Genomic DNA, 576,716 nt, shown 5'->3' with positions numbered 1-576,716 from the left:
CACTTAGTGGGTTCTAATAATTTATTTGTATTACTTAAAAAAAAATATATAACATCCACAAGAAATCTCCATAATGTTTATGGTAAGACCTCCATCATGGTGTTCTTGACTGTGATCTACTAGGTAGGACTTATATTTTTTCATCTTACTACTTTTATTAAGTATCTAAGGTTTGTAGGGTTTGACGATATAGTCACTTTTTGTTGTGTTGAATGCCTGAAGTGTTACTTTTTAATTTCTGAGCTTAAAAACAAACTTTTGTCTGTTAGGTTAGGGTGAATATATTCCCATATGTGCATACAGATATAGCCGTAAGTGACATGCACAAACTCTGCACATCTTGATCTTTGATTTTTAGCAGATGTATATCTTTTAATCGCAGACATAAATTTTTATTCATTCTTGTCACAAAGTGGGGTCAAACCCACAGTGTCATTGAACAGATTTGGCTTAGGGCTACTTATTAGGGCTATATTAAAGTGGCCTCTATCTTTATCTTTCAACCTGCATACAGAGACCTGGACTCCACTACATGGGAACCACCAGGCCGCTACCTTTTGAAGTAGTCCCTCTTCACTGACAGCTGACCCAGGTGGATCAAGAGACATGGCACCAAAAGGAAAGGCAAAACCATAGTCAGTAGATGAGCCAAGATCAAGACAGAGCTCTTTCAATCTGGTTATCAGGCCAAAGGTCAACACAAGTCAAGTTGAGGTCAGGTCAGGTAGCTGAGGGTCAAATCCGGGAAACAAGCAGAGGTCAAGGCACGAAAAGTCAGTACAGAAGATACTGTGCCTTTACAGGGAGTAGCAAGTTAGTATACCTACAGGGAATGTACCTTAAATACCGGAGAAAGGCCATAAACTAGGCAGATTAGGTTGTGCACATGTTTACCGTTTAAGAGCTGGAGGGACTGTGTGCACGTGTCCTTTGGGCAGACAAAGGCACTGCAGGTTACAGGGTCTCAGGTCAGCATGGAGCAAATGGAGCCAGAAAGAAGTTTGTGGGCACAGGCTGTTAAAGCACTGGAGTGAGAGTTTAGCTGAGCATTTTGGTGACCATGCCCACTGGGAGAATGAGGATGCTGACATGGACTGCTCTTATCACAATTTTAACAGAAGATTACAGTTTGATGCAAAATTTGTGTAAACTGCTTTGTGAAATTTTGACAAAGTGATTGGTGCTTACATTAAGAATATATAGGGGGGGGGGGGGGGGGGGGGGGGCATGGCTAGCTGCCGAGCTGTATAGACAGCAATTCCTAGCCGAATCTAATCTGCAGCCATCTGGCCCGAAAGAGCCGACCAGCGATTACTGCATGGATCGAGGAGGTCCCATCAGACCATGGCCTTCAGGGAGAGCCGTCCCGGAGGCTTCGGGAACCTTCAGAGCCGGAGCTGCGGTGGCGACCTGTTCAGGCCTGAAAAGCCTCAGCCAGGGTTTGTGGGGAGGAACAGCGCACGGGACCGGGAACATCCTCCGCAGGGCTGGGTTGGATACCGGAGAACCCCGGAACCCTTAGCAATAGAGCGTGAGACACCACCAAAGCTCCCCGGCCCCCCCAGAACTGAAATAACACCTGAAGTCTAGGACAATCAGCGCCTCTGGAGGAGTGGAGCAGCAGCTGTCTAATACGGTCACCAGGACCCTGCTGATAAGGGGATCTCTCAAGACCACACATCATCTACCAGGCCAGCACAGGCCCACAGGACGGCGGAGACATCAACTTCAGCAGCTCATGATTTCAGCAGCAGTCATTAGAACCTCTTCCAGTCTTCCTCCCCCAGCCAGACAACACTGTGGGCTCCAGAACTTTTGAGGTCAGTAATATCAAGCTATCTGAAAGAACACCAACACCTCAACCTGCCACCGCTGCCCAATTGTCTGCAGGCCCACCACACTAACTAGGCTTACCTTAATTTTTCTGGCCTCTATCTCATGTAAATGAGACCTCCAGTGACTGCCGGGGGCAGGACATTAAGGATGACCACGTTTTAGATTCCACACAGAGCGTTAGCCTAGACCTGTGAGCCAGGAGGGAAACCGCAAGCCCATTTCCGCAGTGGGAACAGGAGCTCCGCAGGGCCGCCCCAAAACTGCCTGTTTCGTGGCCGCACATACTCTGACGCAGCCATTTTAACCGCACATAGTATTTAGAAGGGCCCATAGGATCGAAGGCCGGGCCAAAGAAGGGTACACTACCCTGAAGAGTTGCTCAGCATTCACTAAGATTACAGCCCCCTATATCACCACTCAGTGTGAAAGAGACGACAGCCATTTTGTAGAGACGTCACTCTTAAGCCGTTACCTCGCTGAGCAGGACTGTAGTAATACTGACTTTCTTTTGCTGAACCCACCTTGCAGACGCATGCTGCAGTTGCCCTAAAAGGGGTGAGGTTCGACTTCCCTATGTAGTCAGCGGGCTCCTTTCCGCCCCCCCCTCATTCAAATTGCTTTAACCCTCTCTGATCTTGGCATAGGAATGGACAAATTCCTTATGGGACCCCAACCGCAAAGACAACAGCGCAAAACGCTATCAGCCCAAACAGCACCTAAATCTCAAATACCTAAAGCACAAAACAAAGCTGCGATAAGAAATAAACAAGCTTCTTTAACGACCCGGACAGAAGAGCCGGTCCCAGACTCACCGCATTCCTCACAAGAGCTGTTATCGGACAATATTACACCTGCGAATCTCTCTCCTCCACATAGTCCGCCTCCTTAGTCATCTCCAGGTAATATACAAGCCATGGCGGTGGCACAGGAGGTGTCCCGCCTGCTGCTACCACTTTTTGCCAAATGGTTTAACGTTTTACATGCCTCAATTAATTCTGCGATGGCTCAGATCACCGCTAACACGCAAAAAATCACAGACCTGGAAAATAGAATAGTCTCAGGGGAAACAAATATGGAGACGGTACTGACCTCATTGCAACAACATGAAACCACAGAGACATTGCTCAGAGAATTGGAAGACCGGGAAAATAGAGATAGGAGAAATAATCTCAGATTTGTAGGAATTCCGGAGTCAGTGACCGGGGAGGCCTTAACAGCTTTCCTGGGGATGAAAATCCTGCAGGCTCTAAATCTCGACTCGCCAGCAGATCCTATGATGATAGAGAGGGCACACCAAATAGGACCACCCAGGGACCAGCTATTGCCAAATATGTTCACTGGGCCACAAAATTCTACGAGCGTATCGTAACCAATTACACAACAACAATCATTAATATGGGGGGGGGGGCCTGACCGTGACATGATGGAGGGGGACGATGTAAATGTCTGTACAGTTGTACTCTGTAGTCTGTGACTGTGACATGGGAATGGAGCCAGGGCCAGGGAGGATTGGCCTGGGGGGATGATGTGCCATGGGGGGGGAAGAAATGTGACACAATAGGGGGTAATGATGTGATCATGGATGGGGCCAGGGCCGTCCGGGAGGGGGGGATGATGTGCCATGGGGGGGGGGGAGAAATGTGACACAATAGGTGGTAATCATGTGATCATGATGTGACACGAAGGGGGTGATGCAAACTAAAAAGGAGAGGGTGATGTGACATTGAGGGGGTGAAATGTGACAAGGAGGGGGAGAAATGTGACATGGAAGGCTTATGAGACAGGTGATTTGACATGGAGGGGGAGAAATGTGGCATTGAGGCCTTTATGGGGAGAAATGTGACATGGATGATGGAGGGGGGAGAAATGTGACACAATAGGGGACATTGATGTGATTATGGATGGGGCCAGGACCGTCTGGGGGAGAGGGGTTATGTGCCATGGGGGGGGGGGGGGGAGAAATGTGACACAATAGGGAGTAATGATGTGATCATGATGTGACACGCAGGGGGTGATGTAAACTAAAAAGGAGGGGGTGATGTGATATGGTTTGGTGGGGGAGAAATGTGGCATTGAGGGGGTGAAATGTGACATGGAGGGGGCGAAATGTGACATGGAGGGGGTGAAATGTGACATGGAGGGGGAGAAATGTGACCTGGAGGCCTTGAGGGAGAGAAATGTGACATGGGGGGCTGATGGCTGACATGGGGGCATGGTGGCTGACATGGGGTCTGATGGCTGACATGGGGGGGCTGATGGATAGGGGCTGATGGCTGATTTGGGGGTCTGATCTGAGGTCTTATTAACATTGGGGGTCTGATTGCTGGTCTGACCTGAGGTGTAATGGAAAATATTTTTTTCTTATTATCCTCCTCTAAAACCTAGGTGCGTCTTATGGGCCAGTACATCTTATAGGGTGAAAAATATGGTCCTCAAACCAGCGATTGTCTGAAACAGAGCGAAGATACCAGGACCACACAGAGGAGAAGCAAGCTGATGCAGACTGGACCAGGGCCAGATGAGCTGCGGGGGGATGGGGGGCTCGCCAAAATGTAGCTTCGCTTGTGTTGGCAAAAATCCTTGCACAGCCCTGGCCGTAGCCACCTTTTTGATGACCCAGCGACAGCCAGAAGATTCTTTGGCCAGCAAGACGCATGATGACCACAAGCTAGACTCTGGGGGAGCGAACTCCCAACCTCAAGCTGTTTTCTTGCCTCTCACTTCTTGTATTGTTATTGCATGTTTCACTATGGGGACGTCATTTGACATCTACTAATGTTCAACCTTGTTTGTTATAAGTTATGTTTTATGCTGTTCTATGCTTTAGGCTGAAGACTGTGATGCTCGGGATCTGGGACTCCTTCCTCGGCTTTGTGGGACCACTCTTGCCCGCTCGCTGGGACAGGTGGGAGAGGACTTCTATGTGACTGACCTATCTACTGACTACCGCGTACCCCCTTGGCCAGATGAGTACCACACTTGAAAACACTATGTCCACCTACAACATCTCACCACACCTAAAACTACTCACCTGGAATGTAGCAGGGTTAAATACCCCAACAAAGAGAAGGAAAGTAGTGACACACCTTAAGCGATTTAAACCAGATATTGTGTTTCTCCAGGAAACGTATTGGAAAGCGTCCTCCCGATCCACTCTTAAAGGGGTTGTCCAAGTTAAATTTATTGATGACCTATCCTCAGGATAGGTCATCAATATCAGATCGGCGGGGGTCCGACACCCCCTCTGATCAGCTGTTTGAAAAGAAGGCGCGCGCGGTGTCAGCGCTGCCTCCTCTTCACTGTTTACCTTCTAGCCGTTGCATCTGCAGTGGTGAGCAGGTGTTAATACACCCAAGCCTTCCTATTGAAATGAATGGGACGTCTTGGGTGTAATTACACCTGCTCACCACTGCAGATGCAACGGCTAGAAGGTAAACAGTGAAGAGGAGGCAGCGATGACACCACGCGCGCCTTCTCTTCAAACAGCTGATCGGAGGGGGTGCTGGGTTCCCCACATACCTTTCGGAGTCAGAGGACTTTGGGACATATCTTACGGTCCATTGGACTAACTTTCTGGATGATAATGACATTCATCTAAAAGATACCCCGATTTTATGGGCGACCTTCAAGGCGGTTATGCGTGGTCATGTAATAGCCTATGTAGCACATAAAAAGAAAAAGACAAGGGAGCGCTTTGACTTGTTGCACTCTGATCTCTTGCCGGCCCAGCGAGCCCACGCAGTAGCCCCTACTGCTCAAAAAAAAACAAGCATTTTTAGACACAAAGTCATTATTAGACACGTTTGTTCAGGGACAGGCACACTGGTTCACCCGATGTACACAAAGCAAGTACTTCCGTTAGGGAAATAGAGCAGGAACATTACTAGCTTCTCTTACCAAACCTTTTAAAAGCAACAAACCAATAACCCGTATCAAATGCCTGGAATCAGACCATCTGTACTCTACGACAGACGAAATAACTAAGGTCTTCTTTAAATACTATAAAGACCCCTATAGGGCCTCCCCTACGAATCAGGAGGGGATGCAGTCTTTCCTGGACTCCTTACACATGCCATCCCTATCGGAGGAACGGAGGGCATATTTAGATGCAGATATCACAGAGAAGAAGGTGAAACAAGCTACTTCCAGATCGCAAAACACCAGAACCAGATGGCCTAACGGCAGAATATTACAAAATGCTATCGCCAGAGATAATCCCCATCTTGACAACTCTGTACACCCAGATATATAGGTGGGGCATGGAAGTAGACCAGTTCACGGAGTCTAGGGTGATTGTGCTTCCTTTAGCCTAATAAAAACCATGACCTACTGCCAGGGGCATAGCTAAAGGCTCATGGACCCTGGTGCAAGAATTCCCCCCTGCCCTTAGTACTTTGTGGCCAGTGGCAGGAAAGAACATTACCTTTGTGCTGCCTGAGGCAAAAATTGAAAAATGCCCCCCCCCATGCCAAATTCTTGACCTACCCCTTCCCTCCAGCTAGAAGTGTAACCTGACCTGCATGCACTTTCTATAATACCAGTTTCTTCTTATGTGGCACAAGGGTCTTCGGGCCCCCTCAGGCTCCTGGGCCCGGTAGCGACTGCTACCTCTGCACCCCCTATAGCGCCTCTGCCTACCGCAGTCCTATAGGCCAATAACCTTAATGAATCAGGATTATAAATTTCTAGCTAAAATTATTGCCGATAGAATGCAAACCTTTCTCCCAACCCTAATTTACCCCACCCAAATGGGTTTTACACAAGGGAGATATGCGGTTAACAATGTACGTCGTGCGGTGGTAACCACGATTGCAGCGTAAAATCCCACACGGCGCCAAGTGCTTTTTCTCAGCCTAGATGCCGAAAAGGCATTTGACAAGCTGTCCTGGCCTTTTCTACACACAACCCTAGCCGTCTGTGGTTTTGGAATAGGGTTTAGACCATTCATAAACAATATGTATATCGATGTTACAACTATGTTAACCATTAATGGGAAGAATTCACGGATTTTACATCTTTTTAGGTGTACAAGGCAGGGATGTCCCCTATCTCTGATCTTATTTAATCTGTCTTTGGACCTGCTCTTGTACCGTCTTCACACCACGCACAGTTTCCGTGGGGTGACGATAGGTAACAGTGAACTGAGAGCGGTGGCGTTTGCGGACAATGTCTTGTTGATGATCTCTGATCCTAAAGACTCGTTTGAAAAGCTGTTAGCTGAACTCCAAGAGGTTGGCTCCTTATCGGGATACACCATCAACTTGGACAAAACGGAGGCATTACTTCTGAGCGGACCCAAAATACCGGCCTGGACTAGGGCTTTTCCGTTTTCATGGAAGGATAGGGCCATAACATACTTGGGGGTCATCATCCCTAAAAAAAAAACATCTCAATTATATCATTATAATGTGAGACCTTATCTTTCCTCCCTAGAATCCACCCTCAAGGTCTGGAAACATTTCTCACTATCTTATGTGGGAAGAATAAATTGTGTATCTGCTAAGGACAGACATTGATATACACTACTGGGTTACCTTCACCTGTAGTGACAGTGCGGTACTAGCTAGATAACTTGTGTGTACGAACCTGGAGAATCATAAATGACAAACATGTTTCGGACTTGTCAAAAACAGACATTGATGTTGACAAAAAAAAATTTATCCTTTTTTTTCTTTTCCTCTGCTTGTATGTATATTCTTCTAACAATAAAAAAAAAAAATTGAATAATAATAATAATAATAATAATAATAATAAATAAGGGTATGGAAGTACAAGGTGATTTCCTTAAGTCCTAGACTATAATTTTATTTACCATATTTTAGGTGATAGGACAGTGCTTTATTTCGCCAGCAATAGTATTTTATTTACTAAAAAGGACCCTTGAAACTGATTATTTTAAGGACTCAAGTATCAGGAGTTAAGGTCCCTTTAGACAGGACGACATAGCAGCAGATGTTGGAAAATAAGCATTCCTTCGACAGTCGGCTGCTCGTCAGCGGAGGAGACAGCTGCATTTACATGTAGCGATTAGGGATGAGCGAACCTGAACCTCATAGGGTTCGGGTAGTGAAGGAATTCTGTTATGGATTCCGTTATAACGGAATATAACGGAATTCGATGGTGGAATGCAAGACGGAAGCCTTTAAGAGGTATTCCGTTTTGATCCATCATAATAGAAGTCTATGGCCAAGCATAACAGATCTGTCTGGTTTCCATTATGCAGGACGGAAAACAGTCCTGCATAACGGAAACCAGACAGATCCATTATGCTTGGCCATAGACTTTATTTCCAGGTCAGTATGATTACAGTGATACCGAACTTATAAAATTTTTGTTATGGTTTACAACTTTTTTTTTAAGGAAAAAGAAACTTTGCAAAAACACAGAAATATAGTGGCAAATCTGGGGGAGCTGCTCAACCCCTAACACTGTAGCGTGTTTTTCATTGGGGGAGCAGCCCCACCGCATGTGGACCGCAGCAAACGACTATCCCCAGCAAAAAATATTTTGCATACGGTGGAGGATGTCGGCGCGGTCCACATGCACCACAAAGGCATCCTACACAAAACGGAGCATTGTGCGGATGAAAATATAATCATAAATCACAGAAAAAATGCACCACACGGATATGCCACTGACTATACTGGCTAGTCATAAATGCAGATATTAAAAGCTGAGACTTTTGCCAATATATTCCTGTCAGGAAGATATCGGAGCCCCAAGCACCACGTCACGGTTCTCAGCATGGCAAGGGGTCCTACCACTACGCTACCTATGGTGTGAACAAGGTCTGAGGGTGATGTAATCCAGCTCACAGCCAGGCTTCCACACAACCGCCTAGCAGGACTGTTGTGGAATCATATATCTAGTATCAAATGTATACTTGCTTGTATTATATCTAACAGTTTGCTTAACAAACAAAATGGCCCCTGAAGTAGCAGCCAGCTCCCTTAATAATCCCTTACTAAACACTTTATGATATTGAAATTGCTGACATAGTGCTGACATTGCTAAAGTATGGAGTGATAATGTGATACCTTGTCATGGGACTTAGTAATGTGACAATTAGATCATCAAATTAGCCGAGTCATAAAGTTCCTCTTTTTTGCTATAAAAAATCATGTAATCTCAATAAACGTAGCATCTTGCATTGACTGACTTCTCTGTGACAGTCTGTGTGTGATCTCTTTCAAGGCGTACGTATGCCAATCATTTTATACCATTCGGAGCAATACATCAATCTTAACTGACTATATTGGAGTCAGATCCAGAACCATATCAGTTGGCGCCCAACGTGGGGCCTGAGGATTGGACCTCCTGCTGGCGTACCCCCAGAGACTGGACCCAGAGAGACAAGCCAACGGACACCGGGACCGCGGCCCGTAATAAGAGGTGAGAAAATATATTCATCTTACCTATTCTGTGTCCCTTGGCTTAGTCTATCCATATTTGTTCTAGGGAGGGGTGCACCGACAGTGAGGCATCCTCAGGGGCATGAAGTAAGAACCCCATTGTATTGATAAGCTTGATGTATTGTGTTTTATTATTTTTTTGTGTATGGTTGGTTTCTCTGGTCTCTGGGAGAAAGGAGAGGCATAGACTGACAGAACAATAGAAGTCTCCTAAAGTGCCTACATTGAGGGGTAACCCTGGTGTGTAACCCCAAGAAATAGTAGAAGGGAAGGAGACGGCTTGCTGATAACCCAGTGGTGTGTTAATCTCAAGCTCAAGGTGTTTGTTTGTTTGTCAGTGTCTGTGCTAATCCAACTATCAGAGACAGACAGTAAGTGAAGGCTCCAGAACGTGTTGAAGGCTCCAGAACGTGTTGTTTTGAAAAAAATGGGTAACCGAAATAGTGTCCCGAAGGGCTATTGTTCACCTGAACAGTACGTGGCGGACCGGAGAGGAAAAGGTTATGTTAAAGGATTAAGCAAGTTAGAAAAGAATTATGGTATTGCAAAAGGAGGTGTATTGTGTTCTGCTATGTGGCAGACATTGTTGACTGAGAAAAGAGGCAAATTGAATGATGATAAGTTGATAGATACAGTCAGGGTATGGCTGGACTGTAGCAAAGAAATTTGAACAGACAAAAGGAGAAGCAATGTTTGATGAAAAATCAGGACTCCATTACTATCGGCCTGGCCCAGTCTTAGTACAGGAACAGCCACCGCCCTATAACAGTGGCGCAGCTGAAAGAAAAAGGGGAAGTTGGACTTGTACACATTGTGGTCAGCAGAACCCTGCCCCCCGTGATACGTGCTTAGCCTGTGGTGCTCCACGCCCACATAATCATGCTCTTTTAGCCCCCCAGCACGTCTCACCAGTCCCAGCAATGACGCCATCTTGTCCTCCGCCAACGCCCAAGGCTGGACTTGTAATCTCCCCAAACCCTGCTCTTTCTGTCATGCCACAAGTCACTACTATATACCCACTTGTAAATCCTGACGGCACCTACATGCTACCCAGTCAGCCCATAGCTCCAGCTCATATAATGGTAGGAGGTAGTGGTGCTGTAGATCAGGAAGATGAGGATGGGGAGAAACAAAAGGAAGATGCAGGGGAAGACTCACAGCAGACAGTGGACTATGCACCAGGTGCTGCAGCACAAACCCCGGGATATCGCAGCCCCCCACCGCACCTTGGACAATTTTCTGATATTACCCTAAGTAGCCAGCAGGGTGCAGCAAGAGCAATGAATGAGTCTTTTCAAAACCAAATTACAGAGCTGCAAAGAGAGATCCATAACATAGGACAAGGAAATCTTGAAGCCTTAAGGGAAATATACTTGAACACTCGCCCAGTCGGGCCACCTAAGTATGTGTCCTTTACCCCCCAGCAGTTGTTCACCATAGTGAACCTCATGCCTGACCCAGATACACACCCTATGCCCTTTTATAGAAAATTGGCACAAGTTTATCAAACCTACGGGTGTACTTGGTCAGACTTGCAAAGTATTGTACAAAATAAAACTGGTGAATTTTCTTCACTTATAATGGATCACATACGCCAACCAGAACTCCCTGGAGCAAATTATGACACTCGTGATTCAGAATCTGGCCGTGATTTCATTCAGCAATTATATAAGTGGGCGAAAGACAGACTAGCAGAGCAGTCCACGACCCTGCAAGACATGGTGCAGGATAAAGCAGAGTCAGTAGAAAAGTTTGTACAAAGAGTTAAACAAAACTATAAAGATATGGGATTCAGTCCAAATGAACCTGTGCACTTAAGACTCCTAGCACGGTCATTTGTAGATGGCCTTAGGCCAGATCTGAACAAAGCTCTTGTAACCTGTCGCCCAGAATGGAAATCATTAACATTGGAAATTTTAGAACAAGTTGCAAAAGGGCTGGAGAGTAGTACAAAGAAATCCCGCATATCAGTCATGGCAGTCATGACGGGAGAAGAAAGAGAGGAAAGACCCCCGCCCCCCGTGTCTGTTATGGGTGCGGCAAACCAGGGCACATTAAGAGAAACTGTCGCTCCAAACATCTGTGGCCAGCAGATCAGAGCCAAAGAGGAACTCCTCCTCCATGGCCAGCTCCATCCCACTAGGACGTTGGCAAACCAGTGTTGCTGGGAGGGGACACCCCGTGTATGGCAGTCTCTGCCCCTCCTGCAGGCCCCGCCCCTCGAATCACCCTCGATGTGGCAGGGAAGGAACTCTCATTCCTTGTAGACACTGGTGCAGCCCGCAGTGTGTTATGTGAGAACGCCATACTCCCTTCCTGGCTCACAGATATGCATTTACCCTGCTCTGGTTTAGAAGGGGTCACCCAGCACAACCCTGTTACTAAGCCTCTCTTGATTACTCCCTCTACTAAATCCCAAAGCCAATCTCCACAGTTACATCTGCCCACTGGAGTAATGTCACAATTTGTTGTAAGCCAGACATGTCCTTATAACCTATTAGGCTCAGATTTTCTTCAGAAAATACGGGCCAACATCCAGTTCAAGGAAAATGGTACAGTTGTTTTAGGTACGGCATTGAGTCCTGAAGAAACCTGCCTCCTAATGGCATTAAAATCCCAGTCACTTGAATCACATGAACAAGGGGATTCGCTGCAAAGCATTTTGCACCTCATCCCTGATACCCTTTGGACCAAAGGTCCCCAAGACATTGGGCGTCTCAAAGTCCCGCCAGTCACTGTAACCTTGAAGAATCCTAACTTACTGCCTTATAAAGCACAATACCCTCTCTCCATTTCCCAGAGAGATGCTATCACCCTCCAGATACAGGCTCTTCTTGCAAATGGAGCTATTAAAATTACCACCTCACCATGTAACACTCCCTTATACCCAATTAAAAAGAAGAGTGTGAAGGGACAGCCTCCTGTATATCGCATGGTACAAGACCTCAGAGCAGTTAATGAGGCTACAGTCTTTGAAACCCCCATTGTACCAAATCCCCACACTTTGCTTGCTAGCATTCCTCCTGTGGCTGCTATCTTTACTGTCATTGATCTAGCAAATGCCTTTTTCTCTGTCCCATTACATGAAGACTCCCAATTTCTCTTTGCTTTTACACATGATGGAAAACAATACACCTGGACGGTGTTGCCTCAAGGAGCTCATAATAGTCCTTCCTGCTTTAGCAAAGCAATGGCATCCATCTTACAACCATGGCAAGCAGATCACCCAGAGGTGGAACTCTTACAATATGTGGATGATTTACTCCTCTGTGCTGACTCACACCCCGTCTGCCTGAACTCATCTGCCTCACTTCTTGCCTACCTGGCGGATGCTGGGTGCAGAGTCTCACGTTCTAAATTACAGTTGTGTCTTCCAAAAGTCGTTTTCCTAGGTCACTGCATCTCACAAGGCAGTAAGCATCTTACGGATGCCAGAAAGAAAGCAGTCTCAGACATCCCACTGCCAGATACCCCTCACCAACTGCAAACCTTTCTGGGACTCATTTCATACTGTAGACCATGGATCCCTGATGCATCCGTTCTGATGCAGCCACTATTTGATTGCATACCCCGTATTGCTACTGTCCCTTTCCAAATGACTGCAGAAGCCATAAAAGCATTCCAATCCCTCAAACAAATCATTGTCACTGCCCCAGCTCTTGGCATCCCTAACTATCAGCTTCCCTTTCGCCTTTATGTCATGGAACGTCAGGGTCATGCCACTGGAGTTCTCACCCAGAGCCATGGAGGTCGTAGTAGACCTCTAGGCTACTTCTCAAAACGTCTAGACCCTGTAGCCAGAGCCACCCCTTCCTGTGTCAGGGCCGTTCATGCTGCTAGTTCTCTCCTGAACGCTACAGCTGACATCGTCCTGGGACACCCACTCACCATCATGGCTCCCCATGACATCTCAGCTATCCTGCAACAAACACAACCTAAACACCTCACTGCACAACGCCACCTCAGGCTCCAGTGTAGCCTGCTTCTGCCAGATAATGTCACCATCCAGAGATGCCACATCCTCAATCCTGCTGCACTCCTTCCTCTCCCAAGGGGGGAGTGTACTGCAGATGGAGATTCTGCAGATTTTATTGATCTACGTGCTGAAGAAGATCTTCAGGAAGAAGAACTATGGGCCTCAACCGACTCTCTTTACAAAGAACAAGAACATGATTGCATTACAATGATGGAAGCTGAAGTAGGAACTCCACCATCAATACAGGATACTCCTTTGCAAAACCCACACTGGACACTCTTTGTAGACGGTTCAAGGTATGCCGATGACAAAGGGAAATTCCATACAGGCATGGCAGTTACTAGTGAGTATGAAGTACTGTGTGCAAGGCAATTGCGCCCAGACCAGTCAGCACAAGAGGCTGAACTCATAGCTCTTACTGAGGCCTGCCTCATAGCAAAAGACTCCACTGCTAACATCTACACAGACTCCAGATATGCTTTTGGAGTAGTTCATGATTTCGGAATAATATGGAAGGCCAGAGATTACATTACAGCAGCAGGAACCCCAATTAAACATGCTTTAGCAGTAGAGGCTTTGATGACTGCAGTACTCCTGCCCACCAAAGTAGCAGTAATCAAAGTAAAGGCACATACCCGTGCTGACACACCAGAAGCCAAAGGAAATGCATTGGCGGACCAAGCAGCCAAACAGGCAGCAATGGAAGAGGAAAGAGCACAGCCAGATAAAATCATGTTAGCACAACCGGATGTCAAGCAACAAGAAGTATCATGGGATCTACTGAAACAGATGCAGAAGCAAGCCACCCGCTCAGAAAAGGAAACCTGGCTAAAGGAGTCAGCCCTGGAAGAAGAATCCGGACTTTGGACACAAGGGAAGAAAGTGTGCTTGCCTAGAGCACTCTATCCTGTAATAGCCTCTGTGGCCCATGGGCCCACTCATCAATCTAAGACGATAATGAAAGAGCTCATCGATAAAATATGGGTAGCCCCAGGAATCACTCCTGTACTAGTGAAATATGTCCAGTCATGTTTAATCTGTGCCCAATGCAATCCAGGTAGGACTGAGCCCACGCCAAAAAAATGTCTCCCAAAAGCCTTATACCCCTTCCAGAGGATCCAGATTGATCATATCCAGATGCCAATGTGCCAAGGGTTTCAATACGTGTTAGTAGTGGTAGACATGTTCTCTGGGTGGCCAGAAGCCTACCCCGTCAGGAATCAGACAGCAACAACTACTGCTAAAAAATTGATACAGGAAACTGTCTGTAGGTACGGGGTACCTGAGGTCATTGAGAGTGATCAGGGCCCAGCATTCACTGCTAACCTAACCCAAGAGGTCTGGAAGATGGTAGGGTCACACCTGGCATTCCACACCCCTTACAGACCCCAAAGTAGCGGCAAAGTCGAGAGACTGAATGGGGTATTAAAGTCAAAAATGCTGAAAATGACTAGGGAGACAGGGCTCAATTGGGTTCAGTGTTTACCAATAGCACTCTTTGCAGTCAGACACACTCCCAAACCTCCCCATAAGCTGACTCCACATGAGATATTGTTTGGGTCGGGACCCCGGATGGGGCTGTACTTCCCTCAACAGTTGCAAATGCATTATGAATCTGTTGCAAAGTATGTGATAGCTTTGAGCAAACAGTTGTCTAACATCCATGTGCAAGTCTTTTCTTCCATTCCAGATCCTGACTCCCTAGAAGGCAGCCACACTCTGAAACCAGGAGAGTGGGTAGTGGTCAAGAAACACGTCAGAAGTACCCTAGAACCACGCTTCGAGGGGCCTTACCAAGTACTACTGACCACTCCAACTTCTGTAAAGCTCGAAGGGAGATCCACCTGGATCCACGCCTCTCACTGCAAAAGGATAAGGAACCCGCCAGATTCAGAAATAACAAAATGATTTTCTTTTATCTGCTAGCACTGGTGACACTCACCAGTGCATACATTCCTCCCCCGGCGGAAATGGATGATGACGGGTGGGACAATAAGTTTGTCAAACATCATCAAGTGTTGTATAAAAGTCTGAAGGAAGGTGATTCTGACACCACCACCTCTTCACTAAAAGATTGTTGGATATGTACACATGGCCCAGTAAATGCTAGAGCTATGCCTTATTTAGCTGTGCCCCTAACCTTCCAAGAGATAAAAGATTTGGCAGGATCAGCTGTTTTCCTTTCTAGCATAAAAGAGGTTAATACCAAAAATGGCAACAGAAAAGCTTCCCTAATAGTAGTAGCATGGGATGGGTCCCCATGGCTAATGATAAACAGAACAGGACCCTCAGCTCAGAATAGCAATATGCCCTGGAATGACTATATGTGGAGCAATGTATCCTGCTTCCCAAATTGGACCCACTGTTACTGCCTACAGGTACAAACCCATGGTATGGTTTTCAGTTCCCATAACAGATCAGGCTGTAATGATTCCAACCCAGACAGTCCAGTACAGTGCATTGGTATATATGCTGAAGCAAGTGGTGATCTGGCCTGCGCCCGGCGCAGCGTAAATGACTTGACAATAGGGATGACTAGTAAAACCACAGAGGGTCAAGAAAAGGGTCAAAAACTGGCAGAAGGTATCAAACTAGCCCACTTAATCACTCGTTTGTTCAATAGTACAGTGGTTTCGGTCCCAAAAAAATATATACCTAGTATGTGGACACAGGGCATATAAATGGCTCCCTTCGGATTTCAAAGGTTTATGTACAATTGCTAGGCTCACACCAGCCACTTTTACACTGCCTCATGGAAAATTAAATGTCAATGCTATCCCCAAACACACCTTATATAAAAGAGCCGCAGATAACATTCCTAGACCAAATGGAAAACCCCATCTTGTAGAAATGAGTGGTGCCAACAAGTTCTTTAGTACTCTATTAATCTATCCTATGCTTACACAAACATATGACAAACTAGTAATGGCTACCGACTACTTGGATGATCAGATTTGGGAAATTATGAAACTGATGAATACATCTAATGTTGTCCAGAATCAGCTCATCATAGTCACTAATCAACACACTTTAGTATTAGACTACTTGACTGCAAAGGATGGAGGTATGTGTCAGGTAGTAGGTACTGCATGCTGCCATTATATCGATCCACAAGGTAATCTACAAGTAAAAGCTGGTTTGGAAAAGATGAGTGAGATACGTGATGAATGGCTAGAGGCTCACAGTGCAGATAAGTCAACATGGTGGTCTGACACTTTCTCATTCCTTAATCCCAGTAACTGGTTCAAGGGAATTAGTGGATGGACGATGGGAATAATTCAGGGAATATTACAGATAGCCCTAATATTGATGGTAATCTACATATTTATCAAATTTGTTGTTTCCTGCATTAACCGTATCACCAACAGAAAGAAGCCTGCTGAGGAAGCCATACTACTTCTCTATGAACAAATGGCTAGCACCGCAATAGATGTGGATGTCGTCCCTGCATTCCCGACACCCCCTACATTCCCGACACCCCCGCCTTCTCCAACTCCCGCGGATGAAGCTCCTCCACCCAGGCCTGAAGATCCAAGAGATGATGAAATTAGGGACAAATGAATCCCAGGGTATTACCAGAAGTCCGCTCAATCGGGAACTTATTCACAAGGGATAAGTTGTCGCCACTGTGGGTGAAGAGGATACGAATGGTATGCCAGGGGATTCGCTAGGTTTAGGGAAAGTCTACAATCAAGTCTACAATCAAGTCTACAAGGGGGGACTGTTGTGGAATCATATATCTAGTATCAAATGTATACTTGCTTGTATTATATCTAACAGTTTGCTTAACAAACAAAATGGCCCCTGAAGTAGCAGCCAGCTCCCTTAATAATCCCTTACTAAACACTTTATGATATTGAAATTGCTGACATAGTGCTGACATTGCTAAAGTATGGAGTGATAATGTGATACCTTGTCATGGGACTTAGTAATGTGACAATTAGATCATCAAATTAGCCGAGTCATAAAGTTCCTCTTTTTTGCTATAAAAAATCATGTAATCTCAATAAACGCAGCATCTTGCATTGACTGACTTCTCTGTGACAGTCTGTGTGTGATCTCTTTCAAGGCGTACGTATGCCAATCATTTTATACCATTCGGAGCAATACATCAATCTTCACTGACTATATTGGAGTCAGATCCAGAACCATATCAGGACAACTAGTGCAATGTGAACAAAGCCAGACTGTAAGCCACACCCATATCAGACTATGTAATGGAGGCTACCAGGTGCAAAGAGTGTTTGAATGCCAGGTGAAGGCACATACACTACATATAAAACAAGACAAAAACACAGAAATATAGTGGCAAATCTGGGGGAGCTGCTCAACCCCTAACACTGTAGCGTGTTTTTCATTGGGGGAGCAGCCCCACCGCATGTGGACCGCAGCAAACGACTATCCCCAGCAAAAAATATTTTGCATACGGTGGAGGATGTCGGCGCGGTCCACATGCACCACAAAGGCATCCTACACAAAACGGAGCATTGTGCGGATGAAAATATAATCATAAATCACAGAAAAAATGCACCACACGGATATGCCACTGACTATACTGGCTAGTCATAAATGCAGATATTAAAAGCTGAGACTTTTGCCAATATATTCCTGTCAGGAAGATATCGGAGCCCCAAGCACCACGTCACGGTTCTCAGCATGGCAAGGGGTCCTACCACTAGTGTATGTGCCTTCACCTGGCATTCAAACACTCTTTGCACCTGGTAGCCTCCATTACATAGTCTGATATGGGTGTGGCTTACAGTCTGGCTTTGTTCACATTGCACTAGTTGTCCTGCTAGGCGGTTGTGTGGAAGCCTGGCTGTGAGCTGGATTACATCACCCTCAGACCTTGTTCACACCACAGTTAGCGTAGTGGTAGGACCCCTTGCCATGCTGAGAACCGTGACGTGGTGCTTGGGGCTCCGATATCTTCCTGACAGGAATATATTGGCAAAAGTCTCAGCTTTTAATATCTGCATTTATGACTAGCCAGTATAGTCAGTGGCATATCCGTGTGGTGCATTTTTTCTGTGATTTATGAAAAAGAAACTTTGCATTAAAGTTTGCTGACACCCATAAGTTTTTTATATTTTCATGTACAAATCTGTATGAGAGCTTGTTTTTAGGGCAAGCTATAGTTTTATTGGTACCATTTTGGGCTACATAGTGCTTTTATCACTTTTTTTCCAGGAACAAGGTGATAAAATAACTGCAATTCTTCATTTTGATTTCTTTCTTCCTGTTACCCTGCCAGATAAGTATTTTTATATTTTATTACTTTGAACATTTTTGGATGCAGCAATACCAATTATGCTTATTTTTATACGTAAAATTGGGAAAGTGGGTGATTTGAATCTTTACAAAAATGTTTGTAAGATGTTTTACTGTTTGAACTTTTATCAAGCTATCATGACAGACAATTGGTACCCTGCGATTTCACTGGAGGAGGAGGAAATAGATTGGAGGGCAGAGTGATTCATCCCCCCCTTTCTTTGTCTAACTGTTCAGATGTTGTTATTATTATTGACCGCAGCATCTGAGGTGCTAAATGACTGGGATCAGAGTTATCTTCGATCTTGGTCTCTGTAACACAGGCAACACCTTCCAAGTATGGAGTGGGATATTAATATGATTCAGTTATGAAGGTAACACGCGATCTGCACACAAGAACCTGTGTCATCACATACAGTCAGGTCCATAAATATTGGGACATTGACACAATTCTAACATTTTGGGCTCTATACATAACTACAATGGATTTGAAATGAAACGAACAAAATGTGCTTTAACTGCAGACTGTCAGCTTTAATTTGAGGGTATTTACATCCAAATCAGGTGAACGATGTAGGTGTGACAAAACGGAGGCATTACTTCTTGTTAAAGGACCACAAGTAATGGGACAATTGGCTTCTCAGCTGTTCCATGGCCAGGTGTGTGTTATTCCCTCATTAACCCAATTACAATGAGCATATAAAAGGCCCAGAGTTCATTTCAAGTGTGCTATTTGCATTTGGAATCTGTTGCTGTCAACTCTCAAGATGAGATCCAAAGAGCTGTCACTATCAGTGAAGCAAGCCATCATTAGGCTGAAAAAACAAAACCAACCCATCAGAGAGATAGCAAAAACATTAGGCGTGGCCAAAACAACTGTTTGGAACATTCTTAAAAAGAAGCAACGTACCGGTGAGCTCAGCAACACCAAAAGACCTGGAAGACCATGGAAAACAACTGTGGTGGATGACCGAAGAATTCTTTCCCTGGTAAAGAAAACACCTTTCACAACAGTTGGCCAGATCAAGAACACTCTCCAGGAGGTAGGTGTATGTGTGTCAAAGTTAACAATCAAGAGAAAACTTCACCAGAGTGAATACAGAGGGTTCACCACAAGATGTAAACCATTGGTGAGCCTCAAAAACAGGAAGGCCAGATTAGAGTTTGCCAAACGACATCTAAAAAAGCCTTCACAGTTCTGGAACAACATCCTATGGACAGGTGAGAACAAGATCAACTTGTACCAGAGTGATGGGAAGAGAAGAGTATGGAGAAGGACAGGAACTGCTCATGATCCTAAGTATACCACCTCATCAGTGAAGCATGGTGGTGGTAGTGTCATGGCGTGGGCATGTATGGCTGCCAATGGAACTGGTTCTCTTGTATTTATTGATGATGTGACTGCTGACAAAAGCAGCAGGATGAATTCTGAAGTGTTTCGGGCAATATTATCTGCTTATATTCAGCCAAATGCTTCAGAACTCATTAGACGGCGCTTCACAGTGCAGATGGACAATGACCCAAAGCATACTGCGAAAGCAACCAAAGAGTTTTTTAAGGGAAAGAAGTGGAATGGTATGCAATGGCAAAGTCAATCACCTGACCTGAATCCGATTGAGCATGCATTTCACTTGCTGAAGACAAAACTGAAGGGAAAATGCCCCAAGAACAAGCAGGAACTTAAGACAGTTGCAGTAGAGGCCTGGCAGAGCATCACCAGGGATGAAACCCAGTGTCTGGTGATGTCCATGCGTTCCAGACTTCAGGCTGTAATTGAATGCAAAGGATTTGCAACCAAGTATTAAAAAGTCAAAGTTTGATTTATGATTATTATTATGTCCCATTACATATGCAAACTGTTGTAATTCCTGCACCGTTCACCTGATTTGGATGTAAATACCCTCAAATTAAAGCTGACAGTCTGCAGTTAAAGCACATCTTGTTCGTTTCATTTCAAATCCATTGTGGTGGTGTATAGAGCCAAAAATGTTAGAATTGTGTCGGTGTCCCAATATTTATAGACCTGACTGTAAATGGTTCTTCTTTAATTACTGCAAGAAGATAAAATTGTCACTCTTTTCTCTCTTCTCAATCAGCTGCAATCTGTTTTTATCAGGCTGTAAATTCAAATTTAACTTGGAGGAAAGTATCTGTCTAAGTATATTGGCTTAACTTTTTTACTAATTGTGGAATAAATGCTGGATCAGACACGGTTAGTAGCATGTACAGCGGAATGGACCAAGAGCAAACAATGAATGCCAGTTAGTGGGATTAGGCTGTTTTCACGTGGAGATAATACGGTAACATTTGATACATCCATAATGTGAACGCAATATAAAATGTGGCCATATGAAAGCTATGTGAAACCACCCTATGGGGCATCTCCACCTGATAAGTATTTTTTTTTTTATGTTTTGTGGTGTTTTCTTGCGATGTGATTCATGCTGTTACTATGGAACTTGATCTCAGCTGAATAATTCTGCTCTTGTTTTTGTACCTTTTTTCTGAGTGATTGCTCAACCAAGAGACTTTCATAAGCAGGTAATTGTAGAGTAGAGCTAGTACAACCCATATACACATAGCTTAAAATTGCCAGCTGACAGATGCAGGTCAATATTCTCTTTATATTGATAGGATAAGATCTCAAGTGGCTTTGTAAGAGATGAGCAATGACAATAGACAATAGTGTTGAGTATTTTGTTTAAAGTGACAGACGCAAGCTGTTTCTTGGCTGTTTAGGTTCATGCACAGGCTACCTACTGCCCCAAAATGGCTTGTATTCTGGTTACCAATTTGCAAGACATGGGTAGGGCATCTGAGCTCCTCATAGCCCTAAACTTATATTATGCTGCTTTCAGCAAGTCTGGTAATGATAATACTATAATCAGGGGTTAACAACAGGTTTCCTACTCAACAGCGGACACGCGGAGTCATGACACATGTTTACATATACATACACCATATACACTCACCTAAAGAATTATTAGGAACACCTGTTGTATTTCTCATTAATGCGATTATCTAGTCAACCAATCACATGGCAGTTGCTTCAAGTAGGGTTGTGGTCCTGGTCAAGACAATCTCCTGAACTCCAAACTGAATGTCAGAATGGGAAAGAAAGGCGATTTAAGCAATTTTGAGCGTGGCATGTTTGTTGGTGCCAGACGGGCCGGTCTGAGTATTTCACAATCTGCTCAGTTACTGGGATTTTCACGCACAACCATTTCTAGGGTTTACAAAGAATGGTGTGAAAAGGGAAAAACATCCAGTATGCGGCAGTCCTGTGGGCGAAAATGCCTTGTTGATGCTAGAGGTCAGAGGAGAATGGGCCGACTGATTCAAGCTGATAGAAGAGCAACGTTGACTGAAATAACCACTCGTTACAACCGAGGTATGCAGCAAAGCATTTGTGAAGCCACAACACGCACAACCTTGAGGCGGATGGGCTACAACAGCAGAAGACCCCACCGGGTACCACTCATCTCCACTACAAATAGGAAAAAGAGGCTACAATTTGCACGAGCTCACCAAAATTGGACTGTTGAAGACTGGAAAAATGTTGCCTGGTCTGATGAGTCTCGATTTCTGTTGAGACATTCAAATGGTAGAGTCCGAATTTGGCGTAAACAGAATGAGAACATGTATCCATCATGCCTTGTTACCACTGTGCAGGCTGGTGGTGGTGGTGTAATGGTGTGGGGGATGTTTTCTGGGCACACTTTAGGCCCCTTAGTGCCAATTGGCCATCGTTTAAATGCCACGGGCTACCTGAGCATTGTTTCTGACCATGTCCATCCCTTCATGACCACCATGTACCCATCCTCTGATGGCTACTTCCAGCAGGATAATGCACCATGTCACAAAGCTCGAATCATTTCAAATTGGTTTCTTGAACATGACAATGAGTTCACTGTACTAAAATGGCCCCCACAGTCACCAGATCTCAACCCAATAGGGCATCTTTGGGATGTGGTGGAATGGGAGCTTTGTGCCCTGGATGTGCATCCCTCAAATCTCCATCAACTGCAAGATGCTATCCTATCAATATGGGCCAACATTTCTAAAGAATGGTATCAGCACCTTGTTGAATCAATGCCACGTAGAATTAAGGCAGTTCTGAAGGCAAAAGGGGGTCCAACACTGTTTTAGTATGGTGTTCCTAATAATTCTTTAGGTGAGTGTATATGCAATACACATAAATACACCATATACATGGTATACATGCATAAATGCACCATATATACACTACACACACATACCACTCAATTGCTAAAAAGCCTAAAGAGCTAAACTAGGGAATGGAAGCGCTCATCTCCAGCTGCAGCTGTAATTTTAACTTCCGTATCTGGAGAACTTGAGGGAACTGGCTGAAGATAATACACAACAATAGTCATTTTCCATTGATATGTCTGTAAATAATATTTGAATAAACATCATTGGCGTCACTCATCTCTTCATGTAGAACAGTCTCCCACAGACTGTTCCTTCTCCTGAATTAAAGTGGTAATCCCATGATTAATGTTGTATTGTGGTGGGATCAGAAGTCCAGGAAAATAAAACTTAACAGGACTTAGCATTTTTGCGGGATCCAGCAGGGTTCAGCAAAACCACTTCTGTTACTGATAATACAACCATCTGCATCCGTTATGTACGGATCTGGTTGTATTATCTTTAACATAGAGAAGACGGATCCATAGTGAACTCTATTGAAAGTTAATGGGGGACGGATCCGTATTCTATTGTGTCAGAGAAAACGAATCAGTCCCCATTGACTTGTATTGTGGGTCATGACAGATCTGTTTTGCTCCGCATCCCAGGACAGAAAGCAAACCACAGCATGCTGCGGTTTGCTCTCCGGTATAAGAACGGAACGGAATGCATTCTGGTGCACTCCGTTCTGTTCAGTTATGTTTTGTCCCCATTGAATGAGGACAAAACAGAAGCGTTTTTTTCCTGTATTGAGACCATATGACGGATCTCAATACCGGAAAATATTAACGCTAGTGTGAAAGTAGCCTTAGGTGTATAAAGAGTTTACTAAATCTGCAACTTTACTAAATATATATACAAAGATATACAAAGATTAAGTAAAGTAACAGTCACTGAAAGTCATCAACAAATGGGCCAGCTCCATCGACCAATGGTCAACATGGCTCTCAGCCAACACCCATATGATACAAAGAAAGGTGTTGGTAGCAAGACATCCTACTCTGATGATGTTTTCAATGAAGCCGAGCTCTCTGTTCCAAAAGAAAGTGTTTTCTACTCTCCTGGCCCCTCCTAGCGCCACCTAAAGATTAGTACACATGTACAGTTACCTCATACTGCAGAAATGTGGCCAGGTACCGGACATCTCTAACCATTTTCATTACAAAGAATTAAAGGGGAAGAACCAATTAAAGACCTTGCTTTACACATATAAAAATGAAAATCAGACATCATATAGTACATGACAATCTCTTTCTAACAAAGCTAGAACCAGCCCTGTACCGCACATGGATCCAGAGATCTCCGCATTCACTGCTCTAATTGCTCTCCTAGATGTTCTTCGTGTGAGTCCACCTCAGGGAGATGGACAGAGAAATTAAGTAAAGAACAACCAGCAGGTGGCACTATGCAGATAAAATGTAATGAATAACTCAGTGGCTATACAAAACATTTAATTGCATGCCATTTCAAAAGTATTCAGATTCAGGTGGTGGTTTGAAAAATTTTGAATATTTTTCATGGGACAATCCATGGGAAAAATGTGTTCCCTCCCTGTTTAAAAAAGAGGTGCTGAAGTGGAATATGTTGGGGCTAGATAAATAAGAGATGATTGACTGGTGCTTTGTACTTCTGTATTCTTTGTCCTGGCCATTGCATATAGAGTAGCAGCAAAGTGGATGAGATCTGACATTCTACACTGACATTGACCTGTTGTTCAGATCTTTAGAAATATGCAGTATGTCAGTTTTGGACACAGATTTGTTGCAGATTTTCCCCATTGAGTTTAATGGGAAAGTAGAAATCTTTAACGAAACCCAATTATTGAGGATTTTGCTGAGGATTAGCCCTGGATCTGCAGCACAATCTGCAAATCCCCCAAAAATCCACTTTATTCAGAGGTCACAGCAGTGATATGTGACAACATGTCATGTTGGATATACAGAGAGTTCGTCTTGGGACCATTTGCCACTGCAAATTTCCCTGCAAATTTTACTATATGTGAGCTTGCCCTTAAGGTTTTTTTTTCTTTATGGCATATCCACTAGATTAGAGGGGTAGTCCAGTTTGAGGATGAAACGAACAACCCTCCAGATCAACTTGCAATAATGAACTAACGAGTACTTACCTGCTGGATCCCACCCTGCCATTCACGATCTCCCAGACGGGCTCTATGTACACGGCAGTAGAGGTGACACCATGACGACAACATGTGACCTCTGCAGCCAATTGTTGGCTGCAGAAGTATTTAGTTTTCGACGTAGCATCACTGCTGCAGCCAGGTAAACAGAGTCCGGATGGGAGAACCTGAGTGTTGGCAAGGGATCTTGCAAGCAAGTATTCGCCATTCTTCATTGCAGGTTGACTTGGAGGGTTCTCTGGTTTCATCCTGAAACCGGACAACCCCTTTGACCCAACTGTGTAATTGGTGAGGTTCCGGTAGTTTATGACCCCAGTCTATCCCCAGATTAAGGTGTGTGGTCCCTGGTCTAACAGTGTACAGTCACCTACATGCCACACAAATATTCCTATAAATGAAAGACCATTTTTTAACTCCGATTGCTAACACTTCCATACATGAACATTACAGATCGACGTTTGTATAACACTAGAGAGCATATCTATCTTTTTTTTTTTCGTTCTTTCTTTCTCTCTATCTTTCTTTATTTGATTTTTTTCTCTTTCATTCTTTTTCTTTCTTTCTTTCATTCCTAATCTATCTATCTATCTATCTATCTAATCTATATCTACATCTACAATAAACCCTTGTACTTGTCTGACCTATAATCTCTCCTCTTGCAGTTATTACTGTGTCATTTCTCTATCCATGGCTGAGTTCTGCGCACTCTGTGAACTCTGCTCATCTCCTTGTGCCCCCTGTTGTGCCTGCTTATTGCTGCAGCTTTACCTTGTGCCCATGCATCCCTGGGTGTAATTAGCGTGTGTCACGGTGTGCAGACCAGGAGGAGGAGGAGGAGGAGGAGGAGTGCTACTTGTTGTCAGTGCATGTAGCACTGAACATTGCTGCTTCTCACAGCAGAGGAGGAAGCTCTGGAGTTGATGAGCTCCTTGAGCTAATTATTAATCTTCTGTCCCTCCCTGCTATATGGGATTAGGCACACTCTTTATAGTGGGCAGGTGATATATAGAGCTTACTGCTGGATGGTCTTATCATCATCCTTCTTCTCCATTAAGAAGCCCTCTCACCATGAGGTTACTGGTGGTGTGGCTTGCACTGGGCTGCTGCCTTCCTGGGCGTGCAGAGAATATATGGCATAGGTTTGAAAGGCTGCCTTTCCCTAAAGACAACTTGTTTCTTTATGACACCTTCCCTCAGGACTTTATGTGGGCAGTTGGCACAGCTGCTTATCAGGTGGAGGGTGGCTGGCAGCAGGATGGCAGGGCACCCTCCATCTGGGACACACATTGCCACAAGGATGGACGTGCCACAGGAGATGTGGCTAGTGACAGCTACAACAACCTCTACAGGGACACAGAAGCTCTTCAGATTTTGGGGGTCTCACACTACAGGTTCTCAATTTCTTGGTCAAGGTTGTTTCCTAATGGGACGGATGCAGGTGCCAGCCAAGCAGGGTATGCCTATTACAGGGCGCTCATCAACAGGTTGAAGGAGATGGGCATAAAACCTGTGGTTACCCTCTACCACTGGGACCTGCCTCAGAGGCTACAGGATATCTATGGTGGATGGATCAATGAGTCCATGGTGGAAGTTTTTGAAGCCTATGCTAAAGCTTGCTTTAATCTGTTTGGAAAAGATGTGAAGTATTGGATTACCATTGACAATCCTTATGTGGTAGCTTGGCATGGATATTCTACCGGCAGTTTACCCCCTGGCATTAAAGGAGAGAAGTTACTTGGGTACAAAGCTGGACACAATCTCATAAAGGTAGGCAGCAAATATGGAACTAGAGTGACAAGATATGGACATGTACAATAATCTATCTATCTATCTATCTATCTATCTATCATTCTGTCCATCTGTCAGTCTCATTATCTAGCAATCTATCTATATATCTATCTATATAACTATCTATCTATCTTTCTATCCATCCATCAATCATCTATCCATATATTTCGTAACCTATTTATCCATGTCTGTCTTATCTATCTACCTACCTATCTTATCTAATCTATATATCTAAAATGCAAAAAAAAAAAAAAGTTACACCAGCACCTCCAAACAATGTAAAAAACAGGTCCAGGTGCACACTACTGGCTGCAATGTAAAAGCAAACAAGGACTACAAGTAGCAGCACACTGCCATGCACAAAGGCACATACAAACACTCTATCTATCTGTCTACCTCTATCTTTATATCTATCTGTCTGTCTGTTTGCCTGTCTGTTACTAATATATGTCTCCATCTCTTCATTTATCAAATATTTCTTGTTCTCTATCCTTATATCAATTATTATTATTTTTAGTCTTTTTTATTTTATAATCTGAACATATAAATTTGTATCATATAGTAGGAGGTTTGGAAGCTGACCTTCTTTACTTATGTTAATGATTCCGATCATCAGTGAACAGACCAGACATAAATGCAGGGATGAAGTTCTAGTATGAATAGAAGATGGGTATATTGATCAGTCAAATACATAGAAGAAAAGAAGTAGAATTCTGACCTAGTGACAAATCAGTAATAATCTGCAGTAACTGCGCAGGACCACTACTGTGGTATCCAAGACATTTGGACATATCAATGCAGGAGATCAATAAAGAGGGTGATCTGAGAACATGGACATGGACTGTGGATGGGGTACCCAATCTTTATAATATATTCACAGTGGAAATGTGGTCTTCACCAGCTGATACTTGGAGGAAGCAGCTAAAGACATGGCAGTGTATGTGCATGATCTACAGCCACAATCCCTCTACCGATACATAAACTTTCTGCTGCATCTTTAGCACAAGGAGGTTCAGATACTGCAATAAATATGAAGTCAGTGCTACCACTTTTTAATCACTTGCATTGGGACATGGCTATTTCTATTATGTAGTGGGATGCTAAAAATTTATGGCACCAGTAATAGAGAATGGACTTCTACTGAAGTTTGAAAATGGTATCTCAAAGTCTAAAAACCAGTGAAAAAGAAATTCTCTAAGTAGGTCCTGTGATCAGCTGGACCCAGTGGAAGCTTCTTGTACTTGCTCAACAGATGTAATACAGCAGGGATGCTCAACCTGCGGCCCTCCAGCTGTAGTAAAACTACAACTCCCACCATGCCCTGCTGTAGGGTGTTAGCTGTAAGCTGTTCGGGCATGCTGGGAGTTGTAGTTTTGCAACAGCTGGAGGGCCGCAGGTTGAGCATGTCTGAAATACAGTTTATGGGAATTGTGGTGCTACATGGCTATAGTGGGTGACCATATAATATAGAGCGGAAGCAAAGAGTCGAACCCCCACCAATCTAATACTTATGACCTATTCTAATGATACATCTTCAGTTTTAAAATCCCAGATAACCCCATTAAGTCTCAATAATTCAAATGTGATATTCAGAAGATGCTTGTCATGATGGAAGACATTTCATCTCATGTGTGTATAGTTTATTGTATTACTATCATACCAATTACTTTTATTATTAATATGTGGTTTCAAGTCAGTTATGACTCAAAGCTTCACAGTGACCTGCTTGTTGCTGTTCTTCCTCTTTCTCTTGCCATTTAAACTCTCCCAAGCATCACTGTCTTCATTTACTCCTAAATCTTTGTATGTCCATGACTGCATCATGTAGTCAGTTGGCCACTGAATCCAGGATCTGGGGATATGTCTTCCGTGTGATGTCCCTAATGGATCATAACTACAGAGGCCATTGATTTGTATTGTATATGCAAGAGGTTAGAGTGTAAAGACGGATCGACCAGAATCTGATGGCGTCATATAAGCCAACAATCAAATATTTCAGGACACAAAAGATCTGGCTTATTATTAAATAGATCAAATTGAAGCATATATGTCTTGCCTCCATCACACCACATGCTATTTCGGTGAACGTTTCTGATATCACAGCATGTGGATCCACTCCATCCATTTTGTCAGGCTTGGGGATTAAATTTAGGGAAACAACTCAACCCCCACCCACCAATGGTCCAAATGCTTTCATCTTTCTCATAAAGCAACAAAGGCTAAAGAAACATGCCATAAGGTCATCTCCCGATACCTTTTAGGTTCATATCATCTTTGTTTGTTATGTGTTTGAGATGCAGTACTTCAGGAGGCACCATGTCCACATATGATGGTGTTGCTCCTTACACACGCTTTTGCGATGCTGTCCTTAAGGTCATACTGGGATTGACTGGAGTGATGATTCCTTGTGCTCCCAAGTATGGCTTTTTATGTTTGACATGGCCTAATCTTCCTATAAAAAACCTTTGAACATGCTACCTTTGAACGGCAAAGACAGTCTTCCCTCGACATGGCAGTCTTCAGATCCTTCCAGGCTGAAAGAATGGTATAAGGAGATAGCTTTATCTCATAGCATTGAGGAGCTTATTGCGTTGAAGGTCTGGTGAAGATGGCCCAGGAGCCATGGACTTGGAATGGAGTGGTGGAAAGTAGGTGAGTATAGATCTCTTCACAGGTCCTGCTGGGTGGTGGGTATATGAAAAAAAAATGGACAACCTCTTTAAAGTGGTGGTCCATTTTGGAAAAAATTGTATGAGATAGTAAATGCTCCTGTCAGAAGCTAATTGTGGGAGATCTCGTTGCTGGGATCTCCCCTTACGAGTTCTGTACAGAAAGCAAAGCATGACAAGCTGCCTATTGAATCTGTCTGTCCATGGTATCCATTACAAACTATCCATTCCAATTTAAGTCTGTTTCTATTTTTGTGTCGGCATATCCCACATTTGGCTGCAACCGATAAAGTATGATTATATATATATTTTGTCAAACTTGGTACTTTAAATTGTATTTTCCCCACTGGGATATTTCATCACTTCCTGTTATTTTGTAGTCTTGAGACCCCCACCAATCCTAAGGATGAATGGACCACATCATTAGTTGATTGGAGCCGTGTTGTGGTTCCCTGCACTGGAAAACTGAAAAGGCCAAAAGAAACTTGTTTTTTTTTTATTCTTGCAATCTCCAGGGGTCCCAGAGTTCAGACCCCCTAGTAATCATATTATAGCAGAATTAACAATAACTTGTAACATTATAAAGTAGAAATACCCCTTTTGAAGCAATGAAGTAGTAAAGTAGAGGAGAACATGAACTTTGCAATGTAAAATTAGTCAAGTATTTAAATTGGTGAGCAAAGTTCTTTTTCGTTTCGGATGAATATTTTCAGACAGCTTAAATCAGATTTAGACTTTCTAAGCAAAGATTCTTGTAATAACAATACCTTCAGTTATTTACATGTTTTTACTTGAGTTTTTTGTTTTATTTTTATTTTGTGATTTCTTTTTTACATGTATTTTCTAAGCCGTTTTGAAGTTTAGTACATAAGCCTATGAAGAAAGCCCCAGAAAAAGGCCATACCTAGAACACACTGTATTTTGTCAAAAAGACCACTGATCTGTATGTTTGGAATACCATATGTCACTATACTGCAAAAACACCAAAGTATGGAATAGCAGAGCAGACTCAATATAAATATAGACACTAGACCACCTAAGTAAACCAGACCCCAGACCAGGTGCTTTAACCCCTTCCCGACATATGATGCACATGTACCTCACATGTTGCATGAAAAGTGTATGGATTGGGTGTAGGGGCTAATCACGCTCCATACACAGCAGGTATCAAAAGTTTAACCCCTTCCTGACGGTTATTTTTCACCTTTCTGACAGAACCTATTTTTGCAAATCTGACATGTCACTTTATGTGGTAATAACTAGGGATGAGCAAATTTCATATTTTGAAATTCGAGTTCAGGTTGTGATATAATGTGAATTGTGTTATGGATTCCGTTACTACGGACCATAACACAAATCCGTGACGGAATGCCTAATGGAATGCCTTTAGAGGCATTCCGTTATTCATTCCGTCATAAAAGAAGTCTATGGCCTGCTTAACGGATCCGTCCGGGTTTCCGTTATGCAGGAGAGGACTCCAGCATAACGGAAATGGGACGGATCCGTTTTGCAGCCCATAGACTTCTATTAGGACGGAATGAATAATGGAATGCCTCTAAAGGCATTCCATCATAGAATTGCGTTATGGTCCGTGGTAACGGAATCCATAAAACAATTCACCTTATACCACAACCTGAACAGAAAAGGAATTTCAAAATATGAAATTCGCTCATCCTTACTAATAATGTTGTAATGCCTTTACCTATCCAAGTGATTCTGAAACTGTTTTCTTGTGACACATTGTACTTCAGGTTAGTGGTAGATGTGAGTCTATGGGCCAAATTTATCACGACTCTGACAGCTCCCTCCACTTTCACATATGGCTAAAGTCAGTTTTAGCCAAGTCAGATTTATGAACGGCCCTTTAAGACTGTAATAAATGTGGTTTGACGGTAGCAGTTTATCTGTTAGTAAGCAGCTTTACAAAAGTCGCACATCATTACGAAAAAGTCGCATGTTCTATTAAAAAGTCTCATAAGATAAGCATGGTCCTCACTGGAGTGAAGTTGCGACTTTTTTGCAACTTTTTTGCGACTTTTTAAAAAAGTCCCAATAGTAAATCTGTCTAGAGATTCATTTACATAAGAAAACACGCCCACTTTCAGAAAACTGGCGAGCATAGTGCAGAGCAGAAAAAAGTCGCAAATTTGTGCGCAGTTTTAGCCTTTGGGACTTTTTTGAGACTTTTTCACTCCATTATTCTGACCTGAGCTAATGATAAATCTGGCCCTATATGTTTTACCTTTATTTATAAAAAAAATTACAGAAAATTTGGAAAAATTTGCTAATTTCTAAATTTGCATTTCATTGCTTTTAAGACAGATCGTGATACTTCAAAAATAGTTATTAACCCCTTCCCGACACATGACGTACCATTGTGTCATGGAAGCCACTGCGTTCCCGCCATTTGACGTAATAGTACGTCATGGTGATCGGGCGGGCACCAGAGTGGTGTGCGATCCCTGCAGGGGCGCAGATGTATTGTAATGCATTGCAGAGGGGATCAGACCCCCAAAAGTGAACATCATAAATAAAGTAAAGAAAAAAAAGTTTTAAAAAAAAGTGTTTTTAATAAAGTAATAAAATTAATAAAGTAAAAAAAGAAAGAAAAAAAGCCCCTTTCCCCTTATTTTATAATAAAAAAATGAAAAAAACACCACATGTATTAGGTATTGCCGCGTCCATAATGACCGTCTCTATAAATATATTATATGATACACCCTGTCCGATAAACACCATAAAAAATAAAATAAAAACGGTGTAAAAAAAGAGCCATTTTTGTCACCTTACATCACAAAAAGTGCAACACCAAGCAATCAAAAAGGCTTATTTCCCACAAAATGGTACCAATCAAACCATCACCTCATCCCGCAAAAAATTAGCCCCTACCTAAGACAATCGCCCAAAAAAAAAAAAAAAACTATAGCTCTCAGAACATGGAGACTCTAAAACATCATTTTTTTGTTTCAAGTACTGCTATTATTGTGCTAAAGTGAAATACATAAAAAAATATATACATATTAGGTATCGCCACGTCCATAACAACCAGCTCTATTAAAATATCACATGACCTAACCCCTCAGGTGAACACCGTAAAAAAAAAAGAAAAAACTGTGTAAAAAAAGCCATTTTTGTCACATTACATCACAAAAATTGCAACAGCAAGTGATCAAAAAGGTGTATGCCCCCTAAATTAGTACCAATCAAACCGTCACCTCGTCCTTTTAAAAATGAGACCCTACCTAAGAGAATCGGTCAAAAAATAAAAAAGCTATCACTCTCAGACAATGGAGACACTAAAATATGATTATGTTGTGCTTCAAAACTGCTATTATTGTGCTAAAGCAAAATAAATAAAAAAAAGTAGACATATTAGGTATCACCACGTCCGTAACAACCATCTCTATAAAAATATCACATGAACGAACTCCTCAGCTGAACACCGTAAAAAAATAAAATTAAAACTGTGTAAAAAAAAGCCATTTTTGTCACCTTGCATCACAAAAATTGCAACACCAAGCGATCAAAAAGGCATATACCCCCCAAAATAGTACCAATCAGACCGTCACCTCATCCCCCCCCCAAAAAAATTTGTTTTTACCTAAGACAATTGGTCAAAAAATAAAAAAGCAACGGCTCTCAGACTATGGATACACTAAAATATCATTATTTCGGTTTCAAAAATGCTATTATTGTGTAAAACTTAAATAAATAAGAAAAAGTTGACATATTAGGTATTGCCACATCCATAATGAGCAGATTGTGCTGGAATGGTTTTCGGGTACCATGTTACATTTGAAGACCCTGAGGTACCTATACAGTACAAAAGCAGTGTGCCACAGGGGCATGTGTGAGTGTTTAGATCTGGCTGGATGGGAGTAGTAGTAGTTGTACTCATGGTTCTGAATCTCCCTGGGCTCATACAGTGACAAGAAGGGTGTACTGGTTCGTCCCTTTGAGAGACACTCAGGTTCTTGGGATCCTCCTTCACCAATGTGGTGATTTACAGGCAGCGCCTGTACTGACAAGTATAGAGGGTCTGGGGTGAAATAATAAATGGAACCCCTGAGAAGTGAACCCATTCTAGAAACTCCACCCCTCAATCTTTTTTCAAGCCTATAGACGATTTTTGATTTGAATCTCAATTTAACTTTTAAACATTTATTACTCCAATAATTGTACGTAACTTCACAGTAGTTATGCTTACATAGTGCCTCCTTCACAGTAGTTATACCCACATTGTATTAAAAAAATGGGAGTTGGTGGTGGCTGCTCTCCTATATAGCCTGTGGTGTGGTGCTACAAGTCTAAAGAGAGGACACCCTACCTCTCTGATTAAAGTAGAAGGTTTGAACAAAAGTGTATGGACGAGCACTCTACCAATTGGCACACATTTATTGTAAATAGTAAAATAATAACTAGCAATATAAAACTCATAAAACAACACAATAAAATAGGTATAACCACAATGGGGTAATTAGTTATAATTGGAGATGATCGATATCCAAACAATCCTAAGACCACGTGGTATGTAAGGCCTTATGATTATGGCCTATATGTCCATAGAAATGATGTTACTATGACTCCACAGGTTCCAGCAGTGTTTCATATATCAAATAATAGTCCCGTAACATACAATGAAGTGAGGTAAAGATGATATACCCACATTGTGCCCGTTCACAGTAGTTATACCCACATTGTACCCGTTCACAGTAGTTATGTCCACACTGTGCCTCCTTCACAGTAGTTATGCCCATATGGGCCCCTTTACATTAGCTAAGACCAGATGTGCCCCTTAACAAGAAGTCACTTCCAGCTGTGCCATACACGTATGGTGCATGTTGGGAAGGGGTTAATAAAACGTTTAATAACATTTTTTTAAATATTAAAAAATCTCCAAATTTAAAATGCTAAAGAAAATCTGTTTCGATTTATCACGTAAAAAAGTCAAAACAATAAAATATAAACATAATTGGTATCAGCTTGTCTCTAATAGTCTAAATTTTTACAATATCATGCTATTTATCCTGCATTGTGAGCATGAAAAATAAATAAATAAATCTGCATTTTTCAGTCACCTCACCACCCAATAAAAGGAATAAAAAGTGATCAAAAATTAACCCCTTAAGGACCGGGCCATTTTTCACCTTAAGGACCACTTTATGTGGTCATAACTTTAAAACACTTTTACTTATCCAAGCCATTCTGAGATTGTTTTCTCGCCACATATTGTACTTCATGACAGTGGTAAAATTAATTTGTTTTAATAAAAAAATCCCAAATTTACCCAAAATTTGGAAAAATTACCAAATTTCCAAATGTCAATTTCTCTACTTTTATAATAGATAGTTTACATTCAGAATCACAGAAATATAGTGGCAAATATGGGGGAACTGCTCAAACCCCAAACACTGTAGCGTGTTTCTCATTGGGGGAGAAGTCCCACCGCATGTGGACCGCAGCAAACGACCATCCCCAGCAAAAAATGCGTACAATGGAGGATGCCGGCGCGGTCCACATGCACCACAAAGGCATCCTACACAAAACGGAGCATTGTGCGGATGAAAATATAATTATATAAATCACAGAAAAAAATGCACCAAATGGATATGCCACTGACTATACTAGCTAGTCATACAAGCAGATATTAAAAGCTGAGACTTTTGCCAATATATTCCTGTCAGGAACATATCGGAGCCCATCACGCACCACGTCACGGTCTCTCAGCATGGCAAGGGTCCTACCACTACGCTAACTATGGTGTGAACACGGTCTGAAGGTAATGAAATCCAGCTCACAGCCAAGCTTCCACACAACCGCATAGCAGGACAACTAATGCAATGTGAATAAAGCAAGACTGTAAGCCACACCCATATCAGACCATGTGATGGAGGCCACCAGGTGCAAAGGAATGTTTAAATGCCAGGTAAAGGCACATTCAATATATATAAAACAAAATCACTGAAATATAGTGCAGGTTATTACGGACGCGGCGATACCTAATATGTCAATTTTTTTATTTATTTTTTGTAAGTTTTACACAATGATTTCATTTTTTTTTTAAATATAATTTTTGAAAAAAAATATCATGTTTTAGAGCCATTGTTTTTTCAGTTTTTGGGCGATTATTTTAGGTAGGGTATGATTTTTGCGGGATGAGATGACGATTTAATTGGAACTATTTTGGGGTGCGTATGACTTTTTAATTGCTTGCTATTACACTTTTTGTGATGTAAGGTGACAAAAAATGTCTTTTTTTTACACCGTCTTTTTTTTTTTTTTTTTTTTTTACGGTATTCACCTGAGGGGTTAGGTCATGTGATATTTTTAAAGAGCAGGTTCTTTTGGACGCGGTGATACCTAATATGTATACTTTTTTTATTTACTTAAGTTTTACACAATACCAGTATTTTTTAAACAAAAAAAAAAATGTTTTAGTGTCTCCATGTTCTTAGCCATAGTTTTTTTTATTTTTTGGGCGATTGTCTTAGGTAGGGGCTCATTTTTTGCGGGATGAGGTGACGGTTTGATTAGTACTATTTTGGTGGGCATATACCTTTTTGATCAGTTGGTTTTTGCACTTTTTGTGATGTAAGGTGACAAAAATGGCATTTTTTTTCTACGGTCAGCGGCATAAAAGGGGTTAATCCGCAGCGATCGCCGATAAGGGGGGGGGGGGGTCACAGGACCCCCCTCGGCATCGTCCCAGGGTTCCCAGTTCCAATCACCGCCCGCCACCTGGCGGTGATTGGAAATACACAGGTACGCCCTATGTCCTTAAGTACCGGGACATCAGGGCGTACCTGTACGCCCTATGCCCCCAAGAGGTTAAAGGGTATATGTCACCGGTTTTATGCTCCTAGCTGAGGACCCTGAGCAAAATGCTGGGTCATTTGCTTGCATTGGCCCAGATGTTTGGCTAAACTATAGCCTTGGACTGGATTTGCTCAGTCCAAAGCACAAGTTCAGTAGCCCTCATATTTATCAGCTCCATAGTTTAAGATTGATCACCAGGTAGTTTACTGGAGGTTTACAGTTCAAGGATACACTGTGCAGGAAGTGGGTGGTTTAAGTGTTCCTACAGTCTTTATCAGGGCAACCTCCTACATTGGTCTTTAGGCCCACACAGTAATGCCCCTCTTAGTGCCTCACCATTGTGCCCCAGGCACAGTAAGGGTATGTCCTTTTCTGCTCCCTACACAGTATGCTCCCCTTTGTGCTATGCAGCGTTGCCAGCACCCTATTCCTTCCAACAATACTTGCTTCAAGATATTTGAGTCTGGTTCAAAGACTGTGATTGCTATACCCCAGATTGTTGGGGTCCAAGGTCTATTGACCTAGAGAAGGCACTGTTGATTCCTCCTTCCCGACTCTGCAAGCATGGTCACTTTTTACTATATTCTGTACAGAGTCGTAATGGATCTCATGGGGCTCCATAGCAAAACTTAGCATGCCCTCCATTGAAATGTACTAAATGGAGAAAATCTTTAATAAAACAAAAGGTGCCCTGTGCCTCGCCCACTTTAACCAATCTTTTTGTCAGAAGAAGCCGAACAGGTGCTTCATATATAGGGCACTCATTCTGAACACCATATTTCTCAATGTATTTACACCAGACAGCTGGTATAAATACACTGATAAATCTCCTCCATAAATCTCCTGTTTCCCTTTACACACAGCCACCACTAGGGGGAGCTGAGTGCATGGCATGCCACTAAGATTCTAGTAATTTAAAGTTACAGTCTGTCACGATGACTGCTACTGTATATGTGCCCTATATGTCTATGGGTTTAAGAAAAATACGTGGGGGTATCAATATTGGTGTAAAGTTAAAATGGGACAAGTTCCCCATATGTAATGTATCCCTTGGCTACTTTCACAGTGGCATTTTGGCTTTCCGTTTGTGAGATCCGTTCAGGGCTCTCACAATCGGTCCAAAACGGATTAGTTTTGCCCTAATGCATTCTGAATGGAAAAGGATCTGCTCAGAATGCATCAGTTTGCCTCCGTTCTCCATTTTGGTGTCTGTCTGACGAAACTGAGCCAAACTGATCCGTTCTGACACACAATGTAAGTCAATGGGGACAGGATCCTTTTCCTGATGATAGAAAACGGATCCGTCCTCCATTGACTTTCAATGGTGTTCATGACGGATCCGTCTTGGCTATGTTAAAGATAATACAAAGGGATCCGTTCTGAACGGATGCAGACGGTTGTATTATCGGTGCGGATCTGTCTGTGCAGATCCATGACGGAGCCGCACCAAACGCGAGTGTGAAAGTAGCCTAGAGATGACCATGTTTCTTGTGAGATGACCTTTTTTTATTACTGCACATTTTTCAGTAAGCTGTGTAAAGGTAGCCGAGCAGTGCCATCACATAATGCCGGCTAGGGTGGCCGCTGAGCTCGTCTTTCCACAGTAATGTAATCTAGTTTTATTGCGCACTCTCACGATCATTTAGTCACATAAAATAATTTAACTACGCCGTGTTCAGGTAATAAACATATGATAGAACAGGTCACCAAGTGCTGACCGAACGGCTCATTTTCTATTCTTTAATCTCTCATGCACATTTTACGATATAGAGGGGATATTTATCAAAAGGAAAACTGGCCTAGTAGCCTCTAGCAACCAATCAGATTCCTGCCTTTCATTTTTCAGAGCTCTTTAGGAAATTGAAAGGTGGAATCTGATTGGTTGCTATGGGCAACTAAGCCAGTTCTACTTTACACCAGTTTGATAAATGACCCCATAATGTTTAGTTTTGTGAGCTCTTTCTATGCTGAGGAGTCCAGTAGGCGGCTCTACTCATGAACATGTATATAAAGATAGCTGTCAATCTGAGAAGGACCGCCCACTGGACTCCTAAGCATGGACAGAGAGGAGATTTCAATCAATAAGTTACACTGAGTCGTATCCTACAAAACTACATATCAATCTGTTCAGCTCGTCATGCTCTATAACATGATGCCAGTACATTGGATAACATTTTTATGGCGAAAGGTCCCCTTTATAATAATTACAAGCATATACTGTGCTATTTAAAAATAATTAGGCCAGCACATCATGGCAGCGCAGGTCATACTGGGGCCTGTGGTCAGTTTCACCACAGAGTTGGAAAGGGGAGCAGTAAGCAGTATCCTACGCCTATGTTATACTGCACGTAACCCATAGGCACCACATGCTGTATTATCTCATGCAGCTAAGGTATTACTTGCAGCGTTAATTTAGAACATAATGTTCCCAAGACCGTCAGATAATAAATATGTGTCCCAGTTAATTACATTGAAGCTACTAGATCAATTTCCCTTAATTGTGTTCTGGTAATGCCTCTCAATTCTTCTTCTTCATGTGTACACCGCCATGTGCAGGCCATGTAGTCAAGCAGGAATAAATTGCACACATGCATTCAAAAGGTTTTGAGACCCTTTTCACATTTTATGTTGCGACCTCGTTCTAAAATACTGTAGATAGTCTGTGGTCTCATGTCTCCTGGGTGTCTAATCTTCGGTGTTCAGTTGACTTGCTTTTGCCCATTACTTATGAGAATACTACAGAGCTCTGTGGTGGTGAGCATGGTTATTCATGTAGCTGTCCACGGTTCTTCCAGTAAACTTATGAAGCCTCATAATGTACATGGGACAGCCAGGGTTTGTGGAAAGTTATTGTATGCCATGCCAGTGGGGAAAAAGAACGTAAAGCTCTGGATTTATCTGTATAACAATGGACTGACCACACTAGAGTACCAATGAATTCTTTGGTGGGCATAGGTTCTGATATAACTAATGAGCCTCAAAGGTCAAGCAAAAAACAACTCCAGGTCATCTGGTTTGGAGCCCCAATATAATATGATCTGTGTACATAATGATAACAATAAGAATGCTCTATATACACTCCTCAACATTGAAATTGCAACACCAAGAGTCGTGGAATGATGGAAATCACAGGATCAGTAGACATGTTAATGATATGCAACAAAGTATTCAAAACATCTTGACTTATTCTTTGAGGGAGTATGAGCACCACGTGCAGAAATACACGTGCATACACGCTTTGGCATGTAATAACATCAGTGAGGTTATTAATGGCTGTCTGAGGAATGTTCTGCCACGCTGAATGCCCTTGGGCATGCAAATCATCAAGATCCGCGGCTGGCAGCTTTCTCTCTCTCATTGAGCCTATTCCAGATGGGCTCAATGAGAGAGAAATCTGGACCTGTTGCAGGCCATGGAAGCACATTTAGATCATGAAGGCTGCTCACAGTTACAGAAACAACATGCGGCCTAGCGTGATCCTGTTGAAAAAATGGCTCCTGGGACACTTTCGAGTGATGCTCATACTACTGGTTCCACGACCAAATCAATATAACACCGAGCTGTTAATGTATGGGAAATTAAGACTAGATGGGTCTAGCACCCCATGCCATAATCCCAGGTGTAGGGCTGGTGTGAAAATCACTTGTGAAGACCTCTGCAGGGCATAGCCCACACGGTCTACAGACCAATGTCTGGCTATCACTGTGTCAGAGACAAAAGCCTGATTTATCACTTAAGAGGATAGACTTCCATTTCAGCCTTCATTGCTGTTTTGCTGTGTACCGTGATAGCGTTTGGAATATCTGTAGCTAGATGTCTGGCTTGTAGCCAATGTCTTGAAATTGCCTTCTGATGGTTTGTGTAGACACAGTTTGCTGCCATAGGCTTGGGATGTGAAGTCCAATTTCAGTTGCAGTACAGAATAGATCACTCTGCGCCATTCTTCTAATCAGACACCTCTGTGCACATCTTGCTGTCATTCCAGTGTGCCATTGTTCTCCCAACGATTGGGACACGCAACATTGAACAGTGCTGACATCTTGCCCTAGGCACATAGCGATCTGCTGGAGTGATAAATGAAGGTCTCTCAGTACAAGGATTCTGTCCCTCTCAGTTTGACAAGTGGACTTGATCCAGTTTTGACAGGTGGACTTGATCCAGTTTTTGCTTAATGTGGCTAAAAAGCTTTGCTTTCAATCTGGCTTTAATGCCCCTCTTGCATTCCACAAATTTGAGCTAGGTGCTTGAAATTTTGGTCATCTGCAGATCAAACCTTATGGCTTGTCCTTCTCGGTGTTACAGTTTTAATGTTGAGGAGTGTATACTGATGGTAGGCTGGACATTTTTTCTTGGGGCACCCAAGGAACACTGCTAGTTCTGCAAATAAAAGAGTTTATAAACAAAATGTAACTTGGCAATTGCTATTTATACGACAAATTCATCATCTGGACCTGCAAATATTGTAGATAGATAGATATGCAATAGGGGGTGGTCACAATGTATCTACTGCCCATCCCTGCACAGTGACCTCTGCAGGGTCACACAGCATGTCTATAAATGTCTCCAATAGATATCAATATTGTGTCTATGGCCCTTGTTGCTACTGTAAAGCATATCTCTAAATGCTCTTAACAGCAGCTAAGACAAGATGGCAGCCCCCTTAATTATATATAGAAAATAAAATAGAAAAATCTATAGTCAAAAACGATAGATTAGAAGAATTGAATATCAGTATCCGGTTTTAATTAGTAAAAAAAAAATATAGGTGATCAATTAATTTTAAGCTTGGTTCCCTAATAAAGAAGTGACCGTGTTTCCTTGTTATGGTGACACTATATTCGAATTTTCCAGTAGCATACTGTAGGTCCCAGAGAAACATGCTATACATATACTGTTTATGTGCTGTCTACATGAGTTCACAGAAGATTAACATAACATTTCCTTTCTAAGCCGGTTCTAAATAACACTGACGGATTTGATGATTTACTTAGCTGGTTAATCTGTAAGTGTAGTCCTATAAACTCCAGGGACACCAATTTCATTAGTGAATTCCAGTCCAGCTACACTAAGACCATTACGGTAATTCATTCTTTTCGGCCAAGTGTAGTCCATTTTGTGTCTTAGGAGGCCATATAAACTAGGATATGTCTGACTGGCAAGGATTTGGCCGCTGTGTCCACTGCTGTCTCTAGAACAAAGTGGCCGTGATGTTAGGAAAGTGTCCTGCCACTTTCTATCCTGTTGGTTCCACTCAACTTTCTTCAAAGGCAATGTGGTTGCAACACTACAGACCAGTGATGGCTAACTTCCGGCACACCAGCTGTGGTGAAACTATGACTCCCAGCATGCTCCATTCTTTTATGTGGAGTTCTGAGAACAGCCAAGCAAGTGTGCATCTTGGGAGTTGTAGTTTCACCACAGCTGGAGTGCCGGAGGTTAGCCATCACTGCTATAGACAGTAGCTGACCATTCAGGCTCTAATCAGACACTGACTGTGTGTTCAGATGCCATCAGTGTCTATCATGACGTACCATGTTCTCATTTCCAAGTCAACAGTGTAGACATCATTCCTGCGTAAGGGTAATTTTCAAGGCACAAATGCATTGAAATTCCAAATCCATCTCTCCGGTGTCACCTGGAAAAACATATCCAGTATTTATTGTTACCACATTTTTAAAGGTCTGCGCATGTGCAGACCAACACTTGGTAACCGGATCCGGCATTAATACATTTCAATGGAGTGTTCTGGAATTTTGGCCGGAGAAAATGCAGCACCATGCTGCGGTATTTTCTCCGGCCAAATACCGTAAGAGGGACTGAACTGAAGACATCCTGATGCATACTGAACAGAATGCTTTCCATTCAGAATGCATTAGGATAAAACGGAAGCATTTTTTTCCGGTATTGAGCCCCTAGGACGGAACTCAATACCGGAAAACTTTAACGCTAGTGTGAAAGTACTCTAAGTAGTTACAAGACCTAGTACTCCACTAATGTCAAACACCAGCCTCACGCATTTACATCTACCATATATCCATAGGGACTGGTGTAAACTGACTTGTTCGTATGGACAAAATTTGTGTAAGTACTAAGGCCTTTCCGATGCGGCCAAGCTCCCCAAGACAGGATGTGGGGAGGAAATTGTAACAGTGACTATATTAAAATGATAGTGCACTATGTATTACTGTATCTATTAGCTTAGAGATATTCATTTATTAAATAGGGTGGTCTGGGCCCGCTTATTACATTGGGTACTATGTTACCTAGAAAATGTGCCTATAATAGTACACCTCATTGGGGATGAGGCTCCTTCTATGATAAGCTTGCTTCCGGAAGTATGTAATAATTTACTACCATTGCAATGGCGCTGCAGTTGTCCAGCTCTTACATGAGGGAGAGGAGGATGCTGGAGGGATGTCATCTGAGTCATCCCAACATTCCTTTGTATTCATATTTTTGATGGTAGTTTTCTAATGGTCATACATCCGGATCATAATAGGTAACTATGCACGGTAATATGTCTACTTAGTAGGTGAAAGAAGTCTTATAGACCATGCAATGCTCCACTGGAAAAAAGGATGCTAATTCTTTTGTCTCTGTGGTGTCACCTGTTGGAAGGAAACTATCCTTTAAGTCAATATTTGATCTTTTGAACAGGTCATAATAAAGCCAGTACCTCATGACCAGATCACGGTTTTGTGGTGATTGCCCCTCATTAGCGTGGAGCAGAGAGAACTGGTAATAGGTCTTTGTCAGCGACCCGGGGGGTACTATTTCTCCTAGTGGAGAGAGTCTAGTAGACCCCGGAACAGCTCTCTGAAGATGAGGTACTGGCTTGGCTAGTACCTCATGTCTCCTACGGCCTGTTTAAAAGGTTGAGCATTGACTGATAAGAGAGCAGTACCTTCTAACAAGTGTCACCAGAAGCTCAGCGTTTTTTTTTTATGAGAGCTAATTTGCATTCATAACTAGGCAAAATACATAACTCCAAAATATAAGCAACCACTCATTTTGGTTTTTCCAGTCTAAAATTAAAAAGTATTTTTTTTTTTTATTGATGTTGCGTTTATCTTTTTATTGTGCCATGGTGTCACCTTCATCTAGCAGATTCTCTCTCTCGTCGCTTACCTATATTTGCAAAGAGATTGTCAATACAAATCCAATCACTATATTTGATGTTCTTAGAAGTCACTGGAGCACAGAGACTATAACTTTCACTTTGTCTAGACAAAAGGTCGAAGACTTGATAACGAATGGCTTGATTTTAACACATAAAATATCTAGAAATATGGCATTTTACCAGACAAGGTGCCCTTTGGACATTATCCCTGTGCAAGGCTGATTCTGCAAGGCCGATGTACTGAACTCTATTTAATTCAGGTTAATTTTATACTTAACTGTAATAGATTCCATTTCAGTAAGGCACATAAAAAGCAGATTATAAACACGATGATTCTTTGCAAAACTGGAACTCCTCCCAAGAAGTCATTAAAGACTATTAGAAATCCATATTTGCAGATACAACCAGGGGAACACCCAGAAATTTTGTCTAGGAGGGGTCCAAAATTGCTAAATTGTCACCTGCCCATTGTTAAAAGCCCCTCCTACATATAATAGGCCACTCCCAACAAACACTGTACAGCTGAAATTATATTGTGGAGGATAAAGGTAAGAGTCTCACCGTCATCCTCATAGACACACTGTACTTAATACAGGGGCGTCATTAGGTCAAAACATTCGGGGCTTGAGCCACGGATGTTTTGTCAAGTGCCCCGAATGTTATGCTGGCCTGGCAGTGGCGCAAAAGTGAATAATGTTTTTTTTATCCCTCAGGGCCGCACAGCCGATCACCACAGGCGGTACGGCCCTGGTTCTAGTTGCTGGCGGCGGTGGGGGGGGGGCATCTCCATATTCAGCTGTATCTCCGTCCTCGGGACAGCGATACAGATGGCTGTGCTGCGGTGGGGCAGGGGAGGGAGAGGCGTCTCCCTTCCCTGTTCTTCTGATAGGCAGCACACAGCGGGGGACACAGGCCGGAAGAGGCCTGCATCACATCACTGCTGATGAAGGTAAGTATTAGTGTTTTGTTTTGTTTTTGGGGGGGGAGCTGGCACTATGGGGGCATCTGGCATTTCTTACAGCCCAATTTTTTGGGGTGGCACTCTGGGGGCATTTATTTCTTGCCCAATTTTTTGGGGGGGTACAATGGGGGGGGCATTTCTTACTGGCACATTATGTGGGGCACCATGGGGGAGAGGAACACTATGGGGGCATATGGGGGCTCTAAAGGGGCTTTTTTTATTGGCACATAATGAGGGGAACTATAGGGGAGAACTGCACTATGGGGCATCTGGTGGCACTACAGGGGCATTATTTGGGGCACTATGGCATCTGGTGGCAATAAGGGGGCATTTTTTACTGGCACATTATGGGAGGCACTATAGAGCATTATTTTTGGGCACTATGGTGGTGTGGGGCACTATTGGGGCATCTGGTGGCACTAAGAAGGGGCATTTTTACTGGCACATAATGGGGACACTATGGGGAAGGGGGAGCTGGGCACTATGAGGGTATTTACTGGGGTACTATATAGGGGTATTTTATACTGGCATACATTATGGGGACATTAGCTCAACTGCGGGCACTAAGCGGGGGTATTTCATGTACTGTCATATTATAAGGAGATTCATTATTACTAGGGTGTATTATGGGGAGCTTTACTACTACTGGGGGGCTATGAAGAACATGATCACTAGTATGGGCACTATAGGGGCATTATTACTACTAAGTGTGCTCTGGCATTGAATTATTTCTATTGGTGGGATTTTAGGGAGCACTGTTACTTTGGGGGGCACCCTGGCATAGTATCAGCTTAGCACAATTATTTTTGGGGGACATTATCTTTATACTATTAGCATCTGGGCGCAGTTATTTTTTAGAGCACTATGTGCAAATAATTGTTGAAGGGGGCACTATCTGTGTGGTAGTAGTATTTCCAGGGGGGACTGTTTCTGCAGTATAGTATTGGGGGTGGCAGGAAAGGGTGTTCAGAAGATGTGAAGATGATGGAAATGTGGGAAACTTATGTCTGTTTGTCAATCTCTGCAGAGACGGGAGATGGCTGAAAAATCATCATGGCGGTCTAGTCTGAATGGAGAAGATGAGGAAAGAGAACGTCTACAACAAAGGTGACATCACTGGATGTAAGAGGTATGGGGCGCTATGTAGGAGAGGAGATGCTCCGGCTCCTCCCCTCTGCCATTTGCAGAAGGAGGAGTCAGAGCTGGGTGAGGACGTCAAGGGGGGGCAGCAGACCACGGACAGATGGTGGGGGGAACCACAAGCCTTGAGCAGGATCTGGGGAGGGAGGAGAGCGGAGGAGCTTCCTGGCTGTAGCCTGCTGTTTATTGTATGATGTGAAGCAGGCAGTGCAGCCAGGACAGGTCCTCCTCTCCATATGATGTGTAGAGACAGGCCGCAACTATAGAATTTCAGCTGTACAGTGTTTGTTAGGAGTGGCCTATTATATGTAGGAGCGGCTTTTAATAATGGGTGGGCAAAAGAATTGGCACAGCGCACTACACGTGCCACATTTTTTGCCTTTCGGACCCCCCCTAGACAAAATTCCTGGGTGCTCCCCTGTGGCCTGGTAGCATTTATTTTTATTTGGCTATTCCAGGGCCCTTTAATATTGATTGGACCTGGGCAACCCACCACAGATCATCCCCTCACCCCCCTTGTACTTGTTCCGCTGATCCGCTACTTGCGGGCTGCACGGGCATGAGTTTAGTCACTTCGGTGAGCAATTCCGTCCTGTGGTGCGTGATCCCGCGAGACACGCTGGGGGAGGTCACCGGTCTCGCGGGATCAAGTGCCGCAGGAAGGAATTGCTCTCCGAAGTGACTGAACTCATGCCCACGCAGCCAGCAAGTAGCGGATCAGCGGAACAAGTACAAGGGGGGTGGGACCGTGGGGGGATAATGATCTGTGGGGTTGCCCAGGGTCCATTCCCATCAATATTAAAGGGCCCAAGCAAAGATTTCTGCAGTGGTGAAGAAATGAAACATAACAGATATTGGAAAGTTACCGAATGTTGTATTATATAATGACTGCAGTCTTCAGTACTGCACTTCATTTGCGTAAACCAGAACACCCCTTTAAGCATGCCTTTAATGTGCAATTTCAACACAGTGGGCTTGTGCCCCAGATGTTTTCAGACTCTAGCAACGCCCCTGGGGCCCTGACATATAGCTCCTGTACACTTACACTGCCCCCCACGTAGCTCCATCACAGTTTCACTTCCTCCCTCCCAGTCCTGAAGGCGCCAAAAGAGTAGTGAAGGAGGAGCTGTGGAAAGGTGTGTAGGTCAGGTTGTAGGCCCGGCTCTACACATCATATGGAGAGGGGAGGCTGCACTGCCTGCTTCACATTATAAGATAGACAACATCAGTCTACAGCCACGAAGCTCCTCCGCTCTCCTCCCTCCCCAGATCCTGCTCAAGGCCTGTGGTCCTATCCCCATTCCCCATAGTGCCCCTCATAAAAAATGCCCCTTCATAGTGCCCCCCATAATGTCCCAGTAAAAAAAATCCCCCTTCTTAGTGCCACCAGATGCCCCATAATGTGCTAGTAAAAAATACCCCTTCTTGGTGCCACCAGATGCCCCCTTCTTAGTGCCACCAGATGCACCAATAGTTTTCCTCTCCCCCATAGTGCCCCATAATGTTCCAGTCAAAAATGCCCCTTCTCACATGAAAGCATTCTAACTCTTCTCCTCTGTTTCTGATTTCTGCTTCTCCTCCTATATCATACTATAACTTTCTGTTTGCTTTCTCTCTTTTTTTTCCATCCAGTTGTCTGGCCCCTGGATTAAGGTCGATAATGGTTGATAGGTGGAAGTCCAACCCTGGGACTCCTGCTAATCATGGAATGATGCAGTCCATTAATTATCTATCCCAATAAAATGGCTAGACTGGCTTTGGCTCATACTACAGCTCTGTTCCATTCCAGTAAAAAAAAACAAAAAAAAACTTTCAGCGTTTTTGTAAAGATTAGATTTATGGTTCAATCAGTTTTTATTGGTTTATTCAAGCAGATTAGCAATAATAATTACCAAGCATTGTAATAGGTAATTGTGAAAAACACATGGAAAATGTAATATATCAAAAGATACAGTGGCGTACCAAGGGGGGGGGGGCGGGCCCCCCCGGGTGCCTTTCACAGGGGGGGTGCCAGCCAGGCCGCCTGTCTTTAAAAAAAAAAAAAAAAATTTTTATTCTTCAGGGCCGCACCGCCGATCGCCACAGGCGGCGCGGCCCTGGATGTAATTGCGGCCGCTGTGGGCAGGGGAGGGAGAGGCGTGTCCCTCCCCTGTTCTTCTGATAGGCCGCAGGCACTAATGCCTGCAGCCTATCAGAGGCCGGCTCAGGCAGCGCGATGATGTCATTATCATCGCGACGCCTGAGACCGGCAGCACACAGCAGGGACACAGGCCGGAAAAGGCTTGCATCGCTGCTGAGCTTATGGAGGTAAGTATTCGTTTTTTTGGTTTTTTTCCTCTTTGCGGGGGGGGGGGGGGTGCCTGGCACTATGGGGGGGGGGAGATCTGGCACTATGGGGGGGGGGGAGCTGGCACTATGTGGGAACTAGCACTATGGAGGGGCACTATGGGGGGTCACTATAGGGGGAGATCTGGCACTATAGGGGGGAGATCTGGCACTATAGGGGGGAGATCTGGCACTATGGGGGAACTAGCACTATGGGGGGGGGCACTATAGGGACAGCTGGCACTATAGGGGGAGCTGACACTATAGGGGGGCTGGCACTATAGGGGGGGAGCTGGCACTATGGGGGGGGGGGAGCTGGCACTATAGGGGGGGGAGCTGGCACTATGGGGACATTTCTTACTGGCATATTATGGGGGGGCACCATGGGGGTATCTGTGGGCTTTTTTTTTAATTATTGGCACATTCTGGGGGGCACTATAGGGGAGAGCAGCACTATGGGGCATCTGGTGTTACTATAGGGGCATTATTTGGGGGCACTATGGGGAAGTGGGGGCTCTAAAGTGGTCTTTTGTATTGGAACATTATGGGGGGCACTGGCATTTGGTGGCACTAAGGGGGCATTTTTTTACTGGCACATTATGGGAGGCACTATAGGGGAGAGCGGCACTATGGGGGAGTGGAGCACTATTGGGGCATATGGTGGCACTAAGAAGGGGCATTTTTTTACTGACACATTGTGGGGGAGGAGCACTATAGGGGCATCTGCTGGGGGCACTAAGGGGCATTTTTTTACTGGCATATTATGGGGGACACTATGGGGAAGGGGGAGAGGAGCAGTATGAGGGCATTTACTGGGGCACTATATAGGGGTATTTTATACTGGCATACATTATGGGGACATTAGCTCAACTGCGGGCACTAAGCGGGGGTATTTCATGTACTGTCATATTATAGGGAAAATTAGTACTACTAGGGGGTATCATGGGGAGCTATACTACTACTGGGGGCTATGAGGAACATGATTACTAGGGCACTATAGTAGTATTTCCAGGGGGACTGTTTCTGCAGTATAGTATTGGGGGTGGCAGGAAACTAATGTCTGTTTCTCTAATGCAGAGACGGGAGATGGCAGAAAAATCATCATGGCGGTCTGGTTTGAATGGAGAAGATGAGGAAAGAGAACGTCTACATCAAAGGTGACATCACTGGATGTAAGAGGTATGTGGCGCTATGTAGGAGAGGAGATGCCCCTTATGAACCACTGATCACCCCATATAGACTCCCTGATCACCCCCCTGTAAGGCTCCATTCAGAGGTCCATATGATTTTTACGGATCCACTGATACATGGATCGGATCCGCAAAACACATGCGGATGTCTGAATGGAGCCTTACAGGGGGGTGATCAATGACAGAGGGGTGATCACCCATATAGACTCCCTGATCACCTCCGTCATTGATCACCCCCCTGTAAGGCTCCATTCAGACGTCCGTATGATTTTTACGGATCCACTGATACATGGATCGGATCCGCAAAACACATGCGGATGTCTGAATGTTTTGTAATAAATATTATTGAAAACATTGAAAAAAGTTTGTGCATGTTTTCTTAACTTTCTTGGGGGGGGGGGGGGGGGGGGGGGTGCCAAACAAAGGGTTCGCCCCGGGTGCCAAATGCTCTAGGTACGCCCCTGAAAGATATAAGACACTAGTAATGTTGATTAGTATCCACTTATGAAACATTTGAGAGTATGAGTATAGTAAGGAGAACTAGGAGTAGGAGTAAGGAAACAAGAAGAAGGATAGAAGGGGAGACAAGACACAGACATTAGGTAAGGAACAAGGATATCGGGAGAGTACATGGAGACAAGATATACCATATGTAAACTGATAACATCAAGAGAACTTAAAGGTCAGGAAAGAGAGCCATCTCTCAACCAAGCCAAGAAGCGCGGGGAGGAACGGAACTGGAGCCAAGACTCCCAAGTTACTGTATAGACCGGGCCGGATAAACTTGAGTCAGCACTTAACTCCTTTAGGCGTGCCAGAGCATCCAGAGCAGTTGCCCAAGTAATCCTCTGCAGACTCTCTGTTGACTTCCACCTACGGGGAGTAATCTGCCTCATGGCAAGTATAAAAAATCTTAAGATACCCTTCTTAACATGTTTTATTCGCCCTGGAAAAATAGAGAGCAGTGCTATCAGAGGAGACGGCGATATAGTAGTCCGGTAAAGATGCTTATATAGAGAGAAAACATCTTTCCACAAAGGGGCTACTCCAGGGCAATCCCACCATATATGAGCCATTGTGCCTATATCCATGTGGCAATGCCAACAGATATCCGGTACCGATGGATAGAATTTATGTAGTTTTACCGGAGTCCTATACCACCTTGTCCAGATTTTGTAATTAAGCTCTTGGAGGTGGAGGACTTATGTGTGAATAATAAAGATCTTTTTCATTGATCTGGGGAAATAGTAACTCCCAACTCTTCCTCCCAAGCCCTAACCAATTTTATTCCCTGGGAATGTATCCCATGAGTTTTATCCTCAATCTCTCCATCATTAATCATACTATAAATTAAGGAGACCGCATGACCTGGAGCTGACTCAGAGACACATAAGTTCTCCGTAAAGATTAGATTTGGAGGGGATTTCCGAGTATTTTTTTTTACTGTAGACCTATCCTCAGGATGAGTCATCAGAATGTGATCTGTGGGGGTCTGACACCTAACATTCCCTGCCGATCAACTGTTTGAAGAGGCCGCAGCACTCACCGGTAACTGATGACTTATCTTGAGAATAGGTCATCAGGGGATTCACCTACACTGTATATAATATAAAACAACATAAGTACAATGTACATGAGCTTAGTAACAGACTGGTACAGAGGGATAGAGGACCCTGCTCGTGAGCGCTTACAATCTATAATATCTGTACTTTGCTCCATTCAGCTTTCCCTGAACCCTGACCAGTCCTCCTGACCCAGCAGCTTAAAATTAAGGCTAAAAATTTTAATCTTGGTTTCATCGTACCATTTTAATCTTGTTTCTCACAGTCTGAGAGTCCTTTATGTGCTTTTTTGCAAACTCCAGGCAGGCTTTCAGGTGTCTTTTACGGAGGAAAGGCTTCTTTCTGGCCACTCTGTCTTAGTGCCCAGATTGATGGAGTGCTGTGGTGATAGTTGACCTTCTGGAGGTTTCTCCCATCTGCACACAGGATCTTTGGTGCTCAGCCAGAGTGACTATTGGGTTCTTGGTCACCTCTCTTACCAAGGCCCTTTTCTCTCGATTACTTAGTTTGGTAGGACGGTCAGCTCTAGGAAGAGTCCTGGCTGTTTTAAACTTTTTCCATTTCAAGGGGTTGTCTGTGTTCAGAGCTGAACCTGGACATACCCATAATTTCACCCAGGCAGCCCCCCTGATGTTAGTATCGGAGCATTTCATGCTCCGATGCTCTCCCTTGCCCTGTGGATCGTGCAGGGCAAGGGCTCTATTATGTACTATAACACACTGCTGGGCAGAGGCTTCCGCCCAGCAGTGTGTTCGGTGACATCTCTGGCTCTGATGGGCGGGCTTTAGCACTGCCTTAGCCATTATACAGGCTAGGGTAGCATTAAAGCCCGCCCATCAGTGTCGGTGACGTCACCGGGCTCACTGCTGGGTGGATGCCTCCGCCTGATAACCCTATGGAGAGCCCGGTTCGTCAGCGGAACTCCAGAAAATGCCTTTGCCATGAGAGATTTAGCGCAGGGCAAAGGAGAGCATTGGAGCATGAACTGCTGTGATGCTCAAGTCAGGGGGGCTGCCTTGGTAAAAATGGGGATATGTCCGGGTTCAGCTTCTGGGAAATTTTAGTGCAGCAAAAGTTTTTTTGAACCCTTCTCCAGATCTGTCCCTCCACATAATCCTGTCTTCTGAGCTCTACATGCAGTTCTTTCCTCCCCATGGCTTCGTATTTGTTCTGATTGCCAGCTGTGAGACCTTACACTGTGTGTACAGTTATTAAGAAAGTTGTACATTTAAGGAGTCATTTTTATTATTGAGCCACTACAGTGTTGTTGGTCAATCCAAAATGTTAATAAACCTCAAACCTGAATATTTAAGAAAGTTAAAGTGAGGTTTCAGGAGAATATCTATGTGTGCATAATTTTAGCGTAACTATTAGTGTGCAGAATTATTATGTACCTTAATGAAAAAGGAAATCTTTCCATCTCCCTTGTTTATTTTCATCAACTCAAATGTATCCTGTACAAATAAACATTTCTGACGTTTCCAAAAATCAGCGACCAATATAGCCACCCTTCATTTCAATAACAGTTGTAGACTTTCCATTTATAGAGTCTGTCTCCCTGAACCTACTTTCACATTGGCGTTCGGGGCTCGCTTGTGAGTTCCGTTTGAAGGCTCTCACAAGCGGCCCCAAACAGATCCGTCCAGCCCTAATGCATTCTGAGTGGATGCTGATCCGCTCAGAATGCCTCAGTTTGGCACCGTTTGGCCTCCGCTCCACTCAGCAGGCGTTCGGGTGTCCGCCTGGCCGTGCGGAGGCAAACGGATCCGTCCAGACTTACAATGTAAGTCAATGGGGCGGATCCGTTTGAAGTTGACACAATATGGCTCAATTTTCAAACGGATCCGTCCCCCATTGACTTTCAATGTAAAGTCAAAACGGATCCGTTTGCATTATCATGAACCCCAAAAAAATTTTTTTGTTTTTGTTTTGTTCATGGTAATGCAAACGGATCCGTTCTGAACGTATCTAAGCGTTTGCATTATAGGTGCGGATCCGTCTGTGCAGATACCAGACGGATCCGCACCTAAACGCAGGTGTGAAAGTGTGAAATCTGTTGACGATCACATTTTTGTGCAGAAGCAACCACAGCCTCTCAGACACTATTCAGAGAGGATCACTGTAAATATCCCATTTAAGAAGGGTCCACAAGTTCTCAATAGGGTTTAGGTCTGGTGAGGAAGGGGGACCATGTTATTATTATTTTATCTTTAAGGCCTTTATTGGCTAGCCATGCAGTGGAGAACATCAATGAATGCGATCAAGCATTGTCCTGCATAAAAAAATCATAGTTTTCTTTAAAGATGCAGACTTTTCACTGTACCACTGCTTAAAGAAAGTGTCTTCTCATCTTTTATAATACCAGCCCATAACAGTACCCCATCTCCACCTTGCTGGCATCTGAGTCAAATTGAAGCTTTGTGCCCATTACTGATCCAGCTGTAAGCCGTGTACCCGGGTGGGATCCCCAGGATACAGTGAAGTCACGAACGAGGAAAGCAACTCCAACACCAGCTTTGCCAAAACAGGATTTTACTTAAACGTGGCAATGAGCACAACCACAAATGCTGGGAACACACAATAAATTTACACCCAGCCCGAAGGCTGAGATCCCTGTTCTGCACAGCGTGGCGCCCTCCGTTGGATGCCAGACGAAAGTACGGTAATTTACCTACTGGCGGGCACAACTAAACAGCCACGCCTTACCTGTTATTACCGTACGAAAATCAGGAACAACCGTTTGGGTGCGTGGTGTGGCCTAGCCTGCGGTGCATCACAACAGCTTGCAAACTTATCATGCTCTACAGTATTCCCCCTCCAATAACTTGTCATGGAGCACGTGCTTTAGAGTTTCTTCTGAGTAAACACCAGCCTGGCTTGATGAAGTTTATCAGCTCTCTGGTGTGAACTATAACTTTAACTATGCAGTCCTTGTGATGAATAGTCAACAATCTTTGTGGCCTGACACAAACAGAAACCCTAACTAACTGACTATAGGCCTGATCTCAGTCTCTAGGTGCCAACACTATAATGAGGTGTGTGCACGATCAGTCTTACCGACCCAGGTCTGCTCTGCATCAGCTTGTGACTGTGAACTAAACAAAGGCTTCTCCAGCAAGCATGCGGTACCGCAGTGTATGTTGCTTTGCTCCTCAGCTCTCATCAGCGTTCCTAGCAGCAATCTTCATTCCTCTGGACAGGATCAGGGTCTTGGACACGATCAGCTTGACTTGGCTGCAGCTCTGGTCACAGAAGGGTGCCCCCACACCTGGATGTCGATGAACTCTCTCCTCAGTGTCTCTCTCAGCTTCCCTCTAAGGCTACTTTCACACTAGCGTTCGGGCTCCGCTTGTGAGTTCCGTTTGAAAGCTCTCACAAGCGGCCCCGAACTGATCCATCCAGCCCTAATGCATTCTGAGTGGATGCGGATCTGCTCAGAATGCATCAGTCTGGCACCGTCTGTCCTCCGCTCCGCCTGGCCGTGTGGAGGCAAACGGATCCGTCCAGAGTTACAATGGAAGTCAATGGGGGCGGATCCGTTCGAAGGTGACACAATATGGTGCATTTTTCAAACGGATCCGCTCCCCATTGACTTTCAATGTAAAGTCTGGACGGATCCGTAAAATATAATGCAGACGGTTCCGTCTGAACGGATACCATCGTTTGCATTATAGGAGCGGATCCGTCTGTACAAATACCAGACGGATCCGCTCCGAACGCAAGTGTGAAAGTAGCCTAAGATGAACGATCCTTCACTTCCTTTCCAGGCTCTGTAACTCCACCTCTCATGAATATGGAAATATGCAGTCTGTTAGCTGTTTTTTAGGAAACAGCGGCATCTTGTGGCCAAATAGCAGAATGTCAGTCCAAATCATTTAATTTAATTTACACAAACAGTGATCAGACAATGAGAGCTGTTTCCCCATCTCACACAGCCATGGGCCCATCCATCTGGTCCATCAGGAGTCACTCTCATCTCATCAGTCCATAAAACCTTTGAAAAATCTGTCTTCAGATATTTCTTAGCCCAGTCTTGAAGTTTCAACTTATGTGTCTTGTTCAGTGGTGGTTGTGTTTCAGGCTTCCTTACCTTGGCCATGTCTTTGAGCACTTAACACCTCGTACTTCTGGGCACTCCAGGGAGGTTGAAGTCCTGGAATAATTGGTTCCTGGTCACTTCATGTTGGATTCTTCTTAAATCTTTGGCAGTTAATTAGCATCTTTTTTTCTCAACACATTTATTGCGACCCTGTTGACTATTTGCAACGAAACGTTTGATGGTTCTATGTTCATGCCCCAATTAAATCTCTTTTTTGTCCCATTTTGCCAGAGGAAAACAAACTGCTTAATAATTCTGCACACCTTGATATAGGGTCTTGATCTCCTTAGGCCACACCCTACCTCATTACACAAATACACTTCACCTGATATGCTTCAAATCAACAAACATTAGGTTTATATAGTTTGGATTTGGAAAATATGCATAAAATTGATGATATGGTCAAAATACTAATTTGCTTAATAATTGGGCACACAGTGTATATTGACAGGGGTGTATCTTTCCAAATCATGTCCAGTCAGCTGAATTGCTAATCAAAGTATGGCAGCACAACATTTCACATACAAAAAATAGAACTGAGAAATGGGGATCATTCTAAATTAAAGTGGTATTATACCTACTATAAATAAAAAAAATAGAAGCTCTTTGCAAACATTTTTGATCAAACTTGTGTCGGGCCCATCTACCAGGCGTCAAGGTGGCTTCTGCAGGTGGGTACCTAACACTAAGGCCTCGTTCACACTTCAGTGTTTGGTCAGTGATTTCCATCAGTGATTTGTGAGCCAAAACCAGGTGCAGCTCTAAACATAGAACAGGAGCAGATCTTTCCCTTCTACCTAATGTCTATGAAGGCTCCACTTCTGGTTTTGGCTCACAAATCACTGATGGAAATCACTGACCAAACACTGAAGTGTGAACTAGGCCTAACAGAACTGTCTCTCTTGGACTTACCTAAGCTTACAATGTTCAGGGTAGTGTAGGAATCAGCTACAGCCCCAGGCAGATGGGCGTTGCTCAGTATAAAAGAGGCTACTACCCTCAATATACACTACAAGAAAATTTAGACTAGCACAGTCATGGTCACAGGTGCATATCTGCTCCTGTGACCATAACTGTGCTAGTCTAATTTTTTTTGTTGCAATCAGCTGATTTGACCACAGGTGGAATCCAATCAAGGTGTAGAGTCATCTCAAAGCTACATGGGAGATATAAATAGGGGACTATGGCCACACTTTTACTTACCTCCTGACGAAGCTTAGGTGAAACGCACGTCGAGGTTTTTTAGCCTGTCCTGTGCCTGCTGTTTCTGCCCTCCATCATGTCTCATGGTATGTTGTAATTTTCCATCAGGTGCCTATAGATGAGTTCTGTTTATAGCCTTCATTTGAAGGTCTGGTGCGTGGGGTCTCACTTCCACATAGATATAATTCTGTTCATGTTTCTATTTGTGCATTATCAGGAGCCAGTGCTTGAGACTCATCTAGTGGCTATGCACTAGACTAGAGTGATGATCACAGGTATCATATTTTAGTGGTTAGTATTGTATACCACTTTCCTGTGAATCACCCTACTGCATAATATATACATACCTGACATGTGCTCCATCTTTTGGCGGGTTACAGAGACACCGGCCGGGGGACTGCGGCATCCGGGTTTTTTGCTGACTCTTCAAACTTTTTTTGTTATCTCTAATATCTTAATAATCATGATCTGCTTATTATTATGAAATGAAGTATATATTTTTGAATACATTGTGCATTCATTTGTTGTTTGTTTAACAACACTTTAGGTTTATATGAGCAAGAGAAATAGGAGGCCCCAGAGCTAAATTTCAAGTATTATAGCAAAATTTCTTAAATTCTGTTCTCACTTTCTCAGTATGGGGCATTAAGTGCAGATTGATTGGGGAAAACTTGAATTTTTATTAATTTTTACAGAAGGCTGCAAAATGTAAAAAATATGAAAGGGTCCGAAGACTTTCTGAATGTAAAGTAAATTTATTAACTATGCTGCAAATTTCAATTGTCTATCTGTTTTCCCTTCAAAGGCTCATGCTCGTGTATGGCATCTTTATGACACCGAATTCCGTCCCCAACAAAAAGGTCAAGTGTCTATAGCGCTGGCATCTCATTGGATAGACCCAATCAATATGACGCAACACTGCATCCAGGAAGCTAGGAAATCCCTTGATTTCGTCTTGGGGTGGTTTGCTAGGCCAATATTTATAGATGGGGATTATCCTCAATCCATGAAGCACAATTTATCTTCTCTCCTGCCTGAGTTTACTGAAGAAGAGAAAAAGTTCAATAAAGGAACAGCAGACTTTTTTGCCCTTTCCTTTGGGCCCATATTGAGTTTTCAAATGCTTGACCCGGATATGAAGTTCCGCCAAATGGAGTCGTTATCTCTGAGGATGGTCCTCTACTGGATCAGCATGGAGTACAACCAGCCACCAATATTTATTTTAGAGAACAGCTGGCTTATTGCAGCCTTTACAAAGCGTGAAGATGCAAAGTATATGTACTATCTCAAGGCGTTTGTCATGGAGACATTAAAGGGTATGTTAAATGTAGACTTAAAACAATGAAGGTATAAAAAATAAATGTGTCTGGTGTGGCTGTGTTAAGCTGTGTTCACACTAGTATTATTGCTTCTTGCACATCAGCCATGGCACCTATGACTGTTTTTGAGTATAACTTATAATGGGGTCTGTCAGATTTCTATTGTGGGTCCAGTATTTTGTTCCGGCAAGAATACTGTAGCCTACAGCACTCTTCTTGCCTTTACAAATACTAGAACTCCTGATAAAATGCCCTCTAAGCCATAAAGGAGTTATCTAGTTTAGAAATCCCAATTAGGAAATTCTTAGAGTTATTAGAAGGGGTCACCTATTTGGGATCCTCATTTTTTGGCCATTCCAGAGAGCATTTACATAAAGCATATCTCCCCCTGAATGACTTGTCCTATCCTGCTCTACACAGACAACCCTTACGTTTCAATGGGCACTGTGTAATGCTTCGTTTCCCTAAGTGGCGGTGCTGCAGGGAAATGTTACATTTACTGCCAGGTTTTCCTAGAAATTACTTCACCGATTCAGCATATAATAATGTTTTATGTAGTAAAAAGACAGTACTAATGAAAAGTGAGTATTGTTGGATTGACATTACCTCTTTGAATCACTTTCAGCAATTAGAATAGACGGTGTGAACGTCATTGGATATACCGCCTGGTCTCTTATGGATGGCTTTGAGTGGCACAGAGAGTACAAAATTAGACGTGGATTATTTTATGTCGATTTTGCAAGTCAAAACAAAAAGCTAATGCCCAAATCTTCAGCCTTATTTTATCAGCAGCTTATTAAAAAGAATGGATTTCCACCATTGCAAGAGAATCAACCTGTCCAAGGAACATTTCCATGCAATTTTGCTTGGGGAGTTACTGCATGCACAATACAGGTATTAAAGGTTACCTTTTTATTTGTAGCAATATTTGAGTGATTATCATAGACTTTTTTTGTAGATCATTTTATTTTTTTGTAATTATTTGAAAGATTGTTTCATTAAAGAGAACCTGTCACCTCTTCTGACATACCTGTTTTAGTAACTACTTACAACTACTTCCCTGTGTAATAAGAAGTCTGGAGCAACTTTTGTATTGTGGCCAGGGGTGTAACTAAAGGCTCATGGGCCCTGGTGGAAGGGTTCAGCTTGGGCCCCCTTCCCTCAGTGCTTTGTGGCCAGGGGCAGTCAAGCATCTAGCCTTTCTGCTGCCTGAGGCAAAAATTGAAAAGGCACCCCCCTCCCCATGCAAAAGTCTCAGCCCTTCCCTCCAGCCCTACTGTTAGGCCAGACAGAAACGAGCGAGTTGAATGCGATCAGCGTATGTCAGTAAGAGGTCCCGTCAGGGGTGCACCGCCAATGAGGTGAGGTGAGGTGATTGCCTCAGGCAGCACCAGGTAGGGACAAGTGGGGGGGGGGGGGGGGGGGGCAACTGAAAGGCCTTGGGCAATGAGTGCTTTGATTGTGGAAGCATTTATCTCTGCATATTCAACTGTATCGCTATATTAACCAGTATGTTTACACTAAATGTAATGTTTTCCAAGTATGCCTTTAACAGTAAGGCTGGAGGGAAGGGGTTAGGTTGAGAATTTGGCTTGGGCAGGGGAAGGGGGGGGGGTCATTTCAGTTTTTGCCTCAGGTAGCAGAAAGGCTAGATGCACCCCTGGGTCCCGTTCTGGACTCTGCCACTCTGACAGGATAGCACAGCCTTATACTGATTTATAATGCTGTGTAACCCTGGAATCTATTGTACTACACTGACATAATTTTATGACTGACTGGATTTTTAATACTTTAACAGTATTCCATTACATATAGTGTGCAGAAGAAACAATATCTACCTAACCTCTACCTGTACGAAATTTTAGTGAGTTTTGTGGGATGTTTTTTTATATATCCAAACTGGTAAGGTGTTGAGCGAACTTGTGTTTTAAGTTCGGCATCCAAGGTTCGGGTTATCGAAGAATCCTGTTATGGATTCCGCTTCCACGGACTATAACAGAATTCCATCATAGACTTCTATTATGATTGAATGCAATACGGAATGCCTCTTATAGGCTTCCGTGGCCTATAAGAGGCATTCCGTATTGCATTCCGTATGGCCATCATAGAATTCCGTGATGGTCCGTGGTAGCGGAATCCATAAAGGGATTCTCCGATAACCCGAATCCATTAGTATGGACCATAATCATTATTTGTATTTTTCATAGAAAACATAGGAACATTTCTTGACATACAGTATATGGCATTTTATGATGTGTTTTATATAAGTTTTTATATTTATTTTTTATATGGCAGATTGACACCATACCAGCCCAGTTCAATGACCCTAGTGTCTATGTATGGGACATGAATAAAACAAAGGGACTTACGAAGGTGGATGGTCTGAAAATGCCAAAAAGAAAAACCCATTGTGCTGACTACGCCTCGATAAGGCTTCAGATATCTATGCTACGCTCAACACACATTAACCATTTTTACTTCTCACTGAAATGGAGTTCTATTGTTCCTCATGGGAACATTTCTCAGATTAATCACAGCATTTTACACTATTATCAGTGTTTTGTCAGCGAGCTTGTTCGCGTTAACATTACACCAGTAGTTGCCCTTTGGCAGCCTATGGCCGAGCACCAAGGGATGCCTTCAAAGTTCTACAAAATGGGAGGATGGGACAACATACATACTGTTGATGCATTTGTTGAATACGCCAGGCTTTGTTTCAAAGAACTTGGAACGTTTGTGGCCATTTGGATAACTATGCATGAGCCACCAGTGAGAAACCTAACCTCAACATCAGGACACAACCTTCTAAAGGCCCATGCATTAGCTTGGCATCTGTATGACAAGGAATTCCGAAAGTCACAAAAAGGAAAGATCTCCTTGGTTCTTCATGCAGACTGGGTGGAACCTGCTTCTCCTTTTTCTCGAAATGATAACAACACAAGTGAGAGGGTTTTAGAATTTGAGATTGGCCGGCTAGCAGATCCAATATTTCTCAGTGGAGATTATCCAAAAGTAATGCGTGAATGGTTAAGTCAAAGGAACAGTCATGGGGTATTTGACTTTCATTTACCTCATTTTACTGAAAATGAAAAGCACTTGATCAAAGGGACCTTTGATTTTTTTGCCTTAACCCATTATACTACTGAACTTGTACACTGGGAGATGGAAGATACTGTGAGATATGATTATGGACTTGAAGTTCAATTTATCACCGATAGTACATTCCTACATTCCCCTCACAAATACGCTGTGGTTCCCTGGGGACTGCGAAAAATATTAAACTGGATAAAATCCAAGTATGGCGATATCCCAATTTATGTCCTGGGAAATGGAATTGATGATGGCAAACTGGAGGATAAACTAAGGGTCTATTATATTCAGCATTATATTAATGAAGCTTTAAAAGGTACATTTATATCCCATTGAAATTTTCACATTTTAAGGCATTAACATTTTGTATTATACTAAATACGGTGGGATAGTGTTGACTTTTGTCTCCAGGGCAGTAGAAATGTAAGTGCAAAAGTATGTAAGTGCAATGAGTATACACACACCAATAGAGCCAAAAAACACCCCACTAATTAATCAATAGCAAAGATCTTTATTAGTACACATCAATAATGTTAAAATCAATCACAACAGCAGCATACATATACATAAAAAAGGAAGTTACATTGGTCATGTATGTAGTAAGTAGCTTCATATATCACATGGGCTTAGTACATCATAATAAAGCGCCCAAGCAAGTAAAGTGCATAGTGCAAACCAGAAAGCTAATATAAGTAAGAGATATCCCAGGACAATAGGAAATAAAAGGCAGCCATGCATGTAAATGTCACAACCAGACAGCTGAGAAGCTCTGACAGAAGCCTTTTAGAACCTCCTCCTTGAGTTTTCTTTGTTGTGGTATTCAGTTCCTCATCTCGTTAGCCTCCCTCAGCTGTCATGTAGTTGGACTGATTGCATCCCTTTAATGCATTACTGGGCGGCTTATACTTCTTCCTGGAGTGTGTGTGCATGCTGATCCTGTTTCCCAGGCTGCTACAAAGTTAAGTGCTGTACATTTATCTGTTATTTTCTGTTTGATGGATCCCAGGTGACCCTGACTCCCTCCATGTCTGGTGTAGGGAGCCGGTGGTCGAGTCCCCTCACTATTGTAGGGTGTTCAGGGGTTATATAGTCGAGGTACGTGGATATGCAACCATCCACCTTTGGGATCTTTGCATAGGCTGAGCAGCCAGGGAAAGTACTAGGTCTTGTGCAGGGGTCTCCCTTTTGGTTCCTTAGCTTTGGATCCAGTGAGTCATATATGCATGTGGCTTTGTCTTGTTTCCTGTACACCGTCCGTGACAGTAAACCACAAATGGAATCAAATATTACAAAGACAGAGCATAGCCCATAATGATTGTAAAATACAGACCCGTGTGCCTCCAACCCCGACGTACGTTTCTCTAATAAGCTTCCTCAGGGGATAACACATTGCTAGCTCCTAACCTATTTATACCCTGTTAATGATCTCTGAATTAAAATCAGGTGGGAATAAGAGGCTGTACTATAACCCATTTGTGTCTATTTGATTGCTTAGTTTGCGTTCCACTATGGAACACATGATGTCACTTCCTCTTTGAATGCCTTAATGCTCCACAAACCTAATAATGCTCCTATAGTTATATAAACATAAGGCCAGGACAAAAATGATGAAAGAAATATAGCACCTCTATAGTAGGCAGCAGCGCCATAAACGTCCCAGGAATTAATAAATAAATAAAAATATCCTCCCTGATCGCATTCGGCCGTGGAATGCAAACCGGAAGTTCCGGCATGCGTTCCACAGCAGAGTACACCGAAGTATCGCATAATCACGCCCTCATCGATGCGGGATGCCGTTCTGTGCGTGCCACCCTGGAACGCACTACAAAGAGCAGTATTTTATACTTCCTAAACTTAAGGACTCATATTACGGACATGGAAAAAACAAAGTGCTATCGCAGACCGCTCAAATTGCATCATAAATACAGTGATTAATGAAAGTAAAAAATAAAACAAATGTTTAAAATAATCATGATTATTATTATTAATATTATTAATAAAGTAAAAGTGACAAAAGTGCAAGTGAACATGCAAATATAAATATAAAGTGAGAAAAAGTGAAGATCATGTGTATAAAGCATAATTATTTTCATATAATTTATATATTAAAAATGTAATATACAAGATATTCAATAATTAATAAATTAATAAAAAAAGATGATTATAAATAGATCAATTACAATTAATGTGAATCAACTAACCAATCATCTAAACAGATTATATATACTAAATAGATATCATGTATACAAAAACCAGGTGCTTATTACATAAAAAAATATATAAATTAAAGAAATTAATTAATTAGTCAGGCAGTAGCATAAATAAAATGTCTCCAGGTGATATGAAAAAGGCAACCATTAAGTGCATCCATGCCTATATAATCCGAGAAAGAATGCAGTCGATGAATAATCATAACCGCCTAACAGCCAAATAACCCCAGATGAAATAAATAAAAAAAGAGATTAAACTAAATACACAATATTTGAAACCAATTTAAGAGCAAAGTTTTGGAACCAGAAAAGATGATGAGAATGAAAACAAAATAATGAAAAAAAGAGAAAAGAAGGAAGCAAAAGAAGAGAAAATTAAAAAAAATTGTAAATAAATAAAATCAATATGAACGCTACTTATACAAATGGAGCAATGCCAAGATTATCATTGAGACCACGGGGTGCAGCTGTATCGAGTTGAAAAATCCATTTAGCTTCTTTCTGCGCTAACAGACGTTTCCAATTACCTCCCCTCTTACTGACAAGAACCCTATCAATTCCCATTACCTTGATTAACGAACCGTTGCCATCATGAAAAATTTTGAAATGGCGGGGGATCGTCTTGAGTTTTGTCAAATCTTACTTTTCATTGGTTGCCTTGATACCCAAAACATGTTCTCTTGTTTGTCTCTTAAGTTCTCGTGAAGTCAATCCCACATATTGAAGGTTACATGGACAGCTAGCCACATAGACAACCCCAATCGTGTTACAGGTTATTGCATGTATGTTTTGGTAGTTTTTACGTCCAGATCCATCCGTAAAGGTATTTGTGCATTCTATATTAGGACAAGCCACACAATCACCACAGGGCCAGCTTCCCCATTTGGGCCCCTTGGACCCAAAAAGCTCTAATAGGGTTTGTACTTTCATAGTGACTATGAACCAAGGTATCCCGTAAATTTTTCTCCCGTCTGTACATCACCGCAGGGTAAACAGGTAAGTACTGTTTCAGAATATTATCAGAGACAGTATTTCAGCAGGATATTTGTACTATCCTTATGGCCAGAGTTGTAAGAAATAATAAATCTAATCTTGTCACTGTCCATTTTTGTTGGGGACTGTTCGATTCTGTAACAAGATCTCCCTCTTCGTATTCTTTGACCGCAAAAAACTTCTCCGCAATGTGGCGTCACTATATCCTCTCGCCTTAAATCTATCTTCCAATTCCCTGGCTCGTCTCTCAAACGTTACATCACTGGAGAATAATCTCCGTAATCTCAGGAATTGGCCTGTCGGAATACTCTCAATAAGTCTTTTAGGATGTGATGATTTGGCATGGAGAAGGCTATTAGTTGCCGTAGGTTTCCGTAAGATATCTGTACAAAACCCCTCTGATCCACCTGCAAAAGAACATCCAAGAAGTCCATGTTATCAATACCGGCCTTGTATGTCAATTTGATGTTCATGTCATTCGCATTTAATTCCTCCTATGTACCTTGCCAAATCATAAGCACATCATCGATATACTGACTCCATAGATGCACTTTCTCCACATATTTGATAGGTTCTGTCAAAAACATCTCCCTTTCCCACAGCCCCAGGAACAGGTTAGCATAGGCCGGCGTACAGGCCACGTCCATGGCTGTCCCCTGGAGCTGTAGATAATAGAAGGTCTTAAACATGAAGAAATTATGTCAGAGCACAAAATCCAATAGGGAGAGAATAAATGAACAATATTCACCGTCAATATCAGAGGCTTCCAAAAAATGAGCGACTTTCCTCATCCCATCTTAATGACAAATTGACGTATAGAGAGATTCAACATCACAGGTAACCAATATCATATCCTTCTCCAGTTATAAACAATCCACTTTCCTCAAAAGATCCCCGGTATCCTTCAAATATAATGGAAGATTTTCCACCAACAGTCTTAAAACATGATCAATCAATTTGTAAATTTGTTCATTCAAATTGTTGTTACCTGAGACTATCAGGCATCCAGGAGGATTTTTTTTTTCATTCTTGTTAATCTTTGGCAACATATATAAAATGTTGCCACAGTTGGACTTTCCTTCCATATACATTTATGTTCCTTAAGAGAAATCACGCCCTCTTCGTATGCCCTCTGTAAAATCTTCCACAACTCATCCTGATAGCCTGTCAGAGGGTTATATGTTAGTTTTTTGTAACAAGTCGCATCACGTAGCTGTCGAAAAGCCTCTCTCTTGTATAGTGATGTGGGCCAAATACCCACATTGCCCCCTTTATCAGACGGTTTTATCATTGCTCCCTTAATTTGGCTCAATTCTTTCACAGCTATCTGTTGTCTGGTGAGATTATTTCTCTATGTCTTCCCTACTATCTTCCTCATATCTTTTGTCACCAACTTCACAAATAAGTCAATATTGGCATAGAGTGTTGTAGGGGGGAATTTCTTAGATCTAGGCACCAAGGATTTAGGTATCCTACTCACCGTGGCCGTCTGTTCTTGTTCTTCCAATAAGCTGCACAACGTCTTGATAGCAGCCCTTTCTTCATCTGTATATGTAGCCCAATCAATGTCTTCCTTATGATAAAACTTTTTAAAAATAAGGTTCCGTGCGAACATATTCAAATCCTCAATTGCTGTGAACTAATCAAATTTGTTTTCAGGAACAAAATTCAAACCAAAACTCAATACCTCCACTTGTGCTTCAGTTAATTTGATACTGGACAGATTAATTACCTGAAGTTTTTGGTTAGAAATTTCCCCTCCACATCTTTGCGTTTTTTCTATCGTAATCTTGTAGAATATGATTTCCCACATACCTCTTGGCCGTTACTCTCAACTTCAGTAGAGGTATGCGATTAAATTGAAGCACTCCTACTCCTTGATCCATTTGGGGTCCTTTTCCATCTATATACGATGTTTTGTTCAAAATCCTTTGCATCCCTCTGGAATTTCTTACTCTTACATTCCTTGATTTTCTTCTCCCAAATCTTATATGACTCTTTAATATCACCCTTGAGGTCCTCAATCTCACTTGTCATTTGCTGAAATCAATAATTTCATAAAAACCATAAAACAATTATTGCACCTTCCTCCTATTTCTGATTAAATTCGTCAACCTCTGAGGGTCACATGTCCGTAGTGTATTGCGGATCAGCAAATTGCGGATCCACAATACACCGGGCCGGCACCCCTACATAAATGCCTATTCTTGTCCGCTATTGCATGTTCTATTTTTTTTTGGGAGCTGCAGACCGGAAGTACAGAGCCGCAGACCGGAAATGTGGATTTGGACAGCACAATGTGTAAAAATCCAATGTATGAATTCATAGTTATTTGGTCAGTTTTGGCCCTGTGACTGCTCAAATAAGTGAAGTATGCATTGATTCTAAAAGCGACGGCTGTCATCTGCGTGTCATACTGACTCACAGTATTATTTCACTACCACAGCAGACTCCCTAGGCGTGTAACTGCAAGGAACAGTGTTCTACACCACTATAAAGGCTCTCTGCAGCCAGGAAATAGCAGTTTTTCAATGTGATTCGCCACGAATAAATTCCGATCGAACCACATTTTTTCTAAAAATTCGCCGATCCGACCGAATGGAATTTTTGGAAAATTCACTCATCTCTAATAATAATATGCATGATTATTTTAATTTCAATTTATATATTTTTTACTTTCATTAATCACTGTATTTATGATACAATTTGAATGGTCTGCGATAGCACGTAGTTTTTTCCTTGTCCATATTGAAGTGGAGGTATTTGGATAATTTTATCATGAGTCCTTAAGTCTAGGAAGTATAAAATACTGCTCTTTGTAGTGCGTTTCAGGGTGGTACGCACAGAACGGCATCCCTGCTCTGCTGTGGAATGCATGCCGGAACTTCCGGCCGAATGCGATCAGGGGGGATCTTTTTATATTTTTATCCATTTCTGGGACGTTTATGGCGCTGCTGCCTACTATAGAGGTGCTATATTTCTTTCATCATTTTTGTCCTGGTCTTATGTTTATATAAGGCCTCATGCACATGACAGTATTTTTCACGGTCCGCAAAACGGGGTTCCATTGATCCGTGATCCGTGTCCATTTTTTCTTCCGTGTGTCTTCCGTGATTTTGGGAAAATCACCAGACATGAAGGAAAGTAAAAAAAAAAGTCGTTTTGGTGTCCGCCTGGCCGTGCGGAGCCAAACGGATCTGTCCTGACTTACAATGCAAGTCAATGGGGACGGATCCATTTGACGTTGACACAATATGGTGCAATTGCAAACGGATCCGTCCCCCATTGACTTTCAATGTAAAGTCAGGAGTCCCTATCGGAGTTTTCTCCAATCCGATGGTATATTTTAACTTGAAGCGTCCCCATCACCATAGGAACGCCTCTATGTTAGAATATACCATCGGATTTGAGTTACATCGTGAAAACTGAGATCCGACAGTATATTCTAACACAGAGGCGTTCCCATGGTGATGGGGAAGCTTCAAGTTAGAATATACTAAGAACTGTGGACATGACTGCCCCCTGCTGCCTGGCAGCATCCGATCTCTTACAGGGGGCTGTGATCCGCACAATTAACCCCTCAGGTGCCGCACCTGAGGGGTTAATTGTGCATATCATAGCCCCCTGTAAGAGATCAGGTGCTGCCAGACAGCAGGGGGCAGACCCCCCTCCCTCCACTGTATTAAATTTATTGGTGGCCAGTGCGGCCTCCCTCCCCTGTAATAAATTCATTGGTGGCCAGTGCGGGCTCCCCTCTGCCCCCCCCCCCGCCGATCATTGGTGGCAGCGGAGAGTTCCGATAATAGTCCTTGTTTAATCACTGGGGCTCCGATTGGTAACCATGGCAACCAGGATGCTACTGCAGTTCTGGCTGCCATGGTTACTTAGCAATTTTAGAAGCATTATACTTACCTGCACTGTGACCGGCCGGGTGCTCTTCCTACTGGTAAGTGAAAGGTCTGTGCAGCGCATTGCTTATAGCACAGACCTGTCACTTACCAGTAGGAGGAGCGCCTGGCCGGTCACAGACAGCGCAAGTAAGTATAATGATTTTAAATTTGCTTAGTAACCATGGCAGCCAGAACTGCAGTAGCGTCCTGGTTGCCATGGTTACCGATCGGAGCTCCAGCGATTAAACTGGGACTCCGATCGGAACTCTCCACTGCCACCAATGATGGGGGGGATTTTAATCGGGGGGGGGGGAGGGGAGGCCGCACTGGCCACCAATGAATTTAAAACAGGGGAGGGGGTCGGGGGGGCTGCACTGGCCACCAATGAATTTAATACAGGGGAGGGGGGGGCCAGGGGGCCGCACTGGCCACCAATGAATTTAATACAGGGGAGGGAGGGAGGCGGGGCCGCACTGGCCACCAATTAATTCAATACATGGGAGGGGGGGCCGGGGGGGGGCCGCACTGGCCACCAATGAATTTAATACAGGGGAGGGAGGGAAGGGGGCCACACTGGCCACCAATGAATTAAAAACTGCGGAGGGAGGGGGGTCTTCCCCCTGCTGCCTGGCAGCACCTGATCTCTTATAGGGGGCTATGATACGCACAATTAACCCCTCAGGTACGGCACCTGAGGGGTTAATTGTGCGGATCACAGCCCCCTGTAAGAGATCGGGTGCTGCCAGGCAGCAGGGGGCAGTCATGTACACAGTTCTTAGTATATTCTAACTTGAAGTGTCCCCATCACTATGGGAACGCCTCTGTGTTAGAATATACTGTCAGATCTGAGTTTTCACTAAGTGAAAACTCAGCTCTAAAAAAGCTGTATGCAGACGGATCTGCGGATCCGTCTGTGCTAAAGTAGCCTACAGATACGGATCACGGACGCGGATGGCAATCTTGTGTGCATCCGTGTTTTTTCACTGACCCATTGGCTTGAATGGGTCCGTGAATCGTTGTCCGTCAAAAAAATAGGACAAGTCATATTTTTTGGACGGACAGGAAACACGGATCACAGACACGGATGACAAACTGTGCATTTTCCGAGTTTTCAACTGACCCATTGAAAGTCAATGGGTCCGCAGAAAATCACGGAAAATGGAACAACGGACACGGATGCACACAACGGTCGTGCGCATGAGGCCTAACTATAGGAGCATTTTTAGGTTTATGGAGCATTAAGGCATTCAAAGAGGAAGTGACATCATGTGTTCCATAGTGGAACGCAAACTAAGCAATCAAGTAGACACAAATGGGTTAAGGTACAGCCTCTTATTCCCACCTGATTTTAATTCAGAGATCGTTTACAGGGTATAAATAGGTTAGGAGCTAGCAATGTGTCATCCCCTGAGGAAGCTTATTAGCGAAACGTACGTCGGGGTTGGAGGCACACAGGTCTGTAATTTACAATCATTATGGGCTATGCTCTGTCTTTGTAATATTTGATTCCATTTGTGGTTTACTTGCATGGCTGCCTTTTATTCTCTATTGTCCTGGGATATCTGTTACTTATATTAGCTTTCTGGTTTGCACTATGCACTTTACTTGCTTATATGTACCTTATGTGGTTAGATAGGCTTGGGCGCTTTATACATGACCAATGTAACTTCCTTTTTTCTGTATATGTATGCCGCTGTTGTAATTGATTTTAACATATTAACATTATTGATGTGTACTAATAAAGATCTTTGTTATTGATTAATTAGAGGGGTGGTTTTATATTTTATTTGAAACCACACATGATCTTAATAGCAGTAGCTAGCTAGTGTGTTTTTGGGGGTAAGTGCGGTAAGTGCAACATAAAAGGAAGGAAGGGAGAAAACATAGGAAGGGATAAAGAGGGTTGGAAAAAGCAGTAAAAGTAAAGGAGAAAGGAAGGAGAAGAAAAAAAGAGAGAAGGAGGGAAACGGACGAAGGCAGTGGAAGGAAAAATAAAAGAAGGGAGGTAAAGAGGAGGGAATAGAGGCATTCCGTTATGCATTCCGTCATAATAGAAGTCTATGGACAACATAGCAGATTCATCCGTTTTCCCGTATGCAGGAGAAAACCAAACCCGAACTTCAAAAACTGAAGTTCGCTCATCCCTAGTGGCAAAGGACAAGAAAGGAGAGCGAAGAAGAGTAAAAAGGGAGAGAAGGGATAGAAAATGGGAAGTAAATGTTGTAGTGGAGGCGAAGGAAGCACTGTAAATAACAGAGCGTAAGGGATTTCACACTTGTGTCTATTTCAGCTTACTCATCCCATAGTCAAAATCTCCAAGATTGTAACTTCATAACCCATAAAGCTATTGATCTTCATAAACTTAACAGTCTGATTTATCTCTTTCAGCCATCCAGATAGATGGAGTAGATCTTCGTGGATATTTTGTTTATTCCTTCACTGACAAGATGGATCCCCAGTTCGGTTTGTTTAAATATGTTGCCAATAAATACGAGGCTAAAGATTCAAAGAATATATACAGAAGAATCATTGATAATAATGGATTTCCAAGTGTGGATGCTACTCCAGCCCCTTGCCCAGAGGAGACCTCTGAGTGCGTGGACTGTCATATGTTTCAGACTAGAAAATATCTGTTTGCCTTTGTGGCTTTCATGTCTTTTGTATTCATTGTTTCTGTCTTTATGATCACTTATTACTCAAAAAAGGGCAAAAGGAGATATAAGTAGAGGGGAAAAAACGAACATTTCTGGTAGAAACAGGTTAGATGAAGAAGGGCCTTGACAATGGGCTGGCGGAAGGCTGGTGGAATTGTCTCTCACGTGACAGTAGGAAATCCTATTGACAGAATGCCCTACAATTTCCAAAATGATTGGAATAATTTTGCATAGTTAAGAAGGTGCTGAGAATGCCACTAATTGTAGAGCTGACTCACAAAACTGTAAATTCATAGAGTAATATAAAGATCATAATATCTACTAGGTGTGTGCTCTGTAGAGCTCTATTTTTGAATATGCTTCCTGTTGGAATCTTTACTAGGAAATGTTCTGTAATTATAAATTTCATATTTTACACTTTTAGCTCCAGTATCAGATACTCAGGAGATTTTGACAATGAACTGACCATTAATAGTTATTACGCAGCATTTTTATTAACACATATGTTCATGTGAATCTCATTGTAACACATAGTATTAATAACTCCTGGCTCAGGGCATTGGTTTGTAGACCAGTTGTGCCCACACATTTGCTGGTTCTAGATAGACCTTCATTTATTCTACTTTATGAAGCTGTAGGATAGACGTTTCTTTATCTAGGTCTGGACAGAATTAGTCCAGATTGAATCAAATTGGTGATAAGGATCCTTAAATTTTTAAGATGATGTATTGATTTCTAACCAATACGTTTTCTCATGATTTTTTTGCTGCAATGTCGTTATTAGGTTTGTAGACCAGTTGTGCCCGCACATTTGCTGGTTCTAGATAGACCTTTATTTATTTTACTTCATGAAGCTGTGGGATAGAGGTTCTTTTTATCTAGGTCTGGCCAGAACTACTCCAGATTGAATCAAATTGGTGATAAGGATCCTTACAAGATGATGTTTTGATTTCTAACCAATAAGTTTTCTCATGATTTTTTTTTTTGCTGCAATATTGTCTTTAGGCTGACATTCTTGGTGTTATTTAAAGGGGTTGTCTATAACTTTAAGAAAGGCTCCCCAAAATTAAGCCGATCACAGAGTCACAGATATCACCTGCAAGAGAACCTGATTGCACTTGTTCAATTCTCCTGCAGCGCACAGCAATTTACATGGTCTCCATTGAAATAAATAGGCTGTTTGTGTAATGCATTGACACATTGACATGCTGGATCATCCTCCAATTGATAGAGGTTTCAAATAAGGGAATTCATTCAGAACACCCATTTTTGTATTTGAAAAATATGTTTTCTAAACCAAACAACCCTTTTAAAGAACAAACTTCATCGCCCTCTATTATTGAGTAAACTCTGTCAGGCAGCTGCTATGGGTGCTCTGCAAGAAAGTGTAAGGGGGGAAGCTGAAGACTCATTGCTCATCATTCTACATAAGTATACAGATATATATATATTCATTCATTTCAGGGTTGTAATACAAAGTGCAAATCTGGATTCTGGCAATGGACAGATGCATCATCATATACCACCATACACCACTGAATTGTCACCTCATGCTAGGACAGGCCAGGACTGGATTTATCTCAGGAACCTATAGTCATAAAATGCTCTGCAGTAAAGTTCTAATCAGTCCATGTAAATGTAACAGAGACATGAATGCAGGATGGAACTGCATCTATGTTGGCTACTGGTAATGAGCTAGCTCCTTCTGTGGTCAGAAAAAGTGTTCCCATTCATGTCACATCTGATCCACTAAGATTAATATTGACTTTAGATTGAAGTCAGTCAAATGATAGAATCGACTGACAATCTAAATCTTTGAGGGTTGCCCAATTATTGCTAGAAGGATTGGGCATGTTGGATTTCACCATGTCGGATCATGGAAGATAAACAGCTCCCAGAGGGGCCAGGCAACTGCTTCTCTCCCTTTCCCAACTGAAATAAACATGCACATTTAGCCGAGCATGCTTGTTTGCGGAGCAGACAGGAGAAAATTAAACCAACACCTCCAAACAATATGTTATAAAGTGCAGGTGCATGCTACCATGGCTAACATGCAAAAGCAAACAAACATGCAGCAGCACCGCCCTGCATGCGCAAAGACTGGAAACGTGGACTACTCTGAATGACATTACCGCTATACCTACTATATATGAAAATTAGAAGCTCTTTGAGCCCATAGACATCAAGTCCAAGGTCCTTTTCCTCCCAGGTCTTCAAAGAAGAAGAAAGAAGACGAGTTAGGCTTCGCGAACAAGTGGAAGAGGTGAGTTTAATTTACTTAGCATTCTGTATTCAGAATGCTATTATTTTCCCTTATAACCATGTTATGAGGGAAAATAATAAAGATCGGGTCCCCATCCCGATCGTCACCTAGAAACCATGCGTGAAAATCGCACCGCATCCACACTTCCTTGTGGATGCTTGCGATTTTCACACAGCCCCATTCACTTCTATGGGGCCCGCGTTGCGTGAAAAACGCACAATATAGAGCATGCTGCGATTTTCACGCAACGCACAAGTGATGCGTGAAAATCACCGCTCATGTGCACAGTCCCATTAGAGTGAATGGGTCTGGATTCAGTGCGGGTGCAATGCGTTCAACTCACGTTTTGCACCCGCACGGAATTCTCGCCCGTGTGAAAGGGGCCTTAGAGCGAGCATTCTATGAAAAGAAGAACCAATTGCTTCTGTAACATTGTTGCAATATTTGCAGAACTATATATGTTATTTTGGTTATTGAATATTATTCTTGTGTCCCTCTGTTCTTAAAGGAGTTTAATATGACTTTTATATTGATGGTCTCACCTTAGGATAGACCATCATTATCAGATCAGTGGGCGTCCGATTCCCAGCACCCTCACAATTGTTTATTAAGCACAGCTCTAAACATTTAGTAGTAGCTGTGCCTGATATTACATCTCATAGCACTTCAATGTCATTCAAGTGAAGGGCTTCTACGTGCAATGCCAGGCGCAGCCACTGCAAAATGTATGGCGCTGTGCCTTGTAAATGTGCCACAGCCCTGTCAATCAACTGATCTGTGGGGAGTCGGACCTGATATTGACGGTCTATCCTATGGGTATGACCATGTGGCATGGTTGTGAGCCATTCAATTAGGCTGCAGCAGCCTCTTATTTAACTAGTGGAGACCGCACTGTATAGCAGGTCTGCATTGTTAATGGCCATGTGGCACCTTCAATACTAAGCGGCCATTAAAAATGCAGACTGGCAATACAGTACGGTCTTCATTAGTTAAATATGAGGCAGCAGCCGAAAATGGCTTATAACCACTCTATGTGGTCTTACCCTAAGGCTAAACCATCAATATAAAAGTCTCAGAAAATCCTTTTAATGTGTATTTTGAACTGTGTAAATTCAAGTAGGGGTGCACCTAGCCTTTTCTGCTGCCTGAGGCAAAAATTGGTATATATTTGTAAAGCATATATTTATTAATTAGGTATTATGCTGTCTTTTCTTGATGGCAGTGTAATTGGGTGAAGACACTGGGTCTACTTGAGAAAGGGGACTAAAACACTAGATCCCCTCCAGCAGTGAAATTGCACCATTCTTGGACTGTATTGAAGTTTGAAACGATGGGTATATACATTGCCTGTCCAAAAAGAAAAAGTCACCACCTGGATTTAACTAAGCAAATAGGTATGAGCCTCCTATTGGATAATTACTGCAGGGACGATTATCTTTCAGCTGGCAACAAGTTATTTAACCCCAACTGGTGCAATTAGTTGCTTCTCATTTCTTAAACAACCTTGTCGAAAGACACATCTCGTGGTCATGGGAAAGATGTTAGTCTGTTTGAGAAGGGTCAAATCATTGGCATGCATCAAGCAGAGAAAACATCTAAGGAGATTGCAGAAACTACTAAAATTGAGTTAAGAACTGTCCAACGCATTATTAAAAACTGGAAGAATAGTCGGGACCCATCGTATTCGAGAAATAAATGTGGTGGGAAAAAAATCCTGAATGATCGTGATCGACGATCACTTAAATGTTTGGTGAAATCAAATCGAAGAAAAACAACAGTAGAACTCAGGGCTATGTTTAATAGTGAAAGTAAGAGCATTTCCACACGTACAATGCGAAGGGAACTCAAGGGATTGGGACTGAACAGCTTTGTAGCCGTAAGAAAACCACTAATCAGTGAGGCAAACCAGAAAAAAGGCTTTAATTTGCTAGGGAGCATAAAGATCAGACTCTGGAGCAATGGAAGAAGGTCATGTGGTCTGATGAGTCCAGATTTACCCTTTTCCAGAGTGATGGGCGCATCAGGGTAAGAAGAGAGGCAGATGAAGTGATGCACCCATCATGCCTAGTGCCTACTGTACAAGCCTGTGGGGGCAGTGCTATGATCTGGGGTTGCTGCAGTTGGTCAGGTCTAGGTTCAGCAACACTATGTGCTCCAAGAATGAGGTCAGATGACTACCTGAACATACTGAATGACCAGGTTATTCCATCAATGGATTTTTTCTTCCCTGATGGCACGGGCATATTCCAAGATGACAATGCCAGGATTCATCGGACTCAAATTGTGAAAGAGTGGTTCAGGGAGCATGAGACATCATTTTCACACATGGATTGGCCACCACAGAGTCCAGACCTTAACCCCATTGAGAATATACAGTTCCTTCTAAAAAAATTAGCATATTGTGATAAAGTTCATTATTTTCTGTAATGTACTGATAAACATTAGACTTTCATATATTTTAGATTCATTACACACCAACTGAAGTAGTTCAAGCCTTTTATTGTTTTAATATTGATGATTTTGGCATACAGCTCATGAAAACCAAAATTTCCTATCTAAAAAAATTAGCATATTTCATCCGACCAATAAAAGAAAAGTGTTTTTAATACAAAAAAAGTCAACCTTCAAATAATTATGTTCAGTTATGCACTCAATACTTGGTCGGGAATCCTTTTGCAGAAATGACTGCTTCAATGCGGCGTGGCATGGAGGCAATCAGCCTGTGGCACTGCTGAGGTGTTATGGAGGCCCAGGATGCTTCGATAGCGGCCTTAAGCTCATCCAGAGTGTTGGGTCTTGCGTCTCTCAACTTTCTCTTTCCAATATCCCACAGATTCTCTATGGGGTTCAGGTCAGGAGAGTTGGCAGGCCAATTGAGCACAGTAATACCATGGTCAGTAAACCATTTACCAGTGGTTTTGGCACTGTGAGCAGGTGCCAGGTCGTGCTGAAAAATGAAATCTTCATCTCCATAAAGCTTTTCAGCAGATGGAAGCATGAAGTGCTCCAAAATCTCCTGATAGCTAGCTGCATTGACCCTGCCCTTGATAAAACACAGTGGACCAACACCAGCAGCTGGACTTCAGGCATTTTGGCATTTCCCTCTCCCCAGTCTTCCTCCAGACTCTGGCACCTTGATTTCCGAATGACATGCAAAATTTGCTTTCATCCGAAAAAAGTACTTTGGACCACTGAGCAACAGTCCAGTGCTGCTTCTCTGTAGCCCAGGTCAGGCGCTTCTGCCGCTGTTTCTGGTTCAAAAGTGGCTTGACCTGGGGAATGCGGCACCTGTAGCCCATTTCCTGCACACGGTGGCTCTGGATGTTTCTACTCCAGACTCAGTCCACTGCTTCCGCAGGTCCCCCAAGGTCTGGAATCGGTCCTTCTCCACAATCTTCCTCAGGGTCCGGTCACCTCTTCTCGTTGTGCAGCGTTTTCTGCCACACTTTTTCCTTCCCACAGACTTCCCACTGAGGTGCCTTGATACAGCACTCTGGGAACAGCCTATTCGTTCCGAAATTTCTTTCTGTGTCTTACCCTCTTGCTTGAGGGTGTCAATGATGGCCTTCTGGACAGCAGTCAGGTCGGCAGTCTTACCCATGATTGCGGTTTTGAGTAATGAACCAGGCTGGGAGTTTTTAAAAGCCTCAGGAATCTTTTGCAGGTGTTTAGAGCTAATTAGTTGATTCAGATGATTAGGTAAATAGCTCGTTTAGAGAACCTTTTCATGATATGCTAATTGTTTTAGATAGGAATTTGGGGTTTTCATGAGCTGTATGCCAAAATCATCAATATTAAAACAATAAAAGGCTTGAACTACTTCAGTTGGTGTGTAATGAATCTAAAATATATGAAAGTCTAATGTTTATCAGTACATTACAGAAAATAATGAACTTTATCACAATATGCTAATTTTTTTAGAAGGACCTGTATATATATATTTTTGGGTGGCGACTTTTTTTTTTGGACAGGCAGTATATTATATGATAGATTTGATAATAGGCATTAAAGTAGTTCATTGTAATACAGAAGCTTTTTATTAAGTGAACATTTTTCTTTCATATTCACCCTTTAAAATATTTTGTTTTATTTTTTCTATATAATAAATTAATATATGGCAGATCAGGTCTGCACACAATGTAAGTGTAAGCACTTTATACACAAGTACAGGATCTTCACTTCAAGCTGATTGACATGTACAGATGACACTGTTTATGTCTTAGAAGATGGGTGTGATAAAATGAATATATAATGATATTTTTTAAATATATTGTGTATAAAATGTGATTTCAGATTGAACCATAGTTGTCCTTTATTGGAAATTAAATAAAAGGTTGTTTTATGCCAACGGAAAACCTCGTATCTGAATTGTCTTTCGCACCTGAAATAAAACATGGTGTTTTTATATTTGCAAATAGTGTTGAGCGCGAATATTCAGCATAGTGAATATTAATCGCGAATATCGCAACTTCGATAATTCGCGAATATAGTGCTATATATTCGTTATATCAAATATTCGTCATTTTCTCCATCTGAACACATGATTCCTTCCTGATTAAAATGCTTGTGGGCCAATGACTCATTGGCCCACAAGCAAGAAGCAGAGAGGAATCAAGAGTTTAGATGGTAAAAAATGACGAATATTCTAAAAAACAAATATATAGCACTATATCACATGTATTAGTTTTATAGAATATTCTTTTTTTCCCCCCCAATTACTACAGTTATTGCCCTTCAACATACCCCCCCCCCTCCCAGTGTCTCTGTCACCATGGGAACGCCTGGTGGTTAGAATATACCATTGGATCTGAGTTTTCACGATCTAACTCAGATCCGATGGTATATTCTAACCACCAGGCGTTCCCATGGTGATGGGGACGCTTGAAGTTAGAATATACCGCCAGGGCGCTGTGATCCGCGCAATTAACCCCTTAGGCCCTGTGCGCCCTTCCCCCCACCTCCCCAGTATTAAAATAATTGGTGGCCAGTGGGCCCCCTCTCCCCAGTATTAAAATAATTGGTGGCCAGTGCGCCCCCCCTCCCCAGTATTAAAATAATTGGTGGCCAGTGCGCCCTAACCCCCCTCCCCCCAGTATTAAAATCATTGGTGGCAGTGGCCACAGGGTCCCCCTCCCCCCCCCCCCCCCCCCCCCCCCCCCCCCGTCATTGGTGGCAGCAGGCAGTTTCACTCAGCAGCATTTACTTACCTGCGGGGCTTTCCTCCTTCTGAAAACTCACAGGTCTATGCGCCGCATTTTAATACTGGGGGGGTTAGGGCGCTCTGGCCACCAGTTATTTTAATACTTGGGAGGGGGGGCGCATTGGCCATCAATGATTTTAAAACTGGGGGGAGGTTGCACAGGGCACAGTGATCCGTGCAATTAACTCGTACCTGAGAGGTTAATTGCGCGAATCACATCGCCCTGGAGGCAGGCTCGGACTGGTATTCTAACTTGAAGTGTCCCCATTACCATGGGAACGCCTGGTGGTTAGAATATACCATTGGATCCGAGTTAGGTCGTGAAAACTCAGATCCGATGGTATATTCTAACCACCAGGCGTTCCCATGGTGACGGGGACGCTTGTCGGAGAGGAGTATGTAAAAGGACAATAACTGTACTAATCGGGTGAAAAAATAATTATATTCTAAAAAACTAATATATGTGATATAGTACTATATATTATTTTTTTAGAATATTCATCGTATTGTAAGACGAATATTTAGCAACATAGCGAATATTCGTAAATTACACATATAGACTGAAATTTCACTAATGTAGTGCTATAATCTTTTTTTTTGTAAATTTTTTTGTCTCTTTCTGATTCAGCACTACATTAGTGAAATTGCAGTCTATATGTGTATTTTATGAATATTCGCTATTTTTGCTATAACTTCGTTTTTTTCGTTTTTTTCGTTTTTAATTAAATCGCATATTATTCGCAATAAATAGCATAATGACAAATATTCGATTTCGACGAATATAAGACGAATATTCAATCGAATATTTGCGAAATATCGCGAAATCGAATATGGCACCTCCCGCTCATCACTATTTGCAAAGACTGCGTCCGCATGGGCAACACGTGAGGCACAGTGGGCCGATGGGGGTAGTAGTTGATTTACTCATGGTTAGCAGAGCCTCCCTGGGTCGGTGTGCAGTGATGGGAAGGACAGCACCAGTTCCTTTGGGGCACTCTCTGTTTGTCCAGGAAATCCCGCCATATGGTGTTTGAGGCGCCCTGAGGGGAATGGGTTTTTGGTAAGGTGCGTTGGCGGAAGGGTCCCTGGTGTTCATGACGCCAGCACCGTTAGGTACAAAAGAAAAGTAATAAACTGAGTCAAAACCTTGTGTGAAGTTCAATAGCAGCTTTACTTGGGATAAACGTTTCTACAAACGGTTTACAGACTTTATCTTGGTTCCGGCAGGCTTTAGCATTAAACTGTCAGGCTTGCTCAATAACTCTGCTTGCTTTCTCTCTTTTTCTGCTGCACTGGCATGCTTAAATAGAATCTTTGATTTCTGCTTTAGATTGCAACTTCTCTCTCTGTAGTCTGACTCTAGATTAATCCAGGGATCTTTCTTCCTGCCTTCTGAGGCACCAAGCTGTGGCCTCCACATCCAGCAGAGCCGAAGGTGCTCTAGCTGGCTGGAGCAAGGCACGTCCAACAGGGGCGTGCACCTGCTGCACACACTCCCTTAGCAAGGGCCAAAACTCAGCTGCCATTAACTAAACTCCTCCTCTCCTTAGAGAGGGAGTAGAGATTGGAAAGAAGGGTTCCATCCTCCTCAAAAGTAGCTCTGCCATGTTTGCTGCCACCTCTGGTGAACCAGGTACATTACATTATAACATAACAGTTTCAATATGCACATTGTGACAGACCTGCAATAAATACAGGAGTTGACATGGAGTTAAACCATAGGAGACAGTAGCGGGGTGCGGAAGTGGTAATGGCACTCCCGGTCATTACATAGTCACTTCTTATATAGAGTATATCAATGTAACAGCTTATCTATATGCATTGAGGGCAGGTGATTTTACATTTGAGGTTCTTGTAGATTATGGCAACTGAAATATGTTTCAGATACGACTCTCTTAATCAACTGTCTAATTTGGTCTGAATAAATTTGGTCTGAATTAAAAGTGGATCCATTGCCCTGAAAAGTCATGTATGACACTCTATGGGGGTCATTTATTAAGACAGAGGTTTTAAACGTTTTTACCTGGTGTGAGCAGGGAGAAGTCGCAGATTGCGGCTGAACGAACTGTTGGGCTGCAATCTGCGCCAGAAATAGGCCTAATATAGGCCTATTTCTAGATAATAAATGACCCCTATGTTTCTTAGGACTATTTCCAACCCCTTTCAAGCTCTTTACTGCCAGCACAGTTTTTGTAATGGAAAAGTAACAGCAACATAGATGGCTCCAAGTAAAAGGATGGTGGTAGCAAACAGCCTGTTTAATAACACTGCACTGTCAGATTTTTTATGCCTTCTAAAAAAAAATCTCCAAAAATGATTTATTTTTGGGGGCTGACTCCTGCCAGTGCTTATACAAACATGATGGTGTGAGGGATACCACCCCTCGTGCCCGCTTGACGTCAACTACGTCGAGCTCACTAGACGCGGTATGGTCACTGGTTACCAAGACGTGATGTTATGCCCTCCCGGAGGAGCATGTAAGGTCAGCTTGGTACAGTTTACACCGACTCCTCCTGTCCACACGGGCACAGAGAGGCAACAAGCTGAGGGAGCCTGGTCACTGCCCCAGTGAAACAGCGCTTACTCAGCCCGGGAAATCTGCCACCAGCTTCTCGTTTGATATAAGCCCGGTCCGCTAACGGGATTATATTTGGTGAGAAACCAACCCGCGGTAGCTTATAACTAGGCCGAAACACGGACGTAGGGATTCGTGATCGAGATACAAGACAGCACAAGATTAAATTATATAGTTAATCGCCTTAAGGGCACACTATACACAAAGAATATATACAGTGGTCTGAGGTTACGAGTACGGGTAGTATGGTACAAACAGGATTACACAGAGTACAAATCAGTTACCGGGTAGATGAATGTTCCTTTGGGTTATGATGGTGGAATAGTCCTTGGCTGCGGTCACATGGGGGCAGTGATGTCAGCGGTTTCCAGGTCTCTCCAAACACATGGCACGATGTGACCCCCTCTCAGAGAAAGACACGCCTGCTTGCTGGCACAAGCCTTTTAACCTGTAGCCGGTCCCTCCCCTCCCCGCCTCTGGGAAGGGTCCCCTCCTCCTCCTCTTCTGGGCTGGCAGCCAAGGACCCACAAAACCCATTAGGGCCCATAGCTCCAGACCAGGAGGTCACAGGGAGATGGTTCTGGGACCAATAGACCCGCCTGGGTTCTGGCTACAATTAGAGTCCAAGCATGGTACCATTATTGGGTTTCTGTGGGGAGATGTGTATATCTCCCTTCCCTGGCACCCGACCTCCAATCTATGACCATGGGCATGTTCCTCATGGCCACTGGGACACAAATATGTATCCGGTTTGTGCCTGCGATGGCCGGGCGATTCATAATTCCTTATAAATTACCGGTTCCATGCTGTCTGCCAGATTTGATTGAACTGGGGAATGGCTTAGACCCCCTGCAGGGACGCTTTTCATGTTTCATTAGCTGGGTTCCTGGATGACTGGAGGATGTGTGAATTTGTAAACAAGTGGCTTGCTTGAAGCCAGGACCCCTGTGGAGCTCACTACCTCTGCTACCTTCAGCAAATGGTGGGTGTAGGGAAATGGCTGACAGTAAATATTAATCCATATTCCTCACAGATGGTATTAGAAAAAAACAACAACGGCTTTTTAACAACTGTCCTTTTTTGGGGCAGATGCCTGGAAATTTCTATATACTCATGGTGGTATTAGGTGAAGCAATGGCTTCTTTTTAACTAACAACTTGTTTTTAACTTGTTTTAAATCCGTTTTATGGGGAGTAGCGATGGGTTTACAGTTATTCTAAAGAAAATATATACTGTCCTGTAAAGTGAAGAAACAGTGAGCTTTTACAAAAGCCATAAAAAATATATTTTTTTGCAAGTAGTTTCAGGTTTGTTATACTGTGCAGGGTTGGGTTCCCTGCACCAGCAGAACAGTAAAGAACATTGTGGACGAGGCAGGAGATGTGTAGTGGTGTAGGGGTGGTAGTAGTGGCAGCACAGTATGCAACATAATGGACATGGCAGGAGATGTGCTGCTTTGTAGGCCTAAGAGTAACAGCAGCAGGAGTAGTAGTAGCTGGTGCAGCAGCAGGAGTACAGAATGGATCATGATGACAAGGCAGGAGATAAGCCGCTTTGTAGTGTTAGTAGCAGCGGCAGGACTTTTTTCTCTGCTAAAAAAATGTTTTCCAGAATGGAAACTGAACAGATCTCATTATATTCAATGGAATCTGTTAGGTTTCATTGGTGCCTGTTATGTGCCGAATCCTGCAATTCCATTATTTCCATTCTTCCGCTTTTATCAGAGCAAACAAACAGAATAAAATAGCGGTGATGTGAACAAATCCTTAACCTGGTCTTTCTGCTGAAGTGTGTCAGCTTGGAGCAGCAGATGAACAAAAATTTGCTCCATTATATTTAGCAAACTGTAGTGGCTGCTGCTTCTGATACCTGTATCAGCAGCACAGCAGAGGTGGTAGAATGGGTATTCTGTATGGGCCAGACATGGGCCTCCTGGTCAGACATGCAGTTGGCAGATGACTGCTAGTCGAAAGGTGAGCAAACTGGGTACAGAGTGCTATGCCAATTTTGCCTTCCATTTGTATAAAGCAGGTAGAAATTCCCCCTATTTTACCTTTAAAGTAAGTGAATAAAAGCAAGGCTATGCAATAGTAATCCCGTTGCTTGATGCTAACAATACACTTTTCAACACATAGGCAACTAAACATGCAGCGTGCCATGCTTGCCAATGTGCCCAAGGATCCAATTGTTTAATTCTCTCCCTGCACTGTGATGGGTGGTGATTAGGGATGAGCGAACTCGAACTGTATAGTTCGGGTTCGTACCGAATTTTGGGGTGTCCGTGACACGGACCCGAACCCGGACATTTTCGTAAAAGTCCGGGTTCGGGTTCGGTGTTCGTCGCTTTCTTGGCGCTTTTGTGACGCTTTCTTGGCGCTTTTTGAAAGGCTGCAAAGCAGCCAATCAACAAGCGTCATACTACTTGCCCCAAGAGGCCGTCACAGCCATGCCTACTATTGGCATGGCTGTGATTGGCCAGAGCACCATGTGACCCAGCCTCTATTTAAGCTGGAGTCACATAGCGCCGCCCGTCACTCTGCTCTGATTAGCGTAGGGAGAGGTTGCGGATGCGACAGTAGGGCGAGATTAGGCAGATTAACTCCTCCAAAGGACTTCACTTGATTAATCGATCGATCTGCAGCTGTGCATCATTGAGCTTGCTGAAATTCAAATGCTCACTCACTGTTTTTAGGCTGCCCAGACCGTTTGTCAGTCACTTTTTTCTGGGGTGATCGGCAGGCCATTTTGTGTCTTGTGCGGTGCTGCGACCAAGTGCATCCAAGCTGCGACCAAGTGCATTTAACCCTCAATGGTGTGGTTGTTTTTTGGCTAAAGCCTACATCAGGGTGAAGCTGTCACACCAAGTGCATTTAACCAGCAATAGTCTGTTCATTTTTTGGCCATATACTAAATCAGGGGCAAGCTGCGCCTGTCACCAAGTGCATTTAACCCTCAATGGTGTGGTTGTTTTTTGGCTAAAGCCTACATCAGGGTGAAGCTGTGACACCAAGTGCATTTAACCAGCAATAGTCTGTTCATTTTTTGGCCATATACTACATCAGGGGCAAGCTGCGCCCGTCACCAAGTGCATTTAGCCCTCAGTAGTGTGGTTGGTCAAGCTATCACACCAAGTGCATTTAACCAGCAATAGTCTGTTCATTTTTTGGCCATATACTAAATCAGGGGCAAGCTGCGCCCGTCACCAAGTGCATTTAACCAGCAATAGTCTGTTCATTTTTTGGCCATATACTACATCAGGGGCAAGCTGCGCCCGTCACCAAGTGCATTTAACCCTCAGTAGTGTGGTTCGTCAAGCTGTGACACCAAGTGCATTTAACCAGCAATAGTCTGTTCATTTTTTGGCCATATACTACATCAGGGGCAAGCTGCGCCCGTCACCAAGTGCATTTAACCAGCAATAGTGTGGTTATTTTTTGGCCATATCCCAGTCTAATTCTGTCACTAAATCCATACCGGTCACCCAGCGCCTAAATACTAGGCCTCAAATTTATATCCCGCTAAATCTCTCGTTACCGCTGTCCTGTTGTGGCTGGGAAAGTTATTTAGTGTCCGTCAAAGCACATTTTTTGTTCTGGGTTGAAGTACAATTCCCAATTTAGCAATTTCATAATTTAGTGGTTCCTGCTATATCAGAGCTATTTGAAATCTATCCCTAAAAGGGTATATAATATTCAAGGTGCACATTGGGTCATTCAGAATAACTTCACACACACCCGCTACTGTGTATTTCCAAGTCTAATTCTGTCACTAAACCCATACCTGTCACCCAGCGCCTAAATACTAGGCCTCAAATTTATATCCTGCTAAATCTCTCGTTACCGCTGTCCTGTTGTGGCTGGGAAAGTTATTTAGTGTCCGTCAAAGCACATTTTTTGTTCTGGGTTGAAGTACAATTCCCAATTTAGCAATTTCATAATTTAGTGGTTCCTGCTATATCAGAGCTATTTGAAATCTATCCCTAAAAGGGTATATAATATTCAAGGTGCACATTGGGTCATTCAGAATAACTTCACACACACCCGCTACTGTGTATTTCCAAGTCTAATTCTGTCACTAAACCCATACCTGTCATTCAGCTCCTAAATATTAGGCCTCAAATTTATATCCTGCTAAATCTCTCGTTACCGCTGTCCTGTTGTGGCTGGGAAAGTTATTTAGTGTCCGCCAAAGCACATTTTTTGTTCTGGGTTGAAGTACAATTCCCAATTTAGCAATTTCATAATTTAGTGGTTCCTGCTATATCAGAGCTATTTGAAATCTATCCCTAAAAGGGTATATAATATTCAAGGTGCACATTGGGGTCATTCAGAATAACTTCACACACACCGCTACTGTGTATTTCCAAGTCTAATTCTGTCACTAAACCCATACCTGTCACCCAGCGCCTAAATACTAGGCCTCAAATTTATATCCTGCTAAATCTCTCGTTACCGCTGTCCTGTTGTGGCTGGGAAAGTTATTTAGTGTCCGTCAAAGCACATTTTTTGTTCTGGGTTGAAATACAATTCCCAATTTAGCAATTTCATAATTTAGTGGTTTCTGCTATATCAGAGCTATTTGAAATCTATCCCTAAAAGGGTATATAATATTCAAGGTGCACATTGGGTCATTCAGAATAACTTCACACACACCCGCTACTGTGTATTTCCAAGTCTAATTCTGTCACTAAACCCATACCTGTCACCCAGCGCCTAAATACTAGGACTCAAATTTATATCCTGCTAAATCTCTCGTTACCGCTGTCCTGTTGTGGCTGGGAAAGTTATTTAGTGTCCGTCAAAGCACATTTTTTGTTCTGGGTTGAAGTACAATTCCCAATTTAGCAATTTCATAATTTAGTGGTTCCTGCTATATCAGAGCTATTTGAAATCTATCCCTAAAAGGGTATATAATATTCAAGGTGCACATTGGGTCATTCAGAATAACTTCACACACACCCGCTACTGTGTATTTCCAAGTCTAATTCTGTCACTAAACCCATACCTGTCACCCAGCGCCTAAATACTAGGCCTCAAATTTATATCCTGCTAAATCTCTCGTTACCGCTGTCCTGTTGTGGCTGGGAAAGTTATTTAGTGTCCGTCAAAGCACATTTTTTGTTCTGGGTTGAAATACAATTCCCAATTTAGCAATTTCATAATTTAGTGGTTTCTGCTATATCAGAGCTATTTGAAATCTATCCCTAAAAGGGTATATAATATTCAAGGTGCACATTGGGTCATTCAGAATAACTTCACACACACCCGCTACTGTGTATTTCCAAGTCTAATTCTGTCACTAAACCCATACCTGTCACCCAGCGCCTAAATACTAGGCCTCAAATTTATATCCTGCTAAATCTCTCGTTACCGCTGTCCTGTTGTGGCTGGGAAAGTTATTTAGTGTCCGTCAAAGCACATTTTTTGTTCTGGGTTGAAATACAATTCCCAATTTAACAATTTCATAATTTAGTGGTTTCTGCTATATCAGAGCTATTTGAAATCTATCCCTAAAAGGGTATATAATATTCAAGGTGCACATTGGGTCATTCAGAATAACTTCACACACACGCTACTGTGCATTTCCAAGTCTAATTCTGTTAGTAAATCCATACCGGTCACCCAGCGCCTAAATACTAGGCCTCAAATTTATATCCCGCTGAATTTGAATACAATACATTGGGCCAAATAATATTTTTGTTGTTGTGGTGAACCATAACAATGAGAAAAACATCTAGTAAGGGACGCGGACGTGGACATGGTCGTGGTGGTGTTAGTGGACCCTCTGGTGCTGGGAGAGGACGTGGCCGTTCTGCCACATCCACACGTCCTAGTGTACCAACTACCTCAGGTCCCAGTAGCCGCCAGAATTTACAGCGATATATGGTGGGGCCCAATGCCGTTCTAAGGATGGTAAGGCCTGAGCAGGTACAGGCATTAGTCAATTGGGTGGCCGACAGTGGATCCAGCACGTTCACATTATCTCCCACCCAGTCTTCTGCAGAAAGCGCACAGATGGCGCCTGAAAACCAACCCCATCAGTCTGTCACATCACCCCCATGCATACCAGGGAAACTGTCTCAGCCTCAAGTTATGCAGCAGTCTCTTATGCTGTTTGAAGACTCCGCTGGCAGGGTTTCCCAAGGGCATCCACCTAGCCCTTCCCCAGCGGTGAAAGATATAGAATGCACTGACGCACAACCACTTATGTTTCCTGATGATGAGGACATGGGAATACCACCTCAGCATGTCTCTGATGATGACGAAACACAGGTGCCAACTGCTGCGTCTTTCTGCAGTGTGCAGACTGAACAGGAGGTCAGGGATCAAGACTGGGTGGAAGACGATGCAGGGGATGATGAGGTCCTAGACCCCACATGGAATGAAGGTCGTGCCACTGACTTTCACAGTTCGGAGGAAGAGGCAGTGGTGAGACCGAGCCAACAGCGTAGCAAAAGAGGGAGCAGTGGGCAAAAGCAGAACACCCGCCGCCAAGAGACTCCGCCTGCTACTGCCCGCCGCCATCTGGGACCGAGCACCCCAAAGGCAGCTTCAAGGAGTTCCCTGGCATGGCACTTCTTCAAACAATGTGCTGACGACAAGACCCGAGTGGTTTGCACGCTGTGCCATCAGAGCCTTAAGCGAGGCATTAACGTTCTGAACCTGAGCACAACCTGCATGACCAGGCACCTGCATGCAAAGCATGAACTGCAGTGGAGTAAACACCTTAAAACCAAGGAAGTCACTCAGGCTCCCCCTGCTACCTCTTCTGCTGCTGCCGCCTCGGCCTCTTCTGCTGCTGCCGCCTCGGCCTCTTCCTCCGCCTCTGGAGGAACGTTGGCACCTGCCGCCCAGCAAACAGGGGATGTACCACCAACACCACCACCACCACCTCCGTCACCAAGCGTCTCAACCATGTCACACGGCAGCGTTCAGCTCTCCATCTCACAAACATTTGAGAGAAAGCGTAAATTCCCACCTAGCCACCCTCGATCCCTGGCCCTGAATGCCAGCATTCCTAAACTACTGGCCTATGAAATGCTGTCATTTAGGCTGGTGGACACAGACAGCTTCAAACAGCTCATGTCGCTTGCTGTCCCACAGTATGTTGTTCCCAGCCGCCACTACTTCTCCAAGAGAGCCGTGCCTTCCCTGCACAACCAAGTATCCGATAAAATCAAGTGTGCACTGCGCAACGCCATCTGTGGCAAGGTCCACCTAACCACAGATACGTGGACCAGTAAGCACGGCCAGGGACGCTATATCTCCCTAACTGCACACTGGGTAAATGTAGTGGCAGCTGGGCCCCAGGCGGAGAGCTGTTTGGCGCACGTCCTTCCGCCGCCAAGGATCGCAGGGCAACATTCTTTGCCTCCTGTTGCCACCTCCTCCTTCTCGGCTTCCTCCTCCTCTTCTTCCACCTGCTCATCCAGTCAGCCACACACCTTCACCACCAACTTCAGCACAGCCCGGGGTAAACGTCAGCAGGCCATTCTGAAACTCATATGTTTGGGGGACAGGCCCCACACCGCACAGGAGTTGTGGCGGGGTATAGAACAACAGACCGACGAGTGGTTGCTGCTGGTGAGCCTCAAGCCCGGCCTGGTGGTGTGCGATAATGGGCGAAATCTCGTTGCAGCTCTGGGACTAGCCAATTTGACGCACATCCCTTGCTTGGCGCATGTGCTGAATTTGGTGGTGCAGAAGTTCATTCACAACTACCCCGACATGTCAGAGCTGCTGCATAAAGTGCGGGCCGTCTGTTCGCGCTTCCGGCGTTCACATCCTGCTGCTGCTCGCCTGTCTGCGCTACAGCGTAACTTCGGCCTTCCCGCTCACCGCCTCATATGCGACGTGCCCACCAGGTGGAACTCCACCTTGCACATGCTGGACAGACTGTGCGAGCAGCAGCAGGCCATAGTGGAGTTTCAGCTGCAGCACGCACGGGTCAGTCGCACTACAGAACAGCACCACTTCACCACCAATGACTGGGCCTCCATGCGAGACCTGTGTGCCCTGTTGCGCTGTTTCGAGTACTCCACCAACATGGCCAGTGGCGATGACGCCGTTATCAGCGTTACAATACCACTTCTATGTCTCCTTGAGAAAACACTTAGGGCGATGATGCAAGAGGAGGTGGCCCAGGAGGAGGAGGAGGAGGAGGAGGAGGAGGAGGAGAGGAAGAGGGGTCATTTTTAGCACTTTCAGGCCAGTCTCTTCGAAGTGACTCAGAGGGAGGTTTTTGGCAACAGCAGAGGCCAGGTACAAATGTGGCCAGACAGGGCCCACTACTGGAGGACGAGGAGGACGAGGATGAGGAGGAGGTGGAGGAGGATGAGGATGAAGCATGGTCACAGCGGGGTGGCACCCAACGCAGCTCGGGTCCATCACTGGTGCGTGGCTGGGGGGAAAGGCAGGACGATGACGATACGCCTCCCACAGAGGACAGCTTGTCCTTACCCCTGGGCAGCCTGGCACACATGAGCGACTACATGCTGCAGTGCCTGCGCAACGACAGCAGAGTTGCCCACATTTTAACCTGTGCGGACTACTGGGTTGCCACCCTGCTGGATCCACGCTACAAAGACAATGTGCCCACCTTACTTCCTGCACTGGAGCGTGATAGGAAGATGCGCGAGTACAAGCGCACGTTGGTAGACGCGCTACTGAGAGCATTCCCAAATGTCACAGGGGAACAAGTGGAAGCCCAAGGCCAAGGCAGAGGAGGAGCAAGAGGTCGCCAAGGCAGCTGTGTCAATGCCAGCTCCTTTGAGGGCAGGGTTAGCATGGCAGAGATGTGGAAAACTTTTGTCAACACGCCACAGCTAACTGCACCACCACCTGATACGCAACGTGTTAGCAGGAGGCAACATTTCACTAACATGGTGGAACAGTACGTGTGCACACCCCTCCACGTACTGACTGATGGTTCGGCCCCATTCAACTTCTGGGTCTCTAAATTGTCCACGTGGCCAGAGCTAGCCTTTTATGCCTTGGAGGTGCTGGCCTGCCCGGCGGCCAGCGTTTTGTTTGAACGTGTATTCAGCAAGGCAGGGGGCGTCATTACAGACAAACGCAGCCGCCTGTCTACAGCCAATGTGGACAAGCTGACGTTCATAAAAATGAACCAGGCATGGATCCCACAGGATCTGTCCGTCCCTTGTCCAGATTAGACATTAACTACCTCCCCTTAACCATATATTATTGGACTCCAGGGCACTTCCTCATTCAATCCTATTTTTATTTTCATTTTACCATTATATTGCGAGGCTACCCAAAGTTGAATGAACCTCTCCTGTGTCTGGGTGCCGGGGCCTAAATATATGCCAATGGACTGTTCCAATGTTGGGTGACGTGAAGCCTGATTCTCTGCTATGACATGCAGAATGATTCTCTGCTGACATGAAGACAGATTGTCTGTTACGGGACCTCTCTCCTCTGCCTGTGTGCTGGGCCTAAATATATGCCAATGGACTGTTGCAGTGGTGGCTGACGTGAAGCCTCATTCTCTGCTATGACATGCAGACTGATTCTCTGCTGACATGAAGCCAGATTGTCTGTAACGGGACCTCTCTCCTCTGCCTGTGTGTGTGCTGGGCCTAAATATATGCCAATGGACTGTTGCAGTGGTGGCTGACGTGAAGCCTCATTCTCTGCTATGACATGCAGACTAATTCTCTGCTGACATGAAGACAGATTCTCTGTTACGGGACCTCCCTCCTCTGCCTGGTGTGCTGGGCCTAAATATATGCCAATGGACTGTTGCAGTGGTGGCTGACGTGAAGCCTCATTCTCTGCTATGACATGCAGACTGATTCTCTGCTGACATGAAGACAGATTCTCTGTTACGGGACCTCCCTCCTCTGCCTGGGTGCTGGGCCTAAATATATGCCAATGGACTGTTGCAGTGGTGGCTGACGTGAAGCCTCATTCTCTGCTATGACATGCAGACTGATTCTCTGCTGACATGAAGCCAGATTCTCTGTTACGGGACCTCTCTCCTCTGCCTGGGTGTGTGCTGGGCCTAAATATATGCCAATGGACTGTTGCAGTGGTGGCTGACGTGAAGCCTCATTCTCTGCTATGACATGCAGACTGATTCTCTGCTGACATGAAGCCAGATTCTCTGTTACGGGACCTCTCTCCTCTGCCTGGGTGTGTGCTGGGCCTAAATATATGCCAATGGACTGTTGCAGTGGTGGCTGACGTGAAGCCTGATTCTCTGCTATGACATGCAGACTAATTCTCTGCTGACATGAAGACAGATTCTCTGTTACGGGACCTCCCTCCTCTGCCTGGGTGTGTGCTGGGCCTAAATATATGCCAATGGACTGTTGCAGCGGTGGCTGACGTGAAGCCTCATTCTCTGCTATGACATGCAGACTGATTCTCTGCTGACATGAAGCCAGATTCTCTGTTACGGGACCTCTCTCCTCTGCCTGTGTGTGTGCTGGGCCTAAATATATGCCAATGGACTGTTGCAGTGGTGGCTGACGTGAAGCCTCATTCTCTGCTATGACATGCAGACTGATTCTCTGCTGACATGAAGCCAGATTCTCTGTTACGGGACCTCTCTCCTCTGCCTGTGTGTGTGCTGGGCCTAAATATATGCCAATGGACTGTTGCAGTGGTGGCTGACGTGAAGCCTCATTCTCTGCTATGACATGCAGACTAATTCTCTGCTGACATGAAGACAGATTCTCTGTTACGGGACCTCTCTCCTCTGCCTGTGTGTGTGCTGGGCCTAAATATATGCCAATGGACTGTTGCAGTGGTGGCTGACGTGAAGCCTGATTCTCTGCTATGACATGCAGACTGATTCTCTGCTGACATGAAGCCAGATTCTCTGTTACGGGACCTCCCTCCTCTGCCTGTGTGTGTGCTGGGCCTAAATATATGCCAATGGACTGTTGCAGTGGTGGCTGACGTGAAGCCTGATTCTCTGCTATGATATGCAGACTGATTCTCTGCTGACATGAAGCCAGATTCTCTGTTACAGGACCTCCCTCCTCTGCCTGTGTGTGTGCTGGGCCTAAATATATGCCAATGGACTGTTGCAGTGGTGGCTGACGTGAAGCCTCATTCTCTGCTATGACATGCAGACTGATTCTCTGCTGACATGAAGCCAGATTGTCTGTTACGGGACCTCTCTCCTCTGCCTGTGTGTGTGCTGGGCCTAAATATATGCCAATGGACTGTTGCAGTGGTGGCTGACGTGAAGCCTCATTCTCTGCTATGACATGCAGACTAATTCTCTGCTGACATGAAGACAGATTCTCTGTTACGGGACCTCTCTCCTCTGCCTGTGTGTGTGCTGGGCCTAAATATATGCCAATGGACTGTTGCAGTGGTGGCTGACGTGAAGCCTGATTCTCTGCTATGACATGCAGACTGATTCTCTGCTGACATGAAGCCAGATTCTCTGTTACGGGACCTCCCTCCTCTGCCTGTGTGTGTGCTGGGCCTAAATATATGCCAATGGACTGTTGCAGTGGTGGCTGACGTGAAGCCTCATTCTCTGCTATGACATGCAGACTGATTCTCTGCTGACATGAAGCCAGATTCTCTGTTACGGGACCTCCCTCCTCTGCCTGTGTGTGTGCTGGGCCTAAATATATGCCAATGGACTGTTGCAGTGGTGGCTGACGTGAAGCCTGATTCTCTGCTATGACATGCATACTGATTCTCTGCTGACATGAAGACAGATTCTCTGTTACGGGACCTCCCTCCTCTGCCTGGGTGTGTGCTGGGCCTAAATATATGCCAATGGACTGTTGCAGTGGTGGCTGACGTGAAGCCTCATTCTCTGCTATGACATGCAGACTGATTCTCTGCTGACATGAAGCCAGATTCTCTGTTACGGGACCTCTCTCCTCTGCCTGTGTGTGTGCTGGGCCTAAATATATTCCAATGGACTGTTGCAGTGGTGGCTGACGTGAAGCCTCATTCTCTGCTATGACATGCAGACTGATTCTCTGCTGACATGAAGCCAGATTCTCTGTTACGGGACCTCTCTCCTCTGCCTGTGTGTGTGCTGGGCCTAAATATATGCCAATGGACTGTTGCAGTGGTGGCTGACGTGAAGCCTCATTCTCTGCTATGACATGCAGACTAATTCTCTGCTGACATGAAGCCAGATTCTCTGTTACGGGACCTCTCTCCTCTGCCTGTGTGTGTGCTGGGCCTAAATATATGCCAATGGACTGTTGCAGTGGTGGCTGACGTGAAGCCTGATTCTCTGCTATGACATGCAGACTGATTCTCTGCTGACATGAAGACAGATTCTCTGTTACGGGACCTCTCTCCTCTGCCTGTGTGTGTGCTGGGCCTAAATATATGCCAATGGACTGTTGCAGTGGTGGCTGTCGTGAAGCCTCATTCTCTGCTATGACATGCAGACTGATTCTCTGCTGACATGAAGCCAGATTCTCTGTTACGGGACCTCCCTCCGCTGCCTGTGTGTGTGCTGGGCCTAAATATATGCCAATGGACTGTTGCAGTGGTGGCTGACGTGAAGCCTCATTCTCTGCTATGACATGCAGACTGATTCTCTGCTGACATGAAGACAGATTCTCTGTTACGGGACCTCTCTCCTCTGCCTGGGTGCTGGGCCTAAATATATGCCAATGGACTGTTGCAGTGGTGGCTGACGTGAAGCCTCATTCTCTGCTATGACATGCAGACTGATTCTCTGCTGACATGAAGCCAGATTCTCTGTTACGGGACCTCCCTCCTCTGCCTGGGTGCTGGGCCTAAATATATGCCAATGGACTGTTGCAGTGGTGGCTGACGTGAAGCCTCATTCTCTGCTATGACATGCAGACTGATTCTCTGCTGACATGAAGCCAGATTCTCTGTTACGGGACCTCTCTCCTCTGCCTGGGTGCTGGGCCTAAATTTATGAAAATGGACTCTTACAGTGGTGGGTGACGTGAAGCCAGATTCTCTGCTATGGGACCTCTCTCCAATTGATTTTGGTTAATTTTTATTTATTTAATTTTTATTTTAATTCATTTCCCTATCCACATTTGTTTGCAGGGGATTTACCTACATGTTGCTGCCTTTTGCAGCCCTCTAGCTCTTTCCTGGGCTGTTTTACAGCCTTTTTAGTGCCGAAAAGTTCGGGTCCCCATTGACTTCAATGGGGTTCGGGTTCGGGACGAAGTTCGGGTCGGGTTCGGATCCCGAACCCGAACATTTCCGGGATGTTCGGCCGAACTTCTCGAACCCGAACATCCAGGTGTTCGCTCAACTCTAGTGGTGATGGCTTATGTCAAAATCAACATTTCTGCCACAGTTGTCTCTAACTGTGTCTATGAAAACTCCATGTTCCCACTACCAATTCTTCTTCAAGTCCTAGCTCCTCATCCCCCTTCACTTCATCCTGGATGTGTGAGTCCCCAACAGCCACATGGCGGCGAGCAAGATGTGGAAGCTGTTCTTCTTCTAAGTGTCCTTCTTGCATGTTTGAGCATTTGCTACACTATAAATGTCACAGAAATTACATTGTTGATTCCGTTGTTGTCCCACTCACAAATTTGGTGGCTTCTTCAAAATAAGACATGCTCCTCACTGCTGCAATCCGCTGCTCAACCATTTGCAAGGTGGAATTCCAGCAAGTTGGGACATTTTAGACCAAGTGGTGTAAAGGCAGACCTTTCTGTTGATACAAGTTCAGTGTAACGCCCCCGAGTGGCATTACCACTCCTACGACCTGCTTCTATCTGTGAATGCTAATTTAATGTTATCTTATGCATTTATTTCCAGGTCCCTAGACACTGTGCATTTATAATAATGTCATGTAATTGTTTATGTAATGTGCCTGGTTCACCAGCAGGTGGCAGCAGCTATGGCAGAGCTACACTTAGAGAGAATGGAACTCACCATTCCATTCTCCCCTCCATGCTTGGTCAGAAGTGGGCCAGTCCTGTTTGCTACCAGAAGGAGGTAGGGAGTTCTGGTGTGTTCTGGTTGAGACTCCATGTTGGAGCTGCCCAGATTCTAACCTATTCCAGAGTCAGGCTACAGAGAGAAGTTGCAGCATCCTGCAGAAGCAGAGAATCCATTTAAGTCTGTTAGTACAGCAGAGCCAAAGAGAAACTGATGCAGCAGAGTTGAGATTGTTTGCCTGCCAGAGTTAATGCTAAAGCCTGCTGTAACCAAGATAAAGTCGGTAAACCGTTTGAAGAAACGTTTATGCAAAGTAAAGCTGCCATTGAACTTCATCACAAGGTCTGGACTCAAATATTTCTTCAAATCCCTCAATTGTTCACCCTATTTGTCTGCTTCAGAGCCAACGCCTGGGGTTCCAGCATATCCAGGTAGGATCACCGTGACACGTGCACAAAACATTAAGGGACATTATCGGCCACCCTATATCACTCGGCGATTCCTACACCTGGGCACCAACACCATTTCTTAAGGGGACTCCATCCTGTTGTTGATTCATTGCAACTGGTGTCACAAAACTCTTATCTCATCTTAAAGGAACCCCTTGTAGACCGCTGTTGTTGCACCAGGTGGGCATCCTTAGTCACATAAGAAGTGTGAGTTGGTGGGGAGACATCTAGTGGAAATTTGTCTAGCGGATGCAGAATAGCAATTGACCCACTGTGTTGCTTCTTTTGTGCTAATCAGTTGTAAGACAGCAAGGCAACGCTTCAGCTGACACGTATGAGAGGAGGGGGAAAGGGTTAAAGCAACACTCTGCCATGTTTATATTTTAGAGGGTCTTTTGAAGACGATGTGGAGGAGGTGGATAAGAGCCTTGTATGGGAACCAGATCTGTACAACCACAGAAGTTTCAGTAACATTGATTTTGTTACAGTGCTTGCATTGTTGCTACTGTTACGCTAAACTTTGACCCAGTGGACCATGAAGGACATGTACTGTCCTGGCTGTAAATGCTGCTCCATTTGTCTATGGAGGAGTACACCGTGTGACACAGGGACAATTTCAAAGAGTGGCCCTTGTGCTCCACCGCATGAGAGTAGAAGGCAGGGATCTTTTTTTTTTTTGAATTAATGTTGCCTAGGTATCCTCCTTCAAGGATGAGCACACGCCATCATTTGTCTCAAGGCAGTGGAATCCACTAAGTGGTGTGCCAGTGACTGCACCATGAGCAATTTGGCCAGGTGGGATTTCAGTTGGGCACATTAGTGGATTATGGGGTACATATTGTTTCCTGCCCACACATTACATTTTGGATAACTGATGATGCAGAAGCAGTACCTGAGGATGTTGACAATGATGATGACAATGACAAATATGTACTACTTGTGGATGTGGCCTGGCTACTAGAATCATGGGGAGGAGGAGGATATTCCTACTCACCAAGGTCATGTTGGCCAGTTCTCACTCAAAGTCAGAAGTCACATAGTCTATCCACTAAAAATGCATTATATAAGCAGCAGGTATATGAACTGAAATACACTGTAAAGTACTTAAAGTGTTAATATCACTGTATTTCATGTATTATGTGCATGTACTACAAATCCCATAAGGTTGTATTGGGAATGTGAGATCCTATGAAGCTAGTCATGGCTGGCTCCACACTTCCTCTCTAGGAGCAGCTCCTGTAGGGAGATTCCATTCCCCAACAGCCAACAAGCAACTTATGTGCCAGCCCTCAGAAGGAAAAAGAATCTATAGAAGGTTTAGCCGACTGAAAGGGATTACAGATTTTGGCAAAGAAGGTAATCACCACAAATCTGCCTACAGCCTCCTCTGCATGTGGTGGAAACACTGTAAGTTACAAGCTGCCCACCATAACCAAAGGACAGGAGTGCCCACTGTTCATAGACTGTATTCCTCTGAGGATACTATGGATATCATATACTTTTATATATATATATATATATATATATATATATATATATCTTATAATAGAGAATGTGCATCCCTTTAGGCCAGGAAAAGGAGAGATTGACCAGTCTGATTGTGAGACATAGAAGTTAGCCTCCATATACAACCTTTGGGAACTACTTACTGTGAATAATGCTTGTGTGGATCACTTGCTGACCAGATTCAGTAAAGTGCTATGGATTTGTTATACCAACACTGGTCTCATCATTAGTGGTGAGCAAAGTTATCAAAAATTAGATTTGGCTGCATCTAGCTGGCGCAATAACGAATGCATCTAGCGGGCGCAATAACAAATTCATCGCTGATTGCGGCATCTGACATTACAATTGAGGCCTTTCAGGGGTTAATCCAGGGCCGTCTTTAATATTGATTGGACCCTGGGCAAGAATTTACTTGGGTCCCCTGGATCCCGCCTTCCCACACCATAGCATGCAATCATGCCCTCCACCACAACACACACACAAAAATTCCACACACCTCGCAGAGTAGTAAACTTTAATAATGATGAGTGACCACTAGAGGTGTTCCTTAGCGGTAATGTAAATCCCTACTTACATTGCTTGCACTGCACACTACAGTGTAAGCCAAAAACAGCCTGATGATTGCATATTTTCAGCCTCCTAGGGGGGCTACAAAGATTGACTTTTTTATGAAAATAAATAAAAAACTATCTGATTAAAAAAAGTATAATAAATATTTAAAATAACAATAAATTAGATCACCCCCCTTTCTTAGAATTAAAATAATACAAAAAACTATAAAAAACATAAAGATCATAGGCATTGCCGCCCAAAATGCCTGAACTACTGAAATTCAAAAATATTTATCCCATACGATGAAAGCTGTAATGAAAAAAAAAAATCGAAATGACTGGTTCGTCATATTTTCATCGCTTCGCTTACAAAAAAAAATTGATTATAATGTGATTAAAAAGTCAAATACACTCCAATGGTATTAATAAAATCTACAGATTGTCCCACAAAAAATTTGCCCCCATAAAGCTCCATAGACATAATTATAAAAAAGTTATGTTAGAAAATAGCGACGAAAAGAAAAAAATAATTTCATTTCAAAGTTTTTATTTATTCATTTTTTTTTCAGTATTAAAACACAAGAAAACAATATAAATGTGGTATTGCTGTAATCATTGACCCAGAGAATGAAGGCAATGGTGAGCTTTAATGCATAGAGAATGCCATAGAAATAAAACCACTACCACTACATCATATGCCATATTAAGTGGTGCTATTAGAAAGTACAACTTTTCCCACAAAATGTGCTAATATGGCAATGTTAACGGAAAAAATAAAAAAAATGTATAGCTCCAGGAAAGCAGGGAGGAAAAATGAAAATGCAAAAACAATACATTTTCTAAAACTCAAGACGTTAAAACTGAAAATAAGGGTTTGTCTCATCACAGACAATGGGGCTATATTGCTAGGTGTGGCTTCCACCGCTGGGACCTGCACCTATATAAAAAACGGAGGCCCAAAAGTGGTGGAGGGTGCAGCCACCCTCCATTCATGATCTATGGGGCCACCGAAAATAGCCGAATGCGGGCTCGGCTATTTCCGACGGGCCCACAGAAGTAAATGGGAGCGGTGGCCGGTCATGCGCGGTGCGCTCCCATTCATTCTTTGCGGGGCTCCATTAACGATATAGGTGTGTGTCCCAGTGGTGCGCCGCAAATTGTGACTTCTCCACGCTCACGCCAGGTCTAAAATTGTGCAGATACATATGTATATGCACATTAAATATTGAGAACCTACATATATTGGATCTTCTGGTTGGTGTTTTGCACCGAGGGATGTTCCTTTGTTTTGGCAATTTCCAAATCGTCTTGGGGAGTCGGGGAATCTGATAAGAACAATTACATCCGTGGCTGCAGACCAACTGATCCTGGGATCTATATTGGATCCGATAAGCTTTTTCTAAAGTTGTGCCTAGGGTTAGCACTCTAAAGGTGAGCCTTCAATTTGAATCAAAATATTTACCCTATCTATATGATACTACCCTATGGTGCGCCTTTCTTCTACCAACAGACATTGCCTGTATTACTGATACTACGTCTAAAATTGTGGGCGGGGAAGGGGACTGGCCGGTGGGCCCATCTCCTTCACCATTTTCTATTCCTGTTTTAGGCATAGAAAAAGGTCTAAATATAAGATAGCTCAGAAGCTGTCTTACATTTAGAACTGGCGGAGGATCCGCCGAAGTTATGAAGAGGGCTTTATTAAAACGCCAGTCTTAATAAATGTGCCCCATAAGATCATGAAAATGATCTAAAACTGGGAAAGGAGGATCTCTGCTTCTTCCCCCTGTATACCAGGCTGGCTGAAATCATAGCCGACTGAAGGGGGGCTTACTTCATATTGCTCTGTCCCTGTATAGCAAGCTAAGCTTTAAAATATTACCTGCATCTAGCTGCGATACAGCCAGAGATAGAGCCTTTAGAAGCCAGGTATGGGAATGCCAACCTGGTTTCTAAAGACTCTATATCTAGATTGCTTTATCCTCCCCACCTTCCAAGTTCTGTAAAAAAAAATCTTTAATTCACTTAGCCATATGATTATTATTATTATTATTTTTTGCAGAACAAGCTGTATTTTTAATGGCACCATTTAATAACTTTTATTGGAAAACAGGAAAAAATGTATTTGTGCAGTAAAATTGGGAAATGTAATTCCACCATGGTTTATTACAACCTTATTCTGCAGATCAGTATAGTTATGGTGATACCAAAGTAGACCGAGGTATAAGAAGTTAGATGGTCGGGATTGGATTCATTTCTGAACCCAGTCATTGCCAGTGTGTCTGTTTGATACAGCCTGCTTAACCGTCATGGAGTAAAAAGGATTTTCCAAGATTGTATAACTGATGACCTATTGTTAGCCCAGCAGCCTGTGCCGGCGCCGCTGCCTCTCCCAGCAGTCACTGGCGCCGGGCTCCCTCTTTTCCCTCCTGCCGCCCAGCTGACAAAGACGGGCAGCAACTAACTTAACACTCCTACATATGTTCCATGCCAGAGTTTCCTTCCTGCTGGAGACTTGCATTAGTGTTGAAACTTGCATGGGTGTGTCTCTCTTCACCTAAGAGGCAACACACACACGCCCTCTGTCTCAGCAGCCTATGGCCGGATTGCAGAAGGTATTTAAAGGCACTTCCTACTACAGGAAGTTGCCTGATCACCTCAGTGTCTAGCCTGTCTAGTCCCTGTGCAAAGATGTTTATCTTGTCTGCCTTCCTGTGTACCGAATCCTGCTATTGTACTCCTGGACTTTGCTTTCTGCTGCCTACCTCTGACCTCGGACTTCACTTATGGACTTTGCCTGTTTGCCGCCTGCCCCTGACCTCGGATCTTGTTTGCTGACTTCACTTGATTGCCGCCTGTCCTGACCCGTACCTCCAGGCCTCGTACGTCCCCTTGGTGCTTTCATCGAGCACTATGACCCCCTGGTCAGCTGCCACTGACTTGGGGACTACTCTGGAGTGGCACCTGGCAGCTACCCTACGGCCCAAGCCTATCCCCACCATCAGAGGCTCTGGTGAATACCAGGTAGCTGCTTAGTTACACCCCTCCGGAGTATACCCAGTCAGTGGCGCAGTGGGTCCACACCCGCTTGCATAACACCTATTTCTTGGATAGGTCATCAGTACCTGATCGGTGGGGTCCCACATACGGGACCCTCGTTGATCAGTTGTTTGAGAAGGCAGCAGGGCTCCTGTGAGTGCTGATGCCTTCTCTCAGCTCACCAAGCACAGTGCCGTACACGTTCATGCTTGGCCCCATTGACTTGAATGGGGTTGAGCTGCTCCTAAGCCACGTGACAGATAAACGTGTCGATAATGGCCTAGGAGCAGTGATGGCTAACCTCCGGCACTCCAGCTGTGGTGAAACTATGTATACCAGCATGCTTCATTCATTTCTATGGAAGCCAAGCAAGTGTGCATCTTGGGAGTTGTAGTTTTATCACAGCTGGAGTGCCGGAGGTTAGCCATCACAGGCCTAGAGAAAGCTGTGAGAAGGCCGCGGCGCTCATAGGAGAGCCAGTGACTTCTCAAACAGCTAATCGGCGGGGGTCCCCAGGTGTCAGACCCCCACCATACAGGTACTGATAAAGTTATAAACTCTCGGAAAACACCTGTTAGCTTTAATACAAGACGCTAGATGTAGCAGAGCTGAAGTTATAATTTAAAGGGAATCTCTGCTTTGGACAACCTCTAGTTGTCAGCAAGTTCCCTTCAGGGTTACATTTCTCTGCAGCTACACTACAGGGGGAATTAAGTGTTGCACTATACCACCCATTCAAATCTGGCAGTCTGTTACAGCAGCTGTAGAGCAATATAAAAATGTTATTGGCATCAGAATATGGCAATACAAAAGAAAAAAAAATGTTTTTTCAAAGGTTTTACATTTTTTAAAAGTAGTTAAAATAATAAGAAACTATATAAATTTGGTATTACCGTAATCATACTAACCCGAAAAATAGGGTTGTCACTTCTACTGCACAATTAATTGTCATTTTTTCCCCAATTTCATCACACAAAGAATTTTCCCCTATATAAGCTATGTTAAAACAAACAGTGCCATTAAAAAAAATACTACTTGTTCTACAAAAAACAAGCCCACGTGCGGTTGTAAACAGAAAGTGAAAAAAATTGTGTCTCTAGAAAGGCGGGCAAGGGGAAACGAAAATGAAAAATGAAAAATAGGCCTTGTCCTGATTAAAGGGGCTGTGTCATCTCAGACAATGGGGACATATCTATGGCTCAGCTATTTCTGGTGGGCCACTAGGAAGCCTTGGTGATGGGCAGATCTGGCACCTCCAGCCACCACTTTGTCAGCCTCATGTTAGGCTTTGTTTTAGAGACAGGTGCAGGTCCCAGAGGTGGGCAATGGGGGCATATCCTAGAGATGGGAATATCCCTTTAAGTAACAGGTAAATAAGCTGCTGCAGCATGTAGTTGTTTACATGAAGACCTCACAAACTGTCAGACATTCTATCTCTACGGTAACGGACTCGTCCACCAGTAACCGATATATTACATAGTAACAGCAAAACTGCGTCAGTTTATATTCACAAATCTGTGAAGTGAGGAGGACCTAAGAGCCGCCAGTATGACCGAAAGGAGATCATCCAGAACAAATAAGGGGAACCGATACCAGGAATTCGTTTCCAACGGATTATTAAACTTTCTATGGGAAAAAGAGAAAACACGTAAGTATAAAACAAACATACAGAAAACTTCCTTTAGGGCACGGCCACACGGTCAGGTTTCCTGATGCAGTTTTGGAAGCCAAAATCAGGAGGGGTCATAAAAGGAGACTAAGACAGATACAACTTCAATGGGTCTGTTTTTTTTTGCGGACCTATTGAAGTGAATGATTCCGCATACGGTCTGCAAAAAAACGGATACAGAAAGAAAATACGTTCATGTGCATGAGCCCTTAGTAGATATTCTGTATAACCAGTAAGATAGAGCTTCCTTATAAGAGTAGAGGACCAAGTGAAAGAATGTCCAAGGCAAATGTTAACCCAAAATTCTGCTCCTATCACTTTCTAAACAGATGAATCTCTTAATATTGTACATTTTCTCCACTTTTAGCTGTCCGTCCAGTTGCAAGAATACCCAAAAAAAGAAGAAGAACCCTAAAATATTATCTTGAAAGGGCAGCAAAAATACCCGAGCTTGGAGAACCTGGACTGGAACTAGAGATGGCAGTTTACACTAAGTAAGTGACTATAAAATACCTGCCGCTTCATGTGCAAATTCCCATATCTCTCATCTTAATGCTCCTCACCATTCATTGTTTCATGCAAACAGGTTGGAATTTGCCGCCATTCTCGGCCTGGTACCTACAAAAAAGATTGTAGAGGAGGAGCCACGAGCACCCGACCGGTGAGTTATCCTCAGTGATGGCACCAACTTCATTCTTTTAGACTTGTTCAGCCGGGAACAGCCTGACAAATCCGTCACTGCCGGGGGCAACTGTGCGCTGCACTAATGACTATAATGGTGACTGGCGGAGATCCGGCTGGAAAAATATGCGGATTAGCGACTGGACAAAGATCGCTGCATATTTGCCAGGTTGAGGCTAAATCCCCACCAGTCTCCATTACAGTGGATGGGGCCGGATGGAATTCTGGTAGCGCACGGTTGCGCCCGGTAGTTACGGATCTGTCAGGCTGTTCCTGGCCGGAACAGCCTGTAAGATCTGCTTAAATACAGATGTGAAACAGGCCTTACAGAGAAGAATCCTGAAATCCTAGTTCTTGTCCCTTATTCCTATAGAACTATATAATTCCTATATTCTTTTTCAGTCTGGAAGATCAAAAAGTGGAAGAAAGCGACACAGAGGGAGCCGCATGTATCGTCTGTGAGCCTCCCCCTGTGAAAAGACCCAGACTGGACTAATAGGGATGAGGTGAGACAGAGCACCAATCATGTCTTCAGTTCTGTGCGGGGGGATGGGAGATGAGGACCCCACTGTCCTAGTCCTCTTGGACTGTTACTTGGGGGGATATAGTCCATATTACAACACAGAACACAATCACAAACTCCTCATGTGAGCATTAATATGAGGGGGTGGCTCCTCTTTAATCACAAGTCACGTCTGATTGGAATCATATAAGACCATGACATCTAATGTTACAGAGTGTGACAATGGCTGACACATCGGAGGGGTCGGGAATGTTATCAAGAATTATAAATATATGTATATATATATCTGCTGTGAATCAAAGGGGCTGTCTGACCTCAGCAAATGGCATTTATCATGAAGAGAAAGTTACTACAAGACACTTACTAAGGTATTGGGATTGTCCATATTGCCTCCTTTGCTGGCTTGATTCATTTTTCCATCATATTATACACTGCTTGTTTCCAGGTTATGATCGATCTGCAATCCATCAGCTGTGGCCGTGCTTGCAAACTATAGCACAAGCCGCCGGCGTCTCTGGTTGCTGGGACCATGGGGATGTGCATAGGCTGGAGCTGTTTCCTATAGTGTGCAAGCACGACCACCGCTGCTGTATTGCAGGATGGTCATAACCCCTTGATACGGGCAGTGTATAATGTGATGGGAAAATGAATCAAGACAGCAAATGAGGCAATATGGACAATCACGATACATTAATATGTGGCATGTATTAACTTTGCATAATACATTTGCTAACGTGAGACTACCACTAAGTTTTTACTAAGTTGTCTTTAAAATGTTTTCTTGTTCCAGGTGGTGACATCCCCAAAAACACCAGGGGAAAGATCACTAGTCACTACCAGTACATCCACAGCCACCTACACCTGCCCAGTCTTTACCTGACCTGTCACCAGAACTGCCAATTATTTTACATCTGCCACCAGTTTCAACCATCAGTTTGCTTCAGTCACTGTTGCCAAGTACCACCTGTCATGAGAAGCTACCACCAAATAAGCCCAGCTGCCACTACTACCATCGACTATAAGAAACCACCAGATTCTGCCAGCCACCACCAGCCACCCCTGAATACCACAGCCACCATCAGTTTCCTTCAGTCACTGCCAAGTACCACCTGCCATGAGAAGCTACCAGCAAGTATGACCACCTACCACTACCACCGTCTCCAACCATCAACTTTAAGAAGCCGCCACGACCTGTCACCACATTCTGCCAGCCGCCACCAGCCACCCAAAATGCCAGAGTCACCATCAGTTTCCTTCAGTCACCGCCAAGTACAACCTGCCATGAGAAGCTACCGCCAAATACAACCAACTGCCACTACCACTGTCTATACTATCAACTATAAGAAGCCACCACGATCTGTCACCACATTCTGCCAGCCGCCACAAGCCAACCCAGAAAGCCACAGCCACCATCAGTTTCCTTTCCAAGTACCACCTGCCATGAGAAGCTACCAGCAAGTATGACCACCTACCACTACCACCGTCACCAACCATCAACTTTAAGAAGCGGCTACGACCTGTCACCACATTCTGCCAGCCGCCACCAACCACCATCAGTTTCCTTCAGTCACCGCCAAGTACAACCTGCCATGAGAAGCTACCGCCAAATACAACCAACTGCCACTACCACTGTCTATACTGTCAACTATAAGAAGCCACCACGACCTGTCAACATATTCTGCCAGCCGCCACAAGCCAACCCAGAAAGCCACAGCCACATCAGTTGATATTACCACTATGCAAAACTCTCGCCTGCCACCTTTTATATTATATTTGTTTGTATGTAGTTAGTATTTGTTTTATAGTGTCTTATAATTATATATTTTTTTATATTAGAGTAAATAAGATATCTATTTATATATATATATTTTTACTTATATTTGTATATAATGTAAATATTGCAAATAAGATATCTATTTTCATATATTTATTTTTTATATTTTTAATATATATATTTATTATATATTTTTATTTATATTTTGTATATACTGTAAATAAGATACATTTGTTTGTATGTAGTTAGTATTTGTTTTATAGTGTCTTATAATTTTTTTTTTTATATTAGAGTAAATAAGATATCTATTTATATATATATTTTTTTATATTTTTATTTATATTTGTATATAATGTAAATATTGCAAATAAGATATCTATTTATTTTTTATATTTTTATTTATATTTTGTATATACTGTAAATATTGTAAATAAGATAAATCTATTTTTATACCAAAGCAAAGGAGTGAGTTGTATTCTTATTACTTTGTAAAGGTTATCTGCCCAGGGGATGTTACCTAATAAAATCTAAGCAAGATAAATTAAAAAGCAAAAAAAAACACAACAAAAAAAACCTGTATTAGACAAGTAGATTTTGTACAGATAGCGATCGAATAGTTAGCAACTCATTAGCGTTCAAAAACTCACACTACACAGAGCAATGGTCATTACGTCCACCATACACTTACACAACTACAGTCTGATCCTGTAACGAGCGGGTGACGACTTATTACACACTCAGGTATGCGCTTGATGAAGGAGAATTTTTTACTATGCTGAAAGATCACAATCAGCGAGAGTCATACGATTTTGCAAAGATTGCACTTTTGTGAATGATATGATTTTTCGTTTGAGTCTTACAATGTCTAATACAGGCCTAAGTCGAATCAAGATTTCCCTAGTGTAGTAAAGTAGGGAAGGGGTTAATCCCACTAATCCCAATGGTTGTGCCTCTTTCCCTTGTGGTCTATGGTAGAAGAATAAGCTGAGGTTTCATTAGGGGTGATTAGAGATGAGCGAATCGATTGTAAATTATCCAAATTCATCTAACATCTTAAAAAAATGTGGATTCCAGACTGATTCAATTTGTTAGATTCTATTCTGATCAAGTCAGAAGACAGGGAAGACGGGAACTGCCCTTCAACAAGGGCCGACCCAGCGATTAGCTGTGTTTGGAACTCCCATAGCGGTGAATGGAGGGTCGCCACGCTTGCACTTTGGAGACAGGAGTGAACACTACATAATCTTCACACAGGATAGACAACATGGGGTCCATTATTATCGATTGAAGTGAATGGTTCTGCATACGGAACGGACTAAAATAGTTGCGTATCTGTTAGTAAATAAGCCCCACAGACTGTGTAATAAGGGCTCATGCACAAAGCCATAGTTTCGATCCACATCTGATCCAAGTTTTTTGTGGATCATTTGTGGACCCATTGATCTCAAGGGGGCCAGAAAAGATGCGGACAGCACACCCATGTGCGGTCCGCATCTGCACATCAATTCCTCGGCAACCATTTTGCGGACAAGGGTAGGACATTTTTACAGAAGTACAAAAAAAACATGCTGCCTTGCAATCAGCCAGGATATATGTTTTACGGATCCGTGGTTTTCTACTAGAGAGGGGTCGTTGATCCAGGGAGTTATTCAGATTGCCTGATTGGAGTCGGGAAGGACTTTTTTATTCCCCTAAAGTGCGGAAAATTGGCTTCTACCTCACAGTTTTTTTTACCTTCCTCTGGATCAACTTGCAGGATGACCGGCCGAACTGGATGGACAGATGTCTTTTTTCGGCCTTATGTACTATGTTATGTACTATGTTACTTACAGCCATGACATGACCGTCATTTTTCCGTTCTTTTGATCCATCAGAAAAATAATCCTGTAAAATAAAAAGGATCCTGTGCATCAGTTATGCACATTTAGCGTCCATTTGAGCCATTTCCGTTAAAAAAAAAAAAAAAATGATGGAAATGGCAAAAAAGAAAATAACTGAGGCATAGGATAATAATTTTTTTTTTTTTTTACAGGATCCAATTTTTTGCTTTATTTTTGTGTTGTTCTGACGGATCAGGAGAACGGAAAATAACAGTGATGTAAATTCTCCCTTATCAGTTAACTCTCCTTGAAACACATTTAACCCCTTCGGTAATCGCTCTACTCAAAGTTTTATCATAATTTATGTCATTTTAAGTATGGTTCCTGCTCGTGGGCACCATAGCCATCGGGTCTCTGTTGTTTGAAACAGCAGAGGCCCAGGGCGAATGCCGATCACAGACATTTAACCCTTTAAATGCCATGGTCATATGTGGCCACAGCATCTAAATGATGAAAACTCGGCAGCACGTGTTTCCAAGCCAGGAACGGCTCTCCCATGTGCAGGGACCAGGGCCGTCTTTAAAGGGAGTCTGTCACCAGCATTTCACTTTTTTAACCCTTCCCACAGCTCCCTAGCATGCTTACAGTTAGTAAAAACGTTACCTCTGGCATCAATCCTGGACTTATAGAACCATCAAAAACGATCTTTATAAGACATGCAAATGAGGGCTCGCAAGTGCCCAGGGGCGGCGTTACTCTCTTAGGTGCCCTGCTTGCTCAGCCTTTTCATTGCGCCCCCCGCCCCTTCCTACCATAGTGCCCATACTAGTAAGCATGTTCCCCATAGACCCCCAGTAGTAATAAAGCCCATTATAATGCCCCCCAGTAGTAATAATTCTCCTTATAATGTGACAGTTCAAAAAATACCCTCTTTTAATACCCCCAGTTGAGCTAATGTCCCCATAGTGCCCCCATAATGTGCCAGTATAAAATACCCCTATAAAGTGCCCCCAGTAAATGCCCCATAGTACTCCTCTCCCCCTTCCCCATAGTACCCACCATAATGTGCCCCAGTATAAAATACCCCTATTTAGAGCCCCCATATAAAATACCCCTTCTTTGTGGCCTCAGTTGAAGCCCAGATACTGTTCCTTTCCCCGTCCCCCATATAAAATACTCCTTCTTTGTGGCCTCAGTAGATGCCCCCATAGTGCCCCCAATAATGTGCCAGTAAGAAGTTCTCCCATAGTGCCACCCAATAATGTGCCAGTAAATAGTGCCTCCATAGATGTCCCCACAGTGCCCCCCAATAATGTGCCAGTAAGATGTGCCCCCATAGATGCCTTCCAATAATGTGCCAGTAACAAGTGCCCCATAGATACCCCCAATCATTTGCCAGTAAAATGTGCCCCCATAGATGCCCCCCAATTATGTGCAAGTAACAAGTACCCCATAGATGCCCACCAATCATGTGCCAGTAACAAGTACCCACATAGATGCCCCACAATTATGTGCCAGTAACAAGTGCCCCCATAGATGCCCCCCAATCATGTGCCAGTAGCAAGTACCCCATAGATGCCCCCAATCATGTGCCAATAACAAGTGGCCCTATAGAGGCCCCCCAATCAGGTGCCAGTAACAGGTGCCCCCATAGATGCCCCCCCAATCATGTTCCAGTAACAGGTGCCCCCATAGATGCCCCCCAATCATGTGCCAGTAGTAGTACCATATAAAAAAAATAAAAACTTATGCTTACCTCCATCAGGCAGGCAGCGATGCGGTGCAAGCCTCTTCCAGCCTGTGTCCCGCGCTGTACGGCTCAGGCGGCGCGATGATGTCATTGTGCCACCTGCACTGTCCTATGATAGGCTGCAGGTCTAGTGCCTGCAGCCTATCAGAGGAACGGGAAGGGAGACGCCTCTCCGCTGCCCGGCCGCAGCACTTCCATCTGTATAGCTGTCCTGAGGACGGCGATACAGATGACTATGGAGATGAGCGCTTCCACAATGGCCAGCGGAGCTCAAGAGGCAGCTGCCCCTTTTGCCCCGCGTTAAAGACGGCCCTGGGTTAATCAGGGTAAAAAAAATATATACTCACCTCCATTTGCTCACGAAGAGGCCGTCATGGGCATCTTGATTGAAGAAACCACACAACATCTTGCGCGGTGATGTGCTGACGCCGGCCCAACAAGCTTCAGGAAACCATGAGTACAACCATTGCACCCATCCAGCCAACCTCAGCACCCAGCACCCCTGCGGCCCGGTCACCAGGGTTAATATATTATTTTAGATTTCTGATTAAGAAAAATTTGAAGAACATTGGGGTGATTCACATTAAGAAGAAATTGGATTGTCTAGCATTAGCTGCAGCGGCGCTCACATCTATAGCCGTCAGTCTGCCTTTCTAACTGTCACAAAGATACATTGACTCCTACGGATGTAGCCGAGCTAAACTTGACTCTGATAACACATGTCACAGAGTTATCTTGGTTATCTCATGACAAAAGCCATTGAAATCCATTGAAAAGTTAGTTACCTTTTTCTTGCCGTTCTTTACCATCAAGTTTAGCTCGGCTGCTTCTCTATCTCTAAAATCTATCAATTAATTTAAAATCTATTTACTGTCTTCTCCTCACTGCGAAACGCACCCACTGACGCCGATGTAGCTGTATTCTGTATTTATGATCTGTCTGCCAGGTGTCCTATCCCTTCTGTGTTGACTGGCGCTATAGCCTGTCTGCACACACATCCCCTCGTTGCTGTCACGGGTAAAATGGTATCAGAGTTGCAAAAAGGGATGTTTATTGGCTTTCAGGGGGTATTTCTGAACCTGCGCAGCTTGTGGACTGTTCGCGTGTTGCTGTAGTGAAAGTCTATTGTGACAAATGACACCATTGCGAATAAGCGACATGGAAACTGCAGAGCATCACATGCCATTCATGTGAGAGGTGAATGTGGCTACAAAGGTGTGCGAGCGACACTCTGCAGTGCAGCAGCCATCAGAACTTAATGTCTACCAGACGTGTGTCTAAGGCTCCATTCGGACATCCGTAGAATGGGTCCGCATCCATTCCGCAATTATGAGGAAGAGATGCGGACAGAGAGATGCTGTCCGCATCCACATTTCCGGAGCGCGGCCCCGATCTTCTGGAAAAAAATAGAGCATGTCCTATTCTTGTCCGCAATTGCGGACAAGAATAGGCATTTCTATGGGGGTACCGGCCGGCGGATCCGCAATACACTACGGACGTCTGAATGGAGCCTAAAACAACAGTTCAGCAAAGCCTACTACATATGAGGCTCCGAAGCAGATGGATGGTCACTGCACCTCTGCTAACGAAATAGCATTGGCAGAAAAGGCTTCAATTTTCACGGTAATATCGGAATTGGACGTCTACTGATTAGTCACATTTTCAGCTTGATTTAACAGACGGATGTGGCGTGTCAGGAAAGAAACATCAGAGAACAAACACCCTGCAGCCATTGCTGGAGGAACACAAGCTGATGGTGGCGGCGTTATGGTCTGGGGAATATTTCCATGGCATTCTCAGGGCCCGCTCATCCCTGTTGGGTATGAATCCATCCTTGCAGATCACATACACCAATACATGCTGATCGTCTCCCCTGGAGCGGATGGGATCTTCCATCAAGAACAATGAGACATGTGACATGGCTAGAAATGTCCAACATTGGTTGGAAGACCATGACCAAGACTTCCAGGTACTACAGTGGCCCCCTAATTCCCCAAAACCCAATTTGAGCATCTGTGGGATCACCTCGATCAATCGTTTTGTCTCTCTATGGATCCTCCCCCACGCACCCTCTTGCAGCTGTGGGATGCACTGCAGTCAGCATGGCCGACCTACCAGGACCTTATGGAGTCACTCCCAGCTCGTCTAACCGCTCTCCGTGCTGCACACGGCGGTCACGCTGGATTTTAGCTGGTGATCAAAATAATGACCTCGACTGTTTATTTTCCTTCATCATCTCCTCATCTGTAAAAAGGCAGATGCCATTTTGAGTGGTTCATGCAAGCTGAATCCCAGCAGTTTTAGATTCACTGGAAACCGAATCTTTAAGGAAATTCCTGAAAAATTTGATTTGTGTAGAAGCGAATCGCTCATCTCTATTTCCTAGTGATAGATTTTCATATATCTTTTAGTGCACAAGGTCGCCATCTTGTGGAAAAAATTGAAAAGGCATGCAGATAAGGATAGTGCCATGTTGCTGAAATTATTTACTGTACATTATATTTAGGGCCATAAATAGTATTCATCTGAGCCCAGTAACAAAATTTAGATTGTGCCAGAGTGGTATCATGGCAGCTCTCCTGGGTTCTTCCAGTTCTTTGGTTAAAATTACAGCTGGTTTGCAGAGGTTGGGAGAAAGTCCCCTTTCCTCAGTGCTTTGTTGCAGGGGAGCACCTAGTCTTTCTGCTGTCTGAGGCAACAATTGAAACAGCAATCCCCATGCCAAATTATCAACCTAACCCCTTCCCTCCAGCCATACTGTTAAAAACATACTTGGAAAAGATTACATACAACACTACAAAACATACAGGGTAATACAGCGCCATATATCTCTTACATCTAGTGATGTCTCCTCTGATATAGTTATTCTCTTTCCCCACCTTCTCCTTTCAGACCAGATCTTTATCAAATGGCCCATTGTGTGGGCTGAAACGTTGCCAGGGAATACACGGGTCATCACCTTTCACCACAGTTGAAGTGCTGCCTATTCTTTGGATATAATATATATATATATATATATATATATATATATATATATAAATACACACACAGTACAGACCAAAAGTTTGGACACACCTTCTCATTCAAAGAGTTTTCTTTATTTTCATGACTATGAAAATTGTAGATTCACACTGAAGGCATCAAAACTATGAATTAACACATGTGGAATTATATACATAACAAAAAAGTGTGAAACAACTGAAAATATGTCATATTCTAGGTTCTTCAAAGTAGCCACCTTTTGCTTTGATTACTGCTTTGCACACTCTTGGCATTCTCTTGATGAGCTTTAAGAGGTAGTCACCTGAAATGGTTTTCACTTCACAGGTGTGCCCTGTCAGGTTTAATAAGTGGGATTTCTTGCCTTATAAATGGGGTTGGGACCATCAGTTGCGTTGTGGAGAAGTCGGGTGGCTACACATCTGATAGTCCTACTGAATAGACTGTTAGAATTTTAATTATGGCAAGAAAAAAGCAGCTAAGTAAAGAAAAACGAGTGGCCTTCATTACTTTAAGAAATGAAGGTCAGTCAGTCCGAAAAATTGGGAAAACTTTGAAAGTGTCCCCAAGTGCAGTCACAAAAACCATCAAGCGCTACAAAGAAACTGGCTCACATGCGGACCGCCCCAGGAAAGGAAGACCAAGAGTCACCTCTGCTGCGGAGGATAAGTTCATCCGAGTCACCAGCCGCAGAAATCGCAGGTTAACAGCAGCTCAGATTAGAGACCAGGTCAATGCCACACAGAGTTCTAGCAGCAGACACATCTCTAGAACAACTGTTAAGAGGAGACTGTGTGAATCAGGCCTTCATGGTAGAATATCTGCTAGGAAACCACTGCTAAGGACAGGCAACAAGCAGAAGACTTGTTTGGGCTAAAGAACACAAGGAATGGACATTAGACCAGTGGAAATCTGTGCTTTGGTCTGATGAGTCCAAATTTGAGATCTTTGGTTCCAACCACCGTGTCTTTGTGCGACGCAGAAAAGGTGAACGGATGGACTCTACATGCCTGGTTCCCACCGTGAAGCATGGAGGAGGAGGTGTGATGGTGTGGGGGTGCTTTGCTGGTGACACTGTCGGGGATTTATCAAAGTTGAAGGCATACTGAACCAGCATGGCTACCACAGCATCTTGCAGCGGCATGCTATTCCATCCGGTTTGCGTTTAGTTGGACCATCATTTATTTTTCAACAGGACAATGACCCCAAACACACCTCCAGGCTGTGTAAGGGCTATTTGACCATGAAGGAGAGTGATGGGGTGCTGCGCCAGATGACCTGGCTTCCACAGTCACCGGACCTGAACCCAATCGAGATGGTTTGGGGTGAGCTGGACCGCAGAGTGAAGGCAAAAGGGCCAACAAGTGCTAAGCATCTCTGGGAACTCCTTCAAGACTGTTGGAAGACCATTTCAGGTGACTACCTCTTGAAGCTCATCAAGAGAATGCCAAGAGTGTGCAAAGCAGTAATCAAAGCAAAAGGTGGCTACTTTGAAGAACCTAGAATATGACATATTTTCAGGTGTTTCACACTTTTTTGTTATGTATATAATTCCACATGTGTTAATTCATAGTTTTGATGCCTTCAGTGTGAATCTACAATTTTCATAGTCATGAAAATAAAGAAAACTCTTTGAATGAGAAGGTGTGTCCAAACTTATGTGCTGTACTGTATATAAAAAAAAATACAAAAAAGGGCAGCACTCTGAAGTAAAAAAGAAGACCGTTTACTCACCCAAGTGGTACAGTGACGTTTCAGCTCAACAATAGAGCTTTTCTCAAGCAAGGAAAATGGACAAAGTGCCCGGTACATATAGTGTGACCAATCAATCACATAATTACATATCATGATCACGTAATTAGTACAAAACTACAAATAAATCACATCAAATGTAAATAAAAGTGCATAGTTTGCAATGAACATAATTCCATACATAAAAACTTGCAATCACCAGATCAATAATTAAGATGATGTCAAGATACATTAGATTAATTATGTATACATAATAAAGTTCCGGGTGCAAATCATCTACTAATCATTAATCACATGTGATTGATAAAGTGCCATGTGCAGTTAATAGGATATGCTAAACCAAAGAGGGGGGACGGGCTGGGGTACACTAACCAGGTGTAGAGCGACATCATGTGTAATATCCGCCAAGTTCGGCGTATTGACATCACCACCGCGCATGCCCGGGTTGCGTTCAATGCCTATAATGCGTCATTACGTTAGACGGCAAATAGATGATGTGCTGGAGACAGATGGGATGAATACTGATGTTGGAGACACTTGCCAGATGTTTGTGCGACAATAATGTTCATAAGTTTCTTTTATTTAGGATCTGCTCAATATACCCGGGTTGTGTTACTATCTCCTGGACCAAATGATATTACTTTTTTATGTATTGCCTTCGTTTAATATTGAGAGGAGATCCCTCGAGGGCTCATACTGACGTGCAGGACATTAGGGGGGAATGGTTATGGATGCCCCATTGACGTGGGGACATCTATATTCCCTTGCTTAGTGGATGAGTGGACGCGTTCTGATCAGCATGCGTCCGCTTATTCTTCAAGTCCGCGATGTCATTTGCCCTTTTCATGACTCTTAGTGCCCCTATATAAGTCTATGTACAGTGCGGTCAATTAGTAAGATGGCAGTTTGATTGGTCTTAGGATGTTCTGGGCATGCGCCAGTTATTTACCTTTTCCAATATGGCCGACGGGATTGTCAGGCATCTATGCGCATGCTCTATTTGCCCTCTACGGTCTAGCGTAATTGCGTGATCATGATATGTAATTATGTGATTGATTGGTCACACTATATGTACCGAGCACTTTGTCCATTTTCCTTGCATGAGAAAGGCTCTATCGTTGAGCTGAAACGTCGCTGTACCACTTGGGTGAGTAAACGGTCTTCTTTTTTACTTCAGAGTGCTGCCCTTTTTTGTATTTTATACTTTGGGTATTTGCTTATTCCAATTGGGATTTGCACCTATATACCACCTACTTTAGTCAGTGCTGCCATTTTTCATTTTTTTTATCTATATATATACACACAGACAGATATTTAGATAGACACACAGAGAAAAAGATGGATGGATAGATAGACATTAAAACTTTCTTTTACTTACCAACTCCTGTGCCAAGTGTGTCATCCAAAATGGCTGCAGTTAAAATAGCTGCTGGGGGAGTGGACAAATATGGAGCATGCTCAGTGATTAAAACGGGTTGAAACGGATCCGCCTCAAATGGAACCATTACAAACGGATCTGCTACCAATTGACAACCATTATTTTGGAAGGTGTTTTGGTGTCCACCTCCAAAGCGGAATGGAGACTGATCGGAGGCAAACTGATGCATTCTGAGCGGATCCTTTTCCATTCAGAATGCATTAGGCAAAACTGATCCGTTTGGACCGCTTGTGAGAGATCCTTCTGGCTAGAGAGCCTCATTGCCATGGGCCCACCTACAGTTGTAACAGGATGACATAGTCTGAGCATTTGTGTAATACACATCTTACAGAGAAAATGCACCAAACGGATATGCCACTGACTATACTAGCTAGGTCATACAAGCAGATATTAAAAGCTGAGACTTTTGCTAATATATTCCTGTAGGATGCTTTTGTGGTGCATGTGGACCGCGCCGGCATCCTCCATTGTACGCAATTTTTGCTGTGGATGGTCGTTAGCTGCGGTCCACATGCGGTGGGACTGCTCCCCCAATGAATAACACGCTACAGTGTTTGGGGTTTGAGCAGTTCCCCCATATTTGCTACTATATTTTTCTGGTTTTGTTTTCTATGTATTGAATGTGCCTTTATCTGGCAATTGAACATTCCTTTGCACCTGGTAGCCTCCATCACATGGTCTGATATGGGTGTGGCTTACAGTCTTGCTTTGTTCACATTGCATTAGTTGTCCTGCTAGGCGGTTGTGTGGAAGCTTGGCTGTGAGCTGGATGTACATCACCTTCAGACCTTGTTCACACCACAGTTAGCGTAGTGGTAGGACCCTTGCCATGCTGAGTGACCGTGACGTGGTGCATGATGGGCTCCGATATCTTCCTGACAGGAATATATTGGCAAAAGTCTCAGCTTGTATGACCAGCTAGTATAGTCAGTGGCATATCCGTTTGGTGCATTTTCTCTGTGATTTATATTATATTTTCATCCGCACAATGCTCAGTTTTGTGTAGGGTGCCTTTGTGGTGCATGTGGACCGCGCCGGCATCCTCTATTGTACGCAATTTTTGCTGGGGATGGTCGTTAGCTGCGGTCCACATGCGGTCCATATTTGCCACTAGATTTTTGTGATTTTGTCTAATACACATCTTAGAAACTTTTTGTAGGGCATGGATACAAGGTAGCACATTTCTATACATCTACAGGTATAGCTCATGTTAGTGTCTGAAACAGTGGCACTCTAGTCCATAGGCCAGGTCTGGTATTGCAGCTAAGCTCATTAGAGTCAATGGCTGAACTGTAATGCCATATGCAACCCATAGACATGTATGGCGCTCAGGGGTGGAATGGTCGTAGACCCTACAAGGAAATTTCCCAGTGGGTTGATGCCCAGGGGGCCCCTTAAGCCATGGTTCTCATGCATGGCTCTGACCACCAGCTATCTCCTGGGATCTGGCCAAGGTAAATGTGAGAAGTTGCAGCGATGATTATAATCAGGGTAGGTCCTCTTTACATTATAATCATGATAGGTCCTCTTTCCAGAAAAAACAACAGACATACGTGGTTTCAGGTCACATTTTATACACAAAGACAATTCTTTATTCTCTTATTTACAAAGTACCTCTTTTCCATAAGGTCCAGACAGTGCAGTGCATAACAGATGAGGACAACCTATGTCACGTGTCCATATTATTGCTGCGTATAGTAAACCACAACTTCCATGGTCCATGAGATATAATACTACTTGTGGCCAGCTCTACAAGCACTTATACATGTGTATAAACAACGTGCGCAAAGTGAAATAAAATGTACGAAATAAGAAACAAAAAGCTTCCACAGAAAGCATTAACTCATATACTTAATTTACATACGTTGTATACACATATAGTCCTGATAAAATATCTTATAGATAGATATGTATAGATTACAAATGTACATGGTCTTTATACAATTAAATTATAAAGGAGCGTCATCTCTGATATCTCCATAACGTCCAGGAGTCCCCTGCATGCTCAGTGCTGCCTCTTCTTAGAGTCATTGTGGCTTCTTATAATGGAGATCCTTTTATACTAGTACTAGGTAAAGTCTTTATATAACATATTTTTCAGATTTTCGTTTCTGGTCCTTCCGCCGTAAGCGGCTGAAATGAGTTCCGGATCCGCAAAGCTTCTACCGCACAAAGGTGTCCATAGCACTTGTTGTACCAGTCTAGGCAATGGCCCCTGAGGTTAAAAAAAAAAGAAGAAGACAAAACTAGTCAGATTCTGTTATGCTAAATTACTACAAGCGTGTTAATAATAAAAAAATAAAAATAAAAACATTCCTCTGCTTTGATATAAAGGGCTCCAATTGACAATATGATCATACAGTTAAATCCTATAGAAGAAACTTGGGCTAGGAGACATGTTGGTCCCCTTACATTAGATTGGCTAAATATTCCATGGGAAACAAGCTGAAATAACCAAACCACCATAGACATGCATGTACATTTTGGCGGGCTCGGCCTGACATGGTCTGAAATCTGCTACCATGCCAAGAAAAAGGCCCATTGTACTTTTGGCCTAGCTGAATTATATCGAAGATGAATATTTAGATCTTAAAGGGGTTGTCCCACAAAAAATTGTTCTACAGTTTTCAAACTAGCACATGGATCTGAATACTTTTGTAATTGCATGTAATTAAAAATTTTGCATAGTCACTCAGTTATTTAATAAAATGTATTTGTATAGCACCACCTGCTGTTTGTTCTTTTTATTATTTCTTTGTCCTGCTCACTGAGAAGGCCGCACATGCTCAGTTTCATCCTTCAACTGCCTCCTGAGCTGTGATAGGGAGAGCTGAGACATGCCTCCTGAGCTGTGATAGGGAGAGCACGGACACGCCCCCGGATCTGTGATAGGGAGAGCTGAGACACGCCCCCTGAGCTGCAGCAGAAAAGACATTCCCCTTGAGTTGTCAACTTGATATAAATTGAGCAGAGCAATGAATGGGGAGATCTCTGGACCCATGTGCGGTACAGGGCTGGTTCTAGCTTTTTTAGAAAGAGATTGTCATGTGCTGTATGATCATTAAGTTTGATTTTTTTTTTTACATTAGTCATGGGATAACCCCTTTAAGATTGATAGTCATGGCTAATACAATTTCCATGTAGGATCAAGTTGCTCATATGCGGCATTGAATGGACCCCACAACCTGGCACCATGTAGAAAACAAGGGGGAGATTTATCAAGACCAGCACTTTCTGTGCCGGCTTTGATATCCCCCGCGCTGCTATAGGATGCTCCTAATTTATGACAAGGTGTAGGCCTCATCATAAATTAGGCACATTCTCTGGCAGTCCATGCACCTAAACAGAATCTACAACAGCTCAGAGCTGCCGTAGATTTCTGACTTCATTTGTGTCAGAAAACTGGTGTAAAAGAATATAAATTTGTCTCGCCCCTTTCCTGCCCGTGCCATGCCCCTTCTGAAAAAGTGGCAAAGGGTTACGTAAAAAAAGACACTTACGACTTTTTTCAAAAAGTCCCATTTAAAAAGTCACAAACGCACAGCTTGCGGCTTTTTAACCACCTCCCGTCCGCACGTTGACTAAAAACGTCCGGGAGGTGGTTCTAGATCTCTGAATGGACGTTTCTGAACATCCATTCAGAGATTGCAGCTGCATGCTAATCGTCCAGCTGCAGATCGGGTTACCCGCTGTCAGTGACAGTAGGGCAACCCTTAGAGAAGGCAGGGACAGTGCCCAGGTGTCCCTGCCTTCTAGATGGCTGTATACACAGCGCTCGCTGTCGGGTCTTTCACAGACCTCGATCAGCCCTGTACTCAGGCTGTACAGCGCATTATACCGCTGTACAGCCTCTCTGGGGGGTGTATTTCTCCTGTAACTGGGGCTACTATGTCAGCCCCAGTTACAGGAGAAATCAATAGTGAAAAAAATAAATAAAGACGTGAAGTTAAATGTCCCCCAGAGGTCTTGTATGACCTTATGGGGGACAAAAAGTGTAAAATAAAATGATGCCAACATAAAGTAGAGATATGGGCAATGTTAAGTAATAAATATTTTATGAGGTATCACGTTCTGTTTTAAAAGCAGAGAAATAAAAATTTTGAAAATTGCTAATTTTTAGAATTTTTGGGTAAATTTGGGATTTTTTCATAAATAAAGGTGAAATATATTGACTCAAATTTATGACTAGCATGAAGTACAATGTGTCACGAGAAAACAATCTCTGAATGGCTTGGATAAGTAAAAGCGTTCCAAAGTTATTACCACATAAAGTGACACATGTCAGATTTGCAAAATTAGGCCTGGTCAGAAAGGGGGCAAATGGCCCGGTCTGGAAGTGGTTAAAGACACTTTTCTAGGACAAGGGAAATGATAAATCTCTCCCAAAGAGGAATTCAAAGGAAAGCTGTACATGGGATACTTAGAACTGAATTTCAGGTATGTTGTAATTGACAGCTTGTAGTTCCAGCACAATAACTTACTTTAGGTCAACTCTGCAAATATAGGTCAGCCTGGATTTCCCAGAGCCACAAGGTTCAATCAAATATCGAGTGTCCATCACTGTTGCCCTCACTCCTCCTATTAATGGGGCATCCTCATGCTCCACAGAGGTGGCCACCAAGCTGCACATTCCCTTTGCCAAGTCAGTCCTCCATGTCCTGCAAGTAAAGACATAGGTCAGTGAGAAAGTGATAGACGGCATCAAAGTGAATGTCCATTTTATGGATGTAATAGATTGCACAAAAAAATGCTATTTCATTAATAAAGTAAGTTTTAGGCATTTTAGACTCACAATCTAATGTCTAGTCCTCTTTAACAATCGAGGAGTGTTTTATTGGCCATGGAAAGGGTATAGAGGGAAATACAACACCAGGCCCTTGTGTCCTGGGTGGCAAAACAAGGCACCGTAATGGGCTCTTTTTCAATCTGTTATGGGGCACCCTCTCTTCCTGCCTGTTCAAACTTTCAGGGAAGAGATTGGCTTATATTAAAGAGATATTTAGACTCGCAACAATTTCTAAGCCTTATAGATTGAAAAAAATCATTGTTATATACACCCATAAGCAGTGATGGCCAGTTTGCCGTGTTCGCCAGCGAACACATGCGTGCAACCATGCACAGGAAAGCCCTTACCTGTGCCTGTGCGCGAGCCGGTCTGAAAACACATGTGGTCACCAGAAGCAGGCAGATCCGAGAACAGCCCCATGGAGGCCCCCGGTGGCTGTTCTCGGAACTGTCTGCTCCCGGTGACCGCCTTTGATTTCAGACCGGCTTGCGGCACAGGCACAAGTAAGGGCTTACCTGTGCATCGCCGGACTTGTGAGTCAAGATGGCAGCCCGCTGGGGAACACTGCGAACTGGCCATCACTGCCCATAAGTAACATATAGTATGGTGAGAGTAATATAACTTTCCATACCTCAACACCACAAAATCCTTGGAAGGATGAGGAGCCATGCTGTCCACTACATACTGATACACTTCAGTTTGACTATCAATAGTATCTATTATTTTTGCTTGAGTAAAATCATCATCCCATAGGTGGCGCTCTCGTAGCAGGCGATTGAGTACAACGGATGGCGGAGCTTCTACTTCCACCGACGCTTTCCAGAGCCTCAATGGATTTCCATCTCCAACCTAAATAAAATAATAATTAAAAAAATCCAGTTACTATAAAGAAAACTAGGTAAATGTATATTTTCTGTGGCCAGGGATACACAGGGACAGTGTGATATGTTATACTTTTCAGATATGTGAAAACCCATTACCTTTTTGTAAGCGAGGTCCGTGTTCTCTGTACTGGAGAAAGACATCCATCCTTTAAATTTATCCCTGGATTCTTTCTGAAGATTCTGGATGACAGTATCGAAGTATGTGCAGACACTGCCGGCCTCCTCATCCATCTGTTTCACCAGTTCCTCCAAAGTAGGAACATGGATGTCAGCTTCAGCGTATGAATTCCGGGACTGGGCTATGATTTCCTCAGAAATCTGAAAAAAAGAGAAGAAATCTATGATTACTGACTGAATGACAATTAGGAAGGTAACAAAAAAAACTAAGTACGGTATATGTCCGCTATTTCCCTCCATAATGTAATCTGGTCCTTCCTATTTGAACCCTGACCCTAAGATGACGTAAAACCCTTCTTCCCAGTCTTCTCAATGTTGACCCGTTGCTAGTAAGGTTAGAATCCCAAGGCACAGTATTATGGCAGACTAAATATGCGCTATGAGAGAAGATTTATTGGTTATAATAAAGATGGGGGGGGGGGGGAACAATGGCGTTCATTAACATAAAACGCCATTTACATCCATTACCCATAAATCTACCGCAGACCTTACACTGTACAGGCTCTATATATACTGTATAATGAATATATGATGAAGGGTCATCAAGTTCTCATAAAACGTTATCAAAAGGGGTGCTGAGTGCCAAGAACCCGACCAATCGCTAGAATGAGGAGAGAGAAGCGCTCTCATACTGTACTCTATGGGGGAGATTTATCAAACTGGCGTAGAGTAGGCCTGGCTTAGTTTTCCATTGCAACCAATCAGATCCCTCCTTTCATTTTTCAAAGGAGCTGTGAAAAATGAAAGGTGGAATCTGATTGGTTGCTATGGGCAACTAAGCCAGTTCTACTTTACACCAGTTTAATATATCTCTCCCTATATCCCCACTGCAGGAGCGGAAGTAGGGTCAATAGAAAGTCTACGATTCCATATCAAGCAGTCATATGCAAAGGTTTCTCTCTCCTCAGTCTAGAGATCAGTGAGGTTTTCAGACGCCCACCGATCAAGACCTTTCTCTATGACATATCTAGCTTAGGCACAAGCTGCATCCAAGGCATTGCACTCAGTCAGCCAAAATCCTACTCGTACTGATGAGCAGCAAGCACCCCGAAACAGCTGTTTACAGATGGATATTTAGCTTGGCTTTTTTTTCTCTTTTCACATCCCAGGAAAAGTTGGTCGGTGACTCATATGGAGACACTTCCAAAAGGTGGCGCTATTGGGATGGTTCTCTTTCCCTCCTTGCATATCCATGACATATGAAAAGTTTTCTAAAAACTTAGAGACCCTTTGAGGGGGTTATCACATCACATTTTGAAATCCTCCTATGAGATTTCTGCAAACATTTTTTTTATCAAGTGGAGTCGTATTCACCTACTTTCTGAAAATCATATTTCTCAATATATTTACACTAGTCAATTAGCATAAATATATATATAAAAAAGGACGTATATTTGTATGTATTTATGTGTGTATGTGTGTATGTATGTGTGTATGTATGTGTGTATGTATGTGTGTGTGTTGTGTATGTATGTGTGTATGTATGTATGTATGTGTGTATGTATGTGTGTATGTATGATGTATGTATGTGTATGTCATGTGTGTATGTATGTGTGTATGTATGTATGTATGTGTGTTTATGTGTGTATGTATGATTGTATGTGTGTATGTGTGTATGTATGTTATGTATGTATGTGTGTGTATGTATTGTATGTAGTGTATGTGCTGTGTGTATGTATGTGTGTTATGTATGGTATGTGTATGTGTGTGTATGTCTGTATGTGTGTATGTCTCGTGTGTATGTAGTGTGTAGGTTCATTTTTTTGGTATGTCGTTGTGTGGTATGGTGTTGTTTTTATGTGTGTATGTTCAGCAAAAACTCAAAAACGCAACCATCCATTTCAACGAAACTTGGTATACACATCCCTTGCTACCTGGAAAGAAATCTTGCGAGGGCCTCAGCTCTCTAGGACGTACCATTCCTGAGATATTCCCAAAAAATAACCCACATTAGCCAATACAAGCCTGCCAGCCTTTCACTTAAATCTGAACTGCCATACACACGGTCACATGTCCCTTATCAGCCAATAGAAGCTCGCAGTCCTACTCCAGGTTGCCATAACAACTGATCACAGGTTTTATCAGTTCGCAGGTCCTAAAATATTCAGTCATATGACGTATGACGGCACAACTACACTGCTACATGCATGGGGGGCAGGGGCCACTATTAAATGGACGGGTGCTGTGGAGGTCACTGTTAAAGGGGCGGCCACTGTGAAAGTCACTGTTAAAGGGTCACTGTAAAAGACACTGTAAAAGGGGTGGTCACTGTGAAAGTCACTGTTAAAGGTGCGGTCACTGTGAAAGTCACTGTTAAAAGGGCGGTCACTGTTAAAGGGGCGGCCACTGTGAAAGTCACTGTTAAGGGGTCACTGTAAAAGGGGCGGTCACTGTGAAAGTCACTGTTAAAGGGTCACTGTAAAAGACACTGTAAAAGGGGTGGTCACTGTGAAAGTCACTGTTAAAGGTGCGGTCACTGTGAAAGTCACTGTTAAAAGGGCGGTCACTGTTAAAGGGGCGGCCACTGTGAAAGTCACTGTTAAAGGGGCGGTTACTGTTAAGGGGGGGCTACTGTTAAAGTCACTGTTGAAGGGGAGGTCACTGTGAAAGTCACTGCTAAAGGGGTGGTCACCGTGGAGGTCATTGTTAAGGGGGCGGTCACTGTGAAAGTCACTGTTAAAGGGGCGGTCACCGTTAAAGGGACGGCCATTGTGAAAGTCACTGTTAAACGGCTGGTCACTGTGAAAGTCACTGTGAAAGGGGCAGTCACTGTGAAAGTCACTGTTAAAGGGGCGGTCACTGTGAAAGTCACTTTTAAAGGGGCGGTCACTGTGAAAGTCACTTTTAAAGGGGAGGTCACTGTTAAAGGGGAGGTCACTGTTAAAGGGGCGGTCACTGTGAAAGTCACTGTTAAAGGGGCGGTCACTGTTAATGGGGCAGCCACTATGAAAGTCACTGTTAAAAGGGCAGTCACTGTGAAAGTCACTGTAAGGCTCCATTCACACGTCCGCAAAATGGATCCGCATCCGATCCATTCATTTTCAATGGGGCCGGAATGTGCTGTCCGCATCCACATTTGCGGATCCGCACTTCCGCATCCGTGCTTCCGTTTCCGCAAAAAAATAGAACATGTCCTATTCTTGTCCGCAATTGCGGACAAGAACAGGCATATTCTATTAGTGCCGGCAATGTGCGGTCCGCAAAATGCGGAACGCACATTGCCGCTTTCTGTGTTTTGCGGATCCGTGGCTCCGTGTATCCGCAAAACACATTGCGGACATGTGAATGGAGCCTTAAAGGGTAGGTCACTGTTAAAGGGGCAGTCACTGTAAAAGTCAGTGTTAAAGGGGCGGCCACTGTGAAAGTAACTGTTAAAGGGGCGGTCACTGTTAAAGGGGCAGTGACTGTGAAAGTCACTGTTAAAGGGGCAGTCACCATTAAAGGGGCGGCCATTGTGAAACTCACTGTTATTTAATATAAAAATGCAATAAATAAATACCAGAGCAACGCCGGGTCATAAGCTAGTACATTAATAAATCTCCCCATACAGATCTATGTCTACTGCTTCTCTCATGCAATGTATTATTAACTGTTTGTCGGAAGCCACCACTAGCGGGACCTCAGTACATAGGAATTTATACAGTTACAATTGAATTCAATGAAAACTGTAAAAAATATATATATAATCACTTTACACTGTGCTCCCCCTAGTGGCTGCTGCATGAATATGCCATGTTTTCATTTTGGGAACAGATTACAGTAGCAGGAGTTCAGCACAGGCATTTGAACGTTTGTTAGGTGACTGGTGGCACTACACAGGACAATTTTCAGGAACCAGCATTTGTATGAACATTTGTCCCTGTTAACTATTAATGAATGGAACATTTTAGTGATATCCGCTGGTGTTGGACTCCTGGAACACATATATAGCACATAAGACTCACCTCAAACAGCTTGTTGCACTCCATAATCATGTGGGCCAGACCCTGTGTAGCTGCCAAGTTCTCATTCAAGTCCTTCTGATCTGGTTTCCCAGTTGCGTACTTCTTCTGAATGGCTCTGAAAGTAGATAGATGTCATTCACATCATATTTTGCTTATTTTCAAGACGCGGGAACAGCTGTGGGACCATATTTACACTGGCACCAATGCTAATAATGTATAGATATTGGCAAAGTTGGGCAGTGTTTTGAGGCATAACTGCAAGGTTCTAGGCCCCAAATTCAAAATCTGTAAGATGGCCTACTACCAACCGTGTACCTAGAATAATATTAGTGTCTTGTTATGTGGAAGACTGACTTTTGGAACCCCCTTTAGGCACAAGGGATTGGGTGCGACTTCTACCTCTACATCTCCTACAGCTAGGTCCCTGTGCTGAAATCCAATGACTCATTCATTGTATGGATATGTCTGGCACATTGGTTTACTATTGATTGCCATGAGTGCACCAGTTCTGTATGCAGAATGGCAACCACATTCAGCGCCCAACCAACCACATTATTGGTGCATGCACCAGAGAACGGAACCCTGTCACAAAAACACAGAGGATGGCTATGCTGAGAACCAATGATCGTGCCCTGAGCGGAAGATAGACAATGAATTCTCTGTGACATCACTGAGAATTGAGTAATGGTGCCCATCAAACATCTCCCTCTAGCTTAAAAAAAGGCTGGACAACCCCTATAAACGCACAACATTCTGACATTTTTGTGCGCCATCTTTTCAATCTGTCATATCGAATTTTTCAGTGAATTATATTTCAAGTTATTTTGTAAAAAATGCTTCATGGCAGTAAATTCCTACCTAGGGGAATTGTCTTTCCTCAATAAATTGAGGTGGAAGAGTGATGGCGCCAAGCACACGGCGAGATTCATCGGGGTCATCTGATTCTCTTCTACTGAGGTGACATCACTGAGAAAACACAAGAGCGTTTGCAGAACTTCACGGTTCTCATCTGACATTAACATGATGGCCGACTGCACTGCCTGGAGCCTCTGGTCCTTGGGAACATCTGAGGGAATCAAAATGACACAAGATATCATTAAGGGTACGTTCACACTAGCGTTACTCTTTTCCGGCACTGAGTTCCGTCCTAGGGGCTATATACCAGAAAAGAACTGATCCGTTTTATCCTAATGCATTCTGAATGGAGAGCGATCCGTTCAGGATGCATCAGGATGTCTTCAGTTCAGTCTTTTTGACTTTTCAGGACGGAGATAATACCGCAGCATGCTGCGGTTTTATCTCCGTCCAAAATTCCGGAATGCCAGATCCGGCATTTTTTCACATTGACCTGTATTAATTCTGGATCTGGCCCCTAGTGGTCTGCACAAGCTCAGACTGCAAAAAATGTAAAAAAATAAATAAATGCCGGATCCGTTTTTCCGGGTGACACCGGAGAGACGGATCCGGCCTTTCAATGCATTTTTCATACCAATCAGGATCCTGATCCGTCTGACAAATGCCATCAGTTTGCATACGTTTTGACGGATCCGGCAGGCAGTTCCAGCGACGGAACTGCCTGCCAGAATCCTCTGCCGCAAGTGTGAAAGTACCCTAATAGGATTGCACTTTGTTATCAGGCCATCCACAGATGAGAAGGTCCTGACCCTACAAATATTTTTCATCCATTTGCATCAATTTCCCAGTTTCTAAAAAATATTCTACTGATATAATATCTATGGCCTTCAATGTGTCCTATACGGAAAACACGTCTCAACCGGATACAATTTTAAATGGTTGTCCTTCAGGTGTAACTTGAAGATCTTGGGCCTTAGGCCCCCCACGTACTTTCTATAATACTGCCATTTTCTTATGTAGAAGAGGAGTCTTTGAGCCCCCTCGGGCTGCTGGGCCTGGTAGCAACTGCTACCTCTGCACCCCCTTCAGCTAAGCCTCTGTATTGCCCTCTAATTCAGTGTTTCCCAACCAGTGTGCCTCCAGCTGTTGTAAAAACTACAACTCCCAGCATGCCCGGACAGCCTTTTGCTGTGCGGGCATGCTGGGAGTTGTCGTTTTGTAACAGCTGGAGGCACACTGGTTGGGAAACACTGCTCTAATTGAAGATAAATACCAGATAAACTCCATGGACACGTGTGGCGTTTTTTTAAATGGAAGAACCCATCCATGAGCTGCAATACCAGATACAGCCTATGCACAATAGAGGTGCTGTTTCCAGAAGAAACCAGCCATGTTTTTCTAATCTCATATAACCTTTCATAGCTTGCGGTGACTCAGTCCTTTTCCTTCAAAACAGTTAAGTATGGGTCCCCCACTAATATGGCAGCGCCAATGTGTCAAGAAGCATGTTGAAATCTTAAAATAGAATTTAAATGGAGATTATTTTTGTTGTGTCTACGAGATGTAATTTTGTATAGACGTGTGCGGCTCCCATAAATCCTAAAGTCACTTGAATAATAGCTGCTATTTATGCACTTTTATGTTTCCGATCCACATGCTTTTATACTCATGTAAGTATGGGATTGTGTCTGTGCCCTGGCTTCAGGCAGTAAATGAGCTGAGCGGGTGCATCAGAGACTAGAATGATGAAAGAGTAAAGGCTACTTTCACACTTGCGGCAGAGGAATCCGGCAAAACGTATGACAACCGATTACATTTTAAGACTGATCAGGATCCTGATCCGTCTTACAAATGCATTGCAAGAACGGATCCGTTTTGATTTTTTTTTCACATTTTTACCGGTCTCCGGAGATAAAACCGTAGCATGCTGCGGTTTTCTCTTTTGCCTGATCAGTCAAAAAGACTGAACTGAAGACATCCTGAACGGATTGTTCTCCATTCAGAATGAATGGGGATTAAACTGATCAGTTTTTTTCCGGTATAGAGCCCCTAGGATGGAACTCAGCGCCGAAAAAGAAAAACGCAAGTGTGAAAGTAGCCTTACTTATAATACAACTATCTGCATCTGTTATGAACGGATCTGGTTGTATTATCTTTAACATAGACAAGGCGGATCCGTCATGAACAACACTGAAAGTCAATGGAGGACAGATCAGTTTTCTATTGTGTCAGAGAAAATTGATCCGTCTCCATTGACTTGCATTGGGGGTCATGCCAGATCCGTCTTGCTCCGCATCCCCGGACGGAAAGCAAACTGCAGCATGCTGCGGTTCGCTCTCCGGTATGAGAACGGAACGGAATGCATTTTGGTGCCTTCCGTTCTGCTCAGTCACGTTTTGTCCGCATTGACAATGAATGGGGACAAAACGGAAGCTTTTCTTTCCGGTATTGAGATCCTATGACGGATCTCAATACCGGAAAATAGAAACGCTAGTGTGAAAGTAGCCTTAGGCCAAGTTCACACTTCAGATTTGGTCAGTTATTTCTATCAGTGACTGTGAGCCAAAACCAGGAGTGAAGCCGACTCAGAGATGAGGTATAATGGAAACATCTGCACCTGTTCTGGGATTTTGACCCGCACCTGGTTTTGGCTCACAATCACTGATGGAAATCACTGACCAAATAACTGAAGTGTGAACTTGGCTTTAATGCACTTATTGCAGGATTTCCGCCCACATTTCTTCAGCTGCCTGTGGTTCTATATGGTAAATTGACATAACACCCATTCAATTTATGCTGCAGATTGTTTCTCAGTGTGTGGATGATATTTCTTAGTCTCATCTACATTGCTGGTACTGTAAAATACTAAGGGGGTAATTTACTATCCAGAAATATGCCTATATTAGGCGCAGATTGCAGCGCAATGGATTGCGGCGCTCCCTTTTTTAGACCTGCCGTGAGCGGGGAAAGGGAACGGGCCAGTAGGCCCGCATCATTCATAATTTTCTACGCCCGTTTTAGGTGTAGAAAATGGTCTAAATGTAAGACAGCTCGGAAGCTGTCTTACATTGAGATTGGCGCTGGATGCACCGAAGTTATGTAGAGGCCGGTGCCACATATAGGGGTTATTAACGCCAGTCTTAATAAATGACCCCCTAGGGATTTGCCACATGCTTATCTTCGGTGGCAAGTCTGCAGCATTTATGCCACATTTGGACCTTCCCTAAAGGGATTTTCAGGGGCTTTGACATTTATACACTATCCTAAAGCTGGCCATACACATTAGATAGATGTCAGATGAACCTGCATATTTTGGCCGACCATCCAATGTGTATGGGGGCCTCCAAACTCTTTCCTGATGGGAGATGTGGAGGACAATAAGGGTCGAGAAGTTATAATTCCACTGCCCAATCCTTTTGTTCTTGGAGAGATAAGCCACTGCCAGGTGTCTGCCAGACGCTTTCTCTCCTCTCTCTATTGGGAGCACATGCATACTCGGTCGAGCTCAGTGTGCATGAGTATGAAGAGGCAGGAGGGATTGCTGATGGCCAAATTGTCTAGGACTGGCCATTATTACCACATAAGTCAGGGTCCAACTCTAGAATAGGACATGCTATATTTTTTGGGCGGGCCCACGGAATGGAGCAACGGATGCGGACAGCACACGGAGTGCTGTCCGCATCTTTTGCGGCCCTATTGAAGTGAATGGGTACGCACCTGAGCCGGAAAAACTGCGGCTCGGATGCGGACCCGAACTACAGTCGTGTGCATGAGGCCTTACATGGATATTTTCCCCTAGAAGGAAGAATAGCTACTACTGTGTGCATGGGGGGCTTAGTAAAAACTGTAAATTAAATTTTCAGCTAATTAATCACTTTTCCAGAAATTAATTTCTGGGAAAGCTGGCTGACAACCAATATGGCCGCTTACATTGTAGTTGTCACCAGGCTTTCAGATGCTCCTGGATCAAAACCAAGCCTAGTTATACATCCCTGACTTCATATCACTCCATAGCTTAGTAGACTGCCATTCAGAGATTTAGCAATGCTTGACTAATAACCAGCTATGGGGGCTATAACACTGGAGAAGATATTCATTCATTTAGATTTTCCTCAAGCATAACGAGCAGACCCCTAATAAGGCTGCTGTTTCCTGCAATACAGCTGTAGACAGAGGCAGGCACCACTGTGCTACTCACAATCTACATTAAACACAATAGTAATGTGTATTGACTATAGTGACATTGTGTACTGAATGCAGGGGGGAGACCGATAATTAAAAGGCCACGTACAATACAGTACACAGCCCTGGAACAACCTGTCTGCTTATGTGCAATGTTCACACAGTGTATAGGAAAAAACAAGAGGATAAAAACAAGGAAGAGAGTCGCAATAATGTGTTATAATTTGGTGCATCTTTCACTATGTGCCCCCCGACCGTTGACTATATATAATTGGGCGGTTATCAAATATCTCTGCAGGGAGGTTTTAAAATGTCCATGCAAGGATCGGTGACAACAGGACTCCCCATAGAGAAGGCAGGACATTTTTGTTTTTTACCATCACTGCCTTCCCTATCAATCTTAACCCATATGTCAAAATGACGTTATCGAAAGGTCATATAATAAAAAAAAAAGATTTTAGCTGCAAGTAGTGCTATTAAAAAAAAAATAAGTTAAAATATGTGAAAAATACAATTTTATCCTCCTTTCTAGTTAAAAAAATACAATAAAAATTACATAAATTAAAGCTCCTCTTATCATCGAAAAAAGGGGCAAAATTGATTTACATAACCGAATGGAAAAAACTTATGGCATTCAAAGTCGCATGTACGGGAAAAATGGAAAATGCGCCTGGTCAGAATAGGGGGGTATATGGTCTGGTTTAAAGGTAGTTAAAGGGGTTTTCCGAGATATTGATACCGAGGACCTCTCCTCAGGATAGGTCATCAGTATCTTCTCAGGATAGGTCATCAGTATCTTATCGGTGGGGTTTTGACACCCGGACTCTCGCTGATCTGCTGTTTTGAGAAGGCACCGGTGCTCCTGTGATCGCCGCAGCTTTCTCTGTGCTCACCGAGCACAGCGCTGTACATTATATAGCGGCTGTGCTTGGTATGGCGCATAGCCCTACTGAAGTGAATGGCGCTGAGCTGCGATACCATGCACCGCCACTATACAACCCAACACTTTTGGGAGTCAAGTATCAAAGCTTTACAAAAGGCTTAGTTTCTACAGCAAAAAAGTTTAAAGATTTGATGCAAAGTTAATTTTGCACAAAAAGTTTGCGTTTTTCAACGCTGTTGCCATTTTTTTCAGTGGGTGGGGCTTAGTGAAGGGGAGAGGCCTCCATGGGTCAACACATTTGCTGTATTTAATGTTAGAAAACTGGTGTCAATTGCAACTGAAATCTACTCCATTGCCCAGCTGCAGTAGATTTCAGTTTGTGGCGCATGGACAACAGAAGATGGGACACATTTATGAATAGGCAGCTTCCTCCAGCTGGCTTTTCGCTAGGACTGGCGTGCCAAACGCCAGTCTTAGTAAATGACCCCCTTTGTCTAGAAATGCTACTCCAGTTTTTCTATGGCAAAGCTACCCATGCTCACTTTCCCAACCACTTTTAAAAACTGTAGTGAGTAGTGTAAAAATGCAAAAAGTCCCAAATTTTTTGTGCAAGTGATCTCAAAAGAGTTTCAATACTTTGAAACCAGAATTCTGGAGTGCATGTGTGATAAGTTAGGGTTAGGGTCTGGAGAGCAGGGTGTAATAAGTTCCCCCAAATTGTGTTTAGTTTGAAAATATCTCCATTACATGGCATGATATGGTAGCACCATATGGGGCACATGGACTTTGCTGTTTCACCTTGCCTCTGGAGCCTGAGGGAAGGAGTCCCTGTCTGAGAAGACCATTGCTATGAATGATATGTGATAGTTGGGAGACATATTGGCACAAAAACTCCATGTATTACTAAGTACTGTCTGGATTGTCTATGGACGATGCTGCGCGCACAACAGTCTGGAAGCTGCTTATGTGATAGCAACCGCCCAGTCTAGATACTAGGTCACATTGTGAGAAGTGCTTGGTTTCAGGCGTGTACTTACACTGGTAAATGTGAAGGAAGGTCTCCCCTAGTTTACTGGTGAGCAGGGGCTCTGGAAGGTCCCTGAAGAACTGCTTCATCATGTCTGCCACATCGTACGCACACTGGCCATCGTAGTTTACATTCTCGGGGCTGCTCTCATTCATCTGGCGCAGGGCCTGGATTCGAGACTTAACACCAGACTTTCTAAACAAGCCGACCTGCGGATAAAGTAAATGTTTTCCATGACCATTCACTTGGCATCATTTATCTTCCGTACATAAAAAAATACATACGTTTTCTGACATATTTCTCATCTACTATAAACAATTTATCGCAAAACCTAAAGGGTTCTTACTCAGATTGCCATTAAAATACAATTTACAACTCAAGCAAAAGTATACACAGTGTTCAATAATTCTCATCTTAGTCTGCCATAGGCTCATACTGTATTACATAAAGTGGGAGGCACATGGATTTGGATTTTTATTTAACTGCATGCTTTGTTAAGGAGGTGGAAAACAGGGGCACCATATGGCCATTGAAAGTCCAGCGGTCCATAGGAACTCCATGTACAGCTAAATAGGGTTTGTGCATGGAAACTTAAAGAGCATCTGTCAGCAGATTTGTACCTATGACACCGGCTGACCTGTTACATGTGCGCTTGGCAGCTGAAGGCCTCTGTGTTGGTCCCATGACTATATGTGCCCGCAATGCTGAGAAAAAGGTTTTAAGATATGCAAATGAGACTCTAGGAGCAACGGGGGCATTGCCATTACACAATGGTCCTATCAATCAAAGTAGAGAGGGTGCGGTAGCTGCTGAGAAAGCAGAGTCTGTAGTTCTAACAGCATCCTAGAGGCTCATTTGCATATATTATATATATTTTTTTTTTTTGGAAAAGCTGGCACATATGAACATGGGACCAACACAGATGTCTTCAGCTGCCAAGCGCACATGTAACAGGTCAGCCAGTGTCATAGGTACAAATCTGCTGACAGATGCCCTTTAAAATTGTATTCCAGCAATTTGAAGTTATTAGATCAGGCATCCTCAAACTGCGGCCCTCCAACTGTTGCAAAACTACAACTCCCAGCATGCCCCAACAGCCTACAGGTATCAGCCTACAGCAGGGCATTATGGGAGTTGTAGTTTTACAACAGCTGGAGGGCCGCAGTTTGAGGATGCCTGTATTAGATCAATGGGAGTCACACCCCACAGTGCCCCCAAGATGAACAGAGCGGCATGTTAAGAAATGCGCATTGCCACTCCTCTCCTCTCCATGATACTGCAGGAGATAGCAGAGTACAGAGCTCAGCTATTTCTGTCATGTCACATAGAGATTAATTGGCAGAATGCCCCATTAAAGTGGCCATATACATTAGGGTAATGTCAGCTGACCATCTAATGTGCAGTGGGCTCCCAAGTCTCCTGCACATATTGGTGGAAAGAAGTGTCAGAAGGTTAGATTTGGTTTTGTTTCCTTCCAGACTTTCCTGGGTGGTGGATTGCTCCCCTTACCCTTGATCTGAGTCAAAGTCATGCTTGTCTTAGAACTCTATTTTACCCTTGACTTACGGAATAGCTAAACATTCCCATACATATGGAGCATGACTGTAAAAGTAACATTCTCAGCCACAGATTGCTACAATGTAAGGACCAATAAATCTTGGGCCCAACTTCCAAGAGGGTACCTTCAACTTAATGTTCTTAGTGGACAACCACACCAAATGACCCACACACAGGTCCGGACCAGTCATACGTCTCTTGTCAGCCATACGTTTATATCTTTCGCCCATTTTTTTTAAAATTGACTTGAATCTTTCGCCAGATAGATGACAGTGAGGAAGAGAATCTTTCCTCTTCAGGTACCAAACCGAGGGTGAAACCCATATGCACCAAAAAATGGTGAATTATCAGTGGACTCCTATCTACGGTTATTTAAGGCAAACTCAGCCAAAGACAAAAATGAAGACCACGCTTCCTGATTCTCAGGGACAAAACACCTCAAATAAGTTTCCAGATTCTGGTTAGTGCGCTCAGTTTGTCCGTTCGACTAAGGGTGGAAAGCTGAAGAGAGAATGCCCTCCAGAACCTGGAAACAAATTGCGTCCCCCTATCCGACACCACACCAGAGGGAATGCTGTGTAATTTCACAATGTTATCAATAAACACTTGCGCAAGAGTTTTGGCATTGGGCAAACCTGATAATGGTATAAAGTGCACCGTCTTCCCAGAGGAACTAGGCAAATCAGTGATGAAGTCCATGGACAAATGCATCCAGGGACGGGATAGACAAAGGAAGAAGAGATCCTGAAGGCTGCGTATGAGTCACCTTGGTACGTGCACAGGTCTCACAGGCTGCCACATTACTCTCCACACCTTTACGTAAACCTGGCCACCAGAATCTCCGGGAAATTAGATCCACAGTGGATCTGCTCCCAGGGTGTCCTGCAAGGACAGTATCATGATGTTCCTTGAACACCTTGTGCCAAAGCCCAGAAGGAACAAACAACCTCCCTGAAGGACAGGAATCAGGTGCCTCACCTTGAGCTTCCAACAACTCTGCCTCAAGTTCGGGATAAAGAGCGGAAACCACCACCCCATCAGCTAAAATCGGAGCAGGATCCTCCGAATCTCCACCCCCAGGAAAGCTACACGACAAAGCACCTGCCTTGACGTTTTTTTACCCCAGTGCGATAAGTGACCACAAAATTAAATAAGGTAAAAAACAATGACCATCTAGCCTGACTTGGGTTCAGACGCTTTTCCGATTGCAGGTAGATTCTTATGATCAGTAATTACCGTAATGGGATGAATCACTCCTTCTAACCAATGATGCCATTCTTCAAAGGTCAATTTAATGGCCAACAACTCTCTATTACCAACATCATAGATTCCTTCGGCAGAAGAGTTTTTTGTAAAAAAAAAAAAAAGGGGCGCCATTTGCCAGGAGAAGGAACCTGCGACAAAACTGCTCCAACTCCCACTTCAACCTCCACAATGAAAGGTTGAGAACATCAGGTTGCACCAGAATGGGAGCAGAAGCGAAACATTTCTTTATTGCAGAAAAAGCATGTAATGCCTCTTCAGACCAGACTGAGAAATCCACACCTTTCTTGGTCATATCGGTCAAAGGCTTGACAACAGTAGAATAATTCAGGATACATTTTCTGTAGTAATTAGTAAACCCCAAAAACCCAGACGAGACGATCGGGAAGTAGAGGATCCACTAGGGGTGGGCGATATAGACGATATGCGATATAAACTATATAAATCTGGCCAACGATAGAGATTTCGTTTATATCGCCATATCTCAGTAGAACATGGCATGCGCCGCTTTCGGCACTCACCATGTTCTCCTGAGCCGGCACAGTGGAGAAGGAGGGAGTCCTGAGGAGAGGTGGGATCCTGCCCACAACAACAAACAGAAAGGAAACACAGAAAGACCTGTCAGATAGACTCACGAGCTGCAAGTCTACCCGATCTTCTCAGATCTTTCACAGGGCAGGCAGTGACAATACCACACAAGCTTATTTTTAGACCCAAATCCTATGCCTTTCGTAATAACAATGAGACATTTTTCGTTCCAGAAATTTTGCTCTAGATTTTTCACAGATAAAAGGGTTGGCCATTCCATACATATGAATGCGTCACTGTCTGAAGGCACTCAGAGAGACAGCAGTTATAATGTGGCTTTTTCTGCTCGCATTGAGATGTCTCTGAGGAATTATATGCTCTCTCCCAAGACCTCAGATCTAAAATTATATTGTGTGGGAGGACAGTGAACTAAGAAATCCTTGTTCTAATTGTCCTGAGAGCAGCACAATCTGCATTATGTTTTGACAACATAAAAGCCAGCAGTATCCATCTCTCTTATAAGGACAAAGATCTTTTAGTCGAAGGGAAACCATACTATTTATTGAACCGTCCCTCACGTTAGTCGTTGTACTGCATTTGTTTCCCGGAAATATACAGTAAACATGTGGGAGAATATTTTTTACGGCCGGTTGTAGTGATTACATGTTGTCCATTTGTAAGCAGACGTCTGGTTTCTCATGCTGGAAAAGTAAGACATTCCCTTGTTTGCTTAAGCAATAGAAAACCACTGTGAATACTTTTGGTTTTCGTCATTGCTTACTTTGGAGATGTTCTCCTAATACATTTCCTTTGCAATGATGTTACAGTATAAATACTATGCACCACTCATTGACAATAAAAAACATAATGCACCAAAGAGTTGTTGGAATGGAATAAAACTATGGGTGAATGTAATGATGATATATGGAAGCGATTACAATATCAGAGGGCAAAGTATACTTTTTTTGGAGAACACTGTACAACTGAAAATAGGCTCCTGTTTGGACACCTCTAGCCTGAAAGCAACATGAGACACGGTTGGGCATGGAGGCATACCAGTTCCATATGGTATCCTGCAACGCATTTCCCACAGATGTTGCAGTTGGGTCTGTAGATACTGCACAATCATAGGTTGCAGAACCTGGCATCCCAGGTGGTCCCACAAATGCTTGATTGGTGATAATCTGGCAACCAGACAGGCCAAGAAAGTGTTGCAATCTGGCAGAGACAATCCTGAGAAACCCTTGCTGTGTGTGGGTGATCATTATCCTGTTGAAATATGCCAGTTGGAAGCCCTTCCATGAGAGGAACACATGTGGCGGCAGGATGTCCTGCACATATCATTGAGCTACCAGTGTCCTTCCTATCACTATGACTGTTGCATACAATGGCTCCCCAGATTATCAGACCAACCAAGTCAGTGTGTCACTCCACAGCAAAGGCAGGATTGTAGCGCACACCACAAGGCCTCCATACTAGAACCCAACCATCGTCAGATACAAAACAACCTGGATTCATCATTAACGACGATAGTTCCAGTCCGTAGCAGTCCAGGTTCGTTGTTTATGACACCACTGCAAATAAAAGCAATGGTGGCTGGCTGTCAACTCCAGAACACAGAATGGGCACCTTGACACAAAATGTATTTCTGCTAAGCACCTGAAAATGCTCTGGGCAGAGGGAGGAGTGTGTAATGAAGGTGCAACGAGTGTCTGGATGGTGGACAACAAAACTATGGGAGCTGCTCCTGCTTGTCAGTGGATCAAACGATCCTCTCTACTAGTGGTCCATCTGGGCCATCCAGAGCCTGTTCACCATGTGTGGGTGCCCTCACGTAACCCTTGCTCCCAGCACCTCCTAACAGCTAGGTCAGAATGGCCTAGTTGGTGGGCTATTCGTCGAAATGACCTTCCCGCTTCTCAGTCCAAAGCCTGTCATCTGGGCATAATGCCTTTTAGTGCGTTGTAGAGGCATGTTTAGCAGTCAGCAATCTCTCACCAAGAGGTAAACTACTCAAAAGCAGACTCTGAGAGCCTTTTTATAGGGCAGCGGAGGAAGCACTTTTAGGTTTCTTTCACACAAGTGAGTTTTCCGCGCGGTTGCAATGCGGGACGTGAACACGTAGCACCTGCACGGAATCCTGACCCCATTCATTTCAATGTGTCTGTGTACATGAGCGTTTTTTTTTCACGCATCAGTTCTGCGCTGCTTGAAAAATGCAGCATGATCTATATTCTGTGTTTTTCACGCAGCCCTGGCCCCATAGAAATGAATGGGGCTTCAGTGAAAAACACATTGCCCCTGGAAGCAAGTGTGGATGCGATGCATTTTTCACTGATGGTTGCTAGGAGATGTTGCTTGTAAACCTTCAGTTTTTTATCACGCGCGTGAAAAAACGCATCAAAACACATTGCACCCACACGGAAAAAACTGAACAACTGCAATCGCAGACAAAAGTGACTGAACTTGCTTGCAAAATGGTGAAAGCATCCTAAACACATCCAGAGCCAATCCGCCACGCTCGTGTGAAAGAGGCTTTATACTTTCTTGTGTCATAACTATGTGCCAAGTTCTGCAGCAATCTGACATTTCTATCTCGGTGCGTTATGCTTTTTTTTTTGTATATATGGCTTATAACTTGTAATTTAATAGCTGTTTTGTAAAGTGACCCAAGACAGCCAACTGCCCTGTATTACAGATGGTTCCAGGACTGGCAAATGTTCTGCCGTTTGATGGTTTTGACATTTGCCACCCTTACGTTTATCTTTCTTGTGCTGATACGGTACACTGGTTATAAATGTTGGTTTTAGTTCTTCCATGCTAAAGCTGACCATACACATTAAAGGGAGTCTGTCACCTTATCTCAGCCTTTTAGACAGCTCAGATCAGGTTATAGACTCCTTTTCCCTCATTACAATGGAACCTTTATTTGTTCTGTCCCTCGCCGAGATCTTTAAAAAAAGAGTTTTTAAACCTATGCTAATGAGGTTCGGCAAGTGCCCAGGGGCGGCTTTACTGCAGCAAGTGCCCAGGCCCCTCGGCAATGTGCCCAGAAAACCACACCTCTTTCACCCCTCTGACCCGCCCTTGTTTCCTGTTACCTCCTCCTCTCCATCCAAGATCTCGCACCTGCGCTGCCGGCGCATGCGCAGTCCAACTACCTGTTCCTCTGCCCATAAGGGCACAGCAGTGTACAGGTGTGGGACAAGTGGGGATCGGCACAGGCGCGAGATCTTGGATGGAGAGGGGGAGGTAACAGGAAACAAGGGCGGGTCAGAGGGGTGAAAGAGGTGTGGTTTTCTGGGCACATTGCCGAAGGGGCCTGGGCACTTGCTGCAGTAAAGCCGCCCCTGGGCACTTGCTGAACCTCATAGTAGGAATAGTAGGAAACAAGGGCGGACCAGAGGGGTGAAAGAGGTGTGGTTTTCTGGGTACATCGCCGAGGGGCCTGGGCACTTGCTGAAGTAACGCTTCTCCTGGGCACTTGCCGAACTAAATTAGCATAAGTTTAAAAAGTCTTTTTTTGAAGATCTCGGCGAGGGACATAACAAATAAAGGTACCATTGTAATGAGCGCAAAGCAGTCTACCTTTAAATTAATGGCGGCCAAACTTGCTGATTTTGGTATCCAACTAATGCGTATGGGAGTGATCCAACTTTCTCAATTATGGCAGATGTGTCTTGCAGCCGATTGCTCCTCTCTCCTCATTTAGGACACATGCATGGTCGGCCATGTCAAGTGTGGAGGTGTATGGGGGTCGAGAGGATCACGGTCGTCAGGTCAGCCACGGGTGTATGTTTGGCTGACAGCTATCTAAAACGCCACTCAACAGCTTAACTTGACAGTTGCACATGCTAGTAGGACATTTACACGGTAGCATTGTTCTTACCTGATCAAGGCAGTTGCTGCGCAGGAACCGTAACGCCTGCTGAATGCTTTGTGGTAATGGTTGCCCAGTTCTCTGCACATGAACCATCAGGGGTACACCAAAAACATTCTTATCCTTGTAATCAGGGCCCTTCATTCTCTTCATAAATTTTGGTACAGACCTTAAATTGAGATGGAACAAAGAATTATGTAAAAAGCTGCCTACCTAGTAATGAATGCGAGCACACAGTATTAAGCTTAGCTACTCACCATGTCCACCCATGTTTGTTTGACATGGAATATTTTTCCATGATGGCGGTCAGCCGTAACAGGGAGAACTTTTGCAGCAGATTGAGCTGGCTCGCAGACTGGTTGCTGATTTGAAGTGATGCCAGAGACCTGCTCAGCTGGTGAGATGCCTGAAAACTGTGCCACCTCAAATGTCTACAGGAAAATATTTAGGTTAGAAACAGCTGTCAATACAATGAGGCAAATAAAGAATAAAATCCATGACATATCTCATTTTCTTATATAAACATATCTATGAATCTATACTATAAAAGTGAATGTCTGTTTGTCCTCTATATAAATCCAAAAGCCTGAACCATTTCACCTTAAATTTGGCACATATGTAAAATGCCATGAGTTCTTTGAAGCAGCTGCCTAACACCCTGAAAATGAAAATGGTTGAGGCCAACAAAGCAGGAAAAGGTTTTAAGAAGATAGCAAAGAGTTTTCAGTTTGCCATTTCCTCAGTTCGAAATGTAATTAAGAAATAGCAGTTAACGGGAACAACGGAGGTCAATAAAAGGTCTGGAAGACCAAGAAACATTTCAGACAGCTGCTCATAGGACTGCTAGAAAAGAAAATCAGAACCCCCGCTTGACTGCAAAAGACCTTCAGGAAGATTGTGGTACATTGTTCTACTGTTCAGCGAAACACAAATATGCACAAATATGCATAAATATGGCCTTCGTGGAAGAGTCATAAGAAGAAAACCTACCCTGCATCCTCACCACATCATTCCACATTAGAAGTTTAAAAAAGAACATCTAAACAAGCCTGATGCATTTTGATAACAAGTCCTGTGGACCGATGAGGTTAAAATAGAACTCTTTGGGGTTGTCTTGCAGCCAATGGCACAGGAAACATTTTACAGTTAGAGTGAAGAATGGATTGAATGAAATTCCAGCTAATTCTGGAAGCAAACATAACACCAACTATAAAAAAGCTGAAGTTGAAAAGAGGATGGCTTCTACAAATGGATGATCCTAAACAAACCTCAAAATCCACAATAGACTACCTCAAAAGGAGCAACCTGCAGGTTTAAACCATGGCCCTCACAGTCCCCTGATCTGAACATCATTGAAAATCTATGGATAGACCTCACAAAGAGCAGTAGAAGTAAGACGGCCCAGGAATTTCACAGAACTGGAAGACTTTTGCAAGGAAGAATGGATTAAAAGATTAAAACAAAGTTGGGAAAGAAATCGACTTTGGATCTTGGATAGGAAGCTCGATTCGCTCACTCCTAAATGTTATGTTATCAGCCATCATCAGAAGATTGTGTACAGTGGACATACAGTATATACATAATACAGCACTCGCTCACTGTTATCAGCCACTATCCGTGGATTATATACAGAGGATATATACACTATATACATAATACAACACTCGCTCACTGTTGTTATATTAAGAGCCATTATCTGAGGATTGTATACAGAGGATATATACAGTATATACATCATAGAGCACTCGCTCACTGTTGTTCTATGTTAGCCACTCTCTGAGGATTGTATACAGAGGATATATACAGTATATACATAATACAGCACTCACTCATGGTTGTTATGTTATGAGCCATTATCAGAAGACTGTGTATAGAGGATATATAGAGTATACACATCATACAGCACCCCTTTATACCCAGGAAGCGCAGGTACATTTTTTAGTATATGTATAAAGGCCAATAATGATAACTGGACATAATAGCAGTTGAGTCGTCTATGTCATGGGGACATTTGAGGGAAGGGATTATATTTTTTGAAGATGAAGAGAATGAGAATACATATAAAGAGGAGCTTTCACCTCTCCTGACATGTCTGTTTAAAGTAAATACTTGCATTCCCCATGTAATAACAATATTCTTATGACTTCACGTTGTGCCATTCTTCGAATATTCCTTCTACAATTTTATAAAACTATGGTATCGTCTGAGCAGGAAAATTCTGGAGCTGATGTATAATGTTTGGCAACTAATTAAGATGATATATTTGGTTGAAGGGGTATTTAGGTTTACGTGGAGTAATATCCATTTACAAGAATTAAATAGAACAGAAGATGCTGAGTTCTGGGAGAGGAAGGGAGTTATTTATTTGGACTAAATGTTGGGAGAAATAGGAGTATTGGACCGGGAAAGTCTGAATGGAAAATATAATTTAGGTCCTGGAGGTTTGTTTTATTACTTGAAATTTCTGAATGCCTGCAAAGCTGAGGATCAGAATCATTGTAAGTTAGTGGAAGTTCCTGAAGTATTGAATGGTCTGATGAATATAATCTCATTTAAAGGGCATCTGTCAGCAAATTTCTACCTATGAAACTGGCTGACCTGTTACATGTGCGCTTGGCAGCTGAAGGCATCCGTGTTGGTCCAATTTTCATATGTGCCCACATTGCTGAGAAAATTATATTTTAATACATGCAAATGAGCCTCTAGGAGCAACGGGCGCGTTGCCGTTCCTCCTGCTCTCTCTGCAACTGCTTCACCTTCTGCACTTTGACTGACAGGGCCAGAGAGTGAAAACATCATCACATCTGGCCCTGTCAATCACCACGCCCCCACAGATATATTAAAACCTCATTTTTTTCAGTAATGTGGGCTCATAGGAGCATTGGACCAACACAGATGTCATCAGATGCCAAGTGCACATGTAACAGGTCAGCCAGTGTCATAGGTACAAATCTGCTGACAGGTGCCCTTTAATGAAGATTTAATAAGTATAATTTTTTTCCCTCTAAAACTGGGGTGCATCTTATAGCCCCCAAAAAAATTGTACATTTGGAAAAAATAATTATAGGAAGAAGAAGAAACTTTCTACATTTGTTATTTGGAATCCATGGTGTAGGGATAAGTTAAGCATTGTATGGGAGGATTGTTTGGGCTGAGAGTGAGGGTTTATATTTTTTGTATTGTAGGGTGGGTGATTTGATAAAATATGGAAATTGTCTTATTGTTTGTTTTGAATTATGTTATGACAATGAAAATAAAATAAAAAAATAAATAAAATCCTGCTGTAATGTTATAAATAAGTGTACAAATGGGTGTTACCAGTTGGGGGGTGTTCCTGCATAGTCTGAGACTGTCCAGTTGGTGCTGCCAATGTCAGACTGTGCAAGGACACACACCCCACACACATCCGACTGCAGCTTTATTAATAAATTACTAGTAGGAATGGCACAACATAGAGTTGTGAGAATAAATGCTGCAGAATTGTGTATTTATGCAGAATACAATTATTTAGAAAAAAAAACTTGTTAGGAGTGGTGACGGGTCTTCTTCAAAACTAGGTGGGTTTCGAGCAAAAGAGAAGATTGTACCTGTTTGTTCTCGTAAGAGATGCTCCAACTCCTGAGTCTCTTCTTTCTCTTGTTCCTGTTGCATCTGACTCATTAAGAGATGCCGCATCTCTTTCCAAATCACTCGGGGTTGTCCTTCCATCGGATATAGAATTTCCTTCAAAGTCTCCGCCTACTGGATTTGGTGTACGGAATACTGGGGTGGGAATCTGGAACAGCGATACATTGTCGTCTTGCAATTCTGGCATAATATCTTTTGACCAATGGTCAACGGACTGCTGAAGTCCATTGATATGTTGTAGTACATCATCTAAATGGGGGAAAAGATCATCTTTTTCCAGGTCCATGAGATCTCCAGTGCTGGCATACAAATGGGATCCTGGAACATTATCATATACACTAAGCCTGCTGCCTCTTGGACATCTTGAAGATAAAGGTCTTGGTTCTTTGACACAAAGTCCCTTTTGCCCACTGAGTGATATGCTTGCACCTCGCCAGTTTACACCCCCGAGATTCTCAGAAGGTGAGAGGCTTTCAATAGATATTGCTTTTGGAAATGTTCCAGGCTTGTGGTCCTTTGGAATATATACAACCAGATCCTCTTGGGAATGAAATTCATTTTTATGATTCTGGCTGGGTTTAGCCCGTATCCCAGTCATTGTGAAGAGGTCAACGTCCTCCAGGTACATGCCGGCACGTTTGTTTGATTCAGAAACCTCAGCATTTTTTAAACTTGAAGTGCTTTCATTAATTGTTCTTGTTTCTGAGTTTGAGTCCAAGTTTCCAGTTACCTTAAAGTCCATAATGGAGTCATTTACTGGTCCATTACCTATCTGAACACAGTTCATTGATTTTACAGATTCGGGCTCCAGTTGCAGAATAGGCTCACTAATTATTAAACCTACCGCTTTAGGTGGTCCTTTCAGTTTCCCATGGGCTCCTTTGCCGCGAAGAGTACCCATGCATTTTAGAAGTGTTTTTGCTTTTGTATGTGATTTATCAGTCTTTACATTTAATTTACCATCTGAGATATCTCTTGGCCAATATGAGTTGGAATCTGGCACGCACATTGTGTCATTACACTCAAACGTATCACTGGAAGCACATCTGCAGTCACTCCCACCGCTACTTCCACTGTGAATAGAACATATTTCAGGCTCACTGAGATCTGTCAGCACACTTTCACTACTTGTCGTGTTTTTCATGTCCCCGGATGACCCAAGTCTTTCTGATCTTCCGAGCAGTGTATCAATGTCATCCACCCGAGACCATCGACGACTGAATCTTTGGAATGTCCATTTGTCACTGATTGCGCAAAGATCTTCTTCATCTGAATCTTCACTCTAAAAACAGGAAAGACAATGTTACATCCTTAATATTACATCTACTACGGCCTAGGCCTCATTCCACGGGCCTGTGCTCTCCCAACAGGCGTGATGAGGTGACATCATTGCGCCTGTTGGGCTGAGTGAATAGTGCACAGGCCAAGCATCATTCTCTGGCCTGCCCACTCTCCCACTCATCAGATGCCATGACGTCACTGCATCACGCCTGCTGGGGAGAGGTGGATGTTCTTCGTTCTTCATTGGGGAAACAGGGCTAGGTGAGTATTACAGTTTTTTGTTTGTTTTTTACACCACAAGGGCTTCACTTATGTAAAAGGAGCACTGAGGGGGGACCATTACTGTGTGGAGTGACTAAGGGACAAATCGACTCTGTGGGGTACTAAGGGGGGATAACTACTGTTTGGGGGCATTAAAGGGGCATAACTACTGTGTTGGGGCACTAAGGGTGAACTCTACTGTGATTGAAAACTAAGGGCATTCTACTGTGTTTGAGTACTAAGGGGGAGTTATACTGGGGGCAGTAAGGGGGCATAAATTCTGTGGGTGTGTGGTCGTCTAGCGAGCGTGGGTGGTCTTGACTAGCTGAAAGAGGGGGATTGCTGGGAAGGGGGGTCTGTTCAAACATTTGTTATGGGGCCCTAGTTATGTCCCTGTGTGTAAGTGTGCTGCCGATCACTCAACATTATGCAAAATTCTCATTTGTTGGGTCATCTAATTGTTTATGGATGCAGCTTAAACCAGCAAGGAACGATTGGGAACCAATGGTTTACTTCAGATCATTGCCATGTGTACTGACCCGTGTAGATGGGCCCTAATGATAGGCATTTACAGTATTTTCCTGAAAAATCTTTTAATAACAGCATCATTATGCCTATAGTTATAGGGCCTCAGGGATCCCAAGGTCTCAGGTACAGTAGTAATGCTATGGTAGATAATTCAATTTTGATAACATTAATGATTTTGTAATTAACCCAAATGTAATAATCTTGAAATTTATGAAAATTTTACATTGAATGGGATTTCATTTCTATGACATTTTGCTTATTTGATGTTATAAATTCAACACATTCTGTCCATCTACATGCCCCACTTTACAAGTTATGCAATTTTAATGGGTAACTAATCGATTTACTGACACTTCAAATCTCGGCAGTCTGTCTGACAGACAGGAAAGGACTCAGGTAATCCACACCAGCGGCTCTGGCTCTGGTGATGCTAATTATTTCCTCTACACTAAATTTCATTAATGTTAATTAGGAACTCTTTTTCTATTGAGCAGCCCATTTAACAAGACGTGGTCAAGAGGCAGAATAACAAATTAGACTCCAAAGACACTAGTGCACAAAGAAAAAAAAGTTATTTGACTAAGGTCCCATTCACACGAACGTATGTACGGGTCCGTAGCCGTTCCGCAATTTTGCGGAAGGTCTGCGGATCCATTCATTTCTATGGGCCCTCAAAAGATGCGGACAGCACACTGTGTGCCGTCCGCATCCGTTATTCCATACCGCTGCTCCGCAGAAAAGATAGAACATGTCCTATTCTTATCAACAATCGCGGACAAGAATAGGCATTTTCTATTATGGTTGCGGCCATGTGCGGTCCGCAAATTGCGGAACGCACATGGCCGGTGTCCGTGTTTTGCGGATCCGCAAAGCCATACGGTCGTGTGAATGGGCCCTAAGACCTCATGCACACGACCGTAGTTATGGTCCGCATCCGAGCCGCAGTTTTTGCGGCTTGGATGTGGACCCATTCACTTTAATAGGGCCGCAAAAGATGCGGACAGCACTCCGTGTGCTGTCCGCATCTGTTGCTCCGTTCCTATGCCCTGCAAAAAAAAAAATATAGCATGTCCTATTCTTGTCCGTTTTGTGGACAAGAATAGCCATTTCTACAATAGGCACACGGGCGACTTCCGTTTTTTGCGGATCAGCGGACCGCAAAAAATGGCACGGTCATGTGCATGAAGCCTAATTTGACTAATTTTGTAAAAAGACTTTTTTTCTTACATCCATGTACTGATTTAAGGAGGACCTGTCCCCTCTCCTGGCATGTCTGTTTTAGCAACTATTTGCACCCCCCTTGTAATAACCATTCTGGAGCACTATTCTTATGAATCTATGTTATGCCATTGCTTTATTATTCCTGCCAAAAGTTAAGAAAGAATTACTAGCAGATTGCATTGATGGTCCAGATGGGTGTTACCAGTTGATGATGTATCCCTTCACAGTCTAACACTATCCAATTAGTTCTGCCAGTGTCAGATTGTGCAGAGACACCCCCCTACTGTTAACACCCTTCTGGACCTTCATTGTAAAATGCTAGTAATTCATTCATATTTCATAACTTCTAGCAGGAATAATATAGGAACGGCATAACATAGGAAGAGATTCTCCAGGGAGAATACAAGCAGTAACTAAAACAGACATGTCTGGAGAGGTAAAAGCTCTTCTTTAAAGGGGGAATCCAGTAGTAAAAATGCCCCCCACAATGCCCAGGCCCCTGCTACAGATCATAATTACCCCGCATCACCCGAGATGCTAGGGAGGATGGTCCCCATTGTAGTGTCCTGCTATTGGCAGCGATGGGTGTGCAGGGATCCAGAGGGACGCGGGTGCCGAGAACCAGGAAAGTATCGTCTATAGGAGGGGCCCGGGCATTGTGGGGGGTGTTTGTACTATTGGATAACCCCTTTATTGCATAACCTGGACAAAATTCTGCAGTGCAGAGTCAGTACATTTATTATCTATGAAAATAATTAAAGGGGTTGCCTTATCTCAGACATTCATGGAATATCACTAGGATATATGTCAGATAGGTCCGCTCCTATCTCCAGGATGGGGACGCAAAAGTCAAGGAGAGTACACGGCAAGCGAGCAGACTGCTCTCCACTCATCACTATAGGATTTCCCAAAAAAGTAAGTGAGCGCTCCATTCACCGCTATGGGACTGTTAGAAATAGCCGAGTCGGTACTTGGCTATTTTCGGAACTCCCAAAGCGGTGAAATGAGGGTGGCCACGCATGCGTGACTGCTCCCCATTCACTTTGGGGACCCTGTTCTAGAGATAGGAGCAGATCAAACGTGACACTGATGGTACATCTTAGTGGTATGACATCAATATCTGAGATGAGCCAACCCCTTTAAGGTTTTGTAGTGCTATACCTGCCAGCTGTATATCATTAAGGCTACTGTCACACTGGCATTTTGGTTTCCGGTTGGGAGATCCGTTCAGGGCTCTCACAAGCGCTCCAAAACAGATCAGTTTTGCCCTTAATGCATTCTGAATGGATAAGGATCCGCTCAGAATGCATCAGTTTGGCTCCGTTCTGTCTCCATTCCGCTTTGGAGGCGGACACCAAAACGCTGCTTGCAAAACGGATCCGTCCTGACACACAATGCAAGTCAATGGGGACATAATATGGCACAATAGAAAACGGATCTGTCCCCTATTGACTTTCAATGGTGTTCAATAGCTATGTTAAAGATAATACAAACGCATCCGTTCTGAACGGATGCAGACAGTTGTATTATCTGAACGGATGCGTTTGTGCAGATCCATGACTGATCCGCACCAAACGCGAGTGTGAAAGTAGCCTAATACATATGTACACAGATTCCTGACTCATAGAGGGACTATTGTGGTGCATACAGGGAGATAAAGGCTGGAGCATGCAGTGTTGGACTGAAGTTCCTTGGGTCCACCAGAGAAAATAATTCTGAGGGCCCACTCTTTGTTTTATTAGGGGTCTATTATTGTGGGAGCTTGAGCCCACCAGAGTATCTCCTGGTACTCTGGTGTGCCAGTCCAACCCTGGGCGTATGGGTACGTCAATCTTGATAACTCTCCCCCATAGTGTGGCGTACATAGAGAATAGTACAAAATTAAACCACCCACCATAGATTCAGGCTATCACTGCATGATGAGGGTATGGGACAACAACTGAAAAGCTCCAGGTTGGACACCTCTGCCATAAACCCTAAGTCATCCAGTACACACAATGGTTTTGGAGCAGCCAAGAGAACTGCTCCATCCACTCAGCTTTCTACCTACGAACAGTCAGCGGAACGTGTCTTGGAACGCACTTACCTTCTTCCTTTGGAGGCTGACATCGAGTTTCATGGATGCACACTTGTTCAACGTGTTCAGCCGTCTGGAAGCAAAGACATAGCCTTGAATTATTACGTGACTGACGGAAGACAAGGATCTCTTGCCGTTTGCCAACTTTCCAGTCCTTCCAAGCCTGGCCTCTCATCTCCTCTATGGTGTTCACACAAAATCCAAATGCTTAAAGGAGCTGTCCACGTTTCCTCAGTGTGACTTGGCAACAACTATTGCTGACATTTAGCCTAAAATCCTCTGCAAATGTTTATCTACTGGCATGATCATCGGCTGGAGCTGCTTTAACCTTTTCTGAATGCGCTGTGAATTCTGGGGCTAACCTTCTATTCATCAAGTCGGGAGGGGGGAGTGGCTTGACTTGGCCCAGGGATCCAATTACAGTGGTCACTGGTCATGTGACCAACCCAGGTCCATGTGCCTGACTGTGGTGTAATGCGTTTGCAAATCAGCATGTAATCACTGCAGATCACATTCTATAAGTGGGTCTTAATTAGATCACAATGTTCTGCAAAATCATTTGTGTGCAGCTAAGCCCGTCAGCCTTTCTCTTGCTCCTTAGCATATCTATGAGAGGTTATCTGCAGCCATTGAACCCATTCATTTACAAGTTCATGCCAGATGGCTGCGGCATGCAAACCATTGCAGCGGATTAAGATTTCATTTACTGGGGATGATTGCGGATTTAGCCTCAAATCTCTTCTGCTGCATAACATTGTTTTTAATCTTGACTGTAATGATATTTACATTTACTATATAATAGCGTTTAGGTTACGCAGCTATAAAAGAGTTAATATACTCATTTATAGAATTTTAGCAAATTATACGTTATTATAGAATATCTTTATCCTTGGGCCACCTGTCCAAGTTCAGGATTTCCTGCTGCTCCACAGTATGGCGGCACTTCATGTCTCGTCATAGGGTGCTACGTATGTCGGAGTACAGTAGGATGAAATTATTCTCCCCTAGAATGGATGCTCCTAGAGTAGAGTAGATCCATATGGCATTTTTATGAATGATTCCTATCATGCCCCTGATTGTAAAGATGATGACAGATATTCAATGAAGGTCAGGGGAACCTGATGATGTCGCTGGGACTGGTCGATCAACTAACGTGCTTGGGGTGGTCTCACATCTTCCACTAATGGTGAATGTCCGATATGTTCTCAAGGAGGGAGGACAAGCTGCTGTCGGGCTCCTGGCAGTGGTAGCAATGGTCAGCTACTATGACGAATACTCAAGTAGGTGCAATATTGAGTTTTTTGCCACCAAAGAGGCTCTGCTCATTCTCAGATAGACATGTAGCCATATCATCAATGAGTGTGTATATATATATAATTATATAGACCACCTTTAGGCCTCATGCACATACCCATATTTCGTATCCATGTCTGATCTATATTTTTTGCAGATTGCACACGGACCTGTTCATTTCAATGGGTCTGCAAAAAAAAAAAAACAGCACACAGATGTCTATGTGCTGTCCTCATCCGTGTGTCCGCTCCGCAAATTATAGAAGATTTTCTATCCTTCTCTGTTTTACAGAAAAGAATAGTAATTTCTAAGAATGGGGGTGAGAAAATGCAGATTGCTCTCTGAACGTATCCATATTTAGTGGATCCGTGTTTTGTGGACCGCAATACGGACATGATCGCGTGCATGAGGACTTGCACAGAGGAGCAGCCGAGCGTCTGAAGACATTTAAACCGGACGCAATTAAAGGGGTATCCGGCAATTTATATTGATGACTTATCCTAACGATAGGCCATCAGTATCAGATCGGCTGGGCCCGACACCCAGGGCCCCCGCTGATCAGCTCTTCCTAGACAATGTGTAGTTACCGTACATCAGTCATGTGGCCTAGTTGCAGCTCAGTTCCATTGAAGTGAATGGGTCAGAGCTGCAATACCAAGCACATCTAGTTTAAAAATCGTCTTCAGAGTCCTTGGAGACGAAGACAAAATTAAATTGGCGGTGGATGACAAGTTTAGAGACTGCAACGGATGATGAAAAAAAGGATTTTTGGGGCAGAATGTATGCAGGGAAAAGAAAGGAACAGGTGAATGAAGTATATTAGTAAGTTATTACTATTCACTTACACAGTCTATCTGAGTGGAAAAGAAAGTGTAGTTACTCTTTAAGGATACTTCACACTTGCGTTCTTGTTTTCCGGTATTGAGATCCAGCAGAGGATCTCAATACTGGAAAAAAAATGTTTCCGTCTAGTCCTCAGGCATTCTGAATGGAAAGAGATCTGATCAGGATGCATCAGGCTGTCTTCCGTTCTGGCAGCATTCCGGTTTGTGACCGGACACAAAACCGTTGAAAGCTGCGGTTTTGTGTCTGTTCATAAAAACAAAACAAAAAACTGATCTGCTACTGAAAACAATGTAAGGGCTCATGCACACGAACGTATTTTCTTTCCGTGTCCGTTCCGTTTTTTGTGGACCGTATACGGAACCATTTATTTCAATGGGTCCGCAAAAAAGACCAAAGTTGCTCCGTGTGCATTCCGTTTCCGTGTGTCTGTATTTCCGTTCTGCAAAAAATAGAACATGTCCTATTATTGTCCGCATTACAGACAAGGATAGGACTGTTCTATTGAGGGCCAGCATTTCTGTTCCGCTAAATACGGAATCCGCACGGACGTCATCCATATTTTTTGCGGATCCGTTTTTTTGTGGACCGCAAAATACATACGGTCGTGTGCATAAGCCTTAAGTCAATAGTGACGGAGCCTAAAAAAAACAGACCTGTCACCCAGCCTAACCGAAAGGATGCATCCTGATGTGTAAAATCAAAACGGATCCGTTATTCAGATGCTCTGCCGGATCTCAATATTGGAATTAACAACGCAAGTGTGAAAGTATCCTTACAGTTCCTTCATCTGGCATCTGATAGTACAGAAGTTCTGACACTAGATTTAGGGCTCTTTCACACTTGCGTTGTCCGGATCCGGCGTGTACTCCACTTGCCGGAATTACACGCCGGATCCAGAAAAACGCAAGTGTACTGAAAGCATTTGAAGACGGATCCGTCTTCAAAATGCGTTCAGTGTTACTATGGCAGCCAGGACGCTATTAAAGTCCTGGTTGCCATAGTAGTAGTGGGGAGCGGGGGAGCGGTATACTTACAGTCCGTGCGGCTCCCGGGGCGCTCCAGAATGACGTCAGAGCGCCCCATGCGCATGGATGACATGCGATCACGTCATCCATGCGCCTGGGGCGCCCTGACGTCACTCTGGAGCGCCCCGGGAGCCGCACGGACGGTAAGTATACTGCTCCCCCGCTCCCCACTACACTTTACCATGGCTGCCAGGACTTTAGCGTCTCGGCAGCCATGGTAACCATTCAGAAAAAGCTAAACGTCGGATCCGGCAATGCGCCGAAACGACGTTTAGCTTAAGGCCGGATCCGGATTAATGCCTTTCAATGGGCATTAATTCTGGATCCGGCCTTGCGGCAAGTCTTCAGGATTTTTGGCCGGAGCAAAAAACGCAGCATGCTGCGGTATTTTCTCCGGCCAAAAAACGTTCCGTTCTGGAACTGAAGACATCCTGATGCATCCTGAACGGATTTCTCTCCATTCAGAATGCATTAGGATAATCCTGATCAGGTTTCTTCCGGCATAGAGCCCCGACGACGGAACTCTATGCCGGAAGAAAAGAACGCAAGTGTGAAAGAGCCCTTAGGCTCATATAACATCTCTATATAGTAGTAGCGTTACTATACACCTGCTGGGTAACAATGTATACATTTCTACAAACATCACACAATTACAGATTGTGACATTATTACTATCTTTGAAAATTGATGCAAATTACAGCAGATTAGGCAATACAGGTGAAACTCAAAAAATTTGAATATTGTGCAAAGTTCATTTATTTCAATAATCCAATTTAAAAGGTGAAACTAACATATGAGATAGACTAATTACATGCAAAGCGAGATATTTCAAGCCTTTATTTGTGATAATTTGGAGGATTATGGCTTACAGCTTATGAAACCCCAAAGTCTCAGTTTTGAGGTACCCTTTGCCCAGGGGGTATGGATTAATTAGCTGACTAGAGTGTGACACTTTGAGCCTAGAATATTGAACCTTTTCGCAAAACTCTAATTTTAGGCTGAATTAATGCAATTCCTTTTAATTAGCATTACTGAAATAAATGGACTTTTGCACGATATTCTAATTTTTCTAGTTTCACCTGTATATGAAAGTGGAAATGGGAGTTTATAGCGCACTACCTTCCACTCTGACAACCTGAGTAAGTATGATGGTCTTTTACATGATTGAATAGGTATGCTAGTGTAGCATTCATTGCGATGTATAGCGTAGGTTAGCCTGTGCGTTACATAACAATGCCATGCTCGCAAAGACGACTGTAATTTATTGAGTGCTGACTCGTGGCCTGTGCTGCGTCACAGTACTAAAGTATGTATGTATGACAATTGATTGTAATAAAGGTCTTTTACATGATTATAGAGCCTCATGAAGCACTACAGTATGCAGGGACCCTAAATCTACTTAAAAAGCAGCCTCATCCAACAGATAAAGTACCTCGTAAAGATAAGCTAATGGTTCACATATACAATACAAGCCTTATCACAGTTTCACTGGAACGCTCTATCAGTAATGCACTTTACCATTGAACCACAATTCAGACAAATCTCTTTTTTTCCACAATAGTATCCCAAACTCCATAATCTCTGAATTATTTTCTTATTATCTGAAAAATTAGGTTATGAGACAAAAAGGGAATTTAACGAAGTTTCTTATTGTGGCTGCTATTTATTCATCACATACCACAGCAATGTCATGAAGCTTCCCTTTGCCTTGAGAAAGCCATGCTGAGTAAAATGTATCATGGAGTCATTAGTATACGACGGGCAGTTTAAAATAGTTTGCCTTTGATATGCGCCCCATCTGTCATTGCGTCAGTACTGCATCAAGAGGGCCATCGGCGGGCGGACATATCAACTGTCTTCAGACCACCAAAACGTGAACACCTTACAAGACGATCTCGCTCAAGATCATCTTTCTGACACAAGTGACAATTTTAAATTAGTTGGAATAAGTCCCCGTTGCCCTACATAGTCCGATTCTTGATCCATTCATTCTCTTGGTCATTATATGGCTAGCTACATGCTCCAAGTAATCAGGGTCTCCATATGGTCCAAACATTCCAAACCAAACGCTGTGCTACCAAAGTTATATAGGATGTGATTCTAGCAGAGCTGAAGGTTGTTGCATCAGTATAAGAACCAGAACTGGTAGAGAAGAAGTTCCATGATTGTGGAACCTTTAGATAAGATACAGGGTAACGATACAATGAGATCATATATATTTGAGGATGTGCCAAATGAAGAATTCCAGAAGCAGTGGCACTACAATCAACCTGGATCATTTACTGCATCAATACAATCACAAAACTAGTAGACACCAATAATGAAATATGTAAGCAGCACATTTACAGGTCTAAAGCTCATGAACATGACCGTGCTCGGTCCAGGAAATATGGCGAGTGTGTTGGACTCATCTTCTGGAAAAACAATGTTTTTTTTGTTTTTTTTACTCAAACACATCGCATCATAGTAATTTACAATGTAGCAAGTTCCTATCTGACAGAAGGCCTATTGTATCATCACGGTCGTGTGCATGAGCCCTCAAGGAACATTCAACTGTAATTATAAATGACCATTTATTAGGAAAGACTAGAAAATGCCAATCATGGCAGTGGAGGACTTTCAAAGCTAGACAGACCAGTACCAATCATTTAGGTAGACCACTCATTATCAATCTACATTTACACGGATAGGCCAAACAGTGTCTACCATGGCACAAGGGTATTTACATGGTTATGCCAACCAGTACCAAACATGGCAATAGAAGATTTCCAAAGCTAAGCCAAACCGTACCAATGATCAGGGATAAACTAAAGGGCTCTTTACAAGATCCAATTGAACAGAGCATCACTAACCAGCGTTACTAGTCTTTTAGCTATAGAGCAGGAGGAGCTGAGCAGATTGATATATAGGTTTAAAGGATAAGATTCTGCTAAACTTGTAATTTATACATTTATAGCTCTGCTTTTTCTAAACTTAAAGCATCACTAACTTTTCACACAACTCTTGTAACGTCATGCCTTAAAAAAGCACCTGTGTACACGACTTGGCCATAGACTATATCTGATTGTACCGCTTGAGCTACCCCTTAGCGCTGTTTTAATGGATTGAAATAAAATAAACTTTTATGGACTGGTGAGTACCGGGAACTATTTTTCTCTTTCTATTGGATTTAGCTTATGTCTTCTTTGTTCCATTGAGCACCACCAGAGTGAAAACCAAACACAGCTCCACCTGACACGCAGTGGTGCCAACAGTGTTCTTTTGATTGTACATATCAAAGGTTGTGATCGTTCTGAATATCGCGCTCTCTCTCCTCTCTGGTGAGGACGGAATTGAGACAGGCCCATAGACTTCTATGGAGCCCATGTAGTGACGCATTGAATTCACCCCCATTAACAATTATCAGTGACTGACCGCTATCCATGTGTACTCTCTTATACAGAGAATAATTGATTACACCACTTTTCCCCGTGTACAGCTGAAGTCAGAAAAAGAATGCAAATGTAGAAATTACAAGTTTTACTGAATCTTTACCCATAAAAATATATATTAATCTGCTTAGCTCCTCCTGCTCTATAACATGTTGCCTGCAGATTACATTGCATATTTTACCATAGTTATTGGTCATCTTTAAAAGGTTGAAGATTGAGTTATAGTATAGCTACCTTCCCACTGGTTGTATCAGAGGCATTCACTTAAGGCCTCATGCACACGGCCGTTGTTTTGGTCCGCATCCGAGCCGCAGTTTTGGCGGTTCGGATGTGGACCCATTCACTTCAATAGGGCCGCAAAAGATGCGGGTGCTGTCCGCATCCATTGCTCCGTTCCGTGGCCCCGCAAAAAAAAATATAACATGATAACATGTCCTATTCTTGTTCGCGCTTTGCGGACAAGAATAGGCAGTTATATTAAAAGGTTGTCAGTGCCGTTCCGCAAAATGTTTTGCGGATTCATGATTTGCGGACTGCAAAACACACCACGGTCGTGTGCATGTAGCCTCATTATGTCCTTAGGAGTCCAGTGGATGGTTCCACGTAATGACCGACAACCTCACCCGTATGCAGTTATATGGGGAAAACTGTAAGTCATAGAAAGACCACCCCCTGGACTCTTAAGCATAGGAAAAGCAGCGAGTTAAGTAAATAAAATATTCGTTTTACTGAATCTTTTCCAACAAAACTATATATAAATCTTCTCAGCTCCTCCTGCTCTATAAGGTGCTACGTGCTGATCAGACACCTTGATCAGCATTGTAGGTGCTTTAAGGGCTCATGTAGACGAATGTGTATCGGCCGGGCCCGCAAACAGCGGGTCCGCAATATACGGGCACCAGTCATCTGTGCATCGCATTATGGATGTGCATCCATTCACTTGAATGTGTCCGCAATCCGGAAGGTGCGGAACGGAGGCATGGAACCGCACAGAAGCACTAGGGAGTGCTTACGTGGTTTTCTGCCTGTGCCTCTGCACCGCAAAAAAATAGAACCTGTTCTATATTTTTGCTGTGCGGATGGATTATGGACCCATTCAAGTTGAATGGGTCTGCATCTATCTGCGTCAGCCACATGGATGGTGCCCGTGCATTGGGGACCGCAATTTGGGGTCCCCAATGCATGGGAAAGGAGGCACACGTTCCTGTGCACGAGTCCTAAGGCAAACAGTAGAGCTGGTCGGAATCTTGCAGTTATAGATTATCAAGCATGTAATGGTTCTGAGGGCGATGGGGATGACAATAGTGTGGAATACCTTTTTGTGGAAACCATTGTCATTTCCTTTCTCCCACACAACGCGAGACACAATGCAAGGCCCGAAGACCCTCATAGACTTGGAAATGTTTAAATCTGGAACTTTGCCGGTTCCACTGTGTTCTTAAATATTTTATGAACGTGTTTCAGAGTCAGACATCATGTTATGAGTTTTTCATGTGCTGTATTTCTCTCACCCTGATCATTTGTGTCAATGTCCTTGTCTCCTGGGGTCTCCATTTACACATCATGAAGGACGGTGTTAGGTGTGACTACACATTTTTCACAGACAGTAGATACGCATTTATACAGCTAATTACGCCGACCTGACTGTATGGACAGTGTAATGAATGAGGACCTAGGGCATTATTTGGGATCCATGTCTATTCTAATTGATTTCCTGAGGTGTTCAGGATTTGCATATTAGTATTTCATCTCGATAATGAATAAAAGCTGCAACTGTGTCCTTGACTTCTGGTTTGTGTCTTCCTCCTACTAAGTGAAGCATTAGCTGGCTAAGAGCTAGTAACAAACACATCCCAGATGTAGAAGTTATTGCAGGTCAGTGTCCATGACAGATGTTAATACAGTGAAGCAAACAATAACAACCTGCGTAAAACACTATACATGGACATCACGGTGATTGTGCAACGATTACCTCATGGGAACCCCTTCCACAATCACTATGGTGCTGGCAATGGGGAGGCCAGACTCGCCCATCTAAGGACTGGTGGGCCCAAGCTTTGACCAAGGCCTGAAGGCCCCTTTGGAGCCTATTTAGATCTGTTCTCATGATTTGATATATTAGTAGCATATCCGATCGTACTGATGGTATGTCCTGTGTGTACACTGTCCAACTACAGCAGGTGACTGGCTGTAGTGGCCAAATATCTATGTTGAGAGGGATCCCGGGAGGGGAGGGACCCCAGGATACCTCAGAATGGCCGGGGGGGGGGGGGGGTCGGTAAGGTGGGCATTGTTCATTCTAATATTTAGAATATCATTCTAATATTATATGGCTGAACGACCTCTTTAATCATTCCACTTGGCCGTTAGAGACAACGACCCATTGGTACAACAGTCTGGTAGGGGGAAATGATCAACAGACCCTTGCCGCGCTACTTTTCAACCCACTGATCGTTCATCTCTGAAAAGGAACCATGAAGGGGTGTTTTTTTTAAACTTTGGATAATCTCCATTTGCATTTGCCACCAAAGCTGAAATAATGCATCACAGTATACCTGTATATTGTTCACAGTGGTCATTATACTGTTCAGCGGATAGTTTTTGTCCAGACCCCATCACAGTAAATGGGGCTGGCGGGCATTCTGGTAACACCGGGCAATGCTGGACTCCGAGAGCTCCGGCAGGGTGTACTCATAACGGCAGTGTGAACCAGGGGGGACCCACCAATCCCAAGAATCAGCATTTTATGTGCCCACCGTTTGACTAGAGCAGTGGTCGTGCATGTGCGCTGCTGCATGTGCAGTTCAGTTTCTACAGGACTGATAGTGATTGCAGATTACAGCACTTGGCTGTATTTGTCAGTTTCAGAGACTTTGAAAATTGTGGTGGTGCGAACACTGCTCCACTAAATTGGGGGTCATAGGACACCCATTCTCACAACTGGTCGATCTCCCAGTAATGTAGGATTGCTGCAAAATTCACATGCAGTTATGTCTAAAAGGTTTACAGATATGGTCTGATTAGACACTGGGTCTCGCCCCATAAAAAGGCTCTCAGAGGTGACTTTTGGGTACGGTACCTTGTACCTCTTGATGAGAGATCGTTAACTGCTAGATATACCTGTATGATGCAGGACTTTTGTCTCAGCTTCTAAAATCTTCCTCTGAGCGGATAGTCTATGGGGTCTATAGGCTCCATTCATCTGCTCTTATAACGGAGCAGGAGAACGGAAAGGCTGAACACTGATGTGAACTCAGCCTTAGGCTTATTTCACACGAACGTTTTTTTTTGCGAGTGTACGGGCCGTTTTTTTGTGGTCCGTATACGGTACCATTCATTTCAATGGTTCCGCAAATAAAAACGGAATGTACTCCGTATGCATTCCGTTTCCGTATTTCCGTTCCGTTGAAAGATAGAACATGTCCTATTATTTCCCGCAAATCACGTTCCGTGGCTCCATTCAAGTCAATGGGTCCGCAAAAAAAACTGAACACATACGGAAATGCATCCGTATGTCTTCTGTATCCGTTCTGTTTTCCGAGCCATCTATTCAAAATGTTATGCCCAGCCCAATTATTTCTATGTAATTACTGTATACTGTACATGGCATACGGAAAAACGGAACGGAAAAACGGAACAGAAACGGAAACAGAATGGAAACAAAAAACTGAAAAACGGATCCGTGAAAAACGGACCGCAAAACACTGAAAAAGCCATACGTTCATGTGAACTAGGCCTTACTGATGCAACAAGATCTGTTTTTTTACAGGATCCTGATTTTTTTTTTCTCTCTTCTTCTTAAGGATCAGAAAAAGGGAAAGCTAAACGGTGCTGTGAATGCACCCTTAGAGTGGGTGAATCACTGGACTACACGGTTTAGGCCACTCTAACCTAGCAGCAGGGAGTTGTTGGGAGCAGTGGTTACATGAGGGTATGCAGACACTGCAAACAGTCCCTCAAGGGCCCAGGAGACCACCAGCAGAGAGGATCGTTTGATCTGCTGACAAGCAGCTTCCACAGTTTTGTTGTCCACCATACAGACACAGGTGGCACCTTCATTACACACCAGTGTCTTTCTCCAGAACAATTTGGTGTCCTAGCAGCCATTGTCTAGACATTGACTGTCACTTTCATATGCAGTGGTGTTGTGAACACAGAGACCTGGACTTCTACGGATTGGAACAACGTAACCTTTAGGGATGAATCCAGGTTTTGTCTGGAAACGGACAAGGGTTGGGTTCTAGTATGGAGGCCTTGTGGTAAGGGCTACAATATTGCCTTTGCAGTGGAGTGACACACTGCCTCAACTGCTGGTGTGATGATCTGGGGAGCCATCGCATACAACAGTTGTAGTGATACGAAGGACACTAGCAGCTCAGCGACATGTGTAGGACATCTTGCTGCCACATATGTTCCTCTCATGGCAGGGCTAGCATTTTTTTGCAGGATAATGCTTGTCCGTACACAGCAAGGGTTTCCCAGGAATGTCAGATTACACTTCCTTGGCTTACCCGTTTTCCAGATTTATCTCCAGTCAGGCATTTATGGGACCAGCTGGGACTCCAGCTTTGGCAACCTATGACTATGATCTACAGGCCCAGCTGCAACATCTGTGGCCAATATATATATATACACACACACACACAGAGTTCCGCCTGGCGCACACAGCACTATTGCCGTGCAGCTGGGGGGTGTTGAGCAGCAGTTTACATAGGAGAGGGGGCAAAATAGCAGAGATCAAGCTGAACTGGTGGGACCCTCATTATGCTGCCTGCTTTTGCCACCCTTGGGTCATTCCTCACCCCCCACTTTGCCAATCTCTGTAGAAGGGGTCCTGCACAGGTAATCATCACCCGATAGCAAAAGGGATGGCACCAATCAGGACTGGCCCCTCTCTCCAAAGTCTTCATAGCAGTGACACGATCTGTCCTCATGGAATTTATGCCCATATTCTTGAGTTAGAATTGACCCTGAAGGACCACATCTGAATAGAGTTTGCATGCTTTCCACATCCTAGTCTGAATACCACCAAATCAGTTTACCATCTGCTAATTCTGAACTTGGTGTATCGATTTCCTAATTTCTTATTGCATTAACTTATTGTGGGCCAAATACCAGTAAATGAAGCCAACTCAATGAAAAGACTTTAGATACTTGCATTAATGGCTAGAAGACTTCCACTTAAATCCAGGTCTATTTAGTTCTTTCTACAATGTGTATTTCAAGGAACCTGTCACAGGTCGGGTTTACTATGAGAAATGTAAAAGGCCGTGTCCACATTACCACTCTAATGGCTGCACGGTACAGGCCAGAACACATCGGCAGCGTCCCTATCAACGTCTGGTGGATGAATGACAAAGACCTCATGTGGATTGCTAATGTCCGGTCAATGGCAACAAGCTCCTGGAGATTTATCAGACTTAAGTGTTTATCCCATCACTTTACAACACAGAATATGGCCACTTACAGCCAACCCACAGCTACTTATCTTGTGTATGGGAACTTCTATCAATTGGAAACATGCAGGATAAATTCATCTCCCTTAAAAATAAATCAGTAAAAAAAAAAAAAAAATTGGGGAAACTAAACATGTTATTTTGGACCTCTATAAAAGTTATTCTCAATTTCTTCAGCACCAACCATTTGATATGTATGGGGTTTCCCAACTCGCCACCTTCAGCAGAATTTAGAAGGGTCATACATATTGGATAAGCCACCACCTGAGGTGTTACTCCCCGCTCCCTACTGAGAACACATGCCAGGTGTATGGTGATTTGGGAGGAATAGCTGTCAGCCGCACAAACATTTTGCTGACAGCTATGAAAGGAGTATGGGCAGCTTAAAGAGGACCTGACATCGTTCCTGACATATCTGTTTAAAGAGGACCTGTCATCGTTCCTGACATATCTGTTTAAAGAGGACCTTTCGTGGGTCCAAACATTGTAAACTAACTATCAGGATATGTAGAGCGGTGCCCAGGGATCTCACTGCACTTACTATTATTCCTAGGCACCGCTCCATTCGCCCGCTGTGGCCCCCTGTATATTCTCCAGCTCTGTATGCTAATTGCTAGCATCGGAGCAATGGGGAGGAGTCTGCTCTTTTTCTCAATGGGCGTTCCTTCTCCCTGGCTCAAAGCGCAGAGCGTCACAGCCAGGGAGAAGGTGAGTTTTTTTTCTCCCTGGCTGTGACGCTCTGCGCTGTGATTGGGAGAAGGAGACGCCCATTGAAAAAAAGAGCAGTCTCCTCCCCATTGCTCCGATGCTAGCAATTAGCATACAGAGCGGGAGACTATACCGAGGGCCACAGCGGGCGAACGGAGCGGCGCCCAGAAATAATAGTAAGTGCAGTGAGATCCCTGGGCGCCGCGCTACATATCCTGATAGTTTACAATGTTTGGACCCATGAAAGGTCCTCTTTAAGTAACTTCATGCATTCCCCATGTAGTAGTAATTCAGAAGCATCTATTCTTATGATTCTATGTTGTGCCATTCCTCTATTATTCCAGCTAGAATTTATGAATGAATTGCCAACAGTCTGCAATGAAGGTCCAGATGGGTGTTACCAGTTAGGGGTGTGTCCCTGCACAGTTTGACACTATGCAATCAGTGCTGCCAGTGTCAGACTGTGCAGGGACACACCCCAAACTGATAACACCTAGACCAGGGATGCCCAACCTGCAACCCTCCAGCTATTGCAAAACTACAACTCCCACTATGCCTGAACACCTTACAGCTATTAGGGAATGCTGGGAGCTGTAGTTTTGCAACAGCTGGAGGGCCACAGCATCCCTGACCTAGACAGACTGCTGGCAATTCATAATTTCTAGCAGGAAGAATAGAGGAATGGCACAACACATGGTCATAAGAACAGATGCTCCAGAATTGTTATTACATGGGGAATTCAAGTAGTTACTAAAACAAACATGTCAGGAGAGGCGACAGCTCCTCTTTAATTGTGAATGGATTCTGGAATCTGTAGATTATATCATGATTGCTACAATAAATCATTGAACACAATCTGATAGTGCTGCTGTAGGTCAATACTGGCTAGCATCGGCTATTAAATCCACAGGAAAAAGGGCCCCACAATCTAATGTGTATGAGCAGATCCTGAATCTCCCCTGATAGATTATGTTGGAGACAAGATCCTTCTCTTCTGGGAGATGAGCCATCTTCAGAAGTGTTAGGCAGCGTTCTTCTCCTCTCTCCCCATCGAAAGCACATGGGAGTGGGAGAGATATCTGTCGGTCGAACTGTTGTTTGGCCATCAGCTACTTGAAGGTTTATGGGCACCATAAGGTGACATCCAAGGTAAAGCTGGCCATACACCTGAGATAACTGTTGGCAGGGCGCTTGCTTGGCAGACAACTAAGGCTACTTTCACACTTGCGTTGTTGTTTTCCGGTATTGGATCTCAATACTGGAAAAAAAAACGTTTCCGTTTACTCCTCATGCATTCTGTTTTGTGACTGGACAAAAAAAACTACTGCAAGCTGCGGTTTTGTGTCCGGCACTGAAAACCATGTAAGTCAATGGTGATGAAGTTGAAGCCTAAAAAAACTGATCCCTCACCTATTGACTTTCAATGTATTTGGCAACGGATCCGGTTTTTGCCGTTTTGATTTCACACAACCGCATCCTAACGGAACGAATACATCTTGATGTGTAAAACCAAAATGGATCCATTTAATTCCGCTATTGAGATCCTCTGCTGGATCTCAATACCGGAATTAACAACGCAAGTGTGAAAGTAGCCTAACTCTCCTCCCCGAAGCCGAGCATGCACATGTGGTGAATGGAAGTTGGGAGGAAGATGCTTATCAGCGGCTTATCTTCCGGAACACAAAAGGATCGGACACATTGAAATTGGCAGGTTCGCTTGACATACATCTAATGTCTATGGCCAGCTTAAGAGCTACTGAATTAGGGCTCATGCACATGGGCGTAGTTTTGCTGTCCGCATCCGATCCGTAGTTTTGCTGTCCGCATCTGTAAGTCCGCTCTGTGACCCCGCAAAAAATGAGATCATGTCCTATTCTTGTTCATTTTGCGGATAAGGATAGAACATTTTCAAGGGAGTAAAAAAAAGAATGGCGGCAGGCTCTAGGCCGAGATTTGTGGACCGCAAAAACGGATAAGGTCGTGTGCAGTAGCCCTCAGTCATAAAATTTCAATGGTGTCAGAAATATAAGGAAATGATACAGTTGACAAGCACATACTGTTCTGTTCAGTCAGTGGTGGGCTATGTGGGCCCAATCTGAGAAGTTCTCACTTAAGAGAGGCCATTTCCACCTAAAGTCAGAAGAATCACATCAGAAGATGTCCCCTGGATTCACGGTGTTACAGCTTTTGGAAAATCTGGCTGGACTTACAAGTTTGTAATACCACCTATTTTAGTATCCCGATTATGGCAACTCTTTTACATACCAGGCAGAGCCCACGGACAAGAGTGCAGCTGTTTCTAGGTAAAGAAAGCAATCCCTGCAGTTAATGAAACAATTTAAAAGGGTTGTCCGGGTTCAGAGTTGTACCTGGACATATCTCCACCTTCACCCCTCCGGCCCCGCTGACATGAGCACTGGAGCATTTTCATGCTCCGATACTCTCCTTTGCCCTGTGCTGAATGGCGCAGGATTTTTTGTTTTTTTTTAGATCTGGTGACATACCGGGCTCTCCATAGGTAAAGCTAGGCAGAGGCTTCTGCCTAGCAGTGAGCCCGGTGATGTCACCGTCACTAATGGGCGGGCTTTATCGCTGTCCTGTAAAACGGCTAGGGCAGTGCTAAAGCCCACCCATCAGTGCCGGTGACATCACTGGGAACACCGCTAGGCGGAAGCCTCCACCTAGCAGTGTAATAATATAAACAAACAGCACTTGCCCTGCGCGATATTCCAATGCTCTTATCAGGGGGGCTGCCTGGGTGAAAATGGAGACATTTAATTGGTTCTCCCAGTTTTCTTCCCCAGTATGTTCTCTGACAACATACAGTCTTCAACTGTCATCAGCCGCATCTACTGTTAGCAGCTGTGAAAGTTACAGGGAGAGAACTGCAGCAGAAAGGACATGTCCCCTGAGAAAGGACACAGCCCCTGAACTGCCAACTTAAAGAAAATCTAGCAGAGCAACTGGATCAGTGAGTGGAGAGATCTCTGGATCCATGTGAGGTACAGGGCTGGTTCCAGCTTTGTTAGAAAGAGACTGTCAAGTACTATATGATGTCCGATTGTCATTTTTTACATCACTGATGGAGTCATTCCTTTAAGTTAAATATTCACTATTTATAAATGTAAAATGTAAATTAAAGTGGGTGAGATAGAGATCATCAGTAAAACAACCGAGAAAGAATTACCTGCAAAGTGGTTCTACATGGTCTCTATCAAGGAAATCATGATCACGTTTCACAGACGCAATATCGATAGGGAATTGAGAATCTGAAATGATAAATTGCAAGTTGTTTTTTTACACATAACTGTAGATAGCAGAAATACATAACACTATGGGAATGGAAGACATGTTCATGTTATGTAGAAGTATTATTATGTAAGAGCCATTCTCCTCCCAGGGCACTGAACATATAAGATACACAGGACCCTGTATACATAACACATACATGACATGAACAAATGATACAAACAAGTACAATAAACATGAGCTTACTGAGTGACAGACTGGCACTGCAGACGAGGACCTGGGATCTATGAGGGGAATATCGGAGGTGTGGGACGAAGATGCTCTTACGGTTGAGAAAAGGTTATTACAGGGTGTAAGCTTTTCTGAAGAGAGGGGTATACAGGTTCCAGTTGGAGGTCTGGTTGGGATATTGTATATATTGTGAACTGGAGTAATACTGAATGATGTGAGGGCAGGTAAGAAAGTCTTTAAGCTGGCCTAACATGATGATTTCGGTTGAATCATCTAATGTGTATGGGGGCCTCCCGATTGTCCCCCAATGGCAGATGTTGGGGCAGAGAAGGATCCGGCTGTAGTATTTCAACATGCTCGTTGTTCTCAGTGAAGACAAGCCACCAGCACACGAACCTGGTAGTGGCTTATTCCCCTCTCCCCATTCAGAACACATGTATGCAGGGGCAGATTGTGAAATTTCCCTGTAGGGTCTATAGCCAGAGGCCGATGCCCAGGGGGCCACCCAAGCCCTTCTCTCTGCCGCTGGCAAGGTACATAATGACCGCCGAGTGAAAATTAACGCTGTGATAGTCAGGCATTCATGTACATGGCCAGTGAATTCAGCTGCTGTGGCCCCCATGCCTCCTAAGCATCCTGTTCCATATCTTAGGGCTCATGCACACGACAGTATTTTGCGTTCAGTATACTGGACGTTTTTTTAGCTCAGTATACGGAACATATACTGAACCATTCATTTCAATGGTTCAGCAAAAAATACTGAAGTGTCTCAGTGTGCATTCCGTTTCAGTATTTCAGTATTTCCGTGCCGTGAAAAGATAGAACATGTCCTATACTTGTCCGCAAATCACGGTGCTTGGCTCCATTCAAGTCAATGGGTCCGCAAAAAAAACGGAACACATACGGAAATGCATCCGTATGTCTTCCGTTTCCGTTCCGTTTTTTCCTGAACCATCTATTGAAAATGTTATGCCCAGCCCAATTTTTTCTATGTAATTACTGTATACTGTATATGGCATACGGAAAAACGGAACGGAAAAACGGAAAGGAAACGGAAACACAACGGAAACAAAAAACGGAACAACGGATCCGTAAAAAACGGACCGCAAAACACTGAAAAAGCAATACTGTCGTGTGCATGAGGCCTTAATCAGAGATAACTGGAGGAAAGAAAATGGCAGCTATGGATGGCCACCACAGAGAGACAGCTTTAGGGGCAATATATTGTGCTGCACTGTGGTATATGGTTCAGATGGAACGGTATTTTGCACTATGATATTGCTGATCTCCCCTATTTGTGTTGCCACGCCATCTGTCAATTTGGACTCTACCCCCCCCCCCCTACAACATGGGCCCACTTTTACCCCAGGGTGTAAGGAGGGTGAGCATATGAGGAATGGCTGATAGCTGACAGCTATCTAATGTTTATGGCTTTTCTGAGGAGAGATAGCTAGAGATTTAGTGGGGAGATGTATGGAGAGGACAGGTTGTGTTTTTAAGGAAATGGTTAGCCACTGAAGGGATCGGTCAAGAGTATTGGGGGCAGAGGAATGAAGGAAAATGTAAATTGGAGTTAAAGGGGTTCTCTGGGAATTAAGAAAATGAAGATACTTAAATATTATTTTATTATAAATATATTCCCAAATTCCTTTCATTAGTTATAATGGCTCGTTTTGTCTGGGGAGCAATCATCAGGGGAAATAAAATGGCCACTGTCCTATTAGTGCACACAAAAAAAGTTACTTCACAACACTGAAGTAAAGAGCTACCTCATCCTCCTGTCTGCTCTGCTTGTCAGGGATTATGCTGAATACAGATAATAAGATCTTCAGCTGAATCTCTGTGGGACATGAAGTACAGAAAGGACGGACAGTATAGACTGTGGAAATGTGGGGCTGTGGTAATGGAGACTACATACAAGTGCTGCTGCTGATTATCCCCACCCTTCTCTCCGTACTTCATGTCTCCTCATGTCCTCCATTCCTACAGAGATTCAGCCGAAGATCTTATCATCTTTATTCAGAATCATAATCCCTGACAAGCAGAGCAGAAAGGAGGGTGAGGCAGCTTAGTGTTCTAAAGTAACTTGCCCTGCAGTGTGATTAGGACAGGTTTTGTGTGTACCAACAGAATGACGGCCATTTTATTTCATCTATTGATTGCGCCCTAGACAAAACAAGCCATTATAGCTAATGAAAGGTATTTGGGAATATATTTATAATAAAGTAATAATTTAAGTATTTTCATTTTCTTAATTCCTGGAGAAACCCTTTGGTCTCTTTCACACGGGCGAGTTTTCTGAATCCGGACCCATTCATTTCTAAAAAAAAAGTAAAAATAATTTAACTCACCTTAATCCACTTGCAAGGAATAGGACCTTTGATGACGTCACTGTGCTCATCACATGGTCCATCACATGATTCATCACCATAGTGAAGGATCATGTGATGGACCATGTGATGAATGCAGTGGTCATTAAAGGTCCTATTCCTCACAGATGAAGACAGAAGAGATGCCGGCTACGCAAACAAGTGGATTAAGGTGAGGTAAATTATTTTATTTATTTTTGTATCCCCTCCAGCGCTATTGTACTATGCATTCTGTATTCAGAATGCTACTATTTTCCCTTATAACCATGTTATAAGGGAAAATAATACGATCTACACAACCTTAAACCCAAACGTGAACTTTTGTAAAGAAGTTCGGGTCTGGGTACCACATTCTGTTTTTTATCACGCATGTGCAAAACGCATTGCACCCGCGCGATAAAAACTGAACAACGGAATGCAATCGCAGTCAAAACTGACTGCAATTGCGTACCTACTTTGCTAGTTTATTAGAGCTAGGCATGTATACCTGAGTTAGTCTGTCAATTATTGTCAAAAGATCTATAATTACCTTAATAACAGCTTTCATTAATGTCCTCTGTCCCTTTCCACTGCTCCCTTAAAAGACCATTGCTAGGGCTTGTCTGTCTTCCTTTTAGTATAAACAGAAGGCAGAGGAACAGTCCTCCATACTGCCTGCCTGCTTTAGGCTTCAGAGTGAGGAGGCGTGTCTCTCAGTTATCCAATCTGATTGGCTGGCAGGGAGCTGCTGGCTACAGCAAGTGTGTATGGGAAGTGAGTGAAAGACGTTTTGGCCTCAAAGAACTGGCAGAGGAGCCATCTTGAGAAGGTCCTCATATTGTAAATGTTTAACCAGCTCAGCTCCCCTAGCTTAAACCCCCTTAATGACCAGACCACTTTTTCAATTCTGCACTACACTACTTTCACGGTTTATTGCTCGGTCATACAACTTACCACCCAAATGAATTTTACCTCCTTTTCTTCTCACTAATAGAGCTTTCATTCGGTGGTATTTCATTGCTGCTGACATTTTATTTTATTTTATTTTATATTAATCGAAATTTACCAACATTTTTGCAAAAAAACATAATTTTTCACTTTCGGCTGTAAAATTTTTCAATTAAAACTACATTTCTATATAAATTTTTCTCTAAATTTATTGTTCTACATGTCTTTGATTAAAAAAAATGCAATAAGTGTATATTTATTGGTTTGGGTAAAAGTTATAGCGTTTACAAACTATTGTGCAAAAATGAGAATTTCCGCATTTTGAAGCAGCTCTGACTTTCTGAGCACCTGTCATGTTTCATGAGGTTCTACAATGACCAGACAGTAGAAACACCCCACAAATGACCCCATTTCGGAAAGTAGACACCCTAAGGTATTCGCTGATGGGCATAGTGAGTTAATGGAAGTTTTTATTTTTTGTCACAAGTGATCTTTTTATAGCGCTGCAGCGATTTTACGATGTTTTTGCAGTGATCAGAAAAAAAATATTCTGTCACTGCGGTGGGGCGGACTGAACGCAAGTGTGCGCACAAGATCAGGCAATTGTGGACAAGAAAAGGCATTTTCTATATAGTTTCTATATAGTTCTGGCAAAATGCGGAAAGCACATTGCCGGTGTCCATGTTTTGCAAATCCGCGGTGTCCGTGTTTTGCGGATCCGTGGATTTGTGGATCCGCAAAACACATACGGATGTCTGAATGGAGCCTTACAGGGAGGTGATCAATGACAGGGGGGTGATCAGGGAGTCTATATGGGGTGAACAGGGGTTAATAAGGGGTCAATAAGTGACGGGGGGGTGTAGTGTAGTGCTGCTTGGTGCTACTTACAGAGCTGCCTGTGTCCTCTGGTGGTCGATCCAAGCAAAAGGGACCACCAGAGGACCAGGTAGCAGGTATATTAGACGCTGTTATCAAAACAGTGTCTAATATACCTTTTAGTGGTTAAAAAAATTGCATCTACAGCCTGCCAGCGAACGATCGCCGCTGGCAGGCTGGAGATCCACTCGCTTACCTGCCGATCCTGTGAACGCGCGCGCATGTGTGCACGCGTTCACAGGAAATCTCGCGTTTTGCGAGAGGACGCGCTGGCGCGTCCAGGAGGAATTACATGGCCGCTGCCAGGACGCGATCCTGCGTGCGGCGGTCCTGTACTGGTTAAACAGCTGTAACTAAGGGAAAAACTCAAGGAAAACAGTGGTATGTGAAGAAACTAAAGATTGCTTTATGCATAATGCTGCTGCAGCAGTAACATATGCTAAAATAGTTTTTTTTTATGAAAACATGACAGTTACCCTTTAAAGGTGCTCATGCACATTAGACAAAACTCAGCGGCGTCTACTGATTTCAGCAGGATTGGGGCCTCTCTATTCTATTTTAATGGTAGATGGCGGGGCAAAGAATGGTGTATGGGAACGATGGCACATTTGGAGTCTGGAAGGAATTTCCCCCTTAAGGCCCCTTTCACACGAGCGTGAGGGATTAGGTCCGGATGCGTTCAGGAGTGCGTTCAGTGAAACTCGCACTATTTTGCAAGCAAGTTCAGTCAGTTTTGTCTACGATTGCGTTCAGTTGTTCAGCTTTTCCGCTCGGGTGCAATGCGTTTTGATACGTTTTTCACGCGCGTGATAAAAAACTGAAGGTTTACAAACAACATCTCTTAGCAACCATCAGTGAAAAACGCATCGCACCCGCACTTGCTTGCGGATGCAATGCGTTTTTCACGCAGCCCCATTCACTTCTATGGGGCCAGGGCTGCGTGAAAAACGCAGAATATAGAACATGCTGCGATTTTAACGCAACGCAGAACTGATGTGTGAAAAACAACGCTCATGTACACAGACCCATTGAAATAAATGAGTCAGGATTCAGTGCGGGTGCTATGCGTTCACGTCGCGCATTGCACCCGCGCAGAAAACTCGCTCGTGTGAAAGGGACCTAAAATTGAGTAATTGTTGACCATCTCATAGGCAGGGGCATAGCTACAGGGGGTGCAGAGGTTGCAGTCGCTACCAGGCCTTGTGTCATCATCTTTTAACCTCATCAGCTTCATAACTATGTTCCATGCTCCCTGCCCAGACTAAAATAATTTCAGAAAATTAAATTAATCACACAAAAGGAAAACTGATTAGCACACGTTAATCAGACACTTTTGTAGTCTGCTGCTCTTCTCCTGATATAATCTGGTACCAGCTCCAGGCCTGGGATCCCTGCCATTCATACCTCAGAAGGTTTATACTGTAGACACAGGTTGAGGTAGCTTAATTATTTTGGTTATTACATAAATATTATTCGTGAGTGCACACTGTTACTACTGGATCAATGGCTGGGTGGTCCTGATGAATGGGATCCGCTGTTCTCGGGCTGCCTATGTTTTTAGTGGCTGGCATAATTATGGTTTTAAAGCTTTCCCGGGGTGTAAAAATGCAATGAAAGAGAATGATGTCATGGATGAAAAGCATGGCAAATTTCATCAGAAGGCCTGGCGTGGTTACCTTCATAAAGCTGAGCATATTGAGGAAATCCAGCCGCCCGTAACCACTCGCATGCTTCTTTTGCTTCGAGTTCTGGAGAAGAAAGAACGTAAAGTAAATGTATTGCCTAGACATTCATACCTCATGGATAGAAAACGTTATAAATCACCTGTACTCATATACCAAATCACTAGAATTATAACTGTAAAAGGAATATACATCAGACACACATGCCTGGCAAAATGCTGCAATACGAGGATAGGTTAACACTAGATGTCGACTCAAGAAAGTTTTGGGTTCTTTTCTTTATAATGGATTGAAATCCATTGAAAAATACAAAAATGATGCAACCAGGAAAAAAAAAAAAAAAAAAAAAAGCAACCTAGAGGCAATAAGCTTATTATTTATTTATATGTTTTGTTAATGGATCAACAAATTTAGTAAAAAAAAAGATAACTAAGATTAGATTCATTCGGGTCGGTTGCTTGACTGTAATGTAGTGGGAGCCAGGAATTTTCTCAGGTAAGTTAAAGGAGTTCTATGGGATTTTTAGATTGGAGGCCTATCATCATAGGTCATCAATATCAGATCCGTGGAGGTCTGAGTCCCAGCACCGGGCCGACCAGCTATTCTGCAATAGCTCCAGTGCTGGAAGTATACAGCCAAGTAGTTGATAGAGCCGGTCACTTTAATGGGCGCAGCTCTGCAGTAACCAGCTCTGTCCACTACACTGTGCAGTTCCATCACCTATTTCCAGTGCCAGAGTTACGGCAGAGCAGTTGACTGGTGGACGTGCCGGGAGTCGGACCTCTGCCAATCAGATATTGATGACTTATCTTATCTTAAGTATTAATCCTGGAGATCCCCTAAATGTACTGATGGACTCCAACATATGCCAATATAACCCGGTGCAGTTTACATTACAGGAATCAGTTAAAGGGGTATTCTCATCTCAGAGCTCTGATGGCATATCACTAGGATATGCTTTCAGTGACAGATAGGTGTGAGTCTCACCCCTATAACCCCCTCCTATCTCCAGAACAGGCCCCCCAAAGTGAAGAGAGAGCAGCAGCGTAAATGCAGCCACCCTCTGTTCACCGCTATAGGAGCTCAGAAAATAGCTGATTGCTGCTATTTCCGGCAGTCCCATTGTGGTGAATGGAGGGAGGAGGTGCTTGTGCGTGTCCCTCTGATTTAGGCCACGTTCTGGAGATAGATATGGGTCCCAAAGGTGGGACCCGCACCTATCTGACATTGATGGCATATCATAGCGATATGCCATCAATCAGTGGCGTAACTACAGGGGAAGCAGCTGCTTTGGGACCAAGTGCAGAAGGGGTCTTTTGTAGCACAATTCAGGCCAAGCCGGGCCCCCAGTGTGACTGTATCTGAAGGGGGCCCGGCCTGGCCTTAAATGTACTAGAAAAGGTGTACATACCAGTATGAAGGACCTTTGGAATGCAGTAATGGTAGGCTAAAGGATCTTTAATGATGTCATCATGTCACATGATCAAAGGTCCTTCAGCCTACCATTACTGCATTCCAAAGGTCTTTTAGCCTACCATTACTGCATTCCAAAGGTCCTTTAGCCTCCAAGAGACATCAGAGGAGAACAAAGAACCTGCAGCCTGTAAGTATATATATATATATATATAGGTGTATATATGTATGTGTGTATAGATGGGTGTGTATGTGTGTGTGTGTGTATATATATATACAGTACAGACCAAAGGTTTGGACACACCTTCTCATTCAAAGAGTTTTCTTTATTTTATAAAAATTGTAGATTCACACTGAAGGCATCAAAACTATTAAGACATGTGGCATTATATACATAACAAAAAAGTGTGAAACAACTGAAAATATGTCATATTCTAGGTTCTTCAAAGTAGCCACCTTTTGCTTTGATTACTGCTCTGCACACTCTTGGCATTCTCTTGATGAGCTTCAAGAGGTAGTCACCTGAAATGGTCTTCCAACAGTCTTGAAGGAGTTCCCAGAGATACTTAGCATTTGTTGGCCCTTTTGCCTTCACTCTGCGGTCCAGCTCACCCCAAACCATCTTGATTGGGTTCAGGTCCGGTGACTGTGGAGGCCAGGTCATCTGGCGCAGCACCCCATCACTCTCCTTCATGGTCAAATAGCCCTTACACAGCCTGGAGGTGTGTTTGGGGTCATTGTCCTGTTGGAAAAAAAAAATGATGGTCCAACTGAACGCAAACCGGATGGAATAGCATGCCGCTGCAAGATGCTGTGGTAGCTATGCTGGTTCAGTATGCCTTCAATTTTGAATAAATCCCCAACAGTGTCACCAGCAAAGCACCCCCACACCATCACACCTCCTCCTCCATGCTTCACGGTGGGAACCAGGCATGCAGAGTCCATCCGTTCATCTTTTCTGCGTCTCACAAAGACACGGTGGTTGGAACCAAAGATCTCAAATTTGGACTCATCAGACCAAAGCACAGATTTCCACTGGTCTAATGTCCATTCCTTGTGTTCTTTAGCCCAAACAAGTCTCTTCTGCTTGTTGCCTGTCCTTAGCAGTGGTTTCCTAGCAGATATTCTATCATGAAGGCCTGATTCACACAGTCTCCTCTTAACAGTTGTTCTAGAGATGTGTCTGCTGCTAGAACTCTGTGTGGCATTAACCTGGTCTCTAATCTGAGCTGCTGTTAACCTGCGATTTCTGAGGCTGGTGACTCGGATGAACTTATCCTCCGCAGCAGAGGTGACTCTTGGTCTTCCTTTCCTGGGGCAGTCCGCATGTGAGCCAGTTTCTTTGTAGCGCTTGATGGTTTTTGTGACTGCACTTGGGGACACTTTCAAAGTTTTCCCAATTTTTCGGACTGACTGACCTTCATTTCTTAAAGTAATGATGGCCACTTATTTTTCTTTACTTAGCTGCTTTTTTCTTGCCATAATACAAATTCTAACAGTCTATTCAGTAGGACTATCAGCTGTGTATCCACCTGACTTCTCCACAACGCAACTGATGGTCCCAACCCCATTTATAAGGCAAGAAATCCCACTTATTAAACCTGACAGGGCACACCTGTGGAGTGAAAACCATTTCAGGTGACTACCTCTTGAAGCTCATCAAGAGAATGCCAAGAGTGTGCAAAGCAGTAATCAAAGCAAAAGGTGGCTACTTTGAAGAACCTAGAATATGACATATTTTCAGTTGTTTCACACTTTTTTGTTATGTATATAATTCCACGTGTTAAAGGAAGTCTGTCAGCAGATTTACCCCTTTTTAACAGTTGCCATACCCGGTGGACTCCGCCCTGGGCACTTGCGAGCCCTCATCAAAGTTCGTTTTTGGCATATTTAAAAGTCCACCAAAGCATATAAAGGTACTGTGTTAATCATCTGTTTTGCGGCTACAGCGGTATGGCAACTGTTAAAAAGGGGTAAATCTGCTGACAGACTCCCTTTAATTTATAGTTTTGATGCCTTCAGTGTGAATCTACAATTTTCATAGTCATGAAAATAAAGAAAACTCTTTGAATGAGAAGGTGTGTCCAAACTTTTGGTCTGTACTGTATATATATATATATATATAGGTATGTATGTATGTTTGTGTGTATGTGTGTGTGTATGTGTTTATCTGTGTATACCTGTATGTCTGTGTGTATGTGTGTGTGTATAGGTTTGTGTGTATATGTTTGTTTGTGTTTGCGTTTATAGATTGTAAGCTCTTGCGGGCAGGGTCCTCTACCTCTCTGTACTAGTCTGTTAATAGTATCTTCTTTATTGTAATTTTTATATTTGTGTAACCCCAGCTGAATGTACAGCTCCTTGGAATTAATGTCACTTTAATATATATGTGTGTTAATATCTGTGTGTGTACATGTGTTTATCTGTGTGTGTCTGTGTGTATATATATATATATGTGTGTATGTATGTATATGTGTTTATCTCTGTGTTAGTATCTGTGTGTGTGTGTGTGTGTGTGTGTGTACATGTGTTTATATGTGTGTGTTAGTATGTGAGTGTCTATCTATGTCAACATCTGCTTATTGTGTATACAGGAGATATCTGGATATGGGTAGTAGTGTGTGTGTGTATATATATATAAGAATTAGAGCACTACTACTCCAATCCAGATATTTAGGACACCGATACTGCGACAGATACTTGAAACAAAAAATAAAATACAAAAAAATAAAGCTTTTTACAATTGAAGACCTGTCCTCAGGATAGGTCGACAATATCAAAAGGGGGTAGGGGCTGTGGGACCCAGTCAGTTCTGGCTACGCCCCTGCAATCACTGTCTGTAATGAGAATACCCCTTTAAATCTTCCTAAATACAGGATGGATATATTTTTAACAGCACTTCTCTAGTTATCAGTGACAATCAGTAGTAAGTTCTGCATTTTCTATATGAAGAAATATTATTCCTGAATTAACAGTTTTAATTAAAACTTTCAATAACAGAAGTATGAATGACAGTCACATTACAGGAAATAGACTGCGCTATGAAAGTGGTGACATTTATAGAAGGCGCTAAGCTCAGCTGGCCATATATCCAGAAGAGGAAACAAACAGAGCAAAGTTAATCAAATAAAATGTTATACGTTGCTCTAACCAAAAGAGACGGCTCAAAGACACGAACATGAACATCATTCAGATCTGAAATATATTGACTATATATACTGTTTGTATAGCAGCTGTTAGTACATAAGCAAAACCACTTTAGTTCTTCTCAGACAACCACCTTAATTTTTCTCTCTTTATGAATAAAAAGGAAGAATGTCTCTACTGGGTGATGACCTTGTTGGCGGTCATGTCAAGTAAACGGGACTAGAATGGGTAGAACACCCCTTATAACAAGCAGGTGACTGGATGATGAGCTGATCAGGAGATCTGGCTGCTAGGACCATCTTGCAATCACCATAAAAACTGTCCCTAAAGTGCAAACCACTTGGCCTTTCCCTAAAGTGCTCATATGCACTAGGTCAACATCGTCCAAATTTGATGATTTCGGTTGGTCCAGCTCACCCTCTAACGTGTATGAGAGGTTCCCGATTCTCTTCCGACAGCCGATGTTGGCAGAAAGAGGCACTGGAGATGTTAGTTTTTTTCAACATGCTTGATTGTTTCTCATGGTGGATAAACCAACATTAGAGGTGTCTGTCATGTTCTTAATCCCCATTGAAGACCCATGCACACTAGGCTGCACCCGAATGTGTATACCTAAGGGTGGGTGGTGTGTAGAAGAAACGGTGAGCGGTTAGATAGAAGGCCGATAAAAAAAAAAAAGAAGAAAAGTGAATCTTGCAGGTTTCTTTGGCGATTCCAAAATAGGTGACCAGGGGCGGACTAGGAACTTAAAGTGGCCCTGGAAAAAACTAGCAGTGTTGGGTCCAAATTGACAGAAGGCAAAGCAACACAAAGAGTTAGACCAACCTATACGAGAAAGACTCAAATTATATGTATAGATAACACTGGGGTCTAGTATACTATACTGAGCCAACAAACGAAACAAACCAATAACCCACCAATAACCCCAAGAAAGGATGAGAGAGCACACATATAAAATATATGTAAATGTATTAAGACATAATCAAATGACAATAATTAAATGACATAAGGCACAAGGGTGGAGGAGGGTGGGAGGCCCCATGTAGCAGGGTCAAAAACTACCTCCCTCACAAAACACCCAACTGACAGGGAAAAAGGGGGTCACAGCCCTGGGTAAAGAGTCGCATAGATATGGGGAAACTGTGGGTTCACCCAAAGTGACATATAGTAATAAGTGTGCTGCATGCATATACAAAGTGATAATGATCACACATAGCCAAAATTGCCCGCCCAGGATAACTAAGATGGCAGCATCGAAATGCAGGTAGCCAATTGACTGTAAGTGGGGAAGGGCAAAAGTGCTAGGTGGAAGCAGTAACCTTAAAATAACAAACTAGCAAAGAATGACAACAAACCAGAATTTACCCATGGTATGCTGGAACCCAGAGACTGTGACCGGAGCTGCACCTCACTTTGTATATGCATGCAGCACACTTATTACTATATGTCACTTTGGGCGAACCCACAGTTCCCCCATATCTATGCGGCTCTTTACCCAGGGCTGTGACCCCTTTTTCCCTGTCAGTTGGGTGTTTTGTGAGGGAGGTAGTTTTTGACCCTGCTACACAGGGCCTCCCACTCTCCTCCACCCTTGTGCCTTATGTCATTTGATTATGTCTTAATAAATTTACATATATTTTATATGTGTGCTCTCTCATCCTTTCTTGGGGTTATTGGTTTGTTTTCTTTGTTGGCAAAGCAACACAAGTAGGCAGGACCATCACATGTTGGCACTGACAACACGAGTAGGCAGGATCAACACATGTTGGCAGTGACAACACAAGTAGGCAGGACCATCACATGTTGGCAGTGACAACACAAGTAGGCGGGGCCAGCATTACCGTAGTGCAGCACAAAATACCACCCCAGAAGAACCAAATACAAAGTGCAGCACAAAATACTGCCTCAATATGAAACTGTATCATCGGCCAGTTGAATTCAGAAGGGCACCTGCAGCTGCTGGCTTAGTGCATAAGTGCCTGACGCTCCTACATTAATTACCTGCTGAGAGCATCAGATCGCTCATTACCTGGCTGGCGGCCATAAGGAGGACTTGGGTGCCCCCCTGCCATCAGCCCACTGGAAATTTATTGTGTAGGATCTTTGGCCAGTCTGCCCCTGTGGGTCACTACTCTTGTAAAGTCCTCAGTTAAAGTAAAGGATTGAAATCCTAAAGCAAACATCATACAATACTGTTCAGATGAATAGAGGAGAAAAATGTGAGATTACATGTAAAGTTTTATTTAAATATGAACCTGGCCAACTAAAGTCAGTGGGGCAGATTTACTAATCCTACAGATGGTGTGAACTTGTGTCTAAACCAGCACCAGATTTAATCACAGGGACTAAGCCTATGCGATAAATGTGGCAATTTTCGGACTAGGAGCAAAAACCTTCTCCAAATCTAAATGTGCCAGTTTTTGTAGCAATTTACCCCAAAATCTAGGTGCACTAACATTAATAAATAAGGGCCACTGAGTCTTATACTTGAAGTTTGAATTTTATTGGGCATTTTATGGGCCAAAAATAAATCATAACAATGACGTCTTAACATTTCTAGGCTTGTCCTTGGCTCCTATTCATAAGCCCAGATGAGCAAGAATCATGGGATTCCACTAATCAGCGAATGACAAGTTGTCATGTGTTAAGGATCATAAACCTCTGACTCTTAGGCAGACGATTTGGGAAAATATACAGAACTTTACCCTCACTACCATCCTACGCATTTTTAAAGAAAAAGAGTACTATCTTAATACACAAAGTATAAGGGATCAACAGGAATACTGTAAATTACTACACGACTACATTTACAAAAAAACAAACATACGGTTACAAAAACATAAGCACACATTCTGTAACAGATGTTTTTTTCGTAACCATCAACAAGCAAAAACGAACAAGGCCCAGTGTGAACCTAGACTTATAAAACTGGCTATCTATTCCATAGCCACAAACCCAACAAACAAAAACAGGCAATAAATAGTCCCAAAATAACCTGAACAGGAAAGGAAGCACTAGATCCAGTAGGTAGAGTAAGATTTAGAAAATAAAAAACACAGAAAGCCATGGTCAACCACACAACCCTTTTTTTTTTTACAGCCGAAGCAAAGGTAAACTGACCAAATATATGGTAAAAAAGACACTTATGATGTGAGCCTATCCTTAAAGGGAATGTACTATAAGAAAATGAAATATTGTTTAAAACAAGTTTTTATGTTAAACTATTATTTTTTTGAATATTTGGGCAATTTGTAAAAATTCATATTCGCATTTGCCTCTAGGCGTAAAATATGTCAAGAATTCCTGTTTTGTAAGAGCAGCCACATGAGCAATTGGAATATTATTGTTTACAGCACTATCTAAGGGCTGGGTAAAGTAGGACAAACATACATTTTGTGGGGCTTTTCTTACCAGGAGTAGTAATAATATGAAGTTCTATTCTGCTCTTCATATGCCCAGGAGGTAGAGCTGTGCTGTGGAGTGTTCTCTGCATTGAGCTGCTTCACAGCTCCTCCCCTCTGCTTTGAGTCACAGCTGTAGCAGCCAACCAGGAGACCACTACAGCTGTGAGGCAGACAGCACATCACAGTGATAGTGACACTAATAGCTATCTCTCTCCATTCTCCCATACATACAGTGCCTTGCAAAAGTATTCGCCCCCCTTGAATTTTTTCATATTTTGGTGCCTCACAACCTGGAATTAACATGGATTGTTTGAGGATTTGCATCATTTCATTTACAGAACATGCCCACAACTTTGAATATGTTTTTTTTTTATTGTGTAGCAAACAACAAATAGGACAAAATACTGGAAAAAGTCAATGTGCATAACTATTCCCCCCCCCCCCCTTCCCAGTCAATACTTTGTAGAGCCACCTTTTGCGTCAATCACAGCTCCAAGTCACTTTGGCAAAGTCTTTATGAGCTTGCTACATCTTACCACTGGGAATTTTGCCCATTCCTCCTTGCAAAACTGCTCCAGCTCCTTCAAGTTGGATGCTTTGCGCTTGTGAACAGCAATCTTTACGTCTGACCACAGATTTTCTATTGGATTGAGATCTGGGCTTTGACTAGGCCATTCCAACACATTTACATGTTTTCTTTTAAACAACTCAAGTGTTGCTTTAGCCGTGTGTTTGGGGGTCATTGTCCTGCTGGAAGGTGAACCTCCGTCCTAGCCTCAGATCACGCACAGACTGGTACAGGTTTTGCTCAAGAATATCCCTGTATTTAGCACCATCCATCTTTCCCTCAACTTTGACCAGTTTCCTAGTCCCGGCTGCTGAAAAACCATCCCCACAGCATGATGCTGCCACCACCATGTTTCACTGAGGGGATGGTGTTCTTTGGGCAATGTGATGCGTTGGGTTTGCGCCAGACATAGCGTTTTCTTTGAATGGCCGAAAAGTCCAATTTTAGTCTCAACAGATCGGAGCACCTTCCTCCGTACATTTTGGGAGTCTCCCACATAACTTTTTGCAAACTCACAACGTGCCTTTTTGTTTTTGGCTGAAAGTAATGGCTTTCTTCTTGCCTCTCTGCCATAAAGCCCAACTCTATGGAGCGTACGGCTTATTGTGATTCTATGTACAGATACTCCAGTCTCTGCTGTGGAACTCTGCAGCTCCTCCAGGGTTACCTTAGGTCTCTGTGCTGCCTTTCTGATTAATGCCCTCCTTGCCCGGTCCGTGAGTTTTGGTGGGCGGCCGTCTCTTGGCAGGTTTGCTGTTGTGCCATGTTCTTTCCATTTGGTTATGATAGATTTGATGGTGCTGCTGGGGATCATCAAAGATTTGGATATTTTTTTATAACCTAACCCTGACTTGTACTTCTCAACAACATTGTCCCCTACTTGTTTGGAGAGTTCCTTGGTCTTCATGGTAGTGTTTGGTTAGTGATGCCTCTTGCTTAGGTGTTGCAGCCTCTGGGGCCTTTCAAAAAAGGTGTGCATATGTAATAACAGATCATGCGACACTTAGATTGCACACAGGTGGACATCATTTCACTAATTATGTGACTTCTGAAGGTAATTGGTTGTACCAGAGCTTTTTATGGGCTTCCTAACAAAGGGGGTAAATACATATGCACATGCCAATTTTCTGTTTTCTATTTCTAAACAAGTTTTATTTATATATTTTTTTTTTTCACTTCACCAACTTAGACTATTGTGTTCTGATCCATCACAGAAAATTCAGATTAACAAAACATTGAACTTAATGCTGTAATGTAACAAAATACGAAAAAAGTCAAGTGGGGTGAATACTTTTGCAAGGCATTGTATGTATTCTCAGCTCAGTTGAGTATACCTATGCAGCAAGTGAGGAGAAAACCTTATGTCCCCGCTAACAAAAGTATTGACTCTGACCTGCTAATCTTTATCTCCCCCAAAATCAGCATTTGGGGCAGAATCGGCAGGCCCCATACACATTACATGGTCAGCTAAACCCACCAAAATTGGAATGTTCGTCCAATACACACCAAGTGTGTATGACCAGCTTAAATGGCATCCGTCAGCAGATTTGTCCCTATGACACTGGCTGACCTGTTCCATGTGCACTTGGCAGCTGATGACATCTGTGTTGGTCCCATGTTCATATGTGCCCGCATTGCTGAGAAAAATTTAAGGATAACTGTCATATTTTATTTTATATTTGCTAGTTTATTAGAGCTAGGCAGGTATACCTGAGTTAGTCTGTCAATGATTGGCAAAAGATCTGTAATTACCTTATAATAACAGCTTTCATTAATCCCAATAAAAGCAAATTCTCCAGCATTCGTCAGTATTAGTCGTCTTTATTGTAGATCGCTATAAAGTTCTTAATCATAACCTGTTATGGTTATGATTAAGAACTTTCCAGTTTGAAACATGTTAACCTGTGGTGGAGGGTGGTGAAGATTGCAGTATGTACTTTTATACCGATCTACAATAAAGACGACTAATACTGACGGATGCTGGAGAATTTGCTTTTATTGGGATTGTACAAAGGACGAGTCCGGTCCTCTCCGTGCACCGAGCGCTTATGGTGAGCTGGATATTTTTTTTCTCTTCGAATACTAGCTTTCATTAATGTCTCCTGTCCCTTTCCACTGCTCCCTTAAAAGAGCATTACTATGGCTCATCGTCTCCTGCTAGGAAGACAGAGGGGCGGTCCTTCACGCTGCATGCCTGCATTAGGCTTCAGAGTGAGGAGGCGTGTCTCTCAGTAATCCAACCTGATTGGCTGGCAGGAAGCTGCTGGCTACAGCAAGTTTGTATGTGACCGCAGTTTTGGCCTTTAGAGAACTGGCAGAGAAGCCATCTTGAGAAGATCCTCATAATGTAGGATTCAAAACAGCCGTAACTAAGGGGGAAACTCAAGGAAAACCGTGGTAAAGTGAAGAAACTAAAGATTTATGCATAATGCTGCTGCAGCAGTAACATATGCTAAAATTGATTTTTTGATGAAAATATGACAGTTATCCTTTAAGTTTTAATATATATAAGCAAATGAGCCTTTAGGAGCAACTCTCTCTGCAACTGCTGCACCCTCTGCATTTTGATTGACAGGACCAGGCAGTGCAAACATCATCACATCTGACCCTGTCTATCAAAGTACAGAGGATGCGGCAGTTGCAGAGAGAGCAGAGCCTCTAGATGTAACGGCAACGCCCCTGTTGCTCCCAGAGACTCATTTGCATATATTAAGACAATGTGGACATATATGAAGATGGGACCAACACAGATGCCTTCAGCTACCAAGTCCACACGGAACAGGTCAGCCGATTTCATAGGTACAAATTTGAAGCCCTTTAAGTGACCTAAATTTATAATAGTAACGATACCTACAAATGCTCGCAGTTTAGGTAAAAAAATCAATGAACTTGGGTCAATAATGGCATCTGAGAATGTAGATTTAGTGGCTGTTACGGAGACATGGTTTAATGAAAGAAATGACTGGGACATAACCATACCAGGGTACTCTTTATACAGAAGAGACAAAGAAGGCAAGAAAGGAGGAGGAGTGGCCCTGTATGTGAAAGATAGCATTAAATCTAACCTAATACAAGTTGGTGAGGCCAACATAGAGTCAGTTTGGGTTACCTTGCAGTTTGCTAATCATGCAGTAACTCGTGTAGGTGTGATATATAGACCACCTGGTCAAGTTAAAGAACTAGATGATCTACTAGTTGAAGAAATAGCTAAAATGACAATAAAATGAGAAGTTATCATTATGGGAGATTTCAATCTTCCAGATATAAACTGGAAAACCAAAATAGCAAGTTCTACCAGGAGTACAGATATTCTAAATTCCCTACTGGGGTTATCCCTACAACAAATGGTTGAGGAGCCAACCCGGAGGGAGGCCATTTTGGATTTGGTATTCACAAATGGGGATTCAGTATATGATGTCATTGTAGGCGAAACCTTGGGATCTAGTGATCACCAGTCAGTGTGGTTTAATATAAGAACTGTGAAAGAGTCCCACCACACAAAAACAAAAGTTTTAGATTTTAGAAAAACAGACTTTTCAAAAATGAAATTAGTCATAAATGAGTCCTTATCAGACTGAAACGGATTACATGGAGTCCAGGAGAAATGGGACTACTTAAAAGGTGCATTATTGAAGGCAACAGAAAATTGCATTAGACTTGTCAGTAAAAGCAAAAAAAGGAAGAGACCACTGTGGTACTCAGCAGAAGTGGCCCAAATCATTAAAAATAAAAAGCTAGCATTTTGTAATTATAAAAAAAAACAGAGCAATGAAGATAAGGAAATCTACAAGATTAGGCAGAAAGAGGCCAAGCAAGTTATAAGAACTTCTAAAGCGCAGGCAGAAGAAAAACTAGCTCAGTCTATGAAAAAAGGGGATAAGACATTCTTCAGATATATAAATGAAAAAAGGAAATTAAAACAAGGAATAACTAAATTAAAAACAAAGGACGGAAGGTATGTAGAAGAGAATAAAGGGCTAGCCGACTGCCTTAATGAATACTTCTGTTCAGTTTTTACAAAAGAAAAAGAAGGAGAAGGACCTCCACTAGAAAGGATGACTAATAAATCGTTTGATGCATGTGTCTTTACAGAGGAAGATGTTCTAAGTTTGCTGTCTAAAGTGAAGACAAATAAGTCACAGGGGCCTGATGAGATACACCCAAAATTATTAAAAGAGCTTAGTGGTGAGCTGGCAAAACCGTTAACAGATTTATTTAACCAACCATTAGTAACAGGAGTCGTCCCGGAAGATTGGAAATTGGCAAATGTCGTGCCCATTCACAAGAAAGGTAGTAAGCAGGAATCGAGCAACTATAGACCAGTGAGTCTGACATCAATAGTAGGCAAATTAATGGAAACCCTATTAAAGGATAGGATTGTGGAACATCTAAAATCCCATGGATTGCAAGATGAAAAACAACATGGGTTTACTTCAGGGAGATCATGTCAAACAAATCTTATAGATTTTTTTGACTGGGTGACTAAAATAATAGACGGTGGAGGTGCAGTAGACATCGCATATCTAGATTTTAGTAAGGCTTTTGACACTGTCCCACATAGAAGACTTATCAATAAACTGCAGTCATTGAGCATGGACTCCCATATTGTTGAGTGGATTAGGCAGTGGCTGAGTGACAGACAACAGAGGGTTGTAGTCAATGGAGAACATTCAAAACAAGGTCATGTTACCAGTGGGGTTCCACAGGGATCTGTACTGGGACCAATTTTGTTTAATATCTTCATAAGTGATATTGCAAAAGGCCTCAATGGTAAGGTTTGTCTTTTTGCTGATGACACAAAGATATGTAACAGGGTTGATGTTCCTGGAGGGAAACGCTAAATGGAAAAGGATTTAGGAAAACTAGAAGAATGGTCAGAACTCTGGCAACTGAAATTTAATGTGGATAAGTGCAAGATAAGGCACCTGGGGCGTAAAAACCCAAGGGCAGAATATAGAATATTTGACACAGTCCTGACCTCAGTATCTGAGGAAAGGGATTTAGGAGTAATTATTTCAGAAGACTTAAAGGTGGGAAGACAATGTAATAGAGCAGCACGAAATGCCAGCAGAATGCTTGGATGTATAGGGAGAGGTATAAGCAGTAGAAAGAGTGAAGTGCTTATGCCGCTGTACAGATCACTGGTGAGACCTCACTTGGAATATTGTGCTCAGTACTGGAGGCCATATCTCCAGAAGGATATAGACACTCTAGAGAGAGTTCAGAGAAGAGCTACTAAACTAGTACATGGATTGCAGGATAAAACTTACCAGGAAAGGTTAAAGGACCTTAACATGTATAGCTTGGAAGAAAGAAGAGACAGAGGGGATATGATAGAAACTTTTAAATACATAAAGGGAATCAACTCGGTAAAGGAGGAGAGCATATTTAAAAGAAGAAAAACTACCACAAGAGGACACAGTTTTAAATTAGAGGGGCAAAGGTTTAAAAGTAATATAAGGAAGTATTACTTTACTGAGAGAGTAGTGGATGCATGGAATAGCCTTCCTGCAGAAGTGGTAGCTGCAAATACAGTGAAGGAGTTTAAGCATGCATGGGATAGGCATAAGGCTATCCTTCATATAAGATAGGGCCAGGGACTATTCATAGGATTCAGATATATTGGGCAGACTAGATGGGCCAAATGGTTCTTATCTGCCGACACATTCTATGTTTCTATGTTACCTCGCTCTAGGACTAAGTTTGGTTTAATGTTATAAAGAAAAACAGGGTTAAGCACCGTGCTACCCGTCGGATTGCACACAGGTAGAAACCAGCACAGCTACCTCCTACATAGACAGTGTACCTGTATGTTTGTTGGTGGATTCCTGATGGACGCAGATATCACGCCTCACTGAAGTGAGGGATCGCTGAATCGCTGGTGCCGAAGTCCGGGATGTAAGCCTGTTTGTAATCCGCTTTAGATGGCGTGCTGCCTCGCGCCCCGGCCGGTGGCGCGATGCTGCAGCAGGTAGGAGTTTAGCAATTTTTTGCACTCACTAGGAGCAGCGAGTGACGTCACTTCCGTGTTCGCCAATGACCACAGGTGCCAAAGAAATCTCTCCTTTAAGTGACCTGTTAGCAGAGCATGATTGTTTTGTAATCTTATCCCCAGGTTGATTGGAGGCCAATCAAGAAACCGTCAAAGATGGGAGGCAGATATGAAGTGGTGGACAGGAAAGATGAGTCTTGCATAGAGTTCATGTGAGAGGAAAGCGGTGAGTGTCTAGTTCGTGGAAGGTCAGACAGGATAACATTGTGGTAGTAGAGATGAAAAATAACAGCGAGCAGGAGTTTAGTAGCCTCTTGAGTCATGAAGGATCATCGGGAAGATGTTGTGTAAGTGGTAGCAGCTGGACTTGGAGATATTCTGGACGTGACGAATGAAGGAGAGGACTAAACCAACGGTTACATCAAGGCAACAAACATAAGTGGTAAGTACTAGTATAGTACCATCTGGATAAATCAACTTTAGAGCCTGAGCTTTCTCCATAGACATGTGCGTCATCTACATTACTTGGTGGATTAGCTTTATAGTGAGGTTTCCCATGTCTATTGCAAGCTGTTGCAGTGATATATAGTATCCTGGAGGGTATAATGGCTTCCCTCCATACATCCTACTATGTTATGGTTTTAAGAACCATCTCATGTTTCTACCCCAGTGTAAACATCGAAAAGACGTTCGTGGGAATGTAAAATGGCTCCGAAAAGTTACGAGCTATATTTCTGCAGAGAGGTTTTCTTTAAAGTACAGTAGGAGACGTGAACATAAGACACAGCACTAACTGTCCAGTATAAACATAACTTTAACCAAGACCTTTGAGTTTTGACTAAACACATTAACAATAGTTAGCGGAGCCAATCTGAGCTCGCCTTTTTTGGCCCCGTGTTTTTGCTGGAAAGACTCTGCGCCAGCTCATTAGTCTTTATTTACTTAGACAGCAGTTTAATGCCTTGGCCTCTGTGACTGTGTAACATGTCAGAGTACATGCAGTTCCAGTTCCTATTAAAGAAAAAATACACCGGAGATGTCTTAAAATGAACACATCTGCACCCAAGGTAACAATGCTGCGGTCAGTTGAAATGCTCCGGCTATCTGATGTATATTGCTGGTTTATATATTCGTGTGGATCAACTTACTACATAGGTCAAGACGACTTTCTGGCGGGTTACGTAGACTGTCCCTGACATAGGAGGAGCAATAAGAGGTGCAGTCAGGCCACTGTGTCTTAAAGGGGGTTTACTATGGTTTTTAACAGATATGCTCATGTAGTTGCTTACGTCATGCACATCTCCATGCATATTTTTATTTTTTATTTCAGTTTGAACTCTCCTGACCCATTTTCAACATGTAAACCAATCCCTCTGATTTGTTTCCATCCTGTATGTGGAACTTCCTGTTGCTGTATTCAACCAAACCCATGATGCACGTCTTCTTCCTCTGCCACAGTTCCGGCACCGCCCCTAACACCCAGCTCCTCCTACTCATCTGGTTACATAGACGCTCCCACTGTTGGACTGGGGTTCCTTGGGCCCACCAGAGGAAATTATTCTTGAGGCCCAACCCATAAATGATCAATAAAAAGTAATAGGTTTTGATTCAAACAAATAGACCCTAGTGGTACATAATTGGCTTCAAAGGCAGATCCAAATGGGTTTATTTCTACTGGGCCTGGTACTCTGGTGGGCCAGTCCGACGCTGGACACTCACCCATCACCAGGGTGGATAAAAATCTATTATTTTAAAAATAAATTTTAAAAAAATCTGATTTTTTTTTATTTAAATCAGATTTTTTTATTTAAATCAGATTTTTTTATATAAAATGCTTTTTGAGGAAAATATATTACCATCCAAAGGTTATTCCATCATGAAATAAAGATTTGTTTTTTTATTATGTAGAATAAGGCCTCTTTCACACGACCGTATGGCTATTTCAGTGTTTTGCGGTCCGTTTTTCACGGATCCGTTGTACTGTTTTTTTGTTTCCATTGTGTTTCCGTTTCCTTTCCGTTTTTCCGTATGGCATATACAGTATACAGTAATTACATAGAAAAAATTGGGCTGGGCATAACATTTTCAATAGATGGTTCCGCAAAAACAGAACGGATACGGAAGACATACGGATGCATTTCCGTATGTGTACCTTTTTTTGTGGACCCTTTCACTTGAATGGAGCCACGGAACGTGATTTGCGGGCAATAATAGAACATGTTCTATCTTTCAACGGAACAGAAAAACGGAAATACGAAAATGGAATGCATACGGAGTACATTCCGTTTTTTTGTGGAACCATTGAAATGATACGGACCATATATGGAACGCAAAAAACGGCCCGCAAAAAACGGAAAAAAAAAACGGTAGTGTGAAAGATGCCTAAGGCTGTATATGTTAAATTTTTTGGGTAAATAAATTCCATTAATCCATTCGCAATGTCATGCTCTTCCAGAGGTCTTTATAAGATTATTGGGCAGTTTCTCTGCCTACAAGATATTATCACAGATGCTTGGTTTACTTTTGCAGTTCTCAAAACTGAATTTGACTCAGCAGAGATCACATGCCTCTTCTTCACAGCAAAAATGTTATAACATGAACAGAGTTGAGAACAATACCTTAATCCTAACTTCTACAACCCTTTGAATACAGAATCAACCTAATCAAACTAATATGAAAAGTTGTTATTCTAAAAATCTTCATTTACTTGCATATTATAAGTTATACCAGCAAGAATTAGCCTTTATGTAGAAAACGATGATTTAAATCAAGCCTTACTGACTAGTGATTTAAATCGTGATTTAAATCAAATCGACCATGCCCATCACTGACATGGACATAACCGGAAATAAGAAAGAACTGCATGGACAGGGTCATGTGACCACAGCCCAGAACAGAATATAGGAGCAATAAAGATAAAAGAAATACTTTACAAAATTACAGCTACCTTCATAAATAATAGCTAAAGGCAATTGGCATAGACGACTTATAGTACTAAGCATAAAAAGTTGTAATTACTTTAAATATCTGACTGTGAGAGCCCATGCTCAGAGCTGTGTGCATAGACCCAGCACAGTGACTATTTATGAACCTGCAGACCAAGTATCTAACATTTATTAAATGTCTGTCAGATGTTTGTTCCCCAGACAGCACAAGAAGGTACATTATCGGACTTAATCCGGATAAGGCTACTTTCACACTTGCGCTTGATCGGATCCGTTCTGAACGGATCTGATCATATTAATGCAGACGGAGGCTCCGTTCAGTACGGATCCGTCTGCATTAATAACTTAGAAAAATTTCTAAGTGCGCAAGTAGCCTGAGCGGATCCGTTCAGACTTTCAATGTTAAGTCAATGGGGGACGGATCCGCTTGAAGATTGAGCCATATGGTGTCATCTTCAAGCGGATCCGTTCCCATTGACTTACATTGTAAGTCTGGACGGATCCGCACGCCTCCGCACGGCCAGGCGGACAGCTGAACGCTGCAAGCAGCGTTCAGCTGTCCGCCTGGCCGTGCGGAGGCGAGCGGAGCAAGGGCTGAACGCCGCCAGACTGATGCAGTCTGAGCGGACCCGCTCCATTCAGACTGCATCAGGGCTGGACGGAGGCGTTCGGGTCCGCTTGTGAGCTCCTTCAAACGGAGCTCACGAGCGGACCGACGAACGCAAGTGTGAAAGTAGCCTTAAGTGTCCCAAAGGCCCTGGGCTGTTTCTCAAGCTTAGACCCCACAAGTAAAAAAAAACGTATACTGCACAGTATACCCCCCCCCCCCCACCTTCCCAAACCTGGTACTAAAGTGATATCTAGATGGACATTACATTAAGCGCTATCACACATACAGCACCCCTGCAGTTCCCCCAGTAGTGATAATGATCCCCCTCAAAGCCCCAAGCAGTTATAATGCCACCTATAGTGCCCCCAGTAGTTATAATATGCACAAAGTAGTGCCCCGGTAGTTATAATATGCCTCCAGTAGTTATGCCCTCAGTATTTATAATGGCCCCTCATAGTGGCTGAATAGTTAGAATGCCACAGTAGTAGTGATAAAGACAAAAAACTGAATACTCACCTGATTCCCGCCCCAAGGTGCCGCCTGCCATGCAGATCATAGGCCTCTTCCAGTCTGTGTCCTGAGTTGCCTACATCCCGATGCAGGTAAGCACAATGACATCATGGGGCTTCCGGAGACCCAGGGAAGGCATACATTATGATGTCATGGTGACTGCCTGTGCCGCTCTACTACCATATACTGAAAGTGAATTCATATGTGGGGCGTTTTGGGTGGCCATGAGCCCCCCAGGAGCCTCAGACTCCAGACAGCTGCCGAAAATTCCTTAATATAACCCTTTATTGCTTGTCCGTTATATTACAGCTCTGTACAACAAGGATCCATAATATGGTTTGTTAATGAGGTTAGTTGCAGCTACCAATGCGTCGCATGTCTCCATGCCCCTGATCTAGACACATTTAACGATCTGTTAATCTTTCTCAATTCTATATGAGTGGGTTTGTATCCACTGCATATAAACAAGGCTTCCATTCACTTGCAGCAAGCAGGGCTCTTGGAAATGGTGAGGAATTAAAATATCAACTATATAAGAGAGTTGCTGAGCTTGTTGAAATGCTTTGTATAAATAATACTCAGTTTCTATGAGCAACATATCCAAATCAGTTCCTTACCCGAGGCCCCCTACGGTATCATTGAGGCTTTGAGACGCACATGATGTTTGCTGTCAATCACCAGGAAGTCAAATCACAGACATGACAAATCAGGGTTACGTGACCACCCGTAACCAGCAGCATGTGCCTGTATCTCATTATAGAAGTTCTGCAAAACCGTGACTTCAGTATGGATGTTTATAGGCTTGCCGGAGGATGAGCTTAATGAGTCATTTCTCTTATTTAGTAAATCAGAGAACAATTCCTAAAATCTGCTGAATTTAAAGTGAAAGAAGTACAGACTTGTTTGCTGCCCAAAAATAATTATAGAGGTGGACCTATCCATAAATCTATATTACAAGATGAAATCCATCAATGTAGATGGAGTACTATGTACAATTTTGGGCTCCTGTGCAAAAGAAAGGCATAGCAGAGCTAGAGACGGTTCAGAGGAGGGCAACTAAAGTAATTGAAATGGGTGGACTACAGGACCCAGAAAGATTACCTAAATTAGGGTTATTCAGTTTAGAAAAAAGACGGCTGAGGGGAGATCTAATAACTATGTACAAATATATTAATGGTCAGTACAGAGATCTTTTACTCTGCGTCTAAAGGAAAGAACATTATTCCATCAACATAGAAGAGGATTCTTTACGGTAAGAGCAGTGAGACTATGGAACTCTCTGCCTGAGGAGGTGGTGATGGTGATTTCACTAAAAGAGTTCAAGAGGGGCCTGGATGTATTTCTGGAGCGCAATAATATTACAGGCTATAGCTACTAGAGAGGGGTCGTTTATCCAGAGAGCAGGGCCGGACTGGCCATAGGGCAGACCGGGCATTTGCCCGGTGGGCCGGGCCGCCTCAGGGGGGCCGCCTCAGGGCTCGAGTGGGTGTGCCGTGACTGCCGGCCGGGTATGGCCTAATCACACCCCTGTCACTGTGACTGCTCCGCCTCCTGCCAGCCCACAGACACATAGAGATACTGACTGTGACTGCTCCGCCTCCTGTGCTCCGCCTCCTGTGCTCCGCCTCCTGTGCTCTGCCTCCCATCTTCCGGCGGCCGGCAGCGTAACGTCGCTCACTCCGACGTCACGCGCCTGCTCTGCCTTCATTAATAAAGTGGGAGGAGCATGCGCGTGCGGCGTTACGTAGTGAGTGACGTCACGTCACGTTACGCTGCCGCCGGCCGCCTAGTTTGAACTTGAAGAGCGGGACTGGAGCCACCCACCAGCTGCCACCTGCCCACTGACTGTCCAAGGGCCTTGGACCAAGGTAGTAAGTTAGTCATGATAGTGATTGATAGATTATTAGATAGTAACTTATGTAAGTGAGCTATTGAGCTTGTAAATAAACTTGTGCAAAGTATATGAGTAGTTACTAACTACTCATATACTTTGCACAAGTTTATTTACAAGCTCAATAGCTCACTTACATAAGGAACGGCGGGGTCTGTCTTACAATAGGGAGGGACACTGTTATGGGGGGGGGGGGAGAAATCTGTGGATCATGTGGATGATGACACATATATAAAGCACAAGATGCTTGCGCTGCCATATATGTGTGTCATCCACAGATCCCCCCGGCCACCCATAACAGTGTCATCCACAGATGCCGCCATAACAGTGCCATGCAATCCACAGATATCCCCTTAACAGTCTATTAAGGGGGTATCTGTGGATGACACTGTTATGGGGTGGGGTCTGTGGATGATGCACTGTTAATAACAGTGCATCATCCACAGATACCCCCATAACTGTGTGTCATCCACTGATGCCCATAACACTTGAGTGTCCTCCACAGATGCCCATAACAGTGCGTCATCCACTGATGCCCCCATAATAGTGTCATCCACAGATGCCCCATTAATAGTGTAATTCACAGATTCCCCATAACAGTACGTCATCCACAGATGCCCCCATAACCGTGTGTCATCCACAGATGCCCCCATAACAGTGTGTCATCCACAGGTCCCCCATAACAGTGTGTCATCCACAGGTCCCCCATAACAGTGTGTCATCCACAGGTCCCCCGTAACAGTGTGTCATCCACAGGTCCCCCATTAAAGTGTGTCATCCACAGGTCCCCCATAACAGTGTGTCATCCACAGGTCCCCCGTAACAGTGTGTCATCCACAGGTCCCCCATAACAGTGTGTCATACTGTCATCCACAGATTCCCCATAACAGTGCGCCTGCGCACTGAGGAGAGACAGAAAGGAGGGCACATAATCAGTGGAAGCAAGCAGAGGACGGCACAGCAGATGACTGAATAGCTTCTTTTGTAAGTAAATTGTTTTATTATAAATGTAGTTTAATGTTTTTGTCTTTTATTATATTCTGGCTTTTGCTTGGTTATGTATGATGCTTTTTGATAATAAGTAAATGTAGTGGTGCTATAATGTGGCCCCCAGGCCTCTCCTGATGTCCTGCAGGCTGGCGCTGTGGCAGCATACGGTTGGTCAGGCAGCAGAAAGGCTCTGGGGCTGTCATTGTGCTCTGGAACTTTTCCCTTCACAGCCACTGCTATCTCTCGTACAGTGCAGACTCTGCAAGAGGCTTTCCGTTTGCTCTCCGTCCTCTTAAAAGTCTATGGGAATCAAAACGGATCCATCTGGTTCCTGTTATGCAAGACGGAAAACAAAGTCCGTCTTGCATAAGGGGACCCAGACTGATCTGTTATGCTTTCTCATAAACTTCTATTAGGACAGAGCAAAACGGAATGTCTCTTAGGGTCCATTCACACGTCCGTTGTTTCTTTCCTGATCTGTTACGTTTTTTGCGGAACAGATCTGGACCAGTTCTGTACCCATTCATTTTCAATGGGTCCTGAAAAAAATCGGACAGCTCAATGTCTGATTTTTTTTCAGGACCCATTGAAAATGAATGGGTACAGAACTGGTCCAGATCTGTTCCGCAAAAAACGGAACAGATCAGGAAAGAAACAACAGACGTGTGAATGGACCCTTAAAGGTTTCCGTTTTGCATTCCATCTGGCCATTCCGTTATATTCCGTTTGAAACGGAACCTATAACGGAATGGCATAACGCAGATGTAAACCCACCCTGTACGGAATAGGTGGTATTTGCCAGAGTTGCTGGAGAACTGTGAGTGCAATTTCGGGGGCACTGACCTGTACAGGGTGTGGAGGATGGGGAGGTTGAGATCCACTGAGGATATTATAAGACTTTTCTGTAGCTTCCTATATTGTTGCAAAGCTTGTGTGTTGGCTGAAGCCTTCCTATCTTACTGGTGGCTGGCCCTGCCCCTCAATTGTGCTTCCGGGTTTGGCTCCGCCCCTAGACTGCAAGGCGGTGGGGCCTGTTGGGGGTCATGTGATTGGGCTGCTCAGTCAAAAATGCCCGGGCCTATTTTTTGTCCCAGTCCGGCCCTGCCAGAGAGTTATTCCGATTGCTTGATTGGAGTCGGGAAGGATTTTTTTCCCCTAAAATGAGGAAAATTGCCTTCTTCTGGATCAACTTTTGAGGATAACAGGCTGAACTGGATGGATGTACTATATGTCATTATTTTCAGCCTTACAAACTCTCTTACTATGCTACTGTGTAATGGAATAAGGGCAGATGAAGTCAGGAAAAAGTAATTAAAAATCTACGACCTCACTTTCAACGTATACTACTGCAATGGATAGGGGATAACTGTTAGATTGCTGGGGGTCTGACTGATCCACTGATCATGAGACTGGGGATCCCATGTCAAACATCTGAATGTTGTGACGGTCAAGCATACAAGCTGCTGCACCTTTCAAACTCTACGAGACTGCCAGAGACAGGGGATAACTTGTCATTAATGGAATACCTTGTTAATGGGGCTGTCAAAGAAGTCGATGATGCCTCTATTATATCTTAGTATGCTTTCGATTCCATCACATGCACAAATTTTGGCATGTTCAATGGGACTTTGTATGTGTACCAGTAAAGTGTGTCAAAAGGCAGTGTAACTTTTTTGGGGTTTAATGCCACACAGCACCATTTTAATAAAAAGTAGGTGGGACATGGGTGGTGCTTAGCAATGGGATGTGGCCTCTCATGGACCAACAAACATGAACAATTCTTATTTGTCTTCCTGTAGAGTCCATGTATTCCGGCCATGTGAATAAGCTCTTACAAGAGTTTTTGTAGAACTGTTTATATAAAATATCTCATGAAAAAATGTTTATATCTATATATGAAACCCAGAGATTATCAGTTTATCAGCAATAAGAAAGTCAAGAACAGGGTTGAGAATCCTTGAACATATATCCTGAAATTACAGAAGTAACCAATCCAAAACTAACTATCCAATAGAAGGCAATAAGGGGGTACACCACAACATGATTCAAGACCATCACTTACTGTACATGAAACCCTATACAGGTACACCTCAGAAGATAACTCTGCTGTGGATCTATAAGTTTTGACTCCATTGATTCCTCCAATGAAGGGACCAGTGCACTAGATACAGTAAAGAACCCATATCTGCACTGTATGATCACCAACTGGACCCTCTTGTCAAGATAACTCCTTTATATACTGAAGCTGGTGATAAGCAGTCCATGTTCAGAAAGCACCAAGAACCAACTGGTCAACAAGTGTTAGAAAATTGTGGACAAGAATAGGACATGTTCTATTTTTTTCGGGAACGGAATTGCAGACCTGGAAGTGCGGGTCCTCAATTCCGTATCTGGGCAGCACATTGTGCGGCCCCATAGAAATGAATGGGTCCGCAAAATGCGGACCGAAATTGCGGACGTGTAAATGGGGCCTATACAGCAGCCTGGCCATTCAGCAGTGTCTGGCCATTAATTTTCCAGCCAGGACAGTAGATGGGGCTCAGGTCTGTCAGAGCAACAGATGCTCTTTGCAGCGACTCTCTGCTCTAGCTACTGTACTTTAGGTGGGAAAGGTCCCGGTGAAAAAACTCCTAGATTTATGTAAAATTTGATGCGGAAGGTCCTGCTTCAAAGAAATGAGCATTAGTTGGCATAGATGAAAGAAAGCAGCCTTTGACCGCACAGAGATGATATTTCTCCTTGGCATTATTCCAATTGGACTGGCAAACCTAACAAACTACAAGTACTGCAGATCACAGCAGAGTAAGGGTACAACCCCACAAAATGGTGAGGTCATTGGTTCCCACGGGTGGGTAGGGCTTGGCTGTATATGACCTGCCAGACCATAGCGTCATATTCTAACCCTGCAGTGGTCAGCTTGCTGGATTGCTTTCGAAGCTTGAAAGGCACGGCTTTTACACCCTGTAGGACCTTCCTCATCATATTCTTTTATCTACCACCTATAAATAACATAATATAAAACAGATGCCTAATATGAAAAATAACATAAAAAGTGTAAATGGACAGAACATATAGTTCACCCTGCCAGCTGCCATGGGTTTGGGGTTCACAGATTAATGGTTGGTTTAATATTAACCTCCTGTTTCTGCCTACATACTTGGCGTCTCGATCGAATACCTTGGGTACATTTTGTAAGTTTAGTCTCATTTACTACCAATGAAAATAGAGACGTCCCATGGGCTGCATGAATTGGCAGCAACTAAATGTTTGTGTACGTAGTGTAAATTACAGAACACGAATACCCATACACTCTAGAGGTTCCAACATTTTAAAAAATTGAGTATAAGCTGCATATGGATATATATTATAAGGTCCTGTAGCTGTGGGTCCTGTGGGTCCCAGCAGGTCTTGGCTTAATGGTACATGGTAATAATGTGCCATGCTCAAAACTTGATCATTGGCTGCCAGGGGGCAAACGCAGACAGCAGAGGTCCTCTGGGCAAATATATGTGCATGGACCAATTGCCCTCTAGTAAGGCTAGCTTTACATCAGCGTTTTAAAATCCGGTATTCTGTTGTGGTATAAGAACAGAACTCCGGAATATTTCAGACACCGGTAGTGCCCGGCAGTTCTCATTGATTATAATGAGATCCGCTCGGTTTCCAGCATGAATACTGGCCTTCTGCTGGACAAAATACCACTACATACTGGGGAACTTTTCTGGCAGAATGTTCAGGCCCCCCAGAGCGCCTAGCTTGGGGGACACATGGAGGCAATGACTATGTGAATGTATTTGTTCTCCCTCCCTCTCCCCCCTTTTTGTTTTTGTTGGTTTGTCTTCCCACCTTTATTTTACAGGTGATTTAAAGATCCAGTTTGGTCCGGTTTGTGCTGGGTCTTGTGGCCGGCAGTAGAAGAAATACAACGGGTCAAACTGAGCTATAGCTGGCTTCAAGCCTTTTATATTTATGCTGCAGTTTTGGGTGAGAAGCGTCCGGAACTTTATTCAGGTTTGTTTAAACACTTAGGCTACTTTCACACTAGCGTTGTTTAAATCCGGCGTTCAATTCCGACACCGGAACTGCCCGCCGGATCCGGAATAACGTGTGAAAACGGATTACATTTGAATCCTGATCAGGATTTTGCTAACAATGAAAAAATGCATTGGAAAAAACGGATCCGCCATTTATGGACTTTAACTTTTTTTTCACATTTTTCGGGTTTAACATGCAAAAGCCGGATCCGGTTTGACTGAACACACGGTGCCGGATCCGGCGTTAATGCAAGTCAATGGGAAAAAGGACGGATCCGGCGTTCAGTCAAAGTGTTCAGGATTTTTGGCCGGAGGTAAAAATACAACATGCTACGGTTTTCTGAAAAGCCTGATCAGTCAAAACGACTGAACTGAAGATATCCTGATGCATCCTGAACGGATTACTCTCCATTCAGAATGCATTAGGATAAAACTGATCAGTTTGTTTCCGGATTTGAGCCCCTAGGACGGAACTCAGCGCCGGAAAAGAAAAACGCTAGTGTGAAAGTACCCTTAAATATTATTATAGAAGCCTACAGGAATTTTGGCGGGATGGCCTGGTTTCAATATGACGAGACATTCGGTCAAAAATTGGCTGTGAACTCCTCACTTAAATGGGGAGTAAAATATTGGTTTGTGGGTGAATTTAATGCTGCCTCAGAAATCAGCGCCAGTTAAGGCTAGTTTCACACTTGCGGCAGGACGGATCCGGCAGGCTGGTCTCCCTGTCGGATCCGTCCTTCCGCTGTTTCGCCGGACCGCCGCTCTGTCCCTATTGACTATAATGGGGACGGGGGTGCAGCACGGCGGTGCACGGCGAAAGCCGCCCGACTAAAAGTCCTGCATGTCCGACTTTTTAGTCCGACGGCTTTCGCCGGGCACCACCGTGCTGCGCCGGAGCTCCGCCATCGTCCCAATTATAGTCAATGGGGACAGAGCGGCGGTCCGGCGAAACAGCGGAAGGACGGATCCGACAGGGAGACCAGCCTGCCGGATCCATCCAGCCGCAAGTGTGAAAGTACCCTAAATATGTTCATTCCTCTCAGACCAGCATGAGGAGGGGTGTGTGCTTTGCATTTAACGAAGCTACGTGCAAGTTGTTGAACAACTGTCGATACAAGCACGAGTGTTCCTTTGGCGGTGGTACGCACCCCATGTCACGCTGTTTCAAAAGGAATTCCCAGTCAGGTCAGCAGCAGCCAAGTACCAGAGAACAAATTTCAAAAAGAGTCGAGTCCAGTGAAGCTGTCAGAAATGTGCCTTGGCTAGAGCTTTACCCAGATCAAGCGAAAGCTGAGTTAATTTTGAATAGTTTTTAATACCGTTTTGAAGTCCCGCAATTTCTGGGTATTTGTTGCTGCTGAGTTGATAATTTGAAATCAGTGGCGCTGCATAAAGAGATAGTTAGAAAGAAACTGCAAAAAGAGATAGAGTTAGATAGAATCGCAGGTCCTTTTTTAAATCCTCCTTTTCCAAATTTTAGGCTTTCTCCTTTGGGCTTTGGGCCAAAGAAGTAGCCAGGGGATTTCAGACTTATTCACCATTTGTCGTTTCCAGAAAAAACCTCCTTGAATGACATGGTGGATAAGTCAAAGGCCTCTGTGGCCTACACTTCAGCGTTGTTGAGGGTTTTTGGCCAAGGAGCCATGTTAGCAAAAGCAGATATCAAATCGGCGTTCCGGTTGTTGACGGTTTCACCTTCTGGTTTCAATTTGTTGGGTTTTCATTTTGATGGTAATTTTTATTTTGATAGATTCCTCCCGATGGGGTTTTCTTTGTCCTGCTATTACTTTGAAGCTTTCTCTACGTTTATTCAGTGGGTTATAGAATTTTTAGATGTTTGTTCTTGTTTCGGAATCCCCATAGCTGCTGAAAAGATGGTTTTTCCTTGTTAATATTTAGCGTTCTTAGGTATTATTATTGATTCAGGTCATATGGAGTTTCGTTTATCAGTAGAAAAATTGGAAAAAATTTGGTTATTATTAGTGTCTTTGCTAAGGAAAAAGAAATGTAGTTTAAAAGATATGCAATTCTTGTTAGGGTCTCTTAATTTTGCAAGCAGAATAATTCTAATAGGACGAGTTTTTTCCAAGAGGTTATATTTTTTAACAAGGGGTTTGAGGTCTACTGGCTCTGCTGATAACAATTCCTGGACTGTGTGCACTTCTCCCTGTCCCTGCGCTTGGCAGACGCTCCCTCACTCAGCAGACTGGGACAATGCAGAGTGGAAGCAGCGCAGACCAGGGAAGGGAGATCTGCCGTCTGCTCAGTGTATAAATGAAAGCAACATGTGGTAAGAGGACCCCTTTGTGCTGCAGGAGATTAACCCTTTAGGGGGGAGGGCTCTGGTTACTGACACTTTTGGGGGGATATTGTTACTGGCTAGTGAGGGCAGGCGGGATTAGCCTCAGGGGGAGGGCAGTGGCAGCCATCTTAACTGAATAGTGAAATTGCAGTTTAATGCAGACTGGTTGCTAAGGGCTGAATCTTATTACATATGGGGTAAGTCAGTCTAATAGTAACTGATTCTGGAATATCATGTTATTAGTAACTACATATATGAACATTTTATTTAGGGTCTAAGTGTGACAGTTATCCTTTAAAAGATGACATGGCAATATGGTTGGATTTTTTACAGAAAGTCAATGGTTCTTCATGTTGGCAGGACGAATTTTTAGAAACAGATGCCTTGGGTTTGTTTACGGATGCAGTCGGAAGCTGTGGCTATGGTGCTTTTTGGAACGGGAAATGGTCAGCTAAAAATGGCTGCATTCTTGGATTAGTGGTTTTACAAAAAATATTGTCTTATTAGAGCTATTTCCGGTAGTGGTGGCGTTGCATTGTGGGGTTGTAATTTCCGAAACAAGAGAATATTGTTACATTCTGATAACAAAGGGGTGTTTTGCAGTTAATACACTTTCATCTAAGTGTGACTTAGTGGTCAAGCTTTTGAGGCATTTAGTCCTTTTTTGTATGCGGTTTAATTACTGGATTAAGGCAAAATATATGGCTGGTGTATCAAAAGTTATCACTGACTCATTGTCTCGTTTGCAGTTTTTGAGATTTCGGGAGCTGGCCCCAGAAGCAGACGTGGATGGGATCCTGTGCCCTCGCCACGTTTGGGATCTTTTATGGGACTAATATCCAGTTCTATTAAGCAATCGTTGCTCCAAGAATATTGGCCGCTTATGCTGCTGCATGGCGTGACTGGTTACATTGTGTTAATTCATTCGCAGGTGTTATTAATGTTAATGAGTTAAATTTTGTTTTGCTGTTTGTTGCTAGTCTATTTGATAGGAATTTGTCTGCTTCATCGGTGTCTAGGATAGTGGCAGGCATATCATTTTTTTCAAAAGCTAAATGGCAAACCATCTTTCCTCTCATTTTCAAGTTAAACAAATGTTGAAGGGTTACAGGAGAGGCCTGTCGAATGTAGATAATAGAAGGCCGATTTCTATTCCATTGTTATTTGGTTTATGTAATATTCTGCCTAACGTTTGTTTTGATCAGTTTGAAATGTTACTTTTTAAGACAGCGTTTGTTTTGGCGTTCTTTGCTGCTTTAAGGATCAGCGAGTTGGTGGCGTCCAGTCGAGTTGTTTGTTCTGGGCTTGATCTTGCTGACGTTTCTCTGAGCGAGAAAGTGGTTGAAATTTTTCTGAGAAGATTTAAGACAGATCAGTATGGGAGAGGAAGGTTCATTAAGCTGAAGGCTTGGTTAGGTTCAGATTTATGTCCAGTTGTTACAGTTAAACATTGGTTGGAAACTCGTTCTGTTCATAGTGGCCCTCTTTTGGTTCATAGAGATTTTTCTCTGCTTACCAAATTTCTATTTAATGCGGTGTTGGAGAAATGTTTTGGATTGTTGGGTCTTAGTTCTTTTAAGATATCGTCTCATTCATTTAGAATTGGAGCCGCCACTGAGGCGGCAAGATATGGGTTGGATGATTCAGTTATCAGGAGAATAGGGCGATGGGACTCACATAGGGTTAATTTATATATTAGGCCAGATTTTATGTTGTCAGGCTAAATTCAATTTTATTTTTCAGGTAGCCATTGTATTGTTTGGATTATGGGCCACTCCTTTATTTTCTGGGCTCAGAAGGGAGCTGTGAAGAGAAGTTATTCTGAGAACCTATCTTTTAATACTAACGATCTCCATATCTTTGGGTGGGGAATTAGAGGGTTAAATTGGAATTTGATTTAGTCATTGAAATTAGCAAATTGAGTAAATGGCAAGCACCTAACCTTTTGGTCATTCATCTGGGCGGTAATGATCTGGGAAAAATGAAAACCTGCGAATTGTTATGGGTCATGAATAAAGATTTAGCCCTCCTTCAGTGTATGTTGCCTCATACTACTCTGTTTTTTTCCGAAATAGTACCTCGGGCTGTTATGGGCTGGGAAAGATTTAATGTTTTTAGAGAAAATTTGCAGACGGATTATTAGAGCAATGGAAAAATGTCTCCCTTTATTAGGTGGGTATAGTTCTAGACATGTTGATTTGGAGGGCTTTCTTGTTGGGCTCTACAGGTCAGACAATGTGCATCTCTCTGAAGTGGGTTTAGACATTTTTAATTTAGGATTACAGAACGTGGTGGAAAAATGGCTGTGGTGCTTTGGGGGCCATGCCTTAGTAGTCGTGGCTTATGGGGCTGTATCGCTCAGCTAATGCTGAGTGGATCTTGGGTCATATGGATGTTTAAGATTGGTCTATTTATTAAAATGGTTTAATGGTTTGAATTTTTCAATTGATCCATTTGATTTATTTAACACTATGTTATGGTTACCCATAATAAAGCACTGCGGCCATTTTATTCCATAAAGTCATTGTATGTGAGTTTTATTTATTTATCTAGACTTACGCTTTGGGTTTAATTGGTGTCATTTGCCTCCATGTCGGTATTCAAGCCAGAAACCCGGCAGACCTCATTATAGAGACTAGGATCCATCAGGCACCAGCGTGTCCAGCAATTCCAGTTTCCTGTTCCTATACTGGAACAGAATAACGGAATTTAAAATGTCAATGTAAACCCAGCTTAACTCTTCATAGGAGTAGCTCTCGAAAAATGCATGCACATGGGAGCCATGAAGTTCACTGGTTTCAGGGGCTGACAGGGAATTTAAAGTGGCCCTGGAAAAAAAAAAAAAAGTGGCCCCATGTTGTAAGCAGGTCAAAATTGATATAAGGAAGGGCAATAGAAGTAGGGGGGTTAAGCAATACCATAGCGCAAAATACCATCCCATCTGAACTATATATCAAAGTGCAGCACAATATATTGCCCCAAAATCTGCCCCTTTGTGGTGTCCTTCAATAGATGCCATTTTCTGTCCTCTTCCACAGTTGTCTCTGATTAAGATATGGAGCAGGGGTCTAGGGGTTGAGGTGTGGCCCACAGCAGGTAAATTCAGGAGGGCATGCGCAGACACCGGCCGGGTACACGAGTTCCTGATTGTCACAGCTTTAACCCCTTAGTGACCAGCCTGTTTTTGGCCTTACTGACCAAGCATTTTTCTTCCTTTTTTTATTGTCGCGTTCGAAGAGCTATAACCTTTTTATTTTTCAGTCTATATAGCTTTATGAGGGCTTGTTTTTTGCAGGACAAGTTGTAGTTTTTAATGGCGCCATTTTGGGGTACACATAAATTTCTGATGAACTTTTATTAACTCTTTCTGGGAGGGAGATGGGAAAAACAGCAATACTGCCACTGCATTTTTACGTTATAAATTTTACGGCGTTCATTTTTCGGTATAAATAACATAATATCATTATTCTTTGGGTCAGTATGATTACAGTGTTACCAAATACATATAGTTGTTTTTACGATTTACTACTTTTTTTTAAATAAAAACTATTTTTTTTTAAAGAAAAACATTTTTTTGCATTGCCGCTTCCCAAGACCCATAACTTTTTTCTTTTTCTTTCTATGGAGTTGTGTGAGGGCTTAATTTTTGCAGGTCGACTTTTCATTGGTATCATTTTGGAGTAAATGGCGCTTTTTGATCGCTTGCTATTACGGTACGTTTTTTTCAGTGGCAACTAAGAATAAATGAGCAATTCTGTCTCTTTTTTCTTTCGTTTTTTTTACAGCGTTCACCGTAGGGGATAATTTGTGTGATATTTATGTAGTCTGGCTCGTTACAGACGCGGAAATACCAAACATATGGGGGAGATTTTTTTTTTTGTTGCTATTTTTTCCATTGAAAAGCATATTTTCAATGGGAAAAAAACTTAATTTTTTTAATGGAATTATTTTATTTAATAAATGTGTTTTTTTCTCTTTTTTTTACCACTTAATAGTCCCACAAGGGGACTATAACAGACAGTATTTTGATTGCTTTCAAAATGCAATACACTATCCCTATAGTGCATTGCATTTTAATGGCAATGCTATTCTAACATTGACCAGCAGGCGTGGTCTGGGGCCTACATCCGACCCCTGCCAGCCTTCACACACATTGGCACCCCGCGATCGCATTTGCAGGGTGCCGATGGGAGACAGAGGGTGTCCGCTCCCTCTGTCAGAGCTTTACATGCGGTGGGCGCCATTGCCCACAGCATGTAAATTGTTAAACAGCCCAGATTGGCACTCCTGCCGGTCCGGGCTGTTAGAGCAGGGCCGCGGCTCTCGGTCCCCGCTGCACGGGTGACCCGTGCACCACTTAGGCTTGGCCGCCATAAAAAAGTGGCGGCCCAGCCTGAGGCCCCTCAGTGACCGCCGCAAAAAGGCATATGGGTGGTCACTAAGGGCTTAATTACCTCTGAGAGCTCATTATGTACTCAGCGGCAGAGAGGAGGGCTCGGGCGGCCCCCTGGGAAATTTCCTTGTAAGGTCTATGGCCAATCCACCCCTGACTGGTTTAGTCCCTTGCAGGGACTCTATTAGACAATAGGAAATGGCTTTTAAGGAGACAGTGCTTTCGAACTTGCACGTATATATGTCTGGACAACCCTTCTATGAGAAAGAACTGGTGAGAAGCGAATTTCCTTCAGTCTAAAAGTCCAAAAAGATGTTATTGCTGTGAAAAGCTGTGGTCTGCTACACATTTCTCCAACAGCGGCCACTGCAGGAGGATTGTGGTATTACATGATGCCCATTAGATGTAACGCATGGTCCCGCCGTGTCCTCCAGAGTGGGAGATGCTGTTTGAACAGGAGGATTCATTTGTTTTCGGAATACATAAAGAGCATGAAAATGCCTTGGTTATTTTCTTACTGATTCTTTTCATTATTTTTTGTTGTGTTCGTAACTGATGGTAATGTCAAAGTAGACGAGTTTTGGCTGACAACAAGAAATGTTTTGGAGCTATGAGTAACCATAGTAAGTGACTGTACTGTATACTTACGAAAGAATCTATGTACACTAAGAAGCCTGCAATAAAAAAAAACTGGAATCTGACAATAAATTGGAAGAGCGCTTTTTGGACTTCATTGACCTTGACGTTACAATGCAAACTAAATATTTCCATGGGATTAATCAGACCTGAGTAGTTTCCAAATCCTAAGTGACCTTCTCTGTGAACTTCAGGGCTCTCTTCCTGAAATAAATATGTGTATTGGAAAATATCTAATAAGTCCATTTATGTAGTGCTCATTACAGGGTGTAAGACAACACGAGCAAAAGTAACCGCCAAAAAGTCATAGATTTATTCGCCAAATACTAAGATGTCCGTTCTCATATTACAAGCAAGTTCAACATAGTAAAATGGGAACGGTATTGCTACAGGAAGAGGTTGCCAGATTCTTTTGGCACCACTTAACAGAAATGATAAAATTGGGCCTCTCTCTTTTTTTGTGGGCAGAAGATTGTGGACCTAGAAGAAATGGTGGGCCCACCATCAAACTATTTATGTGTATGAGCAACTTTACACTGCAGAGTCTTGAGACAAATCAGATATACATTATATTCAAATGAGACCTTTATTTTTTTACTGATGACCTATCCTCGGGATGGGTCATTAATATCTGATTAGTGGAGGTCCAACTGCTTAAGGTGTTGTATCATTCAGATAAGACCATTTGCTGTGATCTAGATTCCTTCCCATTCAATGCATATGTCCTGAAATCTTGCAGTTTTCACTCTGGCCACGAAGCACCAAATCCTGGACATCACTTCTCAGTCATCATCATCATAGAATTAAAATAAAAAGTAACACCTGTATTCTGAAGCTGGAGTCAGATAACACACAATCCAGGCAATAGTCACAATTGACCCCCTCTCCCTCCCTGCACAGGTCACAGGCCATGCCCACTATACTGCACATTTATTTCATGTTATAGGGTGTCCTTTTGTTATTGCATTGTGCATATGAGGATGTGAAGATCTTTATTTTGGTCTTACAACTTACCCACCCATCTTTCCAAGGCTGTTTTTCCCTGAATTAATTGCAGACCTATTGACACAAAGAATGGTGAGCCATTTTGGAGTCGGGTCCAGGGGAACATTGGCCATAGACCTTACAGGGAAATTTCCCGGTGGGCCGATGCCCAAGGGGCTACCTGGGCCCTCCTCACAGCTGGCCAGTGGGGATGTATTTTGTGCTGGCGGCAGTAATTTGTCATGGACTGTGGTATATGGCTCTGTTGGGGTGGTATAATGTGCCACAATATGGTATTGCTGGCCCTGCCTTCCATCAACTTGGACCTGAGTACAAAACAGGGCCACTTTTAGAATTTTGTCGAGGACCAGTTTACGTTCCCAGTCTGTCCCTGGTAGGGTATCATCACCATGTCGTGATGGATGGGCACAAATGATTTTGGGCAAGATATATTCTCTAATTGCCTGATATTCATGTACATAGGGAATATAACATTAATAAAATGTATAATCCATATATTCAATGTTTTCAGAGTGCTATTGCATTGTGTGTATGCCCACTACAGTTTCCCAAGTCAATAGGTCATCCCCAGACTCCAGTTTTCTATGGTCCATGTGGCAGCTGTAAAAGCTTGTATTACACCTGCCGATTTTTCGGCAAATGATCGCTAACGAGCGTTCGTAGGAACGCTTGTTAGCGATCATCTTGCAGTGTAATACTGCCGCAGATTGCCCGATGAACGAGCTAACACATTGGACAATCCAAATCTTTTGAATTGTTAAAAAAATTATTGCTTTCAGGTGGCAGATTGTGGTGTCTAATGGTGACCTGCCGCCGGCAAACCACAATACAGCATGGGGACGAGGGATGGCATAGCAACGCTTCCGACAATCATCTGCCAAATCAGGCTGTGTAATACAGAGCGGAGCAGCAGCTCAGATAAAATGTCTGCCTTTACAGAAAAAAAAATATATAAAGTATATACAATAAGAAAATAAAAAACATATAAGAAGAAAATAATGTGTGTCTGAACCCGGATTTAATTAGTAAAAAAATAATCTCTGAATATAGTGTATTAGTTAAATTCAATAATCTAAGCACTCTGACATCATCCAACAGATTGTAACATGAATGCCACCTCTTGAAAAGTCAATGGTCTGCTTTGGAACCGCGAACTCTGGACAACACTCTAAACATCAAATGGTGTTATATTTCTTTATATTGTGCTATAGGACGGGTTGTTCTACATCTCATACTTTTAGGTCACTCACTACATCATCTAATCAATCTAAGAAAATGCCTCTTCACAAGGCTGCATTGGTTGTGGATTACTCAGCCATGTTGTACGTACATGATGTAGTAATCAGGTCTATGAACTAACCTTGAAAGTGTCATGAATGAGTGCTGGGGTGGAGTGAAGAGCAGTCTATTCAATGGTCAGGAATATATGTATTAATTTAATATTTACCGTAATATCAATTAATTTATTTAATATGAATTAAATATATTGCGCCATACGTCATCTTTAGACCCTCATCAACATTAGACTAATATTGACTGAAGCAATAGATTTCTGCTTGGCCAGACAACCATCTACTCTGTATGGAGATGTCCCGGGGCGGACTAGGAAAGTGGCCCCATGTACAAACTGACAGAAGGCAGGGCCAACACATGTAGGCTGGGACAAGGGAAGTGGATGGGGCAAAGGAGAAGAACAAAATACCGCTCCAGCAGAACCAAATACCAACGTGCAGCACAAAATACTGCCATCCGTGCCACAGTATGAAACTATCATCATCATCCTGAGGATGGCAATACAAGGGGGCACCCTGATGCTCCTACATTAATTGATGCTGAGTGCATTAGATCTTTATGTACAGTACATGGCTGGCAGCTATGATGAAGGCTTGGGCATCCCCACTGGGCATCGGCCCACCAGGAAACTTTTCTGTAGATTCCAAGGCCAGTCCGCCCCTGAGGTGTCCTGACTTTCTCCAGTGGCAGATCTTGGCCCACAAGCATGTGTACAGGGAGTCAAAAGGAATAACTGTCTGCCAAAAGGGCATTTGGAAAACGGTTATCTTATATGTATGGCCAGCTTTAGGCTACCATCATCTATAATATGGCTGCATTTTAACATTCATATTACAATCCAGACCTCCCATGTTTGGCTTGACTGACAGGTCCCTGTACACAAATAGAGAGAGACCTATCAATCAGGCCAATAAGGGTGAATTTATTATGTATTATACTCACCTATATAACGCTGACATATTCCGCAGCGCTTTACAGACATTAGCATCACTATGTTCCTAATGGGGCTCACAATCTATGTTCCCTATCACTATGTCTTTGGAGTGTGGGAGGAAGCCGGAGAACCCGGAGGAAACCCATGCAAACATGGGGAGAACATACAAACTCCATGCAGATGTTGTCCATGGTCGGATTCGAACCTAGGACCCCAGTGCTGCAAGGCACCAGTGCTAACCACTGAGCCACCGTGTCCATGTGAAGCAGGCAATGAGTCCACAGGCGGACAATTTTGTAATCTAGTATCTAGGCGAAATTTTTTTTTTGTTAGACTCTACGTAATATTTCTGTATGCCTCTAAATAAGTCCTAAAGATGCCTAGAGATGCTGTATTACGGGTTTGTAGTAATGCAGAGGTCGTACAGCGCCATGGTGTGTTTGTGTGCTCCGGCATGGTGCTATTCTTTTCAGGAGTTACGCATTTCGGGGCCTGTATATTATGCTTTACTGGGGTAAGATTGCATAACCTCCCTAATTATGCAATCCATTGTTAAAATAACGCACGTCATTATCACGCAAGCATGAAGTAAGCCAAAGGGCAGAGGCAGCCAATAAATTAGACTTCCACCTATAAAATGCCCTTTTTACAGTCCACGTTCCGTTAGCGCAGCACTCATTTCTACGAAACATACTTAGCTCACTTGACGTTGTTAAGGACATTCATTTCTTTTTTCCTCCTGCGGTTATTACAACGTGCAATGTTTAGCCTTTCATTTCCAATTCTGCCTGCACTCGCTCCTTTCCCAGATCACAAGTAAATACAAGTAATCAGTAGGAATTTCAGTGAAATACATAAAGCAGTCATCCTTATGACTTTAGCAGAAGATAAACGATTCCAGACATTGGATGCGATCCACTTTCCCACACAGGCTACAATGTTTTGTCATCCATATTGGGTAATAACACTGGGATTTTTTTTCCCGTCAGTTAACAGCCAGTTTTTTTTTCCAGCTTCTGGCCTGTTCAAAGGCGTATGCACTAAAACCAGCACAATTAGTCTTTATCTGCTATCATTTAGTAAAATAAATATTTAACTCCAGGCAGCGATGACTTCTAAGATTTTCCATTTCAGCCTGATCTTGAAAAGCTGTGCGGGACTGACCTGTGGGCGTCTCACCGCTTCTCAAGGCAAAATGCTTTACTTTTAAAATCATCCTTTCCACTTTTTCTTTCTTTTAAATGCTTAAAGGGTATGTCCAAAATTCATGGCACTGTACTGAATGGCCCCCCTAAGCAATGCTCAGATGTGAATGCCGTAGGCTTACTATGGCACCTCCCGGCCCGATTGGTAAGCTGAAAGGAGTAGCAGCCGTGACCACGTGGTGCCTCTCGGCTGATCAGATGCTCTTTTAATGGCAGTGGTCCAGAGTACGTGTAATAGCAGTGACTGAAGAACACTACCATGATCATTTCATGGATATTCTTTATTAGAATACAATTACACGACCGTAAGTGTGTAAGTGCAGATCCGCAAAACACAGATACCGGCCATGTGCATTCTGCATTTTGTGGACCGCACATGGCCGGCACTATATAGAAATGCCTATTCTTGTCCACGATGGCAGACAAGAATAGGACATGCTCTATAGTTTTTGCGGGACTGCAGAACGGAACTACGGATGCGGACAGCACAGAGCCCCACTGAATTGAATGAGCTGAATGCAGCAGGAAGCACAGCTCCATTCAAAGTGTAGTGGTCATGCTGGGTTACTGCAGCTCAGCTTCTGCTAAAGTGAATGGCAGCTGAGCTGCAATGATCTGGCATGGAGCTGCTCGCCAAGGGTACAGATAACAGCTGAGCAGGGTGATGGACCCTCACCAATCGGATATTAAAGGGAACCTGTCACCGGGATTTTGGGTATAGAGCTGAGGACACGGGCTGCTAGATGGCCGCTAGCACATCTGCAATACCCAGTCCCCATAGCTCTATGTGCTTTTATTGTGTCAAAAAAACGATTTGATACATATGCAAATTAACCTGAGATGTGTCCTGTCCCTGACTCATCTCACGTACAGGACACATCTCAGGTTAATTTGCATATGTATTAAATGGTTTTTTTTACACAATAAAAGCACACAGAGCTATGGGGACTGGGTATTGCGGATGTGCTAGCGGCCATCTAGCAACCCATGTCCTCAGCACTATACACAAAATCCCGGTGACAGGTTCCCTTTAAAGACCTAGCCTGACGACAGGTCATCAATATGAAGAACCTGCACAACCCCTTTAACAGGTCACTCTAAACACCACAACACAGTTTATGAATACAACTAATCCATGTAAAAACTGTCCTGGTTTCCCACAGGAGCCCAGATAAACTATTAGCAGAATTTTGAATGCAGCTCTGGACTACAATAGAGGCTGTAACATTCAATAAGCTATTAAAGGTAGGCATACTTCCACAGTGTGAATCTAGTGGTCTACTAGGTCTCAGAAATAAACGTACACTTCCAGAAGTCTACATTTTTCTTCTGCCGCATGTTGTGATAGACGTAGGAGGTCATGTCCAACAGATGCCATTGCAACATCATGTTTGGTAATAGAAAAACAGAGCAAAGTTGTCTCAGCTGTGCAATGTAAGTCCCAGAGACCCAAGTGGTCATACGTTTCCTAGAAGGACGCTTTTCTTACCTACGTATGTCGTGTGACTCGAGTCGTTGTCATTATTACTACAGTACTTCTAGAACAATGACGATAGTTCGGTCCCCGATAAGCACAGACAATCTGCACAAATATAAGAGTGCTGGGTTTGTCAGTCTCGCAGAGCTGAGTTTGCCATTTGACACAACTTATGGTCATACGACAACGTGTATTCTGTAGTAAACGCAATGAGATATAAAGGGGTCTGCATATACCGTCCTCTACCCAGACTTGTCACCTCTCCAGCAATATCCATTTCAGTAAACAATATTGGAACATTTTCTCTGATAATTCAGTATTGTTCGCTTTCTTTGTTATTGCTCCTAGGAATGTATTAATAAATTGCCAGCTGGGTGTTACCAGTAGGGGGGTGTCACTCCACACTCGCACCCTGTCCAATCAGAGCTACAGTGTGAGGACACACCCATTTGGCAAGGCAAATTGTAAATCCCAATGGACAATTTATAAACAAGCTTCTAGGAGGAATAACAGAGGAGTGGCACAATACAGAATAATGAGAAAGGATGCTCTAGAATTGTCATTTTATGGGGAATATGCGTATTTACTAAAAAAGACATGTCAGGAGAGGTGACGGGTCCTCTGTAATGCAAATACACCATGTACACTGTCTTCTCAGTGAGCTACTATTATGCTATAATTAAGCCTACAGCAGGTCGAAACGCGTAAGCTGTTAGTTCTTCCCCTGTGATGGATATTTTTAATAAAATCTAATAAAGCCCCTGTTTTTATGGACACTGGACTTTACTTCTATCCTTACTACCAGACTTAGTCTCATTAAACTCTAAATCACCCCTAAAGTGAGCGGGTGACGCACAAAGGAAGGTCAATGACAAACTCAGCTTTGCTACATCTGTTCTGTAAACAAAAGATGCTGTTGAAGTGTTTCAGTTATATCTCGTTCGTATAAGGTTACATGAAAGCAACATGTGATACTGGCATATGTCTTAGGCATGCTGGGACTTGTAGTCCTCAACAGCTGATGTGAGGAGTGTAACTACAGCACAGTGTCGAGCAATGCAAGCATGGTAAGGTAGCAGTCTTGGGAAATTCCTGACAACCTACTGCACAAGTATCCTCTTAAGACTCCTACCTCTTGGCAGGGGTTGATCTGACTCTACCCATGCAGTATAATAACAGGACACAGAACAGTACCTTGTCAGCGAAAGCTTTCCTTCTATCATTATCCTGGGGTTCCCTGCATTCTGCAGCCCGCTCTGGTCCCCTATAATCCAGCCACCCAGCTTGTATATCCCGGTGATGCTGTGTACAGCTGTGCTCTACATCTTTGCCCGGCCGACCAGTGCTGGAACTGTTTTCACAATCCCACAAGCCCGGCCCATCCTCATAGAGGAACTAACAGCTGGAATTCCATAAGTTCCTCCGAGCAGCTGCTTGTAGTAAGAGAAGAGGATGATGAAAGCATGTATCATTGTCAGTGTGCGACTCCTCTAGTAATTATACATCCTGACCCTCTTTGTTTTCTCATTGTTGTAGCCATCCTTTCTGAAAATCCTGAAAGAAAATACGAGAATCCAAAAAGAGAGCGTGGAAACGTACAGGTCGGTGGGAAATGGGGATTTAGGACTTCACCTATAAAAATATACGCTTTTGGCCTCCATCAGTATACTTTGGAATGCTTTTTTTTTCTATGCAGTCAGCATCCAGTAAAAAAAACGTACATTGTGCGGTATACTTTAAAAAAATTTTTTAACACGGGAGCCTATTGGCTATGAATGCCACTGAGGGGGGAATTTTTCACAGGGGGAATTTTGGCAGCCCATTTTGCATTGAGCCTGCATTGGCGTAATTCTCAATGTTATATCACTGAAAAAGGCCCCTTAAAACGTAACTTTTATTACTAAATGTATAAAGAAATATTCAATAGAAAATCACCCAACACTGATTAAATTACAAACATAATAATTATAACCTCACAGGCAATCCTGAGTAAGGCTACTTTCACACTAGCGTTCGGCTGTCCGCTTGTGAGCTCCGTTTGAAGGGGCTCACAAGCGGACCCGAACGCTTCCGTCCAGCCCCAATGCATTCTGGGTGGACGCGGATCCGCTCAGAATGCATCAGTCTGGCGGCGTTCAGCCTCCGCTCTGCTCAGCAGGCGGACACCTGAGCGCTGCTTGCAGCGTTCGGGTGTCCGCCTGGCCGTGCGGAGGCGTGCGGATCCGTCCAGACTTACAATGTAAATGGGGACGGATCCGTTTGAAGATGACACACTATGGCTCAATCTTCAAACGGATCCGTCCCCCATTGACTTTCAATGTAAAAGTCTGGACGGATCCGTTCAGGCTAATTTCACACATTTTTTGACAATATAATGCAGACGGATCCGATCGAACGCTAGTGTGAAAGTAGCCTTACCTTGACTGTGAGGTTATAATTATTATATGTTTTGCTTAGTTTTTTACACACTTATATAACACTACTATATTCCACAGCACTCTACAGACATTATGCTGTCCCCAATGGGGCTCACAGTCTATGTTCCCTGTCAGTCTGTCTTTGGAGTGTGGGAGGAAACCGGAGAACCCGGAGGAAATCCACGCAAACACGGGGAGAACATACAAACTCCATGCAGATGTTGTCCTTTGTTCAGACTCGAACCTAGGGCACCAGTGCTAACCACTGAGCCATCATGCTGCCCATGGTTGTAAATTGAATATTTTTTAATACATTTGATAATAAAAGTTATGCTTTGACTGGCCTTTTTCAGTGATGTATGGTTACACACCCTTATACTACATATATTGTTTGAAACAGTGGTAGTTTGTATTTTCAACATTGCACAATTGGCACTCCAGGTTTTTGCACGTCACCCTCCTATTGCAGTGAGATTGCGCCTTTTTAAAAATTCTCAGCTTATGAAATTGGTGTGTCAGTAACAGATACATGCCGGCTTTTCCACCCCCTTTTTAAAAGTGTCGAGAGCAGCATAAAAACAAAAAAGAAAAGTTTCAAATTGTTTGTGCCAACGTGGCATGTGGCACAAATTGTGCTGTTTGACACCAGTTTTGTGGCACATCACTTTAAACTGTAATTCCATCTTCTGACATGCAATAGAGACAGGCAAAAAAAAAACCACTTGTTGTGGTAAGTGGGCTTGGACCCCTAGAAGATTTCCAGAATTAAGTGATACCAGTAGTAGTTCTGATTGGAGATTTATTGGATCTCGTATACAACTTTTTGTTGGAAGCCACAAAAATGAAAACCGTTCTGCAGGTCTTTCCTCTGGGAACCAGCGTGGCTCTCGGCTCACAGATCCTCACAGATATTACCTCCAGATCATCTAAAGAGGGCTGCTAAATTGTGCTTAGATCAGCAGATTTACATTATATTGTCATATCTATTTAAGCTTATATCTCCAAATGGCAAAACCACAGTTAGGGTACTTTCACACTAGCGCTTTTGTTTTCCGGTATTGAGTTCCGTCTCCAGGACGGAGAAAATACCGCAGCATGCTGCCGTTTTTTCTCAGGCCAAAAATAATGAACACTTGCTGGAATGCCGGCATTAATTTACATTGAAGCGTATTAGTGCCGGATCCAGCATTAAGTGTTCTGGCAAAACGGATCTGGCTTTCCGATCCGTATTTCTGGATGACACCGGAGAGACAGATCTGGTATTCCAATGCATTTGTCATACGGATCTGCATCCGGATCCGTCTGACAAATGCCATCCGTTTGCGTTCGGGCTGCTGGAATCCTCTGCCGCAAGTGTGAAAGTATCCTTAAAGGGTTTCTGTCACCAGATTTAACCCTATTAAGCTAGCTGACATTAGCGATGTGTTAATGTCAGCTAAACCTAACTAGCCTATTCCTACTTTTATCTATGCCCCCGTTACGCCAGAAATCAAAATTGTATAATATGCCAATTAGCCTCTAGGAGCAGGGGTGGGGGGGGGGGCGTTGTTCCGGTGAGCAAAAGACACTCGCAGGCTGCCAGCTTCCTCACCGCGCCTGCGCCGAATGCTGAACTGCGCGAGATTTCACCCAAGCACAGGGCTGGCAGACAGGACTTGGAGGGAGGTGACAAAGGTGAGAGAACGGAGCCTCTAGGGGCAGTAACAACGCCCCCCCCCCCCCCCCCCCCCCCGGTAAAAGTTAGATTTCTGGCGTAACGGGGGCATAGATAAAAGTAGGAATAGGCTAGTTAGGTCTAGCTGACATTAGCACATGTCAGCTAGCTTAATAAGGTTTAATGTGGTGACAGAATCCCTTTAAAGGAATGCTAGATATGGAAATGAATGCTATAACTAAACACGAAATATAGTTGCCCGCATTATTAGCCTGCAGCATTTTCTGCTTGATCCTGATACACACTATCTTCTACAAATACTACAGAGAAGAGTTAGTCCTCCTGCTTAGGCCCAAGTTCACAAGTCAGTTATTTGGTTATTTCCATCAGTTATTGTGAGCCAAAACTAGGTTCAGGTCACAAACACAGAACAGATGTTCATCTTTACATTACATCTAGGCTTCACTACTAGTTTTGGCTCACGATAACTGATGGAAATAACTGAAGTGTGAACCCAGCCTTTCTGTTACAAGCAACAGGAATTTCCCCGTTGCTTCATGCTCGCCTATTTACTACCATTGTTGGGGTATCTTGGCTTGGTTAATTTAGGGTGGAGTTGTTGATTGCTTAGCCTTTATATGTCTAGGCCTTTTCCTAGTCTGGTGATGGGGATAGTGTATGCTCTGTCCATTAGTTTCTACATTAAGTCCCTTGGTCCTGTCTATTGAGTTCTATCAGTATAACTTGGGACTTGTGGTCCTCTGGCCTTCTATTCTCAGCACTAAGGATTTGTGTTTGCAGAGTTTTTTTTTTTTCTTGGCTGTCTTTCTGGGTTGTATTTCAGAGCAGGGTCAGTATTTCCTTGTGTCTGTTCACTGTCATTCCTCTTCTCTCACCCTGTATGCCATTACCATCTCCTATCTACTCCATTTCCTGGCTCCAGTCTCCTCCCTCCATAACTATCACCATTCGCTTCCTGTCATCCATCACTGAGTTTATTTTAGGACATTATATTTTGCCAGTGTTGATATATGCTTCATATGTTTTTGCCGGCTCTTATACAATTCTGTCCTACTGTAAGTCCTGAGGGCATCTAAACACCAAGAGATGCTGTACGTGGAAAGGCGACTGCTCCAGGTGAAGTCCAGATCTGCAGTCTTGTGACCAATCAACATTGTAATACTTATCTGCTCCATCTTCAGCTGGAGACTGACTAAGGGGGTGGGGCTTAGAAAAGGGGGCGGGCATTAACAATCTACTGCTGACTGGGCACAGCAGGGAGGCTCCTGCTCTGACCAACTGACTTACAGCCTGACACAGGAGGAGGATGGACATGGCAAGAGAGAACATTTCTTTATATACTGTATTTCTCAGTTTAAACTGTGCTAGGAGATAAAATGAGACCAAGAGAAAGGATGAAGGAATTGAGATTTTTTTTATTTTATTTTTTTCAGTCCACATGCAAAACTGGGTAGATTTGCTGTTAATTTTCTATATTATGCTTAAATTACTGTACTGTACGGGGCTACTTATAGGACCTCTAAATAAAATTCTACCTACCGGTAGCCACCACCAGGTGAAGATCACTGCTTACTGTTTAGATGTTATATTTCTACAGCTGGTATTGAACGCCCTGAAAGCTATATAAGTGTGTATGCAGGGAGCCCCCTAGTGGTGGCTGCAGGTATAGCGGGGGAAAAAAACCATTTCAGTGCCAAGCTGCCTTTTGTTAGGGGACCTCTTAACAGTGGAGTGGTCTGTTTCTGTGTAAGTGTGGTCCTACAGATAAAACAGAAAATAAAACCAAACAATAGCTACAATAAATAACACTGCAAAATATAGACAAATATATAACTGCTTTCCAAAGAACGAATGAAACAAATGTACAGATACGGTAATGAATGGAAAACATGAAAACTTCTGCAATCAGTGATCAATTATTGAACTAAAACATAACTTTTAATTTAAGCAATATTAAAATGATAGGCCCTAAGCTAGTAAGATAAATAAAAAAAACCCATGCTTATAAGCAATCACACATAATGTTAACGCAAGTAGGACACTTAGTGCACGGCGGCACTTGGTATAGAAAACCTTGTTCCTACCGCTCTGTCGTCAGGATCCAGTATCCAGGTAAGTATCAATCAATCCATATGGAGGAGACTGTAGGCTGCAATATCTGTTGGGATTTGGGGTCTATTATATCCCTAAAATATACAAGGGCGACCCCGTCCGGAGCCTTTCCCTGTATGCTGGCCCTGATACAGCCCTATCCTAATCCCAATCCCTACATGCACGTTTCATATTCAAGTAGAACAATAATCAGGGGAAATAATCAGGATATTTAGGCCACATAAAAAACCAAGGGAAGATTATGGTGAGGGGATATAAACACAAACTTCCCACAATCAACAGTATGATAAACTGTTCCCTCAATGGATGGAGAGGGGATACCAGTTATAACACCTCACCATCCAATAGTTGTAAGGAAGAGGGGGGGAGGAAAAACTAGATATAGCTCTCTAGCCTCTCACAGGGGCATGATAACAGCCGCGGGCAATGGATCGCACCCGCGCTGAAAGTAACGCCAGCTTTTAAATGCTTACCCTAAGCAGGACGAGGCCACAACGGCCACGCTTCCTGCGTGATCACGTGAACACGCGAGCCGGCTACTGCTGGACTGCACATGCGTGAGGACGCAGGCTCCCACGTTGATGACGTCATTGTCATGTGATCCCATCATCATGTCAAACCGCACAGATGACAGCGCGATCAACAGTAAATCGGGTTGCTGGGCAACCAGGATATGCCCCCAGCATCCAATACCGACACGCCGCGGTCTTAAGTTAGGACCGTGTAACATAAGACATTTATAGCGTAAATAAAGGTTAGAAACCAGGTCTGGGGAATAGAACAATTACCTGTTGTTTATGTACTTGAAGCCAGTGATTAGTTAAATAATATTACTCCAGCAAATGGACAAGGAAATATATAAACCAGCCCCAAAAACTCGCTCCTAAAAATCCTTGAGCCTGAAATAGATTACATTTAAAGTACGATATCACCTGGGGAATATTCTAACGAAGCAGCTATAATTCAGCTGCTCATTTAGTCCAGTCGGTAAGACCGTGCGCAAGAGGAAAATCCACCGTGCCTCACGCTGCAACAAATAACGGTCCCAATCGCCCCTCTGACCGGCGGTTTTACCAATTCAATACCTACACCACTGATGCATCGGGGATCACCTTAGTGATGTTCATGCACATGTCTCGACACTGCTGTGTCTCTTTTTTTAGCTATATCACCAAGGTGCTCCCCAACTCATCTTCGCAGCTCCCTCTTCGTTTTACCTATGTACTCCATTTTGAAGTCACAAGTGATCTTATAGATCACGCCACAGCTGCGGCAGGTGATAGAATCACGAATATGGAAGGTTCCTTGTAAGTTGGTGCTAAAAAAATGTCTTGGAGGTCCTCATTGTGCCACAGGCAACCCACCCACTGCATCTGAACCAACCCTCGGGTTTACGGTCTAACCAGGTACCGGATGTAGGACCTGGAGAGCTGCTTCATTAGAATATTCCCCATGTGATACCGTACTTTACATGTAATCTATTTCAGGTTCAAGGATTTTTAAGAGCAAATTTTTTGGGCTGGTTTATATCCCAACCCGCGCTCCCTATATAATACTATTTCCTTTTCCATTTGCTGGAGTAATATTATTTAACTAATCACTGGCTTAAAGTACATAAACAACAGGTAATTGTTCTATTCCCCAGACCTGGATTCTAACCTTTATTTACGCTTTAAATGTCTTATGTTACACGGTCATAACTTAAGACGGTGTCGGTATTGGGTGCTGGGGGCGTACCCTGGTTGCCTAGCAACCCAATTTACCGCTGATCGCGCTGTCATCTGTGCGGTCTGACGTAATGACGGGATCACATGACAATGACGTCATCAACTTGGGAATATGCGTCCTCACGCATGCGTAGTCCAGCAGTAGCCGGCTCGCGTGTTCACGTGATCACGCAGGAGGTGCGGCCGTTGTGGCCTCGTCCTGCTTAGGGTAAGCATTTAAAAGCTGGCGTTACTTTCAGCGTGGGTGCCATCCATTGCCCCAGTGAGAGGCTAGGGAGCTATATCTAGTTTTCCCTTCTCCCCCCTCTTCCTTACAACTATTGGATGGTGAGGTGTTATAACTGGTATCCCCTCTCCATCTATTGAGAGGACAGTTTATCATACTGTAAATTGTGGGAAGTTTGTGTTTATATCCCCTCACCATAATCTTCCCTTGGTTTTTTATGTTGCCTAAATATCCTGATTAATTCCCCCGATTATTGTTCTACTTGAATATGAAACGTGCATGTAGGGATTGGGATTAGGATAGGGCTGTATCAGGGCCGGCAAACAGGGAAAGGCTCCGGACGGGGTCGCCCTTTTAAGGACGAGTTCCCTTTAGGTTAGGTTGTTTTAGGGATATAATAGACCCTAAATCCCAACAGATATTGCAACCTACAGTCTCCTCTATGTGGATTGATTGGTACTTACCTGGGTACTGGCTGCCTACTGGATCCTGACGACAGAGCGGTAGGAACAATGTTTTCTATACCAAGTGCCGCTAAGTGTCCTACTTGCGTTAACATTATGTGTGATTGCTTATAAGCAGGTTTTTATTTATCTTACTACCTTAGGGCCTATCATTTTAATATTGCTTAAATTAAACGTTATGTTTTAGTTCAATAATTGATCACTGATTGCAGCGGTTTTCTTGATCTTTCCAGGGATCTTACACACTGATATTGTGTTCTCTTTCTTGAGTTGGTTTTACAATGAATGGATCATGTCATTCACTTAGTGAAATCCGTTTAGTATGGCATATGTCGTCTCAAGGCTTTTGCATTTTAACTGAACAGAGAGCAGTACATTGCCCGGGTTTGGTGTTTTTGCAAGTTTCTGGTAATGTGCAGTAACAGTAATAAAGTCCCACCACGTGAGGGTTACTTTTGCTTATGTATGCCTATGTTTCTGGGAAATGAGTGGCAAAATATGACGCAAACAAGAAAAGTCCTTGAAATGTGAGATCAAAGAGAATTAAAAAGAAGAGCAATTACTATAAATGTCTAAAATGATTCAGAAAGAGGAGGACATGTGGCGTGAAGTTGAGCAATACTCGGAAACGTACAGACTTTTATTGTTTCTGCTCCTTAATTGTGACACAGCAGGAACAGTGCGGGACGTCTGCATAAACGTACTGCAATGTAATCCATAATGCTGAGAAGATGCTGGTCCCTGCGGCTCATAGTATCAGCTGGATCTAAAGTCTGAGGTCTCATTGTCTGCCCTCGCATACTGCTCCAATTTTTCTTTGCACTACTTTCCAAAATTCTTCTAGATTTTCATCCACATCATGTTCACTGCATATCTGCTGCTGAACACACCATTTAAAGGGGTTGTTTGTCCTTGGAGCTGCCAGCCCTTGCGGTCCTCCCATGTCTCCCTGATCATAAAACACCCCACTCATCTGTCCGGCATCAGGAAAGCGGCCTTCACTCACTGCGCCTGCGCCGAGTACAGAAGTAACCGGCGCAGGCGCAGGATTTCATCAACGATGCAGTGGACCGTGCCATCAATCAAGAGGAGCGGGGCGGGCAGAACAGGGGACCTGAGCGGGATAAAGGGTGAGTAAACGGAGCCTCTAGGTGCTGATTCTACTCCCCACATAGCACCTAGAGGCTCATTAGCATATTCTAAAAGTGCTTTTTTTACAAAAACGGCTGCAGGGAGAAATGTTAGAAGCATACTGTTATGTAGTGCTGACAGCGCATCGCTAATGTCAGTCAGCTACATAACAGTATTTCTGGTGGTAGAAGCCCTTTATAGAGCATCTATCAGCAGATTTGTCCCTGTGACACTGGCTGATCTGTTACATGTGCACTTGGCAGCTGAAGTCATCTGTGTTGGTTCCATGTACATATGTGTCCGCATTGCTGAGAAGAGTGATGTTTTATTATATGCAAATGAGCATCTAGGAGCAACGGGGGCGTTGCCATTACACATAGAGGCTCTGCTCTCTCTGCAACTGCCTCCCCTTTTGATTGGCAGGACCAGCAGTGAAAACTTCATCACACCTGGTCCTAGTGCAGAATACACAAATTATGCCTTGGTGCAATGAGGTCGCTGGTGACAGATTCCCTTTAATAAGTGCGGTCCATTGTGCACAGGGCCTTGTATAGATGAGATAAGTGAGCAAAAGAGAAAAAAGGAGCAGAGCTAAACTAAGAAAAAAAGCAAAGTACATGATGTATTTCTGATGGGGCTATCTTTTCATGGCTCTACAATTCACCTGCAGTCTGGAGCTTACAATAGTAAGATGTATTATAATGTACAGAATGGCAGAGGTTTCATACTGTAATACGAACAAGTCTTCTGACATTTACAGTAACCCCCTGTAACTCTGTGTGTGGTCAAAAACATGTGGTCAGATACATGCATACAGTATTACTACATCAAGGAGGCCTCTAAAGCCCCAATTATCCTGGTAATTATATGCCGTTATCATTCTGATAAAAAAAAAATATATATTTTCTAATACCCTTTTTGGGAATTATGAGTAAATGGGGATATCTATTCAGGACCCTCATCTGTTACCCAGAGCTGTGGTCAATGCCAAAATATCTCACTTCCCACAGGAACTATATAATATTCCATGATTAATGTAAAAACGAAAATCAGACATCATATAGTACATGACAATCTCTTTCTAACAAAGCTAGACCCAGCCCTGTACCTCACATGGATCCAGAGATCTCCCCATTCATTGCTCTGGTAGATTTATATCAAGCTGACAGCTCAGGCGGTGTGTCTCAAATCTCCCTATCACAGCACAGGGGGCGTGTCTCAGCTCTCCCTATCACAGCTCAGGGGGCGTGTACTTTCTCAGGGAACGTCTCCTTTCTGCTGCAGCTCTTTCCCCATCACAGCTCAGGGGGCGTGTCTTGTCTGCTGCAGCTCAGGGGGCGTGTCTCAGCTCTCCCTATCACAGCTCAGGGGGCGTGTACTTTCTCAGGGAACGTCTCCTTTCTGCTGCAGCTCTTTCCCAATCACAGCTCGGGGGGGAAAGGGGGTCTTTTCTCAAGGGGCATGTCCTTTTAAAGGGAATCTGTCACCAGTTTTATTATACTCCCAGATCCCAAGTTTTTTTAAGTGGCCCCCAATAGTTTTTCTAAAATCTTATACTGAATAGCTTGATGAGTCCTGATATTCATGGGCTCCTGGCTCTCTCCGGCCACCTGATTGCAGTAGGTAAGAAACTGCCATCAGAGGCAAGGGAGAAGCGGGGAGAGCCAGGAGCTCATGAGTATCAGGACCCGTCGACATACCAACTAAGGAGTTAGGGCAGCATAAAACTTTCAGGAACATGCCATTTTCCATTTTTGTTTATTGCTCCCTGACCCCCGGGGCCATACCTTTTTTTATTTTTGTCATTCACATAGCCATATAAGGGGTTGCTTTTTTTTAGGATGTACTTTTTAATGACATCATTTTATATTGCACAAAATATAATGGGAAGCTCGAAAATTGGGGTAGAATTGGGAAAAAACACAATTCCAACACAATTTTATGGGTTTTGATTTTACAAGGCACCCTATGCCATTTTAATCGTTCATTTTTATTTACCATATTTTACGGATAAAATTGTGTGTGTGTGTGTGTGGGGGGCAGTATGTCTTATAGTCCAAATGCTAATGACTTTCTTTTTATGTCTGATCTGAGACTCATGGGGGTTTTATTTGAGGCTTATGTGGGTTAAGGGGTCTGATCTGAGGGTGATGAAACTTGAGGATCTGATCTGAGGTCTGTGTGTGATGAAAAATATTTTTTTCTTATTATCTTCCTCTAAGTCCTGGTCTGGTTCATCTTACAGTCCGTAAAATACAGTATATTATGGAGAAATGGGAGTGATTAGAATTTGTATATTTTTTTTTTAGCTTCCTTATAGGGCTTGAACATGCAATCATTACATTGCTTTTCACACACTCTCATGTGATTTAATACATTAGTTTATAAGACATGTAGTATATTCCAATACAGTACTGCCATCTGCAGGCCAATATTGAAATATACCTGTGATATGCATTGTAGCCTCATCCAGGCCTACTAGTTACCAAGGAATGGTTTTCCTGATCTCAGTGCGAGGAAGCAGTGTGGGCCCCTGGAGCACATCAGTCCTGGGGAAAGCCGTCTCATATGCTAGGGTCACAACGGACTATGGTATCTGAGGGGCTAAAAGTCTAAGATTGCCCTTATTGCTGAAAATCCCACTGTGTTTCATGGGCGTGGCATTATTACTATATACCAGTGGTGGCAAACCTATGGAACGGGTGCCAGAGGCGGCACTCAGAGCCCTCTCTGTGGGCACCCTGGAAAAAGTCTATGGTGTACCAATATGCTTTAGACTTCTCCTGCCATTATGCACAGCACAGGCAGCGCACTGAATGCAGGCAGTCTATTATAGCTAAATGATAAAGTACATGGAAGATATACTATATTGGACTGTATTCAGGATAAATTGCTGTGTTGGCTCTTTGTGACAAGTAAGTGGGTTTTGGGTTGCAGTTTGGTTCGCCATCACTGCTATAGAGCATCTTGGCTCTACATACTGGTCACACACGGACTGATTTTTCCGTATTCAGCAGATACCACAAATGATTATGTGTTTGGTTAAGAAGCAATAAAATATCCACCACCTATACACTAAGGACAAAGTGCACTCACTGTATGCATGTTCCTAACACCCACAAAAGCAAAGTTCATCTTACATTATGATATATTAGATTTCATGAACACAGCAAACAACTGCACCACATTGTAACAAACCTACATATAGAGAGCAGAGGAAATAGTCAGCTGTAATAAGCAAGGCAGTGCTACTCTGCTGCCCTCTAGTGTTCAAAGTTGTGTAGACCTTCTCAGTTCTTGCATAGTGCATGAAATCATAGGGAGGCCACAATCTAATTTAGTTTCCCCCCGAGTAATTACCATAACAACTTTGTTAGTAAATCTGCAGTTGTGGCACCATATGATTCACACGTGCAATTTTGACCGAACATTTTCTAGGTATATTTCCTACAACTGTTCCACTAAAGTGCTGGTCTCACCAAGGCAAGCCCTGGCCATGTACTATTAGAGTCCCGTGGCCAAGACCTTCTTCTATTAGCTAGAGACAATATCCACTAACATAGAGCATTTCCACCTCGGACCTGGCACATTGCACTTCTAGATACCATTCTTTAAAGGGGTTCTCAAGGTTTTAATGAAAATCTTCCTGTGTGCTGAGCTGTGGAGGGAACAGACTAGTGGTCGGCTCGTGTGTCGGGGGACGCATTAAGACAAGGGCAATTATTGGAAACAAGTGTCCAATTCTGTACGAACGCTCATCCCAGATAATTTCCCCTCCTTGGCAGGTGTAAAAGGGCTTTAAGCCCCATGAAGGTCATTATCATTAGCCAGAGGAAATAATTAAGGAGACAGAAGGTTGGTTTGAGGTCATAAGCACAGTACCCATATCAGGTGTATGGTAGAGAGTACGGCCGACTCATTATAAAGGTAAACAACCTTAGGAAGAAAAAAATAGTACAACTTCCCAGAGACACTGCCATTACTATAACAATGAAATAATGACCTTTGGGCCACCATGACAAGAGGACGAAAATGTCCTGCTATTGTATGTACAGTGATGAGTATTAGGCCACTTCCACCAGGGTCTTAGGGTGATCTTACTTATTTAGAACTGACTGGGATCTGGATCTACTGCAGGAGGGATCCTAAACATGTCAGACGGCGAATGCCCAACCCTGACCCCGTTATACACATGTTTACTTCAGTAAGAAGAGAAGAAGAAACTGCTGTTAGAAACTGATCACTAGAATTGGGGTCCCAAGCCCCCCTATTCTATCTCACTTCCCAACCACCGTGATAAAGAGTATGAACGGAGTGGCGGTTAAGCTGTCTGTACTACTACACAGACAAGTCCCCAAAATTACCTTGCATTTCAGTGCTTAAATTGTGGGTGAAGCTACTCATCATACTTACATTAGTACACAGCATATTACTACTCTCTATATTACGGCACTACATTACAACACTACATATTACGGCGATAAATAGTAACGCACTACATATTAAGGCAATACATATTATTGTACTACATATTATGGCAATACATTTTACACCACTACATATTACATTACGGATTACAGCACTACTTATCTCAATACTAAATATTCTAGAATACATATTACAGCACTACATATTACATTACATATTACAGCACTACACATTACATTACATATTACAGCACTACATATTACATTACATATTACAGCACTACATATTACATTACATATTACAGCACTACACATTACATTACGTATTACAGCACTACACATTACATTACATATTACAGCACTACATATTACATTACGTATTACAGCACTACATATTACATTACGTATTACGGCACTACATATTACTACTCTACATTCAGCGATTCTCTAATATACTTCCATTATTGTAGCCACTCACTATCAAACTGTCACGGTACCTTCTGTGACAGAGGTTAGAAGATCAGAGAGACTGACTGCACGTGAGGTTAACTGACAGTCTCTTGATTCTCAGTGTTGTGGTTTGGTAATGACCACACCTCTTGTCAGGTGCAGCTTGTGGTCATTACTGCATTCCCTACTGAGTTTGGTCTCAGACTTTATACCATGCGGTTGACATTCTCTGCTTGGATTTGGAAGAGTTGGTGTGTGGACCTTTCCTGTGTTCCTGCTCATCCATTTTCTATAAGATAAGTTGTACTGCACTTTGTATTTGGTTGATCCCCTGTGCTTGTTGTTACTAGGCCTCAGGGAGACGCTGGTTCGTTCACCTAGGTTCGTTCACCAGTCTCATTCCCTGTCACTACCTCTAGGGCATTTCAGGGCTCCTAGGATCTAGGTTCCGGCGTATGTATTTTCTTACCTTCAGGGTCTATAAATACTGACAGGAGTCTGGGTCAGGTTTAAGGGCTTCCTAGGAGGTGACCTTTTCCCTCTCCCTAGCCTTGAGGCCTAGTTCTGTGTCCCTCCACTCCCCTGTATTCGTGACACAAACTTACTTCTGCTCCTTACTAAACTTTCTATGGCCACCTGTACCTACCGTGCAATAGGCCGGAGTCTGCTATGTACAAGCTGTCAGCAGAATACAGGCTTCTGTTCATAGTTACACATGTAACCCGTTCATGGTTCAAGTAAATGAAATAAGAACATAATTCCCTAAATATTACTAAAAAACGACAAGGTTTTCTGTATCCAGTGACCGGAAGATTGTGTCAGGCTGGACAAAAGGGAGTTTCTTAGAAATGGAACAGATGCTGATGTATACCTTTCATTGCTGAAGAAAGAAAGCAGAAATGTAGAAGGAGCCAATAAAACCAGAGAAGTAATCAGGTTATAGACTCCCACGGAACAAGGGAAATAATGTTAGACATACTCATATGTCTGGCTTAGATTCTGAAGAAAGCAAATTACTGTGTAGTTTTGTGTCAGCTGCGCAGTGTAGATGGAATTATACATAATGCTAAGCCATAGATATTCCTCTAAATATGTAAAAAACATAGAATAAATATTAAATAAATGTCATAAAGAGATAATAAATATTTATACTTGACAATTTTAAAAGTATTTCTGGGCAAAGATCTGTGAGGTTCACCTGGACCCTTTCTCAAACCCCTTATGCCCCCTCCAGGGCCTTACCTCCCTCTATAGCAACATTTTTACATTTCCTTCCCTATACTTTATGACTGGCACATGCCGGTCTCTTTCCACTTTATATTGAAGCCTTATTGTAGTACGCAAGTGGGCACTATTGCTAAATTTCTAAAATAAAAGTTATGGAAGCAGTCATTGACCCTTTTCAACCCAAAAACAAGAGGAACATGTTGATTAATGTATGGTAGGAGCACCGTGACACATACAAAGGGACATTTTAGGCAGCACTATACCATTCGGCATTCCGACGCCTGGGACGCGCGTCATATATCTATTAAGGGCACTGGGTGGAGGCGCCCATTACAAGCCGTACCTCTTTAGAAAGAACACATCTGTACCCATAGCAGACCATACTATTCCTGTTAAGCCCAAATTTCTGTTCAGTTCACAATGCAGACATCATTAGAGTCTGTTGTTCTAGACTAGGAGAGAAGTTTGTCAGCCATACCACCCAACTTTTTGGGCGGTCAAAGAGGGACACTTATGGCTCGTTAGGTGAAAGACTTAATTATTGGCTGAGGAATGTCATGGCCGCAGCCAGTGATTTTAGTTAGCAGCATTCACAGCGATTTCCTGCCATGTCCAGACAGTAGCAGTAAGTTGTGTGTGTAAGGGGGTTCACTAAAGTAGGTATAACTTCAGTTTTTTTTTATTACAGACAAAATTATCTGATTATAGACATCTGATTAATGTCAAAATTGCACTAAATAATAAAAAATATATGAGGTGAGGCTGGAGAAGTTTGATAAGTTTATTAATGCAAGTTTATTTCCCAGGTTAAAAAGAGGGACACTTGCGAAGTATGTGTCAGCTACCGGTAACGCAATCATCCTCTGATCAACCCAGTGATATACAGTATAATAGATCACTGGGTGACATCATTTTGTGTAGATGCTGATGATGTCATCAACTGCCCGAAAGAAGCAAAGAGAGGTTACTGTGAGAGTTATGCTCAATTTCAGGGAGCAGAATATCAATCATGTTCAAGACCATTTATAACATTTAATATAAACCAATTAAATCAGAGAATAATAAAAAAAAAGTGATAAAATAGGGAGGGCGCAACAACTTTTTAAGAGAAAAACTGTGCAGATCACTATCTTTGTCATTAGCATGTATTTTGCTTTACACCAGTTCACAAGGGTTTTTTCTCTACTTTTCCAATAATAAAAAAAAAACATATCTGAGAGCCGTCTAGACAGCCAAGTATGTGAATCTGTACTTGGTTACGGGAAAACTTGTAATTCTACAATAGGTTTTCTCTCTAGTCTACTTGTAAACCAGGATGTAAAGCAGGACCTTCTCTTCCAGACAATACATTGTACACACGTAAGACTAAACAGACGCGGCTGGACATTACGAGCGCAGGTATTATTAATGCACAATCTAAACCAGGTTTTTACAGGGCAGCTGAAATCATATTTCAAGTAACACCGCCTGCGATTGCCTGGAACAAGAACATTGTGCACCGTGCTGACATAACAAATGGAATAGGAGATGTGATAATAAAGTTCACATAGCACCAGACGAAAAGTAAGAAAACCTTTTATTGCCGTGCTGTGGAGTCAATGTCTAACATATACTGAAAAAGGAACAATTATAACAAATTACAAGTCAGTCTGTAACCATAAATCACACTCCGATAGCTTTGGACTGCAGGTGTGGAAGGGTTGAGGCTCTGAGCACATGCATATTGGCTTTTTACAGATGTATTCGCATGTCATGTAGAGGTACCACAGGGCACTGCAAAGAATGACTACAACTCCTTAAAAAGGGTTTCCAGGATATGGCCTTTTCTTCCTTTTAATTAAGCCGCTAGTGTGTGTTACCTATGAAAAGAATAATGTTCACCTGCTCCCTGACACTCTAGTCCAGCACCCTGGCTCCATTTGGAGGCCGTCTGGCCCCCAGATTTTTTTGCTTCCGGCTGCAGTAAGGACAGGGTTACGTGTTCCCTTGTAGCCAATGACAGACCTCAGCAGTGACATGTTCCTAAGCAGCAGTGATGTACCGCTTGGGTGACATGCAGGTTTGGACTTGCGCACAGGGGAACAGGTGAATCCCCCGGTGGGCCCATAGTCCCTCACCCCTTTTACAAGTGGCACAGTAGACTGACAGCCCTAGATATAGATAGGCAGCATAGAGCATCTCAACCAACCTATGTGGGATATTTAACATTATTTAACAAAGCACCCAGTTTATTATTATGGACACATTGGGTGGCTGGGATGACTTTTAGATATAGTCTGGCTAGCCATGTCCTCTTTTCACAGGGACCTGCCCTCTCAAAGTCACTGCATGGGCCCCCATAACCCATAATCATATTGTAGCATCTTGCTGCTGCTGCCACTATATGGGTGGTTAGTATTCACATGTAGCTTTATAGTGGGCCGCCAAAATGAATTTTACTGGTGGGCCCTAGGAACCCCAGTCCGACACTGGTAAATGTCATATATGATATCAGTTACTGGCTGCAGTGGCGCATGTAACCCAGTCCACTCTTCGTCCAGAAGTAAAGCTGGTGACAGAAGGGTGCCAAATGGAGCCAGGGTGCTGGACCATAGCGGCAGGGAGCAGGTTAGTATGATTCTTCTCTTTAGGCATCACATGCTAGAGGGCTTAAAGCATACCTGAGTTTTCAAAAAGTTTGTATAATGGCTGCGTTTATTTGTAGAATCACAACTGTGAAGGAACAGTATTTTTTGGGCTTACTAAAGTCTCTTTCAGCCATATTATTCTCTGTTTCAGTTGCACAGCTAGATGCATTTCCCTCGAAGCAGTAGGCGTCTCCCTTCTGTTAAATCTGCCAGTACTGTATGCCTGTGACCTCACCTCCCTTACTTCCCAATATGTTTGTTTTCTTCTAAGAAACTCATAAAGCTGCTAAGGAGGGAGAGATCAGACTTACAGACACACAGGAACTTCTCTACTATTCAGTGCTTCTATCAGGCTCAGGGGCTCAGCTAGCTCTGACACACCAACACTTCCTCTCAGCCGTCTTCTGAGTCTCTGTTACCAGTGATAGATCTTGCCCCACTTTTTGGGGGCTAATATCTCCTTTTGGGGAGAGATCACTTTAATCGGCGTGAGGAGACTTATAGGCCATACATGCTCCTCTGGAATTCTGGGAAGAAAGGGATACAAATGAGCTCATAACAAGCTCTGTCTCTAATGCCACCAGATGTAAGGCAGAGCTTGTTACGACCCTCACAACAGGCAGTGGACTGCAACGTAGGTGGAAGTGAGAACCCTAGTGGCCATGACTTTACAGCTTTTTTCAGGTGAATGAAGGCAGAATTTTTAAACAAAGTAATTTAGAAATTTGCTAGTTACACTGTTCTCTATTAAATGAAATGAAATTGTGCTAAATTACAGTGACCCTCTATATAAAAAGAGATGAGAGTTCTAAGGAGACATATTACGGCACCAGTCATTTCAGCCATATCATACCTCTATATGCAGGATGCATATTATGTGTCATATGGAAATATATGGCTAAGAGAATAACATATTTTGTTGCTCAGGCTCTGTGCACATGGCAAATCTATACACTGCAATATATAAAATACTAGCAGAAGGACCCAGCGTTGCACGGGTATATTTCATCTAATGTTTGTGTGTGTCGTTAAAAGATATTGACAGTATCCCCCCATAACAGTAACCTCTACAGCATCCCGCCCCTTAACAGGGTTCTCCACAGATAATTTACATGATATTTTTGTAGTCCGGGTCATTACAGACGTGGCAATACCAAACATATAGGGAAGATTTTTCTGTTGCAATTTTTTTCATTGAAAAGTATATTTTCAATGGAAAAAAAAGCATAATTTTTTTTTGTTATGGGATCTTTTTTTATTGAATAAATTATTATTTTTTTTAAACTTTTTTTTACTACTTAATAGTCCCACAAGGGGACTATAACAGACAGCTTTTTGATTGCTTTTAAAATGCAATGCACTATCCCTATAGTGCATTGCATTTTAATGGCAATGCTATTCTAACATTGACCAGCAGGCTGCGCCAGAGAGGCGCAGCCTGCTGGAGATTACTAAAGGCTGGTCTGGGGCCTACATCAGACCCCACGCAGCCTTTACACACATCGGCACCCCGTGATCACATTTGCGGGGTGCCGATGGGAGACAGAGGGAGTCAACTCCCTCTGTCAGCACTTTATATGCGCCGGGCGCCATTGCCCGCGATATGTAAAGTGTTTACCAGCCAGGATCGGGCATCCTGCTGGTCAGGACTGTTAGAGCAGGACCACAGCTCTCATGTCCCCGTGGGACCCGTGCAGCGCTTAGACTGGGCTGCTGTAAAAAAGCGGCAGCCCAGACTAAGGCCCCTTAGTGACCGCTGTAAAAAAAAAAACCTATGGGTGGTCACTAAGAAGTTAATAGTGACCTCCACAGTCCCCTGCCTCCTTAACAGTAACCTCCACAGTGCCCGCCCCTTTAACAGTGACATCCACAGCGGCCGCCCCTTTATCAGTAACCTCCACAGTACCCCATCTCCTTAACCGTGATTTCCACAATAACCCGCCCCCTTAACAGTGGCCACTACAGCACTCTGCCCCTTAACACTGACCTCCATAGCGGACCGTCCCCTTAACTGTGACTTCCTCAGCAGCCTGTCCCCTTAACTGTGACCTCCACAGCACTGAGCTCCCTTAACAGCGTCTTCCACAGCGCCCTACCCCTTTAAAGGTGACCTACAGCAGTGAAGAAAAATGACTTAATTGTTATAGAAACCTGGTGTAAAACTGTGTGTATGTCGAGGGCCTGCGAGCTTCAATTGGTTAATAAGGGTCATGTTACCGTGTGTATGGCAGTTGGGATATGAGTGAAAGACTTGCAGGCTTCTATTGGCTAATGCAGGTCATGTGATGGTGCTATATTTGCATTTTTTGTGGGAATATCTCAGGAACGGTACGTCCTACAAAGCTAAAACCCAGTCTAAAACCTTCCTGGACACCTGATGTACCTATGTGCCAAATTTGGTGCAGATCGGTCCAGTCGTTTGGTCGTGTATAAAGAACAGACAGACAGACAGAAACAAATTTTTGTATAAGCGACTAGCAGAAGGACCCGGCTTCACACGGGTATATTTCAACTATTTAATTTAATGTTTCTGTGTGTTGTTAAAAGAAAATCAACAGTATCCCCCATAACAGTGACTTCTACAGCACCCCGCCCCTTTAACAAGGAACTCCACAGTTCCCACCCCTTAACACTGCCCCCCCCACAGTGCGCCACCACTTCAAAATGGGACCTTCACAGCAGCCCATCCCCTTAACTTTGACCTTCACAGCAGCCTGCTCCTTTAACAGTGAGTTTCACAGCACCCTACTCCCTTGACAGTGACCTCCTCAGGGGACCACCCCCTTAACAGTGACCTCCACAGTACCCCGTTGCCTTAACAGTGACCTCACAGCAGTTGCCCCTTTAATAGTGGCCCCTGCCCCCTTTACAGTGACCTACACAGTGCCCGCCTCTTTAACAGTGACCTCCACAACACCCTGCCCCTTTAACAGTGACCTCGATAGTGTCTGCCCCTTTAACAGTGACCTTCACAGTGCCAGCCCCTTTAACAGTGACCTCCACAGTGCCGGCCCCTTTTACAGTGACCTCCACAGTGCCCGCCGCTTTAAGTGACCTCCACAGTGCCCGCCGCTTTAACAGTGACCTCCACAGCGCCTGCCCGTTTACCAGTGACTTCCACAGCGCCCTGCCCCTTGCTAGGGCTACACGACGACATGTGCCACGCAACATTTTGTCTCAACAACTTTTATAATGATAGGCTATGGTGTCGCACTGCGACATGCTGCGACTGCGACACGACAGTCGCAAAAAATCCATCCAAGATGGATGCATGTATCAGCATAGTTATGCGACTTATTGTCGTCCTGTAGCCCTAGCCTAAAGCTGACCTACAGCAGTAAAGAAAGATGGCTGGGTTGTTATGGAAACCTGGAGTAAAACTATGTGCATGTGGAGACTAAGGGCTTGCGAGTTTCTATTGGCTGATAAGGGACATGTGACCATGTGTATGGCAGATGGGATATGAAGAGAAAGACTTGCAGGCTTGTATTGGCTAATGCAGGTCATATTTTGGGAATATCTCAGGAACAGTACGTCTAAAACCTTCCCGGACACCTGATGTACCTATGTGCCAAATTTGGTGAAGATCGCTCCAGTTGTTTGGTGGCGCATAAAGAACAGACAGACAGACAGAAACTCAAAACTTGGTCAGGACTCTACCCTCTATCTAAAAGAACAATTTTTAGAATATAAGGCACTGGAAAAAATGGCCCAAGGGTCGTTGAAAGGGGTTTAGGCAGAAACCCTTCTATCCTGTGGGGGGGGGGGGGGGGGGGGGCCTGGTTTGATCCTTGCTATGGGGCCTTACTTCTCTATGTACACCCATACTGGGGAGCCTGAATAAGGCTATGTTTACACTGTCATTCGTGATATTTTATAGGGTCTTGATAGACTTGTTAGCTCCATATCTCTCTAACACACTTACTTTACACCTTCATTTTGCACCAAAAGAATGTCACATGCCATTAATCTGATACATTTTAGGGCTCCTTGTAGTGACACACCCTTTTTAGACACTTTTCAAAACTAGTGAGGTATAAAAAGTATCTAAAACACTTATGAAATCTGGCATGCATGTTACTTTTTGCCACATTTTGCAAGTGAATCTCCCCTAATATTTTTTTGATAAATAAAGATCCAAATGTCTCATAACTAAACAATGAATCAAAATCTGATCATTCAGGGGAATACTTGTCTTAGACATCTATAACTGTAACCTACCCAAAATTTGTCACTGGAGTGAAATTGTGATATTTTTTGCAACTTTTTTAAAAAAGTCAAATTTTTGGTGAAAAAACTATGTTTGATAAAAATTTCCACTTAGTACTACTTTCTACTACTGTATGTCAGAAAACTGTCGAACTGGGCTTCAAAAGTTCCCTCCTACATGAGAAGACACAGTTCTACAGCAGTTTTCAGTATCATCGTTCTCCAACCAACTCACCCCTTTCCATTAGTAAATAAGTAAATGTACCTTTTATTATATCTTGGAGTAGTGTGGACACAAGCACAATCTGGTGGCAGGAGTTCTGTCACATAGCTCACCCGGATAAGGGTTCAATGATGGCTTGTTTATTGAGAGTGCACTGGGCATGCAGCTAGTCACATAATCGCGTCCTACTAGGAGTCCACTGTCCTCATTAGATGTGAAAAAATGGAAAGGCCCCTTTACACTGCTCGTTGTTTAGGCAACGAGGGTTTGTACGGATGCTCGTTAGCAATAATCTGCCTATATACAGGTGCCTCCGATTACTCAATGATTACTCAATGAACGAGCAACACATTCATTCATCAGGTGATAGATCATTGGTGTGGACACCTAAATCATTATTTGCCGACAGCAGATTGTGCTGTTTTGCTGTCAGCAGACAATGATTCTGTATGAGGATGAGCGATGGCATTAGTGATCACTCATTCCCATACTGTGGAGTGGATCGCTGCATGTAAATGCAGCTTTCTCCTCCACTGATGAGCAAGCGATTGCTTGCTACATTGGGCCATGTAAAGGGCATCTGTCAGCAGATTTGTACCTATGACACTGGCTGACCTGTTACATGTGCACTTGACAGCTGAAGGCATCTGTGTTGGTCCCATGACTATATGCGCCCACACTGCTAAGAAAAATGATTTTTGTATATGCAAATTAGCCTCTAGGAGCAACGGGGGCGTTGTCATTACACCTAGAAGCTCAGCTCTCTCTGCAACTGCTGCACCCTCTCTACTTTAATTGAGAGGACCAGGCAGTGAAAACATTATCATGCCTGGCCCTGTCGATCAAACTGCAGAGGGCGCAGTTGTTGCAGGGAGAGTTGATCCCATAGGTGTAATGACAACGCCCCCGTTGCTCCTAAAGGCTAATTTGCATATATTAAAACATGATTTTTCTCACCAGTGCAGGCACATATGAACATGGGACCAACACAGCTGCCAAGTGCACATGTAAAGGGTTCGCCAGTTTCATAGGTACAAATCTGCTGACAGATGCCCTTAAAATAACAAAGACTTTTTTAGGGATTACTCTCATGGATTCATGCAGCAGTCCAGAGATAACATCTCCTATGTTTAATCCCACTTGTGTAAATCCACATTTTTCCTGGCAAGTAAAGAATGCACAAACTTCCTCTTCTCCTTACCTAAGCATGACGGTACAAGTCCAATGAATCACTGTCATCTCCAGTGTCACAGGCTGTCGCAGACATTTATAAATATATCCATGATGGATTTACTCTCCAGCTTCTTTGGTTTACAACAGTTTAGTTCATGATGATAGAACCGGAAACATCGTCCATTGCTATTTCTTCTTGACAAATGATTAATCTGTAGGAGGAGGAGATGAGGTTTCCTCTCCACTGTTCCAGGATAATACATCATTACTGCTGTATATCAAGGCTGGATGGCCAACCAAATCCAAGTTTGGAGATCTACTGTTGTCAAATAGTCAATCTTCTTATAATTGACTGAATTATTACAATATAACACTATCCACAAGAGAGGAGCAGGAATCTTGCAAGAAGCTGGAGATTCATAAGCCAAAGCAATTCACTCTAGTAGAAAATACATCTGTGTATGTCAGATATTTATCTTCAGATAGAACTTGACCCAACTGGCGAGTCTTTATATACTATACTAAAGCTGGCCATATACATTCAATAGACGTGGGCCAAAAGATAGCTCAGCCAACAGCCATCTCTTCCAAATCCCTCAGGACTCCATAACACACATACATTTTCAGTTTGGCAGGGTGTGTCTATGATGTCAATGGGCAGAGAGGAGAAGGCCACCACCAGACACTTCTGGGGGCCGTTTATCTCCTGGGAGAATAAAAGGTTCAATTATGTTCCTCCGATGCTTTTCTCTCTGGACATCATCTGAAGGGGGAGAGTTGGAAGCTCCGAATACGCATCAGATTGTCGGCCAGACCTGCCATGATGGGTTCAGCCGACAATACACTAATGTGTATGGGGGCCTTAAGTGATATCCTGTCCTTTCTTTCACTGGTCTAGAGTATTACAAACGTAAACTAATCAGAAAAAAAGGCTTCTCATCTCTTATTTCGCTATCTGTAATATGCACTACAATCATCACTCACGAAAGTGCTTACAATCTATGCGTTTTCTTGTGCCAGTTATCCTTCTTCTAGAAATCTAATTGTGGAGAAGACTTAAATGGGTTGTTTGGGATGAGAAAATGAATGTTTAAATACCCGTTTTTTTAGTTATAATTTAATAGGGAGCATTCTCCTTTCATCTATTTGTCAGAGTGGCTACTAAGTGCATCTTGTGCTGTGGAGAACCAAGCATAACCATGACTTACAGTTTGGGAATAGCTCATGTTCAAACACTACCTCACTGTGGCAATGTAGTGTTGGTGACATCCACAAGTCACTGCCAATAAGAAGTAGAGGGGTCCTGTGCTTTGATAAATGGTTGTGAAGTTCCAGCACCTATTATTTCCTTAAAATGAACTGGGAACCACATGCTGCCTCACCATAACCCCTGTTAATATCTACAAGGCATTACTGCACATTCTTGAAGAACATTTTCTAAAAGCACTGAAGACCAGGCTGCAAAGGTTTGTTGCAACTTCTAATACAGAAAATATATAGGTTCTAGCTGATCTTTGGAGGGCCTTCTAGACAAGAATTCAGTAAGTACTCACCCTGTGACTTCAAGACCTAGTAGGTTTAGCTCATGGTGAGAACCAAAGTGCTCCTCAACATATGGCTAGGTAGACTTACAGCTTTCCTAAGGGACCAGATAGTTTCCAAGGTCAAATATCTTCCCAGTCAATGCACCTTCTGCCTCTTTCTTTAGAAATGTTCTCAGATGCCACGTATCCAAGTTATGCAATTGTTCGCTGGTAATCATCGCTAATCTAAATAGACATTCACATTATCAAGGGCAGGAGTTTATCATGCTTTGGGCGGGAGCTGATCTTAACTTTTTTACTGTTTGAAAAGTACAAAGGATCCTAGTAGAAGAGGAGAATAGTTGAGCTTCAGAATTGATAAGGCTGACATTTCTGTTGTTATATGGGGATGACATAATGCGTATCTCGGCTTCTGTTCCCAAATAGAAGGCAGCTGACGTGTTTGGCAGCCGAAGAGACCAAGATGTTTACAATGATAGATTAAAATGCCACAGGAAATGTTTTCATACAGCAGTGGAACAGCTCATGAATGCTTTATTCTCTCTTGAATAGACTCGGCCTATAAGTAGGCATTTTTGAGCGTGCCTGCAGATTACATGCCTTTTCATTCTCTCTTTGTTCCAGGCCGCCTGGAGAATGCTTGTACTATGTGATCAGCTCCATCCAAAAATTAGATGAAACCTTCTTGGAAAGAACCGAGAGAACATCAACGCTCGAAATGTGTAGAACCCAGTAAATAATATCTCACCCACTGTAATTAGAAGTAAAGTCTTGACCTCTGTCAAACTGCACCATAAATGATTGCCACAGATTATGCCTCTATGAATGGTCAGAAAGTATTTGGCATCATGAAAAGAGAATGCAAATTACCAGCTAAGAAATACATCCAAAACCGAGCAAGAAGCCAGTGAATAAAATTAAAAATATGCATCTATTCTTTCGATAGAAATTATGCTGTCTTTCTGTAATACTGGTAATAAGTAGCTTACAGCATGCTGCTTAGTCTTAAAGGGGTTGTATCTTATTAGAAAAATGTAGCCGTTCCATGTTCAGGTGGATGATATTGAGTTGCAATACTGCACACAGCCTATGGAAAAGAGTGGCGCTGTGTCTGGAAACAAGCAGTTTATTTAATCTCATTCAACTGCTTTAACATAGCATATTGAAGCACATATCCCGTAAAATAGTCACTGAGATAATGCCCTACTGCCTACTTTAGTTTAAAGGCTATGTACACCTTCAAGATCAATTTTTTTTATGATTGCATTTTATCAATTTAGGGTTAAAATTAATTTCTTTTTTAATTGGTCTATATTAAAAATATTGAGCCGTTCTGTCACAAAGGGTTAACTCTTTTATGTGAATCATACTTTCCCTTTGTGACAATTATCCAATAAACCTAATCTGTAAATTACTGGAGGTCATAAACACTTATTTAAGCCACATTCTTATCAGTAAGATTGAGCTTTAATGAGTGTTCATAAGGTCAGAAATTGGAGATAAGGAGCAGTCAGCTGAGCTGGCTGACGGAAAAGAGAGAAAATCCAGAGGCTGCTTCTAGAGCATCCCAGGTCTGTACAGAAAACAGGGCTCCATATTTTTAACAAAGACCAATTGAAAAAATGATTTTTAGCTCATAAATGAGTACAATGCACTAATAAAAGAAATTGCCCCCAAAGGTGTACTTAGCTATTAAGTCCACCTGAAATAAAGGGGTTGTATTCAAAATTTTTCAAACCAACACCTAGATCTGAATATTTTTGTAATTGCATGTAATAAAAAATTTTGTATAACCAGTGAGTTACTCAATAAAATGTATCTTTTTTTTTTGTCCATCTCACTGAGCTGGTCGCACGTGCTCAGTTGTTCTTCAACGGACACCAGCCATATGTTCTGTTAGAAGTTGTGGCAGTTACATGGAGAGAGCTGCAGCATAAAGGACATGTGCTATTACCCGCCAGGCAGAAGATAATTTAGAAGAGCAACTGGAGCAGTGAATGTGAAGATCTCTGGATCCATGTGAGGTACAGGGCCAGTTCTAGCTTGTTAGAAAGAGATTGGCATGTACTATATGATGTCTGATTTTCATTTTAAACATCAATCATAGCATAAGCCCTTTAAGGATTAATAGATGAATGTAAAATAACCCAAAAAGTTATAATACCCAGCAGCAAGTGATCCACTGTCAGCTTCATATTGGTACTGCCCTATGTTGGTGCTCATGGGCCGTCTTTAGGCTGGAGCCTATTACTGAATCAAAACCTAGGCTCACCGGAGCAGTCTCAGGTTTGTCAGTCCCATTCCTGTGTCAGAGCATATTATTAATATGGTTCTCTGAGCTGAAACCCCACAGGTCACTCAAATGAAGGGTCTGTGGTGCTGCCCCTTTAGTTTAAAGGGGTTCTGCACTTTCATTTCACTGATGATCTATCCTCTGGATAGATCATCAGCTTCTGATCGGCCGGGGTCTGACACCCGGGACCCCCGCCGATCAGCTGTTTGAGAAGGCAGCTGCGCTCCAGGAGCGCCGCTGCCTTCTCACTGTTTACCGCCGGGCGCCCGCACACTGACGTCACGACTTGTATCAACTAGAGTGGGCGCGGCTAAACTCCATTCAAGTGAACAGAGCTTAGCCGCGCCCACTCTAGTTGATACAAGTCGTGATGTCAGAGGGCGGGCGGCCCGGCGGTAAACAGTGAGAAGGCAGCGGCGCTCCTGGAGCGCCGCTGCCTTCTCAAACAGCTGATCGGCGGGGGTCCCGGGTGTCAGACCCCGGCCGATCAGAAGCTGATGATCTATCCAGAGGATAGATCATCAGTGAAATGAAAGTGCAGAACCCCTTTAATTAAAGTCCATTTCTATTCCAATGAAGGCAATGGGAACTCCATCAACTCCTGACAACAGCAAATGGGTATTCCCTTTAGAACAAGCTTTCCCCTATCCACTGGATTGTTAACTGTTAAATTGGTGGTGGGGGTTCAACCATTGGGACCCCCACTAATCATGATGTGTCTTGCATTTGAATGAGGAGCTGGTCAAGTACACCACCACGCTGTTCTCGGCTATGTTCAGCAGTCCCAAAGCATTCCATTTAAACGTAGGGAATGGGTCTACCATTCTTGTCATTGGCGGTGGTCGCACCAACTAGACCTCCACCGAACTAATGGTTATTCCCTCATTAAGGACTGTAAAAGTACTTATGGGAAATACTATACAGCTTCCTTTTGCTTCTGCTTAGTAAGGCTTTCTTTAAAGTGGCATTTTGGGTCGATTGCATCAGATTTCCATTGGTCCCTGGTCTACTGCACCATACATTCCAATAAAGAACAGAACCCTGATGGAAACATGACGGATCATTTAAGTCAATGGACTCCATTATGCTTGGATCTGTCATGGCTCCTGCAAAAACGTAAGCCATGATGCCAGAATGAACAGAGCCTTTTATCAACCGCCTGTTTTTTTTTTCCAAAGAGGATGTTAGACATATGTGAAAGAGAAGGTATATGAAATCTTTCATTATTCCATGGATTATAACAGTTATCATCTCCCATCAGTGTTGTTTTTCAGCTCGCTGGAAGAAGTTACAATTATGGACATTTCCACATAAGTGTGTTTTATATCTTCATTTCTGTCAGGGTCATAAATGTAATGGACCACAACATCTATGACTGAGTGCTGCATACAGAGGCCTGGTGTGCTACACTGTAAGTGCCATTATGCAGGATCTAATGATATTAAAATGATGTTACATTTACACAAGTGAAGAACATTTTTCCACTGCAGATAAACTGATGCCTTAGGCCAAAACAGGCCAGAGGTCTGCAGTAAAACGATATTTAAGACTCAATATATGTGATAAAATGTCAGGGTAACGACTAGAGTTGATGCGATACCAAATTTTTGACTAGATTTCGATACCATAAAAAATTATTGCGATACTCGATACCATGCGAAAAAAATAAACCAAAAAAGCCACATGTATTCCGCATTTAAAAAAATTGTTAATTGTGCATTTTTATTTTTTTCTGTTCCGGCGTTCACCGCATTATTTTTTTAAATATTTTAATAGTTTGAACTTTTCGGACGTGGCGATGTTTATTTATTTATGGTTAATATATTTTATATGTAAAATTGGGAAAGGGAGTGATTTATACCCAATATTCTGGTGTTTTTTATATATATATATATATATATATATATATATACATATATATTTTTTACAGTTTATTTAATAACTGCACCACCAATGAGGAGGAGGGAGTAGACCCTGTGGCCACTGCCACCAATGATGATAATACTGGGGGGGGTGGGCACACTGTGCCACCAATGATAATTAACATTTAATACAGGAGGCGGGTGCCGGCAGCAGATCAGCGGCAGTTAACCCCTCAGGTGCCACACCTGAGGGGTTAACTGCCACTGATCGCAGCTCCCTGTCAGAGGCAGGGTGCCGGCTATGCGATTCTGCTACCGGCATCTGCCTCCTGTATTAAAAGTTAAAAACCACCTAAATGGGTTCAGACTTTGTTAAGTAGCAGGCCCAGAGATGTCCCAGCACTTACTACTATTCCTGGGCGCCGCTCCGTTCGCCCGCTGTGCCCCATTACTGTCTCCTGCTCCATATGCTAATTACTATCGGAGCAATGGGGAGAAGACATCAGCTTCTCTAGTGGGCGTTCCTTCTCCCTGGCTGTAGCGCTGTCCAATCGCGGAGCAGCGCAGAGAGAAGGAACGCCCAAGAGAGAAGCTGATGTCTCCTCCCCATTGCTCCGATAGTAATAAGCATATGGAGAAGGAGACAGTAATGGGGCACGGGAGCACAGCGGGTGAACGGAGCGGCACCCAGGAATAATAGTAAGTGCTAGGACATCCCCGGACGCCGCTCTATGTAGCCTGCTACTTAAAGTCCGGACCCATGAAAAGTCCTATCATTGGTGGCGCAGTGCGCCCGCCCCTCTCTCCCCAATGGTGGCAGCAGCAGTACAGGGGGAGGGAGAGACTGCTTCCTTCTCCCCTGTGCTGCTGAGGGAACATGAGCGCGCTGACAGCAGTGCGCTCATGGTCTGTGATACTAGACTGCGCAGCCCAGTATTAAAAAAATGGAAATCCCGGTATCGTATCGATACCGGGACAAAAGTATCTATTGGGTATCGAAATTTCAATACCCGCAACAACTCTAGTAACGACACAAAAGAAATGACACAGCAGATTATCATCTCAGAAAACATTTGGGTTTAACAAACCACCACGAGATTAGGGATTATGCAATCCCTTTTTGTTTCAAGGGTCTCCTGACAATAGGCTGATTACAGAGTATACTTCTACTGGGATACCCTGCAATCAGCTGTCCTCTATGAAGAATCCTAGCATCAAATGTTTAATTTCCCTACAGCACCACCGCTGGAGAGATGAAGAATTACACAGATCCCATATAAATTAGTGGGTTATCAATATGTCCTCCAACAAAAAGACTGGCTAAAAAATGGAGGTCCTGAATCTGCACTTGGCGGTCAGGCATTTGGCCTTTTTGACCAAGTTGAGCCAAGTAAGATATCATTTGGATGTTCATCTTGCTGAAGACTCTTAAAGCCTGTATTAGACCTAGCGATCATACAGGTGATTGTCTGTAGGGAATCATTCCTTCCCAGCAATTGCAAGCTTCTATTACATGCAACAATCTCCTCCACAGCATGGGAAAGAGCGATCGTTATACCATGGCTCGTCCCCATGCTGTCTAGTTGTTTGCAAATCATGATCTTTTAGCATGCTGAAAGATTACGGTTGCCCGATGCTGAAAGATTACGATTCATCAGAATATCGGTGGCCGTATTACACTGCCAGATGATCGCTAACGGGTTTTTACTACGAACGCTCGTTAGCTATTATCTAGCAGAAAATCTGCCAGTGTAATACAGTCTTTAGCAGTCGTTCTCTGTGGTTAGAAAGGGACATTCATAATCTGATGTTGACTATCAGCCGTCATTTCTGACAATATTTTTTTTCATACTTGATAAGTATCACCAACTAAGGGTACTTTCACACTAGTGTTAAAGTTTTCCGGTATTGAGTTCTGTCATAGGGGCTCAATACCGTTAAAAAAAATGCTTCAGTTTTGTCCCCATTCATTGTCAATCTAGACAAAACTGAACTGAACAGCATGGAATGCTCCAAAATTAATTCCGTTCCGTTTAGTTGCATTTCCAGACCGGAGAGCAAACTGCAACATGTTGTATTTTGCTTTCCGTCCTGGGAAAAATGGAAAAACGGATCCATCATGAACCCCAACGCAAGTTTTATCTGACAATAGAAAACAGATCCATCTTCCATTGACTTTCAATAAAGTTCAAACGGATCCGTCTTGTCAATGTTAAAGATAATACAACTGGATCCTTTCATAACAGATGCAGATGGTCAGTAACGGAAGCGTTTTTGCTGAACCCTGCTGGATCCAGAAAAAACGCTAGTGTGAAAGTAGCCTAAGGAGTTTGTTTTCAGTCCATGAGTTGCTATTGTTTTTCTGTACCGAACGCCACAATCCAGATATAACTAATATCAGACCACATTATACTTCATGTACTAAAAACTTCAATAAACATTTGCTCATCCCAGTTACTAAATAGTCTGTGTCATTGCATTGGGATAACAGGCAGGCATGTAATGGGTCCATCCATTTGTTATATTAAGACCCATATATCTTTGCTGGTTGGGGGCCACATTGTCAGTCTGAACAAATTCCAAGGACCGAAAATAAAGGGGTATTACCAACTGAAATACTATATTTATCGCATATTGAACATACAGTATATATCATGTCTCGATACACTTCTTGTACTCCCATCTAATGGGAAAAGACATAAAAGATACATGTGAGCAGCCACAGATGGTTGAGGGCCACACAGAATGGTATCGAGGGCTGCAGGTTGTGCCCCCCTGCTCTAGGGTTGCTGAAACTGGTGTCCCATAAATGCTCAACTGGCGACCGGACAGGCCAAGGAAGTGTTGCAATCTAGTGCAGATATTCCTGGGAAATCATTGCTGTGTATAGGAGAGCATTATTTAGCTGAAAAATGCCCGTTGCAGATCCTGCCATAACAGGAACACATGTGGCCGCAGGATGTCATGCACATATCACTGTGCTGTCAGTGTCCCTTGTGTCAGTACTAGGGGTGACCGACTGTCATATGTGATGGCTCCTCAGATCATCACACCAGCAGTTGGGACAACGTGTCACTCCACAGCAAAGGCAGGATTGAATTGCTCACCACGAGGTCTCCATACTAGAATCCAACCCTTGTAAGATCCCAAATTGAACCTGGATATGTCCCTAAAGGTGATACAGTTACAGTCTGTAGTGGACCAGTCTGTAGTTCATTATACCACTGCGCCAAATTTCCTTCTGCTAAATGTCTTGAAATGGTCTGGGCAGAGACACGGGTGAAATCAAGGTGTCACCTGTGTCTGGATGGTGGACAACAAAACTTTGAGAGCTGCTTGTGCTAGGTGGCCAATGAAACATCTGTCTAGCCGTCCTGGAGGCTGTTTGCTGTGTGTATGTGCCCTAGTGTAACCAATGCTCCCAGTAGTGGATACAGGTAGTGACATGATTAGTAGTAGTGTCATTGTTACATGACCATGGAGACCTATTATGGCACTCAAGGATATGACTATGGATGCAACATCACTAACCAGTGTGGTAAACAGATGGCCAGTAGTGTGGGGAGTAGTGGGCCACAGCAATGGAAAAGTTTTTTTTACCAAGAAAATACCTATATTTGAAAGATTTTTATTCTTTAACAGATATAATGACAAAAGGTTATCAAATATTCACCCCTATCTTGGAGGACTCCTTTAATGCTGATATTTTAAAGAATATGCACATAGGTTGCCTTAATAGCATGGTTGGCTCTTCACTAAGGCTACATTCAAACGGCCGTATGAATGGATCCGCATCCATTCCACAATTTTGCGGAACAGGTGCGGACCCAACTATAACTTGAATAAATAGTCTGCCTAGGGTGATTGGCACCCAGGGCGGGTCCTTTCTTTGGCACCCTCTCCCCCCATACTTTAAAAAAATTGTACCCCCCTCACAGTAGTATTACCCTCATTGTACAACCTTCACAGTAGTTTTGTACAGATGTGTGTCCCTTCACAGTAGTTATGCCAACATTGTGCCCTCTCACAGTAGTTATGCCCACATTATGCCCCCTCTGTGCCCCTTTCACATTTGTGAAGACCTCTTTGTGCACCGTTCATAATAATAATGCCCATTGTGCTCCCTTCACAGTAATAAAGTCCTCTGTGTCCCCTCCATAGTAAAAAAGTCCTCTGTGCTCTGTTCTGAGCATCAGTATGGGCAGCATGACTCATTTTCCCTGCCTATAGGTAGGCACAGGCCTATACTGATTTGTATGTGCTACGTGGCTACCTCCCCAAGAACATAATGTTCTATTCTCTTCTTGTATGCCATGTACCATACTTTTCCTATAAATGTAGAATTTTCCCATTTGTCACCAATAAACCGGGCTATTATTTTAAGAAGCACAGTACAATAAATCTGCATATAAGACGCACAGACGGCAGCTGCGGCAAGGCAGCGCACACATCAGACAATGGCGCCACCAGCTCCACAGCTGAGGATGCCGCACATCCTCACACCGCTCACTACTCCAGTGCCCAGCCCTCTGGCCACTTGGCCAATCACGGGTCGGATCTCACCTCAGCCCCCTATCTCTGCTGACCAATGAGCGAGCCACTGACATCTCTCGGCCCTGTGCGTGGCAGCCGTGGACTGTTTCACAGCTAATGTCTCAGCTGTGAAAATCTATAGTACACATCAGCCTGGAAAATCATCTCTCTTAAACAACCCCCCCCCCCGCACAGTACTACCTTTAAAACGTAGCCTTTAATATCAATTAAAAAAGAACCCAAAATATTAAATCAATATGGTGAAAAAACAATAACAATAACAATATGGTGAAAAAAATGGTACATAGGGCAGTTTTGTAGGCACAGGTATGGGTGGATTAGTAAATGGGAAAATATCCCTAATTCTCACCCTAAACTGTAGACCCTGCCTACAAGGCGGAATAGCCGCCCCGATAAGGGCGATCCTGTACCAGGAACCTGATGCACGCCTTGGGATGGCCCTGATTGGCCAGCTGTTATTAGACGGCCTCAAACTATATTAGTGATAACCTACCATAAGTACCAAAAATAACAAAATGATATAGAAAAATGTGCATTATCAGATAATAAAAAGATAAAACCTATCAACTCACTAAACACAGCACCATTAACACAAATATCAAATGAGTCAATGGTATAGTGGTAAAATATCAACTCAATTTAATGTCTCAGTCCGAGTTGACTGGGACATTAAATTGAGTTGATATTGGTATTTGGTTTCTCTTACCCTGCTTTCACACCTGAGCTTTTCTCAAACGCGCTAAAAAAGCGTGTTTTTGTCACGCGGTTTTATGCACGTTTTTTGCAATAGTAAACGCGCGTTTGACGCGTGTTTGTGCGATTGACTGCAGTGTCCTATGGCCACAAACGCGCGTCAAAACGACCCAAAGAAGCTCAAGAACTTGATTATGCGTCGGGCGTTTTACAGCGCGATCGTACTGCGCTGTAAAACGCCCAGGTGAGAACCATTCCCATAGGGAAGCATTGGTTTTCATGTGTTGAGCGTTTTACAGCGCGTTTGAACGCACTGTAAAACGCTCAGGTGTGAACTTAGGGTTAGGGTTAGTGCTTTGCACAGCATCATCATCAAGCTGACATTCCTATGGAATACAGTATACAAGACTGAGGCCCCTAATCCAAACAGATGGTTACACTATATGATAGTAAAGGCAATGAATTTATGAACTAGATTCTGGGTTATCTATTTTGGTATATCATTAGTTTTTGGTATGAATCTAAGTACAGATTCACATTAGAAAAATATAGAGGACATTTATCAAATCTTCTACGCCAGTTTGGTGGTGTAAAAATGTCACAAGGGAAGTCGTGTGCGACAGTTTGTGCATTTTATTTTTTGCAATTTGTGGTGAAGATTTGAGACTTCTGATGAACTTTGCCACTTTAAAGAATTGGTGTGAAAGCTGGTCGGGATTACAGAGTAGAATAGTTTTAAGTCTCGTTTATTTGGTGCAATGTTTTCAAAAAGTTGCATCTCTGCACCAGGCAACCCCCTGACGTACTTTCACTGACAGTAGGCAAAACCACCTCAAACTTGTGCCAAGTTTAATAAAACAAAACACAATACTGGACCTAATCCATAACTTGGCCGTGTGCTGCTCCTGTTTGGAATTAGGCCATCTACATTTGTAAAGGTCACCTCACCTAATTTAAGAACGCACCCCGTACTGTCTCTAACCCCTCCATGTTTATGCACGTGTGCGGAACATTATAATGAGTTAAATGAAAGTGGTATGAAGTTGTTATGATGCCCACAAGAAAATATATCTTAGTGGACAGATTGTGAGCCGAGAACTGACTTTATAAAACTTGGCCATAAAAGTCTATTAACATACATACTAGCCTCTCCCTAACCTCAGAGGCAGGGGGGCTAGTGGTCGAATCTGAAGACCTTCTTAAAGGGTTTATCTAACCCCTGAAATGCCCCCCATTTGCCCGGGCCCTTCATAGCCAATAGCAGGCAGTTGGATAACCCCTTTAAGATGTGTATGTCCCTTTAGCTTTGTCATCTTTTTGGGGGACAACTCGTTTGATAAACTGGAAGACTTTCCTGCTACCCCAGGCAACCAGACTTCTACTGTCTCGTAACGTATTAAGTTCCGTTTTATTTTTATCCTTTTTATTTTCAAACTATGTAGGTCATTGTATTTTACCTTGTGATAACTGTATTTCTGTATGCACGTTCCTTTAGATATTAAAACTTCACTTTCCTTCTCATGTTTTAAACAATTTCACAACCTCAGAAGAAGCGTTACATATAGTGGTGTATTAAACCTGTGAATGCTAAAGAGAGTAGTGGGTTTGAGTGGGTAATTGGGAGATACCTAGTTTATGGCCTCTTGTCCGATGGCAGCCAATATGGCTAACTTAGATGTGGAAGTCAGATAGGTAAAGGGGGAAGATTTAGCATAACCACTACAGCTGTCACTCAGCAGAGGGAAGGGGGTGTAATGCAGCTCAATGCAGAGAGCACGTCACAGTGAAGCTCTGCCTCCAGGACTTAAGGAGCAGAACCAGGCAGAATAAATGTTTATATTCACACTACTCTTGATAATATTAGAAGTTCCCCAACAGATGTTTTTGTCCTGCTCTCTTCCGGCCTCATCAGTTTTGCATGGCAGACTCCCTTGGCATTTTTTCCTACAATGGCTGCTGCACGTGTGAGGACATGGAGAAAGGAACTCTGGAAAGGCGGGATCACCCATAATGCCATGCATGCAGCCAATCAGCACAGCCACCCAGCCCTGTGATGTCACAGCCCTATAAATAGCTGCAGCCAACTTAGATTCTGCCATTTACCAGTGTACTTAGTGCAGGGAGAGAAGTCAGCAGGCGCTAGGGACAGTGACAGGAAAGACTTGATTGTGGTGAAAAAACTATTTATAAGTGCAGGGAAAGGATATGGAGGAATCATTCCACAGCATTTATGTAGAACAGGGTTAAGTAGGGGAGGTTGACTGGGTAATAGGAACAATCCTATTACACCTTGCCATTATAAAGCTCTGTCATTCCAGCAAACCGTTCTTATTAGGGTGCAAGTGCTGTTTGATACAGGCATTAACAGGGTTTATTACAAGGAAATTAGGGAGATTAGGGAGGTTAACAAGTGGCTAAAAAACTGGTTTAGGACGGAGGGGTTTGGGTTGCTGGAGAACTGGGCCGACTTCTCTATCGGCTACAGGCTCTATCGTAGGGACGGGCTGCACCTCAATGGGGAAGGGGCAGCTGTGTTGGGGGGAAAGATGGCTAGAAGGTTGGAGGAGTGTTTAAACTAGGGACTGGGGGGGAGGGTAATTATGTTAGGAAAAAAATAGAATTTGTAAAAAATAAAAGCCGCCAAACTAGAGACCGAGAGACTAATTGCCAAAGAGAGCAAAACTAACACTAAAATGTTCTTTAATTATATAAATGGTAAAAAGTATAAATCTGAAGGTGTCGGCCCTCTACAGAGCAATGAGGGGGGATTTGCAGAAAGTGATGAGGAGAAACCAAAGCTAATACGGTAAATATTTTTTTCCCCACTGGATTCACTGAAGACAATAAACTGTTAGATGACATGCAGAATGTAAAAGTAAATTCCCCATTAAAAGTGCCCTGTCTGACCTAGAAAGAAGTACAACAGCGACTTAAAAATATTAAAATAGACAAATCGCCAGGGCCAGATGGCATACACCCCTGTATCCTAAGAGAATTAAGTAATGTCATAGCCAGACCCTTATTTCTGATATTTGCAGACTCTATACTGACAGGGAGTGTTCCACAGGATTGGTGCAAAGTAAATGTGGTGCCAATACTAAAAAAGGGTCCAAAAACAGAGCCTGGAAACTATAGGCCAGTAAGTTTAACATCTGTGGTGGGTAAACAGTTTGAAGGTTTTCTAAGAGATGCTATCCTGGAGGATCTCAATGAAAACAAGCAAATAACATCATATCAGCATTGCTTCATGAGGGATCGGTTATGTCAAACTAATTTAAAGGGGTTATCCCACCTTCTTATTTTCATGCCGTGGCTGCTCTTTCATGTTCGAGAAACTGCTCAGTCAGGGGGCGTTTACTGACTCCGCCTCCTTGTTTGGCGTGCGCGCTCCCGTGTGAGCAGGAAATCATTCGCTCAGCCGCTGCAGCTACAAGCGCAGGAGAACTAACAAGCGCGCAGGCGCAGAGAGTTCTCTGCAAAAAAAAACACAGGACGAACTAAAGGAATCCACCGCGCAGGCGTGAAAATGCGCAAGCCCGAGAGTCAGGTCGGGCTGCGTAAAAAAAAAAGAGGATATCGCGCAAGCGCGACAAATGCTCCGATGATGCTGGGGTGGCCGTAACATATAACGACCGGCAGTAAACAAGGCTACACATTTAGGCAGACTTCAAAAGATGGGATAACCCCTTTAATCAGTTTCTATGAGGAGGTAGGTTCTAGACTTGACAGCGGCGAATCAATGGATGTCGTATATCTGGACTTCTCCAAAGCATTTGACACTGTACCACATAAAAGGTTAAAGAGGACCTTTCACTACTCTACAAACTAACTAGATCAGCGGGCAGAGCGGCGCCCAGGGGTCCCCCTGCACTTACTAGTAAGTCTGGGCACCGCTCCGTTCGCCCGGTATAGGCTCCGGTGTCTGCGCTCCCTCTGACTGATTTATTGTAGGAGGCGTGTCCCTTGCTGCAGCGCTGGCCAATCGCAGCACACAGCTCATAGCCAGGCCCTTTATGCTGTGTATTAGTGGCGAAATAAAAATATATTCGCCGCCCAGCGGTGCACTTATCTGTTGAAAAGTCTGTTGTGTTGTGTAAAAGTAGAAAAAAAAATAGGGCCTAAATGCCCTTGTGCGGTGCAGTGATATACTCTAAAGCCCAGTTTGCCGTGTATTAGTGGCGAAATAAAAATATATTCGCCATTCAGCGTTGCACTTATATGTTGAAAAGCCTTGTGTAGTGTAAAAGTTTGAAAAACGAAGGGCCTACTGGCCGTTCAGCGGTGAAATTATATGTGGTAAAGCCCTTTTTTCGTAAAATTTTTGGGTGATTGTACACCTCCTTTTACGGTATGGACCGAATTACTTAGTGGTGAAATCTTTTATGTGACTTTGCCTTTTTTTTCGTCAAATTTATGGGTGATTTCATGGTTTGCTTTTTGGCATTAGCAATACTGATGGATTACTGACTAAATGCTGACCAAGTGAAGGCAGATTCTCCACAGACAGGATCCTTTTTTTGTGGGTTATTGTTCTGACGGATCAGAGCAAAATAATCAGTGACTTCAACACAAACTTACTGCTGACACCCTCTCCACTCTGTCGGGGGGCTCTACTTGTATAAGCATTTACTAGAACGGGTTCTGTAGACATCTATTTGGAATCAGCTGATGAGGAGAGGAGAACAAGGGCAGTCTCCTCCTACTATAACCAAGTGACCGAACATACCGGAGGGCATAACGGGAGAACGGAGCGGCGCCCAGGGATAATAGTAGGTGCAGTGAGATCCCGGGCGCCGCTGTACAGATCATGACACTTAGTTCACTATGTTTGGACCGATGAAAGGTCCTCTTTAAGTATTGGAAGACCCCTCTAATGTCAAATTAAATACATTTTTGAAATTCTTAAAGGGAATGTCCCACGAATAATATTCTACAGGTTTCAAACCAGCAATCGGATCTGAATACTTTTGTAATTGCATGTAATGAAAAATGTATTATAGTTACTGAGTTATTAACTGAAATGTATCTGTATGGCGCCACCTGCTGTTTGCTCTTTTTCTAATTTCTCTGTCCTGCTCACTGTGACGGAAGCACAAGCTCAGTTCCATCCTTCAACTGCCACCAGCTGCAGCAGAAAGGACATGACCCCTAAACCCTTAAGCTGCCAACTTGATATAAATCTAGCAGAACAATTGGAGCAATGAATGGAGAGATCTCTGGATCCATATAAGGTACAGGGCTGGGTTAGAACGAAATTATGTAAGTTATGTAAGTTCTAAATTATGTACGATTTCCTTTTTTTTTTTTACATTAAAGATGGAACAACCCCTTTAAATGAAATCTGGCTGCAAAATGAATTACCGTATTATATGGGTCCATGTTCGATTTCAAACACCAGACACATTGCACTATGTTGTTCTCTACAGAGAATGAGGTCACGACATTTTTTGGTAAGTAATTAAGGCTAATGTCAGTACATGAAGCGTCTTCCAACATTACAGGGTTTTTTTGTAATCCCACAGCAACAAGTTTATTGGATCAAATTACCCCAAACAATTGCTCAGTACAGGACATGAAATGTAATCCAGGTTTTAAAATGAAGGTACAATAGCCTGCAGCTTACCCATTACTAGGAACACATGTAGAATCACACACACACAAGCAAAGCCAAAATTACGGGAAAAAAAATTTGAACACATTGTCCCCTGACGGTCATAACCAAGCACGACCCAGACAACTAGCGGAGAACTGTGTTGTGTCGTGGCACTCAATGAGTTAAAAGTTTGCAAAGAAAAAAAAAAAAATCTAACTATGTTATAGATGTACCATAGATAAGACCAGCGTGTAATAGACCACTTACCACAGAGGAAGCCCTCGGCAGTGCAGAATATCATGATGAAACCACGTCAGCTGAAATCCCGGTGCCATGCTGCAGGGAAGGCAGCGCCTGTCATCCTTCTGCTTGTTGCTTCAATGCACTCATCCAACACTAGTGAATGTATCGCGCTGTACAGTGCTCCTATTGACCTGCAGCAGCAGCACAAGTGCACGTCCAGCCCATCCGCTGCCACATCTTATGTAATGCCTTCATTCTGTTTTTTTTTCTTTAACTTACTCCAGGTTTTGGCTTCAATAAAGCCTCGTTCACACGTCAGTGTTCCACGTACATGTGCTTTACGTGTTCTCCACGGACAGCACGCGTCCCCATTCATTTTAATGTGTTTATTCACACATCAGTGTTTTAGCACAGTCCACGGGTCCGTGTTTTTAGCACGGATGCATGCTCTATTTTGTCCGTGTTCATGGATCCACCACGCCCATTATAGTCTATGGGTCCGTGAAAACCACGGATGCAACATGGATGCCATCAGTGTTTCACGGATCATTAGGAACATATGCTTTGAATTTTTTTTTTTCATCTGTGCAGTGTCAGTGAAACACGGATGACACACGGACAGCAAAAAATGGATACATGGATCCAACACGGATCCATCACGGACATCTTCACGGAGGTATCACTGACCACCTTTTAACGGATTTAAGCACGGACACGGATGTGTGAATGAGGCTTAGGCCGAATGCACACGGCCGCGAGCGGTCCGTGGTAACACGGGCTGGATTCCTGCTGAGAGCAGGAGCGCACGGCGTCATTGGTTGCTATGACGACGTGCGCTTCCTGCTGCCGCCGCAGTGCAGTAATACACTGGTATAGATCGTTCACATGAACGTGTGAAGCCCGTTTCGTGGACCGCAAATTGCAAACGGGCACTGTTCCGCAAAAAGATAGTGCTTCCGTAGTGTTCCGTTCCGCATCCGTGGATTTGCGGACCCATGTGATGCGGATTGCCCACGGAACGGTGCCGTGTATTGCGGATCAGCAATATGGGAACGGGACACCGACAGTTGTGTGATCGAGCCCTTAACTGTATAAAAAATAGCTGAACGTCTGGCAGCACCCTTTGGCCACCTGCACATGCTGCAGGATACGTGCGGTGTTCCAGCGTGGTACAGTACCAGCAAAGTGTATGAGATTACACAAATTGCATGTTCACTTTGCAGATTGTTTCCGTGCAGAAATTGACCTGCTGTGCGAATTACCAAACCTGCAGCATGTGAATTACATTTGCACATAAATGCGCACGAAAATTTGTGCGGATCTTATGTGCTATCACTCGCATCATGTGCAAGCGGCCTTAGGGTATAGCCACAGGTTTCTTGATGCAGTTTTGAAAGCCAAGTCCAAGAGTGAATTAAAAGAAGAAAAGGCGTATCTGTCCTTTATACTTTCTCTCCTTTTATGATCCACTCCTGATTTTGGCTTCCAAAACTGCATCAGGAAACCTGACTGTGTGACCATACCCTTAAGCCTCTTTCACACGGGCAAGATTTCCGTGCGGGTGCAATGCAAGACGTGAGCGCATTGCACCCGCACTGAATCCGGACCCATTCATTTCTATGGGGCTGTGCACATGAGCGGTGATATTCACGCATCACTTGTACGTTGCGTGAAAATCGCAGCATGCTCCTCTTTGTGCGTTTTTCACGCAATGCAGGCCCCATAGAAATGAATGGGGTTGCGGTGTGATTTTCACGCATGGTTGCTAGGTGATGATCGGGATGGGGACCCGATCATTATTATTTTCCCTTATAACATGGTTATAAGGGAAAATAATAGCATTCTTAATACAGGATGCATAGTACAATAGCGCTGGAGGGGTTAAAAAAAATAAAAAATAATTTAACTCACAATCTACACAACCTTGAACCCAAACCTGAACTTCTGTGAAGAAGCTCAGGTCTGGGTACCACAGTCAGTTTTTTATCACGCGCATGCAAAACGCATTACACATGTGCGATAAAAACAGAAAAACGGAACACAATCGCAGTCAAAACTGACTGCAATTGGGTACCTACTCGCACGGGTTTGCCGCAATGCACCAGGACGCAATGCACCGGGACGCATCCAGACCCTATCCGGACACGCTCGTCTGCAAGGGGCCTTATGCCTCATTCACACGTCAGTGTTTGGTCAGGAATTTCTATCAGTGATTCTGAGCCAAAACCAGGAGTGGAGCTCTAAACACAGAACAGGAGCAGATCGTTCCCTTATACCTTGTCTGTGGAGACTCCACTCCTGGTTTTGGCTCACAATCACTAATAGAAATCACTGACCAAAACACTGACATGTGAATGAGGACCTTAGTGTGTCTGCACACGGTGCAGAAAATCCACATGAAATCCGCACCAGAAACGCACAAAAACACATTTGGGGCATATTTGATGCAATTTTCCGCAGATCTGACCCTTCCATTGAAAAGGGTGAAATCAGCACAAGAAAAACAACAACTGACGTGCTGCAGATTTCAGAATCCGCACAGCAGGTCAATTTCCGCACCCAGGAAAAAGAAATGCATACATGGGATTTCATACAGTTTGCTAATACTGTATTATGCAGTGGTTTTTCAGCACCAACATCCGTGTGGAAAAAATGCGCGTAATCCGCTCCACGTGCAGGCACCCTAAGGGTCCTTTCACACATGAATTTCGCACTGGCCTATTTTTATCCATAAAAATGTCCAGAATAACCGCAGACATTTTTTTGGGCCACCTGTAGTTTTTGTAGCATATTTTTCAGGTGTTTTTTCAGGTAGTGGGGGAGTGTGAAGAATATCCGGATTTACTTCCTGCTATTTGGTACAGGAGTGGGCAGAGGAAATAAGGCTCCACGGGTGGCCCTGCTTCAAAGCGCGGCCACGTGTTTACATTTAACACCCCACTCTGGCAGCTCAGCTTCTCTGGGGGGCTGAGCTGGTCAACAACAACAAAGAAATTCTGTAGACATCATGCAAAGGAAGTTCATAAGAAATTATGAACTAATCGTACATAGCATAAATAAACCGTTTAGGTCTCGGCGATCCTGGGACCGAGGCAGGCGTTCTCCTGGTCTTCGTCTGTGTTCGGGATGCAGGGAAAGGGAGATACGGAAAAATCCAAGTAGGAGCCAATTAACGGTGCCATGTTTAGTCTTGAAGGCGGATCCGTGGGTATCAGAACCATTTCCCTAGGACCTTCCTGTGTAGCTATAAGCCATAATGGGTTTTATGGATCTTTGGTTACCAGGACCAGGAAGGGGCAGTGGAATCCTCCCAGGAAGAGGAAGGAGCGTGACCGACTAAGGTCTCGTGCACACGACAGTTGCCCTGCCGTACCCGTATTGCGGCCAGCAAACAGCGGGTCTGCAGTACACTGGCAATGGCCGTGTGCACCCTGCATCACATGATGTGGACCCATTCACTTGAATGGGTCCACAATCCGGAAGGTCGGTGCGGAACGGGGGCACGGAACCCCACGGAAGCTTCTGTGAAGTTTCTGTCTGTGCCTCCACACCGCGAAAAAGTAGTGCATGCAAAAGAAGTGAATGGGTCTATGATCCATATGCGGCAGCCCTACGGTCGGTGCCCGTGCATTGCGGACCGCAATTTGCGCTCCGCAGCCCAGGCCCGGCCAGCTGAGCCCTAAGGCCTCTTTCACCCGGGCGTCTTATTTTTGGCCCGGATAAGAGGCGGGTGCGTTGCGGGAAAATGCACGATTTTTCAGTGCAAAACATTGTCATGCGTTTTGCACTCGCGTGAGAAAAATCGCGCATGTTTGGTATTCAAACCCGAACTTCTTCACAGAAGTTCGGGTTTGGGATCAGTGTTCTGTAGATTGCATTATTTTCCCTTATAACATGTCCTATCTTTTTGTAGAACAGGCGGATCGCAGACCCATTAAAGTGAATAAGTCCGCGATCTTCTGCGGCTGCCCCACGCCCGGTGTTCGTGCATTGCGGCCCGCAATTTGTTCATGTGCAGGAAGCCTAAGCCAGCTTTCCTTTATAAATCTCCCAGTGTCATTTTTCTTTATGGTGTTTTTCCCCATAGAGAAGGTGTGTGAAAAAATAAAAACACCAAGTGCACCAGCATGCTGTTTTTTTCAACAAAAAAAAAAAAAGTGTCTAGAAAGGCATATAACCCCACCTAATGAACAAAAATGGCAGCAGCAAAAAACAATTGTGTGTCGTGTATTTATATTTTGCATAGACTTTCAGCTAACATCTGGAGCTGGTACTTTTACCACAAATGAACACACCAAAAACCACCACTGTAAATGAAAAAGTGCACAAAGCGCCATTAAAACCTATGTAATGAACCTTTCCTTAGTCTTCACACATAGTCTTTTCCAGAACTTTTTTATTATTTGTGCTGTTTTTTGCACATGCAGTTTTTGGTGTAGTTTTTGCTGAAAAAGAATGGCCAGCTCCAGATGTTAGTTGAAAGTCTATATAAAATACTGGACATACAAGTGTTTGTTTGTTTTTACAATTTGGTGGCTCTGAAATTTTTCGGAAAGAAAATGCAGTATGTTGAAGAAATAACATCTGAAAAAACACCATGAAAATGCATGTGGTATGGAAAAACCCCACAAGCGGTTTTAATGGTCAGAATAAATTTGTGTGTGAAAGAAGCCTAAAGTGGTTCCAACCATAGGAAGTTTAAAAAAAAAACAACTTACAACAGTCTAACATAATGAAAGCAGTAATACTCAGCTGAGCACTCCCCTGCCGCTCAATGCTGACGCTTCCCTGTTCCCCCACTGGCTTCCAACCATTTTGCTCTAGCAAAGATATGTCAGCCCATCAATGGCCACCGAGGTGACGCATCTCCGATATGGTCACATGTTGAGCTGACGAGTCATCCTGGGGCAGGAAGAACAATGACAGGCGGGGAAGCATCAGTAATAGGTAAAGTGAGTATTAGGCTCCTGCACACAAACGCATCTTTTGTCTGCATCCAATCTGGATTTTTTGCAGGTCGAATGCGGACCCATTCCCTTCAATGAGACCACAAAAGATGCAGACAGCACTCTGTTTGCTGTCCGCATCCGCACATCTACTCGATGCCGTCCGCAAAATTACAGAACAGGTCCAATTCTTGTCTGCATTAAGGACAAGGATAGGACTGTTCTATTAGGGGATGGCCGTTCCGTTCTGCAAAATGCCGAATGCACACGGCCGATATTAGTGTTTTGCAGCAAAACAGCCAACGGGTGTCATGGTTTTGGCCCGGATAAGATGCAGGTGTGTTGCGGGAAAATATGCGATTTTTCTGCGCGAGTGCAAAACATTTTAATGTGTTTTGCACGCGCGTGAGAAAAATCGGCATGTTTGGTACCCAATCCTGAACTTCTTCACAGAAGTTCGGGTTTGGGATCGGTGTTGTGTAGATTGTGTTATTTTCCCTTATAACATGGTTATAAGGGAAAATAATAGCATTCTTAATACAGAATGCTTAGTAAAACAGGGCTGGAGGGGTTACAAAAAAAAGAAAAATTATTTAACTCACCTTAATCCACTTGTTCGCGCAGCCGGCATCTCTTCATTCTTCAGGAGCTGGGTAAACGACCTTTGATGACATCACTGCGCTCCTCACATGATCCATCACATGATCTAACACCATGGTGATGGATCATGTGATGGACCATGTGATGAGCGCAGTGACGTCACCACAGGTCCTTTTCCTACTGCACAGCAAAGATGAAGACAGAAGAGAAGCCGGGCTGCGTGAACAAGTGGATGAGGTGAGTAAGATTATTTTTTATATTTTTTTAACCCCTCCAGCCCTATTGTACTATGCATTCTGTATTAAGAATGCTATTATTTTCCCTTATAACCATGTTATAAGAGAAAATAATAATGATCGGGTCCCCATCCCATTAGTCTTTACTTTATAACATTGTCAGATTTAAAAAAAAACTAAAAACAAAACAAAAAAAAACAATCAGAGTTTGGCCAACTGTTTATATTAAAAGACTATTGATGACCTCAGGATCAGATTTGTCCAACACTCAGCATACCTGTTTTAGACGCCGGTCTTATTAACCCCTATACCTGGCGGCAGATCCGCCAAAGTTATGACGATGCGCCAGCCTCTACATAACTTCAGTGGATCCTCCGCAACTTCTAAATGTAAGATAGTTTCCTAGCTGTCTTACATTTAGACCAATTTCTCTGCCTTCAAGAGGTATAGAAAATGCTAAATTAGACGGGCCTGCTGGCCCATCCCCTTCTCCGCGAACTTTTTTAGACCTACCATGAGAAGGGAGAAGTTGCAGATTGCAATCTGCACCAGAAATACGCTTCATTTAGGAGTATTTCTCTTTGATAAATGACCACCTATGTATGTAATGGTATTGCTTTATATCAAGACTGTAATTTAGTAGGGCTCCCATTCCTAGTGTTTGAATGGTGTATTAGTAGGTAAGGCTAGTTTCACACCTGCTAAAACAACCCGGCAGACCATTCCAACAGAGTTCTCCGAACCTGGCTTAGTCTAAATAGCGGGAATCATACTAGGTATAACCATGCAGGGTGCCAAAAGTTTTCCTTTGGGCTCTTTTTCTTTTTTAGAATTTTGAAAATGTAAAAGATGAAAATAAAAAATATGTTTTTCCTTAAAACACAAACAGAATGGGTCATCTTTAACTTTATGCCTTTTAGAGATCATTTCATCTTCAACTGCTGTTCACAGTAACAGTAATTGGGACCAGGGGTGCCCAAACTTTTTCATGACACTGTAAGCTTTCTTTTTTAAGCAGTTTATCCCCACAGTGCTTCTACACACACCTCCTCTTGACACTGGTTTGCTCCTCAAATATATATTGTTCTCTTTATCTTTGCATCTCTGGCTGTCTTTCCGTCCAGACTTGGTTCTCTGCATCTACACTCATTAATGTGTAGGCATCCACTGTCTCTACTCTGACTCATGTGTCTACAAACTAAACTCCTCCTACCTATGGGGAGAGGTCCACAGCCCCATCTAGTGGCACTGGTTGAAATGCATAAATACTTCATAAATCCCTTTTTGTCCTTTGTAAGAAATGCACATGAGACCCCTCATTCCAGTGGATGTCTGCCGTAGCCATGGGTCGCTGTATTAAGCTGTTTAGGATAAAATGCAGACCCTTTTTTCCATCTTAAATAAAATTAGAATTAACAAGTTACTTTTAGATTTTAATGTATGCAGCTGAAAACATAAAATCAACATTGTGCAGATACTCTAAGGCAGAAATCTGCCATTGATGTCATTTTATAGAAAAACAATCGTGTATCAGCTTTATCCTTCTTATCATTTCAGGTTCTATATTTAGTGTGGTTTTTCCAGGTATTCCAGGTGCCGGCAGAGGATAGCTATTTGGACAGTTGCTTTTTATTTGCCTTCTGGAGGATGTGATTAATTATTAACATGTTCAGTAGAGTTTGCTACATGACCGTTTCATAAGTAGAACAAACAGTGCCCCACCCAATTCTGGGAGACCGAGGAATGGCACACCAGGAACATTACAAGTTCACAAACACGTCTCTGGCAGCGAAACATATTTTCCAGTTTTCAGTAGTATTAGCCTAGAAGGTGCTTATCATGAGGGTCACAATGCAACTTTGTTATAACCGCCCTGTAAGTTCAGCTGTCAGCTTTTGAGTGGGAAAAAGGACAGAACAAAATGAAGTGAAACAGATGATTGGAATGTTCCCCAGTATTTCAAGAGATGAATATGCTGATCTTATGGAAGACCGTGACCGGCAGATGATGTGATTCCAAATGAAGAGGTACATCTGTAATGTCATGATGTGATGAAGGAAATGGAAGTAAGCTGGAAGCCAAAAACGGTGGAGTAGAGAAAAGCCAGTAGCAAACGATAACCCCTTCCTGACCAAGCAATTTTTCGATTTTGTGTTTTCAGTTTTCACTCTCTGCCTTCCCGGAGCTATAGCTTTTTTTTATTTTTACATTCACCTAGCCATACGAGGGCTTGTTTTTTTGTACTTTCTAATGGCACTACTTAAAGGGGTTCTCTGGGCTTTTAATATTGATGACGTATCCTCAGGATACGTCATCAATATCAGATCGGCGGGCTCCGACACCCAGCACCCCCGCCAATCAACTGAATGAAAGGGAGGCGCACGTGCCGTCTACCTTCTCTCTTCCTGCTCGCCTTAGACATAGCAGCAGCGAGCAGGAAGAGAGAAGGGAGACGGCATGTGCACACTGCGCGCACCTTCCCTTCATACATCTGATCGGCGGGGGTGTCGGACCCCCGCCGATCTATTGATGACCTATCCTGAGGATAGGTCATCAATATTAAAAGCCCAGAGAACCCCTTTAATATGGAATACAATGTAGTGGTAAGCTAAAAAAAAAAAATTCCAAGTGAAGTGGAATGGAAAAAAAACGTGATTCTGCCAGAGTTTTGTGGGTTTCATTTTTACCGAGTTCTCTATGTGGTAAAACTGGCCTGTTATCGTCATTCTCTGGGTCAGTACAATTAGAGCAATACCAATTTTTATAGTTTTTCTTATGTTTTAATACAAATACATAATAAAAAAAATTCCTTTGCACCGCCATAGTCTATATTTATATCCATATTAGGCTACTTTCACATCTTTTCGCTATTGAGATCCGTCATAGGATATCAATAGCAGGAGAAAACGCTTCCGTTTTGTCCCCATTCATTGTCTATGGCGACAAAACTGAACTGAACTAAACGGAGTGCACCAGAATGTATTCCATTCCGTTTGGTTGTGTTGTTGTGTGGCGAGGAGCAAGACGGATCCGTCCTGATAATGTAAGTCAATGGGGACGGATGTGTTTTCTTGGACGCAATAGAAAACGTATCCGTCCCCCGTTGACTTTCAGTGGCGTTCATGACGGATCCATCTTGGCTATGTTAGAGATAATACAATTGGATCCGTTCATAACGGTTGTATTATCAGAACGGAAGTGTTTTTGCTGATCCATGAGTGCTCATTTTTAGCAGGGTGATCTGTAGTGTATGACTTTTTGATCACTATTTATTCAATATTTTTTGGGAGGTGAATCAGCCACTTTCAGTTTTTTCCCATTACAGCGTTCATCTATGGGATAAATACTTTTAAGGCATTTGGAACATGATGATACCTATGATATTTTTGTATGGTTTATTTTTAATATGAGGAAAAGAGGGGTGATTCGAATTATATATTTTTTGCATATTTTTAAAAAACGTTTTAACTTTTTTTCCCCCTAGGGAACTTGAGCATGCAATCATCTTACATAGAAACATAGAATGTGTCGGCAGATAAAAACCCTTTGGCCCATCTAGTCTGCCCAATATACTGAATACTATGAATAGCCCCTGGCCCTATCTTATATGAAGGATGGCCTTATGCCTATCCCATGCATGCTTAAACTCCTCGGGCCAGATTTAACATGACTGACAGCTCACTCCACTTTCACATATGGCTAAAGTCAGTTTTAGCCAAGTCAGATTTATGATCGGCCCTTTAAGACTGTAATAAATGTGGTTTGACGGTAGCAGTTTATCCGTCAGTAAGCAGCTTTTCAAAAGTCGCACGTTTTTATGAAAAAGTCGCATGTTCTATTAAAAAGTCTCATAAGATAAGCATGGTCCTCACTGGAGTGAAGTTGCGACTTTTTTGCGACTTTTTAAAAAAGTCCCAATAGTAAATCTGTCTAGAGATTCATTTACATACGAAAACACGCCCACTTTCAGAAAACTGGCGAGCATAGTGCAGAGCAGAAAAAAGTCGCAAATTTGTGCGCAGTTTTAGCCTTTGGGACTTTTTTGCGACTTTTCCACTCCACAAAAGTGACTTTGCCTAATGATATATCTGGCCCCTCCACTGTATTTGCAGCTACCACTTCTGCAGGAAGGCTATTCCATGCATCCACTACTCTCTCAGTAAAGTAATCTCTTCTCATCATTGCTTCTCCCATGGACTCCCTATGTTCCTAGGAATATTGCTGTGACAGGCCTCGGAGCGTTCAGAAGGCCCGATTGTGCCCAGTTTAAAGGAGTTATTTAGAATCAAAAGAACATGGCTGCTTTCTTCCTGAAGTATGTATGTGTGTGTATATATATATATATTATAGTCTTCTTAAAAAAATTTAAGCCCTTAACTAACCAAAAGACAGGATATATAATTAAATATGGTAAGGATTTGTTACGCGTTAACAATGTTATTACTGATTTGCCACCAAGGAAGTTCTGTTTACAAACACTGTAATTACATAAGCTTTTCTTCCTTCAAACCCAGCTGGTATCCTTCATACACCGCTGCCTCCCGACCTCCCCTTAAACGTATCAAATATTCCCAGAACAGCCAAGCGCAACAATCGGCCTGCATAATTCAGACTTGTCTCTCCCATACATTCTCCACACCTAAATTAATGTGGTCTGCTTCTCCTCCTAGACATAAATGTCTGAGGTGGGATTCCTGCCTCTGGGATCCTGGCCTGTTGATAGAGCCCAGATGCCCTAGTACCTGTACAAGGAGGGTGGCTGCAGGTTGCCTGGTTTTTCCTGTCATAACCTTTGCCGAAAAGAGCCACACACATAGACAGCCACCGCTCCATTCAGCTTGCCTACTCCATCCATAGTGATATGGGAGACAGGGTACCCCCATTCTCCCAGAGGTGGGACCCTAACAAATGAGAAAATTATATTATATCTTGCAGCTATGTCATAACTTTCAAAAACAATGCAATCCATAAATACCGTATGTATGGTTTTATTATTAAAGAGCTGTCCACCATAAAGATCGGATATTAAAATAATGTTGCCGCTTGCCAAACATCATTCCCATTAACTCTAGGTTTGCCTTAGCATTAGGCGATTCAGCAGCCTGTTTCGGCATAAATGCCAGCTGTCGATCAGTCAAAAAATGCTGCATGCAGTGGTATTTGTCCGGCTGAACACCGCCAGATCCCTTTATAATCATCAATGGGGATCCGGAGCTGATTGGCAGTATCTGGCATAGTATGGTAAAATCCAGCATGGATATGGTAAAAGGCAGCAGAGAATTTTAGAAGGATTTCATAACGCTGTACCCTTAGGGCTCATTCACACAGCAGGTTTTAGGCCCCTTGCAGACGAGCGTTCCTCCCGCAGCGAGTCCGCAATGCAGCTCCCAGCCTGACCTCCCAGCGCTGCCGGGGGTCACTCACATAGCATTATATTGATTTATGATGCTATGTAACCCTTACAGTTCTGGAATGTATTGGATAACACTGACATAATGCTGCCAGTGTTATCCAATACATTCCAGAACTTTAAGGCCCCTTTCACACGGGTGAGTTTTCCGTGCGGGTGCAATGCACGAGGTGAACGCATTGCACCCGCACTGAATCCTGACCCATTAATTTCTATGGGGCTGTGTACAGCGATGTTTTTCACGCATCACTTGTGCGTTGCGTGAAAATCACAGAATCATAGAAATTAACGGGGCTGCGTGAAAATCTCATCGCATCTGCAAGCAAGTGCGGATGCAGTGCGATTTTCAGCATGCTTGCTAAAAAATAGTAAAAACATAACTCACCTCATCCACTTGATCACACAGCCAGGATCATCTTTGTTCTTCTTGAAGGACCTGCAAAAGGACCTTCGCTGACATCATCACCCTCACCACATGGTGATGACAACAGCATGGTGATGATGACAGCGAAGGTCCCTCAAGAAGAACAAAGAAGAGGATTACGGTTGAGCGATCAAGTGGATTAGGTGAGTTATGTTTTTATTATTTTTTAACCCTCAATTGACATTATACTTGCCATTCTGTATTAAAGAATGCTATTATTTTCCATTATAACCATGTTATAATGGAAAAAAAAATATAGTAAATGGGGTCCCGGATCATACATCTCTCGTCTCCTTAGCAACCATGTGTGAAAATCGCACCGCTTCCGCACTTGCTTGTGAATGTTATTACATTCATTTCTATTGGGCCTGCGTTGGGTGAAAAACGAAGAATATAGAACATGCTGCGATTTTCACGCAACGCACAAGTGATGCGTGAAAAACATCGCTCATGTACACAGCCCGATTGAAATGAATGGGTCGGGATTCAGTGCGGGTGCAATGCGTTCACCTCACGCATTGCACCCGCGCGGAATTCTAGCCCGTGTGAAAGGGGTTACATAGCATCATAAATCAATGTAATGCTATGTGAATCCCGTCAGGCAGGGTGCTGCGATGTGGACTCGCTGTGGGAGGAACGCTCGTCTGCAAGGGGCCTTACAGCGCAATTTTTACATTGAAACTTACTGGCAGCCGCAACATTTCTGCTGCTCGTTCATTTCAATGGGAGGCAGCGCTATGGATCATGGAGTGACGGCTTAAAGCCGGGGCCACACTGAGAACGGAACGGACATGTCCACGATCCTCACCATTGACTCCCAAAGAGATGTATGAGAGGCAGAAAGGCAGGTTTTCGTAGGAATGTCCGTGCCACAATTACACTGAAAAACCCGCCGTGTGTACAGGCCCTTACTCATTTCAGTCTGAGTAATCTGAGACAGACTTGACACACTTGCTGACAACCATATAATAGATGGCTTGCTGTTACAATGAGTAGCTGAGGTTTTATAAAGTATTCCGTTTACATACTGTCAAGGCTATCTTATGAACACAATGTTTTTAATCTTACAAGGACATAAACTGTGAAGCTTTAGGCTGGAGCCACATTACATACTTTATCATGTGCAGAACACAGGATCCAGTTGTAGAACACGAAACTCCCACAACAGGACCACTGTCCCCCCCCCCCCAGACTGCAGGGCCTGGGTATGAGCGCTACCTCTGCACCCCCTATAGCTGCACCCCTGACAGCTGCCATCTGTAGCAAGCAAGGACCATAGCAGCTTTGGTGAAGTCATAATCAGGGGCAGAAAAACAACCCACACCTATACAACTTTATATGTAGTAGTCTATTATACTAATGCAGCTTCACTAAATAAAGTCATGCAATGTAGGGCGTTAAAGGGAACCGGCCACCATGAAAATACAGTGCAGCAGGTTATAGAGCGTCGGAGCATTTCATGCTTTTTTGTTTATATTATTACACTGCTAGGCGGAGGCTTCCACCTAGCAATGTTCCTGGTGATGTCACCGGCTCTGATGGGCGGGCTCTAGCATTGCCCAAGCCGTTTTACAGGCTAGGCCAGTGTAAAGCCGGCCCATTAGTGCCGGTGACGTCACCGGGAACACTGCTAGGTGGGGTGAAGATGGGGATATGTCTGGGTTTAGCTCTGAACCCAGACAACACTGCTAGGTGGGGTGAAGATGGGGATATGTCTGGGTTTAGCTCTGAACCCAGACAACCCCTTTAAATCAATATTTTACTTTCATAGAAAATTATATAATCAATCTGCCCATCTCATCCTGCTCTACAACATGCTGTAGATTGCATTGCATGGTGACAGGTTCCCTTTAAAGTAATCTTTTCTTGAAATCCCACTGTTTCTATACTGGACAGGACACGGTGACACTCTACAATAAAAGCTCTATGAGAGGTCCATCCTGCTGTAATGGATATGTTTCTTGGTTACAGCTCACCAACCAAATCTATGGGAGCTCTTGTTTATGTTGAGATGACTTAGTGCCTGCAGGCTGCAGGGATCATCCATAATGCATGTGCAGATAGAGATCGTCCTGACCTCCCTTCCTTCGGGGAGGAGCGCCACATTCCAGGAGTGCTTCATGCATTTGGTTACGGCTTCCAGGGATGAAACTTTTTTCCAATAACAGAGGCCTGTGGCGGTCACACAGGTCAATGGCCACTGGCTCAATTGTGTAGCTGAAAATACAAGTTGTCCCTATATCAAAGGGAATTTTGCACAATCCACTTCATGGGGGAGGATACTTCAGCAACAATGATAACAATTCATAATTATGAATGTGACATTGTTCTTCACATGGTATTTCTCAAGACTGAGATTAACGATGAACACTAAGAACCAATATTTAGTTGTAAACTAGGAACACTGGCTTAAAGGGGTTGTCTGAGATTTTTCTGCTGATGGCCTCTCTGCAGGATAGGTCATCAATATCTGATTGGTTGAGGTCCGACTCTCATTTGGCTTGCTCTGGAGCTCTTCAATATACATTTTGGCAAAATTGATGGATCAATTCACATGACCCAGTGTTTTGTTCTCAGATAGGACAGCATAACACTGATGACAGCTTCTGAACTAAGAGCGGAATTAGACTGCCTGATTTTCGGGCAGATTATCACGAATGAACGTTCCGGCGAAAGCTTGTTCCTGACAATCTGTCTATCTGAATGCGCCAACAATCACCCGATGAACGAGCAAAACGCTAGTTCATCGGGTGACCCTGTCGTTTGTGAAGACACATCAATCATATGTGCTGTCTAAACAGCGATCTGCTGCCCAGAAGCAATGATTCTTTGAGGATGAGCGATCGCAATAGCGCTTCCTTGTCTTCATACAGGGAAGGAGATGGCTGCATGTAAATACAGTTGTCTTCTTCACTGAACGAGCAGCCGACTGTCGGGAAGGAACGCGTCCTTCCCGACAATCGGCTGTAACATTGTGCGGTGTAAACCTGCCTTAAACTATATTTAATGTACACCTCCCTTATTAAAAGGATTTTCCGAGATAGTTTAACCTCTGGATAGGTCATCAGTATCTGATCGGTGGTGGCTCTGACACCCTGGACCGCCGTTGATCAGCTGTTTGAGAAGGTACCGGCACGCGCAGTAGTGCCATGGCCATGTGATGTCCCGTTCATTGGTCACATAGGCTAGATGCAGCCCAGCCCCAGTGAAGTGAATGGGGCTGAGCTGCAATACCAAGTACAGCCGCTATACCGCGCACGGAGCTGTGTACCTGGTGAGCAGAGAGAAGGATACCGCGAGTGCCCATGCCCTCTCATACAGCTTATTGGCAGGTGTCCAGAGTGTCCGACCCCACCAATCTGATGATAGGCCATCAGTTAAAATACCTCAGAAAACCCCTTTAAGTTAACATGGGGTGTATGCTAATATTCAGTGCTGGTCTAGTTAACATATTGAACTTCGTTTTTCAGGCCGACAGCTGAATGGGGTTGAAAGGTGACAAACACCATAAAAATGCTGAGAGTGGTTGTTACTTCCCTTTTGTGAGGTTGTACAAAGTACATAACAAGCAGGGAAACCAATGCCCATAAGAGAAGGCTCCTACAGGACGCAACCATTCTGAATGCATATAGTGGGTCCCCCAAAATTTAGTAACTGGTAAAGATTCCTTATCAAGATTTCTTAGTGAATTATAGGGCTTGTCCAGTATTTAAAAAAACATGGCCAAAAAGCGCACCACACCTGTCTATGGGTTCCATTATTGTGAATGGGACTGAGCTGTAATACTACATGCAAGGTGTGGCGCTGTTTTTTTAGGGAAAAAATAAGCTGTTTTTGGCTATCCCATTAAATAAAATGTACCTAAAGCCTTGTAAAACACCATGGGGGTCATTTATCAACTGGTGTAAAGTAGAACTGGCTTAGTTGCCCATAGCAACCAATCAGCTCCCACCTTTCATTTTCCAAAGGAGCTGTCAAAAATGAAAGGTGGATTGTGATTGGTTGCTGTGGACAACTAAGGCTACTTTCACACTAGGGTTTTTGCTGGATCCGGCAGGGTTCAGCATAAACGCTTCCGTTATTGATAATACAACCGTCTGCATCCGGGTCAGTCATGAACTTCACTGAAAGTCAATGGGGGACGGATCTGGTTTTTATTGTGTCAGAGAAAACGGATCCGTCCCCTTTGACTTGCATTGGCGGTAATGCCGGATCCGTCTTGCTCCGCATCCCAGAACGGAAAGCAAACTACAACATGTTGCGGTTTGCTCTCCGGTCTAGGAACGCAACTAAACGGAACGTAATACATTTTGGAGCACTCCGTTCTGTTCAGTTCAGTTTTGTCCCCATTGACAATGAATTGGGACAAAATTGAAGCGTTTTTTTTCGGTATTGAGCCCCTATGACTCGATACCGGAAAACTTAAACGCTAGTGTGAAAGTAGCCTAAACCAGTTCTACTTTACACCAGTTTCATGAATGACCCCATATATGCCTGATTAGGCCTCATGCATACGACCGTTGTTGTGGTCCGCAAAAAATTACGGCTCGGGTACGGGCCCATTCACTTCAATGGGGCCACAAAAGATGCGGACAGCACTCCGTGTCCTATTCTTGTCCGTTTAGTGGACAAGAATAGGCATTTCTACAATGGGCTGCCCGTTCCGTAAATTGCGGAAGGCAGACGGACGGCTTTTTTGCGGATCCGTGGTTTGCGGACCGCAAAAAAAAAAAACTGAACGGTCGTGTGCATGAGGCCTTAGAAAGAAGTCAGTAAACGTGTGGCATGTGAAAGAAATCTAGGTTTTAGGCCTCATGCACACGACAGTTTTTTTTCACGGCCCGCAAAAACTGGGTCCGTGGGTCCGTGATCCGTGACCGTTTTTTCGTCCGTGGGTCTTCCTTGATTTTTGGAGGATCCACGGACATGAAAAAAAAGTCGTTTTGGCGTCCGCCTGGCCGTGCGGAGCCAAACGGATCCGTCCTGAATTACAATGCAAGTCAATAGGGACGGATCCGTTTGAAGTTGACACAATATGGTGCCATTTCAAACGGATCCGTCCCCATTGACTTTCAATGTAAAGTCTGGAGTTCTGTTATACCATCGGATTGGAGTTTTCTCCAATCCAATGGTATATTTTAACTTGTAGCGTCCCCATCACCATGGGAACGCCTCTATGTTAGAATATACTGTCGGATATGAGCTACATCGTGAAACTCATTTCCGACAGTATATTCTAACACAGAGGCGTTCCCATGGTGACGGAGACGCTTCAGGTTAGAATATACAAAAAAACTGTGTACATGACTGCCCCCTGCTGCCTGGCAGGTGCTGCCAGGCAGCAGGGGGCAGACCCCCCCCCCTGTTTTTAACTCATTGGTGGCCAGTGGGCCCCCCCTCCCCTGTTGTTAACTCGTTGGTGGCCAGTGTGCGCACCCCCCTCCCTCCCTCTATTGTTTTAATACATTGGGGCCAGTGTGCGCGCGCCCCCCAACCCCCCCTCTATTATTTTAATACATTGGGGCCAGTGTGCGCGCGCCCCCACAACCCCCCCCCCTCCCTCCCTCTATTGTTTTAATACATTGGGGCCAGTGTGCGCGCGCCCCCCCAACCCCCCCTCCCTCCCTCTCTCTATTGTTTTAATACATTGGGGCCAGTGTGCGCACCCCCCCAACCCCCCCCCCCCCCTCCCTCCCTCTATTGTAATCATCATCGGTGGCAGCGGAGTAGAAGATTTTCATACTTACCTGCTTCTTGCTGCTGCGATGTCTGCGTCCGGCCGGGAGCTCCTCCTACTGGTAAGTGACAGCAATGCGCCGCACAGACCTGTCACTTACCAGTAGGAGGAGCTCCCGGCCGGACGCAGACATCGCAGCAGCAAGAAGCAGGTAAGTATGAAAATCTTCTACTCCGCTGCCACCGATGATGATTACAATAGAGGGAGGGAGGGGGGGTTGGGGGTTGGGGGGGTGCGCACACTGGCCCCAATGTATTAAAACAATAGAGGGAGGGAGGGGGGGGTTGGGGGGGCGCGCGCACACTGGCCCCAATGTATTAAAACAATAGAGGGAGGGAGGGGGGGTTGGGGGGGGGCGCGCACACTGGCCCCAATGTATTAAAACAATAGAGGGAGGGAGGGAGGGGGGTGCGCACACTGGCCACCAACGAGTTAACAACAGGGGAGGGGGGGGGCCGCACAATGATATTCAAACTGGGGAGGGGGGGGGGGGGGGTCTGCCCCCTGCTGCCTGGCAGCCCTGATCTCTTACAGGGGGATATGATGGGGTTAATTGTACTATCATATCCCCCTGTAAGAGATCGGGTGCTGCCAGGCAGCAGGGGGCAGTCTTGTACAAAGTTTGCAGTGTATTCTAACTAGAAGCGTCCCCATCACCATGGGAACGCTTCTGTGTTAGAATATACTGTCGGAAATGAGTTTTCACGAAGTGAAAACTTAGATCAGAAAAAGCTTTTATGCAGACGGATCTTCGGATCCGTCTGTATGAAACTAAAACCTACGGCCACGGATCACGGACACGGATGCCAATCTTGTGTGCATCCGTGTTCTTTCACGGACCCATTGACTTGAATGGGCCCGTGAACCGTTGGCCGTGAAAAAAATAGGACAGGTCATATTTTTTTCACGGCCAGGAAACACGGCTCACGGATGCGGCTGCCAAACGGTGCATTTTCCGATTTTTCCACGGACCCATTGAAAGTCAATGGGTCCGTGAAAAAAAACGGAAAACGGCACAACGGCCACGGATGCACACAACGGTCGTGTGCATGAGGCCTTACCCTGATAAACAAGAGTTAAATAAATCTGTATGTCCCTGCAAAGCTAGAGGTTTCAGCACACAGGTGTGGGAAACTGCACGGTGCCTGGCGGTATCTAGCTACGTATGCATGGTGATGTACGCGCGTGACTTTGAAAGAGGGATTATTGTTGAGGCATGTCCTCGCTCAGCTGTGATCTGCAAGTCGAGCTTTCACAAGCATTTGTGGTTTGGGATGGCTGGTTCTTGTAGGAGTAAAGATCATGGCATACGAAGGCCTGGAGGCAGAAAGAGCTGCGATCGCTGATTTATTCGTTAGCTTTTTTGTAACATGTGATGAGCTCGGTGACACCATGACCCAGGTCTTCTTGCCTTCCAGCCCCTAAATTTGCCAGAGCAGAAGTCCTGGCCCCAGCCACTCCAAAGTGTCGAACACTGCACAAAAACGTTTTTGCAACAAAATATTGGCCGCATGCGCATTAAAAAAAGTCGCAAAAAATGGATCTTGCAACTTTTTTATGCCAAAAATGTCCGTAAATGTCTTAGATGAAGATGCACTGAAGACAACCAGTAAAAACAGTCAATACAGTATTGCATTTTATATACTAAAGACCATTTAACCTGTTGGACCGGATTTATGAATAAAAGTAATAATGTATAAAAGCTAATATCAAATATGTAAAATGTTCAGAGATCTGTCCAGAGCCACCCTATTCCACAGTACATACGGTATATACCTACCGCACTATACATACTCAGCTTTTTAAACGTACATGTTATTTTCGGGATCACCTATGTCCATGGAAAACAAAAAGGCTAAATAGGAAAAACCAATACTACTGGATCCTTGTTCCACTTTGTGACGATCTGCTAGCCCCACACACATCAGATTGGGAGTCACGTTGGGGGAGATTTATCAAAACTGGTGCAAAGGGAAACTGGTTTAGTAGCCAATAGCAACCAATCAGATTGATATTTTCATTTTTTTTATTGCTTTTATTGCGCCTTTGGAAAATGAAAAGATCAATCTGATTGGTTGCTATGGGCTACTAAGCCAGTTTTCCTTTCACCAGTTTTGATAAATCTCCCTCAATCTTAAATCTGTCAAAAACCTCCGGTAAATGCTACTTTCAAGCTTGCGGCAGAGTGATCTGGCAAGCAGTTCTGTCGTCGGAACTGCCTGGCGGATCCGGCAATCTGCATGCAAACAGACAGCAAGAACGGATCCGTCTCTCTGTATGTCATCCGGAGAAACTGATCCGTTATATACTTTTTTCCCATTTTTACCGGTCTGCGCAAGGACGGATCCGGCATTGCAGTATTTTTAATGCCGGATCGGACACTAATACATTTCAATGTAAATTAATGCGGCATTCCAGCAACTGATCCGGAATTTTGGACGGAGATAATACCGCAGCATGCTGCGGTATTTCCTCCGACCAAAACGCAGTTCAGCGACTGAACTGAAGACATCCTGATGCATCTGAAAGGATTTCTCTCTCTATTCAGAATGCATGGGGATAAAACTGATCAGTTCTTTTCCGGTATTGAGCCCCTATGACGGAACTCAGTGACAGAAAAGAAAAATGCAAGTGTGAACGTACCCTAAACTCTTAACAGAGGAAAGCCTCATGCACACGGCCGTGCCATTCTTTGCAGTCCACAAACCGCAGATCTGCAAAAAAACGGAAGCCGCCCGTGGGCAATGTAAATGCCCATTCTTGTCCGCAAAACGTGGACAAGAATAGGACATGTTATATTTTTTTAACGGGGCCGCGGAACGGAGCCATGGATGCGGACAGCACACTGAGTGCCAAAACGCCAAAACGGCAGCTCGGATGCGGACCCAAACAACGGTCGCCGAACAGTCAGAACCTAGTCGCTACTTCCTCAAGAGTTTAGGGACGGACTAGTTGGTTCTCCAGAAAGGATTAAAATTTCTCTAGGGTTTCGGCACGGCAAAAAGGTTAGAAATTACTAGATCGTGGCCAAGTTGTATATGGCTGCGCGTAGTGCAACATCCAGAACATACAACCACTCCTTGCCTTTTATCGACAGTACAGGAAATATAAAAGAAGATCAACTCTAACACAATTATTACTGCTGGCTCTAAAAACAGAACAAAGGTTCTATAATGCTCAGTCATAGAGATGAGCGAATCCAATCTAAATAAATTGTATTTGTGATGAAATGTGCAAAAAGTAGCACTACATGCTATGAAGAGCTTGAAAGGGGTGAGACAAAGAGAATTTTTTTTTTTAAAGAAATAAATAAGAGACAATAGATAAAAATATGAGTCTTGGGAGACCTTAAAGTTTCATATACCAATTTTGAGGCCATTTTGGAGATCTCTTGATTCAGAAAGAATCAATTCAGACCTGAATAAAATTTTCTGATTTGTTAAAATAAGGCTCCTTTCACACCTGCGTTCAGGTGTCCGCTCGTGAGCTCCGTTTGAAGGGGCTCACAAGCGGCCCTGAACGCAGCCGTCTGGCCCTAATGCATTCTCAGTAGAGGCGGATCCACTGAGAATGCATCCGCCTGCCAGCGCTCAGCGAGCAGACACCTGAACACTGCAAGCAGCGTTCGGGTGTCCGCCTGGCCGTGCGGAGGTGAGCGGATCCGTTCCGACTTACAATGTAAGTCAATGGGGACGGATCCGCTTGAAGATGACACCATATGGCTCAATCTTCAAGCGGATCCGTCCCCCATTGACTTTCAATGTAAAGTCGGAACGGATCCGCTCAGGCTACTTTCAGACTTAGAAAATTTTTCTAAGTTCTAATGCAGACGGATCCGTTCTGAACGGAGCCACCGTCTGCATTAATATGAGCGGATCCGTTCAGAACGGATCCGATCGAACGCAAGTGTGAAAGTAGCCTAAGACCCCACACAAATTTCAAGAATTTCGCTCATCTCTACTCTGTTCACATTACTATTAAGATGTTTGGTTGAATTTTCTTCAATTTAGTGGCAGGAAGAGTGCAGCATGCTAGGCTATGGTGTAAGGCAGGCATCCTCAAACTGCGGCCCTCCAACTGTTGCAAAACTACAACTCCCAGCATGCCCGAACCGCCTACAGGTATCAGCCTACAGCAGGGCATTGTGGGAGTTGTAGTTTTACAACAGCTGGAGGGCCGCAGTTTGAGGATGCCTGGTGTAAGGGGAAGTGTCAGAAAAATGTCCATGGTGACGCTTGGAGTGCTAGGAGCGCAGAATATAAGGCGTCCCAAAAATTAATGCTGCTCAGGACCCACTTCAGGGATGGCATCTTTACCAGACTCCTAATTCTTCAAGTGCCCCAGTCAGGGTTGGATTGGCCCACCAGAGTACCAGGGGAACCTCTGGTGGGCCCAGGCAACAAAGCTATTGTGGGCCCCCAAAGATCCAGAAGATTTAGAGCTACCTTTGGAGTTAATCACTTACCTCTTGGGGCTATTTCTTTCATTCAAAACCTAACCCAAGAATAGCTTCCTCTCATGGACCCATGGAACCACAGTCCAACGCTGGCCCCAGTGGACAAAGTTGACTGACTTACTCCATAGCCTAGCCTAAAAAAAGGACCATTGGTCCGAAACTTTGCTACTGGCTACCACTCTACGGTCATGAAATTCTGATGAAATAAATGGATTAAGTATTTCCAATGCCGATCATTTTCTCTGTTCTTGGGTGTAATTGGTCCAGTGGCATCTAGGATCAGAACTGGCACATAGCACCCACCTACTGGGGTTTGGCAACAGTGCAGCTTCTGTCTTTTAGGTAAGGTGCCGCATGCCAGACCATTCTTGTCATTTCAACAATGGAAACATTGACAGAACCCTGACCGACATGTTTGGATCCATCCCCCCATCAGGCCACCTATACCACTACTACCAGAAACTAGATCCAACAGTTCTCTTGCAACACTTCATTATAATTGCAAGGAAAAAAACAAAATAACCTTCCTGGATCATAAAGGGGCTACAGGTATTGATGACCTATCCGCAGTATCAATATCAGATTCGTGGTTGTCGAACTCCCAGCACCCCCCATATCAACTGTTTTGGGCAGCTGCGGTGCTGGACACTACACAGTGTATGGAGCGGACGCATAATGCTCTGTACACCGTGTAGTTACCGGCGCCGGCAGCTCAGCTCCTATCCACGTGAATGGGGGCTGAGCTGCTCCTGTCTGTACACTGTACAGAGCTGCTGCAGCCTGAAACAGCTGATCGGTGGGGGGACCAGGTGTCAGACCCCGCACAATCTGATATTGGTGACCTGAGGGTAGGTAGCCCGGACAACTCCTTTAATATTGAAGATCATTGTATTTGCTGACTGGTCTCTGTGATATTCTCTCATTGTCTGCACATACCAACACAAGAGCATATAACCTGCTAAACTGCATTTGTCCACCATGACAGCAAATTTCTAATAATAGGGTATGACAAAACACAAAAACCACTATGACACCATAACAATGGTACCCTCTCACGTAATCCAAGAACACGCCGCAGTATATATAATGAAAATATCCAGTACAACAGAAAAAGCATTCCTATATCACTGCCCTACGCGGCAGAGGATTCCGGCAGTCCGGATGCGGATCCGTCTGACAAATGCATTGCAATATCGGATCAGTCTTTCTGGTTGTCATTCGGAAAAAAAGGGATCTGGTATTTACCTTTTTTACATTTTTAAAGGTCTGCGCATGCGGAGACCGCAAAACTAGATCCGTTTTTCTGGAACACTTGAGGTCGGATCCGGCATTAATGCATTGCAATGGAATTGATCCTGCATTCGGGCAAGTGTTCAGGATTTTTGGCCGGAGAGAAAAATACAGCATGCTGCGGTATTTTCTCCGGCCAAAAAAAACGTAAGAGGGACTGAACTGATGCATCCTGAACGGGATGCTCTCCATTCAGAATGCATTAGGATAAAACTGATCAGTTTTTTTCCGGTATTGACCCCCTCTGACGGAACTCAATACCGGAAAATAAAAACGCTAGCGTGAAAGTACCCTTAGGTAGCGCTCCATGTTAATTTTACAACATAAAAATTCTAATCTATCTACTGAAGACGGCAAACTAAAAATAAATACGCAATAAAAATAATAAATAATAATAAAATAAAAATTAAATAAATAAAAAAATCTAAACTATTATAGGGCGAGAAACTTTTACGGACATAAAACCGTATCACTGAGAATTACCTACGTATCACAAATGTTTTTTTTTTTCTGAGGCTTCTAATACCGACATCCTAAGCTGACTTTTCAATGAATCTAATAACTGGGTGCAGCTGATAGACATGCTGGAAAAGTACAGCGCCCATGTAATAACCCGCAGGTGATGAAAATGGTATGACAGTAAACAAATATTTGCCAATGAAGCAGAGAGGATGGCGCCATCATAAGACTCACCTTGCTGAATTTTGGCCAGGAGCTGCTGCCTTGCTAGCAGCCGGCTCATCCTATAGGGAGACCTCCTCTTCTCATAGCACACATAGTACTCCTGACTTTCAGGTGACACAGAGCTCAGACGCTTACAGCCCGCCGCTGGGGAGAGCGGATCCTGTCCCCACATCATGACTCTTGAGACAAATAGTAGTTTTTCTTATTCCAGCAGCGTCTTTTTTTTTTTTTTTTTAAATCTTTTCCTCCCAGGTTTCCAAATTCCTGTTATTACAATGTAGCTGGATCAGGCAAAGAAGCTGAAAAGGGAAAGTCGTCAAGTACATGAGGAGTGCCAGTAGCTACAATTCAGGATTCCAAGGGGGGCCACGTGACTCCTGCTGACCAATGGGAGGCGGCTAATGATGTAAAAGTACACAGTGCTGAAGTCCTGTCAGGCATGTTTAATCTTCACAAATGCACAAGTTCTAATGACATACCTCAGGGCTGACTAAGCACTCAGCATGTGTGTGTGAGGAGGCTACAAGTGTAATAAACATATTCCTAGTCCTGGAAGAACCCCCTAGGAATAGCATTTCCCCTTCCTTGAAGATCTAACCTTTGCAATTCCATTCTTAGAAGGTCCCGGAATACCGAAGATCTGAAGCTGTTACGTTCCACATGGAGTATGGACGGCTTCCAGGGAATATGTGCATCGCCCATCACGTACAAACATGGATATGTCCGATCAGCCATAGCAATAAAACCTAAAATACCTAATATTCTGCACACAATGGGGACTCGTAGTGTCATGGACTCCACAAAACCTATAAAAGGTGACCACATTAAGTTTTTCTACTACAGCAGCTCTTCAGTGGACTGGATCTGACAGGCTAGCCTCCACTCCCATTTCCCAGATGCATCAATGAGTCATCGTCACATGTTCTTCTTTGCACCACTTTTGCTAGGCGCTAACCAGTATTTTAGGGGATAAACCCACAAGACCTTTTTTTTGGGGAGATCCTCTTCCAAGTCATCTAGCCATCACAATTTGGCCCTTGTCAAAGTCTCTCAGATCCTAACACTTGCCTATTTTTCCTGCTTCCAACACATCAATTTTAGGCTAGCCTTCGCTCCCGGTCCCCAGATGCATCAATGGGGTTTGGGCAACCCATGAACCTATCAATGGTTCGCCGCTTGTTCTTCCTTGGACCACTTTTAGTAAGCATGAACCGATATAAAAGGGGATAACACAACAACACCTGCTTTTTTGGGGGGATCCTCTGACCAAGTCTTCTAGCCATCAAAATTTGGCTCTTGTCAAAGTCACTCAGATCCTAACTCTTGCCCATTTTTCCTGCTTCCAACACGTGCTAGCCTTCGCTCCTAGTCCCCAAATGTATCAACGAGATTTGGGCAACCCATGAACCTGTCACCGGTTGTTCTTTCTTGGATCACTTTTGATAGGCACTAAACATTATATATGGGGACCACCCCACAAAACCTGCTTTTTGAAGATTCTCTGACCCAATCTAGCCATCTCAATTTGGTCCTTGTCAAAGTTGTTTAGAGTCGTACTTGGAAGCACCCCCCTCCCCCCTCAAAATAGGTGGGTGTGCACATTACTATACACTTTGGACACCATGTGGTGCTACACTAGGTAAGTAAAGGGCCAAGTTCCTGCATAGTCATCTCTCTTGTCCTGTCAATCAAGGAGACGGAGGGGTTGGCAGAGGATGCAGGAGGAGCAAGGGTGCACAAAGTGGCTTGAGCCCACCCTCAGTGCACTTAACCCTTTATTTGCATATGAATTAAAAGATCACTAAGTGAAACGTATCATTGCATTCAGCTGGACTAGCCAACAAGGCCTGGTTTATCAGTGATTTTCTAGGTGACAGACTTCCTTTAACAGCATATACTATTTTTTTTTTCTTTTTAGAATCTATACAATGAACAGAATGCTAATGGTAAGATAACTCATTTCAGACCCGTCAAGCCTTCTTTACCCTCATCTATGTTGAGCAGAAATTCTATCTTGAAAAGAGAAAATCTGGTTAGAATTGCTTTTCTTTTTCAGGTAAACAGGGCCCCAGGCAACAAGCAAAGTTGCCCCCCGCTCGCCATTAGTAAACAGCTTTTCGTGTCATTTTAAATTCTACATGTATAAAATAATATTGAGTATGCTGTGCAATATCTAAATCATACCGCCATACGGTTTCCAAATAATACTGCTACCATATGAATCACCTTATAAAACTGCCATATACAGTATAAGGCCTCATGCACACGACCGTTGTTCTGGTCCGCATCCGAGCAGCAGTTTTTGCGGCTCGGATGCGGACCTATTCACTTCAATGGGGCCGCAAAAGATGCGGACAACACTCTGTGTGCTGTCCGCATCCGTTGCCCCGCAAAAAAAATATAGCATGTCCTATTCTTGTTTTGCAGACAAGAATAGGCATTTCTACAATGGGCCGCCTGTTCTGTTCCGCAAATTGCGGAAGGTACACGGGCGGCTTCCGTGTTTTGTGGACCGCAACAAATGGAACGGGCGTGTGCATGAGGCCTTACACACGCACTGCTTGCATGTTGCTTCCAGAAATCCTGGATAGTGTCATTACTTCATACATTTCTGAAGAAAAAGACCTCTTCTGCCGAGAAATGACTGTATGGCAGTAACCGGACATCATTTACTGGGGGCGGGAAAGTCCCACAGGATGATGGCGTTCTACTACTGCCACTCGAGACTTGAAGCATTTTGACTTCAGACATCATGATTTTATGGGAAAATATACATGGGAAGCTCTGACTTTCACTGAAACTTTCCTTTTGGCCTCGTGCACTCGACCTATGCATTTTGCGGTGCACAAATGGCAGATCCACATAATACTGATACTGTCTGTATTGCATCTGGATTTTTTGCGGATTTCAATGGGTCTGTGGTCCGCATTTTGCGGCCGAGTGTAGAACATGTTCTATCTTTTTGCGCAATGGACATACAGATATGGAAAGCACGCAGATCATCTGTGTGCTTTCCGCATCTATATGTCAGTTCCATAAAAAGATAGTGTATGTCCACAAAACGTGGACCACTGACCCACTGGAGTCAACGGCCTTTGAGTGGATAACCTCTGCAACAAAATACACTGTATTCATGGCCAGTCTTATTGGATGCCGAAAATAAGTTACTGGCAAGTAAGAGTTATAAGACTAACAGCTCCTGCGGTCGGTGTGCGCCCAGCCAGAGAATATTCTTCAGAATTAAACTGTGCTATGCGATTTCCAGTTCAGAATATTTCCGGAGATGACAGCCGAGATGGATCAGGGTTTATCTGATAATTCTGATAGTTGGTTAATAGAGTGCGGCCAAGTTTTCTTTTTTAAACTTTTGTGGTGCCTTATTAGCGTGGATACGTACATTTTTCATTTCCGCTTGAACAAAGTTTTCAATTAGTTGATCAGATTTTGGCTGGAGCAGAATCCCCATAAAATGACCTCATGTGTGTCCAGGTGTAAAGGGGCTGTATGGGATTACAGGGGAGTACACAGATATCACAGGGCCCCAGAGCAAAACTCTGTGGAGTCATTTTTATCTAAAAAAAATATATAATCATGTTCCACCTGACTAACTTTACATGACTTCCATGTCATAAAGAGTTGAGCGGGTGCTTCATAAATATGGCGCTCATTCTGAACACCATATTTCTGAATGACACCAGACACCTGGCATAAATATGTTGGCAAACCCCCCCCCCCCCCCCAGCTCTGTGTCTACTGCCTCCCTTATACAGTATATTATAAAACTGCCTGAAGCCACCAGGAGGAGTTCATTCCATAGGAATTTATATGGTTACCATTGAATGCAATGTAGGCTGGAAAAAATCTCTTTGCACTGAGCTCCCTCTAGTGGCAGCTGCATGAAATTGCTGTGTTTTTATATTGGGAACGGCCCCACACCAGTCACCGTCTGAATGATCTGTGACTGATACCAATCAGTCCCATGCGCTCAGCCGCTCCAATAATTTCTATGGGGATTCTGAAGATCCACCGATATCATTGGCCAGAAAAAGCAATCTTTCAGCTTTAATACATGCTGGATCTTACTTTTAGGCTACATGCACATGACCGTATGTATTTTGCGGTCCGCAAGAAAAATGTAAGACATCCGTATGCCATTCGTTTTTTTGGGCGGATCCATTGTAACAATGCCTAAAACGGACAAGAATAGGACATGTTCTATTTTTTTTGCTGGGCTATGGAACGGACATACTGCTGCGGATAGCACACGGTGTGCTGTCCGCATTTTTTGCAGAAATGAATGGGTCCGCGTCCTGTCCGCAAAAAAAAAAACAAAACGGAACAGACACGGAAACAAACAACGTTCGTGTGCATGTAGCCTTAAGTGGATTTGTTGTGACGGTTCGTACAGTACTGGACTGTTAATCGGCTTGAGTGGTCAATCGCATGCGGGGGAACGAGCAAGTAAGACTCTTCTATTGATGGAGGCAGGCGGCGGGCATTACATAAAAGTCCTTATTGTTGGAGAACCCTTTTAAAGTGTGTGGTCGGTTTGGTTCAGTAGATTCGCAGAAGGCAACAGGAAAATGCCTACGGCTACTTTCATATCTCCGCTTAGGTTTCCGTTTTTGAGATCGCTGCCCCATCTTCTGTCAATCTGAACCCACCTGCAACATGGGGCCACTTTATTCTTTTTCCCAGGGCCACTTCTAGTTCCCAGTCCACCCCTGTCTCCACTGACGAGCAGGCGATTGGCAGGGGGGAACGCTTCCTTCCCGACAATGGTAAATGCACACTAGATATGTTGCACTGTGTGAAGACATCTCCTCTCCACCGTGAGAGCAGGAATGTACGCAATATACATAAGAACGCTCTCCGATTATTGCTAGTGAATTTATCACCACCATTATCATGTATATGGACTCGTCCTGGCTATTTCCATTGTGTTCAGGCAACAAATACCTTTGCTCAAAAAACAAACCCACTGTGGTCATTTGCATTTCTATAGCCAGAAATACTTGCCATAGGCAATTCTGGGAAAAGGCTGAGGTCATAATACCGTCTTGTTTCTTTGAGGCTATTGAGATGTATATAAAGACAGCATGGAGGTCTAGTAGTATAGCCTGCTGACAATATACAACCCACAAACCTGGAAGATGCAGCTCAGCACGACCACCAGCGTCTACTTGTTATTACAGCACTCCACTAATCCCGTTAATCCGGGTGTATCCATTAGATCATTAGGCTCTCATACAGCTCTTAAGGTACCTTTAGGCCTCCTGCACACGACCGTATGGCTTTTTCAGTATTTTGCGGTCCGTTTTTTACGGATCCGTTGTTCCGTTTTTTGTTTCCGTTGTGTTTCCGTTTCTGTTCCGTTTTTTCCATATGGCATATACAGTATACAGTAATTACATAGAAAAAATTGGGCTGGGCATAACATTTTCAATAGATGGTTCCGCAAAAACGGAACGGATACTGAAGACATAGGCTCCATTCACACGTCTGCAACATGTTTTGCGGATCCATGGAGCCGCGGATCTGCAAAACACGGACAGCGGCAATGTGTGTTCCGCATTTTGCGGACCGCACATTGCCGGCACTATAGAATATGCCTATTCTTGTCTGCAATTGCGGACAAGAATAGGAAATGTTCTATTTTTTTCGGGAACGGAATTGCGGACCTAGAAGTGCGGGTCCGCAATTCCGTGTCCGGGCAGCACATCTACACAGGGTGATCAGCTGCAATGATTTTGGTCTCTGCATCAGCAATGATTTCTCCTGGTGTAGCATGCAAACTGCAAAACCTTGCAGAAATCTGACTGTTATTCTTACATTTCTGCAGCAGACTGCGTTGAAAATAGATGTTCAATTTTCCTCTGAACATGTCCGTAGGCGTTGTTCAAATCTCCGTTTTCAGATCCAGCAGGCTGTTCTTTACTGCCGGATCCCCCATTGTCTGTAATCCGTGATCCAGACGATTTCTGGCATAAATTCGGAGTTTCGGACAGACAAAAAACGTTGCATGCAACGTTTTTTTTTCTTCCGGCTGACAGCCAGCTTTTACAGATTTTCGAAACGAAAAGGCCTACGTGTGCATACGGGGAAATACACTGCTGCAACATTATAAAGAAAGGTAACATCCCTATTACAAAGCTGGAGGCAGATAACACAAGATCATACCATTCACAAATGCAGTCACTGGAATGACAGTTCTACTAAGGCCCCTTTCACACGGGTGACAATTCCGCGTGGGTGCAATGCGTGAGGTGAACACATTGCACCCGCACTGAATCCGGACCAGTTCACTCCAATGGGGCTGTGCATATGAGCATCACTTGTGCGTTGAGTGAAAATCGCAGCATGCTCTATATTGTGCGCTTTTCACGCAATGCAGGCCACATAGAAGTGAATGGGGCTGCGTGAAAATCGCAAGCATGCGCAAGCAAGTGCGGATGCGGTGCGATTTTCACGCATGTTTGCTAGGAGATGATCAGGATGGGGACCCGATCATTATTATTTTCCCTTATAACATGGTTATAAGGGAAAATAATAGCATTCTTCATACAGAATGCTAAGTAAATTAGGGATGGAGGGATTGAAATTTTTTATTAAACTCGCCTCATCCACTTCTTCGCGCAGCCCGGCTTGTCTTCTTTCTTCTTCTTTGAGGACCTGGGAGGAAAAGGACCTTTGGTGACGCCACTGGTTCATCACCATATCGATGGACCATGTGACGGACCATGTGATGAGCGCAGTGACATCACCAAAGGTCCTTTTCCTCCCAGGTCTTTAAAGAAGAAGAAAGACGACGAGCTGGGCACCGCGAAGAAGTGGATGAGGCGAGTTTAATATTATATTTTTTTGCAACCCCTCCATCCCTAATTTATTTAGCATTCTGTAGTCAGAATGCTATTATTTTCCTTTATAACCATGTTATAAGGGAAAATAATAAAATCTACACAACACCTAACCTAAACTTCTGTGAAGAAGTCCGGGTTCGGGTCTGGGTACCAAACATGCAGATTTTTCTCATGCGCGTTCAAAACGCATTAAAACGCTTTGCACTCGTGTGGAAAAATTGTGCATTTTCCCGCAACGCACCCGCATCTTGTCCAGCCCTTAAACGCGAAGTCCGAAGTTAACAAAGTGGAATTCGATACAAATTTCAGGAAAAATAATATTCACAAAGATTCCGACTTTATTGGCGCTTTGTGGTGACGAATCAATTTTTCTTGAAACTGTGTGGGAAAAAAACAAAAAAAATACATACATGTCATCACGCTGGATGGGCACGGTGACATCATGTCACCGCGTCCACCCAGTGTGGTGATGTCATCATGTCAGCGTGAGCAAGAATTGGCGCATTTTCTTCAATCAAGGCCTCTCCACGATCAAATAGATGAGGTGAGCATGTATTTTTTTGTTTTAACCCCCTGATAAGCTGAATGTGACTCTCAGATACCTTGATCAGAGTTGAACACGGCATCTGAGGGGTTATGACGGGGGGCGTCACTGTGCCCGCTCCATACAATGTAATGCAATTTGTGACGAAGGAAGTTCGGCGAAGCAGCCAAAACGAATTTTTTAAACCTCGCTCATCACTAGTTGTATTGTTCTCTTTATAGGTCTAGATACAATGGAGCATTGCATTGATAAGTGTGATGTGAGAAGCTCTGACCAGCCACACTACTAGGATAGCATGGCCAAGGTGTGGAGCCACTATCCCTCATGCCTCCCTGGTCTGACTGATGGTCTGAAAAAAGAGTTTTAAAGGGAACCAGTCACCATGAAAATGCTATGTAAGCTACGGGCAGCATGTTACTGAGCAGGTGGAGCTGAGCAGACTGATATATAATTTTATGGGCAAATATTTTGTATAAGCTGTATTTTATACATTTATATTCCTGCTCATTCTGAGTCCTGAGGTCAAGGAGGCGGTCCTATCAGTGATTGACAGCTACCTCTTTATACACAGTCATAGAGGGACGGCTGTCAATCACTGATAGGACCGCCTCCTGGACTTCAAAGCCCAGAATAAGCAGGAATTGAAAGTTATAAAAGGCAGGTTTTACAGAATTTTTTCCCAAAAAACTATGTATCAATCTGCTCAGCTCCTCTTGCTTTATAGCATACTGCCTGCAGCTCAGACACTGTGTTCAATATCACAGGTTCCCTTTAAGTGAAAAGGTCTGTTGTACCAAAATTCCAGATAAAGAAGAAGTTGAAAACTCTGGAAAGGAGTTGCTTACTACAGGAGTTACTTCAAAATTATACATAGAAAGTAATCCAATTATTTTTGAAAAATGGGTTGTAAATCTGTGATATAAATTGTTGATGGTAGTGTCGCTTTAAAAGCAGCAGCATCTCTTGGATGAATCAGACATTCTGCCTGACGGTGAGATGAGACGGTGGGGCTTGAGGCCATAAACCCATGTGTAAATACAAGTAGACCCAGAAGAGTAAATAGATTTTTATAATATATTTGACCACAAGGCAGGATTGCTGCTGACTCATTTATGATTCATGTAGAAATCTGACTCAGCTTCACAATGTTATAGTAACTCGATTCGGCAGTGGATAAATTATATTTGCTCATAATGTAATATAAACCTTGATTCCCTTTCTACGTGGTGATTCGTAATAAGGTAACCTTCATAGGCTGCAATGTGAATTTAATTGAAGGCAACAAAAAAGCCTTCCTGACGCAACAAAGGCAGAGAAAATACTTCAATCTACCACCTAGAAATGAGCGTACCATTAGGCTACATGCACACGACTGTATGTGTTTTGCGGTCCGCAAAAAACGGATGACGTTCCGTATGGCATCTGATTTTTTGGCGGATCCGTTTTTTTCCGGATCCATTGTAATAATGCCTATCCTTGTCCGCAAACTAGAAAAAAATAGGACATGCACAATATTTTTTGCAGAGCAACGGAACGGACATACTGATGCGGACAGCACACGTGAAATGAATGGGTCCGCATCCTATCCGCAAAAAAGACGGACACGGAAACAAAATACGGTCGTGTGCAGGAGGCCTTAGCTGCATAAAAAGTACCAGGGCTTAGGGCTTTTTTAAGGGGTTGTCTAGGATTGACAGTTGCTTAAATACCATACCCGTAAGTATACTTACCTATTCCCTGCCGCTCAGTTCCGGCTCCATGGCTGTCTTCATTGCACATAGGAAAAAATGCGTATAGCAGCACAACGAAAAATGTAAGTCTTATCTTGTGGTGGTGCCAGCCGTGTTGGGAGCCAGTCAGAAGTTCCCCCTTGGATGCGTCATATAGAAGAAACCGCAGCACTCTCCTGTCTTCAATTCAGTGGAGTTTTTTTCACCAGCAAAAAAAATGCGACGTTTCGACCGTAAAGGTCAAGCACATCGTTCTCCGCATGTAAATTTTGGCACCGATGGGGTCTGTGCACTACTGCAGCCAATGACCGGGCTCAGCAGTGAAGTGTCCCCAAACAGCCCAACCGAACATGTTACTGCTGGGTCCTATGTCACTTGGGGACATGTCACCGCAGAGGCCAGTCATTGGCTGCAGCAATGCACATGAACCCGTCTATGCTGTAAGTTTACATGCAAGGACTGAAGTGCAGCGAAAACAGCTTGTGACCAATGGAGCCAGAACCAAGTGGCAGATATAGGTATATAGGCAGACACAGACCCCATTATAATGAATGACATCTGAGTGGTGCCACTGGTGTCCAGCATATGCCAGAGCTAGAAATTCTAGTGTTCTGGTGCTATGCTGGAACAGAATACTGGACTTTGGACATATCTGCACCCCCTCTCCAGATTCGGCAGGGAGGGGGTGGTATTAAAAGAAAACATGACAATCCACGGGATTGTGCATCTTTGGGGAGGAAGGGGGGGGGGGGTGTTTCGTTGAAAGAACAGAGAAGGGAAGCATACTTATACCTGCTTCCCCGATACTTCTCTCCCAGGCCTCAGCTTCTTCGCTCGGCTCCCAGGATATAAACTTCCATTTTGGCACTGCTGCTGCCAATTGCTGGCTGGAGAGGTGACCTGCTCCTCTTGCATCATGTCAAATGGTTCACGGACTATAGTATTTAATAAGGTACCACCTCTCATTAAAATAGTTAATTTATGGAAAAAAGGGGGGGGAGTGAGGTGTGTAAAGTGTATAAAACTATAATTTTATTAGTATACACTAAAAACAGGGGAAACAGGAGTGAGAACCTAATGGAGCATTCCCCATATGGAACAGTGCGACTAATTGGCGCTCAGAAGACTTGAACACATAGGTCATGAGCAACAAGGGTTGGCTAGAACTGGGTGTTAACCAAAACCTACGCCACCCGCTACTGCCCACAGTAGAATATATATGTGCTTTAACTGGTGAAAGATAACCCCACCTCGCTCAGGTGGGTGTAATACTGTTAACACACCACTTGACGTTCACTGAGCTCAGGGGGTAGCGGCACCAGTAATGCACGTGTATAGAAAACTGCGGCTGACTCCACTCCCTCTGTAAAAGGGAAGGGAAATTAACCTGATTGACACAGTGAGATAGCGAGTCCACTAGTAAAAATCCACATACATGTCCCACACACATTATTAGTATTAGGGAACTTTACATGCGGACACACACTGGGGATGATCCCTAACCGACTGCCTGGTAGCTGATATTGAACACAGATGGAGGGATAAAACCCCAAGACTAAGGGACTCAAAAGCCAAAACGTCAAGTGGTGTGTTAACAGTATTACACCCACCTGAGCGAGGTGGGGTTATCTTTCACCAGTTGAGCACATATATATTCTACTGTGGGCAGTAGCGGGTGGCGTAGGTTTTGGCTAACACCCAGTTCTAGCCAACCCTTGTTGCTCATGACCTATGTGTTCAAGTCTCCTGAGCGCCAATTAGTCGCACTGTTCCATATGGGGAATGCTCCATTAGGTTCTCACTCCTGTTTCCCCTCTTTTTAGTGTATACTAATAAAATTATAGCTTGACAAAGCGTGATCTTAGTGCGAACGGCTGTTGCCTTAGTTTGCTGCATTTGTGACCCGCACCCGCTGTGTTTTAACCTGCAATAAAGCTACAATTTGTGAAGATTCGGCGAGGGCCGCTTTTTTCTACTATTTATTTAAGCGATTATTGAACTGTTTCCCTTTGGCAGAGCACCACCTATTCACTGCATGCTCCCTGGAAGAGAAGTGTTGCTGACATTGCACCGCGCTCAGGAGTGCCGGCTGTGATATCTTTTTATTGATTAATAAAATTATAGTTTTATACACTTTTTTTCCGTGAATTAATCATGTCAAATCGTCACCGCTGATGCCTACAATTGGCTTCAGCAGCATCTAAATGGAAGTTTACATCCCATCGAAGGTCTGCGAAAAACTCCTCCAAAGGTGAACAACCCCTTTAAGCTTTGTTCTTGATCTGGTATGTTTACCTACTATGTTATTCCGTGAAGCGAGTGCCTTGAACTTGTACCCACAAAGATCAAAAGGACTAAATGTGTATAAGTGAGATCTGCCAGGTCTCTGCAATCCTTGGTGACATCTACTCTCGGTAACTGTACGGTAATCTACATTTATATATAGAGAAACAGCGGATGCGCAACATAATACAGGAAATCCTTGTTCTAGCACAGGGATCAGCAACTCCCGGCACTCCAGCTGTTCCGAAACTACCACTCCCAGAATGCTCCATTCACTTCTATGGCGTGAGAAGAACAGCCGAGCATGTCCGCATGCTGGGAGTTGTAGTTTCACAGCGGCTGGAGTGCTGAAGGTTGCTGATCCCTGTTCTTATAGGCGGAATTTAATCAGATTGATCACTGCCGCAGAATGAGACGGATAGAACGACCAACATACAGGTTATTATGTGGTTGGAATAGGATTCGTGCTCAGCAACGTGGAATACAAAATGGACTCTGCCACAGACTCTGCTTCTGTAGTGAAAGAGGTGGATTGTGCCTTTGGCTGAATCAGTTTGATTTCTTGATGCAGGAACAGCCCTCAGTGGAAACCAACGCGTTTCGTGCTCAAACTGAGAACTTCGACAAGTTAGTGCACAGTATCTCCTGGTGGTCTTCTGCACTGGTTCTTGTCCTGTGGTTGTGTATTTCATGCACTACCCCCTTCTGTACCGACCGCACGTATCTCATCCTCCTATCGCTAATAATCTCTCTCACACTGATCTGATATCGGCACAACAATACAGGCATCCTTTCACATCTGGGATACGAGGTGCTGCACTGGATCGCGGATGGTTGCGGTTTGTTCGCACGGATATATTTGCAGAGCAGTTGCTATAAGAAGAATATCACACCAATCGCTCAGATGACATTTGGTCATGTGTGGAACGGACTCAGCCATAACTAAGCAGCTGCCGTGCAGCATACGATAGAGCACGCGGCATATCGCCACAGTCAAATCGCCATGCAGTGCTTATATAAAGGATGGGAATTTGAACTGTATGCTTATGTTGTGGGGCCTGGGCTGTGTCCTGGGTGGCTGGCGACATCTGGCCGCGTTGTGGCGTGCAAAACCACTCAGCCCATACAGTGGCAAGTCCGTCAATTTATACCTCTTAGGCCTCTTTCACACGTACTGTCCGTGGTCGCCACAGACTTCTCATGCATCTATTTACTGTAAAGGGCATCTGTCAGCAGTTATGTCCCTATGACACTGGCTGACCTGTTACATGTGCACTTGGAGGCTGAAGGCATCTGTGTTGGTCCCATGTCCATATGTGTCCGCATTGCTGAGCAAAATGATGTTTTATTGTATGCAAATGAGCTTCTAGGAGCAACGGGGGCGTTTGCAAATACTAAACATCATTTTTCTCAGTAATGCGGGCACATATGACCATGGTACCAACACAGATGTCTTCAGCTGCCAAGTGCACATGTAACAGGTCAGCCAGGGTCATAGGTACAAAACTGCTGACAGATACCCTTTGTGTGTATTTGCACATCATTGGTTTTTCACGCACTATGGGTTCATGGTGGCTTCACAGAAGTAAGCCCTATTTTGGTCAGTGACTATTGATGCGATCCATGTTTGGTCTGTGGTTTTCATGGACCATTAATAGGAGATGCTTCGGAAACTAATTGTCGGTGGAATACGGACACACAGAGGGCAAAAAACGGACACAAGGACCAAACACGCATCATTCATGGACATCTTCACGGATGAACCAATGACCATTTTGCCATGAATGTGATCATGGGCACAGACTTGTGAAAGAGGCCTTACTCATTCCTGCGGTGGGGTCATATGGGGGCATATTCTAAAATATTGCGGTTCACTGACTTCCCTATAATCCCGAAACCCATGCTAGTTAATCATTAGGCCGGTGACTGGTAGTAGATAGACCTGTCGTTTGCTCTGATATAGTGCCATCTACAGGCTAAAGCTATATATTACAACTAGAAGGTCGATTTAAGAATTTGTGTACAACATCTTCAGGAGACGGGGCCTTACTCATTTTTGGAGGTCATGTATTCCTTATACGTGATGCTTTCCTCTTATAAGCACATCTGGCTTTACGATAGAAATTCCCACTAGTGTGGTTGTGTGCGCGCGTGATATATAGAACGGGATTTATGGTGGGGAACAGTGTCTGAGTAGCCCTTACGTGCCAAACATCTGTTTTTTAAAGAAGGTAAAAATACAATAGTAGATGTGAATACTAGAACAATGAGAACTCACTCTTGATTTAATATGGAAAATAAGGCAGGTCTGGAAGTTCTCTCACATTCACCTTCCTTTCCAGCTGTACTCCTGCCAGAAACAACTGAAAAGGGCAGCAGCGTCCTAGCTGGAGAGGAAGACGACGAGTGTCCTGCTCAATAAAACACCCAAAATACCTGGAAAATAGCGCAATGCTTCTATGGCAGCAGCTACAAAATAATGGGGAGCCTGGTATCCCAAGATAAGCCTAAAAGCTGGTAAAGTTGAGCTGCCCTTAAAGGGGTATTCCAGTTAGATTAAGTTATTCCCTAACCACATGATCGATGCATTTTACATCCAGTACAAAGCAAATAAATAAGATTTCAAAAGCTTTTTTTTCATCTTACTAGGATATGCCATCAATGTCGGATAGGTGCAGTTCCCGCCTCAGGGATCCACTCCTATCTCCAGAAGGGGTCCCCAAAAGTGAAGAATCGCAAACCTTGCATGCTTTCCATTAATTTCTATGGGTATTCTGAAAATAGCTGAGTGTGTGTGCAACGAAGCACAATTCCCAGGGCCCCTTTTGTAATGGATTCAGTACCCAGGTGTAGGAATGACCGAGCGGTATAGGGTAGCCTAAAATGTCCCTCCTAGTGTAAGTGAGTGTCACGGTGCTCCTACCTGGATACAGCTGGACCCCAGGCGGTGGCTCCAAAACAGACAAATGGGGGGGGGGGGGGGGAAATAGTTGAGGAATTTGAAGAAATAATTGATTCCAGACCTTGTGATGAAGTTGAATAGCAGCTTTACTTTGATAGACTTTGTCTTGGTCCCAGCAGGCTTCGGCATTAAAACTCTGGCAGGCAAACTCAACTCTGCTACATCTGTTGCTCTCTGGCTCTGCTGTGCTGACAGGCTGACTGTATAACTTTGCTTCTTCTTTATGCTGCACAACACTTGGTAGTCTGACTCTAAATTTGGCCAGGGAACTCTCCTCCTGGCTCCTGAGGCTCTAAGCTGTGGCCTCCACATCCAGCAGAGCTGAAGGTGCTCTGGCTGGCTTGGCTTGGCCTGGGCACATCCAGCAGAGACGTGCCCAGAACACCCTCCTTCCCCTAGCAGGGGGTAAGCTAGACTAACTAAAACTGATCCCCATCCTTCCTGCAGGAAATGGGACTCGCCCATTCCTCCACAGAGGGAGGTTAGAATGGAATGGAAAGTTCCATTCGACCTAACTGTAGCTCTGCCATGTTTGCTGCCACCTGCTGGTGAACCAGACATATTACATTTGAACATAACAGTTATACAACATTAGAAATAGGAATGCAGTTGCACAGTGTAGTGGACCTGAAATAAATACACAATATGACATTATATTAGCCCATTAGAGACAGTAGCAGGGTGAAGAAGTGGTAATGCCACTCTGGGGCATAACATGTGCACTCAGCTATTTTTAGAGGTACCATAAAATTAATGGACAGTGCACTGCGCAAGCGCAGACACCAATCCATTTGATTCCATGGGACTACATTCACACGAACGTATGAATGAGTCTGCATCCGTTCTGCAATTTTGCGGAACGGGTGCGGACCCATTCATTTCACACTGTATGCTGTCCGCATCCGTTGCTCCGTGCCGTGGCCCCGCAAAAAAAATAGAACATGTCCTATTCTTGTTTGCAATTGCGGACAAATTGTGGAACGCACGTGGGCCGGTATCTGTGTTTTGCGGTAGCCAATCAGTCTCAAGGTATGTAGGTTCAGAACTTGGGCCTACTTGTGCATTAGGTTGAACATACATGTCTTTCCTCCAAGCTGCTTCAGACTAGACTCTCTCTCTCAACACTAACTATTCAGAGGACGGACCTGGTTCATCACCCTGAAACCTAACACAGTCTGCAAAGTTGTTATCCATATGTTGTCCATACAGTGCTATTAAGTGCATATAAATAACAAATCACAAGATTTAACTCAAGAAACATTGCATTAAAGGGTTTTCCTGAGACTTTAATACTGATGACCTACCCTCTGGATAGGTTAGTAGTATCTGATCAGTGGGGGTCCGACACTGGGGACCCCTGCCGATCAGCTGTTTGAGAAGTCAGCGGGACTCACAGTAGCACCACGGCCTTCTCTCAGCTTTTCCTAGGCCAGTGACGAAATGTTCAGCAGTCACATTGCCTAGGCACAGCTCAGCCCCTTTGAAGTGATGGGGGCTAAGCTGCGATATCAAGTGCAGCCGCTTTACCATGTACCGCGCAGTATTTGGAAAGCTGCAAGAAGGATGCGGCGCTCACATGAGCGCCGGTGGCTTTTTTACAACAGCTGATCGGCGGGGGTCCCGAGTGTTGGACCCCCACGATCAGATACTGATGACCTATCCACAGGTATTAAAGTCTTGGAAAACCCTTTTAGCTCTGTAAATACTAATTATCCCTTTGCAGTGATCCTTCTGGGATACTGAACATATATTATATATAGGCTTATTCTGCCTATTCTGGTAGCACACTTCCCAAATTTCTCTTGTATCATGAATATGTTGTACACACATATTATGCTGCAGATCAGGGCCCCTCGTCATTAAAAAAATACTAAATGGGACATAATACAGATGAGACCAGCAATTATATCTAACAGCTGGTAGAGCTAAAACAGCAGCCCTCCTTTATCCTGCCCATAGGAAAGAAGCCAGACCACAGCATGAAGAAAATAACGCGGCTGCACTGCCACCTTGTGGGTTTACAAGGAAATTACATAATAAATAAGTTATACAAGTGCTAGAGGCTGCTGTTCTGTAAGGTTAGTATTAGGCCTATTGCACAAGACCGTGTGGCTTTTACAGTATTTTGCGGTCCGCAAAAAATACGGATGACATCCGTGTGCATTCTGTTTTTTACAGCTGGCCCCTAATAAAACAGTACTATCCTTGTCAGTTAGAGTACTTTCACACCAGCGTTTTTCTTTTCCGGTATTGAGTTCCGTCCTAGGGGCTCAATACTGGAAAATAACTGATCAGTTTTATCACCATGCATTCTGAATGGAGAGCGATCCGTTCAGTATCAGGATGCATCAGTTCAGTCCCGCTTACGTTTTTTGGCCAGAGAAAATACTGCAGTATGGCTACATGCACACAACTGTATGTGTTTTGCGGTCCGCAAATAAAAATGGATGACATTCGTATGCCATCATTTTTTTTAGCGGATCCATTGTAACAATGCCTAAAACGGACAAGAAAAGGACATGTTCTATTTTTTTTTTTGCAGGGCTACGGTACGGACATATTGATGCGGACAGCACACGGTGTGCTGTCTGCATTTTTTGCGGACCCATTGAATTGAATGGGTCCGCATCCTGTCCGCAAATTTTTTTTAATGGACATGGAAACAAACAACGTTCGTGTGCATGAGGCCTATGCTGCATTTTTTTCTCCGGCCAAAAATCCTGAACACTTGCCTAAATGCAGGACCCGCCATTAATTTCTATTGAACTGTATTAAAATTGCCGCATTGATGGATCCGTTCTTCCGGTCCGCGCATGCGCAGACCTTTAAAATGTGAAAAAATTAAATACCGGATCCGTTTTTCTGGATGACAACCGGAAAGACGGATCCGGCATTGCAATGCATTTGTCAGACGGATCTGCATCTGGATCAGTCTCACAAATGCATTTGTTTGCGTCCGGATTGCCTGCCGGAATCCTCTGCCGCAAGTGTTAAAGTAGCCTTAGGGCTCATGCACACGACCGTATGCCCTCAGAGACATACGGTCCGTGAGCGGGCCATATGTCCCAGGGCGGCATACATCGTGTGCACGGGAACGCACAGCATCATAGGTTACTATGATGCTGTGCGCATCGGGCCGCCCACGGGGCTATTGTCTATCGCATAAAATCATATGAGTGCAGGACAATAGTCCCACGGGTGGTGTGTTGCACCCCGATAGAAATGCCTATTCTTGTCTGCAGCTGCGGACAAGAATAGGACATGTTCTATCTTTTGCAGAGCTGCAGACCCGAAGATCGGGGCCGCGCTCCGCAAATGCGGATAGCACACTGTGTGCTGTCCGCATCCATTCCGTCCCCATAGAAAATGAATGGGTCCGCACCCGTTCCGCAAAATGGAGCCTTACATCTAGCCAAGACATTAGTAATTGCTCATTATGGAAAAGACACTATTGTTGAGTTCACAGTGGAAAGTTTTGTAATAATTGTGATTTTGGTGCAGTACAATGTATAGGGCAGAGGGTATGCCTGCTATTGTGACACTACGAGTCGTAGGTTTTCTGGAGAGTTGGAGATTGCTGACCCATGGTATTGGGCAGTGATGGCTAACCTCAGGCACTCCAGCTGTGGTGAAACTACGACTCCCAGCATGCTCAATTTATTTCTATGGAGTTCTGAAAAACAGCCAAGCAAGTGTACACAGTGGCGGATACAGAGCCTGGTTTTGGGTGGGGCACTTCCCTGGGCAATAGGAGATTATGGGGCCCCTGTGTCACCGCCCACCCTCAAGCCACACCCACACACAGCCCCACCCATATATCGCGCCCATACCTCTTACAAACAGTGACGTCTCCTTTGATGTACATGTTCTCTTTCTTCATCTTCTCCATTCAGATCAGACCACCATGATGATTTCTTTGAGTCATCTCTCATCTCTGCAGAGTTTGACAGACAGACATCTTAGTTTCCTACTTTTCCTCACACCTTCTCAACATCCCATTATGCACCCCAATACTGAGACGCTGTGCCCCCCAAAACTATACTATAGAAACATATAAACTCCCTGAAAATACTAGTTACACACAGATAGCGCCCCCTTCAACAAATATTGGAACACAATGCCCTACAAAATAACTGCACCCAGCAAATAGTGCCCCTGACACTAATAGTGTAACCATAATGTCCCCCAAAAATAACTGTGCTAAACTGATACTGTGCCAGGGTGCCCCAACAGTAATAGTGCTCCCCAAAATCCCAACAATAGTAATAACTCTGTGCCAGAGTGCACTTAGTAGTAATAGTGCTCCTACAGTGCCCCCAACAGTAATTGTGTCCCAGAAGTAATAATGCTCCCATAGTCCCCCAATTGTAATAAAGCCCCCTTCTAATGTGCGTCAGTACAAAAAAATGCTCCGTTGTGTGGCAGTAAAAAAAAAAAAAAAAAACTCCTCTTGATCCAATGACCCGTACTGTGTGCCACTACAAAAAACACTTAGTGCCCCCAGTTGAGCTAAGGTGCCCATAGTGCTCCTATAATTTGTGCCAGTATAAAAATACTCCTATATAGTGCCCCCAGAAGATGCCCCCATAGTGCTCCTCCCGTTCTATATAGTGCTCCCAGAAGATGTCCCCATAGTGCCCTTCATAATGTGGCAGTATAAAATGCCCCTATAGACTGCCCCACATAGATGCCCTCATAATGCTTTTCTCCCCCTTCCCCATAGTGGCACCAAAATGGGTGCCAGTATTAAATGCCCCTATATAATGCTCTTTTCCCCCCTTCTCCATAGTGCCCCCCCATAATGTGCCAGTATATAGGGCCCACATTAGATGCCCCCATAGTGCTCCCCCCCTTCTCCATAGTGCTCCCCCCATAATGTGCCACCCCCTTCTTGCCATACTGTTCTAAAAATAATTAAAACAATAAACACTTATACCTACCCCCATGACACTGCGATGCAGGCCTCTTCCAGCCTGTGTCCCGCTCTGTACGGCTCAGGCGGCGCAATGACGTCATCACGCCGCCTGCACCGGCCTATGATAGGCTACAGGCACTAGGCCGGCAGCCTATCAGAGGAACGGGCAAGGGAGACGCCTCTTCCCTGCTCCTCCGCAACATTTATCTGTATCGCTGTCCTGAGGACGGCAATACAGATGAATATGGAGATGAGCGCTTCCACAATGGAAGCGCTCATCTCTCCCTGCCGCTGCCACCGCGCCGGGCCTGGAATGTTCAGTCCGCCCTTGGCTCTCACTACATTCTGGAGTGCCGGAGGTTAGCCATCACACGTATAGGGTATGGAGTTTTTGTTTTTTACAGTATGCCCTGCTGCATACGAGCACTGTGGTCTCTTCAAACAGCTGATCGGCTGGGGTGCCAGTAGTCGGACCACAGCCGATCTGATATTGATGACCTATCCTGAGGACAGGCCATCAATATAAAAAAAGAAGATAACCCCATTAATAACAAAACTACATCCAGCCCTGTACCTCACATGAATCCAGAGCTCTCCACATTAATTACTCCTAGATTTATTTCAGACAATCAGATCAGGGGGCATGTCCTTCCCATGGGCATGCCATTTCTCGGGGGAGGGAGGCATGTCCCTTCTGCTGCAGTTCTCTTCTTGTAACTGTCACAGCTTCTGTTAAAAGCTGTTGGCAGTTGAAAGATGGAACTGAGCATGTGCGTCCACCTCAGAGAGGTGGGCAGAGAAATTATAAGAACAAACAGCAGGAGGCGCTATGCAGATACATTTTATTGAATAACTCAGTTAACTATACAAAATTTTCTATTACCTGCAATAACAAAAGTATTCAAAATCCAGGTGCCTACCCCTTTAAGGCACTGATCAGACATTGACATGACTATGTTTTGTATTCTGTGCCGTATTATAACCTTCTACAGATGTACATCGTATAGCTTGGGGGAGAAACTACTCAGTACATATTAGTCTGTATTTAACAAGCATTATCCATGCCACAATTATTTCACCACAAATAACTACGTTCATTGAGCGCATTCCTCTGACAACCAGATGGCTGTGAGTGACACTAATAATTATACGACAGATTATATAATGTCTAGCATATAATGGCTGAACTGTGGAATTACTTTCAAACACATGACAAAATGGAAAAATAACATGCCTGCTCCAGGATTAAAATGCCAGTCTTCTTCATTAACATTCCCAACTGCAAAAACCTTGCATTAAGGCCTCATGCACACGACCGTATCAGTTTTTGTGGGCACCGCAAATTGAGGATCCACAAAACACGGATCCTGGCCTTGTACGCGCCGCTTTATGTGGATCTGCACTCCTTCTTCTCATTAAAAATGCCTATTTTTGTCTGCAAAACGGACAAGAATTAGGGGGGGGGGGGGGCGGTGCGCCCCAGGTGCCGGCTCTGACGGGGGTGCCAGCAGGCCCAGAAGCAAAGAGCGCTTCCATCAATACAGATGGAAGCGCTCATTGCTGAAGCGCTGACACCCGTGACACAGTCCCACATACTGCCGCAGGGCAGGGAGCGGAGCGCATAGTTCCCTGCCCCGCCGCCGATCAGCGCAATAGGCTTCAGGCCTAGTAGGCCTGAAGCCTATGCGGTGGTGAAATCCAGGTGCATGCGCGCGTGATGACGTCATCGGGCGCGCCTGTGCCGGGACTCAGCATCACAGTGCCGGGTATCTGCAAGCAAGCGCAGGTAAGTATTTAGCTTTTAGGGTATACTTCTTTTTTTTTTTTTTTTTTTTTTTTTATGTGCCAACTGTGGGGGGACATGAGGGGGCCGGGGTGCACAGAGGACGTGTGGGGGAAAACTTTTATTTTATTTTATAATGTGGTAACTTTCGGGGACATGAGGGGGGTGCACACAGGAGGACGTGGGGGAAATCTGGTGGGATACTGTGTGGCACAGTGGGGGGGGCAATTTATTATGGGAGGATGGCAATGTGAGGGACACTACTGTGTGGGGGGCAGCGTGGGGGACACTACTGTGTGGGGGACACTACTGTATGGGGACAGTGTGGGGGACACTACTGTGTGGGGGCAGCGTGGGGGACACTACTGTGTGGGGGACACTACTGTATGGGGGCAGTGTGGGGGACACTACTGTGTGGGGGAAACTACTGTATGGGGGCAGTGCGGGGGACACTACTGTGTGGGGGCAGTGTGGGGGAAATTACTGTATGGGGGGCAGCGTGGGGGACACTACTGTGTGGGGGGCATCATGGGGGACACTACTGTGTGGGGGGCAGCGTGGGGGACACTACTGTGTGGGGGGCAGCGTGGGGGACACTACTGTGTGGGGGGCAGCGTGGGGGACACTACTGTGTGGGGGCAGCGTGGGGGGAAATTACTGTGTGGGGGCAGCGTGGGGGACACTACTGTGTCGGGGGCAGTGTGGGGGAAATTACTGTGTGGGGGACACTACTGTATGGGGGGAGTACTGTGTGGGGGCAGTGTGAGGTAAATTACTGTGTGGGGGGCAGCGTGGGGGACACTACTGTGTGGGGACACTACTGTGTGTGGGGCAGTGTGGGGGAAATTACTGTGTGGGGGACACTACTGTGTGGGGGGGCTACTGTGTGGGGGGGACTACTGTGTGGGGGGGACTACTGTGTGGGGGGGGACTACTGTGTGGGGGGGGGACTACTGTGTGGGGGGCAGCGTGGGGGACACTACTGTGTGGGGGGTCTTGCTATTGGGGAGGCACTGTAGAGGCCAGTCTATTATTTCTGGGGACACTATAGAGGGATTATTACCTGTAGCACAATATAGGGTGTTATTATTATTACTGGGGGCACTCTATAGGACATTATAGCTGCTGTAGACGCTATAGGAACATTTGGGGTCATTTATCAAACTGGTGTAATGCAGAACTGGCTTAGTTGCCCATAGCAACCAATCAGATTCTACCTTTCATTTTTGACAGCTCTTTTGGAAATCCAGTTCTACTTTACACCAGTTTGATAAAGGACTTAAAATATGTCTATTAGGGTCACTATTTTTTCAGCAGTATAGTACCTGGGGCATTGGGGGGCACAACGGGCACAGATATTGGGGGTGGCAGCAGCATGACACTGTGGGGACACCAGGGTGGAGAGGTTGATGGAATAATTTATAAATCTAACGTGTCTGTGTTACAAACTCTGTAGAGACGAGATGCGGCTGAAAGAATTTCTTATGGCGGTCTAACGGAGGAGAAGAGGAAAGAGAAGGTCTACATGACAGGAGATGTCCCTGGATATAAGAGGTATGTGGTCAAGTATTGGGGGGGTGCCAGAAATGACCCGCCCCAGGTGCCACCACTGCACCCACTCCCCTAACCCTTCCCCCCCCCCGCCCCACACACACACACGCATAATTTTCACTCCCTACCACGGTGACAATGGTGGCCAGGGTCGGACTGGCCCACCAGAGTACCAGAGGATCCCTAATAAAACAGGGCCCTTAAGGTCCTATATACATAAAGGGTAGGCTCTCAGAATCATTTCCTCTGCTGTTCACCAGGGGACTACAGTCCGAAGCTGATGGTGGATATCTTGAAAGGAATCCAGAACGGAGGAATCGGGGGTCCCAGTTATCTTGACTACATTTGTCATCAATAGTCACATTTTAGGTTTGGACTGAAGAGTTGCTTTAATCCTGATTCCTTGAAAAAACGAATCTGCTGCCCTTCTTCATAATCCCACCGTGTACGGCTATCTTAAGCTGCTTCATAGGCTTTATTACTTTATGACATCAGACAGATCAATGGCAGCGGCATTATAGGATGACCATGGTCAGGAGAGCTGTAGGTGGCCTTGGATCACTGTCTGCCCTCTACTGTCTGACAAATTTGCCAGACTTAATGGATGAAGCCTCTATGGTCCATTATGTACTTGTACTAAAATCTTTCCACAGGGCATAAGAATGAATGATAGTTCTTTATAGACTGACACAAATTAGAACGCTGTTATACTAGTATAATGTGAAGGGACATGAATCTCTGGGATACATATATATAACCCTCTCATATAGACTTGCAGAGGATATTTTAGTAGAGGTATAGTATTGACAGGGGTGTCAAACTTATTTCCACCAGCATCATGGTGGCCTTCAAAGGGCTGGCTTCCAGAACTCAGGCACCAGAGTCTGCAGTGCAGTCCTATGTAACACAGATAACACAGTGATAACTCTCTGAGTACAGATAATGTAGCAGGTGTCACCTGCAGTCCTATGTAACACCACAGATTACACAGTGATAACTTTCTAAGTACAAATAATGTAATAGTGTTAAGCTGGATTTACCGATTCCTTCCCGACAGTCTGCTGCTCGTTCAGTGAAGAAGACCGCTGTATTTACATGCTATAGCGATCCCTCGTCCTGATACAGAATCATGGTTTCTGAGCAGTAGATCGCTGTTTAGACCGCATGGTCTGCTGCCTTGAAGCCATGATTGGCGGTGCCAGCATGAACGATAGTATTGCCTGATGAATGAGCGTTTTACGGTAAAGCTGTAAATACCGCACATCCCGTGGCATCACAGAGCACAATAGGTATTGCGGTGATGCTCTGGTACACAGCGAGAATTCTGCATAAACAGAATATTATTCATATAGGACGGGTCTGAATGTAATGATAAATGAGCGAAGATAGGATTATCGGCCTCCTTGTGAGCGCCATCGCTATTTCTAAAATAAATACGGCTATTTTTGTCCAGTTGGAGGGACCGGGCACGAGGCCTTGTCCTGCTGTCTTGTCTGTTCTGGGCAGACACTGGAGGTCATGGCCTCTAATCAACGCGCACACATCAAAGTGTCAAGAACCAAGTGCTTTCCTTTACATATTTATATCTCATTACCCTAAATTAGTATGGCTGGTGATTTGCAATGTTTAGCTCAGTTAAGAGAAGAAAAAAAAAAGGAGACCAGCAATAGGAAAATGTTCTCAACAAGTGGCCATATATTCCTGGAAGCCAAACCTAATTGATTGTAATCTAAACACCGTTGCATTTAGCACGCTGGCTGCTACTTGTGGGCACCGAGCCCAGGTCCTCTGCTCACTCAGGCTGTAACCGAGTTGTTTGACAGAGGGTTAAGAGAAGCAACAATCCCTGGAGGAATGTCCAACTGGCAGTAACAACCCATACCAACAGAGATAAACATTACCACCATAAGCTGCTAACAATAAAAAAAAGAAGGGATGTTGGGAAGCTTGCAAGGTTGGTGACGTCAATGTGACCTTCCAACCATTTATGGAAGCAGAATCCCCCATGCGTTTTAAACACCAGTAATTTCATGTTACAAACTCACCAGCACCACTACCAAAGAATCACTCCGCATGCAGTCCAGTCAGAACCTTGCAGGGCTTTCATGTCAGGAAGAGAGGCCTCAGGGCCCTACTCCCCCTGAAGCAGGCAATGCTTGATGACATCATTGTGTCACCAGCACAGGCGGTTATGAAGACGTAATTGTGCTGCCTGAGACCCAGCGCAGGCGGATTCAATGAGGTAATCTCTTTGCAAACCAATGCTCCATTCTACTGCCAAATAGGCTGCCGACCTGGTGCCCGGAAGTCTTTTTCAGGTGTCTGTGACTGGCAAGGTGCCCTGTGCTGCTGTCAGAGACTGATAGCAGGATAGAGCACCGGATTGAGACTCAGCCAGCAAATGGTTCTGGCGATCCAGTCGTAATTTTAAGTACTGGATCTGGAGAACCATCCAGAACCGACTGAATCCCTCCAATTCCCTGTGATTTGTCTGGTAATATAGCTTAGTGATTGTAAGCACCCTGTTGCAATAGTGCAAAAATGGCATGTAAGACATTATAAAGACAGCAAATTTTTTATATATATATATATATATATATATATATATATACATATACACACACACACACACATACTTTTTTTTAGACTATCCTGGCACCCCCACCCATTAGGTCCATATATGATATGTATCACCCACACTCTGGAGGGACGGGGCCAACCAAATTGTACTTGTACCATATAGTGATTATTTCTTGAGACCACTAAACAGTTTTTCAAAATTAGCATCCACCATGTCCCAACAATGCCGCCAAGAGTATCTTCCCATTTTCTTTTACTATTAAACCTCAAATCCCTTCTGCTTTCTTTAAGCACACATTCATACATTTGTGAGAGTAGGTTTTCTCTCCCCTCCTGAACAATCTTCTAAGCTGATTTCTGACCAAATCAAGTTCATCCAGAAGAGGCGAGAGGGACTTTCACATAGTCAGTCACAGAACAGCTTTCTGCAGCTGCCATGTGCTGTGAAACATAGAAGCTGCAGAAACCAAACAAAGCACAATTGTTAAATAAAAACGGTTACGAAAAGAGTTTTTAAACAAAAATAAATATTCAGTGGTGGAAGTGTATACGTCCAGAGTATTGGTACAAGAAGCAAATTATTTAAAGGATGTTGAAAAAAGTTTTTAACGTCCTTTAAATTATTTGCTTCTCGAAAAGATTTTTACCCCAAAGCACATCAGTACCAAACCAGTCCAAAATATGGGCTTCAAAGGTGTTCATCGATATAGCAAAAGGGGAGAAGAAACCCTTTAAGGCAGGGCTGGCCAACCTGAGGCTCTCCAGTTGTTGTAAAACTACAATTCCCACCATGCCCTGCTGTAGGCTGATAGCTGTAGGCAGTCTTTGCATGCTGGGAGTTGTAGTTTTGCAACAGCTGGAGAGCCGCAGGTTGGCCATCCCTGCTTTAAGGCTTCATGCACATGGCCATGTCTGTATTTTGGCCCCAAAGTACAGATCCACAAAATACTGATACCTTCACGTGCATTCCGTATTTCTCTCATTCCTATCAATAGAAAGGAATATTGTTGTCTGCAATGCAGACACGGATAGGACAAGTTCTATCATTTGTGAAACGGAAAAATGTATCTGCAAAAAACATTGATGTTTAAAATTAGTTGGGGGAAGATCAGGAGCAATGTCAGGAAATATGATTACACTGAAAGGGAACAAACTCCCATCAGATGCGGTTGGGAAATCAACAGTAAAGGAATTTAGTAATGCCTGGGGTACACTCAGGTCTATCCTGTAATATAAGGGCAGACTAGATGGACCAGGGGGTCTTTTTCTGTCAGTGTGCATGAAGCCTAACTATGAACCTAGCCATGAAGCATAGCACCCGCACTCAATCCTGACCCATTCATTTCTATGGTTCTGTGTACATGAGCGTTTTTTTCACACATAATTTCTGCGTTGAGTAAGAATTGCAGCATGTTCTATATTCTTAGTTTTTTACGCAGCCCTGGCCCCATAGAAGTAAATAAGGCTTCAGTGAAAAACGCATTGCACCGGGATGTCACCTGGATGCAGTTCCGGGTAAAGTACGTTTTTCACTGATGGTTGCTAGGAGATGTTGTTTGTAAACCTTCAGGGTGTTTCTCACATGTGTGAAAAACGCATCAAATGCATTGCACCCACGTGGAAAAAACGGAATCCTGCAATCGCAGACAAAACTGACTGAACTTGCTTGCGAAATGGTGCGAGTTTTACTGAACGCACCCTGAGACACTACGTATCGTTCGTGTGAAAGGAGCCTAATGCAGGTAAAAGGGAAACACAGAAAATGCTATTACATCAGCCAGGACCTAACTTCTCCCATGCTCCATTGGTTTCATGCAACCGCAAAAAGCTCAAATCCAGCAGATACTTTTGGACAATGGAGCAACATCAGGGCGAGGTCACATTAGACCGATGTTGTTGGGAGAAGCAACTTTTGTTTCTAAAAATTATTTTTGTAGCAGGGGAATACAATGCAAAACAAGCAGAAGGCAACACCATACATGTAATAAATAATGAATTAGGGTTTTTTAACCATAGTTTGGTTTTTAAAGCAAAATGATGCATCTAAAATTAAATCTCTAGGGCTGTGTTCACACCACTCATTGGACATATGCAGGGACATAGGCTCTAGGCGCATACAGCATACATGTATGTAGCCAGTTATTGAGTGGAGCCATGCCAAAAGTATGTCATTTTGCTACAGGTATAGCTGATGTGGGTCAGATTACATTTTTTCAAAGGTAAGGAAAGAGTTATAGACTATGCTTTCCGATACTGGAAAATACAGTGAGTTAGGGGGGAAAAAAAATACATTACAGATACACTCCTTAATGTCCATTCTGACATCAATGCAGCATAATATAGGTAATTGAGTAGTTCCTGACTTTTGACTCCCCGTCTAGAGATGCTTACTGACAGCACTTACAGAAATCCTGGATCATTGTATTGATCACTTATCTTTATGACTGCTCTGCATAGACAGGGTATTGATGGACGCACTGTATAATGGCCGGCTGCTATATGATTTAGGATTAACAGTGAATGGTCACCTACTCCTGACTGTCATATAGTATAAGGGACATAGGCAACTGCTAAATTCTAGTAGTTGCAGATATAGATGATTTTGTATCTGTTTTCCACAGCGTTTCTGCCTCAGAATCAGCTCCAAATCTGCCCCAAAAACGCCTCAAAACAGCCTCCCATTCATTTCACTGGGAAACCGCACTTACGCATGTAAAAAATAAGCAGCATGTCCTATCTTGCTGATTTTCCTATTCAAATTAATGGGAAGCAGAAAATAAAGCACCATTTGAGATGTGCACATATGTGTATTTTTTGTTTGGCCCCAAAAACGCTTGTGGGGAAAAGTACTATAGAATTCACCAAAGGCAAAAAATCTGCCTGAAAAAACTGTACAAAAAGTGTGATAAAGTGTGATAAAAATGCGTCAAAAAAAGGTGCATTATTCTGAGGTGTAAAAATCTGCTTGGATTCAGCGCTGATTTTGTACACGTGTATTTAGAAAATTAAATCACAGAGGGCATAGACCAAATTAAAATTTAACTTTCAATAAATATATTATAAAAAAAGAGTGAGGCCTTAATGGGCTACCACTATGTATCCATATGTAATGCTGCTAGACAAAGTAGGTACAGAAATAGTAAGATGGACTCAATGGGACAAAATATCAGGGATCTATCCCTATCAGGTCCCTACTAGGGATGAGCGAATCGACAGCTCTATAGCCCAAAACTTGGTGACAGAATCCATTTAAGCCCAGAGGAACACCCTAATGGTGGGTGGCCTCTGTCCTCATACCTAACCCTGATATGCCCCTAGAAGCCCTATCAAAACACAGAAAAAACACATAACCCATACCCTAGATGCTGACGTGTTTCCCCCATTCAAAGGTTCATCAGGGGATATACACTTAGGGCAGTAAAAATACACAAGACAAAAATGCTAATAAACTGATACTGGAGACTGCAAAAATGTCAATAAATACCCATCAGATACATATATAAATCACATATTGTGGCCAAATATACATAGATAACTCGGGTGCCACGAAACCTAGATAGGCAAAAGTCATGTATCCTTAACTGATAGACAGATATAATCAGGTCCAATAGGACCACTCACGTGCACCACAGGCCATGGATATAGGGGTCTCCAAAAAGCAAAATAGCAACCATGTGAACAACCACAGAGACATGCACTACTTTGGACCAAACATGCCCACTGTCTATGGTTCTGTGAAAACCTTTAGCACCATAACTGAATAATATGCCTTTTAGGGCTCATGTACACGAACGTGAGCCGCCCGTGATGGGGCCCACAAACAGCACAGAGCGGAATGCCGCAGAAGCACTACTCTTCCGTGGCATTTCAGTCCATGACTCCACACTGCTAAAAAATAGAACATGCTCCTCTACTTTTTTTGCAGTGCGGACGGATCGCAGACCCATTCAAGTTGAATAGGTCTGCATCTGTCAGTGCAGGCCGCATAGACGGTGCCCGTGCATTGGGGTCCCCAATGCAAGGCACGGGTGGCACCTGTTTGTGCGCATGAGCCCTTAATTGTGCCTGCAGTAGGTAATGGATATGCAATGTCACTTTGTCTCACATGATTTGCAAGATTCCCATGTAAGATGGTTACAAGGTGACCTTTTTTCTCATATGAAAACATTAAGATTGTGTCATAGTCACCCGACAGTTTTACCATGACTATCCTGTGACCATATGTCACTATGCAGACCTTGCCTTATTGCATAATAGAAAGTAGAGGGACTGATGAGCAGCCCTGTAGTCTCTGTGACTACTCTCTGCTGTGGTACACAATTCTGTAGGTTTATTGGCTCTGGACAAATTGCCAAATTGCCATCGCTCCTTCCATTGACTTTAGTGATAAAGAAATACGGACAGATCCTGTAAAATAGTCATGATGGGACCAATGACGACTGATACAAACAGATGCACTCTGGCATCAATTTAAGAGTTCAAGCACAAGCTTTATTAAAGGGGCTGTACTGGATTTTTAGAAAGTTGTCCCTATGACACTGGCTGACCTGTTACATGTGCACTTGGCAGCTGAAGGCATCTGTGTTGGTCCCATGTTCATATGTGCCCGCATTGCTGAGAAAAGTGTTTTAATACATGCAAATGAGTCTGTAGGTGCAACGAGGGCGTTGCAGTTACACCTAGAGGCTCTGCTCTCTCTGTAGCCCCATGTCCTCTGTACTTTGATTGACATGACCAAAGAGTGAGGACATTTTCATTGCCTGGCTTTGTCCATCAACGTGCATAGGGAGTGGCAGTCGCAGAGAGGAGAGCCTCTAGGTGCAATAGAAACACCCCCGTTGCTCCTAGAGGCTCATTTGCATATAATAAAACATTTTTCTCAGAAGTGCGGGCACATATGAACATGGGACCAACACAGATGTCTTCAGCTGCCAAGTGCACATGTAACAGGGCAGCCAGTGTCATAGGTACAAACCTGCTGACAGATGTCCTTTAAATGTGTTTGTTTCATTACAATAACTTATCCACCATCCAGGGTAGGGGATAAGTGTCTGACTGCTGGGGCCCCTGTAAATCAGGAGAATGGGGGCCCATGTTCCCTCCTTTGAATGCAACAACAGACATCCATGCATGTCCACCTTCATTAGATCCTGCCGGATATAACTGAGTACAACCTCTCTGCTATCTCCGGCAGCTCCATAGAGCGCACATACGTGTCTGTCGTGCTACTGAAACAGGGGAACATGGGCTCCCGTTTCTCTTGATCAATGGGGCCCCAGAAGTTGGACCCCAAACGGTCAGCCACTTATCCCCTTTCCTGTGGATGCGAGATAAGGTGCTATAACGTGACAACCCCTTAAACAAAAAAGGACAAATGCACATTCCCTGACATACAATAAAGGTTCACTACACCTTCAAGTAAGGCCACTCTCACACAGTCCATGTTTGGTCAGTGTTTGATCAGCAATTTCCATCAGTGACTGTGAGCCTAAACAGGGGCAGATCTTTCAATTATACCTTATCTCTGTGTAGCCTCCACTCCTCAAAATCACTGATGGAAATAACTGATCATACACTGACCAAACACTGAGGGTCATTTACAAAGATTTTTTGATACATTTTTTGCCAACATACGCATGTTTTCAGGAGTACATGTTTGGGCCGCGGTCCCTGCCCCTGGCACGCCCCCCCCCCCCCCCCCACTCCCTCAACTTTCCCAAATGTTGAACTCAGTGCAAAAATGGCTGTGCAACAGAATATTGAAAAGTGGCAAAAAAAAGGCCCTTGCAGTTTTTTTTTACGCCAAAAATAGGATAGCACCGTTTGTAAATGACCCCCACTGACTGTGAATGTGACCTAACTCATGAATCCTTGGATTGGGTAGAGCACTGATTTCAGATAGAAATCACTGACCTCGCCTACAGTCTGGGCGAAAATTCAAGGCGTTATCCCACAAAGATCATTTATCATCTCATCCCTTTAAAGGACAGCTAGCAAATTCTGTCTATGCGCTATGCAACTATACAAGGACACGTGGATGGAATACGATACATGAGCTTAGGGCACATACATCATAACCGGTGTGATCTATCATTAGTGCAGAATGAATGAATTTAGGATTAAGCGAAACTTTCACAAAATTCAGCAAATGTATCAAAAAGGTGCATGTGGCATAACAGGAGTTTGGCACACTTTGCTAGGCGTGTTAAATGAATTTCCCCATGCCACACCACATTAGTGGAAGCAAATAGACGCCAATAATCACACATCGATAACATAACTGTAGAGGTGGGCGTAAAAAAAAGTGTTAAAGAGCGTGCCAATTTGGCATACAGGAGGTACTCCTTTTTTTTCTTGCACATAAAATTCGACAATATCAAAAAAGTATACTTATGGCAGAAGAACCCCCCCCCCTTTAAGGACATACTATAAAGTCTTCAAGATTTGAATGCAGCTAATAACTAAAGTAGTAACACTAAATGCACAGGTGATCTATGGGCAGCACATCTAGAAAGACAGACATCACATGTAACGTGTTCAATACCGATCTGCAATGTAAATGTGTCATGTGACGGTCACTGCATAGATGATGTACCGGCAGCTGGATACAAAGTCGCAGGGACCCTTCTTCTATTACACAACCCACTGAACTCCCCATTTATGTCATTGAGAATTGTTACAATGTAACTTTATCCGCTTTGATCATCTGCACTCTGGAAGATACAAAGAAATGCTGCAAGGACACTGCATAGGACACACAAGCCGCCCTGGTCTGCAATGAGATCTCTTACAGACAGCCCTTCCTCTATGCAGCCACCTTGTCAGCATGCAGACACTAATACATCCAGAGACTGCAAAAACCTAAGTGTCAAGTCATTGTTTAAAAAAAAAAAAATCCCCAGTGTCATTTTACCAGGGCCAGTGCCATTTTACTGCATTGTGTCTGGATTCAGGGACAGACTGACCTGCCAGGCGCTTTTCCCGGATGTTTTTCCACAGCAGGTCCCAAGCTTTGGTGGTGGATTCCTTTAATTGCTCACTCAGAGACCTTCTCAGCAGAAATTTGGCTGATCTCCTCTTGGATGTCATTGTAAATCCCACAGCATTACTGCACTTTACTTGGGAATGCAGCGGCTAGATAGTGAAATGAAAGTCCCAGGAGGAGGTGTGATACACCAACAAGCCGGTGTGCCCTGCAGTGCCTTGTGCTCTCAGCACTTCTTCAAAGCCCAGATACATTGTTATACTACAGAGGTCCTCCACACTGCATCTCCTACTGACACTCTCTCGCCAGTGCTCCTGCTCCCTCCCCCTGCCTTCTCTGTAACCCCCCTTACTACGCCAGCTATTCCTACCCTGACAGAGAAAGACATCGAAAATCCCAGACCAGATGTTCAGCCATGAAACTTTCCAGTCTGATACAAGGAAACCTTTCCTTTCTCCTTCAATTACCTTCCCAGCCAGCCTTCAGCTTTATTGACTTACTCTATCTCTCCAGACACCAGAAGTAGAGGTCATCATACTATTATTAGCTAATAACCTTTTCACTGCCGGGTAATGGGTGTGTAACCGTAATACTTTATACATGCTATCTACATTTTTACAATTTCCGACAAGTACGGTCACACGGTCAGGTTTTGGAAGCTAGAACCAGGAGAGAACTCAAAAAAGAAGAGAGGTCGTATCTGTCCTTTATACTCTCTCTGCTTTTATGATCCACTGATTGATTTGATTTAAGGGCTGTTCCCTTAGGGCCCGTTCATATGGCAGAATTCTGGCCTTGGCACCAGGTGAGGCATGGTGGTGGAGTGTTGGAGAGGATGAGAGTGGTGGCAGCAGCCATGAGGCCAGTTGTAGTCCCCTACGGTGGCTAATCCCTCTCTCTAGTGCTCCCTGACCCACGCATGCAGCCAGTGGAGAGCATACCCTTTTTATTCTTTCGGGGCACACCTTGGACTTTTTGGGAGTTCTTGTCTGGTGGTGGCTGGAATGCCCTTGATGTTTAGGTGGATGTACCTCGATGAGGTAGGCATCAATGGGGCACATTTATCAAGCTCGCCTGTTTTTAGTTGTAAAATTAACAGGCCTATTTGGGTCATCTGTTGGTCTTTTGCCGAGCATTTATAAAAAGTCCCACAGTACTTAATGAATTAGACTAGCCTTTTAGTCTGACCTCTCGTGGTTTTTTTTCAGTTCGACAGGTTAATAGTCGAATCCATGAAAATAAGCAAAACGTGGAGCAACTCCCCACTCAAAATTGACGAAGAAAAGTATGCCAGCCCTGCAATAGTATTGTGCAACTAAATCAGATGCAAAAAAAGGTGCACATACATACATAGATTTTTTTTTTTAAGACGCAAAAGTTTGAAAATCTAAATAGGCAAATGGGGCGCAAACCCCTCCAAAACAGGCGTATTTTCAGTAGTAAATGCGAGTATAAAAAGAAGATGGTCTACAACAGCATTTTTTTACACACAAAACAGGTGCAGACACTAGTAAATGTGCCAGACTCTCTTTACCGGGCAGATGATGGGAATCACAGTATAAGGCCCTATTTACACAACCATATTTTCCGCATTTTTTGGGATCACATTTTAAATACAATAAGGCCAGCAGATGTATGCTGTCCGCACCCGTATGTCCGTTCCGCAGCCCCACAAAAAAAAAAGAACGCGTCCTTTTCTTGCAGACAAGAATAGGCATTGTTACAATGGGTCTGCCCCAAAAAATGGATGCAACACCAATGTCACAATGACCTGAAACATATTTTTGGCAGATCTATGTTTCGCGGACTGCAAAATACATACGGTCGTGTGAATGCCCCCTAAGGGGAGGTAGGATTTCCAGGTAGGTATTAGCGTGGACAGAAGAGAACAGATTCTGGAAAGAATTTCCTATGAGTGGTTGTTATAAACATAAATGCGTTTGTGCCAACAGTGTGAAATTCCATCCTAGCTGTAGTGTGATATCCACAGATACTGAGCAAAGCGGAAAGGGTCCTTGCACACATGAATTTGGCTCCTGGCATTTTTTTACCTGTAAAAAAATGCCTGAATAAGCATAAGGCCCCATGCACGCGAAGTTGTTTTTTTGAGTCCGCAAATTGTGCGTCCGCTAAAAAAAACACGGATACGGCATCTTTTTTTTTGGGAGGATCTGTTTTTTTCCCACACATCCCTTGTAATAAATGCCTGTCCTTGTCCGCAAATGTGAAAAAAGTAGGACATGCACTATTTTTTTTGCTGAAAGGAAACACGAACACGGAACATAAACGGATGAACTATCAGTATTTTTTTGCTGACCCATTGAAATGAATGGGTCGCCATCCTATCTGCAAAAAAAACGGAACGGAGGCCGAGAAAAACAACGTGTGCATGAGCCCTAAGTGGGATTTCTTGGCACCTGCCTTATTTTGCTTCTGCTTTTGAGCACTTTTTGCATACACCGTGGGGCAAAAATCAAGGCACTTTCCAGGCACATTGATACTGATATATCTTACCTCTAGCCTTTTCATGATGGTGGTTTTCCCCTATAGAGAATGGGCCAGATATATCATTAGGCAAAGTCACTTTTGTGGAGTGGAAAAGTCGCAAAAAAGTCCCAAAGGCTAAAACTGCGCACAAATTTGCGACTTTTTTCTGCTCTGCACTATGCTCGCCAGTTTTCTGAAAGTGGGCGTGTTTTTGTATGTAAATGAATCTCTAGACAGATTTACTATTGGGACTTTTTTTAAAAGTCGCAAAAAAGTCGCAAAAAAGTCGCAACTTCACTCCAGTGAGGACCATGCTTATCTTATGAGACTTTTTAATAGAACATGCGACTTTTTCATAAAAACGTGCGACTTTTGTAAAGCTGCTTACTGACGGATAAACTGCTACCGTCAAACCACATTTATTACAGTCTTAAAGGGGCGATCATAAATCTGACTTGGCTAAAACTGACTTTAGCCATATGTGAAAGTGGAGTGAGCTGTCAGAGTCGTGATAAATCTGGCCCAATGTGTTGGCAAAATACCTAAAAAAAACTTCAAGAGGTCCAGCATGCTGAGTTTTGGAAAAAGAGGAAGAAAAATAAAATCCACCTAGGAGCAAAAAAACACTCGCATTTCATATTTCCCTCCAGACCTTCTGGAGCTGACGTTTTTAATGAAGAAAAAAAATATTAAGAAACATTAAAAATTAAGCGTAAAAGTATCCTAATACTAATTGTATTAATTCCAGTAAGTAAATGGTTACTGAACTTGTATTTCCAAAATGTACAAATAAGTTATTTAGAAATATTTAGAATATTCTTCATCTGTTAAAGGGGATGTCATTTACTCATTTTCTAATACTTTATTTGGGATTTAAAGGGTTTTTCCCATGAACAACATCTATGATCTATCCACAGAATTAACTATAATTGTCAGATCGCTGTTGGTGCAAAATCCCACTACTGCAGTGCAATGAAGAGGAAGCAGCGCTCACATACAGCGTCACCTCCTCTTCAAATAATTAGCGGGGTGCCTAGTGTCGGACCCCTACCAATCAGATATTGATGACATATCCTGAGGAGAGGTCATGAATATATTGCCTGCACAACCCCTTAAATGTGTTTTTGGTGCATAAGGTGCTAATATGCCATTCACTGCCATCACTAGGTGGAGCTCTCGCCACCCTCCTCATAGAGAGTGGTTAGAATTCAGGCACTGCCCTGGACCAGCCAGAGAGAAGCCAAGAGAAAAAAACAACAGATATATCTCAAAGGCATTCCAGTGTCAAGAGGAGGTTCTTGCAGAATCTCTGTGGAGATAAGCTGTCTGAAAGGACTTTACAGTCTCTACAGCAAACTTGTTCACGAGATTTTAGTCATATGGTGCCTGGACATGCATTAGAAAACAGCCTGGCCAGCTGTAAGAAGAATACTACATCCTATGGAGGACAGTATAAGGCCGAATGCACACGGCCGTGAGTGGTCCGTGGAACCACGGGCTGGATTCCTGCTGAGAGCAGGAGCGCACGGTGTCATTGGTTGCATATGACGCCGTGCGCTCCCTGCTGCCGCCGCAATACAGTAATACACTGGTGTAGATCATACCAGTGTATTACTGAATTGCGGCGGCAGCAGGGAGCGCATGGCGTCATAGCAACCAATGACGCCGTGCGCTCCTGCTCTCAGCAGGAATCCAGCCCGTGGTTCCACGGACCGCTCTCGGCCGTGTGCATTCGGCCTAACTGTGAGTACAGCAACCTGTACAAATTAGTCCGTGTTACACCCTTATTTCTGGAAGCCTGTGCTTAAGTCAGCTAGAACAGTGCAGTGTGAGGAAAATTGCTTTGAAGAGACATCCTGGCTTATGAACTTCCTTCGCAACTATGTAACCTTGAGAACTGTGGAAGTCGCACATTGTGTAAGAACTGCCAGTCTATGCATGCTGAGAACTGTGACTAATGTACCTGAACTTAATTCTTCTGTTCTACTGCAAAACTGTCTCATCATTGCATCCACCCTGCCTTGCACCTCACAATTCCTTACCATCAAGGGCACCCCAAACCATCATCAGGCAGGAGAACCCTAAGACCATGGTGCGTCCCAAAGGAAAGAAAGCTGCACTCTTCCCATCACTGCCCAGCCCAGGGGAGCATCAGAGTGGGTAATAACTACAACCACCTTTGCTCTCCTCCCCTGGACATGCTTTATTGCATGTCCATTTCTGAATGGAGTCCTAGTGTGTAGGTATGTTGGTTCACACCTCTACTCATTTCTATGGGAAGGAGATATGGGACTTCCATTCTCAGGACTGCCTGGTCCCAGCAGTTGGACACTGAGCTGTTCAACATTCATCAGCTATCCTGTGTATTGGCAATAAATGCTGCTTTTGGGATAACCTTTTTAATATAGTGGAGTTATTCAGGAGCTCCATGAACTAGCCAGAGTGGAGAGCGGATACAAAGTGTCTTGCTCTCTCTCTGCATGTGCATGTATTACATGGACAGTCCACTGATTTTATTAGGCACAGTAATGCTATATTTACAGCATTTATTTAATATCCACAAATAACCACAGAATTACAGCATGTGTGGGATTATATCCAAACCTCCAAAAAACATATACACAAGACCACACATAAAAGTACAAACATCGCATCTTTATTGACTATATACAGTACAGACCAAAAGTTTGGACACACCTTCTCATTCAAAGAGTTTTCTTTATTTTCATGACTATGAAAATTGTAGATTCACACTGAAGGCATCAAAACTATGAATTAACACATGTGGAATTATATACATAACAAAAAAGTGTGAAACAACTGAAAATATGTCATATTCTAGGTTCTTCAAAGTAGCCACCTTTTGCTTTGATTACTGCTTTGCACACTCTTGGCATTCTCTTGATGAGCTTCAAGAGGTAGTCACCTGAAATGGTTTTCACTTCACAGGTGTGCCCTGTCAGGTTTAATAAGTGGGATTTCTTGCCTTATAAATGGGGTTGGGTCCATCAGTTGCGTTGTGGAGAAGTCAGGTGGATACACAGCTGATAGTCCTACTGAATAGACTGTTAGAATTTGTATTATGGCAAGAAAAAAGCAGCTAAGTAAAGAAAAACGAGTGGCCATCATTACTTTAAGAAATGAAGGTCAGTCAGTCCGAAAAATTGGGAAAACTTTGAAAGTGTCCCCAAGTGCAGTCACAAAAACCATCAAGCGCTACAAAGAAACTGGCCCACATGCGGACCGCCCCAGGAAAGGAAGACCAAGAGTCACCTCTGCTGCGGAGGATAAGTTCATCCGAGTCACCAGCCTCAGAAATCGCAGGTTAACAGCAGCTCAGATTAGAGACCAGGTCAATGCCACACAGAGTTCTAGCAGCAGACACATCTCTAGAACAACTGTTAAGAGGAGACTGTGGGAATCAGGCCTTCATGGTAGAATATCTGCTAGGAAACCACTGCTAAGGACAGGCAACAAGCAGAAGAGACTTGTTTGGGCTAAAGAACACAAGGAATGGACATTAGACCAGTGGAAATCTGTGCTTTGGTCTGATGAGTCCAAATTTGAGATCTTTGGTTCCAACCACCGTGTCTTTGTGCGACGGATGGACTCTACATGCCTGGTTCCCACCGTGAAGCATGGAGGAGGAGGTGTGATGGTGTGGGGGTGCTTTGCTGGTGACACTGTTGGGGATTTATTCAAAATTGAAGGCATACTGAACCAGCATGGCTACCACAGCATCTTGCAGCGGCATGCTATTCCATCCGGTTCGCGTTTATTTGGACCATCATTTATTTTTCAACAGGACAATGACCCCAAACACACCTCCAGGCTGTGTAAGGGCTATTTGACCATGAAGGAGAGTGATGGGGTGCTGAGCCAGACGACCTGGCCTCTACAGTCACCGGACCTAAACCCAATCGAGATGGTTTGGGGTGAGCTGGACCGCAGAGTGAAGGCAAAAGGGCCAACAAGTGCTAAGCATCTCTGGGAACTCCTTGAAGACTGTTGGAAGACCATTTCAGATGACTACCTCTTGAAGCTCATCAAGAGAATGCCAAGAGTGTGCAAAGCAGTAATCAAAGCAAAAGGTGGCTACTTTGAAGAACCTAGAATATGACATATTTTCAGTTGTTTCACAATTTTTTGTTATGTATATAATTCCACATGTGTTAATTCATAGTTTTGATGCCTTCAGTGTGAATCTACAATTTTCATAGTCATGAAAATAAAGAAAACTCTTTGAATGAGAAGGTGTGTCCAAACTTTTGGTCTGTACTGTATATATATCAGAGACAATCACAAAATGTTACAGAAAGTACTGGAATGTAGAAAGAAAGCCCCCATAAAATGGAGATATAATAATCTGAGGTGCAGGCGATGGAGCCGCACATATATCAATAATTGTATAAAAGTGAATGAATGGAGAAACACCCCTATATGTCTGGTATGATCTCCCAATTCGTTAGCAGTCCAATCATATGCAAATACTAGAACAAGTGTACAAAAACTATAATAATTGTGGATACAATTAATCCTGACTCAAGAATATATGCCACACAGTGTATAATTGCTAAACCAACATCAAATGAACAATTCCAATGATATGGAGTGGCAAAAAGTCAAGGAGATCAAGCAGCCAAAATCAGGGAATGTTAACAATCATTACTATCATAGCCTACAAGGGTTATTGTATTGCTGAGTACACATAAACATAAATATAAATCACAAAAGATAGCCCATTACAGAGAAAATGCAGACCAAACAATTGATGTCATGTAGGCAAGGTAACTAACCCCTTTGGGAGAAGGCCTGGCCCCAACATACGTTTCACTGGTGCGCTCCTTCCAGGGGGCAATACAATAAATTTTATCCACAATTATTATACTTTTTGTACACTTGTACTAGTATTTGCGTATGATTGGACTGCTAACGAATTGGGAGATCATACCAGACATATAGGGGTGTTGCTCCATTCATTCACTTTTATACAATTATTGATATATGTGCGGCTCCATCACCTAAGATTATTATATCTCCATTTTAGGGGGGGCCTTCTTTCTACATTCCAGTAATTTCTGTAGCGTTTTGTGATTGTCTCTGAGATATATATATATCTTTGTACTTTTATGTGTCGTCTTGTGTATATATTTTTTGGAGGTTTAGCATTTACTTAATGCTGCAAGTCGATTGAACACCTAGACCTCAAGCACATCAAGCATACAGCCTGAATTGGAGTGCATGGAGGCTATAGAGTTCTGTTGGACTGCATAGGTCACCAGAATATGTCATCAATATCTGATCTGTGGGGGTCTGACTCCCGGAACCCGGAACGTTCAGCTGTTTGAAGAGGCCTTGGTGCTCCAGTAATGTCATATTCATTGGTCGCATGGCCTAGGTGCAGTTTAGTTCCATTTAAGTTAAAGGTCCTGTGCTGAGGTAGAGGATAGGAGTGGTAGTGGCCCTGATGAAGTGTTGTATCAGGGTGTCACTCCCTCAGGCCATTGTTCCCTGGGGATTGGTGAGTGGAATTACAGTACTGAAGAAGGAGGCCAGAGTTAAATATAAAGTCTTTTTTACTAAGTGCAAAGTAGAACTTGAAATACATACAGCACCAGCAGGCCTTTAGCACAGTTCTTCTCTGACACAAGTAAAAAATCTGGAGGCAAGCTGGTTGGTAGCAATTCTGCACCTAGTATATACTGGTCTAGAAGTAGTTTGGTGACGGGTGGCTTCTCCCCTTAAAGCAGTGTGTGTAGATGCTGATGTAGCAGTTCACGCTGCTGTCTGGAATATCAAGGCTTTACTTGAGGGCAATTGGAGTAGTTCTCTCTGGCGAATTTGGTAACAGGAGCAGGAGCTTTGCAGGTTGCTTCTTCTCTCTGTTTCTAGACGGAAACTCCCCCTCTTGGCAGGGAGCAGGACCAGCCCACTCTTACCAAGAGGGGAGGAACGGGGTGGTTAACCCGGCTCCTGACAACCTTTGTCATCCTTTCCTGGCCGGTAGCTACGACCCGAAGCAAACAGTAAAATACACAATACATAACATTAAACAATTTGTAGTACCCCCAGGTATGGCGCTGTGCTTAGCAAGCTGTGAGAAGGCCAGGAGTTGGACCACCACCAATGTGATATTGGTGACCGATCCTGCAGATAGGCCATCAATATTAACCTCTCAGAAAATCCATTTAATCTAAAAAAAAACAACAAAAATCAAATAAAATCTAGGAGGTTAAACACACTATATAGGAAAAAATGTCTCAAAGAATACTATATAGTCAAGCCAAACTTTATTGTAAAACCCGTCAGGGACAAAACAGTGTGTGAAAGAGTCTAGCAGGAATTCTGGACCAATGGTTCTGTATCTGACTTCTATCATTTGAAGTTATTTATTATATTTGATGTTCTCGCTCCATAAAACATTGTGTATGATTCGCCCCATATGCGAGTCTATGTGTTTCACCTATGAATAGAAAAATATATAAATTCCAGTAGATTAGAAAATAGACCTGGGTCATAAACCAGCAGGCGATTTCATTCACCGAGCTATATTTAGGTCTGCAAGTAGCAAAATATGCTAGCAAAAAAAAAATGTATGAAAAGCACGATATGGCAGAGGAAGGTGGAGTCTTGCTGAATTATATTATTCCGCTCAGCGTTCTTGGGTGAGCTCTGCCGCACAGGAATTACAGCTCAGTAGCTGAGATCTGCAGATCATTTTGTGTAACTTTCTCCCGGATTGACGTAACTGCTGAGGATCATTTGTGAACGGTAATATACAATCGCTCACAGTAGGTTTCTGCTTGTTATGTACAGTTCTAGGCCGAGGAAAAAAGGTTTATACAGTATATTATAAATCTTTAGCTGGTCAGAGACATCCCTACAGCTTAGACATTGGATAGAGCTGATCATCTACCACCCAAATCTCACTACCGTTTTTATCATTGTTGTTCTTCGACAATCAATTGAGCGAACAGTCATCTTGACACTGAGGAGTATAGAAAATAAAGATCTAATGTAGAGGCCTAGCTAGCGGGGAGTAGGATGTGGTGGTCCTGGGACGATTTGTATTGTGGGGACCACCAGGGATAGAGTGGCCCAGGTTAGCACCACTCTCAAGTCCTTGTGGTAGAGCAGGGAAACATTGCCTCCCTGCCCTAAGGGAGCAGAATTACTTAGAGGGTACACAGTTGGCATTACTATTTTTAGGGAGCAGTCATGGGGGATTATTACCTCAAAGTTCATACAGGGGGCATTATTACTGTCTAGGGGTAGAAAGGGGGCACAAGAGGGTACAAAAGGATTATTATTATTTAGAGGGCAAACTCGGCATGAATAGTACATAAGGGGCACAGTGGTGGGCATCATTACTTTGTGGACACTGAGGAGACCGCTATTTTTTTCTTTGTAGTGCTATGTACAAAGTAAAAGTGTAAGAGTGTCTAGCAGGAATTCTGGGCCAATGGGTCCTATATCTGACTTTTATATTTTGAAGTTTTTTATTATAAATAATAATATAATAAAGTAATATGTTAAAGTTCACTGGGGGACAATTGTGGTGCTATGTATCTAGTACTATCATTTTTGGGGGCACTATATACCTAGTACTATTGTTTTTATTGTTTTTGTATAGTTATTACACCATTTTATCTGAAATAATAAAACTATATTTGGGGGCACTATATCAAACAGCAGGTACTGTAATAAAGGTGGATGGGGCAGCAACAGGTACAAAATACAGGGTATCAGCAAGATGGGAAGTTTGTGTAGGTTTGCGAAAGGTATACTGGAAAAGCAAGGCGCCAAAGATGTCTCTGTTGCAAATGTTGCAGAAACAAGTCGTGACTGGAAGAAGTCATCATGGTGGCTCAGGCCAGATAGAAGAGATGAGAAAAGTGAACAATTCCAATCAGAGACATCAACTATTAGTGATTGGATATACCTGCACTGTAATCACCTACAAGTTCTGCAGAGCACTGGTGTACAGCTAATATTATATTATAGTAACAGTATGGTGGTAATATTCAGTGACTATTCAGCTGTATTGTTAGGGGTCATAGAGTGGTGTTCCCTAGGTTGGAGATCCACTGATGTGATTTCCCAAACCTTAAGGATCCAAAGATGTCCAAGCAACAAACACTTGAGCTTGTAGAAAACATTCTTGACCATTAGACTAAGGGCTCATGAACACGAGTGTTGCCCGTACCGTGCATTGCGATCCCAATGTGCGGGCATCGTCTGTGTGGCCTGCGCTGGTGGATGCAGACCTAGTCAAATTAAAAAAGAGCATGTTCTATTTTTTTGCAGAGTGGAGGCACAGACTGAAATGCCACAGAAGTGTTCCACCGTGCTTCTGTGGCTTTCCGCTCTGTGCCTCAGCTCCATATCTTCCGGATTGCGGAGCCTTTCAAGTGAATGGGTTCGCATCTGTGATACGATGCACACGTGGCCGGTGCCCATATATTGGAGACCTGCGGTTTGCATTCATGTGCATGAGCCATAAGATTAAGAAGAAAGTGAACAACTGAAATAAGGAAATACTGTATCTGTTAGGCCCCTTTCACACGGGTGAGTATTCCGCGCGGATGCGATGCGCGAGTTGAACGCATTGCACCCGCACTGAATACCGACCCATTCATTTCTATGGGGCTGTTCACATCACTTATGCGTTGCGTGAAAATCGCAGCATGCTCCGCTTTGTGCGTTGCGGTGCGATAATCCACGCTCGCAGGCCCCATAGAAGTGAATGGGGTTGCGTGAAAATCGCAAGCATCCGCAAGCAAGTGCGGATGCGGTGCGATTTTCACTCACGGTTGCTAGGAGACGATCGGGATGTAGACCCGATCATTATTATTTTCCCTTATAACCATGTTATAAGGGAAAATAATACAATCTACAGAACACCGATCCCAAGCCCGAACTTCTGTGAAGAAGTTCGGGTTTGGGTACCAAACACGTCCGATTTTTCTCACGCGAGTGCAAAACGCATTACAATTTTTTGCACTCGTGCGGAAAAATCGCGGGTGTTCCCGCAACGCACCCGCACATTTTCCCGCAACGCCCGTCTGAAAGGGGCCTTAGTATTAGGGAAGAAACTTAAAGAGGACCCATTGCCTCTCCTGACATGCCTGCAATTCTGGGGCCTGTATTCTTATGGCTCCACCTTGTGCCATTCCCTTCGAGTACGTTCACACATTGGATTTTTGGTATGGGTTTTAGCGCGGATTCTACAACGAAAATTGTGCGGCATCTGCACTGAACTGCCTCCCAGAATTGAAATTACACAGAGAATGCAAATAGTTACTAAAACAGACATGTCAGAAGAGGTGCATTTTTCTGTGTTGAGGCACTTAAGGGGCACCATATTATGTTAGGGGCACATAAGGGGGAAGTATACTGTGTTGGGGCACATAAGAGAGCATCATACTTTGTGAGGGTTCATAATGGGGTACTATACTGTGTAGGGGGCACATAAAGGTTTACCATATTAGCAGTGTGATGTGGGAGGAGTTTAGCAATATTATAGGGCGGAGCATAGAACTGCTACAGGGCGGAGCTTAGGAGTGCAATATGGGCCCTCAGACAAATAGTAAATTGGGAAAGAGAATGTCAGTTATAAACTGATTAGAACTGATATCAGTCTAGTCAAGCAATAGGGGGGGGATATTCAGTCTGAAACATTTTGCTGTAAATTTATCACATTTTAATCTCTTGGAAACAATTGATTTCCCAATACAGACTCACAGGTTATCGTGGGTGCACACACACACACACACATATATATATATACTATTTGTAGTTAAGTTTTTTGGTTAATTTTCATGATTTTGATTGAAAACCTACTCATGAAATACCAAAACCCTTGTAATCAAAATCGGTTGGTTAATGGTCATTTCAAGGATTATGTCCTTCATTTTATTGACCTTCACATCTGTGCATCTGCCATTATTAAAGTACATGCACACTTAGTTTTACCAGTGGAGAATATGGTTCCAGGCAACGAAATGAATAAAGGAGCCTTCATGGAGAAGCTGGAACCAGAATAGAAAGAAGCTGGAAGAGTCAGTGGAGCTTGCTAGTGTTTAGTCTACATGAGATCCTCCAATGATTTCTTACTTCAAACTAGTATTAACCATTAAATCACTGGTGGCATTAGATGTAGACTGGGTGAGTATTGTACATTTATAGATTTCTCAGTATATTTTAGATTGTATCTTACAAAAGGCTTCATCACCATCCAACTGTTTTTGAATAATAGGAAGCGAAGGTGGGGAACTAGAGAGAAAAGCCAAGTAATAGAAATGCTAATGAATTAATTAAGGAGACTTCTATATATCTTTTATCTACGATGATATCCAGATAATGACATTTTAGATATAACTTCTGCATATAGCTTATTCGTACACAAAATGCACAGACCTTTAAATATGCTAAATATGCAAAAAAAAATTATACCGCATCTGGATCAGTCTCACAAATGCCATCCGTTTGAATCCAATGGAACTGCCTGACGGTATCCTATGCCGCAAGTGTGAAAGTACCCTAAAACTTTGAAAAACTACAGAAGATACACTACTACCAGAATGTCAGCCATCTCTTCCTGTTCCAGCACCAGGTCCCTACTACTAGTCATGGCTCCAACCTACTCCAACCCTTAGCAATCTATCCACTTCTCCTCCGTCCTGCAATGCCTCTCCTTGCGGCTAAGGCTTCAGGGTGGCCATCAGCTGTTAAGCCTAGAGGAGCTACATCTGCGTATACACTTCCCTCTTGTCAGACGCTCTTGCAGAAGTGACCTCAATTCTGGAACATAGAGGTGACAATAAGGCAAGTGGACAGGGGCAGCTGTCATGAACGGTGGTGGATTTGACCACTACGCAGACCACACAATTGTGTGTGGCCCATGGGTTCACGGGGTCCCCGTGCTGCACCTTGGCATGGTTACCTTGGTAGTAGCACCTATTTCAACTGCTTCCCCGTCCTCAGGAGGTGGGAAAAAATGGTGAAACAGGGAGCCATCAGTTTTCTGCTATACCATTGATCCTGGGGTGTGGTGCTGGCGGGTGCAATTAAGTGATGTCATTGCGCCTGTTGTGCCAGCTGTCAGAAAGACCAGAGCAGATCTGCATTGAGAGATCTGCACCATTTGTGATGGGAGTGTGGCTAGGTGAGTATTTATATTAGAGACACTAAAGGGGCACCATAATAATTAGTTTGGAACACATATTGTGTTGAGGTCACATAAGGCGGGCAGCATTATGTCTTGGGGACACATGAGGGGACATTGTTCTGTGTTTGGGGGCAGATAACCAGCACCATATTGTGTTGGGGTACATAAGGGGCATTATACTGTGTTGGCGGTACATAAGGGGCAATGTATTATGTTAGGGGCACATAAGGGGCATTATACTGTGTTGGGGACCAATAATGGGGTTATATACGGTGTAGGGCAGCGTTTCCCAACCAGTGTGCCTCCAGCTGTTGCAAAACTACAACTCCCAGCATGCCCGGACAGTCTTTGGTAGTTTTGCAACAGCTGGAGGCACACTGGTTGGGAAACACTGGTGTAGGGGCCACCATATTAGTGTGATGTGGGCAGAACATACAAATACTATAGGGTGGAGCATAGCAGTGCTACAGGGCCAAACTTAGAAGTGCGACACGGGCCCTCAGACATAACTTTGGTTGGGGCCTCAGAAATGCCAAATCCAGCCATGGTGATGAGGAAAGCCATTTAATCTATGGATTGTTTGGGGATCATAATAAAACCAGCTATACACAGAGATGAAAGATGTGTGCATAGAAAATGGATTTCATAAAAGGTGCAATATAAACCCTGCTATCTGAAGGTGTGAACACGGTAGTAGCTATGAATAAGAAGTAATAAAATAAATTTAAGCCATTTCCTTTTTTTTCTAAATGTCCTCAATAAACCAAGAGAAAATAATATATATTGTCACAGTGATAGAATCCTGTTCTGTTAGCTTCTTCACATGTAAATGGTGAAGATCCAGGCCATCAAGTACATATAGTTTATGGGCTAGATATTCACTAATTGGATTTTTTTTTTTATATATATATAACAAGCTGAAGTACAAGGAAAGGACAACATACATGTTATGTTTTTCTGCACAGCACAAGCCGAAACCTGCAGAGAGAATGTAATCTGTGGATGTAATCGACTGTGAAATCCAAAATAATGCCTGTCCCATAAAATAGGGCAGAACACGTATGTGAGGCTCATGATCAAATTAATCTTGAATCAGAGATGAGCTGCAGAGATAATATCAATGAATGAACGTCTTCACCTGAGCACAAGATGCAAACAAGTCTTTCCTCAAATCTGGTTTGTTGACATTACAGTTCTAGAAACCGTCTTTCCTGGAAACATAAGTCACTATGGAGAATCCAAATAAACAAGGCGTATTATGTACGGTATGCGCGCTCCTGTTGGCAGCGCGCACCTCACAGCCCTTCTTCCAGTACTTTCATGCTGCCATGTACTTAAAGGGGTTTTGTCACGTCAGCATTTATTATGTAGAGAAAGTTAATACGAACCACTTACAAAAGTATTTTTTATATCCATATTGCTTCTTTTGCTGGCTGGATTAATTTTCTATCAAATGACCGTATCTTTCTCCCTATAAGGCGCACTGTGGGGGGAAAATAGCACTGCGTCTTATGGGGTGAATGCTGCAATTTTACACTGATACATCGCTACGTCACACGCCTGCTCCGCCCACTTTATGAAAGAAGCAGGCGGCGCAGGCAGGTGATGTAGTGAGTTACGCTGCCGTCTCCCGCCCGGCCTCCTGCCTGCTACGGAAGTAAGTAGTAAGTACCCTACTACAGCCAGGATGAATGAATTTACTGTTTAACATTGCCTATATGATTACTACAGTGAGCGGGGGGCCCGGTGTAGTAGAATACAGTGACTGCACCGGGCCCCGCAGCCATTACACAGGGACACTTATGGGGGGATCTGTGGATGACACATAGCATAAGATGCTATGTGTCATCCACAGATTCCCCCCCCATAGCAGTGTCATACCATCCCCAGATGCCCCCATAATAGTGGCATCCCCAGATGCCCCTATAACAGTGGCATCCCCAGATGCCCCCATAACAGTGTCATCCCCAGATGCCCCATAACAGTGTCATCCTTAGATGCCCCCATAACAGTGTCATCCCTAGATGCCCCCATAACAGTGTCATCCCTAGATGCCCCCATAACAGTGTCATCCCTAGATGCCCCCATAACAGTGTCATCCCTAGATGCCCCTATAAAAGTGTCATCCCTAGATGCCCCCATAACAGTGTCATCCACAGATGCCCCCATAACAGTGTCATCCACAGATTCCCCATAACAGTGTGTCATCCACAGACCCCCTATACCAGTGTCATCCACAGATCCCCTATAATAGTGTCATCCCCAGATGCCCCCATAACAGTGTCATCCCTAGATGCCCCCATAACAGTGTCATCCCTAGATGCCCCCATAACAGTGTCATCCCTAGATGCCCCCATAACAGTGTCATCCCTAGATGCCCCCATAACAGTGTCATCCCTAGATGCCCCCATAACAGTGTCATCCCTAGATGCCCCTATAAAAGTGTCATCCACAGATGCCCCCATAACAGTGTCATCCACAGACCCCCATAACAGTGTGTCATCCACAGACCCCCATACCAGTGTCATCCACAGATCCCCCATAATAGTGTCATCCACAGATCCCCCATAATAGTGTCATCCACAGACCACCATTAGTTCAAAACCCACTTTTTGGTTCAACATTTTTTCTTTTCTTATTTTCCTCCTCAAAAACCTTGGTGCGTCTTATAGGGCGAAAAATATGGTATATACTGCTCGTTTCCATGGTTACGACAATCCTGTAATCCAGCACCAGTGGCTGTGCTTGCACACGATAGGAAAAAGCACCAGTCTATGTGAGCTCCCGCGGTCTAGGCCACCAGAGAGGCCGCCACTTTTTCCTATAATGTGCACGCCACCACCGTTAGATTGCAAGGGGTCGTAACCATGGAAACAAGCAGTATATAATGTGATGGAAAAATAAATTCAGGCAACAAAGGAAGCAATATGGATAATAACAATACATTAGTAAAATGGCTTGTATTAACTTTCTCTACATTATAAATGCTACTTGCTGAAGTAACATAATCCCTTTAAAGGGAACCAGTTAACATGAAAATGCAATGTAATCTATAGGCAGCATGTTATAGAGCCGGGGGAGCTTAGGAGATTGATATATAGCTTTATGGAAAAAGACCAGTATAACCTGGATTTTATTCAGTTAAATTCCTGGTCATTCTCGGCTTTGAAGTCCAGGAGGCGGCCCCCTACTAGTGATTGACAGATCTCTCTGCATACACTGTCATAGAGGGACCGCTGTCAATCACTGATAGGACCGAGTCCTGGACTTCAAAGCCCAGAATGAGCAGGAATTTAAATAAATTAAATACAAGTTTTTTTTAATCTTTTCTCAGAAAACTATATATCAATCTGCTCAGCTCTTCCTGCTCTATAACCTGCTGTCTGCAGGCTCAATGTCACAGGTTTCCTTTAAATAATTCAATTCTGGATGCAGCAGTCACCAGAAGGGGCACTTAGACGTTCACTTAATTATTACTGAGTTGCCAAAAAGCCAGATTATTTTTCACTTAAACAGTAACTATTCTACATGTTTACCCATAAATAAAAGGCAAGAAACTTAATACATTTCATTATGGTAAAATGCCTCTTTCACCACTTATCAGACACCTTTCCTACTCCCTCTCAGTTCACTTACTTACATTTTTTAATTTTCTGAACTTTCCTGATAGCCTGCCACACTGTCCTTGAAGTGGAATATACGTGTCAACATCTTTGCTGGTAAATTTGAAATTCGGGCAATTTGAACGCTGCACAACCCAACCCAGGAACACCCACTTACAGATAGGGTCTTCAGTCGAGAACAAGCCAAATTTGCAGGATTGACAATCCTGGCACATCTGGGACTCATTTGAAATGCTCTATTCATTGCATAGTAATACTCTTTTGGGATAACCCCTTTAATCAGAACCACATGCTTATTCAGAACACTACTGCACTATAACCAACTTTATGAATAAAAAAATCAACTGAAATATCCTTCCAATTTATCACTGGCTATTATGTGTTAAAATGATTGTTTGCCCTTGAATTTCATGTGCCAATTTATTCTTTATATATCTTTTTTTTTCATAGCAAAGATTGCTTTATTTTTCTCATACATTTGGGGGAGTTTAGAGATTATTGTATACTGTTATTACAGTATATAGCTCAGTGTATAAACAGAAAACAGGCAGCTCCTAAGCTCCCTCTAGTGGTGGCTGCAGGCAGAATTTCATCATTTACTATTCATCCATCATTCACAATAAAAGTGATTTGAAGATCTGTATTCAAAAAAGGGAAAAAAAAAAAAAAAAAAAAAACTGCTATAAAGGTATGTTAAGAAATGAATCTTCACAGAATATGCAATATAAAGACAACATGGTGTTAACAGGTCTTTTCAAGTAGGTATGGACACTATGATTAAAAGCCTGTTTATTGAAGAAGCACCTATTATACCCAGCACATTGCTCCTATATTTTAGTGTATAATTATTCATATACATTCTGAAAAAAACAACAACCACACACTAAATCATGCACTATAGCCTGCAGGGGGGATATGATAGATAGAACTGGGAGATTGTATACCAAATATAACATTTACAAGAAATGGCCCCATCATCCTTGTATACATTTGTTCTATATTTTGTTCATTTATCTTGTGACAGCTGCGTGCCGGGCTACAATAACGCATGGAAAACCTTGTCAGAAAATGTAGGTCAGAAGTCAAAAGTTACAAGAAGAGTTTGAACACAGTCATAAAATATTAAAAATGGATCTGGAAAACATCGATCATAGAAGTCTCTGAAGTTCTATGTGGAGACAGCATGAAATGTCTGAACATATGTGTTTTATCCGTGATGTCTGTCTACTGACCCATAAGAAACTATGAAAGGTTACTTAGTGCTGCATGAGCAGTGGGCACCCCATTACAAATCTCTTAGTACAGCACAAACTAAAGGGGTACATGTCCATTAAAGGGGTTTTCAAAGACTCTTGGCACCTCCACCAGCTGCTTGAAGAGGCTGCAGTGCTCCGATGAGCGCAGCAGCCTCTTCCTAGGCCAGTGACATTATGGCTTATTTTCAGCTATTTGCTGGACTGCAATACCAAGCACAGCCTCAATACAATTTACGGCCCTGATTAGCGGGGGTGCTGGAAATGACCTATCCTGCTCAGCATGCTGCTCCATCCATTAGAACTGGAGAATGGGCCACTATTCTCGAAATCAGTGAGGGACCCGGCAGTTGGACTCCCACTGATCACTTAGTGAGAACATTAAAGGGGTTATCCCATGATTAATCTAAAACATGAAAATCAGACATCATATAGTACATGAAAATCTCCTTTTAACAAAGCTAGAACCAGCCCTGTACCTCACATGGATCCAGAGATCTCCCCATCCGTTGCTCTGCTCAATTTATATCAAGCTGACAGCTCAGGGGAGTGTCTTTTCTGCTGCAGCTCAGGGGGCGTGTCCATGATCTCCCTATCACAGCTCAGGAGGCAGTTGAAAGATGAAACTGAGCATGCGCGGCCTTCTCAGTGAGCCGGACAAAGAAATAAGAAAAAGAACAAACAGCAGGTGGCGCTTTACAGATACATTTTAATGAATAACTTAGTGGCTATACTAAATTTTAATTACATGTAATTACAAAAGTATCCAGATCCAGGGGCTGGTTTGAAAAATGTTTTGAATATTTTTCTCGGGACAACCCTTTAATACTTGCCAACACCCATTTAAGTGACAAATGGGCCTTGTTGTTAAGAGCTTAAAGATATTCACCTGTGGATGACAGATGCCACTGGCATATATATTAAAGGGAGTCCATAAACGTGAGTTGAACAAAGATAAAATATTACAAAAAAATCTATTTCCCTTAAAGAGTCACTGTATTTTCATTAAATTTCATTTAAAGGAGAATGCTGTGATAAGCAATTTCTAAATCACCTCATTTAAAAAATCTGCCTGCATCCACCTGAAAAAAAAACCTCATGGCCACTAGGGATCTCACTTCCACCTAATTTGCAGTCCATTTCCTGTTGTCAGGCAAGATCCATCCCTAGTAACAGAGATTCAGAAGAGGGCTGAGAGGAAGTGGGGGTGTGTCAGAGATAGTTAAAATCCTGAGCCTGATAAAAGAACTGCTTCCACACAGGTTTGGGAGATAATAGGAGCCTCCTGTGTGTCTTTAAGTGTGATCTCTTCCTCCTTATATGTTCTGTGAAAGCTGAAAACAAACATAGTTGGAAGTAATGGGAAGGACGTCACAGCAGTACAGCTCTAGCAGATTTCACAGAACGGATGCACCCCCTGCTTCTGAGTGAAATGCATCTAGCTGTGCAGCTGAAACAGGGAATACGATGGCTGAAAGAAACATTAGTGAAGCCCAAACATAACTGTTCCACAGTTATATAGTGTTGTTGGGCTGCACTCTATGTATGTTTGTAAGGTGCAAAGTGGAGTGGGTATAATCCCAAATCCAATAATAAGCAAGATACCACTGCACACTCAAATTATGATGCAAGTAAAATGTTTTTTTTATTGTTTACAGAATTTTATTGTTTACAGACATTCTTTTTTGCCAATCTATTTGGAGGATATTGTAAACAATAAAAAAACATTTTGCATCATAATTTGAGTGTGCAGTGGTCTCTTGCTTATTTTACAAAGAAGCACAGCCATTGTGCAAACTTTTTTTTTTTTTTACTCAGGTACGCTTTAATTTGTATAGTGAGATCCTATACAGTGCCTTTATACTACCTACTGCCTAATGTATTTGTTCACTTACTGTATGTAGTACTGGGATGCTATTTAGCTGCAGCCCAGTGGATGTAAATGTAGAATTATAATGTGATACTATAGAAGGAATGTGTATAATGGCCGACTGTGGTAACAAGTACGGTAATCTTACCAGTCAGCGCAGAACCAACATGTACTAAAACCTCTCACAATAACCTTTAGGTGTGAAAGAGATAGTGAGAGATCATAGAATGTATTACTGATAGCGGGACAACATTCCCTGGACTGGTCTCTTATCTAAGTATTGTGCCTACTACAACACAAAGGTTAGACGGTTTTATTTAAAGTGTTTTGGAATGGTTAATAAAAGTATTTTAGGACTGACTGCTTCAATGAGATTTCAGTGCGATAAATCATAAGGGAGCCTTCACACATGGCAGATTTTGTAGCAGAAAACTCTGCAACTGAAAATCAGTTCGATTCATTTCAACTGGGCAGCAAGCACATGGATTTCTGCAAGCTCCATTAAGATGAATGGAACTGACTTTTAGTTGCGGAATTTTCTGCTACAAAATCTGCCGCGTGTGAAGGCACCCTAAAAGTAACAGTAGGGTTTGAATCATGAAAATGTCACCAATGCTGAGAACAAGTCAACTTAAAAAAAAAATAAAATGAGACACCTGGGAAATTTAAAAAAGAATGGAAATTACAGCCATGTCCACAGGGCACTGCTCAAAGTTTTTGGGCTTTATGGCGAGTACAGCGTATGAGAAATTCCAGTAGTGCGATAGAGGATGAATGGAGTGGGTCCAGGAATGCTTGCCTGCGCTCCATTCAGATAGGAGAACAGGACCCCCATTCTAGAAATTTGTGGTGATGGTCCACACCAATCAGATAGTTATTCCCTATGCTATGAGTAAGGGATACATTTAAATTTGGTACAAAATCTTAATATGTATAACACAATAACATCCTGGACCCTCCAAAGTGGATGATGGTTGAAGGTCTCCAGTAGGGGACCTCTACTTTATTAATTTAGAATTTAGTAATTTTGTGTTTGAAATGGGTTTTCCAAACTCTTGAAGTTTAGAATTTGATGAGTGAATTTTACTGTTCTTAAATGCAAAGTTTTGACACCTTTGTGCAGATCCAGCACCTTCTGAATTCCTGCAATCCTTCATTGGATTACTCCAACATCCACAATCTTAAAAAGAGTGAGAACGTCACCAGCAGGCAGCAATAAGAAAGATGTGGTGAAAGAAGCATATCAGGCACTTATGACCGGACAGACGACACTAGCCAAGGATTAAGATTAAGCTTCTACAGACTGTGGGAAAGGAAGGTGGGTGCTATTTAATGTTATCTTTGGACAAGAAAACACAACGACCCTTTGAATAAATGCAAGTGACAAGTTATTACAATGAAATTTGGACAGAGATCAACCCTTGAGCCGCAAGTTTTCTAAGCATTGAAGAACTTTTTCTAAGAAGTGCTCCAGTTTCATAGCTGTTGATGAACCAGAAACACCAGCCAAGTGGTGACAAAAACATGTAGAAGAACAGTATAATGCCTTAGTATGTGCACAGGTGACATTTTACATTTAGCATAAAAAAAAGCAAGAGTAATAAACGAATAACAACACAACATTTGGTGGGTACAAGATCTCCTTATGGAGAGCGCCTTAATCGGCGTAAGGAATCGTATAGGCTGGACAATGCTCCTCTGGAATTCTAGGAAGTAGGTACGCAATTGAGCTCTTAGCAAGCTCTGTCCGGGGGTAGCTATACTATAAGATAGCTGTTTTGGGGTGATTGCCCCTCATCAGTGCAGAGCATAGAGTACTGGCTTAACTGGGTGAGAGGCCTAGGCCGGGATCTGGGGAGTACATCTCTCCTTAATGAGGGTGTGAGAGGCAGAGCTTGCTAACCGCCTATTTGCATACCTTCTCCCCAAAATTCCAGAGGAGCATTACCTGGCCTATAAGACTCCTCATGCCGATTAAATAATAGCATGACTTTGTATATGGTTTACTCAAAAGCTTTTGCTTAGTGATAGCCTTTTTCTGGCAGGCATATAAGGGACGCTAAATGATAACAGATTATATAGTGCCATGTAGTCTAGTAACACTAGCAGAATGCTAATAGCATTATGTTACTCATTCTACCGTTGGCATTCATTTTGTATTTCTATTTTTTCCCTTCTTCAGTGTTACAGGTTGTGAACAAAACGCTTGGACCACGAGTTGAGTCTCAGATAGTTGGGAGGCAGATTGCTGCAGCAATAACCTTCTCTCACTGTTGCCTGTTAAAGGGGTTTTCTGAATGTTTTATATTGATGATCCTCTGGATAGGTCATCAGTATCTGACCCCCGCCAATCAGCTGTTTGAGGAGGTCGCAGGGCTTTGTTGAGTGCCGCAGCCTTCTCGCAGCTTACCCTAGGCCAGTGATGTGACATTCATCTGTCACATGGCCTAGACACAGCTCAGCCCCACTCAAGCTCTGAGGAGGGCTCAGTGAGCGCTGCAGCCTCCTCAAATAGCTGACAGGTGTGGGTCCCAGGTGACGGACCCCCACCGATCAGATACTGATGTCCTATCCATTCCTGAGGATAGATCTTCAGTATAAAAAGTTAGAAAACCCCTTTAAAGTTTTCCAGATTCAGGATACTAATGGTCTATTAGTCTGATGATCAGCTTTTTGAAGGGGCTGTACCACTCTTGCAAATGCGACTGTTTCCATGGGGCAGTCTGCCTGCACGCCATCTATGTAGAAGTGGCAATGTAGAGCACTGGTCCTTTTTTCCATCCGCTTGAATGTGACAAAAATGCAAGTTAGATCACTTCTCGTTCATTTTCCAACCACCAATAGTCAAAAGTATTCCACCATACCTACAATAATATTAAAGCACTTACCGGCCACTTTATAGTCCAGTGTGTCACCATACACCTAGGGTAAAAAAAAAAATACCATAAATACCTGCCATTTCAATAGTCAATAACATTGGTTTAGTAACACCTAACATGTATTTTAATAGTGCAGGTGAGGACAAGCAGTGACCAGATACCTCAGTCACCTCTGCTACAAATTATCTCTCAGTATCAGGTAAGAGGAATAAATCCTGTTCACTCTATCCATCTTGCAGACCCTTTTCCAGGATTTTGGCCATTTTTAATTACCCCCCTGTAGCGTGTTACCTAATGAAAAAAAGGATACTCACCTTCTCCTTGCCACTCCATTTTGGCACCTTGGCCCTTTTTGGTGATCTTCTGGTCCCCAACTTGTGTACTTCCAACCAGGGTTTGGATGGGGTCATGTTCACCTCTGCAGCCAATGACTGGGCCCAGTGATTATGTGTGCCCAAGGAGCATGTCATTGTTGGGTTGCATGCCACTTGGGGACACGTCACTGCTGAGAGCAGTCATTGGTTGCAGAGACGCACATGGCACAGTCCGTACTCTGACAAGAAGTACACAAGCCGGGGACCGGAAAATCATCACATGGAGTTAAATGTTAAGATTTATTGTTAAAAATGTTTATTTTTTTATGTACTGTGTATCCCAAATGGTTGTGTATGAACAACAAACAGTTAAAGGGGTTATCCTAGAAAACATAATGATGACTTATCAGGATAGTTCATCATTATCACATCAGCGGAGGTCCAAGTCCCGGCACCCCCACCAATTAGCTGTTTGAGCGAGCCGCTGTCCTCACCAAAGCTCTGGTCTGCAATGCAGGATCCCACCAGCTTTCCAAGGACATTGTATAGTGGCAGTGCTTGGTATTGCAGCTCAGCCCCTTGACTTGAATAGGGCTGAGCTGCTCCTAGGCCATGTGATTGATGAACTTGTTGTCACTGGCCTAGGGAAAGCTGAGAGAAGGCCGCGAGGCTCAAGGCAACTTCTAACAGCTGATCGATGTGGGTTTTGGGTGTCGCACCCCCGCAGATGTGATACTGATGACCTATCCTGAGGATGAGTCATAAATATATTTTCCTGGATACCCCCTTTAACCCTGGCAGTCTTAGCCTAGTTTTCAGGGTGACAAAAACCACTAAGAAAACCGCTATAGGAATGTACCTCCAAATGAATAAAATGAATAGAACAATTTTATTGTGAAAAACACACAAACACAAACATTTAAAAATTGCATACAATAAAGGGTGTGCTGGTATAAATAAGACCAGGCACAGGCAATAGCTCACCAAAGTCCACAAATAAGGAACAATCATGTACAGTCCAGGACAATATCAGACTCAAATCAAATCAAATATCAAGGAAATCCTGATAATGCACCATCAATGAAAGTAGCACAATACCTTAAAATGAAATGAAATAAAATACGACCCAAACTGTTAGGTAAGCATTGTCAGAGAGACTTCCCCACGCGTAACGCCATGAAAGCCCTTTGCCTGGTTTTATTTATACCGGCACACCCTTTATTGTATACAATTTTTAAATGTTTGTGTTTGTGTGTTTTTAACAATAAAATTGTTCTAATAATTTTACTCATTTGGAGGTGCATTCTTATTGCGGTTTTCTATGTAGTTTTTGTATATTATAGTGTATAAACTGTTTTTGCACTCCTGTTTATGGTCAGTGTGCCCCCTCTGTCTAGTATTATCATAGTTTTCAGGGTGATGGACTGCTCCCGCCTACTGAGCCTACTGGCTAGTGTGAGTCTTAGCTGAGCAAAGCTAGAGGCAAGACCTGCATGTGTGAGCTTCTGCCATGTAGGCCCAAAGAAGCCTTATCCAAGAAACATCATTCCTGAGACTGAAAACCTGCGAGAGGATGACTTAACTGAAACTAGCCTGGAGGAAAAAAGAAAAGAGATTCACAGAAGGTCTGAAACCACCAAGGTTGTTGCTGGATTCAGACAGTAAGGTATCACACGTTTATGGCAATAAGACTTTACTGCTGTGAAAAGGGAATAGTGGTTTGGTGCCCACAAAACTTTGAGGCAGGCTGGCCATTCGGATCTAAGCACCATGCAACTGGGAACTGCAAAGTACAGTGCTCGACTACCATGGAAATGAACGGAGTGGCTGCATGCATTTCAAGGTGGCTGCAGGGGGTACAGGGCCCCCATTCTCGTGATCAGTAGGGTTGAGCGAACCCGTGGAAGTTCAGGTTCGCCAGGTTCCGCCGAACTTCAGGTCAAAGTTTGGATTCGGGACCCGATCTTGACCCGGACCTTATTTAAGTCAATGGGGTCCCGAAATTCACTTTATTATTTTCTGTTATAACATGGTGACGTCACCGCAGGTCCTTTTGCAGGTCCTGAAGAAAAGAAGATACAGGCTGCGCGATCAAGTGGATGAGGTGAGTTGCTTTTTTTATTTTTAACCCCTTAAATAGACATTTTATTCAGCTTTCTGTTTTAAGAATGCTATTATTTTCCGTTATAACCATGTTATAGAAGGTTATAGAAGGTCCTTCTATCTTCATTCAGTAGGACGTGCTGTGACATCACCGCAGGTCCTGAAGAAAAGATACCAGTTGCGTGATCAAGTGGATGAGGTGATTTTTATTTTTTTTACCCCTCAATAGACATTTTATTTAGCATTCTGTTTTAAGAATGCTATTATTTTCCATTATAACCATGTTATAATGGAAAATAATAAGATCACCCGAACACCGAACCCGAACTTCAGTGATAAAGTCCGGGTTCGAGTCCGGTTACCCGAACTCACAAAGTTTGGAACTTTGCAGTTCGGGTTCGCTCAGCTCTAGTGATCAGTTATCCCTGCCGTAGTACCCACACTGATCTATTAGTTATCCCCTAACCTAAAGGTAGGGGATAACTTGAAACAACCAGAATACCCCTTTAATCTCCAGTTATATTGATTTATTACATTCCACACTGTATTGATTCCCCAGGTCTTCCTTCATGCCTAGCTTTTCCTATCTATATCAGTTTCAGCAGCACACACGACAGATTCGTTTTCAATGGACCAAAAACTGAAGCCAAATGTATCCAAAAAGATCCCACTGGTCTGTCCAGTGCCTATTTGATGGAATAGAACCTAAGTGATGGCAAAAATTACAAATTGGTCATTGCTAATTGGTTTGTTTTTAGTTTCTATGTATGCCATGTTAAAATTAACATTTATAAAAATAATTTCATCCCAAAATGTATATCATAGGCCTGGCGTGGTTTACCCATTTTGGGCCGCCTCCTTCCATTTGCCCTGACTAGCCCCTCTTTCATGTTTCATCCCATATTTATTTTTTTCTTTCTGGTAAATATGAAAGAAAACTATACCAAATATATAGTATAACACCCCTAGTCACTCATAGTATATAGTATACAACACCCCACTGTATGCAGTATATAGTATAACACCCCACAGTATACAATATACAGGTACTGTAACATCCCACAGTATGCAGTATATAGTACAACACCCCACTCTATATATAGTATAACTCCCTGCAGTATACAGTATATAGTGTAACAGCCACACAGAATATAGTATAAGAAAACCCATAGTATACAGTATATAGTATAAAATATCCACAGCTGAAAATCTGGCAAGTTTGCTTTTGCTTCTCCAGCAGATTCAACCTTGTGAGAATAAAAAGCAGTCATGTGCTGCCTGATCTCCTATAGCACCTATAGACTGGTATAAACCTCCAGTTTTATGCAGAGATTTTTTTTAACCTTATGTATTAATTAGGGCTGCAACGATTAATCGACTTTATCGATAATATTCGATAACGGGATTCATGTCGACGAATCCAGTTATCGAATAATCGCCGATCCGTTGCTATGCGGGCAGGCGGTTTAATCAGCGCATCTTTATTTTACCTTACAATGAAGCTCCAGTAACAGGCAGAGCGGACGGCGACGTAACGTCACTTACTCACGTGACGCGCCTGCTCTGCCTCCTTCATTCATAAAGTGGGCGGAGCAGGTGCGTCACGTGAGTGAGTGACGTTACGCCGCCGCCCGCTCTGCCTGTTACCTGAGCTTTATTGTAAGGTAATAAAGATGCGCTGAGTAAAAGTTACTGCCGGAATAGTCTACTGTGAGCAGCGGGGCCGGGGCTGTTATGGGGAGGGGGATCTGTGTATGGCACTGTTATGGGGAAGGGGATCTGTGCACTCTTATTGGGAAGGGGATCTGTGCACAGTTATGGAGAGGGGGATCTGTGCACCGTTATGGGGAGGGGGATCTGTGCACCGTTATGGGGATCCCCCCCCCATATCAGTGTCATCCACAGATTCCCCTCGCTATAACAGTGCACAGATCCCCCTCCCCATAACAGTGCACAGATCCCCCTCCCCATAACAGTGCACAGATCCCCTTCCCAATAAGAGTGCCATCCACAGATCCCCCTCCCCATAACAGTGCACAGATCCCCCTTCCCATAACAGTGCCATCCACAGATCCCCTCCATAACAGTGCCATCCACAGATCCTCTCCATAACAGTGCCATCCACAGATCCCCTCCATAACAGTGCCATCCACAGATCCCCTCCATAACAGTGCCATCCACAGATCCCCTCCATAACAGTGCCATCCACAGATCCCCTCCATAACAGTGCCATCCACAGATCTACCATAACAGTGCCATCCACAGATCCTCTCCATAACAGTGCCATCCACAGATCCTCTCCATAACAGTGCCATCCACAGATCCTCTCCATAACAGTGCCATCCACAGATCCCCTCCATAACAGTGCCATCCACAGATCTACCATAACAGTGCCATCCACAGATCCTCTCCATAACAGTGCCATCCACAGATCCTCTCCATAACAGTGCCATCCACAGATCCCCTCCATAACAGTGCCATCCACAGATCTACCATAACAGTGCCATCCACAGATCCTCTCCATAACAGTGCCATCCACAGATCCCCTCCATAACAGTGCCATCCACAGATCTACCATAACAGTTCCATCCACAGATCCCCCATAACAGTGCCATCCACAATTAGTTTTAATATGGCCTTTGAACATCATTTTTCAAGTAAAATCATATAAACCTCTTTGTTTTGTAATTTTGGTGTTTTTTCCCGATTAATCGATTAAATTATCGACAACTATTCAAATAATCTTTAGCAGCAGCCCTAGTATTAATACATAAACCATAAGAAAATAAATTGCAGGATGAATCAGCTGACCAATTATGGAGGTATTTTCCGCTAGATGCACTGCTTCTAGGGAAAACATGGCACCATATATCAGCATGCCCCCTGTATATAGTGCCAGGTTATGTGCCCCCTGTATGCAGTGCCAGGTTCTGTTCCCCCTGCATATAGTCCCAGGTTCTATCCCCTCTGAATATAGTGCCAGGTTCTGTCCCCCCTGAATATAGTGCCAGGTTCTGTCCCCCCTGAATATAGTGCCAGGTTCTGTTCCCCCTGAATATAGTGCCAGGTTCTGTCCCCCCTGAATATAGTGCCAGGTTCTGTTCCCCCTGAATATAGTGCCAGGTTCTGTCCCCCCTGAATATAGTGCCAGGTTCTGTCCCCCCTGAATATAGTGCCAGGTTCTGTCCCCCCTGAATATAGTGCCAGGTTCTGTCCCCCCTGAATATAGTGCCAGGTTCTGTCCCCCCTGTATATAGTGCCAGATTCTGTCCCCCCTGTATATAGTGCCAGGTTCTGTGCCCCCTGTATGTAGTGCCAGGTTCTGTGCCCCTAAACACTCTAGAAGGATACTCGCCTGTCTCGATCCCACATTGTAATCCATCGATGCAAACCTCTTTTTGTCAGGCCTGCTCCTGCAGAGCATTGCAGTTGGTGCAATGACTACAATTTGCTGCCTACATAACCAAAAAGCGCAGACTGGCATGGCAGGCAACTAATGGTTCTCTTGTTCCACCAGTGCTGAGGCAGTTGCTCAATTGTATCTATGTCCCATAAGCTTAGGTACCATTCAGTGCAGTAGTACCTGGAACCTGGGTGACCAAATGCCTGAAAAAGGGGGTCTAAAACCCAGGTGAAACGGGGAAAGTTGAGATTTCGGGCAAGTGTGTGTGTTTGCTGGAGGCAATACTGATACACAAGGCAGCTTTCAGACACGGGGCTCATGCTTGCCGCCCCTCACTTAAACACACAAATTGGTCCAGGAGACTTTTGCACCACTGTGCTGTCTTGCCTTGACACAACTCCATGCCACCTAAGATACAAAGGAATTAAGTTATAGGAAAATCCTCTACCAAGTCTACTGCCAATGCAATAGGAATAATTTGTTTCCCTGTCATCTTCTGGAGTTAAAGTATGAGAGCTGTATACATCACTAAGGGCTCTTTCACACCTGCTTTATTGTCTTCCGGCATAGAGTTCCGTTGTCGGGGCTCTATGCCGGAAGAATCCTGATCAGTTTTATCCTAACGCATTCTGAATGGAGTGAAATCCGTTCAGGATGCATCAGGATGTCTTCAGTTCCGGAACGGAACGTTTTTTGGCCGGAGAAAATACCGCAGCATGCTGCGCTTTTTGCTCCGGCCAAAAATCCTGAAGACTTGCCGCAAGGCCGGATCTGGAATGAATGCCCATTGAAAGGCATTGATCCGGATCCGGCCTTAAGCTAAACATCGTTTCGGCGCATTGCCGGATCCGACGTTTAGCTTTTTCTCAATGGTTACCATGGCTGCCGGGACGCTAAAGTCCTGGCAGCCATGGTAAAGTGTAGCGGGGAGCGGAGGAGCAGCATACTTACCGTCCGTGCGGCTCCCGGGACGCTCCAGAGTGACGTCAGGGCGCCCCAAGCGCATGGATGACAGTGATCGCATGGCACGTCATCCATGCGCATGGGGCGCTCTGACGTCATTCTGGAGCGCCCCGGGAGCCGCGCAGACTGTAAGTATACCGCTCCCCCGCTCCCCGCTCCTACTATGGCAACCAGGACTTTAATAGCGTCCTGGGTGCCATAGTAACACTGAAAGCATTTTGAAGACGGATCCGTCTTCAAATGCTTTCAGTACACTTGCGTTTTTCCGGAACCGGCGTGTAATTCCGGCAAGTGGAGTACACGCCGGATCCGGACAACGCAAGTGTGAAAGAGGCCTAATACCAAATGTCTTGATTTATATTAGTCAGATATATTTCATATGACACATCCTGGTCCTGAAATACGGTCTATGACTGATTGATCCGATCTCCCCTTCATTACACCTAAGCCATATGTTGATATAAGAAGGAGCTGTCTACCTGACGTTCCCGAGTGAGACCACTTGTGCTGATCCATCCCAGACACCGCCACTAATCCTACAGTTAGTTCCCTTCCATCACTGAACCTCAACTTCACCTAAAAAAGCTCATTTACGTGACCCATAAACCACTTCAACTCTAATCCTTAAGCAAATATTTTCTCTAAATAAAGCTGAGATTTTTTTACAGCCCTTCACTGGGAGATTAACCTCCCGTCTGTCCTTATTCACATTGGTTCAGAAAAAGTATTCTTAATGTTCAAATTATTCACTTAGAATCAATGTCATAACATAGTTATATCTACCATAGTTTCCATCTACTAACTCACAAGGGAGGTTTCAGCAAAGAAAGCTTAGAAAATTAAAAATGAAGACATCATCCATCGTAATGGTGAATATAATTTTTTCTTATGCATCACTATTTCATATGAGATCACTACCAGCCTTAAAGCAGCTCTGTCACCAGGATCAACCCTATTAAACCAGACATACTGGCTGGTAGGACTCATCATGCAGATTAAAACAATACCTTTCTTTTGTCTGTACACTGATGAGCAAACGGTTAACAATGTTTTGAACTTTGGACTTTCAGGCTCCATATCTCACCATCTACTACAGCTTTGAATGTGAGACTACCATCATTTTATAGACAATCATCTTAATTATCTCAAACATAAATTGGACTTGCAAATATTTAGCGTATGATTAGTTATGCAGATTCTTGTCATGTAACTGCATTGTTACTGTTTTGCTCCTAAAATTCAAAATTTTTATTTTTTATTATTTTGTATTTTAGCTTTCAACGCTGCCTAAATCCTTCGGGGCATGCTCTTGATCAGATTCAAGCATGTCTCGACCAAAATCTGTTCCCAGGTCTCTTCTACACATTCCCAATGATGGTGCATACTTGTCAACTGCTTGAGTACGAATACAGCTTTTTCTTCAACTCTACCAATAAGTGTTTGATTGGGTTGTGGTCTGGGGACTGTGGGGGCCAATCCAGCACCTCTACTACATTGTTATTGAACCATTTTTTTTGCCAATGTCTACGTATGCTTCGGGTCATTGTCCTGCTGGAACACTATGTTGTCCTTTTCATACTCATAGTACTCGAGTGTCCCAAGTAACTAGTCTTGTAGGATACTCACCTATAGATTAGCATTGAGACCGCTATCGATCCTGGTCAAGTATCCAACGCCTATGGCTGTGAAACAACCCTGTATCCTCAGGTTTCCTCCACCAAACTTGACAGTTCCTTCAATTTTGACAGTTCCTTTTCCCTTGTTTCTTCCATACCCATTTGCACCCATCAGAGCTCAGTCTATTAACTTTTGCCTCATCGCTCCAAATCACCCGTTTCAAATCTTCTACTGTCCACTGTTCATACTTTTTTGAAAACTCGAGCCAACACTTCTTATGATGATATTGAAGTCGAGGCTTCTTCACCTTTTTTCGGGCCACCATTCAAAACTTGTGTAATGCGTTCACATGGTGCTTGCATGAATGTCTGTGATCTCACTATTACGAAGCATAGGAGCCACCTCCACTGCAGTGTTTGTCACGCCAGAACTGATAAACCTTGTGATGAGCCGACTTGTTGACTCCGATATTTTGCCTGGACGTCCACCTTTTGACTTTGGAATGGATGGACAGACTTAATTTCATATTCTTCCAACTGTCATGGCGCTCACATGATGCAGTTTGGCAATTTTATTGTCCGAGATACCGCTATCGATGAGCTGGATGATTATGTTTCTGTTTTCTTGGGAAATCTTCTTCATGGCTGCTCCTGGATTCGAACCAGCAACCTTTTGCTTAGGAATCAGCCTAATAACACAATGAGCTGTTAGGTAATGTGAGAACAGGTTGTAATTTGTAGTATAGAAGAAGAAAAAGGATTGATCAACCACCAGGAGCAAAACAGTAACAATGCAGTTACATGACAAGAATCTGCATAACTAATCATATGCTAAATAGTTGCAAGCCCAATTTATGTATAAGATAGCCAAAATGATGGTCTATAAAACGATGGTAGTCTCACGTTCGAAGCTCTAGTGGATGGTGAGATATGGAGCCTGAAATTCAAAAGTTCTAAACATTGTTACCCTTTTGCTCATCAATGTATGTTAAACAGCTGCAGAGATATCTCCAATTTTATTCATATGCAAATGAACAGGTTTGAGCACCAGGTGGCAGGGCTGAATCATTTGAGCACTGCTTTGTAACACCCCTTGTGCTTGGACAACCCCCCCATTACCACATAGAGAAAACAAGTTTTTCTATGCATATAAACTAACCCATATTATTGGTGTCTTTATAAACATATATTTTGGTTGTGGATAAAGCAGTAATATGTAGATTAGCTTTCTAAGGATACCTCAATGTGGTAAAGCTATAGTAAATAATGTATATGATATGTAGATTCTAGGACACAGCTCTGCCCTCAGCATGTCTAACCCTGTCAATCAAGTGGAGGGGGGGATGGAGTGTGCAGAACACAGAGGGTGTTACAAAGCAGTGCTCAAGGGATTCAGCTCTGCCCCCTGGTGCTCAAACCTGCTCAATTGCATATTACTAAAAATGCAGATATCCCTGCAGCTATTTAGCATACAGACCAAGGAAATGTATAGTTTTAATCAGCATGATGATCCCTACCAGGCAGTATGCCTGGTTTAATAGAGTTAATCCTGGTGACAGAGCTGCTTTAAAGGGGTTGTGCCAAGTTTTAAGTATCCATAGGTTAGGGGATAACTAGCTGATCACTGGGGGTCTGACTGCTGAGACTACCACCAATCACAAAAATGAGGGGTCTTGTTCACCAGTTCTGATGGATAGGGGACAAGGTATAGACTTGGCACAACGTGTTTAAAGGGGTTTCCAGTTTTATACCCCATTTTAAATTTTGGCAGGACAGTTGTGTGCCTAAATATACACAAACACTCACCTGCTACCCTTCACTCTATGCTCTTTAATGGAGTTATGTGCATCGCTATAGCCATTCACTGGTCTGGCATGGAGATATATCATCAATAACGCCAGTGAATGCCTGCAGTGGAGCACATAACCCTACCCAGAAGTTTACAATCCCTGTTGCCAATTTAATCGTACATTCCCCACAGAAATAACAAAGGAATATCACAAAGTGGGAGATTTATCATACAGGGAATTTTTAACCTCATCTTTGCTGGTATCTGTGTTGCTGTAATTTGTGCCAAATGTATCTAATGTCACAGATCATATATTTTCAGCATTCTCCAACTTTAGAGGTCAACATCCCCCACGCCCTACTAGTTCCCCGCTCAAGACCCAGTTCTAGGAGCCAAATGGAGAGGTGTTATGTTGAAACAGGTCCTGCTCCAGACCCAAACTATCCATGCATTACATCATGATCAGCCACTCAGTGGTTGTTTGAAAGGAAATAATTTGATGTTATCTGATGTTTGAAAGGAAATGTATGGTCAGACATAACTTATGTGGATTGGTGGAGGTTGGGAAAACAAGACCTGGGGTGATTATCTGAATATACAAAAAATTTAAATAAAGAGAGAAAAAGAAATAAAGGATCTTTCTTCACAAGACTACCTCTTTAAAGTGATATTCTGTTAGGTTTTTCTTACATTGGCTGTGTTGTTTCTACCTGTGAAGCTAGGAATTGTTGTTTCTGGCCCTTTAAGTTTCCTAGATACAGTATGTGATGACATAGAAATATACCACCTAAGTAGGGGTGAGACGTAGCTCTTCCCGTTATACTGCCTGAAAAATGTATGGTACCTCTATAATGCAGCTCATATATTGAGAGTCTTGACAATTTATATTCAATATTGTTTACAAAGTTCCAGAAATATCTGTCATATTCAAGAATCTGGCAGCGGTGATTTGTACCTGTCTTGAATTCTGTTGTGGTAACTACAACTATACACAAATGGCAGGTGGAGAGAGACTCTTTTGATGGCTGCTACACGTAAGAAGAAACAGTAAACTGAAGATGTAAAGGTCATAAAGATAGCTGCAAGCCTGAATATGGTATATATTCTATCTATTATTTGTCCACACTTTTTCTACCTGTTTTTTTTTTTTTTTTTTTAAATCTTCGAAAACCACCCGTTTAAAAAAAAAAATTCATTGGAAGGATTTTGTGTGGTGGGCAAGCACGAGCTTATCTACTCAAAAGTAAATTCTTGAAATAAATATTTTATAAATGTGATATCTCTGTCAATGGTGCTCTAAACATGTTCATATACCATTTTAAATCTGCATTTGGTCTTGTATTATGTCTCGTACAGATGTCTTCACCATCTGGATCTGAGGATCTAAGCCCACCCAGAAGGAGAAGGCGAATTGCGCAGCCAGTAAGCATAACAAGCAATGCTTGGAGTTTGAAATACAGTTGTATTCTTTGCATTAATTAATATGTACTTTACTGTAGTCGTCTTCATCATCTGTGGAGGAAGAGCATCACTCCTCTGACGGGGCCTCAGCCGCATCAAGGGAAGGTGAACCAAGCAGGGACCAGGGCCGGCAAGAAGTAAATATATTTATATATATTCTCTTTAAAAAAAAAATGATGGTTTGTTAGGAACCTGCACCTAGAGCCGCCAGGCAGGATCCCCGAGTCTCCTCCAGAGTTCGTGGGAGAGCCAGTTGTGGTCGGAGACATGTAGTATCGAATACGCAGTTCTAATTTGCATTTGGTTTGTGGACTTTCACTAAATTTAGTTTTTCTGTTTCTTCCAGGGTTTCAGAGTCTCCACCAGGGAAAATGAGGAGTTCGTTGTCCGTCACATCTATAATGAACTCCTCATCCAACTGGTGGAGGCGCGTTCCGCTTCATGGGACTACACTGACCGCCACTATGCCGAACATCAGCACACCCAGCGGCTCTGGAGGGAGATCGGTGAGGCATTATTCACCACCTGGGGGGATCTCACCGTGGCAGCTCAGAGGCAATGTTAAAAGTACAGCAATATGTCTTTTTACCACATTCATATTGTTGTTAACCTAACTGCATGCAATTTTTTTTTCCCACACAGTTCAAAAGGTTCTCATTCGGTGGCGGTCAATCAGGGACCACTTCAAGAGGGATTACAACCAGGAGGTTCAGGCCCCGAGTGGATCCGCAGCAACCTCAAGGCCACCATATATGTATAGTGCAGCCTTGGGGTTCCTAAGATGGACGCTGGCACTAGGAAGGTAATTTTTATTTTTTTTCTAAAGGACTGGAAAAAGCGTTTGCTTTCCTCTCCCTCTGACACAGAGAAGGGCTTGGCCCCTTTGTTTCAGGCAGCCCCCTACGGTCGGAGGTAGCCATAGCATAGAACCTAAATTCAGTATTTGAAGGCCAATTATTAACTTTTTTTTTTCCTACAGAACTGCCAGCAGCACTCAGGGGCGCCTGACCCACCTCTTGAGGCAGACCCGGAACAGACCGCCACCCCCAACCGACCCTGTCATGAAGCTGCTCAGGACAATCCTGGTCCCCTACAAGGGTCCCTATTTTCAACAGAGGCTCTTAAATTTCCACCAGAATTTGAGAGCCCTGTTGAACAGCCAGAGATCCGGTAGTTAATGAGGGATGACATTAAATGTTGCTGGGAGGGGGCGCAGTCGGCAAGTCAACTCAGCCCTCACAACCTTTATGCGCTAAGCTTAATCCCTGTGATGGACCAAATGTTGCCCGAGCAGGTGCATGAGTTCAAAAACATGGTTGAGAACGGGTCGTGGGAAATCTTGCACCGCCCCCATCCCGCACCCACCCAGCATACCACACCTACCCCTCATCCCACACCTATCCCCCATCCCCTTTCCGACAACCTTCCCATTCCCGAACACCATCCCATTCTCACCCCCTGAGCATGTGTTCCCTTCTGCCTCATTTTCGTCTTCTCCTCCACACTATCTTCCTCCCACTTCTTTCCAAACTCTCTCCTCCACACATGCTCAAAAACCCTCCAGTTCTGTCCCTTCCTCTCTCCACACCCCACAAATTCATCCTGCATCCTTTCCTGGGGCACGTCATTTTTATTCAGCCTACATGGAGGACGGGGGGCTAGCATTGCCAGCCCTAGACAGTCCACACCTCGATGGTCCATGTATCTGGCTAGCTAAGACCCGTCCTAGGTTGCTAGTATAGCTTATATGTGTATTCAGCTAGACCTGCCAATAGCCTTAATACAGTTCATATGTTTATGTGTTAAAGACAAAAGCAGAGTTATTTACTGCGACATCATGTTTTGGATGTCATATTACTGTTATATTTTGTGTTCACAGAAGCAGAAAAAGATAATATGCCTTTAAGATTCATTTTGTTATATAAGGTAAGCTCAGTGACACAGCAGAAATAACAGAAAGTATAGTGTTAATCTGTTGTTGCTGGGCAGAAGTTTAGACCAATCACAGCCAGCTTCTCACATAGCAAGAGTTTTCACCAATCACAGCCAGCCTCACACAGAGCCTGTCTGGGAATTACCCCAGCTACTGCTGCTAGAATCATTATTCACCAAAAATAGGTATTTAACCCCTTAGGGACCCATGACGTACCGGTACATCATGTATAGTTCTGATCACCGCCGCCCGGTGATCGGAACCCGGTGCCTGCTCAAATCATTGAGCAGGCACCTTGGCCAAATGTGCAGGGGGGACCCGTGCCGCAATTCAGACCTGCGATTTACGGCTTTTACCTGGTGCGGCAGCGGTGGCGGTGGTGCCATCGGGTCCCCATGGGGCTGTAGGGGGGACCCGATGGCATGGAAGGCAGCGCGATGCCTTCCTGAGGCATCGCCGCTGCCTTCCTGGGACGTGCCTGTGAGATACAGCCAATGCATTCCAATACAGAAGTATTGGAATGCATTGTAAAGGATCGGACCCCCCAAAAAAAATGTGAAAAAAGAAAGTTGAAAAAATGCTGGAAAATTTGGAGCAAGAAGCAGCATTAAAAGGAAAAAAGTTTGCCAGAATGTATGAGAAGTGGAAATCATACATTAAAGACATTTGTAGAAAGCTAAAGCAAGAAAGTATAAAAAGGAACTTGAGTGATATGGTAGAGACAGTAGAAGAATCTGAATCAGAGCTTATGGCAGTATATGTCAAACTGCGGTCACTTACGACACCTTCCCAGGATATTCTTATGACACCTTCCCAGTACACATGTACTGCGGTCACTAAAGATTTAGTAAAGCTCATGAAAGAACTATCATCTGCAGCAAACTATGATGAAGTTAAAGCAAGAAGTAGAATGAACAAGCTTTTTATGAGAGACTATGCTAGGTCATTAGGGGAAACTACAATCTCAAGCGTGGCTTCCTTCGCTAGCAGAAGTGCCACCCACATATCAGAGTCCTCAAATACTTCAGCCAAAAGTAAGGAATTAGCTGAACAACTTGCTGTCAAGAGAGCAGAAATTCTGATGGAAGCTGCCATCGAGGCATCCAGAACGCAGATATGAACCCACCCTTAGTTAGACCTCAGATATACCTCTCAGAGAGATCATAAAGTGATTAAATAACTTAAAGTGAGAGTACAGAAACTCAAAAGAGAAATATATCCACCATTTTATGTTGAAAGACAAGATTGAACAAATGAACCACCATCTTTTGCATACCGCCATTTTATGATACTTTATTCAACACGTGTTTTGTACATGGACTAATAGCTGCGAAGGCGGCAGTGTTATATATGAAGAAAAGTTAATAAAGAAGTTATTTCAAGCATTTGGTGTGCTCTTTAAACCTGTTTCCATAGAACAGCGCTAGAGGAATTACAGAGTAATAGACAGTCTGGTTAGACTAAAAGTCAGAGATATCAAATTCTTCTAATGCCACAGCGCAAAAGGCACTTCATAGTGCTGCGCCTGCCACAGTCCACCTCCCCTTCAAAGTTTCACCAGTTGTATTTTTTTGTTTGTTTTATTATTTATATATATATCTATATTGTTATATTTTTCTCTAATAAAAATAAATAAAAAAGTTTACTTGACTGGGCGTGTGTTTTAATTGTCCGGTACAGGGGATCAGCAACCTTGGGCACTCCAGCTGCTGTGAAAGTAAAACTCCCATCAGCTCACTACTCTGCGTTTATTATAACGCCCTTGGGAGTTTTAGTTTCAGAACGGCGGTAGTGCCAAAAGGTGGCTAAATCCTGAACATTATATGTAGCACGATCAATAATGGGCTATCTTTTATCTCCTTATTGATCATATTCCCTCTGATTGGCACTTGAACAAGCAAATGCTTGTTCATCGGTCAATCTAGTGCCCTTTCACATGAGCCCTTGTGGGAGTCCATGTAATTCAGCATTATCACAAATTCATTGACTACAGAGCGCTAAATTTAAATCTCACTCTTTAGTTAATGATTTCCAGATGACGCTCTCACATAACTAGCATGATTAGCACAAGGGACACGCAAGGTACATGCGGCTGTTAAAGGTGTTGTCCGGGTTCAGAGCTGCCGCCCTGATATTAGCAACGGAGCATTTCAATCTCCAATGCTCTCCCTTGCCCTGCGCAGGATCGGGCAGGGCAAGGGCTTACAATAATACACTGCTAGGTGGAGAATTCCGCCAAACAGTGTGTGCGGTGACGGCACCGGCTCTAATGGGCAGGCTTTAGCACTGCCCTAGCCGTTTTACAGACTAGGGCAGCGCTAAAGCTGGCCCATCAGTGCTGGTTACGCCACGGGGCTCACTGATGGGCGCAAGCCTCCGCCTGGCAGTGCTATGGAGACCCCAGTACGTCACCGAATCTCCATAAAATGCCTCTGCCCTGTGCGATTCAGCTCAGCTTAGTGGGGTAGTCCGGGTGAAAATATGGGTATGTCCGGGTTCAGCTTTGAACCTGGATAACCCCTTTAACAAGCATTATTTCTCGTGACAAGGCAGATTGTGTTATGTTGTCAAACAACAAAAACACAATGGTGCCTTGCAATATTGAGGAAGGGCCAATAGCTTAAAGGGGTTGTCTCAACAAAGATGATGGGGTTATATCGCTAGGATATGCCACTATTGACTTATAGCTTATAGTTGCGTACCAGCGCATGTACACGCACCTATATCGAGAAGATGAAAGTGCTGGTGAGCGCACTGCGCATCCACATCATCCCTTCCATTGATTTTCTATGGGTCCTCCAAAAATAGCTGAGCGCTGGATAGGCTGTTTCCATCGGGCCCATAGAAGTGAATGGGAGCAGTGGCTCACATTAACTTCTATGGAGAAAGCGCTTGGTGGTGGATGGATCGGACTCCTCCAGCAAACTTACCTTCTGTGGCTATGTCACCGATATAGGTGCGGGCCCCAGTACTGGGACCCGCACCTATAAGGTGGGAATATCCTAGCAATATGCACCCAATGTATAAGAGGAGACACCCCCTTTAATAACCATATGTGTGGCTACTACCCTTCACGTTTATTTCACAAAAGCTAATGCCAGCCATGAGGATCTGGACTGTGTGCATGTCCACAAGAGTTATGCTGCAACGTGAACTATGCCATGCACAAAATCCAGACGTCATGGGTGGCATTAACTTGTGTGAATTTTTTTAAAATATATCACCAGTGTAGCAGAAGCATTCTTGGGGCTGAGTAAAAAAGAAGAAGACACAAGGTGTATACTTTGATTTAATAGAAGATCAAACAGTTGAAACAACAATTAAACATTATCTTGCCAACTCACTCTGCCTGCTTCAGAAACAAAATAATAGGCAAAACTGTCCCTCATTCGGGCCACGGCAAGGGTTGAACGATACCCCAGATATTGCAGCCTGGTGAGTGTGCAATCAACCTCTTGCGGGTCCAGGCGCAGTGGTTCCTCTGATAAAAGATAGTTATGTAGAACTACACAAGCTTTACCTATATCGTCTATGGTTTCAACCTTAAGATTTATGGCTTTGGTGAGAATACGCCATTTAGCAACTAAAATACCAAAGGCGCACTCCACCATTCGTCTAGCTCTTTGTCAGTCTATAGTTAAACACTCGATTAGAAGGGTTCAAGTCCTGGCTAGAGTACAGCTTGATGAGGTTCTCACTTGCAATCCTTATGTGTTTTCCATCCACAGCTCTGACACAATTAGGGAATTGGCAGGTTTCCAGGAAATTGTCTGCAATCTGAAGCCACTGTTCTGTAGTTGGATGTGTGATGTAATCCTCACACAATACTTCCCACAAGGCATGACAACTATCACGGACTATACTGGAGATCATCGAAATTCCCATCTGATACTGGTAATGCAATAATGACAAACTTTCTCCCGTAGCAAGAAATCTGTGAAAAAATATAAATAAATATAAACAAAAATTAATATATACAGCTGTACCAAAAATACATTAGGGCAATCCTTACCTTACTGTCAACATTAGCCGCTCTGCAGGAGAAATTGCCCTTCTGAAGTGGGTATCCTGTCTTTCAATGTGTGTCGAAACTGTGCTACAGTAGCTGGTCATAACTCTCGACAGTCATGCGCATATAGTTGAAACATTTTTCTGGTTTCGTACGAAGCTCCAAATACAGGACGGAAAAAAGGCCTCTGGTCATCCGTTTGGAAGTTATCTGGTGGACCCAATACCGGCGTCTTTTTCCTTCCGTGGCACGTCTTCTCAATCTCGCATTTAGGATTAGTAACCTCAATCACAGACGTAAGTGTGCAGGCAACATGGTCCCAAAACACAAAGAGCCTAAATGGAGGTTTCCCTGCTTAAATACACTGTAAAAGAGGGTGTACACTTTCAGACAAGACGGAAGCCAAAACGGAAACAAATGTGACGAACGGACCCGCTTTATAGACTACGTAAAAACACAGAAGCACTGCTGTAACATCTAACTCCAGCAGAGGGAGCCAGATTCCTGGTCAGAACAGCCAGGGAAGGAGTTTCAGTCTAGACAGGAAGAGGTCTAGGAATACTGCGCCAGTGTGTGCACGTGTGTACAGAAACCTAGTGTGTACCTCAGCCTCAGACCGGATACTAGAAAAGTCAAAGTGGAGAACTGGAGCCACTAGAGGAGGCTATGGCCACTTGTTCCCAGTGCAGCCTGTCAGAACCAGCCAGCAGCAAGCAGAGATTAAAGGGGTTGTCTAATCGTAGACATTAGTGGCAAGTCGCTAGGATATGCCACCAATGTCACAGAGGTGCGGGTACCACCTGTGCACAACCACCCTCTTTTCATTTTGGTGGGACTGCTGAAAATAGCGGAGTTCTGGCTATCTCTGGCAGTCTCTCAGAAGTGAGTGGCCGCTCTTGTGCAGTGTGCTCTTCATTAATTTCTATAGGGGCCTCCGAATATAGCTGAGCATGCTCGCTCAGCTCTTTTAGGAGCTTTCATAGAAATGAATGCAGAGCACATGCGTTGTATGCTCTTCTTCACTTTCGGGGGACCATTCTAGAGATAGGTGCAGGTCTGAGAGGTGCGACCCACAACTATCCGACATTGGTGGCATATCCTAGTGATAAGTCACCAGAGTCTGAGATGACACAACCCCATTAAAGGCCAAAATTATGTACTGTATAATGGAAGGATTTGTTCCTGTTCTGTGTTTTTGACAGGCACCTGGTTTTGGCTCACAATCACTGATGGACATCACTGAGCAAATACTGACTGTGTCAAAATGGCATAAGGGTTGTCATCCTAATGAATAATAATAGCGGGGTAGGGTGGGTTATATCCTTCTCTAAAGGTGGCTTTACACAGGCACACTATCAAGGATAAATGTTCATATGAACGCTTGTTCCAGATAATCTGTCTGTAACAAACTTACCTGTCCCGGCTCCAGCGGCACAATCCTCAGCCTTGGCACGGCCACATCGGGAGAAACATGCTGCTGAGCCACGCCCCCTAGTGACGTAACAGCATCCTTGGCAACAGGATGCCATACTCTGTTTCTCCCCGCAGCGAAGAGTGCTGGAGGAGAATAGCAGTGGGCTGATTGCTCAGCTGCTCTATTACTGTGTACTAGTGTTTCTGACTAATGGAGCGCCGAGTCATGACCTATCAGGGACCAAGTGCTCTATTTAAATCCCTTCCTCGCCATACACCTCACTAGCTGTGTTCTTGGTTGGTTCTTGTTCCTGTGTTTATTGGATTGCTCGTTCCTCTGACCCTGGCTTGTCTTCTGACCACTCTCTGTCTCTCGTTTGGAACTGCATAGACTGTCTGGTTCTGACCCATTTACGAACGACTCTGGTATTGTGTTTTTTCTGTCTTTGCTAGTCCGTCTCTGCACTTAATTAGCATAGTCGACCAGTTGCGGTCTAGCTATCTAAGGATTGTACTGCAAGCAGGTAGGGAAAGGGGGCTGGGTTCTAGGGATCACTGTCCTTGTCTGTCCCTACCTACAGTAACACTGCCGGTGTAAAGGTGTTGCAGATCACTTGATGACTGAGCGAAACGCTCATTCGTCGGGTGACACAATCTATCACGTGGACACCTCAATCATCATTTCTGGGCAGCAGATTGTACAGTAACAATGATTCTGTAAGAGGACAAGTGATGGCAATAGCTATTGCTTATTCACATACTGTGGAGGAGATTGCTGCATCTAAATGCAGCAGTCTTCTCTATGACAAGCAGGCGATTGTTGGGAAGAAATGCTTCCTTCCCAACAATCGCCTGCTTCATCAGGCCGTGTAAACCAGCCTCAAGTAACCAGATTCCTCCTCACAGCAGCTGTGGTTTAGTGTGCGCGAGTTTGCCTGTCATGTGCTGCTGACATCTCGCCATCTCCCCTCTTATCTCTAGACATGTCAGCTGCGGAATTACAGACAAGTGCACCCTGTCACTTGCTGCTTCCGCAGTTTTGGCATGCAGCTAATGCGGGGCATTCAGATGTATTTTGCTAACTGACACGATCAAGTGGTAATTGTAATTAGATGCTTCAACCTGTAAGACGTGATACTAAAATTAAATACAGGAAAAATAATTGCTGTGTGTAATAAATGTAAATCACACCCTGAAAAAAGGGAAATGTCAAAGTAATGAAACTAAGTGAAGCGTTATTAAAGGGGAAATGTCAGGGATCAGCATAAGAAGAAGGTATTAGGTATTATAGAGGGAGGAAGGGGGTGCAGAGATTTTATTATTCCTGCCTGATATGGCATGCAGGCAGGGGTGTAACTATAGGGGAAGCAGGGGGAGAGGTTGCTTTGGGGCCCTGACCCAGAAGGGGCCCATACAGGAGGAGGAGGACTAAAGGATTTGGTCAGGGCCCCCTCAACAGTATTACACAATGAAATTATATACATTGACAGTATAGACAGTGTAGAAAACGGATGGAACAGCTGCCGGGCCTGGTCTGAGAGAGCGATCTTTACTAGCCACAGGAATGGGGGCAGCATGAAAGGAAGGGGTTGCAAAAAAATGACTGTTGGAGGGGGGCCCCATTCAAAAATTTGCTGTGGGGCCCAGCCATTTCTATCTACACCACTGCATGCAGGCCAAACTTTTTAAAGGTCTTAGCCTACATACTTTGAGGGGCAGTAAAGAATGTATCAGGGAATGTAAAAAAAAAAAAAAGCATATTTCATTTATAATACTAGGGATTTATGGGGAACAAATTTTAGTTTAATAGTATCACGGGGGATCTGGGTTTTCTGGATGTAATACAGATGTTAAAATGCTTTTATACACAGCTGTCTGAAGAAGCACACTATAAAGGATTTGACAATACAGAAACGGGGGATGCAAACCCATCAAGCAGATGCTGCTTTTCCCTTTAAAAGCGCTTGCCAGGTACAAAACCTTCAACAGCCACCTGTCTAGACCAGTGGCTTATTCTGGAGGTTGCAATATTATCTGCGGAGTGTGATGCATGGAGTATTGCGAAGTTTACCAATTCATTCCACTCTCCAATAACGAACGCCGGGTTCATATCACCATTTTGTTTTCTGTTCTTCTGATCTGTCAGAACAGAAAACAAAACAAAAAAAAACACGCATTCTTTATTTTGAGCATCCAGTATGCTCATTTTGCATCCGTATTAGCCATTTCCGCCTGAGATCCGTTATTTTAGACGGGAGAAAAAATACTTTGTGGAGGACTTTTTCCTAAAACAGATGCAAAATGAGCATAACGGATGCTCAAAATAAAGGATCTGGTCTTGTTTTTTGTTTTCTGTTCTTCTGATGGATCAGAAGAATGGAAAACCAAATGGCGATGTGAACCTAGCCTCACTCGGATATGTTTCCATGTTTGGGAATTGCAATTTGTAACTTGCAGGTGGGCAGGCAACAAAGAGACCCACTGGTTAATTTATCAAGTGCGCTGCACCAGAAGAGTGGGGGGATTTTGCCGGTCTTGTCTGCGTTTTAGGCATATGTGCCAAATGTATTATGTATTTGCCCCATTTTTAGGATGTTTGTGCTGTGCTCCAGTCCCCTGGTGGCATACAGACTGATCGAGCCTTTGTAATGAGACTAGATTTTAAACTGAAAAACCCATAGGTGGTTAATGCAAAAAATGGAACAAATGTTGTTTGACATTTTGTCACCACCAAAAAAATGCACAACCCATGACAGACTCTCCACACAAAAAAGAGCAAAAAGACGCACATTAATACGTTACCTCCTTAGGCCCCTTTCACACGGGTGCAATGCGCGAGGTGAACGCATTGCACCCACACTGAATCCGGACCCATTCATTTCTATGGGGCTGTGCACATGAGCAGCGATTTTCAGGCATCACTTGTGCATTGCGTGAAAATCGCAGCATGCTCCTCTTTGTGCGTTTTTCACGTAACGCAGGCCCCATGGAAATGAATGGGGTTGCGTGAAAATCGCAAGCATCCGCAAACAAGTGCGGATGCGGTGCAATTTTCACTCACGGTTGCTAGGTGACGATCGGGATGGAGACCCGATCATTATTATTTTCCCTTATAATATGGTTATAAGGGAAAATAATAGCGTTCTGAATACAGAATGCTTAGTAAAATAGCGCTGGAGGGGTTAAAAAAAATAAAAAATAACTTCTCACCTTAATCCAATTTTTTTTTTTTAACCCCTCCAGCCCTATTGTACTATGCTCTCTGCATTCAGAATGCTATTATTTTCCCTTATAACCATGTTATAAGGGAAAATAATACAATCTACATAACCTTGAACCCAAACCTAAATTTCTGTGAAGAAGTTCGGGTCTGGGTACCACAGTCGGTTTTTTATCATGCTCATGCAAAACACATTGCACCCGCGCGAAAAAAACTGAACATCGGAATGCAATCGCAGTCAAAACTGACTGCAATTGCGTACCTACCCGCGCGGGTTTGCTGCAATGCACCGGGACGCATCCGGACCTAATCCGGACACGCTCGTGTGAAAGAGGCCTTAGTGTGCTGTCCCTCTATAGCCTAGATTTAATAATGTGTCTGAATGTTTAAGAAGTGGTGCAAACTGGTGACATTTTGGCACAACTCTCCATCAGCAGCCATTTTATGGACAGGCCCTCACTGTGAATAGCACAAAAGACCTGACAAACAAGAAGCATACCTAATGAAATATAGAAAATGGCACAACATTTCTACAAAGACTATATTAGTACGGGTAAGTGCCGAAAACTCATCTTATAAACACGTTGGTCAACAGTAACCAGAAAATGGCCAACCCCTTTAACAATACGGATCAGACTCAATCACTAGAATGAGTCAACCTTAGAGCTCACGCACACGACCGGTGGATGTTTTGCAGTCCCCAAATTGCAGAATTTCTGGTGTTTTATATGTAAAAAAAAATGTGCCGGAGAAAGATGCGCCAAATTTAGGCCTCTTACTAAATTTGGCACAACTTCTTACAGTCTGTGCACCAGAAAAGCAAACCTACACCAGCTATAGGGTGGTGTAGATTTGCACTATAATTTATGGCAGTTTATGGCATAAATTATAGTAAATTTGTTGGGTTGTGGAAGGGTAAGAATCTCCCACTAAGCCCAGCGCTGTTAAAAAAAGGAAAAAAATAAATGTGGCAAAAAAAAAAAAAAAAGAGCGTTGTAGCCCCAACCCCCAAAAAATAGAATTGCAAAATGTTTATGCAAATATTTGTCACTTTAGACACTAGAAAAATGGCACAAAGGACATGATACATTTACCCCTTGCATTAGATCCCCACTATCCAGAGAGCCAGTACCCACTTACTTCTGCCTGCCCTGACCACAGATGTGGAGGTCCGTGTTACTGCCTCACATCTGTATACCATTGGCAATCCACCAGGGCTTCCCATGGGTAATGTCTGTACCCCTCAGCCAAATCCAGTGAGTTATTTCCTTACCCCGAGGTTGTGACGCCAAACTTATATTTTCTGACTATAAAAATCAATGATATACCTACAATATTGTTCACTCAAAAACAACGACACGTGCCCAAAATAGTCAACAAATATAATTCCATTTTATTGCATAAAATAAGTCCATATACAAAGCATATCACAATATAAAAATAGAAAAAAAAAAAGGAAACAACAGACGTATAAAAAGGTGCCAGAATAACCTAACCACTGCTGCTGCCACCCTCAAACAGATCCTACACGTCCCGCACAGTCACAAATATAAATATGTGCCCCTGCAAAACATAAATAACCCATAGTGATCGGCTCTATATGCCCCCTGGGTATATCCCACCATGTAGGTATATTCCCATGCAGATTACAAACCTAAGAATAACACTGATAGATACTGCTAACCCGAAGCAATAGTGCAGCAAGCGCAAATCAAGGAGGCCACAAATAATATAATGCAACATATCACAAAAAGCCTAAGGCCTCTTTCACACGGGCGTCACGGATTTGGGCCGGATAGGATGCGGGTGCGTCGCAGGAAAATGCGCGATTTTTCCGCGTGAGAAAAATCGGCATGTTTGGTACCCAGACCCAAAACCAGACTTCTTCACAGAAGTTAGGGTTTGGGATCGGTGTTGTGTACATTTTAATATTTTCCCTTATACCATGGTAAAAGGGAAAATAATATCATTCTTAATACAGAATGCATTGTAAAATAGCCCCATCCCGATCATCTCCCAGCAACCATGCGTGAAAATCACACCGTATCCGCACTTGCTTGCGATTTTCACGCAGCCTCATTCACTGGGCCTGCGTTGCGTGAAAAACGCACAATATAGAGCATGCTGCGATTTTCACACAACGCACAAGTGATGCGTGAAAATCATTGCTCATGTGCACAGCTCCATAGAAGTGAATGGGTCCGGATTCAGTGCGGGTGCAATGTGTTCACCTCACGCATTGCACCCATGCGGAAATCTCGCCCGTGTGAAAGAGGCCTAACACATGTAGGCAGTACATACCGCAAGACATGATTGGGGGTAGAAGGAACAGCACTGGTCAGCCAGAAAAACCTTGACGCGCGTTTCGCCTCAGCTTCGTCAGGAGGTATATAAATCAATGGTAGTGAAACTTCATTTTAAATACAATATGATTAACTACAGTGGTTTCAGCTACAACCATCATGGGAAACCGTACATGAAAAATATCTTTGAAGATGAATTGTTTCCTTGTGCGCCTCTATAGCTGAATTCAAAGACCTTTTCACCGGATTAAGGGCTCTGCACACACAAATTGTGTCTGCCATTTTTTGTTCACTGAAAAAACACCATAGAAAGAGCTTGCATTTTTCTCAATATTAAGCCTCTTTCACACGACCGTATGGCTTTTTCAGTGTTTTGCGGTCCGTTTTTCCACGGATCCGTTGTTCCGCTTTTTGTTTCCGTTGTGTTTCTGTTTCCGTTCTTTCTGTATGGCATATACAGTAATTACATAGAAAAAAATTGGGCTGGGCATAACATTTTCAATAGATTGTTCCGCAAAAACGGAACGGATACGGAAGACATACGGAGTACATTCCGTATGTGTTCAGTTTTTTTGCAGACCCATTGACTTGAATGGAGCCACGGAACGTGATTTGCGGGCAATAATAGGACATGTTCTATCTTTTAATGGAACGGAAAAACGGAGTACATTCCATTTTTTTCCCGGAATCATTGAAATGAATGGTTCCGTATACAGAACGCAAAAAACGGCCTGTAAACGGAAAAAAATAAAACGGTTGTGTGCAGGAGGCCTTACATGTGTTCTTTGACAAAACAATGGCTGATCTCAGGGAGACCAGCTACAGAAAACACTGTGGAGCCTCATTTAAGAGTCTCAACACAGCAATCCAAAGTGCAAAGCTCCCTGGGAAACAGCAATATGCAAAATAGTTGTGGAGCCCCAGTTATGGGTCTTCAGCACAGTGAAAGCCAGATATCCCTCAAAGGAAGGAAAACCGAGCAAAGGGGTGTCCCCATTACAGAGATCACCAAATCCACCATATTAAGTGGCCCCTATGTCAAGATCCCGCTCTTTTACAAGCTTTAAGGATGTGACGGGGAAGACCTAAGCCAGTTATCCATCCACAGACAGCTGTTTCGGGGTGTTGCCCCTCATCAGTGTGGAGTAGGATTCTGGCTAACCGGCATTGCTCCCAGTTAGCCAGAATCTGGCTACCCCAGATTCTGCGACTTTTTTATGCCAAAAACTGGGGTAGAGCTGCAAGTAACGTGTTTGTGTGTGAATCCAGCCTCAGGGACTCGCAGGGACAACCGTGAAGTCTTTCTCTATAGTCTATTTAACTCCACAGGGACAGAGCTCAACGAGCAGCTCGTTTTATGCTGATCTGCAATGCAGACAAACCTATCCATTACATAGCAAAGCAACTGACCTTGTGCAAGGATAAAAAGTAGCATACAGATTGCATGCAGGGCGTATTATACCGGATGCAATGCACGCTACATTACACACGGCTTTCACAGCTGATTAATGCAGGATTTCTATGGAATATATCAAACCTGGACAATAAAGGAACATAAAATACATTCAATATTCATTCACATGACTCATACAAAGACGAGGCCTCATTCAGACGGGTGTCTAACCGTCCATATACTGGGTGAAACTCCCAGACAAGCATAGATTTACTGAACCAATCCTACAGCACCACTGATATCTATGGTGCTGCAGGTCCAGTTCAGTATGGCTTATATCTACTACTAGGGATGAGCAAATCGACTTCGGATGAAACATCGAAAGTCAATTCGCATAAAACTTTGTTCTAATACTGTACGGAATTAGGCCTCATGCACACGGCCGTGCTGTTTTTTGCGGTCCGCAAAAATATAAATGCAGACAAGAATAGAACATGTTATATTTTTTTGGCGGTGCCACGGAACAGAGCCACCGATGCGGACAGCACACGGAGTGACCCAAACAACGGCCGCGTGCATGAGGCCTTGGAAGTATTGGCTCTGATGAGCCGAAGTTATTGCTTCGCGAAGTCTCACAAGACTTTGCACAATAAGTTCATAAATTAATTTGCACTGTAAAAAAACATTTCCCGAACTCGGGTTCGGTTACAAGGTACCACTCGGAACCGAACCCGAGTTCAAACAAAGTTTTATGCGAATCGACTTTGGATGTTTCATCCGAAGTTGATTTGCTCATCCCTAACCACTACTAATACTTATAACAATACTGCTACTACTACTACTTCTAATAATAATAATAATAAAATAACAATACTACTACTAATAATACTAATGAATAGTAATATAGGTTGGCTCACAGTATTTTTGCATAAATGTTTTAATAACACATTGACGAGGCGAGTAAAGTTATTACTCGCCTCGTCAATGTGTTATTAAAACATTTATGCAAAAATACTGTGAGCCAACCTATATTACTATTGATTTATTTCTTCTTTTCAGTTGGTAACTGAAAGGCTGTGCTCCAGTAGTTTGCTGGTTGAGCCCTTTCTAAAAACCTTTGTTAATAATAATACTAATGACAAGATTTGTATAAAGTTGATAAAAAAAAAAAAGTTAAAACAAGAAAATATGGGTAGGTAACTCTTGAGTTTACAAGGCAGCAGACTACCTAACTTTTACAAATCTCATCTTTCATTTACTTACATTTATATATGGAACTGCATGTAAGGGCTCATGCACATGACCGTAGTCTGTTTTGTGGTCCACAAACTGCAGATCTGCAAAACATGGATACCGGCCATGTGCGCATTTTGCAGATCGGAGCGCCCTGCCCTTTTACGGACAAGTGCGCGGTGTGTTGTCCACATCTTTTGCGGCCCCATTGAAGTGAATAGGTCCACATCCAATCTGCAAAAAATGCACCCAGAGGGTATATGACTCTGTAGAGGGCCATATAACCTCTGTGCCCTGCCATATAAGTTCTGAACATATAACTCTTCCATGTACAAGGAGTCTTGGTGTACGGTCATGTACTCAGGTTTCCTGATGTAAATTTGAAAGCCAAACCAGCAGTGAATAAAAAAAGAAGAAGAAAAAAGAAAGAAAGGGATGCTGTATCTGTCCTTTACCCTAACCCTAACCCTGGGTTCACACCTGAGCGCTTCTCAAACGCGCGTTTTTGTCGCGCGTTCTTATGCGCGTTTTTTGTAATAGTAAACGCGCGTTTGACGCGCGTTTGTGTCATTGACTGCAGTGTCCTATGGCCACAAACGCGCGTCAAAACGCCCCAAAGAAGCTCAAGTACTTGTTTGAGCGTCGGGCGTTTTACAGCGCGTTCGTACGCGCTGTAAAACGCCCAGGTGTGAACCATTCCCATAGGGAAGCATTGGATTTCATGTCTTGAGCGTTTTACAGCGCGTTTGAACGCGCTGTAAAACGCTCAGGTGTGAACCCAGGGTAAGTTCACACCTGAGCGTTTTACAGCGTGTTCAAACGCGCTGTAAAACGCTCAACACGTGAAAACCAATGCTTCCCTATGGCCCTGGTTCACACTTGAGCGTTTTACAGCGCGTTTGAACGCGCTGTAAAACGCCCGACGCATAAACAAGTTCATGAGCTTTTTTGGGGGCGTTTGTCGCGCATTTGGGCCATAGACTCATTGGACAACACTGCAGTCAATCACACAACTGCGCGTCAAACGCGCGTTTACTATTACAAAAAACGTGCATAAAAACGCGTGACAAAAACGCGCATAAAACGCGCGTTTGAGAAACGCTCAGGTGTGAAAGCAGGGTTATACTTTCTCTACTTTTAGGATCCACTTCTGATTTTGGCCTCCAAAGCCACATCCAGAAACCTGACCATGTGGCTCTGTTATGGGCGTACTTACAGGTGTTGTAGGGTCCTAATACTAAAGCTGGTTTCACACGGGCGTTGCGGATTGGGGCCGGATGCGTTCAGAGTGCGTTCAGTGAAACTCGCACTATTTTGCAAGCAAGTTCAGTCAGTTTTGTCTGTGATTGCGTTTAGTTGTTCAGTTTTTTCCGCGCGGGTGCAATGCGTTTTGATGTGTTTTTCACGCGCGTGATAAAAAACTGAATGTTTACAAACATCATCTCTTAGCAACCATCAGTGAAAAACGCATCGCACCCGCACTTGCTTGCGGATGCAATGCGTTATTCACGCAGCCCCATTCACTTCTATGGAGCCAGGGCTGCGTGAAAAACGCAGAATATAGAACATTCTGCGATTTTCACGCAACGCGGAACTGATGCGTGAAAAACAACGCTCACGTACATAGACCCATTGAAATAAATGGGTCAGGATTCAGTGCGGGTGCTATGCGTTCACGTCACGCATTGCACACGCGCGTAAATCACGCTCGTGTGAAAGGGACCTAAGGGGCATATCTCAACAGAGAAATGAGGTGCGGCTAGAGATAATTATGAATGATGGGAGACAAGAGTGGGAAAATACATTTGGATCACTGTGAGACCATGGACAGAAGGAAAGGATGCGGCCATATTCAGTTTTTTACTGTGGAACCCCATGGTTCTATTCCTAAAATCCTAAAAAGTAAATTGAAAAATATTTTCTGTGACTCTCTGATAATCCAGAATATTTCATAATTCCCAGGTTGGTCAGGTCTTTTTAATGTTGGATAAAAGGCATTTTACCATTTGGGTAAGAAAACTTGACATCAATACAGGGGTGTACATAGACATCATAGAGCCCTATCACAAAGTTTACAATGGTAAGACTCAAACCCCAAACAGTTCCTGACCCCATTAGATTTCTGATGAATTTCCCTTTTTTCTAAATTAGGTAGAGATATTCTTTAATTACTCAACCACTTTACCTAACTTTTATACCTGAAAAACTGGAACAGACACTTCATAAATATGGCGCTAATTCTAAACACATATTTTACAATGTATTTATGCCACACAATTGGCATACTTTGCTAAATCCCCCCCACAGAGCTCTAAGTCTCTCGGCTCACTAAATACAGAACAAGATAAAACTGCGTGTCTGCAGCCACCACTAGGGGGAGTTCACTGCACAGGAATGTATACAATTACCACTGAACTGAATGACAGCTGTAAAATCTTGCTTCATAGGAGTTGTGTGGTCTGCCTTCATAGTGAGCTCCTAGAGGCTAATTAGCATATTATAAAAGTTAGATTTCTGGCGTAACGGGGGAATAGATAAAAGTAGGAATAGGCTAGTTAGGTTTAGCTGACATTAGCACATCAGTAATGTCAGCTAGCTTAATAGGGTTAAATCTGGTGACAGAATCCCTTTAATTTTAATTGGGGGGCTGAATGTTTGGACACTGAATGAATGGGACTGTACACTGTACTTTACGTGCTGTAGTTTACCGACTGTCTGCCTGTGGATTTCACCTGTGGACAAAATGTGAGCTAATACTCTTAGTGAATCCCGTGGTCCTGTGCTGTTTTCTGTATAATCTGGCCGTAACCATGTCTACTCTGTGCATAAACTGAGTATTCTTGCATTTTTGACCCAGGTTGTTTACCTGGTTACTCTTTGCTTTCTACTATATCTGACCTCGGACTGTTTGGTGACTGTTGTCTTGCTTTTGTGTCTCTGTACCTCCGCTTGCTTCTGTTATTGGATATGTGGGTTTCCTCTGGGTACTCAGATTGTGAGCTTCACTGGGGACAGCAAATGATGACAATGTCTGTAAAGCGCCATATAAGCGAGTAATATATGAATACTGCTTTGGCCGCTCCGATTCGGACTCTGGCTCGTACGACTGCTCAACCTGTCCGCTCCACCTAGTGAATGCAAGCTAAGATCCGAAACCCCCCGCAAAGATCGCCCAGGGTTAACCAGTTAGGTTCCTGAGTGAGATTGCCCTCATCAGTGTGGTTATTCCGCTGGATGCAGGACCCCAGTAGTTATAGGGTTGTTGCAGGGCAAGTTCACCAGTTCTTGCTGAACTGATTAGCTAGTGCCAAGACTGGAAGTGGATGCCGAGTTTGTTGGATAGGTTACCTGCACGCCGTCAGTTCCATCATACAGGCCTCTTTCGATGATATCTTATCTTGTGGGACCAGTGCAGCAGCTGATTGGAAAATACATCATTACAGGAGGCCAGGTTGTACAGCGACGGGAGCAAAGGAATTACCACGGAGGAAAGTATACATTTTTTTATTTTATTTAAAATCTCAGGCAGAAAATAACCTCCCCATTGAAGTCAATGGGGATATTTAGCATAAAACCTGCTCCAGAGCGGCAATATAAACTGACATGCTTTTTGCATAAAATCTGCTCCATAGGTGGGGAAAATTTCCAAACCATCTACACGTGATTCTGAAAATATCATCTACTTAGCAGGTACTATATTACGCTGTAGATATTCCGCACAAAAATCTGCATGTGCAAGTAACTTAAAGGGGTTGTGCATAGATTTATATTTATATACTGACACCCCCGCGATCAGTGGTTTGAAGAGGAGGCGGTGCTCCATGCGAGCGTCATTTCCTGTTCATTGCACTGCCTGTCGTCTCAGAAGTGGAGTGTAATGACAAGCAGTGATGGCCAGTTCGCCCGCGAACATATGCGGGCTGCCATCTTTTTTCACAAGTCCGGCGAGGCACAGGTAAGCCCTTACCTGTGCCGCAAGCCGGTCTGAAAACAAATGCGGCCCCTGGGAGCAGGCAGTTCCGAGAACAGCCCGATGAAGCCCCCCCAGACTTGTAAAAAAAAGATGGCAGCCCGCATATGTTCGCGGGCAAACAATGCGAAATGGCCATCACTGATGACAAGTACTTGCTCCATTCACTTGAATGGAGTGAGTGCTTGTAATTACACTACTTCGCTGCTCCACAGTAGACGATGCGTAGGGTAATGAACAGGAAGCAGCGCTCGCATGGAGAGCCGCCTCCTCTTTAAACCGCTGATCGGGGGGAGGGGGGTATCAGACCCCCACCGATCTGATATTGATGACCTATGTTGAGGATAGGTCATTAATATAAAATCGCTGCACAATCCCTTTAATATAAACACGAAACTGGCACTAATTTCCTAGTGTGGATATGTGATGCAGATGAGCATGTAAATGCCTTTGCTGTAAGTCACAATGCTCTTCGATATCTTCAGCCCTCCCTAACCCTAACCTAATTGTATCCGATAGCAGTTCCATCTGTTTCAGTGCATAAAGCTGTATTGTTATAACACTGCAGAGCATTATCCTGCACTTTTCTGCTTCACATATTCCCATATGAAAATATTTTCACTGTAAAGTGTAAGAAATTAAACATCCACCCAACGAAAATCCCGGCAGCTCCAGCTCCTACTGTATATGAAGAAGTTATTCACAGTTTAAACAAACTCCCGATGTTCTCCATCAGCTCTGTTGAACTTGGTAGCAATTGGTTTTATGACTATTTCCAAGATAAAGGAGGAATTGTATCAGCTGGAAATCTATTTCTGCCTGCATTCTACAGCTAAGTCACTGCCTTAGGCGGAATTCTTTACCAAAGCCGACTTAAAACCACCTGTCAAATTAAAACTCCTGCAAACATCTCTTCTGGACAAGATTTCATTTTTCATGTGTGCGTGGATTGAGGTTCACACTGCATTACATCTAATGTCCCTCCCTGGGAACCATCCACTTACTTTACTAGTGAATGCAGCTTTCTACCTTGCACTGTGAATGTGTACATGGCCTAAGGCAACACTGATGCAGGTTCTGCTAATCTACTCCTGTATTAATTAATATAGCATGTAAAACACACTGGTTCGGAATGTATATGACTGCCATAGCCTGACACATTACTTATAATATTTCCTATAAATATTATGAGATTCTACTTAATTTGCCAATTTTTATCAGACTCCCTTATAACGCTCAACCGTTACCATTTTCTAAACAGTCTTTCATCTCCTTGTAGAGATCTTTTCCCTATTCTTCTGTTAATCTTATAGAAAGTTCAAGCCACATGCTGTGACATTTCCTTCTTTTAGCTCCCTAGTGCTTCTTGATCTCTTTTTAATTCCCAGGACACCAATTGCATGCTATTCTTGGTGAAATCAAAGAAAGCAGAATTGGCCTTGCCATTACTGTATAACACACACATGAAATGCTCAGACCAACAAACAGAGGATTCAAAAATGAGTAAAAAAAAATATTAGACATTATTAGCAAGGTCATAAACATAGGGCTTCCGATAAGCCTCAATTCTTGGTGCTGATTCATGCCACTACACCCCCTATATCCCCCATGCCTGTGAAGAGGGAAAGATCTATTCAAGTTCACACCAGGAAGGGTGATGGGGAAACCTGAGCTGAGGCCCCTCTCCATGTATCTAATAGAAACCACAGGGTCTGACTTCCATCATTAGTTGACAACTACACTATTACTGAAAATGTACCGATATTGGTTGGTTACCATCAGAAAGTCTTCAAATTACAGATGAGCAAACTTGTTGAGATTCATTTTGTGTCTGAAATATTCAAATAAATTTGCTTATCGGTGGTAGATGGTATTTAAACACAGGCAATGTTATGGGGAAAAAACTGTGGCTTGTTTAAAATTTATGATTTACCAGGGACAGGTCCCTACCCCTGTTTGAACACACAGGTTAATGTTATTAAAAAAAACTGTGGCTTGTTCTGCACAAGCATCTAAAAATGATCGTCATTAACAGGGGAAGAATGCCTGTCTATATTTAAACACACACACAATTGTTAATTAATTGTTAATACAATTTCAATGAAACACAAATGCGTCAGCTAACATAGATATGACAAAGCAGTATTTGTGATAAACTATTGGGGTCATTTAACTAGTGTAAAGCAGAGTTGGCTTAGTTGCTCATAGCAACTAATCAGATTCCACCTTTCATTTTCAAATGAGTTGTCAAAAATGAAAGGTGGAATCTGATTGGTTGCTATGGACAACTAAGCTAGTTCTACTTTACACTAGTTTAATAAATACCCCCATATGCATTTAATGTCACTAGTTCAACAATGAACCAGCTTCAGGTTTATTTAGTGGACAAGTTTTTGTGAAATTTGTAAGAAAAATGATTAGTTTAGAATCAATTTGCTCATCCTTACTTCAAATATATGATATCTGATAACTAAACTACGAAAGCTTTCTGGTTCCTTTTTGCTTTTCTTCTACTGATTAGTTTGGGAACATCCTTTACTACTGTACCTATTTATATGCTTATATGCTTGGTGTTTTTAATCAGAGTGAAAATGGAGCTGGACCCTCCATGTTAGAGTAGGTCCCACCTGATAAGAAGCTACCTTGTCGTCTGGTAGGTGGGCCCGTCATATTTGTGATCAATAATATGCGCTAAGAGCTTCTTGACTGCATTTGCAGTAAGTGTTGGTGTCATATATTTGACCCTGTTCACACATTCACCTGTTCACTCAGTCTTAGTGCATTTAGTGGTGTGCTGCAACTTTATTTGTTTGCTCTATTTTTGAGATATATATATATATATATATATATATATATATATATATAATGAAGAAAATCCGCAGCACTCCTTGAAGTGTAGAAAAAATGTGTAGTTTTATTCACACATGTCAAATAAGACTAGTCTTATTTGACATGTGTGAATAAAACTACACATTTTTTCTACACTTCAAGGAGTGCTGCGGATTTTCTTCATTGTTTTACGTCTCGAATCGAGGGACCACCGCCGGCACCACACAGCTACGGCTGAGTAAAACGACAGGAGTGCTGCCTGAAACTTCTTTTATGGATATATATATATATATATATATATATATATATATCATATAAAAAAGAAAAAAGTGGCAGCACCGTCTCTAAAGAAAACAGGGGGTTCAACTGGCCCAATAAGGATATAGCAAGTCCAATGCATACAAGTCAAAAAAGTGGGCAGCACTCCATAAGATAAAAAAGTACAAAAAAATCTTTATTTACCCAAACATGATATGCTAGGACATGTATATTATATATACATATACAGTGAACAAAAATATAAACGCAACACTTTTGGTTTTGCTCCCATTTTGCAGGAGCTGAACTCGAAGATCTGAAACATTTTCGACATACACAAAAGACCCATTACTCACAAATATTGTTCACAAATCTGTCTAAATCTGTGTTAGTGAGCACTTCTCCTTTGCCGAGATAATCCATCCCACCTCACAGGTGTGGCATATCGAGGTGCTGATTAGACAGCATGAATATTGCACAGGTGTGCCTTAGACTTCCCACAATAAAAAAGACAACTCTGAAATGTGCAGTTTGATCACACAGCACAATGCCACAGATGTCGCAACGTTTGAGGGAGCGTGCAATTGGCATGCTGACTGCAGGAATGTCTACCAGAGCTGTTGCCTGTGCAATGAATGTTCATTCCTCTACCATAAGCCGTCTCCAAAGGAGTTTCAGAGAATTTGGCAGTACATCCAACCGGCCTCACAACCGCAGACCACGTGTAACCACACCAGCCTAGGACCTCCATATCCAGCATGTTCACCTCCATAATCGTATGAGACCAGCCACCCGGACAGCTGCCGCAACAATTGGTTTGCATAACCAAAGAATTTCTGCACAAACTGTCAGAAACCGTCTAAGGGAAGCTCATCTGCATGCTCTTCGTCCTCTTCGGGGTCTGGACCTGACTGCAGTTCGTCGTCGTAACTGACTTGAGTGGGAAAATGCTCACTTTCGATGGCGTCTAGCATGTTGGAGAGGCGTTCTGTTCACGGTTTTCACTGTTCAGGGCAGATTGCAGACAGCGTGTGTGGCATTGTGTGGGTGAGCGGTTTGCGGACGTCAACGTTGTGGACCGAGTGGCCCATGGTGGCGGTGGGGTTATGGTATGGGCAGGCATATGTTATGGACAACAAAAAAAGGTGCATTTTATTGATGGCATATTGAATGCACAGAGACACCGTAACCCAGATACCGATACCGTACCCCCCCCCCCCCCCACACACACACATTTCAGAGTGGCCTTTTATTTTGGGCAGTCTAAGGCACACCTGTGCAAGATTCATGCTGTCTAATCAGCACCTTGATATGCCACACCTGTGAGGTGAGATGGATTATCTCGGATCTGCTCAATAACACAGATTTAGACAGATTTGTGAACAATATTTGAGAATAATGGTTCTTTTGTGTATGTAGAAAATGTTTCAGATCCTTGAGTTCAGCTCATGCAAAATGGGAGCAAAACCGAAAGTGTTGCGTTTATATTTTTGTTCAATATATATATATATATATATATATATATATATATATATAAGAGAGAGAGAAAAAGAGAGAGAAAGAGAGGGAGAGGGGGAAAGAGCACCTATACTACATGTATTGTAGGGCAGGCAACTCCCCTCTGAGTTTCTGGGAAAGATATTCAAATTAGCTTTTCTAAGCCTATTTGGTGCCAGAATACATAAGATGTGCTAATTTTCATAACATTTTCCCAGAAACCCAGGGGATTGTTGACTGGCTTACGATACTCCTCATATGTACTTGACACCCTGCATAATCAGAAATAGTACTGTACCCAAGGCCTTTCAGGCAGCCGAGCAAAGTTTCTTTGCTCAGTTCTTTTAAAGGGTAGTTACCCAGAAAGAGGAGGATTCCTGATGTGAGACAGTTTTCCTTTCCTTTTGGAAAGGAGAATAGCCTGCATGTCTGTTTTCCAGAGAAGCAGTATGTGGGGACACATGTACAGCAATGTATACAAGATCTTATTAAAAGCACTGATTGAACAGTTTGAAAGTACCATAAACACTTAGTAGAAAAAAAGGACTAAAATTGATCTATGAAGCACAAGGAGATATGCATAAATACACATACTAGAGATGAGCAAATCAATTCTATAAATTTGGAATTCATCCTCAATTTTGAAAATTCTAATAAACCAAAATATTTTGCAATTCTTTTTAGGCAAATCAAGAGAAAGTAAAAAAAAAAAAGTGCAATTCAGCCTTTTTTCCAGAAGCATTAAAAAAGCTGAGTGTTTCACAACTACGACATAGCCTAACAATCATTGCTCAGCCTTTTATACAGTCTTAATAGCAAAACTAGGATAATAGCTAAGCTGGGCTCACATCTGTAAATAGCATTTTCAGGACAAAATCCCTTTATCAGAGCAAACCAGATAGAATCAGTTTTTCTAGTTGAGAGGCACTGAGGTGACCTCTGGCTGGGTACTATTTCTATTATGGAGACCAGTTTATATATATGACTACTACTGTAAGTTAGGCAACACTCCTCTTGGTCTCTGGGAAAAATATATGCACATTAGCATTTCTATGCAAATTATATATGCAAATTAAATTATAAATTGTACTGAATATTTTCCCATAAAACTATATAACAATCTGCTCAGCATCTCCTGCTCTATAACAATTTTATGCAGATTTCACAATCGTGACAACTTCCTTTTAATCTTTCCCTCTTGCTCTCGGTCCAGTCTGCTGACTAAAGTGCTCATCAGGTCTCCTATTTATAATGGGCTGTTGGTTCCACCCCTTTGCCTGAGTTTTAGGTATTCTAGTTTTTATTACTACTAGTGTTTTATTTTGTCTGTCTACCCATGTACAAATTCTGCCTGTTTACTGACTCTGATCCTCCGCTGCCCACCCTGACATTAGATTGGCTTTACGGATACGCATGAACTCTGTCTGCCCTCACCCCGGCCTGTCTCCTGACTACGAGTATGTCTGCTCCTTAGGTGGTTCGCACTGGTGTCTCTGACACCCATGGGTCAGCTGCCACCTACACCGAGACAATTCTAGGAGGTAGTGGCATGGTTGCTTTCCTGCAGCTAAATCCATATCCCTGTATAGGGATTAAAGGGTGAATACAAGAGGACCGCCAGGACCATATCCTTAGGTTTAACCCAAAGCCAAACCGATTACTTGACACAGTGAGTCCACGCCCTCTGCCTGTTACAATCAGTACCCAACTCATCATTGATCGAACTATAATTTCGCTATGCCATGTCAGAGATTTTTGTTTAAATGACAGGAACACGTCAAGACATGCCAGTTACTAGGGATGTGTTGACTGATAACTCGCATATAACAAACTGTTGTTAGTCATTGATTATCCTTAGCAGCTAGTTTATCTTAAATAACTTCCACTTTAAGATGTATTAGCACTGTACTGACAGCAGAGAAGGAGAGTAGCTTGGCAAGAGTCACACCATGACATTCCCTGCCTCAGTCTGTGTTGTTTTCTGAATTTTTTAAATAAATGTAGGTGAAGAACAAGCTGGACATAGATACAGTGCAAGAACAGTATACGGGCCCCTTGAAAACTGATCAACCCCCGCCATATCTAACAATTCATCAGAGCCATGAAATTCACTGAGCCATGAAATTCACTGTCTAAGTCCCTTATATAATAAAAGGGTGGCCTTGGGCCACTTTACCTATTCATGCCCAATGCTACATACTTGTAATAGGTGTCCACCAGGGATCAACATACCTACTGATATGTCCACTCCAGGAGAAATAACAGCAGAAAATTGATATTGGCAATAGCTGAATTTATTTTTAGAAATCACTCTAAACAAAGACAATACTTAATAGATATTAAAAAGCCCAAAGTGTAAAGTCATAAAATACATCATAACTTTTTCAATGTAACTGTACTTGGATCCTTCCAATGGCATTTGGACATTTTGTGTATTTTTGTTTAAAAGCAGTCATTTCTGTTTAGTTTTGGAAACCAATGTTTTTGTCCTTTTCTATCTTTATTACATAATTGCTATGATACGGAAATAAAGTCATGCCACACAAAAACTCTATCTACAATGAAAGCCGATGTTTCCGTAATTACCTCACAATGACAACATTAGCACTCTAATTAGCCATTATGTTTTATGCATTTCCTTTCTTTGCTTCAGGTCCGGAATGACGAAGATTATTTCATTGGATAATTTTGTTTATTTGCTTATTTTGACCTTTTTTTTTAAAAAACATTTTAATGTGATTTCATGGCTTAATATGTTAAGTATTGTTCAAATGCAGAAAACCATTCTTGTGTACTTGCACTGGATGGAGGTTTTCTTACCTATCTTGTCAAAAAGTTATGTCCCAGGCTGCAAGTTATACTTATTTCTCTTAAAATCCAAGTAAAAAGAGTGTCTGATGGTCCCGATGAACTATACTTTAATATATTTGACTCACTGTTATATTATAGGCTTTAACATGTAGCTGTACTGTGAAAAAACTTGATATTTCATAGTGATACATCAAATGTTTTGATGGGTGAGGTTCTCAGCACTTAATGTCCCACCTACCAAAATTTTTGTTATGTCACCATAACATATCAAAATAGTTTTTTACACTTTAAATCAGTGCAAACACACATACGCATTAGTTCAATCAAGGATTCTACTGCACAGTTAGAGGGCTGGGAAAAGAAGGGTTCTCTTATTGTGATTGGCTGCCAGGGGGAGCTAAGATTGGGGTGGGGCTGCCAGGGAAGCTAAGATTGGGGTGGGGCTGCCAGGGGAGGTAAGAGTGGGGTGGGGCTGCCAGGGAGAGGTAAGAGTGGGGTGGGGCTGCCAGGGGGAGGTAAGAGTGGGGTGGGGCTGCCAGGGGGAGGTAAGAGTGGGGTGGGGCTGCCAGGGGGAGGTAAGAGTGGGGTGGGGCTGCCAGGGGGAGGCAAGAGTAGGGTGGATCTGGTAACGAAAACAGTATTATGAGAGCTAATATAATTAAAGGTATATAGTCCCCTCTTTTTATGTTATGACATGTCATTTATTGTGCACCTTGAATGGCGTAGAAAGAAATCCCCAAAACAATAATGAGAATGCAGTCATGCAACAAAAAAGTCTAAACTAAAAAGTATTACACTGTACATACCCCCAAAACTGTGCTATTAAAAACAACAAAAAACAAGCTCACATACAACTACTAAAGGTAGACAGAAAAAAAAAAAAGAATCCAAATGCGATGAATAAAAATTAAAAAAAATTGCTACATCCTGCACCAAAAACAATTCAACCATTATTGGGTTAAATCAGGTTATAAAAATATATTCAACAAAAAGAAACAAAAATACTAATCATTACGAAAAACATATCTGCCACATACTAAAAATGTTAATGATCGCATTCTGAAGAATACAGTCATACAGAAACCAGAAGGACCAGAGGATTAGACTGAAGGCATTTAAAGTTTAGAAAACAGATGGGAGAAGCTAAGCATTTCCCTCCCTGGGGTCAGTTCAAATCCAGTGCAACTTGCAATGGGAATAGAGAGACCCTTAGGTCACAGTCAAAATCTGGACCACTTTGCTTAAGCTCTCAGGGCTTCTTCATTTAGATTTGCACAGGAAACTTTGTATCACTAATACATCCGACAATACAGAAGAATGAAGAGCCGAACCTCTGCGCCAAGAGTGACAGGGATAAGCTATTTCTGATACAATCCAGATGAAGATCTATAGATTTATAAGCTTCATAAAGACTCAAATAATGCTAATTTTATTTGTATCCATCAAATACAAAAAAACTATGACGTCTCACAGAATTTCCATTGACTATGTACTGCCATTGCCTTAAAAGTGACTAGCGATTTACGATTTAATGTTTCACAATTTAATATATTTTACCTTAAGTTTATACTGAACTCTATTCGTAAGATCATCTTTTACGGAAGAACTAAATTAAACAGAGGTGATGACCCCCCCCCCCCCCATAAAGTTCTGCAGATTGTTATTATATCTCCCTTTCATTGATTGATCAAAGCTTCCGTATAAAAAGCATAATATATATATATTTAATATTTTATTTTGATGGTTTATTATTTATGCTTAGAGAGGTTACAATAATAAAAGTAATGTCTTTTTTACATTGCTGTCATCTACTTCTCTGTAGACAGACATGTGTGCTCTTCACACATCATCAAGCAAGATGTTCAGAAATGGTCACCAGTGGGATTCCACAGATGATGTGTGAGTAAGCGAAATAGACAGATGCATCTCCTCCACTTGAGAAGTAAGCACTTCCTGGCCCACATGTTGTATAAAACTAAATATAACAATCAATTGTAGAATATGGTGACATTTTAAAAGGGCCTCCAGGGTAGCTCTGTTCCTCTCCACAGGCCACAGCCTGATGCTTACCAGCTAGACCTCTCTCGCTTTGCCCATAGGGTGTAGGCAAGCTCTGGTTCTTAAGGGGTCAGCATGTGCGCACCCAAATATTCCCTAGCCATCCAGGGGTACTTAAATGATCACTAACTTTTCACACAACTTTGCATAAATCAATAGTGGCATTCTAAGAAGAGAAAAGAAGAGCCCCCATATTATGGATGAAAGTAGGATCCTTATTTTAAATGCTCGGCTTTGCCATCCACAATAGAAGGACCTGTTTTTGTTTATCCTTCCATACCCTTACCATGACAAATGAGTCAATTCTCTAATCATCTCCAAGTCTTGTAGAAGTTCTCAACACCCAATAGCAAAGGGAAACAACCAACCAGAACTGGGCCCCCTCAGCTGCCTGGGCTTCCTCAATGGTATGTATGCAAACCTAAGTAGTATTTGGCAATGAGTCTGAATCACTGCTTGGAGAAGAGTTTCCAACACCTCAGCAATTTGTAAACCCCTTGAAATAGGTTTTGATATCAGATATCAGGATCTTATGGTAATTAGCTGGTCATTGATTTTCCTGACCTATTAAATTGTATGGCCTTGTATAGAACAATTCTAGAATATAAGCCATAAGAAGTTTCAAACTCGCAAAAACTATAGACTAGTCACAGAGGTCAAAAATGCACCTAAATTCCCACGCCAGATATTTCGGCATCAGCACAGTGGTTAATATATGTGTTGTAACACATTGTAGACCACGCATCCAAGGGACATGACTCACCGCTTCTCCATTTCCTGTCTGTACTTCCGCTGGCTCTCTATCCTTCTTTTATTAGACCTCTAGTGATGCCGATGCGGTGATTGTCTGGTAAATTAAGCATATTCCCCCCACTGTGTTTTAGGTCAGGTTTGCATAAAATATTTACAGCAGCAACGTACCATAATTGTTCCCATATGCTGCTGTAACATGGACCTTGCCTGGACAGCGTATTTCTCATGATGAATTATATTTGTATAACAACTTATGTGGATACATTACTGAAAGGAAGAAGAAAACTATAAACAGCGGCAGGATGACGTCTTCCTTCTTCACACTTTCATTACATTTCTAATATTTGGGGAAATCTCAGCTGTCTTCTCTGCTGGGTTCACAACCAAGGCCTGGATGTATGTGATTACATACAAAAGTATGGAAAGTAAAATAATGTAGAACACATTGCCAGGGGCCACTATGGGAAACGGAGGACATTAGAGTTTTCTCAGCTGCATCTAGGATTAAAATAGTACTGGAAGCGGAATGACTATAGGTGGGACGGAATACAAACTGAGCCTATTTGCTGATGACTTGCTATTATCCATTACAAACCCCACGGTGTCCCTCCCTAATCTGTTGCTATTGTTGAAGTCCTTTTCAGAGGCTTCGGGCCTTAAAATTAATCATAACAAGTCTGAATTCCTCACCTGCAATGTCCCCCCCCAGCAGAAAGACCAGCTAGTAGGTAACTTCCCTTTCCAGCTTATGACGCAATACATTTCTTACTTAGGGACGTCATTGCCGACCAAACCCGAATTGGTCTACAAATTTAACTTCCCCCCCCAATGTACAATAAAATTAGACAGGATTTGAAGTCTTGGGCCTCCTTACCGGTATCATGGGTTGGTAGGATCCATATAATTAAAATGGTAGTACTTCCAAGACTACTGTACTTGTTTAGAACGCTGCCCGTCCCAGTCCCCTCAGCCGACCTAAAGTCCCTGCAGAGGGATGTCATGAAGTTTGTTTGGGCTAACAAAAGACCTTGCATCGCTAAATTCACGATGTGCAAACATAAATCCCACGGGGCGTTATCAGTGCCAGACTTCCTGAAATACTGGATTGGCGCAACTCTTTCTAACACATCTGGACAAGAAAAAACAGCCATTATGGGTCCCCCTAGAAATGTCAAATTTGGCACCATATACTTGGACAACCTTGATATGGACGACATCACCTTTGCCGTCGACCGTCCGCAGCACATCCCTCCTATCTCATTATTCACTGATAGTGTGGAGATCAGTAAGGTTCAAATATAAATTGCAGTCCATTCCATCCCCGCAGACCCCGATTTTTGGCAACCCGATGTTTCGCCCGGTTTTGCGCTCCATACCATTTCATTGGTGGTTCGGCAACAACCTTACTACGCTGCATAAATTCCTCCGTAGGGGCACCCTAGAATCTAAAAGCGATTTTTTGGAAAAACACTCTCCTTCTAGTGGAGAACATTTTAATGTTAATAGAATTTTCTCCTTCTTGAGGTCACTAATAGGGTCAACCCAGAACATAGACTTTACCCCTTTTGAGAGAATGGTCGCTTATTCTCTGTATAAGCAGGGTCTTTTGTCCAGAGTTTATGGATACCTTGATGCTCACCCAGAGGGGATAAAACTTCCTTACATGTTGGCATGGGAAAGCGACATGGGAATGGAATCCTCCGTCTCCACTTGATTCCAGCGTTCACAAACACTTACAAAGGGCTCCTGGCAAGTTACCTTAGCTGAAACCTCTATTAAGATCTTGCATAGAACATACATGGTTCCGGCCAGGCTACACCTTATGTACCCTGAGGTATCCCGGAAATGTTTTAGGGGATGTGATGCGGACGGCACGATGCTACACACTTGGTGGACTTGTCCAGTGGTGAGGCGTTTCTGGGATCAGATTTGCTCACTGATTGCTACCACCCTCAGTTGTAGATATCTGGCTACGATTTCTCAGTGTTTATTAGGCGACAAGCCTTCCGGGTTAACCATGGCAAATTTTAAGTTATCACAATTTATATTACTAGCAGCAAGAATTCATGTCGCTTTTAAGTGGCGCACACCCTCACTCAACAAACAAGCAGTTATAGACAGGATCAACAAACTGCTCCTCTGTGAGAGACTCACTGCAATCAGGACAGATACGGTCGCTGTCTTTGAAAAGGTCTGGGACCCTTGGTTATCATCTACTTTCTCTGTGGACCTCAGATATACCTTCACACTGTAATGCTTTTATTTACGGTTGTATGGCCTCTCATTGTACCTACTTATCTCTAATACTGATTGATCCGAGTTGTTTATTTTTCTTTTCTTTATTTTTATTGTTAGATTACCTCTGATAACACATATGGATAATGATCTGCAATGCAGTATTATTCTGTACTGTATCTTTATACTGTAATTTTCTTACTTGAAATAAATGATTTTTTGAGACTAAAATAGTACTGGATGGTACTTCTCTCGGAGAAGTGAAAGATAAAGAATTTTGAAAGGATTCTTAAAGGGGCTGTCCTGCCATTTATATTGATGACCTATTGTCAGGATAGGTCATCAATATCTGATTGGCGGAGGTCTGGCACCCGGCACCCCTGCCAATCAGCTGTTTGAAGAGGAGGAGGCGCCCCATTCCGTTGCCTCGGAAGTTACAGAGGTGCAGTGTAATGACAAGTACTCACTCTATTCACTTTACACTATGCCGCCACTTCACAGGAAAAGACACATAGTACAATGACCCGGAAGCACCACCTCCTCTTCAAACAGCCGATCAGCGGGGGTGCCAGGTGTAGGACACCCACCAATCATATATTGATGACCCATCATGACGATATACAACCCCTTTAGAGAGTTATAGAGGAATGGATAACGATGACCTATCTTTAGGATAGGTCACTATTATCACATCGGTGGTGGCCCGAATCCCAGAACCCCCATTGATCAGCTGTTTCAAAGAGCTGGCAGCTTTCCAAGCACAGCGCCGTGCATTGTATAGCTTGGGATTGCAGCTCAGCCCCATTCACTTGAATGAGGAGAAGCTGCAACCAGGTCATGTGACCTCACCCAGCATGGGTATATGTAAAATGACACCCCAAAACACATTCCCCAACTTCTCCTGAGTACGGCGATACCACATGTGTGACACTTTTTTGCCGCCTAGGTGGGCAAAGGGGCCCACATTCCAAAGAGCACCTTTCGGATTTCACCGGCCATTTTTTACAGATTTTGATTTCAAACTACTTTGCATGCATTTGGGCCCCTAAAATGCCAGGGCAGTATAACTACCCCACAAGTGACCCTATTTTGAAAATAATACACCCCAAGGTATTTTGTGATGGGCATAGTGAGTTCATGGAAGTTTTTATTTTTTGTCACAAGTTAGTGGAATATGAGACTTTGTAAGAAAAAAAAAGAAAACATCATAATTTTCCGCTAACTTGTGACAAAAAATAAAAAATTCTAGGAACTCGCCATGCCCCTCACGGAATACCTTGGGGTGTCTTCTTTCCAAAATGGGGTCACTTGTGGGGTAGTTATACTGCCCTGGCATTTTAGGGGCCCAAATGCGTGAGTAGTAGTTTGAAATCAAAATCTGTAAAAAATGCCCTGTGAAATCCGAAAGGTGCTCTTTGGAATGTGGGCCCCTTTGCCCACCTAGGCTGCAAAAAAGTGTCACACATGTGGTATCGCCGTACTCAGGAGAAGTTGGGGAATGTGTTTTGGGGTGTCATTTTACATATACCCATGCTGGGTGAGAGAAATATCTTGGTCAAATGCCAACTTTGTATAAAAAAAATGGGAAAAGTTGTCTTTTGCCGAGATATTTCTCTCACCCAGCATGGGTATATGTAAAAAGACACCCCAAAACACATTCCCCAACTTCTCCTGAGTACGGCGATACCACATGTGTGACACTTTTTTGCAGCCTAGATGCGCAAAGGGGCCCAAATTCCTTTTAGGAGGGCATTTTTAGACATTTGGATGCCAGACTTCTTCTCATGCTTTAGGGCCCCTAAAAAGCCAGGGCAGTATAAATACCCCACATGTGACCCCATTTTGGAAAGAAGACACCCCAAGGTATTAAATGAGGGGCATGGCGAGTTCATAGAAATTATAATTTTTTTTGGCACAAGTTAGCGGAAATTGATTTTATTTTTTTTTTTCTCACAAAGTCTCCCTTTCCGCTAACTTGGGACAAAAATTTTAATCTTTCATGGACTCAATATGCCCCTCAGCGAATACCGTGCGGTCCTGGAGCGGTTAAAGGATTATTTTGGTTTCAGCAAATGATAAAGGTTATTCAATGTATAACAAAAATACACAATTTTCTAATATACTCTCCCATCATCTATTTATCCCCAGGACTGTGACGAGGGGACATCCTCTGCGTCTGGAGGAAAGAAGGTTTGTACACAAACATAGAAGAGGATTCTTTACGGTAAGAGCAGTGAGACTATGGAACTCTCTGCCTGAGGAGGTGGTGATGGTGAGTACAATAAAGGAATTCAAGAGGAGCCTGGATGTATTTCTGGAGCGTAATAATATTACAGGCTATAGCTACTAGAGAGGGGTCGTTTATCCAGGGAGTTAGTCTGATTACCTGATTGGAGTCGGCAAGGTATTTTTTATTCCCCTAAAGTGGGGAAAATGGGCTTCTACCTCAGTTTCTTTTTTTGCCTTCCTCTGGCAAAAACAGGCCGAACTGGATGGACAGATGTCTTTTTTCAGCCTCATAAACTATGTTACTTTGAATGTCAATTCCTTACATGTATCAAGATCTATGCTTGCCGTCAATGAATGGAAGCCCTAATAGTTTATTTCCCAGGATAAAAATGTGTCCTGGTCATGTAATCACATAGACAAATGGCTCATTACAAGAGAGAGCTTTGATAACTGTGCTGTACCTTTAATGACCTGCGTGACGATGACTGGGACATTTTTTTTTTATTCCTGGGAAATAAATAAGGCAAAAGTAAAGGGTAGTAAATCTGATAGAGTGTCATCTCTAGCATATCCTGCTTATGTATTAAGTTACATGCACAGGGGTGTTTGCAAGATCTGTTCTCCTGTCCATATGGGCAGGATATGTTATCTTAGTGCCCAAGATAGGGGTTTCATAATGCACCCCCACCCTCTGTTTTGAAGGTCAGCGTGATACCTTTCTAAAGTACGATGTTCATTTACTGACCCCCATGTCACCTAATCCCTCTTCACAACCAATCCCCAATGTTCTTATCTATAAAATACATTCCTCATGTCTCTTCATGGCATGTCAAGTTCTCAATGCAAGGTTTGCTACCTACCCAACTTTTGGTCCACTCCCACCTCCATCCCTCACCTCTCTGACTCTCTCCTTCCCTCTCTTGCTGTCTACTCCACACTCATAATTATGATTTTCCAAAAATTAGAACTAATTCTGATTCTAGGACACAGCAGAAGGGAAATCTTCCAAAAAGTAAAAAAAAAATTTAGTTTGGGAGGACAGATTTTCATGCAGTCAATAGTAGACAATTAGCTACCAAATGGTTAACAAATTTTATTCTCAGTCTACATGCCAGTGAATTCCAGTGTACACACACAACAGGCTGCTCCTAATCTAGTGTAATCCCCACACAATACATCCGACCAAAAGAAAAGAGAAAAAAAGAAGGGACAAAAAAAATGAAGGATTCCAAGTAAACACAGAAAGGCTGAGATCACATCGACGTGGTCGTTTCCGTTGTTCTTATGGGAGCAGAACATCGAAAATAACCCATGTGATGGATGCACCATATAACTTAAACTGGTGGCATGGGACGGACCCAACTGACTATAACAGGGTCCGTCAGGTGGGGAGTCCAGCATTTTACCAGACAAAATGGTACACTCAGTTTTTAACAGAATCCGCAAAGGGAGGTCCCTACTTTGGCCTCTAATGGCTAAGAAATTAACTCCTTAAGGACCCAGGACGAGAATGGTACTTTGCGCCCGAGGAAGAGCATTCTCATCCTGTGTTCCTTATCTTCCCCCACATGCGGTGCCGCGATCAGCGGCAGAGATCCGACTGTAACTGACAGCCAGATCCCTGCCGCATCCACCAGCATCGGTGATAACGCCGATGCCGGTGGATGATTCCCTCATATACCGCGGTCAGCACTGACCGTGGCATATGGGAGGTTTGCGCTCCCTCACCTTAGCTGAGGCGGGGACCCAATGCCATTCCAAGGCCTTGGGGCCCAGCATGTATGGAGGCCTATGAGGCCCAGCCCCCAGGTTCGGTTTCATAGGCAAACTATCAGTGTATTACAGATGTATTGTGCTGCATTGAAACAGGGATCAGACCCTGTAATGTTGAAGTCCCAGAGTGGGACAAAAAATAAAGTGAAAAAAAAGTAAAAAAAAATAAAGTGAAAAAGTTTCAAGTAAAAAAAACTAACTGCAAAAGGTAAAAAAAGAAAAGAAAAGTAGACATATTAGGTATCGCCGCGCCTGTCACCTTTCATCACTAAAAGTGCAACACCAAGCTATCAAAAAGGCGTATGCCCCCCGAAAATAGTACCAATCTAACCGTCACCTCATCCCGCAAAAAATGAGCTCCTACTTAAGACAATCGCCTAAAAAATAAAAAAACTATGGCTCTTAGACTATAGAGACACTAAAACATGATTTTTATTTCTTTGTTTCATAAATGCTGTTATTGTGTAAAACGTAATAAATAAAAAAAAGTATTCATATTTGGTATCTGTCATGCCCTGCTCAGGTCACGTGCGGAGGTCTGCTAGGTTAGCAGCACATGTGTAGCCTTTTGTTATTGTTTTGTAGTTGAACTGTATGCGCCTCCCTTCAGGTGCACTGGGTGGGGTCGTTGGTATAAGTTTAAATTACGCCCACTCCCAGTGTCCTGTGTGGGTTATAGCTTCTGTCTTGTTCAAAGAGAGAGGAAGGAAGGAAAAGAAGGAAGGAAAAGAAGGAAGGATTGCTGTTCCTGCTCAGTACAAGATAGGTTGGTTTTGTTTTTCTTGTGATTGTCTGTCTAGGCTGTTAGAGAGACGCCTGCCCCCTCCAGGTCCTGAGTGAACAGGCTGCCTCTTTCCCCCTTTCACCATCTTAGGTATTTTAGGGAATCTTCAGCCTAGGCACGGGCACAAGTTCATTCCCACTTTAAGGGTCTGAACGTGGGCTTAGAAGTCTAGGGAGAGCTGGTAGGGATTTGTCAGGAGGTGACCTTCATCCCAGCTACTTGCCTAGACACTTGTTTTGTTGTATTCTGTGTATCTTGTGTCCTGTCCAGCGTGACAGTATCGCTGCGTTTGTAAGAACCTGATGTATAAAAATATCACTGTAAAAAAAAAACTGTGTAAAAAAAGCCATTTTTTGTCACCTTACACCACAAAAATTGCAACACCAAGCTATCAAAAAGGCCTATGCCCCCCTAAATAGTACCAATCACACCGTCACCTCATCCCACAAAAAATGAGCCCCTACCTAAGACAATCGGTCAAAAAAATAAAAAACCTATTGCTCTCAGACTATGGAGACACTAAAATATGAAAAAAAAAATTTGGGGCTTCAAACTGCTATTATTGTGCTAAAGCGAAATAAACATATTAGGTATTGCCGTGCCGTAACAACATGCTCTATAAAAATATCACATTACCTAACCATTCAGGTGAACACCGTAAAAAAATAAAAAGTGTTTTCACAAAAGCCATTTTTTGTCACCTTACGTCACAAAAAGTGTAATACCAAGCAATCAAAAAGTCATATCCACCCTAAAATAATACCAATCAAACCGTAATCTCATACAGAAAAATAAGAGCCGTATATAAGACAATCGCCCAAAATAAAAAAAATAAAAATATGGCTTTCAGAATATGGAGACACTAAAAAATGATTATTTCTTTTTTAAATGCTTTCTTATGTAAAACTGAAACAAACAACCAAAAAAAAGTGTCATATTTGGTATTGTCGCATCCGTAACGACCTTCTCTATAAAAATACCACATGATCTAACCTGTCAGATGAACACTGTAAATAACAAAAAATTTAAACTGTGCCAAAATAGCTATTTTTTGTTACCTTGCCTCACAAAAAGTGTAATATAGAGCAACCAAAAATCATATGCACCCTAAAATAGTACCAGCAAAACTGCCAGCTTATCCTGTAGTTTCCAAAATGGGGCCATTTTTTTTGGAGTTTCTACTCTATGGGTGCATCAGGGGGTCTTCAAATGTGACATGGCAACTTAAAATTATCCCAGTGAAAACTGCCTTCCAAAAACCATATGGCGTTCCTTTCCTTCTGCGCAATGCCGTGTGCCCGAACAGCAGTTTACGACCACATATGGGGTGATTCTGTAAACTACAGAATCAGGGCCATAAATATTGAGTTTTGTTTCGCTGTTAACCCTTGCTGTATTACTGAAAAAATGGAAAATCTGCCAAAAAGTAAAATTCTGAGACTTCATCTCCATTTTCCATTAAGGGTTAACAAAGTTTGTAAAATCAGTTTTGAATACCTTGAGGGGTGTAGTTTCTAAAATGGGGTAATTTCTCTGTGAAGCTTACATAATAGAAACCACAAAGTGACTTCAGACCTGAACTGGTCCATAAAAAGTGGGTTTAGGAAATTTTCAGAAAAATTTCAAGATTTGCTTCTAAACTTCTAAGCCTTTTAACGTCCCCAAAAAATAAAATGGCATTCACAAAATTATCCAAACATGAAGAAAACATATGGGGAATGTAAATTAATAACTATTTTTGGAGTTGATACTATCTATTATAAAAGTTGAGAAATTGACATTTGGTAAATTTGTTATTGTTTTATAAATAAAAATGAAATTTTTTACTCAATTTTACCACTGTCATGAAGTACAATATGTGACAAGAAAATAATCTCAGAATGGCCTAAATAAGTAAAAGCGTTGTTAAGGTCTTACCAAATAAAGTGACACATGTCAGATTTGAAAAATGGCAAGGTCCTTAAGGGGTTAAGGTGATGAAAAAGTAAAAGAAAGAGTTTTATTGAAGGGTGCCTTTTAAATATATATACATTTTCTAAAGCTAAAAAAAAAATATTATATTTTAAAACATTTATTTTGTTAAAATTCTATTAATTTATCTATTCTACATTGTTACATTGTTAAGCGCTTATATTATTAAATGTTATATTCCATTGTCAGGAATAAAAATGAAAATGTTATATCCTTTAGGTACTTAATAAACCATATAGTAACCTCAGAGAGCACAGTCCTATGCTTGGCCTCAGTAGTGCTAGTAGCAAATACCATAATGTAAGGTCCTAGCAATATCTGTAAAAAAAAAAAAAATCCCTTTTTTTGTATTTTCATACAACACAGAGACAAAACCATGAATCCAGATAGTCCTCATGACACACGACCGTGCTTGGGCACTATAGGAAAAGGCAATGGCTTCTCTGGGGATTGCTTTTTATGGATTGCAGGGTGGTCATAACCATGGACACGAGACGTGTATAATGTGATGGAAAAATGAATCAAGCTAGCAATCACAATACATTAGAAAGTGCCTTGTATTAAAGGGGTTCTCCAGGTTCACAGGGCAAGGACTTTTTTGTTTACCTTGGCACACTGCTAGGTGGAAGCTTCCGCCCAGCAGTGTTCCCAGTGATGTCACCGATGCTGCCCTTACAGGCTAGGGCAGCGCTAAAGCCCTCCCATTAGTGGCGGTGACGTTACCGGAAGCCTTCGCCTAGCAGTTCCCATGAATAGCCCGGTACATCTCTGAATCTCCAAAAAAATGTCTTTGCCCTGCTCGATTCAGGGCAAAGGAGAGCATTGGAGCATGAAATACACCGAGGGGCCAGAGGGGTGAAGATGGGGATATCGGAGCTAAACCCGGACAACCCCTTTAAATTTGTATGCATTTGCTTTAAGGATTGTGCCAGATATTACTTACATTATATAAAATTAAGACCTAGTTGGATGCATCCAAACAATAAGTCACATTTCTACAAGTTTTCTAGTTTTTTTTAGTTTGTTTTTTTGCTTTTTCGGATCTTTAGGTAATTAGCTTTTAACTTAGAATGAAGAAACAACGTTAATTACTATTTACAGGGCCTTAGAAAGCTACAAAACCAATAATAATAATAATAATGTTCTATTTTACCTGCTCTTCTGAATTTTCTTGTGGGATGCACAGGGGATGAGAACTGGCACTGATGGCTCCTTCAATGTCTACATTCAACTGCTCTAGCTTCATCATAAGACATGCCATGGACTGTGACCAACGTGGTTTTTCTTTCTTTTAAAGAAAACATGAGCTGGATTAGTACATTTCCATAACCTTACATTACAAGGCCAGCCTGCTTTCTGCACTTTTTGTAATACATTTCCATGATCTTTAAATCTGCAGCAGAACCTGCAAAAGATCTACACCAAAATCTCTGGATAGCCTCTACATCAAAAGCTCTGTGGAAATGTTCTGCAGCGAATCTGTTGTGTGGTCTTAGAGAAAGTCTATGTTCATACTGGATTTTCCAGGTGGATTTTGGCACGTTTAGAGTATGTTCAGAAGGACGATTTGGGGCATGGGTTTCAGTGCAGACACTGTGCCAAAAGTCGGGCCAAATCTGTGCTGAACCCGCCTCCCATTATTTTTAATGGGAGGCTATGCCACAGTTCATGTGGCTGAGGGTTTTTGCCTCACATTTTTCAAGACCTCGGCATGAATGCACAGACCCCTTGCAAAGCAAAATGGAGAGGACTCCTCTTTGAGTCCTCTCCAGTATGTGTGTGAGTACAGGAGTCATCTCGATGCATCTTACTGCTTGTTTATGGAAGCACAGCATCCGAATGCAAGTGAGTATGAAGATAGAAATGACATAACTGGACTTGGTGTCACTTACATTATACACAGCTTAATCTAGTTTGGGGAGGGGTGTTTTGGAGCCGACAGATTCCTTTTAAAGTCACAAAACTTTATGCAACTGAAAATCCCGCCCATACATCTAAATAGAATGTGCATGGTTTTCTGCAGACTTCATTCAGATGAATGGGACGGTTGCAGAAAATGTTGCAAAAAATCTACCCTGTGTGAACATAATCTAAGTCAGTATTATGTGGCTGCAGTGTGAGACAGAACTCAGCAGAGGATAGCTCACTAGGGTACACTTATGAATAATCTTATAAAATGCATGCAAGTTGTGCCAAATTTATCCCAAAAAAATGAATTTTGTCCCTATAGGGCCCTCAGGAGATTGTAACAAAAATCCAACCACGGTCACCTGACCAAAAACTCCTTTTAGGGGTCCTATCTATCTGTTAAAACTTTAACCTTTATTATTTACTTTTAAAACGAAAATACTTAGAGAAACCATTACTACAAGGTAATTTAAAAATATCAGGGCTAAGTCAGTTACTTTATGTCTTTCCTGGGGCGCTGTCGCTCGCTCTGCACTCTACTCAAGAGGTGGCCAACCTCATGGATACTCTGTGGCCATATATCACCGCAGGCTGCCAGGTGTGTTTTCAATGGTGAATTGTTTGGTGTCCCTATAGGTCATAAGTATAGGAGTTTCAATTATAAATAGATTAGATGTATTCCTATATCCCTATGCGACAGACATCCTTCATTCATTCACACATCTCACACGCTGGGAGATCAGGCAGTTTGCCTCCGAACATTTACACAATATGTATTGAGCTGGAAAAAGTGTGACCCTACTGGTTGTGAATCTTGCCCTATACTGCAACCCATCTGAAAATTGGAGATTGTCACTACCCCACCCAACATGTTTCGCCGCAATGCGGCTTCGTAAGGGGAATTAGGGTAATAGCAATAGGCTCCCCTGACGAAGCCGCATTGCAACGGCGCCCCAGGAAAGACATAAAGTAACTGACTTAGCCCTAAACTGCAACCTGATATTTTTTAATAACCTTGTAGTATTGGTTTCTCTAAGTATTTTGTTTTAAAAGTAAATAATAAAGGTTAAAGTTTTAACATATAGATAGGACCCCTAAAAGGAGTTTTTGGTCAGGTGACCGTGGTTGGAAATTTATCAAAATAACCCATAGAAAACTAAATTTGGCAAAACTTGCTAGACATTTTAGAGGCTTTTCTCTTTAATCACCTGACAGCTAGCACCTTATATTATTATTTTGCACCCCGAAAATTCACACTTTATAACTCCTCTTAGCTGCAGTGTTTTTCTGGACAGTTTCAAAACTGTTTAAGGAAAGTGTCATAGTGTCTAAATTAGGGGATTTTCCAGTACTTAGGTAATGATGACCAATCCTCAGGATAGGTCATCAATAATAAATTAGTGTGGTCCGATGCCCGACAACACCACCGATCAGCTGCTCTCTGATGCCTGAACTAACACCTTAATTGGAGCAGGAAGCACAGCTCCGTTCAAAGTTTAGTGGCCATGCCGGGTTACTGCAGCTCAGCTCCCATTCACTTGAATGGTAAACGGGCCTTAACACTAGACTTTAAACTTAGCTGTGATTCTGGCTACGCTCTAAGGGGGAAGATTTATCAAGACTTGTGCTTTCTGTCTTGATATCTCCTGCACTGCCAGAGGATGCGCCTAAGGGCTCATTTTGGGGATCGCACATAGTCGGCACTAATAGAAATGACTATTCGTGTCCGCAATTGCGGACAAGAATAGGACTTGCTCTACCTTTCTTGCTGGGCCGTGGAACGGAACTACGGATACAGAAAGCACACGGTGTGCTGTCTGCATCTCTTGCGGCCCTATTGAAATGAATAGGTCCGCACCAGTTCTCTAAAATTGAGAAACGGATGCGGACCCATTTAAACGGCAGTTTGAATGAGTCCTAGTTAAGAACAAGGCACAAGCCTCATCATAAATTATGAGCATCCTCCAGCTGTCCGTGCGCCTAACCAGAAATCTACGACAGCTCAGAGCTGCTGTAGATTTCTGCCTTCATTTACGCCAGAAAACTTTTCTAAATTAAGATAAATTTGTTGTGGCGGCTCTTTCCCGCCCTTACCACAACCCTTTTTAGAAAAGTACCAAGGACGGTGAAAAAGAGGAGGTCACAACTGCGACTTTTTAACACCACTTTTTAGGTGCACAGAGAATGATAAATCGCTCCCTTGCGGCTCATGCACATGAATGTTTTTTCTTTCTGTGTCCGTTCCGTTTTTTTCTTGCGGACCATATGCGGAACTATTAATTTCAACGCTTCCACAAAAAAAAACTAGAAGTTACTCCGTGTGCATTCCATTTCCGAATGTCCGTTCCGCAAAAAAAATAGAACATATCCTATTATTGTCCACGTTACGGAATGCACACGGACATCATCCGGATTTTTTGCGGACAGCAAAATACATACAGTTGTGTGCATGAGTCCTAAGTGTTAGGTTTGGTGCCTGAAGCTGCAGGGAACAGCTGATCGGAGGGGTGGGGGGGGCAGGGATTGTACCCCAACTGATCTGATATTGATGACCTATCCTGAGCATAGGTCATCAATATCTAAGTAGTGGAAAACTCTTTTAACAAATCCCCCTATTATTATATACAGAAAAAAAGGCTAATATATACCACAGCACAAAATCACATGGTCAGATAAAGCACTAGTTAATTTATACAATGCAGTGCATATCTGTAATAAAAAAAAAGTGAATAATACATTTCTTGCTGAATCCTCTTTACCTTCCTTTTACGTTTGAAATGACAGAAACTGCTCGAAGTAATACTGCTTTTGTTTATACACAATTAGTACACAATAAATCGATAATTATACAGATCAATCAGAACTTCTATATATAAAAAGGACTTAAGCCTAGAGTCGAACTGTCGGCCAAAGTAAAAAAAAAAAATCTGTAGTATAATATTGATCACCCGGCATCCCGTTTCCGCTCCGTGACGGAGCTTCAGGTAATCAATATTACGCTAATTTCCAATTAGTGTCTGTGTATTTTAGACGTTTGTGCGGTCAGATGGTCCCACATGGTTACTTTTCCTAGTGATCATGTATATTTATAACCATACTGCAGACTGGATTCTTTCTGCCTCCTAACTCGACCATCCCCATTAGATAGCGCTCAGTTAAACGTCATTCAGCTAAAAGTTTATTCTCATGACTTGCCAATCAACATGAGATGCAGCTTAGTGGGAAAGGGGCATGAATCAATATGCAATGGCGTAGCAGCTTCCAACTGTAGTGGTCTGCTGCTGCACTCCGATTAGTCAGGTCCGGGTACGGCCCAGGTTCAGCAAGGTAAGTATGGATCAAAAAAAGGATGCAGCGCTGCAGATCACCGAACAGGAAAAGATTTTCAGAGAAGGCTTTATTGGTTGTACGAGGATACAAACGCATTTCAGGGATGAAACATTCCCTTTATCAAGTTCACTAACAACATGACAGACATCGTAACAGAGCAGGTTCAAAACATAGTGGAGGTAAAATTAAGCTCTCACTAACATAATTCATTTGCAATGAGGCTCAGAGAACAGAAGTAACAGAAGAGTTTCTTGTAGATATGCTACATGAGTGGGAGCAGAGCGTGAAAGCCTCGTCCCTCATTTTTACCACCAATATGCTTTAAACCTGCTCTGCTATGATGTACACGGTCTCTCCCGTGACAGGAGTCAGAAGATCTAAGATACTGGCTGCACGTGATGTGATCTGACAGCCTCTTTGGTTTCCCTTGTTTCAGTGTTGTTGCTGGTTATGACCACACCTCTTGTCTCAGGTGTAGCTTAAGTGGTCATTCCAACTCCTCTATTTAGTCTGGTCTCACCCATCATGCTATGCGGTTGATAGATCCTTTCTGGTTGTGAAAGTGCTGGTGTTTGGTTCTCCTCGGAGTTCCTGCTCATCCGCGCACTTCGGAGTTAAGTGTCTTTTCCCTATTTCTTGTTTGTTGCGTTCCCCTATCTTTTGGTATTAGGCCTGAGGGAGTCTCCTGTTCCTTCAGCTGGGAAGGAACAGGTCATCTTTTGTCCTGACACTATTTCCAGGGCACTTTAGGGTCAGATAGGGCTCTAGGTTCCTGCGTATTTGCGTATGAACATTCCTACCATCGAGGTCAGGGATTCACTAGGTGGTGACCTTTCCCTAGTTTACAGGCCTAGTACCTTTTCCCATCCCTGCTGTGTTCGGTGTGGAGTTTACCAGCCACACCGCGCCGTGACATATGATGTCTCTCATGTTGTTAGTGAACATGACAATGAAGGGAGTGTTTTGTCCCTAAAATGTGTTGTTCGTATCTGAACCAATAAAGGCTTCATCTTTTCCTGTTGGGAGATCTGCAGAGCTGCATCCTTTTTTGGATCCATACTTACCATGTTGACTTTACTGTGAGCGGATCTGCCCAAATAACTTCTTGTGACAGAGGTGGCCGTGCTTGCACACCATAGAAAAAAGCATTGGCCGCTCTTATGGCCGGGATCGTGGAAGCTTGCATGGGCATGCATGCGAAGCAGGTCCCGTCCACCCCATATCTGCCATACAGAGGTGGCCATAACTCATAAACGAGCAGTGTATAATGCAATGGACATCTGAATCAAGCCAGCAAAGGAGGCAATATGGACAATCACAATACATTAGTAAGTGCCTTAACTTTATCTACATGAGAAATGCCATTTGCTGAAGTGACAAACCCTTTAAGCCAACCAATTGTTGGTATAGAGTCAGAGAAAAGTGTCTATCCCTGCCATTATCATCCAGCCTGGGCCCCTGTGATAAAACAGGTGCAGATCTAGACAGGGTATATTCACACTGCGGATTTTGATGCTGCCACAGTTTCTGTCTTGTTTACTCACTCGAAGCTTATCTCCAACCCACCGCAACTTCAAGCAGCATCTATATGGATAATGCATCAAGAAAGGACATGTCCCTACTTGGCGTGGTCACGGCTTTAAACCACTGGCCCACAAACTGCAGTGCTACCTCCCAACATTGGGCAGCAAATGCCACGTGGCCACTGGTGGAATTCCCACGTTAATGGGCCCTAAGAGCCCCATTTATTCAAAACGGTATAAATAAAAAACTGTTTCCATTTCTTATCCTGCCCTTGAAAAATAAAAGCTGCACTGTGATTGCTTGCTATGGGCAAGAAAGACCGTTTAGACAGTTTTGATTAATCTCCCCTAAGTTTACGCCACCTATAAGATTAGTAAATCTGCTTCACTGGTCTTAAAGAATACCTCCAATGGTGATGAAAATACAACCGGCAGAGTGGGCCTTCCAGTTACTTAGGCAATCATATGGAAGTCTGGAACCCTATCCTGTAAAGCTTCTTATAGTGTTGTAACCATACTTGCCCACTCTACCAGCAACGTTTCCAGCCATCATTATTAAGTAGTAAGTTATTAAGTACTCTTTAAGGCAATATTCACATGGTCCGTATTCAGTCAATATTTGTAAGCCAAAACCAGGAGCAAATCTAAAGCACCGAAGGTAAGGCTACTTTCACACTAGCGTTGTTTAAATCCGGCGTTCAATTCCGACACCGGAACTGCCCGCCAGATCCAGAAAAACGTGTGAAAACGGATTACATTTGAATCCTGATCAGGATTTTGATCACAATGAAAAAATGCATTGGAAAAAAAGGATCCGCCATTTATGGACTTTAACTTTTTTGTTCACATTCTTCGGGTTTAACATGCAAAAGCCGGATCCGGTTTGACTGAACACACGGCGCCGGAGTTAATGCAAGTCAATGGGAAAAAGGCCTGATCAGGCGTTCAGCCAAAGTGTTCAGGATTTCTGGCCAGAGGTAAAAATACAACATGCTACGGTTTTCTGAAAAGCCTGATCAGTCAAAAAGACTGAACTGAAGAAATCCTGATGCATCCTGAACGGATTTCTCTCCATTCAGAATGCATTAGGATAAAACTGATCAGTTCTTTTCCGGATTTGAGCCCCTAGGACGGAACTCAGCGCCGGAAAAGAAAAACACTAGTGTGAAAGTACCCTAACGCAAGCTGAGCAACAAACTTAAACAAAGTGAATTTGATCAGAAAAAGGCCTCATGCACACAACTATATTTTGTTTCCTTGTCCGTTCCGTTTTTTTTTTGCCGATAGGATGCGGACCCGTTCATTTCAATGGGTCCGCAAAAAAATGCGGACAGCACACCATGTGCTGTTCGCATCAGTATGTCCGTTCCGTAGCCCCGCAAAAAAAATAGTGCATGTCCTATTTTTTTCTAGTTTGAGGACAAGGATAGGCATTATTACAATAGATCCGAAAAAATAACCGATCCGCAAAAAAACTGATGCCATACGGTCATTCGTTTTTTTTTGCGGATCCGCAATTTGCGGACCACAAAACACATACAGTCGTGTGCATGAGGCCAATGCATAACGTTTAATAGGTCCGAATAAAATAGGGCTCAATGCTAAGATAGGCTTGCTAAACGCCACAGGCAGTACTGTAAAACAGATGGGCCACCATGACTTGTGGCCAGCTAAATCAACACTGTATCATTAACTAGGTCCATAGGTGCATAACCAAAAAGAATGATGTTACTATCATGAAGATGAAGCAACAGAAGAGACAGGTCCAATGATGGAGCGGGTTGTGACAGGGCTGGGTTACTCTCCCTAGTGTGTCTCTATATGGCCTGACCTATCCTTTATGTCCAGGTAGGCAAAGCACCCACCATGAAATGGACAACCTCTGTGGACTGTCCCTAAACTCTAAAATGCACTAGATACAGTCCCAGATGGTGGTACCAAAGGGCAGATTGGCCATGGAAATTTCCCAGTGGGCCGATGCCCAGGGGGCCACCTGAGCCCTCTTCATGGTCGGCCAGTGGAAGTTTTTGGGGATTTATTTTGTGCTGCTGGCAGTATTTTGTGATGGACTGTGGTATTTGGTTCTGTTTGGGTGGTAAAATATGCCAGAATATGGTATTGCTGGCACTACCTACCATCAATTGGGGCCCAACTACAAAATGGGGCCATTTTAGTATTTTTTTCCAGGGCCACTTTAAGTTCCCAGTCTGCCCCTGGTAGTACCAGACCTGCTACATATACAAGGAAGCATAAGAGCAAGTTGATAGGCGTAGTGCTAGGAGAGTAACCCAGCCCTTTCTCAACTCCATCATTGGACCTGTCCATGTTCTTTCATCTTCCCGATGTGGTAAGACAGTTTTTTTTGTGTGCACTGGTCATGTTTTTCACCTATGGACCTAGTTGATGATACAATGCGGATTTAGCTAGCCGCCAATTTCCATGCTTCTTCCCCCACCCCCTCCCCCTCCCCGGGTTAGTATGGAGCATCAATTTATGTCTATTTTTGTATTTATGCATTGATTATGGCTGCACTAGTAGGCTGCATTGATCACTACTTGAATTCTGATACCCGTATGGGCCAACTAATGTGGTTTCAACCTTTTACTCAGTTGGTAGTCCGAGTTGTTTTCCCTACAGTAATTCCTGGTTCTTGCCATTTTGCACTGGTCACTTTTTCTAATATTGGATGCACTTTACTGGCCAAGTGGGGTCTCTATCACAGTACTCATCCACATGATTTTATATATGTGTTTATTGTCATTGTTAGGGTACTTTCACACTAGCGGCAGGACGGATCCGCCCCCCGTCCCCATTATAGTCAATGGGGATGGAGCGGCAGTCCAACGGCACGGCTATGAAAGCGAGGATTATAAGCTCTGGTCCACTATAGGGAACATTATAAGTACCGAGGGTACTATGGGGTTGATTACAAGTACTAGGCCACTATAGGAAAGCATGATAATTCCCTGTGGCACTATAGAGCGTATTAACTACTGGTGGCACTTTGGAGGAAATCATTTCTACTATGGGGTCCTTATTACTACTATGGGTACTATGGGGTGTATTATTATTGGGCACAATATAGAGTGCACTACTACTAATGGTGGCACTCTAGGGCAGCACTGTCACTATTAGGGACACTGTAGGGGGTCACTGTTAATAATGAGGGAACTGGGAGAGAATTATAACTATTGGTAGGGCTTTTGTGTTTGCTGTCACTACGGGGGGGAGGGGGGGGGGGATCATCTGCATAGCACTATTATTTCTGCAATATAGTATTTGCGGCATGGGGAGCACAGAGGGCAGAATATTGGGTGTAACAGAAGAATAGGGGCACCAGTCCAACATGGACATGAGTTCAACAGTCAGGCTTCTGCATTAGATGTCAGACGGTTATTGAGCCAATCAGCGGCTGACCCCTAATGTACATACTTCTACTCTGCTGCCCCCTCTCCCTGTGTTCACCACCAACACTGTATCCACCCAGATACCTCCTAACCATCCCAGATGCGGCGGAAAAGTCCTGGATTTTGGCGGGGGACCAGTGGTCACAAGACGGCTTTGAGGTTACATTCTACTGTTTGAGGGCAGTAAAGGGGAATAACTGCTGTGTAGCGGCACTAAGGAAGTAGAACTACTGTGTAAGGGTATAAAGGGGGCATAACTACTGTGATGGGGTACCAAGACGATTAGGCAGGCTTTGGATACGGGACGAGTTAGGTGCATGGCTTAGGGTTAAAAAAACAATTGCCATGGTACACTGATAATGTCCCTCATTGGGCCTTTTAACCCCTTACTGATCACCAATATGCATTTACCCACTGTTCAATCGAAAAAATTGCAAATAAAATCTCCACATATTTGGTATCACCGCGTTCATAACAACCCGCACTACGCAATTATCATGCAATTTATCCCGTATAGTGAACATAGTAAGGCTAAAAAAAAAGACAGGTCCATCCAGTTCAGCCTGTTAAGCTGCAAATTGATCCAGAGCAAGGCAAAAAAAAAAAAAATAAATCAATCAATCATATGAGGTGGGAGCCAAATTTCCTCATTTTAGGGGAAAAAATTCCTGACTTCAATTCCAACGTCAATCAGGCAGTCAGAATAACCCCCTGGATCAAAGACCCTTCTCCCGAAGGTTTATACCAAATATGTGGAGATTTTATTTGCAATTTTTTTCGATTGAACAGTGGGTAAATACATATTGGTGATCACTAAGGGGTTAAAAGGCCCAATGAGGGACATTATCAGTGTACCATGGCAATTTTTTTTTTTAACCCTAAGCCATGCACCTAACTCGTCCCGTATCCAAAGCCTGCCTAATCGTCTTGGTGCCCCCACACAGCAGTTATGCCCCCTTTATACCCCTACACAGTAGTTATACTTCCTTAGTGCCGCTACACAGCAGTTATTCCCCTGAAAAATACATCCAGGCCCCTCTTGAACTCTTTTATAAGTGAACTCACCATCACCACCTCCTCAGGCAGAGTTCCATATAGTCTCACAGCTCTTACCGTAAAGAATCCTCTTCTATGTTTGTGTACAAACCTTCTTTCCTCCAGACGCAGAGGATGTCCCCTCATCACAGTCCTGGGGATAAACAGATGATGGGAGAGATCTCTGTACTGACCCCTGATATATTTATACATAGTAATTAGATCTCCCCTCAGTCGTTGTTTTTCTAAACTGAATAAATCTAATTTTGATAATCTTTCTGGGTCCTGTAGTCCACCCATTCCAGTTATTACTTTAGTTGCCTTCCTCTGAATCCTCTCCAGCCCTGCTATGTCTGCCTTGTTCACAGGACCGTACACAGTACTTCACATAGTGATTTGTAAAGTGGCAGGAGTATGTTCTCATCACATGCATCTATGCCCGGTAGTACGCCTGATGAAGTGACTGGTGATGTCTCGAAAGCTCGCTATGTAACATCATTACTTTTATTTTTGTTAATGACTAAAAAGGTAGCAAACCTGCAATACTCTTGTTTCTCTTAGGCCTCTTTCACACGAGTGATTCCGGATTAGGTCTGGATGCGTCCCGGTGCATTGTGGTAAACCCGCGCGAGTAGGTACCCAATAGCAGTCAGTTTTGACTGCGATTGCGTTCCGTTGTTCAGTTTTTATCACGTGGGAGCAATGTGTTTTGCACGCGCCTGATAAAAAACCGACTGTGGTACCTAGACCCGAACTTCTTCACAGAAGTTCAGGTTTGGGTTCAAGGTTGTGTAGATTTTATTATTTTCCCTTATAACATGATTATAAGGGAAAATAATAGCATTCTGAATACAGAATTCATAGTAAAATAGCGCTGGAGGGGTTACAAAAAAATACAAAATATGTTAACTCACTTTAATCCACTTGTTCGCGCAGCCGGCATCTCTTCTGTCTTCATCTGTGAGGAAAAGGACCTTTGATGACGTCACTACGCTAGTGATGGATCATGTGATGAGCGTATTGACGTCAATTTCAGGTCCTTTTCCTCACAGATGAAGACAACAGAAGAGATTATAACCATGTTATGTGCACATAACCGCTCATGTGCACAGCCCCATAGAAATGAATGGGTCCGTATTCAGTGCGTTCACCTCACGCATTGCACCCGCGCGAAAATCTCACCCGTGTGAAAAGAGTCCTTAATGAGAGCACTTTTTCCATGCCCTTTTTGATGCACCCCATAATCTTATTGGCATTGGCAGCAGATGTCTGACACTGATTTCTACGGTTAATGGGCATCTGTCAGCAGATTTGTACCTATGACACTGGCTGACCTGTTACCTGTGCACTTGGCAGCTGAAGACATCTGTGTTGGTCCTTTGTACATATGTGCCCACATTATGTTTTATATATGGAAATGAGACTCTAGGAACAATGGGGGCATTACCATTGCAGAGAGAGCTGAGCCCATTGCTCCTAGAGGCTCATTTGCATATATTAAAACATTATTTTTCTCAGCAATGCGATTTTCTCATTTAAGTAAATTTTCCTCAATACAGTGCAGAAAAAAAATAATTCAAAGCTTTGCTTTCTCCTCATCACTCTCTACAACTCCTTCTTCATCACTCTGCAATGGGCCAACAATCTCTGGTTTAAACTTTTTATAATTTATATAACTGAAGAACATTTTAGAGTTGGTTTTACTCTCTTTGGCAATGAATCTCTCTGTCTTCAGCTTGGCTGCTTTTATCTGTCTTTTACATATTCTATTTTTTTCTTTATAGTTTTTCAGTGCTTCCTCACTACCCTCCTGTTTTAGCATATTAAATGCTTTCGTTTGTCATTCATTGCTCCCTTTACATTTTTATTTATCCACCTTGTTTTTATCTTGTTCCTCACCCTTTTATTCCCATACGGTGTGTACCTCTCACAATTATAGTTTAGGATGCCTTTAAAAATATCCCATTTTGTGGCTGCATTTTTATTTTTGAGGACATTGTCCTGGTTAGGCCTCTTTCACACTTGCGTTGTCCGGATCCGGCGTGTACTCCACTTGCCGGAATTACACGCCGAATCCGGAAAAACGCAAGTGTACTGAAAGCATTTGAAGACGGATCCGTCTTCAAAATGCTTTCAGTGTTACTATGGCACCCAGGACGCTATTAAAGTCCTGGTTGCCATAGTAGTAGTGGGGAGCGGGGGAGCGGTATACTTACCATCCGTGCGGCTCCCGGGGCGCTCCAGAGTGACGTCAGAGCGCCCCATGCGCATGGATGACGTGTCCATGTGATCACGTGATCCATGCGCTTGGGGCGCCCTGACGTCACTTTGGAGCGCCCCGGGAGCCGCACGGATGGTAAGTATGCTGCTCCCCGCTCCCCACTGCACTTTACCATTATCACGATCGGCGTAACTGTCACATACGTGACACGGAGGGAGGAAAAGAGGGAGGCCCTGCCCTAGTGAGAGGGAAGGTGGTGACCCCTGACTCACCTTGCGTCTGGCACCTGGCTGCCCTGTCGTCCCTAGACGGGTTCCTCACCCGTACGCCGATCACGTGCCTAAAACCCTGGCTTTCCCTAGGATGAGCCCTAGATAGTGAACAGGGCGGTGGGAACACTAGTCCGCACCACTAGCTCTAGAGGAAAACACCAAGGGGAGGACAGACAATACAAACTAAACATATAATCCCAGGTGGGCAACAACAGGAGACAACAAAAGCCCAACAGGGATCCGGAGGGTAGCACTCTGGAACAACAACCAGATTCTCAGCTCCAGTGGGTCAGCATAGATGTCCAGGCAGGAAGCTCTATAACTGGCAACAAGAGAAGTGTGAGAGGAGAATATAAGGAGTTTGGGAGTGGCAGACAAGAAACAGCTGAGGAGGAGAAGCTACGGATCCCTGAGTGAGACAAAAAGGATAGCAAGGCAAACACAGAAAACAAACACTAAGAAACACCGTGATCTTTAGACATAGAGCGCGCAGCCACCCGCTGCGACTTCCTGACCCCGGGTATAACGGAGTCAGACGTGGCTCTTGACACCCTCGTGACAGTACCCCCCCTTTCACGAGGGGCCTCCGGACACTCAGGACCAGGTCTCTCCGGATGAGAGACATGGAAACCCTGAATCAACCTGTTGGCGTTTACCTCTGACGCTGGAACCCACATTCTTTCCTCGGGACCGTAACCCCTCCAATGCACCAGATACTGAAGAGAGCGGCGGACCCAACGAGAATCAACAATTCTGGATATTTGAAACTCCAGATTACCATCCACAACAACAGGAGGAGGTGGCAGCGGTGATGGTTCTAGAGGTGGAACATACTTCTTGAGCAACGACTTATGGAAGACGTTATGGATCTTAAAAGTCTGAGGTAGCTCCAGGCGAAAAGCCACAGGGTTAATGACGGCTACAATTTTATAAGGACCAATGAACCTAGGACCCAGTTTCCAAGAGGGAACCTTCAACTTAATATTCCTAGTAGACAACCACACATAGTCATTCACTCCTAGGTCCGGACCTGGCGACCGTTTCTTATCGGCCATGCATTTGTATTTACCACTCATATTTTTCAAGTTAGCTTGCACCTTCTGCCATACCGATGAAAGAGATGAAGAAAACCGTTCCTCTTCGGGAACCCCAGAAGACCCCCCCTCTTTGAAAGTACAAAATTGGGGATGAAAACCGTATGCACCAAGAAATGGTGACTTGCCAGTGGATTCCTGACGGCGATTATTTATGGCAAACTCGGCTAACGGTAAATATGATGACCACACCTCTTGGTTTTCAGACGCAAAACACCTTAAATATGTTTCTAGGTTTTGGTTGGTACGCTCAGTCTGTCCATTCGACTGAGGATGGAAAGCTGAGGAAAAGGATAAGTGTACCCCTAAACGGGTACAAAAAGCTTTCCAAAACTTAGAAATAAACTGGGTTCCCCGATCCGAAACCACATCGGAAGGGACCCCGTGAAGCTTCACGATTTCACTGATAAACACCTGAGCAAGAGTCTTAGCATTAGGAAGTGCGGGTAGCGCAATAAAGTGTACCATTTTGCTAAACCTGTCTACTACTACCAAGATAACTGTTTTACCCGCAGACAAAGGTAAGTCAGTGATGAAATCCATTGATAGATGTGTCCATGGTCTATTGGGGATGAAAAGTGGCAATAAAGACCCTGCTGGACGTGTATGAGAGACTTTCGCGCGTGCACAAGTAGAACAAGTAGACACGAAATCTATTACATCCTGACGCAACCTTGGCCACCAAAAACGACGAGACAATAGCTCCAAGGTTGCTTTACTACCTGGGTGCCCAGCAAGTGCCGAATTATGATGTTCCTTCAATAACTCAAGACGCAGGTTTAACGGTACAAACAATTTCTCTGAGGGGCAAGAGGCCGGGGCGTCCCCCTGGGCCTCTAACACCTTTCCCTCTAGAACAGAGTGTACAGCCGAGACAACCACTCCTCTTTGTAAAATAGGTACCGGATCACTAACATTACCCCCTCCAGGGAAACTACGAGACAATGCGTCTGCCTTGGTATTTTTTGCCCCAGGACGATAGGTGATTACAAAGTTAAATCTGGTAAAGAATAGCGACCACCTAGCTTGTCTAGGGGTGAGACGCTTAGCCGATTCTAGGTACAGAAGGTTTTTGTGATCCGTAATTACCGTGACGGGGTGGATTGCTCCCTCTAAGAAGTGACGCCACTCTTCAAACGCCAGTTTAATCGCCAACAGTTCCCTATTTCCAATATCATAGTTCTTTTCTGCTGCAGATAATTTTTTGGAAAAGAAAGCGCAAGGACGCCATTTGCCAGGAGACGGACCCTGAGACAATACAGCCCCCACTCCCACCTCCGACGCATCAACTTCAACAATAAAAGGCTGGGAGACATCAGGTTGAATTAGAACAGGTGCCGAGGTAAATCTCTCTTTTAGAGAGGAAAATGCAATTTTAGCGGCGTCAGACCATTTAGAAAAATCAGTCCCCTTCCTAGTCATGTCAGTAAGGGGTTTAACGATCACTGAATAATTTTTAATAAACTTTCTGTAGAAATTTGCGAAACCCAAAAACCGTTGTAGAGCTTTAAGGTTCTCAGGAAGATCCCAATCTAAAATTGCCTGGACCTTCCCAGGATCCATACGGAAACCTGAAGCAGATAATAGATATCCCAGGAATTGTATTTCCTGAACGGCGAAGACACATTTTTCAATTTTCGCATATAATTTATTCAGCCGTAGGACCTGCAGTACTTGCCTGACATGTACTTCATGTGTTTTCAGATCAGCCGAATAAATTAAGATATCATCTAGGTATATGACTACAAACCTGCCGATGAGATGACTAAAAATATCATTAACGAAATGTTGGAAGACAGCAGGGGCATTGGTCAGACCGAAAGGCATGACTAAATTTTCGTAATGCCCCTCAGGGGTGTTAAAAGCTGTCTTCCACTCATCCCCTTCCTTGATACGAATCAGATTGTAGGCCCCCCTAAGATCAAGTTTGGAGAACCACCTAGCACCCGCAATCTGATTAAAAAGGTCAGGAATGAGAGGAAGAGGGTATGGGTCTCGGACGGTTATCCGGTTTAGCTCACGGAAATCTAGGCAAGGACGCAGGCCCCCATCTTTCTTTTTAACAAAGAAAAACCCTGCAGCCACGGGTGAAGAAGAGGGTCTGATGTGTCCCTTGGCCAGACTCTCGGAGATATAATCTTTCATGGCTTGTCTCTCGGGACCCGAAAGATTATACAACCTGGACTTGGGTAATTTTGCACCGGGAATCAGGTTAACCGGGCAATCATAAGGACGATGAGGTGGTAGCTTCTGACAACCCTTTTCAGAAAAAACGTCCTCAAAGTCCGAAATAAATGTAGGTAGGGAAGCTATGGAGGCGATTAAGCAATTGTTATTTAAGCAATTCTCTCTGCAATGCTCACTCCACTCCAATATCTCCCTGGCCTGCCAATCCACCACTGGATTGTGCGCTACCAACCAGGGAAGACCCAATACCACAGGAGAGGGAAGGCCCTCCAGAACGTAACATGAAAGACGCTCCTTATGGTGGTCCCCTACCCGAAGATGTAAGTTATGGACAACGTGAGTGAGGTTTCTCTGAGACAGAGGAGCAGAGTCAATAGCGAATATGGGAATGGGTCTCTGCAGCGTACAGAGAGACAAACCCATAGTGCGGGCAAAATGGGCATCTATCAAATTTACCCCTGCACCACTGTCTAGAAAAAAAGAAATAGACTCCGTCTTAACACCAAAAACAATAACCGCTGGCAACACAAATTGAGATGTTCGTATGGAGGAAACGTATACCCCCCGGCTGACATCCTCCGCACAGCCTGGGGTTAGTAGTTTTCCGACGGTTTTTTGTTTTTGGGAAAAGGAGGGACAGACATTAATGAAATGACCCTTCCCCCCACAGAAAAAACAAGCCCCCCACCTACGGCGAACCTCAGGAGGACGGACCTGACGAGAAGTTCCTCCTAGCTGCATAGGCTCATCCAAGTCCGTACAGACTAACTGCTGCTTGGGAGAGGTTACCGATTGCTCAGGAATTTTCGATCTCTCCCTAAGACGTCTATCTATCCTGATAGAGAGGGACATAACAGCATCAAGGGAGAGGGGGGTCTCATACAGCGCCAGCGCATCCTTAACCCTTTCAGATAACCCAGAGCAGAACTGACTCCTGAGAGCCGGGTCGTTCCACTGAGTATCCGTAGCCCACCTGCGGAACTCTGAGCAATATTCCTCTGCTGGCCGATCTCCCTGTAGGAGTCTCCGTAACTTCGACTCAGCCAGGGCGACACGGTCAGGGTCATCATATATGAGACCCAAAGCCCCAAAAAATCCCTCCACTGACCGGAGAGCCTGGGAACCAGGGGGTAACGAGAACGCCCAGGATTGCGGGTCCCCCTGAAGCAGGGAAATAACAATCCCCACCCGCTGTTCCTCATTACCTGAGGAGTAAGGGCGCAGCTTAAAATATAATTTGCAGGCCTCACGGAACAACACAAATTTGTCCCTTCCCCCAGAGAATCTGTCAGGAAGAACAACCTTGGGTTCTGTAACAACCTGGTTACCCATAGCAACCGCTGGGCTTACGGTCTGCTGCATTTGCTGCTGCTGTTGGAGGACAGACGCCTTCAATCCTGCCACCTCCAAAGACAGGCCTTGAAGCTGTTTTGCCAAAGCAGCAATAGGATCCATATTGGATTCTAAGTAGAGAAAAAAAAATTAAATATATATTTTTTTTTATTTTTTTTTCTCAAAAAATAAGGGCCAGTTATAATATCACGATCGGCGTAACTGTCACATACGTGACACGGAGGGAGGAAAAGAGGGAGGCCCTGCCCTAGTGAGAGGGAAGGTGGTGACCCCTGACTCACCTTGCGTCTGGCACCTGGCTGCCCTGTCGTCCCTAGACGGGTTCCTCACCCGTACGCCGATCACGTGCCTAAAACCCTGGCTTTCCCTAGGATGAGCCCTAGATAGTGAACAGGGCGGTGGGAACACTAGTCCGCACCACTAGCTCTAGAGGAAAACACCAAGGGGAGGACAGACAATACAAACTAAACATATAATCCCAGGTGGGCAACAACAGGAGACAACAAAAGCCCAACAGGGATCCGGAGGGTAGCACTCTGGAACAACAACCAGATTCTCAGCTCCAGTGGGTCAGCATAGATGTCCAGGCAGGAAGCTCTATAACTGGCAACAAGAGAAGTGTGAGAGGAGAATATAAGGAGTTTGGGAGTGGCAGACAAGAAACAGCTGAGGAGGAGAAGCTACGGATCCCTGAGTGAGACAAAAAGGATAGCAAGGCAAACACAGAAAACAAACACTAAGAAACACCGTGATCTTTAGACATAGAGCGCGCAGCCACCCGCTGCGACTTCCTGACCCCGGGTATAACGGAGTCAGACGTGGCTCTTGACACCCTCGTGACAACCATGGCTGCCAGGACTTTAGCGTCCCGGCAGCCATGGTAACCATTGAGAAAAAGCTAAACGTCGCATCCGGCAATGCGCCGAAACGACGTTTAGCTTAAGGCCGGATCCGGATCAATGCCTTTCAATGGGCATTCATTCCGGATCCGGCCTTGCGGCAAGTGTTCCGGATTTTTGGCCGGAGCAAAAAGCGCAGCATGCTGCGCTATTTGCTGCGGCCAAAAAAACGTTCCGTTCCGGAACGGAAGACATCCTGATGCATCCTGAAGGACGGACTGTCCATTCAGAATGCATTAGGAAAATCCTGATCAGTATTCTTCCGGCATAGAGCCCCGACGACGGAACTCTATGCCGGAAGACTATAACGCAGATGTGAAAGAGCCCTTAGTGAGGCTAATGGCTTGTCTTAGCTGGTCAAACTGCTTTTTGGAAGTGTGGAATTTTTGTGCCTCCCTGAACACTCTTTGAAAAACGACTGGAAGGTTATTACTTTATGGTCACTATTTCCCAGGTGTCCCCCGACCTGCACATCTGTAGTTCTGTCAGGTCTATTGGTTAGTACTAAGTCCAGTATAGTCGTACCTCTAGTTGGATCCTGAACCGGTTGGGAAAGGTAATTGCCAAGAACCTGTTTCCTTTATGAGGTCTACAAGAAAACTACAAGTCATCCCACAGAAATCAAGCCCTCACACAGCTCCCAAAAAAAGAAAAAAGTTTTGGGTCTTGGGATGCAGCGATACAAAAACAATTTCTTGTTTAATAAAAGAGTTTTATTGTGCAATAGTAGTAAAACATAAAAGAGCTATATCTATTTGGTATGACCGCTATCATACTGGCCCAGAGAATAAAGTTATCATTTTATGTATGCAGAAAAATGAACGCTGCAAAATTTATAATGTAAAAACTCGGTGGCAGAATTGCTATTTTTTCCCACACCCCTCCGAGAAGAGTTAATAAAAGTTAGGGCTCATGCACACAAACGTATTTTCTTTCCGTGTCTGTTCCATTTTTTTGCGGACCGTATGCGGAACCATTTATTTTAATGGGTCCGCAAAAAAATACGGAAGTTACTCTGTGTACATTCCGTTTCCGTATGTCCGTATTTCCGTTCCGCAAAACAATAGAACATGTCCTATTATTGTCCGCATTACGGACAAGGAAAGGAGTGCTTTATTAGGAGTAAGCTGTTCCATTTGGCAAAATACGGAATGCACATGGACGTCATCTGTATTTTTTGTGGATCTGTTTTTCGCGGACTGCAAAATACATACGGTTGTGTGCATGAGTCCTTAATCAGTGAGTTATGTGTACTCCGATTGGCACCATTAAAAACTACAATGTCCTGCAAAAAAAAAAAAACAAGCCCATATATGTTGTGGGTTAGAAAATACAAACCGTGTGAAATCTCCCTAAAGGGAATCTGTCGCCAGTTTTATGCCCAATCTGAGGCCAGGGTAAACCCATGACGAAGGGCTCATGCCCACAGCCCTAGGAGTTTTGCGGTTCGCAAATAGCGGATCCACAAAACACAGATCCCAGCTTAGTTCATGTCGCCATTTTTTTGACTCTTGTAGAACTGTCCTATCCTTGTCCGCAAAACAGACAAGTATAGGACATGTTCTATTTTATTTTTTGAAGGGCCGCAGAACGGACTTACGGAGATGAATGGGTCCGCATCCGATCCGCAAAAAATACGGATTGGATGCGGACCAAAACTTTGGCCATGTGCATGAGCCCTAGGACAAAAGCGAAAAACACTGAGTCACTTACTTGAATTAACCCAGTTCTTTCGCTAAAATCAATCTGCTCAATATAGTTCACAAGCGCAGGAGTCCTCCTGTTCCACTGATTTCTATAGGAAAAAAGCTGTCAATCAATTCAAGAAGGCGTCCTCAGAAAGGGCAGCATAATGCCTCATTCACAGGTCAGTGTTTGGTCAGTGATTTCCATCAGTGATTTTGAGCTAAAACCAGGTGTGGCTTTGAATCCACTCTAAGGCCTCATGCACACGACCGTTGTATGTTTAGCGATCCGCAAAACACGCATGGTGTCCGTGTGCGTTCGCCAATTTGCAGAACAGCACGGACAGCCATTGATATAACTGCCTATTCTTGTCCACAAAACGGACAAGAATAGGACAGGTTATATTTTTTTGCGGGGCCATGGAACGGAGCAACGGATGCGGACAGCACACTGAGTGCTGTCCGCATCTTTTGCGGCCACATTGAAGTGAATGGGTCCGCATCCGAGCCGCAAAAACTGCAGCTTGGATGCGGACCAAAACAACGGTCGTGTGCATGAGGCCTAAAACACAGAACAGGAGCAGGTCTTTCCTTTATACCTTATCTCTGTGGAGGCTCCAAACCTGGTTTTGGCTCACAATAACTGATGGAAATCACTGACAAAGGGCTTGTTCACACGACCGTATGTCTTTTTCAGTGTTTTGCGGGCCTTTTTTCCCGGATCCGTTTTTCTTTTTTTTTTTCCATTGAAAATTTTTATTGTTTTCAATTTTTTCAAGGCAAAGTACAATGCAAATTAAGCAAGGCATACAACATTATTAGTGACAGAATCACAAGCGAAGGACACCTAATGTAAGGGGTCACCAATAAAAACCAGAAAACAGAAGGCGGTTAAGCCAAATAACTTGACAGGTTTCAGCAAAAAGTATAAGCCTGGCAGCAGAGCCAGGTCTATCACAAAGGCACAAAAATAAAGTACACACTTCTATATCATAGGTTCGTAGATGGGGGGGAAAGAGAAGGAAGGGGGAGGAAGCGGTGAATAGCGATAGAAATTTGTTTTCTGATGGAATGTAGCAGAGAGAGACGTGAAGAATACAAATCCTCAAATAATGTACACCTAGGGGAAGTTCCTATATCGCTTCCAGGGCGTCCAAGTTTTCAGGAAGAGAGGCCTAGATTGTGACTCCCAATGTGAAATCTCCTCCAATCTATATATCTGGTCAACCTTATTCGTCCAGTGTTCAATAGTGGGAATATCAGAGGATAACCAGTGTGTGGGTAAAAGTAATCTAGCCGCTGCTAAAAGGAGGGTAAAAAGGGATTTACTATGTCTGTCTAGGTTTTCCATCCCTAGCAATAGCAGTACCAGTTCAGGGGAGCAAGGAAGAGACGTCTCACATATCTGGTTGCATAATTTGGTGATAGTGTGCCACCATGGATTGATCTTCTCGCATGTCCACCAAACATGCAAGAAAGTCCCTTTAATATTGTGGCATCTCCAACACAGATCAGAGGCTGAAGTACTATACCTACAAGTTTTATCAGGAGTTTTATACCATTGCATAAGAATCTTGTAGCCGTTTTCCTGGACACGTATGCATCTAGATAATTTGTGTGGTAGGATTAAAATTTTTGAAGTTTCCTGAGGAGTCAGTGATCTTTGTAGATCTTTTTCCCACTTGCCTATTATTGCCGGTTTAACAAAGGAGGTAGGGGATTTCAGGTGTTTATAGATTGTAGAGATAGATTTAGGAGGATGTCGCTTATTGCTTAGCATGTCCACCAACCATTTTGCTTCCTCCGACACATGGGAGTTTTTTGCCCCACTAAGTAATTCAGTCTTAAGGAAGTGTAATAGGGTGGGGTTATGAATCCGCGTCCCCAAAAGTTTGCAAATTTCCAAGTCAGGAACAATACATCCTTCTTCATCCAAGAATTGAGTTATGGGGATCAATGAAGACCTAATGAGCAACGGGCAGCTTTCCCTCAATTCTTTGGGGGCCAAATTAACTATGTCCTTTATGAGCATAAGCGAGGTGAGAGGTATTGGGGCTCCGCTGATGGACGAGAGACCACCCCAGACCCTTAAAGTGCTGCGAACAATAGGGTTAGGTATCGAGGCCTGGGACGAGGGTAGTCTGTCAGCCAGCAACAGGGCCCTGGGAGAGGAGGGGAGAAGAGCAGTCTCCAACTGGAGCCAGGATTTATGCGCGGGTTCCCTAATCCAGTCAATTGCTCTGGAAAGCTGTATAGCTTGCATATAAGATTTAGGATCTGGGAGGCCAATACCTCCTCTAGTTCTAGGTTTAGTTAGGGTATCGAAGGATATACGAGGGCTTTTGCCTTGCCAAATAAATTTACGGATATGCTTGTTTAAAGAAGCGAAATACGAATTAGGAATAGCGATAGGGAGGACTTGCATCATATATGTAAGCTTTGGCATAATCAATGACATAAAAATATTCTTCCTCCCAAACCATGAGAGATAGGGAGAGTCCAAGGATTCCATTTGAGCTATCATTGAAGCTAGGAGGGGTTTATAGTTCAATTGAAAGAGGTCAGGCAGATGAGAGGACAGTTTAATCCCTAGGTAAGTTAGTTGTTGGGTTTGCCAATTGAAAGGGGAGTTAATTTGGAGGGAGGCAATACTGGTGGGGGACAAGCCTATATGTAAGATCTGGGATTTAGAAGGGTTGACCTTAAAGTTGGAGAGAGAGCCAAAGAGGTCAAGTATCGAGAGAATCCTGGGCATGGATCTCTGCGGGTTAGTGGTGATGATTAATAGGTCGTCGGCGAAAGCCGCCAATTTAAACTCTTGTTTCTCTACTCTAAGGCCCTGAATTTCACCATCTTGTCTAAGGGCTTGGAGGAGGGATTCCATTACAAGAACGAAGATGAGTGGAGAGAGGGGGCACCCCTGCCTCGTTCCGTTTCTAATGGGGAAAAGGGAGGAAAGCAGTCCGTTTGCCGACACGGACGCCGAGGAGCAAGTGTACATAGAGAATATAGAGTCAATATATTGCACAGGAATTTGGAATTTAGCCAGGACCAATCTGATATAAGTCCAGTCCACTCTATCAAATGCTTTCTCGGCGTCCGTGCCCAGCAAGACCAGGGGGCAGGATTTATGTGAAGCGTAGAACAGGGCGTCTAAAATTTTAGTGGTGTTATCTTTGCCCTCCCTACCCTTAACAAATCCCACCTGATCAGGCCGAATAAGGTCAGGGAGTAAGCTTTGGAGCCTGGTGGCCAGCATTTTAGCTAAGAGTTTAAGATCCACGTTAAGTAAGGAGATAGGGCGGTAATTGGAGCAGCTCGAGGGGTCCTTACCTTCTTTGGGGATTATCGTAATGACTGCTTTGGTCATATCAGGGGAGAGCGGTTTATTGGCCAAGGAGAGGTTACATATATGAAGCAAGTGGGGTAGTAGAATATTTTGGAAGGAGGAATAATAAGTTATGGGAAGTCCGTCGGGACCAGGGCATTTGCCCCTAGGGGTAGCTTTAATTGCAGTGATGAGTTCTGGGATAGTGAATGGTTTAGTCAGGGAGTTTTGTTGTGCCGGAGTTAACGTTGGGAGGTCAAGGGTCTCCAGAAACAAGTTAACATTATTCTCTCTGCTCATGGAGGGGTTGGGGAGATTAGAGGGTGGGAGGTTATATAGAGATTTGTAGAAAAGTCTAAATTGTTCAGCTATTTCTTCAGCTTTAAATAGAGTTGAGCGAACACCTGGATGTTCGGGTTCGAGAAGTTCGGCCGAACATCCCGGAAATGTTCGGGTTCGGGATCCGAACCCGATCCGAACTTCGTCCCGAACCCGAACCCCATTGAAGTCAATGGGGACCCGAACTTTTCGGCACTAAAAAGGCTGTAAAACAGCCCAGGAAAGAGCTAGAGGGCTGCAAAAGGCAGCAACATGTAGGTAAATCCCCTGCAAACAAATGTGGATAGGGAAATGAATTAAAATAAAAATTAAATAAATAAAAATTAACCAAAATCAATTGGAGAGAGGTTCCATAGCAGAGAATCTGGCTTCCCGTCACCCACCACTGGAACAGTCCATTCTCAGATATTTAGGCCCCGGCACCCAGGCAGAGGAGAGAGGTCCCGTAACAGAGAATCTGTCTTCATGTCAGCAGAGAATTAGTCTGCATGTCATAGCAGAGAATGAGGCTTCACGTCAGCCACCACTGCAACAGTCCATTGGCATATATTTAGGCCTAGCACACAGGCAGAGCAGAGAGGTCCCGTAACAGAGAATCTGGCTTCATGTCAGCAGAGAATCAGTCTGCATGTCATAGCAGAGAATGAGGCTTCACGTCACCCACCACTGCAACAGTCCATTGGCATATATTTAGGCCTAGCACACAGGCAGAGCAGAGAGGTCCCGTAACAGACAATCTGGCTTCATGTCAGCAGAGAATCAGTCTGCATGTCATAGCAGAGAATGAGGCTTCACGTCAGCCACCACTGCAACAGTCCATTGGCATATATTTAGGCCTAGCACACAGGCAGAGCAGAGAGGTCCCGTAACAGACAATCTGGCTTCATGTCAGCAGAGAATCAGTCTGCATGTCATAGCAGAGAATCAGGCTTCACGTCAGCCACCACTGCAACAGTCCATTGTCATAAATTTAGGCCCAGCACCCAGGCAGAGGAGAGAGGTCCCGTAACAGACAATCTGGCTTCATGTCAGCAGAGAATTAGTCTGCATGTCATAGCAGAGAATGAGGCTTCACGTCAGCCACCACTGCAACAGTCCATTGGCATATATTTAGGCCTAGCACACAGGCAGAGGAGAGAGGTCCCGTAACAGACAATCTGGCTTCATGTCAGCAGAGAATCAGTCTGCATGTCATAGCAGAGAATGAGGCTTCACGTCACCCACCACTGCAACAGTCCATTGGCATATATTTAGGCCTAGCACACAGGCAGAGCAGAGAGGTCCCGTAACAGACAATCTGGCTTCATGACAGCAGAGAATCAGTCTGCATGTCATAGCAGAGAATGAGGCTTCACGTCACCCACCACTGCAACAGTCCATTGGCATATATTTAGGCCTAGCACACAGGCAGAGCAGAGAGGTCCCGTAACAGACGATCTGGCTTCATGTCAGCAGAGAATCAGTCTGCATGTCATAGCAGAGAATGAGGCTTCACGTCAGCCACCACTGCAACAGTCCATTGGCATATATTTAGGCCTAGCACACAGGCAGAGGAGAGAGGTCCCGTAACAGACAATCTGGCTTCATGTCAGCAGAGAATCAGTCTGCATGTCATAGCAGAGAATGAGGCTTCACGTCAGCCACCACTGCAACAGTCCATTGGCATATATTTAGGCCCAGCACCCAGGCAGAGGAGGGAGGTCCCGTAACAGAGAATCTGTCTTCATGTCAGCAGAGAATTAGTCTGCATGTCATAGCAGAGAATGAGGCTTCACGTCAGCCACCACTGCAACAGTCCATTGGCATATATTTAGGCCCAGCACCCAGGCAGAGGAGGGAGGTCCCGTAACAGACAATCTGGCTTCATGTCAGCAGAGAATCAGTCTGCATGTCATAGCAGAGAATGAGGCTTCACGTCACCCACCACTGCAACAGTCCATTGGCATATATTTAGGCCCAGCACCCAGGCAGAGGAGGGAGGTCCCGTAACAGAGAATCTGTCTTCATGTCAGCAGAGAATTAGTCTGCATGTCATAGCAGAGAATCAGGCTTCACGTCACCCACCACTGCAACAGTCCATTGGCATATATTTAGGCCCAGCACCCAGGCAGAGGAGGGAGGTCCCGTAACAGAGAATCTGTCTTCATGTCAGCAGAGAATTAGTCTGCATGTCATAGCAGAGAATGAGGCTTCACGTCACCCACCACTGCAACAGTCCATTGGCATATATTTAGGCCTAGCACACAGGCAGAGGAGAGGTTCATTCAACTTTGGGTAGCCTCGCAATATAATGGTAAAATGAAAATAAAAATAGGATTGAATGAGGAAGTGCCCTGGAGTCCAATAATATATGGTTATGGGGAGGTAGTTAATGTCTAATCTGGACAAGGGACGGACAGGTCCTGTGGGATCCATGCCTGGTTCATTTTTATGAACGTCAGCTTGTCCACATTGGCTGTAGACAGGCGGCTGCGTTTGTCTGTAATGACGCCCCCTGCCGTGCTGAATACACGTTCAGACAAAACGCTGGCTGCCGGGCAGGCCAGCACCTCCAAGGCATAAAAGGCTAGCTCTGGCCACGTGGACAATTTAGAGACCCAGAAGTTGAATGGGGCCGAACCATCAGTCAGTACGTGGAGGGGTGTGCACACGTACTGTTCCACCATGTTAGTGAAATGTTGCCTCCTGCTAACACGTTGCGTATCAGGTGGTGGTGCAGTTAGCTGTGGCGTGTTGACAAAAGTTTTCCACATCTCTGCCATGCTAACCCTGCCCTCAGAGGAGCTGGCCGTGACACAGCTGCCTTGGCGACCTCTTGCTCCTCCTCTGCCTTGGCCTTGGGCTTCCACTTGTTCCCCTGTGACATTTGGGAATGCTCTCAGTAGCGCGTCTACCAACGTGCGCTTGTACTCGCGCATCTTCCTATCACGCTCCAGTGCAGGAAGTAAGGTGGGCACATTGTCTTTGTAGCGTGGATCCAGCAGGGTGGCAACCCAGTAGTCCGCACAGGTTAAAATGTGGGCAACTCTGCTGTCGTTGCGCAGGCACTGCAGCATGTAGTCGCTCATGTGTGCCAGGCTGCCCAGGGGTAAGGACAAGCTGTCCTCTGTGGGAGGCGTATCGTCATCGTCCTGCCTTTCCCCCCAGCCACGCACCAGTGATGGACCCGAGCTGCGTTGGGTGCCACCCCGCTGTGACCATGCTTCATCCTCATCCTCCTCCACCTCCTCCTCATCCTCGTCCTCCTCGTCCTCCAGTAGTGGGCCCTGGCTGGCCACATTTGTACCTGGCCTCTGCTGTTGCCAAAAACCTCCCTCTGAGTCACTTCGAAGAGACTGGCCTGAAAGTGCTAAAAATGACCCCTCTTCCTCCTCCTCCTCCTCCTCCTCCTGGGCCACCTCCTCTTCCATCATCGCCCTAAGTGTTTTCTCAAGGAGACATAGAAGTGGTATTGTAACGCTGATAACGGTGTCATCGCCACTGGCCATGTTGGTGGAGTACTCGAAACAGCGCAACAGGGCACACAGGTCTCGCATGGAGGCCCAGTCATTGGTGGTGAAGTGGTGCTGTTCTGTAGTGCGACTGACCCGTGCGTGCTGCAGCTGAAACTCCACTATGGCCTGCTGCTGCTCGCACAGTCTGTCCAGCATGTGCAAGGTGGAGTTCCACCTGGTGGGCACGTCGCATATGAGGCGGTGAGCGGGAAGGCCGAAGTTACGCTGTAGCGCAGACAGGCGAGCAGCAGCAGGATGTGAACGCCGGAAGCGCGAACAGACGGCCCGCACTTTATGCAGCAGCTCTGACATGTCGGGGTAGTTGTGAATGAACTTCTGCACCACCAAATTCAGCACATGCGCCAAGCAAGGGATGTGCGTCAAATTGGCTAGTCCCAGAGCTGCAACGAGATTTCGCCCATTATCACACACCACCAGGCCGGGCTTGAGGCTCACCGGCAGCAACCACTCGTCGGTCTGTTGTTCTATACCCCGCCACAACTCCTGTGCGGTGTGGGGCCTGTCCCCCAAACATATGAGTTTCAGAATGGCCTGCTGACGTTTACCCCGGGCTGTGCTGAAGTTGGTGGTGAAGGTGTGTGGCTGACTGGATGAGCAGGTGGAAGAAGAGGAGGAGGAAGCCGAGAAGGAGGAGGTGGCAACAGGAGGCAAAGAATGTTGCCCTGCGATCCTTGGCGGCGGAAGGACGTGCGCCAAACAGCTCTCCGCCTGGGGCCCAGCTGCCACTACATTTACCCAGTGTGCAGTTAGGGAGATATAGCGTCCCTGGCCGTGCTTACTGGTCCACGTATCTGTGGTTAGGTGGACCTTGCCACAGATGGCGTTGCGCAGTGCACACTTGATTTTATCGGATACTTGGTTGTGCAGGGAAGGCACGGCTCTCTTGGAGAAGTAGTGCCGGCTGGGAACAACATACTGTGGGACAGCAAGCGACATGAGCTGTTTGAAGCTGTCTGTGTCCACCAGCCTAAATGACAGCATTTCATAGGCCAGTAGTTTAGAAATGCTGGCATTCAGGGCCAGGGATCGAGGGTGGCTAGGTGGGAATTTACGCTTTCTATCAAATGTTTGTGAGATGGAGAGCTGAACGCTGGCGTGTGACATGGTTGAGACGCTTGGTGACGGAGGTGGTGGTGGTGGTGTTGGTGGTACATCCCCTGTTTGCTGGGCGGCAGGTGCCAACGTTCCTCCAGAGGCGGAGGAAGAGGCCGAGGCGGCAGCAGCAGAATAGGCCGAGGCGGCAGCAGCAGAAGAGGTAGCAGGGGGAGCCTGAGTGACTTCCTTGGTTTTAAGGTGTTTACTCCACTGCAGTTCATGCTTTGCATGCAGGTGCCTGGTCATGCAGGTTGTGCTCAGGTTCAGAACGTTAATGCCTCGCTTCAGGCTCTGATGGCACAGCGTGCAAACCACTCGGGTCTTGTCGTCAGCACATTGTTTGAAGAAGTGCCATGCCAGGGAACTCCTTGAAGCTGCCTTTGGGGTGCTCGGTCCCAGATGGCGGCGGTCAGTAGCAGGCGGAGTCTCTTGGCGGCGGGTGTTCTACTTTTGCCCACTGCTCCCTCTTTTGCTACGCTGTTGGCTCGGTCTCACCACTGCCTCTTCCTCCGAACTGTGAAAGTCAGTGGCACGACCTTCATTCCATGTGGGGTCTAGGACCTCATCGTCCCCTGCATCGTCTTCCACCCAGTCTTGATCCCTGACCTCCTGTTCAGTCTGCACACTGCAGAAAGACGCAGCAGTTGGCACCTGTGTTTCGTCATCATCAGAGACATGCTGAGGTGGTATTCCCATGTCCTCATCATCAGGAAACATAAGTGGTTGTGCGTCAGTGCATTCTATGTCTTTCACCGCTGGGGAAGGGCTAGGTGGATGCCCTTGGGAAACCCTGCCAGCGGAGTCTTCAAACAGCATAAGAGACTGCTGCATAACTTGAGGCTGAGACAGTTTCCCTGGTATGCATGGGGGTGATGTGACAGACTGATGGGGTTGGTTTTCAGGCGCCATCTGTGCGCTTTCTGCAGAAGACTGGGTGGGAGATAATGTGAACGTGCTGGATCCACTGTCGGCCACCCAATTGACTAATGCCTGTACCTGCTCAGGCCTTACCATCCTTAGAACGGCATTGGGCCCCACCATATATCGCTGTAAATTCTGGCGGCTACTGGGACCTGAGGTAGTTGGTACACTAGGACGTGTGGATGTGGCAGAACGGCCACGTCCTCTCCCAGCACCAGAGGGTCCACTAACACCACCACGACCATGTCCACGTCCGCGTCCCTTACTAGATGTTTTTCTCATTGTTATGGTTCACCACAACAACAAATATATTATTTGGCCCAATGTATTGTATTCAAATTCAGCGGGATATAAATTTGAGGCCTAGTATTTAGGCGCTGGGTGACCGGTATGGATTTAGTGACAGAATTAGACTTGGAAATGCACAGAAGCGTGTGTGTGAAGTTATTCTGAATGACCCTATGTGTACCTTCAATATGATCTACCCTTTTAGGGATAGATTTCAAATAGCTCTGATATAGCAGAAACGACTAAATTATGAAATTGCTAAATTGGGAATTGTATTTCAACCCAGAACAAAAAATGTGCTTTGACGGACACTAAATAACTTTCCCAGCCACAACAGGACAGCGGTAACGAGAGATTTAGCGGGATATAAATTTGAGGCCTAGTATTTAGGCGCTGGGTGACAGGTATGGGTTTAGTGACAGAATTAGATTTGGAAATGCACAGTAGCGGGTGTGTGAAGTTATTCTGAATGACCCTATGTGCACCTTGAATATTATATACCCTTTTAGGGATAGATTTCAAATAGCTCTGATATAGCAGAAACGACTAAATTATGAAATTGCTAAATTGGGAATTGTATTTCAACCCAGAACAAAAAATGTGCTTTGACGGACACTAAATAACTTTCCCAGCCACAACAGGACAGCGGTAACGAGAGATTTAGCGGGATATAAATTTGAGGCCTAGTATTTAGGCGCTGGGTGACAGGTATGGGTTTAGTGACAGAATTAGATTTGGAAATGCACAGTAGCGGGTGTGTGAAGTTATTCTGAATGACCCTATGTGCACCTTGAATATTATATACCCTTTTAGGGATAGATTTCAAATAGCTCTGATATAGCAGAAACCACTAAATTATGAAATTGCTAAATTGGGAATTGTATTTCAACCCAGAACAAGAAATGTGCTTGAACGGACACTAAATAACTCGCCCAGCTACAGCACTAGGGACAGATTTAGCGGGATATAAATTTGAGGCCTAGTATTTAGGCGCTGGGTGACAGGTATGGGTTTAGTGCCAGAATTAGACTTGGAAATACACAGTAGCGGGTGTGTGTGAAGTTATTCTGAATGACCCAATGTGCACCTTGAATATTATATACCCTTTTAGGGATAGATTTCAAATAGCTCTGATATAGCAGAAACCACTAAATTATGAAATTGCTAAATTGGGAATTGTATTTCAACCCAGAACAAGAAATGTGCTTGAACGGACACTAAATAACTCGCCCAGCTACAGCACTAAGGACAGATTTAGCGGGATATAAATTTGAGGCCTAGTATTTAGGCGCTGGGTGACAGGTATGGGTTTAGTGCCAGAATTAGACTTGGAAATACACAGTAGCGGGTGTGTGTGAAGTTATTCTGAATGACCCAATGTGCACCTTGAATATTATATACCCTTTTAGGGATAGATTTCAAATAGCTCTGATATAGCAGAAACCACTAAATTATGAAATTGCTAAATTGGGAATTGTATTTCAACCCAGAACAAGAAATGTGCTTGAACGGACACTAAATAACTCGCCCAGCTACAGCACTAGGGACAGATTTAGCTGGATATAAATTTGAGGCCTAGTATTTAGGCGCTGGGTGACAGGTATGGGTTTAGTGCCAGAATTAGACTTGGAAATACACAGTAGCGGGTGTGTGTGAAGTTATTCTGAATGACCCAATGTGCACCTTGAATATTATATACCCTTTTAGGGATAGATTTCAAATAGCTCTGATAAAGCAGAAACCACTAAATTATGAAATTGCTAAATTGGGAATTGTATTTCAACCCAGAACAAGAAATGTGCTTGAACGGACACTAAATAACTCGCCCAGCTACAGCACTAGGGACAGATTTAGCGGGATATAAATTTGAGGCCTAGTATTTAGGCGCTGGGTGACAGGTATGGGTTTAGTGCCAGAATTAGACTTGGAAATACACAGTAGCGGGTGTGTGTGAAGTTATTCTGAATGACCCAATGTGCACCTTGAATATTATATACCCTTTTAGGGATAGATTTCAAATAGCTCTGATATAGCAGAAACCACTAAATTATGAAATTGCTAAATTGGGAATTGTATTTCAACCCAGAACAAGAAATGTGCTTGAACGGACACTAAATAACTCGCCCAGCTACAGCACTAGGGACAGATTTAGCGGGATATAAATTTGAGGCCTAGTATTTAGGCGCTGGGTGACAGGTATGGGTTTAGTGCCAGAATTAGACTTGGAAATACACAGTAGCGGGTGTGTGTGAAGTTATTCTGAATGACCCAATGTGCACCTTGAATATTATATACCCTTTTAGGGATAGATTTCAAATAGCTCTGATATAGCAGAAACCACTAAATTATGAAATTGCTAAATTGGGAATTGTATTTCAACCCAGAACAAGAAATGTGCTTGAACGGACACTAAATAACTCGCCCAGCTACAGCACTAGGGACAGATTTAGCGGGATATAAATTTGAGGCCTAGTATTTAGGCGCTGGGTGACAGGTATGGGTTTAGTGCCAGAATTAGACTTGGAAATACACAGTAGCGGGTGTGTGTGAAGTTATTCTGAATGACCCAATGTGCACCTTGAATATTATATACCCTTTTAGGGATAGATTTCAAATAGCTCTGATATAGCAGAAACCACTAAATTATGAAATTGCTAAATTGGGAATTGTATTTCAACCCAGAACAAGAAATGTGCTTGAACGGACACTAAATAACTCGCCCAGCTACAGCACTAGGGACAGATTTAGCGGGATATAAATTTGAGGCCTAGTATTTAGGCGCTGGGTGACAGGTATGGGTTTAGTGCCAGAATTAGACTTGGAAATACACAGTAGCGGGTGTGTGTGAAGTTATTCTGAATGACCCAATGTGCACCTTGAATATTATATACCCTTTTAGGGATAGATTTCAAATAGCTCTGATATAGCAGAAACCACTAAATTATGAAATTGCTAAATTGGGAATTGTATTTCAACCCAGAACAAGAAATGTGCTTGAACGGACACTAAATAACTCGCCCAGCTACAGCACTAAGGACAGATTTAGCGGGATATAAATTTGAGGCCTAGTATTTAGGCGCTGGGTGACAGGTATGGGTTTAGTGCCAGAATTAGACTTGGAAATACACAGTAGCGGGTGTGTGTGAAGTTATTCTGAATGACCCAATGTGCACCTTGAATATTATATACCCTTTTAGGGATAGATTTCAAATAGCTCTGATATAGCAGAAACCACTAAATTATGAAATTGCTAAATTGGGAATTGTATTTCAACCCAGAACAAGAAATGTGCTTGAACGGACACTAAATAACTCGCCCAGCTACAGCACTAAGGACAGATTTAGCGGGATATAAATTTGAGGCCTAGTATTTAGGCGCTGGGTGACAGGTATGGGTTTAGTGCCAGAATTAGACTTGGAAATACACAGTAGCGGGTGTGTGTGAAGTTATTCTGAATGACCCAATGTGCACCTTGAATATTATATACCCTTTTAGGGATAGATTTCAAATAGCTCTGATATAGCAGAAACCACTAAATTATGAAATTGCTAAATTGGGAATTGTATTTCAACCCAGAACAAGAAATGTGCTTGAACGGACACTAAATAACTCGTCCAGCTACAACACTAAGGACAGATTTAGCGGGATATAAATTTAAGGCCTAGTATTTAGGCGCTGGGTGACAGGTATGGGTTTAGTGCCAGAATTAGACTTGGAAATACACAGTAGCGGGTGTGTGTGAAGTTATTCTGAATGACCCAATGTGCACCTTGAATATTATATACCCTTTTAGGGATAGATTTCAAATAGCTCTGATATAGCAGAAACCACTAAATTATGAAATTGCTAAATTGGGAATTGTATTTCAACCCAGAACAAGAAATGTGCTTGAACGGACACTAAATAACTCGCCCAGCTACAGCACTAGGGACAGATTTAGCTGGATATAAATTTGAGGCCTAGTATTTAGGCGCTGGGTGACAGGTATGGGTTTAGTGCCAGAATTAGACTTGGAAATACACAGTAGCGGGTGTGTGTGAAGTTATTCTGAATGACCCAATGTGCACCTTGAATATTATATACCCTTTTAGGGATAGATTTCAAATAGCTCTGATATAGCAGAAACCACTAAATTATGAAATTGCTAAATTGGGAATTGTATTTCAACCCAGAACAAGAAATGTGCTTGAACGGACACTAAATAACTCGCCCAGCTACAGCACTAAGGACAGATTTAGCGGGATATAAATTTGAGGCCTAGTATTTAGGCGCTGGGTGACCGGTATGGATTTAGTGACAGAATTAGACTGGGATATGGCCAAAAAATAAACAGACTATTGCTGGTTAAATGCACTTGGTGTGACAGCTTCACCCTGATGTAGGCTTTAGCCAAAAAACAACCACACCATTGAGGGTTAAATGCACTTGGTGACAGGCGCAGCTTGCCCCTGATTTAGTATATGGCCAAAAAATGAACAGACTATTGCTGGTTAAATGCACTTGGTGTGACAGCTTCACCCTGATGTAGGCTTTAGCCAAAAAACAACCACACCATTGAGGGTTAAATGCACTTGGTGACAGGCGCAGCTTGCCCCTGATTTTGTATATGGCCAAAAAATGAACAGACTATTGCTGGTTAAATGCACTTGGTGTGACAGCTTCACCCTGATGTAGGCTTTAGCCAAAAAACAACCACACCATTGAGGGTTAAATGCACTTGGTCGCAGCTTGTGCTGGCGCACCACAAGACACAAAATGGCCGCCGATCACCCCAGAAAAATGTGACTGACAAACGGTCTGGGCAGCCTAAAAACAGTGAGCAATTGAGGATCAGCAGCTCAATGATCCACAGCTGCAGATCGATCAGTTAATCAAGTCCTTTGGAGGAGTTAATCTGCCTAATCTCGCCCTACTGTCGCAGCCGCAACCTCTCCCTACGCTAATCAGAGCAGAGTGACGGGCGGCGCTATGTGACTCCAGCTTAAATAGAGGCTGGGTCACATGGTGCTCTGGCCAATCACAGCCATGCCAATAGTAGGCATGGCTGTGATGGCCTCTTGGGGCAAGTAGTATGACGCTTGTTGATTGGCTGCTTTGCAGCCTTTCAAAAAGCGCCAAGAAAGCGTCACAAAAGCGCGAAGAAAGCGACGAACACCGAACCCGAACCCGGACTTTTACGAAAATGTCCGGGTTCGGGTCCGTGTCACGGACACCCCAAAATTCGGTACGAACCCGAACTATACAGTTCGAGTTCGCTCATCCCTAGCTTTAAACAATTGAGCACCCTGGGGAGATTTAATGGACTGAACGTAACGGGAGTCCCTCCTCTGCTTGATACGGCTCATAACATATTTTGAAGCCTTATTTCCATGAGCATAAATCTTCTGCTGAGCGGACAGAAAAAATTTGGCCGAACGCTCATTCAGAAGGTTTTTCAGCTGAGATCTAAGAGAAGAGAGTTCTACAAGTTTCTGTGCTATCAAACTTTGTTTGTGAGCTTTTTCCACCTGATGGATTTGTAAAAGCAGGGTATTAAGTTTCTTCTCAGACTCTTTCTTTAAGAAGGAGCAAAGGCCGATCAATCTACCCCGTATGTACGCTTTATGAGCGTCCCAGACAACTTGAGGGGCTACCTCAGGGGTGCTATTAATAAGAAAGTATTCTTCTAGGTAGGAGGAAATTTGGGCAGTATGCTTCGCGTTGCTCAAGAGGGATTCATTGAACCTCCAATTAGGTTGTCTAGCACTTCTTATATCCGGGGATATAGTACAGAAAATTGGGGAGTGGTCCGATAGCGTGATGTCTCCTATCTTGGGCATAGTACAATATTGCAGTTTCTCCTGTGGGACTAGGATGTAATCAATCCTGCTATAGGAGTTATTAGGGGACGAGTAGAAGGAGTAATCTATTGAGTCTGGGTTATGGCAACGCCATACATCTATAATTCCCAGTTTATGTAGCGTAGTATGTAGCTGCCTGAGAATTTTTGCGGAGATAGGGGATTTTTTAGAAGATGTGTCTAATAAAGGGTTAAAAGCAATGTTAAAATCGCCGGCGACCAGCAGGAATCCCTCTCTATGTTGCTCTACTAAGGAAAAAGTGTTTTTAAGCCAATCAAATTGGTCAGTATTGGGGGCGTAAATATTTACAAATGTGAACATAGACTGTCCTACCAGACCTTTAAGGATTAAATATCGACCTTCTGGGTCCTGGATGTGGGACTTGTATTGGAATGGAAGGCCTCTGCGGAAACCTATGCTGACTCCCCTCGAAGCTGCACCCCCAGCCCCACAATGATACCAGCTGGGGAATCTAGAAAAAGAAAGGTTAGGATAGTTATTATGCTTAAAATGAGTCTCTTGGAGAAATATCACTGAGCATTTTTCCTTGTGTAGGAGGGATAGGATCTGGCACCTCTTTGAGGGGGATCTCAGCCCCTTTACATTATAGGAGGCTAGTTTAAAGTCCGCCATACTTGTACATTGGGGTGTGTCGACTGTAAGCTACAGGTGGCATACAATTGAGTGAATGACCAATCAGATATATCGTGAGGCAGGGAGTACAGCCACGAGAGGACCCGCAAAGCATCCACCTCCAAAGATTTTTCTCTCCACAATCCCTCCCTCCCGATGGGTGTCTCTGTTCCCATCCTAAAAAGGATGTAGAAATGTGTCTTAAGTACCTGTCAGGGTGAGAACAAATAGAACTAAAACCAAAAAACTTAAATAAAAACAATGGGAGGATGAGTATCCTCCATACAGGAAAAGGTGTGTCCATACTCTGCTTGTTCAGAGGTAACAGAACGAGTACAGGGGGGGAAGGGCAATAAACCCAGAAGCACTATCCCTCTAAAATAATATGAAGACCAAAACTGAATAAGCTTATGCAGTATTAGGTATCAGTAACGGGGGGAGGCTGGAGAACCTTTTTTGAAGTTGCTACAACTCTCAGATTGTAACTACAGGCAAGCGTCCAAGAGGAAGGCAGTCTAGAGTATTTAAAGAGGGGGAGAGAAACGGAAAATATGCGGGTAAGACAGCACATGCAATCTTCTCCATGCAGGTGAACCCGTGTAGATTAAAACTCATTAGTGCAGAAAAAACAGATTAAAATAAATTATAGCATGACTAGCCTGGCGTACGAACAGATGGGAGAACTCAAAGGAGAAATCCCCACTGTCTCTACGTCTACTACTCAGTGAAGAACAGGGCCCGAAAATAGAGCAGGCCCAGCTCCACACCAAGCGTACTGCGTGCAGTCAAGAAATCAAAATTGAAATAAAATAAAAGAAAAGAAAAGACTCAGCTACTGTAAGTCCCAGTTGACGCTTGCCTTGGTCTCCTAGATTGCAAAAAAGAGAAAGAGAGGAGGAAAGAAAAAGGGGTTAATTAGCTGTCCACCATAGAGAGACGCCTCGGGGTGGAGAGGGAACCTCTTCTTCTGCTGCTCCTTTGTGGTCTTGGGGTGCGTTGGGGCTCCCAGGGGATGGTCTTGGGTAGTTCCGGAAGAGAGTCCAGACTCTGTACCATGTCCCAGTTAACAATAGGCAATGGAGGTAGCTGGAGGAGATCGTAAGTCTTGTCCAGATCTGCAAATGAGGAGACATGGATGCGACGACCGTCATGGAGGAAGGATAAGCCGAAAGGAAATGTCCATCTGTAGATAATTCTTTTCTGTCTCAGCCAATCTGTAAGAGGTTTCAGAGCTTTGCGCTTTCTGAGGGTTGATTGCGACAGGTCCTGGTAAATGGAGATGTTGTTGTTCTCCCATTCTATGGAGTTAGAGTTCCTTGCGCCGGCTAGAATGGCTTCCTTCACCGGAAAGTGTAGAAATCTGCATATAATATCTCTGGGCGGCTCGTTTTCCCTTGGCTTTGGTCTAAGGGCTCTGTGCGCCCGTTCAAGCAGGACCTCATGTGCCGAGTCAGGGCCCAGAATTTTGAGGCATATCTGGGTAATCATTTCTGGAATGTCTATTGTCGTAACAGTCTCAGGTATCCCCCTGAAACGCAGGTTGTTACGCCTGCTTCGGTTTTCTTGGTCCTCCATGGCTGTATATAGGGCGTTCAAGTGGCTCTGTGCTAGCGACAAGCTAGATGATACTTCCCCATGGTGCTGGAGAATTGAGGCCTGCGTTTCTTCTAGGGCCTCCACTCTCCTGCCTATGTGCCTGACGTCTTCCTTAATAGAAGAAATGTCCACACTTATGGGGCCCAGGGCTTCTGCTAGCGCCTCCTTCAGAAAGGCCCTAGAGATTGGAAGGCATTCCGCTTCACTAGAGTCGTCTCCTACCTGGTCACCACCGCAGGCGGCTGATTGTTTATGACCGGAGCGTGGGGTGCCGGGCGCCATCTTAGATTCACGGCTTCCAGCCGCAGCGGCTGCTTTCTTCATAAACCTCTCGATTTCTCCCGCTTGATTTTGCGAGCGGTTGCCTCCTGGCTGGTCAGTGGGCTTTTGGCCCCCGATTTTAACCATTTTCTGGCTTTGGCAGGCTTAAAATAAGGTGCTGCGAGGGATATGCAGGCAGGAGAGCCGCACTCTACACGTCCATCCGGATCAAGCGCTGGCTCCGCCCCTCCCGGATCCGTTTTTCAGTTGTTGTTTTTTTCCAGTAGTGTTTCTGGTTCTGTTCCGTTTTTCCGTATGGCATATAGACTATACAGTAATTACATCGAAAAAATTGGGCTGGGCATAACATTTTCAATAGATGGTTCCACAAAAACGGAGCGGATACGGAAGACATACGGAGTACATTCCGTATGTGTTCAGTTTTTTTTTTAAGAACCCATTGACTTGAATGGACCCACGGAACGTGATTTGCAAGCAATAAAAGGACATGTTCTATCCAGAAATACGGAAACGGAATGCATACCATTTAAATGAATGGTTCTGTATACGGAACGCAAAAAACTTTCGTGTGAACAAGCCCAAAAACACTAACGTGTGAATGAGGCTTAAAACTGGTGATAAATTCCCTCTAACTACAGTCACTGCCTGATTTTTCAGGTTTTGATTGGAATAAGGCTTCAAACATCGGCCACCTACAAAAGAATATTCATTTCTCAGAATAATATTAAATACATTTATCAGCGTTCAGGTGCCTGAAGGCAAGAATATTTGGAAGTGACCCAACTGTCAGAATAGTAGCACTATTCAGCAGAAAACACTACAATAGTTGTAAGTCTCTGATATGAATGTCCTTAAGCCTAAATGTGATAAGTCCTGTGGGTGCCAAAACATCATGACCCGAAATTCTGAAGTGAAAGAAAATTGAGAAGCAATCTTAGAGAGAAGTTCTTGTTGAATACCGAGGTCAGAAAGTGAGTGGTTCACTGAAGCCATGAAGAAATGTAATTAGGCTGGTAGGAGCAAGTCACACACACACAAGGGTTATGAGAAACGTTGGAAGAGATCACTTCTGTCAGCTAAAACCACCCCAAGCATGAAAAGAACGCCGTTTTCATCCAGCTCCATTCATGTGTAAACCACGCAAAGGTTTTTATATATATTTTATTTATAATCGCTGTAGAATCTGTATGTATCCTGGGATAACGGATAGGACAGTGCAGTAGTCTAATCTCTTTATGTGGTACATTAGCTTCGGCTCAGTAGGTAGAGTATTAGCTCTCGGCTCATTTAACAATCTTATTATAAATTGATTCATATGCATTCATATATAACTATAAGACAGTAAACAGAGGGTTAAGACAGATTTTATAGCTAAGGATTTATGTATCTTCTCAAAATATATCTATACTATTTTTTTTATGTATTGCACCCAGCAAAGTGGTTTATGGATGGCACAGTCGGGGTTAACAAACCTGGCTCAGCCCTTGTAAGAGGTTACTTGCGGACTGTCTTCACCCCTAGTTCTAGTCAGTGATAGAGAGAGTTTGGAATGGAGAGGAAGCTGTAACTTGTGCTCCCTTCTTCTTAGGCCCAAAAAGCTATGGAGACTCACAGATCTCTGCATGATCTACAGAAGGAGAGGAGAAAGACAAAAGGAGAGAACTAGAAAACTTAGGGGCACATCTATTAAGACCGGTGTTTTATACGCCAGTATAGGAAATTACCCCCTTAGAATCTACATGGCAAAGCATTGGAGTCATTAAAGTAACCTGCTACCAAAAGTTGTTAAGACTTTACTGCAGTGAGGGTCACTGTGAATACACCCATCACATCTGGATACGACCTGGCCAATCGTATCTCTAAAACCCACTATCCCTCAGTGAACATTACAGCCATCATTACAGTACTGTTGCCTACCATCAATTCTACTGGAAGAGACTTGAGACCGATAGAGAGGTAAGAGGGCCATAACTCCCATTCTCCACTCCAGCTCCTCAAGGGCTTACTGCACATATATAACTACATACAGGGCTATGTTTTTAATACAGTCAAACATGTTACAAAAAAGTATTTTATGTAGCACTTTTTTTATGGTGCCCATAAAGCATAGAGGGTCCCATTAAAAATAGATTCCTTCTCTTAATTCCATCATTTGTAGAAGAAGAGGGCAGTGTTATATGCTGGCCATTTCCTACTCACTTCTGAGTCTGAGTTATACCTCCTCTTGTTATGGGAGTCCTTCTACGGGAGCCCTGGTCTCATAAATCCTCATTTACTCATCATGGGATCTGCGGTCTTAGGCCTCTTTCAGACGGGCGTTGCGGGAAAAGGTGCGAGTGCGTTGCGGGAACACGCACGATTTTTCCGCGCGAGTGCAAAACATTGTAATGCGTTTTGCACTCGCGTGAGAAAAATCACGCATGTTGGGTACCCAAACCTGAACTTCTTCACAGAAGTTCGGGCTTGGGATCGGTGTTCTGTAGATTGTATTATTTTCCCTTATAACATGGTTATAAGGGAAAATAATAGCATTCTGAATACAGAATGCATAGTAAAATAGCGCTAGAGGGGTTAAAATAAATAAATAAATAATTTAACTCACCTTAATCCAATTGATCGCGCAGTCGGCATCTCCTTCTGTCTTCATCTTAGCTCTGTGCAGCAACAGGACCTGTGGTGACGTCACTCCGGTCATCACATGATCTTTTACCAGGTCCTGTTGCTGCACAGAGCTAAGATGAAGACAGAAGGAGATGCCGGGCTTCGCGATCAAGTGGATTAAGGGGAGTTACATTATTTTTATTTTAACCCCTCCAGCGCTATTTTACTATGCATTCTGTATTCAGAATGCTATTATTTTCCCTTATAACCATATTATAAGGGAAAATAATAATGATCGGGTCTCCATCACGATCGTCTCCTAGCAACCGTGCGTGAAAATTGCACCACATCCGCACTTGCTTGCGGATGCATGCGATTTTCACGCAACCCCATTAATTTCTATGGGGCCTGCGTTGCGTGAAAAACACACAAAGAGGAGCATGCTGCGATTTTCACGCAACGCACAAGTGATGCGTGAAAATCACCGCTCGTGTGCACAGCCCCACAGAAATAAATGGGTCAGGATTCAGTGCGGGTGCAATGCGTTCAACTCACGCATCGCATCCGCGCGGAATACTCACCCATGTGAAAGGGGCCTTAGGGTTTCTGTGGTTCTTACAGCAACAATAATGCTGCAGGCTATGTTGCGGTTTCTATAAAAAAAAATAAAAAATTATGAAATATTGCCTAATCTGCATATTATTGTTATTCTCTTAACATTTGCACACCTCTAGATAATACCATAATCCATTCCTTGACTGTCCTAGAGGTTTATGCAGCCAGTATTGAAAAAAAAAAAAATCTCCTGTCGCACCACACCGATAAAGTTGTTGTGGTGCTGCAACTGCCACAGCCCGGGAGGAGCGGAGCACAAGATGGGAGCGGCTTTAGCTGCAATAATAATTTGCAGTGGCAATCCTCACACCAATGCTCCCTAAAGTCAGGCAGTGATAGGAGGGTGCACCCTTTCTTCCCTGGGGAAACACCCTGATTTTGAGGCTCCTGCCTTAATGGTAGTTGTGGTGCTCTGGGGTTATGAGTGTTGTATGGGTGAAAGGCAGGAGCTGTGGCTGGCACAAACGCCTCTCTTTACTAAGGTGCAACATGGTATTTGTAGTACATGCAATGGTATAAAAAACACAGTTCCAAAGAATTCTCAGTGCAAATCTTCCCAGATAGCAATGTATGGCTATAGGCCAGGATGGGCATTGTAGCACTCCTTCCCTCTATCTTTCCAAAGTCTCTTTCTATGGAATCGAAGGCTGGCAATACAATTCTTGCAATGTTGGCTGTAATTCCTAACTGAGGGGTACAGGATGAAGATATGACTGGCCAGGTCATGTCGAAAGTGTGAAGGGTGTTTTAGCAAGGTCCCTCTCAGTGCAGTAGAGTTTCTATAAGCCTTAAACAGCGAATACCTTACTGACTGACTCCAAGGCTCGGCCATGCAGATTCTGGACCTTATAGTTCTTAGAGATGGTGAGTCTTTGGAACTTTTACCTAGTCCTGTGAGGAGTGGAGCACACGTCCAAGCTATCACTTCCTCTGCTGGAAACAGACTACTACACACTAGACTGAGCGAGAGGAGGACCCAAGTCCACACCTAAGTTCCTGCAGGGGCTGAGTCAGCATAGTTAACCCACACTGATCCATACAGAGATATGCTGGTAGATTACATGACATTTACATATAAAATAGCATTAGATAACAAGAATTGGGGTATAACTACCCTGTTCTGGGGTAGAACTCGGCTCCTCTGATGCCTGGGTCTCCACTCAGGCTGTGTACATACCATGCAAATCTATAATAAGCAACATTCAAACAATTTACCTTTGGAGAGTTTTAAAGGGAAGCCGTCACATTTAACATGGTATCTGATCTACAGGCTACACATTCTAGTAATTTATTAATTTAAACCTCTGCTTCTTCTAAGCTTCTAAGCTTCGTGCGGTGGGCGGTACTGCTCAGTGATTGACAGTTATCTCTCTATGCACACGCCTACAGGGAGGACTGTCCATCACTAAGCAGAACCACCCACTGGACTCCTAAGCTTAGAAGGTTTAAATGAATAATATACAAGTCACACTGAATCTTTTCCCATAAAACTATATATCAATCTGCTCAGCTCCTCCTGCTCGATAACCTCCTGCCTGCAGATTGCACTGGATTTCAGGTTGGTCGTTAACATGGAAATGAGCAGTGTACAATACGATGCAAAAATGAATCAAGCCAGCAAAGGAGGCAATATCCTGCTCGGGTACCTCAGGGATCTGTTCTGGGACCCATATTGTTTAATACCTTTATCAGCGAAATTGCAGAAGGCCTCGATGGTAAGGTGTGTCTTTTTGCTGATGACACAAAGATTTGTAACAGGGTTGATGTTCTTGGAGGGATACACCAAATGGAAAAGGATTTAGGAAAACTAGAGGAATGGTCAAAAATCTGGCAACTAAAATGTAATGTTGATAAGTGCAAGATAATGCACCTGGGACGTAAAAACCCAAGAGCAGAATATAAAATCAGTGATACAGTCCTAACCTCAGTATCTGAGGAAAGGGATTTATGGGTCATTATTTCAGAAGACTTAAAGGTAGGCAGACAATGTCATAGAGCAGCAGGAAATGCTAGCAGAATGCTTGGGTGTATAGGGAGAGGCATTACCAGTAGAAAGAGGGAGGTGCTCATGCCGCTCTACAGAGCACTAGTGAGACCTCATTGTTCCAAATGGTTCTTATCTGCCGACACATTCTATGTTTCTAATATGGACAATCACAATACATTGGTAAGTGCCTTGTATTAACTTTCTCTACATGATAGATGCCATTTGCTCAAGTGACAAGCAAAGTCAAATATCAAAGGGAAACTATTCAAACACTCGTATGCTAAAGGGAAACTGTCAGCAAAATGAGGGTTATTAAATCAGTGGCATATGTCACTGTAAGGCTTGAAAATACCTTTAGAAACATGTCCCTGTTGAAGTCATTAGTTTTAGTACGCAGAATAAAAAAGTTATACCACCGCCTGCCCACGTCGTCTAGGTGGTGATACAGTAGTGAGCAGTCACAGTTGTAATCAGTATCTCTGCTGTAATCACGCACACTCTTGTTTAAATTAACAGCCTCGCTTAAAGAGGAGCAGTCACCTCTCCTGGCGTGTCTGTTGGAAAGAATTGTATTCCACTGAAAATGACAATTCTCGAGCATCTTATCTTATGGCTCTATGTTGTGCCGTTCTTCTATTATGGTTACTAGAAGTTTATGAATAAATGTACAAGTGTGTGTTACCAGTTGTCGGAGTACGACAACCCCTTTAACACCCAGCAGATGGTTACCCCTATTGTCAGTACGCTCCGGACTACAGGCTGTTGTAAAATGCCTACTGTATGTCTGCTGAACCCTGAGACAATGGAGATGCAACCGTGAGAAAACTGACATGCCCCTCGGCTTTGCATGTGTATCCCTGAGCAGCAAGGGGGCAATTCCCACAATAAAGCTGTTTTAGAGAATAGTTTATCTACGAAATTCCAAAAGATTATTTCTTAAACTAGAATTTACATTGCAAAAGTTATACATCAAGTAAGTTCAGTACTAAATGGGTTAAGTGCTTGAGCTATAAATCATACATACAGCACCCAATTTTTACCAGGAGAAGAACATGTTACAATGCAAAGTGACAGATGCAATTTCATATCCTATTCGTCTCATCTTGACACCGAATCCCCCTTTTTAAACTCACCCTGTGTGCACTCTCTCCTTCTGCTCACGCCTCGGTGTAGAATATCATACAGCTTGTTTAGTCCTTGTTATTTGATTGACTAAATCATTTTTCTATAATACACCCAATAAAACCTGAATTACTCCCATCTTTGTATTACTGTGCGTCAGTGCCCCCTAGTGGTTCAAGTCAGTTTTATTATACAAATCTTGAGTCATAAAATAATGGGTTTTCCCCAACTATGAAATTAATGCAATGAATAAATGAAGATGAGTTTCCTTGATTAAGCACTTAATAATTGTTAGAAAAGCATTTGAAGTGGTGGGATAGGATTTCTTTAAGACTTTCCTTTAAGGGCTCACGAACAAGTGCGGACCGTGCCCATATTGCGGCCCTCATACAGCGGGTCCGGAATATACGGGCACCAGCTGTGCGCGCTCCGTATCACGGATGTGGACCTATTCACTTGAACGGGTACACAATCCGCAAGATATGGAGCAGTGCGGAGCGGAGGCACAGAATGGAAGCCCACAGAAGCACTATGGAGCGCTTCCGTGGGATTTCGGTCTGTGCATTCGCGCTGCAAAAAATAGGTTCTATTTTTTTGCGGTGCGGACTGAATCTTGCAAGCTAATGGGTCCGCATCCGCATCCACACGGCCGGTGTCCCATGCGTTGTGGACCGATATTTGCAGTCTGCTGAACTGGCATGGGGCACACACGTTCGCATGCATGAGCCCTAACAATCAGGTTTTGGAGAAGTAATGCTCTCCCCTGGATTAACAAGTCTTAGTTTTTCCCCCTCTGCAAAGCTAACAGGGCTTTCCTGTACTTCCTCCATTTTTTCTGAAACCCTTTTGCGTTCTTGCAGAATCCAGCATTATACCTATAGTGGTGGTTGGTATCTTTCGTATTTTCGGAACTGGCATGTACTAGGGGTAATTCAAGGAATAGTCATCCAAGACCTGCAAAAAAAAATCTGAGATGGCTGGGCATGGTGCGAGAATAATAAAAAAAAAAAACATTAAAACAAAAAACAAAACAATCACTTGGTGCGATCCTTCCAAGTTCCTGCAGTGTAGCTACTGTCCTCCCTGGAACAGAAGTGTGATGTGCCATCTACATGCATCTCACCACTGCTGCCAATCAACAGCCTCAGTGGTGACATGGTGACTGTGCCTGCACACGTCAATGCTGAGGCCAATCATTGGCCTGGAGCAGTGACATGGGACAGAGGGGACCAGAAGCAACATGGACGGGAGATGCAAGAACCAGGATGAACTGACCAGGTGAGTCTTTTTATTTTATTATTATACTGACACCATTCCGATTCTCCCTAATTTTTCTCCTTATTTCATTTAATGAGACAATGTATTTAATTGATTAATTACAATATTTTATTTAATTGGGGAAATGGTCACTTGTGCCCCATGTGTTTATGGAAGTCCTATACCGGTCAATTCTTACTGGTGCAGTACCGCAGAAGGACTACTGCAGGAGGTTAAATCTTGTGATTGGCTATGCATATGCACTAAATAGCACAGTATGGACAACATATCTTTACCAACTTGGCAGATTGTGTTAGGTTGTCAGGGTGATGGACCAGGTCTGTGTTGTGGCTAGAGACAGTGAGTGTAGTCTGAAGCAACTTGGGAGGAAAATCATATGTGAGAGACTTCCTATACAACTAGGCCCAAGTTTAAAGAACCCTCGTGTCTAAACCTACAACTGCCCTAAAAGCAGCCATACTACCATAGTACTCCAAAGAAAAGGAAATTAGAAGATCTAGAACTCACAAGGCCATGCATTGGATTCAGACAGCAAGGTATTGTGCTAGTTTATGGCAGAAAGGCTTTACTGCTGTAGAAGGAGATATTGCTAAAGCATTCCCCATACTTTGAGACAGATTAGCCACCGCTATTTAAGTTCTGGAGCCCTCAGTTTGGGAACTGCAGAAGGACTTAACAGAAACCTTATTGAAAGGATGTGGTTTTGCTGAGAGGCTGCAAAGTGTCTTTAAAGAGAGGGAGTACTACAACCATCATTGTTGCTGTCCATACGGTGCTATTGAGAGAATATTGCACTGTGAAATCCTTTGGAACTGTGCCTTGCAGCTTTTTGTACTACAATCCCTATCATCAACTTCAGTAAAGAGACCTTATTTATCGCAATTAACAGGCCTGGTTATTGACCCTACCATTTGCTGGCCACGTAATCTTCTATCCTGCCTTGCATACAGACAAGCACCACCATCAAGAGCACCCCACCTAACACCGATCAGAAACCTCAATACCAGGGAGTAACCTGAGGGCAGAGAGGGTGCGCCCTCCATTCATGTGCACAACCTAAGGAGCTCCAAAGTGAGGACTGCCACCGTGAACTGTCTAAGGCCTCTTTCACACGGGCGTCATTTTTTTTGCCCGGATAAGAGCCGGGTGCGTTGCGGGAAAATGCGCGATTTTCCCGTGCGAGTGCAAAACATTGTCATGCGTTGCACTCGCGTGAGAAAAATCGCGCATGTTTGGTACCCAAACCCGAACTTCTTCATAGAAGTTCGGGCTTGGGATTGATGTTCTGAAGATTGTATTATTTTCCCTTATAACATGGTTATAAGGGAAAATAATAGCATTCTGAATACAGAATGCATAGTAAACCAGCGCTAGAGGGGTTAAAAAATAAATAAAAAAATGTAACTCACCTTAGTCCACTTGATCGCGAAGCTCGGCATCTCCTTGTGTCTCCTCTGCGCTGAGCGGCTGAACAGGACCTGGGGTGAGCTGCTCCATTAAATACAGATTAAGGACCTTCAATGACGTCACTCCGGTCATCACATGGTACGTCACATGATCTTTTACCATGGTGATTCACCATGGTAAAAGACCATGTGATGACCGGAGTGACGTCATCGAAGGTCCTTAACCGGTATTTAATGGAGCAGCTCACCCCAGGTCCTGTTCATCAGCAGAGGAGACACAAGGAGATGCCGGGCTTCGTGATCAAGTGGACTAAGGTGAGTTAAATTATTTTTTTATTTTTTTTAACCCCTCTAGCGCTGGTTTACTATGCATTCTGTATTCAGAATGCTATTATTTTCCCTTATAACCATGTTATAAGGGAAAATAATAATGATCGGGTCTCCATCCCGATCGTCTCCTAGCAACCGTGCGTGCAAATCGCACGGCATCCGTACTTGCTTGCGGATGCCATCCGATTTTCACACACCCCATTCATTTCTATGGGGCCTGCGTCACGTCGAAATCGGACAATATAGAGCATGCTGCGATTTCAACTGAACGCACAAGTGATGCGTTAAAAACATCGCTCATGTGCACAGCCCCATAGAAATGAATGGGTCAGGATTTAGTGCGGGTGCCATACGTTCGCCGCACGGATCGCACCCGCACGGAAAACTCGCCCGTGTGAAAGGGGCCTAAGGGACATAACTCCCATCACTCCCATGAGTTTCATCCTCTCTGCCCTGCAGCTTGCTGCAAAAAGCATTCAGCTCCTCAGCACTGTACAATCAGGGGTGCACCTAGCCTTTCTGCTGCCTGGGGCAAAAACTGAAACTGCCCCCCCCCCCCCCCTTCCTCTCAAATGCTTAATTTCTTAACCTAACCTCTTTGCCACAATGAAAGCACTCATTGCCCATGGCCCTTCCACTGCCCCACCTGGCCTCATAGATGGTGCACCTCTGTGTCCAGTTCAGTATATACTCGTACATCAAGGGATAATTTACACCAGAAAATCTGACTTGACAACGTTTAGGCAGATGCCTCCGGGGAAGAATAAAAACAGATAATATGCGTTCCACATACTGCTAAGGCCAGCGATTGGCTGCACTGTGACCTGGTGTGCACCGCTGCATCCAGTGAGATGACATCTGAACTGCAAGGCTGGGCGCAACGCTGCAACAGGCAGGAAAAGGGGAGGGGGGGCGACTATTTTTTATTTTAGGACATTTACTTCTGCTGCGCCAGTTTTTATCTTTGGCTGTTTTGAAGTACATTCAGGCTCCAATGCAAGCATACCTTCATATCTTCAAATTATATTAGGAGAAATAAATTCTATTCGGTATGGGTTCCAGACATCAGAGGTAGCGCTGACTGAGGGTATATACATGACTTGCTGGAGGCACTAGTTCACCTCAGCTACTTCATCACTCCTTATCATTCTCCCATCTCTGTGCATGCACCTGTCAGTCACGAGGGAGACAACCTTGGTGGAAGTCATCTCGGCAGATTTATAATGCATGTTTCAAGTTACAAATTCCAAGGGCTGAGGCTAGATGTGCTAATCCTAGTCAAGGTGTCGATGTGAGACAGATTAGTTGCAACTTGATGTATTTTTTCGGTTTTTATCTCGATTCCAGCCTGCACTTGTCAGAGGAGATAGCAGTCTGACAGCTGAGATAAATGATGCTTTCTAAGAAACGTATTATGTCACTGCTAAGATGCACATTAGTCAGACTGATGAATTTCCAGTGATGATATTATTTCAGACATGAAAATTGTGAATAGAAAATTGTAAGTTATATAGCTTATAGCCACCTTAACTTCAAGTGATAGGATTTAGGCTAGGTCTACACGACGACATTTGTCGCGCGACATTTTGTTGCACCAATGTCGCGCGACAATTTTATAATGGCAGTCTATGGTGTCGCACTGCAACATGTTGCGACTGCGACGCAACAGTCACAGAAAATCCATTCGAGATGGATTTTTCTGGAACTGTTGCGTCGCAGTGGCAGTATGTCGCATGTTGCAGTGCCACACCATAGACTGCCATTATAAAAATTGATGCCCGATATTGGTGCAACAAATCGTTGCGCGACAAATGTCGTCGTGTAGACCTAGCCTTACAGCAAGTTATGTCAATAAGGTTCATTTTACCTCTTGAAGAATGGTTTGCAGTAAAAAGGACCTTCCCTTCAATACATTTGAAGAGGACTTCTGCCGTCAGGTCTGTTTTAGTCAATATTTGTATTTCCCATGAAATATTTATTCTGGAGCATCTTTTCTTGAAACTCCAGGTCATACTCTTTGGTCTCATGCACACGACCGTTGTTGTGGTCCGCATATGAGCCGCATTCTTTGCGGCTCTGGTGCGGACCCATTCACTTCAATAGGGCCGCAAAAGATGCGGACCGCACTCTGTGTGCGGTCTGCATCCGTTGCTCCGTTCCATGGCCCCGCAAGAAATATAGCATGTCCTATTCTTGTCCGTTTCACGGACAAGAATAGGCATTTCTACAATGGGCCGCCCGTTCCGTAAATTGCGGAAGGCACACGGGCGTGTGCATGAGGCCTTCCTGTTATTCCTCCTTTAAGCTTAAAAATAAATTAACCATTGGGTGTTATCACTTGTCAGCCTATTTGGTCTGACACTGTCCAGTCAGTGCTGACCGTATCACATTGTATGGGGAAACGCCACCTATGACAAGGAGAATAGTTACAGCCAGTTGATAAGTCATTCTTACATTTCCAGGAGGAATAACAACGTGCATAATTTAATAAAACTATTTTTCATGGGGAATAAAAAAAAATGTACTTAAAAAAAAAAAAACATCAGGAGAGCTGAAAGGTCTTCTTTGGATGGAAGCCATAGTCCACGGGATTAGCAGCCTTCGGTACCACAGCTGCTGTAAAACTAAAACTGTCAGCATGCACACTTACTTGGCTGTTCTTGTGAATACCATAGAAGTGAAAGTAGGGTTCTGAGAGTTGTAGTTAGGACTGTTAACCATGACATATCCATACAACACTATATAGGTAAGACAAGGCCTTCAGAACATAAAATAACATTTAGAAAAAAACAACTTCCATGTAAACCACAAATGTGTGAACACACAGATTAAAGTCAATAGATACATGTGTTGTCCATGGAGACCACCAACAACACATGTCTGTTGCTTACTGATGTGTGAAAGAAGCCTTAGACTTTTACAGATATACAATATAACAGAAAAAGCTTCCATATAAAATCAGAGACCTACAGAGGTAAAGTCTCATACACCTCTGGCAAAGCCTGAGCTTGGATACATTTTTTTGCAAACAGCTTACAAATGGTATAAAGTACTATTCACCAATCCCGTCCCATTTTCATGCCAACGCTACTCCTTTTTTTACTCTGTTTATCCCGCTCCTGCAGCGTCATGTCACCTTCGCATGTGACTGCCGTAGCCAATCACTGGCCTGTCACGGACGGTGTACAGAAAACAAGACAAAGCAACATGCATATATGACTCACTGGATCCAAAGCTAAGGAACCAAAAGGGAGACCCCTGCAACAAGACCTGGCACTTTCCGTGGCTGCTCAGCCTATGCAAAGATCCCAAAGGTGGATGGTTGCATATCCACGTACCTCGACTATATAACCCCTGAACACCCTACAATAGTGAGGGGACACGACCACCGGCTCCCTACACCAGACACGGAGGGAGTCAGGGTCACCTGGGATCCAGCAAACAGAAAATAACAGATAAATGTACAGCACTTACTTTGTAGCAGACTGGGAAACAGGATGAGCATGCACACACACTCCAGGAAGAAGTATAAGCCGCCCAGTAATGCATTATGGGGCGGAATTTAAAGGGACGCAATCAGTCCAACTACATGACAGCTGAGAGAGGCTAACGAGATGAGGAACTGAACATCACAACAAAGAAAACTCAAGGAGGAGGTTCTGAAAGGCTTCTGTCAGAGCTTCTCAGCTGTCTGGTTGTGACAGTACCCCTCCCTCTACGAGTGGACTCCGGACACTCAGAGCCCACCTTCTCAGGATGGGACCTATGGAAAGCCCTGATGAGACGAGAGGCCTTAATGTCCGTCACTGGGACCCACATCCTCTCCTCAGGACCATAACCCTCCCAATGAACAAGGTACTGGAGACAGATTTATCGGAGGTTAATTACCAACCTATAAAATGTCGATTGTTGATCAAGGTGATGTTTCTAGCTAGGCTTCTTATCTCTAGATCATGGTTTTGCTCCTCCGCTCCAGACTGTAATAACTGGCTGGGTTTGGTTGAGAAGGTGAAAAGCTATGAGAAGATTTTGCATAAACAAAGAGGATCCTACTTAAAGTGGAGTAAACTGTGGAAAGATTGGGACATGGTTAATTAATCAGGATTTTCCCCTTTTCTTTCTTTTTGGGGGGGTGGGGGAGGATGGTGGGGCGGGTTGGGGAAGATCTAATTAGTCCGGTCTTTTTTTACATGTACTGTATTGGTGAAGAATGTGAAGATATAATGGAGTATCGGAGTATCTCTAGAAATGCTGGAGGTTGGCAGGACCTACCGGCATCAAATATTGGTTAAAATTTTGATCTACCTAAAATATTGAGCAGTACATGGGCGGGGGGCCTGGGGCTCGGGATCTCGGGGGGTCCGGGCATCGGGCGCAACCCGAGATGCGGCTCTTCCTGTCGGACATGAGCTTCAACTACGGGCAGTGATATGACACATGTGTGGGATGGGTGCTACTATGTGTTTTTTTTAATGGGACAGAGTCGGTCTTGGGCTGTGCTCTCTTAATGAGACAGAGCCGGTCTTTGGTTGTGTTTTTGTCCATATTCTTTTCAATTGCCGGTGACTGTTGAGCGACATTTGACTCGAGTCCTTTGCCTCACGAGACACAAATGTGAACACATGTGAGTTACGGTTAAGTAAGGCATTAATACTCAACTTAACCACACGGGGATGAGGCAGTAAAACACGTGAGTGGGTTTTACACCACTGTGATAGAAGACTGCTGGACCCCCTTTTCTTCTGTTCTATGGAAGTTTGCGATTAAAGATCGCTGTGAGCACGCTTCGTACGGTGTATGTGAGCACCAGATGATTCGCCACACGAGTGTTGATCCTGTCGATCGTGCTCACTTATGCTTGAAGGAGGGCGTATGCGGTGTGCGTTCGCTGCCTGGTGGCCGTCTGGGCTGTGGGCCTCTGATCCCTGCCCCTTATAGATATAACAACATTAAATGAGATGCTTTGTCCCTCTGCTTTATTAAGCTTTGGATGCCGGACGGGTCCTGCTCTCTCCTCCAGGAAGTGAGATCTCCACTTGATTTTTAACATGCACATAATTATGGACACTTGCATGAAACTATTGTTAATTATGCTTATAAATTAGAATTGACGGACTTATGGATTTCATAATATTGTAAATGTAATATCGATATGAAAAAAAAAAAACGAAAATAAAAAAAAACAAGGTACTGGAGAGAACCGCGGACTAGCCGAGAATCCACAATCCTAGAGACCTGAAATTCAAGATTCCCATCAACCATAATCGGAGGAGGAGGCAAAGGCAAGGGTACAATGGGTTGAACATAAGGTTTCAATAAGGACTTATGAAAAACATTATGGATCTTCCAAGTCTGAGGAATGATCAAGACGGTAGGCAACAGGATTGATGACAGACAGGATTTTGTAAGGCCCAATAAACCTAGGACCCAACTTCCAGGAGGGAACCTTCAATTTGATATTCTTGGTAGACAACCACACCAGATCGCCAAGATTCAGGTCCGGACCAAGCACACGTCTCTTATCTGCCACACACTTATATCTCTCACTCATGCTCTTTAGATTATCCTGAATCTTTTGCCAAATAGATGACAAAGACGAGGAGAATCTGTCCTCATCAGGTAAACCAGAAGACCCCTCTCCCGAGAAAGTCCCAAACTGCGGATGAAACCCATATGCACCAAAAAATGGTGACTTATCAGAGGACTCCTGACGACGGTTATTTAAAGGGCTTCTGTCACCCCACAACAGTCATTTTTTTTTTTTTTTGCTAGTGATCTCCTCCTCCGGCCGGCCCTGTCAGTATTTCAAAAATCGCCCGCCTCTATTCATTCGGCTCTGAGATGAGGAGGCTCGTCTCCTCAGAACTCCCTCAGTGCGCCTGCGCCAATGACATCACCGAAAGAGAAGACGTCATCGGCGTAGGCGCACTGAGGGAGTTCTGAGGAGACGAGCCTCCTCATCTCAGAGCGCCTGCGCCGAATGAACAGAGGCGCGCGATTTTTGAAATACTGACAGGGCCGGCCGGAGGAGGAGATCACGGCTGGCCCTGTCAATCAACACGACGAGGGGGCGGTTTTCTGCGGCGGCTACCAGCAAGTAGACGCCCTACTTGCTGGTAGAGACCGGATTTGCATATTATAAAACTTCGTTTTCTCAAGAAACGGCCGCATGAAAGTAAGTGACAACATTATAATCTCATATATCGCGCTATAATGAATGTAACTAGCCAAAAAAAATAAAATGACTGTTGTGGAATGACAGAAGCCCTTTAAAGCAAACTCAGCAAGGGACAAAAAAGAACACCAATCCTCCTGATTCTCCGCCACAAAACAGCGCAGATATGTCTCCAGATTCTGATTGATGCGCTCCGTCTGGCCATTCGACTGCGGGTGGAAAGCAGAAGAGAATGACAACCGAAACCCCAAGCGAGAACAGAAAGCCTTCCAGAATCTGGAAACAAACTGCGTGCCCCTATCAGAGACTATGTCTGAAGGAATACCGTGCAATTTGACAATGTGATTAATAAATGCCTGCGCCAGCGTCTTAGCATTGGGCAAACCAGGAAAAGCGATGAAATGCACCATTTTGCTAAAACGGTCCACCACCACCAGAATCACAGTCTTCCCCGAGGTACGAGGCAGGTCCGTTATGAAGTCCATGGACAGATGTGTCCAAGGACGGGAAGGAATGGGTAAGGGAAGGAGAGGACCTGACGGCCGTGAATGAGGGACTTTGGCACGAGCGCAAGTCTCGCAGGCTGCCACAAAACCCTCAACCGACTTACGAAGCGCAGGCCACCAGAATCTCCGAGCGATGAGATCCAGTGTGGCTCTTGTCCCCGGGTGCCCAGCAAGGACCGTATCGTGGTGTTCCTTAAAAATCTTGTGTCTTAAAGCGAGAGGCACAAACAACCTCCCAGGAGGACAAAGATCAGGAGCCTCTGACTGGGCTGCCTGCACCTCTGCCTCCAATTCAGAAAAAAGAGCAGAGACCACCACACCTTCGGCCAAAATGGGACGCGGGTCTTCAAAATTCCCGCCTCCCGGAAAACAACGTGACAGGGCATCTGCCTTCACATTCTTAACCCCAGGGCGGAACGTGACAACAAAATTAAATCTTGAAAAGAACAAAGACCATCTGGCCTGTCTCGGGTTCAGACGCTTGGCTGATTCCAAGTAGGCCAGATTTTTATGGTCAGTAAACACGGTAATGTGGGTGTCTGGCTCCCTCTAGCCAATGGCGCCATTCCTCAAAAGCCAACTTGATGGCCAACAATTCCCTATCTCCCACATCGTAATTTCTCTCTGCGGAGGAGAGTTTTTTCGAGAAAAAGGCACACGGTCGCCATTTGGCAGGAGAGGAACCCTGAGACAAGACCGCACCCACACCCACCTCAGAAGCATCAACCTCAACTATGAAGGGTAAAGAAATATCAGGTTGTACCAAGATGGGAGCGGAAGCAAAACTCTCCTTGATATTAGAAAAAGCCTTACGCGCCTCTACTGACCAAGAAGAAAAATCTACTACCTTTCTGGTCATATCAGTGAGTGGTTTAACAATAGAGGAATAATTCAAAATAAACTTCCTGTAATAATTGGCAAAGCCCAAAAAACGCATCAACGCCTTCTGATTCTCAGGAAGCTCCCACTCAAGCACAGCGCGGACATTCTCGGGGTCCATGCGAAAACCAGAAGCGGAGAGAAGAAACCCCAGAAATTGAATTTCTGGAACCGCAAACACACATTTTTCCAGTTTCGCATATAATTTATTCTCCCGCAGGATGAGCAAGACCTGACGTAAATGTTCCTTATGAGTTTTGAAATCAGGAGAAAAAATCTAAATGTCATCCAAATACACTAATACAAATTTTCCCATCAAATGATAAAAAATGCTGTTCACGAAATGCTGAAAAACGGCTGGGGCATTCATCAAACCAAAAGGCATAACCAAATTCTCAAAATGGCCCTCAGGGGTATTGAAGGCCGTCTTCCATTCGTCTCCTTCTCTGACCCTGACCAGGTTGTATGCCCCTCTTAGATCTAATTTGGAAAAGACTTTAGCCACAACAACCTGGTTAAACAGGTCCGGGATCAGAGGAAGCGGATTAGGGTCACGAATAGTGATACTGTTCAGCTCCCTGAAATCCAGACAAAGTCTTAACCCCTTAAGGACACAGCCCTATTTCACCTTAAGGACCAGGCCATTTTTTGCAAATCTGACCAGAGTCACTTTAAGTGCTGATAACTTTAAAACGCTTTGACTTATCCAGGCCATTCTGAGATTGTTTTTTCGTCACATATTGTACTTCATGACACTGGTAAAATGAAGTCAAAAAAATTATTTTTTTTGCACCAAAAAATACCAAATTTAACAAAAATTTTGAAAAATTTGCAAATTTCAAAGTTCCAGTTTCTCTACTTCTGTAATACATAGTAATACCCCCAAAAATTTGGATGACTTTACATTCCCCATATGTCTACTTCATGTTTGAATTATTTTGGGAATGATATTTTATTTTTTGGGGATGTTATAAGGCTTAGAAGTTTAGAAGCAAATCTTGAAATTTTTCAGAAATTTACAAAAACTCAATTTTTAGGGACCAGTTCAGGTCTCAAGTCACTTTGCGAGGCTTACATAATAGAAACCACCCAAAAATGACGCCATCTAAGAAACTACACCCCTCAAGGTATTCAAAACTGATTTTGAATACGTTGTTAACCCTTTATGTGTTGCACAAGAGTTATTGGCAAATGGCGATGAAATTTGAGAATTTCATTTTTTTGCCTAATTTTCCATTTTAACCCATTTTTTCCACTAACAAAGCAAGGGTTAACAGCCAAACAAGACTGTATCTTTATTGCCCTGACTCTGCTGTTTACAGAAACACCCCATATGTGGCCGTAAACTACTGTACGGCCACACAGCGGGGCGTAGAGGGAAAGGTGCGCCGTTTGTTTTTTGGAGGGCTGATTTTTATGGACCGGTTTTTTGACACCAAGTCCCATTTGAAGCCCCCCTGATGCACCCCCAGATTATAAACTCCATAAAAGTGACCCCATCTAAGAAACTACACCCCTCAAGGTATTCAAAACGGATTTTACAAACTTTGTTAACCCTTTAGGTGTTGCACAAGATTTAATGGAAAATAGAGATACAATTTCAAAATTTCACTTTTTTGGCAGATTTTCCATTTTAATTTTTTTTTTCCAGTTACAAAGCAAGGGTTAACAGCCAAACAAAACTCATTATTTATGGCCCTGATTCTGTAGTTTACAGAAACACCCCATATGTGGTCGTAAACCGCTGTACGGGCACACGGCAGGGCGCAGAAGGAAAGGAATGCCATACGGTTTTTGGAAGGCAGGTTTTGCTGGACTGTTTTTTTTTACACCATGTCCCATTTGAAGCCCCCCTGATGCACCCCTAGAGTAGAAACTCCAAAAAAGTGATCCCATTTTAGAAACTACGGGATAGGGTGGCAGTTTTGTTGGTACTAGTTTAGGGTACATATGATTTTTGGTTGCTCTATATTACACTTTTTGTGCGGCAAGGTAACAAGAAATAGCTTTTTTGGCAGCGTTTTTTTATTTTTTATTTACAACATTCATCTGACAGGTTAGATCATGTGGTAATTTTATAGAGCAGGTTGTCACGGACGCGGCGATACCTAATATGTATACAATTTTTTTTATTTATGTACGTTTTACACAATGATTTCATTTTTAAAACAAAAAAAATGTTTTAGTGTCTCCATAGTCTAAGAGCCATTGTTTTTTCAGTTTTTGGGTGATTATCTTAAGTAGGGTCTCATTTTTTGCGGGATGAGATGACGGTTTGATTGGCACTATTTTGGGGTGCATATGACTTTTTGATCGCTTGCTATTACACTTTTTGTGACGTAAGATGACAAAAAATGGCTTTTTTTACACCGTTTTTTTTTTTTTTTTTTTTACGGTGGTCACCTGAGGGGTTAGGTCATGTGATATTTTTATAGAGCCGGTCGATACGGACGCGGCGATACCTAATATGTATACTTTTTTTTTATTTATGTAAGTTTTACACAATGATTTCATTTTTGAAACAAAAAAAATGATGTTTTAGTGTTTCCATAGTCTAAGAGCCATAGTTTTTTCAGTTTTTGGGCGATTATCTTAAGTAGGGTCTCATTTTTTGCAGGATGAGATGACGGTTTGATTGTTACAATTTTGGCGTACATGCGACTTTTTTGATCACTTTTATTACCTTTTTTTGGGAAGTAAGGTGGACAAAATTTCAATTTCATCATAGCTTTTTATTTTTTTATTTTTATGGCGTTCACCGTTCGGGTAAAGTAACATGACCGTTTTATAGATCAGGTCGTTACGGACGCGGCGATACCAAACATGTGTAGGGAATTTTATTTTTTTAATTTTTAATCAGTGATAAATGTGTTTTTTGATTTTTACCTTTTTTTCACATTTTTTTTGACCCAGACCCACTTGGTTTTTGAAGATCCAGTGGGTCTGATGTCTGTATAATACAGTACTGTACTCTATATAGGGCTCTGTACTGTATTTTACTTACACTGAACAGATCTATGCTTTCAGCACAGATCTGTTCAGCACCATGGACAGCAGGACGCCTGAGCAGGCGTCCTGTTGCCATGGGAACCTTCCCCGTCTGCTCAGTTATGGTCAGAACTGCGCAGACGGGGAAGGGTAAGGACGGGGCTCTGGGGGGCTGTCTGGGGGCTCTCTCCCTCTCCATCGGGGGGCTGCAAAGGCACTGCAGCCCCCCGATCGGAGAGGGAGGGAGCTCCCTCTTACTGTTAACTTTTTCCATACAGCGGTCCGTACGCAATGTGCTGGCACCCTGGTATACCCACTGTACACCAACGATTACGCAATAGGAGGCGGGCGGGGGATCGCGATCCCGCCTGCCGCACCGCCCACCTCCTGCACCGCCCCCACCGCCCGCAACACCCCCCCTGCACCTCCCACCGGGCTAAAATCATTCAGAGGTGCAGGGGGGGGGTGATAAATATATATTTTCGCCACACTAAAGTTTCTGATCGCCGCGGTCAGGGACCGCAGCGATCAGAAACTGCAGAAAGCGCAACAAACCGCAGGTCTGAATTGACCTGCGGTTTGTTGCGATCGCGGACATGGGGGGGGTCAAGGGACCCCCCCGCGCATTTAGCCGAGGTGCCTGCTCAATGATTTGAGCAGGCACCTTGTTCCCACCACAGCCGGCCGCACGGCAGTGATCGGAACAACACATGACGTACCGGTACGTCATGTGTCCTTAAGGACTCGGGAAACATGCCGTACCGATACGTCATGTGTCCTTAAGGGGTTAAAGAACCATCTTTTTTCTTAACAAAGAAAAAACCAGCGGCAACAGGTGACTTCAAGGGTCTTATGTGTCCTTTTCTCAGACTCTCAGAGATATAAGCACGCATAGCGATCCTTTCAGGTTGGGAAAGATTGTATAAACGAGATTTAGGCAGCTTGGCGCCTGGGATGAGATTAATAGGGCAATCGTACTCCCTGTGCGGGGGCAAATCCTGAACTCCACTCTCAGAGAAGACATCCGAAAATTCAGAGAGAAAAGATGGTACAGTCTTAGTAGCAACCTCAGAAACAGATGTCGTGAGGCAATTCTCTCTGCAAAAGTCACTCCAACCATTTATTTGCCTCGCTTGCCAATAGCAATGGTGGGATTATGTTTAGTGAGCCAGGGTAGCCCCAACACTAGAGGAGTAGGCAAACCACTAAGGACGAAACATGACACATCCTCAACATGAGCATCACTCACAATTAAACGGATATTGTGAACTATGCCCTTTAATGATTTCTGAGAAAGTGGAGCGGAATCAATAGCAAAAACAGGAATATCCTTTCCCAAAGTGCGCACCTGGAAACCATGAGTTATTGCAAATTGATTATCAATGAGATTGACCGCTGCTCCACTATCCACAAAAATCTCACAAAAAATGCTCTTGCTCTCTAGCGCCACCCTAGCAGGCAGGACAAAACGGGAACTACAAGCAAACGGAAAACCTTCAATTTCCGCCTCAACCCTGCCAATAGTAACAGACGGAACATTTTTTAAAGATTTTTTCCTCTTTGTTTCTTTATTACTCCCAGAGAACTGCCTGAATCTCCTAGAGGGACAAACATTTGCCAAATGATTTATACCTCCACAACAAAAACAAACCCTCCCATGCGGGCTGAATCTTCTATTGTCAGAAGCAATCAACCCCAGCTGCATGGGCTCCTGCTCAGAAGGGGCTGACAGCGACTGAGACCCCTGCGCACAGAATGGGACCGCTGCACTGTCCTGGGACTGAGCATGACAGGAAGGAGAGATCTCTCCTCGCTCTCTAAGACGCCTGTCAATACGAACGGCCTGAGACATAGCAGAGTCCAAGGAAATAGGCCTTTCATGAAAGGCAAATGCATCTTTCAATCCCTCTGAAAGACCATGGCAAAATTGACTTCGGAGTGCAGCATCATTCCAACCAGTATCAGCTGCCCATCTCCGAAATTCTGAGCAGTATATCTCTGCGAATTGTTTACCCTGGCATAATAGACGTAGTCTAGACTCAGCCAGAGCAATACGATCCGGATCATCATATATCTGACCCAGGGCTAAAAAGAATTCATCCACTGAACGGAGGGGCCGTGCCCCCTCCGGCAGCGAAAAGGCCCAGGACTAAGCGTTACCCCTGAGCAGCGATATAATGATCCCCACCCTCCGTTCCTCATCACCAGAGGAATGGGGAAGAAGGCGAAAATGGAGTTTGCAAGCCTCTCTAAAACGCACACAATTCTCACTACCCCCGGAAAACGTATCCGGGAGCGAGATCTTAGGCTCAGAACAAACTCCATGAACGCCAGCTGAACCGGTCACTTGAAGCTGAGAAAAAGTCCTGCGGAGATCAGCTACCTCCAATGAAAGACCCTGAAGGCGTTCAGCCAAAAGTGAAACCGGATCCATGCTTGAGACGGTTTTGGCGGCTTATAATGTCACGGACGGTGTACAGAAAACAAGACAAAGCAACATGCATATATGACTCACTGGATCCAAAGCTAAGGAACCAAAAGGGAGACCCCTGCAACAAGACCTGGCACTTTCTGTGGCTGCTCAGCCTATGCAAAGATCCCAAAGGTGGATGGTTGCATATCCACGTACCTCGACTATATAACCCCTGAACACCCTACAATAGTGAGGGGACACGACCACCGGCTCCCTACACCAGACACGGAGGGAGTCAGGGTCACCTGGGATCCAGCAAACAGAAAATAACAGATAAATGTACAGCACTTAACTTTGTAGCAGACTGGGAAACAGGATCAGCATGCACACACACTCCAGGAAGAAGTATAAGCCGCCCAGTAATGCATTATGGGGCGGAATTTAAAGGGACGCAATCAGTCCAACTACATGACAGCTGAGAGAGGCTAACGAGATGAGGAACTGAACATCACAACAAAGAAAACTCAAGGAGGAGGTTCTGAAAGGCTTCTGTCAGAGCTTCTCAGCTGTCTGGTTGTGACATGGCCACAGTGGTGATCTCAGTGATGTAAGGCTGCAGTAAACGATTATTTTAGAAATCGAGTATTCCACCGATTATTTTTACAATTAATCGAGTACTCTAATAAGAAAAAATGAATGAATAGACTGTTTTTCTTTATAAAAACTCATCAGTCCCCAACACCTTTCGTTCCCCCCAGTGCCATCAACTCCCCCCATGCCATCAGCTCCATTCCCCCAGTGCCTTCAGCTCTCCCCCCACCCAAGTGCCTTTAGCTCCACTCCCCCAGTGCCATCAGCTCTCCCCCACCCCAGTGCCTTTAGCTCCACTCCCCCAGTGCCATCAGCTCTCCCCCACCCCAGTGCCATCAGCTCTCCTCCACCCCAGTGCCTTTAGCTCCACTCCCCCAGTGCCTTCAGCTCTCCCCCCCACCCCAGTGCCTTTAGCTCCACTCCCCCAGTGCCATCAGCTCTCCTCCACCCCAGTGCCATCAGCTCTCCCCCACCCCAGTGCCATCAGCTCCACTCCCCCAGTGCCATCAGCTCTCCCCCACACCTGTGCCATCAGCTCCACTCCCCCAGAGCCATCAGCTCCCCCTCCAATGCCAGCAGCTCCTCCCCCAATTCCACCAGCTGCCCCACTGCCATCAGTTCCCCCACTCCCCCTCCTAGCCACCAGTGACCTGCCGCAGCGCCAGTGAACTAAAATGTCCCGACGATGTGTGTACGTCAGGATCCAGTACAGCGTTGTGTGAGCAGGCGGTTAACCAGGGAGCGTGAGTAATAGCAAGCTCTTCACTCACACTTTGTAGTCACATGGCACAAACAAATCATTGATTAGATTATTTTTTTGTGTCGAGTTAATCGATTAATTTGAGTAATCGTTTCAGCCCTACAGTGATGTCCATGCGTCATCCCTACAGCCAGTGATTGCCTGCAGCAGTCACATGTCAAGATGCCATATGATATCATTTCTGGTGCCAATTAAAGAAAAGGCCTTCTGAGGACCTGGGAAGCTTCGTTCAGCACTGGAGCAGATAGGATTGGTAGAGTGAATATTATTTCTTGTCATTGTCAACTGGTAGTAAAAAGATTTTATGAAGCTGGACCAAAACATTTGTAAAGGGAAACTAGGAAAACTAACCTAAAGATGACGGATTTACGTAATTGCAAGTTATAATGCCATACAGTTTCCCGATATTCCATAAGATAAATAACAATGTTATAATACCTCAGTACCTCACATATGGAGGCTTCTGCACTAAAACAAAATTAATTAGGAATCCTTCAAGATAACAATATCAATGGTCTGTTCTTAGGATTGGCAATGAATATCAGATTGGTCGACACCCCTGCCGATCACCTGTTTGAAAAGGCTGCAGCACTGTGAGCTCTGCGGCCTCTTCATTGTTTACACTGCCCTGTACACTTAGTAGCAGCTGTTCAGGAAACCGCAGCTTTGTCCCATTCACTAGAATGGGACAAAAGCTGCAAACTAACGATAGGTCATCCCTTTTGTTATCTAAGAAACTCCCTTTGGGGTTTGGGGTATGAATTTATTTATGGGGGATTCATGGCCCATAAAAGGTAGGAACTAGTGTTAGGGACCACTCATTAAGGCAACCTTGACGTGGTGAGTGGATTATTACGCTTTGGCCAAAATGTACACCAATGCCTTATTCAACATCCAGCATAAAGGCAGGGCAGAGTGCTGGTTGCAGTGTGCGATTGCATTTTGTGTTTTTGCGTTTGTATATGAATTAATTTATGTTGTGATACAGGGTGAGGACTCAATTTATTTTATAGTCTGATGTGTTGTCTGATGTTATTTAGGTATCTCGCCTGTACTCGCCTTAATTTATTTAGGGGTCTGGTCTGTGGACTGAATTTATTTGTGCTGCTGTAGAGGGTAGGAATGGCTAAAGATGTCTCTACAGTTAATGCTGCAGCTGTCAGGAGGATTTGTCATGGTGGTTTGGGCCAGATGGAGAAGATGTGGAAAGAGAGTGACTACGATCAGAGAAAATGTCATCTGTCAGTCACTGTAATTATAGTGGAGCTCTTTCCTGACATGTCTGTTATAGAACATTTTTAGAATTCACAAACGTCTAGGTGCAGCCCAAACTTATTTGACAACTGGGTGTTACCATTTTCCTTGTCAATAGGATGTGTTCTTAGACAGTCTGAGACTGTCAACAATTATTGTGACTGTCAGCGTGTAAGGACACAGTCCTTGAACCAGGGTCAAAGTAACATCCATTTCTCAGTGCTGGCACAGAAATGTGGTGATGTCTTTGAACATGGCGTGGCAGGGCAGCACAGTGAGAGAAGAGGGGGTGCCCAAATTTAGAGAACAGCTCACGGCCTATGGTCTACTTAATCTGCCACTGGCTGCATTAGAGCTCTGTAAACCTCTGAGGGGCTCTTCTGTATTGGATAACATACTACAGGGCTGTTTTACCCTAATACCAAAACATGTAACATAGTACACAAGTCCAAAAAAAGACATTTGTCCATCCAGTTCAGCCTGTTATCCTGCAAGTTGATCCAGAGGAAGGCAATATAAAAACCCGGTCAGGTAAAAGACAATTTTCCCCACTTAAGGGGAAAGAAAAAATTCCTTCCCGACTCCAATCAGGCAATCAGAATAACTCCCTGGATCAACGACCCATCTCTAGTAGCTATAGCCTGTAATATTATTACACTCCAGAAATACATCCAGGCCCCTCTTAAACTCACCATCACCACCTCCTCAGGCAGAGAGTTCCATAGTCTCACTGCTCTTACCGTAAATAATCCTCTTCTATGTTTGTGTACAAACATTCTTAGAAAACCTTCAAACAATTTACCCACGACAGATGTTAAACTTACCGGCCTATAGTTTCCGGGCTCTGTTTTTGGACCCTTTTTGAATATTGGCACTACATTTGCTATGCGCCAATCCTGTGGAACACTCCCTGTCAGTGTAGAGTCTGTAAATATCAGAAATAAGGGTCTGGCTATGATATTCTCTTAGGATACGGGGGTGTATGCCATCTGGTCCTGGCGATTTGTCTAATTTAATCTTTTTAAGACGTCGCTGTACTTCTTCTTGGGGAATTACCTTTTACATTCTGCATTTCATCTGACAGTTTATTTTCTTCAGTGGAGAAAAAAATATTTAATAGCTTTACTTACTCCTCATCACTCTCTGCAACTCCCCCCTCATTACTCTGTAGAGGGCCGACACATTCAGATTTATACTTTTTACCATTTATATAATTGAAAAACATTTTAGGGTTAGTTTTGCTCTCTTTGGCAATTAATCTCTCGGTCTCTGGTTTGGCTGCTTTTATTTGTTTTGACATATTCTATTTATTTCTTATAGTTTTCCAGTGCTTCCTCGCTACCCTCCTGTTTTAGTGATTTAAATGCTTTCTTTTTGTAATTTATTGCTTTCTTTACAGTTCTATTTATCCACATTGGTTTCTTCTTGTTCCTTAACCTTTTATTCTCAAAAGGCATGTACCTCTCACAATTAGATTTTAGGATGCTTTTAAAAATATCCCATTTTGTGGCTGTATTTTTATTTTTGAGGACTTTGTCCCAGTTAGTTAGGCCTATGGCCTCTCTTAGTTGGCTAAATTTAGCTTTTTTGAAGTTTGGCATTTTTGTTCCTCCCTGAAGAAACACTCTTTTGAATGATAATTGGAAGGTTATTACTTTATGGTCACTATTACCCAGGTGTCCCCCGACCTGCACATCTGTTGTTCTGTCAGGTCTTTTGGTTAATACTAAGTCCAGTATGGCTGTCCCTCTAGTTGGGTCCTGAACCAGTTGGGAAAGGTAATTGTCTTCGGTTATTGCCAAGAACCTGTTTCCTTTATGAGATGGTTTCCTTTATGAGATGTACAGGTTTCAGTTTCCCAGTCTATATCTGGGTAGTTGAAGTCCCCCATAATAACCACCTCATTATGATTGGCCGACTCGTCTATCTCGTTTAGTAGCAGATTTTCTGTGGACTCTGGTATATTAGGTGGTTTAAAATAAACTCCTATTAGTAATTTATTATTGTTTTTGCCTCCATGTATTTCTACCCACAGTGACTCCACATATTCATGTCCCTCACTTATATCTTCCCGGAGTGTGCGCTTTAGACAGGACTTTACATAAAGGCAGACGCCTCCCCCTCTCTGGTTTTGGCGATCCTTTCTAAACAGACTGTAACCTTGTACATTAACTCCCCAGTCATAGCTATCATCCAGCCATGTCTCAGTTATTCCCACTATGTCATAGTTCTCCTCACACATCACTAATTCCAGTTCACCCGTTTTATTAGTCAGGCTTCTGTCATTAGTATACATACAATTAAGAGGTTTATGTATATTTTGTACCTTACACTTTTCCTTCTGAGCTGTTCTAGTCCCTCCTTCCATTTCTCCCCCAGTCCCATTACCTTGCCCCGTCTCTATCTTCCCATCCTATAACGTAATTACCCTCCCCCCTGGTCCCTAGTTTAAAACACTCCTCCAACCTTCTAGCCACCTTCTTCCCCAACACAGCTGCCCCTTCTCCATTGAGGTGCAGCCCATTCCTACGATAGAGCTTGTAGCCAACAGAGAAGTCGTCCCAGTTCTCCAGGAACCAAAACCCCTCCTTTCTACACCAGTTCATGAGCAACTTGTTAACCTCTCTAATCTCCCACTACCTTTCTTGTGTGGCTCGTGGTACCGGTAGTATTTCTGTCAACCCGATCCGTGATGTGTCGAACTCGAGCACCAGGAAGACACCACACTGTTCGACGATCCCGGTCTTTGTGACAGATTGCCCTATCTGTACCCCTAATAATTGAGTCTCCCACTACCAGCACCTGTCTTGCCTGCCCTACTCTCCTGGTCCCCTGCTTACTGGAGCTGACATTCCCATGACTGGCAGAGAAAGTGTCTGGCTGTGGAAGTGCTCTCCCTGAACTGACATTCTCCTTATCTGCCAACTGTGCAAACTTATTGGGGTGTGTCAGATCAGGGCTAGCCTCCCGGGCACTCTTCCCTCTACCCCGCTTTCTAACTGTTATGCAGCTACGGTAGCTACCTCACTTTCCTAAACCTCCTTGTTACCACCCTCCCCCACATCTACCCCATAGAGTGCTTGGTCAGTGAGCAGCAAACTCTTTTCCAAATTGTCAACGCTTCTTAGTGTGGAAATTTGCCCGTTTAGATACTCGATGTGCAATTCCAAATAGGCAATTTGCTCACATTTTGAACAAAGATATGCACCCTCAAACGGCTGTTCCAGGACGCGAACGCTCACAAACTCGTGTTGTTTGACTGCTTATATAAGTGCCGCTCTCAAACCAGACTGCTTTTTTCCTCTGGATTCAAAGGACTGAGCTGCCCTCAAGACTGGCTATTTAACTTCTCCTAATTACTCACCTGGTCAACAACCCGGAGAAGGATTAGAAAAAGAAAATGTAATCACAGTATACTCTCAGCTGCTATGCAATAAACCTGGCAGCAAAAGCAAGTCACAGTGTACAATAAAGTCAGGCACAGCCACTCAGCAATGCACACAAATAATTTAGCTCTCACAAATACTCCCTCACGTAATCTAAATTCACACACTTGAACTCAAACACGTGAACGCTCACAAACTCGCGTTATTTGCCTGCTTGTATAAATGCAGCTCTCAAACCAGCTTTTTTTCCCCTCTGGATTCAAAGACATGTAGGGGAGAATAAATGTATAATACAGAAGTACGAAGCACTGAATATCGGCACACGGAATGCCCAAATATGGCTCGTGTGTGCATGAGGACTTACAATCACTGCTGTGAGGCTATAATAAATACAGCCTATAATAATGTAGACAGATTAGAGCTGCCATGATTGTAAAGTGTTTGCACAATCTACACCCTCCCCTCTACTCCCATTTCCCATATCCCATGACCAGCCAGTGAGTCATGATGCCCTTCAACTGTCTATGTATATATTTATTCGGTGGTTGCATGCTTCCTTACACTATTTGCCTAATTAGGGTTCAGTAATAAGTGACGGCACCGAGAAGCTTAAGAAGAACGTCTTCTGGAACATAAATATTTGCTTGCCAATGAAATGCTTCTGTTTACTCCAAAGGGTGTGACTAATAGGAGAATAACACTAAAGTTACTATAACAAACCTTATATCACCCCGTAGTAATGACCCACATCCTGCAATCTGCTACAGCCAATATCTCATTCACAGGGAGTGACGTAATGTGCCCAAATGATCCTGACACAATGCAAAGTTTATTTGATCTGTTCTGTAAAAATGTTGGTGCCACTTTTATTGATTTTCCACCATAATGCAGCATGAATTGAAGGAAGTCTAAGGAAGTATTCACAATTTTTTGATTGTGGTTGGATATTCCCTAGTTCCTTCAGTATAAGTGGCATTGCTGAATTGGTTTCTCCTGAAGGGGATTTGAAAGTGTAATGGGACGTATTGTAACTCCTTTTCATTTATGAAAAATGGTTATCCCATGAAATTTAAAAAATCTAAATCATACATAATCTAGTACAAGACAATATCTTACTAACAAAGCTATAACTAGCCCTGTACATCACATGGATCCAGAGATATCCCCATTCATTGTTTCAATAGTTCTGCTAGATTTACAGTGGGATGCGAAAGTTTGGGCAACCTTGTTAATCGTCATGATTTTCCTGTATAAATCGTTGGTTGTTATGATTAAAAATGTCAGTTAAATCTATCATATAGGAGACACACACAGTGATATTTGAGAAGTGAAATGAAGTTTATTGGATTTACAGAAAGTGTGCTATAATTATTTAAAATTAAAATTAGGCAGGTGCATAAATTTGGGCACTGTTGTCATTTTATTGATTCCAAAACCTTTAGAACTAATTATTGGAACTCAAATTGGCTTGGTAAGCTCAGTGACCCCTGACCTACATGCACAGGTGAATCCAATTATGAGAGAGTATTTAAGGGGGTCAATTGTAAATTTCCCTCCTCTTTTAATTTTCTCTGAAGAGTAGCAACATGGGGGTCTCAAAACAACTCTCAAATGACCTGAAGACAAAGATTGTTCCCCATCATGGTTTAGGGGAAGGATACAGAAAGCGGTCTCTGAGATTTCCGCTGTCTGTTTCCACAGTTAGGAACATATTGAGGAAATGGAAGACCACAGGCTCAGTTCAAGTTAAGGCTCGAAGTGGCAGACCAAGAAACATCTCGGATAGACAGAAGCGACGAATGGTGAGAACAGTCAGAGTCAATCCACAGACCAGCACCAAAGACCTACAACATCATCTTGCTGCAGATGGAGTCACTGTGCATCGTTCAACCATTCGGTGCACTTTACACAAGGAGATGCTGTATGTGAGAGTGATGCAGAGGAAGCCTTTTCTCTGCCCACCGCACAAAAAGTGCCGCTTGAGGTGGGCTAAAGCACATTTGGACAAGCCAGCTTCATTTTGGAATAAGGTGCTGTGGACTGATGAAACAAAAATTGAGTTATTTGGCCATAACAAGGGGGGTTATGCATGGAGGAAAAAGAACACCGCATTCCAAGAAAAACACCTGCTACCTACAGTAAAATATGGTGGTGGTTCCATCAATCTGTGGGGCTGTGTGGCCAATGCAGGGACTGGGAATCTTGGCAAAGTTGAGGGACGCATGGATTCCACTCAGTATCAGCAGATTCTGGAGACCAATGTACAGGAATCAGTGACAAAGCTGAAGCTGCGCCGGGGCTGGATCTTTCAACAAGGCAACGACCCTAAACACTGCTCAAAATCCACTAAGGCATTTATGCAGAGGAACAAGTACAACGTTCTGGAATGGCCACCTCAGTCCCCAGATCTGAATATAATTGAAAATCTGTGGTGTGACTTAAAGAGAGCTGTCCATGCTCGGAAGCCACCAAACCTGAATGAGCTAAAGATGTTTTGTAAAGAGGAATGGTCCAAAATACCTTCAACCAGAATCCAGACTCTCATTGGAACCTACAGGAAGCGTTTAGCAGCTGTAATTTCTGCAAAAGGAGGATCTACTAAATATTGATTTAATTTCTTTTTGTGGTGCCCAAATTTATGCACCTGCTTAATTTTGTTTAAACAATTATAGCACACTTTCTGTAAATCCAATAAACTTCATTTCACTTCTCAAATATCACTGTGTGTGTCTCCTATATGATATATTTAACCGACATTTTTTATCGCAACAACCAACGATTTATACAGGAAAATCATGACGATTAACAAGGTTGCCCAAACTTTCGCATCGCACTGTATTTCAAGGTGTCAGCACAGGGGGCATGTCCCTTTTCAGGGGTATGTCCTTTCTGCTGCAGCTGGTGGCCGTTGAAGGAGGGAACTGAGCGTGTGCTTCCGTCTCAGAGAGCAGGACAGACAAGTTAGAAAAGAGCAAACAGCAGGTGGCACTAAACAGAGATATTTCATTGAATAACTCAGTAGCTATAATACATTTTTAAGTACATGCAATTACAAGTATTTCAGATCCAGGTGCTGGATTGAAAAATGTAGAATATTTTTCATGGAACAAGCCCTTTAATGATGGAGGGTATGTTGTTTCAGGCACACCCTTGTACAGATACAAGAGTCAGCAGCAAAAACCAATAAAGAGTGTCCAGAATAAATGGCTGCTAAGAGATAGGTTGTCAGGGTTCGCCAGACCTCAGTATAGCACAGTACAGGGAATCGCAGCACTCTATATTTTGAAATCATGTATGGCTTTAATCAAACTAACAGGGGTCAACAACATTTTGACCATAAATGTTCTTTGTCAAGCTTTGAGAAAGACCAACAGTGGTTGAAACCAAATTATACACAAAAATAAAATATTATCCTAAAAAGCATGGTAAAGCTAAAAAATACCCCCATGAACAAGAGAAAATAATGAGGATATACCATGAAAATACATGTAATACCCACCTATTTGCACCAGAACACCACCTCACTGTCCTAGTGCACGTTTTACCAAACAGCAGATACTGAAGATAGGCCAACAGACAGTTTAGAAAGAGTTGAGAAGATCATACTAAGGATGTCTATATACTGTACCTAAGATGATAGATGGCCATGTCAGAGAATAATGTTTTTGGGGGCCACAGCAGATGTCAGAGGAAAGAAGGATCGGGCATGTTGGATATTCCCACAGGAGAGAAGCCATTGCCAGGTGCCTGGCAATGGCTTATTTCCCTCTCACCTCTGAAAATAGCCTAGCTGACCATGCATGCATATGGGGGAGTTTGGAGGGACATCTGTCAGCCAACACCTATCTATGATGCATGGGCAGCACTCATAACTAGTGCCTCCAACCTGCAATATAACAACAGTACTGTCACAGCTGGACGTATGAATGCTATACGTTATGTGGCTAAGGGGGTTGTTTAACCCTTCACAAGTGAAGGTCCAACACCAGCTGTTCTCCCGTAGTTCTTGTGCCTGAAGTTGGTGCAGAACTACAGAGCTCTGTCCATTGCGAAGTGGAAGGAGCTGCTTACTGCAGCGCTGCGCTCATTCACTGCAATGGAAGCAGTGCTGCAGTAAGCAACTCCGTCCTCTGTAAAACAGACACAGCTGTGTAGTTCTGGCACTGGAGCTACTACAGAAGAGCGGATCGGAGGGAGTGGGTAGTGTGACCCACCAATTAGACAGTGACAACTTATCCTGGGGACTTATCCTGTCAGCATGATTAACCCTATAAAACTAGGCATATTGCTGAGTAAAAACAATACATTTATTTTCAATAAAGGGTTAATAATGGCTGAGGTTACTTTCACGTCGCCGGAACTGCCTGCTTGATTCGGCAAAACATATGCCAACTGATGGCATTAGTAAGAATTAAAAATGCCCGATCAGTCAAAAAAAATGCATTGAAATGCTGGATCCGTCTTTCCGGTGTCATCCGGCAAAACGGATCCGGCATTTCTTTTTTTCACCTTTTTTTCGGTCTGCGAAGGAAGGACGGATTCGGGAATAACACACACACCTGGCCATGGAACAGCTGAGAAGCCAATAGTCCCATTACTTTTGGTCCCTTAACAAGTAGGAGGCACATATGCAAACTGTTGTAATTCCTACACCGTTCACCTGATTTGGATGTAAATGACCCTCAAATTAAAGCTGACAGTCTGCAGTTAAGCACATCTTGTTCGTTTCATTTCAAATCCATTGTGGTGGTGTATAGAGCCCAAAATGTTAGAATTGTGTCCATGTCCCAATATTTATGGACCTGACTGTATGTATGTGTGTATGTATGTGTGTATGTACAGTGCCTTGCAAAAGTATTCACGCCCCTTGACTTTTTTCGTGTTTTGGTGCCTCACAACCTGGAATTAACATTGATTGTTTGAGGATGTGAATCATTTAATTTACATTACATGCCCACAACTTTGAAGATGTTTTTTTTTTTATTGTGAAGCAACCAACAAATAGAAAAACATAACAGAAAAAGTCAATGTGCATACTATTCACCCCCCTAAAATCAATACTTTGTAGAGCCACCTTTTGCAGCAATCACAGCTCCAAGTCGCTTTGGCTAAGTCTCTATGAGCTTGCCACATCTTACCACTGGGATTTTTGCTCATTCCTCCTTGGAAAATTGCTCCAGCTCCTTCAAGTTGGATGGTTTGCGCTTGTGAACAGCAATTTTTAACCCCTTAAAGGGACACTGACAGGCCCAATACCCATAATTAGCTGTACATATCCATGCACAGGTCTTCTAATGTGCATTAAAAACATATAAGTATCCCCCGTCCACATTATGAATACAGTAAACTCACGTTTTATAACCTGAAGTAATCGCTGTTCTTTCTGCCCAAGGGGCGGGGTTTCAGCTTCTCTTGCGCCCAGCCAGCATCAGCCCAACCGCCGTTTTTGAAGCGCCACCCAGCTCATCAATATTCATTTAGCTGGGCGGCTTCTGCAGTCCCCGACCTTCCGAGATCCGGCGCATGCCCAATAGAAAGCTATGGGTGCAGGGCGCATGCGCAGAAGCTGAAAGCGAGTCCGATCCCCATAGCTTTCTATTGGACATGCGCCGGATCTCGGAAGGTCGGGGACTGCAGAAGCCGCCCAGCTAAGTGAATATTGATGAGCTGGGCGGCGCTTCAAAAACGGCGGTTGGGCTGATGCTGGGCGCAAGTGGAGCTGAAACCCCGCCCCTTGGGCAGAAAGAACAGCGATTAGTTCAGGTTATAAAACGTGAGTTTACTGTATTCATAATGTGGACAGGGGGGATACTTATATGTTTTTAATGCACATTAGAAGACCTGTGTATGCATATGTACAGCTAATTATGGGTATTGGGCCTGTCAGTGTCCCTTTAAGGACCCTGGGAGTTTCTATTTTTGCGTTTTAGTTTTTCCTTCCCCGCCTTTCCATAGTCCTAACTTTTTTATTTTTCTATTTACATAGCCTTATGAGGGCTTATTTTTTTGTGGGACATGTAGTAGGAAGCGGGAAAAAAAATCCAAATGTTTTTTTTTTTTTTTTTACACTCTACACTATGTGGTAAAATTGACCTGTTATCTTCATTCTCCAGGTCAGTACAGTTCCAACAATACCACACTTGTATAATTTTTCTTGCGTTTTAATACTGAAAAAAAAAAATTTTTATCCTTTCAGGAAAAAAATATATAATTTTCTTTAATAACCATATTCTGACCCATATAACTTTATTGTAGTTATGTGTATGGGGCTGTGGGGGGGCTCATTTTTTGTGGCACAATCTGTTCTTTTTAGTGATACTAATTTGAGGTGTGTCTGACTCTTTGATCACTTTTTATAAAACAAATTCTGGGTAGTTGAAGTGAAAAAAAAAGGAAAATTGGCTATTTGAATTTTTTCCCCCCGCTACGCCATTTGCCGTATGCCATTAATATAGTTATATTTTAATAGTATGGGCGTTTTCGCACGTGGCAATGCCCATGATGTTTATTTTTTTATTGGTTAAGTACTTTTATTTTAAGGAAAGGGGGGTGATTTTAACTTTTTTTATATTTGTAAAAACTTTTTTAAACTTTTTTTTTAAAACTTTTTTTAAGTCACCTTGAGTGACAATAACTGACAATCATTTGATTGCCCATAGTCTTAATTGATGGGTAAATATTCATCAGTAAAGACTTCTTTTGCACTATACCAATACAAGCCTGCCACCTGGTGGCCTGGATTGGTATATACATCTAATTGACATGGAAGCCTGCTTGAGGCTTCAGTCAATTAGCGCTGGGTAACAGGCTCCCAGATCTCTGCCGGGGAGTGCTGTTACCGGACCAGAAGCACGCAACTTCCGGTTCTGGACTGCGCAGATGCCGTGGTCAAACTTGAAGGGTAAAGTCTGACTACAGATTTTTTTATTGGATTGAGATCTGGGCTGTGACTAGGCCATTCCAACACATTTACATGTTTCCCCTTAAACCACTCAAGTGTTGCTTTAGCAGTGTTTTTGGGGTCATTGTCCTGCTGGAAGGTGAACCTGCCATACACACGGTCACATGTCCCTTATTAGCATATAGAAGCTCGCAGGTCCTACTCCAGGTTGCCATAACAGCTGATTACAAGTTTTATCAGTTCGCAGGTCCTGAAATATTGAGTCATATGACGTATGACGGCACAACTACACTGCTACATGCATGGGGGGCAGGGGTCATTATTAAACGGATGGGTGCTGTGGAGTTCACTGTTAAAGGGGCAGACGCCGTGGAGTTCACTGTTAAAGGGGCGGGCCCCGTGGGGTTCACTGTTAAAGGGGCAGGCACCATGGAGGTCACAGTTAAAAGGGGCAGTCACCGTTAAAGGGGCGACCACTGTGAAAGTCACTGTTAAAGGGGCAGTCACCATTAAAGAGGTGGCCACTGTGAAAGTCACTGTAAAAGATGCGGTCACCGTTAACGAGGCGGCCACTGTGAAAGTCACTGTTAAAGGGGTGGCCACTGTTAAAGAGGCAGTCACCGTTAAAGGGTCGGCCATTGTGAAAGTCACTGTTATTTAATATAAAATTGCAATAAATAAACAATGCCGGGTCATCAGCTAGTCAATAAATAATAAAAGGTGGCAGTCAGTAACAAGAAAGGATCAGCACAAATAGTCTAGTTAAGGCTACTTTCACACTAGCGTTTTGGGCGGATCCATCATGGATCTGCAAAAACTGATCCGTTACAATAATACAACAGTCTGCATCCGTCATGAACTGATCCGTTTGTATTATCTGTAACATAGCCAAGACGGATCTGTTTTCTATTGTGCCAGAGAAAACAGATCCGTCCCCATTGACTTACATTGTGTGCCAGGACGGATCCGTTTGGCTCAGTTTCGGCAAGCGGACAGCAAAACGCTGCAGGCAGCATTTTGGTGTCCACCTCCAAAGCGGAATGGAGACTGAACTCATGCAAACTGATGCATTCTGAGCAGATCCTTAGCTATTCAGATTGCATTAGGGCAAAACTGATCCGTTTTGAACCGCTTGTGAGAGCCCATGACGGATCCCACAAACGAAAATCCAAAACGTGAGTGTGAAAGTAGCCTAACATATGATACTACATATGAAGAGTGTGCTGTCCAAGCAGTATACAGTACATAAAGAAATAAACATAAACAAAAATAGATAAACTACCGAACCACAAATTATGCACAAGTGTATAAAATAATACTAATATATATCCCCTGGAAGAAGCGAAATACGTGTTGGGGTTGGAGTAGCCTATGGTCTGTATTTATGTATCCATATTCTTTGCAGGTTAAGTGCAGCTGGACTAGAGCGACCGCCTAAGGGGAGGCTGCCATGATAGGTTTGGGGACGAGGGGACGTCAAGGGTAGTCACAGGATAAGGGAGCAGGAAAAGGTTAAGTGAGGAGGAGGCCGGGTCTAGGAGTGGGGCGGACCGGTAGGGTTTTTAAGGGGAAGGAGCGGGAACTCGGGTGCCATTTTAGGAAAGAAAAGCTTAGGTTAGGAGTGCTTACTCACCTGCGATGGAGGCCCTCTTGAATAGGCTGAGGGAGGCGGAGGTGCTCGCGCGGCCCGGAGTGGTTGGAGGCACAGGTGTCGGGCCGGCTTGGTGGGGAGGCAGCGGGCGCAACCAGCTCGGCGCCAGAGGGCAGACAGCCGCGGCGGGCACGGCCGCCGGCGCGCCTTAGCCCTAGCGAAACCCCACGAGCTCGGCGCCGGATTGGGAGCCCCTCCAGGGACCCTTCTCGCCGGGGAGGCTCGGCAAAAGCTCCTGCGTCAGCCTCCCGGCCTTCACCAGCATACAGCGAGGGATCTGGATCGGGACCTGCGGGATCCCCCCTCTCAGTGGGGGGTCGGGAGGCCTGCGCGGCGGGGGAGTGTGAGGCTGAGCGGACACGAGACTGTGCTGGCAGCTGGTCGACAGGGGCCCAGGCCTTGGGAGTCAGAAGTAGAGTTGGCAAGCGCTGGCAGGAAGCAGCAGGAGCCATCGTCGCCATCATCGTGCGCACCCAGCACCGTGGAGGCTGGGGTGCTGGGATCCGGGTCAGCAGTGGTGTCGGCGCAGGAGGACGTTTCGATGCTGGGGATGGATCTGCTGGAGTCAGGAGTGACGGCTGTGGGGTTGGGCAGCCAGGTAAGACCTCTGTGGGACCTTCACATGCGGTAGTTAGCGCCCCTGGGGGGGTGGGGGCAGGGGGGAGCCAAGGGGAGTTAGTTGGGGGGCAGAGTCAGTTGTTGGGTAGCCTGGCTGGTTGGGTTGCTGGTCTTGGGGGAGCAGGGTTGTCCCCGTTGCCCGCCTGGGGAGTAGGGGGGGCCTACGGTGGCGGTGAGGGTGGGGTCGGCGGTTGCCAATACGCAGGTTCGGGGGGGGGGGGGGGGGGGGGGAGTCTGTATCGGTGCACACCCAAGCGGGGAGAGAGGAGGAGCGGCGGAGGGTGGATGACTCGGCGCAACGGGAGGTATATGTCTGTTTTGAGGGCCCATTTGAAACTGGAAGTGAAGGAGCGTATTTGGAAGGGGGAGTATATTGAGATTTTTTTCCTTGTTGCCCCTGGAGAGGTTTCAGTTGGATAGGGTGCGGCGGCAGGACGGGAAAAAAGAGGAGGATGAGAAACGCAGATAGCGGCTGATTCCGTGTACCTTCTCCAACTGGCTGCAGGCGTTCGCCATTCTGGCAAGCGTCATTGGGGAAAAAGCGCCGGAGTGCTGCTCCGCGTTGTTTTGTTATATGGATGCGATCGGGGAGGTGTATCGGGTGTATCGGGGCGTGGGCTGGCTTCGTTATGACTAGCAATTTAGGCAGAGGAAGGATCCCAGCACCCCAGCCTCCACGGTGCTGGGTGCGCACGATGATGGCGACGATGGCTCCTCCTCCTGCTGCTGCCTGCCAGCGCTTGCCAACTCTACTTCTGACTCCCAAGGCCTGGGCCCCTGTCGACCAGCTGCCAGCCCAGCCTCGTGTCCGCTCAGCCGGAACATACGGTGGGACCACAAAGATATTGGTTTGTGGATGCGGGTGACGGCGCCGGGGCGGCAGGGGCGGGGGGAAGCAGGTGGCGGGGCAGGGCAGTCGGGGTTGTCAACGGCTGCGGAAAAGGGTTTGTGCTTCCTTTTTAATGAAGGGAACTGTAAGTTTGGGGCGAAGTGCAAGTTAAAGCACGAGTGCACATCCTGCGGCGGGGCTCATGGGGCATCCAGATGTTTTCGAGGGGGTAAGCCGAGAGGGGGGGAATCTAGTGGAAAAGGGTTTGACGCCGATACGGGTGGGAAGGATGGAGCCGTTTTTAAATAGGTATCCTGTTTGCACGGTGGCTCAGTTATTGTTGGATGGTTTTAGATTTGGTTTTCGTATCCTGTCGGACCCAGGGCCGACACCCTTTACTGGTAGGAATTTACGTTCGGCAGGGGAGCATGCGGAGGTGGTGTCAGAGAAGCTGGCAAAGGTGTTGTTGTTGGGGCGAATGGATGGTCCGTTTGTGACTCCGCCGTTCGCTGATTTTAAGGATACGCAGTTGGGGGTGGTGCCAAAGAAAGAGCCGAACAAGTTTCGGCTGATCCATCACTTGTCATTTCCGAAAGGTGCGTCGGTCAATGAGGGTATTGATCCTGAATTGATTTCAGTGGTCTATACCTCGTTTGACGCGGCTGTGGCGTTTGGGTCCAGGGACTTTGTTGGCAAAGACGGACATTGAAGCAGCTTTTCGTCTGCTCCCGGATAGCTTACATCTATTGGGGTGTTTTTGGGATGGGGGGTTTTACGTGGATAGGTGTCTGCCGATGGGTTGTTCCTTGTCATGCGCTTATTTTGAGGCCTTCAGTTCCTTCTGGGAGTAGGTGGTGGTGGAAGTTTCGGGGTGTAGGTCGGTCATCCATTACCTGGATGATTTTTTGTGTTTAGGTGCGGCGGATTCGCGGGTATGTCATCTGTTGCTTTCTACGTTACAGTCGGTGTTTGCGTCCTTTGGGGTGCCGCTTGCAGAGGGGTAGACGGTTGGGCCCACGACTGAGTTGAGAATTTTTGGGGATTGTTTTGGACGCCATGGAGTGTAGGTTGCCATGGAGTGTAGGTTGCCGGAGGTTGACAAGGCAGGTAGGTCGGTTAAGATTCGTTTGAGGGATTTGCAATCGTTGTTGGGGAAGTAAAATTTTGCATGTCGCATTATGTCCATGGGACGAATATTTTGTAGGCGGTTGGCGGCGGCGACCGCGGGTGTGACGGCAGCGCATCATTTCATTCGGTGTGGGCGTGAGCTGCGAAGGGATTTGGAAGTGTGGGCTAGGTTTTTGTCAGAGTTCAACGGGAGGGCGTTGGTTTTGGGGAATGCGGTGGATAGTGTGGATTTTGATTTGTTTTCTGATGCGGTGGGGGGGTTGGTTTTGGGGTCTACTGCAACGGGCAGTGGTGTGCGGACCGCTGGCCCGAGTCGTGGGGGGTAAGGGGTTGGGTTCAGAATCTGGCATTGTTGGAGCTCTTTCCTATTGTGCTAGCACTGGAGTTGTGGGGGGATAAGTTTCATAACAAAAAGGTGAGGTTTCATTGTGACAACATGGGAGTGGTGCAGGCTATTAATAGTTAGTCAGCTTCATCCCCGCCGGTGGTTAGGTTGTTGCAGCATATGGTATTGCGTTGTTTAGCGTTGAATGTGTGGGTGGTAGCGGTTCATGTGTCGGGGGTCTCTAACTGTATTGCGGATGCTCTTTCTCGTTCGCAGTGGGAGTGCTTTCGGCAGCTGGCGCCAGAGGCGGAGGTCGCCGGGTTGGAGTGTCCGGGGCTGCTGTGGGAGATCTTGGAGGTACTGTGAGCAGGCTATTCAGGGCCTCTCTGACGGCCGGTACGTGGGCAGCGTACGACGAGGCTTGGGATGGTTGGGTGAGTTGGTGTGGCATGCTGGGAGTGGGGGTGGATGCGGGTGAGGTTCCCTTGGTGTTGTTTTTGGGAGGGAAGAAAGAGGAAGGGTGGTCAGTGGCTCAGGTGAATAAGTGCATGTCGGGTTTAGCTTTTGGTTTCAAGCCGCGGGGGCTGGTAAATTGTACCAAGGCTTTTTTGGTGCGGCAGGTGTTGAAGGGTTGGTGGAGGGGTTGGCGGACGGAGGACAGGCGGTTACCGGTGTCGTTTCGAGCTGTTGTTAAGTCTTGGGGGGTGGTTAGATGTCCTCTGTAGCTCTTGGGGAGAAGTAAGCTTGTTTAAGGCGCCATTTTCGCTGGATTTTTTCGGGGCGTTTAGGTTGGGTGAATTGGTGAGTAAGAGCGTTAGTTGTGCCGGGGGGTTAAGGGATGAGGATGTGGTTATTTTTCAGGACAGGGTGGGTGTACGGTTGCGTAGGTCTAAGACGGATCAGGAGGGGCAAGGGTGTAGTGTTTGCTTGTTTTCAGTGCCAGGTTGCTCGATGTGCCCGGTCGTTTGCCTGCGAGAGTATCGCTTGGGCAGGGGGGAAGGGGTGGCCCACTTTTTTTTGCGGCATGCGGATGGGTCCTTTTTATCCAGGTTCCAGTTCATGGCGGTTTTGAAGAGGTGCCTGAGGGAGTTGGGGGTTGATTTGCAGTGTTACACGGGTCACTCGTTCCGGATTGGGGCGGCGACAGAGGAAGCCCGTCGGGGTATGAGTGAGGAGGTTATTAAGAGGATAGGTCGGTGGGAGTCGGGTAGATTCCGTTCCTATGTGCGTTTGGGCGGTCTGTAAGGGTTGAAGGTTGAGGGCTTTGGCATTAATGCGGTGGTTTTGTTTATGTCGTTTCAGGTGTTCCCCCAGCTCTGGTGTGGATTATCGGACATTTGTTTGTTTTTTGGGGGGCGGTACGGGCCGATGTGCGGCCAAACGGTCGTCAGCTGGGCTTTGATAGGGCGGTGGCGGCCATCCGGTGGCTGGGTTACCAAGGTATGTTGTGGGTGGGGAGTTTTGAGGGAGGTACACCGCTTTGTGCAGCTGGACCGGCCTCCGGATGTATTGGTGCTGCATGCGGGAGGGAACGATTTGGGCATGAAGCCGGTGAGAGAGTTAATTTGGGATATTAAGTTTGACCTGTTACGTTTGTGGTCGTTGTTTCCCGGGATGGTAGTGGTGTGGTCGGACATCGTTCCTAGACGGCATTGGCGGGAGGCGCGATCGGTGGAGAGGATAAACAAGGCCCGCATTAAAGTTAACAGGGCGGTTGGAAAATTTGTGGCGCAGAATGGGGCAGTTGTGGTTCGGCATTTTGAGTTGGAGCCCGAAGTCGGTGAGTTTTGGAGGGCGGACGGGGTCCACCTCAATGCAGTGGGCATTGATCTGTGGTTATTGGGTCTGCAAGGGGGGATCGAGCGAGCCTTGGGGGTGTGGAGGGGCGCACAAGCTTGAGGTAGAAGGTCAAGTTGCGCGTCTGTGGCGGTAGGAGGTCCTGGAAGACGGTGGTGGAGCTTGGTGTTTGTGGATGGGAGGGCCTCAATTGGTGGGGCTAGACTCCCAGGTGTGGAAAGTTGGTTGGTTTCAGTGGGGTGACCATCACTTGGTGTCTCCGAGCTGGAGTGATACGGCTAAAGGCAAGGTGGCTTGAACCGGGGGTTTGGTGCACCAGCTGGAATCAGGGCTTCTAGGACCTCCTTCGTCAGGTCTAGGTATATATATTTATATATATTTATATAGATGTTACATGTTATGTTTGTATTAATAAAAGGCTGCTGTGGCCATTCAATTCCAATATGCGGCTCTGTGTCATTCTTGGCAGGGGGTTTGGGAACGTGGTAGGGTAAAGGGGTATAAGGTTAACGGGTGAGAGTAGAGGACACGAGGGAATTCCCCAATAACCTTATCATGTAGTTTATCTATTTGTGTTCATGTTCATTTCTTCATCTATACTGCTTGGACAGTACACTCTGCATATGTAACCAGCAGACTGTCTGTGCTACTCCTTTCTTGTAAGTGACTGCCACCTTTTAATTATTTATTGTTTTGATTTTAAACTGCTCTAATATTCAATTTTTTTTGTGGTTTCTATTTTTGATAGAGATGAGTGAATCAAATCCACCAAGTGGAATTCGATCCGAATATCAGGAAAAATTCGATTTGTCGCGAAGCCGAATTTCCTCGTGCTTCGTGGTATAGAATCGATTCAACCTAAAATAGTGTAAAAAAATAATTGTATCTTGGGCCGCGCAAGATTTCGCGCTGGATCTTCAAGCAAGATAGCGGTGGCCAGCCTGTCACGAGCAAATGGAGGTGGTAAATTTGATGACATTTTTTTTTTTAATTTTACAGTTTTTACACTCAGATGCCGCGATCATGTATGAACACACCATCTGCCGGGTACAATGATGGGGAGCGGTGCCATCGCCGCTCCCTGTCATTACACCCGCTACTTACAAAAAAATGCGCTCTGTGACCAAGTAATTTGTCACGAAGCTAATTCTTTTGTAAAAATTGGTGAAGCAGCCGAATTGAATTTTCAAAAACTTCGCTCATCTCAAATTTTTAATAAGTGGTCCAGACATAAATATATGATGGACTGCTCACACAAGATGTGAACAGAGCCTAAGCCACGAACCAATGTACCTGCACAGCAGTAGTTGTGGAGCAGGTCCCAACTGGTAATTTTCAATGCTAGCCTGATCCTCAGTGGGTCAATCCCAAGTGGGATTACATCACTACTGCCTGGCCCTCAATCAAACCTGGGAGGGCAGGGCTTGGCGCTAGCGGAGGAGCAGATCTGTGGGGCCACAAGGGCAATGGTTACACCCTTATTGCAACAAAAAGCTCATTGTCTCCAGTGTCTGAACGCCTCTTCCCTTTGCAGACTGGTGGGATTTTTGTATGGCCTTGATCGGAAGTTGTGAAGAAGCTGTGGGCAAGGAAAACCCTCAAAGGAGCCACTGAATCATGAGCCCTAGCGCACGACTAATAGGGTTTATGATAGCATTCTTATTGCATGCATAAAAACACTGAGGTCAATGCGCTCTGTTAGAGACAGAACAAAGCTTCACGCTCTACAAATACTTTTACATCTTTTGCCAAATATAGGATAACGATGAGGGAGAACAGAAGGATAACATACGGCTTACATAACCTGACGCCAAAGTAACAATAAAAATATGCTAAGGGCTCATGTGATTTTTGTTCTCATCTGCTCTTCATTTTTTGCGGATCGGATGCGGACAAAGATAAGACAGTTCTACAGAGAGACGTACGTTCCGTTCCACATTTTGCCGGTATCCATGTTTTGTGGATTCGCAATTTGTGGACCGCAAAAATGGCTACGGCTGTGTGAATGAGGCCAAACTATGTATTAAAGAGAATGAATCCCAGAGATAGTTCTCTTTAAAGGGTCACTAAGGCTACTTTCACACTGGCGTTTCTGGGTCCGCTTGTGAGATCCGTTTTAAGGGTCTCACAAGCGGCACAAAACCTTAGGTGTGAAAGTAGCCTAAGGTTTCACTAAACTTTTGATATGTCATAACCACATATCAAAAGATTAAAACAAGAAGAGAGAAGCTTTTGTATAGAGCACTCTCTCTCTCCTCGCTGCAGGAGACGGGCCCATAAACTTTACATTGAGACACTCTCCTGCAGAGAAGATAGAGAGTGTGCTATGTGATATTAGTTACAACATTACTATGACATGTCAATTTTTTTTTTTAAAGCTCAGCGACACTCTAAGGGTACTTTCACACTAGCGTTAATATTTTCCGGTATTAAGATCCGTCATAGGGTCTCAATATCGGAAAAAAACATTACGTTTTGTCCCCATTCATTGTCAATTGGGACAAAACGTAACTGAACAGAACAGAATTCTCCAAAATGCATTCCGCTCTATTCTCATACCGGAGAGCGAACTGCAGAATCCTGCAGTTTGCTTTCTGTCCTGGTATGGGAAGCAAAACGGATCCGTCCTGGCACACAATGTAAGTCAATAGGGACGGATCGGTTTTCTCTGATACTATCTGACACAACAGAAAACCATTCCCCCATTGACTTTCAGTGGAGTTCATGACGGATCCGTCTTGGTAATGTTAAAGATAATACAACCGGATCCGTTCATAACGGATGCAGATGGTTGTATTATCAGTAACGGAAGGGTTTTTACTGAACGCTGCCGAATCCAGCAAAAACGCTAGTGTGAAAGTAGCCTAAATCTTTGTACCATATTTTCCGGCGTATAAGACGACTGGGCATATAAGACGACTCCCAACTTTTCCAGTTAAAATATAGGGTTTGGGCTATACTCGCTGTATAAGACTATGCAACCAGGGGGTGGATAGGCACCCATTCGTGATGGCCGCATGAACGCATAGCTCCGGCACAATCCAACTTCAAGTAAGCCAGTTCCACTCTCCCAATACATAAAACCCCTGCCAATTGTGCCCGGCTCCCTTAGTAAACATACCCACCATGCCACAGGGGAAGAAGACCCAAGCCAAGCAGGGAAGGCTTTTACTTTGATAATGGCGCGGACGCAGCGCCGCCTGCCTCAGCCACCCGAGACCCATCCTCACCGCTCACTGTAGCGGCCCCAGCACCCTCCACTCCAGGGCAGCGTGAAGACCACACAAGCGCAAACTACCCGCGACACTCACCCGCTTGCCCAGCTCATGCTTCAGGAGGCTCGGTAAGAGCGGGTCCGGCCAGAGTCTCTTCACAGCAGGACACGTGGAAGCGCAGAATGGAGAATTCACTGTTTCCCACAATCAGCTTATAGATAATCAAGACTATGCAACCAATAGAGAGCACTGTTTATAACTCATGAACAGCGCCCTCTATTGGTTGCATAGTCTTATGACAAGACTATTCGCTGTTGTGAGATTGTGAAAACTCAGATCCGAATATATATTCTTACCATGAGGGGTTCCCATGGTGATGGGGACGCCTCGGGGTTAGAATATACCATCGGATCGGAGTTTTCACGATCTCACAACAGCGAATAGTGTTGTCATAATCTCCAGTCCGGCTCGGAAGTAAGTACCGTAAGTTTCAGCGAGCCGTATACCGGCTTATAAGATGACCCCCGACTTTTGAGAAGATTTTCATGTGTTAAAAAGTCATCTTATACGCCGGAAAATACGGTAATTTTGTAAACAACATTTTATCAGCAGTTATATCCTCTACAACTGCCACTAGGGGGAGCTTACAATATACTGGATGAATTACTACAATGCACATTGACTTCAACAGAAGCTGTCCAAATGTATATGCAATGCAATCTCCTACATGGAATTTGGAGCTCTGTAACAAAAAAAAAATAGAGCTCTGTTCCCTATAAATTTATAATTGAAAGTAATTAAGATACAATATTGAACTTAAGTAAATAAGACAAAATAACAGTGACACGTTAACCCCCTTTAGTAAATCTGGACTTTACTGCCCTAGGTCACGATGATACCCCAGTGCTGAAAGAAGCAATTTTATACCTATAGTGTGCAGCCTAGTCTGTTGTAGAGGCTCTTGGGTACGCCTTGTGTATACCTGTTTTAGCTGAAATAATTAATAGGCTATGTTAATGTTAATATTTTTTTTTAACTATTTGCCAAAAATCATATGCCTATTGTTTTTTTGCAAATCTGACAGATTAAACTTTTTGTGGTCATAACTTTGGAATGCTTTTACTTATCCAAGTGATTCTGGGACTGAGTCAATATGTTTTATTTATTAAAAGAAAAAAATCCAAAATTGACAGAAAATTTTGAAAATTTCTGTATTTTCTAAATTTGAATTTCTCAGCCTATAAGACAGAGATACAGCATAAAATAGTTATTAGTTAACATTCACCAAATGTCTCTGCTGGCATAATTTTGTGAGTCATTTTATCTTTTTTAGGACGTTTGAAAGTTTCGCTTTTTTTTTTTATTTCATGAAAATTACCAAAAACCCAACTTTTTTAAGGACCAATTCAGTTATGAAGTGACTGAAGTGCAGGCCTAGGAAAAAAAAAAAAAAAAAGACAACCCCCCTTGACAAAAAAGGGTTCACACACAACTTGGCATTCGGCGAAAATGGACACGGGGAAGTGGTCACCACGTGTTTTTTATATACGCACATGTACGGCAAAGGGCATAAGGTGTTGAATGCTACCATTAGCAAGTACCACGTGTCCCACAAAAAAACAAGCACAAAACAAGCCCTCATGTGGTTATATGAATCAACAAATAAGTTATGACTCTTTGAAAGTGGACTTGTTATAAGGTCCATCTGCACTTGGCTCTGAATCAGGCCATGTAAAAGGACCCTCAGGCCCAGTGTAATGCAGTTGAGTACCGCGTGGCTGTTCAAGCTGATTAGCTTGTCCGCATTGTACCACACGGCCATTAACAATGCAGACCAACTAAACAGTTATTAGTTAATTAGTTAATTGGAGCCTGCTGTGGCTTGTTGGCCATGTGGTAATTGACTGCAGCATGGATGCGTTGCGACCGTGGCACAAATATGACGTGTGGTCATGCCCTCAGAGTAGACCATCAACATTCTAGTCTCAGAATGTTATCTTACCATTGTTTAAGTTATTAAAAACATTGAATAATTCACAAATCTATGTGGTAAGTCAAGTCGCACCGTATGCAGTCACCCCTTAAACCAAACTAAATATTTTTAGAAGAATGTATGAGAAAATAATTCTTATTCAAGAATGCGGGAAGAAAAAAAAATGTATCATTAATATTTGTGATGTGTTTGTGAATCTGCAGCCAACTATAATTTGAGGTCTTCCGATCCAGTATCCATCTTCTCTATCCTAAGGGAATTACTGTGGTGACTCTGCTGACGTTGCAGTTCTCTGGTGTTTTTCATAAGTTATCACTTCTAGTTGATATAGCTCATGTTTTTTGACAATGTACACTCACATTTCAGTAAAGAATCACTTTTCTGACCTATAGCATTTTTCCCTGTAGGACAAATTCAATTTAGGAGTGAATGAAAATAATCACCATGACAGAGACCAGTTCTCGGAGCTTTCACTGTAAGTAATATAAGACTTCGGGCTATTTCTTAAGTATTTCGCTGTAATACATTATGAATTATAGGAAAGATGTGTACTCGTATATAATATGTTTTTAACAATTTGGAATATCTCTCCATTTAGTTTTCTTTTGTATTTTCTTTTTCTTTTTTTTTACAAATTGGGCTATGTTCTGATCTGAAGTTTTCATAGGCATGTATTTAGGTCTCTAACTTTATACAGGTAAAACTCGAAAAATTTGAATATCGTGCAAAAGTCCATTTATTTCAGTAATGCAAATTAAAAGGAATTGTATTAATGCAGCTTAAAATTATAATATTGTGAAAAGGTTCAATATTCTAGGCTCAAAGTGTCACACACTAGTCAGCTAATTAAACCATACCCCCTGAGCAAAGGGTACCTCAAAATTGTGACTTTGGGCTTTCATAAGCTGTAAGCCATAATCATCCAAATTATCACAAATAAAGGCTTGAAATATCTTGCTTTGCATGTAATGCGTCTATTTCATATATTAGTTTCACCTTCTAAGTTGCATTACTAAAATATATCAACTTTACACAATATTCTAATTTTTCGAGTTTCACATACAGTCCTGATCAAAAGTTTAAGACCACTTGAAAAATAAAAATCATATTTAGCATGGCTGGATCTTAACAAAGTTCCAAGTAGAGCTTCAACATGCAACAAGAAGAAATGTGAGTGAGACCAAACATTTTTTGAGCATTCAATTTAATGAAAACAACGAATAAACTGAAACAGGCTGTTTTTCAGCTGATCAAAAGTTTAGGACCACACCTCCAAAAAAAAAAACTAAAACCCCCCAAAATTGAAATCCAACTTCCAAACATGAACTCAGTAATGAGTAGCTCCGCCGTTATTGTTTATCACTTCCAAAATTCGTTTCGGCATGCTTGATGCAAGCGTTTCCATGAGGGGAGTGGGAACATTTCTCCAAGTGGTGAAGACGGCCGCACGAAGGCCATCTACTGTCTGGAACTGTTGTCCATTTTTGTAAACTTCCCTTGCCATCCATCCCCAAAGGTTCTCAATTAGATTTAGATCAGGGGAACAGGCTGGATGGGCCAAAAGAGTGATGTTATTCTCCTGGAAGAAGTCCCTTGTCCTGCGGGCATTGTGTACTGTAGCGTTGTCCTGTTGAAAAACCCAGTCGTTACAACACAGATCAGGGCCCTCAGTCATGAGGAATGCTCTCTGCAACATCTGGACATAGCCAGCGGCCGTTTGACGCCCCTGCACTCCCTGAAGCTCCATTGTTCCACTGAAGGAAAAAGCACCCCAGACCATTATGGCGCCCCCTCCACTGTGGCGTGTAGAAAACATCTCAGGTGGGATCTGCTTGTCATGCCAGTAACGTTGGAAACCGTCAAAGTTAAATTTTTTCTCATCAGAGAATAAAACTTTCTTCCACCTTTGAATGTCCCATATTTGGTGCTCTCTTGAAAAGTCCAAACGAGCAGTTCTTTGGCGTTCAAGGAGATGAGGTCTTTGAAGACTTTTTTGTTTTTGAAGCCCTTCAGTCTCAGATGCCGTCTGATGGTTATAGGGCTGCAGTCAGCACCAGTAAGGGCCTTAATTTGGGTCGAGGATCGTACAGTGACTTGACGGACAGCCAATTGGATCCTCCGCCTCAGTGCTGATGACATTTTTTGGGGTCTTTGTTGAGGAAGGGTTGAGACGTATGCATATACACTCCCCTAAAGAATTATTAGGAACACCATACTAATACGGTGTTGGACCCCCTTTTGCCTTCAGAACTGCCTTAATTCTACGTGGCATTGATTCAACAAGGTGCTGATAGCATTCTTTAGAAATGTTGGCCCATATTGATAGGATAGCATCTTGCAGTTGGAGATTTGAGGGATGCACATCCAGGGCACGAAGCTCCCGTTCCACCACATCCCAAAGATGCTCTATTGGGTTGAGATCTGGTGACTGTGGGGGCCATTTTAGTACAGTGAACTCATTGTCATGTTCAAGAAACCAATTTGAAATGATTCGAGCTTTGTGACATGGTGCATTATCCTGCTGGAAGTAGCCATCAGAGGATGGGTACATGGTGGTCATGAAGGGATGGACATGGTCAGAAACAATGCTCAGGTAGCCCGTGGCATTTAAACGATGGCCAATTGGCACTAAGGGGCCTAAAGTGTGCCCAGAAAACATCCCCCACACAATTACACCACCACCAGCCTGCACAGTGGTAACAAGGCATGATGGATACATGTTCTCATTCTGTTTACGCCAAATTCGGACTCTACCATTTGAATGTCTCAACAGAAATCGAGACTCATCAGACCAGGCAACATTTTTCCAGTCTTCAACAGTCCAATTTTGGTGAGCTTGTGCAAATTGTAGCCTCTTTTTCCTATTTGTAGTGGAGATGAGTGGTACCCGGTGGGGTCTTCTGCTATTGTAGCCCACCTTTCTTTCCCATTCTGAAATTCAGTTTGGAGTTCAGGAGATCGTCTTGACCAGGACCACAACCCTACATGCATTGAAGCAACTGCCATGTGATTGGTTGACTAGATAATCGCATTACTGAGAAATAGAACAGGTGTTCCTAATAATTCTTTAGGCGAGTGTATATCCATATATGCATGCAAACACGTGCATGCATATATGATATATATGCATGCATTGACTGCCACATCATAGGATGATGTGCCCAGCATCTGCGCACATCTGCCCTTGGTGGCCCACAGGGGCTCATTGTGGCCCCTGTGGGAAATATGTGCCCCCTGGTTTAGCTATGCCTCCTGGTTTAGCTGTGCCCCCTTATAATCCCCCTTATATCTAAAACCAGGTGCATCGGTGTGAATGTGCCCCAAGCATTCACACTGATGCAATCTGGTTGATTGCATCAGAATGACCGGACGAAGGTCCGGTCATCCTGATGACTACAATGAACTCAGATTCAACAAATCTGAGTCCTTTGTTTTAATTATCTCCAGAGCTGCTGGAGATAAGTATGCATGATAGAAGGAAGGGAGCTGCGCTCATCCGGAGGCACGCGGGCTGGTGCAGTGACGTCATCTTACTGCGCCGGCCCACGTGTCCCTGATGGTGGCGCACGATGTGGGCGGTGCGGGCCGCCGGATATAAAAATCCGGCGGCCCCTGCATTAGGGAAGAGGAAGCTGCCCCCCCCCCTGCCTGAAGAGGATCAACCCCTGGACAAACGATTTCCCCTGATTAACCCCTGATATACCGCTATCCCACCAACGATTAACCCCTGCCATTATACCCTTATTTTACCCTCACCACCATCCCTCTCCCTGATCATAACCCCCACTATCTAACCCCCACCATTATCCCACCAACGATTAACCCCTGCCACTATTTTACCCTCACCACCATCCCTCTCCCTGATCATAACCCCCACTATCTACCTCCATTATTCCCCTGTGCCTCATCGCACACTTGTAAGGTATTAACCCTTGCATTGACCAATCCCCTACCCAAGTCCTGCAGGAGCATCCCTGCTCCCCATTCCCCCAGACTGTATTTCTGTGTCTGTGGCCTGCATTCACCCCTGCAGTGCCGTTAACCCTCGTTGTTCTCGTAGGGAAAGGATTAGTACCAGGTGGGGTGGGCTGTTAATATATGTGTGTGTGTACTGTATCAGATAGCTTTGTGGGTGGAATTTGGGAACCGTGTAGTGTAGTTTAGTACTGTATTGTTAGAGCTTTGCGTACATTGTGTACTGTAGGTTAAAGAGGACCTTTCACTCGTATACAAACTAAAAACTAACTCTATCTGTGGGCAGAGCGGCGCCCAGGGGTCCCCCTGCAATTACTAGTATGCCTGGGCGCCGCTCCGTTCGCCCGGTATAGCCTCCGGTGTCTCAGCTCCGTCTGTTGTACTGGACTGATTTTTTGTAGGAGGCGTGTCCCTTGCTGCAGCACTGGCCAATCGCAGCGCACAGCTCATATCCAGTCTATGAGCTGTGTGCTGCGATTGGCCAGCACTGCAGCAAGGGACACGCCTCCTACAAAAAATCTGTCCAGTACAACAGACGGAGCTGAGACACCGGAGGCTATACCGGGCGAACGGAGCGGCGCCCAGGCATACTAGTAAGTGCAGGGGGACCCCTGGGCGCCGCTCTGCCCACAGATAGAGTTAGTTTTTAGTTTGTATACGAGTGAAAGGTCCTCTTTAATAAATACTGTGTGTTATTTGTACCTACTGTGTAACGTGTTGTTATTAGCGGTAGCTAGCTCAGTTAGGCGCTTGCAGCTAGCTTAGTGATTAGCGTGAGCAAGGTGAAAGTAGAATGTAATTAATATATAAAAGGTATAAATAGGCAGAGTCATCTCTAGACGGCTCCTCCTATTTATGAATATTAATTATCGATATTCGCATAAATATTGGTAATTAATATGCCCCCTTTACAGTCTTCCACTTTACTTTTTTGTTCCATAACCCTCAGGATCATTTAAGAAATTTCAAATTACTGTCTTACTGCGTCCACCTCAGCAGCGATGGCGCGCTGTGAGAGACCCTGCTTATGCAGTTCAACAACCCGACCACGTTCAAAAAGGGAGAGTTTTTTTGCCTTTGCCATCACAACGTGTGACTACCTGATAGAAAATGACAATGAATCCACATCTTTGCACAGATTTAGCCTTTTAAAGGCATGTGGTCCTAAAATTTGGATCAGCTGAAAAACAGCCTGTTTCAGTTTAATCGTTATTTTCAATTAATTGAATGATCAAAAAATGTTTTGTCTCACTCTCATTTCTTCTTGTTGCATGTTGAAGCTCTACTTGGAACCTTGTTTAGATCCAGCCATGCTAAATATGATTTTTTGCCATTTTTCAAGTGGTCTTAAACTTTTGATCAGGACTGTATATGTGAGACTGTAATGATGATGTAGTGATTACAATATTAGAGCAAAAGGATGAGTTTATTGGGGGAAAACTGTACAAAGGAGCTTGTACCCTTTTGGGCCGCCTCTACCCTGGATACAAGATGAGATACCATCTCTGGCCTGGATACAAGATGAGATACAGTTGGTCATGAAGACATACAGGTTCTGTATGCTATTCTGCAGCACATTTACCCACAGATGTTGCAGCTGGACATGTAGATCATACACACTCGTAGGTTGCTGAAGCTGGCCTCCCAGCTGGTCCCATAAATGCTCGATTAGCGATAAACCTGGTGACCGGGCAGGCCATGGAAGTGGTGCAATCTGGCAGAGACATTCCTGGGAAACCCTTGCTGTGTGTGGGTGAGCGAATACAAGTTGAAAGCCCTGCCATGAGAGGCTACACAAATGGCTGAAGGATGTTCTATACATATCGTTGAGCTGTTAGTGTCCCTCGTATTACTACTAGGGGTGACCAAGTGTCATACACATTACGGGCCCTTTACATGGACTGAGAATCCGCCAAATAAAAAGCTAACGAATATTCATAGGAACGCTCATTAGAGATTATTTGGCAGTGTAAAAGTGCTGCCAATTATCCGATGAATGAGTGAGTAGGTCATTCATGCGGACACAAAAATCGTTTGCCGGCGCAGTTTGTGCTGTGTAATTAGGCTCTGCTGCCGGCAAATGACGAGTCTGTATGAGGATGAGTGATGGCATTAGCGATTGCTCCTCCCAATACTGAGGAGAAAATTTCTGCAAGTAAATACAGCGTTCTCCTCCGCTGAAGAAAAGGCGATTAGATAGAAGAAGGTTGATGAATCAACAACCGTTGAACTAACTACCATCTGGTGAACGATCGCTTTGCAGACACAGCTATGCCCATTTTAGTCCATATAGGCTGTTGTTCAGACTGGCCATACATATTTACAGTAATGACAGGAGCTGAAGGAAAAACAATCACGATTTAAATCACTAGTCAGTAAGGCTTGATTTAAATCATAGTTTTCTACATAAAGACTAATTCTTGCTGGTATAACTTTTAATATGCAAGTAGATGAAGATTTTTAGAATAACAACTTTTCATATTAGTTTGATTGCATTCATAGGTTTGTAGAAGTTAGGATTAAGGTCTTTTTCTCAACTCCGTTCATGTTATAACATTTTTGCTGTGAAGAAGAGGCATGTGATCTCTGCTGAGTCAAATTCAGTTTTGAGAACTGCAAAAGTAAACCAAGCATCTGTGATAATATCTTGTAGGCAGAGAAACTGCCCAATAATCTTACAAAAACCTCTGGAAGAGCATGACATTGTGAATGGACAAAAGGGGGAAACTAACTCTACTTAGGGAGAGAGCACCTTAAATCAGTGTGAGGAGACTTTTAGGCCATACATGCTCCTCTGGAATTCTAGGAGGGAAGAAATGCAAATGAGCTCTTAACAAGCTTTGCCTCTGATGCCACCAGATATAAGGCAGCTATTCTATAAAGCAATATTCAGCTCTTAAAATAAGCCTTGAGACATGACTTGGATATTAAATAAGCCAGCACCTCATCTGCAGACAGCTGTTTCCGACACAGGCCTCCTACCCAGTGAAGCCAGTACTCTCTGCTCTGCACTGATGAGGGGCAATCACCCCGAAACAGCTGTCTGCAGATGAGGTGCTGGCTTATTTAATATCCAAGTCATGTCTCAAGGCTTATTTTAAGAGCTGAATATTGACTTAAAGGATAGCTGCCTTACATCTGGTGGCATCAGAGGCAAAGCTTGTTAAGAGCTCATTTGAATTTCTTCCCTCCCATTGTGAATGGATTAATGGAATTTATTTACCCAAAAAATTAAACAACCTTTGGATGGTAATATATTTTCCTCAAAAAGCATTTTATATTAAAAAAAAATCTGATTTAAATAAAAAAATATGTTTTTTCTTTTAAATCATTGATTTTTATCCACCCTGTCCATAAACCATTGTCCTTTAAACTGAAGATCTTTCGATCGACTTTTCAAAAAAACACAGCTCACCTCTCTTCAGTTGCTGGTGGTCTGTCATCGGTCAGCTAAAATACTTGTTTCTACATTCCACCAAATAAAACATTTTGGTTGAAAACATCAGTTTTGATCAACTTTAGACTAATGTATATGGGCACCTTTACCCTCTTACCACTAACCTTGAGACCATATCGCACATGTCAGAAATTTTACTGTGTTAGGCTACCTTCACACTTGCGTTTTTGCCAGATCCAGCAAAAACGCTTCTGTTACTGATAATACAACCATCTGCACCCGTTAAGAACGGATCCGGTTGTATTATCTTTAACATTGCCAAGACGTCATAAACTCCACTGAAAGTCAATGGGGGAGGGATCCATTTTCTATTGTGTCAGATAGTGTCAAAGAAAACAGATCTGCCCCCTTTGACTTGCATTGTGGGTCATGACCATCTTGCTCCACATCCCATGACAGAAAGAAAACCGCAGCATGAGAACGCATGAGAACGCAACCAAAAGGAACGGAATGCATTTTGGTGCATTCTGTTCTGTTCAGTTACGTTTTGTCCCCATTGACAATGAATGGGGGCAAAACGGAAGCTTTTTTTCCCCGGTATTAAGACCCTATGACGGATCTCAATACCGGAAAATAGAAACGCTAGTGGGAAAGTAGCCTTATGTAGTACTTGTTAATGTAATTTCTTCTTCTCCACTGATGAGCTCTCATTGCCATTTATACATTATTACCTCCTTCTCTGCATATACTACAGAATAACTGTCAGCACCTGAATGTACAGTAAATTGTGTCAAAACTTGTCTGAATCATAAAAGCTTTACTTAATGTATGGCTGTCACTTATACAGAGCTGACTGTTATAATATTAAATCAATCATAAATGTGAGGGAAAGTGAGGTGAAAGCTCTTACCATGGATGTCTTGCTTTCTTCTTCACCCAAATCAGTGCCATTGTTCTGATACTTCTCGTTGAACGCATGGAAAATATCCTTAGAGTCAATGACTATTTTATGATTTGGGCTTCTAGGGTGGGAACTCCTTCTTTTTATACCAGTAAAAGTATATTTATAACGTGGCAGATCTGTAAAAACATCATCACTCTCATCATCTTCCTCTGTGTCATCCCCACTTTCTTTATCCTCTTGTGCGTCATTATCATAACTGCCACTTTCAGAAATTCCATCAAGGGGTAAATCAGTGAATGTGATTGCACTAAGCTTATGCTTTATAACTCGAACATTGTGAGTCTTGCTGTAAGAGGTTTCCTGCTGTAATGAGGTTGGAGAAATTTCTTGGTACCTTTCTTCAGTGTCTGCATTGTCAGAGGTGGATATATTTCCTGGGGAAAGGTCAATATCAGTAGATAATGGTGACCAGTTATCAAAACTGGATGTCGAGTTGGCTTTGATTGTTCTCCAGTTGGTTAGCTCCAGGGTTGTTGGATGGCTCTCGTCTGTTGTCCACCCGCCTATCTCAGTGGTGGTGGTGGTGTTACTTGTTGGTAAATGACATGTGATATCAGGTTCTGATCCTAACGAAGTGTCAAAGCCTTCTAGATGCATGTTGTTTGTATTTCTTCCAGATGGGAAGAAGCCATTTCTCACATTTATTGATGTTAAAGAAAATGTGCAAGCTGTAGAAAGAATGGCTGCACCCTCAAGATCCAAAATGGCATCCATACTTCAATAGGACTAGTCACTCTTTTGTCGAATGGATTGAAATCGGTAGTCACTGTTCACTGCAGACATTCATCAAACGTTTATAATCTTAATGTCCAACTTTTTCTCCTGTAATAAATAAGTAAGACAGAATATGATAAAGTCGAAGTCTAGAAGAAAGTGTCATGCCATAAATATGAAAGGCGTACTGTATACTGATAAATATTTCACTCTGATCAGATGTCCAGGTTTATGGCCAGGAACATACAGGGGAATACTTTGAAAAAGTAGGGCATCAATATTTATTGCCAGAAAACCTCTTCAAATGGAACCTGTCACCGGTTTTTAACCATAAGAATCATCAGCATCCTGAGATAGTTCTCCCCCACCCTAATCATCCTAGGGTTTATTTATTTTTTTATAAAAAATTTTAAACAACTCCAAGTACTTCTTTTACAGTCCACTTTCGCTTTTTCAAGTTATGTAAATTAAATGCTTACCTCATCACTTCCTATTCCTAACCCCACCTCCCGTTATAAGAGTGACAGAATCTAAAGATCCTACCCTCCTCCCGAACTCACGTCCCAAATCCCGCGCATGTGCAGAACCAGTCACCTCACTCCTCATCTCATACTGATCATATAATGTATACTGCGCAGCTGCGAGACTTGGAAGAGAAGGGCTGGAGATGAGCAATCGTAGAGGGTGTGTCTTATTCGTTTGTGGGCGTGGCTGCACTCCAAGAGTCAGAACACTGGACTCCTCTCTGAAACACGGAGGAGACAGGACTCATCTAAGGTGCATTTACATATATGGCGGGAATAGCTGATAGGTGTCTGATTGCAGGGGGATCCCTCCCATAGGTAGGACTCCCAATGATCACAAGAACAAGGGACTTGTCTATCCAATTTGAATGGGAGTAGTGGTTGAGCATTCAAGCTGCTGCTCCATTGTGGGTTCCCTATCTGTATAGGAGTTTTATCTCCCTGTGCTACAAGAGTACAATATTTTATATTTAATTTTCAATGGCATAGTACCGCCAAAATGAAAATATTTATAACCTAGCCAATGAATAGGTGATACACATTCTAAAATTTCTATGTATGAATACACAGTTTAAAAAAAAATACCCCATTCTGACAAAAGTGTCCCATTAAAGGGCTGTCTTACTTTAGAACACATTTATCATGTAGAGAAGTTAATAAGCAACTTTCTAATTGCCTCCTTTGCTGTCTTGATTCATTTTTCCATCACATTATACACTGCTGGTATCCAGGGATTACAAACACCGCTGCAGCGCAGATACAAGGTGACAAGACAGGATGGCGCTTTTTCTATAATGTGCAAGCATGGCCACCACTGCTGGATGGCAGAGAGGCCATAACCCTGGAAACTAGCAGTGTATAATGTGATAGAGTGCGCATAAGCATGAATCCCGACCACCACGCATCTGCGATTCTGTGGTGGTCATAACCCCTGGAAACGAGCAGTGTATAATGCAATGGAAAAATAAAACAAGCCAGGAGAGGAAGCAATATGGCCAATCACAATACATTAGTAAATGCCTTGTATTAACTTTCTCTACATGATAAATGCCATTTGCTGAAGTGAGACAACCCCTTTAACCACTTAAGGACCACAGGTTTATACCCCCCTAGTGACCAGGCCCTTTTTTACAAATCGGCACTCCACAACTTTAGCGGTTTATTGCTCGGTCATGCAACTTACCACCCAAATGAATTTTACCTCCTTTTCTTCTCACTAATAGAGCTTTCATTTGGTGGTATTTCATTGCCGCTGACATTTTTACTTTTTTTGTTATTAATCGAAATTTAACGATTTTTTTGCAAAAAAATGACATTTTTCACTTTCAGCTGTAAAATTTTGCAAAAAAAACGACATCCATATATACATTTTTCGCCAAATTTATTGTTCTACATGTCTTTGATAAAAAAAAAATGTTTGGGCAAAAAAAAATGGTTTGGGTAAAAGTTATAGCATTTGCAAACTATGGTACAAAAATGTGAATTTCCGCTTTTTGAAACAGCTCTGACTTTCTGAGCACCTGTCATGTTTCCTGAGGTTCTACAATGCCCAGACAGTACAAACACCCCACAAATGACCCCATTTCGGAAAGTAGACACCCTAAGGTATTCGCTGATGGGCATAGTGAGTTCATAGAACTTTTTATTTTTTGTCACAAGTTAGCGGAAAATGATGATGATTTTATTTTTTTTATTTTTTCTTACAAAGTCTCATATTCCACTAACTTGCGACAAAAAATAAAAAATTCTAAAAACTTGCCATGCCCCTCACGGAATACCTTGGGGTGTCTTCTTTCCAAAATGGGGTCACTTGTGGCGTAGTTATACTGCCCTGGCAATTTAGGGGCCCAAATGTGTGAGAAGTACTTTGCAATCAAAATGTGTAAAAAATGACCGGTGAAATCCAAAAGGTGCACTTTGGAATATGTGCCCCTTTGCCCACCTAGGCAGCAAAAAAGTGTGACACATCTGGTATCGCCGTACTCAGGAGAAGTTGGGGAATGTGTTTTGGGGTGTCATTTTACATATACCCATGCTGGGTGAGAAAAATATCTTGGTCAAATGCCAACTTTGTATAAAAAAATGGGAAAAGTTGTCTTTTTCCAAGATATTTCTCTCACCCAGCATGGGTATATGTAAAATGACACCCCAAAACACATTGCCCAACTTCTCCTGAGTACGGCGATACCAGATGTGTCACACTTTTTTGCTGCCAAGGTGGGCAAAGGGGCGCATATTCCAAAGTGCACCTTTCAGATTTTGCAGGCCATTTTTTACACATTTTGATTGCAAGGTACTTCTCACACATTTGGGCCCCTAAATTGCCAGGGCAGTATAACTACCCCACAAGTGACCCCATTTTGGAAAGAAGACACCCCAAGGTATTCCGTGAGGGGCATGGCGAGTTCCTAGAATTTTTTATTTTTTGTCACAAGTTAGCGGAAAATGATGATTTTTTTTTTTTTTATCTTTTTTCCTTACAAAGTCTCATATTCCACTAACTTGCGACAAAAAATAAAAAATTCTAGGAACTCGCCATGCCCCTCACGGAATACCTTGGGGTGTCTTCTTTCCAAAATGGGGTCACTTGTGGCGTAGTTATACTGCCCTGGCAATTTAGGGGCCCAAATGTGTGAGAAGTACCTTGCAATCAAAATGTGTAAAAAATGGCCGGTAAAATCCGAAAGGTGCACTTTGGAATATGCGCCCCTTTGCCCACCTTGGCATCAAAAAAGTGTGACACATCTGGTATCGCCGTACTCAGGAGAAGTTGGGCAATGTGTTTTGGGGTGTCATTTTACATATACCCATGCTGGGTGAGAGAAATATCTTGGCAAAAGACAACTTTTCCCATTTTTTTATACAAAGTTGGCATTTGACCAAGATATTTTTCTCACCCAGCATGGGTATATGTAAAATGACACCCCAAAACACATTCCCCAACTTCTCCTGAGTACGGCGATACCACATGTGTGACACTTTTTTGCAGCCTAGATGCGCAAAGGGGCCCAAATTCCTTTTAGGAGGGCATTTTTAGACATTTGGATCCCAGACTTCTTCTCACACTTTCGGGCCCCTAAAAAGCCAGGGCAGTATAAATACCCCACATGTGACCCCACTTTGGAAAGAAGACACCCCAAGGTATTCAATGAGGGGCATGGCGAGTTCCTAGAATTATTTTTTATTTTTTGCATAAGTTAGCGGATATTGATTTTTTTTTGTTTTTTTCTCACAAAGTCTCACTTTCCGCTAACTTAGGACAAAAATTTCAATCTTTCATGGACTCAATATGCCCCTCACGGAATACCTTGGGGTGTCTTCTTTCCGAAATGGGGTCACATGTGGGGTATTTATACTGCCCTGGCTTTTTAGGGGCCCTAAAGCGTGAGAAGAAGTCTGGAATATAAATGTCTAAAAATGTTTACGCATTTGGATTCCGTGAGGGGTATGGTGCGTCCATGTGAGATTTTATTTTTTGACACAAGTTAGTGGAGTATGAGACTTAGTAAGAAAAAACAAAAACAAACAAAAAATTTCCGCTAACTTGTGCCAAAAAAAATGTCTGAATGGAGCCTTACCAAGGGGGGGGGGGGGGGGGGGGGGGGTGATCAATGACAGGGGGGTGATCAATGACAGGGGGGTGATCACCCATATAGACTCCCTGATCACCCCCCTGTCACTGATCACCCCCCCTGTAAGGCTCCATTCAGACATCCGCATGATTTTTTACGGATCCATGGATACATGTATCGGATCCACAGAACGCATGCGGACGTCTGAATGGAGCCTTACAGGGGGGTTATCAATGACAGGGGGTGATCAGGGTAATCAGGGTGATCACCCCCCTGTCACTGATCACCCCCCCTGTAAGGCTCCATTCAGACATCCGCATGATTTTTTACGGATCCATGGATACATGTATCGGATCCACAGAACGCATGCGGACGTCTGAATGGAGCCTTACAGGGGGGTTATCAATGACAGGGGGTGATCAGGGTGATCACCCCCCTGTCACTGATCACCCCCCCTGTAAGGCTCCATTCAGACATCCGCATGATTTTTTACGGATCCATGGATACATGTATCGGATCCACAGAACGCATGCGGACGTCTGAATGGAGCCTTACAGGGGGGTTATCAATGACAGGGGGTGATCAGGGTAATCAGGGTGATCACCCCCCTGTCACTGATCACCCCCCCTGTAAGGCTCCATTCAGACATCCGCATGATTTTTTACGGATCCATGGATACATGTATCGGATCCACAAAACGCATGCTGACGTCTGAATGGAGCCTTACAGGGGGGTTATCAATGACAGGGGGTGATCAGGGTAATCACCCCCCTGTCACTGATCACCCCCCCTGTAAGGCTCCATTCAGACATCCGCATGATTTTTTACGGATCCATGGATACATGGATCGGATCCACAAAACGCATGCGGACGTCTGAATGGAGCCTTGCAGGGGGGTTATCAATGACAGGGGGGTGATCAGGGAGTGTATATGGGTGATCACCCGCCTGTCATTGATCACCCCCTGTAAGGCTCCATTCAGACGTCCGCATGTGTTTTGCGGATCCGATCCATGTATCCGTAAAAATCATGCGGACGTCTGAATGGAGCCTTACAGGGGAGTGATCAATGACAGGGGGTGATCAGGGAGTGTATATGGGTGATCACCCGCCTGTCATTGATCACCCCCCTGTAAGGCTCCATTCAGACGTCCGTATGCTTTTTGCGGATCCGATCCATGTATCCGTGGATCCGTAAAAATCATACGGACGTCTGAACGGAGCCTGACAGGGGGGTGATCAATGACAGGGCGGTGATCAATGACAGGGGGGTGATCAGGGAGTTTATATGGGGTGATCATGGGTGATCAGGGGTTTATAAGGGGTTAATAAGTGACGGGGGGGGGTGTAGTGTAGTGTAGTGTGGTGTTTGGTGCGACTGTACTGACCTACCTGAGTCCTCTGGTGATCGATCCTAACAAAAGGGACCACCAGAGGACCAGGTAGGAGGTATATTAGACGCTGTTATGAAAACAGCGTCTAATATACCTGTTAGGGGTTAAAAAATTCGGATCTCCAGCCTGCCAGCGAGCGATCGCCGCTGGCAGGCTGGAGATCCACTCGCTTACCTTCCGTTCCTGTGAGCGCGCGCGCCTGTGTGCGCGCGTTCACAGGAAATCTCGCGTCTCGCGAGATGACGCCTATTGGCGTTAGTGTGACCTGGGAGCGCCGCAGCATTGACGCCTTTCGGCGTTAGTGTGACGGGAGGAGGTTAATGAGCATGAGTATTCCAACTACAAATATTTATCACAAATTCATTGGCTAGGTTATAAATATTACAGCGGTAGCGTTCCCAAAAAAGCTGCCCCGAAATGGCCAATTATAGCACTCGATTGTATAGAATTGTTTGTGCAGTTTGTTTGTGCTACAATGTCAATGTAGTCACAGGGGAATAAAAAAGGAACAGCTTTTGTATCGAGGTGGACAACAAAACCGTCTAAACTACTATGAAGCCTATAAAAGTCTAGAAGTGAAAAAAAAAAAAACTCAGTCAAGACTTTACCTTAGGGGTCATCAAGCTCAAGTGACAGTGTCAAAGGTAAGTAAGACTCTAAATTACAGAGGCAGAGTATCCTGCGATTGTCAGATAAGTCAGCCTAGAACAATACATCAGCTGACATGCCAAATGCATGGTGAATACAAGGTAGTAACCCTGCAAGGAGGATCAAATAACAATGTAGGGTCTAGTCGTGTAAAATGGAAATTAAAGGTATAAGATTTGGATATTCAAGGAAAGCCACTGCCAGAAACTGGACACTCTGAGAACGGTCCCCAATTGTGAAAATGTCTTTTTATGAAACTACCACTAACATCTTGGACTGGAATTTGTGGTAACTCTAGAAGCAGGAACCAGTGCACGGCTATTACATTTCATAAAATCATACGTGGGTAGAAGCTATAGAAAAGTTACAGAGTAGGGTTTAACGACATCTTCTACCCAATCATAAAGTTCATCATAAATATATATATATATATATATATATATATATATATACATACATACATACATACATACACACACACTGACGAGCAAAAGGGTAACAATGTTTAGAACTTTTGAATTTCAGGCTCCATATCTCACCATCCACTACAGCTTCAAACGTGAGACTACCATAATTTTATAGACCATCGTCTTGGCTAGCTCATACATAAATTGGACTTGCAACTATTTAGCATATGATTAGGTATGCAACTTCTTGTCATGTAACTGCATTCTTACTGTTTTGCCCCTGGTGGTGGAACACTCTTTTTCTTCTTCTATACTACAAATTACAACCTGTTCTCACATTCCTTAATAGATCAGTGTGTTATTAGGTTGATTCCCAAGTAAAAGGTCACTGGTTTAAATCCAGGAGCAGCAATGAAGAAGATTTCCCAGGAAAAGAGGAATTGCATCATTCAGCTGATCGATAGCGGTATCTCGGCCAAGAAAATTGCCAAACTGCATCATGTGAGCGCCATGACAGTTGGAAGAATACGAAATAAAGTCTGTCCATCCATTCCAAAGTCAAAAGGTGGACGTCCAGGCAAAATATCAGAGTCAACAAGTCGGCTCATCACAAGGACTATAAGTTCTGGCGCGACAAACACTGCAGTGAAGGTGGCTCCTATGCTTCGTAATAGAGAGATCACAGACGTCCCTGCAAGTACCGTGCAACATGCATTATTTATGTCTGGAATGGTGAAGAAGCCTCGACTTTAATATCGCCATAAGGAGCGTCAGCTCGAGTTTGTAAAAACAACCAGTGGACAGTAGAGGATTGGAAACAGGTGATTTGATGAGACGAAAGTCAATAGACTGGGCTCTGATGGGTGAAAGTGGGTTTAGAAGAAACAATGGAAAAAGGGACTAACGGATTGAGAAATTGAAGGAACTGTCAAGTTTGGTGAAGGAAGCTTGGTGATATAGGATTGTTTCACAGCCAAAGGCGTTGGATACTTGACCAGGATCGATGGTGGTCTCAATGCTGAGGCATATGTGAGTATCCTACAAGACAAGTTACTTCGTACACTCCAGGACTATGGGTATGAAAAGGACGACAGTGTTCCAGCAGGACAGCAACCCGAAGCATACGTCGAGAATGGCGAATAAATTGTTTAATGACAATGAAATAGAGGTGCTGGATTGTCCCCCAGTCACCAGACCTCAAACCAATTGAACAATTGTGGGTAGAGTAAAAAAAAATGATGCATTGGTACCCAAGTGAGTCAACCAGTATGCACCAACATTGGGAAGGTGTAGAAGAACCTGGGAATCGATTTCAGTCGAGACCTACTTGAATCTGATTGAGGGCATGACCAGAAGGATTCAAAAGCCAAAAGTGGATTTACAAAAAAATAATTAAAATTTAGAATTTTAGGAGCAAAACAGTGACAATGCAGTTAGATAACAAGAATCTGCATAACTAGTCATATGCTGAATAGTTGCAAGTCCAGTTTATGTATGAGATAGCCAAGATGATGGTCTATAAAATGATGGTAGTCTCACGTTGGAAGCTGTAGTGGATGGTGAGATATGGAGCCTGAAAGTCAAAAGTTCAAAACATTGTTACCCTCATATCAAGTACATAAGAGTACAAAGATTGATAATGGGCAACACCTAGAGAAGGAAGGAACCTAAGGCCTCCGCAGGTTTGGACTGCATCTGATCACATTTTTTGTGAATCGCACACTGACCCATTCGTTTCTATGCGGCCACGGTAATTGAACAGGTCCTATTCTTGTCCATTTTGTGGATAAGAATAGATATTTCTACAATGGGGGTAGAGAAAAGTGTTGGATGCACACGGCCAGTATCTGTATTTTACGGATCTGTGCTTTGCAGACTGAAAAAAGGATACAGTTGTGTACAGGAGGTCTAAATAATGTAATCAAAATGCTGGAAAGCGCTTATAAGAGTTTGGAGTTTTCTTCTGGATAACACATGTCAGCGTGATAAACAATATATTTGCATTGCCAAATAATTTAAATTAACCAAATGTGTACTCATTTACATGTCATAATCTCAAACATTTGGTAACTCAGTCCATTCCTAGTCCAGTAACAAACTTTTACAACTAACCTTCTAAATTCTTAGAAAGGAAAAGCTTCTTAGTCCAATAGAGGTTACGCACAACCAGGGCATTTTCAAAAATGAATGAACAGTAGACACTAGTGTTGAGCAAAGCGAGCTTCGTTCAAAACTTTGGAATAATACTGTATGGAGACACGTCTCCGTACAGTATTAGAATGTATGGGCTCTGATGAGCCGAAGTTAGTTATTAATGAAGTCGCGCGTGACTTTGTTGAATAACTTTGGTAGTTAATTTTTAAAGTGGAAAACCACTTTAAAACTTGAAACCGAACTCAGCTTCGGGTCCGACTAGTAGCTCAGAACAAAAGAAGAGTTCGATTTCAAGTTTTAAAGTGTTTTTTCACATTAAAAATCAACTACCAAAGTTATTCAACGAAGTCACATGCGACTTCATTATTAACCAAATTCGCGTCATCGGAGCCCATATATTCTAATACCGTACAGAGACGAATCTCCGTACAGTATTATTCCAAAGTTTTGAACAAAGCGACTTCGGATGAAGCGTCCGAAGCTCACTTCGCTCAGCTCTAGTAGGCACCATGGTTCCTATACATGTATACAATTTTAACTATATGTCCTGATGCAGTGATTTTCAGATTTTTTCATTTTTGTTTTTTAATACCTGCTTTCCCAGAGTTATAACTTTTATTTTTCTGTTCACATGGTTGTATGAGGGCTTGTTTTTGTGGGACAAGTTGTATTTTCTAATGGCACAACTCACTATTGCATACGATGTAGACGGATGCTGAAAAAATATCTAAATGGGGTGGAATTGGAAAAAAAGCAATTCCGCCATTGTTTTATGAGTTTTGTTCTACGGTGTTCCCTTATGCAGTAAAAATTCTGCAGGTCAGTACGATCACAGCAATACCACATTTATATAGTTTTTCTTGTGTTTTAATACCTTAAAAAATATTTTGAAATATTTTTTTTTTACACTTAAGTCTACTTTCACACTCGCATTTGGCTTTCCGTTTGTGAGATCCATTCAGGACTCTCACAAGCGATCCAAAACAGTTTGCATTCTAATGCATTCTGAATGGAAAAGGATCCGCACAGAATGCATCAGTTCAGTCTCCATTCCGCTTTGGAGACGGACACCAAAACTGAGTCAAACGGATCCGTCCTGGCACACAATGTAAATCAATGGGGAAACAATCTGGCACAATAGAAAACGGATCCGTCCTTCATTGACTTTCAATGGTGTTCAAGACGGATCTGTCTTGGCTATGTTAAAGATAATACAAACTGATGTGTTCAGAACGGATGCAGACGGCTGTATTATCTGAACGGAACAGTCCATGACGGATCCGCACAAAACGCGAGTGTGAAAGTAGCCTACCACTTATTTCAGTCCCTCATTCATCGAGTAATTGCATCTTTTATGCAGTCACAAAAATCATTGTTTAATGGTGACAGATTGTCTTAGGGCTCTTTCACACCTGCGTTCTTTTCTTCCGGCATAGAGTTCCGTCGTCGGGGCTCTATGCCGGAAGAATCCTGATCAGTTTTATCCTAATGCATTCTGAATGGAGAGAAATCCGTTCAGGATGCATCAGGATGTCTTCAGTTCCGGACCGGAAAGTTTTTTGGCCGGAGAAAATACCGCAGCATGCTGCGCTTTTTGCTCCGGCCAAAAATCCTTAAGACTTGCCGCAAGGCCGGATCTGGAATTAATGCCCATTGAAAAGGCATTGATCCGGATCCGGCCTTAAGCTAAACGTCGTTTCGACGCATTGCCGGATCCAACGTTTAGCTTTTTCTGAATGGTTACCATGGCTGCCGGGACGCTAAAGTCCTGGTTGCCATAGTAGTAGTGGGGAGCGGGGGAGCAGTATACTTACCATCCGTGCGGCTCCCGGGGCGCTCCAGAGTGACGTCAGGACGCCCCACACGCATGGATGACGTGATCGCATGGCACGTCATCCATGCGCATGGGGCGCTCTGACGTCACTCTTGAGCGCCCCGGGAGCCGCACGGATGGTAAGTATACTGCTCCCCACTACTACTATGGCAACCAGGACTTTAATAGCGTCCTGGGTGCCATAGTAACACTGAACACATTTTGAAGACGGATCCGTCTTCAAATGCTTTCAGATCACTTGCGTTTTTCCGGATCCGGCGTGTAATTCCAGCAAGTGGAGTACACGCCGGATCCGGACAACGCAAGTGTGAAAGAGGCCTAAACATGCTCTCCTGCTAGCAAATAATGATTCTGTATGGGGAATTACATGGGGCATCAAATGGGGGCATTAGAGATCGCTCCTACCAATACTGTGGAGGAGATTGCTGCATGTAATTTCAGCGCTCTCCTTCAGTGATGAGCAGACTATTTTCAGGAAGGAACAGTTCCTTCCCGATATTGGTCAGCCTCATCTGCATGTCTATACAGTCCTTACCATTGCAGTCTATGGGAGAATCACTACCTTTCTATCAATATCTGTCAAAGACAGGTCCTGAAAGGAATTTTGCTATTGCAGGCCTCTGAGCCCTCAGAAGGCCTGAGGCTGCCATAGCAACCAAACACTTCTGCGATATTGCTGTAGGAGAGCTATTTGGCACCAGGAAAGCAGCGCTCCCAGTATTTGACGTCTCAGAAGCCTTGGTCACAATTAATCCCTCAATTGGTCACAATTGAGGGATTAAACTCCATTATCGGCATTATTGCCAATCACAGTTTCTGCCTCCAGATGTCTGAATGGCTATGGCACCTGCTCAGTTCCTGAGTGGGCACTATTGTTAAAGTCCCGACTTCCATCATACATGTAGTGGAGGTGCTGGAAAGGGGTTAAAATAGGTTTACAGGGTGACAACCAAAGTCATGGTAAGCACCTGCCACAGATGCCAATAAATGTGGAAGGGTTGTCCAAATATTTATAAAACTTTCCGAGCAACATTGAAAAGTGATACCCACTATTTTCTCCCTGCCACTTCCTGCGCTGTGCTCCAGTCCTCCCCGCTGGTGTTTGTTTTTGTGAGTGCAGTGGTATATTTCTTGATTCACAATACAGTAAACCACTGGCTTAAAGGGGTTCTCCGGGAATTAATGGCTCGTTTTGTCTAGAGAGCAATCATTAGGAGAAACAAAATGGCCGCCGTCCTATTAGCACAAAACCTGTCCTAATCATACAGCAGGACAAGTTACTTCATAGCACTGAGGTAAACAGCTGCCTCATCCTCCTCTCTGCTTGTCAGGGATTATGATCCTGAATACAGATGATAAGATCTTTAGCTGAATCTCTGTAGGAAGGGAGTTCATGAGGAGATGTGGCTGATGAGCAGCAGCACTTGTATGTAGTCTCCATTACCACAGCCCCACAGCCTGTCCTGTCCATCCTCTCTGTACTTCATGTCTCTTCATGAACTCCATTCTCATAAAGATTCAGCTAAATATCATATTAAACTGTATTTAGGATCAAAATCTCTGACAAGTAGGAGAGGAGGATGAGGCAGCTCTTTACCCCAGTGTTGTGAAGTAACACCTCCTGTGTGATTAGGACAGGTTTTGTGTGCACTAATAGGACAGCGGCCATTTTGTTTCTCCTAATCATTGCTTCCCAGACAAAACAAGCCATTTTAACTAATGAAAGGTATTTGGGAATATATTTATAATAAAGTAATATATACGTATTTTCATTTTCTTAATTCCCGGAGAACCTCTTTAAGCAGTCATGTGCTGTATACTGGTTTGGCCATTGATAAGCTGCAAGGTGATCTGGTGTGTTCAGGACATCACCTCTGGACCCGGAAAGAGGACGTCATCACTACAGGACTGGAGCTCAATGCCGGAAGTGGCAGGTGGAAAAAATGGCAAGTATAACTTCTTTTGTTAGAACTCGGACATTTCCCTTAATTGGAGGGAACGTTTTATTCAGAATAAATCTTGGGTGTGGGGTGGGGCATTTACTAACCAATTTATGCCAGTTTTCTGGTGTCAAAAAGCTGCAAGTTTGGTTGCACACCACATTTGGGCTAAAGTTTTTTTGCACATAGATAACCAAAAGATGGACCAAATGTATTAAGCAATGTGCATCTCTGACATTTGGAACACTGTAGATTAAAGGGGTATTCCGGTTATAACAAATTATCCTCTATCCACAGGATAGGTGATAATTATCAGATGGGTGAGGGTTCTACCTCCGAGACCCCCACCAAGCACGACAATGGGGGCCCCATACCCTGTGGAGCACCCCTGAAATGGATAGAGCAGCTGGTTGGAAAGGTGCGCTGCCGCTCTATTAATTTTTTTTATGGGAGCGCCAGAGATAGCCGAGTACAGTGTTCCCACAGTAGTGAATGGAGTAGGGACGCACATTTCCAAGCTGCCATTCTGTTCATTTCCGGGGGAGGGGGGGGGAATAAATTGTCGTTAGTTATGAATATGAAATAGATGATGTATTTATGTTTCTTCTATAGTGCCAGCACATTCCACAGTGTTGTACAGGAATTGTCATTACTTGCATGAGTCCCTGTCTCCAGTGGAGCTCGTAATCTAATTCCTTATCTCAAACATGCAGACACTGGGGCCAATTTACCTATCAGTACTGAATGTTGCTGGAGTCTAAAGCCTATATTAGATGGAGCGAATATCGTACAGAATGTTGTCAACGTGAACAAAATTAAACGAGCCTCGCAAGATGGAATAAGTAAGAGCGATTAAACGTCGAGCGAGGAATTGCTTGTTTCACGCCAATCGTGATCTTTCATCCTGCTCAAAAGTTATCGTTCCCTGGTCACAGATCTGTTCGTATAACATGGAGTCGTCTACTCTCTTACAGATCACACCACTCCACCTGAAGCCCACCTTCATGAGCAAGCATCTTTATAAGTAATATACAGAGACGTCTTTGAACGTCTAACGAGCAAAAGTACGAATGATAAGCAAAATCTTTGATCTATAATTGTTATCTGCAAGACATCTGCTGGTCTAATACAGGCCTAAGGCCTCATGCACACGACCGTGGTGTGTTTTGCGGTCCGCAAATTGCAGATTCGCAAAACACGGAAGTCGCCCGTGTGCGTTCTGCAATTTGTGGAACGGAACAGGCGGCCCATTGTAGAAATGCCTATTCTTGCGGGGCTACGGAACGGAGCAAAGGATGCGGACAGCACATGGAGTGAAGTGGAAACTGTGGCTCGGATGCGGAGGCCTAAGAGTAGGTTCACACTGAGTTTTTTGGAGGAGGTTTAGAGGCAGATTTTTCAGCCAAAGCCACTTCTGCATATGGATGAAAAATCTGCCTCAAAGGTCTGTGTGGACCTATCCTACGAGGAAACCCATGCAAACATGGGAAAAACATACAAACTCCATGTAGAACTTGTCCTTAGTTGCATTCAAACCCCATACTCTAAGGGTCCATTCACACATCCGTTTTTTCTTTCCTGATCTGTTCCGTTTTTTGCGGAACAGATCAGGACCAGATCAGGACCCATTCATTTTCAATGGGTCCTGGAAAAAATCGGACAGTTGTTCCGTTCCGCATGTCCGTTTAAATATAAAACATGTCCTATTATGTTCCTGAAAAATCGGATCCTGGTACAATGCAAAGTCAATGGTTCCGCAAAAAACGGAAGACATTCGGATGTCATTCCGTATGTCTTCCGTTTTTTGCGGAATCTGTTCCTGGAAACACATAGCAAATATTTATATTTTTTTTTTTTTTTTTTTTTTTCAAAGAAATCCAAACAACTTTATTTGATTATTGAAATGTATACATGTTTCAGTTTTTTGCGGATCCGCAAAAAACGGATGACATACGGATGACATACGGAAACATTTTCAGGAACAACGGATCCGCAAAAAACGGACCGAAATTCGGATTATAGAAAAATACTGACGTGTGAATGTAGCCTAATGCTGCAAAACAAGCATGCTAACCACTGAGCCACCATGCTACGATATACAATATTTAAAAAGTGGTCTCAAGTCTACAAAATGTCATATTATGGCTGAAAATCAAATTACGCAAACTGGAATCAATATAGAAATTAATTATTTGAACCTGAATACTATAATTCCTTGAAAACACTGCATAGGAATGCGTCAAATGGCATAAATGTAGAAATAGAGTTGCATTCTTTGAGGACTTTCCCCAGGTAACAAGAACATTAATACAACCTTAAACTGCAGTATGAGAAATGCACAAATCTGAATGCAATTCCCATGACATAAAACCGTGCGATATAAAATGTAACAGTGTCTAAGGGTACTTTCACACTTGCGGCAGAGGATTACGGCAGGCAGTTCCGTCTCCGGAACTGCCTGACGGATCCGTCAAAACGTATGACAAACTGATGGCATTTGTCAGACGGATCTGTCTCTCCAGTGTCATCCAGAAAAACAGATCCAGCAATTAGTTTTTTTCACATTTTTTGCAGTCTGAGCATGCGCAGACTGCAAAAAATGGATAAATTTTGCCGGAATTTTGGACGGTATTATCTCCGTCCTGAAAAGGCAAAAAGACTGAACTGAAGACATCCTGATGCATCCTGAACGGATTTCTCTCCATTCCGAATGCATTAGGATAAAACTGAGGAGTTATTTTCCTGTATTGAGCCCCTAGGACGGAACTCAATGCCAGAAAAGAATAACGCCAATGTGAACGTACCCTAACATCACTGAAATGACAACCACTGAAAGGTTCTAATCATTAGGATGTTCTAATGAGTTTTAGCAAGACTTTAGCTCAGTTGTTGTGCAACCACAACTCCCATCTAACACTAGAAGCTGAAAAATGTTGTGAATCTACAGCTGTTAAGAAACTACAACTCCCAACATACAGTCCACAGTATGTAAAAGAAAAAGTCCCATTTTCTCCTACGACAATGACAACATGCAGCATTACCTGTACTGGAGGCACATTCTTGGGGTCACAGCACACAGGGTCCAGAGAGTATAATCCAGCAGGAACACTTAGAGCGACGAAGCGTGATAATGCTAATGTGGGAATATTAGATTCTTATTATATGGCCCTTCAGCTGACATGCCGCACAACACCTCTGTCAACAAAACTATGAATGAGAATCCCTAAGGCTAAGACTACCCCCCTACCAGCAGCCGTGAAATGATTCCAGCAAGACGGCAGCAGGGAGGGAAGGCTAGTCTCTGTCTCATTTGAATATAGGGAAATAACTCCCTTCCCTTATTTCTATACAAGACTGAATATTTGCCATTTAATATAAATTTCTGCTCTCACATTGTACATTCGATAGAACAACCAGTTATTTCAAGACCACGCACGCTTTGTGTTAGCCTTCTGTGTGTTAGTGGGACGTCTTACACTTCCTTCGTGTACACATGGGGGAGTTATATCAGGAGGGGAATTTTTGAAGTCAGCCTGCATTGCCGTAAATTTTGGCAAAAGTATTAGTCTAAGTCCAGATCAGTAGAACTGTGTGACGTCTGGACATTGCAGAAGTAATACAGATACCTAAATGTGCCCACATTAAATGCATATGGAAGCAACCTTAAAGGGCATCTCTCATCAGTTTTGTACCTATGACACTGGCTGACCTGTTACATGTGCACTTGGCAGCTGAAGACATCTGTGTTGGTCCCATGTTCATATGTGACGTTTTAATATATGCAAATGAGCCTCTTGGAGCAACAGAGGAGTTGCTATTACACCTAGAGGCTCTGCTCTCTCTGCAACTGCTGCGCCCTCTGCTCTTTCAGTGACTTTAGGACAAGTCAGGGCCAGGTGTGATGTCATTTTCACAGCTTGGCCCTGTCAAAGTGCAGAGGGCGCAGCAGTTGCAGAGAGAGCAGAGCCTCTAGGAGTAAAGGCCACACCCCCGTTGCTCCCAGAGGCTCATTTGCATATATTTAAACATAATTTTTTCCAGCAATGCGGGCACATATGAACATGGGACCAACACAGATGTCATCAGCTGCCAAGCGCACATGTAACAGGTCAGCCAGTGTCATAGGTACAAACCTGCTGACAGATGCCCTTTAAGGTTGCTTTCATATGCATTTAATTTGGGCACATTTTATATTTATACATGGTTTCCTGAAGATTTTCTGCTTGTAAGAGCCATTGCCAGGATCCTCCAAACATCAAGCTGTTATTCCCAAAAAATTAACTCCAGCACATGATCATTCACTCCAAAATGAAACACCACCCATTACAATCAACGGATCATCCATGCTACACATGGACAATGGTAGGTCCTCCAGATGGTGAACAGCTCTGTGCAGCAGCGCTCTACTCTGGGTCATTAGGCTAGAGCTACCAGACGTCTTTGCAGCAAGATACATCATACATCTAAAGATCTGAGTGTAGCGGTGCACCATGACAAAAACATAAAAGTGAAGGAGTCCGAGTTGCGATTCGCAATTTGTTATGACCGTGATCCCACAGTCGTACGAAATCCAGCAGGTCCCATTCACTTTAATGTTACAACGTTGCAGCACTATTCTGTAATCTTTGGCCATGTGGTATGCGTTGTGGCCAAACTTTGGGTTTCCGAGCATGCTAATGTTCACTAACTTTTTATAGGGCCAGCACAGTGGCGCAGTGCTGGAGTCCTGGGTTCAATAGAGCTCGAGAGCCCCATTTAAGGCACATCTCTATGCCACACTGTGAATATGTTGATGTCATATTAATAGATATTACACATATATACTCTAACAAGACAAATGTGAATTGGTTGTCTATGGGCTTGGGTCATATAAGAGTTATCCACTTACATTAAAGTGTCCATACCCATTTGACTAAAGTTGCCCAAATATACAGATTTCATCAAGAATGCCCAACTGTTTGACGTGTCAATTCTTCTGCAAGAAGAACAAGTGTTTAGACAGCTACAGTATTTATAGGTTATATCCACCTTAAAAGGGTTTTCCAAGATTTTATAACTGATGACCTATTCTCAGGATAGGATATGAGAAGGCTGTGCTTACAGGAACGCCGGTGCCTTCTCAAACAGCTGATCGGCTGTGTCAGACCCCCACCGATCAGATACTGATGACCTATCTGTATAAAAGTCTCAGAAAACCCCTTTAAGCCTTGTAATTGACAGATACATTCAAAATGGCTGCCTTTTATATATTCCACCACCAGCTTAGCTACTCCAAATGTTTACATACTTCAAACTGGTGCTCTAACCCCTTACAGTGGTAGTCCGCAACCTAGTTGTGCCCCTGAGAGTTATGCTGGGAGTTATGGTTTCCTCCACACCTATAGAAATACCATACAGACAGATAATGTAGATGTTGGTTGAATATTTGGTTTTAGGTTAACTGGATGTAGTAACATTGCTGATAAAATCCCCCTATGGTCCCAGAACACAGTACATAACATTTATTTGACCGCTGGTAGTAAAAATTCCTTGCTTCTTTTCTGGAGGAAAGCAGAAGATGGCTAATAAAGATTATGATAGTATTCATAGTATTCAGAATGAGATCATCGGTATCAGATGCCAAACACCACAACCCCCTCATATTCATACAATAACCCAATATAACCTGAAGCACCTGGATTCAACTTTTCGTTGCGATCAAATTACAGACTAATAGTAGTTTACTGACTTGTTAACATTTACTACAATTTAGTACATACAGGAATCACAGCCGGACTGCATTACTGTGTTAGACATGTAAACCATGTGGAGGGAATCAACTGAGTGTAGGACTGTGTTAGGCGCATTACCTGAAAAAATTAATCGTGTTCATTTTACAGACTTCATAAAGTTTAACGAAGACACATTCCACGTGTGTGCTGGAACCTACAGCACCTGGGGTGTTTTGTAACTTTCTTCATGTCATATATAGGGAAGAGGATTCTTAACTCTTTGTATGCTGGGCAGTCTTATGTCCTTTTCTGGGTCCCAGAAAATCTCCAAAATAGAATCCTGGATCGTCGCACAAGTTTGTTTGCACTTGTCTACTCCATAAAATGAGCCTATGGTCAGGCTAAGGGCTGATTTACGTGACCATGCTTGGTCCAAGAAACCCAGTCCGTGTGTCAGCTCCAGAACGGACTGCATTATGGTGTTTTATGGTACAGTCACTTCCTATCGCATTGCGGGTCTTTTGTACTGTGTAATTATGATCTCAGTGGAGTACAATAGACCTTGATCCAGTTCGGGTCAGCGGAGCCGCGGTCCGTCCTAGAGATGTGGCTGACCTACGGATGTGTTTCCTGGACCGAGCAGGGTCATGTGAATCAGCCCTAAGATGCAAGGCTGAGTTCATATCAGCGTTTAAGACTTTCCGTTCTCCTGCTCAGTTATTGGAGCAGGAGAACGGAAAGGACAGATTCGTCAGATAACAGAGCCATACAGAGCCTACGGGTGCCATACAATATAATAGGGTCCGTTAGACTTACACTCAGAGAAGATTTTTGAAGCGGAGACAAAAGTCGTGCATGCTTCAAAAATCTTCCACTGAGCGGAAACCTAATGGACCCCATTATAGTCCATCGGGCCCTAGGCTCTGTTCGGCTCAGTTATGCACCAAACCCAACCTTTCTGTTCTCCTGCTCCTATAACAGACCACTAGAACGGAAAGGCTGAACGCTGATGTGAACTCAGCCTAAGTAAACCATCCCCCATCTGTGGTCTCAGAGTCAATTTATACACCTAGAATTACACAGTTAGACACCAAGTCGATAAAATATATACCACATCAACAAAAATGGAAGATTCCACTGGAATGAAGTAAACTGCACCAAATGTATTTACAGTGGGGCAAAAAGTATTTAGCCAGTCACCAATTGTGCAAGTTCTCCCATTTAAAAAGATGAGAGGCCTGTAATTTCCATCATAGGTATACCTCAACTATGAGAGACTTGATGAGAGAGAAAAAAAAGAAAAGAAAATCACATTGTCTGATTTTTAAAGAATATATTTGCAAATTATGGTGGAAAATAAGTATTTGGTCAATAACAAAAGTTCATCTCAATACTTTGTTATATACCCTTTGTTGGCAATGACAGAGGTCAAACATTTTCTGTGAGTCTTTACAAGGTTTTCACACACTGTTGCTGGTATTTCTGCCCATTCCTCCATGCAGATCTCCTCTAGAGCAGTGATGTTTTGGGGCTGTCGCTGGGCAACACGGACTTTCAACTCCCTCCAAAGGTTTTCTATGGGCTTGAGATCTGGAAACTAGCTAGACAACTCCAGGACCTTGAAATGCTTCTTACGAAGCCACTCCTTCGTTGCCCGGGAAGTGTGTTTGGGATCATTGTCATGCTAAAAGACCCAGCCACGTTTCATCTCCAATGCCCTTGCTGATGGAAGGAGGTTTTCACTCAAAATCTCACGATACATGTGTCATGGAAGGTGTACAGAAAACTAGAAGACACAAAATGAAGATCCGACTGACTGGATCCAAAACTAAGGAACCAAAGGGAGAGCCCTGCAACAGACCTGGCTCTCTCCCTAACTGCTCAGCCTATGCAAAAATCTTAATGGTAGATGATCGCATATCCTCATACCTCGACTGTATAACACCTGAACACCCTATAATAGTGAGGGGACACGACCACCGGCTCCCTACACTTGATACGGAGGGAGTCAGGGTCACCTGGGATCCAGCAAACAGGAATACACAAATGAATGAACAAAACTTATCTGTAGAAGACTCAGTAGTAGCATCCAGCATGCACACACTCCAGGAAGTTGTATAAACCGCAAAGTGCTGCAGTATAGGAAGGGATTTAAAGGGATGCAATCAGTGCAACTACATGACAGCTGAGAGAGGCTAACGAGATGAGAAAACGAAAGCAAAACAAAAAGAACCTCAAGGAGAAGGTTCTGAAGAACGTCTGTCAGAGCTTCTCAGATGTCTGGTGGTGACAGTACCCCTCCTTCTACGAGTGGACTCCGGACACTCAGAGCCCACCTTCTCAGGATGGGACCTATGGAAAGCCCTGATGAGATGAGTGGCCTTAAGGACTGGGACCCACATCCTCTCCTCAGGACCATAACCCTCCCAATGAACGAGGTACTGGAGAGAACCGCGGACAACACGAGAATCCACAATCCTAGAGACCTGAAATTCAAGATTACCATCAACCACAATCGGAGGAGGAGGCAAAGACGAGGGTACAATGGGTTGGACATAAGGTTTTAATAAGGACTTATGAAAAACATTATGGATCTTCCAAGTCTGAGGAACGAGGCAGGTCCGTAATGAAGTCCATGGACAGATGTGTCTGGAAGGAATGGGTAATGGAAGGAGAGGACCTGATGGCTGTGAATGAGGGACTTTGGCACGAGCGCAGGTCTTACGAAACCGACTTACGAAGCGCCGGCCACCAGAATCTCCGAGCGATGAGATCCACTGTGGCTCTTGCCTCCGGGTGCCTAGCAAGGACAGTATCGTGGTGCTCCTTAAAAAGCTTGTGTCTTAAAGCGAGAGGCACAAACAACCTCCCAGGAGGACAAAGATCAGGAGCCTCTGACTGGGCTACCTGAACCTCTGCCTCCAATTCAGGATAAAGAGCAGAGACCACCACACCTTCAGCCAAAATGGGACCCGGGTCTTCAAAATTCCCGCCTTCACATTCTTAACCCCAGGGCGGAATGTGACAACAAAATTAAACCTTGAAAATAACAAAGACCATCTGGCCTGTCTCGGGTTCAGGCGCTTGGCTGACTCCAAGTAGGCCAGATTCTTATGGTCAGTAAACACGGTAATAGGGTGTCTGGCTCCCTCTAGCCAATGGCGCCATTCCTCAAAAGCTAACTTGATGGCCAACAACTCCCTATCTCCCACATCGTAATTTCTCTCTGCGGAGGAGAGTTTCTTCGAGAAAAAGGCACATGGTCGCCATTTGGCAGGAGAGGGACCCTGAGACAAGACCGCACCCACACCCACCTCAGAAGCATCAACCTCAACTATGAAGGGTAGAGAAATATCAGGTTGTACCAAGATGGGAGCGGAAGCAAAACTCTCCTTGATATTAGAAAAGGCCTTACGCGCCTCTACCGACCAGGAGGAAAAATCTACCCCCTTTCTAGTCATATCAGTGAGTGGTTTAACAACAGAGGAATAATTCAAAATAAACTTCCTGTAATAATTGGCAAAACCCAAAAAACGCATCAGCGCCTTCTGATTCTTAGGAAGCTCCCACTCAAGCACAGCGTGGACCTTCTCGGGGTCCATGCGAAAACCAGAAGCGGAGAGAAGAAACCCCAGAAATTGAATTTCTGGAACCGCAAACACACATTTTTCCAGTTTAGCGTACAATTTATTCTCCCGCATGATGAGCAAGACCTGACGTAAGTGTTCCTTAAGAGTTTTGAAATCAGGAGAAAAAAATCAAAATGACATCTAGATACACTAATACAAATTTCCCCATTAAATGATAAAAAATGCTGTGCACAAAATGATGAAAGACGGCTGGAGCGTTCATCAAACCAAAAGGCATAACCAAATTCTCAAAATGGCCTTCAGGGGTATTGAAGGCCGTCTTCCATTCGTCTCCTTCTCTGACCCTGACCAGGTTGTATGCCCCTCTTAGATCCAACGTGGAAAAAACTTTAGCCCCAACAATCTGGTTAGACAGGTCCGGGATCAGAGGAAGCATATAAGGGTCACGAATTGTGATACTGTTCAGCTCCCTGAAATCCAGACATGGTCTTAAAGAACCATCTTTTTTCTTAACAAAGAAAAAAACAGCGGCAACAGGTGACTTTGAGGGTCGTATGTGTCCCTTTCTCAGACTCTCAGAGATATAAGCACGCATAGCGACCCTTTCAGGTTGGGAGAGATTGTATAAACGAGATTTAGGCAGCTTGGCGCCTGGGGTGAGATTAATAGGACAATCGTACTCCCTGTGAGGGGGCAAGTCCTGAACACCACTCTCAGAAAACACATCCGAAAATTCTGAGAGAAAAGATGGTACAGTCTTAGTAGAAACCTCAGAAACAGATGTAGTGAGGCAATTCTCTCTGCAAAAGTCACTCCAACCATTTATTTGCCTCGCTTGCCAATCAATGGTGGGGTTATGTTTAGTGAGCCAGGGTAGCCCCAACACTAGAGGAGTAGGCAACCCGCTTAGGACGAAACATGACACATCCTCAACATGAGTATCACTCACAATCAAACGGATATTGTGAACTATGCCCTTTAACAATTTCTGAGAAAGTGGAACGGAATCAATAGCAAAAACAGGTATGTCCTTTCCCAAAGTGCATACCTTGAAACCATGAGTTATAGCAAATTGATTATCAATGAGATTGACAGCTGCTCCACTATCTACAAAAATCTCACAAAAAATGTTCTTGCTCTCTAGCGCCACCCTGGCAGGTAGGACAAAACTGGAACTACAAGCAAACGGAAAACCAATTTCCGCATCAACCTTGCCAATAGTAACAGATGGAACGTTTTAGAGGATTTTTTCTTTTTGTTTCTTTATTACTCTCAAAAACTGCCTGAATCTCCAAAAGGATAAACATTTGCCAAATGATTTATACCTCCACAAACAGAAACAAACCCTCCTATGAGAGCTGAATCCTCTATTGTCAGAGGCAAGCAAACCCAGCTGCATGGGCCCCTGCACAGAAGGGATTGAGAGCGACTGAGACCCCTGAGCACTGAAGAGACCGCCACACTGTCCTTGGACTGAGTATGACAGGAAGGAGTGATCTCTCCTCTCTCTCTAAGACGCCTGTCAATACGAACGGCCCGAGACATGGCAGAGTCCAAGGAGGTAGGTCTCTCATGAAAGGCAAATGCATCTTTCAATCCCTCTGAAAGACCATGGCAAAATTGACTTCGGAGTGCAGCATCATTCCAACCAGTATCAGCTGCCCATCTCCGAAATTCTGAACAGTATATCTCTGCGGACTGTTTACCCTGGCATAAAAGACGTAGTCTAGACTCAGCCAGAGCAATACGATCCGGATCATCATATATCTGACCCAGGGCTAAAAAAAATTCATCCACTGAACAGAGGGGCCGTGCCCCCACCGCCAGCGAAAAGGCCTAAGACTGAGCGTTATCCCTGAGCAGCGAGATGATCCCCACCCTCTGCTCTTCATCACCAGAGGAATGGGGAAGTAGGCGAAAATGGAGTTTGCAAGCCTCTCTAAAACGAACAAAATTCTCACTACCCCTGGAGAACGTATCCGGGAGCGAGATCTTAGGCTCAGAACAAACTTCATGAACGCAAGCTGAACCGGTCACCTGAAACTGAGAAACAGTTTTACGGAGATCTGAAACCTCCAATGAAAGACCCTGCATGTGTTCAGTCAAAAGTGAAACCGGATCCATGCTTGAGACGGTTTATAATGTCACGGAAGGTGTACAGAAAACTAGAAGACACAAAATGAAGATCCGACTGACTGGATCCAAAACTAAGGAACCAAAGGGAGAGCCCTGCAACAGACCTGGCTCTCTCCCTAACTGCTCACCCTATGCAAAAATCTTAATGGTAGATGATCGCATATCCTCGTACCTCGACTGTATAACACCTGAATACCCTATAATAGTGAGGGGACACGACCACCGGCTCCCTACACTTGATAGGGAGGGAGTCAGGGTCACCTGGGATCCAGCAAACAGGAAAACACAAATGAATGAACAAAACTTATCTGTAGAAGACTCAGTAGTAGCATCCAGCATGCACACACTCCAGGAAGTTGTATAAACCGCAAAGTGATGCAGTATGGGAAGGGATTTAAAGGGATGCAATCAGTGCACCTACATGACAGCTGAGAGAGGCTAACGAGATGAGAAAACGAAAGCAAAACAAAAGGAACCTCAAGGAGGAGGTTCTGAAGAACGTCTGTCAGAGCTTCTCAGATGTCTGGTGGTGACAACATGGCCCCATTCATTCTTTCCTTTACACGGATCCGTCGTCCTGGTCCCTTTGCAGAAAAACAGCCCCAAAGCATGATGTTTCCACCCCCATGCTTCACAGTAGGTATGGTGTTGGATGCAACTTAGCATTCTTTCTCCTCCAAACACGACGAGTTGAGTTTCTACCAAAAAGTTCTTCTTTGGTTTTATCTGACCATACAACATTCTCCCAATCCTCTTCTGGATCATCCAAATGCTCTCTAGCAAACTTTAGATGGGCCAGACATGTACTGGCTTAAGCAGGGGGACACTTCTGGCACTGCAGGATTTGAGTCTCTGGAGGCGTAGTGTGTTACTGATGGTAGCCTTTGTTACTTTGGTCCCAAGCTATCTGCAGGTCATTTACTAGGTCCCCCCGTGTGGTTCTGGGATTTTTGCTCACCGTTCTGTTGATTATTTTGACCCCACGGGGTTAGATCTTGCGTGGATCCCCAGATCGAGGGAGATTATCAGTGGTCTTGTAGGTCTTCCATTTTCTACTAATTGCTCCCACAGTTGATTTCTTCACACAAAGCTGCTTGCCTATTGCAGATTCAGTCTTCCCAGCCTGGTGCAGGTCTACAATTTTGTTTCTGGTGTCCTTCGACAGCTCTTTGGTCTTGGCCATAGTGGAGTTTGGAGTGTGACTGTTTGAGGTTGTGGACAGGTGTCTTTTATACTGATAACAAGTTCAAACAGGTGCCAGTAATACAGGTAAAGAGTGGAGGACAGAGGAGCCTCTTAAAAGAAGAAGTTACAGGTCTGTGAGAGCCCGAAATCTTGCTTGTTTGTAGGTGACCAAATACTTATTTTACCGAGGAATTTACCAATTAATTCATTAGAAATCCTACAATGTCATTTCCTGTATTCTTTCCCCCCATTCTGTCTCTCATAGTTGAAGTGTACCTATTATGAAAATTACAAGCTTCTCTCATGTTTTAAAGTGGGAGAACTTGCACAATTGGTGGCTGACTAAATACTTTTTTGCCCCACTGTATAGGGCATCTGTCAGAAGATTTGTACCTATGACACTGGATGACCTGTTACATGTGCACTTGGCAGCTGAAGGCACCTGTGTTGGTCCCATGTTCATATGTGCCCGCATTGCTGAAAATAATTTATGTTTTAATATATGAAAATGATCCTCTTGGAGCAATGAAGCCGTTACCATTACACCTAGCCTCTAGATGTAACGGCAACGCCCCCATTGCTTCTAGAGGCTAATTTACATATATTAAAATTTCATTTAAATCACATCTACTGGGGCTCATAGAAGGCCTCAACAGCTTCTAAACTCTGGTAGAATGCACCCATTGTTTTGTAAACCTGGTCTTGGTGCAAGGACTAAGGGGCATATTTATTAAGACCGGCGTGGATTGGATTAAAAAAAGAGAAACCGTATCTGTCCTTAAAGGGGTTGTCCAGGTTCAGAGCTGAACCTGGACATACCTCCATTTTCACCCAGGCAGCCCCCCTGACATGAGCATCGGAGCAGTTCATGCTCCGATGCTCTCCTTTGCCCTGCGCTAAATTGCACAGGGCAAAGGCATTTTTCTGAGTTCCGGTGACGTACCGGGGCTCTCTATGGGGCTGACAGGAAGCCCGGTGACGTCACCGGCACTGATGGGCGGGATTTGGCTCTGCCCTAGCCAGTAAAACGGCTAGGGCAGAGCTAAAGCCCGCCCCTCAGAGCCGGTGACGTCACCGAACACACCGCTGGGCGGAAGTTACCGCCCGGCAGTGTGTTATTGAAAACACAAGAGCCTGTGCCCTGCGCGATCTAGCGCAGGGCACTGGAGCGCATCGGAGCATGAGATGCTCCGATGCTAGGCTCAGGGGGGCTGCAGGGGTGAAAATAAGGGTATGTCCGGGTTCAATACTTACTTTCCTTTTACGATCCACATCTGATTTTGGCTTCAAACATTCCATCAAAACACCTGAATCTGTGGCCATACCCTTAGGATGCCCATACACACAGTTTTGAAACTAAAGTGGGGATAGTAAAGAGAGAGAAAAGTATAAGCCAGATTCTATGGGGGAGATTTATCAAACTGGTGTAAAGTAGAACTGGCTTAGTTGCCTATAGCAACCAATCAGATTCCACCTTTCATTTTCCAAAGGAGCTGTGAAAAATGAAAGGTGGAATCTGATTGGTTGCTATGGGCAACTAAGCCAGTTCTACTTTACACCAGTTTGATAAAACTAGGTGTGGATTAAAAAATGAGGATACATAGGGGGAGATTTAGCTCCAAAGCTCCATCTGAAACTCTGATCAAAACCTCATGGAGTACTGGCAGCCTTAAAGGGGTTGTCCCTTTTTTTAATATTGAAAATCTATCCTCAGGTCATCAAAATCAGATCTGCAGGGGTCTGACTCCCAGCACACCCTCCGATCAGCTGTTTAAAGAGAAAGCAGCACTTATATGTGCTCGTACGGTGTCGGCCCACTGCCAATCTGAAGACCTATCCTGAATGACCTTCAAAGTGGCTGGAGGAGGGTTATACATACACAAAAGGACATATGAGCGTCCCTGTATTTTAGATTTAACAAAAATATACTGCCACTTTGTGTCTATATTAACACATTCTGGCTCTCATCCCACAGCATTGGTAATAGGAAGAGATACTCCCCTAGCTGAATAAGGGAAATAGTGAAAGTAATGATACGAGCTTTGGAACCACAGTTTATTAAGTATATAATAATCAGTGTCACCGATCGGCACTACGGCAGGAACTGACGTAGTGGTGCACGTGTCCAGGGGCTGGCGTTCTAGGAAAGCAATATGAAGAAAGGACCGGCACTCACAATGGTTGCTTCATCATAAGCAACCATTGTGAGTGCCGGTCCTTTCTCCAGAGTTTATTAAGTCAATCAGCTGTAGAGGGGGTAAGATGCATTTCCTGTAAACATATAGGGAGAGATTTATCAAACTGGCCCCATGATGTGTGGTCTACAGGTATGTAGCAGGGAAAAAAGCATTGACCTCTTAACTGGAGAGCCCAGTCCTATGACATTCCATGACAAGTATGCAATATTAGCCATATGGAACAGGGGAGGTCAGTATGGATCGGATATGTCCCAGATGTCTCCATAAATACTCTAACATCTAACAAAGGGAAGCTGCATATGTAGAAGAAAGGACCATTGGTGAACATAAAGGTCTCTATGAATAAACATTACACAACAGCTGAAGAAAATCTCAAAAAGTAAAACTTCTAAAACAGATTAAGTAGCTAGAAAGTGGCAGACATAATAGGGGGAGTCTGTGTGACTAGGCAACAGTACTACATAGCTAAAAGGGATGAGCGAATCGACTTCAGATGAAACATCCGAAGTCGAATTGCATAAAACTTTGTTCAAATACTGTACGTAGCAGGAGCTCCGTACAGTATTAGAATGTATTGGCTCCTATGAGCTGAAGTTATTGCTTTGCGAAGTCTCACGAGCCCTTGCGTAATAACTTCATAAATTAATTTGTACTGTAAAAAAACTCGGGTTCGGTTCCAAGTGGTACCTCATGTTTTATCCGAAGTCGATTTGCTCATCCCTAATAGCTAACACTTGTATTGTACCCATCATCCAGAGTATGAGTAGGTGCACAGGAGACTAGGTGGATACAGAGTGAACACCTAAGCCGTTAGGTAGTGGCTATCGGCCCTGGTCACAATCATAAAAGGTGGCATAAACTTGAAAACAACAAGAAAAAAGGTGGCCAGAGCAGACAGACCGTGCGACAGCTGATAAAGGTTTTATCCCGGGCAGCAATTTTACATTACAGGAGCATTCTTTCAAAATTCCTGGAGAAAGGAGCATCAGGAAAAAGGCCACGCAGCCACTTCTCAAGAAGATCTTCAGGTCTTTGGCCCTCAGCTTTTTTTCTGGCAGGCTTATGACACAGAGATTGTTCCTCCTGGAAAAGTTCTCTAATTCATCAGCTTCCTGACGGCACACTTCAGCTTTGCGTGACAAATCTTGCAGTGTGGTGTGGTCTGTAGTTCTGATCCTTGGCTTTTTGTCCTGGCTTATCTTTCAATTCCATGCCGCTGGCATTTAAGCTGGAAAGCCGGCGGATCCCATTATAGTCAATGGGGATCGGTTGGTGTGCGTCGACATGACGGAACAGACTACCACAGTTCACTTGCGCATATGTGAACCTACCCTAAAAATGTATTAATTTACTATACTTAATGGGGGACTTGGATCTGCGATTAATTGACAATTTTTAGAATTCTTTGGAATATAGCATCCCTCTAATACTGGGGGGGGGGGGGGGGGACCTATTCGACCAGTCGGGTGGGTGGGCTGACAAATGGAGCCTCCTCCCTTTGTCGAACACTTTAGATGCAGTGGTCAAAAGTGTTTAAGAGTGGTTAAACGATGGTCAAAAGGGTTTAAATGGCGAAGATCAGAGGTTCTCCTGATCTCTGCCCTTACAGCAGTTTACCAACGATCTACTCCTGACCACACAGGCGCACTTGCTGTGCCTAGGGGATCAGCAGGACAAGTATGCTCGTACTGATGTGACAACAGCATACTCATCCTGTGTCATCAACAGGTTCTAACATTTCCATGTGTGGCATATTTTATATTCTTTTTTGTTAGTTTTTTTCCTTTACTAAAAACACAGATCTGCACCTTAGATGCAACAAACTGCCATATTGTTACCATAACTGACATTGGATCAACATATCTATCATGTCGAACCACACGTCCACACGTTAAATATTTCAAACGGTACACAATACGTGTGATGATTTCCATGTTTGCACTTATACGCACGCAGCTCACACAGAACCAATGCAAGCTGCAGCCTGAAAATAGCCAGAAGCATACAAGCAAGAGGGGCATCAATCCGCAGAATCCTCAGAGAGAATTTGAACACATGCCAGAAATTAGAAAAACATGGCTTGTCTTTATACACCGTATGGTACAAGTTATAGTGAAGAGAAGAAAATTGGAAATGCAAAAAAGTAGTCGATAGTAGACAATTGAAAATACACAAAAGTAGTAATTAGAATTATATTACATACACTCTAAAAACACATGAAGGCCACCATGTATGATTCTACTGGGCCACGTTCACTTCTAGTAGATTTACTGCAGATCTTGTAAACCCCACCTACATGTGGTGTAAAAAAAAAAAAAAAAAAAAAGATGGGCATGAATTTCAGGACATGCTGTGGCACCCCCATTAGGGTGCATTAACGTGACAGTATTTTTGCACGCTGACTAATTTGTTTCCATGGGCGGATGTTATTCTTGTTTTGTCCACTACCATGCGGCCGAGACGCAACTTATAGAATATATTCTATTCTTCCATTTTGCTGAGAAAAGGCATTTTTTCATTGGAGCCTGCGAAAAGTGCAGACCGCAAAACGGACATGGTCGCGTGAATGCATCTTAATGTTGTGACACATTATCATGAGTTTTGCGGATTATTTCACACTTTACAATGTGCAGCAAAATCAGCGTGTCATTTTTCTACAGATTGCAGACCGAGACAATACCCACGGCAGAAAATGTTTCATCACAGCCATTTTGGGATAAAGACACAACACAAAGCAACGTTTCAGTCCCCTGTAGTACCTTTCTTAACCAGTTCCTGAGAAACCGAAGAATCACTTACGAGTCATGTGTTTGGCCCAATAAATGAATCTTGGGGAAAATAATAAAGTAAGATGATGATGAATTCCTAATTAGACATGATAACCAGGCAACCACAACAACAAAAAAAGTGAAAAAGTTTCTAATTGTAACTTGAATTAATGTATAATAAAAAAAAACATGAAAAATAGCATGTTAAAACTTATCAATAAAAAAATTAAATTAAATTCAGGACGTTTTTACAAGCCAAAAGAGACACAAAAATGTGTGTGTGAAGAAGGCCTGGGAGAAATATTGGAAAACAGCTTTGTTTTAGGCCCCCTGCACACAAACGTGTGCGCCTTATGGTCGTGCTGCGGCACGCAAAATGCACGAACACAGTCCGTGGGACAGCCACAGCGGAACGCTGACCCATTCACTTGAATGTTTCTGCGATCCGGACGTTCCGCAAAAAGATAGGACATGATCTATCTTTTTGCGGAACAGAAGTACGGGACGAAACTCCTCGGACGCACTCCGTAGTGCTTCCGTAGGGTTCCATTCCGTGCTTCCCTTTCGTACCATTCCGCATCTCCGGATTTGCGGACCCATTCAAGTGAATGCCCACGGAACCTGTGTATTGCAGATCAGCAAATGCGATCCGCAATACAGCAATGGGAAGCACAGTTCGTGTGCAGGGGGCCTTAAGCCTATGAATCTGGAGCATGCTGCACTGAAAGAAACATGGGTGTTGCTCCACCGGTACCTCAAGCTAGTATTGATAAATCTCTCACATTGGGGGCAGATTTGGTGCACATGCCTTAAACCACATCCGATATTAATGTTCTGTCATCATGGCCATAACCATGACGTAGACATGCAGTTTTACTTGTTCTCAAATATGTTTTCAACATAACTGACAATATAATATACAAAACCATATTTCAGCTTTGAGAACTATAAGCTTTTCAAACATTACCAGCACTTGTGGTTATACCAGTCAGCGGCATATCTAGAAATGACTGGGCCCCACTGCTAAATTTTTAATGCCCCCCCCCCCCCCCCCCAGGCAACTTGTCTGCAACCACCTCCTCCCACGCAACACCCACTTCTGTAACTAGTCAAAATTGCTCTATCAGACCAGGCCCGGCAGCTGCTCTGTCCATTTTTCTACAGTGTCTCTGTATATACAGTAATGTCATTGTATAATACTGTTGAGGGGGCCCCGACAATAAAATCTTTTAGTCCTTCTCATAGGTGAGCCCCTTCTGAGTTCGGGCCCCAAAGCACCTGCTTCCCTTATAGCTACGCCCCTGATACCCGTAACACAAGTGTAACACAGGCCAGGCGAAATTCCTAGGTTGGTCTAATCTCTCAAACAGACTTCAATATGCTGTAAAGGGGTTGCCTGGAATTTTTGTAATCCCACCCCCCAGCCAGCTGGACCTGTGAAGAGAAACATACTTACTACCCCCTACCGCATGGTTCCTGGACCTCTTGGTCCTCAGATTGTCAGCATGCATGTTGGTACTTGCATCCCTGGAACTGATGGAAGCTGTTATGGCACCGGACGGGGTTAAAAGCAGAGTGTGCCTGGCGTGCATGCTGTACCTGCGCTCCCTGGACTTTGTGTGGCTGTCATGGCCCATAACAGGTAGGAACTAGTGTTAGGGACCACTCATAGAGGCGACCTTGACGTGGTGAGTGGCTTATTACGCTTTGGCCAAAATGTACACCAATGCCTTATTCAACATCCAGCATAAAGGCAGGGCAGAGTGCTGGTTGCAGAGTGCCATTGCATTTGTGTTTTTCAGATTGTCACCACCTGGATTTAAATAAGCAAATAGGTAAGAGCCTCCCAATTAGTCAGGTCTAGGTTCAGCAAGGTATGCCCAAAGAATAAAGGTCAGCTGGGTGATTCAACTTCCATAGCTTCTAATTGAGAGACTCCCTATTGAATATATTAGCTTTTTGTTATTGCACCCACGGGTGTGCTCCTGTATTAGCTATGGATATCTGGAGTTGTATGGGGAATAAACGGAGAAAAGTAGAGGGATTCACGTTTGAACACAACACTATTGAAGTGCCACAACCTGAGCACCATTCATCAACGTATTTAGGAATTTGGAATCATTACTAGCAAAACAGTTGAAGCAAAGGTGGGTGATCAAATCAATAAATAAGTATATTGAAAATGAAATAATACCAAAAGGTTTGTCTCCGAGTAAAAACCTAGCACATGATTTATGTAGAGAGGATTTTAATAATGAGTTGGATCTATTTCTTAAAACCCAATCTTTATCATTGATGCGGATGATAGTGAAACAAAGGACACATATACAGTCAAAAGTTTAAGACCACTAGAAAAATGGCAAAAAATCATATTTAGCATGGCTGGATCTTAACCCTTTCATGACCAAAGGTCATTGATGCCCCAGTGTCCAGGTCAAAATTTACAAATCTGACATGCGTCACTTTAAGTGGTAATAGCTTTGGAACACTTACTTATCCACGCCATTCTGAGAATGTTTTCTCGTGACACATTGTACTTCATGGCAGTCATAAATTTGAGTCAATATATATCACCTTTATTTATGAAAAAATCCCAAATTTACCCAAAATTTTTAAAAATTAGCAATTTTCTAAATTTCAATTTCTCTGCTTCTAAAACAGAAAGCGATACCTCATAAAATATTTATTACATAACATTCCCCACATGTCTACTTTATGTTGGCATCATTTTGGAAATGTTATTTTTTTTTTTTTTAGGACATTACAAGGCTTAGAAGTTTAGAAGCAATTCTTAAAATCTTTAAGAAAATTTCCAAAACCCACTTTTTAAGGACTAGTTCAGGTCTGAAGTCACTTTGTGGGGCTTACATAGTGTATACCCCCATAAATGACCCCATTGTAGAAACTACACCCCTCAAGTTACTTAAAACCAATTTTACAAACGTTATTAACCCTTTAGGTGTTCCACAAGAATTAAAGGAAAATGGAGATGAAATTTCTAAATTTCACTTTAGCAGATTTTCTATTTTATTACATTTTTTTCTTTAACACATTAAGGGTTAACAGCCAAACAAATCTCAATATTTATTACTCTGATTCTGCGGTTTACAGAAACACCCCACATGTGGTCGTAAACTGAAGTAAGGGCGCACGGCAGAGCGCAGAAGGAAAGGAACACCGTATGGTTTTTGGAAGGCAGATTTTGCTGGATTGGTTTTCTGAACGCCATATGTTTTTTATTTTTCTACCGATCGTCTTGTGCAGGGGCTCATTTTTTGCAGAAAGAGTTGAGGTTTTTATTGGTACCATTTTTGGGTACATAGGATTTTTTGATCATTCATTATTACACTTTATGGGACAAGGTGGCCCAAAATTGGCTGTTTTGGAACAGTTTTTTTTTTTTTTTTTTTACAGCGTTCATCTGAGGGGTTAGGTCATGTGACAGTTTTATAGAGCAGATCGTTGCGGATGTGGCAATACCCAATATGTATACTTTTTCTTATTTATTTAAGTTTTACACAATAATAGCATTTCTGAAACCAAAAAAATTATGTTTTAGTGTCTCCATAGTCTGAGAGCCATAGCTTTTTTTATTTTTTGGGCGATTGTCTTAAATATGGGCTAATTTTTTGCGGGATGAGGTAACTGTTTGATTGGTACTATTTTGGGGTATATACGCCTTTTTTGATCGCTTGGTGTTGCACTTTTTGTGATGTAAGGTGACAAAAATGGCTTATTTTTTTACACCGTTTTTATTTTTTATGGTGTTTATTGGACGGGGTTGATGATGCGATATATTTACAGAGATGGTCGTTACGGACGCGGTGACACCTAATATGTGTGTTTTTTTGTTTTGTTTTTTTTATAGAAAAAAGAAAATTTATTTTTTACATTTTTATTTATTTATTTTTACTTTTATTATTTTCACATTTTTTTTTTATCAGTTCCCTCTTGGATCTTGAAGATCCAGTGGGGCTGATGGTTGTACTATACTTTGCAATGCTCTTGCATTGCAAAGTATAATACAATCAGATGCCTGTAGGTGGCAGCACTGGACACCTATACCATGGCAACTGGACGCCTTTGCAAAGCGTCCGGTTGCCATGGCAACCATCGGGCGCTGCGATCGCAGCAGCCCTGATGGTTGAGAGAGAGGGAGCCCTCTCCCTCTATTAACCCTATGGATGCCGCTACTGTGGCATCTATGGGGTTACAGCAGTGTCAGCATAGAGCTGACACACGCTGCTGATGGCGGCGGCTCAGGAATGGAGCCGCCGCCATCACACACAGAAGGGGGACCGCATCAGGGGCAGGGGGCATCGCTGGAAACTGGGGAGAGGGGGGCAGCATTTCACTACTTACAGGAATCCAACTTCCAAACATGAACTCAGTAATGAGTAGCTCTGCCGTTATTGTTGATCACTTCAAAAATTTGTTTTGGCATCCTTGATGCAAGCGTTTCCATGAGGTGAGTGAGAACATTTCTCCAAGTGGTGAAGACGGCCGCACGAAGGCCATCTACTGTCTGAAACTGTTGTCCATTTTTGTAAACTTCCCTTGCCATCCATCCCCAAAGGTTCTCAATTGGATTTAGATGAGGGGAACATGCAGAATGGGCCAAAAGAGTGATGTTATTCTCCTGGAAGAAGTCCCTTGTCCTGCGGGCATTGTGTACTGTAGCGTTGTCCTGTTGAAAAACCCAGTCGTTACCACACAGACGAGGGCCCTCAGTCATGAGGAATGCTCTCTGCAACATCTGGACATAGCCAGTGGCCGTTTGACGCCCTTGTACTTCCTGAAGCTCCATTGTGCCACTGAAGGAAAAAGCACCCCAGACCAATTATGGCACCCCTCCACTGTGGCGCGTAGAAAACATCTCAGGTGGGATCTGCTCGTCGTGCCAGTAACGTTGGAAACCATCAGGACCGTCAAGGTTTAATTTTTTCTCATCATAGAATAAAACTTTCTTCCACCTTTGAATGTTCCATGTTTGGTGCTCTCTTGCAAAGTCCAAACGAGCAGTTCTGTGGCGTTCAAGGAGACGAGGTCTTGTTTTTGAAGCCCTTCAGTCTGAGATGCCGTCTGATGGTTATGGGGCTGCAGTCAGCACCAATAAGGGCCTTAATTTGGGTCCAGGATCGTCCAGTGTCTTGACGGACAGCCAATTGGATCCTCCGGCTCAGTGCTGGTGAAATTTTTTGGGGTCTTCCACTTGAGTTTTTTGTTCAATAACCCTCAGGATCATTTAAGAAATTCCAAATTACTGTCTTACTGCGTCCCACCTCAGCAGCGATGGCGCGCTGTGAGAGACCCTGCTTATGCAGTTCAACAACCCGACCACGTTCAAAAAGGGAGAGTTTTTTTGCCTTTGCCATCACAACGTGTGACTACCAAAATGACAATGAATCCACATCTTTGCACAGATTTGGCCTTTTAAAGGCATGTGGTCCTAAACTTTTGATCAGCTGAAAAACAGCCTGTTTCAGTTTATTCGTTGTTTTCATTAAATTGAATGCTCAAAAAATGTTTGGTCTTACTCTCATTTCTTCTTGTTGCATGTTGAAGCTCTACTTGGAACCTTGTTAAGATCCAGCCATGCTAAATAAGATTTTTCTGCAATTTTTCAAGTGGTCTTAAACTTTTGATCAGGACTGTATTATAACAAGTAACAGAACAAATAAACAATATTAAAGATATCGTAGATAAATTCCCACAGGATGAGGAATTTAATAATTGGCAAACACGTATTTGTAATGGTTTGGGTAAATTAGAGCAAGAAATTCTAAGTACAAAAACTAAAAAAAATTATTATAATAAAAGAGAAAGAAGACAGAGCATGTTAAAAGAAATATTAATTAATATTTTGTGTTAATATCAATAATTAATATTCATAAATAGGTGTGAATCGTCTATTGATGACTCCGCCTATTTATACTATAAATACAATCTACCTGTTGCTATGCCTTTCCGTGAACTACGTGCAATGGATTGTTACGGCGATAAAAGACTATAAACTGTATTATAACAATAAAGTATTTTATTACACAAATACAAGTCTAAAGTCTATTATTACTGCTATATCTATATATTAATATAATATATATATATATATATATATATTATATACACACACACACACATACATACATACACACACATACATATAGAGACACACCGTAATACAGTAACAACACTATAAAACCTGACTACACTAACACAATCTATAATTACACCCCACAAACTATCTAAACATCAACAATTACAACAATACACACATAAATAGCAGCGCCTACCCTCCTGGCTCTCTACTTTCCCTACAGGGTAGAAAAGGTTGAGTACAATAAACAGAATCGCATTGCAAGGGTTAATACCACAGGACGATGCAGGCCAGGGATATCAATGTTGGGTTAATGCATGGCAGGGGTAATACAGGGGTTAATCAGGGCAGGGATTGCAGTGGTAATACAGGGTTTAATCAGGGCAGGGGTTTACGACAATGCAGGGGAAGAAAGGGTTATTGGAGATGGATTGGTGGCAGTGGGAATGTAGGGGTTAATACTGGAATGCAGGGGTATATAGGGTATTCAGGGGAATAGGGGTTAATGGGCAATGAATACAGGGATGATTCAGGGTACTGCAGGGGTTCATTTGTTGGTGGTATAGGGTAGGGTTACTCATCCATCCAGGGTTAATGCTCGTTGTAGGGGATGATTCTCGCTTGTTTTGCTGGGGATGGTTCTCGCTTGGGGCTGCTTGGCACAACTGTTGAGCGCTGCTCCACCAGACTATTTAAATCCGGCGGCGCTCACTCCCGAGGCTGCACACCTGCAGGAAAGTCCAGATTCGCCGCTAGCTATGCCAATCTATTTATGTAGCAGTGGGGGAGGGTCTGGTGATATGGCGGCGCTATATAGATGACATTTTATTGATTTGGTTATTCATGAATTCCTGCTCTCCTGCCCACCTGCTGATGACTGACAGTCTTCTACCTAGTTTTCCCTCTTTCTCTCTAGGAGAGAACTGCCAATCATCAGTAGATGGTCGGGAGAGCAGGAGATTATGAATAACCAGGACTCTTCTCAGGTAGATTTGACTCTTTTCAAAGCCTGGGCTGCAATGATTATGATGAGCTCATAAATGACACACCGCTGAAAGCAGCTTTTCTGTCACTATTTTATACTGCCCTCAGTACAATCAGCATTAAGTTGATGACAGGTTCCCTTAAAATCTCGCCCTTCCCTCTACAGAGCACAAATGAAGATTACACCCAGAAGGATACTCAGGGTTATATAAAGAATTTACAAATAGACAGTTCAATGGGGACAACATACACTATACCAGTCAATAACCAATATGAACAATTATCTAATGCACTTTTTTTTTTTTTTTTTTTGACAGGACACCTCCTCACCACAGAACTCAGACACATGAACAAGGGAGACACGAGGTCATCAGTACAATTTGAGACACAGGGAAATGAGTCCCAGACCGCATTCTTATATGAGAAACAATTCACAAACACTAGAATCACGATCTGTATATCCACAAAAAACACATCACTACCATCCGCATCCTTATCAGAGACAATCACCTCAGGTACACAATACAAGAGGAATTATAAAACACCTTACGGATGAATCGACGTATAAAAAAAAATGTAAACTCTTGTTGTTGCCTTGATTCAGTCTCGTCTTGACTACTGCAACACATTACTAATCGGTCTCCCTCTCACTAAACTCTACCCCCTTCAGTCTGTTCAAAATACTGCAGCCAGGCTTATCTATCCATCCAACAGCTACACTGATGCATACATCTGGTATACATCAGATTTTTTTCTACAAGTGAAAGGCACCGCCATGGGCACCAGATTCGCCCCTAGATACGCCAATCTATTTATGGAGTAGTGGGGGAGGGTTTGGTGCTATGGCGGCGCTATATAGATGACATTTTATTGATTTGGTGTAAGGGAGAGGAGGAATTACAACATTTTCTCATTGAATTAAATAATGCAATAAATGTAAAATTTACTTAAAATATAAGCAAGGACCAGGTAGAGTTTCTAGATTTATTAATTTCAGTGCGGGATAATAGACTGATTTGTAGCACATACTAAAAGTCGGTAGCAAAGCATAGTTACAATCTTTATTCAAGTTGCCACCTACCCAGGTGGTTAACAAATATTCCTGTAAACCAGTTTTGTTGTTTAAAACGCAACTGTACTATAAATGCAAATTTTGAAGAAGAGGCCGAACAAATAGCCAAAGATTTTAGGATTAAAGAATACCCACAAAATGCTATAGAATCATCTTAGGAAAAAGTAAAAATGATGGATAGGAGTTTTTTTAGTAAAAAAAAAAGTCAGACATACAAACAGAAGTAATACGGATGATCCTTCCATTTAATTCTTAATACAAAACAGTGGATTAGAATAATGAAAAAAAAAAAACAACATTGACACCACCTACATAGAGACAAAATAATTAGTCTAATGTTACCAATGAATCCAAGAATTACATACTAAGGTACCTACATTGGGATTAAAGGTAGCTCCGACTATCAAACAACATGTAAACGAAAAATACTACAATACCTAGGTGGGTGGATATAAAAGGGATTTTTTAGGTGCAGGAAATGCAGAAATTGTAAAACTACCATGGGCCCCAAAAATGTTAGCCTGGTGTGTTCCACACAACACGTATTATGGGAAATTAAAGAATTCCAGACATGTAATACATCAAGTGTTATTTACATGATCTAGTGTCCGTGCAAAAAGCAATATATAGGGAGAACCAAACGTACAATGAAAAAAAGGATATCAGAACACATAACAAACATTAGAAAAGGTTTTGAGAAACACTCAGTATCACATTTTAAAGATTATTACAACAAAGTTCCCAAAACACTTACATTTGTAGTGATAGAAAAGATTGGACAACGCTGGAGAGGGGGTGATCATAGTGCAAATTGATGAATTTGATACCTTGATACCACAGGGATTGAATGCAGATATGGAACTATTTGGATTTCTTTGAAATTTGGAATGAAGGTCCAGAGCCGATGGGACATCAGGGTCAGGCCTCTTGCACACAAACTTTTTTTTTTCCCCATTTACATTCCATTTTTTGCGTTCCGTATACAGAACCATTAATTTCAATAGATCCGCAAAAAAAAAAAAAAAAAAGAAGGTACTCCGTATGACTACCGTTTCCGTATTTCCATTTTTCCGTTCAAAGATAGAACATGTCCTATTATTGTCTGCATAACGGACAAGGATAATACTGTTCTATCAGGGGCCAGCTGTTCCATTTTGCAAAAAAAAAAACGGAATGCACACGGATGTCATCCGTATTTTTGGCGGACCACAAAATACAAAAAAAGCCATACGGTTGTGTGCAAGAGGCCTGAGGCTGTTTTTTAAAGCACTCCGATCTACCCTCTGCAATGGGCCCCCATTCCTATATACGTCCAATGAAGGTCCATTTATTTGGAAAAGGATTAGGCATTAAAGTAAAGAACAAAAGGTGTGTCTTGAAAGTGGAGCCCTCTACATATTAATAATAGTTTTTACCGTATTTTTCACCCCATAAGATGCATCCCTCCCCCCCCCATTATGGAAGCACTCATTAGTACCGGAGGACCAGGAAGCGGTGAAGGCTCTGCACAGCCGACAGCAGGAGGAGGCAGATCGCGGGCGGAGCGGCAGCGTCCAGGAGCAGGAGAGGTAAGTGTTTATTTTATAAAACATGGCAATATGGGGCTGATCTGAGACAATAGGGGGCTGCTGGGGGCTGATATGAGGCAATAGGGCCTCTTATCTGAGGTCTGATTGGAGGTCATTTACATTGGGGTCTGATTGGTGATCTGACCTGAGGTCTAAATAAAAATATTTTTTTCTTATTGTCTTCCTCAAAAAACCTAGGTGCGTCTTATGGGCCGGTGAGTCTTTTAGGGCGAAAAATACTGTATTTTTTCAACATTATTATTTCTTATGTTAGCTTATATTTTTTTGATTAATGGACGTTTTCATAGAATGATTAAGTTTTTGTGAAAAATAACATGATACAAAGTTTTTAGAATTCAAAATGCAAATAAAAAAGAAACGCATGAAAAAAAAGCAAATACATTTTTGTTTTGTATATTTTTTTAAGATTTGGTCTCTATGTGATGGATGATACAAGATAAACCACAAAATAGAGGACTTCTAACTGATTAAATTACTTTTCACATGATTACAAATGAAACCATATTACAATTTATGGATCTAGGCAATGCACTTGTGATTATACCCATCAGTGGCATACCTAGAAATGACTGGGCCCCACTGCTAAATTTTGAATGCCCCCCCCCCCCCCCCACCCACTTTCCCCGGCAACTTGTTTGCAACCACCTTTTCCCACGCAACACCCACTCCTGTAACTAGTCAAAATTGCAAAATCAGACCAGGCCCGGCAGCTGCTCCATCCGTTTTCTACAGTGTCTCTGTATATAATGTAATTGCATAATACTGTTGAGGGGGCCCCGACAATAATATCTTTTAGTCCTTCTTATGGGTGAGCCCCTTCTGAGTTCCGGCCCCAAAGCACCTGCTTCCCTTATAGCTACTCCCCCGATACCCATAACACAAGTGTAACACAGGCCAGGCGAAAGTTCCAGGTTGGTCTAATGACTCAAACAGACTTCAATGTGCTGTAAAGGGGTTGCCTGGGATTTTTGTAATCCCACCCCCCAGCCAGCTGGACCTGTGAAGAGAAACATACTTACCTACCCCCTACCGCATGGTTCCTGGTCCTCAGGTTGTCACCACCTGGATTAAAAAAAAAAAAAAAAAATAGGTAAGAGCCTCCCAGTTGGTCAGGTCTAGGTTCAGCAAGTTATGCCAAAAGAATGAGGTCAGCTGACTACCTGAACATACTGAATGACCAGGTTATTCCATCAAAGGATTTTTTCTTCCCTGATGGCACGGGCATATTCCAAAATGACAATGTCAGGAATCGTCGGGGTCAAATTGTGATAGAGTGGTTCAGGGAGCATGAGACATCATTTTCACACATGGATTGGCCACCACAGAGTCCAGACTTTAACTCCATTGAGAATCTTTGGGATGTGCTGGTGAAGACTTTGCACAGTGGTCCAAGTCTACCATTAAAAGATCTTGGGGAAAAATTGATGCAATTCTGGACATAAATAAATGTTATGACATAGCAGAAGCTCGTGGAAACGATGCCGAAGGGAACGTGTGCCGTAATCAAAGCTAAAGACGGTCCAATTAAATATTAGAGCGTGTGACCTTTTTTTGGCCAGGCAGTGTATATAGCCAATGGATACCACACATGCCAATGTGCCACTAGGCTTTATGTCCACTAATGTTAGAATGAACACTTTAGAGCAACCAATGTACTAAATGAAACCTTACCAAAATATGGACCCCAATACCGTAACCACCACATATAACAGTACAGTAAAAAGACAGGTGTAACAAGTGAGAACAGACTGTTTATAGACATTGTGGTCAGTGTTACTGGAGGAAAATCTCTGCAGAGGCCAATTGCTATGTGCTAGGGACATAGTACTCATGTCTCTGCAACGTACAAAAAAAACTAAGGAATAGATATGGTTCATTAGAACTAATAAGTCAATGAATGAGCAAGAGGCTCACAGCTAATTATACTGAAATCAGATCTGTTTACATGGTTCCTAATGACAATGACACCAACAAGTCAAGTCTTAGCAAACGGCTACTATGATTTAAATACCATGGGCTGCCTACTAGATATATTACATGATACACACTATGTGCTCTGTCTGTCTCCAATGAGCCTTGATTCACAGACACAGGAATCAAATGCACAAAAATAGTGTTTCCATTGTTAACGTTTGCAAGTCTGTACACAGATATGTTAAACAAGGTTAAGGCCAGATTCACATAACCGTTTAGCTTTCTGTTCTTCTGATCGGTCAGAATGACAAGAAAAAATAACCTTAAGCCTAGTCAGAGAGCGTCAAAGAAAAGGACAGATCTGTATCAGACAGCTGGATGATACAGGGAGAGAAGGCGATACCCTCCATTCCATAGATCTCATATTTTCCCATATTTTCATAGGATAGGAAACTACAAAATGAATAATCTCTTCAGGAATTAGTCCGATTATTATAACCCACCTTCCAGGAAACCCGCGGGCAAATCAGAGATTCCCGCTCTGAGATATAAAGGTTCTAGGGCACACTGTATTGTCGTCCAGTCATATTTGGTATCATATGATGCGTAAAATTTCTTGATTGGACTTACAGGTACGGAGAAACGGGCAAAGCAAAGATTCTGCCAGATTTTCTCCCTATAGGGGAAAAGGACTGGCCCTGTCCCAATTACACAAGGCTGGACCTGAACGTGTCATAACCACTCCCCGCTTCAGAGTGGGTAAAAACAGTGACACACTCAGGTCCTGCGTCCTTCACCTAACATCCGACATCGACTAACATCACGACCGCCCGCTGGACACGGGCACACTGCCATCTTGGATTATTCCTTACAAAGACTTTATCTTTTACTGGACTATACCACAGTAATTCTAAACTTACAGACAGTCTATTCCCTTCCACCTCTTACCTATTTCTAGCCAACCAATCAGTTCGACTGGCAGGTATATTTATCTGTCAGTTTTAATGTATATATTTTTTGTGTATAGTTTTTAGAATAAAACTAACGATTGCATCGTTCCAGTTTTGCCCTTGTTCCTTGATTATCTGGTTTATGCTAAGAACTCTGTCCTCAGAGGAGACATACTACCGCATTGTCTTATTTTTATAAATTGTTAATGTACTAGCTAGGTTGCAAATAACCGTTTCTTCCCTTTAGGATTAGCTAGCCGGGGTCTCTTTGCCCCGATTCAATATGAAGAGTGGTGGCAGCAAATTAATCTGATTTCCAGCGTGAAATCGATCATTTTATTTTTCCGATTGTATCATGTATGGGCACACCAACCAATACGGTGCTCACAGTGGATTCGCCTCCCGAAGTCTCTAGTGGACGAGACCTGTATGGCAACTGTGGCATAGTACAACGGGATTGGCAAGTGGTTTGTCACAGTATGCAAACGGATAGCATTTGTAGATGGATGTGGATGGTAAATGCATTGACACACCGTCTCTCCAGTGTCATCTGGAAAAACGGATCTGGTATTTATTTTTTTCACATTTTTAAAGGTCTGCGCATGAGCAGATCGGGAAACCGGATCCGGTTTTCTGGAACACTTGGTACCGGATGCGGCATTAATACATTGCAATGGAAATTAATGCCGGCATGTGTTCTAGAATTTTGGCCGAAACAAATACCGTAAGAGTGACTGGACTGAAGAAATCCTGATGCATACTGAACGGATTGCTTTCCATTCAGAATGCAGTAGGATAAAACTGGAGCGTTTTTTTCCTGTATTGAGACCCTGTGATGGAACTCAATACCGGAAAACTTTAACGCAGGTGTGAAAGTACCCTAAGCAGGACAAATGGAACACATCTGAGAACTGGAAAATGTTTATTTGACCTTTGGTATCTGTGAATATCTCGCTTGCATACATTTTAAAAAGCTTAGCTCTGCATCCAACCCTGTGCCTAATCATGGATTCAGAGAACAGAACATGTATAAACGCAATTTCATCCACTTCGCCTACCTGCACAGCTGATGTCCCTCTCCAATACTAAATGCCCCTGCCAGGCTCCCCATAGCACAGAAACATTGCTTCCTTTCTGTTCATATGTGAAGGCGTTTACTGTTTACTTTCAAGAAATTGACCAAGACACTTTCCCGATTCTGTGTGTGGATCTCTGCCTGCCCTGATCTGTACTTCTTTATTGTGTTACATGAATTCTAGAAGCCCTGACCTGGGATTTGTACGACCACGGTTGAGTTTATTGATCTGTACCTTGCTCTGGAAATATCATTTGAGAGTTTTCACTGACTGTCTGAGAGCCTACTTAGACCTGTCACATTGAACATGCAATCTGATCTGCCAGCAGCATGTTATAGAGAGGAAGGAGCTGAGCATATTGATACATAAACAGTCGAGTCACGTTATTGTGACCACTAGCTAATATCCAGAGTGACCGCCATGTGCAGCACGGACAGCGGCTAGACAGGCGACTTAATAAGGTCCTGGTAGGTTGTCACAGGTATCTGGAGCCATGATGACTGCAGTGCATCCAACAGCTGCCGGAGGGCGATTGTGGATGGATCCATAGAGCGAACACGACGATTGAGATGGTCACACAGATGCTCAATTGGGTTCAAGTCTGAAGAATTAGGGGGCCAGGGTAGTACAGGAAAGTCTAAGTCATGCTCTCCCAACCAATGTCAGATCTTTCTAGCTGTGTGACATGTCACATTGTCTTGTTGGAAGATGCTGTCCGCCCCTGGGAAGACAATCAGTATGTATGGGTGTAAGTGATCTGCAAGGATAGATTCATACACAAATCGGTTGAGAGTGCCTTCCACATGGATGAGTGGGCCCAGAGGACACATTCCCCAGACCATAACGCTGCCACCATCAGCTTGTGTTCTTCCAGCAATGGCTGCATGGTGCTTGTTCTCTGATGTTTCTTTCCTTTCAAACCAATGTCCATCTGTTCAATGAAGCAGAAAACGTGACTGATCAGAGAAGGCAATCAGCAGAGGTCCAATTCCAGTACTGCCGCAAAAATTGAAGCCTTTTTTGCTGATGCAGCTTAGCTAGCAGAGGTGCAGTGACCATCCGTCTGCTTCGGAGCCCCATACACAGTAGGTGTCACTTCTTCGGACACACTTCTGGTCGTCCTCTGGACCATTCTGGCGGTGATCTGCTCCACTGAAGCTTGTCGGTCCGTCCTTGCACACCTTCATAGCCAATGTTCATCTCTCACATCAATGGCACGTGGTGCTCTGCAGTTTCCACGTCTTATTCACTATGGTGTCATTTGTCCACTAACGATACACCTTCACCACAGCAGCATGAGAACAGCTCACAAACTGCCCAGGTTTAGAAATACCGCCAACCTTGGCCTGAAAGCCAACACTCATCCTTTTTTTCAACTCTGATAAATCGACCCTTTTATCCATGAATCAACATGGGACATTTGTGCAGTTAGCCCATTCCACACCTTAATACCTACCAAGCCAGATCACCACGCACAACTTCCTTCATGAGCTACACCCTACCGACGTCGAAAGTAGGAAGTAGTCGACTGTGTCGTTTTGTGGAAAAAGATTCATTATAAACTATATTTTATTCATTTAAAAATCTGCTCATTTTGAGTTTGAGTCCAGTGGATTGTCCCATTAGTGACTGGCAGCTAGTTCAGTATGCATGCTCATGCAACACAGGCTGTCAAACATTATGACTGAGACCGCCCACTGGACTCCTAAGCTTTCAATCAATAAGGTACAAAGTTATATTAAACCTTTCCCCTCAAAACTACCGGTATATATCAATCTTCTCAGCTTCTCTTGATCTGTGCCATTCTGCTGGTAAATTAGGCAGCATTTTCATGTTGTGTTGACAGTCCGTCATCTGTCCTGAAAATGTTGAACAGCACTTGGTAGGGCCTAGGGAGAGCAGGACAAACATACCTTTTGTGGAGCTGTTCTCATCAGGAGTAGTGTAGATATGAAGTTTTACTCATGCCAGATCCTGCTCTTGCAATTACCCTAGAGGAAGAACTTGCCTGGCCTTGCCTAAATCTCCTAGACTCCATTAGGCAATATTATAGTGACATAGTAGGCGTGCGCTGCTTTTCCAAGGCCGCACTATGACATCTGACGTTTCCTGTGAAACCAAATTAATATAATTCAAATATAAAAGTTTCTTTATTGTGTTTAAAGAAGAATTATTGATTAACAGAAACGAGAGCTCAAGTTTATTTGGTTAATTCCTTTGGCCATGCTGAATCCCAGCAATTATCATGGTTTCTATTGTTACCTGAAATAATATTTTACTTAGTCTGTTTGCTTTTGATATGCTTGTATCAACCGAGAATTTACAGGGAAGTGTTTACATGTATGTTGTCTGGTTAGTTTATCTTTGCTACAATTTGCTGCTTGCCGTAAGAGTTCATAGCCTTTCATAGTCAGCAAGCTTGTCAAGATAGAGGGGGGAATGTATTAAAGAGGTTTTCTGGTGGGGGGGGAGAGATACATAAAAAAGGCCACAAGAGTTAGAAATAAAAACCACTGTTGCTGCTGCTGTTCCGATGCTTGTCCAGTCCCCGCTGCTCTTTATCTCCTGGTCCTGCCTCGACATGCCAGAAAAAACAGGAAAGGCCAATCCTTGCTTGAGGTCGGGCACTTGTTTTCCCAGGAAGCCCCTTTATGACTGGCTGTTTCATATAAAACAATAAAGTGGAGTAAATTTGGAAAATAATTTCAGTTTCTGGCTTAAATTATAGGAAATCTGTTGTGCTGTTAGGCCACGCCCCTCTTGCTATGCCCTGCCCTCTTATTTACAAAATGGCATGAGCATTGTAAAATAAATAAATAAATAAATCTGCCCAAGTTTGTGCAAACTGTCTAGAAAACTCCCAGAGTACAGTGTACAGATACTACCTGAAATGGTTAAACATCCAGCAAACTGTGTCAGGGGCATAAGTACATTTCATAGGGCCCCCGTGCAGGGGCCAGGGATGGGTCCCCATTTTACACAGTCAACTGAACTGTAGGAATGCCCAAAAAATAAAAACAAAAGCATAACTACTTTCTAGTGTATAAAAGGAGAATCCACATAGTAGAGCCATAAAGGCACAATACACATCCACCAGAGCCTCAATGTACATTACCCATAGTAGTTCTGACGCCAAGCTGGTCACATATTGTCAGTGGAGGACTTTACCACCATGCAAAAGAAGCAAATGCTTGGGGCCCCAAAGATTAAAGAGGACTTTTCATGGTTCCAGACTTTATAAACTAAGTACGGATGTAGATACACAGAAGAACAAAACCATGGGTGACCCAAACTAGAGTTAGTCCATGCAATACATATTGCGGCAATGATGCAGGGGTCAACGTATTAAAAATCAAAAGTACCAGCTCCCATTGAAAACGCAAAACCTAAAAAAAAAAAAATGGAGCTCGCCATGTACTAGTACAAAAATATAAATACTTTATTGAATTCATAACAGTACATATATGAACGACGTTCTATTAAAAACAAGTTGACAGAAAGAGCCACCACCCTGGTGGGACAAAGGTTGCACATACATATGGTACTGTGACCAGCTGTTTATCAATATATAATAAATGAATGAATAAATAAATAAACATGGTGGTTGGTCTCATATGATATAGATAGATATATATAAAAAAATGTAAAAACGGGCAGCACTCCAAGGCATAAAAATAGAAAAATACTTTATTCACCCACAAGGATCATGCAACGTTTCGGCTCTACACAGGAGCCTTCCTCAAGCTCCTTTGTAGAGCCGAAACGTCGCATGATCCTTGTGGGTGAATAAAGTATTTTTTTCTATTTTTATGCCTTGGAGTGCTGCCCGTTTTTAATTTTTTTGTTTATCTGGATTGGCTTGTATCCACATTGGGCCGGTGCACCCTTCATCTATTTTTATCCAAGCCATATTCTATATATATATATATATATATACACACATGAGACAACAAAGTCTGCAAGGTGTTCCCAGCACAGCTCAGGAGGACCCAAGAGCAAGCACCGTGACACAGAAACATGCGACTCTGGTATACTGTATAAATAAGAGGAGACCTACCAAAACAAGCCCCGCATGTCCACGACCAGGATGGCGCTACCCCGACGCGCGTTTCGGCGTGCCTTCGTCATTTATTTATATTTTTGTACTAGTACATGGCAAGCTCCATTTTTTTTAGGTTTTAAGTACAGATGTAGTATAGTAAACACACATGCACAAAATTGAGCCATATTGTGTCAACTTCAAACGGATCCGTCCCCATTGACTTACATTGTAAGTCTGGACGGATCCGTTTGCCTCCGCACGGCCAGGCAGACACCCGAACGCTGCAAGCAGCATTCGGGTGTCCGCCTGCTGAGCAGAGCGGAGGCCAAACGCTGCCAGACTGATGCATTCTGAGCGGATCCGCATCCACTCAGAATGCATTAGGGCTGGACGGATGCGTTCGGGGCCGCTTGTGAGAGCCTTTAAACGGAACTCACAAGTGGAGCCCCGAACGTTAATGTGAAAGTAGCCTAAGGCTACTTTCAAACTCACGTTTTGTGTGGAGCCATCATGGACGGATCCGTTCAGATAATACAACCGTCTGCATCCGTTCAGAACGGATCCGTTTGCATTATCTGTAACATAGCCAAGACGGATCCGTCTTGAACACCATTGAAAGTCAATGGAGGACGGATCCGTTTTCTATTGTGCCAGATTGTGTCAGTGAAAACGGATCCATCCCCGTTGACTTACATTGTGTGTCAGGACGGATCCGTTTGGCTCAGTTTCATCAGACCAACACCAAAATGCTGCAAGCAACGTTTTGGTGTCCATCTCCAAAGCGGAATGGAGACAGAACGGAGGCAAACTGATGCATTCTTAGCGGATCCTTATTCATTCAGAATGCATTAGGGCAAAACTGATCCGTTTTGGACCGCTAGTGAGAGCCCTGAACGGATCTCACAAACGGAAAGCCAAAACACAAGTGTGAAAGCAGACTAACATGATGAGTTAAGAAATTTGAGTTAACAGTTTGTGTGTTAACCCTGCTACATCTGTATCAGGGTATGTATGGCATGCAGCGGGGATCTAATAGCGCTTACTATTTTTTCTGGGCGCCGCTCCGTTCGCCCGCTGTGGCCCCCGTTTAATTCTCTCGCCCTGTATGCTAATTTTCGCATCGGTACAGGGAGGAGGAGACTGCCCTTTTTCTCAATGGGCGTTCCTTTTAACTGGCTGTGAGCTGACCAATCGCAGCGGAGAGCGTCACGGGCAGGGAAGAAAAAAAACCTCACCTTCTCCCTGGCTGTGACGCTCTCCGCTGCGATTGGACAGCTCACAGCCAGGGAGAAGGAGACGCCCATGGAGAAACAGGGCAGTCTCCTCCTCCCTGTACCGATGCGAAAATTAGCATACAGGGCGGGAGAATTAAACGGGGGCCACAGCAGGCGAACGGAGCGGCAACCAGAAAAAGTTGTAAGCGCTATTAGATCCCCGCTGTATGCCCTACATACAGACTTAGTTTATAAAGTCTGGACCCATGAAAGGTTCTCTTTAAAAATACTGACTAAAGGGTCAGACATAGCACCTGTGCAGCAGGGTCAGCTGCGCAGAAGCCTAGGGGTCTGGTCACACCTTTAGAGCAGAAGTGCCCAGGTTGCACAGCTAAGATGAGAGCGAGACCTAGCCGACTGACCAGGGTGGAGATTGCAGGCCGATAGGGTGGATGATGGTGGAGATTAGGTTGCAACAGAGAGAAGCTTAGTGGTGCAATAGGGGCCCAAAGACATCATTTTGTTTGTGGCCCCAGAAACTCCATATCCACCCCAGCATAGAGTCCAACTGTCTTGTCATAAAAAGAATCTTTATGTAAATGGAAGAGATCTAACACTTCTTATAATCAGAAGTACTAGCTATTACATAAGATCACTGACCCAACTACTTGGCTTACCACCCTTAGATATCTGCTCGTGTGTACATGCAGAAAGTAAAAAATAATACAATAAAAGTGTCAAAATATAACAGAAACAATTAATAACCTGATTAACAAATACACATGGGTAATTATAAGAATGACAAGTCATTATTCACACCCACCAACCAAAAACCTTGCTGTGACATGATTTATTACTTTATTAATTTCTGTGATCATTATAAATGGATTGCAAACAAATGAACGCTGATATAGCCACCCACTGTACAAAAGTAAAGGCATGCCCTGTATGAACACAAACAACCCTATTGCTCAGAGTCATAGCATATGATAACACACACCTACAGGCACAGTATACATGTGCTATTGAATGCAAAAAAGCTGAAAAATGTACCACCAGCTTCTGAACCCTTAAAGGGGTTGTCCGGGATTGAGGACTTTGTTACATTAGTACAAGACAGACAAACATATAACATCCATCCATGTCCTACCTTTTCCACAAGTTTCATATAGGAAATTCTTCTGCGAAAGTGAACTTTTCTTAGACTCGGTGGTGTATCGGGTCCCTTACAGGAGCGCTGAAGCCTCTTCTTCCTGCTGCTCAGGGAGCCCGGTGACGTCACCGGCACTGATGCTCTTGCCAGTAAAACAGCTATGACAGCGGTAAAGCCCGCCCATCACCGAACACACTGCCCGGCGGAAGCCTCTGCCCGGCAGTGTGTTATTGTAAACAAAAGAGCCTTTGCGCGATTTAGCGCAGCGCAAAAGGAGAGCATCGGAGCATGAACTGCTCCGATGCTAAAGTCAGGGGTGCTGCCTGGGTGAAAATAGAGGTTTGTCTGGGTTCAACTCTGAACCCGGACAACCCCTTTAACTGGTGCCATACAAGTAGTCAGCTGTACCCAGGGGTGCACCTAGCCTTTCTACTGCCTGAGGTGAAAACTGAAACAACGTCCCAACCCCCAATGCCAACTTCTTAACCTAACCCCCTCCCTCCAGCCCTACTATTAAAGACATACTTGGAAAACATTACATACAGCGCTACAAAACATACAGGGTAATACAGCGCCACATACTGTGCCCATTGTGCTTCCGAATGCTATACAGAAGAAACAGATAATCTGCTGGTGCTGCCTGAGGCAATCGCGTCATTGGTAGTGCACCCCTAGCTGTACCCTGCATGCTTTATACTGTAATACTAGTAAATTTAGTTAAAATAACTACCAAAGCTTTATAGAGATCACGCAAGCCACAGGTAAGAAGGGGCCGGCATAATCCCTTCTAGAACATACTACTATAGAACCACAGGCATTTTATGTGCCACCATATGGTGCCGACGTCCTGCCCCGTATTGCAGAAGTACACTACCGTAGAAGCAATTCTGCAGGATATTGCCTCCATGACATTTCATCTGATGGAGCTTGCAACTTTTGTTTCCCGTCAAATTCCATATGGATTTGACAAAAACTTGCTTAGTTGAGATTAGAGGCATATGCTATGAAGGTAAAATTATAAGCCCACAGACTTGTACGTGTGCCATATCATGGAAAGACCATGTGTAAAATAACTTGTAGTAAACAGAATTTCAGACAACGTGTAATCTCGATGAGCTCATCCAGGGAAAATATGCAGGGTATTTGTCATATTAAAGAATGACAGCATTCACAAATTGACACTGACAGGCTCCAACCTGCAAGTAAAAGCACGTCTTCCAAGAATTCTCATATTTAAAGAGGACCTTTCACCACTCCTGACATGCCTGTTTTAATAGCTTCATGCATTCCCCGTGTAATAACAATTCTGGAGTCTCTATTCTTATGGCTCTATGTTGTGCTATTCCTTTATTATTCCTGCTAGAAGTTATAAATTAATTGCCATTAGCCTTCAGTAAGGGTACAGAGGGGAAGTAACCAGTTGGGGGTGTGTACCTGCACAGTCTGAAAACGGCAGCACTGATTGGATAGAGTGCCTCTGTACAGGTACACCCCCCAACATGTTACCTCCCCTCTGTACCCTTACTGCAGACTGCTAGCAATTCATTCATAACTTCTAGTAGAAATAATAAAGGAATGGCACATCATTGACCATAAGAATAGATGTTCCAGAATTTTTATTACATGGGGAAAGCATAAGGCTAATAAAACAGACATGTCAGGAGCGGTGAAAAGGTTGGAGGCAAAAAGAAAAACCTTTGCTACAAATGTATTAGATTATAGGTAATGCTGTATTGCTGTGTACAAATATACATATACTGTATGTATAGTGCAGCCTTAATAAACATGGACTCCTATTAAAGGGAACCCGTCACCGGGATTTTGGGTATAGAGCTGAGGACATGGGCTGCTAGATGGCCGCTAGCACATCCGCAATACCCAGTCCGCATAGCTTTGTGTGCTTTTATTGCTTAAAAAAATCAATTTGATACATATGCAAATTAACCTGAGATGAGTCCTGTACGTGAGATGAGTCAGGGACAGGACTCATCTCAGGTTAATTTGCATATGTATCAAATCTGTTTTCTAAGGCTACTTTCACACTAGCGTTGGAGCGGATCCGTTCTGAACGGATCCGCTCATATTAATGCAGACTGTGGCTCCGTTCAGAACGGATCCGTCTGCATTATAACTTAGAAAAATTTCTAAGTGTGAAAGTAGCCTGAGCGGATCCGTTCAGACTTTACATTGAAAGTCAATGGGGGACGGATCCGCTTGAAGATTGAGCCATATGGTGTCATCTTCAAGCGGATCCGTCCTCATTGACTTCCATTATAAGTCGGAACGGATCCGCTCGCCTCCGCACGGCCAGGCGGACACGCGAACGCTGCTTGCAGCGTTCAGGTGTCCGCTCACTGAGCGGAGCGGAGCCTGAGCGCTGGCAGGCGGATGCATTCTCAGTGGATCCGCCTCCACTGAGAATGCATTAGGGCCAGACGGCTGCGTTCAGGGCCGCTTGTGAGCCCCTTCAAACAGAGCTCACAAGCGGACACCTGAACGCAGGTGTGAAAGTAGCCTTACACAATAAAAGCACACAGAGCTATGGGGACTGGGTATTGAGGATGTGCTAGTGGCCATCTATCAGCCCATGCCCTCAGCTCTATACACAAAATGCCGGTGACAGGTTCCCTTTAAGGATAGACAGCAACCACAGTAAGAATGGTTTCATACTAAGTTTTGCCTACTTTTTATAAGCAAAAAACATCACGGCCAGAAGCTACATGCTGGCCAATAGGAAATTTACTGTATAAAATTGACCAACCAACGCTGCATTATTTTTTTTCAAATCTCTGCATGCTCTGGTTGTGATGTTTTATGCAGCTGTTTTCACATCTCTTTTAGGCTATATGCATATGGCAGTGTAGTTTATGTGGTTTTTCCCTGTGGATTTTCATGCGGTTTTTCCTTTGCAACACCAAAATCCTCATGTGTTACTTGTGAATTTTGTCATAGATTTTGAGACAGATTTGCCCCAGATCTCAATGCAAAGGGTGAAATCTACACTGAAATCTGCACATACAACAGACAGGCTGCAGATTTCAAAATCTACTCGCAGAAAAATTCTGCACTGTGTAGACCAGATTTTGAAATTCTCATCTTCATAGCTGGTCCCCTGCTGAGTATTAGAACCACAATCTGCATAGAAAATCTGCGGGTAATATGCACCATGTGCATGTGACCTTAGGGTGATGTCACAGCTTATTGTGGCAGGATTTGCCAGAGAAGCAACTGAACTAAAAGAACAACTCCTGAAAGAAGGAGAACAGACATTTCTTGATGGTGTCGAACTACTATCAAGGCCGTGCTTGGACAGACAGTAAGGTAATAGCTCGTTTATGGCAAAAGTCTTTACTGCTTGTGGAAGGGGTTAATTTACTCTGGCACTCACCAGACTTTTGAGATGAACTGGACATCCGGATCTCAGATCTTCACCCCGTAAACTGGGCATTGCAGAAAGTGTTAATTAGAGCAGAACTGCACGTCTGTGGTTATTTGAGAAGATTGCAAAGTGTTCTTACAGTGAGAAACTCGGAGAGGATTACTACCATCCTTGCTACTGTCTATACTCAGCATCTATTCCGTAAAGACTGTATTTACTGTAACCAAACAGGCCTGGTCATTGTCATTCATCCACCAGGCTCTCAATCTGCCCTCCTGCCTTACACCAGTCTATCTAACATCAAGGACACCCCAGCCATCAACGGGCAGGAAGCCCAGAAAGTCCAGGGAGTGGCCCAGGAAGCGCTAGGGAGAGGGATTAGCCACCATGAGAACTACAACCACCCCCGCTGCCACTCCCCCATCTTCTCTAACAACGTCCACCACACCTCCCCTGTGGGTCAGCGTGCTGTAGCTGCGACAGGGAAAACTACAACAGAAAAGCTATATGTTTCAAAAGATGACAATTACTTACCGGTAATTGGATTTTCCATTTAGCCTCCACAACGGCACTGAGAAGGAGGATACCCCGCCTCCCAGGGTCAGAAAACAACGTGGAGAACTAACCTTTAAAAGCCTCCTCCCCTTTACCTTCTCCAGTAAGTATCCGAGAACTTAAGATGATGCAGAAACAGAAACTACTTTATTGTAGCACCCTGATCAACAAGAGAAAAAAAAAATCAAGCGAGCACAGTGTATGGCCATTTAGACACTAACTGATAAACAAAATAAAGGAAAGGTCCCTGTTGGAAGCAACGTCCAGTCTGCAATGCCTGAAGAACGTTTTAGGATTAGACCAGGTGGCTGCTTGGCATATCTGGCTCAGTGAGGCAGAAGCACATTCCGCCCAGGAGGTTGAAATTGCCCTAGTTGAGTGGGCAGTCAATCGCACTGGTGGTGAGGATTCCTTTTCCTTATACGCTCTAGTAATAGTCATTTTGATCTACCGTGAGATGGTCAATTTTGATGCGCCCTGGTCCTTGTTAGCTCCCGCAAACTGGACAAAAAGTCTATTTGACTTTCTTATAGTTTTTGTGGCTTCCAGGTAGGCAAGGATGCATCTCCTCACATCGAGATTATGGAACTTAGCTTCCTTGTCTGATCTAGCCTGTGGACAGAATGTAGGTAGTGATATATCTTAAACACAATGAAATCTAGAACATACCTTGGGCAGAAAGGAAGGTTCATGATGTAGGACAACTCTATCTTCCAGTATCGTCAGATAGGGCGGTCGTTAAGACAAAGCCTGGATTTCTCCCACTCTCCTGGCGGAGGTGATCGCAATCAGAAAGGCTGTTTTTAGAGAGAGCAGGCTAAGAGGGATTTCTGAAATGGGCTCGAAAGGAGGGTCTACAAGAACTGAAAGGACTAAATTGAGGTCCCAGGGAGGGACAATAGATCGGACTGTAGGTCTCAATCTATTTGCGCCTTTAAAGAAACGCTTAATTAAGGAAAATTCTGCGAGTTTTAGATCTAAAAAGGTGCTGACTGCCGCCACTTGAACTTTAAGGGTACTGACCAGTAGACCGTTTTCCAGGCCTTTTTGCAGGAATTCTAGAACTATTTTTAAGTCTGGTTTCCTCGAGGGATCCCAGGAGCCCTGTGAAAAGGAAAGAAAGGTATTCCAGACCCTATCATACATTTTTTAAGTGACCGGTTTCCGACTGCTTAGAATTGTGTGAATTACCGCGTCTGATAGGCCTTCGGCTTTTAGAATGCCGCGTTCAGCCTCCAAGCTGTCAGGTTTAGTTGATGGATCTTTGGGTGCTGGACCGGGCCTTGGAGCAGAAGAGCCAAGACTTGGGGAAGCTGCCAGAAGTCCCCCTTTGCCGTCTTTAAAGGGACACTGACAGGGCCAATAAGCATATTGAGGTAATACACAGGTAAATTGGCTAGATTTAGAATCAGATCTGAATAATTTTTTTCGTTCTTTAAAACTTAAGGTTTGGTTCCATGGAACCAGTGGGGAGCAGATGAGGAAAGAGAGTGAATTTTCATGTCACATGTTTAATTTATTTAACCAGAGTTCTTTCACTCCAATACTCAATGAACCTGCAATTGATGCCTATGCCTCCGCTGTCAAATCTGAGATTGAAATACTGAGGTCGCTTCCGCGGTCTGAGAACTTCAGATTCCCGAATCTCACTGCAGCGGAGGCATACGCATTAACTGAATTGAAAAGGGACAAAGAGCTAACAATAAAACCCGCCGACAAAGGCGGCGCGGTTGTAGTAATGGATACGGCCAAATATATTCAAGAAATTTTAAGGCAATTAGGTGACACCAAGGTATACAGTATGGTTTCTCATGATCCTAAATTTCAGATTGTACGTTTAATTGAGCAATGTGTCTCTGATGCCTTGACTGCAGGTATTATTGATCAAAAATTGTCCGAATATTTGATTGTCCCTCATCCGATCACTCCGGTAATTTATGTATTGCCCAAGGTCCACAAAACATTGGTGGACCCACCGGGGCGTCCCATTGTTTCGGGGACCGATTCAGTATTTGGCCACGTTGCAATCTTTTTGGATAAGGTGCTTCGTGACTTTTCTACAGGAGGACAATCATATATCAGGGACACCTCTGACTTTCTGCTCAAGTTAAGAGAGATCAATTTGATAGAAACAGATTGTATCACTTTGGTGTCTTTCGACGTAGTATCCCTTTATACTTCAATCGAGCATCATAAGGGCATCACTGCAGTACGGAGCATGCTCGAGATGTCTTCATTGACACCTGAAGCTAGCTCATTCATTATTAGTCTCCTCACTATTGTCCTTGAATATAATTACTTTCTTTTTCAGGATACTTACTATGTCCAAAAACGAGGCGTGGCAATGGGGTCCAACGTGGCCCCCACGTATGCCAACATTTATATGCGCCGATTTGAGGAAGATGTCGTCTATGGCTCCCACCACGCCCAATACATCAAGGGGTGGTGGAGATACATAGACGACATCTTCCTCATTTGGACTGGAACTGTACAACAGCTGCATGATTTCCATCTGTATCTAAATAGCATAGATGATGAACTACAATTTACCGTTACCTATTCTGATGTCTCTGTCCAATTCTTGGACACTAATGTTATTGTAACAAATGGCTTTTTGAGTACGCAGCTTTATACAAAACCCACGGACAGAAACATGACATTACGGTACGAGAGTTGTCACCCACGCAGTATGGTGAAACATTTGCCATACTCGCAGTTTTTGAGGGCAAAAAGAATAGTTACGGACAGGATTTCTTTAGACAAGACCATTGAGGAGATGACTGTTAAATTCAAACAACGGGGATATCCTAGTAAACTACTGGAGATACAGAAGGACAGAGTATTAGCTCTTGATAGAGATTCCCTGTTGCAGACCAGTGGTAAAAATAGGAAGGTAGATCAGAGGGTCACATTTGTATCCACTTATTCTGAACATAGTAATGACATTAATAAAATATTGAAACGACATTGGTCGGTATTAAGTGGTTGCAAAAAAGCTGTGCCCGAATTTAAGGTACCGCCTTTATGTGCATACCGGAGATGTAAAAACATCAGAGACCAATTAGTGAGGGCAGATGTTGGACCCAAAAATGTCATCAGACAAACTACATTGGCACCATCAGGCACTGGTTGTTTCCCGTGCCTGCATTGTGTCAATTGTCGATTTATATGTAGATCTAGGGTCTTCACACATCCCAGTACAGGCATTATATACCCTATTAAATTCCATCTCTCTTGCGACTCTACTTTTGTGGTATATGTGCTCTCCTGCCCCTGCCAGACATTGTATGTAGGGGAAACCTCCACTGATTTAAAAACAAGACTCAACAACCATAGATTCACCATCAGGAAGGGTCGTACTGATCTTCCTGTGCCAAGACATTTTTCACTCAAAAAACACAATGAAAAGGACCTGCGATGTTGGATCATTGATCAGATACCAATGCCTCGCAGGGGTGGGGATCGTATCATATTGCTCAAAAAGAGAGAGTCATTTTGGATTCGGACTTTAAATAGTCTACAACCCAATGGCCTGAATATTGACTATAGGTATGGAGGAGGAATCTGAGGAGAGTAGGGTGCCCTTTGATGTGTTGCCTCTGATGTATTCAAATATTTTCTCCTGCAGAGGACATGTATACTGACAAAAAATGTTATATAAAAAATGTAAACTTTATATAAAATATAAAAAATAAAAAATAAGAACAAAAATATTATAGAAACGTGTAAAACAAGATTTTTATGTATTCTGGGTGTCACTTGTATCACTAATATTACATATCATTTCAGATATGTAATTTACACTGGAATTCCGGGGGAAGACTTGAAGTAATAATGTTGCACCTGGGAGGTGGATGAGGAGCCTACCAAGTATTTGTTTGGATTTTCAAACCTTTTATTTTTCTTGTGTATTGGTGTCATTGTCCCGATAGCATATCAAAAGGATTAATCTTGAACATGCAAATGGAATGTTGATTGCCCAAATATCGATTTTCTTGTTTTGATTTATGATTGAGGAGAACCCTCTAGGTCACGAGCTGCAGCAAGTATGCGACCGATGGTGCTGATGGCATTAGCGTGCTGCCAGCATCATGGGCACACAAAGAGGTTGGTTTCCCATCTTGGAAAAGTGGGGACCTTCCTACTTGGCTGTGTTAAGTGGAATACATCCACTGTGATCGATTATGGAACTTAGTATGCACATAGTAATCAATGCAGTAAAGAATATAGATTGGCTGCATTCCCTTGAATACGATGGTGGCTATAGGCATCAAAGTTGGAACTGCACATGCGCTTCCTCACTCCAGTGACGCCACATATGACCTGGCAGAAGGCATCGCTATGTGCCTGTGACGTCACTTAGGAGCGACATCTCTAACAAACGTGGTGCCGCTCGGACGTGCTCTGACGTTTGATATGCGACCGGGACATGCGCACTTGCATCAGGGAGACGCGCTGAATAGCGCGATAGTATATGTGGGCTCTATCACTCTCTCAGGTATTTTCTCATTATCATACCCCATCACATATGTGCACAATTAATGTTTTATGAGTAATCATGGACGAACTATGAACAGCTGATAGTGTTTATGGATTTTAGATTATAACATAGGACTGTCAGCCCCATTATGCACTTTATACACTGTATGCACTTGTCACTTTAACAATGATCATTATGATGACTATTTTGTAATTGTATTTATATTTTTGTACATTGATGTTTATTAAGTATCAATTATATGGTTACACAATTGATTTAATTGACTCACTGATATATGCTGGCTTTACATTTTTTGTCATTGCTTGAGAAAGGCTCATGTAGAGCCGAAACGTTGCTTTTTTGCTGCCACCACATGGGTGATTAAACTTTATCTGCTTTACCGAAGATACCGTCTGGAGTGCTGTCCAATTTTTTCCATTGTCTATTGTGGGTAAGCTCCAGTTGCCATCCTTGGACTCTGCACCCAATTTTTCCATAGGTGGTGCTGCCGGTAGATTTTTATACATATATATATATATATATATATATATATATATATATATATGGCAGTACAGGTCTTATAATGGGTATTACAATCATATAAGTATCCCCCCTGTCCACATTATACATACAGTAAACTTTAAGTTTTAGAACCTGCTCCAACGGTCTTCAATCTGCCCAAGGGGCGGCGTTTCACCTCTCTTGCGCCCAGCCAGCCTCCCCCAACTGCCGCTTTGAAGCGCCGCCCAGCTCATGAATATTCAGTTTGCTGGGCGGCTTCTGCGGTCCCCGCTCTGAAGCGCTTTGCTTAACAGTGCCCTGCGCATGCGCCGGATCTTGTGAAGTCGGGGACAGTAAGCGCCGCCCAGCGAAGTGAATATTGATTAGCTGGGCGGCGCTTACTGTACCGGACTTCACAAGATCCGGCGCATGCGCCGGGCACTGTTAAGCGAAGCGCTTCAGAGCGGGGACCGCAGAAGCCGCCCAGCAAACTAAATATTCATGAGCTGGGCGGCGCTTCAAAGCGGCAGTTGGGGAGGCTGGCTGGGCGCAAGAGAGGTGAAACGCCGCCCCTTGGGCAGATTGAAGACCGTTGGAGCAGGTTATAAAAACTTAAAGTTTACTGTATGTATAATGTGGACAGGGGAGATACTTATATGATTGTAATACCCATTATAAGACCTGTAGTGCCATATATATACCTCAATATGCTTATTGGCCCTGTCAGTGTCCCTTTAACAATAAAGGGAACCAAGTCCTTTTTGGCCAGTAAGGCGCTATCATTATGACATCGCAGCTGTCCTCTAAAAAATTTTGCTAGCGTCCTGGGGATCAGGGATACTGGCGGAAACGTGTACTAAGGCCCTCTGGCCAGGGACCCGAGAAGGCGTCCACCCTCAGCGGATTGTCCTGGTATGATAGGGAAAAGAATTGCTTCGTTTGACCGTTTGCCTTTGTCGCGAATAGGTCCAGGATTGGGACTCCCCATCTCTTGGTTAATTCCTGAAAAATTATTTTGTTCAGGGACCACTGCCCTGACTAGTGGACTTCTGCTCAAGTAATCCGCCAGGAGGTTTTCATTCCCTTTTAAGTGTACCGCTGATATAGACACTATGTTATTCTGTGCCCAAGAGAACAGCCGGGACGCTGTTTGACCTAGAATCTTGCTTCTCGTGCCCCCCTGCTTGTTTATATACAGTTGCAAGAAAAAGTATGTGAACCCTTTGGAATTAAATGGATTTCTGCACAAAATTGGTCATAAAATGTGATCTGATCTTCATCCAAATCACAACAATAGACAATCACAGTCTGCCTAAACTAATAACACACAAATAATTAAATGTTACCATGTTTTTATTGAACACACCATGTAAACATTCACAGTGCAGGTGGAAAAGGTATGTGAACCCTCGGATTTAATAACTGGTTGAACCTCCTTTGGCAGCAATAACGTCAACCAAAAGTTTCCTGTAGTTGCAGATCAGACGTGCACAACAGTCAAAAGTAATTCTTGACCATTCCTCTTTACAGAACTGTTTCAGTTCAGCAATATTCTTGAGATTTCTGGTGTGAATCACTTTCTTGAGGTCATGCCACAGCATCTCAATCGGGTTGAGGTCAGGACTCTGACTGGGCCACTCCAGAAGGCGTATTTTCTTCTGTTTAAGCCATTCTGTTCTTGATTTACTTCTATGCTTTGGGTCGTTGTCTTGTTGCAACATCCATCTTCTGTTAAGCTTCAGCTGGTGGACAGATAGCTTTAAGTTATCCTGCAAAACGTCTTGATAACCTTTGGAATACATTTTTCCTTCTATGATAGCAATCCTCCCAGGCCCTGACGCAGCAAAGCCGCTCCAAACTAGGATGCCCCCACCACCATACTTCACAGTTGGGATGAGGTTTTTTCTCCACACAGTGTTGTGTGTTTCTTCCAAACAACTCAACTTTGGTTTCATCTGTCCACAGAATATTTTGCCAGTACTGCTGTGGAACATCCAGGTGCTCTTGTGCAAACTGTAAACATGCAATATTTTTTGGGGACAGTGGTGGATCCTCTGTGGTATCCTCCCATGAAATCCATTCTTGTTTAGTGTTTTACATATCGTAGATTCGTTAACAGGGATGTTAGCATATGCCAAAGACTTTTGTAAGTCTTTAGCTGACACTCTAGGATTCTTCTTTACCTCATTGAGCAGTCTGCGCTGTGCTCTTGCAGTTATCTTTACAGGACAGCCACTCCTAGGGAGAGTTGCAGCAGTGCTGAACTTTCTCTATTTATAGACAATTTGTCTTTCCGTGGACTGATGAACAGCAAGGCTTTTGGAGATACTTTTATAACCTTTTCCAGCTTTATGCAAGTCAAAAATTCTTAATCGTAGCTCTTCTGAGAGCTCTTTTGTGCGAGGCATCATTCACATCAGGCAATGCTTCTTGTGAAAAGCAAATCCAGAACTGGTGTGTGTTTTTTATAGGGAAGGGCAGCTGTAACCAACACCTCCAATCTCATCTCATTGATTGGACTCCAATTATCTCTTGATGTCATTAGTCTAAGGGTTCACATACTTTTTCCACTTGCACTATGAATGTTTGCATTGTGTGTTCAATAAAAAACATGGTAACATTTAATTATTTGTGTGTTATTAGTTTAAGCAGACTGTGATTGTCTATTTTTGTGACTTAGATGAATATCAGATCACATTTTATGACCTATTTGTGCAGAAAGCCATATAATTCCAAAGGGTTCACATACTTTTTCTTGCAACTGTATGCCACCGTCGTATTGTTGTCTGTCAGGATTTTCACGTTCCTGTGATGGACAGAGGATTGAAAAGCTTTTAATGCTAGAAACACTGCTTGTAGCTCTTTTGCATTTGAGGATAGAGGAAGAAAACTGGTTCCCCACATGCCTTGAACAATCTGGCCCTCGCTGTGAGCCCCCCATCCTAATCCGCTTGCATCGGTTGTAATCACTACTATGTCTGACAGTCTCTACTGGACTCCCTGACTGAGATATTCTCTTTTTAGCCACCAATCTAGGGTCAATTTGACCTGAAGGGGGAAGGGATACTTTTTTGTCCAGGGAGAGGGGACTTTTGTTCCAGGAGAAAATTTTGGAGCGGTCTGCTGTGGAATTGTGCCCACTTTATTGCTGGAATAGTGGAAGTCATGACCATAATTTGTCTGAAGGATACCTTCTGACGGCGTTTGAACATACAGATTTTGGTAATCAGATCCTGGATCTTCGAGCTCGGAAGGAAGGATGTCATTAACTCTGAATCCAGGAGGATGCCTAGAAATTTCTTCCTCTGGGAAGGAACCTGTCACCACCAGACATCTGAGAAGCTCTGACAGAAGTTCTATACTGGAGAATAGAAGCCTTCCTCTAGTTGGTCCAGGGGAACTGGGATGACTGCTTGTTTTACCAGAAGAGCCTGTATCTGGGATTTCATCAGCAACTGAATGAATTTCGTCAACTTCTTGTTTACCAGGAACCTTTTTGGCGGTGGAGAGGAAAACTCTATTCTGTACCCTGACCGGATTAGATCTAGAACCCAGGGAGAGTTGGTAATTTTTCCCCAATCCGGATAAAATTTCTGAAGTATTCCCCCCACAGGATCCCTGGCGTCATTGAGGAGGTTGTTTTGAAGATTTATCGGGGTTGAACAAGAAATCTTTCCCTCTGCCCTTAGATGTTTGCCAGGAACTTGATCCTTCTTTCCGTCTTTGATCCGATCTACCCTTTCTCTGGGAGCGAAAGGGCCGGCGGTTGTGAAAGAATTTTGGTTCAGAGGGGAATCCTTTCTTCCGGTCGGACGCTTTGTCTAATATATCGTCCTGAACAGGTCCGAATAACCTATCGCCTTCACAAGGAATGTTACAATGTTTATTCTTTGAGGTATTATCTCCCAACCAGGATCTCAGACATATGGATCTTCTAACAGCATTGGATAGGGCCGCTGATCTAGCTGAGAGCCTCACTAGATCCGCAGATGCATCCAATAAAAAATTGGTGGCTTGCTTCAACACTGGAAGAGAGGCCAGGATATCTTCAGAGGGGGTACCGGCTATCAAATGCTCCTCAAGCGAGAGTTCTGGCAGTGCAGGTTGCTGCGATGCTGGGCCTTAACATGGAAGTACAGGTGTCCCATGACTTTTTAAGAATTGACAGATCTTTTGTCCATTGGGTCTCTAAGCAGGCCGACATCTTTGAATGGGAGTGAAGATATTTTTGATATTCTTGCCACTGGCGCATCAACCCGAGGGGTCTTATCCCAGAGGGCAGAGTCAATCTCACTGAAGGGGTATTTTCTTTTAAATACCCTGGACACCCCAGATCTTTTTTCTGGGTCCCTCCATTCAACAGAAATTATTTTTTTTATATGCTAATGAACTGGGAACACTATTCTTTTTTTGTCGGCCAATCCCCTGAACAATTGGCCCTGGATGGATTGTGGTTCCCTTGCTTTTTCAATGCTCATCGTTGTCCTGATAGTTTTGAGGAGGGAGTCAGTGTCCTCAAAAGAGCATAAGGGCTTGCCTGAAATATCCTCAGAGGAAGACGAATCTGAATCAAAGGGTATTTCGCCATCATCAAAGTCCAGATCCATGTCCTGAGAAACATCCGTGACTGTTTTTGAGGTGGAGGGTGCTAGAGGGAGAGTCATCCATTTAGACTCAATGGCCGTGCTGACCTCTTCTTTGATCATAGCTTTTAGGCTGTCCACTAGGGATGGTGTCTCATCCGCCATTACTTTTTCAGTACACTTCTAACAAAGCGGCTTTTTATGGTGGCCAGCTAACTGCTTTTTACATATGGCACACTTCTTCTTAGCTGAAGGTTCCCCAATCCTGCTGAATTTACCCTGAAAAGTTAGGGAAAATAGAAAAAGAATTGCTTCAGCCAGAAGAAGATTACTAAGGAGGGGGGAAACTTCACCTAAGTGCGACCCAGGGAAAACCCACAAGGCAAAAGTGTGCAGCAGAGGAAAAAAAGGACTCCCATGGGAGAAAGCTTACCGGGCTGAGGGCCTTTGGAGGCTGGCAGTACTCCAGATGCCGAGGACGCCATTCCAATGTCCCGCGGGCGAATTTGAATACATTTCCGGGTCACGTGGTACTGCGCGCACACCGACGTCAGCGCACGCGCACCCAGGTGACCCGTCTCGCGAAACTTCGGCCCTGGAAGTCTCGCCAACGCCGGCTGCCTCCGCACAGCTCAGTGAAGAGAACTGGACGCCCGGGGTTGCCTGGGTGCCGCAGGACTTACACTTGGATGCCGGAAGGGCCTCTATCTTTGCCCCGCGAACCGGCGTCCCGCAGCAGCCCTCCTAACCTACCAGCTAGGGAAAAAATGAGGGAGAGACGTCCCGGAAGGAACCCAGGCTGCACGCAGTTTTCTGGTGAAGAGCATTAAGGATCCCGCTCCGTTCTCCACTTAGTCCCGAGGGACAGGAAACAATGGAGAAGGTAAAGGGGAGGAGGCCTTTAAAGGTTAGTTCTCCAGGTTGTTTCCTGTCCCTGGGAGGTGGGGTATCCTCCTGCTCAGTGCCGTTCGGGAGGCGTATGGAAAAACAAGATTACAGTTCTTACCTAAAAAAAAAACAAAACAAAAAAAAAACGAACCAGAGTAGAGTTGTTGGAATCAAATGAAACTTTCTATATGTGAGTTTAATGATGACATATGTAAGTCATTACAATATTAGAGCAAAGGATACGATTATTGGGGAAAACTGGATAACTGAAAGGCTCTAGGACCCAGTTGGGCCACCTTTTGTCTGGATACAAGATGAGATATGGTTGGGCATGGAAGCATACAGGTTCCTTATAATATCCTGCATAACGTTTGCCCACAGATGTTACAGTTGGACCTGTAGATTTTACACATTCCTGGGTTGCCGAAGCTGGGGTCCCAGCTGGTCCTATAAATGCTCGATTGGGGATAAATCGTGTGACAGGCTAAAAAAGTGTTGTAATCTGACGGAGACATTCCTTGGAAACCCTTGCTGTGTGTGGCGGATCATTATCCTGCTGGAAAATGCCAGTTGGAAGCCCTTCCATGAAAGGCAACGTATGTAGCGGCAGGATGTCCTGCACATATCACTGAGCTGTTGGAGTCCCTCTTATGACTACCAGGGGTTACCCACTGTTGCATATGATGGCTCCCCAGATCATCACACCAGCAGTTGGAGCAGTCTGTAACTCCACAGCAAAGGCAGGGCTGAAGCGTTCACCACGAGGCCTACATACTCAAACCTGACCCTCATCCGATCCCAAACAGAACCTGGATTCGTTACTATATAGACTAGGGCTGCAACGATTAATCGACGTTCTCTATAATATTCAATAACAGGATTCGTTGTCAACGAATCCAGTTATCAAATAATCGGCTAAATCGTTGCTAGGCGCTATGCCTGAGTGTCCCGTTGTTCTAACCTTATCCCTCGTGACTTCTGGGGGTGTGCGCCTCAGCATGTCTGCTCGACCTGCACTCTTATTGGCACGCTCTGCCTGCTTTCTGATTGGCTGTCCCGGTGGAGATGGGCGGGGCTATTAGCAGCAGTGTTTGGGCAGAGTAAAATCCCCCCAGCTTCCGGCATTAGCTGTAGTCTCTCCCGTTACGCGGAGACACAAAGACTTGGTGGTGGGCATTGCGGAGGGATAGACGTGGCTGCCGTTTCCAATGCTCAACAGGCACGCCAGTGCCTCAGAGAGTGTTGTCTACCAACTGTTCATCATGTGAGCTGCCCCTGGATGTGTCTCCATGCCTGATCAGGTCCTTCCTGCAGTACTCGAAGTCTCCCACCACCTCCATGTTGGGGCTGCGGGGCTGTCATTCAGTAGCCCCAAAGCACCTGCGCCCCTTTCTTAAGAGCAAGTCAACGTCAGTCACTGTCCAAGGTGCAAGCATCCTGCGCGTCCCCAGGGGCCCATGACACACCCAGGGGACAGCCAATCAGAAAGCAGGCGGAACGTACCAATGAGAGTGCAGGTCGAGCAGACATTCTGACCTGCGCTTGCAGGTCTAGCAGTCAACAATCTCTCACCAAGAGGTACACTACCCAAAAGCAGCTTCTGAGAGCCTATGGGGCAAGCAGCTCATCTATGTCTTCTTATGACCAGATCCAATGTCTAATCAGACCACTCCTGTGATCATTTACATATCTGCCTGAGACATAACTGCATGACAAGTTTTACAGCAATTTGACATTTCTATTTGGGTGATTTTTGTTTGAGAATGAGTGTAAATAAAAAAAAAAACTACAGAAAACATACATAACCCATTCATGTTGCATCAGTGGCTTAACCCCCCATCTATCGCTAAAACACTAGAATTAGGAAACTCTGTCCCATGTTAGGGACAGACAGAGGTCAGGAAAGGCAGAGTACGTTTGAATCCGTGAAACAGGTCTGAGGTCAGGACAGGCAGAGATCAGGTCAGGTAGCGAACAATTAGTCAGTAATTAGGCATAGGTTGGCACACAAGCAGACAAATGAAACAGAACACCTTTGCCGTGACTAGCAAGCTAGAAACACCCATTGCTCAAGCACCTTCCCTCTGGGAAAGATGCCTTAAGTACTCCTGGGTAGTCAGCCATAGGCTGAAGGAGATTAGGCCATGCGCACACTAGCTCTTCAAGACCTGGGAGCGCATGCACACCCTAGGGTCAGACTAAGGAGTCCTAGCATGAGAGTACAGGCTGCATCCTGCAGCAGAAGACATGAGATGGGGACTCTGGCGACTGGGCCCACTGGTGGAGGGCAGAGAAGGGTCAGCTGGTCCAGACCGCCAGAACAGAAGCAAAGGCAGCAGAGTGAGTAATGCGGCGCCCATGCCTGCCCAGGATAACAGGATAGCGACAGGCATGGAGCACCGCTGTAACACACAGCAATACATTGTGTGTTCTGACAACTTCCTATCATGGTCAACATTAGATTTTTCAGTAATTTGTGCTACAGTAGCTCTTCCGTAGGATCACACCAGACTCCCCATGCACATCATTGAGTCTTGGCTGCCTATGACCCGGTTGCAGTTCAGTTTTCCTTACTAGGAGAATTTTGGTTGACATTAGCCACTGCATACCAGGAACACATAAGACCTGCTCTCTTAGAGATGTTCTAACCTAGTCTTTTAGCCATCACAATTAGGCCCTTGTTAAAGTTGCTCGTATCCTTACGCTTGCCCATCATCTTCAAGAACTGACTGTTCCTGACCCATTGACAGGTGCCATTGCCACAGGAGAATCAATGTTATTCAGATCACCTGGCTTTAATGTTATGGCAGTGACCGTGATAGGCTAGGGCTACACGACGACATCAGTCCCCCAAACATTTTTTGTTATGATAATCTATGGTGTCGCACTGTGACATGCTGTTACTGCAACACGACAGTCGCACAAAAATCCAACCAAGTTGCATTTGCACAGTGCGACACCATAGACTCTCATTGCAAATAATGGTGCGCAACATTACTGAAAAGGTCGTTGTGTGGCCGTACCCTTATGGTCTATTATAAAATAGAAAACAGATAACAGTTCTGATGATGCAGATAGTAATGTGTAAGTGTAACAGTGACACCTAGAGGCAGCATTAAAATCTGCAATGGCTACAAATGAACATGACTGTAAAAAAAAAAAAACTTGGGAATTGCACGCATGCATTAAAGAATATGTATAGAAATATATTTATAGGGATGGGAACGAGCCACGGTAATGTGCAATATTCTATACAGATCTGTTTAAGTATTGCAAATGGAATGGTGCGCCCTAAAATAACAGACTTAGGGTTCATGCACACAAACGTATTTTCTTTCCGTGTCCGTTCCATTTTTTCTATGGACCCATTGAAGTGAACAGTTCCGCATACGGTCCGCAAAAAATATAGATGACATCCGCGTGCATTCCGTATTTTGCGGAACGGAACAGCTGGCCCTTCATAGAACAGTACTATCCTTGTCTGTAATGCGGACAATAATAGGATAGGTTCTATTTTTTGGCGGAATGCAAATATGGGCATACGGAAACGGAATGCACATGGAGTAACTTCCGTTTTTTTTGTGGACCTATTGAAGTGAATGGGTCCACATACGGTCCGTGTGCATTCCGTTTCCGTATTTACGTTCCGCAAAAAAATATAGAACATGTCCTATTATTGCCTGCATTACGGACAAGGATAGAACTGTTCTATGAAGGGCCAGCTGTTCCGTTCCACAAAATACAGAATGCACACAGATGTCATCTGTCTTTTTTGCGGATCTGTTTTTTTTGTGCGGACCGCAAAATACATACGGTCGTGTGCATGATTCCTTATTCACAGCACCCCCATAGGTTAAAGGAGTCTGCTCTGTAGAAGTGGTGAGGGCGGAGTAAAAAGACACCTGTGACTATATTTTTTTTTTTAAAAGGTTGCAGACACGTGTTTGTGACTTTTTAATGCCACTTTTCTGGTGCAGAGAGATTATAAATCTCCCCCATAATGTTTTGCAGCTCATTTCAAATCCGCACTGCAGCTCAATTTGTGCTGACATTTTTTACGCAATGTGTGGGTGATATTTATTAAAATCGCATCCACTTTGCTGGTACTGTACAACGTTGCAGATTTGCAGCAGGAAAATGTGATGCAAAATCCATGACATATCTGCCATGAGTGAACCCAACCTTTTATTCATACATTTCCAGGAGAAAATTCTAAGAATTGTAAGTAAAGATGCTCCGTTAGGTCAAGGCGGGCAATACAAGGATTTAGTATAACAGACGAGTGAAGAGAGGCGACAGATCCTAAATCTGGTGAGGTCTTCTCTGAATGCAGATATCAGCCCACATTTACTAATGGGAGTGCACCTAGATTCTGGCATAAATTTGTAAATCTAGGGTTACAAAAATTATCAGCCTGACAAGGGGTCATGACGTAATGAAAAAGGAGTGTGGCTTTGTTGGAAAGAGGCACTGCCTAATTATAATATATAAAACTCAGTGGCAAAATTGCACCACAATTCTGGAGTCAAATTCTGTCTCAAAGTAGGCCAACTCATAGGGGGTCATTTATGACCAGATATACACCACTTTCTTCCCCGCTAACGCCAGGTCTAAAAAAGTGGGCGTAGCGGGGACAGGCTGGCAGGCCCCACACATTCATCATTTTCTACGCCTGGTTTAGGCCTAGATAATGGTCTAAGCCAGGCATACTCAAACTGCGGCCCTCCAGCTGTTGCAAAACTACAACTCCCAGCATGCCCGAACAGCCTTTAGGTATCATCCTACAGCAGGGCATTGTAGGAGTTGTAGTTTTTACAACAGCTGGAGGGCCGCAGTTTGAGGATGCCTGGTCTAAGCATAAGACAGCTCGGAAGTAGTGTTGAGTGAACTTCTGTTTTAAGTTCGGCGTCCAAAGTTCAGGTTATCGAAGAATTCCATTATGGATTCCGCTACAACGGACCATAACAGAATTTAGAATCCATAACAGGATTCTTCGATAACCCGAACCTGAACTTTGGACGCCGAATGTAAAACCCAAGTTCGCTCAACACCGCTAGGAAGCTGCCTTACATTTAGAAGTGGCACACAGAAGTTATGTAGAGGCCAGCGCCTCTAAATAACTTTGGCGATCCACCGCCAGCGCAGGGGCTTATTAAGCAGCCGCTCCACTATCCTCAGTGCTGCCTTCCATTAAAATTAATGGGAGGCAGAAAAGACATGGCGGTCTGCGCCAAAAAATAAAAACATTGTGTGAACGACCCTTAAAGTTTGCACAGAACAAGGTCTCTATGGGACTACAGTACAGTGAGCACAGTGCTCGACTATCTCTGGGGGGGGGGGGGCAGGCCAGGCCTTGTGCTGTGTAAGGGGCCCCTAAATTTCTGATGGCAGCCCTGCCTACAGCCTCCATTGGGTACACTCAGTATAAGTTGGGGATACAAATTTTTCTATTTTTTACTGTATGGAATAGCGCAGTAGGTTCATTCTGTTATTCCATACTGGTTTATTTACAGATGCCCAAACAGGCGATGAAACCTATCTTGACCCAGGTGAAAATTAATACTTCACTTTTATTATTACATAGCCTAAAATCTAAATGTGAGCACGGTGCATTTTTTTATTTTTATTAACAAACCCAAAACTAATTTGTTAAAAATACCCTATTGTTACTGGGATATAAAAAAAATAAATAAAAAAGTATATGTTACATTTTATTTATTTATTTTTTCATAAATTGCTTTAATGAAATGTGTCCCTGTGGAAACGTTTCAGGGTATTGGGGCTTGTAAACACAATATGAGGGCTGGTACATAAAGAAGCATGGTTTCCTAAATATGATGACATTTTTGCATTAAACAGTACCAGATAAGGCTAACCCAGAAAAATATAGCTGAGCTATCCTTTAGACCAAAAAGTTTAACATTTTACCACGAATGCAGCTGCATGGACCCATGTAACAGTACTTACATGACAACCATGTTCTAGAAGACCACCAGTATACCAGGCAGTACGTATCCGGCCTCCCCAAAATGTCTACGCGCTAGAGGACAGGAAAAAATGCAGACGCTGACTGTCACGTGACCCTGCAAGCATCCTACGGAAAGCAGCGTTGTGGGCAAGACGCATGCGCAGAGATAATCTGGGGTTTCGCGCGCTGAAGCTGTCTGATTTGAGCCCCGCCGTTTCTTCTCCGTGCTGTGATGAGTCTGTGGGTAGATAAGTACCGACCTACCTCCCTGTCCAAACTGGACTATCATAAGGAGCAGGCGACTCAGCTGCGGAATTTGGTAAGGTAGCAGGCTTGATGTATGTGCGCACTGTAAATAAAGTTTATTGAAAGAGCTGTGTATGTGCTCATCCCTTGTACATGTGTGCAGTATCTGTGCTACCTGTGTATGTGCAGTGGTGTGTGTGAACATGTCTCGCCCTCAGACCCCAAAACCCGGGGACTTCTGTGTGGCCAGTTCAGACGGTCAGTATTTTTCATCGGTATTTGTAACCCAAAACCAGGAGTGGATTCTACAGAGAAGAGGTGAAATGGAGAGATCTGTGCCTCTTCTGGGTTCTGGACCCGCTCCTGGCTTTGGCTTTACACATACTGATGAAAACTACTGGCTGTGGGCACTAGCCCTTATAGGCCAGTGTTTTTTGACAGCTGGATTTAGCACAGATAACCCTGCCCCCGGGGATATGCACAGAGACCGCCTCCTGTTGTTTTCAGCGGGAGGTTACGGTTTATTGCTGTGGTCGTGTTGTGAAAGGACATGGTGGTCGTGGACAGTGGCCTGTTTAAAAACAATAGGAGGTGATTTCTGCAGGGCACCCTGGGAATTTTTTTAAATTCAGCTATCCCAAAAAAAAAAAATCCATAAGAGCGGCCTCTAAGGCTACTTTCACACTAGCGTTCGGGGCTCCGCTTGTGAGTTCCGTTTGAAGGCTCTCACAAGCGGCCCCGAACGGATCCGTACTGCCCTAATGCATTCTGAGTGGATGCGGATCCACTCAGAATGCATCAGTCTGGACGGATCTGTTTGTCCTCCGCTCAGCAGGCGGACACCCGAACGCTGCTTGCAGCGTTCGGGTGTCCACCTGGCTGTGCGGAGGCAAACGGATCCGTCCAGACTTACAATGTAAGTCAATGGGGACGGATCCGTTTGAAGATGACACAATATGGCTAAATTTTCAAACGGATCCGTCCCCCATTGACTTTCAATGTAAAGTCTGGACGGATCCGTTGAGCAACTTTCACACTTAGAATTTTTTCTAAACTATAATGCAGACGGATCCGTTCTGAACGCAAGTGTGAAAGTAGCCTAACAAAGCTGGAGCCCATTAGAACCCCTCAGGAAGCGCCTGTTCTGACCTATAGGACAAAGCATTTTTTTCATACCTTTTTTTTAAAGGGGAATTCCCATCTCACACAATGGGGGCTAGGATATGCCCCTCCTTGTCTGATAGGTTCGGGTCCCACCTCTGGGGCCTGCACCTACATTGAGAGCTGATCCCTGAAAGTTGTTGGGGGCTCAGCCGCCCTCCATTCATTTCTATGGGGCCACTGAAAATAGCCTAGTGCCGGCTCCGGTTTTTACTTCTCTGCCCCTTTAGAAATGAATGGGAGCGGTGGCCGTGCAAGCCCAGAGCGCTCCTACTCCCTTCTATGGGGAGAGCACTTGACGGTGGCAGGACCCCAGAAAACCCTGGGTCCTCCAGTCACCACTTTCCCCGCTCTGTTATCAGTGTAGGTGCGGGTCCCAGAGGTGGGACCCACACCTATCACACAATGGGGGCGGTATGCCCCCAATGTCCGACATGGGAATGCGTTTTTGTTTTGTTTTTCTGTTGACAGCCATATGAGGGTATTTTTTTATTTTTTTTTGTGTGTTCCATTCTATTTTTCAATGGCACCATTTGAGGGATATACAATTCATTTATTAGTTTTTATTAAAGGAGATGGCCCTCAGAGGCCAGTGATTGGCTGCAGTGGTCACGTGTCAACATGACATCAGCTGCAGCAGACGTTGGCTGGTAGAACTGGAGCAGTGGCATACAATCTGTGAGAAACGTGGTTAGGCCTCGTCCACATCTCCCTTTGTGCATCCGGCAGGACCTCTGGGATCAGAACAGCCTGCCAGATCCTGAACTCCACCTCCAGATCCTCATTGACTGCAATGTGATCCGGACAATAATGCTGGGTTTCAGCCAGAAGAAAACCGTTGTATGCAGCAGTTCCTATCCAACAACAGTTTACATATTTGAGGGGGGGGGGGTTACATTTTATTTCCCCGGCAAATATTTTTCTCTTTATCTCACAAGCAAACTACTACGTACTACTGTTTGTATTGCACTGACGGGCACACTAGACCCTTCGATCCCGGCTGTGTTTTGCAGCCAGATCCCACTCCCCATGGCTGTCCTGGCAAGAGCTGAAATATTTACATGGTACAAGTGAAGGTAAACTTGTTGGTCTGTGGGAGTCTAATCCTCTCCCACTCTTGTTACCATCTTTAAAAAGTGTGAAAACTCCCAAACCATAGTGTAAGTATGTAATGTGTTATCATTTGCAGCTTTTCTGTCAAAAGAGCGGCTTTGATAAATTCCCCCCTCCTTATGTGAAGGAAGCCTTCAGTTGCTAGCAGTTGGCAGTGAAGGTCCTGAAGGGTGTTACCAGTTGGAGGACACACTATCCAATCTATGCTGCCAGTGTCAGACTGGTAACACCCATGTGGACTTTCATTGTAGATTGCTGGCAATATGTTCATAACTTCTAGACGGAATAACGAATTAACATCAACCGAGCCATAAGAATAGATGCTCCAGAATTACTATTACTTGCGGGATGCACCAGACAGCTCAGGAGAGGGGGCAGGTCCTCTCTGTGTATTCAGACATGGCGGATTTGTTACAGATCCCACACATGGAGTTTCACTGAACAGATCTGCAGTTTGTTCTGTATGTTACACGTCTGTTGTGGACTTTTATTTTTTTTCTTGGAATTCACCCAAAGGCTGGAACCATCCTGCGATCCTCAGCAGCGACCGTGCTGGAAGTGTTTGCCCTGAACATACCATCTTGGAATCTGTAATGCCCATGACTGCATCTTTATATCTTTTTAATGTCTATAGAACTGTTTTGCCGCTTGTAGGTACAATGTGGAGACTTTCCTCATCTGCTGGTGTGTGGGCCGTCCGGAGCTGGGAAGAAGACCAGAATAATGTGTTTGCTAAGAGAGCTGTACGGTGCCGGGGTGGAGAAACTGCGGATTGAGCACCAGTCCATAACGGTACGTACTCTCCCAGTATGGGTTGTCTGAAATGGAAATCTATGTAACTTAAAGGGGTTCTGCAGTTTTTTTAAGCTGATCTATCCTCTGGATGCTGGCAGCAGCGCCGCGGCCTTGTCGCTGTTTACCGCAGGCCCAGTGACGTAACGACTAGTATAAACTGGCCTGGGCGGGGCTAAGGTCCGTTCACTTGAATGGAGCTTAGCCACACCCAGGCCAGTGATACGAATTGTGACGTCACTGGGCCTGCGGTAATCGGCGCGAAGGCCGCAGCGCTGCTGCCTTCTCAAACAGCTGTTCGCGGGGGTCCCGGGTGTCGGATCCCGCCGATCAGATGCAAACAAACTGCAGAACCCCTTTAACACTTTGCACGTTCAGTGCTGAGCTGTTACAGTATGACATCCCCCAGGTAATGAAGTGGTTAAAGTAAACATTGGTTAACTCCTTGAACCCCTTTCTGATTAGCGTTTTAAGGGTTAGTTCATCCTGGGGGAGATTTATCCAGTTACCCTTAGCAACCAATCAACTTCCACCTATCATTTTTCAGTGTGCCTATGGAAAATGAAAGGCTCAATTTCATTGGTTGCTATGGGCAACAAAGCCAATTTTCCTTTTTACAGCAGTTTTGATAAATCTCCCCCACTTAGGGGGTCATTTATTAAAGAAATACGCCTTTAGTTGCGCTGCAATCTGCAACTCGTGCCAGGTCTAAAAAGTGGGCTGAGTGGCAAAGGGGACCGGCCAGCAGGCACGTCCTATTTACTATTCGTCTAAATGTAAGACCGCTAGGAAGCTGCATAGGGGTTCATTAAGACCGGCATCTAAACGTCGGTCTTAAGAAATGTGCCCCTTAGTTTTTTCTTTATTTTTCAGCGTGGGTTGTACATCTTATTTCCATCCAAAAAACATGCAATTCACTCAATTTCAATACTAGAACCCTGTGGCACAGGTTTTTTTTACCCCTGTGGCTTTATGTTTTAAAAAGTGCAGCACTGAATGACTGTGTCCATTCTTTGTGTGGATTCGGCATCCAAAGTTCCCATTGACATAGGCTGAAATATTTTCAGAATTTTGAAATAGATTTTTTTTTTCAGCACAGAGAAAACTTTACATCTGGCACACTGCTCTCACTGCTGCAATCAGGAGCATTTATCCCAGCAGTAAAACCCCTTAGATGCTAGTCACAGCTGATATCGGCATCTAAGTGGTTACAGAGAGTGGAGCTCAGAAAGCAGCAGTGAAATCCTCCCACTGCTTTGTACTGTGCCCGGAGTGTTTGAAAGGGATCTAGAATTTGCTTGTTATACTTCACGAGAAGGATAATAACATTTTGATGTAGAATCTGGTTGCAGATCCTACGTCATAACACGTTCTTGTATTTGGCCAGTCTTGCATTTACCGATTGGGGGTTGGCGGAAGTGAAAAGAATAGGTTTCACATATAATTTTGTCTTTTAATTTGTTATCTTATTATGTCTTCAGACTCCGTCAAAAAAGAAAATCGAGATTAGCACGATCGCAAGCAACTATCATCTGGAGGTTAATCCAAGGTACTATGCACAGAGATCAGCAGCGTGCTGTGAATGCTAAAATAGACAAGTCATTAAAGTAGATCTCTATTAGAATAATAAGCTAATCAGTAAAATGCTATTTGGGGGGGGGGGAATAAACACTGCGACAAAATAGGGCCAAACTTCTGGCTTCCTTTTTCCTACACTAGTTAGGACTGTTTTTTGATAATTTGGGGTCTTGGATTGATGGAACATTTCTGTGACATTGATAATATTTAAGATTTTTACTTTGTATAGGGAAGTTCTTCAGCGCCTGTGAGGGGTTGTTTCCCATTCTGAAGAAGCTCCCCCTGCCATTGGATTGACAGGGCTGGACATCTGCACTTTTCAGAGTAGCAACACATGCACCGAAGCCCTGCCGCCTATACCAGAGCAGAATACACCACTACACTTCAGGTAGAGGTACATGAACAGTCCCTGCTCTGGTATCGGAAGCAGAGCGCCTGCACTTCTGCCACTACTCAGATCAGCACCACCGACACAAGATTGTCAGGGTTGGGCAAGATGTCTGGCCCTGTTCATCAAGCAACAGGGTGGAACTTCGTCAGTAAGGCCTTTTGCCCACGACCATATGCCCTCTGAGACATACGGTCTGTGAGCAGGCCATATGTCCCGGAGTGGCGTTGATCGTGCGCACAGCATCATAGATTACAATTATGCTGTGGACGTCTATATCTATGATGATGTGCGCTCCCGTGAGCACGATTAGTGCCGCTCCGGGACATATGGCCCGCTCACGGACTGTATATTTCGGAGGGCATAAGGTCGTGGGGAAGAGGCCTAAGAGAAATAGCCCTTGGCAGCTGAAGAACTCTTTTTGATTAACTAATTGATTCATATAAATCGATTTTTATTTTTATATTTTTTTTCCATCCCTAATTTTGAAGCTGACGTACGTTTCTGACATTTGACTCTGACTTCACAGCCTTGACCGATAATGGAGAAAAATACCACAAACTAAAAAATTATTCTATTTTTTTAGGGTACTTTCAAACTTGGGTTGTTTGATTCCGGAAGGCAGTTCTGTTGCCTGAACTGCCTGCCTGATCAGGCAAACTGTATGCAAACGCATGTCATTTTTCTGACTGATCAGGATCCTGATCAGTCAGAAAAATGCATTGCAATACCGGATCTGTTTTTCCAGTGTCATCAGGCAAAACGGATCCGGTATTTATCTTTTTTTCTCATTTTTAAAGGTTTGCGCATGCGCAGACTGGAAGGACTGATCCGGTATTTTGAATGCCGGATCCGGCACTAATACATTCCTATGGAAAAAAAAATGCTGTATCCGGCATTCAGACAAGCCTTCAGTTTTTTTCGCCGGAGATAAAACTGTATCATGCTACGGTTTTCTCTTTTTGCCTGATCAGTCAGAACTGACTGAACTGAAGACATCCTGATGCATCCTGAACGGATTACTCTCCATTCAGAATGCATGGGTATATGCCTGATCAGCTCTTTTCTGGTATAGAGCCCCTGTGACCAAATTCTATGCCGGAAAAGAAAAACGCTAGTGTGAAAGTAGCCTTATTTCACTATCGCTTCCAGCAAACATCTGGCTGCAACTTTTTGTTGTGTGAAAGCATCCTAAGGGTATGTTCACATGGATTATTTTGGTGCAGACACCACACCAAAATTCCAGTGGCTGATTTGTTAAAGCTGCAACACCATTCAGTGGGGCTAAACCGCAAGTAGGTCTGTTATTCATAGTGGAGCAGGAAACCCTGTTGATTTTGTTTTTGCAATATCCACAGTGTGAACATACCCTTAGGCTAAGTTCACACTGCCACGGAATCCACAGCAAAAAACGCGAGGCTGACACTTTGGATTCTGCATTTAGTATGCGGTGGGTACCCCCATGACTTTAGTCGTATTGAACGGCCTAATCTGCGAGCAGACACCCAACTTGATGTCCACACAGAAAGCATGCTATAAAAGGGCATATCCTTTCTTGGTTTAACCCACGGTGATATGGATGGTAGTTTGGCTTCCCACTGACAACAATGCATCTTGATTCTGAGCGTTTTTTCACTGTGGAAAGCCACTCGCAAAATGCACCGTGTGGACAAGGCCAAATCTTACAGATGGAGCAGTTCTAAACTTCATCACTCAAGCCTTTGAAAAAGTTTTGTGTTTTCTCACATATTAAAGGGGTTGGCCACTGTCATATTTATAGGTTAGTTACTTATTACTTGTTACTACATTTTTGCGGCAGTGTTTCTGATCACTTGTTGTAGGAGGGGCCGCTGCTCCTGTATACAGTGTCTGCACTGTTTTGTCAGTGCAGGTCCCTCTAAAAGACCTCAAACGAAATGTCTACAGTCCCAAACTCCATCCTGCCGGCTGTGCGCACTTGTCTTCAGTGTTGTAATGCGCAGACTCCACATCTTGCAATCTGCTTCTGCGCAGTAGAAAATATTCACGGCTGCAGTGGCACAGGACACACATGGCATAACAATAGCTCTTCCCCATGCTGTGGAGGAGATGGCTGCATGTATTAGCAGCGTTCTCCTTCACTAGCAAGCAGACAATTGCTCGGAAGGAATGCGTCCCTCCCGACAATCGGCCTGTGTAATTACAGGCTTAAATCAGCCCATTCACTCTGACCAGAGAGGGAAAGGGATGAGTGACTCCATTAGAGTACCACACATTACACTGATACAGCAGTGCTCTTCTTTGGCCATCTTTATCTAGGCCTGTGAAGAGAACAATAGAGCTGTCATACTGTTATCCCAATTCTACTTATATACTGTTTTAATAACAGTATCTTTCCCTCACAGCAGCAGTGATAGTTTTATCTCTGCTGACTGCTACAGAAGGACAGTATTTAGATTGCATTTTTCGATCGCATAGTACTGCCGAAATAACTTCCAAAAATTCTTAAAATAGCTTTCTATGTAGAAAAATATGTAAAAAATAAATACTTTCTGATGCAAGTGTCCCTTTAAAAGTTTCTTGCTGTTGCTTAGTTAAAGGAGCATTCCGGTTGTTTGAAGTTGATTGGTGGGGGTCCTACCACTGGGACCCCCATAAATCACGAGAACTGGGGCCCTGTACCCCCTGAAATGAACTGTGGCCGGTTGTGAAAACACGTGGCCACTCCATTCATTTCTATTGTAGTTTCAGAGAACACCCAACAGGCCACTCTGTTCATTTTAGGGGAGCTGCAGGGGCTACATTCCCATGGTCGGTGGGGTCCCAGTGGTAGGACCCCCACCAATCTAATAGTTATCCCCTATCATGTGGATAGCTTACTCTAACTGGAATACAAGTTAAAGGCGTTCTGCAGTTTTTTTTTTAACTGATCTATCCTCTGGATAGATCATCAGCATCTGATCGGCGGGGGTCCCGGGTGTCTGAGAAGCTGACACTGTTTACCGAAGGCCCAGTGACGTCACGACTAGTATCACTGGCCTGGGCGGGGCTAAGCTCAATTCAAGTGAACAGAACTTGGCTGCGCCCAGGCCATTGATACTAATCGTGATGTCACTGGGCCGGCGGTAAACAGTGAGAAGGCCGCGGCACTACTGCCAGCGCCGCTGCCTTCTCAAACAGCTGATCGCCAGTGGATAGATCATCAGTTAAAAAAAATAAATAAATGGAGAACCCCTTTAATCAAGTTGATTGCTACATCTGTACTTCAGATAGCAGCCTCTTAGCGTCTGTTTTACTGTTGTATATTTCCAGTGATGCTGGTAATAGCGATCGTGTTGTGATCCAAGAATTGTTGAAAAATGTCGCCCAGTCACAACAGCTGGAGACAAGTACTCAAAGGGATTTTAAAGGTTTGTACCATTATTTCATTTCAAAAGTTTATCACTTCTGTCATGAGGTTTTGATATTTTCCCTATGAAACATCATTGGACAGGATATATTTGATATAGGATATGCCACCAATGTCAGAAAGGTATTTATATCCAGAAGGGGATTTACTAAGTGAATGGAGAGCAGCTGTGTATGCGCTGCCCCCCTTAATTCAGTTTTAGGGGACTGTCAAATATAGCCAGTTATCTTCTTTCTTCACTTTTTTTTTTTTTTTTTTTTTGTATTATGCCCTTTCTACCTTTTTAGGACTTGTTCTTGGACAGTGGAATTACAGTAGTTGCTGGCAAAGTGTTGTCATACAGTTTATTTCTATTCTTTGCAGTTGTCCTGCTAACAGAAGTGGATAAACTCACTAAAGATGCTCAGCACGCCTTGAGAAGAACCATGGAGAAGTACATGTCTACTTGTAGAATCATTTTATGTTGTAATTCTACATCAAAAGTAATTGCTCCCATAAGAAGCAGATGTTTGGCAGTTCGTGTGCCAGCTCCGAGCATTGACGAGGTATGATTAGATAGATATTCGTTTTAACGTTAAGTAGCTTGTGCTTTCTCTACAATCAGTACCTATGCACTCCATGTTGGTTTTATGTACAGCCAATTAGGGTTGTTTCTGGTATCTACTTTCGATACCCAATCGATACTTTTGTCTGGTATCGACCTCGATACCGGGATTTGCCTTTTTTCGATACTAGGCTTCGCTGTTGCAGTCTAGTATCAGAGAACATGGAGCGTGCTGCTCTCAGCGCACTCGTGTTCTCAGCAGCACAGGAGAGAAGGAAGCACTCTCTTTGTCACACCTGTGCTGCTGCTTTCACCAATGAAAGTAAACGTTTAATACAAATCCAGGAGGCAGGTGCTGGCGGGGAACTGCTATCAGTGGCAGTTAACCCCTCAGGTGCCGCACCTGCCTCCTGTATTAAATTTTAATTGTCATTGGTGCCCCTCCTCCCCAGTATTAAAATCATTGGTGGCGCAGTGCACCACCTCCCCCCCCCCAGCATTAAAATAATTGGTGGCAGTGGCCACAGGGTCCCCTCCCCTTCTCATTGGTGGCAGCTTCTGTTCGGAGCCCCAGCAGTGTAATCCTGGGGCTCCGATCGGTTACCATGGCAGCCAGGATGCTACTGAAGCCCTGGCTGCCATGGTAACATCCCTGATGCTGTGTGTACCGTAATAGTTTCATCAGGTTGAATAGGACAAGGGATTAAAAGATCCCAGGTTCTAGCCCCTAAATAGTTATTAAATAAAATGGTAAAAAAAAAAAAAAGACACCAACATATTAACCCCTTAAGGACCGAGGACGTACCGGTACGCCCTATTTCCCGAGTCCTTAAGGACCGAGGACGTACCGGTACGTCCTGACTTAAAATCTGAATTCCGGCGCCGCGGGGGTTAATCGAAACGGGATTTCGGCTGAAATCATTCAGCCGGCATCCCGTAACAACGCAGGGGGGGGTCATTGGACCCCCCCGTATCGGCGATCGCAGAAAACCGCCGGTCAATTCAGACCTGCGGTTTTCTGCGTTTCCGGTCCATTCGGGTGTCCTGTGACCCGATGAACCGGAAAAAGACTGCGATCGGTGGCGTAATTTTACACCACCAATCGCAGTCCGAGGATTTGCAGAGGCGGAGCTGGCCCTGGTGCTGAACGCCGCTGTCCAGGGTGCTGATTGGTGCAGGGGAGAGAGGCGCGAGATTCAAACTTCCTGCGCTCCTCTCTCCCCTCCTCTTCCTGTCCAGCACCCTGACCGTGCAGCATCGTCCAGCACCAGCTCCTGTGTCCCCCTAAATCGGCATCCATCACCCTCCTGCACCCATCGCCACCCAGGTAGGTTAGGGTCAGTGAGGGAGAGGCACCTTTAGGCAGGGATAGAAGGTAAAAGTCAGAAAAAAAAAAAAAAAAAAAAAGAACATTTATTCCAAACTTTTTTTTTTCAACTTTCAGACCCCAGACCCCCCTGCCACTTCCCCCCCCCGCATCCCCCCCACCACCAGCCCCCCCCCCCCCACCAACCCCCTCCCCCCACCACCAGACCCTTCCCCCACCACCACTTTTTTTTTTTTCTGCGTGCGCTGACTGGCCGGCACTTTTTAGCGTCCGTCCACTGTTAGCGCATCGCCCGCCCCACCACCCCACCGACCGCTGATCAGCGTTGAACCGCAGATCAGCAAGTTTGAACTTTTTTTTTTTTTTTTTTTCCTAACACTTTTTTTTGCCTGGACTTTTTAGTACGTGAACACCCGTGCCCCCACACACACGCACATAGAATAAAGGTTTACACGCACGCACATACACACGCACACACACACACCCATGGCCCGCCGGGTGTTCTCGGCCGAGGAGGCATATGCCCAGATTGCCTCCGACTCTGAGAGCCCCAGTGAGGATGAGGATGACCCCACGTTCCTTTTGTCATCCGCATCCTCCTCATCATCATCGGATGACGATGAGCCACCAAGGCAGCGGAGACGCCGCCAGGCGGAGCCAGGGGCCACACATGCTAGGGATCCTGTGGCCCACCCTAGTACGAGCCGCCCTGGGGTTCGTACTGGTTTCCCGGCCCACCAAATAAGTTCACCGGAGCCCCCTGCCGATGAACTTAGCTGGTGTCCCCCAGTGGACTTTGAGCCTGAGATTCCGGATTTCGCTGGCAATCCTGGAATCCAGATTCCCACAGTGGGGTTTACTGAAATAGACTTTTTTAGTTTTTTTTTCAGTAACCCACTGGTGAATTTGATGGTGGAGCAGACGAATCTGTACGCCCAACAGTTCGTCGCTCAAAACCCAGGCTCAGTTTTGGCTAGACCCGGTGGCTGGACGCCGGTCAGTGCAGCCGAAATGAGGACATTTTGGGGCCTCGTGCTGCATATGGGTCTAGTCCAAAAACCCAGTGTCAGGCAATACTGGAGTGGGGACGTCCTGTACCAGACCCCACTGTACAGTATGGTCATGATACGTCACCGGTTTGAGGCCATCCGGAAATGTCTGCATTATTCCGATAATGCAGCATGTCCACCCCGAGGTGATCCTGCCTATGACCGGCTGTACAAGATACGGCCGGTCATCGATCACTTTGGGGCCACATTTCAGCAGGCCTACGTACCTGGAAGGGAGGTCGCGGTTGATGAGTCTCTCGTTGCGTTCAAGGGGAGACTCAGTTTCCGCCAATACATTCCCACAAAGCGGGCGAGGTATGGCGTGAAGCTATACAAAATTTGTGAGAGTACCTCAGGGTACACTTACAAATTTCGTGTGTACGAGGGGCGAGATTCCCGGATTCAACCACCAGAATGTCCCCCCACTCTGGGTGTTACCGGGAAACTCGTGTGGGACCTTATGTACCCACTGCTGGATAAGGGTTACCACTTGTACGTGGACAACTTTTATACCAGCATTCCCTTGTTCAGGTCCCTTGCCGCCAGATCCACGTTCGCTTGTGGGACCGTGCGGAAAAATCAACGCGGCCTCCCTGCCTACCCCCTCCAGGTACCTATCCCCAGGGGTGAGACCCGTGCACTTACCAGTGGAAACCTGTTGCTGGTCAGGTATAAGGACAAGAGGGATGTCCTTATGCTGTCCACAATCCACGGTAACAGCACCACCCCAGTCCCTGTGCGAGGTACCGCGGCAACGGTCCTCAAGCCCGATTGTATCGTCGACTACAATCGGTATATGGGAGGAGTTGATCTCTCTGATCAAGTCCTCACGCCATATAACGCCATGCGCAAAACCCGGGCATGGTACAAAAAAGTTGCGGTCTACATGGTGCAGGTTGCCATGTACAACTCTTTTGTACTATCCCGAAGCGCTGGCAGCACAGGGACATTCCTCCAATTCTATGAGGCAGTCCTCAAAGACCTGATCTTTTCGGACCGGGAAAGAGCAGGCCGGAGTACCTCGGGAACTGGAGGCGCCCGGATCGTCCCTGGCCAACACTTTCCAGGTGTGGTCCCCCATACTGGAAAGAAGGGACGAACCCAAAAAAAGTGCAGGGTGTGTCACAAGAGGGGGATACGGAAGGACACCACAACTCAATGTGACACGTGCCCCGATCATCCGGGCCTCTGCAGTTATCGATTGCTTCAGGGAGTATCACACTTCCATGGAGTACTAAATTTTTATAATCCCCAACAGTTCACTAGAGAACATAAAACACTATGGCTCTCAGACTTTGGAGACACGAAAACAATTTTTCTTTCCCCAAAAAATATTAGTTTTAGTGCAGGCATCCTCAAACTGCGGCCCTCCAGATGTTGTAAAACTATAACTCCCAGCATGCCCAGACAACCTACAGCCATCATCAGGGCATGGTGGGAATTGTAGTTTTACAACATCTGGAGGGCCGCAGTTTTAGGATGCCTGCTTAGTGTCTCCAAAGTCTGAGAGCCATACATATTGGGCATCGTCGCGTGCGTAAAAGTCGTCGCTATAAAAATAACTTTTTACCAAACGCCTCGGATGAACGGTGTTAAAAATATAAAATAAAAACGGTGCCAAAACACCTATTTTTGGGCAAAATTTAAATTTAAATCCATTTTGCCGGTAATAAAGCAAGGGTTAACAGCCAAACAAAACTAAACATTTATTGCCCCAATTATGTAGTTTGCAGAAACACCCCATATGTGGTCGTAAATGGCTATATAGCCGCACGGCAGGGCATAGAACGAAGGGAACTCCATACGGTTTCTGGAAGGCAGATTTTGATGGACAGTTTTTTTTTTTTTACACCATGTCCCATTAGAAGCCCCCCCTGATGTAGCCTAGACTAGAAACTCCAAAAAAGTGACCCCATCTAAGAAACTACACCCCTCAAGGTATTCAAAAATTACTTTACAAACTATGTTAACCCTTTAGGTGTTCCACAAAACTAAATAGCGAATGTAGAAACAATTTTAGAATTAAATTTTTTTGTTACATTGCCTCAAAAAAGAGTAATATAGAGCAACCAAAAATCTAATTTACCCCAAAAATTGTCCCAAAACAACAACCACCTTATCCCGTAGTTTCCTAGATGGGGTCACTTTTATGGAGTTTCTACTCTAGGGGTGCATCAGGGGGCTTGAAAGGGTACATGGTGTAAATAAACCAGTCCAGCAAAATCTGCCTTCCAAAAACCGTATGGCGTTCCCCTTCTTCTATGTCCTGCCGTTTAGCCAAACAGTAGTTTACGACCACATTTGGGGTGTTTTTGCAAACTACAGAATCAGGGCAACCCATTTTGAGTTTTGTTTGGCAGTTAACCCTTGTTTTACTCCTGGAAAAAACTGATTATATTGGAAAATTTTCCAAAAAATAGAAATTTCTAAATTGTTTCTCCATCTGCCATTAACTCTTGTGGAACACCTAAAGGGTTAACAAAGTTTGTAAACCCAGTTTTGAATACCTTGAGGGGTGTACTTTCTTAGATGGAGTCACTTTTTTGAAATTTCTATTCTAGGGGTGCAACAGGGGGCTTCAAATGGGACATGGTATAAACAAAACCAGTCCTGCAAAATCTGCCTTCCAAAACCCATATGGTGTTCCCCTCCTTCTATGTGCTACCGTTCGGCCAAACAGTAGTTTACGACCACATATGGGGTGTTTTTGCAAACTACAGAATCAGGGCAACCCATTTTGAGTGTTGTTTGGCAGTTAACCCTTGTTTTACTCCTGGAAAAAATTGATTATATTGGAAAATTTTCCAAAAAATAGAAATTTCAAAATTGTTTCTCCATCTGCCATTAACTCTTGTGGAACACCTAAAGGGTTAACAAAGTTTGTAAACCCAGTTTTGAATACCTTGAGGGGTGTACTTTCTTAGATGGAGTCACTTTTTTGAAATTTCTATTCTAGGGGTGCAACAGGGGGCTTCAAATGGGACATGGTATAAACAAAACCAGTCCAGCAAAATCTGCCTTCCAAAACCCATATGGTGTTCCCCTCCTTCTATGTGCTCCCGTTCGGCCAAATAGTAGTTTACGACCACATATGGGGTGTTTCTGTAAACTACAGAATCAGGGCAACCCATTTTGAGTGTTGTTTGGCAGTTAACCCTTGTTTTACTCCTGGAAAAAATTGATTATATTGGAAAATTTTCCAAAAAATAGAAATTTCAAAATTGTTTCTCCATCTGCCATTAACTCTTGTGGAACACCTAAAGGGTTAACAAAGTTTGTAAACCCAGTTTTGAATACCTTGAGGGGTGTACTTTCTTAGATGGAGTCACTTTTTTGAAATTTCTATTCTAGGGGTGCAACAGGGGGCTTCAAATGGGACATGGTATAAACAAAACCAGTCCTGCAAAATCTGCCTTCCAAAACCCATATGGTGTTCCCCTCCTTCTATGTGCTACCGTTCGGCCAAACAGTAGTTTACAACCACATATGGGGTGTTTCTGCAAACTACAGAATCAGGGCAACCCATTTTGAGTGTTGTTTGGCAGTTAACCCTTGTTTTACTCCTGGAAAAAATTGATTATATTGGAAAATTTTCCAAAAAATAGACATTTCAAAATTGTTTCTCCATCTGCCATCAACTCTTGTGGAAGACCTAAAGGGTTAATGAAGTTTGAAAAAACAGTTTTGAATACCTTGAGGGGTGTAGTTTATAGAATGGGGTCATTTTTGGGAGGTTTCTATTATCTAAGCCTCACAATATGACTGCAAACCTGAACTGGTCCATAAAAAGTGGGATTTTGAAGATTTCTCAAAAATTTCAAAATTTGCTTCTAAACTTCTAAGCCTTGTAACATCCCCAAAAAATAAAATATCATTCCCAAAATGCTACAAACATGAAGTAGACATATGGGGAATGTAAAGTCATCACAATTTTTGGGGGTATTACTATGTATTACAGAAGTAGAGAAACTGAAACTTTGAAATTTGCTAATTTTTCAAAATTTTTGGTAAAAAATGTATTTTTTTATGCAAAAAAATTAACTTTTTTGACCCAATTTTAGCAGTGTCATGAAGTACAATATGTGACGAAAAAACAATCTCAGAACGGCCTGGGTAAGTCGAAGCGTTTTAAAGTTATGAGCACTTAAAGTGACACTGGTCAGATTTGCAAAAAATGGCCTGGTCCTTAAGGTGAAAATGAGCCTGGTCCTTAAGGGGTTAAGTATAAATCACCCCCTTTCCCAATTTTACGTATAAAATATCTAAACAATAAATAAACATTACATATCACCACGGCCGAAATGTCCAAACTATTAAAATATTTTTTTTAAAAGTCCTATGCAGTGAACGCTGTAACAGAGAAAATAAAAACCGAGAGATTCACTTTTTATGGTGTTTAATTTTATTCGAATGGTATCAAGTATCGCAATACTTTTTTTATGGTATCAAAACCGAATTTTAAATTTTGGTATCGCAACAACCCTACTGCCAATCTGATGTCTTGAGACAACAGAGGTTTGGAGATGCCAAATAGAAGTAAAGGCAGCCATACACATTCAGTACGGTAGCTCTCGGCTGACAGTTATGTCTCCCAAATCCCCCACAACTCCCTTATACACAAACACTTTCTCCTCAGGTGATCATGTAAGTATATTTAATGGGGAGAGCGTAAAAATCCGCTGCTAGACACTTCTGGTGCAGGCTGATCTCCCAGGAGAGCAAAATGATTGGTTTCATTCATTTTGTCCAATCCCTCTGTCATCTGACAACATCAGTTGGGGGAAAGTTGACCATAGCTGTACCCTAATCGTGCAGACCTAAACATCAGCCGAGTAGCCAGCAGTAAAGTCAGGTAGGAAATGAGAATTACCCATGTGGTGACGTGCATGCGTTACTGATTTGTTCTTATATTAGGGATTTAACAAAGCATTTTTTTGCAGATCTGCACAGTTCTGTTTAATGTGTGCAGGAAAGAAGGACTCTCTTTACCACAAGAGCTTGCTCGCAAGATTGCAGAGAAATCTGGCAGGAACCTACGAAAAGCGCTTCTCATGTGTGAGGCTTGTCGTGTTCAACAGTAAGTGTACTGTGTGTGTACTGTGTGTGTATGTGTGTAAAAAATATATATATATATATATATATATATATATATATATATATATATATATATATATATATATATATATATAATATTATTATTATATATTTTTTTTTTTTTTTTTTTTTACATTTTCTAAGGCAGAGTGTATTACAAATATAGGGGCTGTGCAGTCATGATATACAGGGTGGGCCATTTATATGGATACACCTTAATGGAATGGTTGGTGATATTAAATTCCTGTTTGGCATATTAGTATATGTGAAATTTTCAAGATGGGTGGTGACCATGGCGGCTATTTTGAATCCAACTTTTGTTTTTTCAATTGGAAGAGGGTCATGTGACACATAAAACTTATTGGGAATTTCTCAAGAAAAACAATGGTGTGCTTGCTTTTAACGTAACTTTATTCTTTCATGAGTTGTTTGCGATTGGATTGTCAATGCAACCCTCTTCTCCCACTCTTCACACACTGATGATGTGTTTCCCTCTTTATGCACTGAAGCTGGCACGTTCCCTGAGTTTTTCCAACAAGATGGTGCACCACCACATTATGGGTGTCAGGTCCGAGCATTCCTAGATGAACAGTTTCCTGGAAAGTGGATTTGTCGTCGTGGGCCAGTTGAATGGCCCCCCCCCCCCCCCCCCCCAAGGTCTCCCGATCTGACCCCCTTAGACTTTTATCTTTGGGGTCATCTGAAGGCAATTGTCTATGCTGTGAAGATACCAGATGTGCAGCACCTGAAACTACAGATACTGGAAGCCTGTGCTAGCATTGCTCCTGCGGTGTTGCTATCAGTGTGTGAAGAGTGGGAGAAGAGGGTTGCATTGACAATCCAACACAATGGGCAGCACATTGAACACATTTTATAAGTGGTCAGAAACTTGTAAATAACTCATGAAAGAATAAAGTTACGTTAAAACCAAGCACGCCATTGTTTTTCTTGTGAAATTCCCAATAAGTTTGTCACATGACCCTTTTCCTATTGAAAAAACAAAAGTTGGATTTAAAATGGCCGCCTGGTCACCACCCATCTTGAAAAGTTTCCCCCCTCACATATACTAATATGCCACAAACAGGAATTTAATATCACCAACCATTCCCATTTTATTAAGGTGTATCCATATAAATGGCCCACCCTGTAGATGACCTAGCCTAAGAATAGGTCATTAATATCAGGGTGACATTGCTCTAGCTCCCAGCAACACCACCGATCAGCTATTTGGAGAGGCGTTTGTGCGGTGTGTCCTCTTCAGTGTTTACCTACATGCTGACTAGATTGCAGCAGTACTGCAGTGTAATTACAGCTTCCTTTCCTATTTAAGTGAATAGGATGAATTGCTGTAATTGCATTGCGCTGCCGCTAGAATGTAGACGGTGCAGGTAAACATTGAAGAGGATGTAGCGCTCATGAGTGACGCAGCCTATTCAGACGGCTGATTAGTGGTAGTACTAATAACGGAGACACCTTGGCATACTATTACTACAAGGCAATTTCAGGGGCACTGCCAATGTGCTCATGCAGTCAATGACAGGAGGACACATGTAATACTCGGCCCCAACTGCCAATATCAAAGAAAAAAGCTTGAATGAATAAAAAAAAAGAATCTAAATATGTTAAGAAAAATATATCTTAGGCTGTCACAACATGTAGTGTAACTACACACTTATTTCAGGTTAGTGTGTAAAGGGGTTGTCCCATCTGGGACATTAATGGTCTATCGCTAGGATATGCTGTAAATGTCCATTGGGTATGGGTTCCAGCTCTGGGACCCACTCCTACTTCAAGAAGAACCCCAAAGTGAAGAGAAAGCAATGGGGATATGTGTGGCTGCCCTCCATTTACCGCTATGGGAGTTCTAAAAATGGGAAAGTGCAGGCTCTGTTTGTTTCTTTTTGTTTTTTTTGTGAGTTCTGTAGTAGTGAGTGGAGGCTTTGCTTGGGCAGCTTGATCTCCCTTCACTGCTGTGAGACTTTTGAAAATGGCTGAACATGCAGCGAATGGAGGAATTGCTGCACATATGCAGTGTGCTCTCTGTTCACTTTGTGGGGGGCCATCCTGGAAATAGATGGAACAACCCCTTTAACTTCCTCGAAGTTGAGAATCAAATATATTATTCATATTTATATATTTTTTTTAATTACAGATATCCCTTCAGCTCAGATCAAGACTTACCAGAAACGGATTGGGAGGTCTATGTGAAGGAGACTGCCAATGCCATAGTCAGTCAGCAAACTCCACAAAGGTTAGAAAGTGAATGAAAAGACTTCAGATGTGGCATTAATAATAAAACTATTTAACTTAATATATGCATAGGGTAATTTTACTCTCTGCAGATACAGGTTACTTTCTTTGGCCTGTACCTCCAGTTGAAAAGTTTCTGTAGGCAGTCCCTGATTCACAGGGTTAATACAGAGAATTGCACCCCTGCATACTTGGGCTACATGCACACGACCGTTGTTTTGGTTTGCATCCGAGCCGCACCTATTCACTTCAATGGGGCCTCAAAAGATGCAGACAGCACTCCGTGTGCTGTCCGTAGCCGTTGCTCCGTTCCGTGGTCCGCAAAAAATATAACCTGTCCTATACTTGTCTATTTTGCGGACAAGAATAGGCAGTTGTATTAATGGCTGTCCATGCCGTTCCGCAAATTGCGGAACGCACACGGACGTCATCCGTGTTTTGCGGATCTACAATTTGTCAACCGCAAAACAAACAACGGTCGTGTGCATGAGGCCTTATTGTGTGAGTACTCTTAGGCCAGACACAGATGAGAGAATTCGATGTGAGAATCTCGCTGTGTGGCAGTGTGATTTCACTTTCTGACCTCTGCTCCTGTGACAGGATCGCATTATAATGATTTATAAGGCTATGTGTCCCTTTGAGACTTGGAATCTACTGAATTACACTTACAGCATTATGTAGTAGCTGTTTAAATTATTATATTGCTGTGCGGTCCTGTCTGAGAAGCAGAGGTCAGAATGGGAACTCCTACATACAGTGAGTTTCTCACACTGAACTTGATCATCTTTGTCTAGTCTTAGAGTTGTCTCTCTAGGAAATGGCATTTATCACGTAGATAAAGTTAATACAAGCCACTTACTAATGTATTGTTATTATCCATATTGCTTCCTTTGCTCGCCGGATTCTTTTCCACCCCCGTCACATTATACACTGCTTGTTTCCATGGCTACAACCACCCTGCAATCCATCAGCAGTGGTCATGCTTGCACACTCTAGTTAAAAGCACTAGCCTATGTGAGCTTTCATGGTCCTGGCCACCATAGAGGCCAATGCTTTTTCCTATAGTGTGCAATCACGGCCACCATTGATGGATTGCAGGGTGGTCCTAACCATGGAAACAAGCAGTGTATAATGTGATGAAAAAATGAATCAAGCCGGCAATATGGACAATCCCAATACATTAGTAAGTGCCTTGTATTAACTTTCTCTACATGATAAATGCCACTTGCTGAAGTGAGACAACTGCTTTAATGATGAGGAGTAACTCCAGTCATTTTCTACTTTGAAATTACTGTTGATGCAAAAAAATACTGTAAAATGTGTTCCCATATGCAACGTGTGAGGAGCTTTGTGTATCTGCCCATCAGCACTGGGGAAATTTCTGTTAAAGAATAAATATAGTAACTTGTCCATTAATGTGTAGAATGACCTCCATCTGTCACTGGACAAATGTTTTGGTTAGTTTAGTTTTTGTTTGTTTTCTACGTAGATTTAAGTCGGCCGTAAATTTCTGCCTCAGTGAAACGTTTGGATTTACAACCTCTTTAGAGAACGGTTGAGATCTTTGAGATCGTCCCATAATCTGTATTTACAAGGATGAACATTTCAGAATAACAATCAGTAGCACAATTATAGTCGGGGTCATTAAGTTAGGATATTTGTAGGGGTCTTGCTATGTCCTTGATCTGTTATTTCAGCTTATACATGTGTTTGGAAAAGTTTTCTCCAACATTTTTTTTTCCTAACTTTTATTATTAAATGCAGTTTTTTTTTGTAAAGTCATTCTGCTGTTTTTCATCTCAGACCCATACTTGGAGGTAGTCCCATCTAGACACTTATTGATGGGTTATGCCGCTGTGAACGTACGTGTTCTTTCTGTCCTCTGGTATGGGACTTCTATAAAATAGTCATGCGCTAATTTAGCTATTTTTGGAAGTCACATAGTAGTGAATGGAGAAAGTTCATATGCAAATGTGCAGTTTGCCTGCCATTTAAATCGGAGTCCCTTTCTTGAGATAGGTGCCACTTCTCTGAGACACGACCCAATAGTAACATATTAACACGCTTTGTATCCTGCTCGTGCTGAACAATGTTCTGATTTTACTAGATTGTTGGAGGTCCGTGGACGACTATATGAACTCCTAACGCACTGTATTCCACCTGAGATTATAATGAAGGTATGTGGGGTTTCCAATAAAATGTAATTTTTATGTACAATACAAGAATTGTTTTCCATCTAGGTAGTGGGCAAATATCAGAAAAAATGGGGAGTGGGAAACATTAACACACAACATGTGGATTTGACGTGATGACCATAATCCCTCAAATGAATCCCTTTTTTATCCCTACAGTGATATTAGGCGAGGGATCAGCAACCTCTGGCACTCCAGGTGTTGTGAAACTACATCTCCCATCACGCACACTTGCTTGGCTGTTCTCTGAACTCCCACAGAAGTGGAAGGAGCATGCTGGGAGTTGTAGTTTCACAACAGCTGGAGTGCCGAAGGTTGCTGATTCCTGCATTAGGCCATGTTCATTTTGGTGTTGTGGATTCAATCTACCTGCTGGATCAGTCACGTGACAGATACCATTAGTGTCTGACAGATACCCTGGTTCTGTTGATGTGTCTGCAAAGAAAAAGGATCAGTTAGCAGATCCCAATGCGCAAGTGCACGTGGCCATGGCTGAAAGCACAAAGACACAAAAAAAACACAATGCAACAGCACTCTACAAACACAAATGAAGTACAATAATGCCATATTATAAAAATATTCTGGTGCTAATGCTGCACTCATTTTATAAATTTAAGATTCTTGGCAAATACAAATTGTACTAAAATATTTGTGCCTGTCTGCTGGCCACCATAAAATGCAGGGAATGCAGGTTCCATATGCATGCTGGGTTCACTGTACCTTTTGGTGCCATAATGGCCACCATCAAATCCAGGGAATGCAGATTTAACATGCATGCTGACCCCACTCTCTATACCTTACCTCTCCTGGTGTCAGAAGGCTTTTAATGAATGCATTGGAAGTAGGGGTGGGCGATATGCAATATAAATTTGTGCAACGATATGGATTTTGTGCATATCGCCGGACTGCGATATGACCACGGAGCGGCAGTTTCGATCAGAGTCCCGGCTGGGGCTCTGATCGGTTACCATGGCAGCCAGGACGCTACTGAAGTCCTGGCTGCCATGGTATGTGAGTGAGCAGCATTATACTTGCGTGCGCCGCTGCCGCCGGGCAATCCTTCTTCTCATAGGTCTGTGCGGCGCATTGCTAATGCTATAAGCCTATGAGAAGAAGGAGCGGCCACGGCGCACGTGAGCTATAAGCGTTAGCAATGCGCCGCACAGACAGAAGGAGCGCCCGGCGGCCACGGCACACGTGAGTATAATACTGCTCACTGACATACCATGGCAGCCAGGACTTCAGTAGCATCCTGGCTGCCATGGTAACCGATCGGAGCCCCAGCATTACACTGCTGGGACTCCGATCGGATCTGCTGCTGCCACCAATGATGTGGGGGGGAAGGGGGCCCCTGCCACCAATGATCAATACTGGGGGGGGGGGAGGGGGGTGGCGCACTGCCACCAATGATGGGGAGGATGGGGGGTTGAGTTGCCAGAGGGGGCTGATAAGATGGAGAGGCTGGGGAGCTGATCAGAGGTTGGGGGGGCACATGAGAGGCTGGCTGCCATGGTCAGCTCCCTGCTGTTGTGTGCACAGGGCAGCAGGGAGAGTGTAAAGTCCTAATCACCCTAATAGAGCTCTATTAAAAAGTAAAAAAAAAAAAATGTTTAACCCCTCCCCAAATATAGAAAACAATATATCGCACATGCTTAAAATTATATCGCAATATAGATTTTAGGCCATATCGCCCACCCCTAATTGGAAGCCTTTTCTATAACTATGGCATTACTGTACTTTGTGTTTGCAGCATGCTGTTGCATTATTTTTTTTTATTAATTTTTTTTGTCTGAGTTTTAATCCCTGGCATTGGGATGTGCTGCCTGACCCCATTTTTCTTTGCAGTTTGCATTGGAGGTGTGGCTGACTCCATTGGTCTTGCACTCATGACTAGCCTGTCTGCCCATCGGCAGATTTTATTAGTGCAAGTATAAAGCTGTAGCCTGTTCTCCCTGCATTAATTGGGAACTTTCTGGCACCAGGAATGGACGGATCATGCATGTAGAACCTGCTTTTCCTGTATTTTCTGGTGACTAGTATGGCCCCATAACAGGTAGCAATTAAGGTTCGGTTCATGCCCTATAGAGATTGCCTTGACGCAGGTGAGCACATGAACACTCATTTTAAGCCTTATCAGTTTGATAGGAATTTAGCTATAATGAGTGTTTGAGCTGTCAGGAGTTCAGCGATAATGGCTATAACCCTGAAAGTGTTTATAGTGTGTGTTTTTTTTTTTTGTTGTTGTGTTTAAGCATTTATTTATTTTTTTCCCTCCATTTCCACCCATGTGTGCAATGCCTTATGGAAGAATCCATATCCATCTGCTCCCCCACTACTCCATTCTAGTCCCTGTCTACTTTCGGACGGAAGGGGTTCATGTGTATTGTTCTGGTCAATGACTGGCCTTTAGTGGAGATGTGACCCAGCAGTGACTTGCTCCTTGGGGACGTGTCACCTCTAAGCCCAGTCATTGATTTCCACCCAGATGATAACAGAAGAGAACCAGAACAGCCTTGAAGAGAGCCAGGGAGCTGCAATGGAGTGGTACAGGGAGTAGGTAAGTATTGTTTTCTTTTTGTTTGTTTTTTCACCTGTACTACAGCCTGGGGGTAGAAATAAAAACAAACTTTTAAAGTGGTTGACCACTTTCAGGCTACTGTTGACCAATGTGTATGTAAGGTGACTATATGGCACTTACTAATATAGTCTTTGATATTCTATGCCGTTTACTACATTTCAGAAGCCATGCCACCACCTTGTTAGGCAAATCACCTCAATGTAACGTCTCCTCCATTTAAGTACACTGCACCTGCACTACACTCCCAACAGTGCAAGTGTTTTGAATCAAGGAGATTTTCCTAGTCACATGACCCTCCATCAGCAGCCATTTTATGGAAAGGACCCTTGTGTAGACTTGACAAACAAGGGGGCAGACCTAATGAAATATAGAAAACGGCACAGAATTTCATCAAAGGCTATATTAGTCAGTGCCGTAGAGACATCTTGTAAACAGTAGCCAGAAAGTGACCGACCCCATTAAAGGGAATCCGTCACCCGCTTTTACCATTTTAAGCTGTCACCATCGCCATGTTCACTAAAGTACCTTATTTCCTGCAGTCTTCTTACTTTATTTCGTTTTGTCCTTTTGATTAAAAAAAGCCCTTTTTATGATATGCTAATGAGGCTCCAAGGTGCCCAGAGGGGTTTTTTTTTTTTATTTTTTTTTTTTTTTTTTTGTGTTTTCCCCTCTTTGGTGCCCAGCCCGCCTTAATTTGAATCCCAAGAACACCTCCTGATCCTCAAATAACCTCCCACAGTCCCAGCAAACTATTCCGCCCCCTCCCCACGTCATCGTCTACCTTCTCGAAATCGGCGGCCAGAAATCTTGCGCAGGCGCAGTACCGCCTGCGCGATCATCAACCTCCTCAGGGCAACAGCGCTCAGATTACGTCACTGGGCTCGGGGCATGCCCAGTGAGACTTTTGATGCTGTTGCCCTGAGGAGGTTGATGATCGCGCAGGCGGTACTGCGCAAGATTTCTGACCGCCGACAGGAAGAAGGACGGGGCATTTCTAGAAGGTAGACGATGACGTGGGGATGGGGCGGAACCATTTGCCGGGGCTGTGGGAGGTTATTTGAGGATCAGGAGGCGTTCTTGGGCACTGCAGGGGGGCGTCACTGGGCACCAGAGAGGAAAAAAACACCCCTCTGGGCACCTTGGAGCCTCATAGCATATTATAAAAAGGGCTTTTTTTAATCAAAAGGACAAAATGAAATAAAGTAAGAAGACTGCAGGAAATAAGATACTTTAGTGAACATAGCGATGGTGACAGCTTAAAATGGTAAAAGCAGGTGACAGATTCCCTTTAAACTTCCTGTTTTGAAAACTTTCTTTAGATTAAATATTTTAATAGAATCAGATTATCCCTACTGTTCCCAACACATGACAATATAAACCACATTAATGCGGGTAGACTCGTTCAAATATTTACAAGTTAATAAAACCAAAATATTAACAGTGCTGTCGCACTAAACCCCCTTCTTGTAAAGGCTTATGCTGCTTGTGAAATCCCAAGCAGTCGGCTTTTATTGAGGAAGCCTACCATACGTTTCACCTTGTACTGCGACTCTGCGCTCTGTCCATATGCCCTGATGGGGTGCCCGAAAAGGGTTTTGTGTGAATGATCCCTCGTGATGTGGGTAGCTCGAGGAAGTTCATGGTTATGTATATTAGTTCAAGATTTGAAGAGATTAATACTAATGCAGAAAGCAAATATTACTGTGGGCCACACTCCGTTGATGGATGTAGCATATATTAAAAATGACTGGTTAGAAAAGTTGTGGAAGATATTAATGAACGAGTAACACTGCGCAGCTCTGCACTGCTCACTTTTCTGGTTTCAGGAAAAAATCGTGCCAACAGGCTACTGTACACACCATGCTACATGAAACATGAGAATGATGCAGGTTTACGACAAGGACCTCTGCTGTCTATGCAAAATTCATACATGCCAGAATAGTATTTGTAAATTTTAGAATTTTCTAAAGGGAATTGGTCACGTTGAACATAATGTCTGAGCTGCAGGAGGAGCTGAGCAGATTGATATGTTTTTTTTTGTAAAGGGTTCAGTATAACTTTTTTTTTTTTTTTTTCTTCATTACAATCCTTGCTATTTTTATACTTCAGGCTTCCAGCAGGCAGTCTTGGGCTACTTTCACACTGGCGTTTTGAATTCCGCTTGTGAGATTCGTTTCAGGGCTCTCACAAACGTTTCAAAACGGATCAGTTTAGCCCTAATGCATTCTGAATAGATAAGGATCCGTTCAGAATGCATCAGTTTGGCTCCGTTCCGCCTCCATTCTGCTCTGAATGCGGACGTTTTGGTGTCCGCCTAGCGATGCAGAGCCAAACGGATCCGTCCTGACTTACAATGTAAGGCAATAGGGACGGATCCGTTTTCACTGACACAATATGGTGCAATGGAAAAACGGATCCGTCCCCCATTGACTTTCAATGTAAGTCAGGACAGATCCGTTTTGACTTGGACTTTTTTTTTTTTTAAAGAATATTGCAAACTGACCCTTTTATTTTTTTTTGAACGGATACAAGTGTTTGCATTATATGTGCGGATCTGTCTGTGCAGATACCAGACGGATCCACACCTAACGCAGGTGTCAAAGTAGCCTTATCAGTGATTGACAGCCTTCCCTGTATGAGCGTTTATATGAAGATAGCTGTCATTCACCAAGCAGGACCACCCACTGAACCCTACACTGAGAACAGAGCAGGGATAGTAGTGGAGGGCGCAAAAGTGGCGATACCCTAACTGATGTCTAGAACAAGGAGCGAGAAGCTTGTGTGTTCTCTCTCCTCAATGCAGGAGAGACGGTCTCGTTGAGCGAGAGGAGAGAGAGCACTAAGCGAGTTCTAAGGATCGGTGGGGGTCTCTGTGCACAGACCCCCCACCATATGTCCATAAGAACTATCAAAAGTTTACTGAAAGTACAATGACCTTTTAAATGCATAAAGTTATGTTGCATCTTTTTTCCATAAAACCATGTATCGGTCTGCTTGATCACGTTCTGCCTGCAGATAGGACTGTATGTACAGCCTGACTGGTAACCTTTAATTGAGGATAGATTTGCACAAATTCTCCAACCAATAGTGCAAAAATTCATAACCATGTGAGAGTGTCAGCAGATTTGTCCCTATGACACTGGCTGACCTGTTACATGTGCACTTGGCAGCTGAAGGCATCTGTGTCTGTCCCATTCTCATATGCTCCTGCATTGCTGAGAACATTTATTTTTTATATATGTATATAATATATACAGTACAGACCAAGTTTGGACACACCTTCTCATTCAAAGAGTTTTCTTTATTTTCAGGACTATGAAAATTGTAGATTCACACTGAAGGCATCAAAACTATGAATTAACATGTGGCATTATATACATAACAAAAAAGTGTGAAACAGAAAATGTCATATTCTAGGTTCTTAAAAGTAGCCACCTTTTGCTTTGATTACTGCTTTGCACACTCTTGGCATTCTCTTGATGAGCTTCAAGAGGTAGTCACCTGAAATGGTTTTCACTTCACAGGTGTGCCCTGTCAGGTTTAATAAGTGGGATTTCTTGCCTTTATAAATGGGGTTGGGACCATCAGTTGCATTGTGGAGAAGTCAGGTGGATACACAGCTGATAGTCCTACTGAATAGACTGTTAGAATTTGTATTATGGCAAGAAAAAAGCAGCTAAGTAAAGAAAAACAAGTGGCCATCATTACTTTAAGAAATGAAGGTCAGTCAGTCCGAAAAATTGGGAAAACTTTAAAAAGTGTCCCCAAGTGCAGTCACAAAAACCATTAAGCGCTACAAAGAAACTGGCTCGCATGTGGACCGCCCCAGGAAAGGAAGACCAAGAGTCACCTCTGCTGTGGAGGATCAGTTCATCCGAGTCACCAGCCTCAGAAATCGCAGGTTAACAGCAGCTCAGATTAGAGACCAGGTCAATGCCACACAGAGTTCTAGCAGCAGACACATCTCTAGAACAACTGTTAAGAGGAGACTGTGTGAATCAGGCCTTCATGGTAGAATATCTGCTAGGAAACCACTGCTAAGGACGGGCAACAAGCAGAAGAGACTTGTTTGGGCTAAAGAACACAAGGAATGGACATTAGACCAGTGGAAATCTGTGCTTTGGTCTGAGTCCAAATTTGAGATCTTTTGTTCCAACCACCGTGTCTTTGTGCGACGCAGAAAAGGTGAATGGATGGACTCTACATGCCTGGTTCCCACCGTGAAGCATGGAGGAGGAGGTGTGATGGTGTGGGGGTGCTTTGCTGGTGACACTGTTGGGGATTTATTCAAAATCTAAGGCATACTGAACCAGCATGGCTACCACAGCATCTTGCAGCGGCATGCTATTCCATCCGGTTTGCGTTTAGTTGGACCATCATTTATTTTTCAACAGGACAATGACCCCAAACACACCTCCAGGCTGTGTAAGGGCTATTTGACCATGAAGGAGAGTGATGGGGTGCTGCGCCAGATGACCTGGCCTCCACAGTCACCGGACCTGAACCCAATCGAGATGGTTTGGGGTGAGCTGGACCGCAGAGTGAAGGCAAAAGGGCCAACAAGTGCTAAGCATCTCTGGGAACTCCTTCAAGACTGTTGGAATACCATTTCAGGTGACTACCTCTTGAAGCTCATCAAGAGAATGCCAAGAGTGTGCAAAGCAGTAATCAAAGCAAAAGGTGGCTACTTTGAAGAACCTAGAATATGACATATTTTCAGTTGTTTCACACTTTTTTGTTATGTATATAATTCCACATGTGTTAATTCATAGCTTTGATGCCTTCAGTGTGAATCTACAATTTTCATAGTCATGAAAATAAAGAAAACTCTTTGAATGGGAAGGTGTGTCCAAACTTTTGGTCTGTACTGTATATGTGCAAATGAGCCTCTAGAAGAAACTGGGTGTTGCCTTTACACCTGAAGGCTCTGCTCTCCATCTGCTGTGCCGTCTGCACTTTGACAGGTGCAGGCATGATGATGCTTTCGCTGCCAGGTCCTGGCAATCAAAGTGGAGAGGGCGTGACTGTTCCAGAGAGCCTCTAAGGCCTATTTCATGCGAGCGTGTCCAGATGCGTTACGGCAAACCCGCGCGGGTAGGTACCCAATTGGTCAGTTTTGACTGCGATTGTGTTCCATTGTTCAGTTTTTATCGCGCAGGTGCATTGTGTTTTGCACATGTGTGATAAAAAACTGAATGTGGTACCCAGACCCGAACTTCTTCACAGAAGTTTGGGTTCAAGGTTGTGTAGATTGTATTATTTCCCCTTATAACATGGTTATAAGGGAAAATAATATCATTCTGAATACAGAATACTTAGTACAATAGGGCTGAAGGGGTTTAATTTTTTTTTTAACTCTCCTTAATCCACTTGTTTGCACAACCGACATCTCTTCTGTCTTCTTTGAGGAATAGGACCTTTTTGATAACATCACTGCGCTCATCACATGGTCTGTCACATGATCCATCACCATGGTAACATGTCATGTGACGGACCATGTGATGAGCGTAGTGACGTCATCAAAGGTCCTATTCCCCAAAGAAGACTAAAGAGATGCAGGCTTTTTTTTTTTTTTTTTTTTTTTTTTTTTCTTTTTTTTTTTTTAAACCCCTCCAGCGCTATTGTACTAAGCATTCTGTATTCAGAACGCTATTATTTTCCCTTATAACCAAGTTATAAGGGAAAATAATAATGATTGGGTCCCCATCCCGATCGTCTCCTAGCAACCGTGCGTGAAAATCGCACCGCATCCGCATCTGTGTTGGTCACATGTTCATATGTGCCCGCATTGCTGAGAAAAATGAGGATTTAATATCTGCAATAGAAGCAACAGGGGAGTTGCTGTTACACTTAGGCCCCTTTCACACAGGCGAGTTTTCCGCACGGATGCAATGCGCGAGTTGAACGTATTGCACCCGCACTGAATCCAGAACCAGTCATGCAATGCGGGCACATATGAACATGTGACCAACACAGATGTCTTCAGCTGCCAAGTGCACATGTAACAGGTCAGCCAGAGTCATAGGGACAAATCTGTTGACAGATGCCCTTTATTAATTTTCCTCACTGTCCCTAATGGGGATCACAATCTAAGTTCCTGATCAGTATGTCTTTGGAGTGTGGGAGGAAACCCACGCAAACATGGGGAGAACATACAAGCTCCATGCAGATGGTGACATTGGTTGGATTTGAACCTAGGACCAGTGCTGCAAGGCACCAGTGCTACCCACTGAGCCACCGTGCTTTAAATGCAGTTCCTATTAGTTAGCCCTTCTAACTTGTAATGCAAGTTCATACAATGGAAGAAAATGTTATAGATGCCATTCATAGACTCCATAAATGATTATGTAAACCTAATTAATTTAGCTCCTTTGCATCCTCTTCTCCACTCTGTAATCTTCTGTCCAGTGAAAGCGGTACAGGCAATGTACTTCTAAGCATGTTCAGCGGCTGAGCTCTGAACATCTTGGAAGAGAATGATCTTGCTTAATATATTGACTCTACCTTAAGTACAGAGTGAAAAATGTCTCTCTTCTAATCCCTTAAATCTACAGACTAAAACTTGCGTTAATTTTGTCATCTTTCATTTCAGTCTCTATTATCAGAGCTACTCAATAACTGTGACGGACAGCTGAAAGGAGATGTAGCGCAGATGGCCGCATACTACGAGCATCGGCTGCAGCTTGGAAGCAAAGCCATCTATCATTTGGAGGCGTTTGTAGCAAAATTTATGGCCATCTATAAGAGATTCATGGAGGATGGACTCGAAGCCATGATGTTCTAGTTGTATATCCGCAGGCGCGTTCTTGGACCATGTTAGCGCTTCTTAAATTCAGTCTTATGCATAAGTTTCTATAATACGGAAGTAAGAGTTGTGGAAGATACTGCTCTAGTAAGCTCTGAAGAAGAGGGGGTTCTTAAATCTGTGATTGGTATTTGCAAATACAACACCTCTATGGAGCCTTCAACCTGATGACAGACCGACGGCCCCGGGGTTTGTTCTGCAGGAAGGCTTGACAGCCTCTTTAGAAGACTTCATTGTTGAGATGAGGGATGGTGAAAATGATCGGTTGTCACTGCTGTGCTCAAATAGCTAACATTTGTACAGTGTGTGCTTTTCATGATGTGTTTTCTTGTCGGATCTTCCATGTCCTTGTTTGTGGAAAATTGCTTTCTTGTTGATATAAAGTATCTGCAGAGAACATAAACGGACTCCTGTATATGTCATACTCTGCTCTTTTATTCCTATATGTAATATCTAAAAGATACAGGTCTGCTGCTTTTTTTTTTATTTTTTTTTTTTATTATAATTTCAAAATGAGTTTCTAATCTAAGTCTGGGATCGGTCTCATCAGTCTTCTGAAACCAGAAGCTATGATGCCTGTGTAAAGAGAGCCTTACATTATGTATATTCCTATAATGGTCTCCTTGATACAAAAGCTGTTACAGTCCAATTACTTTAGGCGTCATTAATGCCACTGCTGAAGCAATTTTGACACAATTCTTTAGACCTCACTAGAGGACAACCCAAACAGCGGTTAGTAGCTGACTTCTAGATGCATTACCTACCTTATCTACTTTTATACAGTCCTGATCAAAAGTTTAAGACCACTTGAAAAATGGCAACAAATCATATTTAGCATGGCTGGATCTTAACAAGGTTCCAAGTAGAGCTTCAACATGCAACAAGAAGAAATGGGAGTGAGAAAACGTTTTTTGAGCATTCAATTTAGTGAAAACAACAAATAAACTGAAATGGGCTGTTTGTCAGCTGATCAAAAGTTTAGGACCACAACTGTACGTAGGATGTATTTACAGAAGATTTTTTTCAGTGATTTTTAATTTTTTTTGTAATGGTGGCTTTTTTTAATGTAAAATAAAATGACCCAATCAGAGCTGCAGTAAAAAATAAAAAAAGGCAGTACAAAATGCCATCTGCATAATTATTAAAGGTCTTCTCCAGGATTTGCATATTGATGATGACCTATACTAAGCATAGGTCATCAATATGTGATCAGTGGGGGGTCTGACACCCAGCGTCCCTGCCAATCAGCTTGGAGTCAGACCAAGCACAGTGCTGGAAACTGGGCAGTGGTGTGGGCATGGCAGGACCGCAGACAGGTCAGTGTTTTTTTTTTTTTTTTTTTTTTTCTTTCTTTCCCCTTTTTTTTTTTTTTATATAGCACACATTTGGACCATAGGGGCTGCAGGCGTCTAGGTTGGACTGAACAACCCCTTTAAAGTGTCCTTTAGCAATATTTTACAGTTATACCGTTTCTATACACAAACAGTTTTGATTTAGTGGCTCACCTCCTTTCAGGTTCGGGCTCATGCCCATGAATGTAAGGGCTCCGTGCCCTTGCTGTAGACTTTAAATTGCGGTCCGCAACGCACGGGCACAGACCGTGGGGCAGCCGCATGTGGCCTTACTGTGGATAAGGTGCTCTGACCTTATGACCCACCCTGTCAACTAGACAAAATTTGATTAATTATAACTGGACAGGCACATTTCATTTGGAGAAACCCAGGGTTATCTTATTTGTACCATTCAATCTAATTAATTAATGAATTAGTAAACAAATTAAAATACACAGAATATAAAAATGAATTGCAATTCATAACTAATAGCTTACAAATACCCCTCTGAATATGCAGCGACCAGCTTATTACTTTTCACTTCCTACACAGTGAACATGGGACCGTACATGTATTCTCTATCTACTGCATATATTTTCCCTTAATTAATCCAAACTCTGGCATTTACCATCTTTTCAGAGAAGTAAACCTGAGCATATGATATAAAATAAGCATACAATCCCAATGAATATTTGGTGTAGGTGAGTACTCGTATAGCTCATTTATATTCCCAGTGCGCTGATATGAGTCAACTAATGTTTCCAATGGATATTTTCTATTCATTCACTGACTGTATGAGCCAGCAGACAGTTCCAATAGATACTTTATATCAGTTTGCAATTGAGCAACTCATTTATAAACTAAACTCGCTGGTCTTTTACCTCCCCTCCAATATATCAGGGCACTGTCTATTCAGTGGTATTGAGGGGTCTTTTACTTGCTGTTTAAAGACCCTAAATTGTTTCTCTCTGTATTAATGCACTGATTCTGCAGGCAGTTCCCATAAATACTTTGTATCAGTTTATATCAGTCTGCAATAGGTAACTTTGGTTTTGCGATCTCACAAATAACAACACTATTCAGTGGTACAGGAGAGTCTGTACTCCCTGTTTAGAGATCATACATTGTCGGTCTCTATGACCTCCTACGTAGTAATATGTGGCGCTCGCTCAAGTATAGCGACTCCCGCTGTCTCCAGTGCGGGCAGTCAACCTGTATTATAACAGTTGGATCCCGGCCTCCCACATGTTGACAAGATCTCAGCGTTCCACATAGTAAGACGCGCTATATCCCGACTGACTTTGCTTTCACGGAGGTTCTCGTATGCTGTATCCGGAGCACTTCACATTTTCTTTTTTTTTTTTTTTTTTTTTTTTTTTTTTTTCAAGAAAATGGATTTTCAATGCCTAAGTGCAGTGGGTTCTGGACTCTGTGTATCACTTGTACCAGACGTGTTTCGGAGTTCTACTAACTCCTTCTTCAGTGGCCATAATTACATTGGACTCCTTCCCACTTTTATACCCACTTTCCAGTCCCAACCAAAACCCCCACTGGATTTTCTCTCTCCTGGATATCATAATACCCACATTTTTAGAACAGATTACATTATCTGTTATCAAAATATAGTGGCATGATCTTTCTCCAGTTGTTGTCAATACCTTAACAGTTATCCTTCAAAGTATCTCTCCAACTTTACACATAAAATGCATTGCATAACTAAAGAGAGATGTGGAGGCTCACCTGTTTATCAGTGTGGGGAGGCGCTCAATGTCTGGTCTGACTCACACAGTCAGTAAAGTAAGATATGGAGAAAATGGTGTAG

General features: G+C 43.6%; 3 protein-coding genes across 9 annotated transcripts; 2 read left to right on the top strand and 1 right to left on the bottom strand.

Moving 5' to 3' along the window:
- The first annotated feature begins 25,753 nt into the window (after window positions 1–25,753).
- Window positions 25,754–72,159, top strand: KL (klotho). The gene is made up of 5 exons (XM_044288391.1): window positions 25,754–26,608; window positions 56,520–57,030; window positions 57,659–57,927; window positions 59,329–60,439; window positions 69,605–72,159. The coding sequence occupies exons 1-5, from the start codon at window positions 25,910–25,912 to the stop codon at window positions 69,940–69,942; spliced, it is 2,928 nt and encodes a 975-aa protein (XP_044144326.1). The 5' UTR covers window positions 25,754–25,909; the 3' UTR covers window positions 69,943–72,159.
- A 43,144-nt stretch (window positions 72,160–115,303) lies between these two features.
- On the bottom strand, window positions 115,304–379,235 carry STARD13 (StAR related lipid transfer domain containing 13). Of its 7 annotated transcripts, XM_044284955.1 has the most exons (15): window positions 379,158–379,235; window positions 327,693–327,726; window positions 168,798–168,869; window positions 162,657–162,738; window positions 146,720–146,783; window positions 141,303–142,624; window positions 137,973–138,146; window positions 137,725–137,884; window positions 130,498–130,696; window positions 124,399–124,606; window positions 123,541–123,655; window positions 119,516–119,737; window positions 119,167–119,384; window positions 118,231–118,407; window positions 115,304–115,964 (listed from the first exon to the last, which is right to left on the bottom strand). In XM_044284955.1, exons 5-15 carry the CDS (start codon window positions 146,750–146,752, stop codon window positions 115,847–115,849), a joined length of 2,946 nt encoding a protein of 981 aa, XP_044140890.1. In that variant the 5' UTR covers window positions 146,753–146,783; window positions 162,657–162,738; window positions 168,798–168,869; window positions 327,693–327,726; window positions 379,158–379,235; the 3' UTR covers window positions 115,304–115,846. The 7 variants fall into 7 exon arrangements, with proteins under 7 accessions (XP_044140890.1, XP_044140891.1, XP_044140889.1 ...); XM_044284956.1 differs by lacking the exons at window positions 327,693–327,726; window positions 379,158–379,235 and adding an exon at window positions 304,382–304,725; XM_044284954.1 differs by lacking the exons at window positions 327,693–327,726; window positions 379,158–379,235 and adding an exon at window positions 272,218–272,545.
- A 163,976-nt stretch (window positions 379,236–543,211) lies between these two features.
- On the top strand, window positions 543,212–573,966 carry RFC3 (replication factor C subunit 3). Its single transcript, XM_044286105.1, has 9 exons — window positions 543,212–543,377; window positions 546,233–546,370; window positions 547,852–547,919; window positions 551,628–551,725; window positions 552,088–552,269; window positions 559,585–559,721; window positions 561,891–561,989; window positions 564,096–564,165; window positions 573,351–573,966. The coding sequence occupies exons 1-9, from the start codon at window positions 543,291–543,293 to the stop codon at window positions 573,540–573,542; spliced, it is 1,071 nt and encodes a 356-aa protein (XP_044142040.1). The 5' UTR covers window positions 543,212–543,290; the 3' UTR covers window positions 573,543–573,966.
- The last annotated feature ends 2,750 nt before the right edge of the window (window positions 573,967–576,716 follow it).

This window comes from Bufo gargarizans, chromosome 3, assembly GCF_014858855.1.
Source record: "Bufo gargarizans isolate SCDJY-AF-19 chromosome 3, ASM1485885v1, whole genome shotgun sequence".
NCBI classification, from domain to species: domain Eukaryota; kingdom Metazoa; phylum Chordata; class Amphibia; order Anura; family Bufonidae; genus Bufo; species Bufo gargarizans.
The sequence above is the reverse complement of the archived record's forward strand: the minus strand, read 5'-3'. Positions and strand labels throughout refer to the sequence as shown.

Bases quoted from the DNA above. Each gene is read 5' to 3' on its own strand.
- RFC3 (XM_044286105.1), top strand. From the start codon at position 543,291: ATGAGTCTGTGGGTAGATAAGTACCGACCTACCTCCCTGTCCAAACTG. The intron at 546,371-547,851 runs GTACGTACTCTC...TTATGTCTTCAG, and splicing joins TTGAGCACCAGTCCATAACG to ACTCCGTCAAAAAAGAAAAT. The intron at 561,990-564,095 runs GTTAGAAAGTGA...TGATTTTACTAG, and splicing joins AGTCAGCAAACTCCACAAAG to ATTGTTGGAGGTCCGTGGAC.
- STARD13 (XM_044284954.1), bottom strand. From the start codon at position 272,383: ATGATGTGGGGACAGGATCCGCTCTCCCCAGCGGCGGGCTGTAAGCGT. The intron at 130,697-137,724 runs GTAAGAACAATG...CTTTATCCGCAG, and splicing joins GCAGCAACTGCCTTGATCAG to GTCGGCTTGTTTAGAAAGTC. The intron at 115,965-118,230 runs GTAAGTTATTGT...TTTTAACCTCAG, and splicing joins ATTTGCAGAGTTGACCTAAA to GGGCCATTGCCTAGACTGGT.
- KL (XM_044288391.1), top strand. From the start codon at position 25,910: ATGAGGTTACTGGTGGTGTGGCTTGCACTGGGCTGCTGCCTTCCTGGG. The intron at 26,609-56,519 runs GTAGGCAGCAAA...TTCCCTTCAAAG, and splicing joins CTGGACACAATCTCATAAAG to GCTCATGCTCGTGTATGGCA. The intron at 57,928-59,328 runs GTATTAAAGGTT...TTTATATGGCAG, and splicing joins TTACTGCATGCACAATACAG to ATTGACACCATACCAGCCCA.